The sequence below is a fragment of the Lithobates pipiens genome, unplaced genomic scaffold (assembly GCF_037356315.1).
Source record: "Lithobates pipiens isolate NorthernLeopardFrog02 unplaced genomic scaffold, aLitPip1_a1.2 Scaffold_18, whole genome shotgun sequence".
NCBI classification, from domain to species: Eukaryota; Metazoa; Chordata; class Amphibia; order Anura; family Ranidae; genus Lithobates; species Lithobates pipiens.
In genome coordinates, this window is record NW_027507758.1 from 617,857,600 (window position 1) to 618,434,315 (window position 576,716).

Below are 576,716 nucleotides of genomic sequence, written 5' to 3' on the forward strand. Positions count from 1 at the left end.
AAAGGAAATACGTGTTGTCCCCAGGCCCTATATACTCAGAACAGCAGTATACAGGCGGTGCAAACAAGACAGGGACTGTGTAGGTTTGTTGTTTTAAGTAGAATCTGTTTGTAATTTTCAACTGGTACATTTTTAAAGTGTAGCTCCAGTCAAAAAATCTATTTTTAAGCTTTTTGGAAAACATAGGGAAGGGTTATCACCCCTGTATAATTTGTTTTGCCGTGCGTCATTTTTCATCTCACTTCCTGTTGTCTCCTTCCGTTTGCAAGTAAGAGACGTTTGTAAGTTGGATGTTTGAAAGTAGGGGCCTGCCATATATGCTCTGCAGAAATGGCGGAACAAGGTGTTGGTGTTGCCACAACATTGTAAGCCCTCAAAGTGACTCTTGGTGGGCGCTGGTGCGCCCTGCTGTGAACGATTATATCAAGAATTGTAATTACATGCCATTGTTGAACAGTGGTAGAAAAATTGACCTTTGGTGGTTGTGGTGCTGGTACCACAACACTATAAGTCCTCACAGTTACTCTGGGTGGGCACAGGAACGGGCCCTCCTGTGAACTATTATATCAAGAATTGTAATTACATGTCCCTGTTAAAAAGGGGATGAAGAATTGGGCCTTAGGCACTGTTGCTTTTGCCACAACACTGCAACCTCTCCCATATACTCTAGTTTTATTGCAGGAATTAGCCCTGCTGCAAAGCATTGCATCAAAAATTGTAATTAAACGCCCCTGTTAAACAGGGGCAGAAAAATTGGGCCTTAGGCACTGGTGCTGGTGCCACGACACTGCAACCTCTCCCATATACTCTAGTTGTGGTGCAGGAATGAGCCCTGCTGCAAAGCATTGCATCAAAAATTGTAATTAAACGCCCCTGTTAAACAGGGGCAGAATAATTGGGCCTTAGGCACTGGTGCTGGTGCCACGACACTGCAACCTCTCCCATATACTCTAGTTGTGGTGCAGGAATGAGCCCTGCTGCAAAGCATTGCATCAAAAATTGTAATTAAACGCCCCTGTTAAACAGGGGCTAAAAAATTGGGCTGGTGGCATCACCCAGAACCAAAAATATTCTTCCAACATATCAGCGGAAGAGGAAGAGGATAGACAATCAACATAACAGGACAGTCACTCAGCATCAGCATAGGCAGTCTTGAAGGAATGTGATATTTTAAAAAAAATTATTCGGTTACATCAGCTTCAGGTGCTTGGTAGCTGTGTGTGATCCAAGACTGATTCATCTTGATGAAGGTCAGACAATCAACTGAGTCGGTGGACAGGCGCACCCAGTGATCGGTAACAAAGCCACCAGCAGCACTGAAGGTGCGTTCCGAAAGAACGCTGGATGCAGGACAGGCCAGTAGCTCAATTACATACTGTGCAAGCTCTGGCCAGTGATCCATCCTCAAGACCCAGTAAGCCAGAGGATTTTCGGTGGGAAAGGTGTCCAAGTCTGATCTTGCCCCTAGGTATTCCTGCACCATGTAAATTAGACGCTGGCGATGGTTGCTGGCGGTGTGGGTCTTTGAGGTACGCTTGCCAACGAGCTGCATGGCAGGTCAACATATGTCTGGTCAAGCATGTGGTGCCCAAGCGGCTGATGTTTTGGCCATGCGAGACACGCTTGAGACATATGTTGCAAATAGCAGCGGTGCGATCTGATGCACTCGTCTCAAAAAAGGCCCACACCAAAGAACTTTTAGAATAACGCGCAGAGGCAGTGCCCTGCATAGGCGGATCTCTACGGTGTGATTCAGTCGGTGTGCTGCCCCTAAGCTGGCCCCCGGAGGGCATCCTGCCTCATTGGACATGTGCCTCCTCCTCCTCCTCCTCTCTCCTACCAGGCACCCACGTGGAGTCGGTGCCCTCATCATCCCCTCCCTCTTCGTCGCTGGAGAAAACCTGGCAGTATGCTGCAGCTTGTGGAACATGACTGCCAGATTGCTGTCCTTCTTGAGCATCCCCTCTCTCTGCGCTCACTCTACTGCCTTCCTCTAGCTGAGTATCATCATCAGAGCCTACAAAACACTGGGCATCCTCCTGGAGCATGTACCCAACACTGTGCTCAAAGAGTTCAGGAGACTCCTCAGGAGGACGTGGTGGGTCTAGGGAAGGAGTCACTGATGATGACATTGAGAGGAGGGAAGACGATGCGTTGGCAGCTGCTTTGCTAGTACCCTGAGCCTGGGTGAGAGAGGATGAGGAGGATGAAGAGGGCTTGGTCATCCACTCTACCAAGTCTTCAGCATGTTGTGGCTCAAGATGTCCAGCTGCTGAAAAGGACAAGCGTGTCCCATGGCCACGAGCTGATGATGACGATGCATCGTGTCCATGACCAGCACTGTTGTTTCTAGACACAGAGCCTGCTTGCCCTCTTTTATCGGCTCGCACCTGTCTGCCTCTCCTTGTTGGCCTTCCAGACATGGTAATGGTCTGAAGGGAGATGGGAAAACCAGCAATTGGATAGTGTATATTTTGCTGGAGGCACACACAACACCCACTAACTCCTGCAGATGGCAGATGGCTCAATTAGAGAAGAGCTATGTAGGTGGATATAACGGTGTATACTGCGGTCAGGGCAGGCAGACAGCATGCACAATCTCCTACAACTGACTGCAAGCTCTATTTAAAAAGAGCAAGATAGCTAGCTATGTAGGTGGATATAACGGTGTATACTGTGGTAAGGGCACGCAGACAGCACGCACAATCTCCTACATCTGACTGCAAGCTCTTTTTAAAAAGAGCAAGATAGCTAGCTATATAGGTGGATATAGCGGTGTATACTGCGGTCAGGGCACGCAGAAAGCACGCACAATCTCCTACAACTGACTGCAAGCTCTATTAAAAAAGAGCAATATAGCTAGCTATATAGGTGGATATAACGGTGTATACTGCGGTCAGGGCACACAGACAGCACGCACAATCTCCTACAACTGACTGCAAGCTCTTTTTAAAAAGAGCAAGATAGCTAGCTATATAGGTGGATATAGCGGTGTATACTGCGGTCAGGGCACGCTGACAGCACGCATAATCTCTTACAACTGACTGCAAGCTCTATTAAAAAAAGAGAAATATAGCTAGCTATATAGGTGGATATAATGGTGTATACTGCGGTCAGGGCACGCAGACAACAACCACTACAGAAGAGCAAGAACGCAAAATCAGCCGATAACGAATGGTATATACTGTGTTGAAGGTACACAGAACACCCACTAACTCCTACAGATGCCAACACACTACACAAGGCCGCCGAGCTGGCGGCCTTATATAGTGTGGGGCATGTACTACACAGCCTGAGCTATGATTGATCACAGGCATCCTGCCTGTGGCCAATCATGGCTCTCCTCGCTGCCGGGGCTGTGATTGGCCAAGCATGCGGGGTCACAGTGCATGCTTGGCCAATCATGAGCCAGCAATGCACTGCGATTCGGTATTCACCGAACGGACGAACATCCGATGTTCAAGTCGAACGTATGTTCGACTCGAGCACGAAGCTCATCCCTAGTTCTGACTAAGAGGCCAGTCACTTCCACCTGGTGGTTTTTATAACCTTTCCTCTAAGCATGGCTCCACCCCAGGCCCTATCAGGGAACCCTATATCAACCTGTGCACTGCAAGCCAACAGTGCTGATCAACCATTGTGTATTCATTGTGTGTTTGGCTTCCTGGTTCCTGCTTGCCGTGTGCTCTATGTTTGACTCTGTTACCGACCTTGGCGTGTTCTCAACGATTCCTGTCTGCTTGTGACCTTGACCTTTTGCATGTCCCTTACCATCCCTGTCTGCCTGTGACCCTGAACCTTTGGCGTGTACTCTGTTGTTCCTGTCTGCTAGTTGCCCTGACCTCTGCTGTATCCCCTTACCATCCTTGTCGTTCCAGCCTGCTGCTTCCTTCTCCTGTAGTCTACTGTGAGCGTGAGCTGTGAGACCCTAGGGGCCGCGACCTGGAGCCAGACTGCAGCGAAGTCCATCCTCACCACTGGAGGCTCTGGTGAACACCCACTGGCTCTTAGACTCTACGCCCTGGGGAATCTATGCTCCAGCTCCCATTGGGATCTGTGTTAGTGATCCTGTAGACCTGTGTCCTGAATCTCCCTGGGTACAATCCGCAGCAGTCAGTCCTAAGGTCCACTACCTAGCGGTGCACTTCCAACTCCTACGGAGTGCATCTGTCACCTGGTCTCAAGTGACCTGACAGTTTGATCAGCCATGGAACCAGCTGATGTGCCACTACCCGCAGATGATCCATTGCAGGGCTTAGTTCGCAAACTTGAGACCCAAGAATCGCATCAGACCCATGTGATGCGATTCCTTCAGGATTTGGCATCCCGTGTTGAACAGGTTCAGGCCTCATTAGGACCCTTGGTTCAACAACCTCAACCGCTATCTGCCGCTGCACCTGTCGCATCAGTCGCAGCCACACATTCATTACAACTACCAGCTCCGGCCCGTTTCTCTGGGGACTCCAAGGCTTGCAGGGGGTTCCTTAGCCAGTGCACAATTCATTTTGAACTTCAGCCCCAAAACTTCCTGTCCGATCGGGCGAAAGTAGCATATATTATATCAATCCTGTCCGGCGAGGCGCTAGCTTGGGCTGCCCCTCTGTGGGAACTGAATGACTGAATGAAACTGAATGACCAGTGGTTTCTAGCCTGTCTGATTTCTTGAAACTTTTTTGGAATATCTTCGAGGAACCGAAGTCGTGTCTCCTCAGCGGCTAGCGCTCTTTTACATCTCCGTCAAGAGTCCGCTTCTGTGGGACAGTATGCTCTTCAGTTCCGTATCCTCACAGCTGAATTGAGCTTGAATAATGAGGCCCTAGTTGCAACCTTTTTACATGGCCTCTCTGATAGAGTGAAGGATGAATTAGCAGGAAGATCCCTTCCTGCTGATCTGGACAGTGTCATCACCTTGTGTAACCAGATTGATATTCGCTTTCAGGAGAGGGCCCTGGAAAAAAGACGCCAGCACTCCCCGTTCTTTAGGCAGCCTGAGCCCCCAGTCCCTTCTCTTCGATCCGAGGAACACCCCCTGCCTACTGAGGAACCTATGCAGTTGGGCTGGACTAAATTATCTCCCGAAGAACGTGCTAGGCGCAGAACTCTGGGCCTATGCCTCTATTGTGGGGCCAAAGGTCATTTCTGGAAAAATGCTCAGGGCTAATACATCTGGAAGGTGGAGTATTAGACCCTGAAATATCACCTTCACCTTCTCGTCTTCTCCTTTCCGTGTTGCTTCATGTCGGTGCTTCCTCTCGTTTGATCTCAGCACATTTGGATTCCGGAGCCGCTGCCAATTTCATGGATTGGAAAACTGCATCCTCCCATGAGACTTACCCTTTTGCCCCTTACAACGCCATTGGTGGTCTTGGCGATTGATGGCACTGTTCTCCCAGGGGGCCCTATCCGCTTCCAGACTCTTCCTGTTAAGATGTCAGTAGGGAAACTCCACCAGGAGTGGATATCCTTCCTTGTCTTACCTAAGGCTTCATCTCCTATCATATTAGGTCTTCCTTGGTTACGGCTCCATTCTCCACACGCTGACTGGTCTGCTGGACAGATCCTGGCTTGGGGTTCCTCCTGTTCCTCTTCCTGCCTACTCATGGGTACCCCAAAGGAGAGACTTCCTGTTACCACCATCCCAGTATCTTCTGCTCTTCCCGCTGTATATAGCGATCTCTGGGATGCGTCCTGCAATAGTCGGACTGATGCACTCTCTAGGTCATGTGGTACTCTGGATGAGGGGCCCACCTATGAACCTGAGTCGATCATTCACTCCAGTTCGCATAACCATTTACCTTTGTCTGTCCCTAATCTCCCTTGGACGCACAGCCAGGCTAACTTGTCTGCAAGTTCCACAGTTGCTATGCCCTGTGATGCGATTGAGATGGTCGCTACACCTGACAATACTATTCAGTCGACCTCTGCACCAATTATGCCAGTCCAGCCCATGCCCAATGAGCTTCCAGCTTCTTGTTCAGCACCTTCGGTGACCTGGCCTCACCCTACTGCTACTATGTCCGTTCAAACCCGTTTAAGAGGCTCAATCCATCCTTTGGATAGAATACCTAATTCGGCCAGGAGGGGTTTTCAATCTTTTTCTCAGGGTTCTCTGCATTCTGTTTGTGTTGCAGCTATCCAGCTTGACTCTTGTGACATGTCACCTTCTAACCAACCTGACCTCAGGGATCCACTGACCTCTGCCCAGTCTGGTGGTCCTGTTATGGATGCCCAGCTCATTTTTAAGGGTGTGGGGGACCCTGCTCAGACTCCTGATCTTCTCATGCCCTTACCCACTCCTAAAAAGCCTTTAGTCCTTAAGTCCTCTTGTCCTCTCCCTACCTCTGTTTCGGTCTCTGAGGATAATCTAAAATACGAGGTTAGTCAAGTTTTGGATTCCCGGCTCCGTAAAGGCATTCTTCAGTACCTCATACTTTGGAAAGGGTTGGGTCCTGAGGAGAGGTCTTGGATCACTGCATCTGAGGTCTTTGCTCCCTGTCTGTTAAGGAGGTTCCATCTGGAGTTTCCCTTTAAGCCTGGACCCAGGCGGGGGAGGGGGAGGCCTCGTAAGAGGGAGGGTACTGTCATGGTTAGGCAGTGATCTTCCTGTGTTTGCTTACCTCCCCTCATGTCTTCAGACTAAGGCCAGCCACTTCCACCTGGTGGTTTTTATAACCTCTCCTCTAAGCATGGCTCCACCCCAGGCCCTATCAGGGAGCCCTATATTAACCTGTGCACTGCAGGCCATCAGTGCTGATCAACCATTGTGTATTCCTTTGTGTATTAGCTTCCTGTTACCTGCCGTGTGCTCTTCTACTGTTTTCCATTACCGACTTTGGCGTGCCTTTGACTATCCTTGTTTGCCTGTGATCCTGACCTTTTGGCGTGTCCCCGACTATTCTTGTCTGCTTGTGGCCCCGACCTTGGTTTGTCCCTCACCATCCCTATCCTCCTGTTGCCTACTGTGGGTGTGAGCTGGGGGACCCTGGGGGTCGCGACCTGGAGCCAGCTGCAGCCAAGTCCAAAGTCCATCCTCACCACTCGAGGCTCTGGTGAACACCTGCTGGCTCTTAGACTCCGTGCCCCAGGGAATCTTACGCTCTAACCCCGGTGGGACCTGTCTCCTGTCCGCAGCAGTCAGCCGTAGGGTCCACAACCTTGCGGTGCACTCCTGATCCCTACGGTGTGCATCTGTCACCTCGCCTCTAGGTGACCTGACAAAAGGGTAGATACAGGTGTATACTGTGCTGTACTGGAGGCACACAATACCCACTAACTCCTGCAGATGCCTGTATTAGAGAACACCAGCAATAAAGGGTAGATACAGGTGTATACTTTACTGGAGGCACACAATACCCACTAACTCCTGCAGAGGCCTGTATTAGAGAACACCAGCCAAAAAGGGTAGCTACAGGTGTATACTGTACTGGAGGCACACAACACCCACTAACTCCTGCAGGTGCCTGTATTAGAGAACACCAGCATAAAAGGGTAGCTACAGGTGTATACTGTGCTGGAGGCACACAACACCCACTAACTTCTGCAGATGCCTGAGAAAAGAACACACTGTCCCTGCCTATCTTGCTCTTTCCCTGCATGCCAGAACACACTACACAAGGCCGCCACGCTGGTGGCCTTATATAGTGTGGGGTGTGTACTAAACCCCCTGCCAGACATCCTGCCTGTGGCCAATTATGGCTCTCCTAGTTGCCGGCGCTGTGATTGGCCAAGCATGGGGGGTCACAGTGCATGCTTGGCCAATCATGAGCCAGCAATGCACTGCGATAGTGCATTGTGGGCCGTTCGTGCCACACGAATTTGGTGCGAACGGTCCATAAAGTTCTGAATTCACCGAACGGACGAATGGCCGATGTTGGAGTCGAACACCGAGCTCATCCCTAATGGAGATCATATCACCCCTTATGTATTTTTTACATTGTGATCATATCCCCCCTTACGTATTTATACATGGAGATCATATCCCCCCTTATGTATTTATACATGGTGATCATATCCCCCCTTACGTATTTATACATGGTGATCATATCCCCCCTTATGTATTTATACATGGTGATCATATCCTCCCTTTCGTATTTATACATGGTGATCATATCCTCCTCCACTGAGACAGTTTTCAGTTGTTTTAGCGCTAGAACTAGCGCCTGAAAACTGCCTCCCATTCATCACAATCAATGAGATGGGCACGGTGAGACTGCAATGAAGGGATGGTGAGGCTGCAATGAAGGCACAGTAAGGAGGCAATTAATAGCACAGTAAGGCGGCAATGATGGGCATGGTGATGCTGCAATGATGGGCATGTGAAACTGCAATGATGGGCACAGTAAGGCTGCAACAATGGTGAGGATGCAATGAGGGCACGGTAAGGCGGCAATGATGTGCACAGTAAGGCTGCAACGAGGGCACGGTGAGGCTGCAATGAGGGCACAGTAAGGCGGCAATGATGGGCACGGTAAGGCTGCAATGATGGGCACGGTGAGGCAGCAATGATGGGCATGGTGAGGCTGCAATGATGGGCACAGTAAGGTAGCAATGAGATGGGCATGGTGAGGCTGCAATGAGGGCACAGTAAGGCGGAAATGATGGGCACAGTAAGTGAGGCTGCAATGCTTTGTCCGTGCTGCAGCCCCTCCCTCTTCCCCTCCCACCCACCACATTTTGACTACAGTTCCTGGGAGAAGAAGCCAGAATCCATCCTCAGATTGCCAGCACCAATGTGAGTTTTTTTTTTCTTTATGTTTACTTCAGGGAGGGGGAGAAGGAGGCTCTGCAGCAGCAGGGACAGTCATAGATTCATGCTTTTAGTGCAGGTGATGGGGGAGAGGGGAACAGGACTCTTATGTATTCATGTTGTCATGTATTTACTCTGGCACTACTGCCCTAACCTGCCACTATTACCCTAACCTTGCACTATTACCTAACCTGGCACTACCACCCTAACCTGGCACTATCACCCTAACCTGGCACTACCACCAAACCTGGCACTATCACCCTAACCTGGCACTACCACCCTAACCTGGCACTATTACCTAACCTGGCACTACCACCCTAACCTGGCACTATTACCTAACCTGGCACTACCACCCTAACCTGCCACTACCACCCTAACCTGACACTACCACGCTAACCTGGCACAAATCCCAATAAAATACATTTTACATTTTAGGTTGTAACATGAAAATGTGGAAAATTTCAAGGGGTGTGAATACTTTTTCAAGGCACTGTGTGTGTATGTGTATATATATATATATATATATATATATATATATATATATATATATACATATATATATATATATATATATACATATATACAGTATACACATATATATATATATATATATATACACAGTGCCTTGCGAAAGTATTCGGCCCCCTTGAACTTTTCAACCTTTTGCCACATTTCAGGCTTCAAACATAAAGATATAACATTTTTATTTTTTGTGAAGAATCACCAACAAGTGGGACACAATTGTGAAGTGGAACGAAATCTATTGGATTTTTGAAACTTTTTTAGCAAATAAAAAACTGAAAAGTGGTGCGTGCAAAATTATTCGGCCCCTTTACTTTCAGTGCAGCAAACTCACTCCAGAAGTTCAGCGAGGATCTCTGAATGATCCAATGTTGTCCTAAATGACTGATGGTGATAAATAGAATCCACCTGTGTGTAATCAAGTCTCTATAAATGCACCTGCTCTGTGATAGTCTCAGGGTTCTGTTGAAAGCGCAGAGAGCATCATGAAGACCAAGGAACACACCAGGCAGGTCCGTAATACTGTTGTGGAGAAGTTTAAAGCCGGATTTGGATACAAAAAGATTTCCCAAGCTTTAAACATCCCAAGGAGCACTGTGCAAGCGATCATTTTGAAATGGAAGGAGTATCAGACCACTGCAAATCTACCAAGACCTGGCCGTCCCTCTAAACTTTCAGCTCAGACAAGGAGAAGACTGATCAGAGATGCAGCCAAGAGGCCCATGATCACTCTGGATGAACTGCAGAGAACTACAGCTGAGGTGGGAGAGTCTGTCCATAGGACAACAATCAGTTGTACACTGCACAAATCTGGCCTTTATGGAAGAGTGGCAAGAAGAAAGCCATTTCTCAAAGATATCCATAAAAAGTCTTGTCTAAAGTTTGCCACAAGCCACCTGGGAGACACACCAAACATGTGGAAGAAGGTGCTCTGGTCAGATGAAACCAAAATCTAACTTTTTGCCCACAATGCAAAACGATATGTTTGGCGTAAAAGCAACACAGCTCATCACCCTCAACACACCATCCCCACTGTCACACATGGTGGTGGCAGCATCATGGTTTGGGCCTGCTTTTCTTCAGCAGGGACAGGGAAGATGGTTAAAATTGAGGGGAAGATGGATGCAGCCAAATACAGGACCATTTTGGTTGAAAACCTGTTGGAGTCTGCAAAAGACCTGAAACTGGGACGGAGATTTATCTTCCAACAAGACAATGATCCCAAACATACAGCAAAATCTACAAAGGAATGGTTCACAAATAAACGTATCCAGGTGTTAGAATGGCCAAGTCAAAGTCCAGACCTGAATCCAATCGAGAATCTGTGGAAAGAGCTGAAAACTGCTGTTCACAAACGCTCTCCATCCAACCTCACTGAGCTCGAGCTGTTTTGCAAGGAAGAATGGGCAAGAATTTCAGTCTCTCGATGTGCAAAACCGATAGAGACATACCCCAAGCGACTTGCAGCTGTAATCGCAGCAAAAGGTGGCTCTACAAAGTATTAACGCAAGGGGGCCGGATAATTTTGCACGCCCCACTTTTCATTTTTTTATTAGTTAAAAAAAGTTTCAAAAATCCAATAGATTTCGTTCCACTTCACAATTGTGTCCCACTTGTTGGTGATTCTTCACAAAAAATAAAAATTTTATATCTTTATGTTTGAAGCCGGAAATGTGGCAAAAGGTTGAAAAGTTCAAGGGGGCCGAATACTTTCGCAAGGCACTATGTATATATATATATATATATATATATATATATATGGCACTAGCCCCCAAGGAGCTGCTGGTTTGATTTGAGCTTACCGTTACCTCGCCTGCTTGATTCTCAGTCTTGGGGATCCCGTGGTAAATGGCCAGAAGAAAGTTGAAACTGACACTGAATCCTCTTTTGGGTTATTTATTTAGAAAAACAAAGTCTCTTAACCACTTGACAACTGGGCACTTAAACCCCCCTCCTGCCCAGACCCATTTTCAGCTTTCGGTGCTCTCACACTTTGAATGACAACTACTCAGTCATGCAACACTGTACCCAAATTAATTTTTTGTCCTTTTTTTCCCACAAATAGAGCTTTCTTTTGGTGGTGTTTGATCACCTCTGGTTTTTTTTTTTTGCGCTATAAATGAAAAAAGACCAAAAATTTAAAAAAAACAACGCATTTTTCATCATTGCTGTGATAACATTTTGCATATTATTAATTTTTCTTCATACATTTTGGCCACAATTTATACTGCTACATATCTTTGGTAAAAATAACCCAAATGAGTGAATATTATTTGGTCTTTGTGAAAGTTAGAGAGTCCACAAGCTGTGGTGCGAATCGCACAAAATTGATCACATCTGATGTACTGGTGGGCGATCTCCTTTCTTGCAATCCGAACAGTAGACATTCCAAGGTATTTAGTAAGAGGCATGGTGAGCTTTTTGATGTTGTCATTTTTTCCCACAATTCTTTGCAAAATTAAGATTTTTTATTTTATTTTTTTCCACAAAAATTGTCATTGTAATAGGTTATTTCTCTCACGTGGCATGTGTATACCACAAATAATGCCCCAAAATGAATTCTGCTACTCGTCCTGAGTATTACGATACCACATGTTTGGGACTTTTCCACAGCCTGGCCACTTAGAGAGTCCCAACATGCAGGGAGCACCATCACGTGTTCTAGGAGCATAAATTACACATCTAACTTGTTGACTACCTATTACACTTTTGAAGACGCTGGAGCACCAGGACAATGACGCGTGACACCAACGTGGCACTGATGACAGATGCACTGATACGTGGCACTGATGACAGATGGCACTAATACGTGGCACTGATGACATGTGACACTGATGACAGATGGCACTAATATGTGGCGCTGATGACATGTGACAATGATGACAGATGGCACTAATATGTGGCACTGATGACAGATGGCACTTATACGTGGCACTGATGACACATGGCTCTAATACGTGGCACTGATGACACATGGCACTAATACATGGCACTGATGACAGATGGCACTAATACGTGGCACTGATGACAGATGGCACTGATACCTGCCATTGATGACACGTGACACTGATAACAGATGGCATGTGACACTGACAGGTGGCACTGATGACAAATGGCACTAATATGTGGCACTTATGACATGTGACACTGATGATAGATGGCACTATGTGGCACTGATGACACGTGGCACTGATGACAGGTAGCACTGATGACAGATGGCACTTATACGTGGCACTGGGGACAGATGGCACTGATGACAAGTGGCACAGGGGACAGATGGCACTGATGAGTGGGGGCAGATGGCACTTACAGGTGGCAGTGGGGGCCGATGGCACTGACAGGTGGTAGTGGGGGCAGATGGCACTGACAGGTGGCAGTGGGGGCAGATGGCAGTGGGGACAGGTGGGCACTTTTTCTTTTTTTTAATTCTTTTTTTTTTTTTCACTAACCGCTGCATCTCTGCAGCGGTTCATCTCTCCCTCCTCACACGCTGTCTGTGTGAGGAGGGAGAGCCGGCGATGAGAGATGATCTCATATGTTTACATATGAGATCATCTCTCATTGCACACGCCGATCGCGCTGTAAACGGCCGCTGTGATTGGCCGTTTACAGTGATCTGTGACTGGCTGTGTCCAAGGGACACGGCCAGCACAGAACTTCCCCGATGCATGCCTGCGGCGGCATGCAGAGGGGAAGTAAATAGGAGGATGTCTAGGGACGCCCTCCCAGCAGATAGCGTTCGAGCTGTAGCCGTCTTTTGGCTATAGTGCGGGAGCGAAGTGGTTAATGGAGGGTAGAGGGTTAGGGGTGAGTTTAGGCACTTAAATTGCAGGGTGAAGATATTGAGAGAATCCAGAGAATAAGACGTTTCCACACTGGATTCAATAACCCCCGGATAGACCTCTCTCACTAGGCCTAGCAACCGGTGGGATGCTCGGTAAAGTCTCTGCCACAGACTTGTTAGATACACTTGAGCGTTACTGAGGGATGTGGATAAATTTAACCACTTTAGCCCCAGGCCAATTTTCAGCCTAAGGACCAGAGGTCTTTTTACAATTTCGCACTGCACTGCTTTAATTGGTAATTGCGCAGTCATGCAATATTGTACACAAACAAAATTTGCATCCTTTTCTTCCCACAAATAGAGCTTTCTTTTGATGGTATTTGATTGCCTCTGCGATTTTTATTTTTTGCGATATAAATGGAAAAAGACCGAAAATTTTGAGAAACAAATATATTTTCTACTTTTTGTTATAAGAAAAATCGAATAAACTCAATTTTAGTCATACATTTAGGGCAAAATTTATTCAGCCACATGTCTTTAGTAAAAAAAATGTCAATAAGCGTATATTTATTGGTTTGCGCAAAAGTTATAGCGTCTACAAACTAGAGTACATTTTCTGGAATTTACACAGCTTTTAATTTATGACTGCCTATCTCATTTCTTGAGGTGCTAAAATGGCAGGGCAGTACAACCCCCCCCCAAATGACCCCATTTTGGAAAGTAGACACCCCAAGGAAATTGCTGAGGGGCATGTTGAGCCCATTGAATATTTTTTTTTTGTCCCAAGTGATTGAATAATGACACAAAACAAAAAAAAAAAAAAGTTTACAAAGTTGTCACTAAATGATATATTGCTCACACATGCCATAGTTATATGTGGAATTGCACCCCAAAATATATTCTGCTGCTTCTCCTGAGTACGGGGATACCACATATGTGGGACTTTTTGGGAGTCTAGCCACGTACGGCACCCCGAAAACCAATCACTGCCTTCAGGATTTCTAATGCCGCATACACACGATCAAACAAGCGGGTGGAAAAGTCCGGCAAACTGAAGTCCGCCAGACAATCCCCCCATGTGTGGCCTCCAGCATACTTTTTTGACCCGAAAGTACGGCGGACTTAGAAAGTAGTTTTGCACTCCAATCTTCCCGCCGGACTCGCATTTCGGCGGACAATCCGGCCGTGTGTGTGCCAGTCCGCCGTACTTTTGAAATGAACAGACTTTTCCCGCTCGGAGAAAAGTCCGCTCATTTCGAGCGGGTCTCCAGGAAGGCAGGGCCCGTGATGGAGATGTCGCTGGCCCCGCCACCTGGTATGGACTTAAAGGAGAACCCCCAACGTCGAAAAAAATCGGCGTGGGGTCCCCCCCAAGTCCACAACAGACCCTTGTCCGAGCACGCTACCCGGCCGGCCAGGAAAGGAGGGGCCAGCGAGCGCCCCCCCCCTCCTGAGCCGTACCAGGCCGCATGCCCTCAACATGGGGGGTGCCTTGGGGAAGGGGGGCCGCGCGGCCCCCCCACCCCAAAGCACCTTGTCCCCATGTCGATGAGGACAAGGGCCTCTTCCCGACAACCCTGGCCGTTGGTTGTCGGGGTCTGCGGGCAAGGGGCTTATCGGAATCCGGGAGCCCCCTTTAATAAGGGGGCCCCCGGATACCGGGCCCCCACCCTATGTGAATGAGTATGGGGTACAATGTACCCCTACCCATTCACCTGTAAAATAAAGTACAAAAAAAAAACACGTCACACAATATAAAATAGTTTATTGCACAGCCCCGGTGTCTTCCGTCTTCGGGGGGTCTTCTCGCCGGACTCCTCCGCTATCTTCTTCTAGCTCTTTTGCTAGCGGAGGAGCCCGGCTTTCTTCCTCGCCGCCGGCCTCTTCTTCTGACTTCGGGGGTCTTGTCCCCCTCTTCGGTTCTTCTGCCCGGCCACCGCGCCTTCTTCTAGCTCTTTTACAGGCGGTGGCCCGGTCTTCTGTCGTCGTCGCCGCCGCCGCCGCCGCCTTCCGTTCTTGTTCTTCTTCTTGTTGTTGTTCTTCTTCTCCGGGAGATGTTGACTCAACGTTCTCTTTGGCGCAATGCCAGGGACGCGCTGCACGGCGACTTATATAGGGACAGGGGGCGGGGTCATCGGTTGATGTCACATGGGTTGATGTCACATTGCAACAGTCCCAGCATCCTCCGGGACTGTGACATTGTAAGGGGCGGGGTCACCATGTGACATCAACCCATGTGACATCAACCGATGACCCCGCCCCTTGTCCCTATATAAGTCGCCGTGCAGCGCGTCCCTGGCATTGCGCCAAAGAGAACGTTGAGTCAACATCTCCCGGAGAAGAAGAAGAACAACAAGAAGAAGAACAACCTTGTCCTTATATAAGTCACCGCGCAGCACGTCCCTGGCATTGCGGCCGGAGAGAGCTTCGAGTCAACATCTCCAGGAGAAGAAGAAGCACGGAAGGCGGCGGCGGCGACAAAAGACCGGGCTACCGCCTGTAAAAGAGCTATAAGAAGGCGCGATAGCCCAGCAGAAGAACCGAAGAGGGGACAAGACCCCCGAAGTCGGAAGAAGAGGCCGCGGCGACGAAGAAGAATGCCGGGCTCCTCCGCTAGCAAAAGAGCTACAAGAAGATAGCGGAGGAGTCCGGCGAGAAGACCCCCGAAGACGGAAGACCCCTGGAGCTGTGCAATAAATTATTTTATCTTGTGTGTTGTGTTTTTTTTTGTACTTTATTTTACAGGTGAATGGGTAGGGGTACATTGTACCCCATACTCATTCACATAGGGTGGGGGGGCCAGTATCCGGGGGCCCCCTTATTAAAGGGGGCTCCCGGATTCCGATAAGCCCCTTGCCCGCAGACCCCCACAACCAACGGCCAGGGTTGTCGGGAAGAGGCCCTTGTCCTCATCAACATGGAGACAAGGTGCTTTGGGGTGGGGGGGCGCGCGGCCCCCCTTCCCCAAGGCACCCCCCCATGTTGAGGGCACGCGGCCTGGTACGGCTCAGGAGGGGGGGGCGCTCGCTCGCCCCTCCTTTCCTGGCTGGCCGGGTAGCGTGCTCGGACAAGGGTCTGTTGTGGACTTGGGGGGGACCCCCACGCCGATTTTTTCGGCGTTGGGGTTCCCCTTTAAGTCCATACCAGGTGGCGGGGCCAGCGGCGTCTCCTTCACGGGCCCCGCCTACCTGGAGACGCGCTCAAAATGAGCGGACTTTCCTCCGCGTGTGTGGGCGAGTCCGTCATTTCAAAAGTAGGGCGGATAGTACGCCGTATTAGTCCGCTGAAAAAGTGGCGTGTGTGGGCAAGTAGCCCGTTCGGAAAGTCCGACGCACAGTCTGGCGGGAAGTCCGCCAGTCTAAGTCCGTTGGATAGTCGGCTACGTGTGTACGCGGCATAAGGGTGCAAATTTTTGATTTCACTCCTCACTACCTATCACAGTTTCGAAGGCCATAAAATGCCAAAATAACACAAAACCCCCCAAATGACCCAATTTTGGAAAGTAGACACCCCAAAGAAAATTGCTGAGGGGCATGTTGAGCCCATTGAATATTTTTTTTTTTTGTCCCAAGTTATTGAATAAGGACACAAAAGAAAAAAGTTTACAAAAAGTTGTTACTAAATGATATATTGCTCACACATGCCATAGTTATATGTGGAATTGCACCACAAAATATATTCTGCTGCTTCTCCTGAGTATGGGGATACCACATATGTGGGACTTTTTGGGAGTCTAGCTGCGTACGGCACCCCGAAAACCAATCACTGCCTTCAGGGTTTCTAAGGGTGCAAATTTTTGATTTCACTCCTCACTACCTATCACAGTTTCGAAGGCCAAAAAATGCCAAAATAGCACAAACCCCCCCCCCCCCAAATTACCCCATTTTGGAAAGTAGACACCCCAAGCTATTTACTGAGAGGCATGTTGAGTCCATGAAATATTTTAAATTTTGCCACAAGTTGCTGGAATATTAAAAATTTTTTATTTTTTGCACAAAGTTGTCACTAAATGATATATTGCTCACACTTGCTATGGGCATAAGTCAAATTACACCCCAAAATAAATTCTGCTGCTTCTCCTGAGTACGGGGATACCACATGTGGGGGACTTTTTGGGAGCCTAGCCACCTACGGGACCCCGAAAACCAAGCACTGCCTTCCGGATTTAAATATAAACTGCTACCAAAAAAAACTGTTAGCGATCGCAGGGATCAGGCCTGACTCTGCGAGGTACCTAGCGCTATAAAAACCTGGCGGTGAACCTAAAAAAATAACTAGCTACTTAGCGGCACCAGTGACACTAATGCAACGATCAGAAAAATGATCGCTTAGTGACACTGGCAAAAGGGGGTGAAAGAGTTAACTAGGGGCAATCAGGGGGTTAAAACCATTATTGGGTAGTATATTGGGGTAACCTAGCGCTATAAAAACCTGGCGGTGAACCTTAAAAAATAACTAGCTACCTAGCGACACTAATGCAGCGATCAGAAAAATGATCGCTTAGTGACACTGGCAAAAGGGGGTGAAAGGGTTAATTAGGGGCAATCAGGGGGATAAAACCATTATTGGGTAGTATATCGGGGTACCTAGCGCTATAAAAACCTGGCGGTGAACCTAAAAAAATAACTAGCTACTTAGCGACACCAGTGACACTAATGCAGCGATCAAAAAAAAGATCACTTAGTGACACGGCCAAAAGGGGGTGAAAGGGTTAACTCTAAGGGCAATCAGGGGGTTAAACCTTTATTGGGGGGTGGTAGGGGGCTACCCTGGACCTAACACTAACTGCCCTGACACTTTTTACTTTTACAACTGACACTAAATGCAGTGATCAGTAAATAAATGATCACTGCAATCAGTGACACTGTGACTGGGAGGGGGGGGGGGGGTTTGTGTGCCTACATGTCAGTGTAGTGTTGGTGCACTTACTTTCACTCTTCTCCTCGTAGTCCGGTCAAAAAGACCGCCCCGAGGAGAATGATATCACTTCCTCCCTGCCTGTGTTTACTATACACAGTGGGAGGAAGCTTCTCATTCGCCAGGAGCGATCGAGAGGGGATGGCCAGAAACCAACGGCCATCCCCTCATCCCGGATCGCTCCTGAAGCGAACCGGACCGCCGCATCCAGCGGGAGGGGGTCCGATCGGACCCCGCACCCGCTGGAAGACAAGCACGTACATGTACGTGCTTGTGCCTGTACATGCCATTGTGATGACGTACATTGGCATGCGGCGGTCCTTAAGTGGTTAAAGAACTGACATACGGTACCAGTTTCTCTCAGCTGATCCGGCGATACCATATGAATGTTGATCCTGGTTGCATCCTTCAACTAAGCCTCCAGGCTCCTTCAGAGAAACCAGCCTTGCACGTGGCCTTCTCCGGAGGGGGTGATCCTTTTTCCAACTTGGTGATTCTGTTTTATCTTTTTCTGACATGTTTGGTGATATATTGTTCACTTGGATGTTATAAGTTGCACTGAGTAAATACAGCTGGATAAAACAAAACCGGAAAGGAACTGCTCATGATCCAAAGCAAAACGTTGTGGCGTGGGCATGTATGGCTGCCAATGGAACTGGTTCTCTTGTATTTATTGATAATGTGGCTGCTGATAAAAGCAGCAGGATGAATTCTGAAGTGTTTCCGGCAATATTATCTGCTCATATTCAGGAAAATGCTTCACAACTCATTGGATGGCGCTTCACAGTGCAGATGGACAATGACCCGAAGCATACTGTCAAAGCGACCAAAGAGTTTTTTAAGGGAAAGAAGTGAAATGTTATACAATGGCCAAGTCAATCACCTGACCTAAATCTGATTGAGCATGCATTTCACTTGCTGAAGACAAAACTGAAGGGAAAATGCCCCAAGAACAAACAGGAACTGAAGACAGTTGCAGTAGAGGCCTGGCAGAGCACCACCAGGGATGAAACCCAGCGTCTGGTGATGTCTATGAGTTCCAGACTTCAGGCTGTAATTGACTGCAAAGGATTTGCAACTAAGTATTAAAAAGTGAAAATTTGATGGATGATTGATAATCTGTCCCATTACTTTTGGTCCCTTAAAAAGTGGGAGGCACATATACAAACTGGTGTAATTCCTACACCGTTCACCTGATTTGGACGTAAATACCCTCAAATTAAAGCTGAAAGTCTGCAGTTAAAGAACGTCTTGTTTGTTTCATTTCAAATCCATTGTGGTGGTGTATAGAGCCAAAAAGATTAGAATTGTGTTGATGTCCCAATATTGATGGACCTGACTGTATATAGGAATGTGTTAGGTACTAGCTGCTGCAATACACACACACACATTATTTATTTATTTATTTTACAACCCTATAGTGTATACTACTGCAAAAAAATGCAGTGCACCGCTAAAGTGTTCAGGATTGGCTTGAAGAAAAGGTGGCAACCTTAAGGGGAACACAGATCGTTGTACCAAAGCGCTGTGCGCGGGTCCAGTACCATGTGAATACTGTGACCAATCATAGTGATCAAATGTCATTTGTAAACAATGGCTTTCATTCATAGTCATTGCGTACTATTGCAATGATTTCTGTGACTGTTCACAGTGATACATGGTACAGGGCCAATCACAGGGGACCTGTACCATGTGAGCGCGGTGGCCATTCCCAGCTATTATAATTGTACACAATGCAGCATGAATGAATACCATTCACAGTTTTGCAGTGTAAAAATTATTGTTTATACAGTGCTCATTACTGTACTAAGCAAGCAAAGTGTAAAAAGAAAAATCCTGATCCCCTCCCCAGAAGCAAGTGTCATTATGGTGACATTGTACCATACTTCCCAATGGTCCTTGATTTAGCGAGACTTGCCCGAGATTTCGATTAAGTCCTGGGGTCCCGCCAATCTGGGCTGGAGTCCCGGAGCCCAAGGCTAGAACAAGTTCCGGGGAGTTTTCCCAATTGATACAATACATACTCTCACATACTGCACCCAGTGAGCATTCCTGCTCTTCAACCCCCCTCCCCCACTTCAATTCTTTCAGTCATTGGTTGCTAGGACCACTGGCATCCTAGCAACCATTGACACACTTTGCAGGCACACACACTAGGAAGAACCTACCTCCCAGCTCTGCCCTCAACTTCAGCTCCTGCTTCCTACTTTCCAGAGTTTCTTGCCCGGTAAGGGGACTCTGAAATGTATGCCCACAGCAGCAGGGGGGATATTTGTGTCGGGAGGAAGAATTTAGATGGGGGGATAGATTTGTGCTGGGTTTGGGGGAGTATTTGTGCTGTGATTTATGAGAGAAGAGGATTTGTACTAAAAGGGGTTAATTTGGGGGAGGGGTATTTGTACTGGAAGGGGGAAAGGATTTGTGCTGGCAAGGAGAATTTGGAGGGGAGAGGATTTGCGCTGGGGGGGGGGGATCTGGAGAGGGGGGTGGGCTTGTTATTAGCTTATTTAATTTTCTTTCGCGTTTATTCTTGTTAGTTGATATCTACATATATTATATTTCAATAACACGGGGATCTATCTTTTATCTGCATACCTTACAGACTGTATCTAAAAAATAAAATAAAATAAAAAGCCTAACAGGCAACTGAAGGGGCAGATACAGAAAGTGAACAATGCTGCTGTTAATTGTGGGGCAAATAAATATAAAATTCATGCCTTTTCTGGCCTATAATTATAGGTATAATAACATTGGAGCCTCGAAAACATGAAAAGTATCTGCAGATTGTATTTGAAGGTACATAGAGCGCCGCCATTAGAGACAGTGTTGTTTTCAGCCCAGAAATTTTTATATCTACGGGGTGTGTGTGTGTATATATTTATATTACAATTTCTCAGGGCTGCTAAAGAAACATGGAGCTCTGCTGCCATCTTGTGTCCATTTATCAACAGTGCAATGTGCAGCAAAGACATTTATTAACCACCTCAGTACAGTGCAGTTACACCCCCTTCCTGACCAGACCAATTTTCAGCTTTCAGCGCTCTCACACTTTGAATGACAATTACTCAGTCATCCAACACAGTATCCATATGAAACTTGCGTCCTTTTTTCCACACAAATAGAGCTTTCTTTTAGTGGTATTTAATCACTAGTGGGTTTTTTATTTTTTGTGCTATAAATAAAATAAAACGTAAATTTTGTGAAAAAAATGCCTTTTTCTTCGTTTCTGTCATAAATTTTTGCTAATTAGTAATTTTTCTTCATAAATTTTGGCCAAAATTTATACTGCTACATATCTTTGGTAAAAATAACCCACATTAGTATATATTATTTGGTCTTTGTGAAAGTTATAGAGTCTACAATCTATGGTGCCAATCACTAAAAATTCATCACTTCTGATCAGGCCTTCAGTACATCAGGTGTATCTAATTTCTTGAGACTCTAACTAGTCAGGAAAGTACAAATACCCCCAAATGACCCCATTTTACAAAGTAGACATCCCAAGGTATTAAGTAAGTAGCATGGTGAGTTTTTTTAAGTTGTCATTTTTTCCCACAATTCTTTGCAAAATGAAGATTTTTTATTTTTTTTTATTTTTTTTTACTAAATTGTCATATTATCAGGTTATTTCTCACACACAGCATATGTATACAACAAATTACACCCCAAAATACATTCTGCTACTCTTCCCGAGTACGGCGATACCACGTGTGTGAGACTTTTACACAGCCTGGCCACATACAGAGCACTAACATTGATGTAGTACCTTCAGACGTTCTATGAGCAAAAATTACGCATCTCATTTCTCAACCACCTATTACACTTTTGAAGGCCCTGGAGTACCAGCACAATGGAATTTCCCATAAAATTACCCCATTTTGGAAAGCAAACACCCCAACGTATAATCTGTGAGGCATAATGAGTCTTTTGAACGGTTCATTTTTTTCCAGAAGTTTTTGGAATATGTGGAAAAAAATTAAAACGCATTTTTTTTTTTACACAAAATTGCCAATTTATAAGATATTTCTAACACATAACATGTATATAGCAAAAATTACACCCCAAAATACATTCTGCTACTCCTCCCGAGTATGGCGATACCACATGTGTAGGACTTTTACACAGCCTGGTCACATAGAGAGGCCGAACATTGAAGTAGTACGTTCAGGGGTTCTAGGAGCATAAATGACACATCTTATTTCATTCCTACCCATCACACTTTTGAAGGTCCTGGACCACCAGGACAGTGAAATTACCCACAAAATGACCCCATTTTGGAAAGTAAACACCCCAACGTATATTCTATGAGACATGGGCTGCAAATAGGTACTCGGGTACTCTGATGGGCTGGAGATAGGTACTCGGGTACTCAGATGGACTGTGACAGGTACTCGGGTACTCAGATGGACTGGAACAGGTACTCGGGTACTCTGATTGCCTGGTGACAGGTACTCGGGTACTCTGATGGCCTGGTGACAGGTACTCGAGTACTCTTATGGCCTGGTGACAGGTACTCGAGTACTCTTATGGCCTGGTGACAGGTACTCGGGTACTCTGATGGCCTGGTGACAGGTACTCAGGTACTCTGATGGCCTGGTGACAGGTACTCGGGTACTCTGATGGCCTGGTGACAGGTACTCGGGTACTCTGATGGCCTGGTGACAGGTACTCGGGTACTCTGATGGCCTGGTGACAGGTACTCGGGTACTCTGATGGCGTGGTGACAAGTACTCAGGTACTCTGATGGCCTGGTGACAGGTACTCTGATGGTTTGGTGACTGGTATTTGGGTACTCTGAAGGGCAGTGACAGGTACTCAGATGAACTGTGACAGGTACTCGGGTACTCAGATGGGCTGTGACAGGTACTCGGTACTCTAATGGACTGTGACAGGTACTCGGTACTCTAATGGACTGTGACAGGTACTCGGTACTCTAATGGACTGTGACAGGTACTCGGTACTCTAATGGACTGTGACAGGTACTCGGTACTCTAATGGACTGTGACAGGTACTCGGGTACCCTGATGGGCCGTGACAGGTACTCTGGTACCCTGATGGGCCGTGACAGGTACTCGGGTACCCTGATGGGCCGTGACAGGTACTCGGGTACCCTGATGGGCCGTGACAGGTACTCGGGTACCCTGATGGGCCGTGACAGGTACTCGGGTACCCTGATGGGCCGTGACAGGTACTCGGGTACCCTGATGTGCCGTGACAGGTACTCGGGTACTCTGATGTGCCGTGACAGGTACTCGGGTACTCTGATGGGCCGGGACAGGTACTCGGGTACTCTGATGGGCCGGGACAGGTACTCGGGTACTCTGATGGGCCGGGACAGGTACTCGGGTACTCAGATGAACTGTGACAGGTACTCGGGTACTCAGATGGGCTGGGACAGGTACTCGGGTACTCTGATGGGCTGGGACAGGTACTCGGGTACTCTGATGGGCTGGGACAGGTACTCAGGTACTCTGATGGGCTGGGACAGGTACTCGGGTACTCTGATGGGCTGGGACAGGTACTCTGATGGGCTGGGACAGGTACTCGGGTACTCTGATGGGCTGAGACAGGTACTCGGGTACTCTGATGGGCTGAGACAGGTACTCGGGTACTCTGATGGGCTGGGACAGGTACTCTGATGGGCTGGGACAGGTACTCGGGTACTCTGATGGGCTGAGACAGGTACTCGGGTACTCTGATGGGCTGAGACAGGTACTCGGGTACTCTGATGGGCTGGGACAGGTACTCAAATACTCTGATGGACTGTGACAGGTACTCTGATGGACTGTGATTGACAGGTACTATGAGGGGTGGTGACAGGTCCTCTTTATTGGGGGGGGGGGGGCAATCAGTATGTTTGGTGTATACTGTATGCGGTAACGAGATGTTACCGCAATCTCCTCCTCACACACGATCGGTGTGTGAGGAGGAGAACCCGGTAACATCCCGTTACCGCGGTTTGTTTACATTTTAGTGATCGGCTGTGAAAGGATCACAGCCGATCACGTGGGTAAACAGCCAGCCAATGGCTGTTTACCAGTGTCGGTGACGAGCAGTGTTCCCGGGGAACACGCCGCCACCGACGTGCACGCGCAGCGCGATCGCGCGCATGCGCCGTGCACGTAGGGGGTGTAACCATCTGTGATCGGCCGTGACTTCATCACGGCCGATCACGTGGTAAACAGCCATAACGAATGGCTGTTCACCCCCTTCGGTGGCGAGCGGTGTCTCCGTGACACGCCGCCACCGAAGAAACAGGGATGCGCGCGCACGATCGCGCGCATCCCTGTTTAAACGGGAGGCCGTCATATGACGGCCTCCCGCCACAATAGCTGCGCCGCCTGGCCGTCATTTGACGGCCGGCGGTCAGCAACTAGTTAAAGCAGCATTTAATATATATTATATCACATCCTACCAAATCTTAGATGTGATGGCTGCAATTGTTTTCCTTCCACCTAGTGATCTGGCCAGCAAGTAGTTTTTCAATAGAACAAGCGTTCCTGCAATTTTATCAGTTTACAGGGATGAGACAAACCATTTACCACTGACAATAATCAGCTTTTATTTATACATGTTAACCCCTTATCCCAAAAGGAAAAACTGTGCCCTTTCACACAGCGCAGGGGCGTTGGCGGTAAAGCGCTGCTAATTTTAGCGGCGCTTTACAATTGTTTTAGAGGTGATTAGTGGGTTAAAACGACCTGCAAAGCACTGTTGCAGCGGCACTTTGCCAGTGGATTGGCAGCGGCACCCATTCATTTAAATGGGCAGGAGCAGTTTAGGAGTGGTGTATACACCGCTCCTTCACCGCTCCAAAGATGCTGCTTGCAGGAGTTTTTTTTTTTAACGTCCTGCCAGCGCATCCCCTCAGTGTGAAAGCACTCGGGCTTTCACACAGACTGCAGGGGAGCTGTTTTTCAGGCGCTTTACTGGAGCTATTTTTAGCCCAAAAGCTCCTGAAAAAAATTCCTCAGTGTGAAAGGGGTCTTCCTGTAATTTTCTTATAAAGAATTAGCTGGAGTAAAAGACAACCTCTGGATATGACGCTGAGCATGTGCACTCAACTTCTTTGGTGGACCATGGCGAGGCCTGTTTTGAGTGGAACATAGTTACATAGTTAGTCGGGTTGAAAAAAAAAAAAAGACAAAAAGTCCATCCAGCTCAACCACAAAAAATAATAATATATAGAATATCATACAATCCCATATACCAGGGATATGCAATTAGCGGACCTCCAGCTGTTGCAGAACTACAAATCAAGGCATAGCAAGATTGACAGCCACAAGCATGACACCCAGAGGCATGATGGGACTTGTAGTTTTGCAACAGCTGGAGGTCCGCTTATTGCAAATCCCTGCCATATACCCAATTCTATACCCACAGTTGATCCAGTTTTCCCGTTAAACCACTGTATGGTCTTGGCCACCGTGCTGCAGCTCAGTTTCAGGGTCTTGGCAATCTTCGTATAGCCTAGGTTAGTGATGGCAAACTTTGGCACTCCAGATGTTTTGGAACTATATTTCTCATGATGGTCTGGCACTCTGCAGTGTAGTGCATCATAGGAAATGTAGTTCCAAAACATCTGGAGTGCCAAGGTTCGCCATCACTGGCCTAGGTCCCCTTTATGTGGAATAACAATTCTTTTTCAGATCCTCAGAGAGTTATTTGCCATGAGATGCCATGTTGAACTTCCAGTGACCAGTATGAGAGAGAGAGAGAGAGCGCGATAACACCAAATTTAACACACCTGCTCCCCATTCACACCTGAGACCTTGTAACACTAACGAGTCACATGACACCAGGGAGGGAAAATGGCTAATTGGGTCCAATTTGGACATTTTCACTTAGGGGTGTACTCACTTTTGTTGTCAGCGGTTTAGACATTAATGGCTGTGTGTTGAGTTATTTTGAGGGGACAGCAAATTTACACTGTTATAAAAGCTGTACACTCATACTAATTTGTATTTTTTTATTTTATGAAATTAGTATCTAGGCAATATCATCTTTAGCACCCACTATTTTTATGATGTTCAATTTTGGATAAAATACAAAAACGAAGTATGCCATCGTGGGTCACTTCTTATATGCCTCGTTTTTCATATGTTCCACTGCCGGGTTTTTCTGTTTACATTTTTCATTCACCTGTGTTTGTTAATCATGTTGTGACCTTTGTATATACTATTTAAGTATATACACGATATACTATTTAAGTGTTACTTCTTTTGTTTTTTTATCAGCCATGACTAATGTCCAAAAGCGTAGGTTGTTTTACAGCTTTGTACATGTATTTAATAAAGAAATACCTTTTTGGATGCCATCCCGAGTGACGATCATCCCTTTCCTTATTTCACAGGCAGCCTAGAAGTCTTGCAAAGATTCCACATCACAAAAACACTTAATCAGAGACAATCTGCATCAGGGGCTTCATAGTTGCTGGTAATCCAGGACTGATTCATTTTAATAAACGTTAGACGGTCCACGGAGTTTGTGGACAGACAAGCTCTATTTGGTAGTTCAGGGACCATCCCTTTCCTTTACGCAAGGTAAGTAATACACCTCTATCCCTGCACCCCTAAACAAGCATTTAACCTTTGCAGGGGTGGGTGCTACTGCAAGGGTAGATTTTTGTAATACCCATAATGTACTGCAACCGGGTAGCCTGTGCAGGCAAATTAACGTACCCATATTTCCCTGCCTACTACTGGGTCTAGGATGTGCGCGCCCCCCCCCCCCCCCCCCGGCCACCTGCTATGATTGTACACAGCGGGAATCTGTCAGCAGATCCCAATGATTCATTAATGGAACCTACTGATCGGCTATCACAGCCGGAGTCATGTGTTTGTCAACACAGGGCTCTGTACAGAGAGAATGATCTTTCTATTTCTTATCCCTGCAAAACAGGGATAAGAAACAAGAGATCTTTAGTAAAAAGCAGAGCATTGCTAGGCATAAATTTAACCCTTTGATTGCCCTAGATGTTAATACTTTCCCAGCCAGTGTCATTCGTACAGTGTATATTATTGGCACTGATCATTGTATTAGTGTCATTGGTGATGTCCGTGGCAGTTAGTCACTTCCCCCCCAGTGTCAGTTAGTGTCAGATTTTCTGCCGCACTATCAAAGTCCCATTATATGTTGCTGCTCACATTACTAGTATAAAATAAAAATAAAAATAATTCCAGTATACATATCATAGCTTGTGGACACTATAACTTTCACCCAAACCAAGCAATATACACTTATTGGAATTTTTTTTTTTTTTTTAACCAGACACGTAGCAGACTACATTTTGGTCAAAATTTATGAAAAAATTAGATTTTCTCAATTTTATTTATTGGATATGATTTATAACAAAGTAAAAAATATTGATTTTTTTTTTTCAAAATTTTCCTTTTTTCCTTCGTAATGAAAAATATTATATAATAAGAAATAAAAAAAAAAAACCCCAGTGGTGATCAAATACCATCAAAGGAAAACTCTATTTGTGGGAGAAAAAAAAAACATAATATAAAATTTCACGTCGGCACAGTGTTGCATGACCGAGCAAATATCAATTAAAATAACGCCGCACTAAATAGCAAAAAACGTGTCATGGAGGGGGTAAAACCTCCCAGAGCTGAAATGGTTAAAGGCAACGTGCACCTTTCCAAAAAACATAATAAATGCACATAATTTTCCAGAAGAAAAAAAGCGCATTCATTGGTTTTAAATTTTTTTTAATATAGGAGCCTGCAGAGCATTGCACCCGTGATCAGCGGATTGCGGGTGCAATGTCAGGCCCCTGCACATATTGCCTAGAGCACTCCATACGGGCAGACAGTTCCTGAGCTGTAGGCAGTGTGAATGAACTACAACTGAGCCAATTAGCTCGCTGGCAGTTCATTGATACTACAAGTCCGTCTGCCACGGTGGTGGATGCGATTGGTAGTTTATTCATGCCTAGACTCCTATGAAAGAACGATGCGGCATCCGTGCAATTTTCTAAAAGTAACTGCAGATTTGGGGAGAAGAACCCCTGCTCGCTGTCACGGTGGCGGATGGGTGGACTAGTAACTTGTTACACAATACTAAAGGTAAATGTCACTAAAGGTGATCCTATCCTTTAACTCCTTCAGATCCGCACTATAGCCGAATGTCGGCTACAGTGCGGATCTGCTTTGCCGTGAGTACGTCTACTGATGTCCTCCCGTTTGCAGGCTCACAACACCCCCCCCCCCCCCCGAAGGGGGCGTGCGCTGATCACCGAGTCACAGGCCCCTTACCACGGAATCAGCTTCAGCCAATGACAGCTGATCACGTGATGTAAACAGAGGATCAGTAGTCGTTCTCACGCTGACAGTGAGGAGAAAAAAAGCCGATCACCGGCTTCTGTTTGCAGGGCCATCGGTCCCGAAGAGGAACAACATGTTATGTGCCCAACCGTACAAAATCAGTGCCCATGTTATTTAAGTGCCAGCAATCAGTGCCACCTATCAATGGCCCCCAGTGGTGCCAATTAGTGCCTCATCAGTGCCACCTAGTAGTGCTGCCTATCACTGCCACCTATCAGTGCCCACCAATGCCACCTATCAGTGCCCACCAATGCCACCTATCAGTGCCCACCAATGCAGCATCATCAGCGTTCATCAATGAAGGAAAAAAAATACCCGTTAGCAAAATTTATTAACAAAATTTAAAAATGGTTTTGTATTTTTTATTTTTATTCTGTCATTTTAAATTTTTTATTTTTTTTAAATAAAAAATCCAGAGGTGATCAAATACCACCAAAAGAAAGCTCGATTTGTGGGGGAAAAAATTGATAAAATGTCATTTGGGTACAGTGTGGTATGACCGCGCAATTGTCGTTCAAAGAGTGACAGCGTTAAAACCTGAAAATTGCTCTGGGCAGGAGGGGGGTTTAGGTGCCCAGTAAGCAAGTGGTTAACAATGGAGATATAATAAAAAACAAAACAAACAAACACACAAACAGGTGACACAGAGATAAAAATACATGTAATTACATAAATCTGTACAAGTGTGCACATTTACATTGGTTTAAGATCCTCTTAAAGGACAATTTACTATGAACATCATTGTTCTGTCCATCAAATGACCAGCAGCTGGGAATTCTATCCGGGAGATGTGTGGATAGAGCTCCCCCTGGATGCCAACTTTGAGAATGCAGTTACAATGTTCAAACAATTCTCCCTTCTTGGAAGATCCGGAAAGGGCAAGTCAGTCTAAAAATTCTGAAAGAATTTCAGCACCATGTCCCAGAGCCGAACCCAGAGTCGCTCGTCGTGCTCACAGATGATGTGGGTGGAGTCCTCCTCGAACTGGATGAGTGTATCGGCCTCTTACAAGTGGACGATGCGACCCTTGGCGGTGTCCTCTATCGACACATCGCTGAATCCGTGCTGCAATTGGAGGAGGGTACAGTCAGTACATCAGACAGTGACAAGACTATTGGAGGAAGGAATTTACCAGCAACCAATAGCGTTATTCTCCGCTACAGACCAAAGATAGAACATTCCCAAAGATTAACCTCCTAGAACTTTTGTATGTTTAGGTCTATTTTTTTCTTTTATATTTTTTTTTCACTGTGATGTCATTTGTTTTATACATTCTTTTCCCCCTTCCTGCTTTTGTCCTCGTGGCTCTTTAACCGCTTGTAGACTGTACACTGTAGCCATATGGTGGCTAGGCGGCTATCCTAGGCAGGATCCCATACATACCCTGTTTCCCCTAAAATAAGACCTAGCGTGATTGTCAGTGATTATTGCAATATAAGCCCTACCCCCCAAATAAGCTCTAGTTAAAGTCCTTGTAGGACTGGCCAATCCCTACGCGTTACGTCATGTGACTTCTTCATGGGGAAGAAGTTCCCCATTCGTTCCCCATGAAGAAGTCACATGACGTAACGCGTAGGGATTGGCCATAGGACGAACCGGAAGTAGAGTAAGGCGGGAGGAAGTTGTCATTATACCCTCTTCCTGATTGTGCTTGTTTTTGCAATTAAAATGTGAGAGTCTTTACTGCTTTTTAATAAATCTACCTGCCGTTTTTTAAACTACTACACTATGGAAGTCTCCTGTTTCTCTCTCTCCCCCTCCTCTCTCTTATTTTGAGCCATACACTGTGAAATAGAAGTGAAGATCCATTTCACCTATTCTGGAAGCTGGGACTGGCCCTCTAGTGGCGGAATTGTATCATTGCATCCCTCCTTTGGATTTCCTGATGGCTATTATTTATTATTTATGAATGAAATAAGAGAATCCTGGAGTTTGTTTGATTTGCTTATTCACTTCGTTTAAAGGTGAGAGTTCTGGGAGCCTTGAGTAGCGGACATTTTATTATTGTTCTATCATTAAACCTTTTTTCCATTTTTTTATATATTTTTTATATATTTTTATGCGTGCTGTTTTTTGGACTATATTTTTTTTCACGGCATTGTATGTATGCACATATTTATATTAATTTGAATTTGTGTATTTTATTTGAGTGGCACCATTTGCGCAGGACCCACCCCTTTATATCCACAGATATATCGCTCCACCTTCAGTGCTAAAAAAGTGCACCCCCCGTTTCCCCCAGCCTCTCACCTTAATTCAAGACCCCTCAGGGTCAAAAACACTTGTAAGGGGAAATTGCTGTTTTTTCTTCTTCAGATGACTCGTTTAGCCACACTCTCAGACCATAGTAAAACCGATCATGGGGGAAAGAAAGGGGGCTCTCATGTGTAGTATTTCCAAACTTTAATAAAAATATGTAAAATCCACACTTACATTTAAAAAGCTGTATCGCGCTTGTAAACAAAGGAACTTCCGGTCTCGGCCGCAAGTGACGAACATGACACCTGGCTGCTCCCTGGCGCGTTGCGTCACAGACACGTGACGTTTTCAAAGTAACTCGTCCTTATGTGAGCTTATGTGCTGGCGATCCGAAGTATATGAATTGGAGGAGGTGTGAGACTGCAGCCCATTTCTTATAGAGCGTGATTTGGTCCCTTGGGACCTTGTATAGAGGTGAGAGAGGCTGGGGGGAAACAATGGGTGCACTCTGAGCACTGAAGTGTGGATCATCGGTGGATTTTCACTTGATACGATTGTTGTTCACACTGCATGGCTACTATTTGAACTTTGGGACCTATTTGCACTTTATGAAGATTATATATTGGATTTATTCATCTATTTCTTGCACTTTGCACTTGATTGGAGCAACACACTACAAGTTATTTTAAGGTCTTTATATGTTTATGGAATTTATCTGACCTTTGTGCATGTTTGTTATTTGCACCATTGCACATTCTTTGGGAACGCTATTGCACTTTATATATTTTTATACATGAAATTGTTTATTTAATAGGTATATCTATTATATATTTATTTTTTCCTTATACACATTTTTGAATATTTAACATTTTTCTGAGATTCATAATGATTATGGAATCCACTTATACTTAAGTAGCGCCACATTACCCCCCCCCCCCTTTTTCTTAAAAAAATAAATACTTCTCCAGAGAACAGGTAACACACCTTACGAAACTAGCAAAAAACTGGAGTCTCACAGAGTGGCTGGGAGGTTATACGAATATACTTTAAAAGGTAGTGGTCTCCAAACCGTGGCCCTTTGATCAACTTTATCCGCCCCCCCCCCCCCCTCCACTGACACCAACAATGGAGCACTATTTCTACCACTGATACCAACGATAAGGCACTATTCCTCCCACCGACACCAATGATGGGGCACTATTTCTCTCACCAACACCAATAATGGGGCACTATTCCTCCTGATGACACCATCCATGGGGCACTATTCCACCCACTAATACCAGTGATGGAGTACTATTCCTCTCCCTGACACCAATGATGGGGCATTATTCTTCCCGCTGGCACCAATGATAGGGCACTATTACTCCCACTGACACCAATGGTGGGGCATTCTTCCTGCTAACACCATCAATGGGGCACCCTTCCACTAATACCAATGATGGGGCTCTATTCCTCCCACTAACACCATTAATGGGGCACTGTTCCTCCCATTGATGGAGCACTATTCCTTCCCCTGACATCAATAAAGAGGCATTATTCTTCCCACTGACACCATTGATGGAGCACTATTCTTTCCACAGATATCATTTTATACTCCCACTGTCCACAGCCTGGCCCCCCTAAAGTACAAAGGGCTGTAAATCAGTCCTTTGTTTAGAATGGTTTGGAGACCCCTGCTTTATAGCAACCCTAACAAGTTTTTTTCTGTGTCCATGTACCTGAAGGTATTATTATTATTATTCAGGATTTATATAGCGCCAGCAATTTACGCAGCGCTTTACAATATAAAAGGGAGACAATACAGTTACAATACAATTAAATACAAGAGGATTAAGAGGGCTCTGCTCAGAAGAGCTTACAATCTAAAAGGGTGGGGCAGGTGGTACAGAAGGTTATAACTGTTGGGAATGAGTTTATGGAAGTGGTAGGAGATTAGTTTGAGACGTGATAGGCTTCCCTGAATAGATGAGTTTTCAGGGATCGTCTGAAGGTAGCAAGAGTAGGGGATAGCCGGACCGGTGGAGGTAGCGAGTTCCAGAGGATTGGAGAGGCTCTGGAGAAATCCTGGAGACGAGTGTGGGAGGAGGAGACGAGAGAGCTTGAGAGTAGGAGGTCTTGAGAAGAACGGAGGGGACGGTTTGGGTGATATTTGGAGACAAGATTGGTGATGTAGCTCGGGGCGGAGTTGTGAATGGCTTTGTATGTGGTGGTTAGTATTTTGAATTTAATTCGCTGGGTGATTGGAAGCCAGTGAAGGGATTGGAGGAGAGGGTTGGCAGACACTGAGCGGTTGGTAAGGCGAATAAGTCTGGCAGCAGCATTCATGATAGACTGAAGAGGAGATAGCCTATGGAGAGGCAGGCCAATGAGAAGGGAGTTGCAATAGTCAAGGCGAGAGATAACAAGGGAATGAATGAGGAGCTTGGTGGTTTCATTTGTTAAAAAGGGGCGTATTTTAGAGATGTTACGGAGGTGAAGTCTACAAACTTTTGACAACGATTGGACTTGGGGCTGAAATGACAAGTCAGAGTCTAGGGTTACACCGAGTGCCCTGGCGTGAGGGGAGGGCCTGATGGTTGCATTGTTGATTTTGATGGAAAAGTCATGGAGGGGGGCATGTGCAGGGGGGAAGATTAATAGCTCAGTTTTAGAGAGGTTTAGTTTAAGGAAATGGTGTGACATCCATGCTGATATGTCAGTTAGCAGGTTAGTAATGCGAGAGGAGACTGAAGGAGTGAGGTGAGGAGTAGACAGAAAGAGGCAATGGAGAGGAGGATACAGAGTTGTAGGTGACACTGAAGGAGCGCTGTGATAGATAGGCAGAGAACCAGGAAAGCGCAGAATCTAGGAGGCCAAGGGAATGTAGTTTATTGAGGAGGAGCGGGTGGTCAACAGTATCAAAGGCAGCAGAGAGGTCAAGTAGTAGGAGTATGGAGTACTGGCTGTTGGTTTTAGCAGTTAGTAGATCGTTAGTGAGTTTTAGTAAGGCAGTTTCCGTGGAGTGCTGACAGCGAAAGCCAGACTGTAAGGGGTCTAGAAGGTTATTTTCACTGAGGTAGGAGCTAAGGCGGTTGTAGACTAAGCGTTCTAGAAGTTTAGAGGTGAATGGGAGCAATGAGATAGGTCTTAAGTTGTTCAGGTTGGTGGGGTCCAGAGAGGGTTTTTTAAGTATGGGGGTGATCTGCGCATGTTTTAGAGGGGAGGGGAAGGTGCCACTTGAGAGGGAGAGATTGAAGATGTGAGTGAGGGAGCATAGGATAGAATTAGAGGGTGACCTTAATAGTTGTGAGGGAACAGGGTCCAAGGGACAATTGGTTAGGTGAGCATCTGAGAAAAGTTTTGCAACCTCTTCAGTAGTAGCCAATTCAAAAGAGGAGAGTGTTGAATGTGCTATTAGGCCAGGTAGGTTGGGTGGGGAAGATGTACGCACAGCGGAGGTGTCCTCGCAAATTGCATCAATCTTGTCTTTGAAGTGATTGGCAATCTCTTGGGCAGTGAGTGAGTTGGTGGGTAGAGGGGGTGGGGGACGAAGCAGAGAGTTAAAAGTTGAGAAGAGCCGACGGGGACTGGATGACAAAGTATTAATAAGAGATACAAAGTAGGCTTGTTTGGCAGCATGGAGGCAGGAATTGTATTTTAGAAGGGCAGATTTATATATGGCGAAGTCTTGGAGGCATTTGGTTTTACGCCACAGCCGTTCAAGAGCACGGCAACGTCTCTTGAGATTTCTAGTGTTGTCAGTTTGCCAGGGTTGTAATGGTCGGGGCCTGATTCTGCGTGTGGTTAGAGGAGCAAGTGCATCTAGTGATGAAGAGAGTGAACTGTTGTAGACAGAGATGGCAAGGTCAGGACAGGACAGGGGAGAGATTATATCATATAGGTGGTCAGTAGCAGAATAGATAAGAGAAGGCTTAAGGTGGCGAAGGTTTCTACAAGTGATAGTTTGCTGCTTGGAAGGATGGGTGGTTGGAGACAAAGATAAAGTGAAAATAATGAGGTTGTGATCAGAGAGAGGAAAGGGGGTGTTTGTGAGATTGCTAGGGTTGCAGAGATGGGAGAATACAAGGTCAAGGGTATTACCATTGGAGTGAGTGGAAGTGTGTGTCCATTGGGTTAGGTCAAAAGATGAGGTTAAGTCAAGAAGTTTAGCTGTAGTTGGGTTGTTAACGTTGACAGGAATGTTGAAGTCACCAAGAATGATGGTGGGTATTTCAGAGGAGAGAAAGTAGGGTAGCCAGACAGCAAAGTCATCAAGAAAGCGTGACACCGGTCCAGGAGGCCGATAAATTGCTGCAAGCCTCAGAGGAATAGGAGAAAACAGGCGAATACAGTGCATCTCGAAAGAAGAGAGAGAAAGAGAGGGAGGGATGGGAAGGACTTGGAAGGTGTATTGTGGGGATAGAAGGAATCCAACTCCACCTCCTTTCTGTCCATTGGGTCTGGGGGAGTGAGTCCAATGGAGACCACCATGGGAGAGGGCAGCAGGAGAAGCTGAGTCCAAATTTTGAAGCCAGGTTTCAGTTATGGCGAGTATGTTAAAGCCACGAGAGACGAAGAGGTCATGTACAGATGTTAGTTTGTTACAGATGGGAGCGGGCATTCCAAAGGGCGCATGAGATAGGGGGGCTGCTTTGAGGAAGCAGGGGGATAGAAACTAAATTAAGTGGATTGCGGTGGTTGCCAGAGGGAGAGGGGTATTGAAGATGTGGCTTGCAGTTTGAGAGTGGCGGCCCAGGATTAGGATAAATGTCACCTGAGACTAGGAGAAGGAGGAGGGTGAGGAACGCAAGATGGGAGTAAGATGAGCATGAGCGCATGTGTCTAGTGGCCTTGGAGTTTATGCCAGCATGTGGATGCAGCAAATGCAGGAGATGATGGGTGCAGTAGCAGGGAGAGGGTAGGAGTGAGGGTGATATGGTAGCTTGCATATAACCCATGGTCTATGAATACAAGTGCTATGTCCTGTGCTGTATGATGAGGCACTATTCCTCTCACTATTTCGTCTATTTCCAATACAAACATACTTAAAAAAATGTCATTTCTGATATCTAAAGCAATCATGTACAGATGGGTAACGTGGAACAGAACTAGGGAAAAGGCTGAATAGCTTTTACTATAGATATAAAAAGAAGAAGCAGAATGACAAGAAGTCTCATTCGGAAAGTTACAGTGGATGTGGTTTGTGAAATTCTGCAAAAGGCTTTTCGCTGTGAACCATAAAAGAGATGGATAAAGGAAACAGGAACAGAGAGGTGTGACTGGCAATACATTCTCCAGGTGACCAACTGTTTGTTTGCCTGTAGAAACATCACACTTCAATGCAAACATTACTTTATACTTAAAGAAAACACAATGGATAAGATGACAAAGCAGATACTGTAGTCTTTTTTTTTTTTTTTTTTTTTTTTTTTAAACCAATGTCTTTCTTAACAATGAACGAACTGATTGCTTCTCTTGCTCACCTTTAGTATGTCCCCTCGTTTGAAGCTTAGCTCATCATCAGCTGTGGCTTTAAAGTCATATTTAGCTATGGCTTCCATGATTATCGCAGCGTCGCTGACCTGTGGGGGAGGGGCCTTGGAAACAGAAAGGTGGGACCCCTCCGCTGCCCAACCTCCTCAATGCCACGTAGCGCACTTAACTAATGTCTTGATTGCCGCACCACACACGGCTGGTTGATGCGCCGAAGGTAAGACGACGGCGGAATCGCTTGCGGCCTTTATAAAAGAAGGAAAGAAAGAAAAGCTTTAATTACAATATGCCACAAATGTTATATGTATTTAGTCAGTAATATATAATATGGAGTCAGCTTAGCAAAGACATTTTTCATTTTTAGCCCAGCCAAAGGGTTTCACAACAGGCAACGGCACCAAACCAATAGTTACTGCAGTTGTGAAAAGAAGCGCACCGTGCATTAACCGAAATCCCCTCCATGAGCCGGCTTTGCTTTAACCACTTCAGCCCCGGACCAATTGTCAGCCTAAGGACCAGAGGTCTTTTTACAATTTGGCACTGCGCTGCTTTAACTGGTAATTGCGCGGTCATGCAATGTTGTACCCAAACAAAATTTGTGTCCTTTTCTTCCCACAAATAGAGCTTTCTTTTGATGGTATTTGATTGCCTCTGCGATTTTTATTTTTTGCGGTATATAAAAATGGAAAAAGACCGAAAATTTCGAGAAAAAAAAAGATATTTTTTATTTTTTGTTATAAGAAAAATCGAATAAACTCAATTTTAGTCATATATTTTGGCCAAAATGTATTCAGCCACATGTCTTTAGTAAAAAAAAAAATGTCAATAAGCGTATATTTATTGGTTTGCGCAAAAGTTATAGCGTCTACAAACTAGAGTACATTTTCTGGAATTTACACAGCTTTTAATTTACGACTGCCTATCTCATTTCTTGAGGTGCTAAAATGGCAGGGCAGTACCAACCCCCCCCCCCCCCCCAAATGACCCCATTTTGGAAAGTAGACACCCCAAGGAAATTGCTGAGGGGCATGTTGAGCCCATTGAATATTTTTTTTCGTCCCAAGTGATTGAATAATGACACAAAAAAAAAAAGTTTACAAAAAGTTGTCACTAAATGATATATTGCTCACACATGCCATAGTTATATGTGGAATTGCACCCCAAAATATATTGTGCTGCTTCTCCTGAGTACGGGGATACCACATGTGGGGGACTTTTTGGGAGTCTAGCCGCGTACGGTACCCCGAAAACCAATCACTGCCTTCAGGATTTCTAAGGGTGCAAATTTTTGATTTCACTCCTCACTACCTATCACAGTTATGAAGGCCATAAAATGCCAAAATAGCACAAAACCCCCCAAATGACCCCATTTTGGAAAGTAGACACCCCAAGCTATTTACTGAGAGGCATGTTGAGTCCATGGAATATTTTATATTTTGCCACAAGTTGCAGGAATATTACAATTTTTTTATTTTTTTTGCACAAAGTTGTCACTAAATGATATATTGCTCACACATGCTATGGGCATAAGTCAAGTTACACCCCAAAATAAATTCTGCTGCTTCTCCCGAGTACGGGGATAGCACATGTGGGGGACTTTTTGGGAGCCTAGCCACGTACGGGACCCTGAAAACCAAGCACTGCCTTCAGGATTTAAATATAAAACGCTACCAAAAAAACTGTTAGCAATCGCAGGGATCAGGCCTGACTCTGCGAACGCGGCAGTTATGTGTTTAGTATTTTGTAAGTGACAGTGATCGATCGATACTGCACTTGGGTGGGCTGGGCAGAGGGGCAAAACGCAGGTGCTAGCAGGTATCTGGGCTGATCCCGCTAACAATGTATTTTTTTGGAACCCTAAACTGCAGGGGACACTAGTATAGATCTGATCAGATCAGATATTGATCTGTTCAGATTCTATACCACTACGGGGAGGTTTATGCTGGTTTCAGAAACCAATGTGATTGTTAGCTCTTTGGGCAATCTTCACTTTTTTTTGTGCGTTTTCTAATTATTGGCCTTTTTTTTTTTTTTTATGTAGGCAGGTAGAAGGATAAATCGAATATTAAGCTAGTAAAAGTGGCTTCAACCTGGCTCTGTCCAACGCATTTCACCCTGGCAATGGGGCTTTTTATATGAGAACTTGGAGCAGTGTCCTACATTTTTTGGTTTATGACCTGGGTGCTTGCAGGTTTGATACGCATCCGGGTTGGATTGTGGTCAAACAAGGAGGGAGTCATAGGGATCCCAGAAGCTGTTGCTCCCTTAATTTTGTGATACCTTCATGGTCCTGGACACATAGGAAAAAAGCCCCTTTTACAACTGTATAACCAAAGCTTTTGTACACAGAAGGCGCATTCCCTGGCCAGTCAGCTAGTGGACTCATTCCTCACCTGTGCACAAAACAATGTTCAGGGTCCAAAACACGGTCTTTTCAGGGCTGGCTTAGCCCTTCCTCCTCTGGGCTGGCGGCTCAGCTGTCGGCTAATTGCCAGCTCTCTTCTCTGTCCACAGTTACCAGCTGTTCCCGATGATCCTCGTCTGACCTGCCTATTTGAAGCCTTCCTGCTCACTTTTTCATTTGCCTTCGCATTGGTCACATCACAGGGAACCATCTCCTGCGGTTTGTTTCAAGGCTGGCTTGCTGACATCCCATCTGGCTTCTTATCCTGCTTGCGGTTGCTCTCCTTGGATCCCTGACTTCCGGCCTGGCTATTACCCAATCTGGTTTATGAACTTTGGACTGGCTGACTACCTGATCTGGCTACAGGACTCTGGCTAAGCTTGACTCCGCTTTTTTCTATTTACCTTTTTATTAATAAACAAGTGTGATTTGATTGTACTTCTGTCTCAGTCTGTTTCATGGTTTCTGACAGGTCTACATGGTCATCTCCCACCCCCCTTAGGTCCCTTGCAGGATATACAGATAGATTTCACACATATGCCAGAACAAAAGGGAAAACATCAAATATCTTTGCATGATGGTGGACAAATTTTTTTCCTGGCCGGAAGTCATTCCGGTTACAGGAGAGACCGCAGGGATAGCCACTAGATGTATAATCAATCATTGGATTAGTAGGTTCGGTTTAGCTGCTAACATATACTCTGACCAGGGGCCCGCTTTCATAGCAAAACTTACCCGAGAATTAGTGAAAGTTCTGGGGATACAATGGAAACTCCACATTCCTTACCATCCCCAGAGTGCAGGAATAGTGGAAAGAATGAACAGGAACATTAACTTCTTGTGATCCGCGCTATAGCCAAATGACGGCTACAGCGCGGACCTGCTTTACCGGGACATCGTCTATTGACGTCGTCCCGTGCACGAGCGGCCTGCGCGCCCCCAGAGGGGCGTGCGTGGCACGCTCTGATCAGCGAGTCTATGAGACTCGCCTGATCACAGATCGAAGCAAGGGGTCGATCCCGACCCTTTACCACGTTATCAGCTGTCAGCCAATGACAGCTGATCATGTGATCACAACAGAGCCGGTAAACGGCTATTTTTCCTCCTCAAAATGACAGCGCGAGGAGAAAAAAAAAAAAAAAAAAAAAAAAAAAAAAAAAGATGCTGATCACCGACGGCCGTGATCGGGACATCAGTCCCGATCAAGGCGAGCTGGGGACAGCTCATCAGTGCCCACCTGCCCCCTGCCAGTGCCACCTAAAATATGGCAAAAAGTGACACCCATCAGTGCCCACAGTGCCACCCATCAGTGCCCACAATATGCTTCACACACAGTGCTGCACCTCAGTGCCACATATCCGTGCCCATCAGTGTCATGTACCAGTGCCCATCAGTGACGCCCATCAGTGCGACCTATCAGAGCCACCCATCAGTGCCCATCAGTCCCATCTATCAGTGGTACCTATCAGTGCCCATCCATGCCACCCATCAGTGCCATCTTATCTGTGCCCATCTTTTCCCATCAGTGCCGCTTTATCTGTGCCCATCAGTACTGCCTTATTTGTGCATATCGGTGCCACCTTATCTGTGCCTATTAGTGCCGCCTTAACTGTGCCTATTAGTGCCACCTTAACTGTGCCTATTAGTGCCGCCTTAACTGTGCCTATTAGTGCCGCCTTAACTGTGCCTATTAGTGCCGCCTTAACTGTGCCTATTAGTGCCACCTTAACTGTGCCTATTAGTGCCGCCTTAACTGTGCCTATTAGTGCCGCCTTAACTGTGCCTATTAGTGCCGCCTTAACTGTGCCTATTAGTGCCGCCTTAACTGTGCCTATTAGTGCCGCCTTAACTGTGCCTATTAGTGCCGCCTTAACTGAATGAAGGAGAAAAATGACCCGTTTGCAAAATTTTATAACAAACTATTAAACATGATTTTTTGTTTTTTTTTTGGCACCTTTTTTTGTTTGTTTAGCAAAAAATAAAACTCCCAGCTGTGATTAAATACCACCAAAAGAAAGCTCTATTTGTGGGAAAAAAATGATAAAAATGTTATTTGGGTACAGTGTTGTATGCCCGCGTAATTGTCATTCAAAGTGCATCAGCGCTGAAAACTGAAAATTGGTCTGGGCAGGAGGGGGGTTTAAGTGCCCAGTAAGCAAGTGGTTTAAGTGCCCAGTAAGCAAGTGGTTAAGAAGCCTAACCTATATTCCTTACAGGAAGAGCACGTGAAACATTTGGTAAGTAGCCTTAATGAAACCTACGACAAGGTTGCTGTCACCTTTCCTCCTCTCTCCACAGAACCAACACATCCCTTCATACCAGGAGACAAAGTGTTGATCAAGCAACTTGCAGTCCGCAAGCAACCAGGTCCCGTCTTTCAAGATCCATTTGAAGTCCCCAAGGTCTCCAGGACAGCAATTTTGACCAACCAAAGCCCGCAATAGATCCACGCATCAACGATAAAGAAAGTGCGAAAGCAGCAAGAACCGGAGATGGACCCAAAACCAGAACCAAACGGATCCAAAGAGACTCTGATCCCATCATTCCCTGCCCCCCTCCCCCTCGGATCCGAAGAGACTCTGACCCCATCGTCCCCTGCCCCCTCCCCCTCTGCCCCACAGACCCCCTTTGTCCCACAGCCAGGTTGCTTTTCTTCTAGGTCTCCCCAATCCACGAAGCCCAGAAGGTGCAATGTTAAAGCTATTTTCATTCTGTCAATTGTACGAACCATCAAGGTATTCTTATTACCTGTTTTTGGGTGTTGGCTTACATCATTATGTGGAATGAGTGGGAAGGACAGTATAGGGGTCAAGGGCAGAGCAGCATTTATGGGGATGAATTCTATTTACCCAGCTGTACACAGACAGGAGATGAGATGTCTAAAGCCCAGGCTGCAGCAGTAACTGGGTATCACATCCAGAGGAGGGATGGGACATGTAATATAGCAGCAATCATATTGTTAGCAACATACAAAGGGGAGAACAAAACGTGGTGCATGTATCCCAATCACCTACCAACACAAAAACTTGTGAGTACATTTAAAAAACAGATGATAGAAGCCAAGGGTATCAATAGTGTGATGCAGCATAGGGGATCCCACAGACAACCTGAATACCCCCCCCCCCCCCCCCCGTCACAACCACAACTAAAACTATTGTCTCTCAAAGACAAGAAAAGAAATCCTAAAACCAAATTTGGAGAGCGATAATAATGGAGCTCAATTAGACCCAGAGACCTATTCATCTCCCAGCAGGTCCCTTTGGCAAACATTACTACAATTAACAAGCCCTTGTTATTTACGGGGTACACCAGGAGACCCCAATTCTGTTTCTTAAATGGCGCAGGCAAAGATCTCTAGAATTCCCAGTTTTGTAGAGATACTTTGGTAAATGTCACCGTGTTAGACTTACCCTCTGAATGGTACATTACAAGTAGGATTACTTACACATAATATCCCTAACCTTGATGATCGAATATCCAATATGTCCCGTTATAATATATCCAAATGTGCCAGAGGATAGATGTGTCTTGTAACCACTTGAATGGTTACAAGACACATATGAACAGCCCTTGGATGGGGCAAGGGGAAGAGGATACCCCCTCTTTGGGAGATTGGTTGTGCCTTGTAGGACTCCGATCTAAACTAAGTTCCCCCAAGATAGTACCAGCACCCCGCACACCAGCAGGGAGAGAGCGCAGAGGGGGAGAGAGCGCAGAGGGGGAGAGAGCGCAGAGGGGGAGAAGAGAGAGCTATATAGAGCGCAGAGGGGGAGAGAGAGCGCAGAGGGAGAGAGAGAGAGCGCAGAGGGAGAGAGAGAGAGCGCAGAGGGAGAGAGAGAGAGCGCAGAGGGAGAGAGAGAGAGCGCAGAGGGAGAGAGAGAGAGCGCAGAGGGAGAGAGAGAGAGCGCAGAGGGAGAGAGAGAGAGCGCAGAGGGAGAGAGAGAGAGCGCAGAGAGGGAGAAGAGCGCAGAGAGGGAGAAGAGAGAGCTATATAGAGCGCAGAGGGAGAGAGAGAGCGCAGAGGGAGAGAGAGAGCGCAGAGGGAGAGAGAGAGCGCAGAGGGAGAGAGAGAGCGCAGAGGGAGAGAAGAGAGAGCTATATAGATAGAGCGCAGAGAGGGAGAAGAGCGCAGAGAGGGAGAAGAGCGCAGAGAGGGAGAAGAGCGCAGAGAGGGAGAAGAGCGCAGAGAGGGAGAAGAGCGCAGAGAGGGAGAAGAGCGCAGAGAGGGGGAAGAGCGCAGAGAGGGGGAAGAGCGCAGAGAGGGGGAAGAGCGCAGAGAGGGGGAAGAGCGCAGAGAGGGGGAAGAGCGCAGAGAGGGGGAAGAGCGCAGAGAGGGGGAAGAGCGCAGAGAGGGGGAAGAGCGCAGAGAGGGGGAAGAGCGCAGAGAGGGGGAAGAGCGCAGAGAGGGGGAAGAGCGCAGAGAGGGGGAAGAGCGCAGAGAGGGGGAAGAGCGCAGAGAGGGGGAAGAGCGCAGAGAGGGAGAAGAGCGCAGAGAGGGAGAAGAGCGCAGAGAGGGAGAAGAGCGCAGAGAGGGAGAAGAGAAAGCGATGTAGATGGAGAGAGAGGGGGAGAAGAGAGAGCTGTATAGATAGAGACAGAGAGAGGGGGAGAAAAGGGAGAGAGAGCTGTATAGATAGAGACAGAGAGAGGGGGAGAAAAGAGAGAGAGAGAGCTGTATAGATAGAGACAGAGAGAGGGGGAGAAAAGAGAGAGCTGTATAGAGACAGAGAGAGGGGGAGAAAAGAGAGAGCTGTATAGATAGAGACAGAGAGAGGGGGAGAAAAGAGAGAGAGAGCTGTATAGATAGAGACAGAGAGAGGGGGAAAAAGAGAGAGAGAGAGCTGTATAGATAGAGACAGAGAGAGGGGGAGAAAAGAGAGAGAGAGCTGTATAGATAGAGACAGAGAGAGGGGGAGAAGAGAGAGCGAGAGCGCGAAGAGAGCGAGAGAGAGCGAGAGAGAGCGAGAGAGAGCGAGAGAGCGAAGAGAGCGAGAGAGCGAAGAGAGCGAGAGCGAGAGAGCGAGAGAGAAGAGAGCGAGAGAGCGAGAGAGAAGAGAGCGAGAGAGCGAGAGAGAAGAGAGCGAGAGAGCGAGAGAGAAGAGAGCGAGAGAGCGAAGAGAGCGAGAGCGAAGAGAGCGAGAGCGAAGAGAGCGAGAGCGAAGAGAGCGAGAGCGAAGAGAGCGAGAGAGAAGAGAGCGAGAGAGAAGAGAGCGAGAGAGAAGAGAGCGAGAGAGAAGAGAGCGAGAGAGCGAGAGAGAAGAGAGCGAGAGAGAAGAGAGCGAGAGAGAAGAGAGCGAGAGAGAAGAGAGCGAGAGAGAAGAGAGCGAGAGAGAAGAGAGCGAGAGAGAAGAGAGCGAGAGAGCGAGAGAGCGAGAGCGAGAGAGCGAGAGAGAAGAGAGCGAGAGAGCGAGAGAGCGAGAGAGCGAGAGAGAAGAGAGCGAGAGAGAAGAGAGCGAGAGAGAAGAGAGCGAGAGAGAAGAGAGCGAGAGAGAAGAGAGCGAGAGAGCGAGAGAGAAGAGAGCGAGAGAGCGAGAGCGAGAGAGAAGAGAGCGAGAGAGAAGAGAGCGAGAGAGAAGAGAGCGAGAGAGCGAGAGAGCGAGAGAGAAGAGAGCGAGAGAGCGAGAGAGAAGAGAGCGAGAGAGCGAGAGAGAAGAGAGCGAGAGAGCGAGAGAGAAGAGAGCGAGAGAGCGAGAGAGAAGAGAGCGAGAGAGAAGAGAGCGAGAGAGAAGAGAGCGAGAGAGAAAAGAGCGAGAGAGCGAGAGAGCGAGAGAGCGAGAGAGGGAGAGGGAGAGGGAGAGAGAGAGGGAGAGAGAGAGGGAGAGAGAGAGAGAGAGAGAGAGCAGGTGAACACCTCATAATGGGCACAGCAGATGTACATACCTGGGAACTCAGTACAGGGATGGTGGAAACCTCTCATAATGGACATAGCAGGTCTACAGACCTGGGAAATCAGTACTGGAATGCGAGAACCCCTCATAATGGGCACAGCAGGTGTACAGACCTGGGAAGTCAGCAAAGGGATGGTGGAAACCCCTCATAATGGGCACAACAGATGGACAGACCTGGGAACTCAGCCCAGGGATGGTGACAACCCCTCATAATGGGCATAGAAGGTGTGAAGACCTGGTAACTAGGTACAGGGATGGTGAAAACCCCTCATAATGGGCACAGCAGGTGTACAGACCCAGGAACTCAGCACAGGACTGGTGGGAACCCCTTATAATGGGCACAGCAGGTGTACAGACACAGGAACTCAGCACAGGAATGGTGGGAACCCCTTATAATGGGCACAGCAGGTGTACAGACCCAGGAACTCAGCACAGGAATGGTGGGAACTTCTCATAATGGGCACAACAGATGGACAGACCTGGGCAGTTAAGTGGTTTACCTCTCTAGCTTCTACCAACATGGAATTTTTAATATACAATATATACGACAGCCCCGTCACCTTATCGCTCATGAGCAGATTGTTGAGCGGCGGCCATGTGCTGATTTTTGTTTGGAGTTTCGCTCCTTCTGCGTTCTTGGGTGGAGCGAACGCCATTCTCCCGAATTCTGAAAAAAAAAAAAAAAACCCGCGTCATTGGTCCACCTGTAAAACATTCGATACATATTTGCCGAGTGTACTCGCGCGTGCAAACTCTGCAGTTTACACAGTTTACTTCACACAAAAATTGAGTTTTTGTTTTCTTTCCGGTCACTCCTCACTGCGTTTCAGGCTCGTACGCGTTGTGATCCGGCCGCGGTCATTTGTCACCGCTGACATGTTTGGACAAATTATGACACGGGGCTTATCGATTTAATCAGCTTCTGTTTGGGAAAAATAATAATTTGTAAATGTCTTTTGGAGAGGAGCCCCGAGGGGGGAAAGAGGAGCTGAGCGAGGCAAATAGCATGAAATCCTCACTGACGGAACGCAATGATTGAAAAACACGCCGTGCGCACCCGAGTGTCTCTATTCCTATGGCGGGAGGGGCGCATTATCCAAAAATGGAGGAAGCATTGAAGCTGAACTCCGTCCTTCTCCCTTCTCTTTATTGTCCTCTCCTGGACTGAAACGGCTTACTCCGATTTCACTGCACGCTGTGAGCTTTTCACAGTGTGCATCAGAAGCTGCAGCAAGTCAGATAGAGCCCACCTCATTTCCTGGCTGGTGGACGCCCAGCATTACTAGCTCTTTCCTTGCCCCCTTGACTGTCCCTGGCCCGCCCCTTTCATTCGTTGGACTTCAGTTCTTTCAATCATGGAGGGCAGGCAAAATATAAGCAGCGTAAAATTCAGCTTTAAGCAGGGAGGCTGAAAGACTGAAGTGGCTAATCTACAATCCATTACATTTAATCAGTAGCTGACCAGCTCACGCAGATATAGTGGGGAGAATACCGTGTTTCCCCCGAAAATAAGACCGGGTCTTATATTTATTTTGTCAACAAAAAACACATTAGGGCTTATTTTCAGGGGAGGTCTTATTTATCCCTTTCATTATTATGCATATTTCTGACATTCGGTGTTTACAAGTTAAAATCCCTATTTTTTGCTAGAAAATTACTTAGAATCTCCATATACATATATCATTTTTTTTTTTAAGCAGAGAATCTAGAGAATAAAATGGCGACTGTTGCAATATTTTATGTCATGCGGTATTTGTTGCAGTGGTGTATTAAACGCAATTTTTTGGGAAAAGGGACACTTTCATGAATTAAAAAAAACAAAAACAGTAAAAGTGATCCCAATATTTTTGTATAATGTGAAAGATGATGTTACGCTGAGTAAATAGATAACAAACATGTCACACTTTATAATTGCACGCATTCATGGAATGGCGACAAACTTTGGTACTTAAAAGTCTCCATAGGCGGCGTTTAAATTTTTTTTTTTTTTACGGTTACCAGGTTCGAGTTACAGAGGAGATCTAGTGCTAAAATTATTGCTCTCGCTCTGACCATCACGGCGACACCTCACAAGTGTGATTTGAAAACCGTTTACATATGCGGGCGCGACTTCCGTATGCGTTTTCTTTGCTTCGCGAGCTCGCGGGGACAGCGGGCTCTTTAAACATATTTTTTTTTTTTTTTTTTTTATTTTAAAATGACTAAATTAGTTAAAAAATAAATAATAAATTTGATCACTTATTGCTGTCACAAGAAACGTAAACATCCCTTGTGACAGTAATAGGTGGTGACAGGTACTCTTTATGGAGGGATGGGGGGTCTAAAAGACCTCCCATCCCTCCTTTACACTTCAATGTATTCAGCTCGCCGAAAACGGCGATTCTGAATACCGTATATATATATTTTTTTTAAACCGGCGCCATTGGCAGCCGAGTAAACGGGAAGTGACGTCGTGGCGTCGCTTCCGTGTTTACTATTAGGAGACTGGAATGAACGTCTGTGCAAGTGGAGAAATCCTCCAACCACATATCCCAGATTTTGTTATATTTGGCTGGACATTCTCTGTGTGAATACAGTACCCTTTTATAGGGAAGTGTAGTGTTCACTGTCCTGATCCATTGCTGAATGGTAGGAGGAGACGCTTTGATCCAAGATTAGGTTATTTGCATTCTAGCCATAAACAGAGACTCTTGCAAAAATATATTTAGGTACTTCTCCTCTTCAGAGGTGGAAAGGAGACCTAATAATCACTGATGGGGGCACGGTGTTAGGGGAGAGCCCATGAGGTCATGGAGGGACTTTACCTGCGACCAGTATTCCTAAAGACGAGGGCAAGTCCATAGTAGATGGTAAAATGTACCCCTGGGGTCCCCACACTTGGGGCATGATGGGCTGCAGTCAGGTTTATATTTAGAGAGGCGAATCGGGGTAAGGTAAGACCTATGAAGGATATAGAGGTGTGCGAGTCGGTCTGACAGCTTGGGGGACACCATCCTACAGGGAGCTGGCGCATCCTCCCAGTCCTCGTCTTCCACAGCCCCCAGGTCCGTCTCCCATTTGGATATCAATTGGTAAGCTTGTGAAGTGGCCGTAGGTAGCATGAGGTGATTATAGAAAGAGGAAATCAGCTTCTGGGGGTCCTGACCAAGAACCAGATCCACCAGGAATATTGACTCCAGTCTGGGACCCAAATTGGGAGTTAAGGGCATGACGGAGTTGGAGGTAACGGAAAAACATGCGATTAGGTAGATCAAAATCATCCTTAATGGCTTGGAACGACCTAACCGTACCATTGTCCAGGACCTGTGAGAGAAACAAGACCCCCTTGGCAATCCACAGATTATGGTCAGGGACAGTAAGCAGTTTGGGCAGTTGTGAATTGTGAATTGTTCCACAATGGTGTATGGGTGTGAAGTGCAGGGGCCTTGGTGATATCCATGGCAAGCTGCCATAACTTGCAACGATGGAACGCCATAGTGCTTCTAGTGCCCACATGGGGGGACCTATTGGTGCCATTCAGTAGAACCTGAAAAGGATGGGTAACCAAGCTAGTAACAGAGGAGCATACCAGATTACCGATCTCCATCTACTTGGTTAAAGTAGTAAAAGTGGGACAGTTGCGAGGCAATATAATAAAAGGCAAGGTTGGGAAGGGCAGTACCGCCCAGATGGACAGGCCATTTCAGAGATCGCCATGAGAGTTTATGATGGCAGGAGTCCCATACAGATGTATTAGGGCTCTTTCACACAGGACGGATCCGTGATGATCCATCCCATGGACAACCGCTTGCTCAGCCGGGATCGCTCCGTCGATCCCCACTGAGCAGGAAGATGACAGGTCCGTCTCTGCACACTGTGCAGGGATGGACCTGTCAGAGCACCGCTCTCCCCTATGGGAGATCAGATGACCGCAGAGGGCTCGGGACCAGACCTGGGTCTAGGTTTTAAGAAGGTCGAAGAGGGGCTCTAAGTTTAGGCCTATGTAGTCCATGGAGGTTCTCGAGCAATGCACACCCAGATATTTGATCCGGCTTGCTCTGACCAGAAGTGTCACTTGATCTGCCGTAGGGACATTTATATCCAGTGGAAGGATTTTGGATTTAGACCAGTTAATCTGCAGTCCAGAGTATTCGCCAAACTGCTTTATCAACGAAAGAGCCGCCGCAAGGGAAGAGCCGGCATCCTCTAGGTAGAGGAGCATATCGTCTGCATAGAGACTAAGGACCTCAGTCACCCTTCCCACTTTTAATGTGGGGGTGTGCCCTGATGGCAATGGCGAGGGGTTCCATGGCTGGGGCATACAACAAGGGGGATATAGGGCAACCCTGGCAAGTACCTCTAGATACCGCAAATGAGTCAGATATCCTACCACTGACTTGGATCTGGGCAGTGGGGGCCTGGTAAATAAGTTGGAGCCACTTGACAAATTTTGGGCCGAAGCCAAACCTGCAGAGGCATTCCCACAGGTAGTTTCACTCCACAGAGTCAAATGCCTTGGCGGTGTCCAGGCTTACCACTTACCCTGGATCCAATGGTGTCGTGTGAGGCCTCTAAATTCTTAAAGAGTCTCCGGAGATTGAATGCCGTGTTCTTATTGAATGAACCCGGTTTGGTCAGGGTGAATTAAACTAAGTATCACTTTATTAAGCCGCAGGGCAAGGATTTTAACGTCTAATTGTAGGAGAGCTAGGCCTCTTTCACACGGACGGACCGTTCAAGTCCACCTGTCAGATTTTTAGGCGGACCTGAACGGACGCTCCATAGACCTCTGTGACACATCCGCTGACATCCGACCCCCTCCGATCCGAAAAAGCGTGACGGAGGAAAATCCTATTTTTGCATCTGTCTGCGGATCGGATGAAAACTGACTCTACAGTCCGTCTACATCCAATCCCCCATAGCGGAGAGCGGCACTCTGACAGGTCCGTCCCTGCACAGTGTGCAGGGACCGACCTGTCATCTGCCTGCTCAGCAGGGATTGACGGAGCGATCCCCTGCTGAGCAAAGCAGAGCCCGTACACGGACATGTCTGTGTGAAAGGGCTCATAGGGCAGTACGATTCTGGGAAGATGGGAGCTTTAACAGGTTTGAGTATTAGGACAAGAGCTTCATCCACGGATGACGGTTGTGTAGCAGAGTCGAAGATATGGTTGTACAGAGCTTGTAGTTTGGGGATAAGGACTTCCTGGAATTGGTTATAAAACTCTAGGGGGAGACCGTCGGAATCGGGCATCTTTGAGGGTGCTATGCAGTCTGTGGTAATATGCGCTTCTATTTGGGCAATTTGGGAAAGGGTGAGAGTAGTGAAGTCAATGTCCTGGAGGAACAGGGTCAGTTCTTCTTGTGTGTGACTAGTAGTGGAAGTGTATAGGTCAGTGTAGAACCGCCTGAACTCGTCCGCCACCTGGACTACCACTACCACTCCCCCCTCCCCTATTGTGATTGGTAAAGCTGAACCAAATATAAGCTGAGTACATGCCCAATAAAGTAGGCATTTTCTTTGAACTCACTTTTTGTACCTTGTGTTCATTTGAAGTGCCTCACAGAACCGGGGGAGTGGGGTCTGGGTCTTTCGGTAGTCTGCAGTATTAACCCTTGGCTGGTTTGTCATGTACCTGGAGTACCTTTATAACCCCTTCACATACATTAACCCCTTACTGCACCCACACCATCTCCAACCAGTATCCCCTTACTGCCCAACACTAAGGATGAGCTCCGGCATGTTTTCACAGCCCACGTGCAGCGCAGGAAGTCGGCACAGCTCTGCGCTAATCACAGGCAGGGAGACATTTCCCGATCTCTGCAGCTGCGCATTGAGAAAATGTCTCACTGACTGATTAGCGCAGCGCTGTGCCAACTTCCTGGTGAGCTCTGCACGTGGGGTGCGTGAATACGTCGGAGCTCATCCTTACCCAACACCCCATTTGTATACATTAACACTTTACTGGATGGAGATGGGGAGGGTGCAGTAAGGGGTTAATGTATGCAGATGGGTATTTGGCAGTAAGGGGTTACTGGATGGTGTGGGTGCAGTAAGGCATTAATATTGATGTAGAGAGGTTGGGCTAGGCTCCACCTGAGAGGGAAGGAAGCCTTGTTCCATTTTAAGTGCCAGGAGTCAGCAGGGACATATGGAGATGGAAGAGCCGGTGCCAAGATTGTGCATGCAGGTGACCCGCCGGGTGCAATAGTCAGTCCGCCTCTCTCTTCCCTGACATGCATGTTCTAAGTACGTCATTTACCAGCCTGAGGACTCCCACACACGATCCATGGCACCCAGCTCAAACCCCCACCGGGACCTCTCCAGGCAATATGGGTTTGGGTTCCGGAGTTCAAAGAGTTTTGGGTTAGAATAACTCTCCAAGCCAGTGTCCAGGTCTTGCAGGAGACCAGCAGGCTGTGGGTGCAGGTGTGCACAGCCCTTATAATGAAGGACTTGGACATAGTTCAGGGTCCCCGTTAGGAGACAGGTGTACATGTTGGAGGAGAAATTCCTTGTCCATAAGACTGAAGAGGTGGAGATGGCTAAGCGAGTCTGGAGGACTGGGAGAGTTGAGATCACTAGGTGGATCCAGGAGACAATGGGAATCTGGAGTACTCAGAGCAGAGCGAGCCCAGGGTGTCATGAGAACCCCTACCAAAGCAGCAGGGTTGTGCAAATGAAATGGCTGGGAGGACCAGGAGTGCCAAGAGAGCCAGGAGAGCTGAAAGAGGAACACAGAAACACACAGGTACTCTGTGGCCCGTTCGTTGGGACCTGCCAAAAGAGAAGATTGAAGACCTAAGCAGTGACACTGCTGAAGAGTGAGCCAGGTGGCTTGGCATCATTTTTTCGTTTGGTGTTTTGAAGGTGGAGCCCCCTGTGTGGGCAAATATTCTCCTAATGACTGTTGAGTATGTTTAATAAAAGAGGGCCAATAGCCCTAAACCACAGTATGTACTGGCATGGACTCAAAATTGCTTCTACCACTGAGCTAAAATACCCCCCCCCCCCCCCAATATCACTAAACCCACCCCCATAGGTTTAAAGCTTGTTGCAGGCTTTACATACAATGCAGTCCTGTCCTGCAAGGGACAATGCCAAGGATCCGCCCACATCATAGGAGCACGGGAAAAAAGAGCCACATGGAAAAACATTGGGAGGAGGAACTGTGAGGTTAGTGTGGTGTCATAGGAATCTCTGGATGGATGGACATTGGGAGGAGGAGCTGTGAGGTCAGTGTGATGTCATAGTATTCCCTAACTCTGGTTGAAGGGAAAATTGGAAGAGGAGCTGGGAGGTCAGTGTGATGTCATAGGATTCCCTGACTCTGGTTGGAGGGAAAATGGGAGGAGGAGCTGGGAGGTCAGTGTGATGTCATAGGGTTTTCTGACTCTGATTGGATGGACATTGGGAGGAGGAGCTCTCTGTGAGGTTTCTGCACACACAGAATCATTTCTCCCGGGTGCGTCGCACCTCTCCTAAACAGAAAGGTGAACTTTGTCTTTGGGCTTTGCCAGGACACATCATATTCCTGTGATCTCCGTGTACTCCGGAGATTTTACTGATCACATTTTTAGGATGAATATCTGAGACTGGGATGTGGAAAAAAAAATTTCAGGACATTTACTACAAATGAAAGGTTTCCCTCTTTCTTCCTATTTGAATCTTGTAAAATAAAGACATACATATTCCAATCCTGCCTTAATAATAAGCCCCCCCCCCATCCCCCGCCACTAAATTGTATAATCTCTTAGTAGTGATGGTGAACCTTGGCATCCCAGATGTTTTGGAACTACATCCATCCATTACATTCCCCATGATGCTCCTGCACTCTGCAGTGTAGTGGAGCATCATGGGAAATGTAGTTCCAAAACATCTAGGGTGCCAAGGTTCACCACCACTGGTATAGACTGATGAGGTGGGAAAGGTGACACATCTCCATAATGAAGAGAAAGTTCCAGCCCCATAAGCAGGGAAAGGGACATACTAAAAGGAATGACAGAATGGAATGCCCATAGACTTTAACAGGGAGATGGAATGCCCATAGAGAATAATGGAAAAAAAAAAAAGACTTTTTTTTAAAAAGACCTACTTTTAAATATCAGTGGCCATGTTTAATATTGAGATTAGGTGGGATTAATGTTGTTTTTTATGGCATAACAAAGGTGAATGACAGAATGGAATGCCCATAGAGTATAATGGGAAGTAAAATATAAACGCATTCGCAGGCAAATCTGAGAGACGTATCAATTTATCCTTTTCCCACAGCTGTTCCTCATGTAGAGTAGCAGATTGTAAAATTGAGATTATTTGGGATTACAGCTGTTTCCTATGGAATGACAAATAAATGATAGAAAAGAATGCCCATGGAGCAGGGATATGCAATTAGCGGACCGCCAGCTGTTGCAGAACTACAAGTCCCATGAGGCACTGCAAGACTGACAGCCACAGACACAACACCCAGAGGCAGAAGCATGATGGGACTTGTAATTTTGCAACAGCTGAAGGTCCACCAATTACATATCCCTGCTATAGAGTATAATGGGAAGCAAGACGTCTCCTGGAATCAAATCCATTCAATATATCAGATTAATCTTTAGCATAAATACTCTGCCCATGTTCAGTGACCATGTTTAATATTGAGATGAAGTGGGATTTAGGGGTGCACCAAATGGGTTTTTTGGTGCCGAAACCGATACTGAAAATGAAAAATACACTAGGCCGAAAACCGAAACAGATACCGAAAATGACTGTTTTTAAAAAATATTTTCATACACCAGATGGTCAGAGACTGCGGGACATGGTACAGGAGATGGTCAGAGACTGCGGGACATGGTACAGGAGATGGTCAGAGACTGCGGGACATGGTACAGGAGATGGTCAGAGACTGCGGGACATGGTACAGGAGATGGTCAGAGACTGCGGGACATGGTACAGGAGATGGTCAGAGACTGCGGGACATGGTACAGGAGATGGTCAGAGACTGCGGGACATGGTACAGGAGATCAAAGCAGCCTCACCAGTTCCCCTCAGATGCAGCCTGCCTGATAAAAATACATGCACAGTGTTTTCCATGTATTCCAATGGCTTTAGTTCACACCATGCAGTCAGTTTCCGGTGCGGAAACTGACTGCATGGTGTGAACTAGAGCCATTGGAATACATGGAAAACACTGTGCATGTATTTTGTGAAAAAAAAAAAAAAAAAAAAAAGCACACGGAACTGCATCTGGTGTGAACTGGCCCCAAGCAAGCTACCTGGTTCCGTTCCAACAGACTTCTATTGGGAATGCTCATATCGTTACCTCTACTAGCAATAACTTAACCCTTCCCCATTCTATCACATGGCGATAAAAACCTAGCTGGGTCAAAATCAAGATTATTATTTTTTTTTTATATGGCCAATAAAGGGAGTACAGCCTTTGTCTTGTGACCTGGTTTATATAGCATGGCTACATTCACACAAGTGGCCAGAGGTAGATAGTCTCAGACTTGTACTTTATTTTTTTGGGCCAGTTTGATATATGCAGTAAGCAGCATGTTGCATCAAGTACCAATGTGGTCTCTGTAATCAATTTGATTAGTTCTATTACTTTGTCCTAAAAAGGGATGATTAAGGCACACTGCCACCAAATATGTATTAAGGATCCAATGTAACACATGCATCTCCACTTACCCATGCCTGGATCAGCGCGGTGATCTCCATGTGTCACGGAGCTGTGCATTGAATTTCCCGGGCGGCTGCAGTAACAATGTCCCGCCTCCTGTAATCACCTCACGCTGATTCAATATCCCGCCATTGGATCAGTGTACCATCTGTCACAGGAGGCGGGACATTGTTACCGCAGCCACCCAGGCAATTCAATGCACAGCTCCGTGACACACGGAGATCACCGCTCTGTCGGGAGGGAGGAAAGGAGGAGGGAGGACGGAGGACTGGGGACGAGCCAGGAAAACACCCGTGCAATGGGCGGCACCAGGGGGGCGGATCCCTGCACAGGCCCCGCCCCCATTTTAGGCCCCATTATCGGCAAGATTTTCCTTTCGGCAATTTGCCGAAAACACTATTTTCGGCCGATATGTTTCGGCGGCCGAAATTTCGGTGCATCCCTAGTGGGATTATTATTGTTTTCTATGAATGACAGAAAGGAATGCCCATAGAGCATAATGGGAAGCAAAATATAAACTTTTTTGAAGGCAGATCTGAGAGACATATTGATGTATCCTTTCCCACAGGTGTTTCTCAAGTTTTAGTTTTATGGCATTTTTATTAATATTCTTTTTTTTTTTTTACTAGTAATGGCAGCGATCAGCGATTTTTATTGTGACTGCGACATTATGGCGGACACATTGGACATTTTTGGGAACATTGTCATTTATACAGCAATCAGTGCTATACAAATGCACTGATTCCTGTGTAAATGACACTGGCAGTGAAGGGGTTAACCAGGGGTGGCAGTGTAGGGGTTAAGTGTGTCCAAGGGGCGTGTTACTGTTGGGGGCGTGGCTGTGTGTTAGTGAACACTGATCTCTGCTCCAATCACAGGGAGCAGAGATCAGTGTCACTTGTTGGTAGGCAGAATGGGGAGATGCTGTTTGCTCACGCATCTCCCCGTTCAGTATCCCCATGAGACGATTGCGGGTGTCCCCACGGCAATTGAGTCCACGGGACCCGCGACCGGACTTACGGGGTTCCAGATCGGCGGGCGTGCGCAGCCTGCAGTGCGCGCGTAATGGCACGGTGGCATTTTTAAAGAGACATACCTGTACGCCCATATGCCTGTTCGTGACATTCTGCCAACGTACATCGTCATGCACCGGTTGGGAAGTGGTTAAATGAGGCTGTTGTCTCAGAAGGAATACATGTGCCTTTTAACTAGCTGTATCTTTCAGGTTTCCTGCAAAAAGAGTTGCTATGCATTCTACTCTTTGGCAGGTCTCAAAATTTCAAGTCCTGAGATACTAGCCAGGCCTCAAGGGTTACTCGCCACCAGTTGCCCCACCCAACCCCTACCATGCCGCACCCCTAATTTGAACTTCATAAATGATCTCATGAAATGACACTTAAATGTTTTATGCAGAATTAAGTTATAAAAATTAATATTAACAAAACTATATCCATGCCCACCAATGCAGCCTGCCTGTGTCCACCAATGCAGCCCGTGTCCCCAGCCTACCTGTGCAGGGGAAGAGAGAGGAGAGCCGTCCCCCGCATGATCAAAGCGCCGGTAACATAACAGCTTTCATTTCATTAGCTGTGTGTTCCCCGCCATGCCCCGTCACATACAACCCTTCCCTTGTCCAGGGAACTTTGGAAGACAGATCACTCGTCCCAGGATTGGAAGGGTGATCTGTCTATCAAAGTGCCTGGACAAAGAGGAGGGGCTGTAGGTGACGGCACGCAGCGGGGAACACGCAGCTATTAAAATGAAAGTGGTTAAGTCACCGGCGCTCTGACCATATAGTAGGCGGCTCCAATCTCTCTTCTCCTCTGATCTCTGGGAGAACGGCTCCCATACAACCCGCCTGCAGGTCGTGCTGCCCCCCCCCCCCCCCCCCACATCTGCCAGCCCTCAAAATCCACTCGCAAAATGTGAGCAGGCAAGTGTCATTTTTGAGGGCTGCTCTATGGGCATTTTCTTCTTTAATTCCTTAGAAAACAATTATAATCCAATTACACTCGATTTAAAATCTTGCCACTGAACTTGGATACTATATCTGCTAAGGATTTATTTGGTATGTTGAAAGATTTCGACTCCAGGTCACATCTTGGTTCCCATTCTACTCTATGGGCATTCCTTTCTATCATTTATCTGTCACTCCATAGAAAACAGATGTAATCCCAAATAATCTCAATCTTACAATCTGATACTCTACTTGAGGAACAGCTGTGGGAAAAGGATAAATTCATATGTCTCTCAGATGTGCCTGCAAATGAGTTTATATTTTACTTCCCATTATACTCTATGGGCATTCCACTCTGTCATATGTTTGTCATTCCATAGAAAACAATAATAATCCCGTTTAACGTTAAATTTGGACGTCACTGCTGGAGATAGAGAGAATGTCTGCTAAAGATTGATCTGATATGACCAATGGTTCTGACTCCGGGTCACATCTTGCTCCCCATTATACTCTATGGGCATTCCCCTCTGTCAAATGTATGTCATTCCATAGAAAACAATAATAATCCCACCTAATCTCAATATTAAACATGGCCACTGATATTTAAAAGTAGGTTAGCAAAAAATACCTTTGATATGTCTAAAGACTCTCTCACTAATTGATATATTTTTTTCGATTATTCTCTATGGGCATTCCACTTTGTTCCATTATTCTCTGTGGGAATTCCATCTCCCTGTTAAAGTTTATGGGCATTCCATTCTGTCATTCCTTTTAGTATGTCCCCAGGGAAATGCTCTGGCCCTGAAGGTGTTAATCCAGGTTTCCAAACTATATATGTGTGTATTATCATCTGCTGGAGATAAATGACATCACAGTGACTATGGAGGAAGAGGACGGACATGACGGGGGGGGGGGGTTACTGGGTGTAAATAGAAAATAAGATCTCATTACCTCCTCTACTGCCACTTCCAGCAACGTCTTCTCTCTACTTCCTCCCGACTCGCCTCTCACCCGAAAATTTGTCTGTACCTGACATCACTTCCTGTCTGTATTCCACAGAGACTTCCTGTCCCAGTATAGGTGAGCTCATCACCTTGTGGAGCTCAGAGGAACTGCAGCACTGAGAAACATCTCATAGTGTGAACATGGCCTTGTGCTGTGTGTGTATGTACTGTATATCCTTATAGATGGGTCATCTCCACTCCCACCAAGGGGGATAGAAATAGATTACTGCCTAGTCCAGTCTTTCTCAGCCAGGGATCCTCCAAAAGGTGTCTAGGGGTTCCCACCCATTGCCAACATACACGGACAGCACACAGGGGTGACTAGGTCTTAATGTAATACTTGACTGCACAGAGCACCAAGTTGCCATTATCATTGGGTTAGGAGTGTGCCTTTGGAAACATCCCATACCAGGCTGCAAGGCTGCAGGACCCAGCCCCTCATCTCACACGCCCCAAACACAGCCAGGATGGGCGTTCCATTTGGATTTCCAGATACAGCACTAGGGGAATTGGGTCTCAGGGCCCTCTGCTTAATCAACAGCTACCCCTGAATATCCAGGCTTTTCCCTTGCACAGGATGTTCACACAGGACTGCACAAACTTTTTGAAATTATTCATATCTGCAGTTACATACAGTATTTTCATCTAGCATGGACCAGGGGCTTTCTCCCTAGAGCAGTGGTCATCAACTCCTGTCCTCGGGGCCCACTAACAGGCCAGGTTTGCAAGAGAACTGAAATACATGACAGGTGATATCATTTGCTGCTCAGTGATTGCAGTATTCTAGTCTGCATCTCCCCAAGGTAATACATAAAACCTGGCCTGTTAGTGGGCCCTGTCCTTGATGACCACTGCCCTAGAGGACACACACCCCATGTAGCTAGTGACCCCATTCTTCCCTCCAGCTCAAGCTCCCAAGTTGTTCACACACAGGAGCACGGCCTTACCAGCCTACTTTGTTATATTCAATATGGCGGTTAGCCGTGGCAGTGCCCTGTCTGTTTAAACATGTTGGCATCCAGACGTTTGTGTTATTTTGTTTTATGTTGTCCTTCTTTTGTTATATGTAAGCATGTGATGCATGCATCCTAAAGTGGTTTAGTGTACCGTATTTATCGGCGTATAACACGCACCCCAAGTTTAGGAGGGAATTTAAAAGAAAAAACGTTTAGGAGGGAAGTTTAAGGAAAAAAACAAAACAAAAAACTTACATTTAAATGCCCATCAATGCAGCCTCATCAGTGTCATTTGCAGCCTTCCATTGCAGCCTTGTCAGTTATTTGCAGGCTTGTCAGTTATTTGCAGGCTTGTCAGGTGTCTTTGCTGTTTAAAAATGGCACCGCTGAGATACAGAGCGAATGTCCTGTGTATCTCGGTGCTTTCGGGCATTTGGCGAAAATAGCCAAGAACAGCTGAAAATAGCCGAAAGCGACAGAGAAGGTTAGAAATGGCGGGAGAACGGCGTATAATGCACCCACGATTTCAAGGGGAAAAATGTGTGTTATATTCCAATAAATATGGTATTTACCAATCGGGGAGAGCCAACCCTCAATATACACTGTTTTCATTGAAAACTTTTCCTTTGTAAAAAAAAAAGCGAGGAGAAGAATGCATTTGTTTGATAAGATTCTGATGATTCAACTATATACGACTTGACCTGACCAATGCACTCTGGACAAAGATATAGCTCTGACCACTGCACTATGTAAATAAGGACGTGGCCCCTTTAAGAAAAATCGTCAGTTAAGTGGTCACATGACTGCACTGCGATTTCATTGGCTGAAAAAACAGGTCACATGACTCTGACTATGATGTCATCAGCTGAGTCTGTTAGAGTGAGACGCAGGCAAGGAAGACATCAGAAGCTGTCAGCTAACTGAGCAGTGAGGACGTGCTACTTTAGCGCTCCTGAGATTTAGCGTGCGGTTTTATTGGATTTGATTTTATTCGATTCAATTTCATTGCGATTTCTATTGACACACATTTAAAGCGCGTTTCTTTATTCTTAATAATGAACCGATTTAAATGTAATCAGATTCTTTCTCTGAAAAACACCAAAGAGAAACCCAGCAAAGGAACGGCAATGGTAGGAGGTATTAGTGAGCAGCCTGCAGATACCCCAACCAAAAAGCCCTCCAAGATGAAGACGATGAAGAGGACCCGAGCGTTTGTGCGCGGCTGTTTCATAGCCGTCTTTGGATGTTTCGGTTATTGCTGTAAAGCAAATGGACATCACCGAAATACAGACACCGAGATTGGTTAGTGTTAGGGATAGTGACAGATACAAGATAAAGGAAACCCTCTCATTGGATGCTTTTCTCCCATTAATCACGGGTCACATTCCCATAGCTACACTTTTTTTTTTTTTTTAATCAAGTCCTTTTTTATTACATTTTTTTAGTTACAAATCAACACAAGACATACACACAACCCATACAATCCTAATAAACACACATTTATAAGCAATATTTTTTTAAACAATTTTATTTTCGAAATGTTTTTTTCAAAAAAAAAAATTTTCATACTTTTTTTCCCAAAATTATTTTTTTTTTTTCAAAGATTTTATTTTTCCCAAAATTAGTTTTTTTAATTTTTTTGTATTTTTTCAAAAAAAAAAAAAAATTCCCATTTTTTTTTTTTAAATGTTTTTTTTTCAATTTTTTTTTCATACTTTTTCCCCAAAATTATTTTTTTTTCCCCCAAAAATTTTTTTTTCACATTTCTTTTTTCATAGACTTTTTTTTCCCCCCAAAATTAGAATTTTTTTTCACATTTTTTTTTTCACCGCACATCCCAGCGTCAGGGTCCACGGGCTCGGCGCTCATCCTTCTCCTCCGCTGAACCCTCTCGGCTAGCTGCAGGCATGCTAGCGGCGTAATGTCCGGCCGCCTGCCGGGGTGTAATAGGATACAGACGTACAGGCTGACATTTAGCTACACAGCGCACCGGAACAGCCGCATATTGCTGAGGAGGGAAGAGGAGGGAGAGCGCGGGGTCAGCGGGAAGTTAGGGCTTCCGAGGTATCTCAAGGGCACCTACGTCATGGTGCTCCACCCTCCTCCTCTCTGTCCTCACAGCCGGTGTTCTGCCTAATAGAGTCCGGCCATCGATATGTGTCCGTTCCGTACTGCGCATGCGCAGTACGGAGCAGACGAAGCTTCGGAAAATCTCCGAAGCTGAACGGCGCCTGCGCCGTGAGTGGAGGAGGTAGCCCCACTATCCAAGCGGACATAGGGTTTAGAATTTTAGAGGGCCCCTCGCGGGCGAGCTTCGCTCGCCACGCTTCGGGCTCGGCCTCGCTGCGCTCGGCTCTTTTTTATTCTAACTCTATGTCCACTTGGATAGTGGGGATAGAACCTGGACTCACGGCGCAGGCGCCGTTCGTCCTCGGCAATTTTCGGAATCTGTGCTCCTGTGTACTGCGCATGCGCAGTACGCAGAGGACAGCATCTGATGGAGGACCCTAATTGACAAGACACCGGTCCCAGAGCTGAAGCCGTTACGGTGAACCTGTCAGCAGCATTAACAGTGACTGCCGTCCTCCTCCACACTCGGCGGTGCCGCGCTAAGTGTGTGACACTGACCAGCAACGGACAGAGGAGAACCTGTCAGATTTCAGCTTGATTTTCGGGGTGGGCGGACCCGGCTGGGATGGGCGGGACCCAGCAGCTATCAAACACCAGCTAATGGGATCTGGGCGGGCCGTTACGTGCATGTGGCCCCGCCCCTTTTCTTAAGCAGCCCAACCGTTGGCTGGAGTTTGATAGCTGCTGAGTCCCGCCCACCCGGCCGGGTCCCGCCCACCCCGACCGGGTCCCGCCCATCCCCGAAAATCAAGCTGAAATCTGACAAATCCACCTCTCTTACTTGTCAGTTTCACACCCCAGCCGGTCCCGCCCATTCCGACATTAAAGAGGGATTCCACCTACAAAAAAAAAATATTAAAAGCCAGCAGCTATAAATACTACAGCTGCTGACTTTTAATAAATGGACACTCACCTGTCCCGGGTTCCAGCGATGCCGGCAGCCGATCGATCGCTCGGCTCTCGGCTGCTGCCACCACCATTCTAGGTGAGGGAATCAGGAAGTGAAGCGAATCGGCTTCACTTCCTGGTTCCTTACTGCTCATGCGCGAGTCGCGCAGCGCAATAGGAATTGTCCGCGCTGACAGCGCGGCAGGACAGGAAATGGCGTAGACTCCCACGGGAGTCTATGCCCGGAAGTGGGTGTAAATACCTGTCTTTGACAGGTATCTCCACTCCCCTCCCCCCTGAAAGGTGCCAATTGTTACACCGGACGGGGGGGGGAGGGATCCGATCAGCGGAGGTTCCACTTTAGGGTGGAAGCCCACTTTAAGCTAAATTCTGACAGCTCCTCTGTTACATTTCAGTAACAGAGTACTCCGTGTGAAACCTGCCAGTGCCGAGTGTCACCGCCCATCAGTGCCACCTGCCAGTGCCAACCAGTGTCACCACCAATCATTGCAACCTGCCACCTACCAGTGCCGCCTGCCACCGCCAACCAGTGCCACCTGCCACCGCCAACCAGTGCCACCTGCCACCGCCAACCAGTGCCAGCTAGTGCCACCGCCAACCAGTGCCAGCTAGTGCCACCGCCAACCAGTGCCAGCTAGTGCCACCGCCAACCAGTGCCAGCTAGTGCCACCGCCAACCAGTGCCAGCTAGTGCCACCGCCAACCAGTGCCAGCTAGTGCCACCGCCAACCAGTGCCACATTCCAACACCAACCAGTGCCACATGCCAACACCAACCAGTGCCACATGCCAACACCAACCAGTGCCACATGCCAACACCAACCAGTGCCACATGCCAACACCAACCAGTGCCACCGCCAATCAGTGTCATCTGCCAGTGACTAGTGTCACCGCTAACCAGGGCCACCTGCCACTTCCAAACCAGGGCCACCTGCTAGTGCCAATAGTGCCACCTGCCAGTTCCAAACCAGTGTCACCTGCCAATGCCAACCAGTGTCACCTGCCAATGCCATCTGGCAGTTCCACGTACCTGCCAGTGGCAACCAGTGCTGCCTGCCAGTGCCACTGCCACCACCAATCAGTGCCACCGCCGATCAGTGCCACCTGCCAGTGCCACCGCTTATCAGTGCCAACTAGTGACACCACCAACCAGTGCCACCTGCCAACACCAACCAGTGCCACCGCCAATCAGTGCCATCTGCCAGTGACTAGTGCCACCGCCAACCAGGGCCACCTGCCACTTCCAAACCAGTGCCACCTGCCAACACCAACCAGTGCCACCGCCAATCAGTGCCATCTGCCAGTGACTAGTGCCACCGCCAACCAGGGCCACCTGCCACTTCCAAACCAGTGCCACCTGCCAACACCAACCAGTGCCACCGCCAATCAGTGCCATCTGCCAGTGACTAGTGCCACCGCCAACCAGGGCCACCTGCCACTTCCAAACCAGTGCCAACTGCCAATCATGGCCACCTGCCATCAACAACCAGGGCCACCTGCCAATCAGAGCCACCTGCCACAGCCAGTGCCAATAGTGCCACCTGCCAGTTCCAAACCAGTGTCAGCTGCCAATGCCATCTGGCAGCTCCACGTGCCTGCCAGTGGCAACCAGTTCCATCTGTTGCCAGCCTTACTCTTTCTGATCAGCCCATAACCCTGATGTAACAGCGTTTCAATGGAGTTATTGACTGGGTGCTCCATTGCGAGTTAGGGATAGGGGGTGAAAATGAGTGGCCTTACCCCGGGAGCTGACAATCCTTACCACTGTTAAAAAAAAAAACCAAAAAAAAAAAAAAAACGGCTCCTAACTTTTTTTAACTGGCTCCTAAATTCAAAGCAAATTTGTCAACCCCTGTCTTATTGTACAATCATAATAAACACACATTTATAAGCAATATTGAAAGTGGTTGTAAACCCACAAAAAACAAAGGTGGCAATTGGTTCAGTGCCCATGTGTGGGTGAGGGGTGACATGCCAATAAACGAAGGTGCCAATTGATTCAGTGCCCCCCAATGCCACCCCATGGGCAGTGCAGACAATGCCGCCCCCCCCCCACGGGCAGTGCGGACAATGCCGCCCCCCCATGACCATCCCACATGGGACCTAGATCCCTCCCCCGCTGTCTCTTTGATGGTCTCATTGTGATTGCACCTCTGTAGTCATGTATATCAATCTTTTGTTTTCACCCCAAAAATCCACACCTGCACACTACTGGGAGGTCCATACACACGCAGATGGAAGGTTATAGATCTCTTATTGGGACCGTCTCCCCGGGATTTTGTACTTGATGAAAACCAGAAGATTACTTAGCAGTGCCCCAAAACATGAAATAGTCCCTCCTGTTACCTACTGAATAGACAAAAAATAACAGATTGTCTGAACTGCCTTAGGGCTCATTTAAACATGTGCCCTCTGAACATCAATCCATATTCAGGTCGCTCTTCAGAGGGCATTTCACAGGTGGTAAGAAGGTGTTATATTGCCTCCTCACCACCTGTTTAACCCCCTGACATCCGCGCTATGGGCGAATGACGGGCACAGCGCGGATGTGAATTCCTGGGAGGCCGCCATACGACGTCCCCCTGTGGACGCTCCTTGTGGAAGGCGTCGTGATCACCGAGTCACTGAGACTCAGGTGACCACCGATCCGAGTACGGGGCCAATCCTGACCCCTTATCATGTGATCAGTTATCAGCCAATGACAGCTCATCACATGATGTAAACAAAAGCTCAGTGATCGTTTTTTTTCTCCTCACGCTGACAGGAGAAGAACAAAGCCGATCACTGGCTCATCTTAAAGGGACATCGACCCCGAAAAGGAAGAGGCAATTATGCCTCATTTATAGAGTAACAGTGCCCACCAGTGCCACCTTTCAATGCCCACCAGTGCCACCTATCAATGCCCACCAGTGGTGCTAATCATTGCCACCTAGAAGTGCTGCCTATCAGTGTAACTGATCAGTGCCCATCACTGCCACCTATCGGTGCCCATCACTGCCACCTCATCAGCGTACATCAATGATAGACAAAAATTACCCCTTATAACATTTTTAAAAAATGTTAAAAAATATTTTTAATTCGGTCCTTTAATATTTTTGCAGGTGAGCTGCATTGGTGCAAAAGCAGAATGGTTTTCAAGGCATTTTAAAAATGCTGCATGCACCTTTGTGGCACTGTTGTGAAGGGGGTCTTTTACAAATTTTTTTTTTTTTTTTGTATAGTTTTTTTTTGCATACATCTTGCAGTGTTGAAGAGCAATAATTACATTGTGAGGCCTAAAAAAAAGGTTTGTCCAGGGCCCAAACCATATTAAAGACAGGCCTGGGCTGATGGAGGCTCTGACTGAGAGCCGGTTCACACAGGGGCGACTCAGATCCCACTTCAGGTCGCCCCTAGTCGCCTTAAGTCGCGCTACATGTAAAAATCAATGTACCCGTATATACTCGAGTATAGGCCGACCCGAATATAAGCCGAGGCCCCCAATTTACCCCCAAAAAAACTGGCAAACTTATTGACTCGTGTATAAGCCGAGGGTAAGACATGCCTGTCCATCCCTGTGTGTGTGTCCGTCCATCCCTGTGTGTCCGTCCATCCCTGTGTGTCCGTCCATCCATCCCTGTGTGTGTGTCCATCCATCCATCCATCCCTGTGTGTGTGTGTCTCCATCCATCCATCCATCCCTGTGTGTGTGTGTCTCCATCCATCCATCCCTGTGTGTGTGTGTATCCATCCGTGTGTGTGTGTGTGTGTGTGTGTGTGTGTGTGTGTGTGTGTCCAGCCTACCTGTGTCCCGAGCCTTTGTCCCGAGCCTCCGTCCCGTGCCGAGCCTCCTTGCCTCCGTGCCTCGCCGCCGTGCCTTGCCTCCGTCCCGTCCCGTGCCGTGCCTTGCCTCCGTCCCGTGCCCTCTTCGTTCGTCGGCGCCTCGGCGGCCATTGTAAAATTCAAAAGCTGCGCCGCCGCCTTCGCCTGTGATAGGCGGAACACTGAATTTCCCAGCAGCCTGTGTTCCGCCTATCACGTACATCGTATCATCCTCGTCCGTAGTACGAGGATGATACGATGTCCGTGATAGGCGGAACACAGGCTGCTGGGAAATTCAGTGTTCCGCCTATCACAGGCGAAGGCGGAGCCGGAGGCGCGGCTTTTGAACTATAGAATGGCCGCTGTCTGTCTGCTCGACACGCTGATCGAGCGGGCAGACAGCGATGACTCGAGTATAAGCCGAGGGGGGCACTTTCAGCCTCAAAAAAGAGGCTGAAAATCTCGGCTTATACTCGAGTATATACGGTAAGTGAATGGCGCCGTCTTAATGCACACTACTGAAGTCGCTCCGACTTCAGAAAAGGTTCCTGTACTACTTCAATCCGACTTGTAAGCGACTTGTACCCATTGATTTTAATGGAGGTCGCCTCCAAGTCGGATCTCCGTCTATATGGAGGTGACTCTCACAGAATTATCAGCTCTAAAGAGGGAACTCCACGCCAAATTTATAAAAAAAAATTGGTGTTGGTTCCCCCTCTGAGAGCATATGGATTTTAAGGGGAACATCCTACGCCGAAAAAATGGTGTGAGGGTCCCCCCAAATACATACCAGACCCTTATCCGAGCACGCTACCCGTCCGGCCAGGAAAGGGGGGTGGGGACGAGCGAGCGCCCCCCCCCCCCTCCTGAGCCATACCAGGCCGCGTGCCCTCAACATGGGGGGGTGCCTTGGGGAGAGCATTGGCAGGGTATTGCAGAGTATTGCTAGAGTATTGGGGTATTGCTAGAGTATTAGGGTATTGCATGACATGACGCCAGTTTGTTTACAAGTGATCGCTCCGTCGGAGCGATCAGTGTAAACAGCCTGGGTGTAGAAAGATGGGCGCCGCTTCGGAGCTAGGCCAAAGCCGCGGCCTTTCCTAAGGCCGAGACCGCGGAGCGCTCGGCGGATCGCGGCATGTGCCGATCCGAGCGGGTTGACCCGTTCAGATCACGGATTGGTGACGATTCGTTGCACTCCTACTGGGAACCTTGCTATATACACACATATTGGAATCACTGCTATATATACACACACACACACATATACATATATATATATATATATATTTATTGTTTGGGGGTATTAAGCGATTTTCTAACAAAAAATACTGATTTAAACCTGTAAACAAAAAGTACCAGAAAAAGCCTGGTCAGCAAGTGGTTAATGATTGACCGGGCAGTGATCCCTGTATGAGTATTGATCTAGTCCTCCTCGTCCAATCACCATTATAATTACTATTTAAAATATCATGAGTGCAAAAAAAATCTCTTTATATCAATTGCACATCATTTCACCAATATGAACTACTTTAACCACTTCACCCCCGGACCATTTTGCTGGCCAAAGACCAGACCACTTTTTGCGATTCGGCACTTCGTCGCTTTAACTGACAATTGCGCGGTTGTGCGACGTGGCTCCCAAACAAAATTGATGTCCTTTTGTTCCCACAAATAGAGCTTTCTTTTGGTGGTATTTCATCACCCCTGTGGTTTTTATTTTTTGCGCTATAAACAAAAATAGAGCCACAATTTTGAAAAAAAAAAAAAAACGCATTATTTTTACTTTTTGTTATAATAAATATCCCCCAAAAGTATATAAAAAAAACATTTTTTTCCCTCAGTTTAGGCCGATACGTATTCTTCTACATATTTTTGGTAAAAATAATCGCAATAAGCGATTATTGATTGGTTTGCGCAAAAGTTATAGCGTTTACAAAATAGGGGATAGTTTTATGGCATTTTTATTTTATAGCCCCTGACCCCCTGCACCATGTCCATACAGCCCCTGACTCCATGCACCATGTCCATACAGCCCCTGGCCCCCTGCACCATGCCCATACAGCCCCTGGCCCCCTGCACCATGTCCATACAGCCCCTGACCCCCTGCACCATGCCCATACAGCCCCTGACCCCCTGCACCATGTCCATACAGCCCCTGACCCCCTGCACCATGTCCATACAGCCCCTGACCCCCCTGCAACATGTCCATACAGCCCCTGACCCCCCTGCAACATGTCCATACAGCCCCTGACCCCCTGCACCATGTCCATACAGCCCCTGACCCCCTGTACCATGTCCATACAGCCCCTGACCCCCCTATACCATGCCCACACACAACCTCTGACCCCCCTGCACCATGTCCACACAACCCCTGACTAAAGGTCAGGTTCACCGTTAGGACTAGTGTGAGGGTTTAGCATTTGGGTCCTGTATTTGATTGGCTTATGGGTCAAATCGAATGTTAGAATACTTTAACCGTAACTTAAAATCCAAAACCTGAGAACTGGTTCCAAAGTCCAAAAGCCACCATGTTACCCATGTATCTGAAGAATTTCTAACCAGAAGCATGTTTTATATAGTAACACAAATTAGGTAGACAATTTACATTACACAGATCTAATTCTCTAACAGAAGTCTAAAATGTGAATTTTCTGTCTCTTTCTAGGAGAAAATGATGAAGTCAAGAAGCCACTGGATCCACCTATCAGTGGCAACAAGCCATCTTCATTGGCCGAAGAGACCAGCTGCAAGAAGCCACTGGATCCACCCATCAGTGGCAATGAGCCATCTTCGTTGGCCGAAGAGACCAGCTGCAAGAAGCCACTGGATCCACCCATCAGTGGCAAGAAGTTATCTTTGCAGGCCGAAGGCACCAGATGCAGTAGTTCATTGGCTCTCCCCCTACCAGCCCCATCCACCAGCCCAGGGTCAGACCCTTTATCCTTGGCCAGCTTTACATTTCATTGTAAGCTGGGACAGGGAGGTTTTGGAATGGTAAGTTATTAGGCTGATTTTCCTATAGTTTGACCATGCAGTAGTCTACCATGTGGATTTTCTTGCAAAATGTAGCCATTCCTGTATGTACCTTGTTATGTACAGTATATGTCTATTAGCTGATCAAGACCAATCCCCAACCTGCACCATTATTGTACCGTATTAACCATGTATCTTTTTTTTCTTCAGGTTCTATTAGCGTCTCATGCAGCCTATGACCATCCGCTCGCTGTCAAGTTGGTGAGAAAGAGCCGTGTGCTTGTAGAGGAAGGATTTGAGGTCCTGGTAGAGCGCGAGGTACTAGAGCAGACCAGGCACAATGTCTTTTGCACCCACATGTTTGGTGCCTTTCAGACAAATGTAAGTAATCTTCCCCATTCTCACCAAATGCAAAGAATGTTATATGGGGCTTGACCACACTGCACTGTCTGCCTCTACAAGTTACCCCACCAAACCCTTGATGACTATTGTTTAACCCTTGTCTTTATCCCTTATTTTCACACAGAAATACCTGGTCTTTGTGATGGAGTACCTGAGCGGAGGAGACCTAGAACAACTCATACTAAAATCAGCCCCAATTTCTACAACTGCCATCCGGATCCTTGCTGCAGAGATGATCTGTGGACTGCGATACCTGCACAGCAAGGGCATCATACACAGGTAAGTATTGTAATAATAGGATTAACCATGGAGTAAAGTGAAGGGTGACATCACCGAAATTGCTACTTTTAATTATGGATAAAATGGTAAAATCAACCCCTGGCTTCTGATTCATAGGTGACATAATGACAGCATTTTCTATACCTGTCTCTTATAAAATCTACAGAAGTCTTAGTTCTCTTGTCCTATTTTTAATGAAAGATCCATGAGAATCCAGCTGGGCAAGTCAGACTTCCCCATAAACATTGTGGGATAGAAGAATCTGTGATCCACCCATTACTAAAATTATGTGTGTGCTTTTTTTGAATCTTGTACCCTCAGGCAGTGGTCTTCAAACTGTGGCCCACTGGGCCAAATGCTTACCTTGCTGGCCTTTGGGGCACTGTTTCTTCCACTGATATGAAACCCTATTCTTCCCAATAACACTATATTCAATTTCTGTAAGGAAGGCGCCAACCCATAAATGCTTTACATACAACTTCTGCCCCTTTAAGTGTGAATCACACAACATACGTTTATCGATGTAAAAGTCTGGTGCTGCTATATTTATATTACACAAACCTGAATATTTCCCAATATTCCAAAAAATAAATATTCGACACTTAATCCCACAATTGATTATGGAAAACAAATACCAATATGAATTATGTGAATATCAATAGTACATTCATACTTTTCTATTTAAAATAAAATGTGCACAAAAAATCTTGCAAAATATTGTGCGTGAAATTTTCAAATCACATAATTATTATTATTATATAGTGCCAACAGTTTATGCAGTGCTTTACAATGTAGAGGGGGGGACAGCACAATTACAGTACAATACAGAAGGGACAGGAGGTCCCTGCTCGTAGAGCTTACATTCTAAAGGGAGGGGCTGGTGGTACAAAGGTAATAATGGACGATGGACAAATAAACTCAAAGGGCCCCTAAAATGTATGGATTTTTGCGAATTTATAAGGCGTCTTAGTTATCCACCAATGAAATAGGGGCAGCGGGTACTTAAGTCTCCCGGGAAAATTGTGGCAACCAGAATTCCTGATGATGCATCTAAAGGCGAAATGCATAGAGATCAGGTTGCTGTCCAATACTGTGGATAACCACTGACGTCATATCCAGGTACTGGTGAAACGCACACTCACCGGTACCATTGGCAAAGAAGACGAGCATGTTAAACTTTCTTTCAAGCACAGTGGATGGACACATGTACTGTAGCGTTGAAACTTCACTGCAAAGTGGATTTAAATAAAACATTTTAGATTTTTTGATGTTGATCACAGCACTATTTTTTTCCCCCTTTTTTTTGTTTTTCATGGATTTCTGTGGCATTAATACAAATTATGTGATTTGAAAATTTCACGCACAATATTTTGCGAGATTTTTTTCTGCACATTTTCTTTTAAATAACAAAGTATAAATGCACTATTGATATTCACAGCATTCATATTGGTATTTGTTTGTATAATCAATTGTGGGATTAAGTGTACAATGATTTTATTTTTTTTGGAATATTGGATAGTAGTCACATTTGTGTACTGTATTTATCAGCGTATAACACTCGCCAACGTATAACACGCACCCCAAGTTTAGGAGGGAATTTTAAGAAAAAAAAAACTTTTAGGAGGGAAGTTTAAGGAAAAATAAATACATTTAAATGCCCATCAATGCAGCCTTATCAGTGACCATCTGCAGCCTTGTCCATCATTGCAGCCTTGCCCAGTGTCCATCTGCAGCCTTGCCCAGTCTTTTGCAGGATTGCCCCGATTTAAATTTGGCACCGATCTCCTCTGACTGAGCGGAGAGGAGTGAGTGGAGCCGAGATACACAAAGCCGAGTGTACTTCGGCTAGACTGGGCTCTGCTCACAGTCCCACCCATCTCCACTGATTGCGAGAGGAGAGGAGCGAGCGCCGCTGACATACAGAAAGCCGAGTGCACTTTGGTTAGACTTGGCTCTGCTCACAGTCAGGGGCAGGACTGCAAGAGGAGCCGAGTCTAGCCAAAGTACACTCCCCGGCTTTCTGTATGTCAGCGGCGTTCACTCCTCTTGCAATCAGTGGAGGTGGGCCGGACTGTAAGAAGAGCCGAGTAAAGCTGAGTGTACTTCGGCTTTGTGGATCTTGGATCCGCTCGCTCCTTTCCTCACACTCAGCGGGTGATCAGCGTATAGCACTCACCCACAATATTCCCATGATTTTAAGGGGAAAAAAGTGCGTGTTATACGCCGAAAAATATAGGTAATATAAATATAATAGCGCCAGATTTTACCATCTATAAACTATTCTTCCCAATGACACCAACAATGAGGCACCATTCCTCACTGACCCATGGGCACTATGTCATTTTTTTACTCCCACCGACCAACAAGTCTAAGTCATTGTCTATTCCCACCTGGCCCCCCTAAAGTCTGAAGGACAGTAAGCTGGCCCTTTTTTTAGAAAGTTTGTAGACCCCTGCCCTAGGATCAAAGTCTTCCAATACTTGTGTTATTGTGTGATATATACTAACTCTTTCTTCGCCTTACAGGGACATTAAGCCAGCAAATGTACTACTCAGCAGCACAGGCCATGCGAAGATTTGTGATTTCGGAATGTCAGTCCGGGATATCTTCCAACCAACGAAGTATGCAGGACAGGGTGCAGGCACCAACATCTATTGTGCCCCTGAGGTAAGAAACAGTCTACTGAAGTACTTTTAGGGTTTATCTAGATACTCAGCTCTTCGTTATTGGGTATAGTAGAGTTAAATGGGCATTTCACTTTCACTTAGTGAAAATTGCCTCCTCTCATGTCCTGGGTGTCCCATGTCATTGGGTTTCCAGGCTGGGACTAAATAACTAACAAAAAGTGGGCAGGGTTGAATCCTAAAGAAATTTTCCGAGTTCCTCTGAGGCTGATAGATAAAAAAAAAAAAAAAAAAACGCGGTATCAGGCCCTTTCCTAGTTTAGGATTTACATACACTTTAAAGCGGAGGTTCACAGAAGAATGGAACCTCCGCTTTTTGGAACCCTCCGGTGTCACATTTGGCACCTTTCAGGGGGGAGGGGGATGTAGATACCTGTATAATACAGGTATCTGAACCCACTTCCGACAGACTCCCATGGGAGTCACGTCCCCCCTGCTGTGTTCTGGGAAACACACAGGTCCCACAACACAGCAGGGACCAGTTAGGACATGCAGCGCGACTCGTGCATGCGCAGTAGCGAACCGGGAAGTGAAGCCGCAACTATTCAAAACCATAATGAAAAAACAAAAATAACCCGGAGAGATCAGGACACTTGGGAGGATTAATAGATCACTTATGCTGACATAGATCTATCTCTGTACCATGCCTGGCATGACAATGTTCTCATTATTCTCTTTTCTTTCTACAGGTCCATAACCGTCAACCGTATGATGCCATGGTTGACTATTTCTCCCTGGGGATCCTACTATACGAAATGGCCACTGGTGAGCACCCATTCTGTGACTGTTACATGGGTGACTCAGAGGTGGCCGAAGCAATTACTCAGGAAGATCCCACGTTTCCTCCAGGGGTGATTTCTGACCTCAAGGACCTCATTCGAAGGGTAAGTAGAAAAAGATCTTTATACTGGGAATATAGCACATAGAAGGAAAAAGAAATGGCAACTTTTTGCAGGGCTGGCTAACTTAAGCATATATGACACCCCATTCCTGATGGAAGAACTATTCTGCCTGCCGAGTGCCACAGTGGGGATACATTTAACATAAGGGGCAGTGGTTGGGGTATGGTAAAAACGTGGCTAAACAAGGCTTAATAGAACGCTTTTTACATACTGTACAATATTATTATAACATAACAGTAGTCTGATGGGGGGGGGTCAATAGATTACTATTAGAGACACATTTTAAAAAGGGATTATATTGTCTTCTTATTGCTTGTTCATATTTAACATTCTGTTTCTCCCTTTATAGCTTCTTCGGAAACACCAAGGGCGCAGGCGAAAAGATCTGCAAGACTTCAAAGCGCATCCATTTTTTGAGGGGATAAATTGGACTGAGGTGGAGTTGGGACAGTCACCCCCAATAAGTCACTTGCTATCTCTACCTGTAAGTATATTATTAAGAAAGAAGTTTGGGCAAATGGGGGGGGGGGGGTAGAGGTTTTAGGGCTCGTTCACACCAGAAAACGTTTCACGCACCGTGTTCTATAAACGCTTTGGACTTCAGAACTGCGGAGGTGTCAATACAATGCTAATGACGCCCCCAAACGTAGGTCACAAACACAGTGCATGCACGGGATTTCATGGTACAGAGGGTATTGCGACTGCATTGCTTTTTTTTAAAATAGAGTATGTACTACTTTTGTTGCAATCCAGTGTGATTTCAGCCCATTCAAGTGAATGGGATAAAAATGCACTGGCACAGGAATCGCACAAGAACGTGAGCGAGAAAAATGATGTGCGCTTAACTTTTATGATCAATTTCTGTCTAAACTAGTGAGATTAATGTTTCCTATTTTTTTCTTTGCAGAGCCCAAAGGACACACAACAGAAATTTAACATGGCCTATATTATGGCCTCGGAAGAGCGAAGAACTTCCATAACGCCGGAGGACCAGCAGCTCTTCATAAATTTTAAATTTCTGAGTGAAGGATTTGGAAAGAACACATCCCCTCAGCCATCCGAGTCACCACCACCAGATAAAAGCAGCACCGTGGATGGAGGAATCACGCTGGCATAAGATTTTTTGGGTATTTTATTGCCAGTGTGTGTGACAGCAGGTTGCCTATGCTCTGAGGGACAGAGGGGACGCCGTGGGAAGAGGGACAGAGGGGACGCCGTGGGAAGAGGGACAGAAGGGACGCCGTGGGAAGAGGGACAGAAGGGACGCCGTGGGAAGAGGGACAGAAGGGACGCCGTGGGAAGAGGGACAGAAGGACGCCGTGGGAAGAGGGACAGAAGGACGCCGTGGGAAGAGGGACAGAAGGACGCCGTGGGAAGAGGGACAGAAGGACGCCGTGGGAAGAGGGACAGAAGGACGCCGTGGGAAGAGGCAGAGGGGATGCCATAGGAGGCAGGACAAATGGACGCCATGGGAAGAGGGACAGCAGGACACCATGGGAGGAGGGACGCCATGGGAAGAGGGACAGCAGGACACCATGGGAGGAGGGACGCCATGGGAGGAGGGGCGCAGGGATGGCGTGGGAGGAGGGACAGAGGGGCACCATGGGAAGAGGGGCACCATGGGAAAAAGGGACAAAGGGACGTCATGGGAAAAAGGGACAAAGGAACGCCATGGGAAAAGGGACACCATTGGAAGAGGGACGCCATGGGAAGAGGGACAGTGGGACACCATGAGAAGAGGGACGCTGTGGGAAGAGGGACGATCTGGGAAGAGGGACAAAGGGACAATGTGGGAAGAGGGACAGAGGGATTATTACACACTTTTTAGTCACCTTTTTGATTATGTAATTGGCTTCCCCCAACGGCTTGTAGAATCCCTACTTAGACGGGGGAGAGAGCCTGCTTGAATTGTAATAATTTGTTAGCAGTGAAGTGGAGGAATTCACAGAATGTTTTCGTTCTGTCCTCCCTTCACGCAGATACGACAGTCAAAACTTCTATGGTGACTGGTGTTGTGGAGAAACCCCTCTGTGTCCATGAATACAACCTTAATATGGGAGGGGTGGACCTCAACAACCAATTGTTGGCACTGTACCTAATTGCCCATAAGGCCAGACGCTGGTACAAAAAAAGTGTCTGTATACTTATTTCAATTGGCTCTGCTGAACGCTTTTTGCTATACAAAGCTTTAGTACGGACTGGATCCTTCCTCAAATTCCAAGAAGAGATCTTTACAGCCCTTTTGTTTCCAGACGGTGCTGTGGCCCACCTTCCAACACAAATTAAGTGAGCCGGCTGCACAAGAGGCATTTTCCGTATGTCCTCACTGGTACCCCTACCCAAAGAACACCCCAAAGATGATGTCGTGTCTGCAGAAAACTCGGATTTAGGCGTGACACCCACTTTTATTGTCCCTCCTATCCTGACCAACCTGGTCTCTGCATTGGTGACTGTTTCAAACGCTACCACACACTAATGGGAGTATTAGTGTAGGGTACAGCACTACACAGTCCTTTCACAACCACAGTTAACAAAAAGAGCATACATGCCTAAGCATGGGGGCAGGGGTGGAGGAGCGACTTGCTCCTAACATTAGGGGTGGATTGCCCCCATGCTTAGGGGGCAGGGGTGGAGAAGCGATTTGCTCCTAACGTTAGGGGTGGATTGCCCCCATGCTTCGGCATATATTTTTTAGGCACAGATACTGTAATTTTACTTTGTTTTATTGTTAACCATTATTTGCTTAGCAGGTACGACATTCAGCTGCAGCACTGATTTATTTATCTTGACAGCAACAGCGTTTGCTCCCACGATACGTAAAGCCATGACTCCAGCACTTTCGGAGGTGATTTCACCACCACAGTAAAAACAAAAAAAAGAGCATATATGCCAAAGCATGGGGCAGGGGTGGAGGAGCGATTTGCTTCTAAAATTAGGGGTGGATTGCCCCCATGCTTCGGCATATATGCTCTTTTTGTTAACTGTGATGGTGAAATCACCTCCAACAGCGCTGGAATCATGGCTTTATGCTCCAATCATCTCTATGGCCTAAGCATGGGGGCAGGGGTGGAGGAGTGATTTGCTCCTAACATTAGGGGTGGATTGCCCCCATGCATAGGGGGCAGGGGTGGAGGAGCGATTTGCTCCTAACATTAGAGGTGGATTGCCCCCATGCTTCGCATATATATTTTTTAGGCACAGATTGTGTTAAAAATGTTTTCTTTTTACTATGTTTTACGCCATTCAGCTGCAGCACTGATTTATTTATCTTGACAGCAACAGCGTTTGTTCCCACGATACGTAAAGCCATGACTCCAGCACTGTCCGAGGTGATTTCACCACCACAGTAAAAAAATAAAATAAAAAAAGAGCATATATGCCGAAGCATGGGGGCAGGGGCGGAGGAGCGATTTGCTCCTAACATTAGGGGTGGATTGCCCCCATGCTTCGGCATATGCGCTCTTTTTGTTAAATGTAATGGTGAAATCACCTCCGACAGCGCTGGAGTCACGGCTTTATGCTCCAATCATCTCTATGGCCTGAGCATGGGGGCAGGGGTGGAGGAGCAATTTGCTCCTAACATTAGGGGTGGATTGCCCCCATGCTTAGGTGGCAGGGGCTTCGGCATATATTTTTTAGGCACAGATTGTGTTAATGTTTTCTTTTTACTATGATTTATTGTATTTGCTTTGCAGGTATGGTAAGTCTAACTGTTATACTTTACCCAGTTCCCGGCCGCCACGTGCCGATGTACGTCGGCAGAATGGCATGGGGAGGCATATTGGCGTACAGGTACGTCCATTTTTTTATGCCGCCCTGCCATCGCGTGCTCGCCTCCGGCCGGGACTCCCGCGAGTCCAGACGCGGGTCCCGCGGACTCGATCGCCGCAATCGTCTCACGGGGAGGCTGAACGGAGAGATGCCGTTGTAAACAGCATCTCCCCGTTCTGCCTAGCAAGAAGTGACGCTGATCTCTGCTACATGTGATTGGAGCAGAGATCAGTGTTCACTAACACAAAGCCCAGCCCCCCACAGTTAGTAACACGCCCCTAGGAACACTTAACCCCTACTCTGCTACCCCTTGGTTAACCCCTTCACTGACAGTGTCATTTACACAGGAATCACTGCATTTGTATAGCACTGATTGCTGCATAAATGACAATGGTCCCAAAAATGTCCGATGCGTCTGCCATAATGTCACAGTCACAATAAAAATCGCTGATTGCTGCCATTACTAGTAAAAAAAAAAATTATTAATAAAAATGGCATAAAACTATCCCCTATTTTGTAAACACTAACTTTTGCACAAACCAATCAATAATCGCTTATTGTGATTCTTTTTATCAAAAATATGTAGAAGAATACGTATCGGCCTAAACAGAGGGAAAAACATTTTTTTATATATTTTTGGGGGATATTTATTAGAACAAAGAGTAAAAAGAAAAGAAAAAAAAAAAAAAAAAAAAGTTTTTTTTCAAAATTGTTGCTCTATTTTTGTTTATAGCGCAAAAAATGAAAACCGCAGGGGTGATCAAATACCACCAAAAGAAAGCTCTATTTGTGGGGAAAAAAAAGGATGTCAATTTTGTTTGGGAGCCATAATGCACGACCACACAATTGTCAGTTAAAGCGACGCAGTGCAGAATCGCAAAAAGTGGTCTGGTCTTAAGCCAGCAAAATGGTCCGGTCTGAGAGTGGTTAATGTTACTTTGTTTTATTGTTAACCATCCTTTGCTTAGCAGGTACGCCATTCAGTTGCAGCACTGATTTATTTATCTTGACAGCAACAGCATTTGTTCCCACGATACCTAAAGCAGTGACTCCAGCGCTGACGGAGGTGATTTCACCATCACAGTTAACAAAAAGAGCATATATGCCTAAGTATGGGGGCAGGGGTGGAGGAGCAATTTGCTCCTAACATTAGGGGTGGATTGCCCTCATACTTTGGCATATATGCTCTTTTTGTTAACTGATGGTGAAATCACCTCCGACAGCGCTGGAGTCACTGCTTTACGCGCCAATCATCTCTATGGCCTAAGCATGGGGGCAGGGGTGGAGGAGCGATTTGCTCCTAACATTAGGGGTGGATTGCCCCCATGCTTAGGGGGCAGGGGTGGAGGAGCGATTTGCTCCTAACATTAGGGGTGGATTGCCCCCATGCTTAGGGGGCAGGGGTGGAGGAGCGATTTGCTCCTAACATTAGGGGTGGATTGCCCCCATGCTTCGGCATATATTTTTTAGACACAGATTGCGTTAAAAATGTTTTCTTTTTACTATGTTTTATTGTATTTGCTTTGCAGGTATGGCAAGTCTAATTGTTATACTGTAATATTACTTTGTTTTATTGTTAACCATCATTTGCTTAGCAGGTACACCATTCAGTTGCAGCACTGATTTATTTATCTTGACAGCAACAGCGTTTGCTCCCACGATACATAAAGCTGTGACTCCAGCACTGTCGGAGGTGATTTCACCACCACAGTAAAAAAAAAAACATATATGCCGAAGCATGGGGGCAGGGGTGAAGGAGCTATTTGCTCCTAACATAAGGAGCCGCTTACCCCCATGCTTCGCAATATATTTTTTAGGCACAGATCGCGTTAAAAAAATATATTTTTACTAATGGTGCATGTATGCCCATCATTAGAAGCGGGTGGATGAAGGGCGGTATTCTAATGGTGGGCATACCCACTGATTAGTCTCTTTTTTCCATTCAGCCCACAGGCTGCATGAAAAAAAGAACACTACAATGTATGCCCAACAAGGACCAGCAGGGTACTGGTATGTTGCTGGACTTTGAGTGGTTATACCAGAATGATGCCTGCCGGTTTAGGTATCATCTTGGCATCATTCTTTTCAGCGAGCGGTCGGCTTTCATGTAAAAGCAATCCTAGCAGCTAATTAGCCTCTAAACTGCTTTTACAAGCAGTGGGAGGGAATGTCCCCCCCTCCCACTGTCTTCCATGGATTTCTCGGGCTCTCCTATCCCAACAGCAATGCCAAGCTGCGGTTTCCAAAGCGAGCAAAGTCCTTTCCTGTATTAAGAGAGGTATGGACTCCAGAGAGAGATATAATTTTGCCCCTGTTCAAATCATTAGTAAGACCTCATCTGGAATATGTAGTTCAGTTTTGGGCACCAGTTCTCAAAAAGGATAAATTGGGGAATTGGAGAAAGTGCAGAGAAGGGCAACCAAACTGATAAGAGGCATGGAGGAGCTCAGCTATGAGGAAAGATTAGAGGAACTGAATTTATTCACTCTTGATAAGAGGAGATTAAGGGGGATATGATCAACATGTACAAATATATAAGGGGTCCATATAGTGAACTTGGTGTCGAGTTATTCACTTTACAGTCAACAAAGAGGACAAGGGGGCACTCTTTACATCTAGAGGAAAAGAGATGTCATCTCCAAATATGGAAAGGTTTCTTCACAGTAAGAGAGGTGAAAATGTGGAATAGACTCCCTGCAGAGGTGGTTATGGCCAGCTCAGTGGATTGCTTTAAGAAAGGCCTGGATTATTTCCTAAGTGTACATATAACATAACTGGGTACTAACATTTATAGGTAAAGTTGATCCGGGGAAAATCCGATTGCCTCTCGGGGGATCAGGAAGGAATTTTTTCCCCTGCTTTAGCAAACTGGATCATGCTCTGCTGGGGTTTTTTGCCTTCCTCTGGATCAACTGTGGGTATAGAATTGGGTACCGTATATACTCGAGTATAAGCCGAGATTTTCAGCCTCTTTTTTGAGGCTGAAAGTGCCCCCCTCGGCTTATACTCGAGTCATCGCTGTCTGCCCGCTCGATCAGCGTGTCGAGCAGACAGACAGCGGCCATTCTGATTCAAAAGCCGCGCCTCCGGCTCCGCCTTCGCCTGTGATAGGCGGAACACTGAATTTCCCAGCAGCCTGTGTTCCGCCTATCACGGGCATCCGCTCATCCTCGTACTACGGACGAGGATGATACGACGTCCGTGATAGGCGGAACACAGGCTGCTGGGAAATTCAGTGTTCCGCCTATCACAGGCGAAGGAGGAGGCGCGGCTTTTGAATTTTACAATGGCCGCCGACGAAGAGGGCACGGGACGGAGGCAAGGCACGGGACGGGACGGGACGGGACGAGACGAAGGCAAGGCACGACACGGGACGGAGGCTCGGGACAAAGGCTCGGGACACAGGTAGGCTGGACACACACACACACACACACACACACACACGGATGGAGACACACACACACGGATGGATGGATGGATGGAGACACACACACACACACAGGGATGGATGGATGGATGGATGGAGACACACACACACACAGGGATGGATGGAGACACACACACACAGGGATGGATGGATGGATGGATGGAGACACACACACACACAGGGATGGATGGATGGATGGATGGAGACACACACACACAGGGATGGATGGATGGATGGACACACACACACACAGGGATGGATGGACGGACACACAGGGATGGACGGACACACAGGGATGGACGGACACACACACAGGGATGGACAGGCATGTCTCACCCTCGGCTTATACACGAGTCAATAAGTTTGCCAGTTTTTTTGGGGGTAAATTGGGGGCCTCGGCTTATATTCGGGTCGGCCTATACTCGAGTATATACGGTATATGGGATTGTATGATATTTTTTTTTTTTTTTTTTTTTTTTTGTGGTTGAACTGGATGGACTTGTGCCTTTTTTCAACCTGACTATGTAACTATGTAACAGGGAACCCAAGAATGCAGCCGGTGGTTCCGCCAGCTGACTATAGAGCTGATGAGAGACCAGCATGGCTCCGATCATCTCTGTGGCCTAAGAAACCGGAAGCTACGAGCATTTCATGACAGGTTTCGCCGGATATAAACAACGCCATTGGGGAAATTGGCAAAGCATTTTATCACACCAATCTCGGTGTAATCAGATGCTTTGAGGGCAGAGGAGAGATCTAGGGTCTAATAGACCCCAATTTTTCAAAAAAAGGAGTACCTGTCACTAAAATATTGCTATCATAGGGGATATTTACATTCCCTGAGATAACAATAAAAAATGAAATGAACAGTTTAAAAATAAAATAAAAAAGCAAAATAATTAATACCTGTACCCCGAGCTTACGCGCAAAGGTGAATGCAAGCGTTGGTTTGCTGTCAGATGTAAACAGAATTTGAGCATGCATGTGAGGTATCACGCAAAGGTCAGATCGAGGGCAATCATTTTAGCAGTAGACCTCCTCTGTAAATCTAAATTGGTAACATGTAAAGGCTTTTAAAAATGTATGTAGTTTGTGCACAATTTTAAATCATGACGTGTTTGGTATCCATGTACTCAGCATAAGATCCTTTTTTTATTCCATCAAACATTTGGGCAATATAGTGTGCTTTAGTGCATTAAAATGAAAAAAAGAGTGTGTTTTTTCCAAAAAATTGCATTTGAAAAATCGCTGCACAAATACTGCGTGAAAAAAAAAATGCAACACCCAATATTTTAATCTGTAGGGCCTTTGCTTTAAAAAATATATACTGTTTGGGGGTTTAAAGTAATTTTCTTGCAAAAAAAAAAAATATTTTCTCATGTAAACAAAAAGTGCCAAAAAGGGCTTTGTCTTCAAGTGGTTAGAAGAGTGGGTGACATGTGACATCAGCTTCTAAACGTTGTGCATTAAATGCAAGGACAGTTCAAAACCCCCCAAATTATCCCTTTTTGGAAAGTAGACACCCCAAGCTATATGCTGATAGGTATGTTGAGCCCATGGAATATTTTATATTTTGCCACAAGTTGCGGGAAAATACATTTTTTTTTTTTGCACAAAGTTGTCACTAAATTATATATTGCTCAAACATGCCATGGACATTGGGAGCCTAACCTGCCCAGATAGCACAACACCCCCCCCCCCCCCCCCCAAATTACCAAATTTTGGAAAGTAGACACCCCAAGCCATTGCTGAGAGGCATGTTGAGTATTTTGCAGATCTCGCTTTTTGTCACAAAGATTTTAAAATTGAAAAAAGAAAAAAAAAAAAAAACTGTTTTTCTTTTCTTTCTTCATTTTCAAAAACAAATGAGAGCTGCAAAATACTCACCATGCCTCTTAGCAAATACCTTGGGGTGTCTACTTTCCAAAATGGGGTCATTTGCAGGGGGGGGGTGCTATCTGGACATTTCAGGACCTCCGTGACCGATAGGTAGTAAGGAGTAAAATCACCATTTTACACCCTTAGAAAGCCTGAAGGCAGCAATTGGTTTTCAGGGTCCTGTACGCAGCTAGGCTCCCAAGTCTCACACATGTGATATCCCTATACTCAGGAGAAGCAGCAGAATGTATTTTGTATTTTGGAGTGCAATTCCACATATGCCCATGGCATGTTTGAGCAATATATCAAATAATTATATATATATATATATATATATATATATATATATATATATATATATATATCTCTATCTATCTATCTATCTATCTATCTATCTATCTATCTATCTATCTATCTATCTATCTATCTATCTATCTATCTATCTATCTATCTATCTATATCTATATCTATATCTATATCTATATCTATATATAGTGACAACTTGTGTAATTTTGTTTTTGTCATTTTTCAATCAATTGTGACAAAAAAAATTATTCAATGGGCTCAACATGCCTCTCAGCAATTCCCTTGGGCTGTCTACTTTCCAAAATGGGGTCATTAGGGGGGGGGGGGGGGGTTGTACTGCCCTACCATTTTAGCAATTTTACCTACTAGCATTTTAGTAGGTACGATGCCCGGCAGGTGTGTAAATGCGACTCGGTGTACATCTTGCGGCATGTATGTGTTCCGGGTCCCCACTTTTTATGGCAATGACTTGCATATAAGCCTTTAAAATTAGCACTTTTGATTTTTCACGTTCATGTCCCATAGACTTTAACAGTGTTCACGTGTTCGAACACATTTTTTGCCTGTTCGCATGTTCTGAGCTCCCTCTCCTAGGGCCACAACCCTGGGAGGCAGCCTGTGTTACAGAAGAGCTGTTGCTGTTAGAACTGCCTGGCTGAGGGCCTTGAGGGAATCTGGATCTAACTACTTGCAACCCAAGCAAATTCTGGCACATCTCTCCTACGTGTAAAAATCATCATTTTCTTGCTAGAAAATTACTCAGAACCCCCAAACATTATATATGTTTTTTTTAGCAGAGACCATAGGGAATAAATGGCAACTTTTTATGTCACACGATATTTGCGCAGCAATTTTTCAAACGCGCTTTTTTTCATGAATTTAAAAAAAGAACAAAACACTAAAGTTGTCAAAATACAGTGAAACCCCAGGCCTTCTTCCACTATATCAGTGCTATGGAGCTAATAAATCTTAAGATTCCGACGGAATGTTTCCTAGCGGACCGTCTTGTCGGATATTCCGACTGTGTGTGGTCTGCATCGGACCGTTTCCGTCAGAATATCCGACGGACCAATTTTTCCAACTTGACGGTAAAATTTTCCGACAAAATGCTCCGATCGGACATACTCCGATCATGTGTAGCCTACTCCGACGGACAAAGTGCCACGCATGCTCAGATCAAATTCCTAGACCAAAGCTATTGGCTTCTAGCCTGAACGTAGTCCCGTCGTAACAAAATAACGTCATCACATTATGTACAATCGGATTTTCCGACAAATTGGTCCGACCGTGTGTATGCAACATCACTTCCGGAATTAATCCGTCGGAATAACTCCGACGGATTTGGTTGTCGGAATCTCCGACCGTGTGTACAAGGGCTTAGAGGCTCCCACTCACCGGAAAGCAGAACACATCAAGCCTTGATCTGTTACCAATGGATGTCATTCACGTCATGGAGGGGGTCAGAGCTGTACTGGATCTCCCATGGGTACTGTATGAAGATACCATAGAAGTCACCGCTGATCTCGTATTTCAAAAGACAGAGATTCAATCAGATTGGTGAATTGAATTCCCATCTTTCCACCATGTTATTTGTTCCCCACTGTACATATTTGGAACAACAATGGTGCAATTAATCTTGACATCTTTGTGTTCTGAGAAAACAATATTGGGAACTATGGGGTTAAATCTAATCCTTGGCGCTGGACTTTTTTTGGAACTCTGGTAATAAAGAGCTTGGTGTTTACAGGCCCGGACCTTCACCCAGAATTTGATTATCAACTGTATTCAACAGGTGGTCTGGAGATGACCAAAAAAAAAGAACAATTCTTCTGTTTTTGGTCAGCGCCAGGCCACCTGTTGATTGCAGTTGATACTCAAATAACGTCATGCCCATCATAACATCGCGCCCTGCCTCTACAGATCTTAGAGATGACCGGGGACCATCTGGTCCTCGGCTAGCTCTATGGTAAACGGCCACCAGCAGCCGATTTATTCTCTGGCGAGCTGGCAGAAGCAATGGAGGGTGGTGGGAGGGGACGCCCTCAAGCCACTATGATTGCTCTTGACATGACAGGGTATCGCGGGCAGAAAAAGATATCTGAATGCCTGCAGCTGCACTCATCATTCTGATATTCCCAGTCAAAGTCCATGATGTCATATGACGTCCTTGGGCAGGAAGTGGTTAAAGAGACTTCCTAGGGAACCTGGGCCGGAGAGGGAACCCTTTCACTGGGGAGCTGACTGGGAAACTGTCTCTGGACATTGTGAGTAGAACCTTTCACCTAGCGCTCCAGGTGTGCAAATACCTTCAGGGTTATTTTCACTGGATAACGTGAGATGCTGGATTTTATTACATGCTTGTTTTTCACCAAATAAATGTGAGAGCAATTTATGAAGTGTGTTCTGTGCGGTTTGTTGTGCATATTAACCCGGATACTGCACTATAGGAAGCCGTCTTTTCTATTTATTGTCTATGATCTACTTGTGAGGTGTGTGGAGCCATTTTGGAGAAGGAATCCCATGGATCTTAAGAAAACCCGGACCATCGGAGTTTGGTCCAACAGATTGATCTGCTCTAATGGTTTATTGACCTCTTTGGGGTCTATAATGAAAGTGAGCTTGTGCTGCACCTGGTGAAAGGAGCACAAGTTGGAAATTGTTGAAACACCATGGTGTCATCTCAATAAAGCATTTTATTAAATAGAGCCTTTCTGTAGTGCACAATTTATAAGAAGTTTTACTATTCGTATTCTATTTTATTGGACTTTTTTGCATTATTCATTTATATTTTCGTTCAAGGATTTATTTTTCAATGGTTCTTTGACTTTGTGACATGTTTACATGTATAGTCATTTATTGTCAATTTTTAATTATCACCCTTCCATAGTATTGAGGCAGCGCGATCACACATTTTTAATATTGATGTACCTTCAGGGTTAAACACAGTGACTTCTCACAGGCCCACACAGGCCCCCAAGGACACTGTCACACTCCAGATTCCAATTTTACTGCACATTTATGGGTCCCAAGTGGCGGCTTTGGGACCCTTTTTTTTTTCCAGACACTAGCAGCAGCGCCCACCAAATTTGCTGATGCTTAGTCTATAGATCCGGTCGCCGCTGCCCACAGCCACTGTAACTAGCCTGGCGGAGTGATCTGGTTACTATGCTGTGCCGGCATTCCATCAATACAGGGGACAGGGCTGCCCAGAGCTGGAGAGAGGCACTACACTCATGAGGACTGGAGATTGTGGAGGAGGCTGCTACTGCATCTGGAGAGGTTCCGGGAAGGAACCACGAGACACGGGAGAGCAGAGCTGCCGAGTCACTGTGAGCGGCTCACACAGACACAAGAGACAGGCCAAAACACCTTTCTATTTTCAGCAAAGTACACGGCCAATATTGCCTTGTTTTATCATGTGACTACATTACAGAGCAGACCCATTTGTTTTTTTAAATTTACCATTAACCACTTCCTGCAAAATCACATACCCGTACGTCATTTTGTGGAAGTAGTTGTACCGGAGTGATGCCTGCAGCTACAGGCATGACCCTGGTACCGGTTTTTAGAGTTGACGGTCGGCTTTATAGTAACAACAACCATTGCGGCTAAGGGAGGGTGCCCCCCTCCTATCACCTTCCGCCGATCTCCCATCCCACCAGCCATCACGTCCACTGGAATACTTATTTCATTAATTAAAATGCAAATAAATTTATAACTTTATTTGAAATGTGTTTTTCTGGATATTTTTGTTATTCTGTCTCTCACTGTGAAAATACACCTACCGTTAAAATTATAAGCTGATAATTTCTTCGTCAAAAATATTTTTCCCCTCACTGTAAGACCCAATAACCCTCCTTTGCACTCACAACACCAAGATTGGCGTTTCTGAATGCTTTCGATTTTCAAAAACATGGTGCCAATGGTTTCTGAGTAAACCGGAATTGATATCAAGTCATCAGTTACTGTTATGACCAGCCGATCAAAGCAGCTTCCAGCTTTGTTTGGCTGTCTGACCAGCCAGCAGACACGCTGGCTGGTCGCTCAGGTCTCCCAGATGGAACGAGAGAGCCGCGGAAGACAAACGCTGCAAAATGCACAGTAAAAAATAAAATAAAAAGTAAAAAAAAAAGATATAAAAAAAAAATGAAGTCCAGTCTTTGTAGTTAAAATAACAAAATACCAAGTGACTTGTGGTGGTATCCAAAGTGACTCGTGCATATATTAAGCCACAAATCTTGTGCAAATAGTGAAATGACTTCCGTGCTCTCCTTCAGTTCTCCACTCACCAGATCATAGCACCCTTGCAGGGGTAAAGCGCATGGAGTGAGTGTATGGCGGTATCCAGAGCGATCACCTCCTCTTTGAAACATCCAACCTGAAGGATGTTCATCCGACTCAGTGCTTTGCAGTTGTCCTTGTTGAGGTTCAGACAGCAGTATTAAATCCTCCTCATGAGGGGGATTTACTAGTAAGGAAAAATGATACTGCTGTCTGAACCTTAACAAGGACAACTGCAAAGCACCGAGTCGGATGAACCTCCTTCAGGTTGGATGTTTAGGACAACTGCAAAGCACCGATTCCGATGAACCTCCTTCAGGTTGGATGTTTCAAACAGGAGGTATATAAATAAAAAATTGTTGCTCTACATAAAGATGGCCTAGGCTATAAGAAGATTGCCAAGACCCTGAAACTGAGCTGCAGCACGGTGACCAAGACCATAAGGTAGTTTAACAGGACAGGTTCCACTCAGAACAGGACTCGCCATGGTCCACCAAAGAAGTTGAGTGCACGTGCTCAGCGTCATATCCAGAGGTTGTCTTTGGGAAATAGACGTATGAGTGCTGCAGAGGTTGAAGGGGTGGGGGTCAGCCTGTCAGTGCTCAGACCAGGGCTTGACAAATTTGCTTGGAATCTAGGAGCCAGCTAAAAAGTTAGGAGCCAGGTCGGTAACGGAGATCCGGACCTGTCCCTGGCCTGGCATGGAGACGAGTGAGGGGAAGATGGCGCCCCCCGCCCCCAAGTCATTGCCCATACCTCTTAGAGGGACATTTTCTTTTTCTTTTTTTCAAATGACAACTTTTTTTAAATTGCATTTTAGTGTAAATACAAGATCTGACGTCTTTCTGACCCCCCAGATCTCATATTTAAGAAGCCCTGTCATGCTTTTTTCTATGACAAGGGATTTTTACATTCCTTGTAATAGGAATAAAAGTAACATTTTTTTTTTAAAGCACAGAGAAAAAATTAAAAATAAAAGTTAAAATAAATAAGAAAAAAAAAAATTTCAAATGCGCCCCGTCACGCCAAGCTCACGTGCAGAGCCGAACGCATACGTGAGTAGCGCCCGCATATGAAAGCGGTGTTCAAACCACACGTGAGGTATCGCCGTGATCTGTAGAGTGAGAGCAATAATTCTAGCCCTAGACCTCCTCTGTAACTCAAAACGTGCAACCTGTAGAATTTTTTTAAAAGTCGCCTATGGAGATTTTAAAGGGTGAATGTTTTTCGCCATTCCACGAGCGGGACGCAATTTTGAAGTGTGACATGTTGGGTATCAATTTACTCGGCGTAAAATTATCTTTGACAATATAAATAAAAAAAAATTGGACTAACTTTCCTGTTGTCTAATTTTTTAATTAAATTATTTTTCCCCAAAAAATTGCGCTTGTAAGACCGCTGCGCAAATACAATGTGGCAGACAGTATTGCAACGCCCACCATTTTATTCTCTAGGGTGTTAGAATAAAAAAATATATATATAATGTTTAGGGGTTCTAAGTAAAGGGATGGAGATAGGTGGGCAGTCAAAACAGGCAGGGGAAGCTTCATTAGCATTGCTGGTTGTCATACCAATGGCCAACACAAGAGGGCGCCAGATTCCAGAAGGAAGCATAGGACCACAGAAGGCCTCAAAGCCGGGGCCTCAATTACCGGGGCGGCATGGCCCAACACGATCACGCTGGGGGGAGGGAGTGTGCACGGAGACAGGATACCCCCCAGCTGTGCTGCCCCAGGTCGCTAATTCTAGTCGCAAATGCGACCTGGCACCCGGGCTCTGGCCATATGTCGCACACTGCATCAAATTGGTCTGCATGGCTGTCATCCCAGAAGGAAGGCTCTTCCAATGATGATGCACATGAAAGCCGGCAAACAGTTTGCTGAAGACAAGCAGACTAAGGACATGGATTACTGGAACCATGTCCTGTGGTCTGATGAGACCAAGATAAACTTATTTGGTTCAGACGGTGTCAAGCGTGTGTGGTGGCAACCAGGTTAGGAGTACAAAGACAAGTGTGTCTTGCCTACAGTCAAGCATGATGGTGGGAGTGTCATGGTCTGGGGCTGCATGAGTGCTGCCGGCACTGGGGAGCTACAGATCATTGAGGGAACCAACATGTACTGAGCATGATCCCCTCCCTTCAAGGACTGGGCCACAGGGCAGTATTCCAACATAACGACCACAAACACACCTCCACGATGACCACTGCATTACTAAAGAAGCTGAGGGTAAAGGTGATGGACTGGCCAAGCATGTCTCCAGACCTAAACCCTATTGAGCATCTGTGGGACATCCTCAAATGAAAAGTGGAGGAGCGCAAGGTCTCTAACATCCACCAGCTCTGTGATGTCGTCATGGAGGAGTGGAAGAGGACTCCAGTGGCAACCTGTGAAGCTCTGGTGACCTCCATGCCCAAGAGGGTTAAGGCAGTGCTGGTAAATAATGGTGGCCACACAAAATACTGACACTTTGGGCCCCATTTGGACATTTTCACTTAGGGGTGTACTCACTTTTGATGCCAGCAGTTTAATGGCTGTGTGTTGAGGAGACAGCAAATTTATACTGTTATATAAGATGCACACTCACTACTTTACATTGTAGCAAAGTGTCATTTCTTCAGTGTTGTCACATGAAAAGATATAATAAAATATTTGCAATAATGTGAGGGGTGTACTAACTTTTGTGAGATACTGTGTATATATTTATTATTAAAGAGGAAGTGAACCCTGATGAGTTTACTTCCTCTTTGATTCCCTGCAAAGGTAAAGCATAATGGACTACAATGCATCGCATAGTAGTCCATTATGTGTCACTTACCTGACACAGGAGCCAGCGAAGTCACCGCTGTCCCCTGTAGTCCGGAGCATCCATCTTCTCGGTGGGTCTCGGTGCTCCGCCGCTGTCATTTGGCGAAGCCGCGATGACGTCACTCCCGCGCATGGGAGCCGCCACTCGCGGCATATCGCCGTTGACAGCGGTGCGCCGTAGACAGCGGTGCCTGTCTTTCAGCAAATATCTCCTAAACCGTGTAGGTTTAGGAGATATTTCTTGGACCTACAGATAAGCCTTAATCTAGGCTTACCTGTAGGTCAAAGTTGGTTGTAAGGGTTTACAAGCACTTTAATGTCTAAACCGCTGGCAACAAAAGTGAGTACACCCCTAAATGAAAATGTCCAAATTGGGCCCAAAGTGTCAATATTTTGTGTGGCTACCATTATTCTCCATCACTGCCCTAACCCTCTTGGGCATGGAGTTCACCAGAGCTTCACAGGTTGGCACGGCAGTCCTCTTCCACTCCTCCATGACAACATCACGGAACTGGTGGATGTTAGAGACCTTGCGCTCCTCCACCTTCCATTTGAGGATGTCCCACAGATGCTCAATAGGGTTTAGGTCTGGAGACATGCTTGGCCAGTCCATCCCCTTTACCCTCAGCTTCTTTAGCAAGGCAGTGGTCATCTTGGAGGTGTGTTTGGAGTCATTCGGTTGAAATACTGCCCTGTGGCCCAGTCTCCGAAGGGAGGGGATCATGCTCAGGTTCAGTATGTCACAGTACATGTTGGCATTCATGGTTCCCCCAATGAACTGTAGCTCCCCAGTTCCGGCAGCACTCATGCAGCCCCAGAAAATGACACTCCCACCACCATCCTTGACTGTAAGACAAACTTGTCTTTGTACGCCTCACATGGTTGCCGCCACACACGTTTGACACCATCTGAACCAAATAAGTTCATATTGGTCTCATCGGACCACAGGACATGGTTCCAGTAATCCATGCCCTTAGTCTGCTTGTCTTCAGAAAACTGTTGGTGGGCTCTCTCGTGCATCATCTTTAGAAGAGGCTTCCTTGTGGGACGACAACCATGCAGACCAATTTGATGCAGTGTGTGGCATATGGTCTGAGCACTGACAGGGTGACCCCCCACCCCTTCAACCTCTGCAGCAATGCTGGCAGCACTCGTAGCAACCTCTGGATATGATGTCGAGCAAGTGCACTCAACTTGTTTGGTCGACCATGGCTAGGCCTGTTCCGAGTGGAACATTTGGACATTTTCACTTAGGGGTGTACTCACTTTTGTTGCCAGCGGTTTAGACATTAACTACTTCAATATAGGGCACTTATACACCTTCCTGCCCAGACCAATTTTCAGCTTTCAGCGCTGTCGCACTTTGAATGACAATTGTACGTGTCGTGCTACACTGTACCCAAACTACATTTTTATCATTTTGTTCCCACAAATAGAGCTTTCTTTTGGTGCCATTTGATCACCTCTGGAGTTTTTATTTTCTGCTAAACCAAAAAAAAAAAGAAGAAAAAAAAGACAGAAAATTTTGAAAAAAAAAAATTACATTGTTTTTTGGTTTCAGTTACAAAACGTTGTAAATAAGTATGTTTACTCCTTCACTGATAAGGCGGCACCGATGAGGTGGCACTAATATACGGCATGGATAGGCAGCACTAATGTACTGTAACATATGGTACTGATGGATGCCAGTGCCAAACAATGCCTGCCAATCAGTGATGCCCATTGTGGGCACTGATTGGCATCCCTGGTGGTCTAGGGTGGCCTATCTGGTGGTGGGTTTTCCTGGTGGTCTAGCGTGGCATACCTGGTGGGCATCCTCGAGGGGGGCTGCAATGATAATCGATCAGCAAAGACCTCCCCCCATCAGAGGAGCAACCGATCGGCTCTCCTCTATTCGTGTCTACTTGCATCTGACAGATGCGAGTGAGGAAAAGCTGATCACCGGCTCTTCCCGTTTACATCGTGATTGGACACGGCTGATCACGTGGTAAAGAGTCTCCGCCAGAGACTCTTTACCTAGATCGGAGTTACAGTGTGTCAGACTGACACACCGCAACAACGATCGCTGCGATGCGCGTCCCCGGCTTAATATCCTGAAGACGTCATAGGATGTCTGGTCAGGTTATTTAAACCCCTTTGCCACCGTCATTTTGCTATATGGCAGGGGGCAAGTGGTTAATTGCTGTGTGTTGCGTTATTTTGAGGGGACAGCAAATTTACACTGTTATACAAGCTGTACACTCACTACTTAATATTATAGCAAAGTGTCATTTCTTCAGTGTCATCCCATGAAAAGATTAAATATTTACAAAAAAAAAAAAAAGTGTGAGGGGTGTACTCACTTTTGTGAGATACCGTATATTTTGCAGCTTGTAAGTGGTTTATAAACACAAGCAATTTCTTTATCTATAACTTGAGAGGAATATTTCAGTAACAGAAGAATAGGATTGTGTTTTAGTGTGGTGGTGAATGTGTCAGGACAAGTCGGTGTACACAGCAGCCGGAAACTATTCAATAGCCGAGTATACCAGGCGACAGAAGAATACCCGACACCGTCCTCCCCGACACCCCCCACCACCACATTCCAGGTTGTAAAAACTACGACATACCAGGATACCATCACCAAGCCTGTTATGTCCGATTATCTGATGCACAAAACAATATACAACTTTTACAACACATTTTTAAATGAAAATATAAACAATTTCACACATTTATCACACTAGTCTAAGCAATCTGTACACTGGTTATCTTATGACAAAAGGGACAGCTCCCTACAAATCCAAATCCTTCTGCCCTTAAAAAGCGATCCTTGTATGGAGGGCACTGATAATCGGTACCTGTAGAGAGCACCATTCTGGAATGTTCAGTAATGGAGGGAAAGGGCATAGAGACCAGACTGAAGATCCCTTGAAAAAGGTAAGTACTGTACATTTTCTGAAATTTACATTTTTTTTTTTATTTATTTTGCAACTCTCAAAACCAACAGATCAGTTACAGGCTTCCCTGCCCCCTGCAGGACTCTACTGGATTTGCAATTTAAAAACTATCTCTGGGCAGCAATAAAACCTCCTGGTCCCACCTACACGCAATTTTACTTATCCGTAATCACCATCATGTGACCCTCCGCGACACCCCTTCTGGTAGCGGAGACAAGTGTTCCAGGCCTACCAACTAGTCTTGTTGTCAATTCTCGCAACCCGACATCATGACGTCGTCGTTTGAAATGGAGGGCCCCCTCTAACCTTCAGGACCCTGTGTGAACCCAGCCAATAGGAAGTGCTTGCGTCATCAGAAGACAACATACACAAGTGCAGAAGGCCCCTTCCGCATTGCATTCAGGAAGAAAGAAGACCCTGGACCCAGCCTGTCACATGACTGCATTTTTGAGGGAAAATGTAAGGCTTTTTTTAACCAGTTGTTGACCGTGCTATAGCCGATGACCGCTACAGATCGGCCAACCAGTTCGCGGAGGGTAGTCATAGGACACAGTTGATCGTAGATCAGGTTAAGGGGCCAATCACGGCGGCCCTTTACCATGTGATCAGCTTTGTCCAATCACAGTTGATCACATTGTAAACATAAGTCTGTTATCAGCACTCCTTTCCTCATGCTGACAGCAGGAGAGGAGAGCCAATAATTGGCCTGTGTGAAAGGGACATCTAAACTGATCAGAAGGTCACTGATTATCAGTGTCCTGATTATCAGTGCAGTCCCTACACGCATGAGGTGTTGGGCCTCTAACATAGGAAAATGCTGATTTTCCTACACCAGGGATATGCAATTAGGGGATCTCCAGCTGTTGCAAAACTACAAGTCCCATCATGCCTCTGCCTCTGGGTGTCATGCTTGTGGCTGTTAGAGTCTTGCTATGCCTCATGGGAGTTGTAGTTCTGCAACAGCTGGAGGTCCGCTAATTGCCTATCCCTGTCCTACACGTTATAGATCACTGCTCACGCCGGTGTGAGAGCAATAACTTTTACACCAGAGCTCCTTCGTAATTCTAAACTGAAGACCTGCGGGGGTTTTGAAGTGTTGCCTATGAAAAAAAATATAGGGTACTGAAGCTTTTCACCGTTTCGCGGCCACGTGCAATTTTAAAGTGGAGCTCTACCCAAAAGGGGAAGCTCCGCTAGCTTGCCTTCCCGTTGACACATTTGGCACCTTTGGGGGGGGGGGGGGGGAGGGGGGGGGGGTACCTGCTTTTGACAGGTGCCGCTCTCACTTCCGGCTGACTTTGCTGTAGAGAACTCAGCCGGAAGTTCAGCCCCCCTCCTCCTTCCCCTGCCATTCGCATGCGTAGTAGGGAACCAGCTGTGAAGGCGCAAGGCTTCACTCCTGGATGTCCTTTAGCTGAGATGGCGACGGCAGCACCCGAAATCCAATTGAAAAATTGGCTTGGGTGAAGACACCGCTGAATTCATGGACAGGTTAAAGAGGAAGTAAACCCTGATGGGTTTACTTCCTCTTTTTTTCCCTGCAAAGGTAAAGCATAATGGACTACTATGCATCGCATAGTAGCTCATTATGTGTCACTTACCTGACACAGGAGCCAGCGAAGTCGCCGCTGATCCCTGTAGTCCGCCGCGTCCATCTTGCTGGTGGCGTCTCGCAGCTCCGACCAATGACAGCGGCGAAGCCGCGATGACGTCACTCCCGCGCATGCGCACGGGAGTCACGCCTCGCAGCTCCGCCGCTGTCATACGGCGAGGCCGCGATGACGTCACTCCCGCGCATGCGCACGGGAGTCGACAAATTTGGCAACTCCATTCTTGGACTTGCCGCATTTAGTGCGCATGCGCGCCGCTGTCTACGGCGCATGCGCCGTAGACAGCGGTGCCCATTTTCGGGCAAATATCTCCTAAACCATATAGGTTTAGGAGATATTACTTGGACCTACAGGTAAGCCTTAATCTAGGCTTACCTGTAGGTCAAAGTTGTTTGGAAGGGTTTACTTCCATTTTAAGTGTCTATATATTAAAAAAGTCAGATACAGAAATTGTAGCTGCTGACTTTTAATTACTTCTGAAGGAGCCTAGAGCAGCGCCTTAAAGGTTTGACATGTTGGATATCTATTTACTCACCACAATGTCGTCTTTTATACATTCTACCTAAAAATTGGGTAATAAATTACATTTAGGTATCAAAATATTTACTTTAGTGTATTTTTTTTTTTTTTACCAGGAAACGTTTAGAAAAGAGCCAAGAGCTCCCCCTACTGACTGCTTCCAAAATACAACGTAGTCACACTCTACTTACTCTTATAAACCCTAAGTGGGTGACAATGAGTTTGCTAAAACACTGTGCATCAAACTGTCAGACATTTTTCATAAAAAAATATATTTTACTTTCATTTTTTTTTTTTATGGATCTCACAGCATGTTTTATATATATATATATATATATTTATTATAAAAGGTCAATTTAATCCTCATTTTTTTTCCTCTGTAATTATATATATATATATATATATATATACACACACACACATGGGAATTAAGAAAAAAAAAAGGGGGGGGGGGGGGTTAAATTGACATTTTAGAGACAATACATTGATGGGGGTTCAGAGTCTCACCCCTGTTCCTACCTTGCCTACTTCGGCATTGCCCATACCGATGACTTTAATCCGCAGCGCCTTGCGGCTCTCCTTCCTCTTCTGCAGGTTGGCCTCCATGTCGTGTTCAGGATCGCAGCGACGGCAGTGTGACGGCGACGGGAGACACACATGGCATAGGGACTCCACACACCTGCATAAAGCACATACATGAGAAGGAGGAAGATATAAAGAAGATGTATTGGGGGGGGGGGGGGCAGAAAATGTAGAGGGAGAACCAATAGGTGTATAGGGAAATCAATAGATACAGTGGGGGTCAGTAGACATAGAGGGGAACCACTAAGTGTATAAGGAGGTCAAGAAGTGTATAGGAAGGTAAGTAGGTGTAAAGGGGGTTGGGAGAGGTACAGGAGGAGTCACATTGATGTACAGGGGGTCAGCGGGTATATAGGGAGGTCAGTAGATTTAATGGGGTTCTGGAGATGTATAGGGAGGTAAGCCGATTTAATGGGGTACCGGAGATGTATAGGGAGGTCCGTAGATTTAAAACGGGGTTCAGGAGATGCCAAGCTGGATGGAAAAGGACCAGTAGATGATAGGCTCAGCAACGGCATGCAATGCCAAGCTGCTGCAAAGAAAACAGAATATTGGCATTAAAAAGGGCATCAACTCCAGAGATAAAACGATAATTCTCCCGCTCTACAAGACTCTGGTCCGGCTGCACCTGGACTATGCTGGCCGGTTCTGGGCACCAGTCCTCAGGAAGGATGTACTGGAAATGGAGCGAGTACAAAGAAGGGCAACAAAGCTAATAAAGGGTCTGGAGGATATTAGTTATGAGGAAAGGTTGAGAGCACTGAACTTATTCTCTCTGGAGAAGAGACGCTTGAGAGGGGATATGATTTCAATATACAAATACCGTACTGGTGACCCCACAATAGGGAAAAAAAACTTTTTCGCAGGAGGGAGTTTAACAAGACTTGTGGCCACTCAAAATTAGAAGAAAAGAGGTTTAACCTTAAACTACGTAGAGGGTTCTTTACTGTAAGAGCTGCAAGGATGTGGAATTCCCTTCCACATGCGGTGGTCTCAGCAGGGGGCATTGATAATTTCAAGAAACTATTAGATAAGCACGCGAACGACCGCAACATACAGGGATATACAATGTAATACTGACATATAATCACACACGTAGGTTGGACTTGTGTCTTTTTTCAACGTCACCTACTATGTAACTATAACTGTGGGTATAGGATTGTATGATTTATTTTAGTTATTTTTTTAAGGTTGAACTGGATGGACGTGTGTCTTTTTTCAACCTGACTATGTATGAGATGTATAGGGGAGGTCAATAGATATATTGGGGTCAAGTAAATGTAGAGGGGAGATCGGGAGATGAATGGGGAGGTCAGGAGGTGTTCAGAGATATTCAATAGCTATATTGGAGATCAGTAGGTGAATGTGGTGGGAGACTGGGAAGGGTATAGAAGAGGTAAGATGTACTGGGGGTCAGTGAGTGCATAGGGAGGTCAAAATATAGATTGGGGGTCAGTAATTGCAGAGGGAAACCAGTAGGTGTATTTGGGAGGTCAATACGTGTAGTGTGGTGTGGTGTGGTGATCAGGAGATGTATAAGAAGGTAGGTAGGTGTATAGGGGGTTGGGAGAGGAAGGCGTCAGAAGATGTACACCAGGTCAGCGAGCATACAGGGAGGTCAATAAATGTAGAGGGGAACCACTGGGGGGGGGGGGGGAGGTATAGAAGGGATTAGAAGATGTACTGGGGTTCAGGAGATGTATAGGGAGGTCAATAGAGATATTGGGGGTCAGTAAATGTAGAGGGGAACCAGTAGATGTATAGGGAGATGAACAGATATATTGGGGGTCAGTAGGTGCATAGGGAGGTCAGGAGATGTATAGGAAAATTAGGAGTATAGGGGGTTGAAAGAGGTACGAGGGGCGATCAGAAGATGTATGAAGAAGAGGTCAGTAGGTGTATAGGGATAGGGTGATCAATCGTTATTGTGCAGATCAGTAAGTGAATGGGGGGGGGGATAGAAGGGGTCAGAAGATGTACTAGGAGTTAATAAATGTAGAGGGGAATCAGTAGATGTATAGGGAGATTAATTGATATGTTGGGGGTCAGTAGGGGCATGGGGAGGTCAGGAGATGTATAGGAAAAAATAAGGAGGAGTATAGGGGGTTGGGAGAGGTACAGGTGACCAGGAGATGTATGAAGGAGAGGTCAGTAGGTGTATAGGGAGATCAATAGATAAGTTGGGGGTCAGTAGGGGTATGGGGAGGTCAGGCGATGTATAGGAAGGGAAGTAGGTGTATAGGGGGCTGGGAGAGGTACAGGAGGAGTCAGACGATGTGCAGGGTGTCAGGAGATGTAAAGGGAGGTCAGGAGATTTCATGGGGTTCAGAAGATGTATAGGAAGGTCAATAGATATATTGGGGGTCAAGTAAATGTAGAAGGGAACCAGTAGGTATACAGGGAGGTCAGGAGATGTATAGGGGGTTGGAAGATGTACAGGAGGTCCAGCAGGTTGGAGGGGGGGGGGTGATCAGGAGATGTATGGAGAGGTCAGTAGCCGCTATATTGGGGGGAGTGAAGAGAGGTATAAAAAGGGGCAAGATGATGTACTGCGGGTCAGCGAGTGTCTAGAGGTCAGTAGATATAAAGGAGTTCGGGAGATTTGATTTACAGGGAGGCCAACAAATATATTGGGTGTCAGTAAATGTAGAGGGGAACCAGTAGGTGCATAGGGAGATCAATTGATATGCTGGGGGTCAGTAGGGGCATGGGGAGGTCAGGAGATGTATAGGGGGTTGGGAGTGGTACATGAGGATTCAAAAAAATGCACAGGGGGGTCAGTAGGTGTATAGGGAAGTCAATAGATATGTTGGAGGTCGGTAAATGTAGAGGGTTACCAGTAGGTACATAGGGAGGTCAGGAGAGGTATAAGGGGTTGGGAGATATACAGCAGGCATATTGGGGGGGGGGGGGTCAGGAAATGTATGGAGAGGTCAGGTGGTGTATAGGGAGATCAATAAGAGGTATAGAAGGGGTCGGAAGATGTACTGGAAGGTCAGTGAGTGTATGGAAAGGTATAAGGTGGGGATAGAGATAAATATATATATAGGTTGGGGGATATATGGGGGGAGGGGTCAGGGGGTAAATAGGAGGTCAAATGACTTATGAAGGGTCAGGAGATGTGGGGGGATCAGTAAGGTGTATATAAGAGTTAGGGGATGTACAGGGGGAGTTCACGAGATATAATTGGGGGTCAGTAGGACTATAGGGGTAGGTTTATATGGGGGTAGGTAGGAAGGTCTATATGGGGGTCAGTAGGAGTATGGGGGGTAGGTGTATATAGGAGTCATTAGGAGTATAGGTGAGTCGGTAGGTGTATATAGGGGTCATTAGGAGTATAGGGGGGTCAGGAGTATAGGTGGGCCGGTAGGTGTATATAGGGGGTCATTCGGAGTATAGGGGGGGTCAGTAGGCGTATAGGTGGGTTGGTGGGTGTATATAGGGGTCATTAGCAGTATAGGGGGTCAGTAGGAGTATAGGTGGGCCGGTAGGTGTATATAGGGGTCATTCGGATTATAGGGGGGTCAGTAGGAGTATAGGTGGGTTGGTAGGTGTATATAGGGGTCATTAGCAGTATAGGGGGTCAGTAGTATAGGGGGTAGGTATATAGGTAGGAGTAGGGGGGTGGTAGGAGTAGATGGGGGGGTACGTAGGAGTATAGGGGGTTTGGTAGGTGTATAAGGGGGTAGGTAGGAGGGTTTATAGGTGGCAGTAGGAGTATAGGGGGGTAGGTAGGTGTATTGGGGGGGTGGGTAGAAGTATTAGGTAGGAGTATAGGGGGGTGGGTAGGTGTATTAGGTAGGAGTATGGGGGGTTAGGTAGTTGTATTGGGAGTAGGTAGGTGTATATGGTGGGGTCGGTAGGTGTATTAGGAATGAGTAGATGAGGGGTGTACAGTGCGGGGATATAACGATCGGTTTTGTAACACTCCGCTCGGTATCGGTGGGGTACTCACCGCTCTCACGGTTCCCCTCGGCCGGTCCGCTCTTCCCCTCCGCTCTCCTCCATGTCAAAACAACCGGAGCTCCCCGGACAGGGGGGGCGTGGACACATGACATCATACCTAGCGGCAAACAAGCAGCTGTAGTGTCTGCGCAGTGCTAAATTTCTGGCGGCAACGTCACTTCCGTAGCTTTCTGTGATAGGCAGCAAAATATGACACTACAGCGGCTTGTTTGCCGCTAGGTATGATGTCATGTGTCCCCGCCCCCCTGTCCGGGGAGCTCCGGTTGTTTTGACATGGAGGAGAGCGGAGGGGGAGAGTGGTGAGTACCCCACCGATACCGAGCGGAGTGTTACAATACCGATCGTTATATCACCGCACTGTACATCCCTCATCTACTCATTCCTAATACACCTACCTACCGACCCCACCATATACACCTACCTACTCCCAATACACCTACCGACCTACCCCCCCCCTATACTCCTACTGCCACCTATAAACCCATCTACCTACCCCCTTATACACCTACCAAACCCCCTATACTCCTACGTACCCCCCCATCTACTCCTACCTAATACACCTACCGACCCCCCCATATACTCCTACCGACCCCCCCCTACTCCTACCTATATACCTACCCCCTATACTACTGACCCCCCTATACTGCTAATGACCCCTATATACACCTACCTATACTACTGATCCCCCTATATACACCTACCGACCCACCTATACTCCGAGTGACCCCTATATAACCTACCGGCCCCCCTATACTCCTGACCCCCTATACTCCTAATGACCCCTATATACACCTACCGACCCACCTATACTCCTACTGACCCCCCTATACTCCTAATGACTCCTATATACACCTACCCCCCTATACTCCTACTAACCCCCATATAGACCTTCCTACCTACCCCCTATACTCCTACTGACCCCCAAATATATCTCTTGAACTCCCCCTGTACATCCCCTAACCCTTATATACACCTTACTGATCCCCCCACATCTCCTGACCCTTCATAAGTCATTTGACCTCCTATTTACCTCCTGACCCCTCCCCCCATATATCCCCCAACCTATATATATATATATATATATATATATATATATATATATATATATATATCCCCACCTTATACCTTTCCATACACTCACTGACCTTCCAGTACATCTTCTGACCCCCTCTATACCTCTTACTGATCTCCCTATACACCACCTGACCTCTCCATACATTTCCTGACACCCCCCCCCCCCCCAATATGCCTGCTGACCCCTGCTGTACATCCCCCAACCCCTTATACCTCTCCTGACCTCCCTATGTACCTACTGGTAACCCTCTACATTTACCGACCTCCAACATATCTATTGACTTCCCTATACACCTACTGACCCCCCCTGTGCATTTTTTGAATCCTCATGTACCGCTCCCAACCCCCTATACATCTCCTGACTTCCCCATGCCCCTACTGACCCCCAACATATCAATTGATCTCCCTATGCACCTACTGCTTCCCCTCTACATTTACTGACCCCCCCCCCCCAATATATTGTCCTCCCTGTAAATATCCTGAACTCCTTTATCTCTACTGACCTCCAGTACGTCTTCTGACCCCTTTTGTACCTCCCCCTCCCCCCACAATATAACTAATGATCTCCCTATACACCACCTGACCTCTCCATACAGCTCCTATATTTTGTACTTTTTGCTATAATAAATATCCCCATTTTTTGTAAAGCACATTTTTCCTCAGTTTAGGCCGATATGTATTCTACATATTTTTGGTAAAAAAAAAAACGCAATAAGCGTATATTGATTGGTTTGCACAAAAAATGTACAAAATACAAAATAGGGGATAGATTTATGGCATTTTTAATATATTTTTTTTTTTTTTACTAATAATAGCAGCAATCTGCGATTTTTATCGGGACTGCAACATTATGGCGGACAAATCAGACACTTTTGACACATTTTTGGGAGCGTTGGCATTAATACAACGATCGGTGCTATAAAAATGCACTGATTACTGTATAAATGTCACTGGCAGGGAAGGTGTTCCCTAGGTGTGTTTCTAACTGTGGGGGGGGGGGGAGGGGACTGACCTAGAGGAAATGACAGATCGTGGTTCCTAGCCATTAGGAACTCACAATCTGTCTCTCCTCACAGAACAGAACAGGGATTTGTGTGTTTACACACACACACACACGTCCCTGTTCTGCCTCTCCTGCCTGCGATCGCTCGTGGCGGGCGGTCATCGCGACCGTTGGCACGAGCATAGGCACCCCTGCAGTGCAGCGGGCGCTTTTCTGCTATCCCGATCCCACGAGCCGACGTATAGCTACAACGGGGCTCGCGGGATCGTACCGACCTGCCGCAGTATAATGACGGCGGCTGGTCGGCAAGCAGTTAATTAAATACAGACCTGACCAAAGAGGTGAGGAGGATTCATTTGCTTTTTCTATTCATGTTCAAATCTAGAGTTTTCCTTCTGTGAAGTCTGGTGATCATGTGACCGTCACATCGCCTTCACCTCCCTTCCTGATGGAATAGAGAAATAAAAAGAGGATTCCAGAAGTCACCACCAAGATCACTGAGCTGCTGACAGGAGAGGTGAGCGGTGCTGGGAATTCTGGGACATTATCCAGTAACAGACAAGGGATGTGTCTGGATGGTGACTGTATCATTGTGTGTGTCAGGTTCCTATAAGGTGTCAGGATGTCACTGTCTATTTCTCCATGGAGGAGTGGGAGTATTTAGAAGGACACAAGGATCTCTACAAGGACGTCATGATGGACAATCAGCCGCCCCTCACATCACCGGGTAAGAGGAGACTTTATTGTAAAGGAGAGAGCAGTACGGAGGCTCCACCTAGATCCCCCATCATCTGATAAACACATAGAAACAATGTATTCAGTCAGTGTGTGTGTTTCCTACAGATGGATCCAGTAATGGGAACCCACCAGAGAGATGTCCCCGTCCTCTGTATTCCCGGGATTCCACACAGGAAGATCACACCATCCCCCACCATCATCAGGTAGATGAGGAACAATCACTGATAGTATCATTAGGATCTGTACATCATCTGCATTGTTACAATTGATGTTATTTTATTATTTATTCAGACTGGAAACTTGAGTTATTTTAAAGCTGATATTAAAGAAGAGATAAAAGATGAGGATGGGGTAAAGGAGAAGTCAGAGTCATTAAAAGGACAAAAAGATCTGTACCAGGACACCATGGTGGAGTCATCCAGCTACAGAAACCCACCAGAGAGATGTCCCCGTCCTCTGTATTCCCGGGATTCCACACAGGAAGGTCACACCATCCCTCACCATCATCAGGTAGGTGAGGAACAATCACTGATAGTAATGAGTTGTACACAGCATGTTTGCTACAATAAATGTTTTAGTATATATTCAGAGTGGAAATCTCATGGATGATAATGCTTTTGTTAACCCCTTCCCGCCGAGCGTACGCAGATGTGCGTACTCGGCTTCCGGGGGGTATACCGGGATGATGCCCGCACCTGCAGGCATCATCCCGGTACCGTTTTTTACAGCGGAGGCGATTGGCTATCCAGCCATAACAACCGAAGCGGCTAACAGCCGCTCGGCTGTTATGCCGGAGGAGCGGGAGGGGACGTCCCCCTCCTGCCTCTGTTACCGATGCTCCCGCTCAATCGGGATCACCGATTCAACATCCGATGCCTCCGGCTGCCGGGGAGGAACTGGAAGGAAGCCGTAATCGGCTTCATCCCAGTCTCCTAATAGTAAACACGGAAGCGACGTGATGACGTCACTTCCCGTTTACTCGGCTGCCAATGGCGCCGGTTTTAAAAAAAAAAATACACGGTATTCAGAATTGCCGTTTTCGGCGATCTGAATACATTGAAGTGTAAAGGAGGGATCGGGGGTCTTTTAGACCCCCGATCCCTCCATAAAGAGTACCTGTCACCACCTATTACTGTCACAAGGGATGTTTACATGTGACAGCAAAAGTGATCAAATTTTTTATTTTATTTTTTAAAAACAAATTTTTAGTCATTTTAAATTTTTAAAAAAAATGTTTAAAGCGCCCGCCGTCCCCGCGAGCTCACGAAGCAAAGAAAACACATACGGAAGTCGCGCCCGCATATGTAAACGGTTTTCAAATCACACATGTGAGGTATCGCCGCGATCGTCGGAGCAAGAGCAATAATTCTAGCACTAGACCTCCTCTGTAACTCTAACCTGGTAACCGTAAAAAAAAAAAAAAAAAATGAAAGTGTCGCCTATTGAGATTTTTAGGTACCGTACTTTGTCGTCAATCCACTAGTGTGTGCAATTCTAAAGTGTGACATGTTTGGTATCTATTTACTCGGCGTAACATTATCTTTCACATTATGCAAAAAAATTGGGCTAATTTTACTGTTTAGTTTTTTTTTTAATTCATGAAAGTGTCCCTTTTCCCAAAAAGTTGCGTTTAAAACACCACTGCGCAAATACCGTGTGACATAAAATATTGCAACAATCGCCGTTTTATTCTCTAGAGTCTCTGCTAAATATATATATATATATATATATATATATATATATATATATATATATATATATGTTTGGGGGTTCCAAGTAATTTTCTAGCAAAAAATATGGATTTTAACTTGTAAACACCAAATGCCAAAAATAGGCTTAGTCATGAAAGGGTTAAAGAAGTGTTTAAAAAGGAGAATGAAGTGTATGGAATGACGGAAATATTTTTATAAGGATATGATGGAGCCACCTCACTGTTACAAAGTTGTTAGAAGCATCTACCATTGTGAAGACAATGTGTGGATTTAGTTTGTGTGATGTCACAATATTAAGGCTTATATTTTACAGATGTTATTTTCTATACCTTTTTTGGTTTAGGGTGAAGATCTGATAGATATAAAAGTTCATGTTAAATCAGAAGAAGAAGAAGAGAGGTATGTGAGGGATGATCCGCAGTCTATGGAGGAGGATGGAATAAGGGGGACATTTATAGAGGAGGACACTTCTACAGAGATCAGCACAGGTGGGTCATTAACACTAAATACATTCCTCCACCCATACTGCTCACTGATTGGTCCAGAGTAGGGCAAGGACTGGGTGATATCAGCCTGTAATCCCCTGGTCACTTTCCTGAGCTGTGTTCCCAATCCTGTATTTCTGTATTTCTCTGAGATAGTGTTCATTCTATATGCTGCAGACACAATTATGTATGTAGACTGGATTTATGTAGATTCTGGGGATCAGCTGGCAGCAAAATGTTAATTTTCACAATAGGCGTTGCTCGACCTAGTCTATTGCCTCATGCCCCAACCTAATAAGATCTCTGACAGAGTAATTCTCCCAGGGTTACTTGCTCTGTTGTCTGCTGGCTGGGTCGGGTGGAGGGATATGTCTGTATAGTCTCAGACCCAAGTCACTGAGTGTAGTCTCAGGAGATGGGAGGCATCTTTGTGCAGGGCCGGATCTAGCCTGTTTGATGTTGGGGTGCAGTAAAAAATGTCAGGGGGCAGAGGACAGGAGGTCAGCAGTTTGTAGGGCAGTGTACAGAGGCTATTGGTTTTTAGGTCAATGTACAGGGGTCAGAAGGGCAGAGGACAGGAAGACAACAGGGCAAAGGATGGGAGGTCAGCAGATGAGGAGCTGAATAAAGGGGTAAGCAGGGCAGGGGACAGGGGTCAGTGTTGGCAGGAAAGAGGGCGGGGACCGCCTCCGGAGAGGCAGAGGTCGGGGGGGCCGCCTTCCGGAGAGGCAGAGGTCGGGGGGGCCGCCTTCCGGAGAGGCAGAGGTCGGGGGGGCCGCCTTCCGGAGAGGCAGAGGTCGGGGGGGCCGCCTTCCGGAGAGGCAGAGGTCGGGGGGGCCGCCTTCCGGAGAGGCAGAGGTCGGGGGGGCCGCCTTCCGGAGAGGCAGAGGTCGGGGGGGCCGCCTTCCGGAGAGGCAGAGGTCGGGGGGGCCGCCTTCCGGAGAGGCAGAGGTCGGGGGGCCGCCTTCCGGAGAGGCAGAGGTCGGGGGGCCGCCGCAGAGGTCGGGGGGCCGCCGCAGAGGTCGGGAGGCCGCCGCAGAGGTCGGGGGGCCGCCTCCGGAGAGGCAGAGGTCAGGGGGCCGCCTCCGGAGAGGAAGAGGTCGGGGACCGCCTCCGGAGAGCTCGGCGGCCGGGCAGAGCATTCAGGATGGTGGGGGTTTTCAGGAGGCTTTGGAGGGGGTGGCACAACTGAGACCTGGGGGCTGTTGCCCACCCCAGCAACCCCCTAGATCCGACCATGGCATTGTGGGACCTCTGAAACTTGTTCCAGTTAAGTAAAAATGTAAGCTAACACTGATTACTGAAAAAATTATACTATTTTATATACTGTAGCATATTATGTAGTCCTGACTCCTACACTATACACTCTATGTTGTACATTACATAATTCTGACTTTTGCCCTCTACTTACTATTATATATAAACATAATATGTATTCTCCTTTGTTACACCCATTTCCTACCAGCTGGATATTTTATATCTGATGATTTCATTGGAGCACAGGCTTTTACATGTTGATAAAAACGTGATAACATCCTCAGACTTTAACCACTTAAGCCCCAGACCAATTTGCAGCCAAAGGACCAGGCCCCTTTCTGCGATTCGGCACTGAGTCGCTTTAACTGACAATTGCGCGGTCGTGCGACGTGGCTCCCAAACAAAATTGGCGTCCTTTTTTTTCCCCCCACAAATAGAGCTTTCTTTTGGTGGTATTTGATCATCTCTGCGGTTTTTATTTTTTGCGCTATAAACAAAAATAGAGTGACAATTTTGAAATAAATGCAATCTTTTTTACTTTTTGCTATAATAAATATCCCCTAAAATATATAAAAAAAAACTTTTTTTTTCCTCAGTTTAGGCCGATACGTATTCTTCTACATATTTTTGGTAAAAAAAAAATCGCAATTAACGATTATTAATTGGTTTGCGCAAAAGTTATAGCGTTTACAAAATAGGGGATAGTTTTATAGCATTTTTATTAATATTTTTTTTTTTTTTTACTAGTAATGGCGGCGATCATCGATTTTTTTATTGTGATTGTGACATTATGGTGGACACGTCGGACTTTTTTGACACGTTTTTGGGACCATTGTCATTTATACAGCAATCAGTGCTATTTAAATGCAGTGATTCCTGTGTAAATGACACTGGCAGTGAAGGAGTTAACCACTAGGGGGCAGTGTAGGTGTTATGTATGACGTTATGTGTTTTTTTTAATTGTAGGTGGGCGTGGCCTGGCATGTGATGTCACTGATTGTCCTTTCCTATAAAAGGGAAGAGACGATCGGTGACAGCCACACAGGGAAGCACGGGGAGAGGTTTGTTTACACAGACCTCTCCTCGTTCTGCAGCTCTGTTACCCGATTGCGGGACACCAGCGGCGATCGGTCCCATGGCCGCGGTCACAGAGCTCAGGACCGGGTTGGGAGTGTGGCGCCGGCGGCGTGCTCCCGACCCACGGCTGGGCACTTAAAGAGTCACGTACAGGTACGTGCTTGTGCCCAGCCGTGCCATTCTGCCGACGTACTTCGGTGTGAGGCGGTCCTTTAGTGGTTAAACAGAAAGTGACAATGGGGGAGGAGTCAATTACCTTGCTCTCGGCTCCATTCCCCCAACCCCCCCAGATGGGCTCAGACTGTGGACTCCGAGTCAGGTCTGGCAGCTGGTGTGGCCACTCACCAGTGCCCATCAATGCTGTCTTATCAGTGCAGTCTCATCAGTGCACCATTAATGCCTATCAGTGCAGCCTCATCAGTGCCCCAACAGTGCAGCCTCACCCATATCTTGTCAGTGCAGCTTCATCAGTGCTCCATCTGTGCAGCCTCATCAGTGCCACAACAGTGCAGCCTCACCAGTGCACCATTAGTGCTTATCAGTGGAGCCTCACCCATGTCCTGTCAGTGGAGCCTCACCCATGTCCTGTCAGTGGAGCCTCACCCTTGTCCCATCAGTGTCCCATCAATGCAGCCTCATCAGTGCCCCAACAGTGCAGCCTCACCAATGCAAAATTAGTGCCTATCAGTGCAGCCTTGCCCATGTCCTGTCAGTGCAGCTTCATCAGTGCCCCTTCTGTGCAGCCTCATCAGTGTCCCATCAGTGCAGCCTCATCAGTTCCACAACAGTGCAGCCTCACCAGTGCACCATTAGTGCCTATCAGTGCAGCCTCACCCGTGTCCTGTCAGTGCAGCCTTATTAGTGCAGCCTCATCAGTGCCCCATCAATGCAACATCATAATTGCCCTGTCAGTGCAGCCTCATCAGTGCCCACCATGCTACCTTATCAGTGCAGCTTCATCAGTGCCTCTCAATGCTGCCTTATCAGTACAGCCTCATCACTGCACCTACATTTTTTTTTTAGCTGGCTCCTGGATTTCAATAGCAAATTTGTCAAGCCCTGATATAAAATAATGTGGTTTATTAAAGGATAATGCTAGTAAATCAACAATATAACAAACATACACCAAGATTACCAAAACCCCAAGAACCTAAACTAGTAAAGATTAATGGGTGAGAGCGATCACAATAATTAAAATAAACCAGATAACCAAACTAATGATATTCAGGTGTCAAGGTAAGACTAAAGGAGTGGTCAGTATCAGAGCCAAGGTCATGCACGGAAGATCAGGCAGAAGATGCAGGGAACAAGCCAGGACAGGGAAAGGGTACACGAGAGCTGGAACAAGCTGGTGGGTTAAGGATCAGGAACAGGGTAGCAGGTCATGGGGCACACAGATCAGGGACACAGGAAAAAACACCAAGGCAAGATGAAATGGCAGAGGAGGGACTAAATATGCTCCCAGCAGTCAGCATCAGGTGATGGCTAATTGCTAGGAACTGCTGGCTGCTGAGGGACACCCACTGTTGGTCGCTGGATTTGCAACCTATAGGTCTGGGAGACACAGTTTCATCAGCAGGCGAACCCAATCCTGACACTCTCTGACCTCTGGGTGGACTCTGCACCGCTGTTATTCATGATTAATTCTTGGACTAAAACTGGAAGTGCATGACTTCTTGTGTTGGCAATGAGTGATAGAGGGGGAGAGGACACTCTTCCCCAAATCCCCTCATTACTGTAACTCTTATAGAAGACACTTCTCATTCATTCCTCACTCTGACTAAGGTCCATGAATAAAGAAATGATCTGGTAGGAGATCAGAGGACCCATTTACTAGTTACCTTGAGGGGGGAATTGTAAGATCCTCAGAGACAAAGCTGCCTGATGTGGGCGGAGTCCTGGTTTAGGGGAACCAATCAGCTCATGTCTAGTAATAATCTTTGTATTTCTATTTTAGTAGATGGACGGGAGATGAGGAAAACCTCAGAGGATTGTCTCACTTTGTCTCCAGACTGTAAAGTAGAAGATGAGGACATCACACAGTATAGTCCAGGAGAAAACCCGACTACCTCAAATGTCCATCCGGCACCACACAGTGTAGATGGACCATCGTATTCCTCTTATCCTGAGGAACCTCAGACTGTGAGGGACGGTGCCGTCCTTCCAACCGATAAGAGGTTTCCCTGTACTGAGTGCGGGAAGCAATTCAAATTTAAATCCGCTCTTAACGAGCATGAAAGATCTCACACAGGGGAGAAACCACATAAATGTCCTGAGTGCGGGAAATGTTTTTCAAAGAAGTGCAATCTTCTCATACATCAGAGATCTCACACGGGAGAAAAGCCATATTCCTGTCCTGAGTGCGAGAAATGTTTTTCAGATAAGTCCCATCTTTACAGACATCAGAGATCTCACACAGGGGAGAAGCCGCATTCCTGTCCTGAGTGCGGGAAATGTTTCATGCAAAAAACAGAACTTGCCACACATCAGAGATCCCACACGGGTGAGAAGCCGTATTCCTGTCCCGAGTGTGGGAAATGTTTTCTAAAGAAATTTCAACTTTCACTACATCAGAGATGTCACACGGGAGAGAAGCCTTATTCCTGTACTGAGTGCGGGAAACGTTTTGTACAGAAATCAAACCTTGTCACACATCTGAGATCTCACACGGGGGAGAAGCCATTTTCTTGTCCCGAGTGCGGGAAATGTTTTTCAGAGAAGTCCTCTCTTTACACACATCAGAGATTGCACACAGGGGAGAAGCCATATCCCTGTCTTAAGTGTGGGAAATGCTTTGTAAAAAAATCAAAACTTGTCCGACATCAAAAATCTCACACAAGGGAAAAAACATATGTATGTTCTGAGTGTGGGAATGTTTTTTCACAGAAATCCAATCTTATCATACATGAAAGGTCTCACACGGGCGAGAAGCCTTGTTCCTGTACTGAGTGCGGGAAATGCTTTGTAAACAAATCAGAACTTGTTGCACATCAAAGGTCTCACACAGGGGAGAAGCCATATTCTTGTATTAAGTGCGGAAAATGTTTTTCTCAGAAGTCCAATCTTCACAGACATCGGAAATTGCACACAGATGAGAAACCAGTTTCGTGTTCTGAGTGAGGGAATTGTTATTTACTGAAGACATTCATGAAGATTCGTTCATTGTTGGCCATTTAAAGCAGTATAAAAATACCTTTTCCTCCAATTTCCCTCCAATTTCCCTTCTAAATGTTTTTTTTCTTTGTCTGAATATCTCACTTCCTGTTTCTCCTCAGTAAACTTCACACCATCATCCGAGCGGTGTTTAGTCTGCCAGAACAGCTTACTAAGGAGGAACAGAAAACAAAGAAAAAAAACATTTAGAAGGGAAATAGAAGGAAAAGGTAAGTGAACCAACAATGCACTAGCTTAAAGGAACCTATTTAGAAAATAAAAAACAAACCTTTACAACCCCTTTAAGGAACAAGCCTCTTTCAGAGATTTTTTGTTAAAAAATAAGTTAAAAACATATTTTTTTTGCTAGAAAATTACTTAGAATTCCCAAACATTACACATTTTTTTTTTCCCCTAACACCCTAGAGAATAAAATGGCGGTCGTTGCAATACTTTCTGTCCCACACTTTTTTTTAATTAAAAAATAAGACCACAGTAAAGTTAGCCCGATTTGTTTTAACATTGTGAAAGGTAATGTTACGCCGAGTACATTGATACCCAACATGTCAAACTTACCCTTAAAAATCTCCATAGGCAAAGATTTAAAAATTCTGTAGGTTGCATGTTTTGGGTTACAGAGGAGGTCTAGGGCTACAATTATTGCTCTCGCTCTACCGATCGCAGCGATGCCTCACATGTGTGGTTTGGACACCGTTTTCATATGCGGGTGCTACTCACATACGCTTTTTTTTTTTTTATTGCGAAAAATACATCCGGCTTGGGTTACAGCCATAAAAATGGAGAGAAAAACAAACAACCAAGATGCATTAAGAATAGTAACATAGTACATATCAACCAGGGCGGCACAGTGGTTAGCACTCTCACCTAGCAGTAAAAAGGGTTGCTGGTTCAAATCCCAACCACGACACTACCTGCCTGGAATTGGCATGTTCTCCCTGTGCCTGCGTGGGTTTCCTCCGGGTACTCCAGTTTCCTCCCACACTCCAAAGACATGCAGGTAGGTTAATTGGCTTCTGTCCAAAATTGGCCCTAGTATATGAATGGGGACCTTGGATTGTGGGCTCCTTGAGGGTAGGGACCAATGAGAGTGTGCAATGTACAGGGATAGGGACAATTGTAGACACTCACTCCGGTTGAACTGGATGGACTGGTGTCTTTATTCAACCTTACTTTGTAACCATGGCATATCTAAACCAAATCTGTTTCCAACCCAGCCATTTTCCCAGGTATGCGCTTTCCTTTTTTCTTTTTTTTTTTAAACCTAAGCCCTTGTACACACGGTCGGAAACTCCGACGGAAAATGTCCGATCAGACCGTGTTGTCGGATAATCCGACTGTGTGTGGGCTCCATCGGACTTTTTCCGTCGGAATGTCCGACCAACAAAGTTTGAGAGCTGGATATAAAATTTTCCGACAACATGATCTGATCGGACTTTGTCCGATCGCTTGTAGAGAATTCCGAACGGACACGCATGCTCAGATCAAATTCCTAGACCAAAGCTATTGACTACTAGCCTGAACGTAGTCCCGTCGTAACGAACGAACGTCATCACGTTCCGAATGATTGGATTTTCCGACAACTTTGTCAGACCGTGTGTATGCAACACAAGTTTCGGACAAAATCCGTCGGGGAAAAAAATCTGATGGATTTTGTTGTCGGAATGTCCGACCGTGTGTACAGGGGCTAAAACTAATTGAGATGGGATGTCCACCTTCACTGCCATTTTAGGTAGAATGAAAATAGCCCACCTCTGCTCCTACTGGAAAGAGACCTTCTTCCCTCTGTCTAAGTTCAAGAAGGATTAAATCTACTCAAACGCCCTATTCTCTCTCTCTCTTCCTCCAATGTATCGCTGGAGTCAACCCATCGAAACCATACTTTCTTAAACTTTTTGGGGGCACCCCTAGCCTCATAAGTCATTCTATACATCAACACATCTGCATTTATTCTTTTTATCCACAGCCCCGATGTCAACTGCTCATCGTGTATCCCATCTCCTGGCAATGAGTTTCCTTACCCCAAAAAATAGTAGCGTGAGAAATAGCTTTGTGTGAGCCTTCATCTCTTCTTCCTCGAAGATTCCCAGGAGACATCTCAGAGGAGGACAGATGTTGGGGAGATCAAAATGATCCGAAATAAACTCAGTCACCTGGGACCATAATGGCCGCACTTTTTCACATTCCCATACCATATGTAGGAAAGTAACCTGCGCCCCCTTGCATTTATGGCAGTTAGCCGAGTCTCTCCTCTGCATTCGATAAAGTCTAGCCGGTGTATACTATTGCTGATGCAAGTAGCGGAACTGGATAATTTTGTCATTGGAAGAAACAACAGATCCCAAATACGTGTCAAGTTCCTCCTGCCACTCTTATTTTACTTTTTTATTATTATTTTTTAAATGGTGTCACTTTTATTCCTATTACAAGGAATGTAAACATCCCTTGTAATAGAAAAAAAGCATGACAGGACTTAAAGAGGTAGTAAAGGCAAAAAAAAAAAAAAAAACACCCTGTAAGGCAAAGGCATAATGAGCTAGTATGCATAGCATACTAGTTCATTATGAATAACTTACCTGAGAACGAAGCCCTCGAAGCAGTCCTCCGTCTTCCTCCTCGCCGCTGCCATGTATCCCCGGAGCGACTTCCAGGTCTCGCTGCTCCGGTGCTGTGATTCGCCGGAGCCGCGATGACGTCCCTCCCGCGCATGCTCACGGGAGCCGACACTCGTGGCATATCGCCGCAATCTGCGGCCTGCCCAGTGCGCCTGCGCGCCGATGACAGCGGTGCCTGTCTTCGGGTAAATATCTCCTAAACCATATAGGTTTAGGAGATATTTCTTGGACCTACAGGTAAGCCTTAATCTAGGCTTACCTGTAGGCCAAAGTTGGTTGTAAGGGTTTACAACCACTTTAAATATGAGATCTGGGGTCAAAAAGACCTCACATCTTATATTTACACTAAAATCCAATAAATAAATAAAAATAATTAAAAAAATGCCCCTTTAAGAGCTATGAGCGGGGGGTGACTTTTTGACGTCACTTCCGCCCTGCAATGTCATGGAGACGGGTGGGGGCCATCTCCCCCCTCACTCATCTTCATGCCAAGCCAGCAGAAGGCCCGGATTGTCTCCGCCGCTGTTGACTTTCCCGGTAAGCGGCAGAGGGCACCGGAGCAAGGCGGGAGGGGGGTGGCCCACTCCCGCCGCCGATAAAAGTGATCTTGCGGCGAATCCGCCACAGAGACCACTTTTATCTTGAAGCGGACTGCCGGCCGAACAAGAGGATACCAGGGTTATGGCAACTGGCTGCTGCCATAACAACGATATCCCCCTTCAAAGTAAGGACGTATATCGGTCTGCGGTGGTCTGGAAGTGGTTAAACAAATGGGACCAGTATTTGTCCAGCTGTGACAAAGGTTAGCCCCATATTTTATTTCATATAATGTTTTCCCTTGATCATTGGTTCCATCTAGTGGCCATAATTTGAAATTGCAATATTTTGCCTTTGAAGGTATTTCAGGAAAAATACTACATTATAACCACTAGATGGAGCTGATGATCATAGGAAATGACTGTGTTAATTGGAATACAGACAGAATTTGTCATAGGTATCCCTGGATGACAGCTGAGTTAGATGGTTAGACATATGTAACTAGATGCCAGGACGACTGTGGCCGTTGGCTCACTACAAGCGACGAGCCAAACTGGCCAAGAGTGTGCTATGTATTTTGAGGGACATTTGGAGGGCTCTGTGTGCTGGCAATGAATGTCATTTGCTGGCATTTTAAGCTGCATCGTTTTTATTCTTTGTAAATATCACTGAAAATTACAATGAAGATTTTGAAATAAAACACTTTTTTTTTTATTTGTTTCCAATATAATATTTTGCAAATAATAATTTTTGCTCATAAATTTGGGCCAAAATTTATACTGCTACATAACTTTGGTAAAAATAACCCAAATTAGTGGACATTAACCCCCTCAGATCTGCCTTTGCCTGGGGCCATCAATAGACGTCCTCCCCTTTGCGCACTTGCCCGGAAGGGTGTGCGTGTGATCACCTGAGTCAATGAGACTCGGGTGATCACAGATCAGAGTAAGGGGCTGATCCCAACCCCTTACCACATGATCAGCTGTCAGCCAATGACAGCTGATCACGTGATATAAACTGAAGATCGATAATCTTTTTTTTTTTTTTTTCACGCGGACAGTGTGAGGAGAAAAAAAAAAGCCAATCACTGCCACCTATCAATGCCTACCAGTGGTGCCAATCAGTGCCACCTAGCAGTGCTGCCTATCAGTGAGACCTATTAGTGCCCTTCAGTGCCACCAATCAATGCCCCCTCTCTGTGCCCACCAATGCCACCTATCAGTGCCCATCAGTGTCGCCTTATAAGTGCCCATCAATGCAGCCTATCAGTGCCCATCAGTGTAACCTCATCAGCGAAGGAGAAAAATGACCTGTTTGCAAAATTTATTAACAAAATATAAAACGGTTTTGTATTTTTTTTTTTTTTCAATTCCTCTTTTTTAATTTGTTTAATAAAAAACACAGGGGTGATCAAAAACCACCAAAAGAAAGTTCTGTGTTGTGGGAAAAAAAATTATAAAAATGTAATTTGGGTACAGTGTTATATGACCGCGCAAATGTCATTCAAAAAAATGGCAGCGCTGAAAATTGGTCTGGGCAGGGAGGGGGTTTAGGTGCCCAGTAAGCAAGTGGTTATTTAGGCCCCCTTCGCACTAGTGCGATGCCAGACATCACATGTGATTCGCACTGCTGTGCAGAGCACATGCGATGTCTGTGCGGTGCGAATTCAGCCGTACAAACTGGGTGAATTTGAATCGCATTTGGACCAAACTCATGCAGGACCTTTTTTTTTTTTCCCTTCGCACCAGAATGGGATTACCCATGCAATCCCATTCTGCAAATCGCGCTGCGTTTGGCAAACTGATTGCGGGGTGTCGTTAAATTAACATGCACTCTGCAATTAGTTTGCATGAACAGGTTTGCGATTTAGATGCTGTGCGGATTTGCAACAAATTTGAACCACATCTAGTATGAGCCGGGCCTTAGTCTGTGTGAAAGTTAGAGAGTCTACAACAAGGGGTCTCAAACTGGCGGCCCTCCATCTGTTGCAAAGCCTCTGCCTGTGGGAGTTATGCTTGTAACTATCAGCCTTGCAATACCTCATGGGACTTCTAATTTTGCAACAGCTGGAGGGCCACCAGTTTGAGCCCTCTGGTCTACAGGCTATGGTGCTATTTCAGTTCTGGAGGCCCTGAAATGTCAGGACAGTACAAATATCCCCCAAATGAGCCCTTTTTGGAAAGTAGACAGTCCAAAGTATTTAGTAAGAGGCATGGCGAGATTTTTGAAGTTCTACGTTTTTTTTCCACAATTCTTGGGAAAATTAAGAAACAAACTTTGTTTTTGTACACAAAATTATCATAACGAGTTATTTCTCACACACGGCATATGCATACTTGCAATTACACCACAAAATACATTCTGCTAGTCCTCCTGAGTACGGTAAGGCCACATGTGTGAGACTTTTACACAGCCTGGCCACATACAGAGGCCCAATATGCAGGGAGCCTTTAGGAGGATAAATTACACATCAAATTTTCTGGCCACCTATCACTTTTGAAGGTCCTGGAGCACCAGGACAGTGTAATGCCCCACATAAGGACCCAATTTTGGAAAGCAAACACCCCAACATAAACAGGCTTTTGAACATGTCGTTTTTTTCCACAAGTTTTTTAGAAAATGTGGAAAGAAAATGAAAACTTTTTTTATTTTTTACACAAAGTTTTCAATTTATACTATTTTTCTAACGCGCAGCATGTACATAAGAAAAATTGCACCTCAAAATACATTTTTCTAACGCACAGCATGTACATAAGAAAAATTGCACCCCAAAATACATTCTAATACCACATGTGTGAGACTTTTACACAGCCTGGCCACATACACAGGCCCAATAGTCAGGGAGCACTGTTAGGCATTCTAGGAGCATAAATTACACATCTAATTTCCTGACCACCTATCACTTTTGAAGGTCCTGGAGCACCAGGATAGTGGAATTCCTCGCATAACAACCTAATTCTGGAAAGCAAACACCCCAACATATATTGTACGAGGCATAATGAGTCTTTTGAACATGTCATTTTATTTCCACAAGTTTTTGGAAAAAGTGGAAAGAAAATTAAAACTTTTTTTTTTTTTTTTTACACAAATTTGTAAATTTATACTATTTTTCTAACACACAGCATGTACATAGCAAAAATTACACCCCAAAATACATTCTGCTACTCCTGAGTATGACAATACCACATGTGTGAGACTTTTACACAGCCTGGCCACATACAGAGGCCCAACATGAGGGGAGCACCGTCATGTGTTCTAGGAGAATAAATTACATATCTAATTTCCAGGCAACCTATCACACTTTTGAAGGCCCTGGAGCACCAGGACAATGGAAATGCCCACAAAATTACCCCATTTTGGAAAGCAAACAGCCCAGCCTATATATTCTACTAAGCATGGGCTGCAGATAGATACTCAGGTACGCTGATGGGCTGCAGATAGGTACTTGGGTACTCTGGGCTGGAGACGAGTACTCTGATGGTCTGCAGATAGGTACTTGGTTACTCTGATGGGCTGGAGACATCTACTCTGGGCTGGAGACAGGTACACCGATGAGCTGTAGATAGGTGCTTGGATACTCTGATAGGCTGCAGATAGGTACTTGGGTACTCTGGACTGAAGACAGGTACTCGGGTACTTTGGGCTGGAAACGGTTACTCGGGTACTCCGATGGGTTGGAGACAGGTATTTTGGGCTGGAGACAGGTGCTCTGATGGGCTACCCCTCCCAGTCCCTAGGATTAGTAATGCATAATGGCCAACAGGCCCTCTTACCAGACCCAGTGAAACAGCAGCAATGATCCCTCTGGCTGTGTTGTGTAGTGCTCTCTCTGGTGGCGCTCTTTCTGGTGGCGCTGGGCAGTGTGGCGCTCTTTCTGGTGGCGCTGGGCAGTGTGGCGCTCTCTCTGGTGGCGCTGGGCAGTGTGGCGCTCTCTCTGGTGGCTCTGGGCAGAGTGGCGCTCTCTCTGGTGGCCCTGGGCTATGTGGCGCTCTCTCTGGCTTCCCCCAGCACAGTCCTCTCTTTTCCCTGTCTCCTGTAATTGGCTGCTACAGTGTGGCACTCACTCCCTCAATTTGTTCTCTCTCTTTTCCCCCAGCAGAGTGCATGCTGTGGGGTGTAGCTGGCTCCCTCTGGAGAACAGTGGAGAAGACAACCTTCTGGGACTGCATTTCCCATGATGCTCCTGTCTCCTAGTCTCTTGATTGGCCTCCACTGTGGCCAATGCGGAGGGTGAAAAAAGCTGGGTGATGAAACTAAAAACAGCCCTCTCTCTTATCCTGCAGACAGGAAAGGGGGGGGGGGTGGGGGGAAACCGCAGCTTGTCTACACCCTATCACAGTGCTGCTGCTGAGTTCTCCTGAGAAGCAGTGCACTGTCACCCCTTCCTGGATGGTGTCACCCGAGTGCGTTCCGTTCCACGCCCCCCCCCCCCCGCAGAGTCGCCACTGCTTGGGGGTTCCCTACCTCCTCCTCTTGACACAGGCAGACCCGCTCAGGGGAGGAGTTACAATGTGTAAGGATGCGAGTGGAGGAGGGTAGACGGAGCATCAGGCTCCACCTCCACCAGTTGAATCGCCATTCATTGCCCGCTCAATGGGGGTGCCAGTCTCTCCTCCTCACCGTGCCACATATGCTCCATACTGCCCAGCAAGCTGCTGGGGACTGTATATGTGTGTGAGGCAGGACTCGAGAGGACAGGCCAGGGGTTTTTTTCATGCAGGGCGGCTTTTTTGGCACCCCCCTGCAAAGTGCTGCCCTAGGCCTGGGCCTTGTCGGCCTAGGCCAAGAGCCAACACTGACTCAGGTACTCTGAGCTGGAGACAGGTACTCGGGTACTCCGATAGGCTGGTGACAGGTACGCTTTATTACTGGGGCAATCTGTGTGTTTTACGTTACACTGTAAGTGGTAACTAGCTATTACTGCAATCGCCCAGTGCTGTCTTTATGGCAGGGCAAAAGGGGCAGCTGCCCTGGGCCCTGTCATTGTTGTGGGGCCCAAAACAGCTGCCTCATACTTGCCAGCTATCCGGATTTAAATTCCCTTGTCCCTTGAAGTTTTATTCCTGTGCTGTGTCCTAATATCTGTGTGAAGTGCTAGTACTAATGCTGCCCAGCTCTGCCCTATTGTCATGTGTAAGTGACTCACCTGCAGACCCTGTGTTTACATATAATTAACCAGCATTCATATGTAAATAGCGGTGACAATACTAAGTAAATAGCTGCGGCTGGCGGCATTGATATGTAAATAAAGGTGGCATTCCTATGTATATCATGCTCCCCTGCTGTGAGGAGGTGATGTGCTGTAACCTCTAGCAACTAATCAGTGAGCCATAACATGTGCTGTAACCTCTAGCAACTAGTCAGTAAGCAGTAATGATATGCTGTAACTGCTGGCAACCAATCGCAATTGCTGCCTGATCTGATACAGAAAAATGATTTTAGGTCTAGCTGCTATTTATTTTATGTCTCAGAGTAGGTGGAGAGGGAAATTGCATGTAGGGGGGGGGTCGGGGGGCCCAAGAAATTTTTTGCCCAGGGCCCAATCTATATTAAAGACGGCCGTGCAATAGCCAGTAGCCAATAGCTGCCCTTGTGTCGTATTTGGTCCGTCGGACCAGCATACAGACGAATGGTTTCCCCAATAGAACTTGATTCCGTCGGAGAGATTTGAAACATGTTCTATTTCTAGGTCCGTCTGAATTTTTGAAGAAAAAAGTCAGATGAAGCCCCACACACGATCGTAATATCCGACGGAATGATTCCGTCTGACCTTTTCTGCCGGAAACTCCACTCGTGTGTACATGGCATTAGTGGTCAGTGTAGTGGTCCCTCACAATGGTGACCAATTGGAGAAGGATCTCTTTATAGCAGTGTGTAGGCAGGTAGATGTTACCTATGCCTATTTACACTGCCCCAGCCGGGAAGCTAAGAGTTAATTGTGTTCTTGAGTTTTCTGCTTGGCGAGCTTTGCTGGGTCCGGCCCACTGGTTCCGTGTATTATAAAAGGAATGGGGGTCTGTGCCCAGGGGGAAAAATAAAAGAAAAGAGAACATGGAACAGATGGAGTCCAGGAATGCAGGGTTGGAACGCTGATATGCTATTATTGGAGCCTGGAGGACCAGAAAATTGCTGAAATTGGAAATAAACCCACTATGGATTCATCCAATTATGGACTTTACCTGAGCAGATATGTTGGGGCAATATCAAGCCTTACGGAATAAGGATATGAGAAACATGTTTACACTCATTTTTGGACCGTTTTTTATATCATGTTAATTTATTCAGTAAAGCTTTGAAACTTTGCCTGGTTTGAAGTTACTCAAGGGGTGCAATGTAAGTAACCGGCACACACATAGGTGGGTCCGATAATGCACATTGGGGTATGAAGACATTTTCGAAAGAGTTAAACACAGAGGAAATCCAAGCAAGTGGTTACCAGGAATAACATAACTTTCACAAGCAGCCTGTCGTTAAGCATGTACATAGGGCAAGTGAGATAGCCTCTTGTAGTGAGGGAGATGTTATCGGGACTCCTTCAGTAGCGATCCGTCTCTCATAGCAACGGAAGCAGATCTGCACCGCCGAGGCCCTCAAGTTGTAAACAGGTACAGAAGAGAAAGCATACCTCCCAACATTTTGAGATGGGAATGAGGGACACCTACTAACAAATGTATGTAGGGATAGGACATGCCCCCTGCCACACCCCCTTAACCTCTAGAGATCCGCGCTATAGCCGAATGACGGCTACAGCGTGGACCTGCTTTGCCGGGACTACGTCTATTGAGCCTGTGCGTCTATGAGACTCGCCTGATCACGGATCCGAGCAAGGGGTCGATCCCGACCCCTTACCACGTGATCAGCTGTCAGCCAATGACAGCTGATCTTGTGACAAAACAGAGCCGTTAACCGGCTATTTTTCCTCCTCGCGCTGACAGCGCGAGGAGAAAAAAAAGCTGATCACCGGCGGCCGTGATCGGGACATCAGTCTCGATCACGGCCAGATCATCAGTGCCCACCTGCCCCCTGCCAGTGCCACCTAAGTAGGGGACAAAGTGAAACATTAGTGCCCACAGTGCCACCCATTAGTGCCCACAGTGCTACCTATCAGTGTCCACAGTGCCACCTATCAGTGCCCACAATTTGCTGCAAAAACAGTGCTGCACCTCAGTGCCACATATCCATGCCCATCAGTGTCATCTACCAGTGCCACCTATCAGTGCCCATCCGTGCCACTCATCCGTGCCACCCATCTGTGCCATCTTATCTGTGCCCATCTTTGTCCATCAGTGCCCCCTTATCTGTGCCCATCAGTACTGCCTTATCTGTGCCCATCGGTGCCACCTTATCTGTGCCTATTAGTGCCACCTTAACTGTGCCTATCAGTGCCCACCAATGCAGCCTATCAGTGCCGCCTCATCAGCGCATTTCAATGAAGGAGAAAAATGACCTGTTTGCAAAATTTTATAACAGACTATTAAACATGATTTTATTTTATTTTTTGCATCTTATTTTGTTTGTTTAGCAAAAAATAAAACTCCCAGCTGGAATTAAATACCACCAAAAGAAAGCTCTATTTGTGGGAAAAAAATGATAAAAATTTAATTTGGGTACGGTGTTGTATGACCGCGCAATTGTCATTCAAAATGCATCAGCGCTGAAAGCTGAAAATTGGTCTGGGCAGGAGGGGGGTTTAAGTGCCCAGTAAGCAAGTGGTTAAAGGAGAATTAACCCCAAAAAAAGGTTAATTAAATCCACAAGGACTTTTTTTTTACCACTACTTTTCCTTTATATTGGCTTTTAAAATGTACAAATGCAGCCATTTAGAAATTGGATGAAAGGTTTAGCACTGGGAAACACTTTTTGAAAGATAAAAAGTGCATTTTATATACAACTATATAGATCAGACCAAAATGAGGTGGAATGAGGGACAGAGGGACATGGCTCCAAATCAGGGACAGTCTCTCCAAATCAGGGACAGTTGGGAGCTATGAGAAAGAGTTAAGTGAAGTGCATGCATGGAGTCTGTGATAGGTGCACTGTGGGACCACATACCATTACTGGGAGCGAGGAAGGGGTGATACATTGGACAGGTGGAGAGGGCATTGGCTCTGCGTGTTCTTCTAAAATGCAGCTGTGACAGTGCCCAGTCATATACTCAAATGTACACAGTGCTCAGCACAAAAGGTATCCCACACACAAGGCAAGTAAACGTAGCGGTCTCCTCAGTGACGATGCCCGTGGCCCAGTCCATCCTATAAGCACGGGGTGGCAAGATGGGTTGCTCTACTGTGAACAGATACTCCCCACAATGCAAATATCGGAAAAAAAGGGACGGGGGGTTGCGACCAGTCCCTAGCACCTGTTGCACAGCATTCCCAATGCATCGACATCTCCTGTTGTATACAGTACGAAACGCCCCTGCAGTCTCAGGCGAATCCCTGTATCCGTCAACAAAGTTCCAGGCAGTCTGATACTTGTAGTGGTACCCCCAGAGAACATCCTGGGTCCCATAGCAGACGGCACTCCTGGCATTCGGAATTTTTTTTTAGTGACAGACCAAGTCTTCCTTTGTAAATTTCAAAAGGCAATATAAAGAAATAGTAGTGGTAAAAAATCACTTGTGGTTTTATCCAATCTTTTTTGGTATAATTCTCTTTTAAGGGGGGGGGGGGGGTGTCCTATGTCAACATACTTCTGCTAATAGGTGTCCCTCCTTCCCATCTTGAAAAGTTGGGAGGCATGTAGTGGTCCCTTACATTGGCGACTGATAGGAGGAGGTCCCCATTATATCAGTAGTCAGTGGGAGAAGGACATTCTTACATCGTCATTAGTGGGAAGACTGCCCCCCCTTTACTGATGCCAGTTGTTACCGAGAGACAGAAATTGTTAATTTCTCAAGTAACCCCTAGAAACCTTTGGAGGAACTCTGAATGAGAAAGGCTGGGCTAGGCAGTAATAGATTTCTATCCCCCTTGGTGGTAGTGGCTGACGACCCATCTATAAGGATATACAGCACAAGGCCATGTTTATGGTTAACCCCCCTTTTTTTATGTGTATGGCCACCCCCTTCAAATCATTCTCTGCAGCTATTACCTTTTGTACCACCACCCCCTCCCTTTAGAATGTAAGCTCTACGAGCAGGGTCCTCCTGTACCTTTTGTATTGAACTGTACTGTAATTGTGTTGTCACCCCTATAGATTGTAAAGAGCTGCGTAAACTGTTGGCTCAATATAAATCGTGTATAATAGTAATAATGTAGCACTGACCCCCGAAGGAGCTGCTGGTTCTTATTGGGCTTACCGTTACCTCGCTTGCCTCTCTGTCTTAGGGGGACCCTTTGGAAAGTAGCCCAAAGAATGTTATTCCGACATTTAGTCCTTTTTCAATATTTATGTGGGATAAACACAAAGTCTTTCAATGGAAGGGTAGAGGGTTAAGGGGATTTCAGGTACCTGGTAAATGTGGGGTTAGAGGTATTTTCCCGATCCAGAGGATAACAGCTTCCACAGACTGGATCCAGCAATCACCGGATAGGCTTCTCTCACCAACCTAGCAGCCGGTGAGATGCTTCACAAAAGTCTCTGCCACAGACTTATAAATTCAGATGGAACTTTTTGCAATATTAGAGAAATGTCACACAGTATCCTTTCCTTTCATTGACCAGGCTATACTGTATGGTTGATGACCCGGGTTACCTCCTCCGACTAAGTTTCCAGGCCCCTCCAGAGATACTAGCCTTGATGCTCGGTCCTCTCCTCGAAAAGTCCTCCCCTGTATCCTTCAGTTGCTTGGCTTCTCCCCGCAGGCAAGACAGCACAGGACCACCCCTGGATCGATAGGTCGCAAACTTCTGGGCCTACCATTTTAGTTGTGAAGCCTCAGACCAGCCGGTCCCGAGGCACAGGAACATGCGGCACACACCCCAGGCCAGGAGGGCCATGAGGTCGGGATAGTGGACCCCGGAAAACGAACCACCCAAAATGGCGTCAGTACCTTAAATACCCCCACCCAGAATGCACAGCGGGCGAACCACTCCCACCGAGCCATTTCCGAGAAAAGATGGTATCCAATGCATCCAGCCTTTTGCGCTTCTACACCTACCGGTGGTGACAGTGACACCTGCGGTCAAGTGGAAACCAGCACAACCCAGCTGAACTGGTACCTGAAACCAGAACTTTTAAATAATTAGCCTGAGCCAAACTACAGCTTCAGACAACTTAAATTTAGAAAAATACACTAGCATTGGTATTAAAAATACCAGCGCTACAATAATAATAATAATAATAATAATAAACTAGATAGACTTGTGTCTTTTTTTCCACAGAGACTAACTATGTAACTATGGTCACACTATGAGATGTTTCTCAGGGCTGCAATTCCTCTGAACTCCACAAGGTGGTGATCTCACGTCTCCTCAGACAGGAAGTCTCTATGAAAGACAGGAAGTGATGTCAGGTATAAATAGGAAGTTGAGCGTTGCGTCAGGAGGAAGTAGAGAGGAGACATTGCAGGAAGTGGCAGTAGAGGAGGTAATAAGATCTTATTTTTTTATTTACACCCAGTAATCCCCCGTCATGTTCGTCCTCTTCCTCCATAGTCACTGTGATGTCATTTATCTCCAACAGATGATGATACACACATATATATTGTGGGAACCTACATTAACCCCTACAGGGTCAGAACATTTCCCCCACTTACAGGGCCAGAAAACATTCTCTTCATTCTGGAGACGTGTCACCATTTCCACCAATCACCTTCTCACCTCATCAGGCTATAAAAACAGATTGCATTACTTTTATTAGTGACGGGGGATGGGGGGTTTATTTAGGGGGATTGGAATATGTATGTCTTTATTTTTTAAGATTCAAAAGGGAAAAATTTAATTTGTAGTAAATGTTTTGAAAACTTATTTCTCCATAATGATCCCAGTCTCAAATATTCTTTTTTTTATAATTCTTTATTTCTTTGCAAGAATACAAAACAACATCATTAATCAATGAAGTACAACATAATGCATTCCTGCCCTTTTTATGAACAAAACAAAAACAAGACAGTATCAGTACAATATCCAATACAGTATATAGTATCTATTCCTCATAGTGGTCCAACAAAACAAACAAACAAAAAAAAAAAAGAAGGGGGGGGGAGGGGGGGAGAGGATCAATCCCACCCACCGGCGGGTTTAGTTTACATTACTCAACCAGCTCACCTAATCTTCAATTTCTTCTCCAATCAGCCTCTTCCCCTCCTCTGACTGTAAAAAAATGTCCCATGGAGCCCAGGTTTGCGCTATGGCTTCCCTTTCCTCAGAGGGCATAGGGATCAAGTTCTCCATGATCCCAATTTTCCTTACTTTGTTTAACCATTGTGAGATTCGCGGTGCTCCCTTTTCTTTCCAACAAATGGTTATGCAGTCTCAAATATTCATCCTAAAATGTGATCAGTAAAGACTTCGGAGTACACAGAGATCATAGGAATATGATGTGTCCTGATAAAGTTCGTCTTTCAGTTTAGGAGAAATGATTCTGTGTGTACAGAAACCTCACAGAGCGCCCCTCACAGCTCCTCCTCCCAATGTCTCTCCAATCACAGTCAGTGAATCCTATGAAATCACACTGACCTCACAGCTCCTCCTCCCAATGTCTCTCCAATAACAGTCAGTGAATCCTATGAAATCACACTGACTTCACAGCTCCTCCTCCCAATGTCTCTCCAATCACAGTCAGTGAATCCTATGAAATCACACTGACCTCACAGCTCCTCCTCCCAATGTCCCTCCAATCACAGTCAGTGAATCCTATGAAATCACACTGACTTCACAGCTCCTCCTCCCAATGTCTCTCCAATCACAGTCAGTGAATCCTATGAAATCACACTGACCTCACAGCTCCTCCTCCCAATGTCTCTCCAATAACAGTCAGTGAATCCTATGAAATCACACTGACTTCACAGCTCCTCCTCCCAATGTCTCTCCAATCACAGTCAGTGAATCCTATGAAATCACACTGACCTCACAGCTCCTCCTCCCAATGTCCCTCCAATCACAGTCAGTGAATCCCATGACCTCACAGCTCCTCCTCCCTATGTCCCTCCAATCACAGTCAGTGAATCCCATGACCTCACAGCTCCTCCTCCCTATGTCCCTCCAATCACAGTCAGTGAATCCTATGACCTCACAGCTCCTCCTCCCTATGTCCCTCCAATCACAGTCAGTGAATCCTATGACCTCACAACTCCTCCTCCCAATGTCCCTCCAATCACAGTCAGTGAATCCTACGACATCACACTGACCTCACAGCTCCTTCTCCCTATGTCCCTCCAATCACAGTCAGATAATTTTATGACATCACAGTTGTTATCAATCTCTTTGCATTTTGTGTAATGATGTTAGAATGCCTTTTAACATACGCAGTAAGGGGCCCTATGTGTGTAAATTATAACTCAGCCTGAAGTTGGGCTTTAATAAAATGAAGACCTGAACAGGGAGGTGAGGAGGATTCTGGGAATGTCATATGATTTTACTATTTCTGTTAAAATCTAGAGTTTTCCTCATGTGAAATCTGGTGATCATATGGCCATCACATCATCAAAGGAAATAAAAAATGAAATAAAAAAGGAATAAAGGGAAGATTCTAGAAGTCACCAGAGAGATGATGGAGGAGAGGTGAGGAGGATTCTGGGACATTATCCAGTAACAGACAAGGGATGTGTCTGGATGGTGACTGTATCATTGTGTGTGTCGGGTTCCTATAAGGTGTCAGGATGTCACTGTCTATTTCTCCATGGAGGAGTGGGAGTATTTAGAAGGACACAAGGATCTCTACAAGGACGTCATGATGGACAATCAGCCGCCCCTCACATCACCGGGTAAGAGGAGACTTTATTGTAAAGGAGAGAGCAGTACGGAGGCTCCACCTAGATCCCCCATCATCTGATAAACACATAGAAACAATGTATTCAGTCAGTGTGTGTGTTTCCTACAGATGGATCCAGTAATGGGAACCCACCAGAGAGATGTCCCCATCCTCTGTATTCCCGGGATTCCACACAGGAAGGTCACACCATCCCCCACCATCATCAGGTAGATGAGGAACAATCACTGATATTATCATTAGGATCTGTACATTATCTGTATTGTTACCATTGATGTCATTTTTATTATATATTCAGTATGGAAACCTGAGAGATTCTCAAGCTGAGATTAAAGAAGTCATAAAAGAGGAGAATGAGGATGGGGTGATGGAGAAGTTTCTAAAAGAACACAAAGATCTGTACCAGGACACCATGGTGGAGTCATCCAGCAACAGGAACCCACCAGAGAGATGTCCCCGTCCTCTGTATTCCTGGGATTCCACACAGGAAGATCACACCATCCCTCACCATCATCAGGTAGATGAGGAACAATCACTGATATTATCATTAGGATCTGTACATTATCTGTATTGTTACCATTGATGTCATTTTTATTATATATTCAGTATGGAAACCTGAGAGATTCTCAAGCTGAGATTAAAGAAGTCATAAAAGAGGAGAATGAGGATGGGGTGATGGAGAAGTTTCTAAAAGAACACAAAGATCTGTACCAGGACACCATGGTGGAGTCATCCAGCAACAGGAACCCACCAGAGAGATGTCCCCGTCCTCTGTATTCCTGGGATTCCACACAGGAAGATCACACCATCCCCCACCATCATCAGGTAGATGATTGACGCTTACTGGGAGTTATTTATACACAAGCATGTTTGTTACAATGAATGCTTTATTATATCTTTCAGAGTGTAAATCTCAGGGACGATAATATTGATGTTAAAGAAGAGTATAAAGAGGAGGATGAGGAGTATGGAGTAATGGAGGAGTTTTCAGAAGGACCCAAGGATATAATGGATCCACCTAATACCAGGAACCCACCAGAGAGATGTCCCCGTCCTCTGTATTCCCGGGATTCCACACAGGAAGATCACATCATCCCCCACCATCATCAGGTTGGTGAGATGGAACATCTGGAACATGGACTTTTGGAGACTATGTGTGGATTTTTTTTATGTGATGTCACAATGTTAACGCTTTTTTATATATTATATTTTCTGTAATTTTCTTTGTCTAGTGGGAAGATCCAATAGATATAAAAGTTGTGGTTAAAGCAGAAGAAGAAGAGAGGGATGATCGGCAGTCTATGGAGGAGGATGGAATAACGGGGACATTTATAGAGGAGGACACTCCTACAGAGATCAGCACAGGTGGGTCATTAACACTAAATACATTCCTCCACCCATACTGCTCACTGATTGGTCCAGATTAGGACAAGGATATTGGCCTGTAATCCCCTGGTCACTTTCCTGAGCTGTGTTCCCCGTCCTGTATTCCTGTATTTCTCTCAGATAATCTTCCTTCTCTGTGCTGCAGACACAATTCATGTATGTAGACTGGATTTATGGAGATTCTGGGGTTCAGCTGGCAGCAATATGTTGATTTTCATCATAGGCGTGTGCTCTACTTAGGCACCTGGTGCATGTGCCTTGGGTGTTCTGCCCCATGCCTGGGTCTAGAAAGATCTCCAACAGAGGAAATGTCCCCTGATTACTTGCTCTGTTGTTTGCTGGCAGTACCGGGTGGAGGGATACACTATATTACCAAAAGTATTGGGACACCTGCCTTTACACGTTCATGAACTTTAATGTCATTCCAGTCTTAGTCCATAGGGTTCAATATTGAGTTTGCCCACCTTTTGCAGCTATAACAGCTTCAACTCTTCTGGGAAGGCCGTCCACAAGGTTTAGGAGTGTGTCTTTTGGAGATTAAGATGAGGAGATTTCTAAGCCCCGGTCCAGTGAGGCGGCGATAGCAGGGCTCAGAACGGGAGAACGCCGTGCTGCAGGTCAGCGGGATGGGAGGGGGGTCCTGTGTAAGTTCACCTTACAGATTTTTCTGTAAAGGTGAGCTTACCCTTTAAGTTGCCAACAAATACTGAACATACATATTGTAAGCTTGACTATTACACTATATGATTATTATTGTATATAATCTAGTCCTGACCCCTGCACTATATACTCTATGTTGTACATTACATCATTCTGATATTATATAGTACCTACTGTTGTATCTTATATAATGCGTTGTACATTACGTAGTCCTGACTTCCACTCTCTACCCACTACCTACAGCTATATAAAAACATAATGGGGGAATTTACTAAGACTTGATCAGCCAGGACCTGGAGCGCATGTGTATGGTAACCAATCAGCTGCTGTCTTCAGCTTGTTCAGTTAAACCAGGGGTGCCCAACCAGTGGCCCGGGGCCACATGTGGCCCGTGGAGCCCTCTGATGTGGCCCTCGACCTCCTGCTTTAAGATGGCAGGTTGGCAAGCCCAGATCACAGGTTGGCGACCAGCCATCCCAGAGCAGCAGTTTTGTGAATGAAGCCACTGGTAGTGGAAGCAAGTGGCTGCAGAGCAAAGCCACATAAGCCAATGCTTCCTGTATGGTGCCCGCTCCTGTCACAGGCGGAGTGATACCAAATGCACTCCGCCAGGGACAGCCAGCGATACAAGAATGGAAGATGGTTATTAAAGGTAAATTTACTACTAAATTCACAGTATATATGGATATATTTGTTTTGCTGGGCTGCTTTCAAACTGATCCGCAGGTGCATTGCAGCTGCGGGTTACCTGCATTGAGCACCTGCATTGAGCCATAGACTTCTGTTATTACCACACCTGCAGAATATAATATAAATTTATGGCAAAGTGCAGCTAACCCACAGAAAATCCACAGGTTCACTGTGCTGCACCCGCGCTTTGGGCAAATCGCAGACCATCAGTGTGAAAGCAGCCTTAGGCCCCTTTCACGTGATTGGCCTGACCCAATCGGACTTACTATTCACCTCCGACTTGTGTCTGTTTACACCCGCCTACCTAAAAAAAACAGAACGGGATCTGCCCCTTCCGTCTGGGCGAATTGGATTGGATCAGAGGGCCCATAGAGTAGAGTGGTCTGTGTCTGGACAAGGACCTGTCATCCTCCCGCTCCACTCATTGTGGCCCACAACCAGTTACCAATTCACTTAAGTGGCCCTCGCTCTTCAAAAGGTTGGGCACCCCTGAGTTAAACTATATCTAAAGGTTTGTTTAAAAAAAGAAAAATAAATAACAAACATGTTATACTTACCTCCTGTGTGCAGTTGGGTTTGCACAGATTGACCCCGATCCTCCTCTTCTGGGGTCCCTCAGCAGCGCTCCTTACTCCTCCTCTTCTGGAGTGCCCCATTAGCGAGCCACTCTCCTTCGGGGGTCTCGTGTGGGTGCGCTCCCAACTCCTGCTGCTGAATCCATGACGTGGACAGCAGGACTCAGCCCCGCCCCCTGGCTCCCACGTCATTGGATTTGATTGACAGCACCGGGAGCCAATGGCTGCGCTGCTATCAATCGATCCAATCAGGGCCTGAGACACCAGCTGGAGTTGGTGTTCTCGTCCCCATCGCAGGAAAGACCGGGTTCAGGTAATTAAAAGGGGGGGGGGGGCTCTGGGGAGCAGCTGCATCACAGAAGGTTTTTCACCTTAACCACTTGCCGACCAACCACCGACGTTATACGGCAACAGGTCGGCTCTCCTGCGCAAATCGCCGTAGCTGTACTGCGGCTCACACAGTTGCGGGCTTTCGCCCACTGCATTCTGTAGGAACGTGTATGTGGGTCAGGTGGACTCAATGTCGGCCGGCGACCCACGATTGCCTAGAACAGAGGCAGAACAGGGAACTGCCTATGTAAACAAGCAGATCCCCATTCTGACAGGGGGCATGACAGAGATCTACTGTTCCCAGTGATCTGGAACAGGTATCTCTGTCATGTCCCTGGCAGCCCATCCCCCCCTACAGTTAGAACACACCTATGGAACACAGTTAACCCCTTGATCGCCCCCTAGTGTTAACCCCAGTGTAATTCTTACATTGATCAGTGCATTTTTATAGCACTGGTCAATGTAATAATGTCACTGGTCCCCAAAAAGTGTCATTTGGGGTCAGATTTGTCCGCTGCAATGTAGCAGTCCTGCTAAAAATCGCAGATCGCCACCATTACTAATAAAAAACAATAAAAAATAAATAAAAGTCTCTAAATCTATCTCATAGTTTGTAGACGTGAGAAATTTTGTGCAAACGAATCAATATACGGGACGTGGCCTGTAGAGCGATGGAGCAGGACGGTTGCAGAGAGAGCTCCGATTGCCGATACTCCTGTAATTCACATTTTGGCAATATCCTAGTGGATTCTACACGCGTACTTGTCCCCAGTGGATATCTGAATATCTCAGGAGTATGTCTCCGCCAAAAAAAAGCCACTGAGGCCAGCAACCAGCTTGCGAAATACCGACAATTAGAGAAGGCCGAAGATGGTGCCAGCGCCTCGTCGGACACAGAACAATCTGCAGCAGCTACCAATAAGGTACTAAAAGCCACAGCCCTGCGCCAAAGTACACTCACTGCAAAAATAAAGGAACTAAAGATAGGTCTTGTTCGAATAAGAGATATAGCTATCTAAACTTTGTGACCGAGACTGAGACCCGTATCAGCAGGACGGAAGATATTCTACATCCCCTCCAGCACACTACAGAAAAATTTACAGGGCCAACTGCAGCACCTCAGTGTGAAGCAGGGTGACATGGAAAACCATCTCCGCAGATGTAATCTCAGATTTATCGGCCTCCCAGAATCAGCGAAGGGTACTGACTCAGCGGGCTTTCTTGAGAATCTACTGACTTCCACCTATGGCAGAGAGGCTTTCTCAATGATGTTTGCTGTGGAGCGTCCTCCACCCTAAGGGGCCCCCACCACGTACTTTTTATTGCGAAGTTCTTGAACTTCAAAGACCGTGACAAGATACTCCACCTGACCAGAGAAAAAGGTAACATTTCCTGTACCAACATACATGTGGCTGTCTTTCCGGACTTCTCAAATGAAGTACAACGTCAGAGATCACGCTTCGAGGATGTTTAAAGGTGCCTGCAAGTTCTCCACCTCAAGTACGCCATGCTGTACCCTGCACGACTGAGAGTAGAATGTGACGGCCGAGTCCACTTCTTCGAGGATCCCGATCTGGCCTCCACTTGGTTGGATCAACGTGACTGCCCTGGCTGATCAACTCTATTTTGCTACATGCTGTAAGTACTGCCGTATTTATGTCTAAGGGAGTACCGAATGATTTCCCCTCCTCCTGTTGGATGCCTTCCACCCTTGGCCTTGACCACTCTGGGTTATTCGTCACTGTTACCCTACACCTAGGGGGGAACGATTTTGCTGGTGTTCATTCTTTCTCTGGTCGATACTCCTGGAGACATCCCTGGACCAATATGACATTTAAAATTCTCTGCCCTTCAGGCTCTCCTGATCTCGCTTCACTGTGAAGCTCCTGTATGATTCCAAGCTGGACGTTATTATTTCAAACTATCCAAGAGATCACATCCATAAACGTTAAGCCTTCTCCCCCCCCCCCCCCCCCCTGTTCTATTTTTGTTTACTCCCTCTTATAAATCAAGACACCTACCTCTGATGGGTTTTATTCATCGGATGCTTTCTGTTTTTATATGGTTAAGGCTTTGCATGTCCATGCCGAGTTGGGGTGGTATTGGACTGGGTGGGACGGGGAACGGGTTTGAATATATAAAAATAAAATTATATGGTATAAATGTGGTCATACAATAGTAAACTGTACGTACAATGTCTTTCAAATTCGGTATTTACTCATGTTATTTGACATACTTGGATGTACTTTGCAGATCCAAATCCTTCCATATCCTATTGCACAAAACCCCCATTGGCCATGACTCTCCTAAAGCTCCTTACGAGGAATGTTAGAGGGCTGCGTAAAAAAATTAAACATACTGCCCTTTTACCATTCCTTAAATCTCAGCGTGCTGATGTCATCACATTGGTTGAAGCGTATGGCATCGGTTACCTACAAACAGCCCTAAAACACCCCTGGATTGGCTGGGCATTATGATGCAACTCACACTTCTCTTTCCAGGCACGTGTCCATCCTTATCGGTCAAAAAAAGTCCCTTTTGACCGATATCGCTACAGACGGACCAGCAGGGCAGATGTATATTTATCCATGCTGCCATTAGTGGCTCTCCTATTTTTACGTTTGGCCTGTTACATTCCCCCTCCCGTATAACTCGACTGTAGTCAATGAAGAAAAGAAGGGGCGGGGTTAGTGGGACTTTATATAATTTAACAAATGGGTAAATTCATCTACCTCCATCCCTGTTATTTGCAAAGAATTTGCAACATTGGCAAAAAGAATGTTGGGACTTTATATGAAGCGCAGCTAAGAAAATAAAAATTAAAATCACGTGATCATGGGCTCCAAAAATATAAACATTACGTCAAGAAAGTAACATAATAGTATGGTTCAATAGAATCTGAGTAATTTAATTATACATGATAATGACATATTTCATAGCAAAAAATATAAAATAATAATACAGAATGGTAGTTATCTTAATATAAAATAATAATGTAGTAATCATTCATGAACAACATGATTAAGTTGATAATGGTAAAATATAAAACCAATCTATGGGTAATAGAAACATTGGTACACGGTAATGTAATTATATTAATTCATAAACAACGATCATGTCATCAGTAAAAAAGGTAGATAAATAAAGTAAATAAAAAAATAAAAAGTGATAATAAAATTAATATGACTAATTGCAGAGTCTCAAGATCACATGATGTTGAAGATGTAGCATAAGGCTAAGGCTCTACGCGTTTCGTGGGGACTCCCACTCCTCAGGAGCAGTAAACAAGTGCAACGATCTATGATAAAAGGTAGAAAATTACAAGGTGAACATTTGCTGGACAAAAAGGAAAGAAAGGCAAGAGTATACTAAACGTTCTTACCTATAGTTACATAAAAGTAAAAGGATAATATAATTCAAAGTGGAGGACGCCATGAGGGAAACAGAGCTACATAGATGGGACCACATCGAGGCACAGGGCAGCAGCAGGAGGAACACCAATAGTGAATGTTTGATGATGGCGTGTGTGGATACCAATAACTGTGAAAATTCTGTGGAGAGAGTGATTATGGTAAGTGTATACAACCTATCCATGTGCCCAGATTCACAAAAAAAAAAAAGTCAAAACATAGCCAGAGTACAGGAACTGGAACGGATAGTCAGACAAGCCAAACGTCAGGGAGCCGGAAATGAGTGTAGTAAAGCAAAGTAAAGCAGCAAGCAGGATCTGGAACCAGTAGGGATGTCAGCCAAGCAAGTCTTTTAACAGGAATGCAGGAGAGCATCTCTAGAGATGTTGACTAAGGCGAAGGCAGAGATCTTAAGTAGCAGGACTGACGAGCAGGATCATCAACAGCTGAGTAACTGTGGAGAGATATGAGCTGGCAATTAACCGGCAGCTGAGTGGCCAGCTCAGAGATGGAAGGGCTGAGCCCAGCCCTGACAGGCCCCAAATTTATCAGATGGGTCCAACTCCTCTATCAATCACCAAAAGCTCGGGTCTTTGTGAATGGATGGTTATCAGAACAGTTCCCTTTTGGAGAGAGGCACTCGGCAGGGTTGCCCCCTCTCCCCCTTACTTTATGCTTTGGTGGCCGAACCACTAGCCATTTCTATTTGCTTGGATGATAATATACGGGGTTTAAGGATAGGAAATATAGTAGAAAAGATTGGCATGTACGCCGATGATAAGATTCTCTATTTAGCAGCCTTACACTCTCTAGAGAATGCATAGGAAGCCACTCTGGACTAGGAATTAATTGGTCTAAATCCCAAATCTTAACCATTGACCTTCCCCCCCCCCCTCCCCTTACCTATCCCCACTTCCAAGAGCATCCCTTAATAAAATATTTCGGAGTGATGGTCACTAGATCACTTAAGGATTATATACCTCTGAATATTGAACCTCTATACAGCCTAATTAAAGCTAAAACGCAGGTGTGGGCTAGACTACCTCTGGGTGTCGCGGGTCATATCGGCTTCCTTAAAATTATACTTCTTCCCAAGATACTGTATCTAATGTGGCATGCTCCCATATATATATATATATATATATATATATATCTATCTATCCCCTGGTGTCTTCTTGTCTTAAACATACCTGTTGTTATATGACAATCTGTGAATGCCAAACAACTACGAACGTTGTGCTTTTTGTATGTACTTTATTTTGTATCCGTTTACTTATGCCGCGTACACACGACCGGATTTTCTGGCAGACTAAGTCCGACCGGCTTTCGGCAGAGTTCCGACGGACTTTCCGAACGAACGGCCTTGGCTACACACGAACGGACTAAGTCCGTTTTTGTGAGTCCGTTCGTTTTGAACGCGATGACGTAAACGGGACTAAATAAGGAAGTTCAATAACCAGTAGCCAATAGCTTCCCTTTGCGTCGTATTTGGTCCGTCGGACCAGCACACAGACGAACGGTTTTCCAGATTTTAGTCCTTCAGAATTGAGTCAGTCAGATAGATTTGAAACATGTTCTATTTCTAGGTCCGTCTGATTTTTTTTTTTTTTATTTTTATTTTTTTTTGTTTTTTCTTTTTTTTTTTTTGGTTTTTAACTATTGGACTAGCCCACACACGATCGGATTGTCCGGACTAATCCCTTTGGACCTAGTCTGCCTGAAAGTCCAGTCGTGTGTACACAGCATAATAGTTCTGGTATGTACCGTACACTTTTTTTATTTATTTATTTATTTTTTCAATAAAGTTTTTTTTTTTTTTTTTCCAATTAAAAAAAAAAACAGCTTTACTGCAATTATTATTTTTTATTTTTTTTTACCAATAATATGTAGAAGAATACATATTGGCCTAAACTGATGAATAATTGTGTATCTTTTTTATTTTATTTTTTGGGGATATGTATTATAGCAAAAAATAATTTTAATTTTTTTTTCAAAATTGTCGCTCTTTATTTATAGTGCAAAAAATAAAAACCGCAGAGGTGATCAAATACCACCAAAAGAAAGCTCTATTTGTGGGAAGAAAAGGACGTCACTTTTGTTTGGGTACAAGGTCGCACAACCGTGCAATTGTCAGTTAAAGCGACGCAGTGCCGTATCTCAAAAAAAATGGCCTGGGTCAGGAAGGGGGCAAATCCCTTCCGGGGCTGAAATTGTTAATGCATTAAGTTGAAGAACCTGGAGGGGTTTACAACCCCTTTTTGCGCTTTGAACATAAAGGATAGATGCTGATTGGTTTGCAATGCACAGTGGCTCCAGTCTTAGAAAATTCTCTTCAATATGTATTCTCTTTTATTACGCCCGTCGTCTACCAGCTGGAATTTTATATCTGATGATTTGATTGGAGCTCAGACTTTTTTACATGGTGATAATAATGTGATAACATCCACAAGCTCTGCAACCTTAACCACACTTCAGCCCCCGGAAGGTTTCATGACCAGGCCATTTTTTTGCGACATGGGACTGCGTTGCTTTACTTGACACGTTGTACCCAAACAAAATTGATGTCCTAATTTTTCCTACAAATAGAGCTTTCTTTTGGTGGTATTTGATCACCTCTGCGGTTTTTATTTTTTGCGCTAGAAACAAAAAAAGAGCGACAATTAAAAAAAATAAAATAAATAACAATATTTTTTACTTTCTGCTATAAAACACATCCAATAAAAAAAAGTAACAAAATCGAATTTCTTCATCAATTTTAGGCCATATGTATTCTGCTACATATTTTTGGTAATATTATATTATTATATTATAATAATAATATAATTATTAATAGTAATATTATATTATGAGTGTTGTGTGCAAAAGTTATTGCGTTTACAAACTGTGGGATATTTTTACTAGTAATGGCAGTGATCAGCGTTTTATTTTTATTTTTTTTTTATTTTTATTTTTTTGTGGGACTGCGACATTACGGCGGACAAATTGGACACTAAGGGGCACTTTTTGGGAACCAGTGACACTAATACAGGAATCGGTGCTAAAAATATGCACTGTCACTGTATAAATGACACTGGTAGGGGAGGGGTTAACATCGGGGAAATAAAAGGGATAAGTGTGCTCTTAGGGAGTGATTTGTAACGGTGTGGGGGATGGTTTAACTGGAGAAAGAGAGAGAGAGAGAGATCTGTGTTCCTGATTAGTAGGAACACAAGATCTCTCTCTTCCTCTCTGACAGAACAGCGGTCTGTCTCTCCAGCGAATGATCAGCAGGTCCCGGCATCTATCGTGGGCCGCTGATTGGCTCCCGCTGTGTCCAATGACAGAGTTAGCGGGTCGCCATCGGTGCATGAATAAAGAAATGATCTGGTAGGAGATCAGAGGACCCATTTACTAGTTACCTTGAGGGGGGAATTGTAAGATCCTCAGAGACAACGCTGCCTGATGTGGGCGGAGTCCTGGTTTAGGGGAACCAATCAGCTCATGTCTAGTAATAATCTTTGTATTTCTATTTTAGTAGATGGACGGGAGATGAGGAAAACCTCAGAGGATTGTCTCACTTTGTCTCCAGACTGTAAAGTAGAAGATGAGGACATCACACAGTATAGTCCAGGAGAAAACCCGACTACCTCAAATCTCCATCCGGCACCACACAGTGTAGATGGACCATCGTATTCCTCTTATCCTGAGGAACCTCAGACTGTGAGGGACGGTGCCGTCCTTCCAACAGAGAAGAAGTTTTCCTGTACTGAGTGCGGGAAATGTTTTTCACAGAAGTCCAGTCTAATCATACATCAGAGATTGCACACAGAGGAGAAAGCATATTCTTGTGCTGAGTGTGGGAAATGCTTTTTATCTAAGACACATCTTTACACACATCGGAGATCTCACAGGAGGGAGAAGCCACATTCCTGCCCCGAGTGCGGGAAATGTTTTTCAAAGAAGTCCCATCTTTCCATACATCGTAGAACTCACACGGGGGAAAAGCCATTTTTCTGTCCAGAGTGCGGGAAATGTTTTTCATTGAAGTCCTCTCTTCTTAATCATCAGAGATTGCACACAGGTGAGAAGCTGTATTCCTGTCCTGAGTGCGGAAAATGTTTTGTAAAAAAATCACAACTTGTCATACATCAGAGATCTCACACAGGGGAAAAACCATATCTCTGCTCTGAGTGCGGGAAATCTTTTATTAAAAAATCAGAACTTGTCATACATCAGAGATCTCACACTGGGGAAAAACCATATCTCTGCTCTGAGTGCGGGAAATGTTTTTCAAGAAAGTTTAATCTTTACGGACATCAAAGATCTCATACAGGTGAGAAGCCATATTCCTGTTCTTATTGTGAGAAACGTTTTGTACAAAAATCAGAACTTGTCAAACACCAGAGATCTCACACAGGGGAGAAGCCATTTTCCTGTCTTGAGTGCGGTAAATGTTTTTCACAGAAGTCCCATCTTTACACACATCAAAGATTGCACACTGATGAGAAGCCTTATTCCTGTTCTGAGTGCGAGAAATGTTTTTCACGGAAATGCAATCTTGATAGACATCAGAGACTGCACACAGGTGAGAAGCCGTACTCCTGTCCTGAATGTGGGAAATGTTTTGTACAGAAATCAAAACTTGTCAGACATCAGAGGTCTCACCTAGAGGCAAAAGCTTATTCCTGTCCTGAGTGTGGGAAATGTTTTTCAGATAAGTCCAATCTTAATCATCATCAGAGATTGCACACAGGTGAGAATGTGTATTCCTGTTCTGAGTGCGGGAAATGTTTTACACACAAATCAGTTCTTGTTACACATCAGAGGTCTCACACAGGTGAGAAGCCGTATTCCTGTCCCGAATGTGGGAAATTTTTTCCACATAATTCCAATCTTAAGAAACATCAGAAATTGCACACAGGGGAGAGGGTTGAGCCCTGTTCTGAGTGTGGGAAATGTTTTGTACGGAGATCAGAGCTTATTACACATCAAAGATTGCACACTGGGAAAAAGCTGTATTCCTGTCCTGAGTGCGGGAAATGTTTTTCACGGAAGTCCAATCTTTGCAGACATCAGAGATTGCACACAGGGGGAAATGTTCCTGTTCTGAGTGAGGGAAATGTTCCTCACTGAAGTCCTGTCTTTCTGTATATCAGGTATCCCACACAACCCTCCAGGTGTATTAGTGCCTTGAGTGCGGAAAATGCCTTCTATATGAATGTTGCTGGACATCACAGCTCTCATGTGGGGAAGAAGCACACCCTGATATACACCTCAGATATACTCCATGGCTGATCTTCATCATGGGAGAAACAATTCATAAGGTGATCAGAGATCACCAAAGACGTGGATGAAGTGTTGTACCGTGTTGGCCATTGATGGCAGTAGAAAAATAAAAATTGAGTCATTACCTCTCATTGGCTGAGTAAACTTCGCAAACACTTATAGGTCTAATTTTGGAAAAAAAAAATTGTTAAACAAATGTGACCAGCCATGATTAATGTTGGCCATATTTTATTTCATTTTGATGCCCCTGATGACGTCTGATACGACGAAACTCATTGGGTGGAGCCTGGACAAATGACGTCGCTGCACACATGGACCGCGCCCATTTTGTTGGTTAGAAACTATCAGTTAATTGTGATGACATGCTCGATTTTTTTTTTTACTTCTAATGTATGGGTATTCTGGATTCGTTTTATTAACTACGTAAGTGCTTTTACATACTACACTATGAAGTGGTCTTTGTTCTCATTTTACCACAGCTATATGGTAATCTAACCTGTGGAGAGAGACGCTTTCAGAGGGGACAACAGGATTTGAGGCTTAATCCTTGTGCAGTCCATGGTGAACAGCAGCAAGCCTGGTGGGTTTTTGAGTGCTGTCAGACCATCTATGCTCTAATGGTCCACTTCTGAGGGTAAGAGGCCCAGTTTGCTGTGGTGTTGGTGGAGGATCGTCATTTCACCTGCAGATTTGTTTCTGTTATACACTCTGGGTGCACCATTGGATTTATGGATTTTCTCTGGATGGACTGTTTTAATAAGTGCTGCATCTTTTATTAATATTTTATTTCATACAATGATTTTCTATGATCTTTGGCTCAATTTAATAGGCATATATGGAATCTTCTACTTCCTGTAGAAGAAGTAATCCAACAGTCTTAGCTGTGTACATATCTATTGAGTGGTGTTACACCTCCTCTTGAGTCTCTGGCTAAACCCTGCCAATTTAGTCACTTCTGTGTGGGGTGTTCCTGCACTTGCCCCCCCCCCCCCCCAACCACCTCCCCGGGGGTCCCAGTGATGGAAGCTTCCCCCTGGATGGGGTTTTTCCTGCAAAGGAGGGTCTGACTCCAAGTATATTGTCCCTGGAGTCCACCTTAACCACTTCAATACAGGGCACTTATACATACACCTTCCTGCCCAGACCAATTTTGAGCTTTCAGCGCTGTCGCAATTTGAATAACAATTGCGCGATCGTGCTACACTGTCCCCAAACTAAATTGTTATTTTGTTCCCACAAATAGAGCTTTCTTTTGGTGGTATTTGATCGCCTCTGTGATTTTTATTTTCTGCTAAACAAATAAAAAAAAGACCGAAAATCTTGAAAAAAAAACCATGTTTTTTTTGTTTCAGTTACAAAACTTTGTAAATAAGTACGTTTTCTCCTTCACTGATGGGCACTGACGGGGCTGCAGTGACGGGCACCGATAAGGCGGCACTGATGGGCACCGATGAGGTGGCACCAATGAAGTGCCACTGATAGGCGGCACTGATATGCGACACAGACACTGATAGGTGGCACAAATAGGCACTGATAGGTGGCACGTATTGTCATGGATAGTTGGCACGGATTGGCATGGATGAGCGGCATGGATAGGTGGCACAAATGGGCATGGATAGGCGGCATGGATGGGCATGGATAGGCGGCACTGATAGGCGGCTAGGATGGGCACTAATAGGCGGCATGGATGGGCACTGATAGGCAGCATTGTAATTTAAAGTATTGTAGGGATGGATGCCAATCAGTGCCAAACAATAATGCATGCCAATCAGTGATGCCCATTGTGGGCACTGATTGGCATCCATTATGGGCACTGATTGGCATTCATTATGGGCACTGGCTGGCATCCCTGGTGGTCTAGGGGGGCATACCTGATGCTGAGCATCCCCTGGTGGTCTGGTGGCATCCCTGGTGGTCCAGTGTGGGCATCCTCGGGGGGGCTGATAATCGATCAGCTCAGACCCCCCCTGTCAGAGGAGCAGCCGATCGGCTCTTCCTGTTTACACTGTGATCAGCCATGATTGGACACGTGGTAAAGAGTCTCCGTCGGTGTCCGGGGTGTCAGACCGACACCCCGCAACAACGATCGCCGCGATGCGTGCCCCCGGGGGCGTGCAGCGGCTTAATATCCTGATCACGTCATATGACGTCCGGTCAGGATATTAAAACCACTTTGCCACCGTCATTTTGCTATAGGGCGGGCGGCAAGTGGTTAAGAAGCAGGTATATCCCGTGAAACATGTAGAGACATAGAGGGATGCATACAAGGACCCCATATATACATTGTAACAATCATATCAAGTGTAACATCAGTAACTTGAAGGGGATCTTTTGCAGAAATCAGGGATCTATATTTGTTGTTAACATTGTCTTAATATGCTTTTAATGTACAAATGTATATGTGAATATACCTTGCAAAATTACATTTTGGTCTGTTCATCCTTCAGCACCTTAAAAATCCACAGTGCCCATTGATTACTATTGTGTACCTGCTGCATCCTTATCAACCACTGATGTTGTCTGTACCCATCAAATGCAGCCACTGTGCCGTATCAAATGCTCCTACTGTGCAATCAAATGCTGTCACTGTGCCATATCAAATGCAGCCACTGTGCCATATCAAATGCTCCTACTGTGCTAATCAAATGCAGACACACTGCCATATCCAATGCTCCCACTGTGCCATCAAATGCTGCCATTGTGCCCCATCAAATGTTCCCACTGTGCCCCATCAAATGCTGCCAGTGTGCCGCCCGCCTGCCGTCTGCACTTACCCTGTCTCGGTGGGACAGCTCCTCATTGTCTTTTCCCATTCTCTCTTCCCATCCTCTGCTATGATTGAACGACTGGCATCCAATCACAGCGCCTGTCATTTCAGCCAATCAGGTGACGGGTAACAGATCCGAGCACCTGATTGACGGAGAGGCAGTTTAGTGTTAGGAAAGCGAATATTCATTTGCTTTTCTAACACAGCTGAGTGACCTGTGAGTGGACAGTGTCCGGGGGAGAGACGTCAGTAATTTTTTATTTTATATCATTTTTTTTACAATTTAATTTTGTAATATTGCAATTTGGGTGAGATATAAGGGGTCTAAACAAACCCCTGACATCTCCCCTTGGAGGACAGAAAATCCCCAGTCCCTTTCTCGGGAGCCTCAGCATTGAAAATAAATGAACAGGAGACACAGCGGCTCCCGGGCATTCATAAACTGAAGCAGAGTAAACACAGGTTATACTCAGTTATCAAAGGACACAGGAGTGATCGGTAGAGATCGCTCTCTATGTCCAATTCAGAAAAGGAAGGGGCCGGTAAATTACATTTTTACCAGCCCCTTCCTCTGCTCTCCATCCTCACAGCCGGTGGGAGAGGAGGGAAGCCAGCTGGGGGGCTGAGGGGGGCGGAGGAGGAGGACGCGGCTTGCCAGAAGAGGACACGGGGAACAGTGGGTGATGTTCGGCGCAGTGGAGGGACAGTTGCAAGCACTGATCGCCCTGTATAGCTTTTTAGCTGACAGCTGCGAGAGAGGGAGAGGAGGAGAAGAGGCTGTCAGTTGAAAAGCTATACAGGGAGCTCGGTGCTTACAACTGTCCCTCCACCACACCGATCATCCCTGACTTTCAAGGGATGGGAAGGGGATCACCGCTCCAGATGGAAATGTGGGTCTGGAACACCAGGTGCTGGCTAAGCATATAGCAACATGAGGCAACAAGGAAGTTCTGGACAGCTGCACTCCAAAATATAGCCTTTATTTGTAAAAAGTCCAACAGATACAAGCCACAGCAAAACAATGGGACAAACAAGAGGATGCGTTTCACACTTAATAGTGCTTAGTCATGACTAAGCACTGTTAAGTGTGAAACGTATCAGCTCGTTTGTCCCTTTTTTCCCCAATCGTCTTTCAGGACAGCCACCTTAGAGAGACACCGGCTCCTCCCCTCTGAGGAAACACCGCCTTCAATTTCATAATTTAAGCCTCCTCCTCCCTTCGTTCCTCAGTTATGGTGTTTCCTCCGGCGGGGAGACACCGCCAAGGAACCTTAAGGCTAAATTCGGTTGGTGAAACTGAAGCCATCCGAGCGGAGCCCTGGCCCCGTTCGGCTATCCGACCGTTCATCGGTCGGTCCAGGACAGTCCTATCAGCGGGGAGCTGAAGTGTTCGTACTGTCCATATACCCTAAACTCCGCTTGGGGAAAGCAGGAAGTTTATGGGGTCGTCCGTTCGTTCACCCGCGGGGGTTTCAACGGAACAAACAGTCCAGTCGGCTGGGGAAGCTGAATACTCGACTGACCTTTACACGCACTCCAATCTTCGCTTGGGGAAAGCAGGAAGTCTTTGGAGAGGTTCATCCCTGCGTTTCGCCCAGTGGGGTGCTGAACGAAGGCGTCCAGGGCCCCCCTGTGTACGCAGCCGGCTGGGAGCTGGAAGCCGGACCGGTAGGCGGGCGACGTCAGTTCCGGTGGGGGCGGACCCCTTCGTTCGATCCGCGTCTTCCGGTTCCGGACGCGGCACGTGAAGGGGAACCTAGCGTTCGGCTGGTGCAGCCTCTCTTTTCACAGTTGCACAGGTAGCTGTTAGAGGCGCGTTCGTACCACGCTTCCTCAACGGGAGAATGTCCGAGGCAGAGGCTTCAAAAACTCCTGGAGATAACAGCACCAGCCACTCGAAGGTAAGAGGAAACCTGGGGAGGTGTTCCCTTACTTGTATCCAGTAGCTCCACTGGTGTTCCTCCTTGGTGGTCGGGGGGAAGGGTAGTGTGTCTGGGATCCTGGTGATGGTTGATCCTAGGGGGGGCACTCCCGGTGGTCCTCTATGTAGCGCTGGTGTTGCTGTTTTTTAGGCTCATGCTGCCCCTTCCTGTGTTTTGTGTCTTTCAGAAAGCCACGAGCAAGTCCCCCCATGGTTCTAAGAAGAAGTGCCCTTCATGTAGAACGTCTATGGGAGACTCTTGGTCTAAAGCTATTTGCAAACAATGTATTGAGGATTTACTTAAGGAACAGGCAGTAGAGCAGGGTGCAGATCTGGTAGCTTCTATGAAGGAACTCTCTGGTACCTTTCAGTCCTTCCAAAACTTTTTTTCCAGTTTTCAGTGGCCCCAGCCTCCGAGCACTCCTACACCAGCGCAGCAGAGTGTACCATCCAGCCCTGTGGATGTTCCTCCTGCAAGGGGAGAGAATTCAGAGGGTCCCAGGGAGGAAGCTGAAGAGGAAATTGACAGTGTCGTTTCAGACTCCCAGGGGGAGTCTGACGCCGAGGTGTTGGATGGGGAATCCAGCAGAATCTCGCGGTATAAGCTTTCCCTGGAGGATGTGGATGAGCTCTTGGGAGCGATTCATACCACTTTAGGCATTCAAGAAGAAACTAAGACATTGTCACTCCATGATCGGATGTACAAGGGCATGGGGGAACAAAAGAAGCGGGTGTTCCCAGTGCATAACGTCTTGATCGATACCATCAAGAAGGAATGGCGGGATCCCGAAAGGAAACCTTTCTTTTCTGGGGCATTAAGACGTAGGTTTCCTTTTTCGGAGGAAGAGACTCTCGTCTGGAATAAATCTCCCAGACTAGACGCTGCTTTTTCCCAGGTGTCCAGACTCACTGATCTATCCTTTGAGGATATGGGGGTACTTTCTAACCCTATGGATCGAAGGATGGATTACCTTCTTAAGAAGGCCTGGGATTCATCACAGGGAAATCTTAAGCCAGCCATGGCAACCACGGTGGTGGCCCGCAACATGGAGTATTGGCTCACCCAGATTAGCGCACACATTGAAGCAGGGACAGCAAAGGAGACTATTCTATCCTCCTTTCCCATGCTTCTTAAAGGGATAGCCTACATAGCGGACGCTTCGGCGGAATCCGTGAGAATGTCGGCAAGGTCCTTGGCCCTGACCAACTCTGCCAGGAGAGCCTTATGGCTGAAGACCTGGCCTGGAGACAATGCATCCAAACTTAAACTTTGTGGAATCCCCTTTACAGGAGATCTACTGTTTGGACCAGGTCTTGAAACAGTGCTAGATCGCACAGCAGACAAAAGAAAGGCCTTTCCTGTTAAAAGGAAATTTGGGGAACAAGCCAAAAGAAAGACTCGTCCCCAGAAAAGGGTTGTACCACCCCGTACGGTTCAGCAGAAGAAAAGTTGGGGACTCAAAAGCAAGGGCCCCGGGGGAGCAATTTTTCGCCCTCCTGAACAGCCCAAAAAATCTCAGTGACAGGGTCACGGTGGGAGGAAGATTGGGGGCCTTCCTCCCACAGTGGGAAATGATTTCCTCCAATCAGTTTGTCTTGGGGATCGTCAGAGGAGGTTACCATTTGGAGTTTTCGGAACTCCCTCCTCTGAGGTTCCTTGTCACCGAGCTGCCAAAATGCGCAGAAAAATCATCTGCCCTTCTTTCCTCTCTTCAGGAGTTGGAAGAACAGGAGGTGGTAGTACGGGTTCCAGTAGGAGAGACAAGCAGAGGCTTCTACTCTCACGTCTTCGTGATTCGCAAGCCTTCGGGAAAGTTCAGGCTCATCCTGAACCTGAAGCCCCTGAATGTCTCAGTTACCTACAGAAGGTTTCGGATGGATTCGGTTTACTCAGTAAAAGCACTCCTACCTCCGAACTGCTTCATGGCATCAATAGATCTGAAAGATGCATACCTGCATATTCCAATCGCAGAGTCCCACCAGCGTTTTCTCAGACTGGCAGTGAGAACTCCAATGGAGGTACTACACCTTCAGTTCAGAGCGCTTCCTTTCGGACTATCCTCTTCCCCCCCGAATCTTCACCAAAGTGATGGCAGAAGTTCTGGCATTTCTGCGTCTCAGGGGAATCTCGGTGATCGCATATCTCGACGATCTCCTTCTGTTTGCCCCTTCCCCAGCACAGTTAATTCAGGATTTACAGGTCACAAGAAACCTGTTAGTAAGCCTGGGTTGGCTCCTGAACCTGGAGAAATCCAACTTAATCCCTTCCCAGAGGGTCACTTTCCTAGGGTACGAGTTGGACTCAACAGTACAAAGGGTCTTTCTTCCTTTGGAAAAAATTCAAAAGATAGACAGGGCTCTGTTGTTTCTTCAGGGCAACCACCAGATCTCCATAAGGAAGATCATGTCAGCGCTAGGGTTGCTGACATCCGCTCTTCCAGCGGTTCAGTGGGCAGGGTTACATTACCGCCCTCTACAATTATTTGTGCTGAAGGTTTGGGATCACAGCCAGGAATCTTTGGATTCTCTGGTTTCGATTCCAGATCAGGTAAAGAGGTCCCTCTGGTGGTGGAGGAAGGGAGCAAATTTGTCCCAAGGTCTAGAGTGGGTCATGCCAACCTCCAGGGTGGTCACGACCGATGCAAGCAGCTCAGGTTGGGGGGCACACCTAGACTCCCGATTAATACAGGGTATTTGGGAAAAGAGGGACTCGAGGAGATCCTCGAATTGGAGGGAGCTGAGGGCAGTAGATCTAGCTCTCAGAACCTTTCAGAAGGAGCTCCGGGGGAATCACGTAAGGGTAAGGTCGGACAACTCCTCGGTGGTAGCCTACATCAACAGACAGGGGGGCACCAGGAGCAAGTCCTTATGGGCCCTAGCGGAAGCCATCCTCAGATGGGCCGAAGCAAATATCCTGTCCCTTTCAGCAATCCACTTGAAGGGAGAACAAAATCAGGTGGCAGATTTTCTCAGCAGGAGAACTCTGAGAGAAGGCAATTGGGTTCTCAAGCAGGAAATATTCGAAATGATCACCCGGAGATGGGGGATTCCTGCAATAGATCTCTTTGCCGCAAGGGAAAACGCGAAGGTAGCAACGTTCTTCTCCATAAACAGGGGGGACGGGGCATTGGCGGTGGACGCACTAGCACAGAGTTGGGGTTTCTCCAAGTGCTATGCTTTCCCCCCTCCAGTGCTCATTCCAGCAGTATTAAGGAAATTTCAAGTGGAGAACACTACCCTCATTCTAATTGCACCTCACTGGCCCAGGAGGCCGTGGTTCTCGATCCTGAAGGGCCTGTCTGTAGAACCCCCCTGGATTCTCCCAGTGCAGGAGGATCTCCTGTCTCAAGGTCCGGTGTTCTGCCCTCAGGTAGGATGATGGAACCTGGCAGCGTGGCTTCTGAGGAAGAATTGCTGAAAGCCAAGGGCTTCTCAGACCGGTTGGTAGCCACTCTTCTAAACTGTAGGAAAAAGGAAACCCAGTCCATTTACTTAAAGGTATGGAAACGGTTTAACAGCTGGTGTTCAGAGGGTTCCTTCAACGTGCATAGCCCTGTAGCCGTTCTAGAGTTCCTACAGGCAGGGGCGGATAAGGGGTTAGCGCTTGGAACACTAAAAGCTCAGGTTTCCGCTTTGAGCGTGTTTTTAGAGAAACATCTAGCGTCAGATCCTTGGGTCGTAAGGTTCTTCAGGGCCCTAGGTAGGCAAAGACCGGCTTCAAGCTCCCCCTTCCCAGTTTGGGATCTTTCTTTAGTTTTACAGGTTCTCACAGGGGAACCTTTTGAGCCGTTAGAATCTTGCTCATTAAAGCTGATCACTCTCAAAACGGTGTTTTTGGTGGCGATCACTACAGCAAGAAGAGTAAGTGAACTCGAAGCCCTTTCTGTCAGGGCTCCCTTTTTTCAGGTTTTTCCGGATCGTCTGGTTTTGAAGATAGATCCGGCCTTTTTGCCTAAGGTAGCCTCTAGTTTCCACAGGATGCAGGAGATTGTGCTACCTACATTTTGTTCAAATCCAGTTAGAGAACAGGAACACATGTTTCACAGACTAGATGTTAGAAGATGTGTTCTTTATTATTTAGACTGCACAAGTCAGTTCAGAAAGACAGATTCACTTTTTGTTTTATTTTCAGGGGCCAGGAAGGGTTCCAAAGCCTCTAGACGTACCATAGCTAGATGGTTAAGGTTAGCCATTGGGCAGGCATACGTGGCAGGGGGATTAGATCCTCCAGCTGGCATTAGAGCACACTCAACCAGGGCCGTGGCAACTTCTCAGGCAGAGTGGGCTGGTGCATCTCCGGAACAGATCTGTAGAGCTGCAACGTGGTCCAGTTTTTCTACGTTTGTGAGACACTATAGACTGGATCTTCTGTCAGCCAAAGACCAAGCCTTTGGTCGTAAGGTGCTACAGGCAGTAGTCCCACCCTAAGGTAATATACTCGCTTATCCTCTCTAAGGTGGCTGTCCTGAAAGACGATTGGGGAAAAATGGAATTACGTACCGGTAATGTCCCTTTCCAGGAGTCTTTCAGGACAGCACCGGTTCCCACCCAAATTGTTGCAGATCATCGGGAACTCATTACATGAGATCGTCAGGTAAGACTTAAAAAGTTTATTTGTTTGACGTGTTCTTGTGTCTCCCCAGTTTGGCCGGAGGTACTCTGGAAGAACTGAGGACCGAAGGGAGGAGGAGGCTTAAATTATGAAATTGAAGGCGGTGTTTCCTCAGAGGGGAGGAGCCGGTGTCTCTCTAAGGTGGCTGTCCTGAAAGACTCCTGGAAAAGGACATTACCGGTACGTAATTCCATTTTTTTTGCTGTGGCTTGCATCTGTTTGAATTTTTACAAATAAAGGCTATGTTTTGGAGTGCGGCTGTCCAGAACTTCCCTTTTGCCTTGTGACTTTCAAGGGACAATCATTCATGGGTGCAGGGTAGGGTCAGTGACCAGTTGAGTCCAATGATTTGGGGCTAAGGGCTTTCTGTACACAATCAACCTCTATATCTTCAGGGGAAACATCCCTCAGATTTTGACTGAGGATCCTCGGTACTATGGTATGCAAGTCCGTGGTGGCTGTTGCCTCCGGGAGCCCACAAATGCGAACGTTGTTCCTTCAGGTATGATCTTCTAAATCTTCCACATCTAATTATAATCTGTGAAGCTGTGAGAAGGCAGAGGAGAGGTGGACTGTGGAAGTAGTTTCTAGGGACTCCACTCTTCTAGATAGATGTGCTGTTGTCTGTTGCAGGGAAACTATATCTCATGCAACAATTTCTCAGCTAGTGCTGCCAGAACATCAATGTTCTCTTAGTATATAGCAGGGATCTGCAATTAGCGGACCTCCAGCTGTTGCAAAACTACAAGTCCCATCATGCCTCTGCCTCTGGGTGTCATGCTTGTGGCTGTCAGAGTCTTGCAATGCCTCATGGGAGTTGTAGTTCTGCAACAGCTGGAGGTCCGCTAATTGCATATCCCTGGTATATAGTATATAGTTTACAGTTCTTGAAGGTCCACAGTGAGGGCATTAGGCAAATCCATTAAAGTTGCAGGCCAGATCAAGGACGGTTTTGGTCAAAGTCCCATCCTCTGCTGGGAGTCCTTAACGCTGCAGAAAAGTTGAGGGGAGGGAGTACCCACTGACCTGTCAGAATGACAACTCGGCACCATATTGGATACTGTGGATCATGTCTCTCCTCTCCTGCTGTGTCTTTTGCCTTGATATGGTTAAATGTGAGTGTCTACCTGCAGATACCAGCTTTTAAAATAGTCCAGTGGAAATGTCAACCCAGTAGTATGGATCAGCAAATTGTACCTTTATTTATGATGTGCAGGGAGTAGAGATGTGTTGTTGGTGCTGCCACAACACTGTAAAGCACTCAAAGTGACTCTTGGTGGGCGCTGGAGCGCCCTGCTTTGAACGATTATATCAAGAATTGTAATTGCATGCCATTGTTGAACAGTGGTAGAAAAATTGGGCCTTTGGTGGTTGTGGTGCTAGTGCCACAACACTGTAAGTCCTCACAGTTACTCTCGGTGGGCGCAGGAATGTGCCCTGCTGTGAAATATTATATCAAGAATTGTAATTACATGCCCCTGTTAAACAGGGGCTGAAAAATTGGGCCTTAGGCACTGCTTGCTGGTGCCATGACACTGCATCCTCTCCCATATACTCTAGTTGTAGTGCAGGAATGAGCCCTGCTGCAAAGCATTGCTCCACCTCCATGCTGACACAATCATCCTCCTCCTCCTCCTCGTCCTCTTCCTGTGTGATGGATGGGACAGCAGGAACACTGTCTGGATAAAGGGGGCCTTGAGAGTCAAGGAAGTCCTCCTCTTCCTGCCTCAAGTGCCCTGTCCATTATTCCACGCAGCGTATGCTCCAACAGGTGGACAAGAGGTACAGTGTCAGTGATGCATGCACTGTCACTGCTCACCATCCTTGTGGCCTCCTCAAATGGTGACAGGACAGTGCATGCATCCCTGATCATGCCCCACTGGCGTGGTGAGAAAAAAAGGAGCTCCGGTGACCCTGTCCTGGTGCCGTACTCGCACAGGTACTCATTGATGGCCTTCTGCTGCATGTGCAGCCTCCGCAGCATGGCCAATGTTGAGTTCCACCTGGTGGGTATGTCACATATAAGGCAGTTCTTGGGCAGGTTCAACTCCTTTTGGAGCTCAGCCAGCCAAGCACAGGCATTAAATGATTGGCGGAAATGCACACAGACTTTCCTGGCCTGCTTCAGGACATCCTGTAAGCCCGGATACCTGCCCAAGAACCGCTGCACCACCAGGTTAAGGACGTGAGCCACACAGGGCACATGGGTCAGTTGTCCCTGTCGGAGGGTGGAGAGGAGGTTGGTGCCATTGTCGCAAACCACCAATCCTGGCTTAAGCTGGCGTGGTGTCAATCACCTCTCGACCTGCCCCTGCAGAGCTGACAAAATATATGCCCCAGTGTGGCTACTGTCCCCCAAATAAACCAGCGCAAGCACGGCATGGAATCGTTTTGCCTTAGTACTTGCGTAGCCCCTTGTACGCCTACGGAGCACCTCTGGTTCCAAGGATAGAGCACTGGAATAGGCCATGGAAGAAGAAGAGGAGGGGGTGGAGGAGAGAGGTGTGTCACAACCAGTAGTAGCATTTTAGAGGCATGGTGGCGGAACAACCTCCAAAACTACTGCACCTTGTCCTGCATCCTTCCCAGCTGCCAGAAGAGTGGCCCAATGGGCCGGGAAAGACAGGTAACGTCCCTGTCCATGCCTGCTGGATCATGAGTCAGCGGTAATATGCACCTTACCGCTGACCGCCCTGTTCAGCGAGGCAAGGACTTTGCCTTCCACATGCCGGTAGAGAACCGGAATCGCTTCCGTGAGAAAAAGTGGCATTTGGGAACCTGCCACTGAGGAACCGCACATTGCACAAACTCACGGAAGGGGGCCGAGTCTACCAGCTGAAAAGGTAACAGTTGAAGTGCCAGCAATTTCGCCAAGCTAGCATTTAACCGCTGGGCATGTGGATGGCTGGGAGTGAACTTCTTTCTACAGTCCAACAGCTGGGGCAGGGAAATTTGCCTGCTACAATTGGACGTGGGTGTACTGCTAGCAGAGAGCCCGCAAGCACTTGGCTGTGACACACCTAATTCTACACCTTCATTCCTCTCAGCACAGGTTTCAGAGAGGACTGAAGGTCTAGTGGGGTTGGAGATACCAGCTGATGAGGAGCAAGGAGCGGTCCGCTTTGTTCTTTGGTGTGGGTCTTTGAGGTAAGCTTGCCAACGAGCTGCATGGCAGGTCAACATATGTCTGGTTAAGCATGTGGTGCCCAAGTGGCTGATGTTTTGGCCACGCGAGATACGCTTGAGACATATGTTGCAAATAGCAGCAGTGCGATCTGATGCACTCGTCTCAAAGACCCACACCAAAGAACTTTTAGAATAACGCGCAGAGGCAGCGCCCTGCACAGGTGGAGCTCTGCGTTGTGATTCAGTCAGTGTGCTGCCCCTAAGCTGGCCCCCAGAGGGCATCCTGCCTCGTTGGAGATGTGCCTCCTCCTCTCTCCTACCAGGCACCCACGTGGAGTTAGTGCCCTCATCATCCCCTACCTCTTCATCACTGGAGCAATCTTGGCAGTATGCTGCAGCTTGTGGAACATGACTGCTAGATTGCTGTCCTTCTTGAGCATCCCCTCTCTCTGCGCTCATGCTACTGCCTTCCTCTAGCTGAGTATCATCATCAGAGCGTACAAAACACTGGGCATCCTCCTGGAGCATGTACCCAACATTGTGCTCAAACAGTTCGGGGGACTCCTCAGGAGGACGTGGTGGGTCTAGGGAAGGAGTCACTGATGATGACATTGAGACGAGGGAAGAGGATGCGTTGGCAGCTGCTTTGCTAGTACCCTGAGCCTGGGTGAGAGAGGATGAGGAGGATGAAGAGGGCTTGGTCATCCACTCTACCAAGTCTTCGGCATGATGCGGCTCAACATGTCCAGCTACCGAAAATAATGACAAGCGTGTCCCATGGCCACGTGCTGATGGCGATGCACCTCGTCCACGACCAGCACTGTTGTCTCTAGACACAGAGCCTGCTTGCCCTCTTTTATTGGCTCATGCCTGGCTGCCTCTCCTTGTTGGCCTTCCAGACATGGTAATGGCCTGCAGGGAGATGGGAAAACCAGCAATTGGGTAGTGTATATTGTGCTGGAGGCACATAACACCCACTAACTCCTGCAGATGCCTTTATTATATAACACCAGTAATAAAGGGTAGATGTAGGTGTATACTGTGCTGTTCTGGAGGCACACAACACCCACTAACTCCTGCAGATGCCTTTATTATAGAACACCAGTAATAAAGGGTAGATATAGGTGTATACTGTGCTGTGCTGGAGGCACACAACACCAATTAACTCCTGCAGATGGCTCAATTAGAGAAGAGCAATATAGGTAGCTACAGGTGTATACTGCGCTGGAGGCACACAACACCCACTAACTCCTGCAGATAGCTCAATTAGAGAACAGCAATGAAGGGTAGATACAGGTGTCTTCTGCGGTGCAGGCACACAGACAACACCCAGTCGCCCACTAACTCCTGCAGATGGCTCAATTAGAGAACAGCAGCAATGGGTAGATACAGGTGTATTCTGCGGTGCAGGCACACAGACAACACCCAGTCGCCCTCTAACTCCTGCAGATGGCTCCATTAGAGAACTGCAACAAAGGGTAGATACAGGTGTATTCTGCGGTGCAGGCACACGGACAACACCCAGTTGCCCACTAACTCCTGCAGATGGCTCAATAAGAGAACAGCAACAATGGGTAGATACAGGTGTATTCTGCGGTGCAGGCACACAGACAACACCCAGTCACCCACTAACTCCTGCAGATGGCTCAATTAGAGAACAGCAACAATGGGTAGATACAGGTGTATTCTGCGGTGCTGGCACACAGACAACACCTAGTCGCCCACTAACTCCTGCAGATGGCTCAATTAGAGAACACTCAGAACAACAATGAAGGGTAGATATAGATGTATTGTGCAGTGAAGGCACACACACAACATCCACGGCTGGCGGCCTTATATTGTGTGGGGCGTGTACTACACAGTCTGAGCTATAATTGGCCACAGGCTCTCCTCCCTGTCGGCGCTGTGATTGGCCAAGCATGCGGGGTCACAGTGCATGCTTGGCCAATCATGAGCCAGCAATGCACTACGATGGCGCAGTGCATTGTGGGCCGTGAGCGCCACGCGAGTTCTGGCTTCGCTGAACGGGCGAACAGCCGGTGTTCGAGTCAAACATGTGCTCGACTCGAACACCAAGCTCATCCCTAGCAGGGAGATATAAGCAGTGAAAGTCAATGTGGTTCAGCCATTACAGCCTAAAGCCTCATACACACGACAGGATTTTCCGACGGGAATTGTGTGATGACAGACTGTTGGTCTAAAATCCGACCGTTTGTACACTCCATTGGACAATTGTTGTCGGATTTTCCGCAGACAAATGTTGGATGGCAGGGTTATAAATTATCCGCGGATAACGGTCTGTTGTCAGATTTTCCGATCGTGTGTACACAAGCCCGTCAGACAAAAGCCCACAGTACAAACATGAATGCTCGGAATCAATGCTCACCAAACACAACATTAGCAGAAGGTGCCCAAAGGGTGGTGCTAAAGAGCTGAAAAACCACGTAGTGCTTTACTACATTCGTGTTTGTTGGCCAACCATTGTGTACTGTTTGTATGCAAGTCATGGCCAACGCCCTGCGGACAAAAGTCTGATGTTTTGTCTGCGGAAAATCCAATGGTGTGTACGAGGCTTAAGACTACATATTACTGGGAGAGGAGGAGGTGCTATTGGGGAACAGCACACCAGAATGTCAGGGCTGGGCTCAGCCCTTCCTTCTATGAGCTGGCCGCTCAGCTGTCAGCTAATTGCCAGCTCCTATCTCTCCACAGTTACTCAGCTGCTGATGATATCCTGCTCATCAGTCCTTCCTACTTAAGCCATCCAGTCCAGAGGAGCTCTGCCTTCACCTTAGTCAACATCACAGAAGTCGTGTCTGTATACAGTGTCTCTGTATCTAAATGACCTTAGGTCCTGTAGCACTACAGGTCTCAGCAAGGTGACTAAAGCCTCGTACAGACGATTGGGTTTTCCGCAGACAAAGCGTCAGATTTGTGTCGGAAGGGCGTTGGCCATGAACTTGTCTTGCATGCAAACGGTGTACAATTGTCAGCCAACAAGCACGAATGTAGTGACATACTATGTGGCTTTTCAGCTCTTTAGCGCCACCATTGGGGCACCTTCTGCTAATGTTTTGTTTGGTGAGCATTGATTCCGAGCAATGCGTGTTTGTACTTTAGACTTTTGATCGGAAAATCTGACAACAAACCCTTGTCCACGGAAAATTTAGAAGCCTGCCATTCAACATTTGTCTGTGGAAAATCCGACAATTGTCTGATGGAGCGTACAAATAGTCGTATTTTAGGCCAACAGTCTGTCATCACACAATTCCTGTCGGAAAATCGGATCGTGTGTACTAGGCTTATGAGCAATGATGTCTGTATACAGTGTTCATACAACATACAAATCTGTGTGCAGTGTACTTGTTTCCTGCAAACGGTCAAATGCCCCCTCAGCAAATCCTGCAATCAAGATACAAATGAACGTCCTGGAACAGGCAGACTCTTCTAGTGACCCAGCTGGTCACCTCACATTGGAATGCTTCACACTGTCTGTTCAGGTTCATCTGGATATGCACCTGGGATCCTGTTCTCTCAGGCTGGATGTCCCGACTGACTGTGGATGCCTGAAATCACGTGGTGGACTGACCTAGGAGGCAGCCCCTCTCCCCTATGTCTAATCTCTTTCTCTGCCTCGTGTAGCCTGAATTCTTCTCAGAAAATCAAAATGAAGTGTCTCCTTTCTTGCCCTCAGAGCATGCTGGTCTTTTGTAGCACCCCAACAGTTCAATAGTGTAAGAAACCATGAAATAAGGCAGAGATAGAAGTACAGTTAAATCACACTTGTTTAATAATAAAAGTAAAAAGAACAAACGTAGTAAAAACATAGCCAAAGTTCAGTAACCGGAATGGATAGTCGGCCAAGCCAGAAGTCAGGGATCAATGTAGTGGAACAGCAAGCAGGATCTGGAGCCAGAAGGAATGTCAGCAAAGCAAGTCTTGAACAGGATCGCAGGAGTTTCTGTGATGTTGACCAAGGCGAAGGCAGAGCTCCTCTGGACTGGATGGTTTAAGTAGGCAGGACCGAGGAGCAGGATATCATCAACAGATGAGTAACTGTGGAGAGATAGGACCTGGCAATTAGCTGACAGCTGAGAGGCCAGCTCAGAGAAGGAAGGGCTGAGCCCAGCCCTGAAAAATCGAATGTGTCACTTGAGCCGTGGGACTAAATTTCCCTGTAAGCTTTGCTTCCTAGTGTTAATCACTCTGCTGACAGGATGTGATGACACAGAGTCGTAGCTGGCACTAGAGAGAAGCAGTCTCATTGCAACAATGTTGAATAGAGTGTCCTTTTTATACGGCAGGTAAGATAGCCAGCTCCCTGCTACATCATTTGGAATCAAGATCCCTATTTCAGTGTTTGCTGATGATACCAAAATATGCCAAGAAATAAGTCATCAACCCATGGTACTGGTGAACCCTGAAGCTCAACTCTAGTATGCATTTTTAGGATATACAGTATATTCACAGCGCAAGGCTGTGTTCCCAGTATAAAATGTTTCTTAGAGCTGCAGGTCCTGTGAGCTCCACAAGTTGGTGATTTCGCATATGTTGAGGGGATGCGCACACACAGGAAGCCTCTATGGTATTTAGAGACAGGAAGTTCTAATGCATGAAAATAAGCCCCATTGGCAATATCAGTGAAATGTAAAATAAGACTCATCATTGAAGTCAGTGGGATAAAATACTGTAAGGCCCATTGTTGGTGTCAGTGGGATAAAATAAGTCCCATTGTTGGTGTCAGTGGGATAAAATAAGTCCCATTGTTGATGTCCATGAGATAAAATTAGTCTCATCATTGATGTTAGTGAGATTAAATAAGTTCCATTGTTGGTGTCAGTGAAATAAAATAAGTCCCATCGTTGGTATCAGTGGGATAAAATAAGTCCCATCACTGGTGTCCGTGAGATAAAATAAGTATTGTTGGTGTCAGTGAGATAAAATAATTCCCATCGTTAGTATCAGTGAGATAAAATAAGTCCCATCATTGATGTCCGTGAGATAAAATAAGTCCCATTGTTGATGTCAGTGGGATAAAATAAGTCCCATCATTGATGTTCCTGAGTAGGGATGAGCCGAACGCCCCCCACACTTCTAACGCAGGTTTCCGTTACATCAGAGGGGACGGGGTCACCCACACGTCACTGGGGAAGCCCGGGTTTCCCCTTGCGTCAGAGGGGGCGGGGTCACATGACGGGTGACGCCGTCCTCCTCAGCTAAGAGACCTGTCAGGCTGCCGGATTCCCGCGGTGTCTCCGGTGGAGACAGGATGCGCTGCGGTGGACATCATTGGGAGAGATCATCCATCGCTGGACCCCGGAGAAGAGATCAGCCATCGCAGGATACCAAGAGTGGATTACCACCACTGGAATGATTTGGAACAATGTCCCTCTGTCCTTCATTCCTCCTCATTTTGGTCTGATCTATATAGATGTAGATAAAATGCACTTTTTATCTATCAAAAAGTGTTTTCCAGTGCTAAATCTTTCATCAGATCTCTAAATTGCTGCATTTGTAAATTCCAAAAGCCAATATAAAGGAATAGTAGTGGTAAAAAAAAAGCACTTGTGGGTTTAACCAATCTTGTTTTTTTTTTTTGTACAATTTACCTTTGAAGGGCGTGGCAAGGGGTGTGTCCTATGCCTGCATACTTTTGCTGATAGGTGCTGATAGGTGTCCCTTATTACCATCTCAAAAAGTTGGGAGGTATGCAGAGAGCTCTCCAGCAGTCATCACCTCATTGCCACTCTGTACAGAGTCCTAAAAACTGCAGGATGAGGACATTATCGAACAGTAGCCAAAATCCAGCAGCATCTAAGACCCTTAAAAGACTGACAGGACCATGTTCACACGATGAGGCTTTTCATGGGGCTGCAATTCCTCTGAACTCCAGAAGGTGGTGATCTCACTTATAAAAAGACTGGAAGTCTCTGTGGTACACAGACAGGAAGTGATGTCAGGTATAAATAGGAAGTTCTGAGTGAGAGGTGAGTCGGGAGGAAGTAGAGAGGAGACATTGCTGGAAGTGGCAGTAGAGGAGGTAATAAGATCTTATATTCTATTTACACCCAGTAACCTCCCCGTCATGTCCGTCCTCTTCCTCCATAGTCACTGTGATGTCAATTATCTCCAGCAAATGATGATACACACATATATAGTGTGGAAACCTAGATTAACCCCTTCAGGGGCAGAACATTTCCCCTACTTACAGGACCGGAACATTCTCCTCATGCTAGTAGAGTTGGCACCTCATCCCTTTAAACCCGAACCCATACGAATTACACAGGTTCTGAGGCAAATTTCATGCAGATGTAGCGGCCATAACCCTTGGCAGGGCGGCCTTAACTTTTGGGCTTACCGGTTACCTCCACTTGGCTTGTTCTTCCACCTCTAGGGTTTCACAGGGTTGATACCCAACAACTTTGGATGCTGACACCAATAAAGTCCTTTTGAAAGGTTTTTATTTGCAGGAGTAACATCCAACAAACACAGTCTTGTATGGGAACAGAGGGCAAGGGTGAAGAACTCAGGCACCTTGAACTGCAAATATAACAAAGTCTCTAATACCACCCAGCGAGTAGCCACTCGCAGCTGGGCACTTCAAAGCTGGACAAATCTCTAGCCAGAGATTATGGCAATCAGCACTTTGATCCGGAACTTGAGAACCTCTGACTTTGAACAAGTTGTAACTGGAAGTGAACAGGAACCTTTTTCCTCAGTACCTGGAACGTTCTCTGTCTCCTTGTCAGTACTGGAAAAAGTGTGGATTTGTCAATGTCCTTCACAACTCAGTAACCAGGCACTTCTCAGGATGCCGGCTTGTCGGCCCTCCTCCGAAGAGTCCTCCCCCAATCGCTTACACGAGCTGCGGTGCCCCTCCAAGCCGAGAGCACACCCGGACACCTTGAATCCTCCCTCAGTTACTGCGCCTCGGACCAGCCGGTTCCGAGACTCGAAAACGAAAAAAGAACAAACGTTTTGAAAAAATAAAACAGTTTTTTTTTTACTTTCTGCTATAAAACATATAAAGAAAATATAATAAATTTAGGCCAAATTGTATTCTGCTACATGTCTTTGGTAAAAAAAAAAAATCTCAATATGTGAACGTATATTGATTAGTTTGTATGAAAGTTATAGTGTCTACAAACTATGAGATATATACTTTAATTTTTTAATTTTTTTTATACTAGTAATAGTGGTGATCAGTGATTTATAGCGGGAAAGTGGGCAATCAGAAACGAACTGACACCTTGTGGGAACTAACTGACATCACCAGTGACACTAAAGCAGTGAAAATACAGATACTCCTCGTTTAACGACTTACCTGTTTAACGACCGCTCGGACTTATGACCAGCTCTCCCGACCTGCTCGGACTTATGACCAGCTCTCCCGACCCGCTCGGACTTATGACCAGCTCTCCCGACCCGCTCGAACTTGCAACCAGCTCTCCCGACCCGCTGGGACTTGCAACCAGCTCTCCCGACCCGCTGGGAATTGCAACCAGCTCTCCCGACCCACTGGGACTTGCAACCAGCTCTACCGACCCGCTCGGACTTGCAACCAGCTCTACCGACCCGCTCGGACTTTCAACCAGCTCTACCGACCCGCTCGGACTTTCAACCAGCTCTACCGACCCGCTCGGACTTTCAACCAGCTCTACCGACCCGCTCGGACTTGCAACCAGCTCTCCCGACCCGCTGGGAATTGCAACCAGCTCTACCGACCCGCTCAGACTTGCAACCAGCTCTACCGACCCGCTCGGACTTGCAACCAGCTCTATCGACGTGCTCGGACTTGCAACCAGCTCTACCGACCCGCTCGGATGTGCAACCAGCTCTCCCGACCCGCTCGGACATATGACCAGCTCTCCTGACCCGCTCGGACTTACGACCAGCTCTCCTGACCCACGCAGGACGACCGATCGAACTTACGACCAGCTCTCCCGTCCCACGCAGTACAACCGCTCGGACTTACGACCAGCTCTCCCAACCCACGCAGGATGTCATGTCATCACTCTGCATCAGCCTAGTTCTTACTCCTGGCCTGCTGTTTTTACAGGTATGTACTGTACTGTACTCTGTTCTCCTAAATGCCCCTTCTATGTTCTTTATTCTGTACTGTTTTATGTCTTTATACTGTACTATTTTATGTCTTTATGTACAGTGCTGTAATGTAATGTGTGCTTGTACTGTACAGGTATTGCCCACACCATGTCCGCAAAAAGAAAAAGCATGCTTGCACCTGCAGAATGTGCTCAGAAAAAAAGAAAAGCTATCGATCTTGATATGAAAATTAAGATCATTAAGGACTATGAGGCTGGCAAGAAAGTTAAAGAAATAGCAAGTGAATTGGAACTTGCACATTCTACCATTTCAACAATCCTAAAGGATAAGGATAGAGTGAAAGAGGCAGTAAAAGCATCAACAGGATATCAAGCCATAATAACTAGGCAGCGGAAAGGCCTCATTCATGAAATGGAGAAATTGCTGGTGCTATGGATTGACGACCAAATAGAAAAAAGAATGCCAATGAGTCTTTTATTGATTCAAACCAAAGCACGCTATATTTTTGAGAATTTGAAAGTGCACAAAGGAGAAGAATCGACTGAAACATTTACAGCAAGCCATGGATGGTTTCAAAGGTTTCGCGGGAGATTCAACCTCGATAATCGGAGTATCAGTGGGGAGGCTGCAAGTGCAGATGTGGAAGCAGCTAAAAAATTTGTGGTTGAATTTGATAAAATCATAGAAAAAGGTCGCTACTGTCCAGAGCAGATATTTAACGTGGAAGAAACTGGACTTTTTTGGAAAAAAATGCCCGAAAGGTCCTACATACACAAAGAAGATAAAACAATGCCCGGTTTTAAGGCTTTTAATGACAGGGTCACATTGTTGTTGGGAGGAAATGTTGCTGGTTTCAAGTTAAAGCCTCTCCTCATCTATCGTTCACAGAACCCACCTGCATTGAAGCGGGTTAGTAAGCACACACTGCCTGTTTATTATCGTGCAAATAACAAAGCATGGATGACACAAGCTTTATTTGATGACTGGTTCATCAACTGTTTCATACCCTCAGTCAAGCGTTACTGTCAGCAAAAGGGTGTTCCCTTTAAAATTATCCTCCTGCTTCAAAATGCCCCAGGCCACCCCCAGCATCTTGATGACCTACATCCAGACGTAAAGGTAGTGTATCTGCCTAAAAACACAACTTCTATCCTACAACCAATGGATCAGGGATCAATAGCAACATTCAAGGCCTACTACTTGCACGCCACCTTTTCCAAAGCTGTAGCAGCAACTCAAAATGATGAAGTTACCCTTCATGATTTTTGGAAAGCTTACAACATTTTACACTGCATAAAAAACATTGCATCAGCTTGGGAGGGAGTAACAGAAAAGTGTATGCAGGGCATATGGAAAAAATGCTTAAAGCGTTTTGTGAACAACATCGAAGGGTTTGATGAAAGAGATGTTGAAGTTATAAATCAAAGAAGTGTACAACTTGCTAAAATGCTTGACTTAGATGTTGAAGTGACAGATATTAAAGAGTTTGTGGAATTTGTTGAGGGAGAGCGAAGTAATGAAGATTTAATAGAGTTGGAAGCACAGCAGCACTTAAAACAGGAAGAGGAAGAAAAGGAGGAAACGAGTGCGGAAGAAGTAGAAAAGAAGTTCACAGTCAGGGGGTTAGCTGGCGTGTTCTCAAAAGTGAATGCGGCTTTATCACAATTAGAGAGTATGGACCCAAATGTTGAAAGGTTCTCTAAAGTGGAACTGCAAATCAAGGAACTTATGCGATGTTATCGTGAAATTTATGACGAAAAAAAGAAAATGACAAAGCAAAGCAACTTAACAGAATTCTTGCAAGCTACCCCTACCAGTTCTATAATTTCCTTGTCATCTTCTCCCTCAACCACAACTTCAGATGACCCTGCTGTAAACTCCAATGATGACACTGATGACTCTGCTTGGTAATTTCAATGATGACCCTGAAGCACTATCACCCTTTTGAAGGATTTGATGACTAAAATGTTACTCTAAATGTATACTGTATATGTTTACTTTTTGGGCAGTGTACATCATTGTATCCTGTACTTATGTTTATTATTATGTGTTCTGTACTTTTGCAAATTAAAGCAACGTTACTGAGTTGGAGTTTGGTGTTTAGACCTTTTTTTCAGAATACAGTACAGTAGTTTAAGAATGCTTAATATATTGATTTACTTTTGACTCCTCATTTAATGACCTGGTCTCTGGAACGGAACCTGGTCGTTAAAGGAGGAGTACCTGTACTGTACACTGTCACTGTACTAATGACACTGGGCGGGAAGGGGTTAACATCTAGAGAATGGAAGAATTTCCCCAGGGTTTTTTTTAGCAGCAAAATCTTTATGGAAAAAGTAATTAGTTAAAAATCTTTTATTCAGGCAAAGAATACATTCTATTATACAATATATTTAACCACTTGACCACTGGGCACTTAAACCCTCTTAATAACCAGACCAATTTTCAGCTTTTGGGGCTCTCACATTTTGAATGACAATTACTCAGTCATACAACACTGTACCTATTTGAATTTTTTGTCCTTTTTTTTTCACACAAATAGAGCTTTCTTTTGGTGGTATTTAATCACCGCTGGGTTTTTTTATTTTTTGAGCTATAAAAGAAAAAAGACTGAAAAATTCTGTAAAAAAATAGATTTTTCTTTGTTTCTGTTATAAAATTTAGCAAATTAGTAATTTTTCTTCATATATTTTGGCCAAAATTTATACCACTACATATTTTTGGTAAAGATAACCCAATTTGGTGTATATTATTTGGTTTTTGTGAAAGTTATAGAGTCCACAAGCTATGGTGCCAATCTCTGAAAAATTATCACACCTGAAGTACTGGCGGCCTATCTCATTTCTTGAGACCCTAACAAGCCAAGAAAGTACAAATACCCCCCAAATGACCCTTTTTGGAAAGAAGACATTCCAAGGTATTAAGAGGCATGGTGAGTTTTTTGAAGTTGTAATTTTTTCCCCACAATTCTTTGCAAAATCAAGATTTTCTTTTCTTTTTTTCCACAAAATTGTTATATTAGCAATTTATTTATCACACACAGCATGTGCATACCACAAATTACACCCCAAAACACATTCTACTACTGCTCCTGAGTATGGCGATACCACATGTGTGAGACTTTTACATAGCGTGGCCACATACAGAGGCCCAACATGCAGGGAGCGCCATCAGGCGTTCTTGGAGCATAAATTACACACATAATTTCTTGACTACCTCTTACATTTTTGAAGGCCCTGGAGAACCAGAACAATGGAAACGCGCCAAAAATTACCCCAGTTTGGAAAGAAAACAACCCAATGTATAATCTAGGAGGCATATTGAGTCTTTTAAACATGTCATTTTTTTGGAAAATGTGTAAAGAAAATGAAAACGATTTTTTTTATACAATGTCCATTTACACAATATTTCTAACACATAGCATGTGCATACCAAAAATTACACCCCAAAATATATTCTCCTACTCCTCCTGAGTATGGCGATACCACATGTGTGAGACTTTTCCACAGTGTGGCCACATGCAGGGATCACCATAAGGTGTTCTAGGGACATAAGTTTCAAATCTAATTTGACGACCTATTACAATTTTGTGAGGCACTGTAGTGGCATGGATGAGCATGAATGGGGATGGCTGAGCATGAATGAGTATGGCTAGGTACGGCTGAGTATGGCTGAGTATAGATGGGATGGCTGGGTATGACTGCGCACGATTGAGTATGGCTGGGTATGACTGACCACGATTGAGTATGTCTGGGTATGGCTGAGGAAGGCTGGGTACGGTTGGGTATGGCTGAGTATGGATGGGTATGGCTGGGTATGACTGAGTACAATTGAGTATGGCTGAGTACGGCTGGGTATGCAGAGCATGGCTGGGTATGCAGAGTATGAATGGGTATGCAGAGTATGGCTGGGTATGCAGATCATCCAGAGTATGGCTGGGTATGCATGGATCGATGGATCTGTCACTGAGCGGCGCTGTGGGCACTACACATGCAGCCCACAGCGCTACTGCCACTGATCTCTCCCCTCTCCGCTCACACTGGATGGAGAGGGGAGGGAGGAACCGGAAATCACGCCAGTTTGTTTACATGTGATTGCTCCATCATTTGACGGAACGTTCACGTGGTAAACGGCCGCGACCAGCAGCTGTGATCCGTGATGCGTCGGGTCCAGAGTCACGGAAGTTCTCGGGTGCGCGCCCCAAGGGGCGTGCGAGAGCGGAATCCTGGGAGGACATCATAGTAGGGTTAAGCAACCGCCCTGTAGCCGTCATTCAGCTATGGGCCAGTTGCTTAGTGGTTAAGATATAAATTATGGTTAGCTACACAAACAACAACATAAGTCATAACTAATGGCAAACAAGGAGACCATGGTTTATCAAATACATTGTGACATTACTATCCACATGAATTTCCCAATGCATTTCGACGCTTTCATTTCTGGTCTTCTTCAGGGGAATTTTTAATTATAGGAAATACATCAGAAAATTCCAATTTTAGATAACATTGTTAACATTTTGCAGTATACAAAACATTGTTGGACATTTCATAGTATTCAAAAATACATCTCCAAATGTACAGTGATATATTTACCATTACGGAGATGAAAAGGTGAGAATGTATCGCACAACCAGGATTGCTAAAAACAGCTGAATTCAATGGTTCCAAAATGTCCGCATGTCCCCTCCGCATCCTCCAGGTGAGTCCACAGGGCTTGCAAAGAGCCACGCTTTTGGACCTTGAGAGGAAGGTATATGGCGAGGAACCTGCAGTTAGGTATTGAGGAATCTCAATAAGTAATCAACAAGTATTGATACTCAATTGAGTGTCGGAATTATATGGACTGATATTACTAATTTATTTTATTTTATAGTATGTTTGTCTATTTGGTTTGTGTTTTAAATTTGTTTGTATTACCATTCATATGATGAAATAAGAAGTGATGATGTTAACCGATTAATATAAAAGTGACTGTGTAATGTAGTGAGGTGGTATATGTAAGGATAAATGGGTAATAAGCTCTAATGTGGTAAGTGGCATTAAAATGATATGTGAAAAACCAAGAATACTTGTAAAAAACACATATTGGTGAACGTTTATTACTGTTGCTAATAAGGGAAATTCCATATTAGGTGAACAGAAATTAAATATAAAGTGCAAGACAGAAGGATGTATGGCACTGATAACAAATGTTGAAAGTGTTAAGGATGAGAACATGTCTATGTTAAGTTGAAATATCAATATGTTGGTTGATTTGTAAAGAGCCTGAATAGTGAGGAATATAAACAAATGAGTTGGTCAATGTGATACAAATATCAGCCAGTCTGATGAATCTAAAAGTTGCACTTACTAAATGCTACGATCCTTCCCATATATGTTGACGGCATTCCAGAGGTCACCTCAGGATCCTTTGGAAACTGTAGGTTTAAATAGTCTTTAAATTATGTATCCATTAATGGCAGGTGGTTTATCTCCTCCCCAAACCCCCCCCCCCCCCATTTTAGCAGTCCCTGCCATTATGATTGTGGCATCCGCGTGGCCCCCTTGGCGTTCCGGAAGGCATTTGCCCCGGAATCCACCGTCACCTCTGAAGTAATTGCATGACATCATGACGTATGCGCGACCAGGCCTCCGCGCGATGCCTCTGATCATCCGGTGGTGATCAAGGGATGCCGCCTGCACGAAGGATGCTCCCTCCGGTGGCCAAAGGTCCAACTGTGGGAACATGGAGTGGGGAGAACTGCAAGGAGTTTCCGTCTCCCCACCGTGCCGGGAAGCCATGATGGAAAAGGGGGAGACTCACACAGGGCTGCAGAGAGAGACATAGCGGTATGTTCACCATGAAGCAAACATATTCTAACATCCTAAGACAATCAAGGTGTTAAATGTGTGCCTAACAAGTGTTTGTGCTTACTGTGTGCTACTTTTACTGGGGGTCTAGTTGTTTTCATTCCCTGCTTCCCTGTCCATTCACTATCACAAGCTCCAACACACTGACGCTATGGCTGTTTATTACCCAAGTTCTCCTCAATGCTATACCGAAATGGGACAACATAGCGTGGAGTGTGCTTTTTGGTAGGCTAAATCTACATTTTAAAGGATTTGTATATTCCCCATGTTGTCCTCAAAGCTGTGTGAAATGAACCCTCCTAAAACTGAGCAAATATAGTTCAGAGACCAAACAGACGTTGAAAATGTCATTTCTGATCAGGCACGTAGGACAGGATATAACAGGTGTGCAGGGTGCAAGAAACCCAACAAACATAAAGTTACCCAACCAACAACTGCCACTGGGGGTAGCCCACCTATTAATCGCATACATCCCCATCCTAATATTGTACAACCAATACCATCCAGATAAATCTCCGCTATCCATCTATAGAGAAACCCGCCTAGATCAGATGACCACATCAATGAGGATGGAGAAGTATCAGAGTCGCATGACTGAGAAGATACTAAACCTCACCCTGGAGATCATCTACCTGCTGACCGGAGAGGTGAGGAGGATTCTGGGAGGTCACATGACATCACTCTTATCTCTATTAATAAAACACAGACTTGACCGGAGAGGTGAGGAGGATTCTGGGAATCTAACATGATATTCCTATTGGTTCTTCAATACAGAGATTTCCTCTTCTGAAGTCAGGTGATCATATAACCATCACAGTGCCTCCATGTGACTCCCTACAACCCGAGAGGTACAACATGCAGAAGATTCTAGAAGTCACCAAGAAGATGATGGAGCTGCTGACAGGAGAGGTGAGCGGTGCTGGGAATTCTGGGACATTATCCAGTAACAGACAAGGGATGTGTCTGGATGGTGACTGTATCATTGTGTGTGTCAGGTTCCTATAAGGTGTCAGGATGTCACTGTCTATTTCTCCATGGAGGAGTGGGAGTATTTAGAAGGACACAAGGATCTCTACAAGGACGTCATGATGGACAATCAGCCGCCCCTCACATCACCGGGTAAGAGGAGACTTTATTGTAAAGGAGAGAGCAGTACGGAGGCTCCACCTAGATCCCCCATCATCTGATAAACACATAGAAACAATGTATTCAGTCAGTGTGTGTGTTTCCTACAGATGGATCCAGTAATGGGAACCCACCAGAGAGATGTCTTCATCCTCTGTATTCCCGGGATTCCACACAGGAAGGTCACACCATCCCTCACCATCATCAGGTAGGTGGAGTTGAGGGTCTGGAACATAAAGTGATTGAACACTGACATGTGGAGACGATGTGTGGACTCTGCAAGATGATATTTTCTATCTGACCTCACATCATAAATACTTCTATTTTACAGATGTTATTTTCTGCCATTCTGTTGGTTTAGGGTGAAGATCTGATGAGCATGAAAGTTGAGGGTGAAGTAGAAGAGACGTATGTGAGGGATGATCAGCAATATACGGAGGAGGCTGGCATGATGAGGACATTCAAAGAGGAGGACACTCCTACAGATATCAGCACAGGTGGGCCAGAATAGATTCTTCTGTTATCTCTTCTCTGTTACTGCACACTGATTGGTCCAGAGTAGGGTGGGAGATGACCAAGATCAGCCAATCATAGATTGATAATAATCACAAATGCCCGTACTACTGATTATTTTTTCTCTTCTCTCAAACCCCATTTTCTGTGATATAAACACCATTTGTGTACTCGGACGTGATTTATGTAGGTTCTGGGGTTCATCTGGCAGTATCAAGTTGTGTTTCACTCCTAGTTACAGTAGCACAGATATAAGAACACAGATTGCACATTTTGTAGGTTGGTCCCTCTTCTTCGAAGCAGACTTATAGTTGAATGTTAACATAAAATTCTATTGATAGTCTTGCCGGGGTGAAACATAAATAGTAACTTGAAAACTGAAATGACCAGTCTGTCCGGGCAGTATGATCACCTGCTGACTTTGCACCATCCACAGGCAGCTTTAAGCAGAACAAAACCCACCAATTTAACTGCTTCCAAAAACCTTTAAATGCACGGCCTGCTGTGAATAATAACTGGCAGAGTTTCCGGTGTGCTCATTTTAGCTCTCAACTGAACTGTCAAGCCATCAAATGGCTGGTGCCAAAGCTGATCACACGTGTAGCACCATGGCAACTGCAGATCAAACAGTGGCTAAGATGGCAGCTTCATTGGCTGTAAAGGATAAGATGGTTCAAGACACAGAACTTGAATCCAATACAATTTTACTTTAGCTATTTTTATATAGTCTTTTGAATTGTAGGAGGACAATGACTTTATTAAACCCTGTCTCTGCAAAGTACTAACACTGATCAAGGAAACATGAATGAAATGGAAAGGATCTAGCTAGGACTAAACTAGCTATCATCATAAAGGAAGGGAGGACAAAGGAAGAAACCAAAATCATATAGTAAACAAGTGGCAATTTAGGAAACAGCTTCAATTAGTTTCAGTATAACTCACACAAATAGGAAACATAAGGGGAACGCAGACACTGGATTTAAAAAAAGCCAACTTCCCTAAACTGCGTTCTCTGCTAGAAGATATTAAATGGGATAAAATCTTAGGAACAAAGAACACAGAGGAAAAATGGGGGTGCTTTAAGAGCATATTAAATAAGGGTATTAGCCAGTGCATCTCAATGGGAAATACATTTTAAAAGAGCTAATAAAAGTCCTGGGTGGCTTAAATTCAAAGTAAAAATATATATAAAAGCAAAGGAGAAGGCCTTCAAAAAATACAAGGCTGAGGGGTCATCATCAGCATTCCAACTTTACAAAGAATGCAATAAGAAATGTAAGCGTGCAATCAGGGTGGCTAAGATAGACCACGAAAGGCACATAGAGATGAGATGATGAGAGTAAAAAAAAAATCCCAAGAAATTTTTTAAGTATATAAATAGTAAGAGAGGGAGGTCAGAATATATTGGCCCCATAACGAATGGGGAAGGGAATCTGGTTACAAAAGATGGAGAGATGGGAAAGATTTTGAATTTCTTCTTCTCCTCAGTCTTCAAAAGGGGGGGTTTCAGTAACCAAGGTAGAAATGTTTATCCTCTTGTCACATCATAGGAAGCACCCTCATGGCTAACAGAGGATAGAATTAGGAATAGACTTGAAAAACATAACATTAATAAGTCACCGGAACCAGATGGCTTGCACCCAAGGGTCCTTAAGCAACTCGGTCAAGTAATTTCCAGACCATTGTTCCTAATTTTTACGAACAGTCTACTGAATGGTATGGTACCAGCTGATTGGAGAAAAGCCAATGTAGCACCAATATTTAAAAAAGGGCCAAGTTACATACCTGGGAACTACAGACCAGTTAGCCTAACATCAATAGTATGCAAGCTCTTGGAGAGGATGATAAGGGACTATATACAAGATTTTAGTAATGAAAACGGTATCATTAGCAGTAATCAGCATGGATTCATGAAGAATTGTTCTTGCTAAACCAATCTATTAACCATCTATGAGGAGGTGAGCTGCCATCTAGATAAAGGAAGGCCCGTAGACGTGGTGTATCTGGATTTTGCTAAAGCATTTTGATACAGTTCGCCATAAATGTTTACTGTACAAACTAAGGTCTGTCAGCATGGACCATAGGGTGAGTACATGGGTAGAAAACTGGCTACAAGGGCGAGTCCAGAGGGTGGTGATAAATGAAGAGTACTCGGAATGGTCTGGTGTGGAAAGCGGGGTCCCCCAGTGTTCTGTCCTGGGACCAATCCTATTTAATTTATAAACAATCTGGAGGATGGGATAAACAACTCAATCTCTGTATTTGCGGACAATACTAAGCTAAGCAGAGCAAAAACTTCTCCGCAGGATGTGCAAACCTTGCAAGAAGATCTGAACAAATTAATGGGGTAGGCAACTACATGGCAAATGAAGTTTAATGTAGAAAAATATAAAATATGAATCCAATCTACTCTCTGGGGGATGGAAAAGGACCTGGGGGTCCTAGTAGATGATAGGCTCAGCAATGGCATGCAATGCCAGCCTGCTGTAAGCAAAGCCAACAGAATACTGGCATGCATTAAAAAGGGGATCAACTCCAGAGATAAAATTATAATTCTCCTGCTCTACAAGACTCTGGTCCGACCGCACCTGGACTATGCTGGCCAGTTCTGGGCTCCAGTCTTTAGGAAGGATGTGTGTTGGAACTGAAGAGGTTCCAGAGAAGGACAACAAAGTTAATTAAGGGTCTGGAGGATGTTAGTTATGAGGAAAGGTTGTGAGCACTGAACTTATTCTCTCTGGAGAAGAGACGCTTGAGAGGGGATATGATTTCAATGTACAAATACCGTACTGGTGCCTCGGCAATAGGGATTAAACTTTTCCACGCAAGGGAACATAAAAAGACATGTGGCCATTCACTAAAATGAAAAGAAAAGCGGTTTAACCTTAAACTGCGTAGAGGGTTCTTTACAGTAAGAGAGGTAAAGATGTGGAATTCTCTTCCACATGAAGTGGTTTCAGCAGGGAGCATAGATCGTTTTTTAAGTTATTAGATAAGCACCTAAACAACCACAACATACAGGGGTATACAATGTAATATTGTGCTAAAAGTGCCCACATACAGGTTGGACTTGTCTTTTTTCAACCTCACCAACTATGTAACTATGCATACTACACAACAATGTATATGTAATAAGTGCAGCGCTAATCAAAGTGGAGTTCCCCCCATTTCTTCATGTTCCTCAATGCCCACCTGCAGCACAGTCTGACATGACAATTATTTATTTATCTCCAAAACCTTATTTTTCTATATGTAGTCTGCATTCCCTGTCCCATTAGGCGATTTGCTAGGATACCGAGGATATCTGCATCATCTATCCCAGGAGTCTACAGACCGCACTTGGCTTCCTTCCAGGTTCTGTGTTGATTGACAGGTTGCCATAACAATGGGGTGGGTAATTCCACTGCTGCATCATTATTCTGGCAACCTGTACGCAACACAGTGTGCCAAGCTGTGCCCCTACTGCACAGGCATGAGATCGGGAGATGCATGCTGGGTAGCCAGTTGCATGGAATCCCGGAAGCAAGTAGGAGCAGGCTTCAGTCACCTACACTAGTAATGGCTGCCACCTGTCTGCCAGGAACACCAGCATACTGTGCACTTGTTCTATGCTATAGGCTCTTTAAGGCTGAACTTTTAACCTCTTCATTATCAGAGATCACATGACCCAGCGCCTAGGCTTGTGGTTGTGTGAAGAGAATGCACCTCCCAGTCCCCATTGGTTCCTGCTCTTCTGACAAGGCTGTGTAAATGTAGAGGGAATCTGGGGGAGGGACAAAGGCCCTTTCACTGAAGAGGGAAAGTCACAGCTTCTGCTCACAAAAATCTACCTAATCCAGATGGATGATTTAAGTGAACTAACCCTCTTGTATCTATTGATCATGTTTTTATCTTTTTTTTCAGGACACGTCATCGAGAAACCCTCAAAGGATCATCTCACTTTATCTCCAGGATGGAAGATGGAAGATGAGGACATCACAAGAGATTGTGAAAGTGAAAAGACAATGAGCTCAGCTATGGATGGTGGACACAGTGTGGATAGACCATCAAATCCCCCTGACTCTGAGCAACCTCATACTGTGGGGAATGGTGCCGGAATTCAGGGGGGAGAAGAAATTTTCCTGTCCTGAATGTGGGAAAAGTTTCCCTTTTAAATCAGAATGCATAATACATTGTGGAGCTCACACAGGCAACAGGCCAGATTCCTGCCCTGAGTGTGGGAAATGTTTCACATGGAAATCAAACCTTGCTAGACATCTGAGAACTCACACAGGGGAGAAGACGTATTCCTGCCCCAAATGTGGAGTATGTTTTTCAGATGGATCAGCCCTTGTTAAACATCGGAGATCTCACACTGGGGAGAAGCCGTATTGCTGCCCTGAGTGTGGAAAATGTTTTACATGGAAATCAGACCTTGTTAGACATCAAAGATCTCACACAGGGGAGAAGACGTATTCCTGCCCTGAATGTGGAGTATGTTTTTCAGATAGATCAGCCCTTGTTAGACATCTAAGATCTCACACTGGGGAAAAGCCGTATTCGTGCCCTGAGTGTGGGAAATGTTTTTCACGGTTTTCCTCACTTTACTATCATCAGAAGATTCATAAAGGGGAGAAGCTGTATTCCTGTCCTGAGTGTGGGAAATGTTTTACATGGAAATCAAAACTTATTAGATATCAAAGATCTCACATAGGGTGTATGAATGAGTCGAACATTTCTAGGTTCAGTTCACAGGAGGTTTGCTGAACTGCTCCTAAATTCTGGATTTTAATCCATACCCCATTGAAGTCAAGAATGGGAGCAGAATCTTTAAAATAAATTCATTCCATTTTTAAGGCTAATAGGCAAGAGATTGCCAAAGGGCATGGGGAGTTGGGCACTGCTCTGGGGGATATTGAGATGTATACCAGGAAACTACACATCAGCCTAACATCAATAGTATGTAAGGTATAGTATTTTAGGGAAATAGTAGAGAACGCTATACAGAAATGTGTCTGTAATAAGTGACATGCAGCATGGATTTATGAAAGACCATTCTTGTCAGACCAACCTGTTGTTATTCTATGAGGAAGAAAGTGAGAAACTGCATGGTGGAAGTCCAGTGGACAGAGTTTATCTAGTTTTCGTACCTCATAAATATATCATTTATAAAATAAGGTCTGTTGGACTTGATGAAATTGTATGTACATGGATAGGAAACTGGTTACATGAAAGGGTCCAGAGAGTAGTGATAAATGACTCATTCTCTGAATGGTAGGCCCCAGGGTTCTATCTTGAGGCCAATGCTGTTCAATTTGTTTTTTTTGCAATCTTTATTTCAATAATTTTCCCATTTTCCTGTAAGAGGCATCGACTGGGAACGGAGGCTCGTGAGTCTCATTTCAGAGCCGCTGTTCCCAGTCGATGTCTCTTACGGGGAAACGTGTCAGTTGGAGCAGTTTTGTGTGATGTCACTAAGTACCAGCCTGCAGGCTAAGCCACGGCTGTGTGGATTACACTTATTGCTGTTACTTGATGTACTAAGCATATTTGATCTCTATAACCTGAGATCCAACCTTTCTGGTAAGCAGGGTGTATTTTATTTGGGGAGAGCACCTACTGAAGCAATTTTCCTTGATTTCGCTTATCACCTGTCACAGATTCAACACAGTTATTTTACTTTTTTGTGGACTGGAATATTATATATATACATATACTTTTCATCTTTACTATTATGAATGATATGACGGTTGCGCTCTTATACTTTTATGTTTATCCACTTTCAGACCGTTGCACGCCGATATACGTTGGCACAATGGCAGTGGTGGGAAAATGGTCCCAAAATAGCGTCAAAAGTGTCTGATGTGTCAAATGTGAACATTTGATTTTTTTTTTATATATATTTTTTTGGGGGATATTTATTATAGCAAAAAGTTAAAAAAAAAATATTTTTTTTTCAAAATTGTCACTTTTTTTTGTTTATAGCACAAAAAATAAAAGAGGTGATCAAATACCACCAAAAAAAGCTCTATTTGTGGGGAAAAAAAATGACGTCAATTTTGTTTGGGTGCAATGTCGCATGTCTGCGCAATTGTCAGTTAAAGCGACACAGTGCCGAATTGCAAAAAGTGCTCTAGTCAGGAAGGCGGTAAAATCTTCCGGGGCTGAAGCGGTTAATCAATATTTAAAGCAAGGTTTCTCAACCAGGGTTCCTCCAGAGGTTGCTAGGGGGTTCCTTGAGCAATGAGCAATTGCTGCCTCTTATGCCGCGTACACACGGCTGTTTTTTTCTGTCAGAATAAACTCTGACGGTCTTTCCGACGGAGTTCCGCTGAAACGGACTTGCCTACACACGATCACACCAAAGTCCGTTCGTTTAGAACGCGGTGCCGTACAACACGTACGACGGGACTAGAAAAAGGAAGTTCAATAGCCAGTAGCCAATAGCTGCCCTTGCGTCGGAATAGCATACAGACGACCGGTTTTCCCGATAGGAATTGATTCCGTCGGAAAGATTTAAAACATGTTTTATTTCTAGGTCTGTCAGAATTTTTTATTTTTTTAAAAGTCAGATGAAGCCCACACACGATCGGAATATCCGATGAAATGATTCCGTCAGACCTTTTCTGCCCGAAAGTCCGGTCCTGTGTACGCGGCATTAGATAAGTTCTCACTGACACCATTGATCTTTTTTAGCTTTCTGTAATGGTTTAATTCTCCCCAATGACCACAAGTGTAAGGAGCATTCTTCCCACTGACCATCACACTAATGTATCATGTTTTGTAGATATAGTCATTATTAGCAGGGGTTCCCTGAGACCACAAAACGGAAAATTTATATCAATACTTACCCTCATTTTTCTTTCCTTTCTTTCTTTCCTACGTATGGGTTAATCCCACCTCTCATACCTCATAGCACCCCACTCCCATAAATATTTGCTCCTAATCAGAGACCGTGTTCCGTAACTTAGCCTACTCCAGCAAATGGGAGGGAACTCCTGCTGCCATGGAGTCCATCAGGAAAGGAAAATTACGGTAAGTATTGATATAAATTTTCAGTTTTCCTGACAGACTCCATGGCAGCCTACGTATGGGAAATAACTAGCCATACACACCCGGGTGGGCACAAATTGCTGGTTCAACAAAAAGGAAGGTTTAATTAGCACCGTTCAAACAGATAGAACATTTAAACCAAAATTAACAGAAGAAATGGCTCAATACAATAGTGCTTCATGAAAGTATTTATCGATGACCATGAGGCGGCCTTGCAGATTACTTCTGCTGACACGTGTGGGGAAGCTGCCCACAACGTCCGATACACCTCTGGTGGAATGAGCCGTTACGGCCTCCGGAGGAGCCAGCCCCTTAGCCTTATATGCCCTTTGGATAGTCTGTACGATCCAGCCCGCAATGGTTCTAGAGGAAGCACGCAATCCTCTGTTTTTCCCGTAAAAATACACAAACAAATGATCTGACTTCCTAAAAGATGCTGTAGCTTCCAGATAGAACTTCATAACTTCCCCAACATCCAGAGGATGGGTAATTGAAGATTCAACTGACTGAAAGGTTGGAAGAACAATCTCTTGATTCTTGCGGAAAACCAATGTCGCTTTAGGATTTGATCCTAACATTGGGATCAGAACCACTCGGTCCGGGAAGAAGGTAAGGAAGGGCTCCTTAGAACCCAAGGCACTGATCTCCGATACTCTCATAGCTGATGTTATAGCCACTAAAAACGCTGTTTTAAGAGAAATGTCCTTCATAGACAGCTGATCCAATTGTTGAAATTATTCTTCTGAGAGGAAATCCAGAACAAGGGGAAGATCCCATTTGGAGAACCTTGGCTTTCTCTGAGGCCTAAGTCTTGATGCTCCTCTAAAGAATTGCCTGGTAAGAGGATGTCTTGCCCAAGAGATACCAGTAAAAGCAGAAATAGCAGACACTTGGACCCGTAGAGAACTTAGACAATGGCAGATCCAAACCCGATTGGAGAAAACCTAAGACATCCTTAATTTATGGGTTGTTACAAGAACCACCAGAAGATGAGACAAAGTCCATGAATTTAGACCAGATTCTTTGGTAAACCTTATTCGTACCCTGTCTCCTGGCATTTAACAAGGTAGTCAATGCTGAACTTGGGCATCTTAATGCCTCCAGCCTCTTCCTTTCAACCACCAGACCATCAGATGGAGATGAGATGGGCATGGATGAAGGGATGTTCCCTGTAGAAGAAGATCTGGCCTGGGAGGGAGCGGAACTGGGTCCCGGTAACTCAGTTGTAACAGGAGAGGAAACCATGGCCTGTTGGGCCAATATGGGATGATTGCCACTATGATGGCTACTTCCTGTCTGAGCCTTGAAAGAAACCGAAGAATGACCGGGACTGGAGGAAAGGCATACGCCTTGTGGAATCTCCACTGATCCGTGAGAGCGTCTACTTTGGTCGCTTGGGGACAACGACCCCTCGTATAATACCTCTTCATTTTGGCATTGCGGGGGGATGCAAACAAATACACCTCCGGAATCATTCCTAGCGACAGGATCCAGTCAAATACTTCTGTGTGGAGACCACTCGTTGTTTTCTAAGGCAGTTCTTGAAAGGAAATCCACCAGAACATTTTGAACTCCAGGAAGATACACCGCCGTCAGATCCGTCAAGTTCTCCTGGGCCCAGGACATGATTGGACTCACCTCCTTCAGAAGTGAGAGACTGTGAGTGCACCCTGTCTTTTGATATACGATACCGCTTTCGTATTGTCCAATCTCATGAGGACTGAGGCCCCTGATGTCAGATGGAGGAAAGTCCGGAGAGCCTGGAAGGGAGCTCGAAGCTCCAATACATTCGAAACCACCCCCTGAGGTGGAAAATCCCACCTGCCCTGGGCTACCTCCGACCGACAGAGAGCGCCCCAGCCCCTGTTGCTGGCATCTGTCGTTACCGTTATCCAGGACACTGGAGCTATCGAATGGCAGTTAAGAAGATTCTTCCGCTGCGGCCACCAGGGGAGACTTTCCCGCATAGAAGGTGTTATTTGAATCAGGTGATCTTGCAACTCCGGATTCCACTGTTGCAGGAAACCCTTCTGAAAAGGTTGCATCCTCCATTGCGCACATTTCACCATAGGGGCTGTGGCCACCATGGTGCCTATTATCCTGAGGCACTGAGAAGCCCTGAGAATGGGAGCTGAAATTGCCAGATGAATTCTGTCCCAAACTACTGAGATCTTTTCCAGAGGGAGAGAGATCGTGCTCTTCGCTGTGCCGAACTGTGCTCCGAGAAACACTAGAGACTGTGTTGGCTCCAGGTGACTTTTTTCCTTGCTTAATAGCCAACCGAACCCTATCAGAATAGAGATCACTTGATCTCGGCGTGACAGCAACTGCTCCCTGTCCTGTGACAGCAGAAGTAGGTCGTCCAGATAATGATGTAACCTGATACCTTTGACTCTGATCAAGGCGACCACCGCCAGTAAGAGCTTTGAAAACACACGCGGTGATATTGAAAGCCCGAACGGGAGACAAATAAACTGGAGATGTCCTTGGTTCACTGAGAATCTGAGATATAAAAGTCCTTTGCGATTGGGACGTGAAAGTATGCGTCTTTCAGATCTATCGAGACTAACCAATCGCCTGGTTGTATTGTCTGTCGTATAGTCAGTAAAGTTTCCATCTTGAATTTTTCCTTTTTTATAAAGGAATTTAGGTAAGTCAAGTCGATGACTGGTCTCCAAGATCCGCTCTTTTTGAGGACCATAAAAAGAGGGGAATAGATCCCTTGAAATTTTTCCCCTGTTGGGACCAAAATGGCCGCGCCTTGAGCAATAAGGGAATCCGTGTAAGCCAGAAGAACTTCTCTCTTCTCTTCTCTTCTGATTGAGGAAGACTCGTGGGAACGAAGCGGTGTATGGATGGACTGCTGAACACCCAAGCATGCCCTTGGGAAACTGTTTTGATGACCTAAAAGTCCTGTATCGAGGCTGCCCAGACATGGCAGAAATGGAGTAGACGGGCCCCTACCAGCTCCGCCTGGACAGGCTCTATATCAAAAAGACTTGACACCTTCTCGATTCCCGGAGGAAGTTGTTTTCGAAGACTTCTGACCAGAAGGCTGGTTTCTCCTCCAGTTCTTTCTAAACTCACGACCCGGTCTGTAACGACATGCATCCCTAGAACGTTCCAGATTTTGTCTTGCTTGGGCCCTCTTTTGACCTAAAAGCCGGCGATCCTGGGGTAAGAATCCAGACTTCCCCCCAGTAGCACGTGTGATAGCTGAATCCAGCTTATTCCCAAAGAGGGAGGGAATTTTGCACCAGGCCTGTTTAGAGGCCGGATCCGCCACCCAAGGGCGTAACCATAAGGCCCGTTTAGCTGTAAAAGAAGACAGCATGACACGTGCTACTAGGCGAATAATGTCCAGGGATGCCTCACCCAGAAACGCTGATGACATCTTCATCTCGTGTAGTGGAGAGTTCTTAAATGCATCCTCGGAAATGCTCATCAAAATCGCACCCATATCATCAGTCCAGCACTCCATAGCTTTAGATAAAGCTGCCAATGCCAATGCTGGCTTACAAGCCATCCCAGCCGTAATATAGATACACTTCAAATCTATATCGATTTTCCTCTCAAGACCATACTTAAAAGAGACGGTGTCTTCCAGAGGGAGCGTGACATGTCTTACCAGTCTCATCAAAGCTGCATCAATAAGAGGAGCAGACTCTAAGTACTTCATCTCCTCACTCTTAAATGGATACATTCTCGCCACTTTGGAGATCAAAGAATTCTTCCTTTCGACTTTGCTCCATTCATCCGAGAAGATTTCACCTAGTTCCCCCAAAAAGGGAAAATTTGAGCGTTCTTTTTTAAGATGCTTAAAGTATTTCCTCTGTTTAGCGGGTGCTTCCACCGGCTCTTCCCATCTTAGTGCGTCTTTGACTGCCCTGACCAGATGAGGAACCAGGGAGAAATCAAACCCTGCATTAGCATCATCCACTTCAGCCTCACCGTCAGAGGAACCACTGAAGGAACAACTGTCACCTCAAGGTCTTCCATCTCAACGACTGAAGTTGGCACAGAGGGAGGAACGGCCGCATGTGTGGAATCTGATCTACTTAGAGATTCTTGAACCACCTTTCTGACCAAAGCCTCTATATGCTGGTCTTTAGTATCTTTCTTTTGCGACTTGAGAAAAACATAAATCGCATAGTGATTTGTCTTCAGGAATTTTAGCTCTGCAACCCCAACATCCCAGAATGGTGGTGGGAATAGTGCCGAGACCCGGACCTTGATTTGTCAGAGCGGTGTCTGGAAGAGGACTTATGACGTCCCGAATTTGATCTTGAATGGCCACGACATGACCCAGACAGAGTATTATCTTCACGTGATGATGAACGAAGATCCGGTACAGAAGGGCTAAAAATAGATACAGGGAAAAAACAAAGGAAAAAAAATAAAAATAAATATATATATATATATATATTTTTTTTTTTTTTACTACCCCCAAATCAACCCAACAAACAGGCAGAAAGGAACAATAAAATTCCATCCTACCTGCGGCGCAAGGGCTGGCCACCAGGGGGCGAAGAGACATCCATAGGAATAGATTACTAAGTCAATAGCAAAATATAAATCAATGTATGATACACTACCAGATAGTGCTCAAAAATCAGTTAGCCAATAAAGAGTTAAATCAGCCAGGATTAAGTATAAAACTCTTACCTCAATTCCACAGAGCAAGCAGTGAAATCTTTCTCTCTCCTTTTTCTTTTGAAACTGACAGGTTTTTAAAACTGCCGCCGTATGACGTCATGATGCCGACGGCGTCTTCTCCGCGGCGCTCGTGTGCAGTCGCCGCCATATTGACTGTACTGTGCAAGGGAAAACCAAGCCTCAATTTCAACCGAAACTTGCAGTTGCGCAATACAGGAAACAGAGCGGCGAACTGGAGCGCATATGCGTTCCAGCCGCCATCCCCCACCAAAACAATTGGCACAGGACAAACATACATATACACAGGCTGCCATACGATACCATTCCAGCGCAGCGACCACCCGACCTGGCTCCCATCCATAGGCACGATCTTGGGGATCAATTAAAGGGAAAGGCCTCCCGCTAGTAGCTAGGACGAATGGCGATACTGCCGCTTGCCAGCCAGTGGCTGGATAGTAAACTCTTCATGGCATACATCCCCATGACCTCCTTGCTAGTAGCTGGGATACTGGACACCAGACACCAGAAAATTCCATCATGCGTGCGAACTGCGAACAGGAACCAGAACCGGATTCATGACTCCTTCAGGTAAGTACTACCCCTTTGGTCCTTAACCACTTGCTTACTGGGCACTTAAACACCTTCCTGCCCAGACCAATTTTCAGCTTTCGGTGCTCTCACACTTTGAATGACAATTACTCAGTCATGCAACACTGTACCCAAATGAATTTTGTGTCCTTTTTTTCCCACAAATAGAGCTTTCTTTTGGTGGTATTTGATCACCTCTGGGGTTTTTATTTTTTGCGCTATAAATGAAAAAAGACCGAAAATTTTGAAAAAAAACGCATATTTCTTTGTTTCTGTGACAGAATTATGCAAATTATTAATTTTTCTTCATAAATTTTGGCCACAATTTATACTGCTACATATCTTTGGTAAAAATAACCCAAATTAGTGGATATTATTTGGTCTTTGTGAAAGTTATAGAGTCTACAAGCTGTGGTGCGAATCGTAAAAAATTGATCACATCTGATGTACTGGTGGCCTATCTCGCTTCTTGTGACCCGAACAAGTCAGGAAAGTACAAATACCCCCCAAATGACCCCTTTTTGGAAAGTAGACATTCCAAGGTATTTAGTAAGAGGCATGGTGAGCTTTTTGATGTTGTCATTTTTTTCCCACAATTCTTTGCAAAATGAAGATTTTTCATTTTTTTTTTTTTCTCCACAAAATTGTCATTGTAATAGGTTATTTCTCTCACGTGGCATGTGTATACCACAAATGACACCCCCCAAAAAATTCTGCTACTCCTCCTGAGTATTACAATACCACATGTGTGGGACTTTTTCACAGCCTGGCCACATAGAGAGGCCCAACATGCAGGGAGCGCAATCACGTGTTCTAGAAGCATAAATTACACATCTAACTTGTTGACTACTTATTACACTTTTGAAATACCAGGACAATGACACGTGACACTGATGACAGATGGCACTGATACGTGGCAATGATGACACTTATACGTGGCACTGATGACACGTGGCACTGATGACAGGTGGCACTAATATGTGGCACTGATGACAGATGGCACTAATATGTGGCACTGATGACACGTGGCACTAATACGTGGCACTGATGACACGTGGCACTGATGACACGTGGCACTAATACGTGGCACTGATGACACGTGGCACTAATACGTGGCACTAATACGTGCCACCGGTGACAGATGGCACTAATACGTGGCACCAATGACGCGTGACACTGATGACAGATGGCACTGATAAGTGGCATTGATGACACGTGACACTGACAACAGATGGCACGTGACACTGACAGGTGGCACTGATGACAAATGGCACTGATACGTGGCACTGATGACAGATGGCACTAATACGTGGCACTGATGACAGATGGCACTATGTGGAACTAATAACACGTGGCACTGATGACAGATGCCACTTATACGTGGCACTGATGACAGATGGCACTGGGGACAAATGGCACTGACAACAGGTGGCACTGGGGACAGATAGCACTGCGGGCAGGTGGCACTGGGGTGGGGTGGATTGCACTGGGGTGGATGGCACTGGGGCGGATGGCACTGGGGCAGGATGGCACTGGGGCAGGATGGCACTGGGGAGGATGGCATTGGGGCGGATGGCACTGGGGCAGGATGGCACTGGGGCAGGATGGCACTGGGGGGGGGCATGGCACTGGGGGGGGATGGCACTGGGGGAGGATGGCTCTGGGGGAGGATGGCTCTGGGGGAGGATGGCACTTTTTTTTTAACTTTTTTTTTTTACACTTTTTTTTTTTTTTTTTGCTTCTGTACACTGACGGCTGCTGCAGCCGTTCTTCTCTCCCCTCTCACACGCTGTCTGTGTGAGGAGGGAGAGCGGCGCTGAGAGATGATCTCATATGTTTACATATGAGATCATCTCCCATTGGACACGCCGATCACGCTGTAAACGGCCGCTGTGATTGGCCGTTTACAGCGATCTGTGTTTGCCTGTCCCCGGGGGACACGGCAAACACAGAACTTCCGCGATGCGCGCCCGCGGCGGCGCGCATTGCGGAAGTAAACACCAGGCCGTCCAGGGACGGCCAGGCGAAGGAAGCCGTCCGCTCTAAGGCCGTCATTCGGCTATAGGGCGGGTGGGAAGCGGTTAAGGAGGACAAAAAAGGAACACAGTCTCTGATTAGGAGCAAAGATTTATGGGAGTGGGGTCCTATGAGGTATGAGAGCGGGATTAACCCATACGTAGGCTGCCACAGAATCTGTCAGGAAAGTTATTTCAAGGCTTCCTCTGTGCTGAAAAGGTTGAGAAAGGCTGAATTTATCTTTAAGATAAAAATAATAAATGTACATATATTTGCAGGAAATAAAAAATGTACTTATTATTGTTACCCACCAGAAACTGCGAAGCGTTGCACCTGTGCTCAGTGGATCATGTTCCTTTAAAGGGGTTGTAAAGCTCTGGAAAGTTTTACCCCCTTCATAACCAAGCCAGTTTCTAATATTCAGCACTGCACTATTTTAACTAGCAATTGCGCGGCCATGCAACTCTGTATTTGATCACCACAGGTGTTTTTATTTTTTTATTTTTTGCGATATAAATGACAAAAGACCAAAAATTTGGAAAAAAAAAAATTTTTTTTTACTTTCTGTTATAAAACATATCCAATAAAAAAAACAAAAAAAAATATTTTTTCATAAATTTAAGCCAAAGTGTATCCTGTTACATGTCTTCGGTAAAAAAAAAAAAGAAAAATTAAAAAAATTAAAAAAAATCGAGCAATTGATTTGTTTGTGTGAAAGTTATAGCATCTACTAACTATGGTATATATACTGGATTTTTTTTTTTTTATACTAGTACTGTAATGGTTTGGTCAGCGACATATAGTGGGGCTGCGATTGTGCGGTGGGCAATCTGACACCGGGGGGGGGGGGGGAGGGACTGACTAACTGCCACTGACATCACCAGTGACACTAATACAGTGATCAGCAATCATACTGTACACTGTCACTGTACTAATGACACCGGCTGGTTAGGGGTTAACATCTATGGCAATCAAGGGATTAAATATGTGCCTGCTTTTTTTTTTTATTGTGTGCTGCTTTTAACTGAATGTCTCTTTGTTTTTTATCCCTGCTGTGCAGACAGATGGAAGGGAGGGATTGGGGGGAGAGCTCAGTCACACTAATCATGTACAGGAAGTAGCTACCAACTGCTCTGGTTCAAATTCTCTGCCTTCCCCACACATCCCCTTCACAGGCACATCGCTGGGGATTGGAGTGTGGGTGGGCACAAGGGGGAAGTGTCTCCACCCCCCCCCACCCTGAGTAGTAATAGAAAAAAGGGAATTGTCCCCTAAAGTGGGGTTTCCTAGGCAGCAACAAATTAGGAAAAAATATATCAATATTTAAAAATAGAAAAAGCTTTAATAGGACATATAAGTATCAGTAGTGACAATAACAGTACATTATGAGCTATGATCCAGGAGGTAACAGCAAAACAGCATATATAAAACTAAACACAGTGTTAGAGATATCAAAGCGCTAGGATGACGTAGTTTGAACGAATACTGGCGCGTTTCGACCCCAACGGGTCATCTTCAGTGGATTAAGCGCTGTAAAGAAGTTTACAATTATTAAAATATATCATTATCATCACTTAGAAAGTAGTGATGCAACATCTTACTGTTCTTCATATAGTTACCAATCACATATGTTTAGCAATTTCTCCTGAATTTAAAATCCTCTCACATTTTTCCACCACAGCGGTCCCAGCGCGGGTCCCCGGTCGGCCGGCGCACCACGGATATGGACAGAGGCGCCACTGCGAAACTTGCGAGGAGTTACATGTATGGAATATCCCCCAAAGCCAAAATGTGGGGCATGAGAGCAAGCAGGCCGCACCTGCGATTTGGGCATCAAATGGTAGCATCATCAGTGCATTCCATAAGCACAGATTAAATTATATCCGTTTGTATTATATTAGTATCATTTAAAAAAAAAAAAGTGTATATTTTTCATAAGGCCAGTGGTCTATACTTTTTCGCTAAATGGAATAATAGTGATGATAAATGAATTACTGACTCAAATGATTTAAGGGATTGGTGGGATAAAATTAAAATCTACAAAAATGCGGACCAATTTCAAAATAAATTAGCAGACTAGAAGGAGAAATATAAATAAATAAAATAAAATAAATAAATATTTTTTTTATTTATTTATATAAAAAACCCTGGGGAAATTAAGAAAGGAAAAAGGGAAGAGGAAGAAGAGAAATAAAAAAATAAAAAAAAAAATAAAAAAAAATAAATAAATAAATAAAAAGGTGATGGTGAAAAAGAAATAGGATAAAATATAATGAATAAATTGAAATGGAATAAAAATAAAAAAAACAAAATCGAATATAAAAGTAGTGAGGGGTAGGAAAAAATAAGAGAGGAGAAAAAAAGCATGTTACAGTGTTCAGGGAGAATGGTGCAAATTATTACAATTGGTGAGTGAGAAAGAATTGTGTTGTGTGAAGTAAAGGGAATATATGGACTAAAATAAGGCCGATTAAAAAACAAAAAAACAAAAATTCAGGCTAATAACAAAAATTATTTAAAAATTCACAAAACAATCATATCATAATAGGAGGTGAGGTGGTGCAGTGATGAGAGGGAAGGGTGCAGTGAAAAAGTAGAATGTGAAGCATAAAAAAAAAGGGGGGGAAAGGACCATACCCATAGTGGAGTCCACCTTGGGCTGCGCTGCTCCTGGCCTCTCTCCATGTTGGGAGCTGCGACGCGCCCTCCGGGCACCCTCCCCCCCCCATGTCTTTCAGACTACTGGGGAGGATGGATGCATTGTTACTGTGCGTCGATGTCATGCATATCACGTCATGCGCACGGTGTCTCGTTTACACCGTCGCACACAGGCTGTGTAATCCACCTGCGTGCACTATGGGGGAATTATCTCCTTGCCGCTGCAGAAGTTTCGGCCTATCAGCGTGGGTGCTTCTCCCCCTGGTGCAAGGCGTGCCATTGGTGGCTTAGCCCACGGCTGGTATATTTAGAGGGGCGGTCCACGGGTGATCCCGACATCAGAGGCTTTCTCACACTTAGATCTCCACACGATTTGGCGTCCCGCGATTCTCTTGGTTCCCCTTTTTTTAGGGTTCCTCATCTTCACCAGGTATATTGTTTCACTCATTACCACTCCCATGCTCTTTCACTTTCATCTTTCTTTGGCGTTTTTCTCATTTTTTTCCTCACTATCACGTACCTCTTTTAAATTTTAACTACTTTTTGTCACCCCCTCTGTTTCACTCACCTTCCTCATCTTTCCATCTCTCATTATCCCAAAAACATCCCCCCACCCACCACACCACGCACCACCCCCCACCCTCAACCCCCCCCCCTGTTTCCCTGTTTCCTCCCCTCCCGTTCCCCCACCCATCGATCCCCATCTTTTCCCTTTTTTCCCATGTTTTCTTTTTCTCCCCTTTCCCATCTTTTTTTTCTTCCCATCCCTCTTTTTCCTTCCTTTCCCCTCCCTTCCCCCTCCCCCCCCCCATGTTCCTTCCTTCCCTGATTTTTCCTTTCCCTTCCCCCTCTTTTCTCCCCCCCCCCTTATCCCATTTCCCCATCTCCCTTTTCTTTTCCCTTGCTCACTCCTTACATACCTCTCTTGTTTCTCCTAGTTTGTCCTTGATTGCTGTGGCCACCTGTGCAATTGCCCCTTCCCAGTTTGCGGGACTCTCCACCTCAGCTCCCATTTGAAGTTGGATCCGGTTTGCTTGTGTGGCCCCACCACTATTTGGGCATTATATCAAACCTCAGTAAGTAAGCCTAGGTTGTGGGGGTTGATCCCCCACCCCTAATCTTGCCTCCCCCTAGTTGTTATATATTTTTTCTTACACTTATATACATTTTTTCAGATTATTACACGCGCTTGCTCCTGATGAGTGGCACCTAAGCCACGAAACACGTCGAGCTACAGACTGCCGTGTTTTTACTAATCCTACCAAGACCTTTCAAGTTGTTATGTATTTATCCCTTCAGGTTTATTGAGACCATGAGTCCCGCAAGCAATATTATTTGAATTACTGTATATATCCCTTGTTTTGTGATGAATTAAGGAATTTAATGTTTCATAATATGTGAGATTATCACCATTTTTAACATATTGTTTAGAGTATATCATTGTGACCATAATATATGTTTATCTGGACTGTATTAAATGGCTTTTAAATGTATTAAATTATATAATTGTGTACCATTGTTACCAGCACTATTTATATATTTTTTATCTAATCTTCTAATAAAATTCCTTTTTATTCATCTAAGTATCTTTTGCTGCCCGGTGCTTCACTTAAAGTCCCACCTTCCTTGGGTTTATAACCCTCTCCTCAAACGCATATGGGATGGATATGCATGACCTTACCAGATCATGATATCAATTAAAGTCCCTAGGGATGGAAATGCATGACCTTCCCTTGTCGTGCATTCCTGAAAGTCCCTATCTCCCCTTATTTTTTTCCCCATTTTATTGAACCAATTCTGACAGGTCGCCTAATATGATGGAACAGGGGCACCGGAGCTGATGTTCTGTTTTTTTATTCACACAAGGCGCTTGGTTCTGCCCCACCCCCAGTATCTGCTCATTAGCTCACTGGCTTTGGTTGACAGTAGCAGGAGGCAATGGCTACTGCCAATGTCTCTGTCAATGAGGAGGGAGAGACCCAGGAGAGCCAAGGCTGGAACTCCCCTTTAACAGCCACCTGCTGATAGCAGGGCCCCCGGCCAATGCAACCGCCCACCGGTGACAGGACCCACTCTCCAGGCATTCCTTTTGCATATGTGTGCCATAACACTGCCCGCTGATAGCTGGGGACTCGGTGACCACTCAAGCCATCCTGGAAGACTTCCTAATGCCACAGGACTCTCCTTACATCTGCACAACTGCTCCCGCACAAGACCTGGGTGCCGACACTTCTAAAAGGTAGGAAAACTTAAAACAAAATTGGTCCTATGAGTGAGGTGGAGAAAGCCTCTCAAAATTTATGGGAGTTGAGTCCTATGGGGTAGAAGCGGGGGCGGTGCTACCCAAATGTATGCTGCCATGCAGTCTGTCAGGAGAGGAAACTTTATCTCCCAGTTTTAGGACTCTTTCACACAGGTTTTCCGCCCGTTGGATTTCGCCATTGCGCCACTGATCCCAGCTGGACAGGCAGATTCCAGGTCTGTGCACAGACGGACCTGTCAGAGCAGGGGTGGATCCAGGGGGGCAGCGGGACAATTGCCCCACCCCCCCCAGGGGAAATAGTGAGCAGGCTGTCGGGTGACTTAGCGGGCCGGGGGTGATTCGGCAGGCAGGCTGCTGAGTGGGCCGGCACCACGGGTGAGTGAGCAGGCTGGTGGGCAGGCAGGCTGCTGAGTGGGCTGGCGGGTGAGTGGGCAGGTGCCGCGGGTGGCGGGTGGGTGAGCAGGCTGGCGGGTGACTCGGCAGGCCGGCAGGTGAGTGAGCAGGCCTGCTGGCTGCTGAGCGGGTGAGCAGAGAGATGACATCCTCTCTCACCCCCCCCCCCAGATCACCTTAGTCTTGGCCGTGCTCTGGATCCGCCCCCGTGACAGAGTCCTACTCTCCTTTATGGAAAGATCGGATGAAAACGGACCGCCTGTCCGTCTTCATCCGATCTGATTCTGCAGACAGATGAGTAGTAGTAGTATATAAAAACACCATCAAAATTTCTTTAGAAATGTACTGGCAGGATGTCTTTTCTTTCATTCCCATTTATCCTCAGTGCAGGTATATCCACCCTTTCCTCGCCAAATCATTTTTACTGTCTGTTTCTGTACAGTATATCCAACAAAGTGTAACCCCCAGCCCAGCATTGGTGGTCAGTGAGGATACTTACCTGATCACTCACTCCCGCTGCCTCTCTGCTGATGTCAGAGTTGGGGTTTGCCACCTCATCTCTTTAAATCTGAACACATATGAATTACACAGGTTCTAAGGCTGACTTAACCACGTCAGCCCCGGAAAGTATTTGCCCCCTTAATGACCAGGCCATTTTTTGCAATACGGCGCTGTGCCGCTTTAACTGGCAATTGCGCGTTCGTGTGACACTGTACCCAAACAAAATTGAGGTCCCTTTTCCCACAAATAGGGCTTTTCTTTTGGTGGTATTTGATCACCTCTGCGGTTTTTATTTCTTTGCGCTATAAACAAAATAAAGAGTGACAATTTTTTAAAAAAACACAATATTTTGTACTTTTTGCTATAATAAATATCCCACAAAAAAAAAAAAATCTTCATCAGTTTAGGCTGATATGTATTCTTCTACATATTTTTGGTAAAAAAAAAAATCGCAATAAGCGTATATTGATTGGTTTGCGTAAAAGTTATAGCGTCTACAAAATAGGGGATAGATTTTTGGCATTTTTAAAATTTTTACTTTTTTTACTAGTAATGGTGGTGATCTGCGATTTTTATTGTGACTGCGACATTGGGGCAGACAGATCGGACACTTTTGACACTTTTTTGGGACCAGTTACATTTATACAACGATCACAGCGAAAAATAGCCACTGATTACTGTATAAATGTCATTGGCAGGGAATGGGGTTAACACTATGAGTGCGATCAAGGGGTTAACCGTATTCCCTAGGTGTGTTTTAACTGTGGGGTGGGGGTGTGGGATTGACTAGGGAAGGAGACTGAATGGTGTTCCTACTTAGTAGGAGCACATGATCTGTCTCCTCTCCCCTAAGAGAACTGGGATTTGTGTGTTTACACACACAGATCCCAGTTCTCGCTCTGTCACGAGCGATCGCGGGAGCCCGGCGGCCATTGCCTGCGCATCGGCTCCGGGGACACGCTGCGGGTGCGCGCCTGCAAAAGCATTTTAATGAGCCAATGTACAGCTACAACAGCTCGTGCAGGGGAGTCAACCTGCCGTAGTGTAACTGCGGCCGCTGCTTGGGAAGCAGTTAATGCAGATAAGGCAGTGAGTGAGTTTAATTACCACCCTAATCAGCCGCAGAAACTGTATAAATAAAATGTGTTTGGTTTTAAAGGGATGAGGTGGTAACCCTAGAGTTATACCTTCACTGTCAGAAAGGAGATCACTGCATTTCTCACGGTATCGCCGGACTGGCTGCAAGATACTGGTACGAGTGCAGTGCCTGGAGAGTGTTCCAGCAGTCATCACCTCACCGCCACTATGTACAGAATCCTGGAACCTGTGGGATATGGACACAATGAAAGAGTAACTGAGGACTGGGACTGTCCTGCAGAATCTAAGGCAGTGTTTCTCAACCCCAGTCCTCAAGGCGCCCCGACAGGTCATGTTTTCAGGTTTTCCCTTATTTTGCACAGGTGATTGGATCAGTTTCGCTGCCTTAGTAATTACCACAGCCGTTTCATCTGAGGGAAATCCTGAAAATGTAACCTGTTGTGGCGCCTTGAGGGCTGAAGTTGAGAAACACTGATCTAAGGCACCGGGCAACAACAACAAGACCGTGGTCACGCTATGAGGCATTTCTTGGGTCTGCAGTTCCTTTGAGCTCCACAAGGTGGTGATCTCACTTATATTGAGATAGGAAGTCTATACACAACATACAGGAAGTGATGTCAAGTACAGAGAGGAAGTGATGTCAGGTATAAATATGAAGTTCCGGGTGAGAAGTGAGTCGGGAGGAAGTAGAGAGAAGACATTGGTAGAAGTGGCAGTAGAGGAGGTAATAAGATCTTATTTTCTATTTACACCCAGTAACCCTCCCCCCCCCTCATGTCCGTCCTCTTCCTCCATAGTCACTGTGATGTCTTTTATCTCCATCAGATGATGATACACACATATATAGTGTGGAAACCTAGATTAACCCATTCAGGGGCAGAATATTTCCCCGCTTGCGGGGGCCGAAACATTCTCTTCATTTTAGAGACGTTTCACCTTCTCACTGGAGATGAGATGAACATTCCTGGGTTCCCGTGTGAGACGGCTCCACAGAAGAGAACTAAAGTTCAGCTGCCGAATCTTAACCCCATTGAAGACAATGGTAGCCGAATGTTAAAGGCCAGTAATGGCCGTTTTCTAGGCTAATAGGCAAAGGATTGTCAGACAAATGTATGGAGGGGAAGGGAGCATATGAGCTTCTTTACTGCGTATGTCATGGTGTAGAGACCACTCAAATTAGGGGTCAAGTCCTGGGAAAAAAAGTGTGGGAACTCACCCAAGATCCCCCCCCCCCTGCAAAATAGTACCTAAAATGTCCGTATTCTGTACTAAACAGTGCAAATATCTAAACTATAAACATATAGCTAGTGCTAGTAGATATGTGTTTTAAGTTTTAAGAACAAAAGTCAAAAACCCATATTTACACAAAGGTCAAGTTAATATAACCCAGCCAGCACAGAGTTCCTCCTTACATCAGAGTCTGCAGAATGCCCCTGTAGCACTGACCCCCGAAGAAGCGGCTGGTTTTTCTGGGCTTACCGTTTACCTTCTCCACCTCGTAGCTCGTCGTTCTCGTCTAGGGGTTCCCGAGGTTGATGGCCCAATAACTGCAGAGACCGACACTTGAATTCCTTTAGGAATTTTTATTTGCATAAAACGTTGAACAGAAACTCAGTCCCTCAGTTGGGAATAGAGGGTATGGGTATAGAAGCTCAGGTACTTTGGAAAACTGCTGACACTAGAAAATGTCTCTCTCTAGATGATCCAGGGAATAGCCGTTCGAAACTGGATACTTTAGTTGTTGAATAAATCCTTGTGGTTTGGATTTAGCAGCCAACAAGTGATTCAAACTTAGCAAAGTCTCTGCCACAGACTTGGTTGTAAAACTTTAGATGAACACAAAAAGTCTCTCTCTCACAGGAACTTAGTTGTAACCGAAGGAGGAAATTAGGAACTTTCTTACAGTACCAGTATCTTGCAGCCGGTCCGGCGATACCGTGAGAAATGCGGATTCAATTAGTGTCCTTACAGCTCAGCTTCCAGGCTCTTACCGAGCAGCCATCCTCGTGCGTGGCCCTCTTCTGAAAAGTCCTGCATTGGTTGTGTTTTTAGTTGCTGGGCCTCTCCAAACCCGAGACGGCACCGGAACACTTTAGAATCCTCCTTCCAGTTACTGCGCCTCTAACTAGCCAGTCCCAAGAATCGGAAACGGATGGATCCGCAACCCAGGCCATGAGGGCCTCTGGGGGCTGGTCAGGAGGACCAGGACCATGGAGTCAGAACGAACTTCTGGACCAGAAACCCAGAACCACCTGACTTCAGCACCTTAAGTACCCTCTCCCAGAATACACAGCGAGACAACGCACCCACTGATTGGCTCAGAGAGAGAGATTGGTACCCAATGCGTCCAACCAGACTACGTTCCAATGCCTGTCAGAGGTGATACCTACACCTATGACTAGACAGAACATATTACAGTCCAGCCAAACTGATGCCAAAACCACAATTTAGTGAAATTAACCCCGCTAAATTTACAAACATAGCGCATACTCTTCAGGAGTAGCGGCGCTACACCCCCTTACAGTGAAAGGAAACTCTGACATAAAGGGAATGCAGCAGATCATGATCTAAAGGGGAACTCTGATATAAGGGGGGCTCTGGTGACCAGAGATCATCGGGATCCCCTTTACATCATAGTTCCCACTTACATCAGGGTTTGCAGCATGGCCCTTTACATCAGAGTTCCCCTTCACATCAGCATCCACAGAGTTCCCCCCTGCACTGCAAGGGGGAATACTGCAGACTGATGTAAAGGGCATTGCCAGGAACTCTGATGTGAGGGGGGGACTCTGGTGACCAGAGACCACCTTCCGCAGAGGGAATGCACTAAGGTAGAGGGGGTTCTGATATAAGGGGGAACCTTTATATCAGTGCCTCCTTACATCAGTGACCCCCCTCAGACTGGCCTGGCGGCACTGTCACTGACCTACTCTCAGGTGCACCATGCAGGGCTCAGTCCGTTGGCTCCAGCTCGGTGGCTCTGGTTTTATCTTATAGTCTCCTCTCCACAGTCCACACATGTCTGACTTCTCCCATGACCCCCATCCTGACGGTGCTCCCACTCTTGACTTATCTCCAGACTCCCCCTCAGACTGCAGACGTGAAAAAAAACAAGAGATGGTCAGAGATTGCAGACATGATACAAGAGATAGTTAAAGGCTGCGGACATGATACAGGTGGTGGTTAGAGGCTGCAGACATGATACAAAAGATGGTTAGAGGCTGCAGACATGGTACAGGAAATGATTAGAGGGTGTGGACAGCCATATTTTTTACTGGCGCTCATGCCGGTAATAGACATTCATGGATAGCCCATAAATTAACGGGCAGTTGGCAACACTGCCCCACACAATAGTGTGCTCCTCTGCCTCCTTCTTTCACCCTCTCCCACAGTAGTGTCCTCCTCTGCCCCTTCACACCCCCCCTATAGTAATGTCCTCCTCTGCCCCCTTCACCCCCCCCAATCAGTAGTCCTCCTCTGTCCCCACGTTCACCCCCCTCCACAGTAGTGTCCTCCTCTGCACCATCACCCCCCCCCCCCCCAGTAGTGTTTTCCTCTGTAGCTGCCCCCTTTTATATTACCCCCTCACAGTGTCCTTCTCTCTGCTGTGGCGAGACGCCACCACCACTAAGACCCTCACATCAGTGTCCTCCTCTCTGCTATGGCAAGGCACCACCACTGAGGCCGAGTTCCACTGCCTTCCATTTAAAAATGGCACCAGACAACGCCATTGCATCACTGCACATGCTCCTACCTGGCCTGAAAATGGGTGAGGGTGTATGAGCTTTACCAAGCCCGGCAGGATTCGGAACGGTGCAGGCGCAGTTAGCGCCTGCCACAGCTCGCATACTTCAAAGGCCAGTCCTGCAGGATGTGGCTGCTAACTGGAACGATCTTCCTGCTGTGGAAAAAGTACAGGAACATCGTTCCCATGCGCTCCTGCAGGACTGAAGTCCTGATTGAAATAAATGTTTTGTTCAATGTGTTTAGTGTTGTGATGAGCAAAAAAAGTGCATATGCACCACACATGATAAATGGGGTCTTTTTAGTTTTCTTTTTAAAGCAACTGCTAAAGAAGAATGTAGATCCCAAACCCTGAAAGTAGCAATATATAAAACTGGCATCTTTAACCACTTCAGCCCCGGACCAATAAACACCTTAAGGACCAGAGGTCTTTTTCCAATTTCGCACTGCGCTGCTTTAACTGGTAATTGCGCGGTCATGCAATATTGCACCCAAACGAAATTTGCGTCCTTTTCTTCCCACAAATAGAGCTTTCTTTTGATGGTATTTGATTGCCTCTGCGTTTTTTTTTTTTTTGTGATATAAATGGAAAAAGAGCGAAAATTTTGAAAAAAAAAGATATTTTCTTTTTTTGTTATAAGAAAAATCGAATAAACTAAATTTTAGTCATACATTGAGGGCAAAATTTATTCAGCCACATGTCTTTAGTAAAAAAAATGTCAATAAGCGTATATTTTTTGGTTTGCGCAAAAGTTATAGCGTCTACAAACTAGAGTACATTTTCTGGAATTTACACAACTTTTAATTTATGACTGCCGATCTCATTTCTTGAGGTGCTAAAATGGCAGGGCAGTACAAATCCCCCCCAAATGACCCCATTTTGGAAAGTAGACACCCCAAGGAAACTGCTGATGGGTATGTTGAGCCCATTGAATATTTATTTTTTTTGTCCTAAGGGATTGAATAATGACAAAAAAAAAAAAAAAAAATTTTTTTTACAAAAAGTTGTCACTAAATGATATATTGCTCACACATGCCATGGTTATATGTGGAATTGCACCCCAAAATATATTCCGCTACTTCTCCCGAGTATGGGGATACCACATGTGTGGGACTTTTTGGGAGTCTAGTCGCGCACGGCACCCCGAAAACCAATCACCACCTTCAGGATTTCTAAGGGTGCAAATTTTTGATTTAACTCCTCACTACCTATCACAGTTTCGAAGGCCATAAAATGCCAAAATAGCACAAAACCCCCCAAAATGACCCCATTTTGGAAAGTAGACACCCCAAGCTATTTACTGAGAGGCATGTGGAGTCCATGGAATATTTTATATTTTGCCACAAGTTGCGGGAATATTACAAACTTTTTTTTTTTTGCACAAAGTTGTCACTAAATGATATATTGCTCACACATGCTATGGGCATATGTGAAATGACACCCCAAAATACATTCTGCTGCTTCTCCTGAGTACGGGGATACCACATGTGTGGGACTTTTTGGGAGTCTAGTCACGCACGGCACCCCGAAAACCAATCACCACCTTCAGGATTTCTAAGGGTGCAAATTTTTGATTTAACTCCTCACTACCTATCACAGTTTCGAAGGCCATAAAATGCCAAAATAGCACAAAACCCCCCCCCAAATGACCCCATTTTGGAAAGTAGACACCCCAAGCTATTTACTGAGAGGCATGTTGAGTCCATGGAATATTTTATATTTTGCCAAAAGTTGCGGGAAGATTACAAACTTTTTTTTTTTTTGCACAAAGTTGTCACTAAATGATATATTGCTCACACATGCTATGGGCAGAAGTCAAATTACACCCCAAAATAAATTCTGCTGCTTCTCCCGAGTACGGGGATACCACATGTGGGGGACTTTTTGGGAGCCTAGCCACGTACGGGACCCCGAAAACCAAGCACTGCCTTCCGGATTTAAATATAAAATGCTACCAAAAAACCTGTTAGCGATGGCAGGGATCAGGCCTGACTCTGCGATCGCTGCAGTTATGTGTTTAGTGTTTTGTAAGTGACAGTGATCGATCGATACTGCACTTGGGTGGGCTGGGCAGAGGGGCAAAACGCAGGTGCTAGCAGGTATCTGGGCTGATCCCGCTAACAATGCGTTTTTTTGGAACCCTAAACTGCTGGGGACGCTAGTATAGATCTGATCAGATCAGATATTGATCTGTTCAGATTCTATAGCACTACGGGAGGTGTATGCTTTGCGTGTGGGTGTTAGCGGTACTGGCACTAACCTAGCGCTGCCTGGGGCGACGCAGACCCTGACCCTAAAACCTAATTGATATCACCCGCCGGGTGATCAGGGGGTTAAACCTTTATTGGGTAATAAATGGTGGGTGCCCTGATGCTATAAAAAACAAACTAACCAGAGTCACCCGTAACACTTATACGGTGATCAGTGGTGAAAGGGTTAACTAGGGGCAATCAGGGGGTTCACATTTTTATTAGGTAGTATATGGGGGTCCCTGGCGCTATATAAAAACCTGACGGGGAACCTAAATAACTAACTGGCTAACCAGCGTCACCAGTGACACTTATACTGTGATCGCTGGTGAAAGGGGGTGAAAGGGTTAACTAGCAGCAATCAGGGGGTTAAAACCATTATTGGGTAGTATATCGGGGTACCTAGCGCTATAAAAACCTGGCGGTGAACCTAAAAAAATAACTAGCTACCTAGCGACACTAGCGACACTGATGCAGCGATCAGAAAAATGATCGCTTAGTGACACTGGCAAAAGGGGGTGAAAGGGTTAACTAGCGGCAATCAGGGGGTTAAAACCATTATTGGGTAGTATATCGGGGTACCTAGCGCTATAAAAACCTGGCGGTGAACCTAAAAAAATAACTAGCTACCTAGCGACACATGCAGCGATCAGAAAAATGATCGCTTAGTGACACTGGCAAAAGGGGGTGAAAGGGTTAACTAGCGGCAATCAGGGGGTTAAAACCATTATTGGGTAGTATATCGGGGTACCTAGCGCTATAAAAACCTGGCGGTGAACCTAAAAAAATAACTAGCTACCTAGCGACACTGATGCAGCGATCAGAAAAATGATCGTTTAGTGACACTGGCAAAAGGGGGTGAAAGGGTTAACTAGCGGCAATCAGGGGGTTAAAACCATTATTGGGTAGTATATCGGGGTACCTAGCGCTATAAAAACCTGGCGGTGAACATAAAAAAATAACTAGCTACCTAGCGACACATGCAGCGATCAGAAAAATGATCGCTTAGTGACACTGGCAAAAGGGGGTGAAAGGGTTAACTCTAGGGGCAATCAGGGGGTTAAATCTTTATTGGGGGGTGATAGGGGGCTACCCTGGACCTAACACTAACTGTCCTGACAGTTTTTACTGTCACAACTGACACTGAATGCATTGATCAGTAAAGAAATGATCAATGCAATCAGTGACACTGTGACTGGGGGGGGGGGAGGGGGGGGCGGGGGGCGATCGGGGGGGGGGGGGGGTTTGTGTGCCTGTGTGTACCTACATGTCAGTGTAGTGTTGGTGCACACTTACTATTAGTCTTCTCCTCGTAGTCCGGTCAAAAAGACCGCCCCGAGGAGAATGACATCACTTCCTCCCCACTGTGTATTGTTTACACAGGAAGAGGAAGCTTCTCATTGGCCAGGAGCGATCCAGAGGGGGTGGCCGAAAACCAACGGCCATCCCCTCATCACGGAGCGCTCCCGGAGGGAAACGGACCGTCGTATCCAGCGGGAGGGGGTCCGATCGGACCCCCCACCCGCTGGAAGGCAATCACGTACATCTACGTGATTGTGCCTGCCTGTGCCATTGTGCTGACGTACATTGGCAATACGGCGGTCCTGAAGTGGTTAAGAGACCTTTCTGATCAATCAGATAGGACAGGAGATAACAGAATATATGTGCTGCGCAAATGATTGGCCCTATATAAATCCTGTATTATAATAATAACAATAACTGCCGTGCAGGGTGCGATAAATCCAATAAACACAAAGTAACATAACCTACCAGTGCAACTATTAATCCCTTATATCCCCATCCTAATATTGTACAAACCAATAATTCATTCCAGATAATTCTCTATTCATCCACAGAGAAAACCTGTATAGATCACATGACTGCATCAACCAGGATGGAGGAGGACCGGAGTCACATGACCGAGAGGATATTAAACCTCACCCTGGAGATCATCTACTTGCTGACTGGAGAGGTGAGGAGGATTCTGGGAGGTCACATGATGTCACTCTTATCTCTAGTAATAAAACACAGACCTGACCAGAGAGATGAGGATTCTGGGAGGTCACATAACATTACTGTTATCTCCTATTAATAAATCACTGACCTTACCAGAGAGGTGAGGAGGATTCTGGGATTCTAACATGATATTCCTATTAAATGTATAAGGAAAAAATGAAACAATGGGGATTTTTCAGCGGTGCGAAATATAACAATACTATACACGAAATATGCTAAAAATTCATGTTGATTTATTAATATACATTAAAAAGACATTGGAATATCATACAAAAAATATACAAACAATTGCATGCGCATAGTTAATGAACTAGAGGGATCCCGGCAGTGAATGTTGGCAGATTAATAACACTTGTTCCCGACATGTTTCGCAATGAGCTTCTTCAAGGGAAATGTGCAACTGACAACAACTTTAATAATAAAAGAAAATGAAAAATAAGTTTAAACTATACAAGGAACAAGATTACTATTGAAAAGCATATTTTGATACCAATAATTAGAAAACTATGTAGATATCAATCAACCAAATATGTGTGATCTAATACGGCGGCGCTTACCCACAGCTTCCTAAAATACCGCGAACTCGGGATCAACACAAAAAGTTGGAATAGTCTGCACCCTGCAAGCCAAACACAAGGCCCCCAAGGCCTATCAGAGGACACAGAAGGGGGTAAGTCAGCGCTAAAAAATAAATAGACAAAACAGAAAATAAGTAATGAGTTATTAAAAGAAAATGTATCTAATGACCTAAAAGATAATCTATATTGATTATGACAATAACCTCATTATTATGAGGAAAGGGGGCTAACGCCTCAATGAAATCAAAATATATAGTGTCAACAGGCACTCCTTATTAATAAACTATATATGCAGACTATGGGAGATTGTTAACTGTGAATGAGAATTAAGCAATCCCAGAAGCATGTAACAAGTAATGATTTTTAGAGCAGACAATGTATGAAATAATTAACTTATACCTTTAGTAATGGATTGCAGATGAGACGTAGTATAAAGTCTCCCTATGAGGCCAACTGTGCATATTATAAAAGCAAATTTTAGCCAGAAGAGTGTGCAGCCTAACAAGCTAGGAAATGCTTGGCTGCGCTGCCCCAGAATGATTTATTTTCCTAGGGACAGACAAAATATTAAGGCTAGGTCAGAAAGGTTTAAGAAGTAAACAAAATATATGTATCAGACGTAAGATTGTTTTTTTTTTATTTATTTTTTTTTTTTTCGGTGGGGCGCCACCATATGAGCCCAAATCATGGAAAGCAACAGAGATCCCAATGTATGAAACCCATGAATTGCGAACGCAGATCACACATACTGGGACCGAAATAGCCATGGAAAATTAATTTGATATGAACACATAATCAAAATAAATATACAGTCAAGTATTTGGACTAAACAAAAATAAACATTTATTATATTGAAAATAACCAAAGAATAACCATCGATAAAGAAAAAAAAAAAAAAAACAATCTTACGTCTGATACATATATTTTGTTTACTTCTTAAACCTTTCTGACCTAGCCTTAATATTTTGTCTGTCCCTAGGAAAAGAAATCATTCTGGGGCAGCGCAGCCAAGCATTTCCTAGCTTGTTAGGCTGCACACTCTTCTGGCTAAAATTTGCTTTTATAATATGCACAGTTGGCCTCATAGGGAGACTTTATACTACGTCTCATCTGCAATCCATTACTAAAGGTATAAGTTAATTATTTCATACATTGCTCTAAAAATCATTACTTGTTACATGCTTCTGGGATTGCTTAATTCTCATTCACAGTTAACAATCTCCCATAGTCTGCATATATAGTTTATTAATAAGGAGTGCCTGTTGACACTATATATTTTGATTTCATTGAGGCGTTAGCCCCCTTTCCTCATAATAATGAGGTTATTGTCATAATCAATATAGATTATCTTTTAGGTCATTAGATACATTTTCTTTTAATAACTCATTACTTATTTTCTGTTTTGTCTATTTATTTTTTAGCGCTGACTTACCCCCTTCTGTGTCCTCTGATAGGCCTTGGGGGCCTTGTGTTTGGCTTGCAGGGTGCAGACTATTCCAACTTTTTGTGTTGATCCCGAGTTCGCGGTATTTTAGGCAGCTGTGGGTAAGCGCCGCCGTATTAGATCACACATATTTGGTTGATTGATATCTACATAGTTTTCTAATTATTGGTATCAAAATATGCTTTTCAATAGTAATCTTGTTCCTTGTATAGTTTAAACTTATTTTTCATTTTCTTTTATTATTAAAGTTGTTGTCAGTTGCACATTTCCCTTGAAGAAGCTCATTGCGAAACATGTCGGGAACAAGTGTGATTAATCTGCCAACATTCACTGCCGGGATCCCTCTAGTTCATTAACTATGCACATGCAATTGCTTGTATATTTTTTGTATGATATTCCAATGTCTTTTTAATGTATATTAATCAACATGAATTTTTAGCATATTTCGTGTATAGTATTGTTATATTTCGCACCGCTGAAAAATCCCCATTGTTTCATTTTTTCCTTATACATTTCATATTTACTAGGGGATGAGGTGCCTATCTTGCTAAGGTGTCACTGGGGTTGTTGGACTAAATTGTTTCTATGATATTCCTATTGGTTTTCCAATACAGAGATTTCCTCTTCTGAAGTCAGGAGATCATATGACCATCACAGTGCCTCCATGTGACTCCTTAAAGCCTGGGAGACAGGACACGGAGAAAATTCTAGAAGTCATCAAGAAGATGACTGAGCTGCTGACAGGAGAGGTGAGCGGTGCTGGGAATTCTGGGACATTATCCAGTAACAGACAAGGGATGTGTCTGGATGGTGACTGTATCATTGTGTGTGTCAGGTTCCTATAAGGTGTCAGGATGTCACTGTCTATTTCTCCATGGAGGAGTGGGAGTATTTAGAAGGACACAAGGATCTCTACAAGGACGTCATGATGGACAATCAGCCGCCCCTCACATCACCGGGTAAGAGGAGACTTTATTGTAAAGGAGAGAGCAGTACGGAGGCTCCACCTAGATCCCCCATCATCTGATAAACACATAGAAACAATGTATTCAGTCAGTGTGTGTGTTTCCTACAGATGGATCCAGTAATGGGAACCCACCAGAGAGATGTCCCCGTCCTCTGTATTCCCGGGATTCCACACAGGAAGGTCACACCATCCCTCACCATCATCAGGTAGATGAGGAACAATCACTGATAGTATCATTAGGATCTGTACATTATCTGCATTGTTACAATTGATGTCATTTTTATTACATATTCAGAGTGGAAACCTGAGAGATTCTAAAGTTGATGTTAAAGAAGATATAAAAAAGGATGAGGATGGGGTGATGGAGGAGTTGGAGTCTCTAAAATTATACAAAGATCTGTACCAGGACACCATTGTGGCATTATCCGGTTACAGAAACCCACCAGAGAGATGTCCCCGTCCTCTGTATTCCCGGTATTCCATTCAGGAAGATCACACCACCCCCCACCATCATCAGGTAGATGATCAACAATTATTGGTAGTTATGATTTATACACAGCATGCTTGTTACATGGAACGTTTTCTTATATATTCAGAGTGGAAACCTCGGGGATTATAATATTATTGTTAAAGAAGAGTATAAAGAGGAGGATGAGGCATATGGTGTGATGGAGGAACTTTTAGAAGGACACAAGGATCTCTACAAGGACGTCATGATGGAGAATCGGCTGCCCCTCATATCACTGGGTAAGAGGAGACTTTATTTAGAGCAGTATGGAGGCTCCACCTAGATCCCCCCCATCATCTGATAAACACATAGAAACAATGTATTCAGTCAGTGTGTGTGTTTCCTACAGATGGATCCAGTAATGGGAACCCACCAGAGAGATGTCCCCGTCCTCTGTATTCCCGGGATTCCACACAGGAAGGTCACACCATCCCTCACCATCATCGGGTAGGTGGACTTGAGGATCTGAAACATAAAATGATCTGACATGTGGAGATAATGTGTGGACTCAGGGGATGATATTTCTCTTTGCCTAGCGCTTAGGACGTAGGACCTAGATTTTCTTTCTTTTTTGGATGTTTGCCTTTTAGAGTATGCAGTTGCCTGCCCAGGTGGGTGGAAGAATTTGTAAAATTGAGGAATTGCCTTCAATGTCAGAGGACGCCACAGTCCCTTTGAAAACTCAAAAGCATAAAACAACCTCCAAAAGGATTTCTTTATGGTTCCTTCTTTAATGATTTAATTTACAAGGATTGGGCACATCCAGCTAACATCATGACGGACGCCAGCCTATTCAATTGGGGAGGAGTGCTGGGTTAATAGTCGGTTCAAGTTCAATGGGCCCAGGAGGAAACCAGGCTTTCCATTAACATCTTGGAACTCCGAATGATCCATCTCTTCCTCTCCCATAGGATGGCTCTTTTCAAGGATTATTCAACCAGGGTTCTAGTTAGACAACACCAGTCCGGGGGCCAGTCCAAAAAGCTTGGCATCTGCACTGGAGATGGCTCAGATCCTTGATTGGGTGAACTTCACTTTTCAGCCTTGTCAGCCGTTCACATTTTGGTAGCGGACAATTGGCAGGTGGACTTATCTCACTTGTCAATGTCTGGATCAAGTGAAGTGGTCTCTCCATCTGGATGTTTTTCGCCAGATTTGTCAACTCTGGGGAACAACAGTCCTAGATCTCCTCGCATTTAGACTCAATCAGAAAGTTACCAGGTTTGTGGCCTGGGCAAATGGTCCCTGGGCCAATGTGTCAGATGGGCTGCTGGCTTCCTGAGACATGTACCTATGCCTTTCTTCCTCTGATGCGCCAACCCAAGTTGTTGCGGAGAATAGAGCGAGAGGGTCGTTTTGCTAGTCTGAAGGCAGGAGTGCAGATGCGTCCATTTTGCTTTGCATTGGACAGTGTTAGAATCTGTTAGAATATATTAACGCATGCGTAATAAAATTTCAAAATTGTAAGTTTAATTATATATATATATAATGGGATTTTTATATACAGCTTACCTGTAAAATCCTTTTCTTGAGTACATCACGGGACACAGGAGCTTCATTACATAGTGGGTTATATAGGCACCCCTGGTGATTGGACACTGGTTGACCCTAATTAAAGAGAATTCCTCCCCTATATAACCCCTCCCATTTGGGAGGCACCTCAGTTTTGTAGCAAAGCAATAAGAAACCACGTAAAACCCAAGAGAAGCGGGAGCCCTGTGTCCCGTGATGTACTTTCAAGAAAAGGATTTTACAGGTAAGCTGTATATAAAAATCCCATTTTCTTGATCATACATCACGGGACACAGGAGCTTCATTACATAGTGGGATGTCCCATAGCAATGCTCAGGTTGAGGGGAGGGAGACACAGATCATAAATATAGACCGCCAGGGACCTGAGGACCCAAACTGCAGCCTGCAGTACACTGCGCCCAAAGGCGATATCCTCTTGCCCTCTGACATCCACCTGATAGAATCTGGTGAATGTGTGGACTGATGACCAAGTCGCAGCCTTACAGATCTGAGCCAGGGAGGCCTGGTTATGCACTGCCCAAGAAGCACTGACAGCCCTAGTAGAGTGCGCTTTCACCTGAAAAGGAGGAATCTTCCCCTTTAAGTTATAGGCCTGAGAAATAACCTGTCTGATCCACCTTGAGAGAGTGGACTTTGACGCTGCCTGACCCCTTCTAGGGCCTTCTGGCAGAATAAATAAACAGTCAGTTTTTCTTATCTGAGCAGTTGCTTGAAGATAAAGACTGATTGCTCTAACCACATCTAAAGTGTGTAAGGACTCTTCCTCTATGGACTGAGGATTTGGAAAAAAGGATGGTAGGATTATATCCTGATTCAGATGGAAACCTGAAACCACCTTAGGTAGAAAGGACCCGTTGGGACGCATAACCACCCGGTCCTTATGGATAATTAAATAGGGCTCTTTACAGGAAAGAGCTGCCAATTCTGATACCCTTCTAGCCGTGGATATGGCTACTAGGAAGACCAGCTTCTTTGTCAAGAGAGCTAAAGAAGCCAGATGCAGAGGTTCAAATGGTTGGGCCTCTAAGGCCAAGAGAACCAAATTCAGATCCCATTGGCATACCGGAGGTTTGACTGGCGGTTTTATCCGCATAGCCCCCTGGATAAAAGCCCGTACTAGGGAGTGTGATGCAAGAGGTCTTTGAAAAAAAGACCGATAGGGCCGAAATCTGCACCTTGATGGTGCTTATGGCCAAATTCATTTCTAGGCCTGATTGGAGAAAGGCCAAGTTTCTGCTAATGACATACCTTCTAGGATGCCATCTCCTGGGTTCACACCAGGAAACATATGTCCTCCAGATCTTGTAATAGATACGCCTGGAGGCCGGCTTTCTGGCATTGACCAGAGTGGAAAGGACTGGCCCCGAAAGACCACGGTCTCTCAAAATGTGGGTCTCAGCAGCCAGACCGTCAAATTCAGACTGCGTAAAGCAGGATGGTAAATTGGACCCTGTGAGAGCAGATCTGGCCGGAGAGGGAGGGTCCATGGCCTGCCCACTGCCAACTTCATGATTTCTGCAAACCATGGTCGCCTGGGCCAAGCCGAGGCCACTAAAAGGACCGACTTCGACTCCCTCTTGACCCTTCCCAGGAACCGCGATAGCAGCGGGCTCGGGGGGAAGGCATAGATCAGATTGTACTGATCCCAGGGAACCGTCAGAGCATCTGACCCCTGAGCAAGTTCATCTCTTGTCCTTGACACAAAGTTGTCCAGTTTCCTGTTGAATCTGGACGCAAACAGATCCACGTCTGGAGTGCCCCACTTGTAACATATGTTTCGAAACACATCGGGGTGCAGAGCCCATTCTCCTGGGCACAACTGCTGGCGGCTGAGAAATCCGCCTGCCAATTCTCCACTCCTGGGATGAAGACTGCAGAGAGGCACGGAACATGCTCCTCTGCCCAGACAAGTATGCGATTCACCTCCTTTTGGGCCACCAGACTTCTGGTACCGCCCTGGTGATTGATATAAGCCACTGCGGTGGCATTGTCGGACTGAATCCGAACTGGGAAACCTCGCAGTCTGTGAGACCACTCTATGAGTGCCATGTAAACTGCCCGAATCTCCAAGATATTTATGGGCAGCAGACTTTCGGTCGCAGACCATTTTCCCTGCGAGCATGTTCCCTCCAATACGGCTCCCCAGCCTGTCAGGCTGGCATCCGTTGTGACAATCTTCCATGAGAGGGGAAGAAAAGTTTTGCCTTTCAGCAAATTCCTGGTTTGTAACCACCAGACAAGACTTTTGCGTGCCCGGGGGGATAAACGCATAGGAAGATCCAGGGATTGGGGCTTCCTGTTCCAAATCGCAAGGATGCATCCTTGCAGAGGCCTTGAGTGGAACTGGGCGAATGGGATGACCTCGAATGAGGCGACCATTTTTCGCAATAGTCTCATACATAAGCGAATGGAGGAAGATCTTCTGCCCAGAATCAGGCGCACCAGATCTCCAATGGCCAAGGCCTTTGGCCCTGGAAGGAACACCCTGCCCTGAGCGGTGTCGATAATCAGACCCAGGTAATCCAACCTGGTGGTCGGTTGCAAGGACGACCTTTCTAGGTTTATAATCCAACCTAGGCGCTCTAGATGTTCTAGCGTTCTGGTGACGCTGCGACTTAGGCACGCTGCAGTTCTCTCTACGAGAAGCAAGTCGTCTAGGTAAGCCATGACGGCTATGCCCTGAACTCTTAAGATTGCTAAGAGAGGGTCTAGAATCTTCGTGAAGACTCGGGGGGCCGTAGCTAGGCCGAACGGCAGGGCCACAAATTGAAAATGGCGCTGCTCTACCGCGAACCTTAGAAACTTCTGGTGTGCGGGAAATATTGGCACATGGAGATATGCATCCTTGATATCTATTGATGCCTTGAATTCTCCTCCTTGCAGGGAGGAGACCACAGTGCGTATTGACTGCATCCGGAAGGTCTGGATGTGTAAAAACCGGTTTAAGTCTCTCAGATCCAAGATAGGTCTGACACTTCCGTTTGGTTTCGGAACGGTGAAGAGATTTGAATAAAAACCTGAACCCTGATCTTTCGGGCTCACTTCTACTATCACACCCTGGGATAGTAACTGATCTAAGGCCAGGAATAGCGGTTTCTGCTTTATCGGATCCTTGGGGATCCTCGACCTTAGAAAACGAGAAGGTGGAATCTTCTGAAACTCTAGCCTGTAGCCCAGAGATACTGAAGAGATCACCCATTTGTCCTGAATCTCCTCCCGCCAGGCGCCTGCAAACTGCAGGAGCCTTCCCCCCACTCGGCCGAGCGGGGGCGCCCCTTCACAAGGAGGTCTTGGGGGTCTGCTTGGCAGGCTTTCGCCCCCAAGTCTTTTTCTGTCCCTGGGCTCGGCCCTGAGGCTTTCTAGCAGCGGAGGGCTGGGAAGGCCGTCGCCACTGTTTAGAGCTTGATGCTTCGGGAGAAAGAGTACGCCTGAATGAAGGACGTTTACTCTTTTTGACTGGAAGGAGTGTAGACTTACCTTCCGAAATATTTTGGACGAATTTATCTAATTCTTCCCCAAACAAACGCTCCCCTTTAAACGGGAACCCAGCCAAATGCTTCTTGCATGACATCTCAGCAGCCCAATTTTTTAGCCATAGAGCCCTACGCATGTGTACCAACATGAGGGATAAACGTGATGCTTGTTGGACAGAATCCAAAATCGCATCAATTATGAAACACAAGATGTGAGGCATCTCTGCATATTTCTCTACTTCCTCACTGGGGAGGAGTCCAAACATTTGTTTAACCTGTTCCTTAAGGAACTGACACAACCCCACGGCTGCGACTGTAGGTTGCACCACAGCGCCAGCCATGGAAAAGGAGGCTTTTAACAAGGTTTCCAGCCTCTTGTCAGCTGGATCCTTAAATACCTGCGCATTATCCAAAGGACAAGTTAGGTTTTTATTCACACAAGAGACAGCCGCATCGACAGATGGGGCCCCCCATTTCTTGGTGAAACTTTCCTCCATAGGATAATGCATAGAAAACCTCTTGGGAGGAGTAAACAGTTTATCGGGATGTCCCCAGTCCTCATACATCAAGTCACCCATTAAAGGATGAATTGGGAAGGAACAAGCAGTCTGTGGGGCTTTCCTGACTCCCAGGGAAGAGACAGAGGATGTAGCGACTTCAGCAGCCGGCATTCTGAACGTGGTACGCACCAATTCAGTATAATACTGCACCTGCTTTCTGAGTGCCTGGGAGGAGGGGACTAACTCCTCTTGCTCTGACTCATCCGACTGCTCATGATCCCTATCCAAAGATAGGGATCCCTCCTCATTTTCAGAACAACTGTCTGAGAGAGGGATTTCAGCAGAGGGAGGGGATCTACCCCCTTTTCCTGCTATCTTTTAGGGAAGCAGAAATAAAATTCATGATCCTCCCTTCAAAACCCTCCAATGTAGCCCTAAGGGAGTCCTCAGTGACATAGACCGGGGCTGCGACATTAGGATAGGCTGCAAAGCCTGAAAGGGGCACTGACTCGTCTTGAGAGGCAGGCTCCAGTCTTGCAGAGGGGGATGGTAATTTGCATGCACTTTTGGAACCCCTGGACCTAGGCGGTGACTTGCCAGTGCTTTTATTACCTGCCCCTGAAACCCTCTTACAAGGAGACATAGTACTGAGCTACAAAGCAGAGGTACTAGTACAAATGCAATCACTGTTGCGCTTAAAGTCTCACAATAAATCAATATATGCTTAAACTGCACAACCTGATGCTGAGTAGGTGTCTTTAAGGTTTGCCTGGATCCAATCCCCATGGATGCTTACAGCCCACAGCTCCTGTGTCTCCAGTTACAGTCCCCTGACGCTCTGGGCTTTTAAAACTGCCGCTTGGCGCCTGCACTATAGCGCTGTGCACACTAACGTGCATGGCTCGCAACCACCCCCCCCCCTCCTCCATTAGGCCGGGAGCGCGCCCGGCGCGCGTGCACGAGGACCGCGGAATCCGGGGGGGGGGGAGGAGAACCCAAAGGGAGCAACGTGGGACCCCTGGACCTGCATGGGACCCCTTTTTACCTTAACTGTGGCAGGAACTGTAAGGGAGACGTGAGTAGCTGGAGAACCAGGCTTTCACTGAGCGTGTTTGTATTGAAAGGCATGTAAGTATGCATCAGGCTGCTCTTACTCCCTCTAGTGGTGGAAACCAGGTAAGACATACAACTACTCACAATGAAGAAATCCATTCATATATTTAAAATATATAGGATGACTTCCCTTACCTGTTCCCCGCCGCAGGAATTGCTGATCTCAGACCAATTCCAGCCTTCACCCATCACGGCGGGTAATGTTAGCCAACCTTCAGGCGTATCTGGGGTTCTTACAAAAAGATCCTCCTACCTGGGCCATGTAAAAAGCTCTGCCAGAAACTTACGGGCGCCCTGAGTCAACAGTACCCCAAGTCTGGTTGTCCCAGAGTCCAGTCTTCCAATGGAGAGGACTTACAGGCAAAACCTCGTTTCTTCGGCAGACGAGGCCCGGGTACCATACCATCTTGGGAGTCAAATATCGGCCCGAGGTATGGATCCGGTTTGTTGTAGCCCTTCGGCCCTCGCCGGGACCCGCATAGAGCTAAGTTTTACGTGACCATCGACCAGACACTGGCGAAAAAACTGAGGTGCCTCCCAAATGGGAGGGGTTATATAGGGGAGGAATTCTCTTTAATTAGGGTCAACCAGTGTCCAATCACCAGGGGTGCCTATATAACCCACTATGTAATGAAGCTCCTGTGTCCCGTGATGTATGATCAAGAAATATATATATATATATATATATATATATATATATATATATATAATATTATTTTTATTTATTTTTTATTTTATTTTCTTTCTACATTTCTTCTGTTTTGTGAATTTTTTTTCTTGAGTTAAAAGCTAAAATGTATGCATTGCACTTTAGTGGACATGTCCAAAATCTCCTATATAAAATAAAGTAAGTTACATTTTTTCTTTTAATGCCCAAAGATCAATAAAAACTGGTGTCTAGTGTGTGTGTGGGCAGTGAGAAAAATGATCATGCTAAAATTCTTCATTGGTTTAGGGTGAAGATCTGATAAACATGAAAGTTGAAGTAGAAGAGACGTACGTGAGGGATGATCAGCAATATACGGAGGAGGCTGGAATGATGAGGACATTCAAAGAGGAGGACACTCCTACAGAGATCAGCACAGGTGAGCCATAATATATTCTTCTGTTATCTCTGCTTTCACACTGCACACTGATTGGCCCAGAGTAGGGCAGGGGATGAGTGATGTCATAGGGCGATAGCAGTCACCTCCTTGTACTGATTCCCATCCTGCACATTAGATCTTCTTTTCTCTCAGATAAAACCCACTTCTCTGTGCTGCAGACATAATTTACTTATTCAGACTTGATTTGCAGTGCCTTAAAAAAAGTATTCATACCCCTTGAAATTTTCCACATTTTGTTATGTTACAACCAAAAACGTAAATGTAATTTATGTGATAGACCAACACAAAGTGGCACATAATTGTGAAGTGGAAGGAAAATGTATAAATGTTTTTTCCCCTTTTTTTACAAATAAATATGTGAAAAATGTGGCGTGTATTTGTATTCACTTTGATACCCCTAACTAAAATCTAGTGGAACCAAAAGTCCAGATCTAAATCCAATTAAGAATCTGTGTCAAGACTTTGCTGTTCACAGACGCTCTCCATCCAATCTGACATAACTTGAGCTATTTTGCAAAGAAGAATGGGAAGAAAATGTCCCTCTCTAGATGTACAAAGCTGGTAGAGACATCCTCCAAAAAGACTTGCAGCTGTAATTGCAGTGAAAGGGGGTTCTACAAAGTATTGACTCCGGGGGGCACCATACAAATGCACACCACACTTTTCACATATTAATTTGTAAACAATTTGGAAAAACATTTATCATTTTCCTTCCACTTCACAATTATGTGCCACTTTGTGTTGGTCTATCACATAAAATCCCAATAAAATACATTTATGTTTTTGGTTGTAAGCTGACAAAATGTGGACAATTTAAAGGGGTATGAATACTTTTTCAAGGCACTGTATATACAGCGATTAGCTGAATGAACCTGGGTCTGGTTCAGGGTGGGTTGGTTGAACTTCGAATGACAGACTAAGAGGATCATAGCACCCCTAATGTTACTGTTCCAAATGATGCCTAATGCATTGACATACTTCTTTAAGTCAAGTGTGTCCAGAAAGTATGGTCATCTGCTGACCTGGCATCATCCATAGGCAGCTTAACTCTTCAGAAAGGCTCAGAAGTTAACTCCAACTCTAATTGCAGTACAGAAGATGTGGTAGCTATCTTGAACCAGGTTCTTGGCAAGCCCCCCCCCCCCCCCTACCTTTTGAGCTAGAGCTGGACAGGGTTCACCATGTACTGGGCCTCAGGGCACCTTCCTCATCTCCGTATGGCCCTGCCACCTCGAATCTCGAAGATGTTCTCTGCAGGGTGCACTTCTTCAACATTAAGGAGGAGATCTTACGCCTGGCATGGGCAGAAGGCCCGACTGACTTTGGAGCCCTCATACGGATCTACCCTGATATCTCCAGGCAAACACGGGCCATGCGAGGGCTTATGCGACCTCTCCTCGAGGTGATGTGGGAAGCAGAAGCTACCTACTGCTGGGACCCTCCTTTCCACCTAATTGTGAGGAAGCAGGGATCTTAGTTCCATCTCCGCTTACCAGACCAACTCTCAGACCTGTTCAGCTTTATAGCCAAGCCTGCTATAAGTGTTCCCAACTGGTCTGATTACCTACTTTCCCAGTAGGCGCTCGGCCCACCTCTGCCAAGACCGCAATGCGTCAGATGACCCCACCTCTGATCGCGAGGCCTCTAGATCCCACCCGACGTCCTCCGAGGCCTGACTCGTTCCTCTATTTCAGTAACTGGTAAGACATTACAACAGCTGTTCCTATGGACCTTCTCTGAGAAGACCCAGCTGTTCCCTGGGTTCCTGTTGCCCCTAGTTTGCATTGACTCTCTGGGCCACTCTGGTTTGGTATTTTAGTCTGCCTCCAATGGTCCCCTTACACAATATCTCCTGAGGACCTTTGATCGTGGGGGGGGGGGGGGGGGTTTCCTTTGATATACCGATACATTTTCTCCACTGCTTTATGGCCTTCAGACACAGCTGTTCTGTACTGATATATATGCCGCTCTCCCCTGTTCGCTTTCCTCATGGTTTGCAGACGGGGAGATGGGTGCAAGTGACAGGGGTATTGGGGCCTGTCCAGCAGATTTGTTTCTCTAGTCAATGTGGTAATATTAAAAGTTGCTAGGCCTGCCTTTTGTATCTTTATCTCTTAATGCGATTTATATACATGTATGCATATTGATCCTCCATCCTGGTGCTCTGGGGCATAGTGAAGAGGCCCTACATATGTTCCACCCTTTCCTACCTGTTGCCCGTTTGGAGTTCTATCAATCTGTAGGCCTTCCCCTGTGCACCATCACTGTACGGTCCCAGATGTCGGTCCTCTGTTTTTTGGCTCATGTCTTTGCTGTTTTTATTTATTTTTTTATTTGGTTGGCTCTTATAATATGTTTCCCGTTGCTCTCGCTCCTCAAAATATATTCTTTTCTTTATTGACCTATGACTTTTTTTGCTTTTGAGCAGCCCCTAACGCGTCGATCACCCCCAATTAGGGCAGACCCCTGTGAGGGCACTACTGGTGCTTAACGAGGCTCCTCGTTATAATCACATTTGAAGACCGATTATCCCCCTTCCCCCCCCCTCTTTTTCTTCCTCGCCCCCTCGCCCTTCCTTTCTGGGTCTTTCTCTGTCACCTCGCTCTCTGCCTCTCGACTAGCCCTGGGTTGGGGACTTTCCTCACACCCTATTGTAACCACCTACACACCAGATGGCACTATGGGTCTCCTTAAGATCACGTCCCTTAACGTGCACAGCCTTAACATCCCAGAAAAGTGCTCTCAGCTCTTGGCTGACTTGCGCAAATGTAAAACTCAAGTTGCTTTTTTAAAGGGAAAGCACTTTTGCGGTGATCGTATTCCTAAACTGACTAATGGGGCTTTCCCGACAGTATTCCAGCCCTTCTCCAAATCTGAGGGGGTCAGTATCCTGCTGGCTAAATTGGTCCCTTGGACATTTGAGGCGCAGCGAGCAGACGCACAGGGTCGTTTTCTTCTCCTGAAGGGGAAGGTATTTGACATGCGGGTCAGCTTTGCCAACATATATTTCCCTAACGTGGACCAATTTTTGCGGAAGCTCCTTTCTGAGTTACTGGAGTTCTTGGAGGGGCTGCTAGTCTTTGGGGGAGACCTCAAATTCGCTATGGATCCATCCCTAGACGTCTCATGCGGTGCCTCCCATCTCTCCTATTCACTCCTTAAACGCATGAAGGTGGATCTGCATACTTTAAATCTGGTAGACCCCTGGTGGTTGCTACATCCTCAAGACCGAGACTACTCCTTTTTCTCCCAGGTCCATCATACCTACTTGCGACTAGACTATCTTTTGGATTCTATTCCTCTACTCCCATCCCACTGCCGCAGTCGGTCAATGAGATGAGGTCTAGCTTCTTCAACATTCGTAACAGCACACGGCAGGACTGCCCCTTGTCTCCTCTGATATTCATACTCTTGTTGGAGCCCTTTCTATGCAGAATATGGGCAGACTCGGGCATCACTGTCTATGAAAAATCTTCAGAGTCCCACAAGGTGGCTGCATTTGCGGATGACCTAATCTTTTTCCTATCAGAACCGCTTACCTCTCTCCCGAACTTGCTCCAATCACTACAGGAATATGGGACTCTCTCTCTATTTCAAATCGACCTATCCGAAAACTTCCATCCTTAACATTACAGTGGGTAAGGATACTGTTGAACGCCTGTGTTTGGCATTCCTTCTTCGCTGGGAGACCAACTCTATTCATTACTTGGGAATCGACATTAATTCTGACCCTTCTGACCTATGTTTGCCAAATTTCATCCCACTACTGCTCCGTCTCACAGCGGACCTCTCCCATTGGCATTCCCTTACGTTAACATGGTTTTGCCGTTGCAATGCCCTCAAGATGACCATGTTGCCTAGGGTATTGTACTTGCTGCAGGCATTTCCTATCTGCCTCCCCCTAGCATTTTTCAAGCGTGTCGACTCTATATTCTGTGATTTTGTCTGGTCCCATCGCAAGCCGCGCATTAGACTTCAACTTCTCCATTTGGCAAAACATAGGGGAGGGGGTGGGTCTCCCAGACATGACAGCCTATTACAGGGTGGCTCATCTCACCAGGTTGGTGGACTGGCATTGCCATGCAGAGGCAAAACATTGGGTTGTGTACACTACCCTCCCCTATTGTGCCTGTTCTGGGTAATCTGGAATTTGCACCCGGCCTTCAGAATCCCCACTTCAAGAGATTGGCTGTGGGCGGCTGGCTCCACTTGGTGTGACTTTGTGGGATCTGACGGCCAATTCTCCTCAGAAGCCAGGGTGTCTGCTACAGAAGCCCCTTTGGACTTCTGGAGTGGCCTTCAGCTGCGTAAGTTCCTTCGCAGGTGTTCTCGGATCTCGGCATCTCCCGTCAGCTTACGGAACTGGAACACATCTGTCATTGGGGGAGCAGGTCCGTCATAGTCTCTCGCTAATCTACGCCTCTCTGACTCGAACGGCGGAAGGGTTGTGTTCCCCCGTTCCTTTCTAAGTGGGAAGCAGATCTTGGCGTCCAATTCACAGACTCACAGAAGGAGAAGATTCTTCATTTTGCTCAGAAGTCCTCCATGGCTACCAGAGTCCAAGAGACCTGTTACAAGATCTTGACCCGATGGTATAGTGTACCCACTACTCTGCACCGTTTTTTTTCTGCAAGTCCCTAGTCTGTGTTGCGATGTGGCACTGTAGAAGGAACACATCTTTTGGGACTGTCCCAAACTCTGACCCTTTTGGCGCGAGGTGACCCGCACGATCAAACACTTGACCAACGTTACTCTGGAGGGGAACCCTGCGGCTTGCTTGCTTCACCTTTCGGAGCGGCCAATCAAGGAATACAAAGCCTTCCTCACCATCCAGTTATTGAATGCTGCCATAGCATGCATCCCCCTCTGCTGGAGATCGGAGAACCCGCCGGCGAAATCCCTGTGGTTTTCTAAAGTGAACAAACTGAGAGATATGGTGGATTTCACTGCCACCTTGCACAACAGGGAGGAGACCTGGAGACTTTGTGTATACGGACGCATGCCCCGGAGAGGTTGCGCAGCCTGGCTGACCCTCTGGACTCGCTTTGCTCTCTAGTCGGAGGGGGGGGGGGGCACTACCTTTCTTCTCCCTTTCTCTCCTTCCTTGATTTCACTCTTATCTCGCACTAAGAGATACCTGACCCCCTCTCCATATCCTTTACTCCAGTTGTGGGCTGTTTTGTTCAGATACTGTCTATCCTAGTTTGCATTATCCCTATCATAGTGTCCCATCTCTGGGCTCAGCTGGCCAGATGCTTTGCCACCCAAGAAATTGTAAGAGTTTATTTTATTGCATAGTTTCGCATATATGATTATACGTTCTGGGTCTCTAAGGCAGTTGTTTAGATGCCTCCCCATCTCAGCGCTCTGACAATATTTCTACATCGCGCTATTCCCTCGTGCCATCCATACTGTGTATTACCAGGGTAGTAGATCTGTTACTCACATCATGTGACCCTTTCTGTTTCTGTTATTTGAATTTTATTATATATCTCAACTGTCTATTTTGAAATTTAAAAAAAAAAGTGAGGAGGAACACAGAAAACCGAAACACTTATATTTGCAACAGAAAACACTCCTCCAAACTTCGTCCAGTGCTTCTTGTCACCAGAAGCCTAGGATTATGAGCACTTGTTCTATGCTAAAGAGTCTGCAAGTCTGAATTTTGAACCTCTTCATTATCAGAGATCACGTGACCCAGTGCCTAGGCTTGTAGTTGTGTGAAGAGCATGCATCTCCCAGTCCCCGTTCCCGCTCTTCTGACAAGGCTGTGTAAATGTATTACTGATCTGGGAGGAGGACCGAAGGCCTATTAAGTCACAGCTGGTTGGGACATCCACAGAGAACATCTGCTCACTAAAATCCACCTGATCCAGATGGAATCTTGAATTAAGTGAACTAACCATTATGTATTTAATCATGTTTTTATATTTTTTCAGAACACGTCATCAAGAAAGCCTCAACGGATCGTCTCACTTTATCTCTATGTTGGAAAATGGAAGATGAGGACATCACAAGAGATTGTGCAGGAGAAAAGACAATGAGCTCAGCTATGGATGATGGACTTCACAGTGTGGATAGACCATCAAGTCCCTCTAATGCTGAGCAACCTCGTACTGTGATAGATGGTTCCGGAATTCAGGGGCGGGAGACATTTTCCGGTCCTGAACGTGGGGAGAGTTTTAGCTCTTTGTCTCATCTTTTCTTACATCAGAGCAACAATCTAAATTCCTGTCCTGAGTTTGGGAAATGTTTTACACGAAAATTAGGACTTGTTCTACATCAAAGTTCTCACACGGGGGAGAAGCCGTATTCCTGCCCTGGGTGCGAGAAATGTTTTTCAAAGAAATCAGACCTTGTTAGACATCAAAGATCTCACACCGGAGAGAAGCAGTTTTCCTGCTCTGAGTGTGGGAAATATTTTTTATATAAATCAGAACTTGTTAGACATCAAAAGTCTCACACGGGGGAGAAACCGTATTCCTGCCCTGAATGCGAGAAAAGTTTTTCACAGAAATCTGACCTTGTTAGACATGTGAAATCTCACACAGGGGAGAAGCCGTATTCCTGCCCCATGTGTGGCAAATGTTATATACGGAAATCAGACTTTGTTATACATCAGAGATCTCACACTGGGGAGAAGCCGTATTCCTGCCCTGAGTGCGGGAAATGTTTTTCAGAGACGTCCAATCTTTATGCACATCAAAGGACTCACAAAGGAGAGAAGCCGCATTCCTGTTCTGAGTGTGGGAAATGTTTTTCTCAGAAATCAAAACTTGTCACACACCAGAGATCTCACACAGGGGAGAAGCTTTACTCCTGTCTTGAGTGCGGAAAATGTTTTCCGGAGAAGTCTAGACTTTACAGACATCAGAGGATTCACACAGGGGAGAAGCCGTATTCCTGTTCTGAGTGCGGGAAATGTTTTTCACAGAAATCGGACCTTGTTAAACATCAAAGGTCTCACACAGGGGAGAGGCCGTTTTCTTGCCCAAGCTGCAGGAAATGTTATCGACATAAATCAGACTTTGTTAGACATCAAAGATCTCACACGGGGGAGAAGCCGTATTCCTGCACTGAGTGCGGAAAAAGATTTCCGGAGAAGTCCAGCCTTTACAAACATCAGAGGATTCACACGGGGGAGAGGCCGTATTCCTGTGCTGCGTGTGGGAAAACTTTTTCACAGTCATCCCATCTTTACGTACACCAGCGGTCTCACACAGAGGAGAAGCTGTGTTCCTGTCCGGAGTGTGGGAAATGTTTTGCACAGAAATCAGACCTTGTTAGACATCAAAGAACTCATACATGCGAGAAGCCACATTCCTTCCATGAGTAAGGAAAATATTTTTTTTTCACAGATGTCCCATCTTCACTGACATCAGAGAATTCACACGGGAAAAGCCGTATTCCTGTCCTGAGTGCAGACATTTTTTTCCCACAGATATCAGACCTTGAAAGACATCAAAGATTTTAAAGAGGGTAGAAGCCGTATCCCTGTCCTAAGTGCAGTCAATGTTTATCAGACTTCACAGACATCAGAGGAGAAGCCGTATTCCTGTCCTGAGTGTGAAAATGTTCTACATTGACATCAGACTTTGTTATACATCATAGATTGTATCCACTTTAATAACAGGCCTTCTGGAACTTTTTGTTTCAAAGTTTAAATCAGTATTTTTTGCTAGAATTTTACTTAGAACCCCCCAAACATTTTTTTTTAGCAGAGATCCTAGAGAATAAAATGGTGATCATTTTAATATGTTATTTCACACAGTATTTACGCAGCGGTCTTTTCAAAAACAATTTTTATGGGAAAAAAACAAAACGCTTTTTTTTTCTTTTTTTTTTTTATTCTACTCAGTAAGATTCTTGTTATTAATAGATTCTAATCAGTTTAACTCTCAGAAACTTTTTCTTCATTCTTAACATCATTGTGGCAAAGTCTCTTTTTCATTTCCCAATCTCTCTTTTTTTTTTTTTACCTTCTTACCCTTTTTCTTTTTTCCTTTTTAAACTTCTCATTATAACTTATTTCAATTTAATATTTTTCCATTAAAAAGAGAAGACCATACAGATTCAGAGAAAAAAAAGAAAAAACAAAAAACAAACAATAAAACTAACATCTACTTGGTTATCTTTGCCAAAAACAAAACGCTTTAATGAATTAAAAAAAAAAAAAAAACACACAATATTTGCCCCAATTTTTTTGTATAATGTGAAAGATGATGTTAAGTCAAGTAAATGGATACCTAACATGTCATACTTTAAAATTTTGCATGCTCGTGGAATGGCGACAAACTACGGTACTTAAAAATCTCCATAGGGGACACTTTACATTTTTTTTAGGTTACTTGATTAGAGCAGGGGTCTCAAACAGGCGGCCCTCCAGCTGTTGCAAAACTACAAGTCCCATGAGACATTGCAAGGTTGACAGTTACAAGCATGACTCCCAGAGGCATGATGGGACTTGTAGTTTTGCAACATCTGGAGGGCTGCCAGTTTGAGACCTCTGGATTAGAGTAACAAAGGAGGTCTAGTGCTAAAATTATTGTTCTTGTTCCAACGTTCATGATGATCCCTCACCTGTGTGGTTTGAACACCATTTACATATGCGGGCATGACTTGCGTATATGTGTTCGCTTTTGCGCGCAAGGATGAGGCACTTTAAAAATTAAATAATCTTATTTATTACATTTTCTTACTTTTTTTTTACTTTTGCTTAAAAAAAAAATATTTTAATTATTTACTATGGCCCGGGAACAGGAAGTGGCGGCAGACGTCGTTCCAGTCCTCCAAGGGCATAGAGACGAGTGGCGTCTCCATACCCAGCTACCAATCGCATTGAATCGTTCACGTGTTTCACTGATGGGTCAGGTAAGCCCAGGCCCACCCCCCCTTCCGCCGCTTGATCCTGCGGCGAATCTGCCAACTGGTTCACTTTTATCAAAAAGAAAACCAGCCAAAAAAAAAAAAATACCAGGGTTATGGCAAAAGTAGTAAAAATACATCAATAAAAAAAGTAGCAAAAATATGTCAAAGTAATGACGTATTTTTATTATGGGCCAGTCGGCAAGTGATCTTTCTAGAGTGGGGGGGGTCAGCAACGAGTAGATTGTGATCTACCAGTATATCGCGGACAGGTGATTGATGGATCATGGTCTGGACTTGCTCACCCCCCATCCCAGAGCATCAAACAGAGTGCAATGCAGAGGGACTACTTGTAAAGTTGGAGCTTGTAGTAGGGAGCAAGAGCTACAAAATCCGATGCCTCCTCTGTAGTGCCAGCTCCTGTCCCATGCGGAGTGATACCAACTGCACTCCACCTTTTATCCCGGGTAGTGGTCTCCAGGGTGGTGCCAGTAGCAGGAGAGAAGAGGAGATCTTCAGGTCAGTGTGAAGCAATACACTGGGCATAATAATATAAGGCTGCATTCACACTGATGCACTGCGGTTTACCCACACCGCGGGTCCAGTGCAATGTACCTGCAGCTTTTCTGCGGGTTAGGTGAACTTAGCCATAGACTTCCTGTGGGTTTGGTGCACTTTCTGAAGGCAGGAGTTTTGGTGCACTTTCAGAAAGTTCACCAAACCAACAGGATATCATAGAAGTCTATGGCAAAGCACTACTAACCCAGACGCGCTGTGCTGCACCCGAGATGCAGGTAAACCGCAGCACATCAGTGTGAAAGCAGCTTTATAGAGGACTCAGAACAGCAAGGGTTAATTTATATTTGTCGTTTAGGGGGGGTTGTAAAACCCCATAATTAAGATGTGCTTTTACCACCCCTGCCCCAACTGAAGCCCCTTTAGCTGCAGTAGCCAGGGGTGTACATGTCACAGTCGCAACAGGAGTTATACACCCTGTCATGGTTGGTGGATGTAGAACCTGCCAAGCATGACCCATTCAAGTGAATGAGGCCACTCTGCAAATGCCCTGCAACCTTGTATAGTGTAGCAAACAAGGGGTTAAAGCAGGTAGCGTTGTGTTGCTTTCTCGCCACCTGCTTTAACCCCATTGGACTCCGCAGAAGCATTCGCAGTTGCGGGACGCTTGCAGAGTGGGCTCCTAAGGGTGCCGCTGCCGAAGACAACTATGGGCTCATTCACAAGTGCAGCAGGCACTGCTGCTGTTCTGAAAAGCAATCCGAGTGACCTGATTTAAACCCATGATTTTCACGCAATGCACGCGATTGTGACACGGTAGCATGCCTCCCAAATTTTTGAGATGCGAATGAGGGACACCTATCAGCAAACGTATGCAGGCATAGGACACACCCCTTTGCCACTCCCCCTTTAAAGGAGAATTGTACAAAAAAAAACGAGATTGGTTAAACCCACAAGTGCTTCTTTTACCACTACTATTCCTTTATATTGGCTTTTGGAATTTACAAATGCAGCAATTTAGAATTGGATGAAGGGTTTAGCGCTGGGAAACACTTTTTGATAGATAAAAAGTGCGTTTTATATACATCTATATAGATCAGACCAAAAGGAGGGACAAATGAGGAGGAAAGAGGGACATTGCTCCAAATCAGGGGCAGTCCCTCGAAATCAGGGACAGTTGGGAGCTATACGGTAGTACCACAATTAGAGGTTTAAATCAGTTGTAAGGAGGCGACACTGAGCCTGGCGATCTTTGACTTTTACCATGTTGTTCAGGTAGATCTCCACCTCTTTAAGGTTGCTTTTGAGTGTAGAAAATGTTTTTCCTTATAACTCCGTGGCATCATACATCATGACTACTGTTCAGCTTCCTCAAGACAGTATAAATAAAGAAAAATTTGAGTACCATCCTATCAGAGATGTTTCTTTTTTTTAGTCTTCCTTTCTCCAGGATGAAGACTTACCTAGCTCAATAAATCTGAGGTGCGAAGATTTAGTGATGGGCCTCTAACAGTGTCTCCTCGAATATAGCTGATAGAGAGATTTTAACCAGCTAAGTGCCAATTTTTACTACCAGGTGGTCTTTCTTTGACGTATGTGTCTTACATGAAGTATGATCCTGCTTGCTTCTCTATATGGCAGTGATGGCGAACCTTGGCACCCCAGATGTTTTGGAACTACATTTCCCATGATGCTTATCCACTCTACAGTGTAGGAGAGCATCATGGGAAATGTAGTTCCAAAACATCTGGGGTGCCAAGGTTCGCCATCACTGCTATATGGTATCTGAGTCTTGTTTGCCATTCAGCTGTCTCCCTCCCTGTGAAGTGCCTGTATTGCTATGCTTCTTTGGTGTAGCGTCCGCCTTAAAAAGTCCTTTCTGCCCTTTGTGTTCCTACTTGGTCTCTTTACCTACAGCCATTGTGCATCCACTGCTCCCCCATGGTCAGATCTCAGCCAATCGCCATTTCTGAGTAATCAGCTGAAGTGCAGTATGCTCGAGTAGGGCTGCGCGATGCATCATATTGTACATTCCAGCCACAGGGGTATGGCCCATGATCAGTAAAGCCTACTACACACTATGAGAAAATCGGAAGAACACGTGTCCGATTTTTCACAAACATGCGTATCATGATGTAATCAACAATGGTATTAAAGCGGGAGTCCGCCATTTTTTTTTTTTTTTAAAAAGCCAGCAGCTACAAATACTGCAGCTGCTGACTTTTAAAATAATGACACTTACCCGCCCAGCGTGCCCGTGATGTCGGCACCCGAAGCCGATCTCTCGATCGTCTCTCGGGTGCTGCCGCCGCCATCTTGGGTATGGGAATCAGGAAGTGGAGCCTTTCGAGTCGCGCTGCGCAATAAGGATGGTCCCCGCTGTCTCTGGGATCCGTGTGTTTCCCAGCAGGCAGCGGGGGACCTTCGGAAAGGGGCGTAGATTCTGCGGAAAGGGAGCGTACCTTCTGCAGAATCTACGCCGGAAACGGGTGCAGTTACCTGTACTGTACAGGTACCTGCACCCCCCTCCCCCCTGAAAGGTGCCAATTGTGGCGCCGGAGGGGGGGAGGGTTCCAATGAGCGGAAGGTCCACTTTAGGGTGGACCTCCGCTTTAACTTGTATGAAAATTCTTGCTCAACAAAGGCAAATGGAGCTACAGTGCTGTGAAAAAGTTTTTACCCCTTCCGTATTTTTTTTTTTCCCCGCATATTTGCCACACAAATTTAGATCATCAAACACATTTTAATAAGAAAACCAGAGTGAATACAAAATGCAGTTTTTAAATGATCATTTCATGTATTAAGGGAAAAAAAAAAACTGTCCACACCTGCCTGGCCCTATGTGAAAAAGTAATTTCCCCCTAAACCTAATGTCTGGTTGTGCCACCCTTGCAACCTGCAATAAAGCATTTGCAATAACTGAAAATTGGTGTTTTACATCACTGTGGGTGAATTTTGGCCCACTCTTCTTTGCAAAATTGTTTTAATTCAACCACATTGGAGGGTTTTACAACATGAACGGCCTGTTTAAGGTCATGCCACAGCATCTCAATTGGATTTAAATCCAGACTTTGACTAGGCTACTCCCAAAACCTTCATTTTTGTTTTTTTTTGCCATTCAAAGGTGGACTTGCTGGTGTGTTTCAAATAATTTTCCTACTGCATAACCAAATTCCGCTTCAGCTTGAGGTCAGGAACTGATGGCTGTATATTCTCCTTCGGGATTTTCTGATAGAACTCAGAATTCATGGTTCCATCAATTATGGCAAGTCATCCAGGTCCTGAAGATTCAAAGCAGCCCTAGACCATCATGCTACCACCACCATGTGTGACTGTTGGTATGATGTTCTCTTTATGAAATGCTGTGTTAGTTTTAGCCCAGATGTAACGGGACGCACACCTTCTTCCAAAAGGTTCAACTTTTGTTTCATCTGCCCAACAGTATTGGGGATAAGTGGAATATATCCTTGACAATTGTGAGACGGGTGTTCTTTTTGGTCAGTAGTGTCTTTGGCAGTCTCCCATGGATGACATTTTAGCCCAGTCTCTTTCTTATTGTTGAATCAAGAACACTGACCTTAACTGAAGCAAGTGAGGCCTACAGTTCTTTAGATGTTCTGGGGTTTTTTTTTTTTTGCCTCCTGCATGAGTTGTCGTGGTGCTCTTGGAGTAATTTTGGTAGGCCAGCGACTCCGGGGAAAGTTCACCACTGTTGCAAGTTTTCTCCATTTGTGGATAATGGTACTCACCGTGATTCACTGGAGTCCCAAAGCCTTATGCCCTGTTCACACAGTCGGAAAAGGTCTGATCGGATTATATTGTCGAAAAAACGGTCGTGTGTGGGCTTTATCGGACTTTTTCAGTTGTAAATTCCAACGAAAAAAATTTGAGAGCAGGACAAAAAAAAATCAGATCAGACTTTTTCTGATCGTTTGTAGAGAATTCCGACGGACAAAGTGCCACGCATGCTCAGATCAAAGTACGAGACTAAAGCTATTGGCTACTAGCCTCTACGTAGTCCCATCGTATGAAACGAAAGTCGCCACGTTCCGAACGAGAGGATTTTCTGACAACTTTGTCCGATCGTGTGTATGCAACACCAGTTTCGGACAAAATCCGTCAGAAAAAATAAGACGGATTTTGTGGTGGGAATGTCCGACCTTGTGTACAAGGCATTAGAAGTGGCTTTGTACCCCTTTCCAGACTGATATGCGTCAATTCGTTTCTCATCTGTTCTTGAATTTCTTTAGATCGTGGCATGATGTGTTGCTTTTTGAGATCTTTTAGCATGCTTCACTTTGTCGGACAGCTTCTATTTAAAGGAGAAATACAGCCAAAGCTCATTTGACTGTACTTCTCCTATTTATCACAGGAGTGCAATTCGTTCTGCAATCCTGTGACCCGTTTGCAGCAGAGAGTGGGCTGGAGTCTGTTCTCTGCTGACGTCAGAGAGTCTGCCAAGGCTCAGCATCATCACGACCATGGAGTCGGGATCCACCAGATTACTGGACCGACACCCAGCACAGCCTCTCAGCGAGCCGCTGAGAGCCTGAGCCGGCAGCTCCCACCCCATCCACAGCACATCGCTGCAGTAAACGCATAGAGGGGAGACTGTCAGTCAGCAGCTCTCTGCTCACGGAGCTGTGAGAACTGAGAGATCGGCGGTGTGTAATCGCTCGTTTCCCAGTGTAGAGGCGCTGGGGGACCGATGCAGCATCCACCTAGGTAAGAAAAAAAACATACTTCCCTTTTAAGTGATTTCTTGATTCTAAAGGTCTGGCAGTCATCAGTGTGGCAAGTGAAAATTAACTCCGCTTTCCAAAAAATGTGGCTAATCAGTCATTCATGATTTAGCAAAGGGGGAGCAAATACTTTTTCACAAGGTATGCAGGAGCTTCCGAGTGCGTGCGCCAATGACATACAGTACCTTGCAAAAGTATTCACCCCCTTGGCTTTTTACCTCTTTTGTTACATTACAGCCTTTAGTTCAGTGTTTTTTTTAATCTGACTTGTATGTGATGGATCAGAACAACATAGTCTAAGTTGGTGAAATAAAATGATATACATAAAATTATTTTTCAGAAATAAATAAACTGATAATTGGCATGTGCGTATGTATTCACCCCCTTTGTTATGAAACCCATAAAAAGTTCTGGTGCAACCAATTACCTTCAGAGGTCACATAATTAGTGAAATGATGTCCACCTGTGTGCAATCTAAGTGTCACATGACCCATCATTACATATACACACCTTTATGAAAGGCCCCAGAGGCTGCAACACCTAAGCAAGAGGCACCACTAACCAAACACTGCCATGAAGACCAATGAACTCTCCAAACAAGTAAGGGACAATGTTGTTGAGAAGTACAAGTCAGGGTTAGGTTGTAAAAAAAAATATCCAAATCTGTGATTATCCCTAGGAGCACCATCAATTCTATCATAACCAAATGGAAAGAACATTCCACAACAGCAAACCTGCCAAGAGACGGCCACACACCAAAACTCACGGAGCAGGCAAGGAGGGCATTAATCAGAGAGGCAGCACAGAGACCTAAGATAACCCTGGAGGAGCTGCAGAGTTCCACAGCAGAGACTGGAGTATCTGTACATAGGAAGACAATAAGCCGTACGCTCCATAGAGTTGGGCTTTATGTCAGAGTTGCCAGAAGAAAGCCATTACTTTTAGCAAAAAACAAAATGGCAGGTTTTGAGTTTGCGAAAAGGCATGTGGGAGACTCCCAAAATGTATGTAGGAAGGTGCTCTGGTCTGATGTATGGAGGAAGGTGATCTGGTCTGATGTATGGAGGAAGGAGCTCTGGTCTGATGTATGGAGGAAGGCGCTCTGGTCTGATGTATGGAGGAAGGTGATCTGGTCTGATGTATGGAGGAAGGTGATCTGGTCTGATGTATGGAGTAAGGCGCTCTGGTCTGATGTATGGAGGAAGGAGCTCTGGTCTCATGTATGGAGGAAGGCGCTCTGGTCTGATGTATGGAGAAAGGCGCACTGGTCTGATGTATGGAGGAAGGCGATCTGGTCTGATGTATGGAGGAAGGCGCTCTGGTCTGATGTATGGAGGAAGGCGCTCTGGTCTGATGTATGGAGGAAGGCGCTCTGGTCTGATGTATGGAGGAAGGAGCTCTGGTCTGATGTATGGAGGAAGGCGATCTGGTCTGATGTATGGAGGAAGGCGCTCTGGTCTGATGTATGGAGGAAGGGGCTCTGGTCTGATGTATGGAGGAAGGCGCTCTGGTCTGATGTATGGAGGAAGGCGATCTGGTCTGATGTATGGAGGAAGGCGCTCTGGTCTGATGTATGGAGGAAGGGGCTCTGGTCTGATGTATGGAGGAAGGCGCTCTGGTCTGATGTATGGAGGAAGGAGCTCTGGTCTGATGTATGGAGGAAGGCGCTCTGGTCTGATGTATGGAGGAAGGCGCTCTGGTCTGATGTATGGAGGAAGGCGCTCTGGTCTGATGTATGGAGGAAGGCGCTCTGGTCTGATGTATGGAGGAAGGCGTTCTGGTCTGATGTATGGAGAAAGGCGCTCTGGTCTGATGTATGGAGGAAGGCGCTCTGGTCTGATGTATGGAGGAAGGCGTTCTGGTCTGATGTATGGAGGAAGGCGCTCTGGTCTGATGTATGGAGGAAGGCGCTCTGGTCTGATGTATGGAGGAAGGCGCTCTGGTCTGATGTATGAAGAAACGCGCTCTGATGTATGGAGGAAGGTGCTCTGGTCTGATATATGGAGGAAGGTGCTCTGGTCTGATGTATGGAAGAAGGCGCTCTGGTCTGATGTATGGAGGAAGGTGCTCTGGTCTGATGTATGGAGGAAGGTGCTCTGATGTATGGAGGAAGGTGCTCTGGTCTGAAGTATGAAGGAAGGCGCACTGGTCTGATGTATGGAGGAAGGTACACTGGTCAAATGAGACTAAAATTTAACTTTTTGGCCATCAAAGAAAACGCTATGTCTGGCGCAAACCCAACACATCACATCACCCAAAGAACACCAGTCGGGACTGGGAAACTGGTCAGAGTTGAGGGAAAGATGGATGGTGCTAAATACAAGGATATTCTTGAGCAAAACCTGCACCACTCTGTGTGTAATTTGAGGCTAGGTCGGAGGTTCACCTTCCAGCAGGACACACTGCTAAAGCAACATTTGAGTGATTTAAAGTGGAAACATGTAAATGTGTTGGAATGGCTTAATCAAAGCCCAGACCTCAATCCAATAGAAAATCTGTGGTCAGACTTAAAGAGGAAGTAAACCCTGATGAGTTTACTTCCTCTTTCATTCCCTGCAAAGGCAAAGCATAATGGACTACTATGCATCGCCTAGTAGCCCATTATGTGTCACTTACCTGACACCGGAGCCAGCGAAGTCGCCGCTGTCCCCTGTAGTCCGCCGCATCCATCTTGCTGGTGGCGTCTCGCAGCTCCGCCGCTGTCATTCAGCGGAGCCGCGATGACGTCACTCCCGCGCATGCACATGGGAGCCGACACGCGCGGCAGATCCATTGTTGGAAATGCCGCGCTCAGTGCGCCTGTGCGTCGCTGTCTACAGCGCATGCGCCGTAGACAGCGGTGCCTGTTTTCAGGCAAATATCTCCTAAACCGTATAGGTTTAGGAGATATTTCTTGGACCTACAGGTAAGCCTCAATCTAGGCTTACCTGTAGGTCAAAGTGGTTTGTAAGGGTTTACAACCACTTTAAAGATTGCTGGTCATAAGCGCAAACCATCCAACTTGAAGGAGTTGGAGCAGGTTTGCAAGGAGGAATGGGGCAAAAATCCCAGTGGTAAGATGTGGCAAGATCATAGAGACTTATCCAAAGTGACTTGGAGCTGTGATAGCCGCAAAAGGCGGCTCTACAAAGTATTGACTTAAAGGGGGGGGGTGAATAGTTATGCACATTTACTTTTCTGTTCCTTTGGCCTATTTGTTGTTTGCTTCCCAATAAAATAATAATAATAAAAAAAACATCTTCAACATTATGGGCACGTTCTGTAAATTAAATGATGCAAATCCTCAAACAATCCATGTTAATTCCAGGTTGTGAGGCAACAAAACACGAAAAATGCCAAGGGGGGTGAATACTTTTGCAAGGAATTGTAACTGGCTGCACGCAGGGTGAATATCTCTTAAACAGTGCAGGTTTAGGAGATATTCATTTTACCTACAGGTAAGCCTTATTATAGGCTTACCTGTAGATAAAAATCACCAAGTGGGGTTTACTACCCTTTAAGAGTAACAAATATGCAAAAAAACTAAAATAAATAAATCAGGAAGGGGGCAAATACTTTTTCACTGCACTGTAGTAGAGTAGTGTTGTGTCGTTTTTTTTTAACTTTCAATCATTCAATTATTTTCATAGGCTTACTGTACACATATGTGTGTTTCTGTCTTTGTGCTGGGAGCATGAGCGATCAGTCACTGTGAAGCCCATCCCTGCGTTTCTCTCTCTCTGTGAATTTATAGGAAAGATACATTGTATCTCTCTCTTTTCAGAGAGCGATAAATAAACTGTGTGTAAAAAAAATAAAAAAAAATAATAATAATAATAAAAAATACCCAGACCAAGGCTTGATACAGGTCAGTGCCAGGGTTTGTGTTTGGGTCAATTAAGCATTTTTTAAATTAGTATCAGTGTCATTATGTGTTTTCGATAAGATAAAAAAGCAAAATGCTCACTATTGTTTCTGGACCCTACAACAGGTATAAACAACAAATAACATACACACGCTTTATTACCAAAAGTATTGGGACACCTGCCTTTACACGCACATGAACTTTAAAGTGGTTGTAAACCCTTACAAACCACTTTGACCTACAGGTAAGCCTAGATTAAGGCTTACCTGTAGGTCCAAGAAATATCTCCTAAACCTATACGGTTTAGGAGATATTTGCCTGTAGACAGCGACGCGCAGCCGCACTGAGCGCGGCATTTCCAACAATGGATCTGCCGTGCGTCGGCTCCCGTGCGCATGCGCGGGAGTGACGTCATCGCGGCTCCGCCGAATGACAGCGGCGGAGCTGCGAGACGCCACCAGCAAGATGGATGCGGCGGACTACAGGGGACAGCGGCGACTTCGCTGGCTCCTGTGTCAGGTAAGTGACACATAATGGGCTACTATGCGATGCATAGTAGTCCATTATGCTTTGCCTTTGCAGGGAATGAAAGAGGAAGTAAACTCATCAGGGTTTACTTCCTCTTTAATGGCATCCCAGTCTTAGTCTATAGGGTTCAATATTGAGTTGGCCCACCCTTTGCAGCAATAACAGCTTCAACTCTTCTGGGAAGGCTGTCCGCAAGGTTTAGGAGTGTTTCCATGGGAATGTTTGGCCATTCTTCCAGAAGCGCATTTGTGAGGTCAGGCACTGATGTTGGAAGAGAAGGCCTGGCTCGCAGTCTCCGCTCTAATTCATTCCAAAGGTGCTCTATCGGGTTGAGCTCAGGACGCTGTGCAGGCCAGTCAAGTTCCTCCACCCAAAACTTTTACTTTTTGCTGTAATAAATATTCCTCAAAAATATATATAAAAAACACATTTTTTACTCAGTTTAGGCCGATATGTATTCTTCTACTTATTTTTTGGTAAAAAGAAATCGCAATAAGCATATATTGATTGGTTTGCGTAAAAGTTATAGCATCTACAAAATAGGAGATAGTTTTATGGCATTTTTATTATTATTATTTTTTTTTTTAATTAGTAATGTCGGTGATCTGCAAATTTTATTGTGACTGCGACATTAGGGCAGACACATCGGACACTTTTGACACTATTTTGAGACCATTGTCATTTATGCAGAGATCAGTGCTATAAAAATGCACTGATTACTGTGTAAATGACACTGGCAGGGAAGGGGTCAAACACCAGGGGGCGATCAAGGGCTTAAGTGTGTCCTAGGGAGTGATTTTAACTGTGGGGGGATGGGCTACCACTGACATGACAGTGATCCCTGCTCCCACTGACAGGGAGCAGTGATCACTGTCGTGTCACAAGGCAGAATTGGGAAATGCCTTGTTTACATAGGCACTTCCCCGTTCTGCAGCTCCGTGACACGATTGCCGGGAGACCGGTGGACATCGAGCCCACGGGCACAGTCACCACTGTATGCGGCGGGTGCGCGCCCGCTAGCCCCGCCAATTAAAGGGGACGTACAAGTACGCTCATTTACCCACCTGCTGCCATTGTGCCGACGTATATCGGCGTGCAGCAGTCGGCAAGTGGTTAAGTCAAAAACATGTAGCGGAATACATTTTGGCCAAAAATGATAAAGAAATTTGTTTGTTTGTTTTTTATTGGATATGTTTTATAGCAGAAAGTATAAAATATAGTTTTATTTTTTCTTTCAACATTTTCTTTTTTCGTTTGTATCACAAAAACATAAAAAAAACAGTAGTGATCAAATATCACCAAAAGAAATCTCTATTTGTGTTATAGACATTTTGTTTGGGTACAGTGTTGCATGACCACGCAATTACCAATTAAAGTAGCGCAGTGCTGAATAATCAAAAAATGGCCTGGTCGTGAAGGGGGTAAAATCTTCTGGAGATGAAGTAATTAAAAGCCATAATTGTTATTATAGATATTGTAAATGGGTCGTGTTTCTGTCTAGCACCAAGATTGTGGTTTTGCACGCTGAAAAAAAAAATCTCTATGCCGGGTGAGGCGAAGAACACCATCATCATGTATTAGTGGCAGCGCGGTGAGAGCTGATCAGCCATTTGTCACATAGTGGTGGCAGTGGTCGGGATCTAACACCTCTGTTGTTAATTGGCGTACATTTTATCACACTCGCCACAATTGATTATCAAAAAAACATTCTCTGCTGCTCCTAAGAAAGATTTGTTGGGTGTCTCCCATCCAGTTCCTGGTAGCTACTTCCCATGTGTGATGCCATGGAGCTGAAAGGAAAACAGAAAATTGATTGCCCATAACTTACAATAGTTTTTCTTTCCTGACTGTATCCAAGAGAGTACAAAGAGAGCCACCAGTTCCAAGCATGAACGTGCCGGTGAGATGTGAGCATGTAGCTCCCGCCACAACGCGTTTCATGCGAATGCACGTCTTCAGGGGATTATTTTTTTATATTTAGAGGATTTGCAGCAGTTGACCAAAAAAAATAAAAAAATGCATGACTATATATGTATCTGACAATTGTTCCAAAAACTCTTGCAAGTTACATTTTCAAAAAATCCACAGAGGGGTACAGCATTAATTATAGCAAAACATGGTGAAAGGATTTGGTTGAAAGTGAACAGTAAGGCCTCCGGAAATTTGAGATAGGCTGCATGCCTAGAAAACCTCAAACCTCAGAGCACAGTATATACTGTATAAATGATGTAATAAAATGCAGCGCTTATTTATATATATATATATATTTATTATCAATATATAATAATAACAGTATATATTGTGATCAGTTACACACACAATGAATATAAAAATAGTCCACCAAGTGACAAAATTGTGTAAGTATCGATATAAAATATCCACCAAGTGAAAAAATGATGAAGAGTACAATTCAAAAAGTCCTGGTATCAATGAGTATCAGAGAAATGGACATCTCAAAAACATCAATAAGGTAAGTGACATCAAATGCGAAGAAAATTGCATGAAGGCTTAACGGAAGTAATGGGGCTTATACCTCTTAAGTCAAACAGGCTTATCGCGATAAAACAACGTATATGGAAAACCATCAGAAATCCTGGGCAGATCTTTGAATCGTGTTGGTTAACATCGAATCCACAGCGTACAGGCACATGAGGCTCAAAATGGAAGAAGGGAAAGCCAGAAGATATTCTTTGCTCACACGTTGAAACCAAAAATCAAAGAAAGGTTCTACATAGTGTGATATTGTTTAAAAATTGCATTTATTTAGAAAAAGGAACAATGGAACACTCATATAAAGTGCATATAAAGCTCATAGAAGGACATGAAGAGGCGCAGTAATGTTGGAAGAGGTCGACCCGATGCGTTTCGTCTGCTTAGACGTCATCTATACTGTATAAATGTATAGAAGTCAGATACGACTGTGTGTGCCCGAATATGCGCATAGCCAAAATTGTTTTAATATAAGACAGAGGGAACATAGAAAGAAGAGAGAGAAAGGGAGGAGAGGGGGGAAAAAAGGGGGAAAGAAGGTCGCTGCTGGGAGAGCCCGAGAAAAAGTAGGTCAAGACCATGACTCAAAGAGCAGGAACCAAGACACTGCGTTGATCAAATGTATTGCAGGTATTCATCAGAGAAGCGGAAGAGATTCCAATAGAACCACCTGGTCTTATGTTCCTCGGTTTTGTCTCGGAGGGCCGTGGTAAGGTTCCTTTAGTTGCTCAATATCATTCACCCTTGCGAGACATTGTGCGACTCTTGGGGCAGATCGTTGTTTCCACATGCCAGTGATGCAAGCTCGTGCTGTATTTAACAGGTGCTTAAGTAAAGATTTGTGGTACCGCTTCTTTGACAGTGGCGTGAGATTAAGCAATATCGCAGCTTGGTCATCCTGTAAGGAAATGTAAGTAAATTGGTGAAAAAGTTGCTGCCGCGGATGTTTACAGGCTCATATGCGTAGCCTGACAGCGAGCCCTCTCTTTCACTCTTATCCATTGTGCTCAGAATCCTGTACACCTCACTAGTGTACCTTTTTCAGGACATATTAGGCAAAAAATGTACAGGTACAAACAAATGTCCCCTTTCCCCCCACCTATAACTGGCCTTCACAGCAAGGAGCACACACGGCAGGGCAACTCATGAAAGAAAAACCCCCAACAATTCCCAGCTCAACTCACCAACCAGTCTGCTTACCAACCAAATTCTACTGTCCAACAGTCTACATTGCAAACACATGCATAAGCTACAGAGCCCCTTCACGGCACCCTGTTTTACTTGCAGTCCTAATCCTTGTAAATTTATGAGAGTCTCCACAGTGGGAGCACATGTATTCTAATGGATAAAAACAACTGAGAAATTTGAGGCAACCTTGGACTTTCATGGTACGGTATAGACATAAAATGATCAAACATTTTGTTAAAAATATACAAATTTATTGAAAAGAATTCAATTAAAAACCCCCCAGAAGGGGGGACATATAACATACATAGGGTAACCCATAAAAGGAGACCGCCCTAGACAAATAAATTCCTTGGAGGTAAACTGGAGAGAAATAGATATATCAGCACCCCATAAGGGATTTGATAATAGTCTCTTCTTCTCAGTAAAGAACTCTACATGTTTCGCAGGGGACCGCTTCTTCAGGAGTACGATTCAGAGGAAGGTTTATTCTAAAAGAGAAACATATACATAAGGAATCTTCTTATACCAAAACATAATGATCTAATATAGTGTAATGAAGTTGCAGAGTATTGAGCAACCCACCCAATCACTGATGGTGAGAAGTCCCATAGCTACAATCAACCCAATACATTTAGTAAATACAGTACATTCATTAGTCCCCATCTGCCAGAACCACCAGAATTAAAAAAACCTAAGGGCAAAAGGTACTCACCAGCAGAAACGTGACCGACAACCAAGTGCAACAAGGCCAAGGTGGCAGTCTCCCCGGAGCGAAAACAAATAGAAAGGGTATATAAAGCCAAAAACATCCACAAGGGTATTACCAATAGCATATACCAGGGACTGGAAAATCCTCACAATCTCCCTGAGCCCTGTATACATATTAAAGCTCATAAATATATGAAATATACACATCGGCCGAAATTCTTCATAAGGTTACACGGATATATAGCAGGGCTGGAGAGGGGATATCATCCTCGGATGGAAAACTCCGGGTAGGATAGTCAACTGTATTGAGGTAGTGATTATTATACTGTATAAGATATACAAAAAGAACATCCCATCAGTAGGGTGCCCACCTGTCCCGGATTGCCCGGGAGGGTCCCGCAATTCGCATTTGTGTCCTGGGCACCTTCATTCCGGGACAATACCGTATCCTGGAATAAAAGGAGGACACATAGCCACCCTAATAGAAGATTGCCAAACTAGTTGCTAGGGCCGCCCTGCCTGGCATCTAGCAACCAGTGACATCACAATCGCAGAGTCTCAGAGTGAGGCAGAGAGGAGCAAGGCCTTTAGCTAGCCTCCTTCTCTGGCTGCGGCAGCAGCACCCAGAGAGAGCAGCCAGAGCTTCTTCACTGCATCTCCTCCTGACTCCTCTAGTCTTCATTGACCTCCCAGGGGGTGGTGGCACTCTGCAGTGCTGGCTGGCTAAGATCCATGGCTTGGCTGCTCATTCCGGCTCTTGCAGCGCATTGGCCGACTTCTCCTATTCCCGCCCCCAGCCTGAGCTGCCCAACTGCCTGAGCCTGGACCAGAGAACAAAGACAGCTGATCAACCGATCACCACACCAGTCCAGTACAGATTAAAAGGTGAGTAAATGGAACCTGATTGGAGCAGGTCAGGTGACAAGTCGGGGGACTGGGGCTGGGGACAGTAATAAATGAGTCTGACAAAGTGGAGCCCTGCCCTGGAGGGGGCAATAAAAAATGAGGCTGACAAGTGGGGGCAATAAAAAAAATGAGGCTGACAAGTGGGGGCAATAAAAAAAAATGAGGCTGACAAGTGGGGGCAATAAAAAAAAAAAAGAGGCTGACAAGTGGGGGCGGTAAAAGGAGGCTGACAAGTGGGGGCAATAAAAAAATTATATGTAGAGAATGTATACCACCTGTCTAAACTGGTGACCACTGTTTGCTTTTCCAAAAATTGGCAAAAAAAAATATCAAAATTCATCTTTTTTTGAGCTGTGGTCACCCTACCCATCAGTCATCGTTAATATACGAAGGAATAACTGCTATAACAACAACCTGCCATGGATACACTTACATGACCTGCAAAGTCAGTCTACAAGATCTATCCTTCGACTTTAACATCAGATCTTACGAGCATGGGTTAAACCACAGGTCAAACGATTGAATAGTGAAATTTTGAAGGGAACAATACTAAAGCGGCAGATAAGGTTTAGCCAGGCAAAGAACCAGCCATATATCCCTAGAAGAAGCATAGTATAGTCCATAGTAAGCAAGGGGCCTAACCACTAGACATGTGCATTCGTTTTCGTCCAAATGCATTTTTGTCCGAATTTCAGGTATTTTCGTTATTGTTTTAACAAACGATAACGAAAGTGCAGAATCCGAAAAAACGAAAGATCCGACATAAACAAATGCTTTATTTTCGTTTTCGTTGTGACAACAGTTCGATATAGATAGGAGATTCGACACGACGCTGACAATAACAATCTGTGTCTATCGAACCTGTTGTCGAATGTGCCTAACCTTAACTCTATCAGTCCAAGATTATTCTACATAGAGAGAAAAGATTCGACATAGAGAGGAAAGATTTGACATAGAGAGGAAAGATCGCTGCTGGAATTGGGTGGGGAAGTAAAATAAAAATAATGATGATGATGAATGTTATTGGCTGATTGTAACCATAGAGGCGGAGCAGTAAAATAGCTAGTTGTGATAGCCTCAGAGGCTGCCCGTGTTGTGGGGGGGATTATTATAGATTCTATATTATAGATTGAGATTCTATATACCCTTCTTGTTACCTGTGTGATCAGTGACCACTATCACCAGTCCATTTTCTGTTTGAACTATATACATTCAACATGAACGACAAAGATTCGACAAAGCAGCGAAAAACATACAAACTTCAAATCTTTGGCTTATGGTGTGTGTCAAAAGCTCTAAGGAGATTTGACGGAGCAGCTAAACTATACGGAGTCATACAGTTCAGCTGCTCCGTCGAATCTTCTTTGAACATTCGACAGACACCATCAGCCTTCAATGACAGATTCAACCTTCATTAACCCTCCCTGGCGGTGTTCCAGAGTCATCCACCACCGCTCACAAACAATGGTAGACATGCTCCCATTATATACACACCTGGCTCCTGTCCAGCAATTCGCCTCAACTTCATGCTGTGACATCACCAGACAAGATCTCAGACCGCACATGCGCCGGAAACGGAGCATGCTAAGTACCACAGAGAGACACGGCATCTAAGAGAACGTCGTCCGCCCATCCCAACCTAGAATGGCATGTACCGGCCCCATCAAGTTGGATGGACTGGAAACAGCCATCGGGACGGGAGATCACAAACTTGTCCAGAAAAACCAAACACCCGGAAGCCAGCCAATCCAAAGGGAAAACACCATGCCCAATCCTGGTGAACCAAGACACAGAGGGATAATAATCACAAAACATGCAATACCAAATACCAACAACAACAAAAAATATTCGATTTGAAGCTTATATAAATACAATACAAATTGAAGACTGAATATGGAAAATTAAAAAATGGTTGTTCAGACTTGAAAAACATTGCGAGCAAAGAAACAAAAAGGCCACTCAACACCTAAATGGTTAGGATTCTAAAAAGGAAAAAGGGAAGGGAGAAAAAAAAGAGGAACCACATACATAGAGAAACTATTCAGTAAGAATCATTGGGATAATAATCAATACAGAACCAACTATAAAAATAGCTTGTAGAAATTGATTTTATTAATCCCAGGGGAACTGGTGGCTGACAATCTTTCGATCCAAAGAGCTTTGGATTTCAGGATTAAATTGTCCCAGTCACCTCCTCTGAGATATGGAGGAATTACCTCCAAAACAAAGGAGACTGAGGTTTCATCAATTTTGTGATGAAGACCTATATGCCTGTTAAACAGGTGTAATTATTTTGCCATTCAAGTAGAACAAATCAAAATAGCTGCAAAGGGTGGGCCAACTCAATATTTAACCCTACGGACTAAGACTGGGATGCCATTAAAGTTCATGTCCCAATACTTTTGACAATATAGTATACATTGTTATTGTTTGGGTATATACGTATCTCTATATACTGTATAGTGCTGTGAAAAAGTATTTGCCCCCTTCCTGATTTTTTTTTTCTTTTGTTGTTGTTGCATATTTGTAACACTTAAATGGTTCAGATTGTCAAATACATTTTAATATTACATAAAGATAACCTGTTTAAATACAAAATGCAGTTTTTAAATGATGATTTTATTTATTAAGGGGAAAAAAAGCTGTCCAAGAGGGGCAAATACTTTTTCAAAGCAGTGTGTGTGTGTGTGTGTGTGTGTATGTATATATGTATATATATATATATATATTGTGGCAACACGCAGGTAAAATCACCTGGTTGTATCCAGGATGGGAAATATGTGTGCCCTAGATTCAGGCTTTATACAGACTTGTACAATTAGAGGGGAAGAGTTAATGAGCCCAGCTGAAGTAAGTGGGCTCATTAAGACCTCTACAAAAAACCCCAGCATGCTTAGGGTGATGCTCCATCCTGGAACCAGTTTTGTGTTGTATAGACTGGGGAGTGTGATCTCTGTTCTGTGCGGTGAGTTAACGCCTGTGTGGCAAACCTCTACAACAGAGACAGGGACTGGTGCAGCACAAGGCTGCACTCAGTTGTTAGACAGGGAATCTAAGTGTGTAGTTAGAGGTCAAGCTGACCAGGATTTATTTTCATGTTTTATTTTTGTTTGGCTGTTATATGTTTTACTGCATGTAGCATAAATAAACCGCATCTTTTGTTTTTTGCACCTACAACGCTGTCTGCTGTGCCTGATTTTGTGTTGTGAACCCATCTAGGGGGTCACACACACCCGCTGCCGAGCTAACCCCTCACAATATATATATATATACACACACATATATACACATATATATACACACACACACACACACACACATTATAATATATATATATATATATATCTATATATATACACATACATATACATACATATATATACGCACATACATACATATACATACACACACACATACATACATACTACACACACACACACACACATACACATGCACACATCAATAAATTAACATTCTTCACAATTTTTTTTTATATTAAAATAGAATATATTTATTTGTAAACAAAAAAAAAAATCTTTGCTTTAGTCATTTTAAACAATTAGTAAAGATTTTGATAAAATATAACTGAACAACAATAAATTACAAAAGTAATAAACAAATGCAAAATACAGAATATTGTAAATAAGGTATACAGACTAGAAAAAAAAAAAAACCCTCAAAAGATAGCTTAACCACTTCCGGACCGCCACATGCCAATATACGTCCCGTGTTTGAAGAGGAATATTGTTGTTATGGCAGCAGCTAGCTGCCATAACACCGGTATCCTCTTCTTCAGCGGGCAGTCCGGTTTCTGATAATAGTGGCCTCCGAGGCTGATTCACTGCGAGATCACTTTTATCAGCGATGGGAGAGGCTCCCCCTTGCCGCCGCTCTCTGGTGCCCTCCTTTGGGAGGCGATCGGATGCTTGTCCTTCCTGGGTATGGAGACAAGGGAGGGGAAGATGACCCCCCCCACCGTCTCCATACCATTGCAGGGCAGAAGCGACATCAAAACCTCACTTCCACCCATAGCTCCTTTTTTTTTTCTTTTATTGCATTTTAGTGTAAATATGAGATGTGAGGACTTTTTGATGCCAAATCTTATATTTAAGAGGTCCTGTCATGCTTTTTTTCTTTTACAAGGGATGTTTACATTCCTTGTAATAGGAATAAAAGTGACACATTTAAAAAAAAAAAGAAGAACAGCGTAAAAATAAAATGTAAAATAAAGAACAAAATTTTTTTTTCAAATGTGCCCTGTCCCGCTGAGCTCACGTGCAGAAGCGAACGCATACGTGAGTAGCGCCCGCATATGAAAACGGTGTTCAAACCACACATGTGAGGTATCGGTAGAGTGAGAGCAATAATTCTAGCTCTAGACCCCCTCTGTAACTCAAAACATGCAACCTGTAGAATTTTTGAAACGTCACCTATGGAGATTAAGGGTAAAAGTTTGTCGCCATTCCACGAGTGGGCGCAATTTTCAAGCGTGACATGTTGGGTATCAATTTACTTGGCGTAACATTATCTTTCACATTATAAAAAAATTGGGCTAACTTTACTGGTGTCTTATTTTTTAATTCAAAAAAGTGCATTTTTTTCAGAAAAAGTGCGCTTGTAAGACCGCTGCGCAAATACAGTGTGACAGAATGTATTGCAACGACCGCCATTTTATTCTCTAGGGTGTTAGAAAAAAAAATGTTTGGGGGTTCTAAGTAATTTTCTAGCAAACAAAAATGTTTTTAACTTGTAAACAACAAATCTCAGAGGCTCGGTCCTTGAAGCGGAGTTCCGACGTTTTTTTTTTTTTAAGTCAGCAGCTACAAATACTGCAGCTGCTGACTTTTAAAATAAGGACACTTACCTGTCCAGGTCACCTGCAATGTCGGCACCCGTATCCCACGGCTGTCGGGTGCTGCCGCTGCCATCCTTGGTAAGGGAATCAGGAAGTGAAGCCTTACGGGAAGTGGTGTAGATACCCGCGGGTGGCTCGGGTATCTATGCCCAGAAGTGGGAGCAAAATACCGGTATTAGACAGGTATCTACTCCCCCCTCCCCCCTGAAAGGTGCCAAATGTGACACCGGAGGTGGGGAGGAACAGGAAAAGCGGAAGTTCCATTTTTGGGTGGAACTCCGCTTTAAGTGGTTAGGCACTTCCGGACCGTCCACCACACTGCGGCGCGGCTGCCCAGCCCAGGATGTACCTGTATGTAATTTCATGCATGATATACTGTGGAGGCGCACACTGCATGCCAGGGGAGCGCGCGCGCGGGTCCGGTGGACTAGATGTCTGCCGGTCACCCGCGATCGCTTCACAGAGAGGCAGAACGGGGATGTAAACAAGGTGTCCATTCTGACAGGGAACAACACTGAGATTGGCTGTTCCCAGTAATCAGGAACAGCAATCTCTGTTGTCCCAGTGAGCCCATCCCCCACACACACTGAGGGAACACAGTTTACCCTTTGACCGCCCCCTAGTGTTAACCCCCTTGCCTGCCAATGTCATTTATACATTCATCTGTGCATTTTTTTTTTTAGCACTGATCACTGTATTGGTGTCACTGGTCCCCAAAAAGTGTCTCTTAGGGTCAGATTTGTGCGCTGCAATCCCGCTAAAAATCTCAGATTGCCGCCATTACAAGTAAAAACAATAAAAAAAATAAAAATAAAAGGCCATAAATCTATCCCCTATTTTGTAGACACTATAACTTTTGCGCACACCAATCAATATACGCTTTTAGGGATTCTTTTTTTACCAAAAAGATGTAGCAGAATACATATTGGCTTACATTTATGAAGAAATGTGTTTTTCATTTTATTTTTCTGGACATGTATTATAGCAGAAAGTAAAAAATATTTTTTTTCTTCAAAATGGTCGGTCTTTTATTTTTTTGTTTATAGAGCAAAAAATAAAAACGGCAGAGGTGATCAAATACCACCAAAAAAAAGCTCTATTTGTGGGGAAAAAGGGGATCAATTCGCAACGACCACGCAATTGTCAGTTAGCACAGCACAGTGCCGTATTGCAAAAAATGGCCTGGTCATTAAGGGGGTAAATCCTTCCGGGGCTGAAGTAGTTAAAAAAGTTCTCTATTGTCAAAGGACAATAGCTAAATGCTAAGTTGGTTGCTTATGGAAGCAGGAAAGATATTTCTGTAGCATATCTGATTTTTCTGGACATGGTAAAGGTGTGATATTCTTAAGCTCTCCTGTGTGTCTCGGTGTCCACCTAAGTTCTATTTCACCTGAGACAAAAGATATGACATCTGACAAAATCTCAATCATTAATTCCTGCGTTGTTTCTTCATATACTTTAGAGTCTATCCAGTCCTTTTTGGCCTTGCTGTATGAATAAGGAAATCTTTTGTTTCCCAACTGGCCATTGGTCAATCTTAGTTGTTGAACAGTAGCTTGCTTGCGACCTACAATTCTGTTATAATTCAAGGCCGCTAGCTCTGTTCGGGCAATCATGCCATCTATTTCAAAGTAGTGCCTTTTGGATCTGTACTTGAGGGCTATACTGTGATAGACGTCAAGGTTTTCTGTATGGCAGACGTTTGACAAATGATTCAAGTCCTTCAATAACTTTACGTCCATAACAATTTTTTTAAGTTGCTGGTGCGCTGCAGATCCACCATTGAGCCAGGCATGTTCCTCATCGTCTTGGCCTAACATGGGTGGATGACTGCAGGCTTTGTAAAGTTTTCCCTCTGACCATTCGTGGATGTTCGCTGCATGGTATATTATGGACATCCATTTCTCCTTCAAAAGAACCACATTTCGATGACACGTGCTGGCGCTCCACCACAGGTGGTTTTTGGTTGGGGCAACCCAAGATGCTAATTCCTTAGCATTGCTGTGTAAACTTGACTGGTGTATTTTGTGGCCTATGGATTTGGCCAAGTGCCAGATGTCGAATTCATGGTGTATGTTTTTGTATCGTTCCTTCATAATTTTACATATTTCAACGTGGCGATCGGTAGAGATCATTTTTATTTTTACATGTTCACGAATTAGACGGTCCACAGCTACCTGAAAAGCTTTTTTTTCAAGTGAGACCGACGGGATACCAGCTGTGATTTGTTCTACTTGAAAATCTAATATTTTTTCGGTCTCCGCATCCAGGAATGTGTACGTGCAATACTTGGCAGAATAACCAGGTGAGTCACACTGACCATCTCCAGCCAAAGCAACACCTTCCCCCCTAATCTCTGCCAAGACATTGGATCTTTCCTTGAGCCAGTGGTGATGTATAGTCGGGTAAATAATTTTTTTTTTATTATTGCAATGAGTTTGATGGGATATTCCCGCCAAGGACAGCACATTAAAAAAATTTGTCATTTTATGGAAGTTGCAGCCACTACATAGCAGGGCGGAGGATATAAGTAAATTCCCAGCTGGCATTTTTCCAATAAAAGGTTGACTGGACCACAGATGAAATTTGTGGTTCTCCGAACAGAATCCAGTCACAACAAGAGCGGACCCAACACAATATTTTTTGAGATGGGCAATATATCCAGGACAATCGCTTTTTCCTTGGCATCGACAATTTAATAATAACTTATTCAAACAGGACTCGAAAACAATAAACTTGCGCTCCGTCGCCATTTGCTTTGATCCCAGCTCGAATGGCATGCGAATAAATGAGGAATCTGGATCAGATGGATCTATTAAATCTTCTTCCTCCGTTTCTCTTGGATACTCTTCTTCCTCCTTTACTGTTGGACAGTGACCCTTATCCAAAAGGGTTTGTTGCGGCGTTTCAGGTTGTTGTGGCGTTGCGGGTTGTTGCGGCGTTGCGGGTCGTTGCGGCGTTACGGGTCGTTGTGGCTTTGCAGGTTGTTGTGGCGTTGCGGTTTGTTCGGTAGCCGAGGAAGGAGCCTCAGGACCAGCGGGCAATAGAAGCAAGTATCCCCCAAAACATGAGTTTAAAGGTTTCAGTGAACTCGGGTCAGTGGAAATTTGTGAGTTTTCCTTACTGAATCCCTCACAAAAAGAAGGCTGTAGCAAAGATTCTTCAAGTCTGAGAGGTCGATGTTGCCCATCTTCTGTATTTTCAGAAGCTGAGCATAATGAAAGAGGAGGCAGGATTACCATTTCGCATTGTATGGCAATTGAACATTGAGGATTCCGGAATGAGACTTGTATACATTTTTGTTTCACGCCAATGTTTTTTTGTGTTTGTGTACTTTTGTGTTTTTGTCCAGGAAAGTACTCCGTGTTTGTTCCTTTGGTAGACATTTCTTGGGCCGGCCTTTTTTTTTTTCTTTTTAAACTTTTTTTATTAGAGGACTCGATGTTTACTTCTTCTTCTTCTTTTTCTGTCGTTTGTAAAATAGACTCTTGTGAAACATTTTCAAATTCCATGTCTTCCAGAATAATATTTTCAGAAGGAGGTGATTCAGAAGTCGGGGTGGTGGGTTCCACTAATTCTTCTAATTGATTGACATCTCTGCTTGGGGAACTAGAAGCTCCTTCAGGTTCATCAGTGGATTCTGTACCGTGTTCCTCATAGGTGTCCAGCTTTGGTCTTTTTGAATATGAATGTTCTGACAATTCATCAATTATAAGTTCCCTTGACGGGGGCAGACGCTGATTTGGAACTGCATTACTCTTCAGACCACGTAGAGTACCTCTGGTTAAAAAGTCTTGATCATCAAAATGCAAGGAGCAAACGCGATATTTGCCTTTTTTGCAAGACAAGATTTCTGGGACAAGGAAGTTTTTTTCTTTTTCTTTGAAGCCAAGCTGATCGAGCCATGATTTTATCCGGGTTTCCTTCTTTGGGAAGACGTGTAATGTTGTGTCTGGATGGTGTGTTCGCCATGAAAAACTGCAACCTGGCACGAAACAGTTTGGCATCCTAAAAATAAAAAATAAATATATATAATTTTGTTATAAATTTAAAAATATATATTATTAATTTATTAATCTCAGTTGTAGGATATTTATCTTCATATAGACAATCCAAATAATAAAAATGTGTATTTCCTGAGGCAGGGGTCCCCAAACCCTGGGCTGCAGACCGATGCCAGTCCGTGGCCTGATAGAGGCCAGACAGTGTCAGAGTCAGCAAGAAAAACATGCACCTCCATCCTCCCGCCACCAGAGGGCGTCTGCTCCCCTTCTCGGAGCACCAATACTCCCTTCTCTCTCTGCGGTTACCTTACCTACAATGAGGAAGGGGGATATGAAGGAGAAGGGGAGGGAAGAAAGCAAGGCTAGGATCATAGAACACTGACTGACAGGCGATGCATATTCCCATGGTGATTGCTAGCAGATGTAACAATGATCTGGACCATTAACCCTTTCATGTGCATCTAACCATTTATAATCTGATGGTAACATCACTTTGGTAAGAGCCTTGTCATAGTTATGCAGTAACCTTCCTCTGTGTGCTTATCTCTCCTCGTGTGTTCAGACTAAGAGGCCAGCCACTTCCACCTGGTGGTTTTTATAACCTCTCCTCTAAGCATGGCTCCACCCCAGGCCCTATCAGGGAACCCTATATTAACTTGTGCACTGCAAGCCAGCGGTGCTGATCAACCATTCTGTATCCATTGTGTGTTTGGCTTCCCGTTTCCTGCTTGCCGTGTGCTCTACGTTTGTCTCTGTTACCGACCTTGGCGTGTTCTCAGCGATTCCTGTCTGCTTGTGACCTTGACCTTTTGACATGTCCCTGACCAGCCCTGTCTGCCTGTGACCCTGAACCTTGGGTGGGTACTCTGTTGTTCCAGTCTGCTAGTTTCCCTGACCTCTGCCTTATCCCCTTACTATCCTTGTTGTTCCAGACTGCTGCTTCCTTCTCCTGTAGTCTGCTATGAGTGTGAGCTGTGAGACCCTATGGGCCGTGACCTGGAGCCAGACTGCAGCGAAGTCCATCCTCACCACTGCAGGCTCTGGTGAACACCTGCTGGCTCTTAGACTCCGTGCCCTGGGGAATCTATGCTCTAGCTCCTACTGGGATCTGTGTTCGTGATCCTGTAGACCTGTGTCCTGAATCTCCCTGGGTACAATCCGCAGCAGTCAGTCCTAAGGTCCACTACCTAGCGGTGCACTTCCGACTCCTACGAAGTGCATCTGTCACCTGGTCTTAGGTGACCTGACAAGCCTCTTGTGCACAGAGTTGACGTTGGACATTTACTTGGACATTCCTTTCACTAGGGGCAAAAGATTTTTTTTGTTCTTGCTGCATATGGACACTTTAATGGACATTTTCTATTTTTATATATTCCTTTTAATTTTTATTAACCACCAGGTCTTTTCTGGTACTTTTGGTTTACAAGGTTAAATCTGTATTTTTTGCTAGAAAATTACTTATAACCCCCAAACATTATATATTTTATTTAGCAAACAGAGAACAAAATGGTGATCGTTGCAATTTTTTTATGTCCCACGGTATTTGCGCAACAGTTTTCCAAACGCAGTTTTAAAAAAAATAAATACAATTTTATTGAATAAAAAAATAAATAAAAAAAAAAAACAGAAAACAAAAAAACAATATACAGGTATACCCAAATTTTTGTGTAGAATATGAAAGATGTTGTTACACCAAGTAAAAAAAATACCTAACATATTACACTTTAAAACTGCACGCGCTCGTGAGGTGGCGACAAACGAAACTACGGTACGTAAAAATCTCAAAAGGCGACATTTTAAATGTCTTTACAAGTTACCAGCTTAGAGTTACAGAGAAGGTAAGGTCTAGCAGTAGAATTATTGCTGACATCATCAGGAGTACTGCCTCTTGTGAAGTCACTGCCCATCATGCCCCGGGCGATGACATCACAAGGGGCGTGGCCTCCGGATGACATCCCCGGGTGGCCCTACCACATGGCTATTTAAGTAATGGTACACTGCGGACCCAGCATTACAGCGGGAGAGAGTGTCGGGAGAACATCGGAGGAAGAACAGAGGGAGAAGACAGTGGAGAGAGGAGAAATGGCAGAGGGAGAAGACAGCGGAGAGAGGAGAAATGGCAGAGGGAGAAGACAGCGGAATGAGGAGAACCGGCAGAGGAAGAAGACAGCGGAGAGAGAGCCCGAAGAATCTGGTATGCTCTTGGGGGGAACCCCATGCCATTTTTTTTTTCATTCCCCTTCAAGATCCTCAGTGCACAAGCCGCACCACAAGTCACCATCATGATCCGACTTATGGTGTGACTTCAATTTAAATCAGTGGGCTCTCATAGGGAACTGATTGATGAATAGAGGGTGAGAAACGCTACTAAAAGCTAGCACGGCTAAACATGCATTAACCCCAATGCAAAAAGCTACTTTTTACATCAGCTTTTTCCTGGTAGTGGCTTTGCAGCTCGTTTTATCTAACGCCCTGTGTGCATGGGGCCTAACAGTGATTTAAAAAAATTAAATAAAAAAGAGTGGGGGCGGGGGCACACGCAGGGTGATGGCAGCATTCGGGTGGCAGCCCAGGCACCAGGTCAAAACGTCTGGTCGCAACGGAGACCTGGCACTTGGAGTTTGTGGAACCCTGCCCCTGCTATAGAGGCTGCCTGTCTGCCTTTATGGAATCGCTCAGTCCCTAGCTGAGGCAGAAAGATGGTTCCGTGTGGCAGGGGCAAGTGATGCTGAATTACTATCACTGGTGATGGGAAAAACATCTTGCTGCCTTACCTAGCGAGGTTACAAGTAAATTGGGATGAGCACTAAACATGGTTAGCAGACATGCATTTTGGTAAATCAGGAAAAACCCAAAAACACGCATAATGTGCGGTAAAAAAAAAAAAAAAAAAAAGACGCTGTCAGAAAAAGTTCAGGAGCTTATGTGGCACATTCATCATGTGTGGGGTAACCCATTATAATGAATAAGCTGCCTAGGTGCAGGGTAGCCATTAGAAATTGTGGGCCCCCCAAAAGACAGCTTGAAGCCTGGGCCCCCCCCTGGCCTAACCACCAAGATTTACCAGGGCCCACCCACTGGCCATTTCACCAAATCTGCTCACTGGCCATCCCACTGTGTCATTCGGTGCAGCCCAAGAGACAGCCCAATCCAGCAAAGAGACATCCCCACATATTGAGCAAAGAGATATCTCAATCCAGCAAATGGACATGTCAATCCAGCAAACGGACATCTCAATCCAGCAAAGAGAGAGACCCATATATTCAGCAAAGAGACATCCCAATCTAAGAAAGAATCATTCCAATTTAGGAAAGAGTCATCCCTTTCAGTGCATCGTCTCACTCTGCGGCCACCTTGCTTTAGCAATTGCTAGTTACTACAGCAGCAACAACTCAGTCTTTTTGGTTGGGGCCCCTCTGGACCCCAGGGCCCCCTACATGTGTATGGGCTGTCCCCCCTGATGGCAGCCCTGTCTAAATGCGATAAGTGCTACAAAAAGGGGTGGGGGAACCGGTAATGCAAGTTCATACTATGCGCAGGTATGAATGCGATCTTAAAGCGGAGTTCCATCCATTTAAAATTCAGCAGCTACAAAAAGTGTAGCTGCTGACTTTTAATAATCAGACACTCACCTGTCCCACAGTCCAGTGATGCGGGCGCACAAAGCTCCACTCCTCTCCCTCTCCACCGGCATTCTAACTGTGGGCGCCCGGCCGTGGCTTTACAGCCGGGCATGCGATGTGCATGCGGAAGCCATGCTGCGCACTGTGAATGGCCAGGCAATCTTCTGAGACCTGTGACGTGTCCCAGCAGATTGCAAGGAGGGAGGGGCGAACTTCCTTCCAGTGCCACGCAGCCAGAGGAGAAAGTGGGAGCTGGGTGCCCGTAAAAACTCCTCCCCCCCCCCCCAAAAATCACTTAACTCATTTTTGGCTTTAAGAAATATTGCTGCTGGCAATTCTTTAAAAAATGCAAGTGTAAAAATTGATCAGGTACAATTAATGCATATAATTATGAGAGAAACATGATGAATATTATTAGCACCAAAAAACTATTAGCACAAAAAGAATCAATTTCTATGAAAAAAAAAAGGATTTCTTGCAATTAAAATGTGCTTCTATATCAGAGCCCTGATGGGTCATGTTACGGGGACCCAGATGTTGCGGAGGGCCTAGAGGCCATGGCCTACGTAAAGTCCAATAAGAGATTCCCCACATATGCCCTAGCCCATAAAGTATGGAACAAGGCCAGACAGTTAGAGGCAGTAGAATGCTTCACCAAACACAGCCCAATATGGAAAAACTGGTATTACCCAGAACTACAGATACTGATGTGTGGGGCTCGGTGGAGAAAGTACGGAGGCACACACTTATGCCACATTTTTACGCCAGGTAAACTGAGCATCTTTTCCGGTCTGAGAGAGCGATTATGGCTACCACAGACGATGCACTTCTATCACCTTCAACTACAACACGGCGGCACAGTGGTGTAGTGGTTAGCACTCTCGCCTAGCAGTAAAAAGGGTCGCTGGTTCAAATCCCAACCACGACACTACCTGTCTGGAGTTTGCATGTTCTCCCTGTGCCTGCATGGGTTTCCTCCGGGTACTCTGGTTTCCTCCCACACTCCAAAGACATGCAGGTAGGTTAATTGGCTTCTGTCCAAAATTGACTCTAGTATATGAATGGGGACCTTAGATTGTGGGCTTCTTGAGGGTAGGGACCAATGTGAGTGTGTGATGTACAATGTACAGGGATAGGGACAATTGTAGGCACTCACTCAGGTTGAACTGGATGGACTGGTGTCTTTATTCAACCTAACTAACTATGTAACACGCGATAAGGGCTCAAACCAGTGGGACTCCGTGGACTATCTCCATCCCTGATATTTCACTATATGGAGGAGGTGACCAGCCTTAAAGGCTTTATTTCTAACTGCTACTCAATGCTACTCTGGGTATTCCTGACAGGGTTCCCCCTAAAGACGATGACTAAGTGGGAGAAAGACATGGGTGCCCTCGAGTGGGAAGAGGTGCTTCAGGCGGTACAAATTTCATCCCTAAAAATGTAGCACAGTGTACATTATATTAAGGGTGCATTATACGCCAGCCAGGCTGGCCAGAATGGGGGTGAGACCAGACTCGGAGTGTGCGAGGGACCACGGGGACTTGATCCACATGTTGTGGCGCTGCCCCAAGCTACACCTATATTGGACAGGGGTCCTAAATACCATCAAAGCCTTTTCAGTTTCTATCCCGACTGATCCCAAACCGTGCCTACTGGGCATCCTAGATGACCTCACCCTGGAGGACAACGTCCATTGCAAGGGCTCTGTTTTAGGCACGCCTGCTCATCCTTCGGAGATGGAAGGCGACCGAGCCTCCCCTTGCTTAGGGAATGGATCGGCCAGGTGGGAGACACATTACGGTTGGAAAAGTTTATATTCCAACACAGGGGACGCCCTGGCAAATTCGAAGAACAGTGAGGTATGAGGTCCACCGGGGATAGACCCTGGCTGAGCTCACCGGGCCTATCCCTGGTGGACCTCATACTTGATAGGTTACTGGGATGTTAAATTGCAAAAGGTAATACACCAGGTCACGTAGCCGGAACATGGCTAGAGCAGCAGGTCTTGAGGAATGTAGGCTACGTAAATAACAAAATGCATGCTTAAAATTACCATGCCCTGGGTAGAGGAGTAGAGATGATAAAAATTGTTGTATGTACACTGTGATTTGATGGAACTGGAATTTTATGACATGTTTGTAAACTGAGTTCTCAGTCAATGGAGATAGGAGAGACTACGGAACTTGCGAGAGGGAAAACAGACACATGCTCTGCTCTATGACATACACACAGCAGTATGGCGAAAGACGTAAATTATGTATAACATTAACTCCGCACTCACCTACTCGCTGTGCAAAACAGAGCTGCTATACTCATAAAAAGCAAATCCGGCAAAAATAATAACAATGTCAAAATATAAAATATTTCCTTTGCATAACAGTACTCAATATACTCAATATATACCTGCAAAATTATATAAATGGTGACCTAAAGTCCAAATAAGTCCATGTTGTGGAACAGCGAACGTTCTCACCTGAATGAAAACAAATCCAAATGTGTTTCGGAAAAATCTCCACCATCAATAGAAGCTTCTCTCCTTCACAAGGTGCTGATCTCACGTCTACCCAGACAGGAAGTGATGTCAGGTAAAGACAGGAAGTGATGTCAGGTACTAATAAGAAGTTCCACGCGAGAGGCGAGTCGAGAGGAAGTAGAGAGGAGACATTGCTGAAAGTGGCAGCAGAGGAGATAATAAGATCTTATTTTCTATTTACACCCAGTAACCCCCCATCATGTCCGTCCTCTTCCTCCGTAGTCACTGTCACGTCTTTTATCTCCAGCAGACGATGATAAACACACACACACACACACACACACACACACACTATATGCCAAAAGTATTGGGGACCCTGCCTTTACATGCACATGAACTTTAATGGCATCCCAGTTTTAGTCCGTGGGGTTCAAAATTGGGTTGGCCCGCCCTTTGCAGCTATAACAGCTTCAATCCTTCTGGGACGGCTGTCCACAAGAGTTAGGAATTTTTGAATATTCTTCCTGAAGCGCATTTGTGAGGTCAGGCACGATAAGGCCTGGCTCGCAGTCTCCACTCTTAATTCATCCCAAGGTGTTCTATCAGGTTGAGGTCAGGATTCTGTGCAGGCCAGTCAAGTTCCTCCACCCCAAACACGCTCATCCATGTCTTTATGGACCTTACTTTGTGCACTGGTCCAAATCATTTGGTGAAGGGGGGGGGGGGGGGATTATGGTGTGGGGTTGTTTTCAGGGGTTGGTCTTAAGGCAGGGGTTGACAAATTTGCTTGGAATCTAGGAGCCAGCTAAAAAAGTTAGGAGCCAAGTCCGTGACGGCGATCCGGACCTGTCCCTGGCCTGACATGGAGACGAGTGAGGGGAAGATAGCGCCCCCAGCCCCTCACCTGTCTCCAAGTCATTGTCCATAGCTATTAGAGGGACATTTTATTTGTTTTATTTTTTTCAAATGACGATTTTTTTTTAATTGCATTTTAGTGTAAATATGAGATGTGAGGTCTCTCTGACCCCAGATCTCATATATAAGAGGACCTGTCATGCTTTTTTCTATTACAAAGGATTTTTACATTCCTTGTAATAGGAATAAAAGTGACACACATTTTTTTTTAAAAGAACAGTGAAAAAAAATAAAAATAAAAGTTAAAAATAAGAAAAAATTTTTTTTTTTAAATGCGCCCTGTCCCGCCAAGCTTGCGTGCAGAAGCGAACGCATATATGAAAGCAATGTTCAAACCACACATGTAAGGTATCGCTGCGATCGGTAGAGTAAGAGCAATAATTCTAGCCCTAGACCTTCTCTGTAACTCAAAACGTGCAACCTGTAGAATTTTTTAAACGTCGCCTATGGAGATTTTAAAGGGTAAAAGTTTGTCGCCATTCCATGAGCGGGCACAATTTTGAAGCATGACATGTTGGGTATCAATTTACTCGGCGTAACATTATCTTTCACAATATAAAAAAAATTGGGCTAACTTTACTGTTGTCTTATTTTTTTTTATTAAATAAATTATTTTTTCCCCAAAAAAAGTGCGCTTGTAAGTACGCTGTGCAAATATGGTGTGACAGACATTATTGCAACGACCACCATTTTACTCTCTAGTTTGTTAGAATAAAAAGAAAAAAAAGTGTGTGTGTGTGTGTGTGTGTGTGTGTGTGTGTGTGTGTGTGTGTGTGTGTGTGTGTGTGTGTGTGTGTGTATATATATATATATATATATATATATACACATATATATATATATATATATATATATATATATATATACACACATACACACATACATATATATGTATGTATATATGTATGTAATGTTTAGGTTTTCTAAGTAAATGGAAGGAGATCTATTAGCATTAATGGTTGTAATTCCAACGGCCACCACAAGATGGCGCCAGATTCCAGAAGGAATAGGATCACAGAAGGGAATAGCTAGCATCACAGAAGGCCTCAAAGCTGGGGGCTCAATTACCGGCCGCCGGCGGCGCGGCCCGACGCAATCACGCTGGGGGGGTCCACGGAGACAGGATACCCCCAGCTGTGCTGCCCCAGGCGCCAGTCGCTAATTCTAGTCGCCAATGCGACCTGGCGCCCGGGTTTTGTCGAGCCCTGTCTTAAGGCATCAGCATATCAAGACATTTTGTACAATTTCATGCTCCCAACTTTGTGGGAACAGTTTGGGGATGGCCCCTGTTCCAACATGACTGTACACCAGTGTACAAACAAGGTCCATAAAGATGTGGATGAGCGGTTTTGGGGTGGAGGAACCTGACTGGTCTGCACGGAGTCTGGACCTCAACCCAAACACCTTTGGGATGAATTCAAGCGAGGCCTTCTTGTCCAATCAGTGTCTGGCCTCACAAATGCACTTCTGTAATAATGGTCAAACAGTCCCATGTCAAGTGTCCCATGACAAGTCTTTAATTAAAATGAAAACAAAAAATAAATGACCCTGAAGTAGATCTAACATCAATCACGATGAACGCTGACCCGGACAAAAGTACCCCCCCCCCCGAAAAAGCCCTTTGGAGAGACACTGGCTGAATGACAGGTAAACATGGGGACAAGGTCTTTCGGTGGGGTCACCGCCCCCATGTGTATAGGGAGGTTTTAGTCACCTAGCTGTCCACCATTTTGTACAAGTTGCCATTTTAACAGCTTCCCACCCAGCCAATGCACATAAAAGGACAGGTAGGACAAGCGCCGTTCTGGGAGGATGTGCCTATACTTTCTCCCACTCAGTGGCCGCACAGAGCATCACCAATCAACATATGGGCTCTCTGATTGGCTCTTCCGATCACATGATGGCTGTGCCCGATTCCATGATGGCTGCGTCAAATCACAACCATCATGTAATGTAAATAAACCAGCATGTCAGTTGATCAGATTGGCTGCTCCTCACAGAGACCACAAGTAAGCATGAGAGCTGATCTGTGCCTGCCAGCCAGGATCAGTGAGTTTAAGTGCTACTAAGTGTACTAGTGTCCCTTCAACATCTGTCACAAAGCACCAGTGCACCATCAACATCTGTCACAGTGTCCCAAGCAACATCAATATCTGTTGGTGTCCCAGTGGACTGTCAACATCTGCCGGTGACCTAGTACACCAGCAACATCTGCCTTGGTGTCCCAGTGGACCATCAACATCTGCCGCAGTGTCCAAAAGTGCATCAACATCTGTCATAGTGTACCAGTGCACAACATCCTCTGCAATAGTGTCCCATTGCAACATCATCTGCTGGTGTCCCAGTGGACTATCAACATCTGTCTGTGTCCTAGTGCACCAACATCTGCCATAGTGTCCCAGTGGATCAACATCTGCCATAATATACCAGTGGACCATCAACATTGTCAGTGTCCCAGTGCAACAACATCTCTCATAGTGTCACCAGGGCACCATGAACATCCATCATGGTGTCAGAAGTGCAGCATCAACATCTTAAATGGCATGTCTACAAAATACGCCAGCGAGGAGACATTCCAGATACTGGCTATAACGAATGAGAGCAGCGGGAAACTCTCAGATTTGGAATATGACCCAGCTGAAAGCAATGGGATAGTAAAGGATTCTGAGGAGAGGGTCCCAACAAAAAGATTTAGGCAATATAAGGAGGAGCAGGCAACCACAAGAAGCTGTAAATTCCTGGTGATTGGTGAAGTGGAAAGGCCAAGCAGTGCAGCACTCCCAGATGTTTGGCCAGGTACTTGTAGCGGTGCCTCATGTATACCACGAATAAGTAGGGCTCAAACTAGCCTCCCAGACTTACTTTTAAAAAGGGGTTGTAAAGGCAGACTTAAACAACAATCAATACACTTGACCAAAAAAACTGATTGCCTGGAGTTCATAACTCCATCTTTGGTCAAGAAATATTGTGTGGCCTACCTTGTGGGGTATTGACGTAAACAAAGAGGTAACGTCAAAAGACACACCCACATATAGTTCTCTTCCCAGGAATAGTGCCAAAGGGCATCGATGACAGAGCTCAAATCCCTAATGTAGGAGGGAAGTTGGCATATTAATGGCTGCAGAAAAAAAATCTATTGGTGCTTGCTACTATTGGTCTTCCTGGGGGGATCCACCAAAGAATTGTGAACTTTGTGAAAATGATAAAAATATGATGTTCTACATTCAGGGCCGAACAAAAATTATCTTTCCTTTTTGTCGAGTACCCCATCTCTCCAAGCATCATACACCAACGTTTTGAACTCTTCCTGGTACCCAGGGAGAGGGTCGGCAGAGAGTTTAAGACAAGTGTTGTTATCTGATAACAGACAATGTGCCTCTTTAAAGTAATGCTCTCTATTTTGCATGACTAAACTACCCCCATTGTCAGCCTGTTTAATGATAACCTCCTTATTGGCGGCTAGAGCCTTAAGAGCCTGGCGTTCCACCTTCAATAACTTGTAATGGTTCTGTGTAGTGGGGGTGTCACAGAGGGATAGAAAATCTTTATACGTGGCCTGGTAGTAGGTTTCAATATATGGGCCCTTAGGCCGTGTGGGGAAAAATGTAAAAGTAGGTTTAAATTTTGTATATATGACTTCTGGATCCAATCCTTGAAGTTTTACAATCCCCTAATTATTTTTCCATTTATTTTATTTATTATTTTTCATGTAGTTGCATTTTGTCTATTCATGTCTTTTTTTTATCTCAATGGCATCTCTCTCTTTTTAATTATTATTATTGTTAATCCCTGAAACCAAAATTTAATATAGCAATGAATAACACCATTTACTATACATTACAGGGTGATAATACACCGGGGAGTGAGGAGTTAACGATTTAATTCAAATTGTCCCGTAGTCCTGCCCACTCCCTGTCCTCATATGGGGTATTTAAAGTGGAAGTAAACTCCCCTATCGTTTTCAGCCAAGGAAGCTGCCATCTTTGCCTCTGTTTAATCTTCAACTGCTATGGTGCTGCACATGTGATTTGTTATGACACCAGCCATTAGATGGTTTGATAGTTTGGCTGAGAGCACAGCCAATGTGCACTTAGCATTCCTGGCATGCCTTTTTTTTTTAACTGTTTAAATCGATGGGTTTACTTCCACTTTAAGGCTTTTACTTTTTATCATTTGTGACTTTGAAAAAGCGCAGGAGCGCGAAACATGTCAGTCACAGCCACATTGACCCTACTCTCCACGTTGACCCCCCGGGTCTCTCTGCTCTTGCTTCTTGGCAAGCTGCATCTGTCACCGAACGAGCACGCTCCATCCAGGCTTGACTTCTAGGTTCTGGCTCCATGCCTCATCAGCTGGTCTACTACTCGCATGATCACCAGAAGTGATGCAGGACTCACAGGCTCCCCTGAGCTGACGGCAGCTTTCAACCAACCCGCATTCTAGTGCGGCTCCCGGCTCGGCGTTGAGCAAGTGGAGACGGCTGGTCCGACCTCCTCACGTCCAGTGTTAGTGATGCCAAGTCACAGATCATTCCCGGTCACCAGCCACCAAGCACCATCCCAGTGTCTGCGGCCACCCCGAACCCTGCCCAAATCCACCACTCTATCCCCGGCCAGTGGTCCGCATACACCTTTAGATCCATCTTGCACAGCACGGCCATTGGCGACTCCGCGCTCCACGGCCGGCAATCTTGGAGGTCGGCAGCTCCTTGCATCCCCGTTGGTCTTCAGTGGTACTGTAAGTTTTTTCAATAATATTTTCATTGGAACTTCCTCATCCCTATTATTGCATTACTAATAAATGTCGCTTTTTTTACTTTGTGATCCCGTTGACTTGGCATTTTCTTTTTGCATTTAACCCATTGAGCGCTGACTTTTCTCGATTCCTCTGCAAGTTACATTTCCAAGATGTGTTTTGGTTAGCTGCACTGGGCTCAGTCACTCTCCCATTAATTAATTCAAGTCATCTGTCATGTTCCATGGTTTAGTGCTTGAGAAACTTTTTTGTGTTTTTTGTTACAATAAAATAAACTATGTCACTCTAGAACAGTGGTCTCCAAACTGCAGCCCAGGGATCAAATACGGCCCTTTACTTGTCTTTATCTGGCCCTTGAGGCACTATTATCCCCACTGACACCAACAATGGGGCATAATTCCGGCTACTGAGACCAATGATACCAAGAGGTCCATATACCTCTTATGGACTCCAATGACGGGCCACTATTCCTTCCACTGACACCAATGATGGGGCACTATTGCTTCCACTGACATCAATGATGGGGCACTATACCTCCTACTGACACCAATGATGGGGCACTATTCCTCCCACTGATACCAATGATGGGGCATTATTCCTCCCACTGACACCAATGATGGGGCACTATTCCTCCCACTGACACCAATGATGGGGCACTATCCCAACCACTGATACTAAAGATGGGGCAATATTCCTCCCACTGATACCAATGATGGGATACTATTCCTCCCACTGATACAAACGATGGGGTGATATTCCTTCCCACTGATACCAATAATGGGGCAATATTCCTCCCATCGACTCCAATGATGGGGCACTGGGTACAGTGTCGCACGACCACGCAATTGTCAGTTAAAGTAACGCAGTGCCGTATCACAAAAAATAGCCTGGTCATGAAGGTGAGTAAATCTTCCAGAGGTCAAGTAGTTAATTTACGGTTGGTAAATGTTATTTAAATTTAATTAAATATAACTTTTACATTTTTTTTAAACATTGCTAATTGAAAGCATGCATAACTGATGTGTACGCTGCGGACTCCAAAGACCATAAAATCTCAGAGACACAACATCTTTCACAACTTCCCTCCGGCCTTAAATCACCCATTTTTTTAAATGTGGAAACATGAAATTACATTTTTTTATTGCTTTTAAGTGTAAATGTGAGATCTGAGGTCTTTTTGACCCCAGATCTCACTAGGGACAGGCCCGATGTTCAAGTTGAATGCAAGTTCGACTCGAACATCTGGTGTATGTGTGTTTGTAGAACAAACTAATGGGGCTCTCGCGGGATGTTTGCCTGCAGTGGAGCGCCCCATAATGCACTGTCCTGGCATTTGAGGGCCTCAAGAAATGAGATAGGCCCTTTGGGTCTGGTATAGATTTTAAGGGGAACTCCAAGCCAAAAATGTTTAAAAAAATGGTGTGGCGTGGGGTCCACCCCAAATCCCATGCCAAACCCTTATCCGAGCATGCAGCTTGGCAGGCTAGAAAGGGGGAGGAACAAGCAAGCACCCCCCCACTGAACCATACCAGGCTGCTTGCCCTCAACATGGGGAGGGTGCTTTGGGGTGGTGATGGGGAAAAGGGCCTCTTTCCAACAACCCTGGGCTGTGGTTGTTAGGATCTGTGGGCAGGGGGCTTATCAGAAACTGAAAGCCCCCTTTAACAAGGGGGCCCCCAGATCCCTGCCTCCGCCCCCCCCCCCCATGTGAATGGGTATCAGGTACATTGTAACCCTACCTATTCACTAAAAATGTTTTCAAAAAGTAAGAAACACAGTAAACCGTTTTTGACAAGTCCTTTATTAAAAAAGAAAAAAAAATGCCCCTCGATGTAATCCACTATCAATCACGTCACCCTCCAGCCCCCCCCCCCCCAAAAAAAAGAGATAAAAAAAGGGGCGAGGCCACCCAGCTACGTCACCTGGTGGCACCACCCCCTTCTGATGACACGTGATGTCAGAAGGGGGCGGCGCTACCCGATGACTTAACCGGGTGGCCCCGCCCTTGCATATAAAAGAGATGTCAAAGCAGAAAGGGAGTAGATGGGCGGGAGGCCTCCCAGAGGGTGGAGTGATTTTTTTTCTCTCTCTATTTTTCGGGTACGACGGGCAACGTAATTGATGGTGGATTACATCGAGGGGCATTATTTTTATTTTTTAATAAAGGACTTGTCAAAGACTGTTTACTGTGTTTCTTAATTTTGTACACTTTTTTGGTGAATGGGTAAGAGTACAATATACCCATCCCCCCTTTTCCTAACGCGCCAGGTGCATGTTCAGGTAAGGGTCTGGTATGGATTTTGGGGGGGGGGGACACCAAGCCATTTTAAGAAAAACATTTTTGGCATGGGGTTCCCCTTAAAATCCACGCCAGACCCGAAGGGCCATTAAAAAAAAAATTGTAATCTCTATTGCCGGCAATACATTACAGCTGCGAGCCAGTTTAAATTACATTTTTTCCTTTAGAAATGTAATTTTGCTGCGGCATGTTCTATACATTGTACAGATGCGCCACCTTACAGGCAGACTAATGCCCGACAGAACGATTCCGGCAGACCATTCGATCGTGTGTGGGCTGCAGCGGACTTTTGATTTGAAAAAATACGTCAGACTTTAGAAATGGAACTCCGCTGGACCCAGTTCCTACCGAGAAATCCGCTCGTGTGTATGCTAGTCTGACGGACAAAAACCGACGCGAGGGCAGCTATTGGCTACTGGCTATGAACTTCCTTGTTCTAGTCCGGTCGTACGTCATCACGTTCAAATCTGTCGGTCTTTGGTGTGATTGTGTGTGGCCAAGTCCATTCATTCGGAAAGTCCGTCAGAACTCTGTCAGAACTCCGCCGAAAGTCCGTTGGACCTAGTCCCTCGAAAAGTCCGGTCGTGTGTACGCGGCATTAGGGGACCCCCAGGCAGATATTTAAAGAAATATTTTATTTTTATGGTTTCACTTTAAGCATCATTAAAATCACTGCTCCTTTAAAAACGATCATTTTAAAAATTTGTTTTTGCATTGAAAAATGTCCCCCAGGGCAGTACCCAGGTCCCCACACACTTTTTATGACAATAACTTGCATATAATCCTTTAAAATTAGGACTTTTGATTTTTCATGTTCGTGTCCCATAGACTTTAATAGGGTTTGCATGTTTGCTAGAACTTTTTACATGGTCGAGATGTTCTGGTGTGAACCGAACCGGGGATGTTCGGCCCATCTCTAGATCTCACATGAAAGAGGCCCTGTCCTGCCTATTTCTATTACAAGGGATATTAACATTCCTTGTAATAGGAATAAAAGTGATTAAAAAAAAAAAAAACATTTTTAAAAGGGACAGTGTAAAAATAAAAAGTAAAAAATTAAAAATTTTAACTCCCCAGCCCTTCAGGGCTTGCGCGCAGAAGCAAATGCATACGCAAGTTGCGACCAACATATCTAAACGGTATTCAAGCCACACATGTGAGGTATCGCCGCAAATCTTAGAGCGAGAGCAATAATTCTAGCACTAGACCTCCAGTATAACTCTAAACATTTAACCTGTAAAATAACTTTAAAACGCCGCCTATGGAGATTCTAACTACCGTAGGTTGTCACCATTCCACGAGCGTGCGCAATTTGGACAGCTATTTTATCCAAGAGAAATTGCCAAAATATGGCCTGTTGGGGGTACTTGAGGACAGGGTTGAGAACCACTGACGTAAACTATGTATAAAGTAATACACAAGTAAATGTGCAAAAACAGGGTCAAAGATTTTTCCCAATGTCGACCAGTCTCTCACCAATTGAAACCAAGAATATGAATGAGAGTCCATATTATGTTAAGATCCGTAGGATTATAAATATAAAAGCTGCCTTCCAGTAGAACAAAAGAAAGCATTTAAAACCAGGAGCTCCGCATCCGGGGCTGCCATCAGTGAAGGACAGAAACCATGTTCCAAAGTCTGTGAAAAAAAGCAAAGGAAGAGGCGCCTCTGGGTGTAGAGATAACATACACTTTAATTATAAAAATGTATTTAAATACAGGCAACTCACATTTTGGATGTGATGTATGAGCATTCAGTCACTTTAAAAGATGAGCATGGATGTGGTCATCTGATAGTCCGTCAAGCTAAGGCGCTGTAGCCGCTAAGGGCCAGGAAGTGGCACAGACGCCGGCCGTGGTGCGCAGTTCAAAGCAGAACGAAGTCTGGAGCGCAGGCGGAGAGAGATGATGTCATGAGGTGGGCGTGACCCGTTTCGTGAGCGTACAGGCTGAGATCGTTTGACAGCGACCGTGGGTGCGACCGGTTTCGTGAGCGTACAGGTTGAGATCGTTTGCACCGAGATTATATATATATTATATAAATATATGCACAGAGCTTTAGATGCATCCATCTCTGTGTAGCCATGCGCCTCGTACATACTTTATAGTTTCCATATGTTCATGTGCATATGTACATATGTTTATATGTGTACATTTTTTAACTTATATACATATTTATGTGTACATTTTTTTAAATTTTGCATCAGTAGTAACTTCTTAATATATCACGATTTTTATACAACTAGTTCTTATTCCTCGTGCCAGTTATATTTATATTGTGCCTTTTTTCTCCCTCCCTTTTCTCCATATCATGTCAGTTTATCTTTAATTTATTTATTTATGATATAGTGTGCATATCATTTATCTATTGCTGTCTCTGTATTTACCCTTGAGTCTTGAAGGTTTGCGTTATCATTGTTATATCTATTTGATTTTCAATGTTATTTTTATATTCATCATCTTTATTATTTTATTTTTATTTTATTATTTTTCTGATCTTTATTTTTTATCTTCCATTTCCAATTAATTTATATCTTATTTCCCTTTTTCGCTCATACCCCCTTTTTTTTTTTTAATTAAGATTTGTAATCCTCTGCACCTGCCTTTTAAGTGCCTCGTCCCCCTCCTCCTGTGCATGGACCATATATATATATCTCGATATATATATATATATATATATATATATATATATAATGTCTTTGTAGTTGTCCCACTTGCTTGATGAAGGAGCGTGGCTGTCAAACGATCTCAGCCTGTACGCTCACAAAACCGGTCGTGCCCACCTCATGACGTCATCTCTCTCTGCCTGCGCTCCAGACTTCATTCTGCTTTGAACTGCGCTCCATGGCTAGCGTCTGTGCCACTTCCTGGCCGTTAACGGCTACAGCACCCCAGCTTGACGGCTATCAGATGACCACATCCATGCTCAGCTTTTAAAGTGACTGACTGCTCATATATCACATTCAATATGTGAGTTGCCTGTATTAAATAAGGTTTTATAATTAAAGTGTACTGTATGTTATCTCTACACCCAGAGGCGCCTCTTCCTTTGCTTTTTTTTAATGTATAGATTAAAGGGGTTGTAAAGGTTCGTTTTTTATTTTCTAAATAGGTTCCTTTAAGCTAGTGCATTGTTTGCTCACTTACCTTTTCCTTTGATTTCCCTTCTAAATGTTTTTTTTCTTTATTTTCTTTGTCTGAATTTCTCACTTCCTGTTCCTCCTCAGTAAGCTGTTCAGTAAGCTGTTCTGGCTGACTAAACACCGCTCCGATGATGGTGAGAAGTTTACTGAGGAGAAACAGGAAGTGAGAAATTCAGACAAAGAAAAAAAACATTTAGAAGGGAAATCGAAGGAAAAGGAACCTATTTAGAAAATAAAAAATTAACCTTTACAACCCCTTTAACTCTGCTCTCGCCCACTCACTGTGCAAAACAAAGCTGCTACACTCAAAGTTAACACAAACTTTCAAAAAGGATAGCCGCACTCCAAATATTCATCTTTATTGAAAAGTAAAGCTATGACTAAAGCACCATGCCTGGTGTAAAACATGTCAACGGCAGTGCAGTTAGTCTGTACTTACCTTTGATGCCTTGATTTTACTTTTCAATAAAAGGTGAATATTTGGAGCGCGGCTATCCAGCAATTAATTTTTTTCTATTATCTCTGTTGCAAACAAAGCCAGCACCCTGTTTGAATGTGGAGACAGCTGACCTTAGGAGAGACAATTATTCTGGAGCGGTGAACTCCCAAACTTTCAACAAATCGATTGATGTGCCACGCAGAGTTATGCCCGTACACACGATCTGAAAATCAGATGACAGATCGTCTGTTTTTTTTTTTGCATGCTAGTCGTATATCGAATCTGCAGAGTTTACTAAAGTTAAGAAAATTCTCCTATAACAGAATAAAAAAAATAAAATAAAAAAATCGGAAGTGATGTCATGTGTTGTAGTGTATGTGTATTGTATTTTCGGACGACAACTGTACTGATTAAACACAAATCGTACTATCTGGTATTGTACCAGAATCATTTTCATGCTTGTCCGATCGGATAATATAGGATGTACTGTCGTGATCGGCTAGCGTAAGCTCTGTACTAACGATCCGATTATCGCGCGGTACGGTATTTTTCATACAATTTTCGGATCATATGTAAGGGCCATTAATCTCCAAATCTGTGTCCACTTACAAAAAAACAAATCCGAGTAAAAATAATAATGTGAAAACATACAATATTTACCTTTGCATAACAGTAGTCAAATTATATATAATATTATATTATACACACACACACACACACACACACACACACACACACACACACACACACACACACAAGAGGGACGTTCAAGTCAAACCAGGCCTTTTGAATTTCTATATAACGAAAGAACAAACTGAAAGAAATAAACTGCATTTATTTTTCAACATACTCCTCTGCTACATGACCTGCGTAGCCCAATGTCCCCTTTCCTGTTGTTAAACCCCATAACACCTCTGCCCCTTATCAACCTTTTAATAATAATGAGACCACACCTTTTCTTTGGAGTAAACTGGCCACAACAGCCTTTTATTAACACACCGAAATTTTAACTCACTCCAAAGATCTGTATATAAATATATAAATATATAAATATATATATAAACCATAAACAACATTTAAACCAAAGTCCAGTCTGGTGATCTCTGACGGTGACCCACTTTTATAACCAAAAACCAACCTCACTGCGGTACCATTAACATAACCAGGCCTCCAGCTGTGACCGCCCGGAGACAACCAATTCCTGCAGTGCAAAACACCCAGTATTCCGTCCAACGTTCGGGAATACCCCGGAGGGGCCCCCTATTACTGATGAGCCCCCCACCCCTTTTAGATCACCTCCATTTTACCGCCACCGTCAAAGACCACCAGAAAGATAACGCTGCAGCCCCCAATAGGGCCGTTTTCACTGCTGTGACGACCAATCCTCTGTTCCTGAAAGAAAGAAAGAAAAACAACGACCAGCCAGCTACCAATAACCTGAATGCTCAAATAACCCCACATTAGGGAGGGAGGGTGGGAAAGCTGCCTCCTCCTGTGATCTCTCCTCGTGTACTGGCCCAGTCTAAGCTCCGCCCCCTTTTTATATGGCTCCGCCCCCCTCGCTTCTCTCAGTTCATTCAGACTCCTTTTCTTCCATTGGCTCCTGGGCACCAGGTCATGCCCGCCCCTCATTACCCCTCCCCTTGGGGGTCGGATCATTCCGTGGCTCCCTTTTCTACACTTACCCCAATGTTTAATGCCTGGAAAGCTTCAGCATAGAATTTGCCAGTATGCCTGAACCATACTAGTACAGCTTGCTTCACTTCATCATCGGTGCTGAAATGCTGGCCACTGGGGAACTCTTTTAGGGGTCCAAACAGGTAGAACTCTCGGAGCAAGGTCTGGGCTGGAGGGGGAGGTGGCAATACCCCCCAGCTGAGTTGCTGTAATATGCATGTAGTTACATAGTTACATATAGTTACATAGTAGGTGAGGTCGAAAAAAGACACAAGTCCAATCTTTGTGTGTGATTATATGTCAGTATTACATTGTATATCTCTGTATGTTGCGATCGTTCAGGTGCGTATCTAATAGTTTCTTGAAACTATCGATGCTCCCCGCTGAGACCACCGCCTGTGGAAGGGAATTCCACATTCTTGCCGCTCTTACAGTAAAGAACCCTCTACGTAGTTTAAGGTTAAACCTCTTTTCTTCTTATTTTAATGAGTGGCCACATGTCTTGTTAACCACTTAAGCCCCGGACCAATTTGCAGCCAAAGGACCAGGCCCCTTTTTGCGATTCGGCACTGCGTCGCTTTAACTGACAATTGCACGGTCGTGCCTCCCAAACAAAATTGGTGTCCTTTTTTTCCCACAAATAGAGCTTTCTTTTGGTGGTATTTGATCACCTCTGCGGTTTTTATTTTTTGCGCTATAAACAAAAATAGAGCGACAATTTTGAAAAAAAACATGTAATATTTTTTACTTTTTGCTATAATAAATATCCCCAAAAAATATATAAAACAACATTTTTTTCCCCTCAGTCTAGGCTGATACGTATTTTTCTACATATTTTTGGTAAAAAACAATTGCAATTAGCGATTGATTGGTTTGCGCAAAAGTTATAGCGTTTACAAAATAGGGGATAGTTTTATAGCATTTTTATAAAAAATTTTTTTTTTTACTACCGTAGTAATGGTGGCGATCAGCGATTTTTATTGTGACTGCGACATTATGGCGGACACATCGGACATTTTTGGGACCATTGTCATTTATACAGCAATCAGTGCTATTTAAATGCACTGATTATTGTGTAAATGACACTGGCAATGAAGGAGTTAACCACTAGGGGGCAGTGTAGGGGTTATGTGTGACGTTATGTGTTTTTTTTTATTGTAGGGGGGCGTGGCCTGGCATGTGACGTCACTGATCATCTTTCCCTATAAAAGGGAACAGACGATCATTGACAGGCTCAGTAGGAAGCACAGGGAGAGGTTTGTTTACACTGACCTCTCCTCGTTCTTCAGCTCTGTGACCCAATCACGGGACACCAGCGGTGATTGGGTCCGTGGGTCCTGTGGCCACGGAGCTCAGGACCAGGTCGGGAGCGCTCCGCCGTCCAGCCGTGCCATTCTGCCGTCATATATGTGCAGAAGGCAGTCCTTAAGCAGTTAAACTCCCTTCTGCAAAAAAGTTTTATCCCTATTATGGGGTCACCAGTACGGTATTTGTAAAATGAAATCATATCCCCTCTCAAGCGTCTCTTCTCCAGAGAGAATAAGTTCAGTGCTCGCAACCTTTCTTCATAACTAATATCCTCCAGACCCTTTATCAGCTTTGTTGCCCTTCTTTGTATTCGCTCCATTTTCAGTACATCCTTCCTGAGGACTGGTGCCCAGAACTGGACAGCATACTCCAGGTGCGGCAAGACCAGAGTCTTCTAGACCGGGAGAATTATTGTTTTATCTCTGGAATTAATCCCCTTTTTAATGCCAATATTCTGTTTGCTTTGTTAGTGCAGCTTGGCAGTGCAGTGAGCACAAGGAGCTTGTGCATAGTTCTGGAGAAACAGGACACCCTTAGTGATCAAATCAGACCATTTTTTTCTGCAGACACGTATGCACATCACTCAGAAGCGGAAAGCTGTCTTGGTAGCATGCAGCGCTAACTTTCCAAAAATGCTAATTTTCGTGAATGATTGTGTTTAAAGTGGGGTGCCCCTAAAAAAAAAAAAAAAAAAAATTTAAGTCAGCAGCTACAAATACTGCAGCTGCTGACTTTCAATATTTGGACACTTACCTGTCCCAGGGTCCAGCGATGCGGGGGAACGAAGCCCCCCCTAGTTCCCCGCTCCGCTCGCGGCGCCGTCATTCATACTGTGGGCATGCGTGAGCGGCGTAGGGCATCGTGATACGCCGCACAGACACCTGGGACACACGACAGGTCCCAGATGACTGTGCGGCGCGAGGGGAAGTGATGTCACCAGCCCGGGCAAGGAAGAAGGCAGACTATGAGGGACTTCCTAGCAACAGGTATTTAGAGGTGAGTAAATTTTTTTTATTTTTTTTCAATTATTTCTTTATTTTATTTTTTTTAAGAATTTTAAACATTTTTTTAATTTTTTGGTGGCAACACCACTTTAAGTTTCCCACAGAAAGATTTGTTTCTTGTGCAATTTCACAACAGGTTATGTTTTGATTATCCAGGATCAGGCGTTCCCTGTGCTGAATGTTCGCAGAAATGACTACTGTGGATCGTCACTGATGGGCATACAGCCACCTTTCAAACATTTACACCATTCAAATGTCTTACTGCGGCTGAGCGTCTCATCACTATACTGAGTTTGAAGTCTTCTGTAGGTATCGGTGGGCTTTACGCCTTCGTTCACAAGAAACTTCATCACCACACGCTGTTCAATGCATGCACTAACATTGTTGTCTGCCATCTTGATCTCTGGACTGGCCCACGACATGTGCGCCACCTATCAGTAATAGGACACACTTGCCACTTACTACTGCGTGTAGTACCACCATGCTGGTATCGTTTTTTTATACCTGTAAAATTAAAAGTCCCGGTTTGACTTGAAAGCCCCTTGTATATATGTTCAAAATGACATAAACTGTAAACTAATGTCCAAATAAGTGCATGCATTTCATTATCCACGTTGTGGGACAGTGAACGTTCTCACCTGAATAAAAAGAAATCCAAATGTGCTGGGGAAAATCTCCACCACAACAGAAGTTATAGATGGGTTCTCTCCTTCACAAGGTGCGGATCTCATCCCAGGCAGGGTATTTCTATGAAGGACAGGAAGTGATGCCAGGTTAGAGAAAGGAAGTGATGTCAGACAGGAAGTGAAATCAGGTATAAATAGGAAGTTCAGGTGAAGCTTAACCACCTCAATACAGTGCACTTACACCCCCTTCCTGCCCAGACCAATTTTCAGTGCTCTTACAGTTTGAATGACAATTACTCAGTCATACAACACTGTACCCATATGAAACTTGTGTCCTTTTTTTCACACAACTAGAGCTTTCTTTTGGTGATATTTACTCACTAGTGGATTTCTTATATTTTGTGCTATAAATAAAAAAAGACCTTTAAATTTTGTGAAAAAAAATGTTTTTTTTTCTTTGTTTCTGTCATAAAATTTGTCTAATTAGTAATTTTGCTTCATAAATTTTGGCCAAACTTTATACTGCTACATATCTTTGGTAAAGATAACCCAGATTAGTGTATATTATTTGGTCTTTGTGAAAGTTATAGAGTCTACAAACTATGGTGCCAATCATTGAAAATTGATCACATCTGATCAGGCCTTCAGTGCATCTCATTTCTTGAGACACTTAGGCCCCTTTCACACATGCGGACATTATGTCCGTATTTCATCCATCCGTTTGCGGATGAAATACGGACATACATGCATTCCTATGGGATAGCGGGTGTCTGCGGATAAACATCCGCAGACACCCGCTATTATCCTCCTCCGCTATTGTCCGATTCTGCAGACGGAGGAAAATCCTATTTTTCTCTCCATCTGCAGAGCGGATCGGATGAACACGGACAGACGGTCCGTGTTCATCCGATCCCCCATAGAGGAGAGCGGAGAGCTGACAGGGCGGTCCCTGCACAGTGTGCAGTGACCACCATGTCCGCCGCCGGCTCAGCGGAGACAACGGAGCGATCCCCGCTGAGCAAGCGGATCATCACGGGGCGGATCATTACTGATCCGTCCCGTGTGAAAGGGGCCTAACAGGTCAGGGAAGTACAAATACCCCCCAAATGACCCATTTTTAGAAAGTAGACATTCCAAGGTATTAAGTAAGTAGCATTGCGAGTTTTTTTAAAGTTGTAATTTTTTCCCACAATCCTTTGCAAAATTAAGATTTTTTTATTTTTACAAAATTATCATATTATCAGGTCATTTCTCACACACAGCATATGTATACAATAAATGACACCCCAAAATACATTCTGCTACTCTTCCCGAGTATGGCGATACCACATGTGTGAGACTTTCACACAGCCCGGCCACATACAAAGGCCCAACATTGACGTGGCACTTTCAGGCCTTCTAGGAGCATAAATGACAGATATCATTTCTCAACCACCTATTACACTTTTGAAAGCCCTGGAGCACCAGGACAATGGAATTACTCACACAATTACCCCATTTTTTGGGCAAAATAGGCTCGGTCTTCAAGTGGTTAAACATTGCCTGGTGAATGCATGCATAACAGACCTGTAAGCTGCTGTCTCCAAAGTCCATGGGAATGAATGAATGAAATACTTGTATAGCGCACAATGCGAACTGAATCGCCTCTAGACACGGCAGCTTTAATAACGATGAGAGGGAGGAGCGGCTACAGGGAAATTTTCGGTCAATGCAGGCAGGAGGGCGGAGGGGTGCGGCACATAGACTACGAAACTTGCAAGAGGAATACATAGACACCCCCTGCTCTTGCACTACTTGCCTGTCTACACAGCAGTGTATGACAAAAGACATAAACTATGCATCATTTAACTCCGTGCTCACCCACTCGCTGTGCGAAACAAGGCTGCAGCGACCAAAGTTAACACATTACCCCATGCTGAATTCATCTTCAATTCCGTCTCCGCTTTTATGTGAAAACATACAATATTTCCTTTGCAAAACTTTACACTATATATATATATATATATATATATATATATAAAACAAAACACCAGGTATATTTCAAAGACGGCCTATAATATACCACTCAGCGCCAAACAGGGACCAAAACACAGATTCCAAAATTATATATATATAATACATATACATATACATATATATAAATCTATATATATGCCTGCATACGTGATACCAATAGAACCAAAAACAAACTAGATAACAACTGCCAGGTATATTGGGACCTAGCAGCGCGGACGATAATAGCAGCCGTTTAAAAAATATAGTAATTATATAAACAAGTAATACAAGCAATTCGTCAATATATGTCTGAGAATATCCGTATTAAAACAGCGCTTTATATAAAGTCCATGCTCATTGCACGAATAATAATGTATGAGATATAAAAAGAAAGTTCTTCGTGTGCAGATAGGGTGATTGTAGTGCTCTAATCAACGTTGCAAGGTGATCAAAGTGCTGTCAACATTTCTTCCACCATACACTGGGAGTGCTTCACCGCATGTGATGCATACCCCATAGGGGGTTAAAGCGGTTCTTCACCCTAAAGGGGAAGTTCCGCTAGTATTATCCCTCCCCCCTCCGGTGCCACAATCGGCACCTTTCGGGGGGGAGGGGGGTGCAGTTACCTGGATAATCCAGGTAACTGCACCCACTTCCTGCCAGACCGCCGCATGGCTCCGCCCACCCCCGCATGGCTCCACCCCCCCGCTGTGTTCTGGGAAACACACAGTTCCCAGAGACACAGCGGGGAACCAGCGCAGCGTGACTCGCGCATGCGCAGTAGGGAACCGGGCAGTGAAGCCCTCATGCTTCACTTCCCGATTCCCTGACAGAGGATGGCGGCGGTGGCTGCAGCGAGACGAGCGATCGCTCGTCATCTGCCGCCGACATCGCTGGAACCTGGGACAGGTAAGTGTGATATTATTAAAAGTCAGCAGCTGCAATATTAGTAGCTGCTGGCTTTTAATATTTTTTTTTTTAGGTGTAGCTCCTCTTTAAACTCACCAGACGCCGCTGATAAAACCAGCCTTAGGGAGTAGTCACTTTCTTAGGTATACCAAAATTCCTACGTGTCCCCTTAGGGGTCCTGTTTCCAGCAATCCTCCAAGTTTGTCATAAAAATAAAACAAAGTGTGCACATAGCATAATACTGTTTTATTTTAAAAAAAAAGGTTTTGCACAAATCACATACATTATTTAAAAAATCACCAGCATTTAAAATATGTGTACTTCACCGGATTTTCAGACTTCAGAGCCATCCACCTGTGTTCTGCTGTATACACTGTGCATAACTTCCTTGTCTGTGGTCAGCGGTGGAGCGCACACCTCACTTCCGGGAGCGTCGTGTAGGCCATGCACTGACGCGTTTCGTCACTTCCGACTTCAACAGAGGGCGTGGCTACACGACGCCAGCGGCCAACTTATATTCCCCAGTTTGATCACCTTGCAACGTTGATTAGAGCACTACAATCACCCTATCTGCACACTAAGAACTTTCTTTTTATATCTCATACATTATTATTCGTGCAATGAGCATGGACTTTATATAAAGCGCTGTTTTAATACGGATATTCTCAGACATATAGTGACGAATTGCTTGTATTACTTGTTTATATATATATATATATATATATATACACACAAAACGGTATAAACCGTGATCTAATGTCCAAATAAGTCCATGTATTCATTTATCTGTGTTGTAGAACAGTGAAAAAATTCTCACCTAAATGAAAACAAATCCAAATGTGTTTATGAAAACCTCCACCACCAGCAGAAGCTATAGATCGGTTCTCATGTTCACAAGGTGCCGATCTTACTTATACCCAGGTAGGAAGTTTCAATGAAAGACAGGAAGTGATGTAACATATAGGCAGGAAGTGGTGGCAGGTCTAAATAGGAAGTTCCGGGTGAGAGGTGACTCGCAAGGAAGTAGAGAGGAGACATTGCTGGAAGTGGCAGCAGAGGAGGTAATGAGATCTTATTTTCTATTTACACCCAGTAACCCCCCCCCGTCATGTCCGTCCTCTTCCTCCATAGTCACTGTGACGTCTTTTATCTCCAGCAGATGATGACACACATATATAGTGTGGAAACCGCAGGGCCCCCCCTTCCCCAAAGCACCCCCCATGTTGAGGGCATGCAGCCTGGTACGGCTCAGGAGGTGAGGGGGCGCTCGCTCGTCCCCACCCCCTTTCCTGACTGGCCGGTCTGCGTGCTCAGATAAGGGTCTGATATGGACCTTGGGGGGCTTGGGGGGTTCCCCCTTTAAATCCATACCAGGTGACGGGGCCAGCGAGGTGTCAATCTCACTGATGGAGGTGGCAACATTGACTTTCTTCGCTAGTCCCGTCTACCTGGAGCCACGTTCAAAATAAACAGACTTTTCTCCGTGTGTGGGCAAGTCCGTTCATTTCAAAAGTCTGGCAGACCGCCGCCATAGTCTGGCTGTTTGTCCGTTGGACCTATTCTGCCGGCAAAGTCCAGTCATGTGTGGGCAGGTCCGCTAGTTCGAAAAGTCCGGCGGACCTCCGCTGCAAAGTCCGGCGGTTTGTCCGCCAGGCTAAGTCCGCCGGATAATCTCATTGTGTGTACGCGGCATTAGTGTCAAAGTCAATAATAAAGAACTTGCTTACTTCGACTAAATCCAGAGAATAGCCATTCACAGCTGGATGTTCACTCAAGTTGGATAGTCCCTCTCTCACAAGGCCTAGCAGCCAACAAGGTGCTTAAATCAGGAATAAGACTCTGCCACAGACGTTATTGTAGAACATGTAGGAAACTAGGACTTGTAGAAATCGTGTGATACCTGAATCTTTCAGCCAGTTTGGCATTACCCACGAAACTGGATTCACTTAGGTACTTCAGCCCTACCAGGCTCTTGCTAAAAAGTCAACCCGTGTGTGGCCTTCTTCTGAAGAGTCCTCCCCTGGATAGCTACAAAATCGCTGGGCCTCTCCACGACCGGAGACTGCACTGGACCACCTCCGAATCCTTTCCTTAGTTTCCCTGCCTCGGGCTAGCCAGCCCCGAGATATAAAGTCAGGTGGCTCCGCACCCCAGGCCATAGCCTTCCTGGGGGCTGGTCAGGAGGACCAGGACCATGGAGTCAGAACATACTTCTGGACTGGAACCCCCGAACCACATGAGGAGCAAGACGGCACTGTGTATGGAGTAAATGGACTGCCGTTTAGCTGAGGGAGGGAGGGAACGGGAAGGAGGAAATATAACAAGCTCAGTTTTAGAAAGATTGAGTTTGAGAAAGTGGTGTGAGATCCACCCCGATATGTCATTCAGTAAGTTTGTGATCCATGAGGAGTTCGAGGGGGTGAGTTGAGGAGTGGAGAGCTAGATCTGGGTGTCATCGGCATAAAGGTGGTATTGGAAGCCATGGGAAGAGGTACAGAGCGAGAATAGGAGGGGTCCAAGGACAGAGCCGTGGGGTACCCCAACAGAAAGAGGAAGAGGAGTGCAGGAGATGGAGTTGTAAGTGACACTGAAAGTGCGCTGAGTGTGTACTTTTCAGCAGTTTAGAGGAAATATCCAAAAGTTGAAGCCACAATGAGTAAAGCGGCGAATCACCTTAGGGAGTTTGCAAGGGTGGAAAAGCAAGATGGCGGGTGTAGTCCTCCACAGACACAAAGTGGTGGCCTGCCAAGCAGGAAAACTCACAAAGGCAACCAACCTAAGTACTCCACAGTCGGACGACAAAACAGAGAAACCGTCTAAAATAACTTTGGAACAACTCAGATCACAGATAATGGATGTAATTCACTCAAGTAATTTTCAGATTACCTTTCCGAGGCCGAGATGCTGAGAGTGGCTCCCCTTGCGGCTGAGCGCAGTATACCTCTGAAGTTGGCACAGAGGGTATAATGCTCAAAGAAGCATGGGTTTCCAGCAGGATGTGCAGATGACCACTTGCAGGCAACTTGAAGAGGTGCTGGAAGAAATCCTTAAGGAGTGTGGACAGGATACAGGGCGTAGGGTATCCAGGGACATCAGCAAAGGCCTGGCCAAACATCCAACACCGGTGATCATACAAGGGTAGGTAGACTGGTGTAGGAAATAACAAAGTTTCTAAAGCTGGTCTGGGTCACACACAAGTAGCAGAGGTATTCAGATAGAAACAAGTCCTTTAAACAGGCCAAGGTCATAAACAGGCAAGCAGATAGGTTAGGCAGAAGAGTAGTCCTTAGGATAAGCTGGGGTCATACACAGACAAGCAGGCTAATTAGGCAGACGAGTAGTCCTTATGGTAAGCTGGGTCAGAGCCAGGAGAAGATCAGAGTAAGCCAAGGAACAATCCGGGTCGCAGTGAGACAACAAGAAACAGGTGCAGGTTCAGGAACTCAGGGAGAGCTGAAGACAATCCAGCAACTTCAGTCAGACAGAGGCAGCCTTATATAAGCCAGCAGGGGGAACTATCTGTCACTTGATGCGCCTATGGCGCCCATTTCTTCTACTGCCAAGATTGCCAGTACTTCCACGGCCTATTCCCTGACAGTAAGATTATGTTGTCTGGCAAAATGTAAGATTGCTTATGCAAATAATCCGGAAGAGAGTGGCTGAAGTGAAAAATAGGATATCATCCTTAGAAGATATTGTGAGTTTTATAGACAAAAAAAAAAATCACAAATGTGGACAAGCAGGTAGTAATGTGGCAGCAAAAAGCAGACGATATGGAAAATCAAATGTGGCAAAATAATACTTTATCACTGGTTAGTAGGAGGTTTTTGAGTACAAATACTATTTATTTTTGACACTATTATGAATATTAATAATATGAAGAGTATAAGAAACACAGACATTAAGGGTTGTAGCACAATGGAAAAGAGTTGGAGCATGTATATTACTTTGAACCCACAAACGTTATATATAATATGTGTGTGTGCATGTGTGTGTGTATACAGTGGGTAAAAAGTATTTAGTCAGCCACCAATTGTGCAAGTTCTCCCAATTAAAAAGATGAGAGAGGCCTGTAATTGTCATCATAGGTATACCTCAACTGAGAGACAAAATGTGGAAACAAATCCAGACAATCACATTGTCTGATTTTTTTTAAAGAATTTATTTTTCAAATTATGGTGGAAAATAAGTATTTGGTCATCTACAAACAAGCAAGATTTCTGGCTCTCACAGACCTGTATCTTCTTATTTAAGAGGCTCCTCTGTCCTCCACTCATTACCTGTATTAATGGCACCTGTTTGAACTTGTTATCAGTATAAAAGACACATGTCCACAACCTCAAAAAGTCACACTCCAAACTCCACTATGGTGAAGACCAAAGAGCTGTCGAAGGACACCAGAAACAAAATTGTAGACCTGCACCAGGCTGGGAAGACTGAATCTGCAATAGTCAAGCAACTTGGTGTGAAGAAATCGATTGTGGGAGCAATAATTAGAAAATGGAAGACATACAAGACCACTGATAATCTCCCTCTATCTGGGGCAACACGCAAGATCTAACCCCGTGGGGTCAAAATGATCACAAGAACGGTGAGCAAAAATCCCAGAACCACACGGGGGGACCTAGTGAATGATCTGCAGAGAGCTGGGACCAATGTAACAAAGTCTACCATCAGTAACACACTACGCCGCCAGGTACTCAGATCCGGCAGTGACAGATGTGCCCCCCTGCTTAAGCCAGTACATGTCTGGGCCCATCTGAGGTTTGCTAGAGAGCATTTGGATGATCCAAAAGAGGATTGGGAGAATGTCATATGGTCAGATGAAACCAAAGTAGAACTGTTTGTTAGAAACACAACTTGTCGTGTTTGGAGGAGAGAGAATGCTGAGTTGCAAACAAAAAACAACATACTCACTGTGAAGCATGGGGTGGCAACATCATGCTTTGGGGCTGTTTCTCTGCAAAGGGAACAGAACGACTGATCCGTGTACATGAAAGAATGAATGGGGCCATGTATCCTGAGATTGAGTGCAAACCTCCTCCCATCAGCAAGGGCAGTGAAGATGAAACGTGGCTGGGTCTTTCAGCAAGACAATGATCCCAAACACACCGCCCAGGCAACGAAGGAGTGGTTTCGTAAGAAGCATTTCAAGGTCCTGGAGTGGCCTAGCCAGTCTCCAGATCTCAACCCCAGAGAAAACCTTTGGAAGGAGTTGGAAGTCCGTGTTGCCCAACGATAGCCCCAAAACATCACTGCTCTAGAGGAGATCTGCATGGAGGAATGGGCCAACATACCAGCAACAGTGTGTGACAACCCTGTGAAGACTTACAGAAAGCATTTGACCTCTGTCATTGCCAACAAAGGATATAGAACAAATTATTGAGATGAACTTTTGATATTGACCAAATGCTTATTTTCCACCATAATTTGCAAATAAATTCCTTCAAAAATCAGACAATGTGATTGTCTAGATTTGTTTCCACATTTTGTCTCTCATAGTTGAGATATACCTATGGGAGAACTTGCACAACTGGTGGCTGACTAAATACTTTTTTGCCTCACTGTATTTATGGGAGATTTTAATATGTGGTTAGACCCGGTAATAGATAAACACTGAATAATTGAGCAGAAGGTTAAGATAGGAGTAAGCAGATTTGGGAAATTAGTAGAGGAGGTGTGGTGAATAGATCTATGTGCGTCTATGGGGAAAGGGTTACTGTCCCGAATAGATCTGGCACTGGGTAATAAGACACTACCATTGGTGCAGTCCATTACATACCTTACCAGAGGAGTGTCAGATCATTCCCCACTGCAATTTGGATCTGGCTTTAGGCTTAGGAGGAAGGCGACCAGGATGGAGGATACACCCTTATTGGTTATTGCAAATAGGGATTAATGATCGAATACTGGACCGGCTGAGAATGTTCCTGGAAGCCCATGGAGATCTACCAAGTGATGGTAACTTTTGGGATGCACTCGAAGCATACCTAAAGGGGAGCTTTGAGATCTACAATAGCATATATTAAGAAAACTAATAGGCAAGAAGAGGAAGAACTAGCTGAACATGTGTTCAAGCAGATACAGAATATATAGAGGATCCTTCAAAGAGTAATATAGACAGGTGAAAGAATTGTATACAGCTGCATAAGATGCAAGCTTAAGTTAATGCTAAAAGAAGATTTTTTTTTTTCAGAAATCAGCAGAATTATGAAAAGGGAATTAAGCGATTAAATATGGTTAAACAACAATCAACAACATTGGCAGTATCTAAAGTTAGAAATAGAGCGGTGGAGTTGGTGTATGCGATGGATGAGATAATTAAATGCTTCCATGAATATTATGCTTTAATGTATAGGACAAGGTTAACTTGCAAAGATAGGTAAATGGAGCAATATATGAATGAAATAGAATATCCTAAGTTGACGGAAGAACAAGTTAGTATGATGGATAAGGAGATTAAAGAAGAGGAAGTGCAGCATGCTGTGAGATTATTAACATCAGGGAAATCAGCTAGCCCCGACGGGATTCCATTGGATATATATATATATATATATATATATATATATATATATATATATATATATATATATATATATATATATATATATATATATATATATATATATATATATATATATATATATATATATAATATAATCGATACATAGACATTCTGGTGCCAGTTCTAACTGCAATGTATACAGAAGCCTTCAAGCGGGAATCTCTGTCAGAATCTATGTATGAGGCTAAGGTGGCGCTCATTCCAAAACCAGATAAAGATATAAGTGAATGTTCCTCGTACTGGCCAATCTCATTACTTAGCAGTGATTATAAAATACTGGCAAAGATCTTAGAGGGAAGGCTTAATAACGTAATTTTATCAATTATTCATAGCGATCAAACTGGCTTTATGCCAGGAAAGTCTACGTCAAATAGCATAAGAAGAACACTACTGATGGCACATCAGAGTCAAGTGCCCTGGCATCTTTAGATAAAGCCAGGCCATACAACCATTGAATTTACAGAAATCATTGGTACAGTTTGGTTTTGGAGAAAGATTTTGAAAATGGATAAACATTATCTATAGTTAACCACGTTCAACTCTCCTTATGAATGGATTAAAGGGGTTGTAAAGGTAAATGTTTTTTCACCTTAATGCATTCTATGCATTAAGGTGAAAAAACATCTGACAGTGCCTGCGCCCCCAGCCCCCCCGTTTTACTTACCTCACCCCTCTAAAGTCCCGCGCTTGTCCCCGACGTCCTTTCCACCGTTCAGCCTGGCCGCTGATTGGCTGGAGTGGATGGATGGAAAGCAGCGCAGCCATTGGCTCGCGCTGCTGTCAATCACATCCACTGATGCGGAGTGCCGGGGGGCGGGGCCGTGTGATACAGTGAGTGGCTATAGCCACCGGCTGTATTACGGGAGCGCGCCCGCAGATGCTTCTCACCATGCGAGGGAGCTCGCATAAACGTGAGAAGCACCTGCGGGAGGAAGCCGAGACAGCCGCCGAGGGACCCCAGAAGAGCAGGTTCGGGGCCACTCTGTGCAAAATGAGCTGCACAGTGGAGGTAAGTATAACATGTTTGTTATTTAAAAAAAATAAAAAAAAAAATTCACTTTACAATCCCTTTTAATGTTACCTATGATAAGTCTAGAAAGAGGGACAAGACAGGGATGTCCACTATCTCCCCACCTTTTTTTCTAAAGCAATATAGATGCTTGCCTTGAGGTTTAGGAAATAAGAGGAATATAAAGGAATAGTAATGGAAAATAGGAAGGAGGTCATTGGTCTTTATGCGGATGATATAATACTGTATATGGGAGACACACAAAACTCCTTGAGCGAGGCAATGAAATTAATATATAAGATGGTAAAAGAAAATAAACTAATAAATACGGTTGGGAAATATTCAGGATTAAAAATCATTTGGCAGAAATCTGTTTTAATGCCGTTTTAGACATGATATACAGAGGAATGTGGAGCAATTTCCTTAAAAAAAAAAATAGTGAATTCAAATTAAATATTTGGGTATTCAAATTACGTTGGATCTAGAGGAATCGCTGGCAATGAATGTAAATCCTCTTTGGGAACAAATTAAATGTAAGTTGAGAATATGGTCAAAGCTACCACCTTTGGTGGCAGGAAGAATAAATTAAAGACAGTAGTGTTACCCAAATGTTTATATGTATTTTCACATTCCTCATTAGTCATACCAAAATCTATAAATAAAAGCAAAGCGTCTGCCTATTAACCCCTTACATCCCCATCCTAATATTGAACAACCAATACCGTCCAGATAATTCTCCGCTATCTCTCTACAGAGAAACCCGCTTAGATCACATGACCAGATCAATGAGGATGGAGGACAGTCACATGACTGAGAGGATACTAAACCTCACCCTGGAGATCATCTACCTGCTGACTGGACAGGTGAGGAGGATTCTGGGAGGTCACATGACATCACTCTTATCTCTAGTAATAAAATACAGACCTGGCCGGAGAGGTGAGGAGGATTCTGGGGGTTCACATGACATCACTCTTATCTCTATTAGTATAACACAGACCTGACCGGAGAGGTGAGGAGGATTCTGGGAGGTCACATGACATCACTCATATCTCTATTAATAAAACACAGACCTGACTGGAGAGGTGAGGAGGATTCTGGGATTCTAACATGATACTCCTATTGGTTTTCCAATACAGAGATTTCCCTTTGTGAAGTCAGGTGATCATATGACCATCACAGTGCCTCCATGTGACTCCATAAAACCTGAGAGACCCAACATGCAGAAGATTCTAGAAGTCACCAAGAAGATGATGGAGCTGCTGACAGGAGAGGTGAGCGGTGCTGGGAATTCTGGGACATTATCCAGTAACAGACAAGGGATGTGTCTGGATGGTGACTGTATCATTGTGTGTGTCAGGTTCCTATAAGGTGTCAGGATGTCACTGTCTATTTCTCCATGGAGGAGTGGGAGTATTTAGAAGGACACAAGGATCTCTACAAGGACCTCATGATGGACAATCAGCCGCCCCTCACATCACCGGGTAAGAGGAGACTTTATTGTAAAGGAGAGAGCAGTACGGAGGCTTCACCTAGATCCCCCATCATCTGATAAACACATAGAAACAATGTATTCAGTCAGTGTGTGTGTTTCCTACAGATGGATCCAGTAATGGCAACCCACCAGAGAGATGTCCCCGTCCTCTGTATTCCCGGGATTCCACACAGGAAGGTCACACCATCCCTCACCATCATCAGGTAGATGAGGAACAATCACTGATAGTATCATTAGGATCTGTACATTATCTGCATTGTTACAATTGATGTCATTTTTATTATATATTCAGAGTGGAAACCTGAGAGATTCTAAAGTTCATATTAAAGTTGAGATACAGGAGGAGGATGATAAGATTTGGGTGATGGAGGAATCAGAGTTTCTAGAAGTACAAAAAGATCTGTGCCAGGACAACTTAGTGAAGTCATCCAGATACAAAAATCCACCAGAGAGATGTCCCTGTCCTCTGTATTCCCGGGATTCCACACAGGAGGATCACACCGTCCCTCATCATCATCAGGTGAGTGGAGTAGAGGTGAAAAAAGTCTCAAGTCTCGCAATATTAGAATGATTATAGTACACACAAAGGGAGCCAAGAGCATGTATATTCAAAAAGAGTTAAAGTATCCACTAGCTAAATGGCTGCAGCTCTTCTTAACCAGGTAATGGATGTCTTGGTACACTAGAGAAAAAAAAAACAGACAGAAGGTGTTGCCATCTACTGTAAATGTAACCATTTATTAAAAGCAATTGTAAGCAAAGAGTTAAAATACACTCACAGAAATTTGGTTGACACATCTCGAGTCCTTATGCGCTGACAAGCATCAGAAGTGCAGAGGGATAACAGACATCTGAGTCTGGCAGATGTCATGCTGGAAAGCTGGAGAGCTCCGCTGGGCGAGTGGTAGGGAGCGATTGCTGCATTGTGTTACCAGTGTCTGTATGCTTGGTGTACGATATTCTTATTATGTATGAAACTGCACACAGATGTATAATTTACCATATTTAGCAGATAGGAGTGTGTGTGTGTGTGTATGGGTACCAAGCAAACCAGAAGGTGATATCTGTACCCTAAAGTCATGCGTCTGATATGTGTGGGCAGTGGGAAAAGTGCCTACATCAGAATTCTAGCTTACAGCATACTTTGCGGAATATCGGGAAATGTCCAGAAATGACTAGGTGGCTCCAAAACCCTTGGAGTGCACCAGATTGTATGTAAGACTTGCATCTGCCTGTGTGTGGCCAGCCAGCTAGATTTGGTTAAAGTCTCCTTCCAGTGGCAGCCAGTGGTATTGCAGGCTGTGGTAATGGTTTCATTGTACTTTTTTTAAGTAAGATCTCTCCTAGTTCCTCCCTCACCAAACAAGGTACTCACCTCAGTTAGTAAGTCTCCATGGGCGTGCGTCCTTTACAGTAATATTTTCTGCCATTCTGTTGGTTTAGGGTGAAGATCTGATAAACATGAAAGTTGAGGGTGAAGTAGAAGATACGTATGTGAGGAATGATCAGCAATATACGGAGGAGGCTGGAATGACGAGGACATTCAAAGAGGAGGACACTCCTACAGAGATCAGCACAGGTGAGACATAATATATTCTTCTGTTATCTCTTCTCTGTTACTGTACACTGGTTCCAAAGTAGGGCGGGAGGTTAGTGATGTCATAGGTTGATAATAGTCACCTCACCTCCTTGTACCGATCCCCGCCCTGCACATTAGATCTTCTTTGCTCTCAGATAAATCCCCTTCTCTGTTTTGCAGACACAATGTATTTACTTAGACATAAATTATGTACCAAGATTCGGTTCGGGATGGGTTGGGCTAACTTTCTGAATCGGAATGGGGGGCTGGGCACTGCAGTGGGGGATATATATCAAAGTAAATACATTTTCTAGTGTTAATGGGTACTCCATGCAAGAAAGGGTCCTTCCGAAACATATTTACCAGAGCCTCATTTAAGCATGCAGCCTGGCTGGAGAAGAAAGAGGGGGGCGAGCATGCACCTCTTTCCTCCTAAACGATATCAGGCTACATGCCCTCAACATGTGGGGGTGCCTTACCTGCGGCGATCACCCTGGCAAAGAACCTTGCCCCCCATCTTGACGAGTACAACGTCTTGGTGATGGACCACCTGGGTGTTTCCGCCAAGATACAGCTTCCTCTGATCTGGAACCAAGTACCAGATATTATAGCTGAATATTGCACTCAAGAACTAGATTACACTAGCTTAGGTGAAAACTGGAACTAACTTTATTATAAATTCACACAGATTATATATCACACAAAATCAGGTAAGAGCTTGATCACATTATCCTAAACCATGCAAACTGTAAACCGTAATCTCATCAGCACATCTGGAACAGCCAACAGCTATCAGTGATCTAATTAGCAGTAAGCTTATTAACACCTAGTGACTTAGGCCGCGTACACACGGGCGGACTGTCTGCCCAACTTAGTCCACCGAAACACATTTCAGCGGACAGTCCGCTCGTGTGTGGGCTTCAGCGGACTTTTTCAGCGGACAGTCTGGCGGACTAAGTCTTTCGGAATGTTGGAAAGACTGTCCGTCGGACTCGCATTTCAGCGGACAGTCCGCCCGTGTGTGTGCCAGTCCGCCCTACTTTTGAAATGAGCGGACTTTTCCCGCCCGGAGAAAAGTCCGCTCATTTCGAGAGGGTATGCAGGTAGGCGGGGCCCGCGACGGAGACGTTGCTGGCCCTGCCGCCTGGTATGGACTTAAAGGGGAACCCCAATGCCGGAAAAAATCGGCGTGGGGTCCCCCCAAGTCCACAACAGACCCTTGTCCGAGCACGCTACCCGGCCAGCCAGGAAAGGGGGGCGAGCGAGCGCCCCCCCTCCTGAGCCGTACCAGGCCGCGTGCCCTCAACATGGGGGGTGCCTTGGGGAAGGGGGGGCCGCGCGGCCCCCCCACCCCAAAGCACCTTGTCCCCATGTTGATGAGGACAAGGGCCTCTTCCACCAACGGCCAGGGTTGTCGGGGTCTGCGGGCGGGGGGCTTATCGGAATCCGGGAGCCCCCTTTAATAAGGGGGCCCCTGGATACCGGCCCCCCACCCTATGTGAATGAGTATGGGGTACAATGTACCCCTACCCATTCACCTGTAAAATAAAAGTACCAAAAAAAAACACAACACACGAGATAAAATATTTTATTGCACAGCTCCGGGGGTCTTCCGTCTTCGGGGGTCTTCTCGCCGGACTCCTCCGCTATCTTCTTGTAGCTCTTTTGCTAGCGGAGGAGTCCGGCTTTCTTCCCCGCCGCCGGCCTCTTCTCCCGACTTCGGGGGTCTTGTCCCCCTCTCCGGTTCTTCTGCCGGGCCACCGCGCCTTCTTATAGCTCTTTTACAGGCGGTGGCCCGGTCTTCTGTCGCCGCCGTCGCCTTCCGTTCTTCTTCTTCTTCTTCTTCTTCTTCTTCTTCTTCTTCTTCTTCTTCTTCTTCTTCTTTCATTTCATTTCATTCACATAGGGTGGGGGGCCGGTATCCGGGGGCCCCCTTATTAAAGGGGGCTCCCGGATTCCGATAAGCCCCCCGCCCGCAGACCCCGACAACCAACGGCCAGGGTTGTCGGGAAGAGGCCCTTGTCCTCATCAACATGAGGACAAGGTTCTTTGGGGTGGGGGGGCCGCGCGGCTCCCCCTTCCCCAAGGCACCCCCCATGTTGAGGGCACGCGGCCTGGTACGGCTCAGGAGGGGGGCGCTCGCTCGCCCCCCCTTTCCTGGCCGGCCGGGTAGCGTGCTCGGACAAGGGTCGGTTGTGGACTTGGGGGGGCCCCCACGCTGATTTTTTTTGGCGTTGGGTTCCCCTTTAAGTCCCTTCCAGGCGGCGGGGTCAGCGACGTCTGCTTCGCGGGCCCCGCCTACCTGGAGACGTGCTCAAAATGAGCGGACTTTCCTCCGCGTGTGTGGGCGAGTCCGTTCATTTCAAAAGTAGGGCGGATTGTATGGCGGACTTAGTCTGCCGTATTAGTCCGCTCAAAAAGTGCCGTGTGTGGGCAAGTCCGTTCATTCGAAAGTAGGACGGACTGTCTGTCGGATTGTCTGACGGACTTAGTTGGCCAGACAGTCCGCCACGTGTGTACGCGGCCTAGGTGACTCAGGCAAATGCCCACCCAGACAATGCTTTGATTAATTAGGGATCTCAGACTATCTGGCACCAGTCTACCACAGTCTATGGAGACAAAACTCATATATGTTCCAGCAGTCTCAAAAAGTGGAATTTGTTTATCTTCATAGATTTCTTGAGGGAGATTGTTGATAAATATTTCTGTCCCGAATGGAGAAGCTTCTCCAACCCAGTCTGCAGGATGGCCACCATATTCCCTCGTACAAGATTAATATTACACCCTTCCATTCACTCCAAAAGGGAAGCTTTATTGTCTTTATTCAGTGAATTAATCCAAGCCTCGCTCTCAGCGTCCGTCATATTGTTGTCCATCATTAGAGAATGATCTGCTCTCCCCATGGGATCAGAGGCTGAACTGAGCTCTTTGCCATGCCCTAACCTGGAGAAGCAGACAGGATCCCCAGTCCTCTCCATGGGTCCTAATCAGTGGGTAGAACACTAGCTCCTAGTCCTCTCCTAAAAGCCCCTGTCACAGTGGTCTTCTCCACAAACCAACTCACATTCATATACTAGGGCCAATTTTTTCTATTTATTTTTTGGACAGAAGCCAATTAACCTACCAGCATATCTTTGGAGTGTGGGAGGAAACCGGAGTACCCGGAGGAAACCCACGCAGGCACAGAACATGCAAACTCCAGACAGGTAGTGTCGTGGTTGGGATTCGAACCAGTGACCCTTTTTACTGCTAGGCAAGAGTGCTAACCAATACACCACTGTGCCAACCATATTGGAATTTTATGTGATAGACCAACACGAATGGCACATAATTGTGAAGTAGTGGAAGGAAAATCATAAATGGTTTTCAAAATGCTTTAAAAATAAATATCTGAAAAGTGTGGCGTGCATTTGTATTCAGCCTCCCTGAGTCAATACTTTGCAGAACCACCTTTTGCTGCAATTACAGCTGCAAGTCTTTTTGGGGATATCTCTATCAGCTTTGCACATCTACAAAGTGATATTTTTGCCCATTCTTCTTTGCAAAATATCTCAAGCTCTGTCAGATTGGATAGGGAGCGTCTGAACAGCAATTTTCAAGTCTTGCCACCGACTATCAAATGGATTTAGGTCTGGACTTTGACTGGGCCATTCTAACACATGAATATGCTTTGATCTAAACCATTCTATTGTAGCTCTGGCTGTATGTTTGGGGTCGTTGTCCTCCTGGAAGGTGAACCTCCACCCCAGTCTCAAGTCGTTTGCAGACTCTAACAGGTTTTCTTCTAAGATTGCCCTGTATTTGGCTCCATCCATCATCCCACCAACTCTGACCAGCTTCCCTGTCCCTGCTGAAGAAAAGCATCCCCACAACATGATGCTGCCACCACCATGTTTCACGGTGGGGATGGTGTGTTCAATGTGATGTTAATTTTTTGTCACACATAATGTTTTGCTTTTGGGCCAAAAAGTTCAATCTTGGTCTCATCTGGCCAGAGAACCTTCTTCCGCATGTTTGCTATGTCCCCCAAATGGCTTCTCACAAACTGCAAACAGGACTTCTTATGTCTTTCTTTCAACAATGACTTTCTTCTTGTCACTCCTCCATAAAGTCCAGATTTGTGGAGAGTACGACTAATAGTTGTCCTGTGGACAGGTTCTCCCACCTGAGCTGTGGATCTCTGCAGCTCCTCCGGAGTTACCATGGGCCTCTTGGCTGCTTCTCTGATTAATGCCCTCCTTGCCCTGCCTGTCAGTTTAGGTGGACGGCCATGTCTTGGTAGGTTTGCAGTTGTGCCATACTCTTTCCATTTTGATGGATTATGATGGATTGAAAATTGCTCCGTGAGATGTTCAAAGCTTTGGATATTATTTTATAACCTAACCCTGCTTTAAACTTCTCCACAACTTTATCCCTGACCTGTCTGGTGTTTTCCTTGGCCTTCATAATGCTATTTGTTCACTAAGGTTCTCTAACATATGAGGGATTCACAGAACAGCTGTATTTTTACTGAGATTAAATTACGCACAGGTGGACTCTATTTACTAATTAGGTGACTTCTGAAGGCAATTGGTTCCACTAGATTTTAGTTGGGGGTATCAGAGTAAAGGGGGCTGAATACAAATGCACGCCACACTTTTCACATATTTATTTGTAAAAAAAATATTTAAAATCATTTTCCTTCCACTTCACAATTATGTGCCACTTTGTGCTGGTCTATCACATAAAATCCCAATAAAATACATTTACATTTTTGGTTGTAACCTGACAAAATGTGAAAAATGTCAAGGGGTATGAATACTTTTTCAAGGCACTGTAACTGAGGGAACATGGAAGGAACTGGGAAGGTTTAACTAGGACTGAACTAACTAGCACTAAACAGGAGGGGAGGATAGTGCGAGAAACCAGATCACTTCTGTAAACTAGTTGTAGTAACCCTAAACCAACCGCTAGATATCAGTATACTTCAAACAATAGTAACCTGATGCTTTTCAATACAACATGGAAAAATATACAAACAGGTGGGACAGAACACCCACTTATTCACATTCTCGTCCTTATTTATGCACATTTTGGGGTTCACCTAGCAGTATGAGGTTGTTCCAATCCTAGTTACAGTAGCAGTTTCATAGGTTGGTTGGCCCCTCTTCTTTGAGCTGACTTATAGCTAAAGGTTAACATGATCTTTTAACAGTGTTGTTGAGATGAAAAGTAAGGAGGAACGTAGATAATGGAAACGCGTATATTTGCAAAAGAAAATACCTCTTAAAAAGCCCTCCAGTGCTGCTTGTCACCAGAAGCCTAGGCCTATGGCCACTTGTTCTATGCTAAAGGGTCTGCAAATCTGAACTTTGAACCTCTTTATTATCAGAGATCACATGACCCAGTGCCTGGGCTTGTGGTTGTGTGGTAGGCTGCGTAGGCTTGTGGTTGTGTGGTAGGCTGCGTAGGCTTGTGCTTGTGTGGTAGGCTGTGTAGGCTTGTGGTTGTGTGGAAAGCTGCGTAGGCTTGTGGTCGTGTGGTAGGCTGCGTAGGCTTGTGGTTGTGTGGAAAGCTGCGTAGGCTTGTGGTCGTGTGGTAGGCTGCGTAGGCTTGTGGTCGTGTGGTAGGCTGCGTAGGCTTGTGGTCGTGTGGTAGGCTGCGTAGGCTTGTGGTCGTGTGGTAGGCTGCGTAGGCTTGTGGTCGTGTGGTAGGCTGCGTAGGCTTGTGGTCGTGTGGTAGGCTGCGTAGGCTTGTGGTCGTGTGGTAGGCTGCGTAGGCTTGTGGTCGTGTGGTAGGCTGCGTAGGCTTGTGGTTGTGTGGTAGGCTGTGTAGGCTTGTGGTTGTGTGGTAGGCTGCGTAGGCTTGTGGTCGTGTTGGTAGGCTGCGTAGGCTTGTGCTTGTGTGGTAGGCTGCGTAGGCTTGTGCTTGTGTGGTAGGCTGTGTAGGCTTGTGGTTGTGTGGAAAGCTGCGTAGGCTTGTGGTCGTGTGGTAGGCTGCGTAGGCTTGTGGTCGTGTGGTAGGCTGCGTAGGCTTGTGGTCGTGTGGTAGGCTGCGTAGGCTTGTGGTTGTGTGGTAGGCTGTGTAGGCTTGTGGTTGATGCACCTCCCAGTCCTCATTGGTTCCTGCTCTCCTGACAAGGCCGTGTAAATGTAGAAGTGATCTGGGAGGAGGACTAAAGGTCCTTTTACTGAAGAGGGAAAGTCACATCTGGTTGGGACATTCTGAGAGAACATCTGCCCACTAAGATCTACCTGATCCAGATGGAATATTGATTTAGGTGAACTAACCCTCTCATATCTATTGATCATGTTTTTATATTTTTCCAGAACACGCTATTGAGGAACCCTCACAGGATCGTCTCACTTTATCTCCAGGTTGGAAGATGGAAGATGAGGACATCACAATAGATCATGCAGGAGAAAAGACAATGAGCTCAGCTATGGATGGAGGACTTCACAGTGTGGATAGACCATCAAATCCCTCTGACTCTGAGCAACCTCGTACTGTGAGGGATGATGCCAGAATTAAGGGAGAGGAGACATGTTCCTGTCCTGAATGTGGGGAAAGTTTCAGCTCTTTGTCGCATCTTTACATGCACCAGAGTTCTCACAAGAGACAAAATCTCTATTCCTGTCCTGAGTGCGGGAAATGTTTTACACAGAAATCAGACCTTGTTCGACATGAAGGATCTCACACAGAGAAAAAGCCGTTTTCCTGCTCTGAGTGTGGAAGACGTTTTTTACTGAAATCAAGCCTTGTTAGACATCAAAGATCTCACACGGGGGAGAAACCGTATTTCTGCGCCGAGTGTGGGAAATTCTTTTCGCAGAAATCCATCCTTGTTAGACATCAAATGTCTCACACGGGCGAGAAGCCATTTTCCTGCCCCAGGTGTGGAAAATGTTATATACAGAAATCAGACTGTATTATGCATCAGAGATCTCACACAGGGGAGAAGCCGTATTCCTGCCCTCAGTGCGGTAAAAGTTTTTTTAAGAGGTCCAATCTTTGCAGACATCAGAGGATTCACACGGGTGAGAAGCCATATTCCTGTCCCGACTGTGGGAAATCTTATCCGCAGAAAGCAAGACTTGTCACGCATCAAAGATCTCACACGGGGGAGAAGCCGTATTCCTGCACTGAGTGCGGTAGAAGATTTTCAGAGAAGCCCACTCTTTACAGACATCTGAGGACTCACACAGGGGAGAAGCCCTATTCTTGTCCTTAAATATATACCTGTCCTTACTGTGGGAAATCTTATTCACAGAAATCAGACCTTGTTATACATCAAAGATCCCACACAGGCGATGAGCCATATTCATGCCCTGAGTGCGGGAAATGTTTTCCAAGGAGATCAAGACTTGTTATGTATCAAAGATCTCATACGGGGGAAAAGCCGTATTCCTGCCTTGAGTGCGGGAAATGTTTTCCAAGGAAATCAGACCTTGTTATACATCAAAGATCCCACACAGGCTATAAGCAGTATTCCTGCCTTGAGTGCGGGAAATGTTTTCCAAGGAAATCAGACCTTGTTATACATCAAAGATCCCACACAGGCCATAAGCCGTATTCCTGCCCTGAGTGTGAGAAAAGTTTTTTTACAGAAATCAGATCTTGATAGACATCAAAGATCTCACAGAAGCGAGAACCCGTATGACTACCCTGAGTGAAGGAACATTTTTTCAGAGAAGCGCAGTCTTTACAAGCAACAGAAAATTCAAAGAGATACAGCACAAAGGCTTATACTTTAGTATGTTTAAACAGTTTCATTTATTAACCACTTCAGCCCTGGAAAGGTTTACCCCCCTTCATGACCAGGCCATTTTATGCGATACGGCACTGCGTTATTTTAACTGGCAATTGCGCGGTTGTGCGACGCTGCACCAAAATAAAATGTATCTTTTTTTCACACAAATAGAGCTTTCTTTTGGTGGTATGTGATCACCTCTGCAGTTTTTATTTTTTGAGCTATAAACAAAAAAAGACTTAAACAATATTTCTTACTTTCTGCTATAAAACATATCCAGTAAACAAAATTTAAAAATCAAATTTCTTCATAAATTTAGGCCAATATGTATTCTGCTACATGTTTTTGGTAAAAAACAAAACAAAAATAATTAATTATTTTACTAGTAATGGCAGCGATCAGCGACTTCTAGCAGGGCTGTGACATTGCGGCGGACAAAATCGGACACTAATGCCGCGTACACACGAGCGGATTGTATGGCGTACTTAGTCCGTCATACAATCCGACGGACAGTCCGTCCTACTTTCCACTGAACGGACTTGACCACACACGGATACACAAACAGTCCGTCGAAAGCTTGCGCGATGACGTGTACAGCACGTACGACGGGACTAGAAATAGGAAGTCCAATACACAGCAAAGCACCCTTCCGCCATGTAAATCCTTTCTGAGCATCCGCCATTCTTAGTCCGTCGAACTAGCATACTGACGAGCGGATTGTCCGCTGAAACCAAAGTATGACGGACAGAATTTCGAAAAAACCGAAATACTTAGTACTCCGGACTGCACGCTGAAAAAGTCCGCTGAAGCCCACACACGAGCGGATTGTCCGCTGAAATGTGTTTCGACGGACTAAGTACGCCATACAATCCGCCCGTGTGTACGCGGCATAAGTGATACTTTTATGGGGACCAGTGACACTAATACAGTGATCAGTAGACATGTGAAGTTCGTTTCGTTCTGAATATGTTTATTAACGAATTTTGACAAATTAGTTAATTGATAAATATCAAAACTAACGAAAACCCTGTTAGCAAATTTTTCTAAATATTCGTAAATTCTAATATTTGAAAATTCGTAAATTCAAAAATTCAGAAATTACATTTTTTTTAAAAATTCGGAAATTCTAAAACCCAAAAATTCCAAAATCTGAACTAATAACTATCTAATAGCATAACTATTACTAAATATTAAATTATAGGTATTGGAATTTCCTTTCAAATTTGTCTGTTAGTGAACGTAACAAATACGAATGTATCCGTAGTTACGAATGATCCAAAATAACGAATGCTGTATCTAAACGAATGGAATGTAACAAATTAATAATAATAATAATAATAATAATAATAATAATAAATAATAATAATAAAAACGTTTTATTATTATGTATTATTAATTAGTTCCGTTCCATTTGTTTAGATGCGGCATTCATTATTTCGGATAATTCATATTAAATTTGTATTCGTTATGTTCACTAACAGCCAAATTTGAAAGGAGATTCCAAAACCTATAATTTACTAGTTAGTTAATATTAGTTCGTTATTTCGAATTTTCGGATTTTCTTTCTTATTTTCGGATTTTCAAAATTTACAAATTTACGAATTGCGAGCATAATGAATGACCCGAAAAAAAAAAAAAAGAAGAAACGAAAACAAACAAATTTTTCGGCAGTGCACACGTCTAGGGATCATTGCTAAAAAATATGCACTGTCACTGTACTAATGACACTGGCAGGGAAGAGGTTAACATCAGGGCCGATCAAAGGGTTAAGTGTGTCCCTAGGGGGTGCTTTCTAACAGTGGGGGGAGGTGCTTTAACTGTGGGAAGGCAGAGATCTGTGTTCCTGCTTAACAGGAACATAAGCTCACGATCTTCCCTACTGGTAGACCGCCGTTCTGCCTCTGTCGAGAATGATTGGCTGGTCCTAGGGGAACACGGAAGTACCTGGACGTGATTCTGCGCACAGCAGCCAACGCCCTGCAGTATGTGTACGTGGGGCAGTCAGGAAGGGGTCAAAAAAGCTTAAATAAGGTAAAAAGATACACTCACAAAACTAGTAGGAAAGGACGGTATGCTATCCATAAGTCCAGGAGCCACTAGACCGTACATGCACCGACAATCCAAGAGGCCAGGCTATTATGAGGACCACGCTGTAGCTTACTGGATGGATGCTGGCTCGTGCAGTGGAGGACGATACCGGATTATGTTAGATACAGACCTGCCCACCTGAATGATCCTCCTCTTCTTGGTCCCCCAGCCAGTGCTCCTGGCACCTCCCCCCTGCCAAGTGACCCAAGCGCAAAGAACTTGCTGTGGGTGAACCCAAGCAGGCTCGCTCCCAAGCCACTGCTCTGTGTGTCCATTCAGACACAGAGTATGGGCCCACCCCCTCCCTCTTCTCATTGGATCACTGGCTGTGAATGACAGCAGCGGGAGCCAATGCCTCCCGCTGCTGTCTCTGCCAATGAGGGCGAGTCCCTGAGGGCTGAGGCTCTCGTGCACATCGCTGGTTTGCGATGGGGCTCAGGTAAGTATTGGGGGGGCTTCTGAGTAGAATGCAGGAAGGCAAAAAAGCTTGAGCGTTTAGAACCACTTTAAGATTAAGAGTGCTTAAGACTTAAGACATGTAAACCAGTATAAACACCTTTTATGAGCTACTGGGAGGAGCGGTATATTTGGACCAACAATCCCTTAGCATGCAACATTTAAAAAAAAAAAAAAAATGATAGAGAGCGCACCGGCCTAGCGCAAACCCTTCATACACACTGATAAATAAAAGCAAATTATATACTCAGAAACGCATAGGGGTTGATTTACTAAAGGCAAATAGAATGTGCGCTTTGCAAAGTGCAATTGCACTCTGCAAGTGCAGTTGCTCCAGAGCTTAGTACATGAGGTAAAGCTTCCCTTTGTAAAGAATACCCTATCACATGCTAGAAAAATGTAAAAAACAGCATTTTTGCTTGCACGTGATTGGGTGATGGAAGTCAGCAGAGCTTCTGCTCATTTACTAAACTCTGGAGCAACAGCTCCTGCAGAGTGCAACTGCACTTTGCAAAGTGCACAGTGTATATGTTTTTAGTAAATCAACCCCATAGTGTACATAGGCATATCACATAATCAAGATGTGACTATTCTCAGTTTTCCAACGCTTGACTTGCAGCTGGGAAGATCCTTCAGCGTCCAGTATGGCTTAAGCGTTTCAAAGGGTAGCCCTTTTTCTTCATAGCCTATTTATCAATAAAGTGTGTATGAAGGTAATGTGCTAGGCCCGGTGTGCCCTCTGTTTGTCATTTTTTAGTGCTGAATGCGAAGGGACACCTACAAGCCTAGGAGGGCGCCAAAGGCCCTACAGCACCAGGCCTTAGTAGGGTTGCCACCTGTCCAGGATTCACCCGGACAGTTCGGGTTTTGAATCATGTGTCCGGGTTTCAGTCCACTTGAAACCTGGACACAATATTAAGGCAGTAATGCAGCGCAGAACAGTGAGGGTGAGGGGGCACTATGCAAGCCACATTACTATTCTCCTTGGAGCGCCCAAAGGTGTCCTAGGTCTTTTGCAATCCTTTACAGAATCCCCCCAAATTTTTTTTTGCTCTGTGCCACTAAAGTGTTCGGGTTTGGCTTGAAGAAAAAGTGGCAACCCTAGGCCTTAGGTTGGAACAATGGATAACCTACCAAGCTCCAAGCACCAAATTTGAGCGCAGCAAGGGTCTCCCAGGAGCCAGCAGATCCCAGTAATCCGTTTCTACCTGATGATGGCTGCTGGGAGGGTATTCAGTTCCTCCTCTACATTTACACCTTGCTCCAGTGTTTTGCTTTGCTGCCAGATACTGCTAGCTGTTTATCCTGTTCCTGCTCTTGATCAAGCTCTTTGCCCTACAGTATACCCTGAACCCTGCTGCCTTGTTCCTACCCCCCTTGTTCCTGATCCCAGTTTTGGTTCCTATGTGTTCCCCACACCTCCCAGTTTTACCCAGACTTTCTGTGTTCCCCATTTGTATATACTGTATATATAGTTGTTGTTCGCTAGTTAGGATTTATGTTACTCTGTTAGGATGTTTAGTTAGGTATTTTGTCATTGGGTTTTTGGTTCACATATATCTTTGTGTTTTCTGTTTACTGGTGTTTGAATGGATTTAGGCTTCACTGTAAATAAATTTTACTTTACATATACTTTTACTGCTTTTATATGTTTTAAGCACTCTTGATTCTAATTGTTTGTAAAGACATCCAGGCCAATGCGCAGCTGTTTACCATTAAGTCGCTTTTCCTAATGGCCGTACACACGATCCGAAAATTGTACGAAAAATACCGCTCTTGACACGATCATACGATAATTGGATCGTTAAGTACAGAGCTTTTCGAGAGCCGATCACGACAGTTCCTCAGATATTATTCGATCGGACATGCACGAAAATGTTCCTCATACGATACCAGATCATACGATTTTCGTTTAGGCAGTACGGTTGTCGTCCAAAAATACAATACAAATACACAACAACACATGACATCACTTCCGATTTATTTATTTTTTTCTGTCGTACGAGAATTTTCGTGACCTATTCAATTTCTACTTGCAACTAGTAAGCGAAAAAAGTTGGACGATCTGTCGTCCGATTTTTGGATCGTGTGTACGGGGCAGAAGGCTCGGTTCACATTGCCACAACTTGTAATCTGACTTGCGAGGCCCCAAGTTGCTTGACATGTGAAATCTCATGTTAGTCAATGAGGGCTGTCTTAAAGCGCTTGTTACCCTAACATTTCATATTCCTGATATGTGCCTGCTGTACCTTGTACTTGTATGACAAAGTCTTGTTTTCTCTTTTATCGCTTCCTTTGTGTGAAATCCCTGGTGTTCCTCCCAGTCCTTCTGCTTTCCTAAGAAATAAAGGGATCGGGAGCTTGGTCCCCAATCAAGCTCCCCAAAGAAATGGGGCAATTGGACTATCTCGGTACGGTGAAGCAAAAGATTCCCTCTACTTATTGCACCAATGTCTATTCCCCTAGTTAGCTAGTCTATTAAAACTCTGATCACATCTTACTGTTGATATCACTATAATACAAGGTTAGCTATGAAACCAAGCACACTGCTTAATAAAACAAAGTCTTATTTATTTCCCAAGAAAATAGGAAAATGCTAACATGAAAATACTAAAGAAAGATACTACATATAACACCAGAACATATAATACAAGAATATCAAAGATACTGCACAAAAGGGATGAATTCACTCCTGTGTTCCCTTCTTACACATTCATTCAGACCCATTCGTTACCACCCCACTAGCCTCCTGTCCAATGAGATATTGCCAAGAGGTGGTCTTTTTTAATATATTATATTACTGTCCGTCCTGCTATATTGGCCTCTAGGGGCAGCATTGTCCATGTATCATCTCTAGGTGCCTGTTGATCCTTTCATCTTTGTCACCCACTGTCATCAACCATCATGGCAGCCATGGTACTATTTGAAGATTGCTTTCAGGGTATTATCATACCAGTCGGCTCGGAGCCAAGCCAAGTTGACCAGCCTTGATGAAGGCCAGATCTCTTCTTTCAGATATGCTCCAAAGACATTCCAGACCGCCCCCATAAAAGCAAAGGCTTGGTTGTATCAACCAGAAGGAAACTCCAGAAATATGATATTTAGTGGGACTGCTTCAGCAGTCCCACTATTGTTATTCGTTTTTATTTATTAATCATCTTTTTATTATTATTCTGTACTTTTTTTGGCTCTGCATAACTTCTGAATACTTTCAGCTATTAAAGCCATTCAACTTTTAAAATGTTCAGCTCTTTCAGCTGATGATGGGACTTTTTCAACTTTTTTCTACTATTTATACTTTTTAAAACATTAAGCTTTTTTAAAAAAATGTATAATTGAAGTCAATGAGAGCATGCTTCAAATCCTTAAAATCTTCTTCCGCTCCCAAAAGTTTCAGCTCCTTCATACTTTCACCTACAGACGCCAAACAAACTTTAAAATGTTCACAAAGTATTCCGCTATCTGGCTATAACTTTTCAGTTTGATATCTTTTACAGTTTTTGTGAAAAAAGTAAAGTTTAGTGATCATTTCATTAAATTTAGGGCATCCAGGCTTTTGTTGTCTGTTTTGTTTCCATGTTTACCAAAGCTTCTTATACACAGTGATGGGCAGTGGGGGGAGGCGGCTAGAGCATCTCAGATTACAGAGCCCGGAGGAGAGCACAGACACACCATGTACTGATTTATAATAGAGGAATATGATGGGGCAGTTTTGATGGGGCAGTTTTCATGGGGGCAAGGTTTGATGGGGCAAGGTTTGATGGGGCAGTTTTTATGGTGGCAATATGATGGGGCAGTTTTGATGCTATTCAGCATTCCCACCCATTTTCTCCAGAAAATTTATTTTCTAGTAAATCATGTTGCCTTCCAACAATAATACAAAGATTTATTAATACAAAAATGAATAACACATAAATAATCAGTTACAGGATAAAAGCATGGTAACAATCCATGTGTATCACCAAGGTAATGATCCCAGAACGAGGAAGATCACAGTGGGATAGTTGATGACGGATAACATCTGAACTAGTTTCGTGGGCTACTGCCACTTCATCAAGAGAATATCTGTAATTTGATTGACAAATGATCTATGACAATGTAATTAACCAAAGAAATATATGGTAACAGCATTTAATACAAAAGTATCAAAAAGACAATGTATATACATAAGGGGAAAGAGTGAAGCTGCTTACCCACACGTCCTGGCAGGCACAGGGTACAAGGCGTCACCATAAAGGAGGTCCCCCTGTGGAGACAAGACAGTGGACTGGAATCGAAACAAGTGCAATAAGACAGGTGATGTAGGTAAACTAAATATTTACTTTTGAAGAAGCTAGGAGTGGAAAGGTGTGACTGATTAATTACATTGTCATTGATCATTTGTCAATCAACTTACAGATATCCTCCTGATGATGCGGTATTAGCCAGCAAAACTAGTTGAGATCTTATCCGTGATCAACTATCCCACTGTGATTTTCCCAGTTCAGGGATCATTATCTTGGTGATACACATGGATTGTTACCATGCTTTTATCCTGTAACTGTTTATTTGTTATGTGTTATTAATTTTTGTATTAATAAATATTTGTATTATCTTTTACATATTTGAATTGAGTTTTTCTTCACCGTACCGAGATAGTCCAATTGCCCCATTTCTTTGGGGAGCTTGGTTGGGGACCAAGCTCCAGATCCCCTTATTTCTAAGTTTCTGGATAATGGTACAATTATCAATATATCTTTATCATTACTATTGTTATAGAGGCTATACCTATTATTCCCTCTGCTTTCCTATTATAAACTGACCACACTTGGCGGGAGAGCACAGCATGGTCAGTTCTCTAGCTATGCTGGGGACTCAAAGAGGGGAGGGGAAAAAAGGCAAAGAGGGGAGGGAAAAAAACAGTGTAAACTACAGTAGCACACACAAGCGAGTGGGATAAGGATGACAGTTAGCGATGGTCCCTCTGCTTTCCTATTATAAACTGACCACAATTGGCAGGAGAGCACAGCGTAATCAGTTCTCTTCTCTAGCTAGGCTGTGAATTCAAAGAGGGCAGGGTAAAAAAGGCACCAGGCAGGCATAGTGAAGCACAATTTAAAAAAGAATAAAAATCAATGTAAACTACAGTGGCACTCACAAGTGGGTGGGATAAGGATGACAGTTCACGAAGGAAAGTCCAAGTATGAACCAAAAGCGGGGGTATTTGTCTGTGCTCGGAAGAATGCAGGCCATGTGGAGGGAGTGAGATTAGCCTGGGATCCGTACAGGGGGAACCCCCGCATCAAGCTGCCCTATGTGGCCGTGATGGTGTGTCTGGTGTTCAGATGTCTGTCCAGAGAATGTGTGTCCAGCTGGAGTGAAGATAGGAGCTGTCAGCCCATCCATTGTGACAGCCAATGAGAACGCGTTTCAGATGCAAGCCATGCCTCCTTCGTCAGCCTGACAGATGGACATCTGATCACCGCATGCACCATCACAGCCAAATAGGGCAGCTTGGCGCTGGTTGCCCCTGTACGGATCCCAGGCTCATCTCGCTCCCTCCACATGGCCTGCATTCTTCCGAGCACAGACAAATACCCCCGCTTTTGGATCATACTTGGTCTTTCCATCACGAACTGTCATCCTTATCTCTACCACTTGTGAGTGCCACTGTAGTTTACATTGATTTTTATTCTTTTTTAAATTGTGCTACACTATGCCTGCCTGGCGCATTTTTTCCCCCTTCCCTCTTTGAATTCCCAGCATAGCTAGAGAACCGACCACGCTGTGCTCTCCTGCCAAGTGTGGTCGGTTTATAATAGGAAAGCAGAGGGACCATCACAAACTGTCATCCTTATTCCACCCGCTTGTGAGTGCCACTATAGTTTACATTGATTTTTTATTCTTTATTAAATTGTGCTACACTATGCCTGCCTGGTGCCTTTTTCCCCCTCCCTTCTTTTATTTCAGACAGTGGATTCCCAGCCCACCCGTAAAGGCAGGCTTCCTAGTGTTTGCCATTCTCTATATTACTGACATTTATTCCCACACCTCCAGGAATAAGATTTTTCTTTTGGTTTTATTAATTTAACATTTGCTTAATTACGTTTTAATACTACGGGCTTGGCACAGCATAGTGCTGTAGTGCATTTTGTTTTATGCTGGCAACTCGGGCTGCCCTCCTCCAATGATCAGACTTGTCCTGACACAGCCATTCACTGGGAAGCTCAGTGTACTGCTGCTCTCCCCCCGCCCCCCCAGATCCCAGATCTAATGTAACTGAGAACAGAGGGAATGGGATCACTTATTTAAAGAATTGAAAAAAGAGATTTGTAATATTTGATATATCTATACAAAAATGTTTTGCCTTTCATTTCTAATTTAAACAGAATGGTTTGTTTTACAATCACTTTAACTGCTTGCCGACCAGCCACCGTTGTTATAAGTATACACACATGGAGACATGATGGGACAGTAGCCAAAATTCCGTGACTGTCCTGCTGCATCTTGGCAACAATGACAGGGCTGTTCTCATACTAGTATAAAAACTTTCTAGGGGCTGCAGTTCCTCTGAGCTCCACAAGATGGTGATCTCACTTCTACCCAGATGAATAATCTCTATGGAAGACAGACAGGAAGTGATGTCAAGTGCAGACAGGAAGTGATGTCAGATATAAATAGATAGTTCCAGGTGAAAAGTGAGTCGGGAGGAAGTAGAGAGGAGACATTGCTGGAAGTGGCAGCAGAGGAGGTAATAAGATCGTATTTTCTCTTTACACCCAGTAACCCCCCGTCATGTCCGTCCTCTTTACACGCACATGAACTTTAGTGGCATCCCACTCTTAGTCCGTAGGGTTCCCTATTGAGTTGGCCCACCCTTTGCAGCTATAACAGCTTCAACTCTTCTGGGAAGGCTGTCCACAAGGTTTAGGAGTGTGTCTATGGGAATGTTTGACCATTCTTCCAGAAGCGCATTTGTGAGGTCAGGCACTGATGTTGGAATGATAAGGCCTAGCTCACAGTCTCCGCTCTAAAGCTTAATGTACACGGGACGTTTTTACAATCTCTCCTGAATGATTTAGCTTCACAGATAAAAACTCATGTTTAAAACATCAATTTTGCCACGTTTACATGCTGTGTTTAGCCAAAAATGAAAAACTGCTGTAAACGAAACGCGGCTAAACGCCAGTACCGCGTTTAGTGGCGTTTAGTGGCGTTTGGCGTCTGAACTCATTTTTTTGCCTTAAAAAAAAAAAAAGCCTCTAAATGCAACAGCCTAAAAATGACATTACATGAACCTGTGTACATGCACACATACAGTGGGGATCAAAAGTTTGGGTACCCCAGATAAAAATGTGTATTAATGTGCATAACGAAGCCAAGGAAAGATGGAAAAAATCTCCAAATGGCATCAAATTACAGATTAGACATTCTTATAATATGTCAAAAAAAGTTAGATTTTATTTCCATCATTTACACTTTCAAAATTACAGAAAACAAAAAAATGCCTTCTGCAAAAGTTTGGGCAGAGTTAATATCTTGTACTGCCCCTTTTGGCAAGTATCACAGCTTGTAAACGCTTTTTGTAGCCAGCCAAGAGTCTTTCAATTCTTGTTTGAGATATCTTTGCCCATTCTGCCTTACAAAAGTGTTCCAGTTCTTTGAGATTTCTGGGCTGTCTGTCACGCACTGCTCTTTTAAGGTCTATCCATAGATTTTCAATAATGTTGAGGTCAGGAGATTGTGAAGGCCATGGCAAAACCTTCAGTTTATGCCTCTTGATGTAATCCCCCGTGGATTTAGAGGTGTGTTTAGGATCATTATCCATTTGTAGAAGCCATCCTCTCTTTAACTTCAGCTTTTTCACAGATGGCATCAAGTTACCATCCAAAATTTGCTGAAATTTTATTGAATCCATTTTTCCTTCTACTCGTGAAATGTTCCATGTGCCACTGGCTGCAATACAACCCCAAAGCATGATTGATCCACCCCATGCTTAACAGTTGGACAGAGGTGCTTTACATTAAATTCTGTGCCCTTTATTCTCCAAACGTACCTTTGCTCATTCCGGCCAAAAAGTTTTGTGGTGAGGACGTAGAAGAGGTTTTCTTCTGATGACTGTTCCATGAAGACCATGTGTAGCACTTACCCCCGAAGAAGCGGCTGAATTTTTCTGGGCTTACCGATTACCTCCACCAGCTCGTACTCGTTTTCCTTGTCTAGGGGTTCCCAGGGTTGATAACCCAGTAACTGTAGAGACTGACACTTGAATTCCTTGTTAGGATTTTTATTTTGCATAAAACAGATGAACAAACTCAGTCTCTAAGTTGGGAATAGAGGGTATCAGGATAAAGTTTAGCTCAGGGGCTCGGAACTGCTGACTTCAATAAAAGTCTCTCTCTCTCTCTGTACATAATTCAGGGAATAGCCACTCGCAACTGGACTCTTTAACTGTTGGATAAATCCTTGAGCTTGGACTTAGCAGCCAACAGGTAATTCTAGCTTTGCAAAGTCTCTCACTAAGACTTGGTAGAAAAACTTAGTTGTAACCGGAAAGGATAGAAGTAGGAACTTTTTTTACTGTACCAGAATCTTTCAGCCTGTCCGGCGATACCATAAGAAATTTGGATTCAATCAATGTCCATGGCAGCTCAGCTTCCAGGCTCTTACTGAGCAGCCAACCTTGTGCGTTGCTCTCCTACTGAAGAGTCCTTCCCTGGTTACATGTAGAGTTGCCGGGCCTCTCCAAACCTGAGATGGCCCCGGAACACCTTAGAATCCTCCCTCCAGTTACTGCACCTCGGACTAGCCAGTTCCAAGGCTCAGAAACGGATGGATCTGCACCACAGGCCATGAGGGACCATGGGGGCTGGTCAGGAGGACCAGGACCACGGAGTCAGCAACAACTTCTGGACCGGAACCCAGAACCACGTGACTTCAGAACCTTAAGTACCCCCTCCCGGAATACACAGCGAGGCAAACTCCCACTGACTGGCTCAGAGAGAGAGATTGGTACCTAATGCGTCCCATCAGACTGCGTTCTAAGGCCTCTCACAGGTGCGAATCCCACCTATGATCAGGCAGAACCTTAATACAGCCCAGCCAAACTGATGCCAAAACACAATTTAGCACAATTAACCCCAAAACTCACTACAGTTTTGGGCAAAAACTAAATTTACGAACATAGCGCATACTCATTAGGAGTACCGGCGCTACACATGTCTTTATGGACCTTGCTTTGTGCACTGGTCCAAATCATTTGGTGGAGGGGGATTTTGATGTGGGGTTGCTTTTCAGGTGTTGGTCCTGGCCCCTTAGTTCCAGTGATTTTTTTTTTTCATTTTGGATAGAGTGAGGGTTATAACCCCTGTAAGGTTTATTTTTGCCATCTGTGTACCATTGTGGAAATTTAACTTCACTTCCTGTCACATGGCCAAACAGGAAGTGAGAGGAAATCCCTGCAAATTAAAGTGGAGTTCCACCCAAAAATTGAACTTCCGCTTTAAGTGCAGGTGACGCTCTGTCATGCCACATTTGGCATGTCATTTCTTTTGGGGGGGGCGCATACTCTCTTTTTAGAGGCATCCAGCTGCCACTTCTACCGGGGCTCCGTGGCACTGGAAAGGAAGTATTGCCCCACCCAGTAGTACATTCCCTATGCCCCCCCTTTACCCCCATGCTCAGTAGTACATTCCCCCCACACTCAATAGTACATTACCACCCTCCAGCTCCCCGCTCTGTAGTACATTACCACCCCTTCTCCCTGCTCAGTAATACTCTTCCCATAACCTCCCATCCCCCCCTTTACTCACTAGAACCCCACCTGCTCAGTAGTAACCCCCCTCCCCCACTCTGTAGTACATTCCCAAATACCTAACACCCTACCAGTAGTACATTCCCGTTACCCCCATGCTCAGTAGTACATTCCATCACCAACCACTGCTCAATAGTACCCCCCCCTTTACTCACTAGAACCCCCCTTACCCCCATGCTCAGTAGTACATTCCATCACCAACCTCTGCACAGTAGTACCTCCCCCTTTACTCACTAGAACCCTACTAATACTATCACCCCACCCAGTAGTACATTCCCTATGCCCCCCCCTTATCTTCATGCTCAGTAGTACATTCCCCTCAACCCACCACACTACAGTACATTACTACCCTCCAGCACCCCGCTCTGTAGTATGTTATCACCCATTTTCTCTTTCCCTATCCTAATATTGTTCAACCAATACTGTCCAGAAAATTCTACACTATCCGTCTACAGAAAAACCTGTGTAGATCACATGACCACAACAATGAGGATGGAGGTGGACCAGAGTCACATGACTGAGAGGATACTAAACCTCACTCTGGAGATCATCTACCTGCTGATTGGAGAGGTGAGGAGGATTCTGGGAGGTCACATGACATCACTCAGGTGAGGAGGATTCTGGGATTCTAACATGATATTTCTATTGGTTTTCCAATACAGAGTTTTCCTCTTGTGAAGTCTGGAGATCCTATGACCATCACAGTGCCTCCATGTGAATGCCTAAAACCCGATAGACACAACATGGAGAAGATTCTAGAAGTCACCAAGAAGATGATGGAGCTGCTGACAGGAGAGGTGAGCGGTGCCGGGAATTCTGGGACATTATCCAGTAACAGACAAGGGATGTGTCTGGATGGTGACTGTATCATTGTGTGTGTCAGGTTCCTATAAGGTGTCAGGATGTCACTGTCTATTTCTCCATGGAGGAGTGGGAGTATTTAGAAGGACACAAGGATCTCTACAAGGACGTCATGATGGACAATCAGCCGCCCCTCACATCACCGGGTAAGAGGAGACTTTATTGTAAAGGAGAGAGCAGTACGGAGGCTCCACCTAGATCCCCCATCATCTGATAAACACATAGAAACAATGTATTCAGTCAGTGTGTGTGTTTCCTACAGATGGATCCAGTAATGGGAACCCACCAGAGAGATGTCCCCGTCCTCTGTATTCCCGGGATTCCACACAGGAAGATCACACCATCCCTCACCATCATCAGGTAGCTGAGGAACATCCACTGATGGTATCATTAGAATCTGTACATTATCTGCTTTGTTTTGTAAGGCTCAAAGGCCTCCTGTTCCCATTGCCCATGGCTCCGAAAGATGTACCACACTTACTGAGACCCTTGTTGCGTTAAAATGTCCGATCGGACCGTGTTGTCGGATAATCTGACTGTGTGTGGGCTCCATCGGACTGTTTCTGTCGGAATATCCGACCGACAAAGTTTTAGAGCTGGGCTATAAAATTTTCCGACAACATGATCCGATCTGACTTTGTCCGATCGTTTGTAGAGAATTTCCGATCGGACAAAGTGCCACGCATGCTCAGATCAAATTCCTAGACCAAAGCTATTGGCTACTAGCCTGAACGTAGTCCCGTCGTAACGAAATAACGCCCTTCACGTTACGAACGATCGGATTTTCCGATAACTTTGTCCGACCGTGTGTATGCAACACCAGTTTCGGACAAAATCCAATGGATTTTGTTGTCGGAATGTCCGACCGTGTGTACAAGGGCTTAGAAAGAACAGCACATTTTTTAAGTGACCTGATTTGAGGGTTGAAGAAAACACTACCTAAACCACTGGCTAGTGGGTCTAAGTATAGTTAGCTAGCACAACAACCCCCTCTTTAAAAATAAATAAATCCCCTCCCCTTCTACCATATTACCTTTTCTAGCACAAAAAATACCCTCTTTCTAGCACAAATCCTCTTCCTCCCATCCCCACTCCCAACACTAGGGATGGTCCCGTGGTATGGTATAGATTTTAAGGGGATCTCCACGCCAAAATGAAAAAAAAAAATTGGCATGGGGTCCCATCTAAAATCCATACCAGATCCTTATCCGAGCAAGCAGGAAAAGGGGGGAACGAGCGAGCACCCCCCCTTCCTGAACTATACCAGACCCCTTGCCCTCAACACGGGTAGGGTGCTTTGGGGTCCCCATGTTGATGGGGACAAGGGCCTCATCCCCACAATCCTGGCCATTGGTTGTGGATGTCTGTAGGTGGGGGGCTTATCGGAATCTGGAAGCCCCCTTTTACAAGGGGGGGCCCCCAGATCCTGCCCCCTCCCCTATGTGAATGGGTATTGTACCCCTACCCATTCACCCAAAAAAGTGTCAATAAATAAGAAGCACAATATACAGTTTTTGACAAGTCCTTTATTAAAAAAAGAAAAAAAAATGTCCTGTGATGTCCATCCATCTTCAATCACGCAGCCCGATGGACCTGAAAAATAGAAAACAAAACAAAAAAACTCTGCCTTGATCAAAGGTTCCCGCCGACTGCTGTCTCTTGGTTGTGACAGTTGTTATATAGGCAAGAGCGGGGCCACCCCGTGACCGAATTACCCCACCCCTTCTGACATCATATGCCGTCAGAGAGGGGCAGGGTCACCCAGTTACGAACAGCGGGTGGCCCTGCTCTTGCCTATATAAGAGCTGTCACAGAGAAAAGACAGTAGTCGGATGGACGCCTCACATGGAGTATTTTTTTTGTCGTAACTAGATGATCCCACCCCTATTTGATGGCACATCAGGTCCGTCTGGGGGGGGGGGGGGCGGGATCTGGGGGCTTCCAGATTCCGATAAGCCACCCACCGGCAGACCCCCACAACCAATGGCCAGGATTGTGGGGACGAGGCCCTTGTCCCCATAAACATGGGGACAAGGTGCTTTGGGGGGGACCCAAAGGGCAGGGTATCGCCCCCCCCCCTCCACAATTTCCTAGCCTGCCAGCCTTCTTGCTCAATAAGGGTCTGGCATGGATTTTGGGGGGGACCCCACGCCATCTATATAGCGAGCAATTTTAAATGAAATTTTTTCCTTTAGAAATGTAATTTTGCTGCAGCACTGTAAAACACATCAGACCGATGCGCCACTTTGCAGGCAGACCAAGGGGACCCCCCAGGCACAATATTTAAAGTAATATTTCATTTTTATTGTTTTACTTACTGCTCCTGAAAAAACGGCCTTTTTAAAAACTTTTTTTTTTTTTTTGCATTGATACATGTCCCCTAGGGCAGTACCCGGGTCCCATAGATATGAAGGTAAAAAACCTTCTGTGTGCAGCAGCCCCCTAATACTTACCCGAGCCCCCTTGCTATCCAGCAATGTCCAGGAGAGCCTTGCTTCTCCGGGGACTCGCACTCCTGATTGGCTTTTGGAAGCAGCAGGAGCTATTGACAGCAGACTGTCATTCCCAGAAGGCTCAGCGGTACATATCCTTTCTCGCTCTGAAACTGGTTGGTGAACAGGTCTTACTTGGACAACACACAGCAGAGATAATATCCCAGCTACAGTTACAATTCATGTGATTTTTATTATTTTCAGAGTGGAAACCTGAAAGATTTTAAAGTAGAGGTTAAAGCAGAAGAAGAAGAGAGGTATATGAGGAATGATCAGCAGTCTATGGAGGAGGATGGAATAACAGGGACATTTATAGAGGAGGACACTCCTACAGAGATCAGCACAGGTGGGTCATTAACACTAAATACATTCCTCCACCCATACTGCTCACTGATTGGTCCAGAGTAGGGCAAGGACTGGGTGATATCAGCCTGCAATACCCTGGTCACTTTCCTGAGCTGTGTTCCCCGTCCTGTATTTCTCTTGGACAATCTAACTTCTCTGTGCTCTGTATCTAGTCTGGATTTATGTACATTCTGGGGTTCAGCTGGCAGAAAAATTTTGGTTTTCACCAAAACTCGACCTATGAAGCTAGAACATGTACCTTGGGTCTTCTGCCCCATATCCTGGGCCTAGTAAGATCTCTGACAGAGAAATTCTCCCAGGGTTACTTGCTCTGTTTGCTGGCTGTGCCGGGTGGAGGGATATGTCTGTATAGTCTCAGACCCAAGTCACTGAGTGCAGTCTCAGGAGATGGGAGGCAGCAATGTGGGACCTCTGCAACTTGTCTCAGGTAAACATTTAAAGTAGAACTATGGGCAAAACTTTTTTTCCCAGAAGATTTTTTTTTTTGCCATCCGTGTCCCATTGCAGAGATTCCCCTTCACTTCCTGTCCCATAGCCAAACAGGAAGTGAGAGGAAATCTCTGCAAATTAAGGGGGAATTTTTTGGGGACCCTTAGGTCACCAGAACTGGTGTCCCCATTGAAAGATTTCCCCTCTTTCTTTTCTGGAGATAACTTTTACTTTCACTTCCAATGATCATGGTAAACAAGGAGATTTTCCCTCTCTATTTATCTTAACAGGGACACAGGTAAATATTTAAAAAACCCGACAGGTGTTCTAATATATCCTCCTTCTATCCAAAACTAAAAGTTTTGCCTTTAGTTATAATTTAAGCTTCCGCTGATTACTGAATGCCAATATTATGAGTCCTAACCCTTACACTATATAATTTATATTGTACATTACATACACTTGCACTATATACCCTATGTCAGTGATGGCGAACCTCGGCACCCCAGATGTTTTGGAACTACATTTCCCAGGTTGCTCATGCACTCTGCAATGTAGTTGAGCACCATGGGAAATCTTGGTTTAGGGCAAAAATCTGAGAGATATGAAAGTTGAGGGTAAAGCAGAAGAACAAGAGGAGAGGTATGTGAGGGATTATCAGCAGTCTATGGAGGAGGATGGAATAACGGGGACATTTATAGAGGAGGACACTCCTACAGAGATCAGCACAGGTGGGTCATTAACACTAAATACATTCCTCCACCCATACTGCTCACTGATTGGTCCAGAGTAGGGCGGGGACTGGGAGGAGTCAATAACCCAGTGATGATGGTCTTCAGGATCAGTCCAGTCTTCATCTTGGTTGTTCTCCCCCCATCCTCACTCTCTGACCTCTGGTGGGGCTCAGCCCCGCTGTTATTCATGACTAAATCATGGACTAAATAAGGAAGTGCAGGACTTCTTGTGTTGGGAAGATGGCAATGAGTGATAGAGGGGGAGGGGACACTCGTCCTATAATCCCCTCATCAGTGTCACTCCTATAAAAGACGGTTCTCGTTGTTTTCTTACTCTCTGACTGATGGGTAAACTTTATATTTTATATTTCCTTATTAATAATGTGGCTCACTAATGAATTCTAATGCCCCGTACACACGAGCGGATTTTCCGTCGGAAAAACCATCCAAGATTTTTCCGAAGGATATCCGCTCAAGTTTGGCTTGCATACACACGGGTCACACAAAAGTTCTCGGAACTTTTGACCGCCAAGAACATGGTGACGTACAACACTGATGGAGCATACACACTGTCGCATTTTCCGACCCAAAAGCTCTCATTGGACTTTTGCTGGCCAAATTTCCGATCGTTTGTACGCGTCATTAGCCTCCAAATCTTGGTTAAGGAGCCCATATAAGGACATAAGCATGGCTTTACCTTACACCAAAGGAATATGTGATTGTAAGCAAAATGTGGCCGACCCCACTTTTTTCTCTACGATTGGCACATCACATTCAAATTCTATATTACCAAGGCCAAAACTGGTAAGATTTTAGTCCCGTATCCAGAGCAGCATCATGCATTACGCAAGCATCTGCTCTGATCATCTGGCCATGATGTATGAAAAGCAGGGGGACTCCATGGCAAAACAGCATCTTTAGTTAAAGCGGGAGTCCACCGGGACTCCGCGTTTTTTTTTTTTTTTTTTTTTTTTTTAAAGCCAGCAGCTACAAATACTGCAGCTGCTGACTTTTAAAATAGTGACACTTACCTGTCCAGCGCACCCGCGATGTCGGCACCCGAAGCCGATCGCTAGGTCGTCTGTCGGGTCCTGCCGCCGCCATCTTGGGAATGGGAATCAGGAAATGGAGCCTTTCGGCTTCATTTCCCGGTTCCCTACTGCGCGAGCCGCGCGGCGCAATCCGGATGGTCCCCGCTGCCTCTGGGAACTGTGTGTTTCCCAGCAGGCAGCGGGGCACTTGCGCAAAGGCGCGGGCAGTTGCGGAAAGGGGCGTAATCTACGCCCCTTTCCGCAGACAGCTATCCCGGAAGTGGGTGCAGTTACCTGGATTATCCAGGTAACTGCACCCCCCTCTCCCCTGAAAGGTGCCAATTGTGGCGCCGGAGGGGGGGGGGGATTCCGATGAGCGGAGGTCCATTTTAGGGTGGACCTCCGCTTTAAGTATTCTTGTTCTATTTCCTTTATCTTTACCGGCCGTTACTTTTAGTAAAGGTTATATGTATAATTATTTGTGTGATCTCTCTTTGCACGCATTGAATAAAAACCCTAAAAGAACTTAAGCGATCACGTGACTGCGATACAAAGGTCCATGAATAAAGAAATGACCTGGTAGGAGATCAGAGGACCCATTTACTAGTTACCTTGAGGGTGGGATTGTAAGATGTGGGCGGAGTCCTGGTTTAAGGGAACCAATCAGCTCATGTCTAGTAATAATCTTTGTATTTCTATTTTAGTAGATGGACGGGAGATGAGGAAAACCTCAGAGGATTGTCTCACTTTGTCTCCAGACTGTAAAGTAGAAGATGAGGACATCACACAGTATAGTCCAGGAGAAAACCCGACTACCTCAAATGTCCATCCGGCACCACACAGTGTAGATGGACCATCGTATTCCTCTTATCCTGAGGAACCTCAGACTGTGAGGGACGGCGCCGTCCTTCCAACAGATGAGAGGTTTTCCTGTACCGAGTGCGGGAAGGGATTCCATTTTAAATCCAAACTTAATAGGCATGAAAAATCTCACACAGTGGAAAAACAGCATTGTTCTGAGTGTGGCAAATGTTTTTTAAAGAAGTCCAGCCTTGTCATACATCAAAGGTCTCACATGCGTCAAAAGTCTCATTCTTGTTCTGAGTGCGGAAAATGTTTTGTACAAAAATCAGATCTTGTCACACATCAGAGATCTCACACAGGGGAAAAGCCGTTTTCCTGTCCTGAGTGCGGGAAATGTTTTTCAGATAAATCCAATCTTCATACTCATCAGAGATTGCACACGGGAGACAAATGGTATTCCTGCCCAGAGTGCGGAAAATGTTTTGTACAAAAATCACAACTTTTCACACATCAGAGATCTCACATGAGGGAACAGTTGTATTCCTGTCCTGAGTGCGGGAAATGTTTTTCAGATAAATCCAATCTTCATACTCATCAGAGATTGCACAGGGGAGGGAATCTGAATTTATGTTCTGAGTGCGGGAAATGTTTTATAAAAATGTCACAACTTGTCAGACATCAGAGGTCGCACACGGGGGAAAAGCCGTTTTCCTGTCCTGAGTGCGGGAAATGTTTTTCACAGAAGGCCAATCTTTACACACATCAGAAATTGCACACGGGGGAGAAGCCTTATTCCTGTCCTATGTGCGGGAAATGTTTTTCACAGAAGTTTAGTCTTTATAGACATGAAAGCTTGCACACAGGGGAAGAAGCCATTTTTCTGTCCTGAGTAAGAGAATTGTCCCTCACTGAAGTCCCGTCTTCCTGTACATCAGAGATCTCACACGGGGGAGAAGCCACCTTCCTGTGCTGAGTGAGGGAATTGCTCCTCACTGAAGTCCTGTCTTCCTGTACATCAGGGATCCCACACAACCCTTAAGGTGTATTAGTGGCTTGAGTGTGGGAAATGTCTTCTATATGAATGTTGCTGGACATCACAGCTCTCATGTGGGGAAGAAGCACACCCTGATATACACCTCAGATATACTCCATGGCTGATCTTTATCATGTAAGGAACAGTTCATAAGGAGATCAGAGATCACCAAAGACATGGAGGAAGTGTTGTACCGTGTTGGCCATTGATGACAGTAGAAAAATAAAAATGGAGTCATTACCTTTCATTGGCTGAATAAATTTTGTTGTGTAAGCTTCACAAACAGTGGTCTATTTATTTAAAAAAATAGATGAACACGTGTGACAAGCATTCTCCCAGTTGTTACGAATGTTAACACTGTTTTATTTCATACAGTGATTTCCTATGATCATCGGCTCCATCTAGTGGCCATAATGCTGTATTGCGCTGTTTTTTACTGATTTAGGTATTTCAAGAAAAATACTACATTATGGCCACTAGAGGGAGCTGATGATCATAGGAAATCACTGTATTAAAGCGGTAGTAAAGCCACTGAGTTTTTTTTTTTCATACCTGCAAGGGAAAAGGCATAATGAGCTAGTATGCACCGCATACTAGCTCATTATGAAATACTTACCTTATAACGAGGCCCCAACATCTGGCCCGATGCACGCCAAGGGAGCTGACATGTTCCCTCGGCGTGTCTTCCGGGTATCGCGACTCCGGCGATGTGAGTGGCAGGAGCCGCCATATCGTCACTTCCGCGCATGCACACGGGAGATGTCTTCCCGGCAGGGTCCGGCGTCTGCCGGACTTTCAGCCGAGAATTCCCTGTGCGCATGCGCTAATGCAGTCAGCGGCGCATTGCGAGGGGAATATCTCCTAAACCGTACAGGTTTTTTTTACCTACAGGTAAGCCTTATTATAGGCTTTCCTGTAGGCAAAAGTTGTAAAAAGGACTATACAACCGCTTTAATTAAAATGGCCAGAATTTGTGTGCTTGTCACACTCCTCCAACAAATTTTCTATTTAGAGATCTCATAGTTTCCTTTGTCAGAGATGGTTTCACTAATCACTGAGATCATACTCATGGACTAAGGAGTAAAGTAGACATTGAAGGATATACAATTACCAGCCACTTTTATTAGGTACACCTGTTCAATTGCATAGTAACACAAATTGCTAAATCAGCCAATCACATGGCAGCAACTCAATGCATTTAGGCATCTAGACGGGGTGAATAGGCCTTGCTGAAATTCAAACCGAGCATCATAATGGGGAAGAAATAGGATTTAAGTGACTTTGAATGTGGCATGGTTGTTGGTGACAGACGGGCTGGTCTGAGAATTTCAAAAATGGCTGATCTGCGAGGGAAAAGAGAAAATATCCAGTGACCGGCAGTCGTGTGGGGGAAAATGCCTTGTTGAGGTCAGAAGAGAATGGGAAGACTGGTTCCAGAAAGGCAACAGTAACTCAGATAAGCACTCCTTACAACCAAGGTATGCAGAATACCATCTCTGAATGCACAACACATCAAACCTTGAAGCAGATGGGCTGCAGCAGCTGCAGACCACATTGGGTGCCACTCCTGTCAGATAAGAACAAGAAACTGAGGCTACAATTCGCACAGGCTCACCAAAACTGAAGGATAGAAGATTGGAAAAACGTTGTCTGGTCTGACGAGTGTCAACTTCCACTGCGACATTCAGATGGTGGGGTCAGAATTTGGCATGAACATGAAAGCATTGATCAATCCTGCCTTGTATCAATGGTTCAGGCTGGTGGTGTAATGGTGTGGGGGATATATTATTGGCACACTTTGGGCCCCTTTTGTACCAATTGAGCATCGTTTAACCTCCCTGGCGGTATTCCCGGGTGTGGCTCGGGGTTCATTTTCAGTACCAATAGCGGTAACCCAGAGCCACACTCGGGATTGCATCGCAGTATTCACGTACAGGTACTTGCCTTGTCCCTAGGATCCTGCAATGTACTCCCACTGTGTCGCCAGGCCGGATCCTCCCACCGATGCCTCTGTGTTCTGTTCCCTGCGAGCTTCGTGGCGCATGGTGGGGGGGGGGGGGGGCAGAACTGGTGGCAAATTCAAAAAGTACAAAACATAACACACAATACATTATAATCTGTTAGGATTACATTACTGTATTAAATCATTTGATATCCGTTTTGTCCCTCTTCCTAGTCCAGTGCCCTGCCTGCAGTTTTACTATTCTTTCTGCTTGGTGACATGGAGATTTTGCTTTACGATATGCGCAAACCATGTCTCCTGCACTACTAAATGCTCTTTCAGCCTTTTGGTATAATGCATCTCAATAAACCCGTGTCTCCCGCATTTCCCTAAGTAAACAGACATGGGAGGTTATTTATTAAAGGCAAATCCACTTTGCACTACAAGTGCACTTGGAAGTAAAGTCGCTGTAGATCCGAGGGGGACATGCAAGGAAAATAAAAAACAGCATTTTAGCTTGCACATGATTGGATGATAAAACGGCAGAGCTTCCCCTCATTTCAGATCTACCCCTTAGATTAAGAGCAACTGCACTTACAAGTGCACTTGTAGAGCAAAGTGGATTTGTTGTTGATGATGTTCTTAGCTCCATCGCTCTACTGCCTCTCCTGAGCACAGCCACTCGGCTTTTATTCATGGACAACAAAAGGAAAAGGCAAACAGGAAGTCATTGCCCCAACAGCCAATCGCTTCCTCCATGCAAAATGACATCACAGGAAATTACTACACAGGAAATGACCACACTAAACGGGAAGGCATCCACCATCTTGGTCAGCATGGAGCTCACTCAATACTGCTCAGAGTAACCTGTATCTAGTAAGATCATTCTGCTTGTTCTTAGCCCTTGTACACACGGTCGGACATTCTGACAACCAAATCCGTTGAATTTTGTCCGAAACTGTTGCATACACGCGGTCGGACAAAGCTGTCGGAAAATCCGATCGCTCAGAACGTGGTGACGTTATTTTGTTACGATGGGACTACGTTCACGCTAGTAGCCAATAGCTTTGGTCTAGGAATTTGATCTGAGCATGCGTGGCACTGTGTCTGATCGGAATTCTCTACACATGATCGGACAAAGTCCAATTGGATCATGTTGTCGGAAAGGTTTATAGCCCAGCTCTAAAACTTTGTTGGTCGGATATTCCGACGGAAACAGTCCGATGGAGCCCACACACGGTCGGATTATCCGACAACACGGTCCGATCGGACATTTTCCATCGTGTACAAGGGCTAACAGGCTTGAGAAGATCTGCGGGGACATTGCTATTGCTGTTGTCAATATACAGTACAAGTATATTAACAAGGCAGATATTGATGTCCTCTTATTAAAGCAGATATGTATCCAAAAGGGATAGCGTAGCCACAACAGAGATATAATAAATTTCTCTTGTTATGCGGACTTCGCTTCTCTAATGTGCATAGACATTTTGAAGGCAAGAAGCCCAGCGCATTGCGCTTGATACTTACAAACCGGAAAATGCCTACACACACACACACAGAGGACACGTTTCCAAGCCCATGAGAAGGTTTTCATACTGACGGTTTTACCGCTGGTCCCGATTTAACCCAAGAGCAATCCTTGGTTAAATCGGAGAAATATGACAATCTATAAAACACACATAATAAAATGTCCACAACACTGGAAACTTGAGAATGTCCATGGCATCCATAAAGTATCCCTCTACATCAAAAGCGGTTTTAGACCAACTAAAAAACAGCGATAGTGAATGAGAATCATTTGCAGAATTGAGCGATCGTGATTGGTGGGGAAATTCATGATCAGACACTGAAAATTACGACAGCAATGATTCTGCGACCGAGCTTAGTGATGTGCGAACTTGGTGCTCTATTGACTATGGTATGGATCAAGCAGTGCCCCCCCAAGATTGCCATTTACTGGAGCATCTGGTATGAAAGTAGACATTTGAAGACAACAACCTCTTGGCAAACTTACAACTATTTTACGACTGATGAGGTTATTGAAAAAATAGTTACTGAGACAAACCGGTGCCAAGAGCAACAATTAGCTACTACGCATCGGAAGTTTCCAAGAAGCAGAAAGTGGGAACCAGTGACCAAAGATGGCATTTGGAAATTTCTGGGCCTAATAATACTTCAGGGAGTGGTGGGGAAACCCCTGCAGAAGTGGTATTGGACAACAAACAAATTCCACTCCATTCTTTGGCATGGTCATGTCAGAGTACAGCTTTTCCTTGATGATAGTTACATAGCAGGTGAGGTTGAAAAAAAACCACACGTCCATCAAGTCCAAACTATGTGTTTGTAGCGGCCATAACCCGTTGCAGGGCGGCCTTGACTTAATGGGCTTACCTTCTCCTGGCCTGCTCCTCGGCGTCTAGGGGTTCCCAGGGTTGATACCCAACGACTTGTACACTGACACAAGTCCTTTCAAAAAGGTTTATTTTGCAGTAGAACTTTCACAAACACAGTCTCTTAGGGAACAGAGGGCACGGGTGAAGAACTCAGGCACCTTGAACTGCAGGTTTAGCAAAGTCTCTATTTCCACCCAGAGAGTCGCCACTCGCAGCTGGGTACTTCAAGGCTGAACAGACCTCTAGCCAGAGATCATGGCAGTCAGCACTAGTGATGGACGAACTTCCGACGGGACGTTTCGCGAACGCGAAATGCGAACGGACCCAAACGTTCGCGAAACCGAACGTTCGCCGCGGGCCCCATTGACTTCAATGGGAGGCGAACTTTGCAAACCTTCATGTCGAATTTGCGGCCACGTGGTAATTATTAGGGGGTAAAACGTAGTCCCACCATCTGGACAATGACATAATACATGTATGAGGTGAATTTGGGATCGATAACTACAAGCATTTTTATTTTATTTGGGAAATTGTTCTAACAATTCAGGACTATGGAGCTAATGAAGGCAATGGAGGAGAGGGAAGGTCAGGGACCAGGGTAGGCAAAGAAGAGGGTGCAGGAGATGATCACCAGCAGCGTGACATACCGGAATGACACATGCACCGTGATAGAGGCATCTGACAGCAGCACCGTAATACAGAGCACTGACAGCAGCACCGTGACATACAGCGCTGACAGCAGCACCGTGACATACAGCGCTGACAGCAGCACCGTGACATACAGCGCTGACAGCAGCACCGTGACATACAGCGCTGACAGCAGCACCGTGACATACAGCGCTGACAGCAGCACCGTGACATACAGCGCTGACAGCAGCACCGTGACATACAGCGCTGACAGCAGCACCGTGACATACAGCGCTGACAGCAGCACCGTGACATACAGCGCTGACAGCAGCACCGTGACATACAGCACTGACAGCAGCACCGTAAGCAGCCCCAGGAGGAAGTCAGCACAGCACAGGGATGGTGTGATCCCCTCATAATAAGAACCCCCAGGAGGAAGTCAGCACAGCACAGGGATAGTGTGATCCCTTCATAATAAGAACCCCCAGGAGGAAGTCAGCACAGCACAGGGATATCATAAGCAGCCCCAGTAGAAATATGACACCGCTCAACCTCTTCAAAGAGGAGGGTAGGGGCATATAGTACGGTGTGCTTTTTTGGGTCAAGGAAGTGAGCCAAATGAATTAAGAAGGTCTGTGTGCTTGATTAAAAAAATAGTTTATAGACATATACATGGTCTACTGGTCACATGTGTTGAATTCCTCCGAGATCCATGCCTCATTCATTTTTAGAAATGTGAGGTAGTTAACACTGTGGTGAGCTAGGCGAGTACGCTTATCGGTCACAATCCCCCCTGCTGCGCTGAACGTCCTTTCGGACAGGACACTGGATGAGGGGCAAGCCAACAGTTCGATTGCAAATTGGGCAAGCTCTGGCCAGAGGTCAAGCCTGCCCACCCAGTAGTCTAGGGGTTCATCACTCCTCAGAGCGTCCACATCGGCCGTTAACCCAATGTAGTCGGACACCTGACGGTCTAGGCGTTCCCTGATGCTGGATCCGGATGACACCTGTCGATGGGTCGGCTGAAAGAATGACCTCATATCCGAAGTCACCAACACATCTTCAAACCGGCCTCTTCTTGCAGGCGCTGTTGGATTGGTACCCGCAAATCCTTCTCTGGGAGTGGGAATTGCTCCTCTGCCAGCGCACGCAAAAGCAGAATGCAGCATTTCTCGAAGCAAGGCCTGGAAGTGCTGCATTCTGACAGCCCTCTGCGACGGCGGTAACATTTCCGCCATTTTGTGTTTGTACCGGGGGTCTAAGTACGTTGCCACCCAGTACTGGTCCTTGACCCTCATGCTTTTTATACGGGGGTCCCTATTAAAACACTGGAGCATGAAGGCCCCCATTTGCACTAAAGTGGAAGCGGTGTGGTGGCCTGGCTCCTGCTCATCATCCAGGATAATGTCGTCCTCTTCATTCTCCTCTCCCCATCCTCGCACAACAGGGATCCCAGAAAGGTTTAAAGCATGCTCTTCTTGCTCCTGCTCATCCGCCCCGGCACCATCCTCCTCTGACTCCTCATCAGACTCCTGTTGTTGACTTGTCTCAGATAGAGTAGCCCCCCCTGGGAATTCATCCAGCATTGCGACTTCCTCATCTTCCCGCTCCTGCTCCTCCACAGCCTGATCAATGACACGACGCAATGCACGCTCCAGAAAGAAGGCATAAGGTACCATGTCACTGATGGCGCCATGGCTGCGACTGACCAGTTTGGTGATCTCCTCAAATGGCCGCAGAAGTCTGCATGTGTCGCGCATGAGCAGCCACTGGCGCGGTGAAAAAAAACCCAGCTCCCCAGAACCGTTTCTTTCGCAGAGTTCATACAGGTAGACGTTAACTGCACGTTTCTGCTGGAGCAGCCTATCAAGCATATAGAAGGTTGAGTTCCATCGCGTCGGGCAATCGCAAATAAGACGTCTGACCGGCAGATGGTGTCGCCGCTGAATGTCAGCAAGGCGAGCCATGGCCGTGTAAGATCTTCTGAAATGGGCCGAGATTTTCCTTGCCTGCCGCAAGATGTCCTGGACCCCAGGGTATTTGACAAGGAATCGCTGCACGACCAAGTTTAAGACGTGTGCCATGCACGGCACGTGCGTGATTTTGCCCTGTTTCAATGCGCTAAGCAGATTGGCACCGTTGTCACACACCACTTTACCAACTGTCAAATTGAGCGGTGTTAGCCACTCATCTGCCTGTGAACGCAAAGCTGAAAGGAGTGCCGGGCCAGTGTGGCTCTTTGCTTCCAGGCACAACAGACGCAGCACGGCATGGCAACGTCTCACCTGGCATGTGGAATAGGTTCTGGGGAGCTTGGGCGGTGCAGTGGAAGAGACGCTAGCAGCGGAAAAGGAGGAGGCAGCTGAGGAGGAGAGGGAGGAGGATGGAGTAGGAGGAGGAGAAGAAGAGTCAGGCCTGCATGCAATCCGTGGCGGTAAAACCAAATCTACACGGGTGCCACGGGTTACATGCTTGACGGCCGTCAGAAGGTTCACCCAGTGGGCAGTAAAACTGATATACCTTCCCTGCCCGTGTTTGCTAGACCACGTGTCTGTGGTCAGATGTATCTTGGCACCGACACTGTGTGCCAGAGATACATTCACTTGCCGCTGAACATGGCCATATAGCTCTGGGATGCCCTTCTCTGAGAAATACTTCCTTCCTGGGACCTTCCATTGTGGTGTTCCAATGGCCACAAATTTGCGAAAGGCCTCCGAGTCCACCAGTTTATATGGCAGTAGTTGGCGGGCTATGAGTTCTGACAAGCCAGCCGCCAACCGTTGGGCAAGAGGGTTATCCGGCATCATCATTTTTTTACGCTCAAACATTAGGCCCACGGAAGCCTGCCTTTTTGCAGAAAAATGTGAGCTTGGCGTGATGGAAGGTGGAGTGGAGGACAATTGTGAGGAGAGAGGAGAAGGAGAAGTAGAAGACGAGGCTGGACGGTGAGAGCCTGCAGTGTGGCTTTGTGTGTTCCGTTGCTCCCACTGGGCTCGGTGATGGCTGCTCATGTGCCTTCTTAAGGCGGTCGTCCCTAGGTGAGTATTGGGCTTACCGCGACTAACGCGTTGACTGCAAAGATTGCAGATGGCAACGCTATTGTCAGCAGCGGACACGTTAAAAAAAGCCCACACTGCGGAGCCATGTGCCGGTGTCCTGGGAGCGCCAGATGTGACCGTACATGGTCGATGACTCGCTCCTGATACATTTGCAGTCTGCTTTGTCCCTGCTGTGCAATGTAAGTCATTGCTGCTTCTCCTCCCTATCTGCTGGTCCATATCTCCCTCTGAACTCCCCTCCTCTTCCTCTCTTGTGGGCACCCACGTGACATCACTAGACACGTCATCATCAACGTCACCTTCCCCACCGCTATAAGTAGAGATCTCGGAGTAGGCAGCAACACCGGGGACCAACCTCCTCCTTGGGCTGATCTGGGTACTGGCGTCAGACTGCTGAGTAGCGCTTGTTGCTACCTCCTCTTCCTGATCCAATACCAAGAGTGGCTGCGCATCAGAAATGTCCTCTTGATATGGATCGGAAAATAATTCCAGTGACTCAAGCGGAAGGTATGTGGTGGTGGTGGTGGTGGTCGTGTTGTTGGTGGTAGTGTCTTTGGGGGTGCACATAGCAGAGAGTGAAGAAGAGGGTGCAGATCGAGAGGATGAGGAGGGTGCAGAAGAGTAAGGCTGAGCGAGCCACTCAACCAAGTCTGGTGCATCCTTTAAAGTAATTGAACGCACCTTCTGCAACTTCCCACTTTGGCTCAAGCCTGTTGCTCCTGCCCTACCCCTACCACCCCTGCGGAAGGGCCTGCCTCTTCCTCTGCCTGTCATTTTTTAAATGACCCTGTGACAAAACTCTTAGTCCCTATACCGCTGAAGGACTGCTGCAGTATAGGTGAGCGGTCAGCAGTGGTGCACGTCAACCCTATCTATTGTGGACCTATAGCGGTCCTTACAGAACAGCAGACTGTACCGCACTCAAGCCTATGTACCGTAGCACCCTATACCAAGTTACCAGTCCTTATAAGAACTTTTGTGGACCAAGCAGGTTGTGTATTAGTGTTTAGCAGACTGTACGTCAGTCCCTATACCGCTGAAGGACTGCTGCAGTATAGGGCAGCGGTCAGCAGTGGTGCACGTCAACCCTATCTATTGTGGACCGATAGCGGTCCTTACAGAACAGCAGACTGTACCGCACTCAAGCCTATGTACCGTAGCACCCTATACCAAGTTACCAGTCCTTATAAGAACTTTTGTGGACCAAGCAGGTTGTGTATTAGTGTTTAGCAGACTGTACGTCAGTCCCTATACCGCTGAAGGACTGCTGCAGTATAGGGCAGCGGTCAGCAGTGGTGCACGTCAACCCTATCTATTGTGGACCGATAGCGGTCCTTACAGAACAGCAGACTGTACCGCACTCAAGCCTATGTACCGTAGCACCCTATACCAAGTTACCAGTCCTTATAAGAACTTTTGTGGAACAAGCAGGTTGTGTGTTAGTGATTAGCAGACTGTACGTCAGTCCCTATACCGCTGAAGGACTGCTGCAGTATAGGGCAGCGGTCAGCAGTGGTGCACGTCAACCCTATCTATTGTGGACCGATAGCGGTCCTTACAGAACAGCAGACTGTACCGCACTCAAGCCTATGTACCGTAGCACCCTATACCAAGTTACCAGTCCTTATAAGAACTTTTGTGGACCAAGCAGGTTGTGTATTAGTGTTTAGCAGACTGTACGTCAGTCCCTATACCGCTGAAGGACTGCTGCAGTATAGGGCAGCGGTCAGCAGTGGTGCACGTCAACCCTATCTATTGTGGACCGATAGCGGTCCTTACAGAACAGCAGACTGTACCGCACTCAAGCCTATGTACCGTAGCACCCTATACCAAGTTACCAGTCCTTATAAGAACTTTTGTGGACCAAGCAGGTTGTGTATTAGTGTTTAGCAGACTGTACGTCAGTCCCTATACCGCTGAAGGACTGCTGCAGTATAGGGCAGCGGTCAGCAGTGGTGCACGTCAACCCTATCTATTGTGGACCGATAGCGGTCCTTACAGAACAGCAGACTGTACCGCACTCAAGCCTATGTACCGTAGCACCCTATACCAAGTTACCAGTCCTTATAAGAACTTTTGTGGACCAAGCAGGTTGTGTATTAGTGTTTAGCAGACTGTACGTCAGTCCCTATACCGCTGAAGGACTGCTGCAGTATAGGGCAGCGGTCAGCAGTGGTGCACGTCAACCCTATCTATTGTGGACCGATAGCGGTCCTTACAGAACAGCAGACTGTACCGCACTCAAGCCTATGTACCGTAGCACCCTATACCAAGTTACCAGTCCTTATAAGAACTTTTGTGGAACAAGCAGGTTGTGTGTTAGTGATTAGCAGACTGTACGTCAGTCCCTATACCGCTGAAGGACTGCTGCAGTATAGGTGAGCGGTCAGCAGTGGTGCACGTCAACCCTATCTATTGTGGACCGATAGCGGTCCTTACAGAACAGCAGACTGTACCGCACTCAAGCCTATGTACCGTAGCACCCTATACCAAGTTACCAGTCCTTATAAGAACTTTTGTGGACCAAGCAGGTTGTGTATTAGTGTTTAGCAGACTGTACGTCAGTCCCTATACCGCTGAAGGACTGCTGCAGTATAGGGCAGCGGTCAGCAGTGGTGCACGTCAACCCTATCTATTGTGGACCGATAGCGGTCCTTACAGAACAGCAGACTGTACCGCACTCAAGCCTATGTACCGTAGCACCCTATACCAAGTTACCAGTCCTTATAAGAACTTTTGTGGAACAAGTGAGTTGTGAATGTTTAGCAGACTGCAGCAGAAGGGCAGCAGTCAAGTATAATATCCTTTCTATATTTGGAAGAAAGAATATTATACATGTACAAGCCTATTACTGTACCACTGATACCAGTCCTGAAAAGAACCTTTGTGGAACTAATAATAACAGCAAGTCTTTAAAATTACCCTCACTGCCTGACAACACTGCTTCCTTCCTGTCCCTATACAAATTGGCAAAAAAAGAGAACGATTAGTGGTTACTGGAACAGCTCTTTTGTGGACCTTGATAGTAACAGCTAATGATGATGATGATGATGATGATGATGAAAGACTAATCTGGCTGTCCCTGTAGCATACACCGTCCTTTCCCTTTCTCTAAACTAACAAAAGACACTCAGGCTGCTGCAAGAATCAGCAGCACAGCAAACCTATCAACACCTAACACCTATACCAGTCCTGAAAAGAACTTTTGTGTACCAAATAGCTAGTGGTTTATCTCTCCCTACTCCACACAGGAACCTGTCCCTATCGTAACAGAAGAAAGAATGTAAAATGGCCACCGGATCGGGTGTATTTATAGGTTAGGGGGAATGTACAAGTGTCCATGTGCTGTCATGTCTCAATTGGCTGTCCTGTATCACATGATAAACGTGTCACCAAAGGTTAAAGTTCTTGTATACATTAAACACGTAAGTCCGCCGCGGCGAACGACGGAAAAAGGCGTTCGAACGTGCGGACCGCGAATGTCGGAAATTCGCCGCGAAACGACCGCCGGGCGAAACGTTCGTCCATCACTAGTCAGCACATTGACTCAAACCTTGAACAATCAACTGAGGGTATATAGGAACCTTTTTCCAACTGTACCTGGAATGTTTCCCACTTCCTTTATGGTACTGGAAAATTGTGAATTTGTCAATGTCCTTCCCAACTCAGTAACCAGGCACTTCTCAGGATGCCACTTGCCGGCCCTCCTCCGAAGAGTCCTCCCCCGGTCACTTATACGAGCTGTGGTGTCCCTCCAAGCCGAGAGCACACCCGGACACTTTGAATCCTCCCTCAGTTACTGCGCCTCGGACCAGCAGGCTCCGAGACTCGGGAACAGACGGATCCCTACCCCAGACCAAACAGGTCTATCAGGGGCCACTGACAGGAACATGTTGCGGGATGTCGAACACCCTGTGAACGGGACCCCTCACGGGGCTACCCCGGTCCTGTAACCAGCCCACACGGGTCTCACGAACAACTCCGGAACACTGAACACATGACCCACACCTGTTTAAGTACCCCCTCCCAGACTCCTCAGCGGGCCCTGGCACTCCCGCTGATTGGCTCCGAGAGGGCCGATACCCAAACATCCAACCAGACTTGGTTCTGGCCTGTCATGTGCACCTCACCGTTCACATGACCAGGCAGAACTTTCAAACATAGCCTGGCCAGACTGGTGCTAGGCCTACCTACAATAATTAACCCTCAGAACCTTTATTGTCCTGAGGCCAAAAACTAAATTAACAATGCGTGTGACATTTGATCCCAAATGTCATCCGCTACATGTGTGATTATATGTCAATATTACATTGTATATCCCTGTATGTTGCTGTCGTTCAGGTGCTTATCGAATAGTTTCTTGAATCTATTGACGCTCCCCACTGAGACCACCACCTGTGGAAGGGAATTCCACATCCTTGCCGCTCTTACAGAAAAGAACCCTCTACGTAAAATCATGAAATATTTACACTTTGAAAGCAATAAAGAATTTGATGAAACTACTCATCCTGCACCAAAGCTCAAGAAAATTTGGGAAGTATCAAATGTTTCTAAAGAATTTCCAATGGGGCTATGTACCAGAAAGAGGTATTAGCATAAATGAAAGTCTAATGGCCTAAAAGGGAAGACTTGGCTGGGTATAATACATAATGCATCAAAGAGAGCACGATTTGGCATAAAATCCTTCATGCTATGCGAATCCTCAACTGGCTACATTTGGGATTCAGTCCAATACACTGGGAAAGGAACAAAATTCAATCCAAAATACAGCAACTATGGATTGGCAACATCTTTCATTGTTTCACTCATTCAGCCATTGCTAAATCAGGGCTATTGCGTAACAATCGACAACTTTTATACGTCTCCTGAACTTTATGAGTTTCTTCTGCAAAACACAACAGATGCCTATGGAACCGTTAGGGCTAACCGGCGCGACATAGCACCAATGTTTGGCAATAAGAAGCTGAAGACTGGAGAAATGGTTGTCTGGCAGAAAGGCAAAATGAGGGCGCTGCGATGGCGTGACAAGAAAGATGTGTGCCTAATGAGTGCATTTCATAATACCTCTACTGTTATGTTACACACAAAAGGTAGGAAAGAAATCATGAAGCCACAAGTAGTGATAGACTACAATAACACCATGGGAGGCGTTGACAGAGCCGACCAAGAAATGACATTATGCCCAGCAATGAAGAAACTGCAAAAGAATTACTATAAGAAGATCTTCAGGCATCTTCTTGAGCAATGCTTGTGGAATGCCAACATGCTGCTAAAAAAAAAAAGCGTGACAAGCCTGTGATTCATTCTGACTTCATTTGGAAAGTTGCCGAACGGATCTTTGTGACCCACCAAACACCATCAATGGCTGTGAATAGAGGTTTGACTTAGTGCTGTTGGCGTTGTCAACCCAGAACACTGGACTGGTCCTCACTTCATGGACTACATCCCACCAACCGAGAAAAGGTCAGCACCTACAAGGATGTGTGTGGTTTGTTGCTTGAAGTGAGATGACAGCGGAAAGAAAATCATAAAGGCAACCAGGTGTCCTGATTGTGACGTCGGACTGGTGCAGTGCCATATTTCAAAATTTATAATACCCGGGATGTTTACTAAACCAATATGTAGTCTCTAGTATTACAGTGACTAGTAATATTGCACCCTTGTTTGGAATGTTTTTGATTTGATTATAACAAATAATACATTTTATTCAATACTGTAATTAATTATTATATTATAACTTATGATTTTGTGTTTCAAACTTCATCCCGACCCCTTACCACGTGATCAGCTGTCAGCCAATGACAGCTGATCATGTGACACAACAGAGCCGGTAATCGGCTATTTTTCCTCCTCGCGCTGACAGCGCGAGGAGAAAAGAAAAGAGCCGATCACCGGTGGCCGTGAGAGGGACTTCAGTCCCGATCACGGCCAGCTTATCAGTGCCCACCTGTCCCCTGCCAGTGCCACCTAAATATTAAAAAAGTGCCCCCCATCAGTGCTCACAGTACCACCCATCAGTGCCCACAGTGCCACCCATCAGTACCCACAGTGCCACCTATCAGTGCCCACAATCTGCCTCAACAACAGTGCTGCACCCCAGTGCCACATATCCATGCCCATCAGTGTCATCTACCAGTGCCCATCAGTGCCGCCCATCAGTGCCCAGCAGTGCCACCTATCAGTGCCCATCAGTCCCATCTATCAGTGGTACCTATCAGTGCCCCTTAGTGCCACCCATCCGTGCCATCTTATTTGTGCCCATCTTTGCCCATCAGTGCCACCTTATCTGTGCCTATCGGTGCCACCTTATCTGTGCCTATTAGTGCCGCCTTAACTGTGCCTATCAGTGCCCACCAGTGCCGCCTCATCAGCGCATTTCAATGAAGGAGAAAAATGACCTGTTTGCAAAATTTTATAACAAACTATTAAACATAATTTATTTTATTTTTTTGCATCTTTTTTTGTTTGTTTAGCAAAAAATAAAACTCCCAGCAGTAATTAAATACCACCAAAAGTAAGGTCTATTTGTGGGAAAAAAAATGATAAAAATTTCATTTGGGTACAGTGTTATATGGCCGCGCAATTGTCATTCAAAGTGCATCAGCGCTGAAAGCTGAAAATTGGTCTGGGCAGGAGGAGGGTTTAAGTGCCCAGTAAGCCAGTGGTTAAACACCACGGCCTACCCGAGTATTGTTGCTGACAAAGTTCATCCCTTTATGACTACAGTGTACTCATTTTGTGATGGCTCCTTCCAGCAGGATAATGCACCATATCACGAAGCTCCAACCATCTAACCACTGGTTTCTTGAACATGACATTGAGGTCGCTGTACTCCAATGGCCTCCACAGTCACCAGATCTCAATCCAATAAAGCACCTTTGGGATTTGGTGGAAAAGGAAATTCGCATCATGGATGTGCAGCCAACAAATCTGCAGCAACTGGGAAATATTATCATTTCACTATGGACCAAAATCTCTGAGAAATACTTCCAACACCTTGTTGCATCTATGCCACGAAGAATGAAGGCAAAAGGGGTCCATCCCGGGACTAGCAAGGTGTACCTAATAAACTGGTCGGTGAGTGTATGATAACCAACAACGTTAAACCCACCATTGATTTAAAACTGAAAATACAACATTTAGCCATTAGATGGCACACAAGGGGAGATTTGCTAAATCTGGGGCAGCTGTGCATGGTAGCCAACCAGGTTCTAACTTCAGCGTGTTCAATTAAGCTTTGACAGAAAGGCTACTTTCACACTGGGGCAGGCGGTCACTGGCGGTAAAGTGGCACTATTTTTAGCACCATTTTAGCGGCGTGGTTTTTATCCCCCCCCCCCCCCGCTAGCGTCCGAAAAAGGGTTAAAACTGCAGCAGCGCTGCCCCATTGTTTTCAATGGAAAGGGGCGCTTTAGGATCGGTGAACACACCGCTCCTACAGCGCTGCAAAGATGCGGCTTGCAGGACTTTTTTGACCGTCCTGCAAGCGCACCGCTACACAGGCGCTATTTTTATCGCTGTAGCGCCTGTAAAGCTCCTCAGTGTGAAAGTAGCCTTAAACCTGGAAGCTGATTGGTTTCTATGTAGGGCTGCACCAGATTTTGCACCATGCCATTTAAGTAGTCAAGTCTGTGTTTGTTTATCTTTATTATGTATTATTCCCAATCACAAGCTTTTTTCTGTTTATATACCTTCCAGCACGTTTTCTATTGTTTGTTTCCCCCCCCGATCATGTGGCCGCTAGTGTTTTGGGCGATGGTTTGAGCCAAGCAAAACTTCAGCGAACACCCAAATTGGCAGGGTGTTCAAAAGTTTGTTTGGCCTGCAGAACGTCCCAAAATGCACCGCACGCCACACAGTGCATTCTAAGCCCTGATTGGCTGAAGAAATTAATGCTTTTCCCAATCAGGGCAGAGAGCACTGTGAGAGTCATCATTGGAAAAAGTAATGATGACTGTGCCCAATCATGGCTCATTGCTCATAGACCCGCCCCACACTATACAGAAGAGCCATTTGCAGTATGATATTGGAATGGACAGAGATAGAACTGAGCTCTGTTCATTGCTGCTAGTGAGTTCTTGTGCTATAGTGTGCTATTCTGATTCTATTTTAAGTGTAAAGTATCAGTGTAGTGTGAATATAGTGATAGTGCAGCGTCCGTGCAGTTTTATTGTAGTGTCGGTTTTGTGCATCCATGAAATATATATGTGTGTGTGTGTCAGGTCAATTTTACTGCAGTATATTATAGTGCATCAGTGCACTTTTACTGCAGTATATTCTAGCATATCAGTGCACTTTTACTGCAGTACTGTATATTGTGGTGTGTCAGTGTAGTTTTACTGCAGTATATTGTAGTACGTCGGTGCACTTTTACTCCAGTATATTGTAGTGCGTCAGTGTAGTTTTACTACAGTATATTGTAGTGTGTCAGTGTAGTTTTACTGCAGTATATTGTGGTCCATCAGTGCACTTTTACTGCAGTATATTGTGGTGCGTCATTCAAAAACTGGACTGTCTGGAAGAAACCCGTCCAGGTGGCAACCCTAAACATAATCCTGACTACTGCAGGGATATAGCAAATATTAATTTCCATGCAGTAGTTGCTTGTTCATATGCACATGTGCAGGATCATGAGCACAGAAGAACCAGATGGGAAAGGACATTAGTATGCAAACATGAGTGATGGGCAGGCACATGCACGCACACATCCACAGATCATGGCACCCAGCAGCCTTTTTAAACTGAGAGTATGCCTGGCCTCAGTGCTGAGTGTCAGTTCTGGTTCCTGACTGTGTTCCTAGTTCTTGAAAGTCTGCTAAACTTGTTCATGAACTACTACATTTGACACCTTTTTTGGATCACACCTGCCTGTTATGTCTGCTGCTCGGTTGTGGTACCAACCTTGGCTTGGATTTCGCAGTCTGTCTCAGTTTCCCGACTTGGTGCCTCGCTGCTACTGAACAAGGCCTGTGACCGAAATCCATATTACCACTGGAAAGACTCTTGTGTTTCCAAGCTTCAGCTCACTACCACAGCTTCCTGGCACCTGCGTCCTTCCACTGACCTAGCAGTCCCTGTCTCCACTACCAGGGATGCTTGGACAGGAATTGCGCAAGAGGCCCCCCTCATCATCTTGGGCTCCACAATTAGGTACGTGACAGTTGTATATGATATTGTCATGGAAGGTATGCCCATAGTGCAGATGACGTATCCCTGTGGATACATATGTGCATGAGCACTTACGCATCCAGGCACATGCCTGTCACCAATGCTGGTGCCAAAACTGGCTACAGTATGGGCTCATTGCTGTATGGTCTGCAGATTCCCTGCGTTTTAACCTCTGATCCTGACCCACCTTGGTTCTGAGCTACGATTGTCTGCTACCTTCCCAGACCTCAGCTTGTCTCTGGATTCAGCCTCCTGTATTTTTCTGAGCTACCCCCCATGACTGACTTGGGTTGTGACCTGACTATTCTGCTATCTGCCATCTATGTCTGATCTGTCCAACTGTTACGACCCGGCTCCTCTGACCCTGCATCCTGCTCATCCAGCCTGCTACAGCTCTTCAGTCCAGCAAGCTCCCATTTGTTTCCTGCTTATCCACAGTCTACCACCAGCAAAGCTCCGTGCCAGCTCATCTGCCACCAGCCTGTTCTGCTGCCACATCCACCTGGTGACTGCTGCCACCACACAGACTACTGGACTCATCACAGGCACTCATACCTCCTGTGGCCACTGTCTCACTACCAGTAGCCCCAAGTTGGAGCTGTATGAGAGGCCTTCCTCTTCACGTCAGGCTCACTGACCAGGTATGTGACAGATATCCTCCTGGCCACTACTCTCTGTATGGTGGGTTGTATACAATATACCCCTGACCACTTGACTCTGGCTGCTGGGATGTATTTGATATACTCCTGACCACTACACTCTGTATCCTGGGCTGTATATGACATGCTCTTGACCACTGTGCATTGTATGATTGGCTGTATCTGACATGTTTCTGACCACTGCACTCTGTACACTGGGCTGTATTTGACATATTGTCATGGTCTGGAATCCAGCTCAGGTGCCAGTTGCTGTAGCAGTAGAAAGACTCACGCAGTAGTCAGCTGGAGGAATACAGAAGAAGATCTTCAGATCCCCCTAGCGGATGACATGGGCTCATCTGAGGCACAAGCCAGGCTCCACCAGAGCACCTGATGGTGGAGATAGGTTTCACTGTGTACTAATGGCAGGTAATGGCCAACCGGGTTGCTCCAGCAGGAAAAGAGCAAGCAGGGGGTCAGGTAGCAGATGAAGCAGATAGGAAACAAGATGTGTAGTGGATGAACAAGCAAAAAGGTCTGTAATGATTAGTAGCTGGATGGGATCAGGCAGAAGCGTTGTAGATGAACAAGCCAAAAGGTCAAAAAGGAAAGGTAGCTGGATGGGAACAGGTGGAAGCATTGTGTCAAGGGTTGATTGTATGGTAGCAAAGATGAGGATAGCAGCAGGTATGCAAAGGAGCAAGATATTGGCTGGAGAGAGCACAATAATCTGGCAAACAGGAAGTGCAGGGACATGGCTTAAATTAGAAGTTCTTGGGAGGAGGAAAGAGTTCAAGGTTCACCAGAAACAAGATACAATGTAAGGTGGTCACCAGAAACAAGATACAAAGTAAGGTGGTTGTTGTAGATGAACAAGGCAAGGGTTGATAGTATTGTAGCAAAGATAAGGACAGCAACAGGTATGCAATTGAGCAAGATATCAGCTGGAGAGAGCATGATAATCTGGCAAACAGGAAGTGCAGAGATATGGCTTAAGTTCATGGGATGAGCAAACAGTTCAAGGTTCACCAGAAACAAGATACAAAGTAAAGTGGTCAAAGGAATCAGATGAGAAGAGCCACACCCAGACAACGCAGAGGTCCCAGGTTCAGATTGAAAACCTGACATATACTCCTGACCTCTGCATTCTGGACCATCATTCTTGGTTAATTCTAAACCGAAACCTGTAAAGGCTTTTAAAGCATCACCTATGAGCAATTTTTGGATACCAAACTTTCTCATCATTGTATCGGCACACATAATTTTTATTTTTTCATTCAATACATTTTTTATTTTAATTATTCTTTGAAAACAGGTTTGCAGTCAAAAAAAAAAATTATAATCAGGAAATAGTAAATGTAGGAATCCAATTGGTCAGGAAAATGACTTGTCTGGAATGTGGAGGCTGAGTAGTTACTAATTTGTGTACAATACACAGCGTGTTATATTATTATAACAAAGTATTGTAGAAAAGATCACAACTAGAAAATAAAGTAGAAAATAAACCCGGATATTAAGGTGAGATTTGTGTAGGAAAGAAATGTAGGATAAAATGATAAAAAAGACTCTTTCGCCGAAATGCGTCGGGCCACCCCACATTGCTTTTTATAGATTTGTGAGCACTTTTTTTTATCATTTTATCCTACATTTCTTTCCTACACAAATCTCACAATATCTTATTTTATCCTACATTTCTTTCCTACACAAATCTCACAATATCTTACACAATATCTTACAAAGAAATGTAGGATAAAATGATAAAAAAGACTCTTTTGCCGAAATGCGTCGGGCCAGCAGTTCCTTGCACCCCACATTGCTTTTTATAGATTTGTGAGCACTTTTTTTATCATTTTATCCTACATTTCTTTGTAAGATACTTTTTATTTTAATAAACCATTTTTTGGTTGTCCTGCCCCATATGGAGCTCCATTTTTCGCCTTGTTTTATATCTGGGCACTGTTGAGTATCTGTCCACCAACATTACTTCTGGGATTGGTCTGGTTGTCGAGTGTTCTGGAGCCGCAAACCAGCTAGCGAGTGGTCTGGAGTCGTAGATCCACGAATACAACTCAGCACGGCATCCTCACACCACCAGGAACCCAGCATTATGAGCCTGTTTGACGCACTGCCGTATGGTAGGCGTGTCCATCACATCTGGTAAGAGCACCCAACTGTACCCTTGTGAATTTCCCTGATATGTCCACAAGTGTATTGTACCTTTCAAGTAACTACACGTTTTAACTCCAGGTGGAGATTGAGGAGAAATAACTTTTCCACTCTCATACATCTGTGTGGACTTTAAGACTTTTGCGTTCATCATCATATGATCTATTCACTTGTGTATGATTTCTGCACTTAACATTTCAGTTCACAGGTTGTTTTGACATTTCACGTTTCTCTCAGTTTACTGAGACAGACTTTTTTTAGCGCTACACTATTTTGTACAATGTGAAGGATGTGCCTGCTTTTGAGAGCAAATAAGATTGAGGCTCGATTACTCAATGTAATCTTCTTTGTACTTTCCCACAGTTGACCCGTGATTGCACTGCCCGAGGGCCTCGGGCCACTAGGGGGCCCCATCAGGGTTGCTAGCCTCAGTAAAACCAGGGACAGTATGTAAAAATCTGTGTTTTTTTTTTTTTTACTTCTGCCTCTGAAATGTCCCTTACCGATGTCCATTTGGTCTATCTGTGTATACATGTATGTGTAACCTGTGTGATCCCATAATCTCTGATTGCCTGGGGGCTGCATGAGTTGTCAGTCCACCCCTGAAACAGCCGAGAGAGAGAGAGAGATCTGCTGTTCTTAGTGATCAGGAACAGCGATCTCTCTCCTCCTCCAGTCAGTCCCCTCCCCCCACAGTTGGAAACACCTCCCTAGGGAAAACTTAACCCCTTGATCGCCCCCCTAGTGTTAACCCCTTCCCTTTCGGTGACATTTATACAGTGGCTATTTTTAGCTCTGATCACTGTATAAATGTCACTGGCCCCAAAAAAGTGTCCGATCTGTCCGCCGCAATGTCACAGTCCCGATAAAAATCGCTGATCACCGCCATTACTAGTAAAAAAATAAATGATAAAAATGCCATGAATCTATCCCCTATTTTGTAGACGCTATAACTTTTGCACAAACCAATCAATATATGCTTATTGCGATTTTATTTACTAAACATATGTAGAAGAACACATATTGGCTTAAACTGATGAAGAGGATTTTTATTATGGATATTTACTATAGCAAAAAGGATTTTTTTTTTTTAATTGTCGCTTTTTTTTTGTTTGCGAAAAATATAAAAACTGCAGAGGTGATCAAATACCACCAAAAGAAAGCTCTATTTGTGAGAAAAAAAGGAAATCAATTTTGTTTAGGTACGTCGTCGCATGACTGTGCAATTGTCAGTTAAAGCGACGCAGTGCCGTATCGCGAAAAATGGCCTGGTCATTAAGAGGGCAAATCCTTCCGGTCCTTAAAGTGGGAGCAAACCCACCTGTCGTTTTCAGCCAAGGAAGCTGCCATCTTGGCCTCTCTTTAATCTACAACTGCCATGATGCAGCACATGTGATCAGTTTAGACACCAGCCATTGGATGGTTTGACAGTTTGGTTGAAAGCGCAACCAATGGGAGCGTCACATTTTCTGGCATGTGCCGGAAATGTAATTGTTGTGTGGATGGGTTTACTTACGCTTTAACCACTTCCTGACCGCTCACCACTGTTATACGTCAGTACTTTGAATAGAAATAGCTTTGTTATGGCAGCAGCTAGCTGCCACAACCCAGGTATCCTCCTCTTCAGAGGGCAGTCCGCTTCAAGATAAGAGTGGTCTCTGCAGCAGATTCGCTGCAAGATCACTTTTACCAGCCCCGTTCCGGTACCCTCCACCGCTTAACGGACCCGTCGGCAGCAGCGGAGGTGATTGGATGTTGCTCCTTGTGTGACATGGAGACGAGTGAAGGGAAGATGGTCCCCACCTGTCTCCATATCATTGCAAGGCGCAAGCGACGTCAAAGCGTCACTTCCGCCCATAGCTCCTAAAAGGGACATTTTTATTTTCATATTTTTTAAAATTTCAACATTTTTCTTTATTATTATTACATTTTAGTGTAAATATGAGATGTGAGGTCTAGGGTCACTAGATCTCATATTTAAGAGGTCCTATCATGCTTTGATTTCTATTACAAGGGATGTGACACAATTTTTTTTTTAAAGAACAGTGTAAAAATAAGAAATAAAAAGGTGAAATAAATAAGAAAAAAAATAATTTTTAAATGCACCCCGCCCCGGTGAGCTCGCGTGGTGGGTAGCGAACACATACGCGAGTAGCGGCCGCATATGAAATTGGTGTTCAAACCACACATGTGAGGTATCGCCGCGAACGGTAGAGCGAGAGCAATAATTCTCGCCCTAGACCTCCTCTGTAACTCAAAACATGCAACCTGTAGAATTTTTTAAACGTGGCCGATGGAGATTTTTAAGGGTAAATGTTTGTCGCCATTCCACGAGCGGGCACAATTTTGAAGCCTGACATGTTGGGTATCAATTTACTCGGCGTAACATCATCTTTTCACAATATATATAAAAAAAAAATTGGGCTAACTTTACTGTTGTCTTATTTTTTCATTCAAAAAGTGTGTATTTTTTTCCAAAAATATTGCGCTTGTAAGACAGCTGCACAAATACGGTGTGACAAAGTATTGCAACGACCGCCGTTTTATTCTCTAGGGTGTTAGAAAATAAAAAATGGATAATGTTTGAGGGTTCTAAGAAATTTTCTAGCATAAAAAAAAAAAACTGTTTATAACTTGTAAACAACAAATCTCAGAAAGAGGCTCGGTCCTTAGGTGGTTAATACTGTTGGTTTATGTCCTTCAATGTCTACTGTACTCATAACTGTATGAGGGCTTAGTTATTTCTATGAAACCATGTCTGACGGAAAAATAAAAAAAAAATAAGCGGTCTGTGTATAAAAAATTTTTTTTTTTTTTAAAAGAATGGGACAAGCATTTGTCCAGCTGTTACAGATTTAATTAAAGTGATGTTCCACCCAAAAAAAAATAAAAAATCATGAATGTGCCTAGAAAAAAATTAATAAAATTTGGATTTTTTTTATCACCTCTAAATGGCTGTTGCTAGGGGGTCCCTCGTAGTCTGCCTCCTTTAGTGCCCTGGCTCTTGTCATCACTTCCCCTTGGCGCAGGAAATGCTCAGCTCTGCCACCTCCCTCTTGTCAATCATCTAGGACACGCGACAGGTCCCAGATGATTGTGTGGCCAATCACGGCGCGCAGTGCCGCTCGCGCATACGCAGTGGGTGCCCGGCTGTGAAGCCATAGCCGGGCGCCCACAGTTACAATGCCGGTCCAACCGAATGGAGGGGGAGACGAGCGGGGCTTCGATCCCCCGCATCGCTGGACCCTGAGACAGGTAAGTGTCCGATTATTAAAAGTCAGCAGCTGCAGTATTTGTAGCTGCTGACTTTTAATTTTTATTTTTTATGCTAAAATGCATTATTTCTTATAGCTCCATAAGGAAAAATAGCAATACCACATTATAGCCATTACAGGAAGCCTATAATCATAGGAAATCACGGTATGAAATAAAATATGACCAACATTCGTCATGGCTTGGCAAATGCTTGACACATTTGTTCAACTAATTGTTTTAAAAGATACACCTCTAAGTGTATGTGGAAGCTTACACCACAAAATGTACTCAGCCAATGAAAGGTAATGACTGCATTTTTATTTTTCTACTACTATCAATGGTCAACACGGTACAACACTTCATCCATGTCTTTGGTGATCTCTGATCTCCTTATGTGTGCAGCAACGTCATGTGTCCAGGCTCCACCCAACAAGTTTGGTCGTATCAGACGTCATCAGGGGCATCAAAACGAAATAAAATATGGTCAACATTCATCATGGCTGGTCACATTTGTTTAACAATTTTTTGTAAAATTTAGACATATAAGTGTTTGCAAAGTTTACTCAGCCAATGAAAGGTAATGAATCCATTTTTATTTTTCTACTGCCATCAATGGCCAACACGGTACAACACGTCATCCAATGTCTTTGGTGATCTCTGATCTCCTTATGAACTGTTTCTTACATGAAGAAGATCAGCCATGGAGTATATCTGAGGTGTATATCAGGGTGTGCTTCTTCCCCACATGAGAGCTGTGATGTCCAGCAACATTCATATAGAGGACATTTCCCACACTCAAGTCACTAATACACCTCGAGGGTTGTGTGGGATCCCCAATGTACAGGAAGACAGGACTTCAGTGAGGAACAATTCCCTCACTCAGGACAGGAAAGTGGCTTCTTCTGCGTGTGAGATCTCTGATGTTTGTAAAGAGAGGACGTCACTGAAAAACATTTCCCACACTCAGGACAGGAATACGGCTTCTCCCCTGTGTGAGACCTCTGATGTCTGATGAGATCTGATGTTTGTACAAAACATTTCCCGCACTCAACACAGCAATATGATTTATCCCCCGTGTGAGACTTCTGATGTCTGACAAGTTTTGATTTTTTTTACAAAGCATTTCCCACACTCAGAACAGGAATACAGATTCTCCCCATGTGCAATTTCTGATGTTTGTAAAGGTTGGACTTCACTGAAAAATATTTTCCACACTCAGGACAGGAATACGGCTTCTCACCTGTGTGGAATCTCTGATGAGTGGAAAGAGTGGGCTTGTCTGAAAAACATTTCCCGCACTCGGGACAGGAATACGGCTTCTCACCCGTGTGCGATCTCTGATGTCTGTATAGATCAAACTTCCTTGTAAAACATTTCCCACACTCAGCACAGGAAAAAGGCTTCTCACCCTTGTGAGACCTCTGATGTCTGTTAAGATGGGTCTTCTGTGAAAAATATTTCCCACACTCGGAACAGAAATACGGTTTTTCCCCAGTATGAGACCTCTGATGTGTGACAAGTTCTGACTTGTTTAGAAAACACTTTCCACACTCAGAACAGGAATGCGGCTTCTCGCCTGTATGAACTCTCTGATGCTTATAAAGAGAGGACTTCTCTGGAAAACATTTTTCGCACTCAGGACAGGAATATGGCTTCTCACCCGTATGAGATCTCTCGTGTATGAAAAGATGGGATTTCTCTATAAAACATTTCCCACACTGGGGACAGGAATATGGCTTCTCACCTGTGTGCAATCTCTTATGTTTGTTAACAGCAGACTTAGATGAAAAACATTTCCCGCATTCAGGGCAGGAATGCGGCTTCTCACCTGTGTGGGATCTTTTATGTACATTAAGGCTGGATATAAAACGGAAACACTTCCCGCACTCGGTACAGGGAAACCTGTTATCTGTTGGAAGGACGGCCCCGTCCCTCACAGTCTGAGGTTCCTCAGGATAAGAGGAATACGATGGTCCATCTACACTGTGTGGTGCCGGATGGACATTTGAGGTAGTCGGGTTTTCTCCTGGACTATACTGTGTGATGGCCTCATCTTCTACTTTACAGTCTGGAGACAAAGTGAGACAATCCTCTGAGGTTTTCCTCATCTCCCGTCCATCTACTAAAATAGAAATACAAAGATTATTACTAGACACAAGCTGATTGGTTCACTTAAACCAGGATCCCCTACCAGTTAATTTCTAAGTCAGAGAGTGAGAAAACAACGAGAACTGTCTTTTATAGGAGTGACAGTGATGAGGGGATTATAGGACGAGTGTCCCCTCCCCCTCTATCACTCATTGCCATCTTCCCAACACAAGAAGTCCTGCACTTCTTTATTTAGTCCATGATTTAGTCATGAATAACAGCGGGGCTGAGCCCCACCAGAGGTCAGAGAGTGAGGATGGGGGGAGAACAACCAAGATGAAGACTGGACTGATCCTGAAGACCATCATCACTGGGTTATTGACTCCTCCCAGCCCTTGCCCTATTCTGGGCCAATCAGTGAGCAGTATGGGTGGAGGAATTAATTTAGAGTTAATGACCCACCTGTGCTGATCTCTGTAGAAGTGTCCTCCTCTATAAATGTCCCCGTTATTCCATCCTCCTCCATAGACTGCTGATCATCCCTCACATACCTCTCTTCTTCTTCTTCTGCTTTACCCTCAACTTTCATATCTCTCAGATTTTTGCCCTAAACCAAGAGAAGGATGGACAATAATATCTGTACACATAACCTCGTAAGAAAAATCTACACATTATCTCCACATGTCTATGTTCCATATTTCATTCCACCCACCTGATGATGGTGGGGGATAGTGCGATCTTCCTGTGTGGAATCCCGGGAATACAGAGGGCGGGGACATCTCTCTGGTGGGTTCCTGGTATTAGATGGCTCCATCATATCCTTGTGTCCTTCTGAAAACTCCTCCATCACTCCATACTCCTCATCCTCCTCTGTATACTCTTCTTTAACAACAATATTATAATCCCAGACGCTTCCACTCTGAAAGATATAAAACATTCATTGTAACCAGAGCTGCTGTTAGAAATCACAGGGCCCTGTACAGCCAACCTGACAGGGCCTCTCGCCCTACCGATCATAAGTGGGCGAGGCGTTCTCTGCATGTATGCATGTGGCTGTGGGGCAGATAATGCCTCAGTGACTTACGATTGTCAGCATGCAGTGACGGCTTTCTGGCAGGATAGCTCAGGTGGGTTCAGACTAGGATCCAAACACACCTGAGCTCATCCCACCTAGAGAGAATGCTGCAGCTGACTTTAAGGCCTAATATATTGTAAGCCTTTCAGTACATCTATCAAGCCCATTCATTGGCCAGGGTGATTTTCTCTCTTTTTTTTTTTACATTTGAGAAAATTATTTTAGGTCTGGAGATTATGTAAAAATTCCAAAATATGATATATTTTATGAAAGCAGACGCCCAAGATAATAAAATGGTGGTAGTTATGATTTGTTTTTATGTGAAATTATTATTTTTTTTTGATTGAACTGCATGTCTTTTTTTCAACCAGATTAACCATGTAACTATCTAACTATATTAGCGCAACATTTATGAAAACACAAAAAAAAATCTATTAAAAAAAATACATTAACCACTTCAATACAAGGCACTTTCACCCCCTTCCTGTCCAGGCCAATTTTCAGCTTTCAGCGCTGTCGCACTTTGAATGACAATTGCACGGTCATGCAATGCTGTACCCATATGACATTTTTATCATTTTTTTCATATAAATAGAGCTTTCTTTTAGTGGTATTTAATAACCACTGAGTTTTTTTTTGTTTTTTTGCTAAAAGAAAAGAAAAAAAAAGGCAGAAAATGTTGAAAAAATAAAGTTTTTCTTAGTTTTTGTCATAAAATGTAGTAAATAAGTATTTTTTCTCCTTCACTGATGTGCACCGATGGGGCGGTACTGATGGGCATGGATGAGACAGCACTGAAGGGGTGGCACTAATGAGGAGGCAGTGATGGCCACTGATGAGATGGCACTGATGAGGAGGCAGCAATATGCAGCACTGACACTTATGGGCAATGGTGGGCAGCATGGATGTGTGGCACTGATAAGCAGCACTTATGGGCAATCATAGGCAGCACTGATAGGCAGCCTGGATATGCTGCACTGATAGGCAGCACTTATGAGCAATGATGGGTGGCCTGGATAGGCGGCACTGATAGGCAGCACTTATGAGCAATGATGGGTGGCCTGGATAGGCGGCACTGATAGGCAGCACTTATGAGCAATGATGGGTGGCCTGGATAGGTGGGACTGATAGGCAGCACTTATGAGCAATGATGGGTGGCCTGGATAGGCGGCACTGATAGGCAGCACTTATGAGCAATAATGGGTGGCATGGATAGGTGGAACTGATAGGTGGCACTGATGGGCACTGAAAGGGAGCACTGACTTGCATTACTGATGGGCACAGATTGATTTAACTGATGGGCACAGATTGACATCCTGGCTGGGCAAAGATTGACATCACTGATGGACACAGACTGGCATCACTGCTGGGCACTGTTGGGGCTGCACTGATTACCTATACAGGTCTCCCCTGTGAGGAAATGCCACTGATCATCTCTCTTCTCCTCCCTCTGTCACTGAGAGGTGAGGAGAGCCGATAAACGGCGTTTCCTTCTTTATATGTGATGAGCTGTGATTGGACACAGCTGATCACATGGGAAGAGAGCCATGTCATCGGCTCTTTACCAAGAACGGGTTCACGACGTGTACCAGTGACACAGTGCGCCCGTGATCGTTGCACTGCTTGCCCCCAGAACAGCAGAGTATCCCGCCTGCTGTCATTTGTCCATACAGTGGGTGGGGGCTGGTTAAAGCGGTTGTAAACCGCTTGATGTTTTTTTTTCTTACATGCAAGGCAATGGCATATGTGTGCTCATGCTAGTAAAAGAAAAACAAAACTGCTGCCGCCATCCTTGAAGGCTGGCCGCCTACTGCAGGCACCACCATTTGAAAGTTTTTATATAGGTAAGGGGTGGGGCCACATGGCTATGTCACCTGGTGGCACCGCCCCCTTCTGACATGGTGCATGCTGCCGCCCCTTACCTATATAAGAACTGTCAAAACGGAGGAGCCTGCAGTAGGCGGCCAGCCTTCAAGGATGGCGGCAGCTTTTTTTGTTAGATTTTTTTCGGTACAGCGGGCAGGTGTGACTGCATCAGGGCTTTTTTTTTTTTCAATAGCCGGGGGCCGGCAAACGCAAGTCATTTTTTAATGTTATTTGACTTGTTTTTTTTTTCTTTAGTGATGTCAATTTTACATTTTTTTTTTAACCACTTCAAAACCGGGCACTTTCACCCCCTTCCTACCCAGGCCAATTTTTAGGTTTTGAATGACAATTGCTCGGTCATGCTACACTGTACCCAAATAAAAAATTTATAATTTTTTCCTACAAATAGAGCTTTCTTTTGGAGATATTTAGTCTCCACTGGGTTTCTCTTTTTTTTGCTTAAAAAAAAAAGACTGAAAATGTAAAAAAAAACTTTTTTTTCGTAGATTCTGTCAGTAAATTTTGTAAATGAGTAATTTTTCTCCTTCACTGAAGAGTACTGATGAGGAAGCACTAATGACTGGTACTGATGGCCACTGATATGCGGCACTAATGGGCAATTGTAGGCAGCACTGACTGGTGTCACTGATGGGGCTGCACTGATAATCAGGGCACTGATTTATAGGTCTCCCCTGTGAGGAGATGCCACTAATTGTCTCTCCTCGTCTCACACTCTGCCAGTGTGAGGCGAGGAGAGCCGATAAAACGGCACTTCCGTATTTCCATGTGATCCACTATGACTGGACACAGCTGATCACATGGGTAAATAGCCGCGTCATCAGCTCTTTACTGAGAGCAGGGTCGCCCTGTGTCCTAGGGACGACGTCATGACGGCACCCCAGAACAAGAGGGGATCCCGCCCGCCGTCATTTTACTATACGGCGGGTGGAAGGTAGTTAATAAAGGAATTGTCAAAAACGGTCTGTGTTTTTATTACTTTTTTACACTTTTTTGGTGAATGGGCAGGAGTGCAATGCATACTCATTCACATGGGGAGGGCATGCTCTGGGGGCTCCCTCGTTAAACAAAGCTTCAAAATTACGATAAGTCCCCCACCTGCAGACCCCGACAACCAACCGGCCACTGCTCATCAACATGGGGAAAAAGGACTTTGGGGTGGTGGGACAGAGCCTCCCTGCCCCAAAGCAACCACACCTTCAAGTTGAGGGCATGTGACCTGTTCAGTAAAGGGGGGGGTGCTCTCTCATCCCCCCTCTTTCCTGACCAGCCAGGCTGCATGCCCGGATAAGAGTCTAGTGTGGATTTGGGGGGGGGGGGGGGCCCACGCAGGGTTTTTTTTTTTACTTTTTTTTTTACCAGCTTTTATTTTTTTACTCAGCTGTCAGCGGGCAAGCCCATTGACAGCTGATGACTCATCAGTTGTTAAGGACAATGGCTGCTGGCTTCCCAGTCTCGCTCCTTAACAACTAGCTTTTACTGCGCTAAGCTTTGCCCAATCAAGGAGGAAGGGATGATTGCTCCGCCTGTGAAAGAATCATCGGCCAGCGAAAGGCTGCGATCAGCCATGGCTGGCCTGCACTGATCAGCATCGCAAAACACAGTGTGACTTAAGCTGCCTGCACCCGAAATTAAGAAAAGAGTCCCTTTCTGCTCCTTGCCACCTGGACCCCTCTGCTGAAGTGATGGGGCCCAGGAAAATATACTTCATGTTACAGCAAGCCTAGGAGCTTGGGCAAAAGCTTAAAAATGCTTTCAATATATTTAAACGGTAAAGCTGCCCTCCTTTTGAGTTGATAGGGCCCAGGCCCGTGACAGCAGCCCAGGTTTACTGCCCTGTTGGTGGCCCCCAATTGTAACAAACATACATCTCTTCTGTTTAAACCTAAACTTTGGAATCACTCAGGTTTTCACTCTGAATATATAATAAAAATGGCATCAATTGTAATAGTACAGATCTTAATGATACTATCAGAGATTGTCCATCATGACGTCCTTGTAGAGATCCTTGTGTCCTTCTAAATACTCCCACTCCTCCATGGAGAAATAGACAGTGACATCCTGACACCTTATAGGAACCTGACACACACAATGATACAGTCACCATCCAGACACATCCCTTGTCTGTTACTGGATAATGTCCCAGAATTCCCAGCACCGCTCACCTCTCCTGTCAGCAGCTCCATCATCCTCTTGGTGACTTCTAGAATCTTCTCCATGTTGTGTCTCTCTGGTTTTAGGGAGTCACATGGAGGCACTGTGATGGTCATATGATCACCTGACTTCACAGGAGGAAATCTCTGTATTGGAAAACCAATAGGAATGTCATGCCAGGACAGTACAAATACACCCCCCCCCCCATGACCCCTTCTTGGAAAGTAGACAGTCCAAGGTATTTAGTAAGAGGCATGGTGAGTTTTTTGAAGTTGTATTTTTTTCCCCACAATTCTTTGCAAAATAAAGATATATTTTTTTCCACAAAACTGTCAAATTAGCAGGTTATTCCTCACACAAAGCATATGCATACTTGCAATTACACCCCAAAATACATTTTGCTACTCCTCCTGAGAAAGGATGAGCCGAACACCCCCACCCCCCCGGTTTGGTTCGCACCAGAACATGCGAACAGGCAAAAAAATGTGGGCGAACACACGAACATCATTAACGTGTATGGGACATGAACATGAAAAATCAAAAAAGTGCTCATTTTAAAGACTTATATGCATGGTATTGTCATAAAAAGTGTTTGGGGACCTGGGTTCTGCCCCAGGAGGCATGTATCAATGCAAAAAAAAAAAAAAAAAAGTTTTAAAAATGGCCTGTTTTTTCGGGAGCAGTGATTTTAATAATGTTTAAAGTGAAACAATAATAATGAAATATTCTTTTAAATATCGTGCCTGGGGGGTGTCTATAGTATGACGCAGTTTTCCCGCGTTTGGAACAATACCACAGCAAAATTACATTTCTAAAGGAAAAAAAGTCATTTAAAACTGATCGCGGCTGTAATGAATTGTCAGGTCTCAGCAATATAGATAAAACTCATTGAAAAAAAAAAAAACGGCATGGGTTCCCCCCAGTCCATTACCAAGTCCTTTGGGTCTGGTATAAATATAAAGGAGAACCCCAAACCAAAAATGTAAAATATAAAATTGCGTGGGGCTCCCCCCAAAATCCATACCAGGCCCTTCAGGTGTGGTATGGATTTTAAGGGGAAACCTGCGCCAATTAAAAAAAAAAAAAAAACGGTGTAGAGGCCCCCCCCAAAATCCATTCCAGACCCTTATCAGAGCAGGCAACCTGGCAGGCCACATGAAAACGAGGGGGGGCAAGAGAGTGCCCCCTCCTCCTGAACCATACCAGGCCACATACCCTTAACATGGGGAGGGTGCTTTGGAGTAGCCCCCCAAAGCCCCTTGTCCCCATGTTAATGGGGACAAGTGTCTCATTCCCACAACCCTTGCCCGGTGGTTGTGGGGGTCTGCAGCTTATTGGAATCTGGAAGCCACCTTTAACAAGGGGATCCTGGCCTCCCCCCTATGTGAATTGGTAACGGGTAAATTATACCCCTACCATTTCACAGAAAAAAAGTGTAAAAAATAGTTAAAAAAAAGGCAGGAGACATTTTTGGACAAGTCCTTTATTAAAAAATAAAAATATAAAAATGTCTTGTGATGTAGATCCATCTCACGCCGCCCGACAGACTGAAAAAAGAAAAAAAAAAGCCACAACAGCTCCGCCTCCATGGGGGGCTCCTGCCGAGTGACGCTTCTTCTCGGTGACAGCTGTTATATAGCTGAGGGCGGGGCCACTCGGTGACTGTTCCAGGAAAGCACGTGGAACCAAGAATCTCTGGGAAAGGTTGGGAAACCCATGTTTCAGCTCCCCATGCACCTCTTATGTCTAAGTCAACCTGTGCCACTAAGAAAATATATCTTTGATTACTTAAAATGGGACAGTAATATTTATCCACAATATCTCCCAGGATATATGTAAAGACTATTCTTGGTTGATTCTGAACTCAACAGGTTAGTTGAGAGAGCCGATCACATTGGCCTCTGTACACTGTAGGAGACAGGCCTACTCCTGCTGGAGCTCCTGCTATTGTAAGAAGGTGTCCTGTGTTTATACTTATGAGAATGTATCATCTACTGTGTGAAGCTTGGTGACAACAAGTCTGACCTGTAGTGAAATCCTGATTAATCATAACAATGCTCAGGAGGGCACTGAGTCACATCAGCTGCTTTAAGGGATTAGTTAATTAGCTCATGTTAATTCTGTTTCTGGTTACAGGTGTATTGTTAGAGTAATATGAGCAGGAGGGGGGACCTCCTCTTCTACTGTATATAAGACTTGTATTTTGGTTCTAATAAACAGTCCATGTTCAGCAACTAAACAAGTATTGTCTTGTTTTGTGCTTGTGAACGGTTGGAATATCTGATATCTATATTCAGACTGGGAGGAAGTGGTAAATGACGAAAGCACTCAAGTGGAGTGTGGGACGTTTCGTTACAGTGACATAAACAGGCGACCCCACCTTTCGAATTTGCCACGAACACCGCATAATGTTCGCTGCTCTGCAAACACCCGATGTTCGAGTCGAACTTGGGTTTGACTCGAACATCGGGCTCATCCCTACTCCCGAGTATGGCGATGGCACATATGCCAGACTTTTTCACAGCCTGGCCACATACTGAGGCCCAACATGCAGGGAGCACCTGCAGGTGTTCCAAGGGCATCAATTACACATATAATTTCTAGACTTACATGGCATGGATGAGCACCGATGTGGCACAGATGAGCACTGATGTGGCATGGATGTGGCACGGATGATCACTTATGTGGCATGGCTTCGGGATGATCACCGATGTGGCACTGATGAGCTAGGGATGGAGCATGGATGAGCATGAACAAGCTAGGGATAGAGAATGAATGTAGATGGATGAGCCAGGGATGGAGCATGGGTGTGAATGGATGAGCCAGGGATGGAGCATGAATGGGGATGGATGAGCCAGGGATGGAGCATGAATGGGGATGGATGAGCCAGGGATGGAGCATGAATGGGGATGGATGAGCCAGGGATGGAGCATGAATGGGGATGGATGAGCCAGGGATGGAGCATGAACGGGGATGGAGCATGAACGGGGATGGATGAGCCAGGGATGGAGCATGAATGGGGATGGATCAGCCAGGGATGGAGCATGAATGGGGATGGATCAGCCAGGGATGGAGCATGAATGGGGATGGATCAGCCAGGGATGGAGCATGGCAGTGGATGGATGAGCCTGGGATGGAGCATGGATGAGCATGAATGTGAATGGAGGAGCCAGGGATAGAAAATGGCTGTGGATGGATGAGGAAGGGATGGAGCATGGATGAGCATGAATGTAAATGGATGAGCCAGGGATGGAGAATGGCTGTGGATGGATTAGCCAGGGATGGAACATGAATGTGGATAGATGAGCCAGGGATGGGCACATATCAGTGCTGTGGGCACTTCAGATCCAGCCCGCAGTGCTGCTGCACCTCCTCTCCTTACACGCTGTACTGATCGGCATGAGGAGAGGGAAGGAGCCGAACCGGACATGCTCCGGTTTGTTTACAAGTGATCACCCCATCATTGGATAGAGTGATCACGTGGTAAAGGGTCAGTGCCATGCCGTAAAGGGTCAGTGTCATGCCGATCCGTGACACACCAGGTCTGGGAGACGGTCACAGTGCGATTCTGGGAGGACGTTATAGTACACCCTCCCAGAGTTATCCGACCACGCTGTAGCCGTTTTTCGGCTATGGCCCGGTCAGCAAGTGGTTAATAGAGATAAGAGAGATGTCATGTGACCTCCCAAAATCCTCCTCACCTCTCTGGTCAGCAGGTAGATGATCTCCAGGGTGAAGTTTAGTATCTTCTCAGTCATGTGACTCCAGTCCTCCTCCATCCTCATTGGTGCCATAATTTCATCTATACAGGTCTCCTTGTAGACAGATAACTTTGGTAAATCAGAGTAAGAATTATTTGGATGGTGTTGGTCACACAATAATAGGATGTGGATGTGAGGGAGGGTAATAGGAGGGTTTCTGTACATTTAAGAACTACTACCCCCATGGGAACACATGGACTGTTTAGTGTTTGTACATATTCAAGGTCCCAGAACCATCTTGGTCTATCATTTCAGAAACTCCTTTTTTTTCTTTGGGTTTCTTTTGTTTCGGAACTGGTTTTGATTAGTTTTTGATCTGCAGACAAGGAATGCAAGACTCCAATCTCTGGGAGCCTGCTGACTGACGGGAGTGACGTCACTGTCATACTGTGCACTCCATCATTGTGTTGGGTGCATATTGTAATAATTGCTCATTTGCTACCTGTGAAGTTTAATAATTGCCCTATATAGGCCATGTATGGTCAGGATGGCCATTGTCTTGTCTATCCACTTCAGCTCCAGACCTTTTTTCTGACACTTTCGTTTACATGCAACAATCAGTACTTTTGCTTGAAAATTTGTGAGAACCCTCAATATTATAGATATTTTTTAAAAGTAGAGACCCCAGAGAATAAATTGGTGGGTATTGCAATTTTTAATGTCACACAGTATTTGCGTAGCAGTTTTCCAAACGCTGTTTTTTAAAAAAAAAAAATCATTTTATTGAATTGTAATGCAACAAACACAATAGATAACCCATCTCCTTTTGTAAAATATAAATGATAATGTTACGCCGAGTAAATAGATACCAAACGTGTCATGCTTTAAAATTGTGCATGCCCGTGTAACGGCGACTAACGGCGCTTTAAACGATTTTACAGGTTACCACTTTAGATTTATGCCGTGTACACACGACTGGACTTTTAAGGACATGGTCCGGCGGACAATCCGACTGACTTTGCAGCTGAGGTCCGCCGGACTTTCAAACGAATGGACTTGGCCACGCACGATCACTCCAAAAGTCAGACGGATTTGAACGTGATGACGTAGAATAAGGAAGTTCATAGCCAGTAGCTGCCCTAGCGTCGGTTTTAGTCCGTCGGACTAGCACACAGATGAACGGATTGTCCGCTAAAAGCTTTTGGGAAGAAAAAGTCCACTGGAGCCCACACACGATCCAATTGTCCGACGGACTCTGGTTCCGCCGCAAAGTCCGATCGTGTGTACGCGGCATTAGGCTTCACGTACATGGAACGTTTAAAAACCTCTTCTGAATGCTGGAACTTGACAGCTAGCAACCGACGGTCAGAAACGTCCGTTTTGCCACTTTTTTTTTTTTTTTTTCGTTTTGCCACTTTTACATGCCGCGTGTATTGCAGCGTTCATGAGCGTTTGCGCTTAGAAGCGCTCTCTCTCTCTAGTGTGGGATGATCACTGCGTGCGTTCGCCTTTGAGCACTAGCACGGGGCATATTCATTTATTTATTTTAATTATTCATTTATTTTATTTTTCTTATTTTTACACTGTTGCTTTAAATAGTTTTATCATTTTTAATGTAAAAATCCTTTGTGACAGCAAAAGGCATGTGACAGGTAATCTTTATGGAGGGATCTGAGGTCTACGAACCCCCAAATCCCTCCTCTGCCCTTAAAAGCATTCAAAACACCAAGATCTGTGTTTTTGAATACTTTTTATTTTTAAATGGCGCTGTTGACAACCAGAAGTGATAACATGTCCTTGCTGCCGGTGTTCTATTGATTTGTGTCCTCCGTCTAAATGTACCCGCGCATGCGCAGAACGGAAAGGGCACGCCAGCTGATTTGCCGACCAGCTGGAGTGACGTCACCATAGCGCGTGCGCAGATCGTAGGAGGTTTTTTTTTCGACGGGAGATACCATTTCATGGGCACAATTCAAAGCTATGCAAAGAGCGGAGGGACGCCGTAGATGTCAGATTGTGCCTCGCTGTAAACCCACGGCGCATCAGCGAGGCACAATATGACAAATACTGTTTGAATAGCATTAAACTGTGCCTGAGAAATTGTATCTTCCGTCGAAAAAAAAGGCCCCATGCGCTATGGTGACGTCACTCCAGCTGATCGGGGGAAATCAGATGGAGTGCTGTTCCGTTCTGCTCATGCGCGGGGCACTTTTCAACGGCGGGCACATATCGACGGAACACCAGGTTACTACTCTGAACAGCTGAATCCGGCCTTACTTGGCTGTCGGGACAGCCAGCGGATGTGCTGACTGGTCGCCCGGTTCTCCCGGTGGGATGGGAGATCCCGAGCAAGCTGCAGAAGACAGCAGGAAGGGGGGTGGACATCACCTCCTGCTGCTTGTAATAGCAATCGGTCGGTTAGTTAGCTGCTCTGATTGCTATTACTAGATAGCCGATCGCCGGTTTCCACACTATATATGTGTGTATCATCATCTGCTGGAGACAAAAGACATCACAGTGACTATGGAGGAAGAGGACGGACATGACGGGGGGTTACTGGGTGTAAATAGAAAATAAGATCTTATTACCTCCTCTGCTGCCACTTCCAGCAATATCTCCTCTCTCATTCCTCCCGACTCATGTCTCACCCGGAAGTTCCTGTCCATACCTGACATCACTTCCTGTTTTCCATAGAGACTTCCCATCTGGGTAGAAGTAAGATCCCCACCTTGTGGAGCTCAGAGGAACTGCAGCCCCAAGAAACGTCTCTTAGTGTGAACATGGTACTTCATCAGATTTGGCGACCCGTCAGAGAATGTGTAACGAAAGTGATGTTACGTCGCCGCCATCTTGCTACACCCCGCACTCGCCCACAGTAAGGATAGAGTGGGAAGGGGGCAAGCGGACATCTTGTTACACCCACCATAGTTTTGCATTTCACACTTATTTTTTTTATTTATTTATTAACAGTTTTATCAACACATACAGTACAACACACATGTACCAACCCACCCCCCCCCTTAATCCCCTGTGCAGCCTTCCAACCAATACGAAATCTCATTCCGTATTCCCAACTATAACAAATATTACATGTCCAAAACATCCATGACAGTACCGTCCAACCCGCATACAGAAAAATACCATACTCATATCACTCCCCCGCCCAGTATAGCAAGCTTGAAATCAAAACCCAGCCCCATCACAATGGATTAATTCACAGTATCTTTAGCATCTAGCCAACATTGCCACACTTTCTCCAATTTTTTGGGACATCCCCTACTCAAGTAGGTAGCTTTATACATTGGTAGTGATTTGTTAATTATACTTTTCCAGAATGACACTGTGGGCGGCTCTGGTCTCTTCCAACACAACAGAATAGCCTTACGGGCATAGAACAAGGAAAGTGAAATCCTAATTCTTTGTGCCCTTCTGGGTGCCAACTCCTCCACCAGCCCGAGTAAACATGTCGCGACCGTAACAGGAATCGGCACCGAAAGCACCGTCTGTATAGTGTGTGTCACCCCTTTCCAGAATACTTGTATCTGCCGGCACTGCCAGAACACATGGTCAAAGTCAGCATGATTGTCCGGGCAGCGCCAGCATACTGCCGCATCTGTGCCATATATCCCATCTATCCTTGCCGGGGTATAGTACACCCTGTGTAAAAGTTTAAATTGAATTAGCCTATCCCTGGCTGACAGCAGCGTCTTAAATGGGTAATCCCACATATCATCACACTTATTTTTAACTGTAAACTGAGGTTATATTGTGAAATGCAATACTTAGAACTCCGTTTGAGTGTTCAGATGTTGAATTTTAAAAGCAGCGGCAAGCCTGCTGATCTCACAGGTTTGCTAAGCTGACAGAAGTTCGCTGCTTTTAAAATTCAACATCGAAACATTGATATGGAGTTCTAAGTACTGTTTTTCACAATATAATCTGTTTACTGCTAAAAAATAAGTGTAAAATGCAAAACTCCAGTGGGTGTAACAAGATGTCCGCTTTCCCCCTTCTCAGTCTATCCTTACTATGGAGGATTGCAGGGTGTAGCAAGATGGCGGCGACGAAACGTCGCTTCCGTTACACAATCTGACAGGTCACCAAATCTGATGAAACAACTGCCTTGTGCTGTGTGTGTATATACTGTATTATATCCTTATAGATGGGGTCATCGCCACTCCTACTAAGGGGGATAGAAATATATTACTGCCTAGTCCAGCCTTTCTCAGCCAGGGTTTCTCCAAAGGTTTCTAGGGGTTCCTTGTCTAATGAACAATTTCTGCCTCTCAGTAACAATGATTTCATGACAATCCTCTAACTGACTACTGATATAAGGGGATCCTTCTCACATTGGTCACCAGGGACCAATAAACAGACTATGAGGAATGAGCTCCAGGTTTGGACTGAACCCATGTTTGGGCAGAATTTGGTTTGTTTGGGGGAGGTGGTTAGTCAACAGCTTAACTAAATTGGTATTCAAGCAAGTTGTACCTCCAGCTGCAGTTATACTACCACTTCTAAATGTGGCAGGTTAATAGGGAGTGAACAACAGGAAAAGCCGCCGTTCCAGGTGAGACAATTCAGGTAAGGTTAGGTGGTTGGGACTCCACATGCAGGTGCAAGCATTCGTTTGCTCAATGAGTAAGCACAAGGTCATTGTGTGAAACGCTTCAACCTCTTCCCCGGCTGCTTCAACATATCGAAAAATTTGCTACATCGGTGTGCTGCCAATTTCCTTCTATCCAGGTTAATAGGGAGCCATCAGCCGCAGGCACCCTTACAACTGGGCACATATCCCCCCCACCAGCCCAGTGTTTCTTAAACTTTTTTTGTCTTGCAGTGCACCAAAAAGATCTAACAATTTTCACACCACACCTGAAAAGATTTAACAATTTCCGTGGTGAAGAACTTATTTATTTTTACATATATATTTCATTTTCAATTTAATGTGAAGGATGTGCCTGCTTTCGAGAGCAAATCAGATTGAAGTGAGCCTCCAAAATCGACAAATGGAGCGGTCTCTATATTATTATAATATAATTAGATCAATCGCGTTCTCCCGAGATCTCTCACAAGTCTAGCATTACGAAAGGAACCAATGAATGACGGACTGACGGAGATTGGGTTTTTATGTATGTTACTTTTTTAACTTTTGTGACATTGATTTACCATTTAATTTTTTTTCGATATGTTCAAGGTTTCAAAACGCTAGCATCTTTAACCACTTGCCGTCCGCGCTATAGCTGAAAGACGGCTACAGCGCAGACTTAATTTGCCGGGAGGGCGTCCCTGGACGTCCTCCCGTGCTTGAGCGGCCTGCGCACCCCCTGCAGGGTGCGCATGGTGCGCTCTATGATCAGTGAGTCTATGAGACTCGCCTGATCACAGATTGGAGTAAGGGGTCGATCCCGACCCCTTACCACATGATCAGCTGTCAGCCAGTGATAGCTGATCATGTGATGTAAACAGAGCCGGTAATCGGCTATTTTTCCTATTTTTCCTCCTTATGCTGATAGCGCGAGGAGGGAAAAAAAGCCGGTCACCGCCGGCTCACGATTGTAGAGGTGTCACCAGCGTCACCTACCAGTGCCCACCAGTGCCCACAGTACCACCCATCAGTGCCCTCAGTGTCAGCTATCAGTGCCCTCAGTGCTGCCTATCAGTGCCCACAGTACTGCCTATAAATCACCAATCAGTGTGTCATTACCAGTGCTGCCTATCAATACCACCTATCGGTGCCACTTATCAGTGCCATCTTATCAGTGCACATTGTTGTGATATGGCTGAACTGGAGTGACTCCATCTTTATAAGTTTATATAAGATTAACTTGGGTTAACCTGTTAGCTAGTTTAAACTCTGTATTTACAGACTGTAGCAGTTTTTCTATAAAGTATACATATAAGAAAATATAGCTTGCATAAGCAGTTTTATTCTGTATTGTCTAAATAAAGTGCCATCTTATCTGTGCCCATCAGTGCAGCCTCATCAGCGAATATCAATGAAGGAGAAAAATGATCTGTTTTCAAAATTTTATAACAAACTATGAAACATGTTTTTTTTGTTTTTTGTTTTTTAATTTCTCTCTTTTTTTGTTTGTTTAGTAAAAAATAAAAACCCAAATGGTGATTAAATACCACGAAGAGAAAGCTCAATTTGTGTGAAAAAAATGATAAAAATGTCATTTGAGTACAGTGTAGCATGACCGCGCAATTGTCATTCAAAGTGTGAAAGCTGAAAATTGGTCTGGGCAGGAGGGGGCTTTAAGTGCCCAATAAGCAAGTGGTTAAATATTTTTCAAAACTCCCACTCCACACCTGCAAATCTAACACGGCACACAGTTTGAGAATCACTGCCCCAGCCTATTCAGTTGTCAACTCTGAATTCTCACCTGACAGGTGAATGTAAACAAAGTGTAAAAGAAAAACTGAATTGGGCCCCTCAAAATTCATATTAGGTCCTTCAGGTCTGGTATGGACAGTAAAAGGAAACTCTATGCAAAAAAAAAAAGAAAAAATGTGTGAGGTCTCCAGGAAATCCATATCAGACCCTTATCTGATTATGCAACCTGGCTGACCAGTAAAGGGGAGCTAGTGTGCTCCCCCCCCTGAACCATACCAGTCCACATACCTTCAATCCTTTCCTGGTGGTTGTGGGGAAACTACTTGCTTATTAAAATCTAGAAGCCCCCTTTAAAAATTAGAGAGCCTCCAGATGCCGCCACCCTATGTGAATGAGTAGAGGTACATATTACCCCTGCTCATTCACAAAAAATAAAATAAAAGATATTATCCAGAAACAAAGAAACCCAAGTGTTTGACAAGTCCTTTGTAAGAAGAACTAAAATACCCAAACAATGACCCTTCTTGTAAATCCATTGTCAACTCGCTGAAAAAAATACCAGACGACCCGATGCCCATTACCAATCCTGATTCTGCACAAAGCTGAATTACAGCTTCCAGAGTTGCCATCAGCTATATGGAAGGAAGGGGCAGGGACAGTGGTGATATTATTTAAAAAAATATCATAGCTCCCAACCAGGGCTGGGACAAGGGGTAGGGGGCACCCTGACCCTAACCCTAAGGGAAAGGGGGGCACAGTTTGGCATCTTTGCCCTGGGTGCTAGATGACCTTGTCCCGGCATTGCTCCCAACTGTCCCTGATATCGAGGGACTGTCCCTGATTTGGAACAAAGTTCCTCTGTCCCTCTTTCCTCCATATAGTTGTATATTAAAAATTCACTTTTCTGTCTTTCAAAAAGTGTTTCCCAGTGCTAAACCTTTCCTTCAATTTATAAATCGTTGCATTTGTATAGTTTAAAAGCCAATATAAAGCAATAGTAGTGGTAAAAAAAAGCCACTTGTGGGTTTAACCTATAACTTTTTTTTTGTATAATTCTCCTTTAAGTGGACATGTCAGGGGGTGTGTCCTATGCCTACATAACTTTTCAAAGAGGTTTCCCTCATTCCCATCTCAAAAAGTTGGGAGGTATGAAATATGCCCATGTGGTCATATTTAGGCAGTGATGTAATGCTTCACTCCCCACCAATTTACTTACATGGCCAAACGGGTACATGAATGGATCTGGTGGCATTGGTGGTTTTTAATCGTTTGACCTCTGGAATGTTTTACCCCCTTCACGAACAGGCCATTTTTTGCTATTCAGCACTTTTCTATTTTAACCACTTGAAGCCGGTGCTTTCGCCAAAAGATGTCTACAACAAGGGCGTGTCCTCAGGACGCGGCTGATCACAGATGGGAGTAAAGGGCCAGTCTTGGCCCTTTACCATGTGATCAGCTGTCATTCAATGGCAGCTGATCATGTGATGTAAACAGAAGTCGGTAATGCGATTTTTTTTCCCCTCACGCTAATAACGCAAGGAGAAAAAAACAGCCAATTACCGGCTTCTGCAAAAGGGACAATGGTCCCACACAGTGCAAACCAGTGCTACTAAGCAGTGCCCACCAATGCCACCTACCAGTGCCCATAAGTACTGCTAAACAGTGCCCACCAGTGCTACCTACCTGTGCCCATCAGATTAGTGTAGGAATCTCATAATCATGAGATATCTGGTACTGGGCATTATTGGGGAAAAGATGGGCATGTGGTAGATGGGGCGGGATGACCAATATGCACCTAAATCATTTTTTCTGTTTAGTCCCATACAGAATGTGAGGCCCAAAAATTTTTTAAGCTCCTCCACTGTTAGGGCTCTCCACTCGTAGGGACGGGCATAAGAGGACGTTAGATTACTTGCTATGAATTGTTGTGCATATAGGTTGCACTGGGCCACAATCGATGCAAGAATGTCCTCAGTAAAAATGAAATGGAAAAAGTCTATCGGGGAAAAATTTTCTGTGTCCACCTGGACTCCTGGGTGGGCAGTGAAAGGGGGAACGTTAGCTTCTCCTGAGTTAGGAGGAAGCCACAAGGGGTTCTGAAGGGAATAGGGAAGGCTGGCATGGGAACTAACCCTTTGGGGCTGAATTGACACCCCACTGGTACTTGGCCTTTGCCGAGGTACTGCGGTGCTGGTGGATGTCACTGCCTTGCTGGTGGTTGGCTCTGCGGTGCTGGTGGATGGTACTGCCTCCTCACCAATATGCCTTCGTCTGATGGGCAGACTCTCATCTTCCTCCTATGAGGCTGTCATTGTACCACTGCTTAGGACAGGCTTGTAGTCCACGTCAGACGTAGAATCTGAATATGAGGAGGAATCCGAAGCGGAGAGCTCCCCATTGCTCTCGTCAGCCGCAAGAATATCGTATGCCTCCTCGGCTGCATATAACCTTTGTGACATTCTTAGTGATCACAAATGGCACTGATATGTGACACTGATGTGGCAGATGACACTGACAGGTGACACTGATGTGGCAGATGACACTGAGAGGTGAAGCTGATGTGGCAAGTGACACTAGCAGGTGACACTGACAGGTGGCACTGATCACAGGTGACACTGATGTGGCAGTTGACACTGATGACAGGTGGCACTGATACGTGGCACTGACAGGTGGCACTGATATGTGGCACTGACATGTGGCACTGACACTGGCAGATGGCTCTGGCAGATGGGGCTGGCACTGGCAGATGGCACTGGCAGATGGCAGATTGCACTGGCAGATGGCTCTGGCAGATGGGGCTGGCTCTGGCAAATGACACTGGCAGATGGCACTGGCAGATGGCACTGAAATATGGCACTGGCAGATTGCTCTGGCAGATGGGGCTGGCAGATTGCTCTGGCAGATCGGCCTGGCAACTGTAACACTGTGTAAACACTGTAATACATTGTAGCACTCACTGCCAAATATCACAGATCACTCTCCCTCCTCACATGCTGTCTCTGTGTGAGGAGGGAGAGACAGGACACCGGCAATGAGAGACGATCTCATATGTTTACATTTGAGATCGTCTCTGATTGGCAGCTATGATCGCGCTGTAAACGGCCGCTGTGATTGGCCGTTTACAGCGATCTGTGATTGGCTGTGTCCAAGGGACACGGCCAACACAGATTTTCCCCGATGCGTGCCCTCGAGGGTGCGCGGGGAGAGAGAACACAGGAGGTCATCCAGGGACGCCCTCCCGGCAGTTAGCATCTGCACTGTAGCCGTCTTTCGGCTATAGCGTGGGCGCGAAGTGGTTAATAAAGGACTTGTCAAAAATGTTTTTTGTGTTTTTATTTACTTTTGACATTTTTTTTGTTGAATGAGTAGGGCTACTATGTAACCCATACTCATTTACATTAGAGGTAGGATCTGAGGGCCCCCTTTTATAAAGGGCTTCTAGATTCCAATAAATCACCCCCTGTAATGCACAACAACCGAGTCAGGGGTGTAAGGAAGAAGCCCTTGTCCTTATCAACATGGGCACAACGTGTTTTGGGGGGGGGGAATCTCTCCTCCAAAGCACCCCGCCATATTGGTCATGTGGCCTGGTATGGTTCAGGAGGGAGGCGACTCGCTTGCCCCCCCCCCCCCCTTTCCTGGCTTGCTGGGCTGCATGCTTGGATAAGAATATAGTATGGATTTTGGGGATGACCCCACGCCATTAAAAAAAACAAAACTTGGCTTGGGGTTCTCTTTAAAATACTACCAGATCTAAGGGTCTGGTATGAATTTTGAGCCCCCCCCCCCACACACACACACACACACACTTTTTCTTATGCCAGCACTTGTTTTGTTTATATTCTAATGTCAGCGGTCGCCTGCTGCTTAACACCAGAAATCTGTCATTGCTCGAGGAATTCCTAGAAAGCTTTGGAGGAACCCTGTATAAGAAACACTGGACTAGGCAGTAATATATTGCTCTCCCCCTTGGCGGGAGTGGAGATGACCCATCTATAAGGATATACAGTACATACACACACAGCACAAGGCTGTGTTAACACTATGAGATGTTTCATGGAGCTGCAGTTCCTTTGCGATCCACAAGGTGGTGTTCTCACTTCTACCAAGTCAGGAAGTCTCAATGGAATACAGACAGGAAGTGATGTCAAGTATAAATAGGAAGTTCCGGGTGAGAAGCGAGTTGGGAAGAAGTAGAGACGAGACATCGCTGGACGTGGCAGCAGAGGAGGTAATAAGTTCTTATTTTCTATTTACACCCAGTAACCCCCCGTCATGTCCGTCCTCTTCCTCCATAGTCACTGTGATGTCTTTTATCTCCAGCAGATGATGATACACACATATATAGTTTGGAAACCTAGATTAACCCCTTAAGGCCCAGAACATTCTCCCACTTACGAAGCCAGAACATTTTCTTCATTTTGGAGACACATTTTAGTAATATGTTCCTCTAGACAAACAGCACTGACAATAGATAGACAAGGGTTCTAACTAATTTTATAGCAAAAAATACTGATTGTTGCACGTAAACAAGAATGTCAGAAAAAAGACCTGGAGCTGTGAGTGAATAGACAAGACCATGACCATCCTGACCATACATGGCCTACAAAGGGTAATTATTACTCTACACGGGCAGCCAATGGACAGTCATTACAATATGCAGCCAACACAATGATGGAGTGCAGGGGTCAGGAGTATGTTCCATCATTGGTGTCAGAGGGAGGAAAATATTAAGGGTTCTGAGCAGTGCCGGGACAAGGTCATACGGTGCCCTGGGCGAAGACTAGGCAAACTGCTAGGTGTAAAGAAAGAGTCAACGTCATTTCATAACAAGAAAATACTTAAAACAATACACACATTTGAATTATATGTATTTTTATTAGAGGCACTTAAAGTGCTTTGAAATAATAATGCAGCAAAAGTAGAAAGGCCTGTCAACTGTTTTTTCTGTCAGGGCCCATGTGAACATACTAAGACCCCTTTTACACTGGGGCCCCCATACCGCCCCAAAGATGCTGCTTGCAGGACTTTTCCTAATGTCTCGCAAGCGCACCGCCCCAGTGGGAGAGCACTCGGGTGGCATGGAAGGCAGTTTTCATGCGCTTTACAGTCGCAATTTCTAGCGCTAAAACTCCTGAAAAATGCCTCAGTTTGAAAGGGGTTTAAAGTTTTCAATTTTGCATTATTTTTGCGTAAGGTAGTGCCCAAATATTCACAAAAAAGGGAAAAATTCTATATATTTTTTTTTTATACTAGTATAGCGATACCCTCACTTAAGAGGGCCGCAAGTTTGGTTTGGGTCCTGAGCACAGCTCCGCCAACCCCCCGGCAATCTGCACTACCCACTTTGGCACAGTTAGTATCTAGCAATACACATTAAATCGCTTATACTCTAAATATGTGTGTGTGCGTGCGTGGGTAACTCAAGCTCATAGACAATCCTTGAAAGTATATAACTGACTTTACTTATTGTTTTTATAAAAGGAATAACATGAATCAAACATTTGGATTGCAACACATAATCAGGTCCCTGCAGTAACCAGTAATAAAGATAAACAGAGTAATCAGCATAATAAAGTATTGCTATGCAACTCTAGCGCTGCCCTTTTTCAGCTACTTCCCCACATGGGTAAACTAACACCCAGCACTGTCTACCTATGCAGTCAGGCCTGACTGATCTAAATGGAAGTCCAGTAAAACAATATTCGCTAGCAATCTTTCGGTGGTGCACTTGAAGAACAACTTTGTAATCCAAACGTATAATAAAGATAAAGCATCTGTCTTTAAACAGCTCTCACCACTCGGACAAGTCCAAGTCCGGTTTCTCTGCCTTTTCGTCTAGGAACAGGAATCCACCGACCTCCAAGTCTTCAATCCTTCTGGTGTACTGCAGCAAAGATGAGAAAATGTCTCTCAGGTGCAACTAAGCTGGCAGAGAGCTCTTTGGAAAAGAGCACAAGGCCCAGGCTTCAGGCCTTGTGCTTTCAGCAGTTCAGCACAGACCTCCTCTTGCTAGGAGAGAGGGGGGTGTCCAAAGAGAGCGAACTAGGCCTCTCCCCCTCCTTACATTTCCTCCCCCATAAGTCTCTGGGGCATAACTCAAAGCATCCTGGGAACCAGCGGGGTTCTGGGAACAGTAGTTTTATAGTTCTTAAAGAGACCCCGCTACACTAGTAATAGCGGCGATCAGCAACTTATAGTGGGAATCAACTATGTTTCCTGTGTATGTGCTGCTTTTTACTACAGATTGATTTGTTAAAAAAAAAAAAAAGGGTAAGAACAATATATAGTGGCAGCCGCTTGATCTTTCTTACAGGCAGTGGGACGTTTCCCCTCCCGCCACCGCCCTCCAGTGCTTCTCCCGGCTTGCCCGTACGATCAGTGAGAGGGAGAAAGAATCGGTCCATGCATCCAGCGGTTTCTACGGGTTGTTGGCTATCCTAGCTGATGTTACCATTGCTTTGAAGCTACTTCCATCAGACCTGCCAGCTGGGATGGCATGATTATTGATGAAAATATATAAATAGAATACACTGCGCTGGAAGAAATCTATCAAATTAAATGTGATGCACGCTCTATAGGTGCTAAAGTGCATACGTTAATACATAAATATGAAGTATATCTGGTGTGAGCAATAAAATAGTAAGTTAATAGGCAGATATAAACGTAAAATATAGTAGACTACACAACTCACTTCAAAGTGCTCATGTGCATAAATGTGTGTATAAATAAATAAAAAATTTAAAAACATGAACAAAAGTGCACTTGTGCATAAGTGTGATTTCCAATTGTGCTACGGATGACCGTGCCAAACCAGTCCATACAAAATAAATTGTAAATCAAGGTGCTCCTATGCATATATTTGACTTTCAGCAGCGTCACTGGTAATTGTGGTGGTAAATTCCATAAATTCAAATGGCCCAGTAGGTGATCCAAAACATGTCAAGGTGTTATCACTCAGGTGCTCCCCTTAAGTAATGAATGCTCACCTTAAAGCGTGCGACTTTGCAACTAAGCTTAGACAAAGCACGAGTTAGAACCACTTTTGGGCTCATTTAATGGTACCAGGATCCTGGACTCCTCAGTGTGTCTGTCAGAAACCATGAATCAGACCGAGACAGAAGTACAATTAAATCACACTTATTTATTAATAAAAATAAAAAGGTAAATCGAGTAAACGTAGTCAAAGCATAGCCAGAGTCCAGTAACCGGATCGAGTAGTCAGCCAGTCCAGAGTTCAATAACAAGATTGGGTAATCAGCCAGGCCAGAAGTCAGGGATCCAAGTGGAGCAACAGCAAGCAGGATAAGGAGCCAGAAGGGATGTCAGCAATCCAGTCTTTAAACAGAACCACAGGAGATGGTTTCTTGTGATGTGACCAAGGCGAAAGCAGATATGAAGTGAGCTGGACAGCTTTAAGTAGGCAGATCAGGCGAGCTGGATAAGGAACAGCTGGTAACTGTGGAGAGAGATGAGAGCTGGCAATTAGCCGACAGCTGAGCAGCCAGCCCAGAGAAGGAAGGGCTAAGCCGGCCCTGACAGTACCCCCTCCTCAATGACCCCTCTACCTCGGAGGACCACCGGGCTTGAGCGGAAAATGTCTATGGAACTCGCGGAGGAGGACAGGGGCATGTACGACTGAGGATGAAACCCAGGAGCGTTCCTCCAGACCGTACCCCTTCCGATGCACCAGGTACTGTATGCGCCCACGGAACCTATGGGAGTCAAAAATGGATTGTACCTCATGCTCCCCATTGTTCTCAACCTGAATAAGGTGAGGACATGGCACAGAGGTGGTAAATCGGTTACAGACCAACGGTTTCAATAAGGAGACATGAAACACATTTGAGATGCGCATACTAGGAGGAAGGTCCAACGCGTAAGCCACTGGGTTAATCCTGTGAAGGTTACGGAAAGGCCCAATAAACCGAGGTACAAACTTCAGTGAGGGAACACGAAGCCGGAGGTTGCGAGATGACAGCCAGACCCTGTCCCCAACCTGGTAGGGAGGCACAGGCAGGCGTCTGGGGTCAGCATGGAGTCTGTACCTATCATTAGCATGACGCAAAGCCTCCTGGACTTGTACCCAAGTGGAACGAAGACCACGGAGATGCTCCTCTAACGCAGGAATACTCTGCGGAACAAACAAGTCAGGCAACATGGAAGGTTGGAACCCATAATTTGCCATAAATGGAGACAATCGGGAGGCAGAATTCAAGGCATTGTTAATAGGTCTGACCAGTTGTTATGGTGGTCATAAATATAGCAACGTAGGAATTGCTCCAAGGACTGATTGGCTCGCTCTGCGGCCCCATTGGACTGCGGGTGATACGCAGAAGAGAACGCAAGCTGGATTCCCAACTGTGCCCAAAGGCTCGCCAAAACCGGGAGACAAACTGACTGCCCCTGTCCGAGACAATCACCTTGGGTAGCCCATGTAAGCAAAAGATCTCCCGAGCAAAAATGGAAGCCAGTTCCTTAGAGGTAGGCAACTTTTTAAGTGGAATACAATTACACTTTTTTTGAGAACCAGTCAACCACCATAAGGATAACAGTGTTGCCTTGGGAGTTGGGCAACTCCACAATGAAATCCATTGACAGGGGAGTCCAGGGACTCTCTCCATTGGGTATGGGTTGTAGGAGGCCCACTGGAAGGTGTCGTGGAGTCTTACTCTGAGCACACACGGGACAGGCAGCTATAAAGGCAGTAACATCAGCCCGTAGACTAGGCCACCAGAAATGTTGAAAATGGCCCAAATGAGTTGATTCTTCCCAGGATGGCCAGCTGCCTTGGGAGAACGGTAAGTCTGGAGCACAGCAGTACGGAGACTCTCTGGGACAAAGCAGCGGTCACAAGGTTTCTCAGGAGGAGCATGGACCTGAGCAGCAAGAATTTTGTCACCCAAAAGGAGAAGTAAGACTGGTGCGAACCGTAGCCAAGATACGATCAGGAGGAATCATAGGAACCGGAACCGACTCCAACTTGGAAGTGGAAGAAAATTGTTGTGACAAGGCATCAGCCCTTACATTCTTAGTACCGGGTAAGAATGACACAATGTAATTAAAAGAGCCCATCGCACCCTTCTGGGAGAGAGTCCCTTAGCCTCAGACAAGAATGTAAGATTCTTATGGTCAGTAAGAATAAGAACAGGCACAGTGGTACCTTCAAGGAGATGTCTCCATTCTTTCAGGGCTAAAATGATCGCCAACAGCTCTCTGTCACCAGTCTCATAATTGCACTCAGCAGGTGACAATTTCTTGTAAAAGTAGCCACACGGATGCATAGCACCCTCAGAGTTAGGACGTTGAGACAGAAGGGCGCCAACTCCAGTCTCAGAAGCATCAACTTCTAGGATAAAAGGCAACGTAGGATCAGGATGTGCCAACACAGGAGCAGAAACAAAGGCAGCCTTGAGAGGCCTTAATGGACTCCGGAGACCAACTCTGTGGGTTACCGTCCTTTCTGGTCATATCAGTCAGGAGCTTGACCAGAGACGAGAAGTTACGAATAAACTTCCGATAGTAGTTGGTGAAACCCAGGAAACGCTGCAGAGGACGTAAAACCCACGGGTCGAGGCCACTGTAGGACTGCCAAAAGTTTCTCTGGGTCCATCGAAAAACCAGCAGTGGAAATGACATAGCCCAGGAATGTAACCTGTTCACGATGGAACGCGCACTTCTCCAGTTTACAATAGAGATTTTTCTCTCTTAGTTTCTGAAGCACACGACGGACATCTGTGTGGTGGCTCTCCAGGGACTTGGAAAATAACACACATAACTGCAACAAATCTCGGAGGACATCGTTAATAAAGTCCTGGAAAACTGCCTGGGCGTTACAAGACCAAAAAAGGCATTACCAGGTATTCATAACGGCCTGTTCTGGTATTAAACGCAGTTTTCCACTCGTCGCCCTCATTAAAGGGGTTGTAAACCCTTACAAACCACTTTGACCTACAGGTAAGCCTAAATTAAGGCTTACCTGTAGGTCCAAGAAATATATCTCCTAAACCTATACGGTTTAGGAGATATTTACCTGAAGACAGCCACCGCTGTCTACAGCGCATGTGCCGTAGACAGTGGTGCGCAGGCGCACTGGGCAAGCCGCAAAACGCGGCGATATGCTGCGAGTGTCGGCTCCCGTGCGCATGCGCGGGAGTGACGTTATCGCTGCTCTGGTGAATCACAGCGCCGGAGCAGCGAGACCCACCAAGAAGATGGACGCTCGGAACTACAGGGGACAGCGGTGACTTCGCTGGCTCCTTTGTCAGGTAAGTGACACATAATGGACTACTATGCAATGCATAGTAGTCCATTATGCTTTACCTTTGTAGGGAATCAAAGAGGAAGTAAACCAATCAGGGTTTACTTCCTCTTTAATGCGCATGAGATTGTATGCCCCTCTCAAGTCAAGCTTCATGAAAACCGTTGCTCTGTAATCAATGGAATTGGGTAGGCATTCTTGATCGTGACACAATTGATACAAGGTCTCAGTTCACCGCTCTTCTTCTTCACAAAGAAGAAACCAGCACCAGCAGGTGATGAGGATTTGCGGATGAAATCTCGACAAAGTGCGTCAGCAACATACTCCTCCATGGCCTTATCCTCCAAGACCGACAAAGGGTAAACCCGGCCACAAGGAGGTATGGCACCAGGTTGAAGGTCAATTGCGCAATCATAAGACCGGTGTGGAGGCAAACTACCGCCTTGACCTTTATCAAAGACATCGCTAAAACCGCGGTACTCCTCCGGCAGGGGGGGGAGTGAAGAGGTGCACAGGACCTTGGATACCTTCAGGAAGCATGTCTCACTGCATTGTGGTGACCAGGAGAGAACCTCAGCAAGGAGCCAATCAAAAGAGGGGTTGTGCCTCTGTAACCAAGGATAACCAATAACCAGTGGAAACCTGGGTGAGGAAATAACTTGGAATTGGATTATCTCATGGTGAAGAGTCCCTATGGCCATGGACAACGGAACCGTCTCATGAGTCACATGGACAGGCTGTAAAGGTCCCCCATCAAGAGCCTCAATGGCAAGTGGAATGTCACGCAGCTGCAGCGGAATCGAGTGCTGCAAAACAAATGCAGCATCAATGAACAGGCCTGCAGCCCCAGAGTCGATTAGAGCCTGTATCTCGATGGACGACTCAGCCCAAGAAAGGGTGACCAAAACCAGGGGCTTATCCTTCTGGATAACTGGGGACGACCCCTGAAAACTCCTGACAGTTCATCTACTTTTGCGGCTCCCCCTCTCAAACTTAGACAGACAGGCCAGGGGTTCATGGGAATTTTACAGAACTACTTAACCACTTCAGCCCCGGACCAATTAACAGCCTAAGGACCAGAGGTCTTTTTACAATTTCGCACTGCACTGCTTTAACTGGTAATTGCGCGGTCATGCAATGTTGTACCCAAACGAAATTTGCGTCCTTTTCTTCCCACAAATAGAGCTTTCTTTTGGTGGTATTTTATTGCCTCTGCGATTTTTATTTTTTGCGATATAAATGGAAAAAGACCAAAAATTTTGAGAAAAAAATATATTTTCTACTTTTTGTTATAAGAAAAATCGAATAAACTCAATTTTAGTCATACATTTAGGGCAAAATGTATTCAGCCATATGTCTTTAGTAAAAAAAATGTCAATAAGCGTATATTTTTTGGTTTGCGCAAAAGTTATAGCGTCTACAAACTAGAGTACATTTTCTGGAATTTAGGCCGCGTACACACGCGGGGACTGTTCGCCCAACTTTGTCCGTCAAACAGTTTCGGCAAACAGTCCGCTCAAAATTAGCATGGACGGACATGGCCACACACGACGAACGAACAGTTTGCTGAAACCGTGCGCGATGACGTGAACGGCACGTACGACGGGACGAAAAATACGACGTCCTATACACTGCATTATAACTTTCGGCGTGTAAATCCTTTCTGAGCATGCGCGGAACTTAGTTTGACGAACAAGCCTACACACGGGCGGACTGTTCGCTCAAACAAGGTTTCAGCGGACAGTTTTACGGAATTTCCGAAAAACCTTGTTCGTCAAACTGTCCGCTGAAACTGTCCGCTGAAAGCCCACACACGAGTGGACTGTCCGCCCAAACACTGTTCAGCGGACAAAGTTGGGCGAACAGTCCGCCCGTGTGTACGCGGCCTTACACAGCTTTTAATTTACGACTGCCTATCTCATTTCTTGAGGTGCTAAAATGGCAGAGCAGTAGACACCCCAAGGAAATTTCTGAGAGGCATGTTGAGCCCAAGTGATTGAATAATGACACAAAAAAAAAAAAAAGTTTACAATGATATATTGCTCACACATGCCATAGTTATATGTGGAATTGCACCCCAAAATATATTCTGCTGCTTCTCCTGAGTACGGGGATACCACATATGTGGGACTTTTTGGGAGTCTAGCCGCGTACGGCACCCCGAAAACCAATCACTGCCTTCAGGGTTTCTAAGGGTGCAAATATTTGATTTCACTCCTCACTACCTATCAGTTTCGAAGGCCATAAAATGCCAAAATAACACAAAACCCCCCCAAATGACCCCATTTTGGAAAGTAGACACCCCAAGCTATTTACTGAGAGCCATGTTGAGTCCATGAAATATTTTATATTTTGCCACAAGTTGCAGGAATATTACAATTTTTTTTTTTGCACAAAGTTGTCACTAAATGATATATTGCTCACACATGCTATGGGCATAAGTCAAATTACACCCCAAAATAAATTCTGCTGCTTCTCCCGAGTACGGGGATACCACATGTGGGGGACTTTTTGGGAGCCTAGCCACGTACTGGACCCCGAAAACCAAGCACTGCCTTCCGGATTTAAATATAAAACGCTACCAAAAAAACCTGTTAGCGATCGCAGGGATCAGGCCTGACTCTGCCATCGCTGTAGTTATGTGCTTAGTGTTTTGTAAGTGACAGCGATCGATCGATACTGCACTTGGGTGGGCTGGGCGGAGGGGCAAAATGCAGGTGCTAGCAGGTATCTGGGCTGATCCCGCTAACAATGCGTTTTTTTGGAACCCTAAACTGCTGGGGACGCTAGTATAGATCTGATCAGATCAGATATTGATCTGTTCAGATTCTATACCACTACGGGAGGTTTATGCTTTGCGTGTGGGTGTTAGCGGTACTGGCACTAACCTAGCGCTGCCTGGGGCGACGCAGACCCTGACCCTAAAACCTAATTGATATCACCCGCCGGGTGATCAGGGGGTTAAACCTTTATTGGGTAATAAATGGTGGGTGCCCTGATGCTATAAAAAGCAAACTAACTAACCAGAGTCACCCGTAACACTTATACGGTGATCACTGGTGAAAGGGTTAACTAGGGGCAATCAGGGGGTTCAATTTTTTATTTGGTAGTATATGGGGGTCCCTGGCGCTATATAAAAACCTGACGGGGGAACCTAAATAACTAACTGGCTAACCAGCGTCACCAGTGACACTTATACGGTGATCGCTGGTGAAAGGGTTAACTAGGGGCAATCAGGGGGTTAAAACCATTATTGGGTAGTATATGGGGGTACCTAACACTATAAAAACCTGGCGGTGAACCTAAAAAAATAACTAGCTACCTAGCGACACTAGTGACACTAATGCAGCGATCAGAAAAATTATCGCTTAGTGACACTGGCAAAAGGGGGTGAAAGGGTTAACTAGGGGCAATCAGGGGGTTAAAACCATTATTGGGTTGTATATCGGGATACCTAGCGCTATAAAAACCTGGCGGTGAACCTAAAAAAATAACTAGCTACCTAGCGACACTAATGCAGCGATCAGAAAAATGATCGCTTAGTGACACTGGCAAAAGGGGGTGAAAGGGTTAACTAGGGGCAATCAGGGGGTTAAAACCATTATTGGGTAGTATATCGGGATACCTAGCGCTATAAAAACCTGACGGTGAACCTAAAAAAATAACTAGCTACCTAGCGACACTAATGCAGCGATCAGAAAAATTATTGCTTAGTGACACTGGCAAAAGGGGGTGAAAGGGTTAACTCTAAGGGCAATCAGGGGGTTAAATCTTTATTGGGGGGTGGTAGGGGGCTACCCTGAACCTAACACTAACTGCCCTGACACTTTTTACTTTTACAACTGACACTGAATGCAGTGATCAGCAAATAAATGATCACTGCAATCAGTGACACTGTGACTGGGGGGGGGGACATCGGGGGGGGGGGGTTTGTGTGCCTGTGTGTTAGTTAGTGTCAGTGTAGTGTTTGGTGCAGACTTACACTGTGTCCTCTCCTCGCAGTCTGGTCAATAAGACCGCCCGAGGAGAATGACATCACTTCCTCCCTGCCTGTGTATACAATACACAGTGAGAGGAAGCTTCTCATTCGCCAGGAGCGATCGAGAGGGGATGGCCAGAAACCAATGGCCATCCCCTCATCCCGGATCGCTCCTGAAGCGAACCGGACCGCCGCATCCAGCGGGAGGGGGTCCGATCGGACCCCCCACCCGCTGGAAGGCAAGCACGTACATGTACGTGCTTGTGCCTGTACATGCCATTGTGATGACGTACAATGGCATGCGGCGGTCGTTAAGTGGTTAACTGGTGTCCTTTTGAAGATTTCAATATTCTCTGTAATTATTTCGCAGGGGCTCCTCAGGTCAGCCCTTGCTCCCTCCCCCCAAGTATCCTCTCACTACAAGCAATTCATTCTCATGTCTGAGTTTTCTCGGAAATTAGGCTTTAATCCAAATCATTTACGGGAGGGATGTTTGTTTGGGATCTGGGCAGTTTCATGGGTTCCAAACAGGGGGTCCCTTCTTATCATCAATTCATGGGATGCTGGAATTCCTCCTGTTATAGCTGATACATACTGAATCCGTATACTGAAGCTATCCGTGCGTTCACTACTTTACTAGACAGATTGTTACCTACCCTTAATCAAGCTTTCTTATCACACCTACTTTTTTGTCCTTCTTTTTTTTCCCCTGTTTTAGGCGTACTGACCAGCTAGGCCATGGCACACCTCCGGTCTTGATAGTTAGTGTATCGCATTTCTGACTACAAACACACTTTGGTTCCTCCTTGGTGGCTCCTGTAGGTTGCAGGAGCAGCTCTCTACGCTCCTCCTATCCCACCTCTGACAGTGAGTGACGCCACACACACCGGGACATGACTACGAAGCAGCGCCATCATAGGGGGAGTGAAGCACTGACAGGGAAGGGCTGCTTCAGTGACGATCTGTCTAGGTTTGTGCCAGGTGCAGGAGTGCACTCAGCACAGTAAAAGGTACAGACGCGATTATACACATTAAAAAAGGGAGGACAGACCAAATTGGCACCATAAAGAATGGGGAAAAAAATCTGTTTACAATGGATAGGGAGATGGCAAAGGTATTGAATTCTTCTCCTCAGTTTTCACAAGGGAATCGGGGGGGCTTCAATAACCAAGACTGCAAAGTTTGTCCTCATGACACATCACAGGAAGCACCTCCATAGTTAACAGAGGACAGAATTCAAATTCAACTTGGGAAACTTAACATTAATAAATCACCGGGATCAGATGGCTTGCACCCGAGGGTACTTAGGGAACTCAGTCAAGTAATTGCCAGACCATTGTTCCATTGTCCTCTTTTACTGACAGTTAGGGATGAGCTTGGTGTTCGAGTCGAACGCATGTCGAATACCGAACGTTATGGGCTGTTCGCACCAAATTCTCATGGCCCACAATGCACTGCGCCATCGCAGTACATTGCTGGCTCATGATTGGCCAAGCATGCACTGTGACCCCGCATGCTTGGTCAATCACAGCGCCGGCAGCGAGGAGAGCCATAAGTGACCACAGGCAGGATGCCTATGGCCAATTATAGCTCAGGGGGTTTATTACACGCCCCACACTATATAAGGCCGCCAGCGCGGCGGTCTTGCGTAGTGTGTTCCGGCATGCAGGGAAAGAGCAAGATAGGCAGGGACAGTGTGTTCTTTTCTCAGGCATCTGCAGGAGTTAAAGTGGGTGTTGTGTGCCTCCAGCACAGTATAAACCTGTAGCTACCCTTTTTTTCTGGTGTTCTCTAATACAGGCATATGCAGGAGTTAAAGTGCTACCCAATTGCTGGTTTTCCCATCTCTCAGCAGGCCATTACTATGCCTGGAAGGCCAACAAGGAGAGGGAGACAGTCACGAGCCAATAAAAGAGGGCAAGCAGGCTCTATGTCTAGAGACAATAGTGCTGGTCGTGGACGCGGTGCATCGTCATCAGCACATGGCCATGGGACACGCTTGTCCTTATTTTCGGCAGCTGGACGTGTTGAGCCGCATCATGCTGGAGATTTGGTAGAGTGGATGACCAAGCCCTCCTCATCCTCTCTCACCCAGGCTAAGGGTACTAGCAAAGCAGCTGCCAATGCTTACTCTTCCCTCATCTCAATGTCATCAGTCACTCCTTCCCTAGACCCAACATGTCCTCCTGAGGAGGCACCCGAACTGTTTGAGCACAGTGTTGGGTACATGCTCCAGGAGGATGCCCAGCGTTTTTAAGGCTCTGATGATGATACCCAGCTAGAGGAAGGCAGTAGCATGAGCGCAAAGAGGGGATGCTCAAGAAGGACAGCAATCTGGCAGTCATGTTCCACCAGCTGCAGCATACTGCCAGGTTTGCTCCAGTGATGAAGAGGGAGGGGATGATGAGGTCACTGACTCTACGTGGGTGCCTGATAGGAGAGAGGAGGAAGAGGCACATCTCCAACGAGGCAGGATGCCCTCCGGGGGCCAGCTTAGGGGCAGCACACCGACTGAATCGCAGAGCTCCGCCTGTTCAGGGCGCTGCCTCTGCGCGTTATTCCAAAAATTATTTGGTGTGGGCCTTTTTTGAGACGAGTGCATCAAATCGCACCGCTGCTATTTGCAACATATGTCTCAAGCGTATCTTGCGTGGTTCACTCCCAGCCATCCACATGCCCAGCGATTGAATGCTAGCTTGGCTAAATTGCTAGCACTTCAACTGCTGCCTTTTCAGTTGGTAGACTCGGCCCCAAAACGCCACTTTTTCTCACGGAAGGCGATTCCGGCTCTTTACCGGCATGTGGAAGGCAATGTCCATGCCTCGCTGGACAGGGCGGTCAGCGGTAAGGTGCATATTACCATTGACTCATGGTCCAGCAGGCATGGACAGGGACGTTACCTATCTTTCACGGCCCATTGGGTCACTCTTCTGGCAGCTGGGAAGGATGCAGGACAAGGTGCAGTAGTGTTGGAGGTTGTTCTGCCACCACGCCTCCAAAATGCTACTACTGGTTGTGACACACCTATCTCCTCCACCCCCTCCTCTTCTTCTTCCTCCATGGCCTCTTCCAGTGCTCTGTCCTCGGAACCAGCGGTGCTCTGTAGGCGTTCAAGGGGCTATGCAAGTACGCAGGCAAAAATATGCCATGCCGTGCTTGTGCTGGTTTGTTTGGGGGACAGGAACCAAACTGGGGCAGATATTTTGTCAGCTCTGCAGGGGCAGGCCGAGAGGTGGTTAACGCCACGCCAGCTTAAGCCAGGAATGGTGGTTTGCGACAATGGCACCAACCTCCTCTCCGCCCTCTGACAGAGACAACTGACCCATGTGCCCTGTGTGACTCGCGTCCTTAACCTGGTGGTGCAGCAGTTCTTGGGCAGGTACCCGGGCTTACAGGATGTCCTGAAGCAGGCCAGGAAAGTCTGTGTGCGTTTCCGCTGATCATTTAATGCCTGTGATCGGCTGGCTGAGCTCCGAAAGGAGTTGAACCTGCCCAAGAACCGCCTTATATGTGACATGCCCACCAGGTGGAACTCAACGTTGGCCATGCTGCAGCGGCTGCACACGCAGCAGAGGGCCATCAATGAGTACCTGTGCGACTACGGCACCAGGACAGGGTCACAGAAGGAGTGGTGGAGAAGGTGGCCGCCTGACCGATGCGTTCAGACAAAACTCGGAATGGTCAGGAAAGTCTGTGTGCATTTCCGCCGATCATTTAATGCCAGTGCTCGGCTGGCTGAGCTCCAAAAGGGATTGAACCTACCCAAGAACCGCCTTATATGTGACATGCCCACCAGGTGGAACTCAACGTTGGCCATGCGTTGAGATTAATTCCAGAGATAAAACAATAATTCTCCCGCTCTACAAGACTCTACAAGACTCTGGTCCGGCCGCACCTGGAGTATGCTGTCCAGGAAATGGAACGAATACAAAAGGGGCAACAAAGCTAATAAAGGGTCTGGAGAATATTAGTTATGAGGAAAGGTTGCAAGCACTGACCTTATTCTCTCTGGAGAAGATACGCTTGAGAGGGTATATGATTTCAATTTATAAATACCGTACTGGTGACTAAGGATTAGCCGAACACCCCCCGGTTTGGTTCGCTTCACACCAGAACCTGCGAACAGATCTAAACTTCGTGTGAACTTTAGAACCCTATTAAAGTCTACGGGACTCGAACGTTCAAAATCTAAAGTGCTAATTTTTAAAGGCTAATATGCAAGTTATTGTACTAATGTAGTGTTTGGGAACCTGGGTCCTGCCCCAAGGGACATTTATTGTCGGCTCCCCGTAATACAGAGAACAGTCATTGAAAGTCATTGATAAAAAAAAAAGAAAAAGCGTGGGGGTTCCCCCAAATTCAATTACCAGGCCCTTCATATCTGGTATGGATTTTAAGGGGAACATCACGCCAAATGTAAAAAAAAATGGCGTGGAGTTCCCCCTACAAATCCATACCAGACCCTTTATCCGAACACACAACCTGGCAGGCCGCAGGAAAAGAGGGGGGGGCAAGAGAACCCCCCCCCTCCTGAACCGTACCAGGCCACATGCCCTCAACATTGGGAGGATGCTTTGGGGGTCTGTGACCCCCTCAAAGCACCTTGTCCCCATGTTGATGAGGACAAGGGCCTCAACCTCACAACCCTGGCCGGTGGTTGTGGGGGTCTACGGGCGGGGGGCTTATCAGAATCTGGAAGCCCCTTTAACAAGGGGACCCACAGATCCCGGCCTCCCCCTGTTTGAAATGGTAACGGGGTACAAAAGTACCCCTACCATTTCACAAAGAAACACACACAGTTGAAAAAGTCCTTTATTAAAAATAAAATTTTTTAAAAAAAGATTCCAGTGGTGGTAATCCACTCTTGCTATCCAGTGACGGATGATCATCTCTCCGGGGTCCAGCAATGGCTTATCTGATCCAGCGACGGGTGATCTCTCCTTCCAGCGCAGCGGATCCATCCATCCTCTGTCTCCACCGGAGGAGACACTGCGGGGATCCCGGCAGCCTGACATTTCTTATATGAGGAGGGCGGGGACACCCGTCACCTGACCCTGCCCCCCTCTGATGCAAGTGGGGAAGCCCGGCTTCCCCAATGACGTGTAGGTGACCCCGCCCCCCCTCTGATGTAATGGAAACTTTCGTTACATCAGAGGGGGTGGGGTCACCCACACGTCATTGGGGAAGGGGGCGGGAAGGGGGCGGGAACTGGGGGTCCCCTTGTTAAAGGGGACTTCCAGAGTCTGATAAGCCCCCCGCCCGCAGACCCCCACTACCACCGGCCAGGGTTGTGGGGATGAGGCCCTTGTCCTCATCAACATGGGGACAAGGTGCTTTGAGGGGTCACAGCATCCTCCCAATGTTGAGGGTATGTGGCCTGGTACGGTTCAGGAGGGGGGCGCTCTCTCGTCCCCCCCCCCCTTTTTTTTTACTGCGGCCTGCCAGGTTGCGTGCTCGGATAAAGGGTCTGGTATGGATTTTTAGGGGGAACTCTGCCATTTTTTTTTTTAATTTGGCGCGGAGTTCCCCTTAAAATCCATACCAGACCTGAAGGGTCTAGTATTGATATTTAGGGGGAACTCCATGTATTTAATTTTTTTTTTTTATATTTGATGCGGGTTCCCCTTAATATCCATACCAGACCTGAAGGGCCTGGTAATTGAATTTGGGGGAACCCCACGCTTTTTTTTTTTTTTATCAATGACTGTATTACGGGGAGCCGACCATTCATTATAGCCGCGAGCGATTTTAAATGACTTTTTTTCCTGCAGAAATGACACTTTGTGCAGGGACAGTTCTAAGCATGGGACACATGTGCCCTTTCACAGGCATACTATAGACACCCCCCAGGTACGAAATTTAAAGGAATATTACACTTTTATTTTTTTTGCATTGATACATGTCCCCTGGGGCAGGACCCGGGTCCCCAAACACTTTTTAGGACAATAACTTGCATAATAGCCTTTAAAATTAGCACTTTAGATTTCTCCCATAGACTTGTACAGGGTGTTCCGCAGCTTTTCGAATTTGCTGCGAATACCCCAAATTGTTCACTGTTTGCCGAAAAGGCAAACAGGCAGTGTTTGAGTCGAACATGAGCTTGACTCGAACTCGAAGCTCTTCCCTACTGGTGACCCCACAATAGAGATAAAATGTTTCCGCGGAAGGGAGTTTAATAAGACTCGTGGCCACTCATTAAAATTAGAAGAAAAGAGGTTTAACCTTAAACTACGTAGAGGGTTCTTTATTGTAAGAGCAAGGATGCTTTCAAGAAACTATTAAATAAGCACCTGAATGACCGCAACATTCAGGGATATACAATGTAATACTGACATATAATCACACACATAGGTTGGACTTGTATCTTTTTTTTTTTTTTTTTCTCCCTCAGCTACTATGTAACTATGATTAGCGGCACCGGCTAGTGTGTACTGTGAAGCACACTGCCAGCATTTCACCTGTGCCCCCCTCGAGCAAATTGTACTGCCCAGGGCATCCACCCCTTCCGCCACTGCCTTGTACGGGCCCTGGTTCTGAGGGAAGTAGAAGAGTTGAGGGAGTATTGAGTTTAAAGGACTTTGGGGCCCTTGGCGAGGTAATGTAGCTGAAGGACTCTGGGCCCTTAATAGGATTGGTGGGCAGCAGGGCTCTGAGGGAAGAGGAGATTGTAGGGCTCAGGGGGACTCTAAGGTAGGGAGGGGGATCTTGGTCTATGATGATTCTCCCACCTGAACTTACTTTTAGACCTCCTTACAGAACTCCTGTCAGGAAAGGAAGGCAACCTTCACCTTCTTACCATCTCACTGGTCTAATTTATTTTCCAAGATGCCATGAGGAATAAAGCAAGGCAGTCCTTGACCCCTTGGCGGGCCATGAAGAGTATGTCCCATCATTGGTGTCAGAGGGAGGAAAATACTGAAGGTTCTGAGGGAAGTAGAGGAGCTGAGGGACCTCTGAGGGGGTATTGAAGCTGAAGGATTTTGAGGCCCCTGAGAAGGTTGTGTATCTGACGGACTCTGGACCCTTGATAGGGTTGGTGGGCAGAAGGGCTCTGTGGGAAGAGGAGGTTGTAGGGTTCAGGGGGACTCCAAGGTAGGGAGGGGGATCTTGGTCTATGATAATTCTCCCACTTGAACTTACTTTCAGACCTCCTTACAGAACTCCTGCCAGGAAAAGAAGGCAACCTTCACCCTTCTCTCTGGTCAAATATTTATTTCCAAGATAACAAGTGGAGTGAAGGACAGTCCTCCACCCCTTGGTGGGCACTCATTCTTAGAGATCTGTTTGCAGAGCATCATGGAATGGGTGGCCAGGGATCAGTGCTGTGCATCTGGGGGAGGCAGTCCAATATTTTCCGAAGACACAGGTTCTGTAAAATGTCCTGTATACTTTGGCAACCAAACCCTCCTACCCACACTGGGCTGCCATTAGAGGGAAGAGGACACATTTCTCCCCCCAGTGGCGTAGCTAACACATCTTGCACCCGGGGCTGCTAATTTTTTTAGCACCCCCAAGAAAAATTGTATGTGCCAATATAGCGGTGCCACGCCAAAAACTGTGGGTGTGGTCAGATTACATCAACAGTGGCAGGGGCCTGAAGGGCCATATGCTTTAATGACTGTGCCACAAGTGAGTATGTAGCAGACAGTACAAACCTCAGTACACTCATTTTAATAAAATAAAACTGTTCTATTGCATATCCTTTACTACACACATCTAACCAATAAACAATAAACGACAAACAATAAATCTGTTAAACTTACCTGCTCTGTATAATGGTTTAGCAAAGAGCAGCCCCGATCCTCCTCTTCTCAAGTCCCTCGCCAGCACCCCTGGCCCCTCCCTCTTTCTGGATGCCCCCACAGCAAGCAGCTTGCTACGGGGGCACCCAAGCAGGCGTGCTCCCGAGCCATGGCTCTGTGTGTCCATTCACACCCGGAGCCATGGTTTGACTCCATTCACTCTGCCAAAAGCCAATCAGGAGTGAGAGTCCCCAGACAGCCAAGGCTCTCGTAGACATCGCTGGATCGAGAGGGGGCTCAGGTAAGAATTAGGTGGGGGGGGGGGCTGCTGCAAACAGAATGGCTTTTTACTTTCATGCATAGAATGTTGTGCCTTTACAACCACTTTAACAAAGAATGTGCAATACTTATGTAGCGGCGGCTCATGTGGGCCAAATAGCAGGAAAGAGTGCTCATTGAAACACCGGGCTGTGGAGGGGGCGGGAGTGGCCGGCTCAGCCTCCCAGCGGCTCGCTGAGCTGGGTTCCAGTCCAGGCGTGTGAGTAGATCCCAACCATATGGTTGCGTCTTTCCCCAGCCTAGACCGACTCTGTGACATCAGCCGAGAACAGGCTTAAGCCCTCTGTCAGCTGAAAATGGGTCACAGGAGTGCAAAACAATCTGCACTGATGTGATCAACAGGAGAAGTACATCCAAACAGGCTTTGGCTGGACTTCTCCTTCTGCTCCTATTTGGCATACAATTGCGACAATTGATAAATGTCCCCATTTATATTGTGAACTCACCTTTTAGGGCCCAGGCAGGCTCTGCCTCAGCCCAGGCTCTTTCTCCCGGAAGCTGGAAGGTCCTTTAGGCACCCTCTTTCCTAGTCCATAGGGCCTCCACGATCCTCCTCTCATAGTCCAGGGCCTCCAGATCAAGTTCTGCCAATTTATTCTTATTGGCTGCCAACTCTGGCCAGATTTCAAACCCAACAGAAAAAAATTGTATTTATGATTCAGCAGACCACGATAGTCCCAGGTTCTCGAAATGCAGCAGATACTAAACGGTTCTAATGAGGACAGAACTTGACCAATACCATCCAAATCATTTTTACTTTAATTTCCCAAATTTTGTCTGTCTACAGGGAAGCCTGTATAGATCAAATGTCGGCACCAATGAGGATGGACAATCAGCCGCCCCTCACATCACCGGGTAAGAGGAGACTTTATTGTAAAGGAGAGAGCAGTACGGAGGCTCCACCTAGATCCCCCATCATCTGATAATCACATAGAAACAATGTATTCAGTCAGTGTGTGTGTTTCCTACAGATGGATCCAGTAATGGGAACCCACCAGAGAGATGTCCCCGTCCTCTGTATTCCCGGGATTCCACACAGGAAGATCACACCATCCCTCACCATCATCAGGTAGGTGCAGGGCCATCTTTAATATTGATTGGACCCTGGGCAAACATTTTCTTGGGCCCCCCCTCCCATGCAGTTTCGCTCTCCACATGCACTGAGACATACACTAAATAGCAGCTAGACTTAAAGTCAGTTTACTGTATCAGATCAGGCAGCAATTGGTTGCCATCGGTTATAGCATATCGTTACTGCTTACTGACTGGTTGCTAGAGGTTACAGCACATATTACACATTACGGTTCACTGATTAGTTGCTAGAGGTTACAGCAAATGATTTCTGCTTGTTAATTGGTTGCTAGAGATTACTGTACAGTATTACTGCTCACTGATTGGTTGCTAGAGGTTACAGCACACCATCTCCTCAGTGCAGGGGGGCATGATCTACATATGAATGCCACCTTTATTTACATATTAATACTGCCGGCCGCAGCTATTTATTTATGAATGCCGTTGCCCTGTACACAACAATAAGGCAATAAGGACACAGCACATGACTAAAACTTCAGAGGACAAGGGAATTTAAACTGGGATAGTTGGTAAGTATGAGGCAGCTGCTTTGGGCCCCACAACAATGACAGGGCCCAGGGCAGATGCCCCTTTTGTCCTGCCTTAAAGACGGCCCTGGGTAGGTGAGGAACAATCACTGATAGTATCATTAGGATCTGTACATTATCTGCATTGTTACCATTGATGTCATTTTTATTATATATTCAGAGTGGAAACCTGAGTGACTCCAAAGCAGAAGTTAAAGAAGAGATGAAAGAGGAGGATGATGAGGATGGGGTGATGGAGGACTCTCTAAAAGAACACAAAGATCTGTACAAGGACACCATGGTGGAGTCATCCAGCTACAGAAACCCACCAGAGAGATGTCCCCGTCCTCTGTATTCCCGGGATTCCTCACCAGAAGATCACATCATCCCTCACCTTCATCAGGTAGATGATTGACAATTATTGGTCATTATGATTTATACACAGCATGTTTGCTACGTTGAACGTTTTGTTTTTTTCTTTCAGAGTGGAAACCTCGGGAACGGTAGTATTGTTGTCAAAGAAGAGTATAAAGAGGAAGATGAGGAGTATGGAGTGATGGAGGAGTTTTCAGAAGGACACAAGGATATGATGGAGCCACCTAATACCAGGAGCCCACCAGAGAGATGTCCCCATCCTCTGTATTCCCGGGATTCCACACAGGAAGATCACACCATCCCTTATCATGATGAGGTAGATGATTAACAATTACTGGTAGTTCTGATCTATACACAAGATGTTTGTCACAGTGAATGTTTTATTATATCTCTCAGAGTGGAAACCTCGGGGATTATAATATTATTGTTAAAGAAGAGTATAAAGAGGAGGATGAGGAGTATGGAGTGATGGAGGAGTTTTTAGAAGGACGCAAGGATATGATGGAGCCAACTAATACCAGGAGCCCACCAGAGAGATGTCCCCGGACATTTAAAAAGGAGGACACTCCTACAGAGATCAGCTCAGGTTCGTCATTAACACTAAATACATTCCTCTGTCTGTACCTGTAACATAAATGTGAACGTAATATAAATATAAGAGTAGGGCAGTTTTTCCATTAGCTGAGATGTGATTTGATCTGTAGAAGTAGTGTAATAGTAGTTATAATTTTAATACTGTTTTAGTAATCGGTCATACACTATGTTGTCAAAAGTATTGGGATGTCTGCCTTTACACACACATGAATTTAAATGGCATCCCAGTCTTAGTCCGTAGGGTTCAATATTGCGTTGGCCCACCCTTTGCAGCTATAACAGCTTCAACTCTTCTGGGAAGGCTGTCCAGAAGGTTTAGGAGTGTGTCTATGGGAATGTTTGACCATTCTTCCAGAAGCGCATTTGTGAGGTCAGGCACTGATTTTGGATGAGAAGGCCTGGCTCGCAGTCTCCGCTCAAATTTATCCCAATGGTGTTCTGTCGGGTTGAGGTGCAGGACAGTCAAGTTCCTCCACCCCAAACTCGCTCATCCATGTCCTTATGGACCTTGCTTTGTGCACTGGTGCCCAGTCATGTTGGAACAGGAAGGGGAATCCCCAAACTGTTCCCACAAAGTTGGGAGCATGAAATCATCCAAAATGCCTTGGTATGCTGACGCCTTACGATTTCCCTTCACTGGAACTAAGGGGCCAAGCCCAACCCCTGAAAACAACCCCACACCATAATCCCCCCTCCACCAAATGATTTGGACCAGTGCACAAAGCACTCCTGCACAATTTGCCATAGGGCAGGCGCTTTAAGGAGTATAGGGGGCGCGCGTCCCTAAGGAGCCGATGTGCGTGCTCGTCGGCCATGATGTCCACCAGGCACCCGCGATTGCTCCTGACAGAGTGAGAATGGGGATTTGAGTGTGTAAACACACAAATCCATGTCCTGTCAGGGGAGAGGAGACAGATCCTGTGTTCCTAGTATATAGGAACAACGATCGGTCTCCTCCCCAAGTCAGTACCATCCCCCCACAGTTAGAACACAGTCAGGGAACACATTTAACCCCTTGATCGCCCCCTAGTGTTAACCTCTTCCCTGACAGTGACATTTACACAGTAATCGGTGCATTTTTATAGCACTGATCACTGTATAAATGTTTATGGTCCCAAAAATGTCTGATTTGTCCTCCAATCTCATTGTGTGGCCCCGTGTCCCTTTAACACCAGTGGGTTATTGGCTTTCTTCTCCCCTCCTCATGATGTCAATGTGAGGAAAGGAATGCTGATAACCGGCTTGTGTTTACTTTGCGATCAGCTGTCATTGGATGCAGCTGATCATGTTGTAAATGGGCGCTGTGATTGGCCCTTTACCCTGATCGTACTCATCAATTGCAGAGCACGCCACACAAATAAGGGAGGAGGCCAGGTACACCCTCCTGGCAAAGTAAGCCCACGCTGTAGCCGTCTTCGCACTATATACTCAATGTTGTACATTAAATACTCCTGACCCCTGCATTGTATACTCTGTTGTACATTACATACTCCTGACCCCTGAACTATATCCTCTGTCAGGGCTCAAAAGTTCAAGTCCTGAGCTGCTAGCCAGGCCTTAACAATTGTGCGCCATCAGTTACCCCACCCAACCCCCGCCCCACCCCTAAACACTGCCTCCATGGCCATCAGTGCACATCAGAGCAGCATATCAGTGCCCATATACAGATCCTGCAGTATTTTGTAGCAAAGGACCATCACAGGCCAGGACTCACAGCCCCTATACTTGTAGAACAGTGGAGTGACACAGCTTACACCTTTTTCCAGCACTTCCTCCCTGTGGTCACTGATCCCAGCACTGCCTCTTCATGTCCTGCCAGCCCTCCTGGCTGCAGTTGCCCCATTCACTAGCCCTCCTGGCTAACTTCTCCACACAGTCCTCCAGACTGACACTCGCCAGCACACCTGGCTGACTCTCAGGAGGTCTCCTGGATGTGCTGACCTGCTTCAACTGTCCTCACTCTCTGCTCCTGTGCCTCCACGAAAGTATTCCTCCATGTGTTTTGGTACGGTCCCTTTAGCACCTGAGCCCCAGGCCTGAGGTCACCCCCCAGACTAGGGGGCACACTCAAGGGCCACCGACAGCCTCCTCAGCATTCCATCTTCCACCCAACCCCCCCTGCTGGCATTGCTCATGGCTATTTAAGGTAAACTCGCCCTCTGCTGGCCCCTTTCCACTGGGCATTGGCTGAGACCCTCATAAATATCCAAGGCAGCCCCTCCTTGCTCCCAGCTCTAGAAGTTTCTACCAGCTTCCAGACCAGGAGGAAGTGCCATAGAGACTGCCTGATAAGTCATCCAGCCCTGAGTCACTGAACCCCGACCCAGATTCCCAGGCCTGGCCCTGAGCCAAAAATACATTTCCTACACTAATAGCGAAACCTATTTACATCTAGTACACTAGAGGGGGCTACACAGACTTTTACATGTTGATAATAATGTGATAACATCCTCAGACTTTGGAACCTTAAACAGAAAGTGATAATGAGGGAGGAGTCAATAACCTAATGATGGGGGTCTTCAGGATCAGTCCAGTCTTCATCTTAGTTGCTCTCCCCCCATCCTCACTCTCTGACCTCTGGTGGGGCTCAGCCCAGCTGTTATTCATGACTAAATCATGGACTAAATAAGGAAGTGCAGGACTTCTTGTGTTGGGAAGATGGCAATGAGTGATAGAGGGGGAGGGGACACTCGTCCTATAATCCCCTCATCAGTGTCACTCCTATAAAAGACAGTTCTCGTTGTTTCCTCACTCTCTGACTAAGGTCCATGAATAAAGAAATGATCTGGTAGGGGATCAGAGGACCCATTTACTAGTTACCTTGAGGGGGGAATTGTAAGATCCTCAGAGACAAAGCTGCCTGATGTGGGCGGAGTCCTGGTTTAGGGGAACCAATCAGCTCATGTCTAGTAATAATCTTTGTATTTCTATTTTAGTAGATGGACGGGAGATGAGGAAACCCTCAGAGGATTGTCTCACTTTGTCTCCAGACTGTAAAGTAGAAGATGAGGACATCACACAGTATAGTCCAGGAGAAAACCCGACTACCTCAAATGTCCATCCGGCACCACACAGTGTAGATGGACCATCGTATTCCTCTTATCCTGAGGAACCTCAGACTGTGAGGGACGGGGCCGTCCTTCCAACAGAGAAGAGGTTTCCCTGTACTGAGTGCGGGGAGTGCTTCCAGTCCAAATTCAATCTCGATGAGCATAAAAGATCTCACACAGGAGAGAAGCCACACACATGTCCTGAGTGCGGGAAATGTTTTTCAAAGAAGTCCAACCTTTACAGACATCAGAAATTGCACACGGGGGAGAAGCCTTATTCCTGTCCTGAGTGTGGAAAGTGTTTTTTAGAAAAATCAGAACTTGTCACACATCAGAGGTCGCACACGGACGAAAAACCATATTCCTGTTCCGAGTGCGGGAAATCTTATGTAAAAAAATCAGTGCTTGTCCAGCATCAAAGGTCTCACACAGGAGAAAAGCCATATTCCTGTCCTGAATGCGGGAAATGTTTTTTACTGAAGTCCCGCCTCTACAAACATCAGAGATCTCACACAGATGAGAAGCCGTATTCCTGTTCAGAGTGTGGGAAATGTTTTTCACAGAAGGCCCATCTTTACAAACATCAGAGCTTGCACACGGGGGAGAAGCCTTATTCCTGTCCTGAGTGCGGGAAGTGTTTTTTACAAAACTCAGAACTTGTCGCACATCAGAGATTGCACACGGGGGAAAATCTGTATTCCTGTTCCGTGTGCGGGAAATGTTTCGTACAAAAATCATGGCTTGTCCAACATCAAAGTTCTCACACAGGAGAAAAGCCATATTCCTGTCCTGAGTGCGGGAAATGTTTTTCACTGAAGTCCCGGCTTAACAGACATCAGAGATCTCACACGGATGAGAAGCCGTTTTCCTGTTCAGAGTGCGGGAAATGTTTTTCACAGAAGTCCCATCTTTACACACATCAGAGATCTCACACAGGGGAGAAGCCTTATTCCTGTCCTGATTGTGACAAATGTTTTTTACAAAAATCAGAACTTGTCACACATCAGATGTATCACACGGGGGAAAAGCCGTATTCCTGTTCTGATTGCGGGAAATGTTTTGTACAGAAATCCGTGCTTGTCCAACATCAAAGGTCTCACACGGGGGAAAAACCGTATTCTTGTCCTGAGTGCGGGAAATGTTTTTCAAAGACGTCCAATCTTTACAGACATCAGAGATCTCACACGGGGAAGAAGCCACTTTCCTGTCCTGAGTGAGGGAATTGTTCCTCACTGAAGTCCTGTCTTCCTGTACATCAGGGATCCCACACAACCCTCGAGGTGTATTAGTGCCTTGAGTGCAGGAAATGTCTTCTGTTGCTGGACATCACAGCTCTCATGTGGGGAAGAAGCACACCCTGATATACACCTCAGATATACTCCATGGCTGATCTTCATCATGTAAGAAACAGTTCATAAGGAAATCAGAGATTACCAAAGACATGGATGAAGTGTTGTAACGTGTTGGCCATTGATAGCAGTAGAAAAATAAAAATGGAGTCATTACCTTTCATTGGCTGAGTTATTGTTGTGGTGTAAGCTTTCACAAATGCTGAAAAGTCTATTTAAAAAAACAAAAACATTTGTTGGATAAAAGTGGCACATATTTTCCAAGTCTTAAGAAATGTTGGCCCGCGTTTTCTGGCAGACTCCATGCATATGTTCTCCTACACCAGTGATATGCAATTAGCGGACCTCCAGCTATTGCAGAACAAGTCCCATGATGCATAGCAAGACCCTTGACAGCCGCAAGCATGACACCCAGAGGCATGATGGGACTTGTAGTTTTGAAACAGCTGGAGGTCCGCTGATTGCATAGCCTTGTCCTACACCATAGGACCCCTTTCCCATAAATTCCGAGTCTGAGCAAGAGGCTGTGTTCCTCCTTTTTTTTTTTGTCCTCCTCATAGGACCCTTGATGTTTGGCGTTTTCCCTACCTATTAGACCTGGGCGCCGTCAATAAATTTGTTTCGTTCTGTTCCGTTACGGTTCGTATTAAAATTAATTCGTATTTCGTGTCCGAAATTCAATTTCAATTCGTACGAAATACGAATTGCCGTTAGGTTCGTTAACTTGTACGAACGTTCTTTTTACGATGAATTTAAAGGCAAAAATATACCTCAATATGACAGTCGATGATGATGGAAGTTTTTTTTTTTTTTCCGAAATACGAAATTCCGTTGAAGAATTTCCTTTCCGAAATACGAATTTTCGTTAGATGAGGGGCTCCCACCATCCCTGTGCTGTTCCCCTGAAGAAGTCACGTGATTGACGCAACGCGTAGGGAGTGGCCGTACGTCGTACCGGAAGTGAAGTAGGACTGGTGGAAAACGCCATAACATCATTTTGCTTTATGTGCTGTTCTTTTGTTTAAATGTAAGAGTCCGATTTTTATACTTTTTTTAATTAAACTTCACCATTTTGAGGATTACTACACTATCAGTGCCTTCCCTCTCTCTCCATGTTAAATTTTTTTTTGAGCTGCACACCCCTGTGGAAACCTTCCTCGTAACAACAGTACAGTCTACAGTGCATTATATGGGCCCCCTTGTGGCCCAATGCGGAGATCATTGTTTCCTAGTCGGCTGTAGCTGAGGACCCCCTGGTGGCTGGGAACGAGAATGGAGTTGGTCTGCTTTGTTTGATGTGCCTATCTTTCTACACTTGGAGGTGAGAGTTCTGGGAGCCTTCAGCCCCCCGATTTTTTTAAGTACCGTTTTTATCTGCATTTCCCCAATTGGTGCCAGTAAATTAGACGTTGATATCCACCATATGGACTTTTGTATTTTGCCTGCTTTCTATATATTTTATTAATATATATATTTTTTATTCATTAGCACGTAGCACTTTATATAGGATTTCTGGTAGATTTGCGCAGGACCAACTGTTCACTTTTATCCCTGTGCTGTGCTGACTTCCTCCTGGGGATTCGTAAACAAAAGTTTGTATTTCATGCAGAATTCGAACGCATGGCAATTCGTATTTCGGATCCTCCTGAATGTACGAATTTCTGGAAATTCGTACGAATTTGAGATTCGTACGAAACGAATCGCACACGTCTACTACCTATTTGGAAGCATCAGAGTCCCGGGCCTCTTGCGGCGGCAGCGGATACAAGGAGCGTCCTGCGGCATCCAGGAGACTTCCAGCTTCAACAGGAGTTCTCACCGTGTCGCCAGCTATCAGTGGGGTGGTGATATGGCACACACTTGGGTTTGATGCCTGGTGTATGCCCTGCCATGTGTTTTACATTTGCCAGGAGCCTTGCTATCAATGGGTGGCCTTCAAGTATTCCCAGCATGGATGCAGCAGTTGTGTTCCTGCCTCTGGGTTCTGGCTCGCCCAGCAGGTGCATCGATTGGAAGAGGTCAAGGATACATGAGTAAGGCCTCTTTCACAAGACCGATCTGTACAGGTCGGCCTGTCAGTTCTTTAGGCGGACCTGAACGGATGCTCCATAGACCTCCATGGAGTGTCTGATGTCAGCGCTGACATCCGACCCGATCTGAAAAAGTGTGACGGAGGAAAAAACCTACTTTTCCATCCGTCATCGGCTCAGGTGACGACAGACTCTGAGGTCCGTCATCATCCGATCTCCCATAGGGGAGGGCGGCGCTCTGAAAGGTCCGACCCTGCACAGTGTGCAGAGACGGACCTTTCATCTTCCTGCTCAGCGGGGATCGAAGGGAACGATCCCCGCTGAGCAAGTGGATGTCCACGGGGGTGGATCAGCATGGATCCGTCCCATGTGAAAGAGCCCTTAGGGGATAGAACAAGGGTGCACACACCGCTCCAGGCAAAAAATGGACACACCCGGTCCAAGGTGCTAATCCCGGCTCATCACCATGGGCAATATCAAGAAGAAAAGAAAAGATTGATCGCACACTTGGAGCCTAAAGATGCTGTAGAAATTTCTTTATTGTCATGAGCCAGACAAAATTGCACTGATGATCAGTTGATGTGTTTCACGCGAAAAGAACCGCGCTTGAACAAGCATGGTTCTTTTCGCGTGAAACGCGTCAACTGATCATCAGTGCAATTTTTCTGGCTCATGGCACAGACATTTTTACAGCATCTTTTGGATCCAAGTGTACGATCAATCTTTTCTTCTCTTCTTGAGTTGGTGGGTAACTCCACTTGTGCTAAAAAAAAAAAAATCCATATGGAGATGACTATGCTCTGGGTGATCAATGTTTAAGGCGGTTTCTTAAAAACAAATTCTGTCCTGAGCAAATAAGGGCTCCTGCACATAGACATGTCCATGTGCGGAGCCCGCTCTGCTCAGCAGGGGATCGCTCCGTCGATCCCCGCTGAGCAGGAAGGTGACAGGTCCATCTCTGCACACTGTGCAGGGATGGACCTGTCAGAGCACCCCTCTACCCTATGGGAGATCGGATGAGGACGGACCACAGAGTCCTCTGTCGCCAAATCTGATCCTCGGCCAGACGGGAAAAGTAGGTTTTTCCTCCGTCACACTTTTTCGGATCGGATGTCTGCAGACATGTCCCCGCTGACATCTGACGCTCCATAAAGGTCTATAGAGCGTCCGTTCAGGTCCGCCTAAAAAGCTGACAGGTGGACCTGAACGGACAGTCCGTGTGAAAGAGGCCTAACTGTTTACTACTCGTATCCTGCTTCTCTGTATGGCAGGGTCAGGTTCATTAGTCACCTGGTGGAATCTCAATGCTTTAATGTGAGAAGTCTGCAGTGTCTGTATTCCTTCCGGTTAACCCTTCAGGGTGTTTTCTCACCTAGCAAGCAGAAACAACGATCCCATGTGTCTTTTTTGACAGCTTGGGAAACTTCAGCAGCTGCAATTTGAATTGGGAAAGTTATCTTTAACTAGTTTGCCGCCTGCCTACCAACGGCGGGGCGGTGTGGCTCTCGTTCTGGGACTCCGTCATATGACAGTGTCCAAGAACGGAAGCTCTCGTGCGTCCACAGGGGCCGCGCAGCGCGGCGACTGTGGCTGTGCCATGTCGCTAGGACACGGCGCGTCCCTGATCCCTGTAAAAAGCTGTGTCCAATCGCAGCCGGTCACATGTAAGCACGGAGATGCCGGTAATCGGTGCTCCTCGCCACACATTGACAGAGTGTGTGGCGAGGAGAGCTGATCAGCGGCATCTCCACATAGGGGGACATCTACACATGTAATCAGGGCACTGGTCATCAGTGCCCTGATTACAATATAGCGCTGTGTCACCAATCAGTGCCCACCAGTGGCAGCAATCAGTGCCCACCACTGCCCACAAGTGTTACCAATCAGTGCCCATTACAGATGCCAGGCAGCGCTGGTTATCAGTGCCGCCTATTAGTGCCCATCAGTGCGGCATATTAGCAGGGCCATACTTGGAATAAAAACCAGCCCTGGAAAAAAATTCATACCAGCCCCATAGCATTTTTATACCAGCCCCAACAGCACAGCATCATTATTTCCTTGTTCATGAAAGGGAAAACCAAACATTTTAAAGCACATTTGAAGCGTGTATTATATATAGAGAAGACAGATATGAAAGCACATAGGGAGATATATATATATATATATATATAAGCAAATTCCAGTTAATATTGCTAACAGTGGTCAATCATCAGGGGCGTCCCCATGAACTCTGGGAATGTGGAGGGGGGGGGGGCGACTCTGTTGACCAGAGACCACCTTCCACAGAAAGAATACACTACTAAGGCATACCTTCCAACATTGAGATGGGAATGAGGGACACCTACTAACAAACATATGTAGGCATAGGACACGCCCCCTTGCCACACCCCCTTAAACGAGAATTAACCAAAAAAAAGGTTAATTAAATCCACAGGGTTTTTTTTTTGTTTTTTGTTTTTTGTTTTACCACTACTTTTCCTTTATATTGGCTTTTAAAATGTACAAATGCAGCAATTTAAAAATTGGAGGAAAGGTTTAGCACTGGGAAACACTTTTTTAAAGATAAAAATTGCATTTTATATACCATATAGATGAGACCAAAATGAGGGACAAATGAGGAGGAATGAGGGACAGAGGGACATTGCTCCATATCAGGGACAGTCCTTCGTAATCAGGGACAGTTGAGAGCTATGCACTAAGGTAAAGGGGGGTTACTAATATAGGGGGGAAACCTTTATATCAGTACCCCCTTACATTGTTGTATTCACTTCCCCCTTACATCAGTGGCCGCCCTCAGACTGGCCTGGCGGCGCTGTCACTGACCTCAGGTGCACCTTGCAGGGCTCAGTCAGTTGGCTCCAGCTTGGTGGCTCTGGTTTTATCCTATAGTCTCCTCTCCACAGTCCACACACGTCTGACTTCTCCCATGACCCCTATCCTGGCAGCTCTCCCTCTCTTGACTCCTCTCCAGACTCCCTCAGAGACTGCAGACATGATATAAGAGATGGTTAGAAGTTACGGACATGATACAAAAGATGGCCAGAGACTGCAGACATGGTACAAGAGAATGTTTAGCGACAGCAGACATGGTACAAGAGATGGTCAGAGACTGCAGACATGATATAAGAGATGGTCAGAGACTGCAGACATGGTACAAGAGATGGTCAGAGACTGCAGACATGGTACAAGAGATGGTAAGAGCAGGGCCGCTGTTAGAAATCATGGGGCCCCATAGAGCATACCTGACAGGGCCCCTTGGTCCTGCCCACAACCCCACCCCTGGCTCCGCCCTTGACCCCATGCTGTCACAAAATCTGGGGGAAAGGTGGCAGGAGCTGAAACATGTAAGATGTTCCAAAAGGTGAACCTTTAAAGTGGTGTTACACCCCCAAAAAAATAAACATTAAAAGCCAGAAGCTACACATACTGCAGCTGCTGGCTTTTAATAAATGGACACTTACCTGTCCTGGAGTCCAACGATCTCGACACCCGCAGCGGATGTTTCCATCAGCTGTTGGGTGCTCCACCACCATTATGGGTAAGGGAACCCGGCAGTGTAGCCTTTCAGCTTCACGCTGGAAACCCTACTGCACATGCACGAGGCCCCGCTTCTCTCCCCGTTTGGCCCAGGGGCCAGAGGAGGAGGAGGGAGCCCCGCGGTGACATCACAGCTCTGTGGCAGGGAATCCTGAAAGTGGAAAAGGATAGCTGATACCCTATACCCCCCCCCCATTTCCCCCTCAAAAGGTGCCAATTGTGGCACCGGAGGGGGGGAGGAAGAAGATGAGCAGAAGTTCCACTTGTGGGTGGAACTCCGCTTTAATAACCATTATTATTCTATTATTTTATTTTTTTACCTGAATGGACACAAGTCAATTCATATCTGGACTCCTGTAGACCTACATGGGGCTTTCAATCGGTCCACATCAGTGGCAGGCGATGCTCAAAATTTATGAGGGGGACGCAAACAAACTGAAAATCATATGAACATCATATGCAGCTACTGTACCCATCAATTGCCGCCACTGTGCCATCAATTTCCGCTACTGTGCCATCATACGCAGCTACTGTACCCATCAATTGCTGCCACTGTGCCATCAATTGCCGCCACTGTGCCATCAATTTCCGCTACTGTGCCATCATACGCAGCTACTGTACCCATCAATTGCTGCCACTGTGCCATCAATTGCCGCCACTGTGCCATCATAGGTAGCTACTGTACCCATCAATTGCCGCCACTGTGCCCATCAAACTTAGCTACTGTGCCATCAAACGCAGCCACTGTGCCCATCATACACAGCTACTGCACCCACTGGTCCACAGGAAAAACTGACAGGCGGACCTGATTGCAAGGCTTGGGTGAAAAATTCTTAAAGGGGAGTGATTTGGGGGTGGTACAAATGCATCTTGGCTGTGTGTTTTTACTGTCCCTTCCCCCATCACATGTGTAAAGTAGCATCTCACTATGTGCTCATGGTCACTATGATGATCAGGGCACAGCAGGTTCTCTATGGCTCTGTCAGTGTAACATGCTGTGTGGTGCTGACTTTCTTATGGCTGTGCTGAGTTATAGTCTGTAACACACAGCACAGCCATATATTAAGAAAATCACAACCACACAGCATGTTACACTGACAGAGCCATAGAGAACCTGCTGTGCTTTGATCATCATAATGACCATGAGCACACAATGGGGAGTCAGGGGACTAAGCCTCAGCCTGTGTGATGTGTGTCAGTGTGTGTGATGTGTGTAAGGGAATTGCTTGCCTGTGGGACCAGCATATGGATTACTCTCTCGTTCAGTCTCTCCATCAGGCTGCAGCAGCACGGCACTTATTGAGGGAAGGGAGCCGCATTACAATTGAATCCATCCGCCCAGGAAAGCATACAGTGAGCACAAGGTACACAGATGCAGAGCAGGGATTGTATGCCTCCACCCGAAAATGGAGAAAAAGTCCCTCTTCTTCTCTCACCTCCTGGGCCCCTCTATTAACCTGATGGGGCCCAGGAAGGTACAATATACCTTGCCAATCAAGTGGGAGCAGGTTAATAAAGTTATTTAGCAAATTCGTTTTTTTAGCTAGAAATCTGCTCGGGGCCCCCCCTGCTGGCTGGGCCCGGTACAACAGGGCTGCTTGTACTGCCCTATCAGCGGCCCTGGGTAAGAGACTGCAGACATGGTACAAGAGATGGTCAGAAACAGCAGACATGGTACAAGAGATGGTCAGAGACTGCAGACATGTACAAGAGATGGTCAGAGACTGCAGACATGGTACAAGAGATGGTCAGAAACAGCAGACATGATACAAGAGATGGTCAGAGACTGCAGACATGTACAAGAGATGGTCAGAGACTGCAGACATGGTACAAGAGATGGTAAGAGACTGCAGACATGGTACAAGAGATGGTCAGAAACAGCAGACATGGTACAAGAGATGGTCAGAGACTGCAGACATGATACAAGAGATGGTCAGAGACTGCAGAGATGATACAAGAGATGCTCAGAGACTGCAGACATGATACAAGAGATGGTCAGAGAATGCATACATGATACAGGAGATGGTTAGAGACTGCAGACATGGTACAAGAGATGGTCAGAGACTGCAGTGCCCATGAATGTAGCCTCACTGCCCATCAATGCAGCCTCCCTGTGCCCATCAATGCAGCTTCCCTGTGCCCATCAATGCAGCCTCACTGCGCCCATCAGTGCAACCTCACTGTGCCCATGAATGCAACATCACTGTGCCCGTGAATGCAGCTTCATTGTGCCCATCAATGCAGCCTCCCTGTGCCCATGAATGCAACATCACTGTACCTGTGAGAGCAGCCTCATTGTGCCCATGAATGTAACCTCATTGTGCCCATCAATGCAGCCTCCCTGTGCCCATGACTGCAGCTTTACTGTGCCCATCAATGCAGCCTCACTATCCATCAAATGCAGCTTTACTGTGCCCGTGACACACTGTGGATATGTGGATATGAATGCAGGCCCACTGTGGATATGAATGCAGTCCCACTGTGGATATGAATGCAGCCCCACTGTGGATATGAATGCAGCCTCACTGTGGATATGAATGCAGCACCACTGTGTATATGAATGCAGACTCACTGTGGATATGAATGCAGCCTCACTGTGGATATCAATGCAGCCTCACTGTGGATATCAATACAGCCCCACTGTGGATATAAATGCAGCCCCACTGTGGATATAAATGCAGCCCCACTGTGGATATGAATGTAGCCTCACTGTGGATATGAATGCCGCCTCACTGTGCCCATGAATGTAGCCTCATTGTGCCCATCATGCAGCCTCACTGTCCATCAAATGCAGCTTTACTGTGCCCGTGACACACTGTGGATATGAATACAGCCCCACTGTGGATATGAATGCAGCCCCACTGTGGATATGAATGCAGCCCCACTGTGGATATGAATGCAGCCTCATTGTGCCCATCAATGCAGCCTCACTGTCCATCAAATGCAGCTTTACTGTGCCCATGACACACTGTGGATATGAATGCAGCCTCACTGTGTATATGAATACAGCCTCACTGTGAATATGAATGCAGCCCCACTGTACATGACACTCACCATGGCATTGTCTTGATCACACAAAGTGGGTATCTCCCAAGTTGTGTGACACGGAACAAACAGGAGCTGGCTGGGTCTGTGTTCAACTGTGCTATAGCAAGGTCTCGCCCTCCTAGACTGGCTCGTGTGATAGGCGAAACACTGATTCAATCAGTGTTCTATCTACTATCACACGAGCTGGTCTAGGGGGTGGGACCTTGCTACAGCACAGCCGAACACAGACCCAGCCAGCTCAGTGACACACACCCAGATGCCCGCTGTCTGTGTGACACATATGAGAAAGAGAGCGAGGGAGGGGAGCGCTGCAGTCAGCTACAGCTTAAAGCGGCCCCAGGGCAGGCGGCCTACTGGGAAATGTCCCGGTATCACAGTAGGCCAGTCCGGTCCTGCATATTAGTGCCTCCTCAGTTTTTGGACATATTCTTCTCTAATTTGATCAAGATCTCCTGTCTCTATAACCAAAGGTGTTCTAGCCCATGGTGTAGGGAATGGTCTTCCCATAAGGACCTCAAACGGGGATATCCTGAAGTTTTGTTAGGGGTCATCCTGATTTCTGCTAGCACTATGGGCAGCATTTTATCCCATTTGTGGAACGTACCTCCTGTGGCTTTCCTAAGCTTGTCCTTAATGGTCCTATTCATCTTCTCTACTATTCCTGAGCTTTGTGGGTGATAAGGGATGTGAAACTTCCATTGTATTTTCAATGCTTTAACTAATTCTTGGCAACGTTTTGATGTGAAAGCTGGGCCATTGTCTGAGTATATCTGTAGTGGGCATCCCCATCTAGGAATCACTTCCTCTGTGAGTATACGGACCACTGTTTGTGTGTCTTCTCTTGTGGTTCTGAAGGCTTCTAAACCAAACAGGAAACAGATATTCCTGTTTGGTTCCTTTCTTGGGCATGTGGGTAAAATCAATCTGCAAATGTGTAAACAGAGTTGTTGGATATATCAAGTGTTCATGTTTGGCCTTGTGTGGGTTGTTTGGGTTGTTCCTGATACATATGATGCATCTTGATACATAATCTTTAACCACTTGCCGCCCGCCCTATAGCAGAATGACGGTGGCAAAGTGGTTTCAAAATCCTGACTGGGCGTCATATGACATCCTCAGGATTTTGAGCCGCTGCGCGCCCCCGGGGGCGCGCATCGCGGCGATCGTTGTTGTGGGGTGTCAGTCTGACACCCCGCAACTATGATCTCGGTAAAGAGTCTCCGTCGGAGACTCATTACCACGTGATCAGCCGAGTCCAATCACGGCTGATCACAGTGTAAATAGGAAGAGCCGTTGATCGGCCTTTCCTCACTCGCGTCTGTCAGAGGAGTAGGGGAGAGCCGATCGGCTGCTCCTCTGACAGGGGGGGTCTGTGCTGATCGATTATCAGCACAGTCCCCCCAAGGATGCCCACACTGGACCACCAGGGACGCCACCAGACCACCAGGGATGCCCAGCACCAGGTATGCCACCCTAGACCACCAGGGATGCCAGTCAGTGCCCACAATGGATGCCAATCAGTGCCCACAATGGATGCCAATTAGTGCCCACAATGGGCATCACTGATTGGCATGCATTATTGTTTGGCACTGATTGGCATCCATCAGTACAATATAATACAATACAATGCCGCCTATCAGTGCCCATCCGTGCCTCCTATCAGTGCCCATCCATGCTCATCCATGCCGCCTATCCATTCCCATCTGTGCCGCCTATCCATGCCAATCCGTGCCACCTATCAGTACCCATCTGTGTTGCCCATCAGTGCCGCCAATTGGTGCCATATATCAGAACCCATCAATGCCACCTCATCAGTGCCACTTAATTGGTGCCACCCCATCGATGCCCATTAGTGCCGACCTTAAAGTTTTGAAACAAACAAAAAAAAAAATTTTTTTTTCAACATTTTCGGTCTTTTTTTATTGGTTTAGCAAAAAATAAAAACCGCAGAGGTGATCAAATACCAGCAAAAGAAAGCTCTATTTGTGGGAAAAAAATGATAAAAATTTAATTTGGGTACAGTGTAGCATGACCACGCAATTGTCATTCTAAGTGCGACAGCGCTGAAAGCTCAAAATTGGTCTGGGCAGGAAGGTGTTTAAGTGCCTGGTATTGAAGTGGTTAAGCCTCCAGGAAAGTTATTTAAAATAAAAATCTTTCTCCAGTAGTTCACAAGTGGCCTTCCAGCTTTTGTGACCTATTCCATGATACTGAGCAATAAAAAGTGATGCACTAGCTACTGGTATACATGGCTTCCCCTCTTCGCAGGGAAGTCCAGTTTTTGGATCTTTCTGCACACATATTTTGTGCCAATCTCTGAGATCAGCTTCTTCTGCACATCCCTGCAAATCTGAAAGAACCTGATCAAAAAAGGGCAATTCTGGTGCTAGCATGGGCATTTGGATCTGGGCATTTTGTGAAATAGCTGCTTGTTTAGCAGCTAAATCAGCCAGAGCATTTCTCCTGGCTATCTGTTTGTTGGCCTGTGTGTGCTCTGCAGTGTTGTGGAAGATAAATCAGATCTGGGTGGTGTGTCTTGGTGAATGAGGTTTATGCAATCATGTTGTGGCACAACCTCACCCTGTTCTCCTTTTAATCCTAAAAGGGCATTTAAGATCGGTGCTGGTCCTGCAGTGGGAGAAGCATATTTGATGTGCAATTTTGGATTAGACAGCAAGATCATGTCATAGCCGCTCAACCTTTGAGCAGACATGTGCAGTGTATGTACATTTTTCACCAGGATTGATACATTGTGGGTGGTGTGAAGTGTGGTGCCGTGTCCCAGAGTGAAAGAAGTGCCAGAGTGCCACCATCGTACAGGATGCTAATGCTCTGAGACACGCAGGCATGCCTTGAACCTGTACCGGAACCACCTTTAAAAAAAAAAAACAATAGGGCGGAGCTTGCCACCATGTTCCTGGGCGAGGACACCTGCCATGGTCTTTCAATTTTCCATTGCATATAAATGAAACATCTTTCCATAATCTGGGAGGCCAAGTGCTGGAGCTACAACCATAGCATTTTTGAAATACAAGAATGCATTCAACATATCTGGTGACCATGATACAGTATCTGACATTTCAGAACCTGTGGCTTGTCTCAGAATGTTGTCATAGTAGCAACAATCAGGGATCCATTGGTGGCAGTAACCAATGACCCCCAAGAAGGTTAGCGTGTCCTTGGTCTGTGTGCGGGCTAGACCCACGAGCCCTTCGGCTCTTTTGTGACTGATTTTCCTTTCCCCCTTTGATCAACACTTTCCTGACACCATTGTAAAATTCCTTGACACCTTCATAGAGATATTGCAGAATAGTGATGGACGAACGTTTCGCCCGGCGGTCGTTTCGCGGCGAATTTCCGACATTCGCGGTCCGCACGTTCGAACGCCTTTTTCCGTCGTTCGCCGCGGCGGACTTACGTGTTTAATGTATACAAGAACTTTAACCTTTGGTGACACGTTTATCATGTGATACAGGACAGCCAATTGAGACATGACAGCACATGGACACTTGGACATTCCCCCTAACCTATAAATACACCCGATCCGGTGGCCATTTTACATTCTTTCTTCTGTTACGATAGGGACAGGTTCCTGTGTGGAGTAGGGAGAGATAAACCACTAGCTATTTGGTACACAAAAGTTCTTTTCAGGACTGGTATAGGTGTTAGGTGTTGATAGGTTTGCTGTGCTGCTGATTCTTGCAGCAGCCTGAGTGTCTTTTGTTAGTTTAGAGAAAGGGAAAGGACGGTGTATGCTACAGGGACAGCCAGATTAGTCTTTCATCATCATCATCATCATCATCATCATTAGCTGTTACTATCAAGGTCCACAAAAGAGCTGTTCCAGTAACCACTAATCGTTCTCTTTTTTTGCCAATTTGTATAGGGACAGGAAGGAAGCAGTGTTGTCAGGCAGTGAGGGTAATTTTAAAGACTTGCTGTTATTATTAGTTCCACAAAGGTTCTTTTCAGGACTGGTATCAGTGGTACAGTAATAGGCTTGTACATGTATAATATTCTTTCTTCCAAATATAGAAAGGATATTATACTTGACTGCTGCCCTTCTGCTGCAGTCTGCTAAACATTCACAACTCACTTGTTCCACAAAAGTTCTTATAAGGACTGGTAACTTGGTATAGGGTGCTACGGTACATAGGCTTGAGTGCGGTACAGTCTGCTGTTCTGTAAGGACCGCTATCGGTCCACAATAGATAGGGTTGACGTGCACCACTGCTGACCGCTGCCCTATACTGCAGCAGTCCTTCAGCGGTATAGGGACTGACGTACAGTCTGCTAATCACTAACACACAACCTGCTTGTTCCACAAAAGTTCTTATAAGGACTGGTAACTTGGTATAGGGTGCTACGGTACATAGGCTTGAGTGCGGTACAGTCTGCTGTTCTGTAAGGACCGCTATCGGTCCACAATAGATAGGGTTGACGTGCACCACTGCTGACCGCTGCCCTATACTGCAGCAGTCCTTCAGCGGTATAGGGACTGACGTACAGTCTGCTAAACACTAATACACAACCTGCTTGGTCCACAAAAGTTCTTATAAGGACTGGTAACTTGGTATAGGGTGCTACGGTACATAGGCTTGAGTGCGGTACAGTCTGCTGTTCTGTAAGGACCGCTATAGGTCCACAATAGATAGGGTTGACGTGCACCACTGCTGACCGCTCACCTATACTGCAGCAGTCCTTCAGCGGTATAGGGACTGACGTACAGTCTGCTAATCACTAACACACAACCTGCTTGTTCCACAAAAGTTCTTATAAGGACTGGTAACTTGGTATAGGGTGCTACGGTACATAGGCTTGAGTGCGGTACAGTCTGCTGTTCTGTAAGGACCGCTATCGGTCCACAATAGATAGGGTTGACGTGCACCACTGCTGACCGCTGCCCTATACTGCAGCAGTCCTTCAGCGGTATAGGGACTGACATACAGTCTGCTAAACACTAATACACAACCTGCTTGGTCCACAAAAGTTCTTATAAGGACTGGTAACTTGGTATAGGGTGCTACGGTACATAGGCTTGAGTGCGGTACAGTCTGCTGTTCTGTAAGGACCGCTATCGGTCCACAATAGATAGGGTTGACGTGCACCACTGCTGACCGCTCACCTATACTGCAGCAGTCCTTCAGCGGTATAGGGACTGACGTACAGTCTGCTAATCACTAACACACAACCTGCTTGTTCCACAAAAGTTCTTATAAGGACTGGTAACTTGGTATAGGGTGCTACGGTACATAGGCTTGAGTGCGGTACAGTCTGCTGTTCTGTAAGGACCGCTATCGGTCCACAATAGATAGGGTTGACGTGCACCACTGCTGACCGCTGCCCTATACTGCAGCAGTCCTTCAGCGGTATAGGGACTGACGTACAGTCTGCTAAACACTAATACACAACCTGCTTGGTCCACAAAAGTTCTTATAAGGACTGGTAACTTGGTATAGGGTGCTACGGTACATAGGCTTGAGTGCGGTACAGTCTGCTGTTCTGTAAGGACCGCTATCGGTCCACAATAGATAGGGTTGACGTGCACCACTGCTGACCGCTGCCCTATACTGCAGCAGTCCTTCAGCGGTATAGGGACTGACGTACAGTCTGCTAAACACTAATACACAACCTGCTTGGTCCACAAAAGTTCTTATAAGGACTGGTAACTTGGTATAGGGTGCTACGGTACATAGGCTTGAGTGCGGTACAGTCTGCTGTTCTGTAAGGACCGCTATAGGTCCACAATAGATAGGGTTGACGTGCACCACTGCTGACCGCTCACCTATACTGCAGCAGTCCTTCAGCGGTATAGGGACTGACGTACAGTCTGCTAATCACTAACACACAACCTGCTTGTTCCACAAAAGTTCTTATAAGGACTGGTAACTTGGTATAGGGTGCTACGGTACATAGGCTTGAGTGCGGTACAGTCTGCTGTTCTGTAAGGACCGCTATCGGTCCACAATAGATAGGGTTGACGTGCACCACTGCTGACCGCTCACCTATACTGCAGCAGTCCTTCAGCGGTATAGGGACTGACGTACAGTCTGCTAATCACTAACACACAACCTGCTTGTTCCACAAAAGTTCTTATAAGGACTGGTAACTTGGTATAGGGTGCTACGGTACATAGGCTTGAGTGCGGTACAGTCTGCTGTTCTGTAAGGACCGCTATCGGTCCACAATAGATAGGGTTGACGTGCACCACTGCTGACCGCTGCCCTATACTGCAGCAGTCCTTCAGCGGTATAGGGACTGACGTACAGTCTGCTAAACACTAATACACAACCTGCTTGGTCCACAAAAGTTCTTATAAGGACTGGTAACTTGGTATAGGGTGCTACGGTACATAGGCTTGAGTGCGGTACAGTCTGCTGTTCTGTAAGGACCGCTATCGGTCCACAATAGATAGGGTTGACGTGCACCACTGCTGACCGCTGCCCTATACTGCAGCAGTCCTTCAGCGGTATAGGGACTGACGTACAGTCTGCTAAACACTAATACACAACCTGCTTGGTCCACAAAAGTTCTTATAAGGACTGGTAACTTGGTATAGGGTGCTACGGTACATAGGCTTGAGTGCGGTACAGTCTGCTGTTCTGTAAGGACCGCTATAGGTCCACAATAGATAGGGTTGACGTGCACCACTGCTGACCGCTCACCTATACTGCAGCAGTCCTTCAGCGGTATAGGGACTGACGTACAGTCTGCTAATCACTAACACACAACCTGCTTGTTCCACAAAAGTTCTTATAAGGACTGGTAACTTGGTATAGGGTGCTACGGTACATAGGCTTGAGTGCGGTACAGTCTGCTGTTCTGTAAGGACCGCTATCGGTCCACAATAGATAGGGTTGACGTGCACCACTGCTGACCGCTGCCCTATACTGCAGCAGTCCTTCAGCGGTATAGGGACTGACGTACAGTCTGCTAAACACTAATACACAACCTGCTTGGTCCACAAAAGTTCTTATAAGGACTGGTAACTTGGTATAGGGTGCTACGGTACATAGGCTTGAGTGCGGTACAGTCTGCTGTTCTGTAAGGACCGCTATCGGTCCACAATAGATAGGGTTGACGTGCACCACTGCTGACCGCTGCCCTATACTGCAGCAGTCCTTCAGCGGTATAGGGACTGACGTACAGTCTGCTAAACACTAATACACAACCTGCTTGGTCCACAAAAGTTCTTATAAGGACTGGTAACTTGGTATAGGGTGCTACGGTACATAGGCTTGAGTGCGGTACAGTCTGCTGTTCTGTAAGGACCGCTATCGGTCCACAATAGATAGGGTTGACGTGCACCACTGCTGACCGCTGCCCTATACTGCAGCAGTCCTTCAGCGGTATAGGGACTGACGTACAGTCTGCTAAACACTAATACACAACCTGCTTGGTCCACAAAAGTTCTTATAAGGACTGGTAACTTGGTATAGGGTGCTACGGTACATAGGCTTGAGTGCGGTACAGTCTGCTGTTCTGTAAGGACCGCTATAGGTCCACAATAGATAGGGTTGACGTGCACCACTGCTGACCGCTCACCTATACTGCAGCAGTCCTTCAGCGGTATAGGGACTGACGTACAGTCTGCTAATCACTAACACACAACCTGCTTGTTCCACAAAAGTTCTTATAAGGACTGGTAACTTGGTATAGGGTGCTACGGTACATAGGCTTGAGTGCGGTACAGTCTGCTGTTCTGTAAGGACCGCTATCGGTCCACAATAGATAGGGTTGACGTGCACCACTGCTGACCGCTGCCCTATACTGCAGCAGTCCTTCAGCGGTATAGGGACTGACGTACAGTCTGCTAAACACTAATACACAACCTGCTTGGTCCACAAAAGTTCTTATAAGGACTGGTAACTTGGTATAGGGTGCTACGGTACATAGGCTTGAGTGCGGTACAGTCTGCTGTTCTGTAAGGACCGCTATCGGTCCACAATAGATAGGGTTGACGTGCACCACTGCTGACCGCTGCCCTATACTGCAGCAGTCCTTCATCGGTATAGGGACTAAGAGTTTTGTCACAGGGTCATTTAAAAAATGACAGGCAGAGGAAGAGGCAGGCCCTTCCGCAGGGGTGGTAGGGGTAGGGCAGGAGCAACAGGCTTGAGCCAAAGTGGGAAGTTGCAGAAGGTGCGTTCAATTACTTTAAAGGATGCACCAGACTTGGTTGAGTGGCTCGCTCAGCCTTACTCTTCTGCACCCTCCTCATCCTCTCGATCTGCACCCTCTTCTTCACTCTCTGCTATGTGCACCCCCAAAGACACTACCACCAACAACACGACCACCACCACCACCACCACATACCTTCCGCTTGAGTCACTGGAATTATTTTCCGATCCATATCAAGAGGACATTTCTGATGCGCAGCCACTCTTGGTATTGGATCAGGAAGAGGAGGTAGCAACAAGCGCTACTCAGCAGTCTGACGCCAGTACCCAGATCAGCCCAAGGAGGAGGTTGGTCCCCGGTGTTGCTGCCTACTCCGAGATCTCTACTTATAGCGGTGGGGAAGGTGACGTTGATGATGACGTGTCTAGTGATGTCACGTGGGTGCCCACAAGAGAGGAAGAGGAGGGGAGTTCAGAGGGAGATATGGACCAGCAGATAGGGAGGAGAAGCAGCAATGACTTACATTGCACAGCAGGGACAAAGCAGACTGCAAATGTATCAGGAGCGAGTCATCGACCATGTACGGTCACATCTGGCGCTCCCAGGACACCGGCACATGGCTCCGCAGTGTGGGCTTTTTTTAACGTGTCCGCTGCTGACAATAGCGTTGCCATCTGCAATCTTTGCAGTCAACGCGTTAGTCGCGGTAAGCCCAATACTCACCTAGGGACGACCGCCTTAAGAAGGCACATGAGCAGCCATCACCGAGCCCAGTGGGAGCAACGGAACACACAAAGCCACACTGCAGGCTCTCACCGTCCAGCCTCGTCTTCTACTTCTCCTTCTCCTCTCTCCTCACAATTGTCCTCCACTCCACCTTCCATCACGCCAAGCTCACATTTTTCTGCAAAAAGGCAGGCTTCCGTGGGCCTAATGTTTGAGCGTAAAAAAATGATGACGCCGGATAACCCTCTTGCCCAACGGTTGGCGGCTGGCTTGTCAGAACTCATAGCCCGCCAACTACTGCCATATAAACTGGTGGACTCGGAGGCCTTTCGCAAATTTGTGGCCATTGGAACACCACAATGGAAGGTCCCAGGAAGGAAGTATTTCTCAGAGAAGGGCATCCCAGAGCTATATGGCCATGTTCAGCGGCAAGTGAATGTATCTCTGGCACACAGTGTCGGTGCCAAGATACATCTGACCACAGACACGTGGTCTAGCAAACACGGGCAGGGAAGGTATATCAGTTTTACTGCCCACTGGGTGAACCTTCTGACGGCCGTCAAGCATGTAACCCGTGGCACCCGTGTAGATTTGGTTTTACCGCCACGGATTGCATGCAGGCCTGACTCTTCTTCTCCTCCTCCTACTCCATCCTCCTCCCTCTCCTCCTCAGCTGCCTCCTCCTTTTCCGCTGCTAGCGTCTCTTCCACTGCACCGCCCAAGCTCCCCAGAACCTATTCCACATGCCAGGTGAGACGTTGCCATGCCGTGCTGCGTCTGTTGTGCCTGGAAGCAAAGAGCCACACTGGCCCGGCACTCCTTTCAGCTTTGCGTTCACAGGCAGATGAGTGGCTAACACCGCTCAATTTGACAGTTGGTAAAGTGGTGTGTGACAACGGTGCCAATCTGCTTAGCGCATTGAAACAGGGCAAAATCACGCACGTGCCGTGCATGGCACACGTCTTAAACTTGGTCGTGCAGCGATTCCTTGTCAAATACCCTGGGGTCCAGGACATCTTGCGGCAGGCAAGGAAAATCTCGGCCCATTTCAGAAGATCTTACACGGCCATGGCTCGCCTTGCTGACATTCAGCGGCGACACCATCTGCCGGTCAGACGTCTTATTTGCGATTGCCCGACGCGATGGAACTCAACCTTCTATATGCTTGATAGGCTGCTCCAGCAGAAACGTGCAGTTAACGTCTACCTGTATGAACTCTGCGAAAGAAACGGTTCTGGGGAGCTGGGTTTTTTTTCACCGCGCCAGTGGCTGCTCATGCGCGACACATGCAGACTTCTGCGGCCATTTGAGGAGATCACCAAACTGGTCAGTCGCAGCCATGGCGCCATCAGTGACATGGTACCTTATGCCTTCTTTCTGGAGCGTGCATTGCGTCGTGTCATTGATCAGGCTGTGGAGGAGCAGGAGCGGGAAGATGAGGAAGTCGCAATGCTGGATGAATTCCCAGGGGGGGCTACTCTATCTGAGACAAGTCAACAACAGGAGTCTGATGAGGAGTCAGAGGAGGATGGTGCCGGGGCGGATGAGCAGGAGCAAGAAGAGCATGCTTTAAACCTTTCTGGGATCCCTGTTGTGCGAGGATGGGGAGAGGAGAATGAAGAGGACGACATTATCCTGGATGATGAGCAGGAGCCAGGCCACCACACCGCTTCCACTTTAGTGCAAATGGGGGCCTTCATGCTCCAGTGTTTTAATAGGGACCCCCGTATAAAAAGCATGAGGGTCAAGGACCAGTACTGGGTGGCAACGTACTTAGACCCCCGGTACAAACACAAAATGGCGGAAATGTTACCGCCGTCGCAGAGGGCTGTCAGAATGCAGCACTTCCAGGCCTTGCTTCGAGAAATGCTGCATTCTGCTTTTGCGTGCGCTGGCAGAGGAGCAATTCCCACTCCCAGAGAAGGATTTGCGGGTACCAATCCAACAGCGCCTGCAAGAAGAGGCCGGTTTGAAGATGTGTTGGTGACTTCGGATATGAGGTCATTCTTTCAGCCGACCCATCGACAGGTGTCATCCGGATCCAGCATCAGGGAACGCCTAGACCGTCAGGTGTCCGACTACATTGGGTTAACGGCCGATGTGGACGCTCTGAGGAGTGATGAACCCCTAGACTACTGGGTGGGCAGGCTTGACCTCTGGCCAGAGCTTGCCCAATTTGCAATCGAACTGTTGGCTTGCCCCTCATCCAGTGTCCTGTCCGAAAGGACGTTCAGCGCAGCAGGGGGGATTGTGACCGATAAGCGTACTCGCCTAGCTCACCACAGTGTTAACTACCTCACATTTCTAAAAATGAATGAGGCATGGATCTCGGAGGAATTCAACACATGTGACCAGTAGACCATGTATATGTCTATAAACTATTTTTTTAATCAAGCACACAGACCTTCTTAATTCATTTGGCTCACTTCCTTGACCCAAAAAAGCACACCGTACTATATGCCCCTACCCTCCTCTTTGAAGAGGTTGAGCGGTGTCATATTTCTACTGGGGCTGCTTATGATATCCCTGTGCTGTGCTGACTTCCTCCTGGGGGTTCTTATTATGAAGGGATCACACTATCCCTGTGCTGTGCTGACTTCCTCCTGGGGGTTCTTATTATGAGGGGATCACACCATCCCTGTGCTGTGCTGACTTCCTCCTGGGGCTGCTTACGGTGCTGCTGTCAGTGCTGTATGTCACGGTGCTGCTGTCAGCGCTGTATGTCACGGTGCTGCTGTCAGCGCTGTATGTCACGGTGCTGCTGTCAGCGCTGTATGTCACGGTGCTGCTGTCAGCGCTGTATGTCACGGTGCTGCTGTCAGCGCTGTATGTCACGGTGCTGCTGTCAGCGCTGTATGTCACGGTGCTGCTGTCAGCGCTGTATGTCACGGTGCTGCTGTCAGCGCTGTATGTCACGGTGCTGCTGTCAGCGCTGTATGTCACGGTGCTGCTGTCAGTGCTCTGTATTACGGTGCTGCTGTCAGATGCCTCTATCACGGTGCATGTGTCATTCCGGTATGTCACGCTGCTGGTGATCATCTCCTGCACCCTCTTCTTTGCCTACCCTGGTCCCTGACCTTCCCTCTCCTCCATTGCCTTCATTAGCTCCATAGTCCTGAATTGTTAGAACAATTTCCCAAATAAAATAAAAATGCTTGTAGTTATCGATCCCAAATTCACCTCATACATGTATTATGTCATTGTCCAGATGGTGGGACTACGTTTTACCCCCTAATAATTACCACGTGGCCGCAAATTCGACATGAAGGTTTGCAAAGTTCGCCTCCCATTGAAGTCAATGGGGCCCGCGGCGAACGTTCGGTTTCGCGAACGTTTGGGTCCGTTCGCATTTCGCTTTCGCGAAACGTCCCGTCGGAAGTTCGTCCATCACTATTGCAGAAGACTTACTGAGTCACAGACACTGGCCTCCTTTGAAGGACTGCATATGAGGATGTAATCCACATATTGCAGCAGGGATGAACCAAATTCAGGTGTGGTTCAAATTCAAATGGTATTTGAAGAGTGGTTTTCAAAATGATGGAAAACACTACTGGTGAATCCACAAAGCCCTGACGCATTCTACACCAGGTTAAGGTCTGGTTTAAAAATTGAAATGCAAAGATGGGTTGTGTCTCCTCATCCACAGGGACGGAAATATAAAATGCATTCAATAAATCAATCACAGTAAAATACTCCGCATCGGGTGGTACGGCGGTAAATATTGATGACACGTCAGGCACTATTGGGGCAATCGGTACCACTAGGCTATTGATGGACCTTAGGTCTTGTACAAACCTATAGTACCTGACCATTTGCCTTCTTTACTGGGTTAACGGGAGTACTGTAGGGCGAGACAATTTCCCTTTAAGATTCCCTTTCTTTAAGAAATCCTCAACTATTGGCTGTAAGCCATCCTCTTGGTTGTCTCTGTGTGTAACCCCCTATTTGATCTTGCCCCCTCCCTCTGTATCCCCCTCCTCTCTTTTTATAAAAGTTTCCCCTTTGATTACCTGAGATCATTTCGATAACGTGTCTGCACTGGTGTTTGTTTAGGAATCTCAAAACTAGACATGTGCAAAAGGAAAAAAATTTGTTTAGTTTCGTTTCCTTTTAATTTGTTAATTAATTTCGTTTAGTTATATTCGTTAAATTAGTTTTCGGATTTAGTTTCATTTTCTACCGAATTCGAAAAAATCAGTCACATTCTAAAATATTTCAACCAAATTCGAAAATATTTCTACCGGATTCGAAATGATTTCAACCGCATTCTAAACTATTTCAACTGTATTCGAAAATATTTTTGCGACCCAACTTTAGGGCCATGTATCTCAGGGTCACTTGGTGCTAGAAAACCCCAAATTTGGAGATGTTGTAACGCTAGTGCTACTGTGTTTGCATACCAAATTTGGGGTTTCTAGCTACAAGTGGCCCCAAATTCGGGTCGCAAAATGTCATTTTTCGAATTTGATTCGAATTTTGTCCGAATATGGTTGAATTCGTTAGCATGGTAATTCGGATGCATCCGAATGTCCGAATAATGAAAATTTGTCCAAATTTCAATTCGGAACTAAACGAAATGCACATGTCTTACCAAAACATCCTGCAGCATTCACCTTCGCTGTCAGTGTCTTGCAGAAATCAGTTATTTGCTGTGATATTTGCTGTGTGTCCTCATGTGATGAGGTCTTTCATTCTTTCGTGCAGCTCTTGATCTGGTTGTGGAATGTAAGGGGGGGGGGGCGGGGCGCATGGTACAGGCATAGAGAAGGTTGATTTAACCCTTAAATCCACCATCCCATGACTCTGTTAAACCCATCGTGGACAATGGTTGGGCTAGGATGCTATAGGGTATAAGAAAAAGGGTACTAATGTTTTGTGGACTTTAAGAGGCACATAGGTACTATATCTAAAAAGTAATAAAGATTTTTTATTTGATATTCACAAATTAGCAAAAATTCAACAATTGCATGTACAAAACCCCAAAAAATAATTATTTAAAAAATTTGTACTAATTGGGCCCACACTGCCTTACCACTAACATTCTCCAATAAAGCTCATAATTGAATATAAAATACACAAATACAATACAAAGCCATTAATTCCAGCAATGAATATAGGAGGTAGATTCAAAGTATGTTGGGTCTTGTCCCAGGAGTAATGTCAGGTGTGTGGTTCCGGGTTTTAGTTGTCCCAATAGCTCAAAATTAGTACTAATTTTATATATATATATATATATTTGGTTTTGTACATGCAATTGTTGAATTTTTGCTAATTTGTGAATATCAAATAAAAAATCTTTATAACCTTTTAGATATAGTACCTATGTGCCTCTTAAAGTCCACAAAACATTAGTACCCTTTTTCTCGTAATCAATATCGGGACATTGGCACATTACTGCTGGTTTGTTCATTGTATCACCTTGCGATACACACCTTTTAAATTGCACACTCTCTAATTTCCATAGGATGCTATTGGGAGCCTCTGTTTCTGGGATTGGGGTGGTTCCTTCTCGCCTTTTTATCTGACCTATCATACCAATAGGGCGCATAAGTCAACCAATTCTCCCCCCCTTTTTGCATATAATCCATGTCCCAGGTGGGATCACCTGAGAAGTATGGAAAGGCTTTCTTGTCTCCCAGACATAAGCCCTTTACCATGTCCATATGGAAGGTATCGTTCTGTCCTTCCCTGGAGAAGGGGTCACAGCTACCCATGGCTCCGGTCCAACCAGCCAAATTATCTACCCATGGATTAATGTACACATAATCTGTCCCACAGACTCAGGCTACATAACACTTGTATGTCTCTCGGGGTTCTGGAGGGAGGAATTGGTTTAGTTATCCTAGAACCCATTTTTTTATTTTCTTCTCTCTTGGCAAAATGCCAATAAGCACTCCATATGGCCAGAGGTTCCCTTTATCATAAGCAAGCTTTGTACGTTATTACTTTTCTTATTTTTATTACCAAACTATTTTTATTTATATTTCAAATGTTTTGGTAGAGTGCCAACAGGTTCAAACAGTACTTTCAATTGCTGTAGTACTAATGCTGCAAACAATTCCCCACTATCTATTACAGTTAGTGAGTTATTAGCACTTGAACCCTGTTGGCAAAAAGCAAAATGTCCACATTTTTCACATGGCTTCCCCATTTGCACGAGATGTCAATAGCAAAAAGGATTATTCAAATAGCATGTTTTGATCAAAAGTTAGCCTCACCATTTTGTGTATTACCTTAACAAAGTGTTATTAAAGAGGAAGTAAACCCTGATGAGTTTACTTCCTCTTTCATTCCCTGCAAAGGTAAAGCATAATGGACTACTATGCATCGCATAGTAGTCCATTATGTGTCACTTACCTGACACAGGAGCCAGCGAAGTCACCGCTGTCCCCTGTAGTCCGGCGCATCCATCTTCTCGGTGGATCTCGCTGCTCCCCTGCTGTCATTCGGCAAAGCCGCGATGACGTCACTCCCGCGCATGCGCATGGGAGCCGCCACTCGCGGCATAGCGGCATTGACCGCCGCGCGCTGAGTGCGCCTGCGCGCCGTAGACAGCGGTGCCTGTCTTTCGGCAAATATCTTCTAAACTGTGTAGGTTTAAGAGATATTTCTTGGACCTACAGGTAAGCCTTAATCTAGGCTTACCTGTAGGTCAAAGTGTGTTGTAAGGGTTTACAACCACTTTAATGCTCTACCCATATTTTAATTATTTTAAAACGTCCCTGATGTCACAATGTATCAAAGACCTGGGACAGACCTGATAAGATTCCCCCCTTCTGTGAATAATACTTATTCCTTATATTACTCCCCTCACTGTCAGACCTTCTTGGAACACAAAACTATTATGTATATTATATCTTAAAACTTAAAATCTTGTGCCTTCTCTAAATAAGGGTCCCTTTCCTAGTTTAAGATGATAACCTCCCAGCACACTGGCTACAAGACATGTCCGAGAACCAATATAACAGAATAACAAACCAATAATACAATTGAGACACTTCTGAGACATTTGTTAGTACATAAAAAAAATTAACCTGGATACTCACCAACCCAGGGTTCCTTATAAACTCTAAAAATTCTTATTCAACTCTATACAGATAAATAAGTCAGCAGAAGCTAATCACTAATAAGCCCTAAAGCAATAATTCCGATATAAGACTTAGTTCTGTCAGACCACCCAATATTTTATTTCTCTTTTTATATATAGGTATACCTTTTAATTATAGTGATCTTCCCAAGATCTCTTTTTCCTGAGTCCTTCCCAAGGATTCTCTTTATAAGTTCTCTAAGAACTTTTCTTTATAAGTCTGTACTTATAATTTCCCCTTTGTGTTCTTTCCTTAAGATGACACTGAACGTCTGATTACGGCAAGGAAAAGAAAATATTTCTAGTCACCGAATCAACGCCAGGGTCATCCTGCCGACTACGCCAGTTATAAGGGTTAAATGATGATAGACCGGGGTCTGACTTCCCTTCATCCTATTCCAACAGGCCTGGAGAGTACTCTAAAGCCCCATACACACTATCAGATGTTCTGCTGATTTTTTCCTTCAGATTTACCAAAAGCATATAATACAAGGTCAAACCTTTAGGAGTTTCAATGTGTATGCAATCAGGCAGGCCCTTCCACTACATGGTTTTGGTAAATCTGAAGAAAAAAATCAGCAGAAAATCTGATAGTGTGTATGGGGCTTTAAGAAACGTGACACGTGACACAGTGCCTAGACAGTGCTGTGGTTGCTCACAGTAATCTGATAAGCTTTAATTTGTCTCTTGCTTATATTGAGGAAAATGGTCATACCACTACGTCCCATGCTGGGCCGTTTTTAAGGCAGGGCAAAAGGGGCAGCTGCCCTGGGCCCTGTCATTGTTGTGGGGCCCAAAGCAGCTGCCTCATACTTGCCAACTATCCTGGTTTAAATTCCCTCGTCCCTTGAGGTTTTAGTCTTGTGCGGTGTCCCAATATCTCAGTGTGAAATGCTGCTACTAATGCTGCCCAGCTCTGCCCTATTGTTGTGTAAAGATGACTCATCAGCAGACCCTGTGTTTACATGTACATTACCGGCATTTATATGTAAATAGAGGCGGCATTGATATGTAAATAGGGGCGGCCGGCAGCATTGATATGTATATCATGTCCCCCTGAGGTCATATCCAAAGTAATCTCTAGCAAGCAATCAACAAGCAGAAATCATGTGCCCAAAGTAACCTCTAGCAAATAATCAGTGAGCGGTAATGTGTGCTGTAACCTCTAGCAACCAGTCATTGAGTGGTTACGATACACTGTAACCTCTGGCAACCAATCAGAATAGCTGCCTGATCTGATTCAGTAAACTGATCTTGAGTCTAGCTACTATTTATTGTATGTCTCAGAGCAGGTGGAGAGAAAAACTGCATGGGGATGGGGTGGGGGCAAGAAAAGTTTTGCCAAGGGTCCAATCAATATTAAAGACGGCCCTGGTCCCATGTGCATCATAGGACCTTCCACAGTGATGCAAACAATTCTGATTCAGACGTACAGGTCATATCAACCTTGCCTATTTACAGCACAACGGTATCTATTTCTCAGAAGTCACATAACAAAAGGGAACAAGCTAGCCTCTGAGAAATAGCTTCAAGGGAGCCTGCGTAGGTGAATTGCTAAGATTAAACAAGTTATGTTGACTATATGCATACTGACAAAATGGATACTGGTCCTAAAATAGTCATAGTGGCTCTAGGATAATATACATATTCCTTCACAACCCCTTTAAGGAACCCCTAGAAACCTGGATGAACCCTGGCTGAGAAAGGCTGTACTAGTCAGTAATATATTTCTATCCCCTTGGTGGGAGTGGAGATGACCCCATTTATAAGGATATACAGTACATACACATTCCTCCCAACTTTTTGAGATGGGAATGAGGGATACCTACTAGTAAAAGCCTGTAGGACACGCCCCCCCCCCAAGAACCCCTTAAAGGAGAATTAACCCCCCAAAAAAGATTAGTTAAACCCACAAATGTTTTTTTTTTTACCACTATTATTCCTTTATATTGGCTTTTCAAATTTACAAATGCAGCAATTTAGGATTTGGATCAAAGATTTAGCTCTGGAAAACACTTTTTGAAAGGAAAATAGTGCATTTTATATACAACTACATAGGTCAGACCAAAATGAGGGACAAATGAGGAGGAAAGAGGGACATAGGGACATTGCTCCAAATCAGGGACAGTTGGAAGCTATGCATACACACACACAGCACAAGACCGTGTTCATACTATGACAGGGGTGCCCAAACTTTTCAAGAGCGAGGGCCACTTAAGCAACTTGGTAACCAGTCACGGGCTACAATGAGAGGAGTGGGCGGATGACAGGTCACGGCTACTCTATAGGCCCTCTGATCCGATCCACCCAGATGGAAGGGGGCGAACTCCCTTCTATTTTTTTTTTATCAGATTTTTAGGACCGGATTGGAGGCAGGCGGGAGTAAACGGACAAAATTCTGTTTACATCTGCTGCTCTGTAGAGGTGAATTAAGGGTCCGATTGGGTAGGGCCGATCGTGTGAAAAGGGCCTAAACTGCTTTCACACTGATGATTACCCTCACCGCGGGTGCAGGGTAGTGCTGTGGGTTAACTGAACTTTGCCATAGACTCTGCCTGTGGCAAAAGCTGGCGCTGTATAGGAAGCATCGGCTTATGGGCTCTGCTCTGCAGCTGTTTTCTTCCTCTATCACCAGCTTCATTCACAACACCGATGCTGTGGTATGATGGGTTGGCAACCTGCGATCTGGGCTTGCTAACCTGCCATTCCAGAGCAGGAGGTAACGGGCCACATCAAAGGGCTCCGCGGGCCACATGTGGCCCTTGTGCCACTGGTTGGCCACCCCTGCACTATGAGATGTTTCCTGAGGCTGCAGTTCCTTTGAGCACCACATGGTGTTGATCTCACTTCTGCTAACGTCAGGACAGCTCTATGGAAGACAACAGGAAGTGATGTCAGGTACAGACAGGAAGTTGCGGGTGAGAGGCGAGTCGGGAGGCAGTAGAGAGGAGACATTGCTGGAAGTGGCTGCAGAGGAGGTAATAAGATCTTATTTTTTATTTACACCCAGTAACCCCCCCGTCATGTCCGTCCTCTTCATCCATAGTCACTGTGATGTCATTTATCTCCAGCAGATGATGATACACACATATATAGTGTCGAAACCTAGGTTAATCCCTTCAGGGGCAGAACATTTCCCCACTTACGGGGCCGGAACATTCTCTTAATTTGGGACTTAAATTCTAGTAAAATGTTCCTCTAATAGAACAGCACGGATAATTAATAGACAAGACAGTGACCATACATGGCCTACAAAGGGCAATTATTACACTACACAGGCAGCAAATGGGTAATCAGCCAACACAATGATGGAGTGCAGGGGTCAGGAGTAGAGGTGCGCGATTGATAGCGAAACGATCGCAATCTCGATTCACCCCCCCCACGCGATCTAAGTTCTGGGTGACCCGCGATTTTCTTTTAGCCCCGCCGGTTCCACGTAACTGACGTCAGCCACCGGAACTGACGTCAGTCATTGGAGCTGGAGATGTGGCGTGCCGCTGCCTGGTTGTGGGCGGGTACAGTGGCCGAGAAACAGCAGTGTGAGTACGCACTGCTATACACAGTAGCAGTAATAAAAGACAGGCAAGATCACAGATTAAGTATTCCCGTGAAGGTAACCTAGATAGGACAAGCCTCCAGAGGGATTGCAACGCCATTATTGAGTCATCAGGACATCTTTACACACACGGATTAAATAAAAACACATTTAGGAAAGTGGAAGTGTTTTTCAAAAACAGATTGACATCTGGTCCTGCATAAATCAGCAGCCAGTGTAACCATGCCACGGCGCTGCCAAATAAATAAGTGTTTGGATAAAATGTGCAGATCTATTCTGTACCGAGGCAAATTCATTACTATATCTGCAAACATCAATGGACAACATTAAACTAACAAAGCTCTGATAACCTAATGTCCTCAGAGATTGTACATTTTTCAAATAAAACAGTTTTTTGAGAATCGTGATCTTCATTCTAAGCAAAAGAATCGTGATTCTCATTTTTCCCAGAATCATGCAGCTCTAGTCAGGAGTATGGAGCATAGACAAGACCATGACCATACATGGCCTAGAGAGGGTAATTATTACACTACACAGGCAGCCAACACAATGATGGAGTGCAGGGGTCAGGAGTATGGACCTTAGACAAGACCAATACTTTCCAATGACACAGGCTTTGGCAGTGCCCAGTGCTGGAATTCAGAACACCATAAACCATTGTCACTCTGTAGAATATTGCAGTATACTTGATAACCACACCCCTCCCCCTCCCCCTCCCCGCTGTCCTTCTCCTACCCACACTGAGCCGCCATTGGAGGGAAGAGAAGAGATTTCTCCCCCACAGCTCTCTACTCTACTAGCCCCCCACAAGCCCCATCCTCCTGCTATCCAATCCCATCTCTTACTGCAGAGAGTGATAGTGACATCAAGCCTGTCAGGCAGCAGGCTGCTGGGGATTGGAGCCCCGCAGACAAAGTTCTGGCAATTATCCTGATTAGCCGCCAACTCTGGCCAAAATTCAAAGGCAACAGAAAAAAAGAGAATTTCTGATCTAGCAGTCCATGAGAGTCCCGGGTTCTCGAAAATGTAGCAAATACCAAACAGTTCCAATGAGGACAGAAGTTCTTAAATGTACAGCAACCTTCCTGTTACCCCCCCTCACATCCACATCCTATTATTTTGTGACCAACACCATCCAAATGATTCTTACTTTCATTTCCCAGAGTTTTGCGTCTACAAGAAGACCTGTATAGATCAAATGACGGCACCAATGAGGATGGAGAATCAGCCGCCCCTCACATCACCGGGTAAGAGGAGACTTTATTGTAAAAGGAGAGAGCAGTACGGAGGCTCCACCTAGATCCCCCATCATCTGATAAACACATAGAAACAATGGGGGTGATTTACCAAGAGCAAATATAGTGAGCACTGCAAGTGCATTTTCTCCAGAGCTTAGTAAATGAGGTAAAGCTTCACTTTGCAAAGAATACTCGGTCACATGCAAATAAAATAAAAAAACTGCATATTTGCTTGTGCTTGATTGGATGATAGAAATCAGCAGAGCTTCCCCTCATTTCAAAACTTCCCCTCAGATCTATAGCAAATGCACATGAAGTGCACTTGCAGTCCACAGTTTATTTGCCTTTAGTAAATCAACCTACCTGTAATCAGTCAAGGAGAGAGCATTACGGAGGGTTCATCTAGATCCCCCATCATCTGATAAACACATAGAAACAATGTATTCAGTCAGTGTGTGTGTTTCCTACAGATGGATCTAGTAATGGGAACTCACCAGAGAGATGTCCCCGTCCTCTGTATTCCCGGGATTCCACACAGGAAGATCACACCATCCCTCACCATCATCAGGTAGATGAGGAACAATCTCTGATAGTATCATTAGGATCTGTACATTATCTGCATTGTTTCCATTGATGTCATTTTTGTTATATATATTCAGAGTGGAAACCTGAGAGATTCTAATGTTGAGGTTAAAGAAGAGATAAAAGAGGAGGATGATGAGGATGGGGTGATGAAGGAGTCTCTAAAAGGACGCAAAGATCTGTACCAGGACACCATGGTGGAGTCATCCAGTTACAGAAACCCACCAGAGAGATGTCCCCGTCCTCTGTATTCCCGGGACTCCACACAGGAAGATCACACCATCCCCCACCATCATCAGGTAAATGAGGAACAAATACAGGTAGTTATGATCTATACACAATATGTTTGTCACAATCAATGTTTTATTATATATTTCAGAGTGGAAACCTCGGGAATGATAATATTGTAGTTAAAGAAGAGTATAAGGAGGAGGATGAGGAGTATGGAGTGATGGAGGAGTTTTCAGAAGGACACAAGGATATGATGGAGCCACCTAATACCAGGAACCCACCAGAGAGATGTCCCCGTCCTCTGTATTCCCGGGATTCCACACAAGTCAATATTAAAGAAGAGATAAAAGAGGAGGACGATGAGGCTGGGGTAAAAGAGGAGTCAGAGTTTCCAAAAGGGCACAATGATCTATACCAGGACACCATGGTGGAGTCATCCAGCTACAGAAACCCACCAGAGAGATGTCCCCGTCCTCTGTATTCCCGGGATTCCACACAGGAAGGTCACACCATCCCTCACCATCATCAGGTAGATGAGGAACAATCACTGATAGTATCATTAGGATCTGTACATTATCTGCATTGTTACCATTGGTGTCATTTTTATTATATATTCAGAGTGGAGAACTGAAAGGTTCTAAAGTTGAGGTTAAAACAGAAGAAGAAGAGAGGTATGTGAGGGATGATCAGCAGTCTATGGAGGAGGATGGAATAACGGGGACATTTATAGAGGAGGACACTCCTACAGAGATCAGCACAGGTGGGTCATTAACACTAAATACATTCCTCTGTCTGTACCTGTAACATAAATGTGAATGTAGATGTAACAGTAGGGCAGTTTTTCCAGTAGCTGCGATGTGATATGTAGAAGTGTAGTGTAATTGGAGATATAGTTTAATTCTATGGTATTAATTGGTAAACAATCATAGACATACACTATATTGTCAAAAATATTGGGACACCTGCCTTTACATGCACATGAACTTTGATGGCATCCCAGGTTTTGTCTGTAGGGTTCAATATTGGGTTGGCCCACCCTTTGCAGCTATAACAGCTTTAACTCTTCTGGGAAGTCTGTCCACAAGGTTTAGGAGTGTGTCTATGGGAATGTTTGACCATTCTTCCAGAAGATGTTGGTCGAGAAAGCCTGGCTTGCAGTCTCCTTTATAATTCTTCCCAAAGGTGTTCTGTCAGGTTGAAGTCAGGACTTTATGCAGGCCAGTCAAGTTCCGTTCCTCCACCCCAAACTCGATAATTCGCACTATATTGTCAAACGTATTGGGCAACCCCTCTAAATCATTTGGTGGAGGGGGGATTATGGTGTGGGGTTGTTTTTCAGGGGTTGGGCTTGGTCCCTTAGTTCCAGTGAAGGGAACTCTTAAGGCTTCATCATACCAAGACATTTTGGACAATTTTATGCTCCCAACTTTGTGGGAACAGTTTGGGGATGACCCCTTCTTGTTCCAACATGACTGCACACCAGTGCACAAAGTAAGGTCCATATCGATATGGATGAGCAAGTTTGGGGTGGAGAAACTTGCCTGGCCTGCACAGAGTCCCGACCTCAACCTGATAGAACACCTTTGGGATACATTAGAGCGGAGACTGCGAGCCAGGCCTTCTCATACAACATCAGTGCCTGACCTCACAAATGTGCTTCTGGAAGATCGGTGAAACATTCCCATAGACACACTCCTAAACCGTGTGGACAGCCTTCCCAGAAGAGTTGAAGCTGTTATAGCTCCAATGGGTGGGCCAACTCAATTTTGAACTCTGCGGCCTACGACTGGTTCATGTGATGTGAAGGCAATGTAGTGTGTGTTCACCAATTAGCATTTAAAAGGACAGAGCCAGTTTCTAGGATAGAGTTGATGCCTAGATGCCAATAAAATTATCCCTTCCATGTAGACATATAAAGCCTCAAAGTACGTCCTTGTCATTTTGGCTACAAGAACCAGCAGGGGACAGTCAGGAGGCCCCAAACTGTTGGATTTGGTTTATATCCACAGATCTAAGGAATCAAAAGCTAAAACATTAGAGAGATGAAAATAATTCCTTCTGAAGGTACACATGTTGGGCAACGTGTACATGTAAATCTGTATTTGTAGGGCATTTAGAATCCCAGAGAAACACACAAAACTGTTATATGGTACCTGATTGTGACAGCTGAAGAAGGTGTTGCAAATCGGAGCCATACGGGGTCCATTCAAATCTGGTGACTTCAGAACCGAGAACCGTCCAGTGGGCTGGGACAGAAACCCCCCCCCCCCCCCCGGGTTGTTTGGTCAAAGAGCTAAAGTCCAGCCCATATCCGTATTCCAATAAATTGAGGAGCATGGGATATGGATGGGATGTGGACAGGATATGGACGGGGTGATTCATACACAGCCGGTCCCTCAGACTGATGAACTACGGACGCTTCCGACTTGCTCCAGTCACAGGATAAATCTCTGTAAAGTTTATTTCTGTTTGTATTCCCTTTTATTTTTCATAGTTAAAGCGGAGGTCCGCCCGCCCCCTTTTTAAAAATTAAAAGTCAGCAGCTACACATACTGTAACTGACTAACATAGGACACTTACCTGTCCTGGAGTCCAGCGATGTCAGCACCGCAGCTGATATTTCCTTCAGCTGTCTTGTGCTGCCACCACTATTGCCAGAAAGGGAACCCCGGCAGTGTAGCCTTTTGGCTTCATGACCGGGTCCCTACTGTGCATGCGCGATGCGCCCTGCGCTCTCTGATGTCCTCTCTGATGTTGCTCTCTGATGTCCTTTGCTGCGGCCCATCCTCCCGGGAAATATATATATATATATATATAATATATATATTATACAGGGGTTGACAAATTTGCTTGGAATCTAGGAGCCAGCTAAAAAAGTTAGGAGCCAGGTCGGTAACGGCCATCCGGACCTGTCCCTGGCCTGACATGGAGACGAGTGAGGGGAAGATAGTGCAGCCCCCCCACCTGTCTCCAAGTCATTGCCCATAGCTCTTAGAGGGACATTTTATTTATTTATTTTTTTCAAATGACAATTTTTTTTTTAAATTGCATTTTAGTGTAAATATGAGATCTGAGGTCTCTCTTTTAAGAGGACCTGCCATGCTTTTTTCTATTACAAGGGATTTTTACATTCCTTGTAATAAGAATAAAAGTGACACAAATTATTATTATTATTTTTTAAAGAACAGTGAAAAAAATAAAAATAAAAGTTAAAGTAAGAAAATAAAAATAATTTTAAACGCACACCCTGTCCCGCCCGCATATGAAAGCGGTGTTCAAACCACATATGTGAGGTATTGCCGTGATCGGTAGAGCGAGAGCAACAATTCTAGCCCTAGACCTCTTCTGTAACTCAAAACGTGCAACCTGTAGAATTTTTTAAACGTTGCCTATGGAGATTTTAAAGGGTAAAAGTTTGTCGCCATTCCACGAGCGGGCGCAATTTTGAAGCGTGACATGTTGGTTATCAATTTACTCGGCGTAACATTATCTTTCACAATATAGAAAAGAAATTGGGCTAACTTTACTGTTGTCTTATTTTTTTATTAAATAAATTCTTTTTCCCCAAAAAAGTGCGCTTGTAAGTCCGCTGCGCAAATACAGTGTGACAGACAGTATTGTAACGACCACCATGTTATTCTCTAGGGCAGTGATGGCGAACCTTGGCACCCCAGATGTTTTGGAACTACATTTCCCATGATGCTCATGCACTCTGCAGTGTAGTGGAACATCATGGGAAATGTAGTTCCAAAACACCTGGAGTGCCAAGGTTCGCCATCACTGCTCTAGGGTGTTAGAATAAAAAATATATATAATGTTCTAAATAAAGGGAAGGAGATAAGCAGGCAGGGGAAGCTCCATTAGCATTGCTGGTTGTCATACCAAAACCATACCAGAAGGAATCATAGGACCGCAGAAGATCTCAAAGCCGCGGCCTCAATTACCGGTCGCCGGCGGAACGGCCCAGCGCGATCACGCCGGGGGGGTCCACGGAGACAGGATACCCCCAGCTGTGCTGCCCCAGGCGCCAGGTCGCTAATTCTAGTCGCAAATGCGACCTGGCGTCCGGGTTTTGTCGAGCCCTGTATGTGTATATATATATATATATATATATATATATATTAGACTGTGTGTGTGTGTGTGTGTATATATATATATATATATATATATATATATGTATGTGTGTGTGTATATATATATATATGTGTATATATATATATATATATATATATATATATATATATATATATATATATATATATACACAGTCTAGTAAGTGTTTATATATATATATATATATATATATATATATGTGTGTGTGTGTGTATACAGTGCATTCAGTGGTGTATAGTTTCTAATACACTTCGGGCGGTGTACACAGTATATAATACAGTGTGTACTGTTTCTAATACACTTCTGGTGGTGTACACAGTATACAATACAGTGCAGCCGTTTTACAGTTTCTAATACAGTGCAGGCGGTGTACATAGTATCTAATACAGTGTGTACAGTTTCTAATACACTTCAGGCGGTGTGTATAATATATATATATATATATATATATATATATACTGTATATTAGGCAGGCCATATAGTATATCTACTGCTGTTCAGAGTATATAGGGCCTGGGGGACCCCCACGCCATTTAAAAAAAAAAGAATATCGGTGCGGGGTTCCCCTTAATATTCACACCAGACCTGAAGGGCCTGGTATGGATTTTTTGGGGGGGGGGGGGCATCCAAGCCATTTACTTTTTATTTTTGGCACAGGGTTCACCTTAATATTTATACCAGACCCAAAGGGCCTGGTAATGGACTGGGGGAACCCATGCCTGTTTTTTTCAATAATTTTTTTATCTATATTGCCGGGATCTGACAATACATTACAGCCGCGAGCAGTTTTAAATGACATTTTTTCCTTTAGAAATGTAATTTTTCTGTGGCACTGTTATAAACATGAGAAAGATGAGCTAGTTTACAGGCATACTAAAGGCATGATATTTAAAGGAATATTTCATTTTTATTGTTTCAATAATTATAATAATAATAATTGTTTTCAATAATGTGTTCGGCTCATCCCTAATAATGAGGGAGGCGTCAATAACCCAATGATGGTGGTCTTCAGGATCAGTCCAGTCTTCATCTTGGTTGTTCTCCCCCCATCCTCACTCTCTGACCTCTGGTGGGGCTCAGCCCCGCTGTTATTCATGACTAAATCATGGACTAAATAAGGAAGTGCAGGACTTCTTGTGTTGGGAAGATGGCAATGAGTGATAGAGGGGGAGGGGACACTCGTCCTATAATCCCCTCATCACTGTCACTCCTATAAAAGACAGTTCTCGTTGTTTCTTCACTCTCTGACTAAGGTCCATGAATAAAGAAATGAACTGGCAGGAGAGTCATAAGATCCATTTATGAGTTACCTTTCAGGTGGAATATTAAAGTATACGTTTACCTTTGCAGGGAAAAAAAATTGCATTTATTATTGCAGGAGCCTGATGCCATGCAGGTCTCCTGCAGATCTGTCAGTGTATGGGCTTGGTCATACCTCATACAAGCAAGCTGATAAAATCTGAAAGGATGAACTACCATGCTGCTGCTGCTCACAGTAGCGTGGTAGTTCATTGAAAACTGCAAGCTGACAGCCACCAAGACTGCTGGACCTTGTAGTTTTCCATTCACAGAGCGCTGTGAATGAGTGACATTGGCGTTATTTTATTTTATTTTGAAAGCTGGGGGGGGGGGGGGGTGAAGGGAGCTGTCACAGTGGGGAATGGGGGCCGGTGCATTCATAACATGTTACACCCCAAATATGGGTGAACTTATCCCTTCAAGATCCTCAGAGACAAAGCTGCCTGATGTGGGCGGAGTCCTGGTTTAGGGGAACCAATCAGCTCATATCTAGTAATAATCTTTTTATTTCTATTTTAGTAGATGGACGGGAGATGAGGAAAACCTCAGAGGATTGTCTCACTTTGTCTCCAGACTGTAAAGTAGAAGATGAGGACATCACACAGTATAGTCCAGGAGAAAACCCGACTACCTCAAATGTCCATCTGGCACCACACAGTGTAGATGGACCATCGTATTCCTCTTATCCTGAGGAACCTCAGACTGTGAGGGACGGTGCCATCCTTCCAACAGAGAAGAGGTTTCCCTGTACTGAGTGCGGGAATGAATTCAAATTTAGATGCACTCTTAATGAGCATAAAAGATCTCACAGAGAGGAGAAGCCACATACATGTCCAGAGTGTGGGAAATGTTTTTCAAAGAAGTCCAGTCTTTTCACACATCAGCGATCTCACACGGGAGAGAAACCATATTCCTGCCCTGAGTGCGGGAAATATTTTCATTCTAAATACAGTCTTAATGTGCATAAAAGAACTCATACAGGTGAGAAGCCGTATTCCTGTTCTGAGTGTGGGAAATGTTTTGTACACAAGTCACAACTTGTCGTACATCAGAGATCTCACACGGGTGAAAAGCCATATTTCTGTCCTGAGTGTGGGAAATGTTTTTCAGACGAGTCCTCCCTTTACATGCATCAAAAATGTCACACAGGAGAGAAGCCATTTTCCTGTCCTGAGTGTGAAAAATGTTTTGTACAAAAATCAGAACTTGTCACACATCAGAGGTCTCATACAGATGAGAAGCCATATTCCTGTCTTGAGTGTGGAAAATGTTTTTCACAGAAGGGCCATCTTTACACACATCAGAGATTTCACACAGGAGAAAAACCATATTCCTGTCCTGAGTGCGGTAAATGTTTTTCACTGAAGTCCCGTCTCTACAAACATGAGAGATCTCACACAGATGCAAAGCTGTATTCCTGTTCTGAGTGCAGGAAATGTTTTTCACAGAAGTACAATCTTTACAGACATCAGAGATTGCACACAGGGGAGAAGCCTTATTTCTGTCGTGAGTGTGGGAAGTGTTTTGTACAAAAATCAGAACTTGTCACACATCAGATGTATCACACGGGGGAAAAGCCATATTCCTGTTCCGAGTGCGGGAAACGTTTTGTAAAAAAATCTGTGCTTGTCCAACATCAAAAGTCTCACACAGGAGAAAAGCCATATTCCTGCCCTGAGTGCGGGAAATGTTTTTTACTGAAGTCCCGTCTCTGCAAACATCAGAGATCTCACACGGATGAGAAGCCTTATTCCTGTTCAGAGTGTGGAAAATGTTTTTCACAGAAGTCCCATCTTTCCAGACATCAGAGATTGCACACGGGGGAGAAGCCTTATTCCTGTCCTGAGTGTGGAAAATGTTTTGTACAAAAATCAGAACTTGTCACACATCAGAGATCTCACACAGGGGAGAGGCCGTATTCCTGTCCTGAGTGTGGAAAATGTTTTGTACAAAAATCAGAACTTGTCACACATCAGAGATCTCACACAGGAGAAAAGCCATATTCCTGTGCTGACTGTGGGAAATGTTTTGCACTGAAGTCCCGTCTTTGCAAACATCAGAGATCTCACACAGATGAGAAGCTGTATTCCTGTTCTGAGTGCGGGAAATGTTTTTCACAGAAGTACAATCTTTGCAGACATCAGAGCTTGCACACAGGGGATAAGCCGTATTCCTGTCCTGAGTGTGGGAAATGTTTTGTACAAAAAGCAGACCTTGTCACACATCAGATGTTTCACACGGGGGAAAAGCCTTATTCCTGTTCCGAGTGCATAAAATGTTTTTCACAGAAGTCCCATCTTTACAGACATCAGAGATCTCACACGGGGGAGAAGCCGTATTCCTGTCCTGAATGCTGGAAATGTTTTGTACAAAAATCACAGCTTGTCCACCATCTAAGGTCTCACACGGATGAGAAGCCATATTCCTGTTCTGAGTGTGGGAAATGTTTTTCCCAGAATTCCCATCTTTACAGACATCAGAGATCGCACACAGGGGAGAAGCCTCATTCCTGTCCTGAGTGCGGGAAATGTTTTGTACAAAAATCACGGCTTGTCCAACATCAAAGGTCTCACACCGGCGAAAAACCATATTCATGTCTTGAGTGCGGGAAATGCTTTTCAAAGACATTCAATCTTTATAGACACCAGAAATTGCACACAGGGGGAGAAGCCACTTTCCTGTCCTGAGAAAGGGAATTGTTCCTCACTGAAGTCCTGTCTTGTACATCAGGGATCCCACACAACCCTCGAGGTGTATTAGTGTCTTATGTGCCGGAAATTTCTTCTATATGAATGTTGCTGGACATCACAGCTCTCATGTGGGGAAGAAGCACACCCTGATATACACCTCAGATATACTCCATGGCTGATCTTCATCATGGAAGAAACAGTTCATAAGGAGATCAGAGATCACCAAATAGAGCGTAAAGAGAACTCCTGATCGATGTTTACATGGAGGAGTATGAAGGCACTATGTATATTCAGATGGACTTGTGGACACAAATGATGAGTAAGGGTGGTTATACCCCGATCTGCTATAACATTGTGATCATTGACAGGTAAAGGGAATATCTTGTTGCAATGGCATCTGAAAACTGGTGGGATATATTAGGCAGTAAGCACGGGCGGACTGACCATTGGGCCACTCGGGCCCCAGGGCAATAGGAGATTATGGGGCCCCCAGGCAATCCGAGTTTATGGGGCCACACAGTATACACACACACAGTATACAATCACACAGTATACACATACATGTACACACAGTATACACAGACATGTTTCTATTGGCTGAGAAGGTACTGGAGAGGTGGGGCAGCTATAATCTTGGGATTTTTAGACCAAAAGGATGTCGGTAAGGGACATTTCAGAGACAGATGTAAAAAAAAAACCACAGATTTTTACATACTGTCTCTGGTCACCTAATATTGAGTATGCAAATTGTGTTCTTATATAAATCAAACAATATGATAAATGTTAAAGTGTAATGTCCAAAAGAAAATGTAATTCAACAATTTATTTCCATATATATCGATTTGTGTTCTTCAAGATTTCTGCTTTGGTCTAAAAACTTCTCAACACAATTAATCGTTCAGGCAAATCCTGACGCAAACGCATGGATGAAGTGTTGTACCGTGTTGGCCATTGATGGCAGTAGAAAAATAATAATGGAGTCATTCCCTTTTGTTGAGTCATATTTTTGGTGTAATCTTTTACAAATGCTTAAAGGTCTATTTTTTTTTTAATTGTTGGATAAAAGTGACAGATCTTTGCCCAGCTGTAAGAAATGATGGCCATATTTTCTGACAGACTTCAAGGCAGCATACGTTTTGGTAGCTCTGCTCTTTCGCCTACCCTATAGGACCTCACTCCCATGAATTTTGAGAAATTTCAAGAAAGAAACTGTTTCATTTTTTGTCCTCCTCATCAGTCCCTTGATAAATTGGCGTTTTCCCTATCTTTTTGGAAGCATCAGCAGATACAAGTGGCATCCTGTGCCATCCAGGAGCCTTCCAGCTTCAACAGGAGTTATCTCCTCCTCCATGCTCCTCCAGTACCCCTGTGTGCTCCTCTTCCCCGTCCCCCTGTGCTCCCCCTCCATTTCCCCCTCTTTCAGGAAGGAGTCGGTAAATATGTAATTTACCAGCTTCTTCCTTTTCTTTTATCTTTTTTCATTATTTTTATTGTATTTAGAACAAACAAAAAACACAGACATCGAACAGTTCAGTGCACAGCAGTACATTTGTGGACCGCTGTGCGGTCTTGTGTAACATTGTTACAGGTGTGACTTGAATGAGATATCAGAGTCTGGAATATGGAGTTTTCCCTTTAGCTAGGAATCACTCTTTGCAGTCTGTCTCAGTGTCCACAACTAGTGATGGACGAACTTCCGACGGGACGTTTCGCGAACGCGGACCGCGAACGTGGCCGATAGTTCGCGAACCGTAACGTTCGCGGCGGGCCCCATTGACTTCAATGGGAGGCGAACTTTGCAAACCTACAGGTCAAATTTGCAGCCACAAAATAATTAATAGATGTGCAAACATAGTCCCACCACATGGACAATGACATAACACATGTATGAGGTGAATCTGGGATCGACAACTACAAGCATTCTTTTTTTATATGGGAAATTGTTGTGACAATTCAGGACTGTGGAGCGCATGAAGGCAATGGAGGAGAGGGAAGGTCAGGGACCAGGGTAGGCAAAAAAGAGGGTGCAGGAGATGATCACTAGCAACGTGACATACAGCAATGACATCTGCACCGTGATAGAGTCATCTGACAACAGCACAGTGATAGAGAGCACTGACATCAGCAGCGTGACATAAAGCACTCACACCAGCACCGTGATATACAGCACTGACAGCAGCACCGTGATAGAGCACTGACATCAGCAGCGTGACATAAAGCACTAACACCAGCACCGTGATATACAGCACTGACAGCTGCACCGTGATAGAGCACTGACATCAGCAGCGTGACATAAAGCACTCACACCAGCACCGTGATATACAGCACTGACAGCTGCACCGTGACAGAGAGCACTGACATCAGCACCGTGATAGAGCACTGACATCAGCAGCGTGACATAAAGCACTCACACCAGCACCGTGATATACAGCACTGACAGCTGCACCGTGACAGAGAGCACTGACATCAGCACCGTGATATACAGCACTGACAGCTGCACCGTGACAGAGAGCACTGACATCAGCACCGTGATATACAGCACTGACACCTGCACCGTAAGCAGCCCCAGGAGGAAGTCAGCATAGCACAGGGATGGTGGGAGCCCCTCATAATAAGCAGCCCCAGGAGTAAGTCAGCACAGCACAGGGATGGTGGGAGCCCCTCATAATGAGCATAGCACAGGGATGGTGGGAGCACCTCAAAATATGCACAGCAGAGGTACAGCCCCAGGAGGCAGTCAGCACAGGGATGGTGGGAGCCCCTCATAATATGCACAGCAGAGGTACAGCCCCAGGAGGATGTCAGCACAGCACAGGGATGGTGGGAGCCCCTCATAATAAGCAGCCCCAGTAGAAATATGACACTGCTCAACCTCTTCAAAGAGGAGGGTACGGGCATTTAGTACGGTGTGCTTTTTTTGGACAAGGAAGTGAGCCAAATGAAGAAAGAAGGTCTCTGTGCTCGATTAAAAAAATTGTTTATAGACATATACATGGTCTTCTGGTCACATCTGTTGAATTCCTCCGAGATCCATGCCTCATTCATTTTTAGAAATGTGAGGTAGTTAACACTGTCGTGAGCTAGGCGAGTACGCTTATCGGTCACGATCCCCCCTGCTGCGCTGAATGTCCTTTCGGACAGGACACTGGATGAGGGGCAAGCCAACAGTTCGATTGCAAATTGGGCAAGCTCTGGCCAGAGGTCAAGCCTGCCCACCCAGTAGTCCAGGGGTTCATCACTCCTCAGAGCGTCCACATCGGCCGTTAACCCGATGTAGTCGGACACCTGATGGTCAAGGCGTTCCCTGATGCTGGATCCGGATGACACCTGTCGATGGGTCGGCTGAAAGAATGACCTCATATCCGAAGTTACCAACACATCTTCAAACCGGCCTCTTCTTGCAGGCGCTGTTGGATTGGTACCCGCAACTCCTTCTCTGGGAGTGGGAATTGCTCCTCTGCCAGCGCACGCAAAAGCAGAATGTAGCATTTCTCGAAGCAAGGCCTGGAAGTGCTGCATTCTGACAGCCCTCATTTCCGCCATTTTGTGTTTGTACCGGGGGTCTAAGTACTTTGCCACCCAGTACTGGTCCTTGACACTTATGCTTTTTATACGGGGGTCCCTATTAAAACACTGGAGCAGGAAGGCCCCCATTTGCACTAAAGTGGAAGCGGTGTGGTGGCCTGGCTCCTGCTCATCATCCAGGATAATGTCGTCCTCTTCATTCTCCTCTCCCCATCCATGCACAACAGGGATCCCAGAAAGGTTTAAAGCATGCTCTTCTTGCTCCTCCTCATCCGCCCTGGCACCATCCTCCTCTGACTCCTCTTCAGACTCCTGTTGTTCACTTGTCTCAGATAGAGTAGCCCCCCCTGGGAATTCATCCAGCATTGCGACTTCCTCATCTTCCCGCTCCTGCTCCTCCACAGCTTGATCAATGACACGACGCAATGCACGCTCCATAAAGAAGGCATAAGGTACCATGTCACTGATGGCGCCATGGCTGCGACTGACCAGTTTGGTGATCTCCTCAAATGGGCGCAGAAGTCTGCATGCGTCGCGCATGAGCAGCCACTGGCGCGGTGAAAAAAAAAACCAGCTCCCCAGAACCGGTTCTGCCGCAGAGTTCATACAGGTAGACGTTAACTGCACGTTTCTGCTGGAGCAGCCTATCAAGCATATAGAAGGTTGAGTTCCATCGCGTCGGGCAATCGCAAATAAGACGTCTGACCGGCAGATTGTGTCGCCGCTGAATGTCAGCAAGGCGAGCCATGGGCGTGTAAGATCTTCTGAAATGGGCCGAGATTTTCCTTGCCTGCCGCAAGATGTCCTGGACCCCAGGGTATTTGACAAGGAATCGCTGCACGACCAAGTTTAAGACGTGTGCCATGCATGGCACGTGCGTGATTTTGCCCTGTTTCAATGCGCTAAGCAGATTGGCACCGTTGTCACAAACCACTTTACCAACTGTCAAATTGAGCGGTGTTAGCCATTGATCTGCCTGTGAACGCAAAGCTGAAAGGAGTGCCGGGCCAGTGTGGCTCTTGGCTTCCAGGCACAACAGACGATGGCAACGTCTCACCTGGCATGTCGAATAGGTTCTGGGGAGCTTGGGCGGCGCAGCGGAAGAGACGCTAGCAGCGGAAAAGGAGGAGTCAGCTGAGGAGGAGAGGGAGGAGGATGGAGTAGGAGGAGGAGGAGAAGAAGAGTCAGCCCTGCATGCAATCTGTGGCGGTAAAACCAAATCTACACGGGTGCCACGGGATACATGCTTGACGGCTGTCAGAAGGTTCACCCAGTGGGCAGTAAAAGTGATATACCTTCCCTGGACGTGTTTGCTAGACCACGTGTCTGTGGTCAGATGTATCTTGGCACCGACACTGTGTGCCAGAGATACATTCACTTGCTGCTGAACATGGCCATATAGCTCTGGGATGCCCTTCTCTGAGAAATACTTCCTTCCTGGGACCTTCCATTGTGGTGTTCCAATGGCCACAAATTTGCGAAAGGCCTCGGAGTCCACCAGTTTATATGGCAGTAGTTGGCGGGCTATGAGTTCTGACAAGCCAGCCGTCAACCGTTGGGCAAGAGGGTTATCCGGCGTCATCATTTTTTTATGCTCAAACATTAGGCCCACGGAAGCCTGCCTTTTTGCAGAAAAACGTGAGCTTGGCGTGATGGAAGGTGGAGTGGAGGACAATTGTGAGGAGAGAGGAGAAGGAGAAGTAGAAGACGAGGCTGGACGGTGAGAGCCTGGAGTGTGGCTTTGTGTGTTCCGTTGCTCCCACTGGGCTCGGTGATGGCTGCTCATGTGCCTTCTTAAGGCGGTCGTCCCTAGGTGAGTGTTGGGCTTACCGCGACTAATGCGTTGACTGCAAAGATTGCAGATGGCAACGCTATTGTCAGCAGCGGACACGTTAAAAAAAGCCCACACTGCAGAGCCATGTGCCGGTGTCCTGGGAGCGCCAGATGTGACCGTACATGGTCAATGACTCGCTCCTGATACATTTGCAGTCTGCTTTGTCCCTCCTGTGCAATGTAAGTTATTCCTGCTTCTCCTCCCTATCTGCTGGTCCATATCTCCCTCTGAACTCCCCTCCTCTTCCTCTCTTGTGGGCACCCACGTGACATCACTAGACACGTCATCATCAATGTCACTTTCCCCACCGCTATAAGTAGAGATCTCGGAGTAAGCAGCAACACCGGGGACCAACCTCCTCTATGGGCTGATCTGGGTACTGTCGTCAGACTGCTGAGTAGCGGTTTTTGCTACCTCCTCTTCCTGATCCAATACCAAGAGTGGCTGCACATCAGAAATGTCCTCTTGATATGGATCGGAAAATAATTCCTGTGACTCAAGCGGAAGGTATGTGGTGGTGTTGTTGGTGGTAGTGTCTTTGGGGGTGCACATAGCAGAGAGTGAAGAAGAGGATGCAGATCGAGAGGATGAGGAGGGTGCAGAAGAGTAAGGCTGAGCGAGCCACTCAACCAAGTCTGGTGCGTCCTTTAAAGTAATTGAACGCACCTTCTGCAACTTCCCACTTTGGCTCAAGCCTGTTTCGCCTGCCTTACCCCTACCACCCCTGCGGAAGGGCCTGCCTCTTCCTCTGCCTGTAATTTTTTAAATGACCCTGAAGGACTGCTGCAGTATAGGGCAGCGGTCAGCAGTAGTGCACCTCAACCCTATGTATTGTGGACCGATACCAGTCCTTATAGAATGGCAGACTGTATCTCACTCAACCCTATGTACTGTAGTACCCTATACCTTACCAGTCCTTATAAGGACTTTTGTGGACCAAGTAGGTTGTGTGTGAGTGATTAGCAGACTGTACGTCAGTCCCTATACCAATGAAGGACTGCTGCAGTATAGGGCAGCGGTCAGCAGTAGTGCACCTCAACCCTATGTATTGTGTACCTATTTCAGTCCTTATAGAGTAGCAGACTGTACCTCACTCAACCCTATGTACTGTAGCACCCTAGACAGACCAAGTTACCAGTCCTTATAAGGACTTTTGTGGACCAAGTAGGTTGTGTGTGAGTGATTAGCAGACTGTACGTCAGTCCCTATACCGATGAAGGACTGCTGCAGTATAGGGCAGCGGTCAGCAGTAGTGCACCTCAACCCTATGTATTGTGGACCGATACCAGTCCTTATAGAATGGCAGACTGTATCTCACTCAACCCTATGTACTGTAGTACCCTATACCTTACCAGTCCTTATAAGGACTTTTGTGGACCAAGTAGGTTGTGTGTGAGTGACTGGCAGACTGTACGTCACTCCCTATACTGATGAAGGACTGCTGCAGTATAGGGCAGCGGTCAGCAGTAGTGCACCTCAACCCTATGTATTGTGGACCGATACCAGTCCTTATAGAATGGCAGACTGTACCTCACTCAACCCTATGTACTGTAGCTCCCTAGACAGACCAAGTTAACAGTCCTTATAAGGAGGTTTGTGGAACAAGTGGGTTGTGAATGATTAGCAGACTGCAGCAGAAGGGCAGCAGTCAAGTATAATATTCTTTCTATATTTGGAAGAAAGAATATTATACGTGTACAAGCCTATTACCATACCAGTCCTGAAAAGAACCTTTGTGGAACTAATAGTAACAGCTACTGATTAAACTGACCCTCACTGCCTGACACACTGCTTCCTGCCTGTCCCTATATAAACTGACAAAACAGAGGCTGCTGGAACAATAACTGGAATAGCACTTTTGTGGACCTGATAGTAACAGCTAATGATGATGACTAAACTGACTCTCCCTGCAGCACACACCGTCTTGTCCCTTTCTCTAAACTGACAAAAGACACTCAGGCTGCTGCAACAATCAGTAGCACAGCAAACCTATATACACCTAACACCTATACCAGTCCTGAAAAGAACTTTTGTGTACCAAATAGCTAGCGATTTGGGTCACTAGAATCTCTCCCTGCTCCACACAGCAACCTCTCCCTATAGTGACAGAAGAAAGAATGTAAAATGGCCGCCGGATCGGGTGTATTTATAAGTTAAGCCGCGTACACACGGGCGGACTGTCTGTCCAACTTAGTCCGCTCGTGTGTGGGCTTCAGCGGACTTTTTCAGCGGACAGTCTGGCGGACTAAGTCTTTCGGAATTTCCGTAATATTGTCCGTCCAACTTTGGTTTCAGCGGACAGTCCGCTCGTGAGTAGGCAAGTTGGACGGACTAAGTATGGCGCATGCTCAGAAAGGATTTACACGGCCGAAGGTTGCATTGCAGTGTATTGGACGTCGTATTTCTAGTCCCGTCGTACGTGCTGTACACGTCATCGCGCAAGCTTTCAACGGACTGTCTGTTCATCGTGTGTGGTCAAGTCCGTTCATTCAAAAGTAGGACGGACTGTCCGTCGGATTGGCTGACGGACTTAGTTGGCCAGACAGTCCGCCCGTGTGTACGCGGCTGTAGGGGGAATGTCCAAGTGTACATGTGCTGTAATGTCTCAATTGGCTGTCCTGTACCCCATGATGGATGTGTCATCATAGGTCAAAGTTCTTTTACACAGAAAACACGTAAGTCCGCTGGGCGAACGGCGGCAATAGTCCGCCGATCGGGCGAATCGTGAACAGCCGAAATTCGCCGCGAAACGACCGCCGGGCGAACTGTTCGGCCATCACTATCCACAACATCATATAAATAGGGCCAGTCATGTATCAGCAAATGTAAAGATATATTATACCTTTATTCCCCCTTAACCATAAGCCCTTGTACACACGGTCGGACATTCTGACAACAAAATCCATCGGATTTTGTCCGAAAATTGTGTTGCATACACACGGTTGGACAAAGTTGTCGGAAAATCCGATCGTTCGTAACGTGATGACGTTATTTCGTTACGACGGGACTATGTTCAGGCTAGTAGCCAATAGCTTTGGTCTAGGAATTTGATCTGAGCATGCGTGGCACTTTGTCCGATCGGAATTCTCTACAAACGATCAGACTTTGTCCGATCGGATCATGTTGTCGGGAAAATTTTATAGCCCAGCTCTAAAACTTTGTCGGTCGGATATTCCGACGGAAACAGTCCCATGAAGCCCACACACGGTCGGATTATCCGACAACACGGTCTGATCGGACATTTTCCGTCATAATATCCGACCATGTGTACAAGGGCTTAGGCTGTTGGTTCAGCTAATCATTTATGCCATATTTTGTCATATTTCATGGGGCACCCTCTGTTAGTATAGGTATCCTTGTATAATGGAAGGCTTTCATTAACCAGGCGCTTCCATTGAGTCAAGGATGGCGCAAAGGGTTTTTTATTATGCATAGCAATATTTTTCCAGGCATAGAAAAGCAACAACCCAAACAGAGTCCTTTTTGCAACAGTCTTTATGATTGTTTCTATGAGCCCTAGTAGGCATATATCCATTCTTATCGGCAGTGTGACTGAGGCGACCAGATTGATTAGCTCTATAACCTCTGTCCAGTATTTCCAAATCTTGGGGCAGTGCCAAAAGATATGTGAGAAGTCACCTGGTGAGGTGTTGCATCTCCAGCATTCTGTGGAATGCTCGGGTTTCATCTTGTGGAGTCTATATGGCATGTAGTATGCTCTATGTACTATTTTAAACTGCACAAGCCTGTCTCATAAGGAAACTAGGGAGCTAAATTGAAAGTCCCAAATATCGTCCCAATCATCATTGTCCAGTGTAGGGATGTCTCGTAACCAGCAGGATCAGAGCTTTTCCAAGGGCGGGAGAGACATATAGCAGGTGTTCATATAAGCGTGAGGTAGGCTTTTCGGCACATCTAGATCTGAGTGTCTTCTCCAACCTCGACTGGACCAAGATGCAGGAGGAAAGCGGGAATTTAGCTGCAAAAGCATGAGAAAGTTGTAGATAGCGAAATATATAGTGTTGTGGAATTTTGTTCTTTGAGTTGCGATAGGGGGACAAAGGCATTTTGTGACACTATCTGTGATATGACTTTAACGCCATATTTGGTCCAAGCATATGAATCGGGCAGTTTGCGCAGATGGGGAGGTTAGGGTTGAGCCAAATAGAGGCATTCGGTGAAACTTCATTGTTTCTGTATTTCTCTACTATCGGGCCCGCTTGCCAAGCCTGCAGGGTGGTGTGCATGGATGGAGTTCGAGTAGGGTTGCTACCTTTTCGTCAAGCCAAACCCGAACACTTTAGCAACGCACGGAAATATTTTTTTGTAGTACACGCTATAGACACTCTATATGATTGTAGGAAACTTGGGACACCTTTGAGTTACCCTAGGAGAGTAGTAAGGAGGCGCGGATAGCGCGCTGCTGTGGCCAAATTGTGTTAACAGTGGAGGGGGGGGGGGGGGTAGACTTAAAGGGACATGGTTAAATAAAACAAAAGCATTTGAGTGACCATAAAATATGATTAGATTATTAAAAGAAATGTCACAGTTAAAATATACCTTAAAAGTGGACACTATCAGTAGGGCAGTAGATGGTGTCAGTGGGCAGAGTGCATTATCAGTGGGCAGAGTGCGGTGTCAGTGGGGCAGAGTGCGGTGCCAGTGGGCAGAGTGCGGTGTCAGTGGGCAGAGTGCGGTGTCAGTGGGCAGTAGATGGTGTCAGTGGGCAGAGTGCATTGTCAGTAGGCAGAGTGCCGTGTCAGTGGGCAGAGTGCATTGTCAGTGGGGCAGAGTGTGTTGTCAGTGGGGCAGAGTGTGTTGTCAGTGGGGCAGAATGTGTTGTCAGTGGGGCAGTAGATGGTGTCAGTGGGCAGAGTGAGGTGTCAGTGGGCAGAGTGAGGTGTCAGTGGGCAGAATGCGGTGTCAGTGGGCAGAGTGCGGTGTCAGTGGGCAGAGTGCGGTGTCAGTGGGCAGTAGATGGTGTCAGTGGGCAAAGTGCGGTGTCAGTGGGTAGTAGATGGTGTCAGTGGGCAGAGTGAGGAGTCAGTGGGGCAGAGTGAGGTGTCAGTGGGGCAGAGTTAGGTGTCAGTGAGGCAGAGTGAGGTGTCAGTGGGCAGTGTGAGGTGTCAGTGGGCAGAGTGAGGTGTCAGTGGGGCAGAGAGTGTCAGTGGGCAGTAGATGGTGTCAGTGGGCAGTAGATGGTGTCAGTGGGCAGAGTGCGGTGTCAGTGGGCAGTAGATGGTGTCAGTGGGCAGTAGATGGTGTCAATGGGCAGAGTGCGGTGTCAATGGGCAGTAGATGGTGTCAGTGGGCAGTAGATGGTGTCAGTGGGCAGTAGATGGTGTCAGTGGGCAAAGTGCAGTGTCAGTGGGTAGAGTGCGGTGTCAGTGGGCAGTAGATGGTGTCAGTGGGCAGAGTGCGGTGTCAGTGGGCAGTAGATGGTGTCAGTGGGCAGAGTGCATTGTCAGTGGGCAGTGGACTTTTAATTACTAAAAAATCAACAAAAAAATCAAAGCAATCCACAGGCACCCCATAACTAGAGAAGAAAAGATATTAAAGGCTACTGAGTAAGCACTGCACAATGAAGTAATGATGCCAGGATGGTACTGCAGGGAGCAGGGCCGCTGATAGGGCAGTACAACCAGCCCCATTGTACGGGGCCCGCCCCCATCAGCTACACAGTGGGGCCCGGGCATCTTACAGTTTGTTACTGCATTTAAAAAAAAAAAAAAAAGTTTCCTAAAGTCCCCTCCCGCTCCTACTTGCTTTCATAGGGGGGGTTAAATAATTTTCCAGGAGGGGAGTGCAGGCGCAGCAGAGGGACTATTTCTTTATTTTCGGGCACATGTACATCATGCCGCCCCACTATTTTATTAGTCCCGGCTGGCGGAGTGATACAGTGATTCTCCGTTCGTCTCCCGGCTGCATTCCTCATGAGTTATATAGAAGTTGATCGGCTGACAGGGGAGAGGAGGAGGACAGCGTTGGCTGCACTGGACACAGTGAGTGGGGAATAGAGGTTAGAATACTCACTGTGTCCTATCATGTATCTCACAGCTCAGTAGGTTATCAGCATTACAATTACAACAGGTAGCACAATAAGCAGGTGCTCTGTCATGGCTCTGTCATGGCTCTAGGTCACATTGCTTTTGGGTGCTCACTGTATTATGGCTGTGCTTTGTTACAGTCTGTTACATACAGTACAGCCATAAGTTAACTCAGTGAGCACCCAAAAGCAATGTGACCTAGAGCAATGATAGAGCCATGACAGAGCACCTGCTTATTGTGTTACCTGTGATAATTGTAATGCTGATGATCATAAGAAACAACGAGATGCTACTTGAGGGTCGTTTCACACTGAGGCAGTGCAACTTACAGCGCTACTGCCTCAGGCGACCCAGACGCGACCGCTGCAGCGACTTGCAAAATGACTTCTGTATAGAAGTCAATGCAAGTCGCCCCCAAAGTCGTTCAGGAACCTTTTTCTAAGTCGGAGCGACTTGTGTCACTCCAAATAGAACGGTTCCATTGTACAGAACGGGACGCTAAAAGTTGTCCTAGTGTGAACCGACCCTTACACTTCATTTGGGGGAGCAGTAAACATGCAGCAGAGCTACATTTTTACGGCTCCCCAAACCAATCCCCTTTAACTGCTTCCCATCCAGCAAGGTACCAGTAAATCGCTGGGATAGACGGATGATATCTTGATCATCACTACAGCAATGATCAAGATATCATTTTTTTAGTCCCAGCAATTCTGCACAAAGTAAAGTAATCCTAATGGCTAAGAAGACACTGGATTACTTTTACAGGCAGTGGAAGGGGGTCCCATCACCACCTTTACTGCTTTTAACCACTTGCTTACTGGGCACTTAAACACCCTTCCTGCCCAGACCAATTTTCAGCTTTTGGTGCTCTCACACTTTGAATGACAATTACTCAGTCATGCAACACTGTACCCAAATGAATTTTGTGTCCTTTTTTTCCCACAAATAGAGCTTTCTTTTGGTGGTATTTGATCACCTCTGGAGTTTTTATTTTTTGCGCTATAAATGAAAAAAGACCGAAAATTTGGAAAAAAAACGCATATTTCTTTGTTTCTGTGATAAAATTTTGCAAATTATAATTTTTTTTTCATAAATTTTGGCCACAATTTATACTGCTACATATCTTTGGTAAAAATAACCCAAATTAGTGGATATTATTTGGTCTTTGTGAAAGTTAGCGAGTCTACAAGCTGTGGTGCGAATCGCACAAAATTGATCACATCTGATGTACTGGTGACCTATCTCACTTCTTGTGACCCGAACAAGTCAGGAAAGTACAAATACCCCCCAAATGACCCCTTTTTGGAAAATAGACATTCCAAGGTATTTACTAAGATGCATGGTGAGGTTTTTGATGTTGTCATCTTTTTCCCACAATTCACTGTTTACATATGAGATCATCTCCCATTGGCAGGTGCGATCGCGCTGTGAACGGCCGCTTTGATTGGCCGTTCACGGCGATCTGTATTCGCCTGTCTCCGGGAGACACGGCAAATACAATACTTCCGCGATGCGCGCCCCCGGCGGCGCGCATTGCGGAAGTAAACACCAGGCCGTCCAGGGACGGCCAGGCGAAGGAAACCGCCCGCTCTAAGGCCGTCATTCGGCCATAGGGCGGGTGGGAAGCGGTTAAGATGTGACCAGTAGCATCCGGTTCCAGGGACACAGTGAGAGGGATGGATATTGTTCTTCCCACTGTGTGATGTCAGAAACCGGAAGTGACAAGGATGTTGTCACTGCCGGTTATGTAAAGAAGCCATCACTGGCTTGAACAAGCATCTAATCAAACTGATCTTAGTTTGATCAGATGCTTTGGAGGCCAGAGGACAGATATGGGGTCTAAAAGACCTCATATCTCTCCATAAAGAGGACCTGTCATGGCCCATGCTATCACAAGTAATGTAAAGATGCAGTGTAAGATTTTTTTTTTTTTATTTGTACTAAAATACAATTTTAAATAATTTTAAACTGCCCCCCCCTTCGTGCTTATTAATTGCAAAAGTATGCATTGGCTCCACACGCATATGTAAATGGCAACAAACCTGCATTTTGTTTCAAGCCGGGATCAGGGATGGGGTCGAGGGTGGTTGAAGGGGGCCCCGTCAGGTAGGCTGTACAGGGCCCCATGATTTCTAACAGCTGCCCTGGCAGGGAGAACTAGACTGCAATCTTTAATCAGCAGCCATGTCCCTGGAAAGACAAGCATGACAGTCCCACACTGGAGAGCTTGTGGACTGAACTGCAGGGAAGTAAAGACCCTCAGCTCTGCACTTACCCAGCAGTCTGTTTGTGTCCCCTTAGCTCGCTCAGCAGGCTCTGTGTCTGTTCCTCTTGCTTTTTGGAAAGGTCACATGATCGGCTTGCAGAGGGGAAGAGCCGAGGCTGTGTATCTGCATGCAGTAGGCACTGGCTACTGGCGAGTCTCTCTCCCCTCACAGCCGCCCTGCAATGTGTCACAACTTAAGGCTCCATGCACACTGAAGCTGATAAACTGCAGTTTATTGGCGTTTGGGCGTTTTTTGTAAAAGCCCATAAACTCCACTCTATGTTAGCCTATGTGTCCATGCACACATGGACGTTTTTCAGCTTTAATGAGCAGTGGAGTTTATGGGCTTTTTTCTGAACGCCAGAAATTCGCGTTCAAAGTGCAGTTTTTCAGCGGCAAAAAACGACAAACGCTCATTAACGCTCATTAACGCTCGTTCATTAGTTTTCGGCATTCTATTTTTCAATGCATTGTGGGATTTTTGGAGTGTCCTCTGTGTATTTTTATAAAAAACGCCCATTAACGCTAACGCTGTAAAACGCTCATAAACGCTCATTAACGCTAGTATAAAACGCTGTTAAAAGCAGGTTTTTCAACCAGCGTTTTCTGCCAGCAATCTGGCGTCCAGAAATAGCTTTTTTGAGCTTCAGTGTGCATGGAGCCTTAGTGACACAGTGCAGGAGACTCGACCAGAACACCGGGCAGTGAAGGCAGGGAGGGAGACACCTGCACGGGAAACCCCAATACACAGTAATAATAGGAGACTCCTCAGCACTGTGTCCGGGGCTAAGATGGACTGATCCCCGGACACAGGATTCAAAACCTGTACTGTCCGGGTGAATCCCGGGCGGGTGGCAACCCTAAGTTCGAGGATATGGGGCACGAGGTCCCCTGTAGTGCAGGAATTGAAGCGCCTCCAATGATCCCACCACTGCTGCCTCCAGTGCCGTAGAGGAGTTTGTTTCATCTGGGTCAAGCCACCAGGCACCAGTTACCAATTGCGTGGCTAGAAAATATTTGTAGCAGTCAGGGAATGCCATACCGCCCTGCGTTCTTGGCCTCATAAAAGTGTATATGGGTGGTGAGGGGCACCACAGGAATGAGGAAAATAATTGATTACGTTTCTTAAAAAAGGATTTAGGTATTCATTGCGGAGAATGTTGAAAAAGGTAAGTGAGTTTAGGGATGATTTTCATTTTTAAAAGGTTGACTCTGCCCCACAGGGACAATGGCAGATTACCCCATGACTTGAGTTTGGACTTCTAGGATAACTGGGTCTAAATTGTGGGGGGTGTAATCTGTAGCTATTTACGAATGCATCCAAAATGAAACAAATATTTGAAGCGTGCACATGTCTGGGGAGAAGAACCCCCATATAGCAGTAGTTATTGGAAGAAGGACATTCATAAATTGCCATCAGGGGGAAGATTCCCCCCTTACAGATCACTGATACCAGCCTTTACTGAGAGACAAAAACTGTTCATTACCCAAGGAACCTCTAGAAACCTTTGTAGGAACACTGTCAGAGAAAGGCTGGACTAGGCAGTCATATAATTCTATCCCTCTTGGTGGGAGTGGAGATGACCCCATCTGTAAGGATATACAGTACATACACACACAGCACAAGGCCTTGTTTACACTATGAGATGTTTCTCGTGGCTGCAGTTCCTCTGAGCTCCACAAGGTAGTGATCTCACTTCTACCAAATCAGAACATCTCTATGGAAAACAGTCAGGAAGTGATGTCAGGAATAAATAGGAGGTTCCAGGTGAGAGGTGAGTCGGGGGGAAGTAGAGAGGGACATTGCTGGGACTGGCAGCAGAGGAGGTAATAAGATCTTGTTTTCTATTTACACCCAGTTACCTCCCCGTCATGTCCGTCCTCTTCCTCCATAGTCAATGTGATGTCTTTTATCTCCAGCAGATGATGATACACACATATATAGTGTGGAAACCTAGATTAACCCCTTCAGGGGCAGAACATTTCCGCACCTACGGGCCAGAACATTCTCTTTGTTTGGAACTTAAATTCTAGTAATATGGTCCTCTAAACAAACAGCACCGACAATAAATAGACAAGACAATGACCATCCTGACCATACATGGTCTACAAAGGGCAATTATTACACTACATAGGCATCAAATGGGCAATCATTACAATATGCAGCCAACACAATGATGGAGTGCAGGGGTCAGAAGTATGGAGCATAGAGCCCTTTACATTGCTGGTTAGTAAGAAGAAAACATTCCACAGCTTACCATAAAGAATATGTTCCATTATTGGTGTCAGAGGGAGGAAAATACTGAGGGTTCTGAGGAAAGAAGAGGAGCTGAGTGGACTCTGAAGGGGTATTGAGGTTAAAGGTTTTTGGGGCCCCTATGATGGTAGTGTAGCTGAAGCACTCTGTGCCCTTGACAGGGGTGGTGGGCAGTAGGGCGATGAGGGAAGAGGAAGCTGTAGGGCTAAGGGAGGGAGGGGGCTCTTAGTCTATGGTGATTTTCCCACCTGAACTTGCTTTTAGACCTCCTTACAGAACTGTCAGGAATGGAAGGCAACCTTCACCATCTCACTGGTCAAATATTTTTTTCCAAGATACCAAGTGGAATGAATAAGGATAGTTCTTCACCCCTTGGTGGGCACTCATTCCTAGAGAAGGTCTGTTTGCAGAGCATCATGTAACGGGTGGCCAGGGATCAATGCTGTGCATCTGGGGGAGGCAGTCCAATACTTTAATATGACAGAGGCTTTGGCAGTGCCCAGTGCTGGAATTCAGAACACCATAAACCATTGTCACTCTGTACAACATCCTGGATATTGCATCATACTTGGTAACCATACCCCTCCCCGCTGTCCACCTCCTACCCACACTGGGCTGCTATTAGAGGGAAGAGAACAGATTCCACCCCCACAGCTCTCTACTTCACCAGCCCCATCCTTACCTCAACCAATCCAATTCCTTCTCATACTGCAGAGACTGACAGTGACATCACTCCTGTCAGTCAGCAGGCTCCCGAAGATTGGAGCCTCACAGACCAAGTCCTGGCAATTATCCTGATTAGCCACCGACTCTAGCCAAAATTTAAACCCAACAGAGAAAAGAGAATTTCTGATCCAGTAGGCCAAGAGAGTCCCAGGTTCTCAAAAACGTAGCAAATACTAAACAGTTCAGATGAAATGTGTTCCAATGAGGACAGAAGTTCTTAAAGCGGGAGTTCCGCCATTTTTTTTTTAAAAGCCAGCAGCTACAAATACTGCAGCTGCTGACTTTTAAAATAAGGACACTTACCAGCCCAGCGCGCCCGCGATGTCGGCACCCGAAGCCGATCTCTCGATCGTCTCTCGGGTGCTGCCTCCGCCATCTTGGGTATGGGAATCAGGAAGTGGAGCCTTTCGGCTTAAATTCCCGGTTCCCTACTGCGCATGCGCGAGTCGCGCTGCGCAATAAGGATGGTCCCGCTGCCTCTGGGATCCGTGTGTTTCCCAGCAGGCAGCGGGGGACTTTCGGAAAGGGGCGTAATCTATGCCCTTTCCGCAGATAGCTATGCCGGAAGTGGGTGCAGATACCTGTACTGTACAGGTACCTGCACCCCCCTCCCCCCTGAAAGGTACCAATTGTGGCGCCGGAGGGGGGGAGGATTCCAATGAGCGGAAGGTCCACTTTAGGGTGGACCTCCGCTTTAAATGTACAGCAACCCTCCTATCACCCCCCTCATATCCACATTCTATTATTGTGTGGCCAATACCATCCAAATAATTCTTACTTTTATCTACCAAAGTTATCCGTCTGCAAGGAGACCTGTATAGATCAAATGACGCTACGAATGAGGATGAAGGAGGACCGGAGTCAAATGACTGAGAAGATACTAAACCTCACCCTGGAGATCATCTACCTGCTGGCCGGAGAGGTGAGGAGGATTCTGGGAGGTCACATGACATCACTCTTATCCTATTAATAAAACACAGACCTGACCAGAGAGGTGAGGAGGATTCTGGGAGGTCACATGACATCACTCTTATTCTATTAATAAAACACAGACCTGACCGGAGAGGTGAGGAGGATTATGGGATCCTAAAATGATATTCCTATTGGTGGTTTTCCAATACAGAGATTTCCTCTTCTGAAGTCAGGTGATCATATGACCATCACAGTGCCTCCATGTGACTCCCTAAAACCTGAGAGACACAACATGAAGAAGATTCTAGAAGTCACCAAGAAGATGATGGAGCTGCTGACAGGAGAGGTGAGGAGGATTCTGGGAATTCTGGGACATTATCCAGTAACAGACAAGGGATGTGTCTGGATGGTGACTGTATCATTGTGTGTGTCAGGTTCCTATAAGGTGTCAGGATGTCACTGTCTATTTCTCCATGGAGGAGTGGGAGTATTTAGAAGGACACAAGGATCTCTACAAGGACGTCATGATGGACAATCAGCCGCCCCTCACATCACCGGGTAAGAGGAGACTTTATTATAAAGGAGAGAGCAGTACGGAGGCTCCACCTAGATCCCCCATCATCTGATAAACACATAGAAACAATGTATTCAGTCAGTGTGTATGTTTCCTACAGATGGATCCAGTAATGGGAACCCACCAGAGAGATGTCCCCGTCCTCTGTATTCCCGGGATTCCACACAGGAAGATCACACCATCCCCCACCATCATCAGGTAGATGGGGAACAATCACTGATAGTGTCATTAGGATCTGTACATTGTCTGCATTGTTATTATTGATATCATTTTTATTCTATATTCAGAGTGGAAACCTGAGAGATTCTAAAGTTGAGGGTAAAGCAGAAGAAGAGGAGAGGTATGTGAGGGATGATGAGCAGTCTATGGAGGAGGATGGAATAACGGGGACATTGATAGAGGAGGACACTCCTACAGAGATCAGCACAGGTGGGTCATTAACACTAAATACATTCCTCTGTCTGTACCTGTAACATAAATGTGGATGTAACATAAATGTAACAGTCGGGCAATTTTGCTAGTAGCTGAGATGTGATCTGTAAAAGAATGTAATTGTAGATATTGTTTAATTCTGTAGTATTAATCAGTAATGCCACATACACACGATCGGAATTCTTGTCGGAAAAGCCTTGGATGGTTTTTCCGACGGAATTCCGCTCAAGCTTCTGTTGCCTACACATGGTCACACCAAATTCTGACCGTCAAGAACGCGGTGACGTACAACACTACGACGAGCCGCGAAAATTAAGTTCAACGCTTCCGAGTATGCGTTGAATTTTTTCCGAGCATGCGCTGCGAAATTGCCACAGACGATCGGAATTTCCGTTAGAAACTTTTTAAGTCGGAAAAATCATTTGCTGGCCGAAATTCCGCCAGCAAAAGTCCGATGGAGCATACACACGGTCGCATTTTCAGATGAAAAGCTCTCATCGTTCTTTTGCTGGCCGAATTTCCAATCGTGCGTACGCGGCATTATAGACATATATTTTTATTAAGCATCACTTTCAGACCGGACCATTTTGCTGGCTTAAGAACAGAGCACTTTTTGCGATTCGGCACTGCGTGGCTTTAACTGACAATTGTGCGGTCGTGCGAAATGGCTCCCAAACAAAATTTACATACTTTCTTTCCCCACAAATAGAGCTTTCTTTTGGTGGTATTTGATCACCTCTGCGTTTTTTATTTTTTGCGCTATAAACAAAAATAGAGCGACAATTTTGAACAAAACGCATTATTTTTTTACTTTTTGTTATAATAAATATCCCCCAAAAATATATAAAAAAAACATTTTTTTCCCTCAGTTTAGGCCGATACGTATTCTTCTACATATTTTTGGTAAAAAAAATCTCAATAAGCGATTATTGATTGGTTTTGCGCAAAAGTTATAGCGTTTACAAAATAGGGGATAGTTTTATTGCATTTTTATAAATTTTTTTTTTTTTCTACTAGTAATGGCGGCGATCAGCGATTTTTATTGTGACTGTGACATTATGGCGGACACATCGGACATTTTTGAGACATTTTTGGGACCATTGTCATTTATACAGCAATCAGTGCTATATAAATGCAGTGATTCCTGTGTAAATGACACTGGCAGTGAAGGGGTTAACCAGTGGGTGGCAGTGGAGGGGTTAAGTGTTCCTAGGGGCGTGTTACTAACTGTGGGGGGCTGGGCTTTGTTTTAGTGAACGCTGATCTCTGCTCCAATCACAGGGAGCAGAGATCAGTGTCACTTGTTGCTAGGCAGACCGGGGAGATTCTGTTTACATCGGCATCTCCCCGTTCAGCCTCCCCGTGAGACGATCGCGGGTATCCCCACGGCGATCGAGTCTGCGAGACCCGCGACCGGACTTACTGGGGTCCCGACCGGCATGGCAGGGCGGCATTTAAAACTGGACGTACCTGTATGCCAATATGCCTGCCCGTGCCATTCTGTCGACGTACATCGGCGTGCGCCGGTCGGGAACTGGTTAAAAGGACAGAGTCAGTTTCTAGGATAGAGCTGACACCTGGATGCCAATGATCCCTTCCATGTAGACATGCTTTTCTCGCCTCCTTGAAGCCTAAAATCCAGCCCACATCCATATTCAAATAAATTGAGGAGCATGGGATATGAATGATTGGGGAGATTCATAGAAAGCCGGTCCCTCGGACTTGCATGTCCTTGTACTCCCCGAGGCAAAGTAAGTCCGCGATGTAGCCGGCTTTTATCTATAGCCCGGACAGACAGTGGTTAAACCAAGAATAAAAATCCAGTGTATTCAATCCTAAGAAACGCTGAAGTTATTTTATAAACACAAAGTTTGCTCCTTTGTCTTTCCACTTTAAACATATATCACCAATGGTGCCTCCAGTGACTACCACCAATCACCCCAAATCAGTGTAACTCACCAGATCTTATTGCCTCTCATATTTCAGATAGGTTAAAGAGGAACCCCAACAAGGATTCACGCTGCGCTAAGTATAATTAATCATAAACTGTGTTGAGAAAAAGCGGCTGGCACTAGAGTCCCGATACAACAACTCAAAATACTAAAGTGCAAAGAGAGTGCAGCACTAATAAGTATTAAACCAAATAAATAACCATTAGATTATTTAAATTAATTAATTAAATTACCAATATAAATACCTGTAAAGTGACAAGAATGAATCATATAATGTGATGAAAAATTCATGAATAAATAAATAAATATATACAATATCTCAGTAGTGGTGAAAAGAACCTTATTAGGTAAAACTAAAGCAGGCAACCACCGAAAATGAATTAAGTGAAAAAATGACTTGCTCTAATAGAATTAATAAGCAAATAATAGATTAAATAGTCATTATATAGAACAATGTTCAGCAATAGTGCTAAAAAAAATTACCGTCCATGCAAAAGGTGTTTGAAAACAATCCAGTCTCAGATAGATGTGAAACAAACTCCTTAATCCCAGCCGGTGACTCAATCCAGAAAAGATGTGATACACCAAAGGTGAGTAAAGGTAACCCTTACCGACTCCACATGACCATAATAAAATGGTCTCTTTAAGCGAAGGGAAACTTTGCAGGTGTCCCCAAAACCTTAGGCTCCTCAAAGCTGCTCACAAGCTCAGTATGGATATAGTAACTATGCCGCTCATAAGGTGAAGAACAGAGAGTGCCTCCATAGTGTAATCGTTCCAAATGATTTTAATAAAAAATAAATTGGCCAATCCCCAGACGATGTCCCTTCATGACGAAACGCGTAGGGTGGGGCCAGTGACGCTGACGTCATCACGCTGCACTCAAGATTGTTGGGCTACAGGACTACAGCTGGAAATTAGTGGATTTTTACCCTTGATACTACATGCTAATTTGAAGTTTGTGTCTGTAAGTGCAATTTTATTTATTTTTATTAAAATCATTTGGAACGATTACACTATGGAGGCACTCTCTGTTCTTCTCTTATGAGCGGCATAGTTACTCTATCCATACTGAGCTTGTGAGCAGCTTTGAGGAGCCTAAGGTTTTGGGGACAGCTGCAAAGTTTCCCTACGCTTAAAGAGACCATTTTATTATGGTGATGTGGAGTCTGTAAGGGTTACCTTTACCCATATTTCGGATAGGCCAAAGCCCTTTAGAACAGCATCCAGATCAATGTTGCTTCTCCTCAATAAACCCCTGTCCTTCTGAACTCCGCTTTTAGTGTGATAATAGGCTCATGACATGTAAGGGAAAGAACACTTCCAATAGTGTAATAAAATCCAAAAGCCTGTATTTTACTCCATATAAAATGAGGGTCACCAGACACATTCTTGAAACTCAGCATATCACATATGACATAATTCACATGACCGCTGTATGTACAGAGAATATGTAAACTCTCTCCCTGTTTACGCCCATGCACACCCCAACATGTTTCGTCTTTACCAATATGTCAGGATGTGGATGGGCGTAAACATATTCCTGTCCTGAGTGCGGGAAATGTTTTTTGCAAAAATCACAACTTAGATGTTAGTAGATGCACAAACTATGCAGTCAGACCTCCTTGAAGAACGAGTTCCTACCAAGGGGTGAAGGACTGCTCTTCTTCATTCCACTTGGTATCAGGCAAATATGTATTTAACCAGTGAGATGATAAGATGGTAAAGGTTGACTTCCTTTCCTGGCAGGAGTTCTGTAAGGAGGTGTAAAAGGATATACAGTATGTATATATATATATATATATATATATATATATATATATTGTCATTACACTATATCATTTATATTGCTCATTACATTGTCAAGACCAATCCACAATGTATTATTTTATATTGTTGTACAGTACCTGTACACTCCTGACCCTGCACTATATACTCTTTGTTGTACATCATTACATACTCCAGACCCTGGCACTATATACTCTGTGCTATACATTACATACTCCTGACATACTCCCTACCCCTTCACTATATACTCTGTGCTATACATTACATACTCCTGACATACTCCCTACCCCTTCACTATATACTCTGTGCTATACATTACATACTCCTGACATACTCCCTACCCCTTCACTATATACTCTGTGCTATACATTATGTACTCCTGACATACTCCCGACCCCTGAACTATATACTCTATATTGTACATTACATAATCCTGACCCCTGCACTATATACTCTATGTTGTACAGTATACATTTACGACCCCTGCACTATATACTCCTGAAATACTCCCTACCCTTTCGCTATATACTCTGTGTTATACACTACGTACTCCTGACATACTCCCAACCCCCTGCACTATATACTCTGCTGTACATTGCCTACTCCTGACCCCCTGCACTATATACTCTGCTGTACATTACATACTCCTGACCCCTAAACTATATACTCTATCCTGTACTTTACATAGTCCTGATACTATATAGTCCTATCTTGTTTATCTTCTACAATAAGTTGTACATTACATAGTCCTGACTTCTGCTCTCTACCCGCTGCTATATATATATATATATATATATATATATATATTGTATACAGTGCCTTGCGAAAGTATTCGGCCCCCTTGAACTTTTCAACCTTTTTTGTGAAGTGGAACGAAATCTATTGGATTTTTGAAACTTTTTTAACTAATAAAAAAATTAAAAGTGGGGCGTGCAAAATTATTCGGCCTCCTTGCGTTAATACTTTGTAGAACCACATTTTGCTGCGATTACAGCTGCAAGTCGCTTGGGGTATGTCTCTTATCAGTTTTGCACATCAAGAGACTGAAATTCTTGCCCATTCTTCCTTGCAAAACAGCTCGAGCTCAGTGAGGTTGGATGGAGAGCGTTTGTGAACAGCAGTTTTCAGCTCTTTCCACAGATTCTCGATTGGATTCAGCTCTGGACTTTGACTTGGCCATTCTAACACCTGGATACGTTTTATTTGTGAACCATTCCTTTGTAGATTTTGCTGTATGTTTGGGATCATTGTCTTGTTGGAAGATAAATCTCCGTCCCAGTTTCAGGTCTTTTGCAGACTCCAACAGGTTTTCATCCAGAATGGTCCTGTATTTGGCTGCATCCATCTTCCCATCAATTGTAACCATCTTTCCTGTCCCTGCTGAAGAAAAGCAGGCCCAAACCATGATGCTGCCACCACCATGTTTGACAGTGGGGATGGTGTGTTGAGGGTGATGAGCTGTGTTGCTTTTACGCCAAACATATCGTTTTGCATTGTGGGCAAAAAGTTTGATTTTGGTTTCATCTGACCAGAGCACCTTCTTCCACATGTTTGGTGTGTCTCCCAGGTGGCTTGTGACAAACTTTAGACAAGACTTTTTATGGATATCTGTGAGAAATGGCTTTCTTCTTGCCACTCTTCCATAAAGGCCAGATTTGTGCAGTGTACGACTGATTGTTGTCCTATGGACAGACTCTTCCACCTCAGCTGTAGTTCTCTGCAGTTCATCCAGAGTGATCATGGGCCTCTTGGCTGCATCTCTGATCAGTCTTCTCCTTGTCTGAGCTGAAAGTTTAGAGGGACGGCCAGGTCTTGATAGATTTGCAGTGGTCTGATACTCCTTCCATTTCAAAATGATCGCTTGCACAGTGCTCCTTGGGATGTTTAAAGCTTGGGAAATATTTTTGTATCCAAATCCGGCTTTAAACTTCTCCACAACAGTATTGCGGACCTGCCTGGTGTGTTCCTTGGTCTTCATGATGCTCTCTGCGCTTTCAACAGAACCCTGAGACTATCACAGAGCAGGTGCATTTATACAGAGACTTGATTACACACAGGTGGATTCTATTTATCACCATCAGTCATTTAGGACAACATTGGATCATTCAGAGATCCTCGCTGAACTTCTGGAGTGAGTTTGCTGCACTGAAAGTAAAGGGGCCGAATAATTTTGCACGCACCACTTTTCAGTTTTTTTATTTGCTAAAAAAGTTTAAATTATCCAATAGATTTCATTCCACTTCAAAATTGTGTCCCACTTGTTGGTGATTCTTCACAACAACTGGGATCCCCCACCCTGCACAACCAGGCACACCCAATTGTCACAGCTCTCCAGAGACAGAACAGTCCACAGCTTTGTTTTTGTGGTTTATTGAGGGTTAATAACTTGGATGGGGATGGGAAATTATGGGATACCCACTTGACTTCTTCAGGGACATTTCTCCTATATACAGTCTATATACAGCTCCAACTTCTTCCTCCAGCACACACTTGCTGAGTTCCCAGCTGTGTCACTCTAATATTTTGTAGCAAAGGCCCATCACAGGCAGAGACTCGCAGCCCCTATACTTGTAGAACTGTGGAGTGACACAGCTTACACTTTTCCAGAACTTCCTCCCTGTGGTCACTGATCCCAGTACCGCCTCTTTATGTCCTGCCAGCCCTCCTGGCTGCAGCTGCCCTTTTCCCTTTCACTATCCCTCCAGGCTAACTTCTCCACACTTTCCCCCAGACTGATCACTCACCAATCCTCCAGACTGATCACTTGCAGTCCCCCAGACTGATCACTCACCAGTCCTCCAGACTGATCACTCACCAGTCCTCCAGACTGATCACTCCCCAGTCCCCCAGACTGATCACTCCCCAGTCCCCCAGACTGATCACTCCCCAGTCCCCCAGACTGATCACTCCCCAGTCCTCCAGACTAATCACTCCCCAGTCCCCCAGACTGATCACTTACCACTCAGTCCCCCAGACTGATCACTCACCACTCAGTCCCCCAGACTGGTCACTTGCAGTCCCCCAGACTGGTCACTTGCAGTCCCCCAGACTGGTCACTCACCAGTCCTCCAGACTGATCAGTCCCCAGTCCTCCAGACTGATCAGTCCCCAGTCCTCCAGACTGATCAGTCCCCAGTCCTCCAGACTGATCAGTCCCCAGTCCTCTAGACTGATCACTCACCAGTCCTCCATACTGACACTCCCAGTCCTCCAGAGTAATCACTCACTTGTCCTCCATACTGGCTCTCAAGAGATCTCCCAGTGCTGTCCTGCCCCGCTGTCCTCACTCTCTGCTCCTTTGCCTCCAAGCAAGGATTCCTCCATGTGTTTTGGTATGGTCCCTTTATCACCTGAGCCCCACACCTGAGATCACCACCCAGACTAGGGGGCACCCTCAAGAGCCACCAACAACTTCCTCAGCATTCCATCTTCCACCCAACCAGCCCTGCTGGCATGGCTCATGGCTATTTATGAGGTAAACCCGCCCCCTGTTGGCCCCTTTCCACTGAGGATTGGCTGAGGCCCTCATAAATATTCAAGGCAGCCCCTTCTTATTCCCACTCTTCAGCTCTGGAAGTTTCTACCAGCTTCCAGACCAGAAGGAAGTGCCAGAGAGACTGCCCGGCCCGACTGAACCCCGACCCAGATTCCCAGGCTTGGCCCTGAGCCAAAAATAATTTTTCCTACACTAACAACGAAAGCTATTTACATCTAGCACACTAGAGGGGGCTACACAGACTTTTACATGTTGATAATAATGTGATAACATCCTCAAACTTTGGAACCTTAAACAGAAGGTGATAATGAGGGAGGAGTCAATTACCCAATGATGGGGGTCTTCAGGATCAGTCCAGTCTTCATCTTGGTTGTTCTCCCCCCATCCTCACTCTCTGACCTCTGGTGGGGCTCAGCCCCGCTGTTATTCATGACTAAATCATGGACTAAATAAGGAAGTGCAGGACTTCTTGTGTTGGGAAGATGGCAATGAGTGATAGAGGGGGAGGGGACACTCGTCCTATAATCCCCTCATCACTGTCACTCCTATAAAAGACAGTTCTCGTTGTTTCCTCACTCTCTGACTAAGGTCCATGAATAAAGAAATGATCTGGTAGGAGATCAGAGGACCCATTTACTAGTTACCTTGAGGGGGGAATTGTAAGATCCTCAGAGACAAAGCTGCCTGATCTGGGCGGAGTCCTGGTTTAGGGGAACCAATCAGCTCATGTCTAGTAATAATCTTTTTATTTCTATTTTAGTAGATGGACGGGAGATGAGGAAAACCTCAGAGGATTGTCTCACTTTGTCTCCAGACTGTAAAGTAGAAGATGAGGACATCACACAGTATAGTCCAGGAGAAAACCCGACTACCTCAAATGTCCATCCGGCACCACACAGTGTAGATGGACCATCGTATTCCTCTTATCCTGAGGAACCTCAGACTGTGAGGGACGGGGCCGTCCTTCCAACAGAGAAGAGGTTTTCCTGTACTGAGTGCGGGAAGTGTTTCCGTTTTATATCCAAACTTAATGTGCATAAAAGATCTCACACGGGGGAAAAACCGTATTCCTGTCCTGAGTGCGGAAAGAATTTCACTTTTAAATCCGGTCTTAATGTGCATAAAAGAATTCACACGGGTGAGAAGCCGTATTCCTGTCCTGAGTGTGAGAAATGTTTTTCAGATATGTCCAGTCTTTACAGACATCAGAGAACTCACACGGGGGAGAAGCCGTATTCCTGTTCGGAGTGCGGAAAATCCTTTTTAGAAAAATCCAGTCTTTACACACATCAGAGGTTGCATACGGGAGAAAAGCCATTTTCCTGTCCTGAGTGTGGGAAATGTTTTGTACAAAAATCAAAACTTGTCACACATAAGAGATTGCACACAGGGGAAAAGTTATACTCCTGTTCTGAGTGCGGGAAATGTTTTGTACAAAAATCATGGCTTGTCCGACATCAAATGTCTCACACGGGGGAAAAACCATATTCCTGTCCTGAGTGCAGGAAATGTTTTTCAAAACTGGCCAATCTTTACAGACATCAGAGAGCTCACACAGGGGAAAAGCCATATTTCTGTCCTGAGTGCGGGAAATGTTTTTCAGATAAGTCCACTCTTAATCATCATCAGAGATTGCACACAGCTGAGAAACTTTTTTCCTGTAATGAATGTGGGAAATGTTTTTTAAAGAAGTCCTCTCTTTCCAAACATCAGAGATCTCACATGGGGGAGAAGCCACTTTCCTGTCCTGAGTGAGGGAATTGTTCCTCACTGAAGTCCTGTCTTCCTGTACATCGGGGATCCCACACAACCCTCGAGGTGTATTAGTGCCTTGAGTGCGGGAAATGTCTTCTATATGAATGTTGCTGGACATCACAGCTCTCATGTGGGGAAGAAGCACACCCTGATATACACCTCAGATATACTCCATGGCTGATCTTCATCATGTAAGAAACAGTTGATAAGGAGATCAGAGATCACCAAAGACATGGATGAAGTGTTGTACCGTGTTGGACCATTGAAGGAGAAGGGATCTCACCGCTCCAGGAGCACACATGCAGGCTGTAAACTGTCTCTTCAGCTGGGAAGCCACAGGTGCTGGCTATTACCACTAGCAACAGGCGAAAAACAAGCTCTGGACTGCCGTACTCTTCAGACCACTGAAGCTCAAAAAACACAGCGAACAAGGAAAAATTGCTGACGTTTCGCACTAGCTGTAGTGCTTATTCATATGAATAAGCACTACAGCTAGTGCGAAACGTCAGCAATTTTTCTTTGTTCGCTGTGTTTTTTGAGCTGTGATGTGATTTTCCAATAAAAGAAAGTGGTCTTCTGAAGAGTGCGGCAGTCCAGAGCTTGTTTTTCGTCTGTGACTGTGTTGGCCATTGATGGCAGTAGAAAAGAAAAAATGAATTCATTACTTTTTGTTGGCTGAGTCATTGTTGTGGTGTAATTTTTCACAAATGCTTAAAGGTCTATCCCCCCCCCCCCCCAGCGTCTTTCAGGACTTTCAGGGCTCCTCCCTTCCATAGGAAATACTGCGACAGCCATCTTTAAAATTTTAGCTTCCCCTGCAGGAGACACTTCCGGCAGGAGACACTGCAAGGGACCGTGGCCGGATATCTGGGGAGGCTGAGGCAGTCAGTGGTCCTGTAAGGGAGACAGGGGTCTCCTGGACCAGCGGCGGGGTGGCCTTACCTGACCACAGAACGTAAATGCCACCACATCTTCTCCTTGGCTCAGGCGGAGGGCCTGTGGGCCCATTGGGAGGTCCACAGTGGTGGAGTAAGGGGATGGAGCTGGAGGGGGCCGAGCGGTGGGTGACACATCAGTTCCGGTGGGGCGGGGCACTTCCCCTCGATCCATGGCTTCTGGTCCAAGGCTGCAGCCGCTGAAAGAAAGCCAGGCAAAGGCTGGAGCGAGCGAGGACGCTGTACTGACAGCAACAAGCTCATAGGCACGAAAAGGGATTACCGCTCCAGCCTCTCAGACACACCGCCAACGTATGACCCTAATGAGACACTCAGGTGCTGGCTCTGCGCAGAGTAGAAAATTAAAAGACGTTCCTGGATGTCCACACGTCAGAGAAGTGGCATCTTTATTAGTCAATAAAATCCAAATGCAGTCACATATCAAATATGGAAAAACAGGATAAAAAAAGCTAACGCGTTTCACGCCTTGTTCTGGCGCTTGTTCATAGCTATAGATAAGCTCATAGGCACCACATTGCGGGCATGTCGGAGGCGGAACCGGCCAAGACTGGCCACAGCAACACCAGCTCCAGCCATCAGAAGGTAAGGGAAACTTGGGGAGGAAATCCCCCTTACCTTTTCCCCACTGTATATCTCCTAACATGTGGGGGGATTCCCTCTGGAAGGTCAGAGGGGGGGAGGCTCAAGACCCTGGGAGGGGGGCCCTGGGGAGTCCCTAGGTGTGTTCCCTGCTGATGTTTCTTGGGTTGCTGTCAGAAGGGGTCAGGTTCCCAGTGGTTGTTAATGGTACCCCCTATGTGATTGTGTCTTTCAGGGTAAAGCCACTGAGAAATCAGGGTCCTACCATAGCTCTAAGCAGAAATGTCCCTCCTGCAGGACTACTTTAGGGGACAGTTGGTCTAAAGTATTACGTGCAACCAATGTATAGATGCTTTAGTTAGTGAATGGGCTTCATAGCAGGAGAGCAACTTAGTAGCCTCATGAAGGAACTTTCCTCTACTATTCAATCCTTTAAAACAATTTTTGATGGGCTGCAGGTACCGCATTCCTCATCCGGCCCCTTGTCGGTTGTAGCTCCTCCACTAGTGCAGCAGGATGCAACACCAGCACTACCGGTCATCCCTGCCAGAGAGGAAGAGACTCCTGGAGACTCCAGGGAAGAGATGGGGGAACAACCGGGCAATGCAGCCTCAGACTCCCAAGCAGAATCAGAGGAGGAGGGGCTGGATGGGGAGCCCAGCAGGACCTTGAGGTACAAACTCTCCCTAGAGGAGGTAGAAGACCTCCTAGGGGGGATGCACACCACTCTGGGAATTCAGGTAGATAAAAAAACCTTTGACGCTCCATGATCAGATGTAGGGCATGGGCGAATAGAACAGGAAAGTTTTCCCTGTCCATGACGTCTTGGTAGAGGCAGTCAAAAAAGAGTGGCTTGATCAAGAAAATAAACTTTTCTTCTCCAGGGCGCTGAAGAAGAGGTTTCATTTTTCGGAAGATGCTGTGCCTGTGTGGAATAAGAATCCAAATGTGGACGCAGCTTTTTCCGAAGTGTCCCGCCACACCGACTTGGCCTTTGAGGACATGGGGGCCCTGTCAGACAATGGACTCCCTGCTGAAAAAATCTTGGGAATCATCCGTGGGCAATCAGAAGCCAGCAATGGCAGTGACGGTAGTGGTCCATAACCTGGAATACTGGCTTTACCAGATACAGGCACACGTGGAGGCTGGAACCTCAAAGAGACTATATTAATCACCTTCCCCACGCTTCTGGAAGGGGTGGCCTATTTAGCGGACGCTTCAGCAGAGTCCGTCTGTATGTCCGCCAGATCCTCGGCCCTGGCCAATTTAGCCAGAACTGCCTTATGGCCTAAAATGGGGCAGGGGGACAATGCCGTCAAATTATGTGGCATCCCGCTGACAGGGGACTTACTCTTCGGTCTTGGTCTAGAAGCTGTATTAGACCGCATTGCGGATAAAAAGAAGGCATTTCCAGTAAAACGCAAACCCCCAGCCCAGGCAAAAAAGGGGTTTCATACTCAAAAGCACCCGGGGACTCCCAAGCCTGAGGTTTAGCAGAAACCCTGGGGGTAAATGGGTAGGGGCAGCGATATTTTGCGCTCCTGAACACGCCCGTAAAACCCAATGACAGTCCGGCCAAGGTGGGGGGAAGATTGGGGTCCTTCCTCCCACAATGGGAAGCGCTCTCCTCCAGCCAATTTATTCTGGGGATTGTAAGGAGAGGATACCACCTAAAGTTCTTAAAATCTCCACCACGCAGACTCCTGGTCACAGAACTCCCGAAGTGTGGAGAGAAGTCCGGGGCTCTTTTGGAAACATTGGAAAGCCAAAAGGTAGTGTGCTGGGTCCCAGCGGACAGAATAGGATAAGGGTTTTACCCCCACGTTTTTGTAGTGCGGAAGCCCTCAGGGAAATACAGGCTTATTCTAAACCTAAAACCCCTGAACCAGTCGGTGGTCTACCGAAGGTTCCGTATGGACTCGATTTTCTCGGTCAGAGCACTACTGCCCCCAAACTGTTACATAGCATCTATAGACCTCAGCGATGCCTATCTGCATATCCGATCACAGAAAGGTTTAAGAAGTTCCTGCATCTGGCAGGAAGGGTTGGGGAATAAGCAATCCGCTTACAGTTTCAGGCTCTTCCATTCGGCCTATCCTCCTCGCCCCGCATTTTCAAGAAGGTCATGGCAGAGGCCTTTCTAAGTTTTAGAGGCATCTCAATAATTGCCTACCTGAACGATTTACTCCTCTTTGTGCCTTCCGCAGGAACAGCTAACACACGATCTGGAATTCACAAAAGACTTCCTGAGGGGCCTGGGGTGGCTGTTAACCACTTCAGCCCCAGAAAAATTTACCCCCTTCCTGACCAGAGCACTTTATGCGTTTCGGCACTGCGTCGTTTAACTGACAATTTTCTCGGTCGTGAAACAAAATTGACGTCCTTTTTTTTCCCACAAATAGAGCTTTCTTTTGGTGGTATTTGATCACCCCTGTGGTTTTTATTTTTTGCGCTATAAACAAAAAAAAGCGACAATTTTGAAAAAAACACATTATTTTTTACTTTTTGCTATAATAAATATCCCCCAAAAATAAATAAATAAAACATTTTTTTCCTCAGTTTAGGCCGATATGTATTCTTCTACATATTATTGCGACATTATTGCGGACACATCGGATATTTTTGACAGATTTGTGGGACCATTGTCATTTATACAGCAATCAGTGCTATACAAATGCACTGATACCTGTGTAAATGACACTGGCAGTGAAGGAGTTAACCACTAGGTGGCAGTGTAGGGGTTAAGTGTGTCCTAGGGGCGTGGCTGTGTTTTACACATCACTGATCTCTGCTCCAATCGCAGGGAACAGAGATCAGTGTTTCTGTTGCTAGGCAGAACAGGGAGGTGCTTGTTTACTTTAGCATCTCCCCGTTCTTACTCTCCGTGAGGCGATCGTGGGTATCCCCGTGGCGATCGAGTCCGCGGGACCCGCGACCGGACTCACGGAGCTTCCCTCCCGCCGCCTCTTAAAGGGCAAGGCACAGGTACATGATTCTGCCTGTACCTGCCCTTCTGCCAACGTATACCGGGGTGAGGCGGTCGGGAAGCGGTTAAATCTTGAAAAGTCCCAGCTAGTGCCCTCTCAGTGCATTACGTACCCGGGGTATCTGTTGGACTCCAGACAACAGAGAATATTTCTGCCACAGGAAAAGGTGCAGAAAATAGACAAAGCAATGAGATTGCTGCAGGACAAGCAGCCGGTCTTAATAAGGAGGGTGATGTCATTGCTGGGGCTGTTAACATCAGCTATCCCAGCAGTGCAGTGGGCAGGGCTGCATTTTTGTCCCCTACGGACCTTCATTTTAAAGGTGTGGAACCACATTCAGTCATCATTGGACGCTCTAGTAAGCGTACAACTGCAGATAGAAAAGTTGATCTGGTGGTGGAGAGCGATGGGAAACCTGTCACAGGGCCGGCCGTGGGTCGTTCCGGTTACCAAAGTGGTGACCACTGACGCAAGTGGCAGAGAATGGTAGGGGCACACTTAGGACCCCTGATAACTCAAGGCGCCTGGAAGAAAGAGGAACTCCAAAGGTCATCGAACTGGAAGGAGTTGAGGGTGGTATCCTTAGCACTCAAGGCCTTCCAGAGCAAACTACAGGGCCACCACATTCAACTAAGGTTGGACAACTCCTTGGTAGTGGCATACATAAACAAGCAGGGGGCGGAACGAGGAGTGGAACCCTGTTATCCCTGGCATCAGAAGTTCTGGGCTGGGCAAACGTAACGCTCTGTCCCTCTCGGAGGTAGATCTAAAAGGGGAGAAACATAGTTGCAGACTTTCTCAGCAGTGGTGGGACCTTGACACAGGTACTACAGAACTATGGTTATGATATGTTATTGATGTGTTCTTGTGTCTCAAATGCCGCGTACACACGATCGGAATTCTCGTCGGAAAAAGCTCTGATGGTTTTTCCGACGGAATTCGGCTCAAGCTGTCTTGCCTACACACGGTCACACCAAATTCCGATCGTTTATAATGCGGTGACGTACAACACGTACGACGAGACTAGAAAAAGGAAGTTCAGTAGCTTCTGTTCTCGTAGTTGAATCTGAGCATGCATGATTTTTGGCGTGTCGGAATTGCATACACACGATCGGAATTACCGATAGAAAGTTTTTCCGTCGGGAAAATTGAGAACATGCTATCAATTTTTGGCTGGCGGAAATTCGGACAGCTAAATTCCGATGGAGCATACACACGGTCACGTTTTCCGATGAAAAGCTCTCATCGGTCTTTTTCTGGCCGGAATTCCGATCGTGTGTACGCGCCAATAGTTACATAGTTAGTAGGGTTGACTAAAGACATCAGTCCATCCTGAGTGAGTGTCTACAGATTCTCCCTATCCTTGTACATTGTCTCATTAAGATGCGCATCTATTATATTATTTAAGGTACCCATATAGCGCCAACAATTTACACATGCTCACTTTGGTCCCTACCCTCAAGGAGCCCACAATCCAAGGTCCCCAACTCACATTCATATACTAGGGCCAATTTTGGACAGAAGCCAATTAACCTACCAGCATGTCTTTGGAGCGTGGGAGGAAACTGCAGTACCTGGAGGAAACCCACACCACATGCAAACTCCAGGTAGGTGGTGTTGTGGTTGGGATTTGAAATAGTGACCCTTTTTACTGCTACCCACTACACCACTGTGCCACCCAACTCCTACCTAGCTGGCCGGAGTTGCTTTGGAAAAACTGAAGGACCGGTAGGTGAAGCTGGAATTTTAAAGATGGCTGTTGCAGTGTTTCCTGTGAAAGGGAGGAGCCGGGGTCTTTCATGGTGGCATTAAAATTCATTAAAGTGTAATTTTTCCCAAAACACTTGCCTTTGAAATATTACAACAATCACCATTTTATTCTCTAGGGTCTCTGCTATAAGTATTAGTGGGAAGAATATTGCCCCATCATTGGTATCAGTGGGAGGAATAGTGTCGCATTGTTGGTGTCAGAGGGAAGACTAGTGCCCCATTGTTGGTGTCTGTGGGAGGAATAGTGCCCCATCATTGGTATCAGTGGGAGGAATAGTGTCACATCATTGGTGTCAGAGGGAAGACTAGTGCCCCATGGTTGGTGTCTGTGGGAGGAATAGTGCCCCATCATTGGTATCAGTGGGAGGAATAGTGTCGCATTGTTGGTGTCAGTGGGACCACTAGTGCCCCATCATTAGTGTCCGTCGGGAGAATGGTGCCCCATCATTAGTATTAATGGGAGGAATAGTGCCCCATCATTAGTGTCTGAAGGAGGAATAGTGTCACATCATTGGTGTCAGTGGGAGGAATAGTGCCCCATGGTTGGTGTCTGTGGGAGGAATAGTGCCCTATCATTGGTGTCAGTGGGAGGAATAGTGCCCCACCATGGATGTCAGTAGGAAGAATAATGCTCTTTTGTTAGAGTCTGTGGGTGGAATGGTGCCAAGGGCTGAATAAAGGCAAGTAAAGAGCCACATCTGGCCCCCCACCCACAGTTTGGAGGTCACTGGTGTAGAGCAATAGACACTTTCTTATGTAGGCGACTGATATACAGTGCCTTGAAAAAGTATTCATACCCCTTGAAACTGTCCACATTTTGTCATGTTACAACCAAAAACATAAATGTATTTTATTGGGATTTTATGTGATGGACCAACACAAAGTGGCACATAATTGTGAAGTGGAAGGAAAATGATAAATGGCTTTCAATTGTTTTTTTACAAATAAATATGTGAAAAGCGCGGCACGTATTTTTATTTAGCCCCTTTACTCTGATACCCCTAACTAAAATCTAGTGGAACCAACTGCCCTCAGAAGTCACCTACTTAGTAAATAGAATCTATCTGTGTGTAATTTAATCTTAGTTTAATTACAGCTGTTCTGTGAAGCCCTCATAGGTTTGTTAGAGAACCTTAGTGAACTTAAAGCGGAGGTCCACCCTAAAATAAAAAATTACATTGATATTCTCAAAATTTTTTATTTAAAAAATAAAAATATTTTTTTTTTTACTTACCAGAAACCCCAGTTGCTAGGCAGTCTTCCTAATCTGCCTCTTCCTATTCCGTGGCACTGTTCCTTCACTTCCTCCTCTTCGGCGAGCTGCCCCGTTGTCTTCTGGGACACGTGTGTCTCCCAGAAATCAACAGGGCCATTCACAAAGCGCCACGTGACTCGTGCATGCGCAGTAGGGAACGGGCAAGGCTCCACTGCCTGTTTACCTTCGTTAAGAAGGCGGCACCGTCTCCCAATCCGATGGATCGGCCTCAGGGGGGCGACATTGTAGGCTCCCTGGACAGGTAAGTGTCGTTATTAAAAGTCAGCAGCTACAGTGTTTGTAGCTGCTGACTTTTTTTTAAAAAAAATTGCGGCTGGAACACTGCTTTAATGAATGCCAAGAACACACCAGACATGTCAGAGTTAAAGTCATGGACAAGTTAGTTGTGGAGGGTTAGGTTATAAAAAAATATCCCAAGCTTTGAACATCTCACGGAGCACTGTTCAATCCATCATTGGATAATGGAAAGAATATGGCACAACTGCAAACTTACCAAGACATGGCTGTTCACCTAACCTGACAGGCCGGGCAAGGAGAGCATTCATCAGAGAAGCAGCCAAGAGGCCCATGGTAACTCTGGAGGAGCTGCAGAGATCTACAGCTCAGGGGGGAGAATCTGTCCACAGGACAACTATTAGTCGTGCTCTCCACAAATCTGACCTTTATGGAAGAGTGGCAAGAAGAAAGACATTGTTGAAAGAAAGCCATAAGAAGTCCCATTTGCAGTTTGTGAGAAGTCATGTCGGGAGACACAGCAAACATGTGGAAGAAGGTTCTCTGGTCAGATGAGACCAAAATTGAACTTTTTGGCCTAAAAGCAAAATGCTATGTGTGGTGGAAAACTAACACTGCACATCCCCCTGAACACACCATCCCCACTGTGAAACATGGTGGTGGCAGCATCTTGTTGTGGGGATGCTTTTCTTTAGCAGGGACAGGGAAGCTGGTCAGAATTGATGGGAAGATGAATGAAGCCAAATACAGGGCAATCTTATAAGAAAACCTGTTATGCCGCGTACACACGATTGGAATTCTCGTCGGAAAAAGCTCTGATGGTTTTCCCGACGGAATTTCCGCTCCAGCTGTCTTGCCTACACATGGTCACACCAAATTCCGATAGTTTAGAATGCGGTGACGTACAACACGTACAACGGAACTAGAAAAAGGAAGTTCAATAGCCAGTAGCCAATAGCTTCCGTCTCGTAGTTGAATCTGAGCATGCGTGATTTTTGGCGTGTCGGAATTGCATACACACGATCGGAATTTCCGATAGAAAGTTTTTCCGTTGGGAAAATTGAGAACATGCTGTCAATTTTTGGCTGGTGGAAATTCGGACAGCTAAATTCGGATGGAGCATACACACGGTCGCATTTTCTGATGAAAAGCTCTCATTGGTCTTTTTCTGGCCGGAATTCAGATCGTGTGTACGCAGCATGAGAGTCTGCAAAAGACTTGAGATTGGGGCGGGGGTTCACCTTCCAGCAGGACAACGACCCAAAACATACAGCCAGAGCTACAATGGAATGGTTTAGATCAAAGCATATTCATGTGTTAGAATGTCCCAGTCAAAGTCCAAACCTAAATCCAATTGAGAATCTGTGGCAAGACTTGAAAATCGCTGTTCACAGACGCTCTCCATCCAATCTGACAGAGCTTGAGCAATTTTGCAAAGAAGAATGGGAAGAAAATGTCACTCTAGATGTTCAAAGCTGGTAGAGACATCCCCAAAAAAGACTTGCAGCTGTAATTTCAGTGAAAGGAGGTTCTACAAAGTATTGACTCGGGGGCGCCATACAAATGCCCCCCACACTTTTCATATTTTTTTGAAAAAAACTTTTGAAAACTATTTATCATTTTCCTTCCACTTCTCAATTATGTGCCACTTTGTGTTGGTCTATTACACAAAATCCCAATAAAATACATTTACGTTTTTTGGTTATAACATGACAGAATGTGGAAAATTTCAAGGGGTATGAATACTTTTTCAAGGCACTATATGTTCTCAGTTTTACGCTAGTGTCTGATGGCGATGGACCTTTTCTCCTTCGTGGAGAAATCAGCTTCAGTAGTTAATTTTTAATTCTATTTAAATTCTTCAAATCAACAACCTCCCTGTCTTCTAACACCTTTTACAGAAGCAGTGTTTCCGGATTGGTGCAACCTCAGCAGAGGCGGCTCTAGGCTTTGTGAGGCCTTAGGCAAAACTTCCACATGAGGGCCCACTCATGCCCATAATGGGGAAAAAAATTAAAGGAATAAAAATGGCTACAGAAAGATGCACAGATCTAACACACTGACACCTCTCCCTCTAAACCCATCAGACATATGCAGCCAATAAAACATCTGGGGCCCAGTAAGGTGGCAACCCAACCCTCTAAGAATTTCCCATGCCTTGGGAGGTAGGAGAGTGGGGGGATCAAAGCACAGCACAGAGAGAGGGAGTGAATGGAGGGGGAGAGAGAGAGGGGAGAGAGAGGGGGAGAGAGATAGGGGAGAGAGGGAGAAGAGAGGAGATAAAGAGGGGGGAGAGAGAGAGGGGGAGAGAGAGTGGGAAGAGAAAGAGAGAGGAAGAGAGAGAGGAGGAGAGCAAGGGAAAGAAAGAGAGAGGGAGAGAGGGGAGAAAGAGAGGCAGATGGAAGAGAGGGAGTAGAGGAAAGGGAGGGAGCAGTGGGAAGGGGTGAGTGGGGGTGAGAGAGAGGAGTGTGGTGAGAGAGAGAGAGAGAGAGAGGGAGGGAACTGGGGGTGACACAGAGGAGGGAGGTGAGAAAGAGAGGGGGTGAGGGAGAGAGAGAAGGGTTGTGGGAGAGAGGAGTGGTGAGAGAGAGAGAGAGACAAGAGGTGAGAGAAAGGAGGGTGACATAAAGAGGGAATGTGGAGAGAGAGAGAAAGAGAGGGGGAAGGAGAGAGAGGGGAGGTGGAGAGAGGAAGCGAGGGGGGAGAGAAAAATAGGAGAAGGTGAGAAAGAGGGGGTGAGGGAAAGGGGGATGAGAGAGATCCCTAGCCCTGTCTGCAGCCCCTCCAGTGCCCCATATCCCAGTCTGTGAGAGGACGGGGGCAAAGAGCAGGGAGGCGATGGAGAGCATTGGGGGGTCAGGCAGAGAGCCCTGGGAAGGGCAAAGAGCAGGGAGGAGCTGGAGAGCACGGGGGGGGGGTGGGGGCAGAGAGCACTGGAGGTGGGGGCAGAGAGCACTGGGGAGGCAAAGAGCAGGGAGGAGCTGGAGAGCACTGGGGGTGGGGACAGAGAGCACTGGGGGGCAAAAAAAAGCAGGGAGGAGCTGGGAGAGCACTAGGGGGGTGGGGGCAGAGAGCACTAGGGAAGGTGAAGTGCACAAGAGGGGTGGGGGCTGGAGAGCACTGAGCTTGAGAGGAGGAGGGGAGTCAGAATGAATGGGAGTTGGGAGCAGGGAGTGCTGAGGAGCAGGGGGTGGAGAACTCAAGGAGGGGCCAGAGAGCAGGGGGAAGAGCCAGGGAGCACAATGAGGGGCCGAAGAGCAGGGGGGCAGAGCCAGGGAGCACACTGAGGGGGAAGAGCCAGTGAGCACAAGGAGGGGTCAGAGAGCAGGGGGGCAGAAGAAGTTAGTTAGAAGGAGCGGTGGGCAGCTGCAAATAGAGGAATTGATTTTTCCATATTCCTCCTGCAGCTGCTAAATGCTCACTTCTCCTCTCCCTCCTGCAGACATTCAGCGGCTGCAGGAGGAATATGGAAAGATCAATTTGTCTATATGCAGCTGCCCACCGCTCCTCTTATCCAGGCACACAGGGAGGCTGCACGGGCACTCACGTTCTCTCTGGTTGGCCAGGCAGCATGCAGAGATTGGAGGCGGAGCTCTTTCATCTTCAGTCACGGGGCAGCTCAGCTGGAGGCAGGTGCGGAGAGGTCGGATGAGCTGCGGGTCCCATAAGGACATGCATCACGCACACCTTGTAGAGATGGCACATGGAGTCGGGTGCTGTCATCTGCTGCTGCTGCCACCTAGAGGCCTCTATAGTCCTGCTCCCTGCACCTGCTGCCACCACACCAGGACGCTCCATGATGAGGCCGCTATTTCTTGGGCAGTACCCAATTTATCAGTCAGCTCCTGGGCCACAGAGTCCCAGCAAGGGTAGGCAGAGCCACCAGCGTCCACATCAGTGATTGAGCATAGGCAAATTAGGCGGCCGCGAGGCCCCTGTGAGTGCGAGGCCTTAGGCGACCGCCTAATTTGCCTAATTAGAGAGCCGCCTCTGAACCTCAGTAAAACCTTGGCAGCCGTACCAGGATCCAATGCTGTAAAGACAGCCTGTATTGTTGTTTCGGGCACTGGATCCTTTGGGGGGGGGGGCTCACATTGGCACTTGGTGCCACTTGTGCCAATGTAGGGTGCTGTATAGGTCCAGGGCTGTGTTTTAACATTATGGGACCCAGTCCCTGAAGACCCCTTAAGGCCCACCATAACGGATGAAGCTTGGATGTTATATACAGTACTGAGATGTGCACAGTAAAAAAAAGGTGTTTTATATCATTTTGGATTCATTCGTTAAGTCAATCATTTTATTTCGTCATATTTGTTATGTTCAAAAGGTTTGTTATCGGAATTTGTTTCATAGGTTTGGATTAGTTTCATATATTCGTTGTTGTTCTGAATCGATTTGCATTTTATGCAGTTATTTCAGAAGACTAGCTATATTCGTTTTACGTGTTAATTCAATATTTCAGGAGATTACCTATGCACTCTAATCCTGTACACACGATCACACATTCTGAAAACAAAATCCAGTTTTTTTTTCCAACGAATGTTGGCTCAAACTTGTCTTGCATACACCACAGTCACACAAATCTTGTCGGAAATTCCGAACGTCAAGAACGCGGTGACGTACAACGAGCCGAGAAAATTGAAGTTCAATAGCCAGGGCGGCTCGTCTGCTTGATTCCGAGCATGCGTGTAATTTTTGGGTGTCGGAATTGTGTACACACGATCGGAATTTCCGACAAAGGATTTTGTTGTCGGAAAATTTGAGATCCAGATCTCAAATTTTGTTTGTCGAAAATTCTGACGGAAAATGTCCAATGGAGCATACAAACGGTGGGAATTTCCGACAACAGGCTCCCATCGAACAATTGTTGTTGGAAAATCCGATTGTGTGTACATGGCATAAGTCATCCCTCCATCCTGACTGGCATAGGGAATGGAATGAAATACATTTCGGATTCATTCATTATGTTATGGTTCAGAGATACTGATGGATCCACCTTCCCCCAACCCAATAAGTAGGAATTATCTTTCACTTTTATACTTTACTGTATTTATTGCAATATGTTTCCATTTCATAGGTAGCACATTTTTTATAATGAGAAAAAACGTGAATGCAGAAAGAATCGTCTGATTATCCAAGAGACAAAGACTACCATGCCGCTCTCATCCAAATAAAACAAAAGCATCCATTATTTTGGATGCTTCAGACATTTAAAGAGAAGCATGGGGTTAAAGGGGTTGTAAACCCTCATTTTTATTTATTTTTTAAATTTAACCACTTTCAGACCGGACCATTTTGCTGGTCAAAGACCAGACCACTTTTTGCGATTCGGCACTGCGTCGCTTTAACTGACAATTGCGCGGGCGTGCGACGTGGCTCCCAAACAAAATTGACGTCCTTTTTTTCCCACAAATAGAGCTTTCTTTTGGTGGTATTTGATCACCCCTGCGGTTTTTATTTTTTGCGCTATAAACAAAAATAGAGCGACAATTTAGAAAAAAACGCATTATTTTTTACTTTTTGTTATAATAAATATCCCCCAAAAATATATAAAAAAACATTTTTTTCCCTCAGTTTAGGCCGATACATATTCTTCTACATATTTTTGGTAAAAAAATCGCAATAGGCGATTATTGATTGGTTTGCGCAAAAGTTATAGCGTTTACAAAATAGGGATAGTTTTATAGCATTTTTATTAGTAATTTTTTTTTTTTTTTTTACTAGTAATGGCGGCGATCAGTGATTTTTATTGTGACTGCGACATTGTGGGGGACCCATCGGACATTTTTGACACATTTTTGGGACCATTGTCATTTATACAGTAATCACTGCTATATAAATGCAGTGATTCCTGTGTAAATGACACTGGCAGTGAAGGGGTTAACCAGTGGGTGGCAGTGTAGGGGTTAAGTGTTCCTAGGGGTGTGTTACTAACTGTGGGGGGGTTGGGCTTTCATTTAGTGAACACTGATCTCTGCTCCAATCACATGGAGCAGAGATCAGCGTCACTAGTTGCTAGGCAGAATGGAGAAATGCTGTTTACAACGGCATTTCTTCATTCGGCCGCTCCGTGAGACGATCGCGGGTATGCCCGCGGCGATCGAGTCCGCGGGTCCCGCGACCGGACTCACGGGGGTCCCGACCAGCGCGGGAGCGTGCCGCCGGCGGCGCGCTCCCGATGGCAGGGCAGCAAATTTAAAGGGACGTATATGTACGCCCATTTGCCTGCCCGTGCCATTCTGTCGACGTACATCGGCGTGCACTGGTCGGCAAGTGGTTAAATAACAAACATATTATACTTACCTCCACTGTGCAGTTTGTTTTGCACAGAGTGGCCCTGGTCCTCTTCTTCTGGGGTCCCCCAGCAGCGCTGGTAGCTCCTCCCCGCATCAAAAGCCCACATTGGAAAAGGCTCTCCTAAAGTTGACCAGAGTCACACAGAATGTAGGACTCAGCCCCACCCCTCCGGCACCTGCGTCATTGGATTTGATTGACAGCAGCGGGAGCCAATGGCTGTGCTGCTATCAATCTATCCAATCAAGAGTCGAGACAACGGGTAGAGAGGTAGATCGCGTCTCCGCCATGTGAGTAAAACGGAGGGGCTGGGGGGCTGGTTAGTGTATTGCCGCGTACACACAATCGGAATTCCGTCCAGAAAAAGTCAGATGAGAGCTTTTCATCGGAAAATGCGACCGTGTGTATGCTCCATCGGAATTTAGCTGTCCGAATTTCCGCCAGCCAAAAATTGATAGCATGTTCTTAATTTTCCCGACGGACAAAACTTTCTATCGTAAATTCCGATCGTGTGTATGCAATTCTGACACGCCAAAACTCACGCATGCTCAGATTCAACTACAAGACGGAAGCTATTGGCTCCTGGCTATTGAACTTCCTTTTTCTAGTCCCATCGTACGTGTTGTACGTCACCGCGTTCTAAACGATCGGAATTTGGTGTGTAGGCAAGACAGCTTCCGTCGGGAAAACCATCAGAGCTTTTTCCGACAAGAATTCCGATCGTGTGTACACGGCATCAGAAGTTTTTTCATCTTAATGCATTAAGGTAAAAAAAACTAGGGTTTACAACCCCTTTAAGGCTTTTTACAGAATCATACTTACCTAGCTGGATGCAGCATCAGTCTGTTCCCCCGTCAGCTCTAAGACGGAAAACCGAGTGATCTAACACCGCCAATCAATCGGTTCTCAGAGCTCTGTGAGCAGAGAGCTGCTGACTGTCAGTCTCCAGCTCTCTGGAACGCTGGGCTGTGGAGGTGTGGGAGCAGCTGGCTCAGGCTCTCAGCGGTTCACTGGGAAGCTGAGCCGGACCAGGCATGTGGGCGGATCCGAACCATATGGTCAGGATCTTTACGAGCCTAGACTGGCTCTGTGACATCAGCCAACAAGCTTTGGCTGCACTTCTCCTTTAACAAAGGGTCCAAACTATCGCATCTTGTCACCTGAAAGTAACAAATAAATACAAATGAATTTGTTATTTTTGTTATAATTTTTGGAGGATTCGTTATTGTAATTCAGAGATTCGAGTACATCTGAATCTCCGAATAATGAAAATTACCCCCTGAATTTGGATTTGTAATGAAAGGAATTGCACATGTACACAGTCCTGTGTAATGGACAGGAAAGAGAGAGTCACCCTGTACCTCTGACCGTTACTGTATAAACTGGAATTTGTTTGGAATGTATTCACTTACGGTGTAAACTTTTCAAATTTGGTGCTAAAATTCAATCACTTAGGTGGATGACCAGGTGTTAGATCACAGCACTGGGCGCACATTACAACAGCACTTCTGCCCAGAGTCCTTATAAGGTAATCAGGTGCTTCCTCCCTCCCTTTCGCCACTAGGATTCATTTTAGAACTGTCTACACCCTACTTCTTTCAGACCTACTTACCCTATCTCCAGCAGCTTACTCCATGAGTACCCCACAGGGGAGTACCCTCACATGTAGCTAAGGTGGAGACTAGGTGAAAGGGAGCCAATTCTAAGTAGACTAGACAAATTACATTTTGTTTTATTTTTACAGTACAGGAGTACAGACCCCTATAATTGTCCGCTATGTATTTTGGGGGACCTTTGGAGGGGTTTGTGTGTTGTCCTTTTTTTTTTTAAAGAAGCTGGCAAGGAAATGTAATTTTCCGGCAATTTAACCACTTGCTTACTGGGCACCTAAACTCCCCCCTGCCTAGACCAATTTTCAGATTTCAGCGCAGTCACTCTTTGAATGACAACTGCGCGGTCATACAACACTGTACCCAAATTACATTTTTATCATTTATTTCTCACAAGTAGAGCTTTCTTTTGGTCGTATTTGATCACCTCTGGGTTTTTTATTTTTTGTTAAAAACAATTAAAAATGACCAAATCTTTTTAAAAAAAATACAAAACCGTTTTATATTTTGTTAATAAATTTTTCAAACAGCTAATTTTTCCCCTTCATTGATGTACGCTGATGAGGCTACACTGATGGGCACTTATAGGCTGCACTGATGGGCAATGATAGGCTGTATTGATTGGCACTGATAAGGCGGCACTGATGGACACTAATAGGCAGCACTGGTGGGCACTGATGAGGTGGCACTGGTGGGCACTGATAGGTGGTATTGGTGGGCACTGAGAGGGGGCACCGATGGGCGGCATTGAAGAGCACTGATAGGTGGCACTGAAGGGCACTAATAGATGGCACTGATAAGTTGCAGTGATGGGCACTGATTGGCACTGGTAGGTGACACTGATAGGCAGCACTGCTAGGTGGCACTGATTGGCACCACTGGTGGGCATTGATAGGTGGCACTCATGGGCATTGATAGGTGGCACTGATTGCTGGCACTTATGTACTGGTGGGCACTTGTTCGTGGCACTGGCAGGTGGCACTGGCAGGTGGGCACATATAAGGCAGCTTCGCCTTTTCCTCTTCGGGACCAATGTCCCTTGCACAGAAGCAGGTGATCGGCTTTTTATTCTTCTCACGCTGTTAGTGTGAGAAGACAATAAAAAAAACAATTACCGATCTTCTGTTTACATCATGTGATCAGCTGTCATTGGCTAACAGCTGATCACGTTGTAAGAGGCCGGGATCGAACCCTTAAGCCCCGTACACACGAGAGGACTTATGTCCGACAGACTTCCGAAGGAGTTCTGCCGGAGTTCTGCCGGAGTTCTGACAGAGTTTCATAGTTTCATAGTTAGTTAGGTTGAATAAAGACACCAGTCCATCAAGTTCAACCTGAGTGTCTACAATTGTCCCTATCCCTGTACATTGCACACTCACATAGGTCCCTACCCTTAAGGAGCCAACAATCCAAGGTCCCCATTCATATACTATGGCCAATTTTTTATTTATTTATTTTTTTGACTGAAGCCAATTAACCTACCTGCATGTCTTTGGATTGTGGGAGGAAACCGGAGTACCCGGAGGAAACCCACGCAGGCACAGGGAGAACATGCAAACTCCAGGCAGGTAGTGTCATGGTTGGGACGGACTTTTCGGCTGAGCGGACTTGGCCACACACAATCACACTAAACTTCGACGGATTCGAACGTGATGACGTACGACTGGATTCGAATAAGGAAGTTCATAGCCAGTAGCCAATAGCTGCCCTAGCGTCGGTTTTAGTCCGTCGGAATAGCATATACATGAGCGAATTTTTCGAAGGGACCGGGTCCGGCGGAGTTCCGTTGGGAAAAATTTGAAGCATGTTCCATATTCTAAAGTTCTTCAGACTTTGGTGAATCAAAAGTCCGTTGCAGCCCACACACGATCGAATAGTCTGACGGAATCAGTCCGTCGGACTTTGGATGTTGAAAAGTCCGCTCGTGTGTACGGGGCATTACTCCGATCTGTGATTATCCAAGTCTCATTGAGTCGGGTGATCACAGCGTGCACCCTTCTTCGGGGGGGGGGGGGCGTGGCGAGCGTGCAAAGGGGAGACCGTCTATTGATGGCCTCCTGGCAAAGTAGATCCCTTGGTAAATGTCACTGTTGCCGTAGCACCATTTACAGCAAAAATAAGTAACAAACTTTTGTGTAGAATCCCCCCCAGTATTACATACCAGACCCTTTGGAATTGATTTACTAAAATTGGTGAATGCAAAATCTGAGGCAGCTGTGCATAGAAATCAATCAGCTTTCATTTTGTTTTGTTGTCATAGTTTAATTCAAGGGTAGGCAACGTCTGCACTTTGGTGATATTAGAAATCCCATCATGCCTCTGCCTCTAGGAGTCATGCCTGTGATTGTCAGGGTCTTGCAATGTCTCATGGGAATTGTAGTTTCACCACAGCTGGAGGGCTGAGGTTGCCTACCCAATATTTATTTGAAAAAGTTGAGGTTACAAGCTGATTGGTTACTATGCACAGCTGCACCAGATTTTGCACTTGAGTCTAGTATGGATTTTAAAGGGGTTCCTCACACATAAATGCATGGGATCCCCACAGGAAATCCCTACCAGACCCTCAATCTGTGCATGTAGCCTAGTTGGCCAGGAAAGAGAGAATGAGTGAGCTTTTTTTTTTTTTTTTTTTAATCGGTACTAGTTATAGATTCAACTCGGCTGAACACCCATTTAGTTCGGCCATTCTCCAAGTCCTCAAACAATCAAAACTCAATCTGAACGTCGACTGAGATGAAACCTGGAGCCAATTCCTAGTGGCCAGTGTAGTGGTCCCTTAAATTGGTGATCGATAGGAAAAAGACCCCCTTCTATCAGTGGTCAGTGTAGTGGTCCCTTACGTTAGTGATCAATAGGAGAAGAACCCCCTTATATCAATGGTCAGTGTAGTGATCGTTTACATTGGTCACCAATGGGGGAAGGACCCCTTATATCAGTGGTCAGTGTAGTGATCCCTTACATTGGTGACCATTGGGAAGGGACCCCTTATATCAGTGGTCAATGTAGTGGTCCCTTACATTCGTGCTCAATAGGAGATGGGCCCCCTTATATCAGTAGTCAGTGTAGTGATCCCTTACATTGGTGCCCAATAGGAGATGGACCCCCTTATATCAGTAGTCAGTGTAGTGGTCCCTTACATTGGTGACTAATAGGAGAAGGACCCCCTTATATCAGTGGTCAGTGTAGTGGTCCCTTACATTGGTGCTTAATAGGAGAAGAACCCCCTTATATCAGTGGTCAGTGTAGTGGTCCCTTACATTAGTGACCAATGGGAGAAGGACCCCTTATATCAGTGGTCAGTGTAGTGGTCCCTTACATTGGTGTTCAATAGGAGATAGACCCCCTTATATCAGTAGTCAGTGTAGTGATCCCTTACATTGGTGCTTAATAGGAGAAGGACCCCCTTATATCAGTGGTCAGTGTAGTGGTCCCTTACATTAGTGACCAATGGGAGAAGGACCCCTTATATCAATGGTCAGTGTAGTGGTCCCTTACATTGGTGACTAATGGGAGAAAGACCCTCATATCAATGGTCAGTGTAGTGGTCCCTTACATTAGTGACCAATGGGAGAAGGACCCCCTTATATCACTGGTCAGTGTAGTGATCCCTTACATTGGTCATCAATAGGAGAAGGACCCCCTTATATCAGTAGTCAGTGTAGTGATCCCTTACATTGGTGACCAATGGGAGAAGGACCACCTTACAGATCATTAATGCCAGTTGTTACAGTTACAAAAATTGTTCATTGCTCCAGGAACCCATAGAAACATTTGGAGGGACCCTGGCTGAGAAAGGCAGAAATGGAAGTGGAGCTGACCCCATCTATAAGGATATACAGTACATATACACAGCACAAGGCCGTGTTCACGATATGAGACGTTTCTCAGGGCTGCAGTTCCTCTGATTTCCACAAGATGGCGATCTCACATCTACTCAGACAGGAAGTCTCTATGGAAGACAGGAAGTGATGTCAGGTACATACAGGAAGTAAGTTCAATCCTGGCAGGAAGTTCCATGTGATACAAAGTGGAGAGGAGACATTGATGGAACTGGAAGGAGGTAATAAGATATTATTTCTCTTCTGTTTATTGAAAGACACAACCAGATCTTCATGATGGATGGGTTTGTTGCCACCGTCTGCAGGAGCAGGACACTAGGTGCAACCAGAACCACTGCTGGCGGGCAGCCCCCATCTGCAACACGACCCTTCGTTTTGTTTGCCTAGCACTCAGGAATGAGGGCCTGGGAGTTTTTTTTTTGCTATTTTTGTTGTTCTGTTCGATTGATTTCTTTGTCTTCTTTCAACTGAAGTGCTGGGTGACCGATCACATACATATAGATTTGGGCCCCCCCCCCCAGCAGGGAGCGTATGCAGTTCCCTGCTAGGGGGGGATTAAAGGGGAAGTAAACCCTGATGGCTTTTACTTACTCTTTTTTTTCCCCCTACAAAGTAAAAGCATAATGGGCTAGTATGCATCGCATATATATATATATAAGAAGGAGGGGGAGGGAAATGGGACTTTAGATGAAGCGCACAGCAAGTAAAAAAATTGGTCAAGCGACTGGAAAGTTATATTTATTCGTATTTTTATAATCCATAGTCCGCTATAAAACATTTTGGGCATCAAGCCTCTGCATAATAAATCTTGGATCAGTATACAGTGCATATAAAATACAGTCCAATAGACCTTTACATTTGAAAGAAACAGCAATGACAATTAATACATATAATACATGGGTCATAATAAATCATGTTAAATATAGATAAAATCAAATAATATCTTATTGTTCCATGATTGAAGTGAAGATAAAAAATTATCCTGAACATATCCTGAACCCAATGTTCCTCCATCCAGAGTCAGCCCCTCCTATGACATCACACTGTCCTCACATATCCTGAACCCAATGTTCCTCCATCCAGAGTCCTCCTATGACATCACACTGACCTCGCATATCCTGAACCCAATGTTCCTCCATCCAGAGTCAGCCCCTCCTATGACATCACACTGACCTCGCATATCCTGAACCCAATGTTCCTCCATCCAGAGTCCTCCTATGACATCACACTGACCTCGCATATCCTGAACCCAATGTTCCTCCATCCAGAGTCAGCCCCTCCTATGACATCACACTGACCTCACATATCCTGAACCCACTGTTCCTCCATCCAGAGTCAGCCCCTCCTATGACATCACACTGACCTCACATATCCTGAACCCACTGTTCCTCCATCCAGAGTCAGCCCCTCCTATGACATCACACTGACCTCACATATCCTGAACCCACTGTTCCTCCATCCAGAGTCAGCCCCTCCTATGACATCACACTGACCTCACATATCCTGAACCCACTGTTCCTCCATCCAGAGTCAGCCCCTCCTATGACATCGCACTGACCTCACATATCCTGAACCCAGTGTTCCTCCATCCAGAGTCAGCCCCTCCTATGACATCGCACTGACCTCACATATCCTGAACCCACTGTTCCTCCATCCAGAGTCAGCCCCTCCTATGACATCACAATGACTTCACAGCTCCTCCTCCCAATGTCCAACAATCTGGCTTCTATGTCTTTTTTTTTTTTTTTTTTTTTTTTTCTGATGCTCTTCGAATGTGGGCTCACCCTTGGCATCATCACCTGCACAACAGGTACTGTTGGACCTGCATTGTATGTAATGATGTCAGGATGCCTGCGACAAGCTTTTAAGCTATGTAGTGTGTGATTTAATTATGCCTCATTCCTCTAGTGGTGCTTTAACAAAATGGAGACCTAACTGGTGAGGTGAGGATTGTGGGAATTTAATTTGATTCTGCTTTTCGTGTTCAAATACAGAGGTTTAACTCCTGTGAGGTCAGGAGAACATATCACCATCACGCCACCTCACTCCCTGATAGAATAGAGAAATAAAGAGAAGATTCCAGAAGTCACCAGCAAGATCACAGAGCTGCTGACAGGAGAGGTGAGCGGTGCTGGGAATTCTGGGACATTATCCAGTAACAGACAAGGGATGTGTCTGGATGGTGACTGTATCATTGTGTGTGTCAGGTTCCTATAAGGTGTCAGGATGTCACTGTCTATTTCTCCATGGAGGAGTGGGAGTATTTAGAAGGACACAAGGATCTCTACAAGGACGTCATGATGGACAATCAGCCTCCCCTCACATCACCGGGTAAGAGGAGACTTTATTGTAAAGGAGAGAGCAGTACGGAGGCTCCACCTAGACCCCCCATCATCTGATAAACACATAGAAACAATGTATTCAGTCAGTGTGTGTGTTTCCTACAGATGGATCCAGTAATGGGAACCCACCAGAGAGATGTCCCCGTCCTCTGTATTCCCGGAATTCCACACAGGAAGATCACACCGTCCCCCACCATGATCAGGTAGATGAGGAACAATCACTGATAGTTATGATTTATTCACAGCATGTTTGGTACAATGAATTCTTAATTATATATTCAGAGTGGAAGCCTTGGGAGTGTTGTTAAAGAAGAGTTTAAAGAGGAGGATGAGGAGTATGGTGTGATGAAGGAGCTTTTTGAAGGACACAGGGTTATGATGGAGCCTCCTAATACCAGGAAAACACCGGAGAGATGCCCTCATTCTCTGAATTCCACACAGGAAGATCACACCTTCCCGCACCATCATCAGGTAGATGATTGACAATTATTGATAGTTGTAATCTATACACAGCCTGTTTGTTACAGTGAATGTTTTATTATATATTCAGAGTGGAAACCTCGGGGATTATAATATTGTTGTTAAAGAAGAGTATAAAGAGGAAGATGAGGAGTATGGAGTGATGGAGGAGTTTTCAGAAGGACACAAGGATATGATTGAGTCGCCTAATACCAGGAACCCACCAGAGAGATGTCCTCTGTATTCCCGGGATTCCACACTGGAAGGTCACACCATCCCTCACTATGACAAGGTTGGTGGGATGGAGCAATTAGAACATGGACTTGTGGAGATGATGTGTGGATTTTTTTTATGTGATGTCACAATATTGAAGCTTATAGTTTAGAGATGATATTTTCTCTCATCCTCTTAATTTAGGGTGAAGATATAAAAGTTGAGGTTAAAATAGAAGAAGAAGAGAGGTATGTGAGGGATGATCGGCAGTCTATGGAGGAGGATGGAATAACAATTACATTTATAGAGGAGGACACCCCTACAGAGATCAGCACAGGTGGGTCATTAACCCTCAATACATTGCTCCACCCATACTGCACACTGATTGGTTTAGAGTAGGGCAAGGACTGGGTGATAGCCTGTAATCCCCTGGTCACTTTTCTGAGCTGTGTTCCCCGTCCTGTATTCCTGTATTTCTCTCGGATAATCTTCCTTCTCTTTGCTGCAGACACAATTTATGTATATAGACTGTATTTATGGTTAAGCTGGCAACAATATGTTGACTTTCACCATATGCATTGCTCGACCAAAGCACCTGGGGAATGTGCCTCATGCCCGGGTCTCGAAAGATCTTTGACAGAGTAATTCTCCCAGGGTTAGTTGCTCTGTTATTAGCTGGCTGTGCCGGGTGGAGGGATATGTCTGTATAGTCTCAGACCCAAGTCACTGAGTGCAGTCTCAGGAGATGGGAGGCAGCGGTGTGGGACTTCTACAGCTTGTCTCAATTAAGTAAACATTTAAGCTATTACCAGTTACTTAATACCAATATTGTGAGGCTGGACTATTACACTATATCGTTTATATTGCATATAATGTAGTCCTGACCCCTGACATATTAACTCTATGTTGTACTTTGCATACTCTTGAACCCTGCACTATATTGCATAATCTATGTTGGCATTATGTAGTCCTGACCCCTGCACTATATAGTCCATCTTGTGTATTACATAGTCCTGGTATCATATAGTCCTGACTTCTACTCTCTGCCCTTTACCAACTGCTATATATAAACATAATATGTATTCTCTTTTCTTACACCCATTGTCTACCAGCTGGACATTTTATATCTGATGATTTGATTGGAGCACAGACTTTTACCTGTTGATAATAATGTGATAACATCCTCAGACTTTAGAACCTTAAACAGAAAGTGATAACAAGGGAGGAGTCAATAACCCAATGATGGGGGTCTTCAGGATCAGTCCAGTCTTCATCTTGGTTGTTCTCCCCCCATCCTCACTCTCTGACCTCTGGTGGGGCTCAGCCCCGCTGTTATTCATGACTAAATCATGGACTAAATAAGGAAGTGCAGGACTTCTTGTGTTGGGAAGATGGCAATGAGTGATAGAGGGGGAGGGGACACTCGTCCTATAATCCCCTCATCACTGTCACTCCTATAAAAGACAGTTCTCGTTGTTTCCTCACTCTCTGACTAAGGTCCATGAATAAAGAAATGATCTGGTAGGAGATCAGAGGACCCATTTACTAGTTACCTTGAGGGGGGAATTGTAAGATCCTCAGAGACAAAGCTGCCTGATGTGGGCGGAGTCCTGGTTTAGGGGAACCAATCAGCTCATGTCTAGTAATAATCTTTGTATTTCTATTTTAGTAGATGGACGGGAGATGAGGAAACCCTCAGAGGATTGTCTCACTTTGTCTCCAGACTGTAAAGTAGAAGATGAGGACATCACACAGTATAGTCCAGGAGAAAACCCGACTACCTCAAATGTCCATCCGGCACCACACAGTGTAGATGGACCATCGTATTCCTCTTATCCTGAGGAACCTCAGACTGTGAGGGACGGTGCCGTCCTTCCAACAGATAAGAAGTTTTCCTGTACTGAGTGCGGGAAGAGATTCCGTTATAAATCCAGTCTTAATGTTCATAAAAGATCCCACACAGGCGATAAACCACATTCCTGCCCTGAGTGCGGGAAATGTTTTTCAAAGAAGTCCCGTCTTTCCAGACATCAGAGATCGCACACGGGGGAGAAACCATTTTCCTGTCCTGAGTGCGGGAAATGTTTTTCAGCGAAGTCATATCTTAATGATCATCAGAGATTACACACGGGTGAGAAGCCGTATTCCTGTCCTGAGTGCAGAAAATGTTTTATGAGAAAAGCAGAACTTGTCATACATCAGAGGACTCATACGGGAGAAACGCCATATTCCTGTTCTGAGTGCGGGAAATGTTTTTCAAGGAAATTCAATCTTTATGGACATCGGAGATTGCACACAGGTGTAAAGCCATATTCGTGTTCTGAGTGTGGGAAATGTTTTGTACAAAAATCAGAACTTGTCAGACATGAGAGATCCCACACAGGGGAGAAGCCGTTTTCCTGCTCTGAGTGCGGGAAATGTTTTTCGCAGAAGTCCCATCTTTACGCACATCAGAAATTGCACATGGATGAGAAGCCTTATGTCTGTTCTGACTGCGGGAAATGTTTTTCACAAAAAAGCAATCTTTACAGGCATCAGAGATTGCACACGGGTGAGAAACCGTATTCCTGTCTTGAGTGTGGGAAATGTTTTTTATCGAAGTCCAATCTTATTAATCATCAGAGATCGCACACAGGAGAGAATATGTATTCCTGTTCTGAGTGCGGAAAATGTTTTGTACACCAATCAGTACTTCTTACACATCAGGCTTCTCACACAGGTGAGAAGCCATATTCCTGTCCTGAGTGTGGCAAATTTTTTTCACATAAGTCCGACCTTAACAAACATCAGAAATTGCACACAGGGGAGAAGGTGGATTCCTGTTCTGAGTGCGGGAAATGTTTTATGCGAAAATCAGAGCTTATTACACATCAGAGATCTCACACGGGGGAAAAGCCGTATACCTGTCCTGAGTGCGGAAAATGTTTTTCACGGAAGTCCAATCTTTACAGACATCAGAGATCTCACACGGGGAAGAAGCCACTTTCCTGTCCTGAGTGAGGGAATTGTTCCTCACTGAAGTCCTGTCTTCCTGTACATCAGGGATCTCACACAACCCTTGAGATGTATTAGTGCCTTGAGTGCGGGAAATGTCTTCTATATGAATGTTGCTGGACATCACAGCTCTCATGTGGGGAAGAAGCACACCCTGATATACACCTCAGATATACTCCATGGCTGATCTTCATCATGTAAGAAACAGTTCATAAGGAGATCAGAGATCACCAAAGACATGGATGAAGTGTTGTACCGTGTTGACCATTGAGTCATTATCTTTTGTGGTGTAACCTTTCACTAACATTTAGAGGCATATTTAAAAAAAAAAGTGATCAGCATTCAGCCAGCCATCAGATATATATTTTTTGTTCCATAAAACTTTTATTGAAAAATAACCAGGAGAACCATACAAAAGCAAGAAAACCGTCCAGTGTGGTTAAGTATATATCGTACATAAACGCAACTGTTTCGTAAATGAGTAGAAGAGACCTCAATACAACGTAATTACGTGGTCTCGGTGATATAGTACAAAAGAGAAAAGAAGGAAAAAAAAAAAAAAAACAACCACCAACAAAGCCTCAACAGGAACTTTGAAAACTAGTCAACACCCAACTGTACGAACCTAAACATACATGGTATTGGTTAGGCGCATGCAGTTGGTATATCAAGTTTCAAAAGTGCAAGGATTGTGGGTAAGTAGTAGAGCTGCACAATTAATCGTTAAAAAAAATCGTGATCTCGATTCAACCCCTCTGACGATCCCTCCTGCAGTGGTTGCCGATCCTTTATATAAACAAGTGGAGAAACTATCTGCTCACTCAGCTGTCAAAAGAAAACATCCCGGCAGTCTGCCAAGTTTTTTTTAATTTGCAACATTGTAACTAAGCTTCCTTCTTAGATCAAAGGGATAGAACTTCTGTGTAAATAAATGGCCCCACAACGTGTAAATGCAGGAAGTTTAACCACTTAAAGTCTAAATCTTTTTCTGACACTTCTTTCTTAAAGTAGTGTTGCCACCAAAAAATAGTTAAAAATTCTTAAAAATAAAATAATTGGGGAAAAAAAAGGTCCCTCGTAGACTGCCTTCTTCATTGACTGGGCCGGTGACATCAATTCCCCTCGCGCCGCACAGTCATCCTGGGACCTGTCACGTGTCCCACATGACTGTGCGGCGTATCACAGCGCCCGCATGCACAGTGGGGGCCGTGCCCACAGTAAGAATGACGGCGGCGCAAGCGGAGCGGGGAACGAGGGGCCCTGGGACAGGTAAGTGTCCGTTTATTAAAAGTCAGCAGCTGCAGTATTTGTAGCTGCTGACTTTTTTTTTTTTTTTTTTTTTTTTTTTTTTAGGGGGCACCCCACTTTAAGTTAAAATCAATATTTTTTCCTAGAAAGTTACTTGGAACCCCCAAACATTATATATATATATATATATATATATATATATATATATATATATATATATATATATTATATTTTAGCAGGGACCCTAGGGAATAAAATGGCAATTGCTGCAATATTTTATGTCACACTGCATTTGCTCAGCGGTCTTTCAAATGCAATTTTGGGGGGAAAAATTCACTTCAACTAATAATAAAAAAAAACAACGAAACAGTAAAGAGAGCCCAATTTTATTTTTTTATTTTTTTTATGTGAAAGATGATGTTACGCCACGAGAATCATGATCTATCTTCTAAGCAAAAATAAATTGTGATTCTCATTTTAGCCAGAATCATGCAGCTCTAGTAAGTAGGTAGAGGGGTTGATGGTCACAAATGTGGCTTAAGTAGAGTGTCCGATTTGACGTCAGGTGTATAGGGTGGGAGAGAATGGGAGGGAAAAAAGGGGGGGGTGTAGATAGGATCAGGTGGACAGGGGGGAGACTTGGAGCACGGAAGCCCTCGGAGGGATATTGGCTGGCCTGCCATTTGGCTAGTGGGGCTAAACTGGAATTTTCCCGAGCGGGGGTGTAGCATAGGACCAAGAAAGATCCTTCACTGAGGGAGGTGCTGTTTATAAAGGCCCTTAAGAGTCCTTAAACAGGACCCAACATGTCTCTAGTGGAAAGGTACGAGGTCATAGTTTCTATGCTCGTGTGTACCAGTTCTTCCATCTCTTCCCACCTGGTCTACACGGTGGAACCATTCAGTGAGTCCCAGAGACTTGGTAGAACGCCAGTAGCTGGGAATAAGCGTTTTGGCTGCATTCAACAGGTGACGAGTAAGGGATCGTTTATCGTTGGAGGGTGGCATGTCCAAGTGGTGTAGCAGAAACGTGGCTGGTGCGAAAGGTAGGTCCTGGTCTGTCATCTGGGTGATCGCTTAGGGAATGGCCTCCCAGAAAGGGCTTTTTCCGAGGGCAGGACCGCCATAATGTGTAAGAGCGTCCCTTTGTCGGTTTGACAATGCCAACATATGTCCATGGTGGCAGGAAAGATGACACGGAGGTGTGTGAAGGTGCGGTACCAGCGACTACGTAGTTTATAGTTGGTTTCTTGGATATTAACATTAGGAGATCCTTTAGAGTTTGATATTCATGTGGGACCAGTCTTCGTCGGTGAGATCTAGCTTTAAGTCCCTAATCCATGCTGCTGTCGCAGTCTCTTCGTCTGGGGAAGAGGTAGGGAACAACATTGTGTAGATCTAGGAAACCAGTAGAAATTTTTGTTTGAAATATTATTGTAATATTGTTTGTATTTCATTTCATACAGTGATTTGATATGATCGTCATATTCATCTAGTGGCTGTTGCGTATCTGGTGGAGATCGAAATGCAAAGGGGGCTTTCATTGTCCAACACCCCTGGTAGTGGTAACAGGAGGTGTGAGGATACAGAGTGGCACAAGGGCAGTGCCAGCTATTGGTTGCAGGGTACAGATGGCCATGGATCTCCAGACGGAGGACCAGAGACCGGAACACTGTGACACTTGATCAGCAGACAGGAAATAAGCCAGAAAGGTCATCAACAGATGGGCAGCAAAGCAAAGGAACCTCAGGCAGAGTCAGTAGCAATATTGCCACTAGATGGCATTGACGATCATAGGAAATCACTGTTTTAATTAAAATACAGCCAGATTTGGTCACGACTGGGAGATATGGTTGTCTTATTTGTCCAACTATTTTTTATGAATAGACCTCTTAGTTTCCTTTGTCATGCATGCAACATTTTCCATTTATAAATCAATAAAAAACATTCAAACAGCACAGTTTTTTTATTTTTTATCCCAATTCACAGATGGAATGTACATGCACTTAACACAAATAGCGCTTTCTTTTGGTGGTATTTGATCACCTCCTGTGTCTTTTATTTTTTATATAAACGAAAGAAGAAAAAGTAATATTTTTTACTTTCTGCAATAAAACATGTCCTATTAAAAAAAAAAAAAAATTAAATCTCTTTAATAGATTGTAGGCACTAGAACTTTCACATAAACCAAACTATGAAATATATATACTGTAATAAATTTTTTTATTTTTAATACTAGTAATGGCAGCAATCAGCGGCTTATAATGGGACTGCTATAGTGCAGAGGGCATGCTTACACAAACTAATGCTGGGGGGGAGGGGGGAACTGACCAACTGCCAATGATATTAATACAGTGATCAGTGACGACAATATGCACTGTGACTGTACTAATGACACTGGGCTGGAAGGGGTTAACATCTAGGGTGATCAAGGGATTAAATGTGTACCTAATCATGTGTTTATGTGTGCTGCTTTTACTGGGAATATTTTAATTCCCTATTTAGCAGGGTATGAACAAACAACGAGATCCCCTATCACTGAACACAGCTCTGTGTTGTTAACATTCACAGAGCTGTGTTTGTTGAAGCCCAGAGCCGATCACTGGGTGCCGGCAGTCAATCATTGGCCGGCACCTGGAGCGGCATGTGCTGTCACGAATCATGGCACAGGCAGGTGCGCACACATGTCCCCACAAATGCAGAATCGTGTGTGTGTATATATGTGATTCTGCGCACACCCGCCATGTAGCAGTAAATCTACAGGAGGCAGTCGTTAAGTGGGAAGTATGTAGTAGCTCAATGAATAGATCTCCTAGCAATGTTATTACTTTTTTTTTTTTTTATTCAACAATGTCTCTAACATCAGCCATCAGAGTAAGCCTATGTTTCCACTTCAGCGACCTGAACGTCGCACGATTTTGCCATGATTTTGATGCGACTTGAAACAATGCCTGTGTATTCTTTGAACTCTATGGACCTCAAGTTGCATCAAAGTGGGACCAAAGTAGTGCAGGGACTACTTTGATGTTGCTGCGACTTGAAGTAGCACAGATATGAATGGTACTCATTGGAAATCATGGGGTACAAGCTGTCATGCGACTTTGCAGTCCCAAGTCGCACCAGTAGAAATCGAGCCGAAAGAAGGAAACCTGCTTCTTTAGAAATGGGAAGTACATCTTTGACGTCTCAGATGTAGGGTCGGCTTCCTTCTAGCCAATAGTTGGCTTTACAGCCTGGACATAGGGCTGAACTAGGAAAAGGTTGAAGTCCGAGGGCCAAGCTCTTCTGAGGTATCCTCAGATGGCCCACTATCATCTAGGAGGGATACTTGCGCGGTGAGAGGATTCTCTCGAGGATGGGCCAGGAAGAATTAACTTCTCTGTAGTAGATTGAGCTACTTGCTGCAATGGAACTGCTATTGCTCATTCTGCTATGTAACTCCTGCCCATCTTTTGAGTAGGACAGCTTACCCGACTCTCTGCCTGCTGCATAGACTATAAAACAGCTTTTTCAGACCAATTGGCTGGTAATGGGATGACCCCACATGCTCGGCATTTAGGGATTTGAGAGTTGGTGAATGTGAAGAACTGTCTTTTCACAGATGAACCCTCGCCACTTGCATGGTATCCTGAGTTGGATGGTGTGCCCTGGTTGAGGCCTTCATAGGTTTGTTTGTGTCGCCTTCATGTCCGCTAGGACTTCTGGCGTACAAGGCTGAAATACATAAATGTACCAGCATAAGTGCTCTCTTTTTTTTTTTTTTTTACTCACCTAGACAACGGTCCCTACCTTAAATGTTGGAGAGGGTCTTGTTCAGGTGGCGTACTGCTTATTTTAGGCAGAAAACAGAAAAAGCAGCTAGAGAAAGATAAATGAGTTAGCGACTGGTATTTCAGCTGGAGCAAGGAAACGGTATTCCTGAATAAAAAAAAAAGAAAGAAATTACATTTACCATTGGTAAAAAACAGGGTCCCCTCCAGGAGCTCCCCGCATAGGCAACCACCTCAGATGACAACAGGGTGCCATGCTGAAAGCTCCCAGTAATAAACAATGGAGAGGGGAGGGACATTTTGTGGAAGATACAACCCTCTAAAAAATTATATTGACAAACAAGGGCAAAAAAATAAAATTGTGCTCCTATTCAAGAGGGCCACCACAACCTTAGGCCAGGATGGCAGCACTAGGACCTATGTGGCCCACCTGACTCAGCCCCGGCCTACCAAGCCAGCTCCCTTATGTCCACACATGCGCAGACCACTGAGGGACTCAGAAAAGCCGGTGCGAGGTGCGCGCGCCACCCACTATAGCAACCAGGAATGAAGGTACAATATCACAAGGAGGAGAAGGTGGTGGGGGAGCAAGAAAGCAAAAAAGAGAGTGAGGAACGCAAGGAAAGGAAAGTTAGAGAGAATGGAAGACAGGAGAGAGAAATGGAAGAATAAGGCAAAGTGAAAATAGATATAGCTGATTTCTCTGCTGCAGGTTTGAGCAAATGCCAGTATATAAATACAGATAGGAGCTCTTAGTTAAGAGACAACTACTGTCCCAAAAGACCTACAGAAGGACTCCCTATCTTAGTGCATTTAGCTGCCCAAGAATAGGGACTGCACCTGGGAGAGGCTTGACCCCAGCTGGAAGCTGCCGACTGCAGGGCTAAGGGACTTTCCACCACCATTCACTAACCATGAGGTATGAGGAAAAAAAGGAGAATGCTGGGAGTGCATTAATCCTTTTCTTTTATAATAATCACTGGTCCTGAGGGAGGAGCCAAGGTGGAGCTTGTCACGGGTATGCTACCATGGAGGCACCAGGAAAATACATGTTCATTTTCTTTCATGCATTTTCCAAAACCTTGTGGCCAAAAAATTAAAATTTTCAAAAAACCTCACTATGCCTTTCAGAAAATATCTGGGGAATGTGTTAAGGGATGTTTGTTAAACAAGAAGTTCAAAGTATAGACTATAAAGCCTCGTACACACGATCGGATTCCGAAGGTGTGTGCCTGGATTTTGTCTTGCATACAAAATGGCAAGGAATTGTCGGCCAACAAACACAAACGTAGAATGTACTACACGGTTTTTCAGTTATTTAGCACCACCCTTTGGGCTCCTGCTAATAGAAGTTTAAGTGTTGATTCGCGCTTTTCAGTTTTGTTCTGAGCAGCCGTTCGCCAACCAGCCATGTTGCGTGATCAGAGGAGATAACATGTTATTTGTTATTGCTTTGACCCAAGTCCAGTCCAGGAACAGGAGGAGGTTCTTGGACCAAAAGTTGGTTGCTTTATTAATCGTGACCAATTATGTCACATGCCTTTGCTGCGGGAGCTCCAGGAGAATAATCCAGATGATTTTTGGAATTATCTCCAGACGACGGACACCTGCTTTCACCAACTCTTGACATTGTTGACCCCCTATATTAAGAAGCAGGACCCATACATGAGGCTTTTGTTTTATTTTTTGGTTGAATAATAATGGTTTAATTTGTTATATTTTCTATATTTTTGGATGCATAGAATGCACTTTCCTGTCGCATCCTGGCAGCATACACTCTGGGTAGTGACTCCGCCTCCACAACCTGATAGAACCACATAGCTATAAGATGACAAGACGGCCCCCGCCCCAGTATTCTCTTACTTTTCCTCACCTGTTGGGACCGCACGGATCATCACCCCCTTACCGCTTCGCCCCAGCCAGGTTCTAGCCTCTCCTGGATGGAAGTCCTTACCGGTACAGCCTCTAAACAAAGCCAAATGGAAGGAACCCCACTCTGGTGATCTCAGGGGTATTTTGCACTCGCTCTGTGACCTTGAATAAGCCTTAAACAGGCTCGCATTTTTATCTGCCTATAGTTGGAGCTTTAAACAGGCTCTAGTAGTATTATACGGCTTCTGTTATAAGCCTTAAACAGGCTTGGAAATGTCTTTGGCACTTAAGCCTTAAACAGGCTTAGCGATAAACTCTGCACATAAGCCTTAAACAGGCTTGGCTAAATTGCAGTGGTCTCCATCTCTGTCTTTTCCTGTTTACCTTTTGTGTATCCTTTGGCAGTCTTCCTGGGCATGGCTCCGGCTGCAGATTTAAAAAGGGATTTCATTGAATTTGTCTGTGTACTTGTACCTAGACTCTGGATTTCCAGTATTCTGACCTTCCTTACAAAACTTTCATCCATCCTGCTTAGGTGAGTGGATACCTTTTACTATACTAATGTTTACTGCCTATCTGCTGTGCTCTTTCCTCCCTGCATTCCCTATACACATTTTTGACACTATGTAACTCTTTGGGCTTGCCTTATTTCCTTTCCACGGAGATCACTGCCCTAGCAGATCACCGTCAGCCCATTAGGTAAGGGGGGAGGATTTACCTGGGTAAGTAGTAAAGATTAAAAAAAGAGAGCAATCCTAATGCTGCCTAAATGGTTAGCCCTACCAGGTCCTCAAAATCCTCTGAATCAAGGCACAGAGAGACCTCATGCAGGAGAAGCCATTCCAGCCACAGACGGAGCCGCTCAAGTCGCAGGAGAAGTCGCTCAGGCCATAGAGGGAGTCGCAGGAGAAGTCGCTCCAGATCATATTCTAGACACAGCCGCTCCTACCATAGAAGATCTCCTGTGCATAGACAGCGATCCCCAGTGCGACCCTCCTGAAACGCATGTTGGATATGCAGGGCCGCAGCTCTCCCCGACAAACTGGCCTGCTGTAGGTGCTTCAAGGAAGCTACTAAGGAAAGAGAACCTCAGTCTAAAGAGCCTGTAGCGCCACAGATTCTTACTCCGGAGTTGTCGACGCAAAGTGCCTCACCTGCTCCTCCCAGTACTTCAAGAGAGCAGGATCCCCCATCTGATAATGAGGGGTTGGAAGCATCTGCCGGTTTTGACTTTTCGCTAATAGAACCCTTTGTCAAATCGGTTAAAGAAGCGATCGGTTGGGAGGAACCCCAGGAGGCTCAACCGAAATGGAAGAAATACTTCCCGAACCTCAAAAGGGACGATTTAATCAAGGAAGAATGCCAGGGACCCGAGAAGAAATCGAGTCTGAATAACAGGCTTGCCAAATTGTATCCCCTCAAAGGGCCTAAAGTGAGTCCTCTGGTCTCTCCTTCTATTGTGGACACTTCTCTTATGTGGTTAGCCAGGCATGTGACACTGCTGATTGAGGATGCTGTGACATTCAGGGATGTTCTGGATAGGAGGATTGACACGGATATGAAAAGGGTCTACCTAGCGGCAGGAGGCGCTTGCAGACTGGCAGTGGCACTCGCAGCCGTAGGCAGGCCTATTAAATTCTGGAATTCCTGCAGTCAGGCCTAGAGAAAGGGCTTCATTCCAGTAGCCTGAAAGTCCAAGTATCAGCCTTATCCGCTCTGACCAGGGTCAAATGGGCACATGATCCTTTAGTCATCCAGTTTCAGAGGGCCTTCCTTAACTAAGGCCACCTAGGAAACCTTCATTCCCGGTCCGGGTATGGGACCTCTCAGTTGTCTTGGGAGTCTTGTCTAAGGAAACGTTCTCTCCGCTCGACAACATCTCCCTTTGGGATCTGACGCTCAAGGTTTCATTCCTTATTGCAATAACTTCAGCAAAGAGAGTCTCGGAGATGCAAGCCTTGATGGCCAAAAAACCATACCTGGTCGTCTATCCGGACAGAATAGTTCTAAGGCCTTCGGACCATTTTGTACCTAAGGTGTCCTCCTCCTTCCACTTTAATCAGGAGATCAACCTTCCAGCCTTTGTCACAGATCAAGGTGATCCTCATCCTCTGGATGTCAGGGGCAACATTCTAAAGTATCTTTCAGCAACCGAGTCGATCAGGAGATCGGAAAACCTCTCAATTGTTCCATATGGCTGTAGGAAAGGTCAGGCGCATCGGCTCACACCATCGCTTCATGGCTGGTAAATTCTATCAAAAAGGCCTACTCACTGAGTGAACTACAAATTCCTGAGTGCTTAAAGGCGCATTCCACCAGGGCAGTGGCAACTTTTTGAGCGGCCTATTGTAGGGTCTCAGCAGAGTCTATGTGTAAAGCGGCCACCTGGTCTTCCAGAAACACCTTTATATCGCATAAGGTGGATTCTGCACGACTTTCAACATTAGACTTTGGAAGGGCCGTCATCCAGGCCAACTCCTCTGTTTCTTGTTAATACATTTTTTTTTTTCGTGCATTCCCACCCAGTCTGCAAGTTACTCCCTAGAGTCTATGCTGCCATGATGCGACAGGAATCCGGAAAATTGTATACTTACCTTTCCGTAATTTTCCTTTCCTGTCGCATCTTCATGGCAGCATACAACGACCCACCCATTGAAGGTGATTCATATATACGGAGAATACTGGGGCGGGGGCCATCTTGTCATCTTATAGCTATGTGGTCCTATCAGGTTGTGTATGCTACCATGAAGATGCGACAGGAAAGGAAAATTACGGAAAGGTAAGTATACAATTTTCCAGTTTTTGGTTAAGTTCTATTGGCAGATAGCATGTCTAATTTTATTTGTTTTCTTTTTTTAATGCACAATAAAAAAAATTGTGGAGAATAATACTTGGCTATGTGTTGTACTTCAAATAACAGTTTGGGAGTAGGCAGTTACATTTAAAAAAATACAATGTAAAATGAACAAGGGACACCAACATAGTTGTATCTTTGATCTTATAAACTATGGGATAATGGTGTTGTGGTAACTTGCCCCTCCCCCCCAAAAAAGAGCATAAAAATATTCTTATTGATATCACTAGAAAAAAAAAGGCTTTGAAAAGCTGTTTCCCATAACTCCATCAGTATCACCAGCAAAGCTTCATTATTATCCCATTAAAGAAGAAGAGAATTGTGCGCTGCATTTTGAAATTTCATAATTTGCTACGTCACAAATGTTAATTCTCCATTACGAACACTGGTTTACAAGACCGACTGCTTCCAGCTCGTCCTTGCTTCCGGGCATGCGTGTTTGTACTTTGGACTTTTGTCCAACGCACTTGTGTACACACACTCAGAAAATCCAACAACAGAGATTTGTCTGCGGAAAATGTTAAAACCCGCTATCCAACATTTGTCCGCGGAAAATCCGACAACAACTGTCTGATGAAGTGTACAGACGGTCAGATTTTCCACCAACAGCCTGTCATCACACATTTCCCATCGAAAAATCCAATCGTATGTATGAGGCTTTAGAGTTCCCCTGCCAAATGCAACTAAGGGGTCATTTACAAGCGCAGCAAGCACTGCTGCTCCTCTAAAAAGCGATCTGAGTGTGTTTGACTGGCGGTGAGGAGGAGATATGTTGCCTTTTCATCACTTGATTTAAACCCATGATTCCCGTGCAATGCACACGATTTAGACACAATAGTACGGCAATTAGAGGTTTAAAACTGGTGTGAGGAGGTGACAGTGCCCTGTGTTCTTTGGCTTCTCTCATGTTGTTCAGGTAGATATCCACCTCTTTAAAGAGGGATTCCGCCCCAAAAAAATATATTAAAAGCCAGCAGCTATAAATACTACAGCTGCTGACTTTTAATAAATGGACACTCACCTGTCCCGGGTTCCAGCGATGCCGGCAGCCGAGGCCTATCGACCGCTCGGGCCTCGGCTGCTGCCACCGCCATTCGAGGTGAGGGGATCAGGAAGTAAAGCGAATCGGCTTCACTTCCCGGTTCCCTACTGCGCATGCGCGAGCCACGCCGCGCAATAGGAGATCTCCGCGCTGTCACTGGGACCCGTGTGTGTCCCAGCAGACAGCGCGGCAGGGCAGGAAATGGCGTAGACTCCCGTGGGAGTCTATGCCCGGAAGTTGGTGAAAATACCTGTCTTTGACAGGTATCTCCACCCCCCTCCCCCCTGAAAGGTGTCAATTGTGACACCGGAGGGGGGGGGGGGTTCCGATCAGCGGAGGTTCCACTTTAGGGTGGAATCCCGCTTTAAGGTTGCCTACCCCGTTCTAGATTTTGTTCCCACTCTTATTGCCTGGTGTCCACCTCTTATCCACTCATAGATCCCTACACATGTACACATGGCACAGGAGGCTTGTCTTATCCTGCCGACTATGCCAACATGTAACTACGACTGGGAAGGTGTTGATGCCAAACTGCAGAAGTCCCCACACTGCTTCTTCTTGGATAGGACAGTCACCTACCTATTGTTGATGGAGCTCTCCACCATATTGTGTTATACTCCTGGCTATAGGCCCGCTCCTGGCCTCCCCGCCTGTAGGCCTCAATATTTATGAATAAAGGAATGTCTACACATAAAATGCATTTTCCACTCTTTACTCTAACTTTATGACTCCATGAAGCTTTCTGTGAAATCTGACATCACATTTGACATACTATCAGAATTCTTTTGTGCAGAACGCCACATGCAAGAGTAGACATTTTGTAGTTGTTATTTCTGCGAGGAACACAAGCACATCTCTTTTAAGCCATCTTCCCCTCGCACCTTCATTCCTCTCCTAGAGAGCACCACAGAGTTGGGACCACTTTCTCGTGTATACTATGTCCACAGCATCTAGCTTCTACGACCCAGTCACAGGACCCTTAGCTCAGGGTCAGGGGAAAGGGAAATCAAGGTACTCTCATTGGTATACCAGTCACTTTCCAATGTCTCTTCTGTAGCTTTGCCCAGTTGAATACACTCCCAGATGGCACTTACTGTCCCAGGCTTCCGCCACTACTCACAAAACACTGTTCCACCTCACATGGGACCGTGCAAATAGCCCATTAGGTCACTACTGCAGGAGACTACATCTTGTCAGCTCTGGGCTGTTTGGATCCCATGCCCCATCTACCCAGGCCTCTCCCACACTGGCATTAATGTGGCCACTTATTACACCCATGACATCACTAAGGAGGGACTTTTCTAAAAGGGGAGCTTAGCTAACACCGAGGCTCGGTTCACACTGGTGCAATGCGGGATCCACCGCGATTCCGATGCATTGTCCCCACCTTGCATCTGACTCGCAGGTAGTTCACGCTGCTTTCTGCTGTGGGTATCAGTATAAATGTAATGACACCCCTAAATCGTTTCGCAGAACGCAGTGCGAACTGTAGAATCAGATCACATGGGTTGAAACACCCATGCAATTCGATTGCAGTGCGGACCAATATAAAGGGTCTTCAGGGGCGGACTGACCATTGGGCCACTCGGGGGCTGCCCAAGGGCCCCGTGCCACTAGGGGGCCCCATCAGGGTTGCCAGCCTCAGTAAAACCAGGGACAGTATGTCAAAATTTGTGTTTTTTTTTACATCGGTCACTGAAATGTCCCTTACCGACATCCTTTTGGTCTAAAAATCCTGAGATTATAGCTGCCCCACCTCTCCAGTACCTTCTCAGATAATAGAAACATGTCTGTGTATACTGTGTGATTGTATACTGTGCGTGTGTGTGTTTGTGTATACTGTGTGGCCCCATAATCACCCATTGACCGGGGTCCCTATAATCTCCCATTGCCCGTGGGCCCCATAATCTCCTATTTCCCGGGGGCCCCATGAGTTGTCAGTCCGCCCCTGAGGGTCTTGCACCATTTTGGTGTGGATGTGATGCGATTTCAGCCATACAAACTGTATGGCTGAATTCGCATCGCACAGACATCACATGTGATGTGATGTGATCCCAGCCTTAATTACTTTCCCCTTATCATACTTGAGGGTGCTCAGCCTGTGGTCCTCCAGCTGTTGCAGAACTACCCATCATGCCTCTGCCTTTGAAAGTCATGCTTTTTTAAACTATGTAAGGACTGCCAGCCGTCATTATACGTTGACTTAAGTGGAATACCGTTGTTATGGCAGCAGCTAGCTGCCATAACCCCCGGGATCCTCTTCAACAGCGGGCGGTCTGCTTTCAGATGAAAGTGGTCTCTGCGGTGGATTCGCCGCAAGATCACTTTTATTCAGGGGGCGAGACCCCCCGTCCCCCCCTCCCATTGCACTCCGATCGTATCCACCGCTTACCGTAGCCATCAGTCACGTCCTTCCCCCTGACAGGCCTGGAGCCGAGTGAGGGAATGATGGCCCACCACTCAGCACCATAACATTGGATTGTCCAAACATCACTTCCGCCCAATGGTCTTAAACGGGAACTTTTTTTTTTATTTGCATTTACGTGTAAATGTGAGATCTGAGGTCTTTTTGACCTCAGATCTTGTACTTAAGAGGACCTGTCATGCTTTTTTTCTATTACAAGGGATGTTTACATTCCTTGTAATAGGAATAAAAGTGACACATTTTTTTTTTTAAAAGGACAATCTAAAAAATAAAAAGTAAAATAAATAATAATAGAAAAAAATAAAATAATTTAGAGTGCCCCGCCCTGTCGAACTCGTGCGCGGAAGTCGGGCCCCCATATGAAAAAAATATGGTGCCCGGCACCCAACAGACAAAGTGCTGAATCGGCAAAACTTAAAGTGGTTGTATTGACCTCTTGGACATTTTTGCCTGCAGGTAAGCCTAGAATAAGGCCTATAATAAGGCTTACTTGTAGGTAAAAAGAATATCTCCTAAACCTGCACGGTTTAGGAGATATTCACCTTGCATGCAGCCGCTGATGTCATTGGCGCATGCGCTCTGCAGGTCCGTCGGCCCAGGCTGGAACTTGCCGGAATGGAGGGCTCCCGCACGGATGCACGGGAGTGACATCATTGCGGTTCTGGGCACTCACATCGCCGGAGCCAGCGATCCCGGAAGAAATGTCAGCTCCCTCGGTGGTGACTGGGCAAGCTGCAGGAGCTTCGTTCTAAGGTATTTCATAATGTGCTTGTATGTGAGGCATACCAGCACATTATGCTATTGTCTTGCAGGGGGTTTTTTTTCCCCACGGTTTACTACCGCTTTAAATCATTAGCTCATCCCTATTCACAGGTTAACATTAATTCCAATATCTCCCGTGTTCTGCAGACAGATATACTTTTCCTGATGCCTTATGTTGTACAGATTCCTCATGTTCTCCGATACGTGCTCATACATTGTAAGCTGTTCAACTTTCCAACCAGGAGCGAATACACTTAGTAAGGTACCCTCCCATGCTGAGGATATGGGGCCTGGTATGGTTTTGGAAGGGGAGGAATGCTCATCTTTCATTTTTCTTGCAAACCAGGCTGTATGCTCAGATGATGGTCTGGTATAAAATTGGGGGGGGGGGGGACACCATGACTTTTCTTTTGTAGTTTACACCATCCTTGCCCCTGTGAAAACATTTATGTGTCAGCCAAGAATCCCCAGTTGACAACTGAATAGGCCAGATAAGGATATGTCACTGGTTGTTAGGATGCTGGCAGCTACTGGCTCCCCCTAGCAACCAGCCTGACTCTCAGATCTGTGGTCAAACCACTGTTGAACCGCAAGTGGTCATCACTCCGTTTTTGCATGCGGGTGCTGGGGCTCATGGTAGCCTCCTTCGAGGCAGTACCTTATGCCCAGTTCCACACCAGAGTCCTGCAGAAGGAGATCTTGACAAAATGGGACAAATCTCCGTTGTCCCTGGATCGGCAGATCCAGGTGAGCCAGCCAGTCAGGGACTCCCTGATCTGGTGGTTGAGGTCCCCGGTGATTCAGGCCGGAAAATCGTTCCTTCCTCTGAAATGGATGGTGGTCACCACGAACGCCAGTCTGTCCGGCTGGGGTGGAGTGATGGGGATTCAGTCGGCTCAGGGTCTCTGGTCGATGGAGGAATCCAAGTTGCCGATCAATCTGCTCGAATTGAGAGCGATCAGGCTGTGCCTCCACACATGGTCGACGTGTCTTCGAGGGCGTCCGACCAGGATACAGTCAGACAACGGCACGGCTGTGGTGTACATAAATCACCAAGGGGGAACAAGAAGCTCAGCAGCTGCTCGGAAGGTCACTTGCATACTCGACAGATGCTGGACCCGGGAGAGTGGGCATTGCATCAGGAGGTTCAGGCTGCTGTGCCTGAGGTGGGGCACACCAGATGTGGATCTAGTGGTCTCCCATCTCAATTGGAAGGTACTGAGATTCGTGTCCAGGACAAGAGATCCGTGGCAGACACGTCAGATGCGCTGGTGGCTCCGTGGGATCAGTACCAACTGATCTACGCCTTTTCCTCCGCTAAAACTGTTGCCACGTCTGCTTCGCAGAGTGGAAGCTGAGGGGATTCCGGTAATTCTGATTGCCCCAGATTTGCCTCAGCGGGCCTGGTACGCAGACCTGGTGCGCCTGGTGGCAGACGCTCCCTGATGACTGCCTTTGCGAGAGGACCTCCTATCTCAAGGTCCAATCTTTCACCCTGCTTTACCATCGCTGGCTTTAACGGCCTGGCTGTGAAAGACAGGTATTGAGGAACCGGGGTCTGTCGGACTCGGTGATTCCAACTATGTTGAGAACGTGGAAATCTTCTTCCAGGAAGATATACCATCGTACTTGGAAGGCCTATATCTCCATGTGTGAGGAGAAAGGGTGGCATCCGCGCTCCTTCTTTATATCCAGGATCCTGCTGTTTCTCCAGCAAGGTGTAGACCAGAGGTTGGCGTTGAGCACCATCAAGGGGCAGATTTCAGCTCTGGCTGTCTTTTTTCAAAGACCCCTGGCGTCTCACTCATTAGATAGTACCTTTGTGCAGGGGGTGCAACATGTAGACCATCCGGTGCGTCCTCCGTTACCTCCATGGGATTTGAACCTGGTGTTGTCGGCGCTTCAGAAGCCGCCGTTTGAGAATATCAGGGAGATTCCTCTGCTGACCCTTTCACAGAAGGTGGTCTTTCTGGTGGCCATCACATCGACCAGGAGGGTTTCGGAACTGGCGGCCTTGTCCTGCAAGTCGCCTTATCTGGTCATCCACAAGGATAAGGTGGTTTTGCATCCGCAACTGTCCTTTCTACCTAAGGTGGTCTCGGCATTTCATATCAATGAGGACATTGTATTGCCATCATTGTGTCCTAAGCCGAAGCACTCCAAGGAGGTGGCCCTTCACGCTCTGGATGTGGTTAGGGCTCTGAAGGTGTACTTGTCTGCCACAGCTTCCTTTCGGAAGTCAGACTCACTGTTTGTTTCAGTGGCTGGTCCTAAGAAGGGCATGGAGGTCTTGTCGGCCACCATTTCCAGGTGGATCAGACAGATTGTAGACCAAGCCTACGCCTTGAAGGGGCAGGTGCCTCCCTTTCCAGTCACGGCTCACTCTATAAGAGCAATTGGAATGTCTTGGGCCTTCCGGCACCAAGCGTCTGTCGCTCAGGTGTGTAAGGCGGCGACCTGGTCGTCTGTCCATATGTTTACCAAGTTCTACAAGGTAGACGTCAGTGCATCGGCTGATGCCTGTTTTGGCCCCAAAGTTTTGCCGGCGGCCGTGTAGTTGCAATTGCATTTTTTCCAGATTTTTCGATAAAAACGCAGTACTGTTTTGGTTAATGCTCTGTTGCATTACTTCTGCAATGTTGCGGTCTTGGGGATCACTCCTGTTGAGGATACCCGGTTATGTAGTGGTGTTTTTTCCACACACTGCTGTTTTTTTGTGGGTTTAGTTTCACTAGTTCCCACTTGCCATGGTGGATAAAGTTTTAATGCTGTTTTTTTCCCACCCCTCGTTTGGCACTGCTTGGGGACGTCCCATTTAGTTACAGAGAGGAGCTGTGTCGGTCGGTGAATATAAGAGAAAATAGGATTTTTGTACTCCTTTTCTCTGTAATTCATCCGACCGACACAGCACCCACCCCTCCTTTTTTTTCTACGTTATACTGCTCGTTGACGTACTGAAGCTGCTAGCAGCAGGAGGGGGGTTGATAGCATGGGACCGCCCCCGGGGCGGGATTAAAGTTCTGTGTATTGTGTAACAATTTTGCCTAGTTTCTCCTAATGGCAGGCTATACAACCCATTTAGTTACAGAGAGGAGCTGTGTCGGTCGGTGAATTACAGAGAAAAGGATTTTACGGTGAGTACAAAAATCCTATTTTTTACACCCACCAAAATCTTGCCTTTCACAATTATTTTTACCACTAAACTGAGCTTAGATCCTGAAATACGGTATTTAGAAGTCCGTGACACTGTTTTAATGTTGAATTTAAAAATCAGCGGCAAGCCTGCTGATCTCACACATTTGATAATCTAAAAGAAGACCGCTGCTTTTAAGAAACACCAAAACAGTGTCACGGACTTCTAAATACTGTATTTCACGATATAAGCTCAGTTTAGTGGTAAAAATAAGTGTGAAACGCAAGACTTTGATGGGTGTAAAAAGATGTTCGCTTGGAAACTTCAGACTGCAGGCTTACTGTGGCCGAGCGTGGGGTGTACCAAGATGGCCGTGGCGGAACCTCACCTCCGCTCCGTTACACGATTTGACAGGTCGCCTTGTCTGACGGAACACCGTGTTCACGCGATCAGACGTTTCCCCAGCCTGCAGTTCCACTCAGCTCCACAAGGTCTTGATAGACAGCCATAGACAGACAGGAAGTCTCTATGAAAGGCAGGAAGTGATGTCGTATATATATAGACAGGAAGTTCCGGGTGAGAGGTTAGTCGGGAGGAAGTAGAGAGAAGACAATGCTGGAAGTGGCAGTAGAGGAGGTAATAATATTTTATATTTACACCCAGTAACCCCCCCCCGTCATGTTCCGTCCTCTTCCTCCATAGTCACTTGACGTCTTTTATGTCCAGAAGATGATGATACACACATATATAGTGTGGAAATGTAGATTAACCCCTCCATTGGCAAAACATTTCCCCACTTATGGGACTGGAACATTCCCATCGTTTTTTAGGGCTCAGAGGAGCTCTAAGATACAGAGGGGGGTCTCTTGGTCTATGATGTTCCTCCCACCTTCACTTACATTTCAGGCCTCCTTAGAAAACTCCGTCCAGGAAAGGAAGGCGACTTTCACCTTCTTACCAGCTGACTAGTCAAAAAAAATGTTCAACCCATTTGGGGTAGGCTGGATTGGGCCATCAAGATTTGAACAAAACCTTTTATATGCCTTTACAATGTTTTTTCATTACAATGATATGTACCATTTTCAACAATCTTAATTGTTATGTTCTCTTTTGATAAAATAAAAAATTTATGGATAAAAAAAAAAAAAAAATGTTCCAGTATACCAAGTGGAACGACTAAGGGCAGTCCTTTAACACTTGGTGGGCGCTCATTCTTAGATGAGGACTGTTTGTAGAGCATCATTTGATGGGTGACCAGGGGTCGGTGCTATGCGTCTGGGGAAGACAGTCCAATACCTTTCCATGAGACGGGTTCTGACAGTGCCCGCTTCTGGAATTCAGAGCCCCAGGAGCCCACTGCCACTCTGTACAATGTCCAGATACTCCAGCATACTTGGCACCAATGTGTAGCACCCTCCTAGTTAGGTTGCCAATAGGTTTAGGTACATTTTAGTTTTTGGCTCCTCTGTAGCCAGTGGAGCAGGATTTGATTGATCCCGGCTGTTCTAGGTTCTGCTGGCTACAGGTTCAACTACTTCCCCATGCATTACAGTAAGTTCCGGAATCTAGTGGGTTGGGCCAGGTGGACCCTGAGCTGAATATTAATGCAGCCTCAGCCAATCCCTGGTCAAGAAAGTGATCAGCAAGGGGCTGAGGTGTGCATGTATAGTCAGGAGCCTACAACAGCAGGGTCCTTTGCTGTGGTGGAGAGAGACTCAGCCTGAAGGGGCTGTGGGGCTGTCTACCCTCCTGTGCCATCTAGCTAGAGTTTACAGGAGGCTAATTGTGGTCACAGCTCAGGGAGGGTTGAGGCTGACTGCTGAAGCTGAGAGGAGTCTGGAGGAGAGTCTGCTAAGGGTCTGGTCTGGAGGCTCACAGTACAGGGTCTGTCTAGTACTGGAAGGAGGCATCCATGTATATGAGGACACTGTGGGGTTTATTTACTAAAGGCAAATCCTTGTTGCGCTGCAAGTGCACTAGGAAGTGCAGTCGCTGTAGATCTGAGGGGGGCATGCAAGAAAAATAAAAAATAGCATTTTTGCTTGCACACGATTGGATGATATAAATCAGCAGAGCTTCCCCTCATTTTGATCTTGCCCTCATTTTGATCTTGATCTTGCCCTCATTTTGATCTTGATCTTGCCCTCATTTCGATCTTGATCTTGCCCTCATTTCGATCTTGCCCTCATTTCGATTTTGATCTTGCCCCTCATTTTGATCTTGCCCCTCATTTTGATCATGTCCTCATTTTGATCATGCCCTCATTTTGATCATGCCCTCATTTTGATCATGCCCTCATTTTGATCTTGCCCTCATTTTGATCTTGCCCTCATTTTGATCTTGCCCTCATTTTGATTTTGATCTTGCCCTCATTTTGATCTTGCCCTCATTTTGATTTTGATCTTGCTCTCATTTTGATCTTGCCCCTCATTTTTATCTTGCCCTCATTTTGATTTTGATCTTGCCCTCATTTTGATCTTGCCCTCATTTTGATCTTGATCTTGCCCTCAATTCGATCTTGATCTTGCCCTCATTTTGATCTTGCCCTCATTTTTGATTTCGATCTTGCCCTCATTTTTGATTTTGATCTTGCCCTCATTTTGATCTTGATCTTGCCCTCATTCCGATCTTGATCTTGCCCTCATTTTGATTTTGATCTTTCCCTCATTTTGATCTTGCCCTCATTTTGATTTTGATCTTGCCCTCATTTTGATTTTGATCTTGCTCTCATTTTTAATTTTGATCTTGCCCTCATTTTTGATTTTAATCTTGCCCCTCATTTTGATCTTGCCCTTCATTTTGATCTTGCCCTTCATTTTGATCTTGCCCTCATTTTGATCATGCCCTGATTTTGACCTTGCCCTCATTTTGACCTTGCCCTCATTTTGATTTTGATCTTGCCCTGATTTTGATTTTGATCTTGCCCTGATTTTGATTTTGATCTTGCCCTCATTTTGATCTTGCCCCTCATTTTGATCTTGCCCCTCATTTTGATCTTGCCCTCATTTTAATAATGCCCTCATTTTGATCTTGCCCTCATTTTGATCTTGCCCTCAATTTGATCTTGCCCTCATTTTGATTTTGATCTTGCCCTCATTTCGATCTTGATCTTGCCCTCATTTTTATCTTGCCCTCATTTTGATTTTGATCTTGCCCTCATTTTGATCTTGCCCTCATTTTGATTTTGATCTTGCCCTCAATTCGATCTTGATCTTGCCCTCATTTTGATCTTGCCCTCATTTTTGATTTTGATCTTGCCCTCATTTTGATTTTGATCTTGCTCTCATTTTTGATTTTGATCTTGCCCTCATTTTTGATTTTAATCTTGCCCTTCATTTTGATCTTGCCCTTCATTTTGATCTTGCCCTTCATTTTGATCTTGCCCTCATTTTGATCTTGCCCTCATTTTGATCATGCCCTCATTTTAACCTTGCCCTCATTTTGATCTTGCCCTGATTTTGATCTTGCCCTGATTTTGATTTTGATCTTGCCCTGATTTTGATCTTGCAATCATTTTTGATTTTGATCTTGCCCTCATTTTGATCTTGCCCCTCATTTTGATCTTGCCCCTCATTTTGATCTTGCCCCTCATTTTGATCTTGCCCCTCATTTTGATCTTGCCCCTCATTTTGATAATGCCCTCATTTTGATCTTGCCCTCATTTTGATTTTGATCTTGCCCTCATTTTGATCTTGATCTTGCCCTCATTTTGATCTTGCCCTCATTTTGATTTTGATCTTGCTCTCATTTTGATCTTGCCCCTCATTTTGATCTTGCCCCTCATTTTTATCTTGCCCACATTTTCATTTTGATCTTGCCCTCATTTTGATCTTGCCCTCATTTTGATTTTGATCTTGCCCTCAATTCGATCTTGATCTTGCCCTCATTTTGATCTTGCCCTCATTTCGATCTTGATCTTGCCCTCATTTTGATCTTGCCCTCATTTTTGATTTTGATCTTGCCCTCATTTTTTATTTCGATCTTGCCCTCATTTTTGATCTTGATCTTGCCCTCATTTTTGATCTTGATCTTGCCCTCATTCCGATCTTGATCTTGCCCTCATTTTGATTTTGATCTTGCCCTCATTTTGATTTTGATCTTGCCCTCATTTTGATTTTGATCTTGCCCTCATTTTGATTTTGATCTTCCTCTCATTTTTCATTTTGATCTTGCCCTCATTTTTCATTTTAATCTTGCCCCTCATTTTGATCTTGCCCCTCATTTTGATCTTGCCCTTCATTTTGATCTTGCCCTCATTTTGACCTTGCCCTCATTTTGACCTTGCCCTCATTTTGATTTTGATCTTGCCCTCATTTTGATTTTGATCTTGCCCTCATTTTGATCTTGCCCTCATTTTGATCTTGCCCTCATTCCGATCTTGATCTTGCCCTCATTCCGATCTTGATCTTGCCCTCATTTTGATCTTGCCCTAATTTTGTTCTTGATCTTGCCCTCATTTTGATCTTGATCTTCCCCTCATTTTGATCTTCCTCTTCCCCTAATTTTGATCTTCCTCTTCCCCTCATTTTGATCTTGCCCTCAATTTGATTTTGATCTTGCCCTCAATTTGATTTTGATCTTGCCCTCATTTTGATTTTGATCTTGCCCTCACTTTGATCTTGCCCTCATTTTGATTTTGATCTTGCCCTCATTTTGATCTTGCCCTCATTTTGATTTTGATCTTGCCCTCATTTTGATTTTGATCTTGCCCTCATTTTTATCTTGCCCTCATTTTGATCTTGCCCTCATTTTGATTTTGATCTTGCCCTCATTTTGATTTTGATCTTGCCCTCATTTTGATCTCGCCCTCATTTCGATCTCGCCCTCATTTCGATCTCGCCCTCATTTCGATCTTGCCATCATTTCGATCTCGCCATCATTTCGATCTTGCCCTCGGATTTACAGCGACTGCACTTCCAAGTGCACTTGTAGTGCAAAGTGCATTTGCCTTTAGTAAATCAACCTCAATGAGTAGAGGACTGAAGGAATGAGATCCCGGGGAAACAGTTTCTGTTTTTGTTCCCTTTTTTTTTGTGAGAGACTGTTCCAGACTTGCTGGCTCAGAGCTATTTCAAGCGTGGGATCCCCCTGAAGCTGTATGTCCACAACCCTTTTCATTAAAGTCCTGCCTGTAAAAAACTATTTTCTACTAGAGAACATCCTCTGTTAGGTTGCAATAGTTCTGGAGTATCCCAAGGCTCACCCTATTCCCCATGAAAGTCCTTTAAACAATAAACCCAAAGAAGGAACATCTGCCTGGTTATTGTGCGGAGAGACTGATGCTGGGTGCTGTGCATCCAATAGAGAATAGAACCTGGGATAAACAGGGAAACCCTTTCGCCCTGCTGTTCTCCTATCCACACTGGGCTGCCATTGGAGGGAAGAGAACAGAATACCCCCCCCCCCCCACACACACACACACACACACACACAGTGCTATACTCCTCCATTAGCATCCTCCTGCCATCCAATCCCTTCTCTTACAGCAGAGAGTGACATCACTCCTGTCGGTCAACAAGCTGCCAGAGATTGGAACCAGAGTTACAGCCAGAGTTCTGGCAATTATCCAGATTAGCTGAAAGATTCAACAAAAATTAGCAGGTTCCCCTTCCTGGGCACCATCATCATGACCCAACATTGACCTCACAGTCCTGCCTCAGAGCAAATAAGTCAAAGGAAGGATCATTTCTATCGTTCCTTGTCTGCAGATCTTAAACTAATCAAAACCAGTTTAGAAACAAACCCAACAGAGAAAAGGGAATTTCTGATCCGGCAGGCCAAGAGGGTTCAGAGTTCTATAATAAACACTAAACAGCCCAGACTAAATGTGTTCCCATGGGGGCAGTAGTCCTTAAATGTACAGCAACCCTCCTATTACCCCCTCACTTCCACATCTAATTATTGTAAGACCAATACCATCCAAATAATTCTTACTTTCATTTCCCAAAGTTATCCGTCTACAAGGAGACCTGTATAGAGCAAATGACGGCACGAATGAGGATGGAGGAGGACCGGAGTCACCTGACTGAGAAGATACTAAACCTCACCTTGGAGATCATCTACCTGCTGACCGGAGAGGTGAGGAGGATTCTGGGAGGTCACATGACATCACTCTCATCTCTATTAATAAAACACAGACCTGACCGGAGAGGTGAGGAGGATTCTGGGAGGTCACATGACATCACTCTCATCTCTATTAATAAAACACAGACCTGACCGGAGAGGTGAGGAGGATTCTGGGAGGTCACATGACCTCGCTCTTACCTGTTAATAAAACACAGACCTGACCGGAGAGGTGAGGAGGATTCTGGGAGGTCACATGACAATCTCTTATCTCTGTTAATAAAACACAGACCTGACAGTAGAGGTGAGGAGGATTCTGGGAGGTCACATGACATCACTCATCCCAATAATAAAACAGAGACCTGATTGGAGAGGTTAGGAGGATTCTGGTAACATGATCTTTCTATTGGTTCCTTAATACAGAGTTTTCCTCCTCTGAAGTCTGGAGATCATATGACCATCACAGTGCCTCCATGTTCCTCCCTAAAACCCGAGAGACACAACAGGCAGAAGATTCTAGAAGTCACCAAGAAGATGATGGAGCTGCTGACAGGAGAGGTGAGCGGTGCTGGGAATTCTGGGACATTATCCAGTAACAGACAAGGGATGTGTCTGGATGGTGACTGTATCATTGTGTGTGTCAGGTTCCTATAAGGTGTTACAATTGATGTATACAATTCCTGTAAGGTGATGTGTATATGTGTGTTACACTTGGTGTGATTTTTATTATATATGTGAAAACCTGAGTGATTGCAAAGTTGAGGTTAAAAAAGAAGAAGGATAGATGTATGTTTGTCGCAATGAATGTGTTATATCTTTCAGAATGGAAACCTTGGAGATAATAATATTGATGTCAAAGAAGAATATACAGAGGAGGATGAGGCGTATGGAGTGATGGAGGAGTTTTCAGAAGGACACAAGGATATGATGGAGCCACCTAATACCAGGAACCCACCAGAGAGATGTCCCCGTCCTCTGTATTCCCGGGATTCCACACAGGAAGATCACACCATCCCTCACCATTACAAGGTTGGTGGGAAGGAACATTTGGAACACATGGAGACAATGTGTGGATTTCTTTTTTATGTGATTTCACAATATTTAAGCCTATATTTTACACATGTTATTGTCCATGATTCTCTTGGTTTAGGGTGAAGATCTGATAGATATAAAAGTTGAAGTTAAGGCAGAAGAAGAAGAAGAGACGTATGTGAGGGATGATCAGCAGTCTATGGAGGAGGATGGAATAATGATGACATTTGTAGAGGAGGACACTCCTACAGAGATCAGCACAGGTGGGTCATTAACACTAAATACATTCCTCCACCCATACTGCTCACTGATTGGTCCAGAGTAGGTCAAAGACTGGGTGATATCAGCCTGTAATTCTCTGGTCACTTTCCTGAGCTGTGTTCCCCATCTTGTATTACTGTACTTCTCTCATAATCTTTCCTCTCAGCATTGCAGACACAATTTATGTCTCTAGACTGGATTTACCTAGATTTTGAGGTTCATCTGGCATAAAATGTTTGTAAATAAGTAATTTTTTTTCTTCACTGATGTGCGCTGATGAGGCGGCACTGATAGGTGGAACTGATGATCAGGCAATGATAGCACTGACTGGCATCACTGATGGGCACTGATTGGCATCATTAGGGCTGCACTGACAATCGGGGCACTGATTATCTGTGCAGATCTCCCCTGTGAGGAAATACCGATGATCAAATCGGCTCTCCTCTTCTCACAAGCTGTCAGCGTGAGGAGAGGAATGCCAATAACCGGCATTTCCCTGTTTACATCTTCAGCTCTTAACTGGGATCGGTGGACAGAACGCTCCACTGATCACCGTGTGCCAAGAGTAAGAGGACATCATATGAATTCCTCACAGAACGAGAGTGCCGTCCGTCATTTGAAAATGTGTCAGGCAGTAAAGTAAACATTTAGGCTTCCATTATACTAATACTAATATTATGAGTCTTGATCTTTTACACTTTTTTTTTTTTCCAGAAATTTTTTATTGAATTTTATACAACAGTTATAATGAGGCACATAGGGTAAATTTCACAGCATTTGCATAGTACTAATATGGACGAAAGTCCTATAATTGCCATCAATTGATAAACAGTAGATAACACTGGTATATATCGACTATAAACAATAGATTACATACAATAATAGTAGAGAAATGATCACTAAATACAGCAGCAAAAATATGCAGTTAAATCAGGGGGAGGTTATATAAGTGGCTAAACAGGGCCAGGGTCCGAAAGCATGTCCCATCTCCTTAACATCCACCCCTACAGGGAACTTGCTGTGGACAGGAGGGAACCAAATTATTAAGCATGAGTGAAGACCTTAGTGTTCCGAGGCCCATAGCAAGCGAGGTTATTGATAGAAAAGAGAGGAGAAAAAAAAGGAAAAAAAAAAGGGTGGAAGGGGAAAGAAGGGAGGGGGGGGTGGTGGGGTGGGTGGACAAATACATCATTATTAGAATGATTCACAATTAGAGCTGTTGGAACGTTGAAGGGTTGCTATGTACTACTGGATTTCTAAAGTGGGACCAACATGACCAAGTGGTACTGAACTTGTCATGTCTGTCATGGGCCTGATGGATTAGCCTTTCCATTTCTTCAATGCGGTCTACTTGCTGAATCCATTCGTTGACAGTAGGTGGGTAAACAGTCCTCCAATGTCTGGGGAGGCATTGAGTGGCCGCATTTATTAGGTGGAGTACAAGAGATTTATTATATGCTCGTTTCGGAATAGATGTGTGATGCAACAAAAATTGCGCTGGGGAAAAATCTGGAGTATACGTGGTTATTTTGGCAATCAGAGCGTGTATTTCCCGCCAAAAAGGTGCAATTATGGGGCAGTCCCACCAAATATGTAGAAAAGTACCTTCTGCCGAGTTACATCGCCAGCATGTAGAGGGAACTTGTGAGAAGAGTTTGTGAATTTTATCGGGCGTGCGATACCATCTGGAGAATATTTTATATCTATTTTCTTGTGCGGAGACATTAATTGAACCCTTGTGCATAAATTCAGAGATACAGCCCCATTCATCTGCGCAAAAGGTACGAGAGAGATCTGTCTCCATATCCGATGTATATTATGCAAGGGAGATGCATCCATATAGAATAGTGCTGTCATTTTCGAGATCAGGTGTGGCTGTGGCTCAGAACTACCGCACAAGGACTCAAAGGGGGTAAAATCTCTATGCCAGCGCGTAATCGGTTTAGTGTGGGTCAGAAAGTGCCTTATTTGAAGAAATTTATAGAATGGTATGTGGAGTTCTGGGAATTTAGAGGACATTTGAGCAAATGAGAGGAGGTTGCCATTGGTGAAAAATTTGTGTGCTCTGTATGTGCAGGTAGGTATGGGACCACCCGAGTTGCGATCCCCCACGCCTACCAAAAAATCTGGGTTCCCGTTCAATGGCGTCATGGGACCGGGGACAGGATTTAAATTTAAAGCGCGGCAAGATGCCCGAAGTGCTAACAATGTAGGCCCTATCAACGGGTGCGTGGAGCAGATAGGGGGGGGGGGGGAGTGAGGATGCATTGATCCATGGGAGATTCGAGAGGGGAAGTTGAGTAAAAGCCTGTTCGATCCGAATCCAGTCTTTATTGGCGCAATGTACATGCCAATCCACTACTCTTGTGAGAAGAACGGCCCTATAATATGTCTGTATATCTGGTAAGCCCAATCCCCCTAGCCCTTTGGGGAGAACCAGTTTGTTCCAGCTCAATCTAGGGGGACGATAAGACCAAATGAATTTTCTGCACATGCGACTGTAGCAGGTAAAAAAGGAAGGGGGGAGCTTGATGGAGATAGTTTGCAATAGATACATCAATCTGGGGAGGACATTGAGCTTTAAAATGGCTATTTTACCAAACCAGGAAAATGAGCCTTTATGCCAATGCAAGAGATCATCTTGCAGTTTAATAAGTATGGGGCTAAAATTACATTCGTAGAGCCTGGTCAAATCAGTTGGAATGTGAATTCCCAGGTACGTTAACGCTGATGGCTCCCACCTAAAAGGGTAGTTATTTTGGCAGAGTGTAACCGCGGCCATTGGCACTGTGATGTTTAGGGCTCTGGATTTTCCAAAATTTACTTTCAAATTAGATAAGGTTTGGAAAGTGTTCAGGTCTTGAAGGAGATTAGGGATAGTAGTTATCGGGTCAGTCAAAAAAAGTAAAATATCATCCGCGTAGGCGGCTATTTTGCATAGTTGGGACCTAATGGTAATCCCTTTGATGTTGGGGTTATCCCTCATCCTTCGGAGAAGAGGCTCTATAGTGAGGATAAAGATAAGGGGGGAGAGGGGGCAACCCTGACGTGTGCCGTTGGCGATGGAGAAGGCATCCGACAGGCGTCCATTGACCCTTAATCTAGCCGTGGGGACCGAATATAGTGGCATAATCATTTGTATAAAATTGACGGGGAAACCAAGGGTCTGCAGCACCACCTTCATATAGTCCCAGGCTACCCTGTCGAATGCCTTCTCCGCGTCCAACGATAGAAAGAATCCTTTTGTGTTTGAGGTTGTTAGCCAATGATGTATGTTAAGGGCTTTAGTGGTGTTGTCCCTGGCCTCCCTACCAGGGACAAAGCCCACTTGATATGTGGAAATCAATTTCGGGAGAAGAGGGAGAATCCGATTCGCCAGGACCTTAGCGTAAAGTTTAACGTCAACATTCAATAAAGATATGGGACGATAATTGGGAACTAGTGTCGTATCTTTACCTGGTTTAGGGAGCAGCGTAATGTGCGCTTCAAGGATGTCTTTATGTCGTATATCGGAAGAAGAAAAAGTATTAAACGTTTTGACAAATACCGGGAGTAATTGATCTGAGAAGGCCTTATAGTAGCCTGCTGTTAGGCCATCCGGCCCCGGGCTTTTGCCCGCTTTTAGCTGCTTCAGGGCAGCGGTAGCTTCCTCTACCGATATAGGGGAATCAAGATCTGTCAAGTCATCTGGATTAGATAAGACGGGGCAATATTGAGATAAGTATTCCTTGATCATAATATGTCTATCTGAAGTGAAATCTTCTGAGGCCTGTTTTGGTAAGTTATACAGTTTATGAAAATATGCTACAAATTATCTCGTTATGTTGTCATCGTCCACGAACGTGTCTCCTGATGGGGTCTTTATCTCGTGTATGGTGTGAGACGCTTTCTTTTTTTGTAAGGCCCTTGCCAGCAGCTTACCTGCCTTATTACCAAACTCATAAAAAAGCTTGTGCGTTAAGGCAAACTTACGTTTCACCATTTTCTGCAATTCTTCCAAAAGGTTTTCCCTAGCTTCAGTGAGAGCCTCCAGACAACTGCTCGCCATGGAGTGTTTGTGAGCCTTTTCTAGGGTTTGAATATGGTCAGTGAGCTCTCTGATACGAGCCATTCTCAGTTTATGTCTCTTCCCGGCCAACGAGATAAGTACGCCTCTTATGACACATTTATGTGCTGCCCATGTTGTAATAGGATGCGTGTCCGCAGTCGTATTTTCCAGGAAGTATTGTTTCATGCTGTCAGAGATGGACTGTTTATTATCCACGTCCAACAGCAGAGACTCGTCCAAGCGCCAGATTGGAGATCTTGAGTGGGCCTGTCGAAAAGATATGGTTATAGAAATAGGGTTGTGATCTGACAAAACCATAGGATCAATAGAAGCTTTGTCTAAAGAGGGAAGGTCAGCCTGCGTAATAAAAAAGTAGTCCAGTCTGGAATATTTGGAGTTTCGGGGAGGAAAAGAAGGTATAATCTTTGGTGCGTGGATAAAGCGTTCTCCATGTATCATGTAAGGTTAACGTTTGCAATTGGGATTTGATTGTACGAAGGGCTTTGTACGGTAGATAGGACGAACCATTGGAGGTATCCAAAATATTTGACAAGGGGACATTGAAATCACCACACAAAACTACCATGCCAGATTGGAAGGCCGTCAGTTGGTGTAGGGTGTTGCGAAAGAATGTTACCTGCTGCCTATTAGGGGCATAGATATTCGCGATGGTGATGGGCTTGTTAAACAACTGTCCTTTGATGAAAATATATCTGCCATGAATGTCTCGCTGAATATCAGAAACCTGGAGGGGGCAGTGTTTGGATATTACGATTGTGACCCCTTTGGATTTTGCTGTATCATTCGATGCATGATATACCGTGGGGTAGTGGTGATTGTGTAGTTTAGGAATGGAGTCGGATCGGAAGTGGGTCTCTTGTATTAGAGCTATATGTGCCTTGGCTTTATGAAGAGAGAGCAACAGTTGCGATCTCTTTTCGGGCGTGTTAAGTCCCCTAATATTAATCGAATACAGTTTAAGTTGAGGATGACCGGGCAAATTTTGGGGCGCACGGCTATGCGTCATAACGGGTAGGGGATTGTGGAGAGGAGAAGAAAGAGAGGAAAAAAAAAGGGGGGGGGGGAGATTGAAACCCTAATGGAGGGGGGGCGGAGACGTATTAATGAACAATTTGTCAATAAAACCGATAGAGGGGTGGAAGTTGTCCACCACCACTAAGAAATGTGGAATCGGTTGGATACCAAAGAGCAAAAGGTGCCCACACCCCTATCAGGAACGTGTACACCAGTATACTCCCTAGTGTGGGGGTTGGCCAGGACAGAGCTGAGGTATTAAAATGTAAGAATGTACTTTCTATAGTGAGCGATGAAACGACACCCCGGGACATCTAAATTTAGATTTAATGAGTTGAAGTTATCAATTTTTAGGAGAAAACGTTAGGGCCGATATCTGGGGACAGGAATAGTATACATAGCTCTGTGGGGGAGGTGGTTAAAAATGGTATAGTAATGCACCTGCGTCTGAAATGCTATCAAGTACAGAGTGAGACCGTATGGTCCTAGAAACTTCCATCAGCTATGTTTAAGCCCTCTTTAAACTAAGGCAGTATTATAGAACAGATAAACTATAAATTAACTTGTGGTAACCGTATGGACATTGTAAAAATCCATAAAACATAACATAGAGATATCATATAACAATAGAACAATACCTGTAGGTCTATCAAAGTGCATGCAGCATGACCGCAGAGTGAGCCAACCATGGGCTGTGCTTAAGATGGCGTATGTTACTTCCCACACCTCCGTTCCCGGTCCACAGCACCATCCGCCAGGAGGGAGGTTCCCCTCACACGGATAGCACCAAGGCCCGTGAAGGAGAAGCGAGCCCACAACAAGCCCATGCAGGCAGGTCAACAAAATGGCATTTGTGGCCAACGCTGCGTATAAGAAGAAAAAATAAGTCAAAACCACATTTATCCCAGGCTTGGTCAAAAGAAAAACAAAAACTAGGTGGCCACCGGGACAAACAGCTGAAAGTGTAACCTGTCACCAAACCTTTTGTGGAAGAGTGCTTGAGTCCAGTCTGCAACCCAGTCTAGAAAAATGGCAATTTTCATAACCAGTTTCTTACTAACGATCACAAATCCGTTCTGTATCCCAGAATCGTTGCATGTGTAAGGCAAGGGACGCAGGTCAGAAGGCACATGCCGCTCACGATTGAGTCTTTGCAGAGTTTAGTGTCTGCTAGCAGAAGGGGGGGGGGGGGGGGGTTACGCCGCCCAATCTAGTCGTATTGGTTGTTGATTACTTGAGATGGCAAACCTGGACAATCTCACAATGTCTCACATCTTAGAACCGGAGGCCACGCTGTGAAGTGGGAGTTGAGCAGGCAGCGGAGCAAAACTACGGGGCGGATCTAAAAATTCTAAAATCTGACAGGACCCGTTAGTTGAAAGAGTGCAGTATGGGCAATGTAGTTTCTAACCCAGCAAACCAGTGGGTCTGGCATGTTATAGAACTAGAAGAATGTAGGGAAGTAGATATAGCATAGAACAAGAATCTGTTATCACACGGCAATGTTTGCACAAACGGAAGGTACTGCCACCTACAGTAGCAAAAAAAAAAAAAAAAAAGGGCACAGTCAGCTTAACAAGAGGCAAAAAAAGGTTAAAAACAAGTCCATTGAGGTTTGAAAAATAAATGTAAAAGGAAAATCATGTGAAAATCCGGACTAAGAGCAGCCTGTTCAGTGTGCATTCGTCACACTGTGCAGCTGTTATCACTCCATACGGTCAGCAGTTAGTGATCTGGACGGGCCCTCCTGGACCGTGGGGAGACGGAGGGGCTGCGATCCCTCTGCAGTGCGTCCACTATGTGATGGCTCCTTGTTCTGGAGGCAGAGCGTCTCCTACGATATCTGGACTCCTGGGTGTCCATCCTTTCTGCCGGAGGCTCCACAGGTTTATATAGCGGTTGACGGAAATTGGCATACCAGTTTGATACTTCAACCGAGGGGATCCTCAGGGTGGCGCAGAAATTAGGTAAGTCTTCTGGAACCTTCAGTTGTGCCGTGCGTCCCTGGTGAGAGGCCGATAAGCAAAAGGGAAACCTCCATTTGTATAAGATGCCCCGTGACCTCAGCAATTCTAAGAGAGGCCTCAAATCCCGGCGATGCTGCGAAGTGATGCCAGACAAATCTTGGAAGATCTGAATCGGGGCAGATTCATAGGACAGTGATCCGTGCACATTTTAGGATATCCTCCTTCAAGTGATAGTCCACCAAACAGCACACGATATCCCTCGGCGGGTCGGTATCCCTACCCCTAGGCCTGAGGGCCCGGTGAATCCTCTCCATATCTATGGGTGTATGGGCTGGTCTGTTCAGGATGTCATTGAAGAGGGTGGTAATCGCACGAGTAATGTTGTCCCCTTCAACCGATTCGGGAAGGCCTCTCACTCTCAAATGATGGCGCCGTCCTCTGTTGTCCAAGTCTTCTGTATGCCTCTGCAGATCTCTAAGTTTTAAGGTATGTAAGTCCACTTTCCTCGCCGTCTTGCGGATCTGCATCTCGTGGCGCTCAGTTGTTTTCTCCACCACCTGCACCCTATCCGTCAGTGCCCTGATGTCTAGGCGCAGCTCAGCAATGGCCGCTGACAGGGTGTCCTTGATATCTGTAGCGACATTCCTGAGGTCTTGCATACTGATTTGAGCCTGTATCGCGGGCATAGCAGACCCGGCAGACCCATTGCTGTGAGTGTTATGAGCCAGTCTTGAGTCAGATAGAATAAGTTCCATCGGCGGGAGGGAGAGCGTCTGTGAAGCTGGTGACTGGCCCTGGCGGGAAGACGCCATGTTCCCTCTTTGAGATCGAAACATCTCAGGGATGTTTTGGCTCATATTGCCGCTTTGTTCGCGAGGGGACCGGGACCTGGAAGCTGAAGATTGTCTAGAAGCTGTCCCCATTGTGTATTTCAAGTAAAGAGGGAAAATTCACCTCAGCTTTCGATGATAAAGTCCCGGGGTACCGAGAGCTCTCCGCTCAAGCGTCCGCCATCTCTCTCAGCCAGGCCACGCCCCAGACCTTTTACACTTTATCAATTATATTGCACATTACATGCTCCTGACCCCTGCACTATATACTCTACATTGTACATTACATACTTCTGACCCCTGCACATGTTGTACATTACATAATTCCGATTCTATATAGTCCTGTCTGTTGTATCTTATACAATATGTAATATACAATATGTTGTACATTACATAGTCCTGACTTCTGCTCCCTACCCTCTACCCACTGCTATATATAAACATAATAAGTATTCTCTTTTGTTACACCCATTTCCTACCAGCTGGACATTTTATATCTGATGATTTTATTGGAGCACAGACTTTTACATGGTGATAATAATGTGATAACATCCTCAAACTTTGAAACCTTAAACAGAAAGTGATAATGGGGGAGGAGTCAATAACCCAATGATGGGGGTCTTCAGGATCAGTCCAGTCTTCATCTTGGTGGTTCTCCCCCCATCCTCACTCTCTGACCTCTGGTGGGGCTCAGCCCCGCTGTTATTCATGACTAAATCATGGACTAAATAAGGAAGTGCAGGACTTCTTGTGTTGGGAAGATGGCAATGAGTGATAGAGGGGGAGGGGACACTCGTCCTATAATCCCCTCATCACTGTCACTCCTATAAAAGACAGTTCTCGTTGTTTCCTCACTCTCTGACTAAGGTCCATGAATAAAGAAATGATCTGGTAGGAGATCAGAGGACCCATTTACTAGTTACCTTGAGGGGGGAATTGTAAGATCCTCAGAGACAAAGCTGCCTGATGTGGGCGGAGTCCTGGTTTAGGGGAACCAATCAGCTCATGTCTAGTAATAATCTTTGTATTTCTATTTTAGTAGATGGACGGGAGATGAGGAAAACCTCAGAGGATTGTCTCACTTTGTCTCCAGACTGTAAAGTAGAAGATGAGGACATCACACAGTATAGTCCAGGAGAAAACCCGACTACCTCAAATGTCCATCCGGCACCACACAGTGTAGATGGACCATCGTATTCCTCTTATCCTGAGGAACCTCAGACTGTGAGGGACGGGGCCGTTCTTCCAACAGATAAGAAGTTTTCCTGTACTGAGTGCGGGCAGTGTTTCCATTTTAAATCCAATCTTAATGTGCATAAAAGAACTCACACAGGTGAGGAGGCGTATTCCTGTGCTGAATGCGGGAAATCTTTTTTAAAGACATCACTACTTATCTCACATCAGAGGTCTCACACAGGGGAGAAGCCATTTTCCTGTCCTGAGTGCGGGAAATGTTTTTCACGGAAGTCATATCTTTGCAGACATCAGAGATTGCACATGGGCTTGAAGCCGCATGCCTGTCCTGAGTGCGGGAGATGTTTTTCAAAAAAGGCAAATCTTTACACACATCAGAGATTGCACACGGGAGAGAAGCCGCATGCCTGTCCCGAGTGTGGGAAATGTTTTTCACAGATGTCCATTCTTTACAGACATCAGAGATTGCACACAGGGGAAAAGCCTTATTCCTGTGCTGAGTGTGGGAAAAGCTTTGTACAAAAATCACTTCTTGTTGCACATCAGAGATCTCACACTGGGGAAAAGCCGTATTCTTGTCCTGAGTGCGGGAAATCTTTTTCAAGGAAGTCCAGTCTTTACTTACATCAGATATCTCACATGAGGGAGAAGAATCTTTTATGAGTGAGGGAATCAATTGTTCCTGACTGAAGTCCTGTCTTCCTGTATATCAGGGATCCCACACAACCCTCGAGGTGTATTAGTGCCTTGAGTGTGGGAAATGTCTTTTATATGAATGTTGCTGGACATCACAGCTCTCATGTGGGGAAGAAGCACACCCTGATATACACCTCAGATATACTCCATGGCTGATCTTCATCATGTAAGAAACAGTTCATAAGGAGATCAGAGATCACCAAATACATGGATGAAGTGTTGTACCGTGTTGGCCATGGATAGCAGTAGAAAAATAAAAATGGAGTCATTACCTTTCATTGGCTGAGTACATTTTGTGGTGTAAGCTTTTACAAAGGAAATTTAAGCTGCTAAATGAATAGACCTCCTAGCAATGTTATTACCAGGCTGCAGCTAGGGAAAGCTCTAATATTAAAGGGATTGTAAAGTGAATTATTATTTTTTTTAAAATAACAAACATGTTAGAATTACCTCCACTGTGCAGCTTGTTTTGCACAGAGTGGCCCCGGAAAATGCTCTTCTGGGGTCACTCGGCGGCTGTCTCGGCTTCCACCCGCAGGTGCTTCTCACGTTCATGTGAGCTCCCTCACATGGTGAGAAGCACCTGCGGGCGCGCTCCCATGATACAGCCGGCGGCTATAGCCGCTCGCTGTATCACACGGCCCCGCCCCCCGGCGCTCCGCGTCAATGGATGTGATTGACAGCAGCTCGAGCCAATGGCTGCGCTGCTTTCCATCCATCCACTCAAGCCAATCAGCGGCCAGGCTGAACGGTGGAAAGGACGGCGTGGGCGAGCGCGGGATTTTCGAGGGGTGAGGTAAGTTAAACGGGGAGGCTGGGGGCGCAGGCACTTTTGGATGTTTTTTCACCTTAATGCATAGAATGCATTAAGGTGAAAAAAACATTTACCTTTACAACACCTTTAAGAGTGTGACCACAGCAGAGTGAGTCTATCTAGCTCACATTAACCTTTCTTTATTGTACATCACGGGACACAGAGCACCATAATAATGACTATCTGGGTTTTACGCTACCTTTAGGTGATTGGACACTGGCAACCAATAGAAAGTTTCCCCCCCATATAACCCCTCCCATACAGGAAGTACCTCAGTTTTTTTTCGGCAGTGTCTTGAAGGTGATGGTCATGGCTGTTTGAAGCTCTTCCAAACTTAATGATGTCCCAGTAAAGGGCGTTATGATCGGATCTATTCTGATGGCATGAAGGCTAAAATGGATGCTGCATCCTTGGAGGACTGTTTATTGGGATACCTGTTATACTAGTTAAATGGTTCCAAAAAAGAGAGGCAGCTTGGGGAAGCAGGAGCACCACTCTTGGGTTCAATGATCTGGCAGGTATCCGCATCCCCTGATGGACAGTGGTTTTGGGTCTATCTGAAACACCGTGGTGTTTGGCATTGCAGGGTGTCCTGGCGCATTCATTATTCGTCAGACTGAGGCCACATCACCTTGTTCATGCCTGATCTCAGTTGATTGAAGCCTAAACAGGATCAAGCCTGGTTAGTATACAGATGGGAGACTGCCCGGGGATACCAGCTGCTGTAAGCTATTCCCCACTGGGGTGAGGGGGGAAGTATCTGAGGCTGCTGAGTTTTTTGAGAGTATCTCAGGCCACTAAGACTTAGGGCAGTCTCTGAGGTGGTTTGTTCCATCTTTTTCTGGCAAAAACCTGGTAGGTTAAGGGCACCTCTTGGGTGGGGTCTGCCACAGAGTTGTCAGTCTTTGCCTTACATTTGCTCTTGGAGCAGAAGTTATGGGCTCATTATTGTGAGACAATTAAATGGCGGCAGTTCCAAAGTCAAGTAGGAACATGAGGTCTATCTTAAGATCTCAACTCACTGAACATCCTTCTGTTCTCAGATAGGTTAGACGGTTCAGTGATGACCTCTCTGCAAGAAGTAGGTTTCATGTGGCGGTTTGTTTCCAGGCTCATGAAAGATTTCTGTAATTGCAGTGGAAAGCTTCTAGCCCGAGTGCTGGGCTTGCTCAAGACACCTCAATACTCTTTACCTCAATCTTTTCTCAAGAAGCAATTAATTCTAGGAGTTCCTTCAATATATTTCTACAGAAGGAAGCTGTGTTTGGGTCAAAGCACGTTCTCTACATACAGCCCTACTCCAGGTCTTGGTAGAGGTCCATACCCTGTCAGGAGATTGAGGATCCAGGCATTGCTTTTCCAGAAGGCTCTGTTTCTGGGGTGTTGCAGAGCAAAGATCGGTACTTGAATTATCCCAGGGGGGCTTGCTACGCAGACATGGCAGGTCTTGCGGGGGTTACGCCTTTGGATACTCCCAGTCCAGCGGGACCTGAGGCCTTGAGTCCTGTATCTCAGCACTGTTGAGCCCCTGGAAGCCAGCTTCGGGGTACTTCAATTACGGGACTTGAAAATATTTTTGTTTTTGCCTGCCATGAGGCCAGGAAGTGGCACCCGCAGAAATATGTGGGTGGGAGGTTTTTCTCTTTCTTTCTCCAATCGGTAGAAGGAAGGAGTTTGGCCTTAAGTACCGTTAAAGATCAAGGTTTGTCCCTATCCATTTTTTTCCAGGGGTAGTTGTTTCTCACTCCTTTTTTTTGATACCTCATACAGTATGTAACTTGGACAGTCCCACCTGTCAGGCCATTCTTGTGTCCTTGGGACTTGAATTGGTCTTGACTGTCCTTGCAGAGGCCACTTTTTGAACCAATCAGGGGATTCTGTTGGTCCTTTTATCTCAGAAGGTGGCTTATTTGGTTTCTATCACTTCACAAAGTGATAGTGATAGATAGTGGTGGCTCTTTCCTGCAAGGAGCCATTCTTGGTCTTGCATCACAAGGTGAAGCTGCGTCCTCCTCCATTTTTCTTGCTTAAAGTGGTTTCTAGTTTTTCACTTGAATCAGGACAGTGTCTTGCCTTTTTATATTTCTCCTAAATCCGCAATCGGCAGGAGAAAGATCGCTACCTACTCTAGAGGTAGTTCAGACACTCGGGGTCTACTTGAGTTGTTGTCACAAGTCAGGAATCCTGCTTGGGCTGCCAGAAGAGCCCAGGAAGTGCAGGCGGCATCCAGGTTGAATATTTAGAAGTGGATCTGCCAGTTTATCAATGATGCCTGTGGTTTAAATAGCAGAAAACAATTTTTTTTCTGGGGAGAGATTCTCTACCAGGTGTAGGAGTATCTTGGGCCATCCATCATTGGATGTCGGTGGCCCAGTGGGTACAAGACCACTATTTGGTCTTTGGTTTATACATTTACAGGGTTTTTACCAGGCCAACGTCAATCACGTAGAAAATACTGCCTTTGGCCTCAGCATATTACAAATAATAGAGTAGGTCGTCCTTTTGGTAGCAGTTTCTATAATAGTGTCTCCCTCCACTCAGGGGCATTGCTTTAGAACATCCCAAACATCCCAAATAGGCATTATTATGGTGCTCTGTGTCCCATGATGTATGATAAAAAATAATGTATTTTTAATACAACTTACCTGTAAAATCCTTTTCTTGGAGTACATCACAGGACACAGAGGTCCCTCCCCTCTTTTCTGGGATCTTCATTGCTTGCTACCAAAACACAGGTACTTCCTGTATGGGAGGGGTTATATGGGGGGAATTTTAAATTTTCTTTCTATTGGTGTGTATAACCCAGATAGTCATTATTATGGTGCTCTGTGTCCTGTGATGTACTCCAAGAAAAGAATCTCACAGGTAAGCTGTATTAAAAATCTATTTTTTTTACTGCAAGAGCTGTTTCTGCATTATTTTTGTACACATGTTAAAAAGCACATTTTGGGCCTGAAGATTAGTTAAAATCCCCAAACATATATTTTCTAAAAACGGAGACCCTGGAGAATAAAAGGGTGGCAAAGCTTGTATTATTTCTATACTGGTGGGCATCTATTTGCTTACGGTTAATGTTCTACTGAAGTAGTTCTTCTGCTTCCGGTTACTTTGATTAGATTACTCGGGAAGGGAGGCCCTGTCCGGGGGGGGGGGGGGGGGGGCACTGGCAACTTTAGTATCAAACCCACTCTTCCACTTAGCAAATTTTTTTGGTTCTCTAACGTTTTGGGGAGGGTCATTACTCATAATGTCCCAAAAGGAGGGCTACACATATATAACCCAGCTTAAAGACTGAGTGTAGTGGTCAGAGGTATGTCATGTACAACTCAGAGGGCAGTGGTCAGAAGTATTCTATATTACCAAAAGTATTGGGACACCTGCCTTTACATGCAGATGAACTTTAATGGCATCCCAATCTTAGACGGTAGGGTTCAACATTGCATTGGCCCACCGTTTGCAGCTATAACAGCTTCAACTCTACTGGGAAGGCTGTCCACAAGGTTTAGTAATGTGTCTATGGGAATGTCTGACCATTCTTCCAGAAGTGCATTTGTGAAGTCTAATTCATCCCAAAGATGTTGTATCGGGTTGAGGTCAGGACTCTGCAGGACAGTGAATTTCCTTCACCCCAAACTCGCTCATCCATATCTTTAGAGCAGGTCAGCACGTCTGAGAGTCAGCTGAGTGTTCTGGTGAGTGTCAGTCTGGAGGACTGTGGGGAGAAGTTAGCCTGGAGGGCTAGTGAAAGGGGCAGCTGCAGCCAGGTAGGTTTTTAGTGCCTGAAGATGTGGTGCTGGGATCGGTAGCCACAGGAGTGATGCAAGCCAGACACTGAAATTCTTCTACACACCTAGGGGCCTCACGTTCCTGCCTGTAATGGGCCATTGCTTTAATCTGACTGAGTGACTGTGAGATATGCAATGTTCCTGCTGGGTTCTGCAAGCAAATGAGTGCAGGAGGAAGAAGTGGAGCTGTATATAGAGATTATATAAAGGAAGAATGTCTCTGAAGTTGTTGAAGTCAAGTGGGCATCCCATAACCTCCCATTCCTATCCAAGTTATTACCCTCAATACACCAAAAACAAAGTCACAGACTGTTCTCTGTCTCTGGAGTGCCTGTGAAAATTTGGCGTGCCTGGCTGTGCAGGGTGGGGGATCCCAGTCTACTTGTGGCTCCTTAGGGGGTGCGCTACATGTGCTAGGAAGGTTAGGTGGTGTGTGTGTGTGTGTGTGTGTGATATTGAGATATATATATATATATATATATAATATATATATCTGTAATACAAAAGTGTAACTAGAACCTTCAGTGCCCTGCCCCAAGAAATCACGAAGGGCACTCCTGACCTCATTTTGGGACCCTTTCCATCAACCCCAGGGCCCTTGCCACTGGTCCTGGGGCCCTTGCCACTGATACAGGAGCCTTTTATTCCCATCTCTGGGACTTTTATTATGGTCCCGCAATTGAACCAGTCCACATGTTCTGCAACTGGCCCCCTTCCTGCTTAGTTGCCAACCTTTCCAAAAAAATTTCAGGGACACTTTTTTTGCTGCGTTCAAACAAGCTGAACGGGGTCTGGAGAATAAGGATGAACGGGAGGCGCAGGCAGCCAGGGGCCACTCCACCTCACAGAGGAGATCTGCTGCAGAGCACCTCCGTGACCACGAAAATGGGTCCTGCCTGCTACTGCCATGGAAGGTACTGTACTGATCATCACACACACCTTCCGGCAGACAGGGACTGGGCACAAGAGGGGCTGCAGACAGGGTTTGGGGTCTCTCTGTTACCCCCTCTCTCACTGTCACCCCCTTTCTCTCACTGTCACCCCTCTCTATCTCACTGGCACCCTCTCTCTCTTCTTTCACCCCCATTCTCTCACTGTCACCCCTCTCTGTCACTCACTGTCACCCCCCCTCCCATTGTCATCCCCTCTCTCTCACTATCATCCCCTCTCTCTCACTATCATCCCCTCTCTCTCACTATCATCCCCTCTCTCTCACTATCATCCCCCCTCTCTTGCTCACTGTCAACCCCCTCTCTCGCTCACTGTCAACCCCCTCTCTCGCTCACTGTCAACCCCCTCTCTCGCTCACTGTCACCCCCCTCTCTCGCTCACTGTCACCCCCCTCTCTCGCTCACTGTCACCCCCCTCTCTCGCTCACTGTCACCCCCCTCTCTCGCTCACTGTCACCCCTCTCGCTCACTGTCAGCCCCCTCTGGCACTTCTCTCTCTGTCACCCCTCTCACTGTTAACCCCTTCTCTGTCCCCCCCCTCTCTCTCACTGTTAACCCCCTTCTCTGTCACCCCCTCTCTCTCACTGTCACCCCCGTTTCTTTCTCTGTCACCCTCTCTCACCCCCCTTTCTCTCTCTGTCTGTTACCCCCCTCCTCCCTCTCTCTCTCTCTCTCGCTGTCACCCCCCCCTCTCTCTGTCACACATCCCTCTCTCTGGCAGGGGGTGTATGAGGAATGCATGGAGTGTGCTGTGAGTATAGGGGGTGTATTGCCTAGCGTGCAGAATAGTCTAGCTTCGGCCCTGCACACACCCGTACACCTTCCAGCAGACCTTAATACCCCCCAACGTGTCTGCATAACCCCCAGCAAATTTAAACACCACCCAGCGCATCTATGCACCCCCACACACACCTTTGAATCTCCCAGTATCCTCTGTATCCCTCTAGCACACCTTTGTACTCCGCAGCAAGCCTTTGTAACCACCAGCACATCTATGTACTTAACCACACATCTTTGCAAACCCTAACAAACCGCTGTACCCACTTACACATCTCTGCACCTCTAACCCCCCCCCCCCCCCCCGGCCCAAGACACCTCCAGTGGTACACATAACAGTGTACTTTCAGTCCTTCTCCCCCAGCACATCTCTGTAACCTATTCAAAGGGGATCTTCAGTCACTACATGACCACTCATGTCTGCTGCCCATAATGATCAGCAGCTCTGTAGTGCCTGGCATCTCCCTTTTCCCCTCTGGCCAGCAGTTCATGCTATACAGTAATGCTGCATAAGCTGTGTAGGAAAAACAAGGCTGCAGATTTTATGGTGTCCAAGGAGAATACATTACCCATCTCATTTCCTGACTACCTATCATATTTCTTGAGTCCCTGAAGTACCAGGTCAGGAGAAACACCCACAAAATTACCACATTTTGGAAAGTTTGCCAGGAGTGTTTGGAATCTTCAGGAAAATTTATGTTTTTTTTTTTTTGCACAAAGTTGTCAATAAATAATATATTTCTAACACACATCAAAGGCATACTTAGAATTACACCCCAAAACACATTCTGCTACTCCTAAGTATGGCAATACCACATGCGTGAGGCTCCTTTTTTTTTTTTTACATAGAGTTGCCCAAAATCCAAGGGGCACCTTCAGGCATTCTAGGGAAATAAATTACACATCATTTCCTTACTACCTATTCAAATTTTTGGAGGCCCTGGAGCACGAGGACAGTAGAAATACCAATGAAATTACCACATTTTGGAGAGTAAGCATCCCAAGGTGTTTTTTTAACAGCCATGGTGAGTCTTTTTTCCACAAGATTTTGGAATAATGCGGAAAGAAAATAAAAATATTTTTTTAACATAAAGTTGTCAATTTAATAAGATATTTTTCACACACAGTATGAGCATACTTAGAATTACACCCCAAAACACACTCTATTACTCTTCCTGAGTACAGTACTTTTTCACTGTTTGGACTGATAGGTGTCCCTGGAGCCGCACACCAAGTCAAAGCCTGCTGTATAATAGCAAATGGCAGACTCAGCCTGGACCCCCACCAGCCCATGCACCCAGCACGTTTCACTCCGCCCACCGGCGATTACTCTTGGACTGATTATGGACTGAACATTATGTCATACAAATCAACCAGTTGTATCAAAATCAACATACTGTAATATACAAGTGATCAGGGAATATAGCTAAGTGTAGCGTCACCCACAATATAGCAGTCCCAGTTACTATAAGCCAAGCAAACCTAGCTTGCTATTACGTGGTTGCCCCATAAATGCCATATTCACTAGTTAGAAGGTACAGGGGGCTAAAGAAAGGAAGAACAAAGGAGTTCATGTACAGATTTCCACAAGGGATGGCTAGGACTGGGTTCTCGCTGGAACATAGTCAGACTTGCAGATGGGTCAGTTCAGGTGGCAGGTTGAGGCATGGTCAGCATAGAGGCAAAGGATTGGTCCAGGCAGCAGACAGAAACATGGTCAATAAGCAGGCCAGGGTCAGTACAGGTGGCAGGAAGAGGCAACACTACACTGATGTGGTGGTGATCAGGAACACTGTTGCTGGGTGCACTGGTCTGGTGACCCTGGGGCTTGTGTAGCAGTGATCAGGAACACTGTTGCTGGCTTATACTGGTCTGATAACACTGGGGAATAGTGTGGCAGCAATAATAAACACTGTTGCTGCCTTACACTGGTGTGGGATTGGTGTGGCAGCAATCAGGGACACCATTGCTGGTTTACACTAGTCTGGTTACCCTGCAACTGGTGTGGTGGTGATAAGGAACACTGTTGCTGGCATACACCGCTGCAATGGTTTGGTGTGGTGACAATTTGGGAACACGGATTCTAGCCACACTGGTCTGGTGACACTGTGACTGGTGTGGTTGTGATTGAAGACCTGGTTGCACTCAAAGATCCCTTTCACACTGAGGTGTTTTGCAGGCGCTATAGCGTTAAAAATAGCGCCTTCAAAACGCCCTAAAACAGCTGCTCCATTCACTCCAGTGATCAGTGTGCTGGCAGGGCATCAGAAAAGTCCTGCCAGCAGCTTCTAAGGAGTGGTGACCTCACCGCTGCTCCCCATTGACATCAATGGGGCAGCGCTGCGATACCAGCGGTGTTTTGCGGGGGCGGATTCAACCCCTTTTTTTGGCTGCTAGCAGGGGTTTTAACTGCAGTTAAAAACACTGCTAGCTGACAGGAAGGGAGAGGAGGATTGGTGCTGCGGGACTGCCACTGATGTGCCTGGGTGTAAGATGGACTGAAAGCCGGGCAGAGGATTCAGAACCCGTACTGCCCGAGTGAGTTCCGGCCAGGTGCCAACCCTAGAGTCTAAGGGAGATCCTCACAAATGCCTAAGGTCCCCCAGGAAATCCATACCTAGAGTTGCTACCTCATCCCTTTAAACCAAACACACAGGTTCTGAAGGCTAATTGAATGCAGATAAGGCAACAAGTGAGTTTAATTATCACCTTAATCAGCCTCAGAACCTGTGTAATTCATATGTGTTTGGGTTTAAAGGGATGAGGTGGCAACCCTATCCATACCAGACCCAGGGCCGTCTTTAATATTCATTGGACCCTGGGCAAAACTTTTCTTGGGCCCCCCTCCCCCCCATGCAATTTTGCTTTCCACCTGCTCTGAGACATACAATAAATAGCAGCTAGACTCAAAATCAGTTTACTGAATCAGATCAGGCAGCTATTGCGATTGGTTGCCAGAGGTTACAGTGTATCATTACTGCTCACTGACTGGTTGCTAGAGCTTACAGCACACATTATGGCTCACTGATTAGTTGCTAGAGGTTACAACACATGATTTCTTCTTGTTGATTGGTTGCTAGAGATCACTGTGTATATGACCTCAGGGGGGCATGATATCCCCTATTTACATATGAATGCCGGTAATTTACATGTAAACACAGGGTTTTCAGGTGAGTCATCCTTACACAACAATAGGGCAGAGCTGGGCAGCATTAGTTGCAGCACTTCACACTGAGATATTGGGACACAGAACAGGACTAAAACCTCAAGGGATGAGGGAATTTAAACCAGGATAGCTGGCAAGTATGAGGGCAGCTGCTTATGGGCCCCACAACAATGACAGGGCCCAGGGCAGCTGCACCTTTTGCCCTGCCTTAAAAACGGCCCTGACCAGACCCTTAAGTCGAGCATGCAGTCTGGTTGGCCAGGAAAAGAGGATAGAAAAATGAGCGTGCAATAGTATTTAGCAGTAATAGTTACAGGAAATGTGGTGCATGGAGACAACCCCGATATACAAAGCCGTGTTCACACTATGAGATGTATCTTGGGGCTTCAGTTCTTTTGAGCTCCACAAGGTGGTGTTCTTACTTATAGCCTCTATAATGAAGTCTCTATGGAATACAGGCAGGAAGTGATGTCAGGTATAAAGAGGAAGTTCCGGGTGAGAGGTGAGTCGGGAGGAAGTAGAGAGGAGACATTGCTGGAAGTGGCAGTAGAGGAGGTAATAAGATCTTATTTTCTATTTACACCCAGTTAGAGATGGGCTCGGGCGTGTTCGCACAGCCCACGTGCAGAGCCCGTCAGGAAGTCGGCACGGTGCTGCGCTAATCATAGGCAGTGAGATATTTCCCGATCTCTGCACCCACACATCGGGAAAATGTCTCACTGCCTGTAATTAGCGCAGCGCCGACTCCCTGGCGGGCTCTGCGAACGCGCCTGAGCTCATCCTTATACCCAGTAACCCCCCCGTCATGTCCGTCCTCTTCCTCCATAGTCACTGTGATGTCTTTTATCTCCAGCAGATGATGATACACACATATGTAGTGCGGAAACCTAGATTAACCCCTTCAGGGGCAGAACATTTCTCCTCTTCTGGGGCCGAAACATTCTCTTCATTTTGGAGATAAATTCTAGTAATATGGTCCTCTAAACAAACAGCACTGACAATAAATAGACAAGACAATGACCATCCTGACCATACATGGCCTACAAAGGGGAATTATTACTCTGTACAGTCTGGAGAAATGAAGGGAAAGGGGAGACATGATTGAAACCTTTAAAGTGGATGCAAAATCTAAAATCACTGAATCTATAGACACCATGGATCTAACACTAACCTCTCTATCCCTGTAGAGAAAAACGAATATACATATATTTTTGGAAGCCGATTCGACCTGATCTGCAGCGGCGGGAGCTCTGCAGAGGACAATGGCTGTGAAATGAACAGGAAGTGACGTCACCCATAGACTTACTACAGGGCTTCCAAGTAGACAGGTATGTATACTTGTTTATTCTGTACAGGAATAGAGAGGTTAGTGTTAGATCCGTGGTGTCCTATAGATGCAGGGATTTTATTTTTTGCGTGGACTTCCGCTTTGAAGTGGGTGAATAAGGTTCAGGAGGGCAGAATCTTCAATACGAAACGAAAATCGAGAACACGGGAGGAAAGTTCAGAACTAATCTTCGAAAGTTTTATTTTCCCTAAAGAGTAGTTGATGCTTGGAGTGGACTTCCAGCAGAGGTAGGGAGTCAGTCAACTGTAAGTGGATTCCACCATGCTTGGGACAAATATCCACTTGCCAACCACCTAACTGGGAAAATACATCAATACTAAGATGTTTAGCCACTTGCTTACTGGGCACTTAACCCCCCCTCCTGTCCAGACCAATTTTCAGCTTTCAGCACTGATGCACTTTGAATGACAATTTCTCGGTCATACAACATTGTACCCAAATAAAATTTTTATCATTTTTTTCCACACAAATAGAGCTTTCTTTTGGTGGTATTTGATCACCTTCTGCGGTTTTTATTTATTTAAAAAAAAAAAATTATATATTTTTTTTATTTTTTTTATTTTGTTATAAAATTTTGCAAACGGGTAATTTTTCTCCTTCATTGATGTATGCTGATGAGGCGGCAGTGATGGGCACTCATGGGTGGCAATAATGGGCACTGATCTGCACTGGTTGGTTAAACTGATTAGGCAAGCACTGCTATGTGGCAATAATTGGCACCACTGGTGGGCATTGATATGTGGCACTCATGGGCATTGATAGATGGGCACTGGCTGGTGACAATAGCAGGTGGCACTGGCAGGGGGTACTGATGGCACAGATGAGGCAGAATTGCCTCTTCTTCCTCTGAACCGATGTCCCTTGCAGATAATCCGGTGATCAGCTTTTTGTTTCTCCTTGCGTTGGCGTGAGGAGAAAAAAAAAAAAAACTATTGCCGAGCTTTTATTTAGATCATGTGATCAGCTGTCATTGGCTGAAAGCTGATCACGTGGTAAGGGGCCGGGACCGGCCCCTTACTCGGATCTGTGATCATCTGAGTCTCGTGACTCGGTGATCACAGCGTACGCTGCGTGCACCCTGCAGTGGGCGTGTGCAAAATGGAGGCCGTCCTATGACGGCCTCCCGTAAATTCAGGTCCACACTGTGTCCGTCATTCGGCTATAGCGCAGACGGCAAGAGGTTAATATCGGGGGTTATGGCTGCAGCTAGATAACCCCGGTGTTTTTTTTTTTTTTTGTTTCCTCAGGCACCGGTCTTTCTGATAAAAGTGGTCCCAGTGACGAATTCGCTGCTGGATCTTTTTTAGAAGCAACGGGCAGAGATGAGCAAAGGAAAGATGGCTTCCACTCATCTCTATGACCTAGGACAGTGATGGTGAACCTTGGCACCCCAGATGTTTTGGAACTACATTTACCATGCTGCTCTGGCACTCTGCAGTGTAGTAGAGCATCATGAGAAATGTAGTTCCAAAACATCCGGGGTGCCAAGGTTCGCCATCACTGGCCTAGGAGAACTTGAGCGACATCATGGCGACACTTCCAATTCTGGACCCATCAAAACAAGGCCTTTTATTTATTTTATTTTTATTTTTTTAAAGCCAAAGATCATTTATTTTTCCTATCTTTTGTTCTTAAAGGTAGCGGAGAGATGTGGGGTCTTATAGACCCCAGATCTCTCCATGCTGTAGCGTTATCGCAAGGGATGCTTACATTCCTTGCAATAGTAATAAAAGTGATCAAAATTATTATTATTTTTTTTTAAAGGGACACTGTAAATATTAGAAAAATGTAATAAAAACATTTTAAAGCACCCTGTACTCACACGCAGTGGTGAACACATACGTAGGTCATGCCCACATACGTGAACAGTGTTCGCACCAAGACCTGCAATTAAACTTTGCTGCAAAATTCTCTGGAGGTATCCTTATTAACAACTATATATACACCCATGCATAATTCCACTGGGACTGGATACTGAATAATTTCCCAGGAAGGGAATCTCCTCTGTTCACTGAGTCCCTGTCCTGGGTGGAGACACTGCCAACTTTATTATCAAACCCACTCCTCCACTCAGTGAAGGTTATGGTTCTTTTATTTACCTACAGGTCTAGCGCACCATCCTGTTTGGGGAGGGCCATTTCTCATAACACCCAAAAGAGGGCTACACCTGTAAAGATTAAATGACGGCACGAACAAAGATGAAGGAGGACCGGAGTCACATGACTGAGAAGATACTAAACCTCACCCTGGAGATCATCTACCTGCTGACCGGAGAGGTGAGGAGGATTCTGGGAGGTCACATGACATCATTCTTATCTTTAGTAATAAAATATAGACCTGACTGAAGAGGTGAGGGGGATTCTGGGATTCTAAGACGATATTCCTATTGGTTCCCCAATACAGAGATTTCCTCTTCTGAAGTCAGGAGATCATATGACCATCACAGTACCTTCATGCGACTCCCTAAAACCTGAGAGACACAGCATGGAGAAGATTCTAGAAGTCACCAAGAAGATGATGGAGCTGCTGACAGGAGAGGTGAGCGGTGCCGGGAATTCTGGGACATTATCCAGTAAAAGGACAAGGGATGTGTCTGGATGGTGACTGTATCATTGTGTGTGTCAGGTTCCTATAAGGCAGGGGTCTCAAACTCAATTTACCTGGGGGCCACTGGAGGTAGATTCTGGGTAAGGCTGGGCCGCATCAAGTTTTCCACAAAAAATGCGCTTACAAAATATCATTATTCAGATTCAAATGTCTTTATTAACAGTTCTTTAACATTTAACTTTTAGAACATGAATGGACATAAACTGTTTGAACATGGCTTTATCTGCCTACTTCTTGCTGCTAGAGATCTGACAGCGCTTACTCTTGCATAGCCGAGCCACATTTGGCGTAAGTGAGGAAGCAGTTGAGACCCTCAGCACAGCTTGAAGATGAGCATCAGTAATTCTAGACCTGTACTTTGACTTATTGAAGTTCAAGGTAGAGAAGAGCTTTTCGCACAAGTATGTGCTCCCAAAAAGACACATGGTCTGCTTGAACATTCGGGAAAGCTCAGGGAAGCTGGGGGGCAATTCTCTTAAAAATTGCCCAAGTTTGTCTGCTTTTCCACTCACATCCCTAAACTTGGCTTTGAGTTCAGAGTTACACTGCAGGTCAATGAGCTCTATTTGAAACACTGGAGGGGCATCTTGCACATCAAAGGAGAAGGGGTCTGCAAAAATTTGAAATGTGGCTCTGTGTCTCTTGAAGTCTGCAAATCTATGATCAAATTCCTTCTGTAGCCTCAAAATGACATCCACATACTCCTCATGACTGAATAGTGTGCCTGAATCAATGAGTGACTTGCATGCTGGGAAATGGCAAAGGTTTGTTTGAGAAAGCTGGTCTTTCCACAATATAAGTTTTGTAGAGAACGCTCTCACGCTGTCATAGGCAGCACTGACAAGTTGCCCCTGGCCTTGTAACCTCTTATTCAGTACATTAAGCTCATGTGTGATATCAGCCAAAAAAGCTAAGTCCATGAGCCATTTTGGATCACTTAGCAAAGGAACAGAAGCCCCATCTTTCTCCATAAAAGCTTTCACTTCCGCTCTCAACTCAAAAAATCTCTTCAATACGTTTCCCCTGCTGAGCCAACGCACCTCGGTAAAGTAGAGCACATCCCCATATTCTGACTCTATTTCCTCTAAAAAAGCACGAAACATTCTGTGTTTTAAGCCCCTGGATCTGATTTGATTGATGCATTTCACAACGAAAGACATCACGTTGTCAAACTTCAGGCATTTGCTGCAAAGGGCCTGCTGATGAATAATGCAGTGCAGAGCAATGACCTCCTCTAAACCTTCCTCTTTCTTTTTTTTATTAACAAGTGCCACCAGTCCTTTTTTCCTCCCCATCATTGATGGCGCTCCATCAGTTGTTATTCCGACAAACTTCCTCCAAGGCAAACCAGCATTCTGAAAAGCATCACACAGCTGGTGAAATATCTCTTGGGCGGTGGTCTGGCCATGCATTGGAACTAGTGAGAGCAACTCCTCTGTGACTTCAAAATTGTCATCAACACCCCGGACATAGATTGCAAGCTGGGCAGTGTCGGTGATGTCTGTGGTCTCATCAAGAGCGACTGAGTATACACTGAAACATTTTATTTTCTCACACAGTTGATCATAAATGTCACTTGAAAGGTCAGAAATGCGCTCTGCCACGGTGTTGGAAGAAAGGCTGATGTTGCTAAACTGACCTTTCTTTTCTGGAGAGATAATACTTGCAGCCTGTAACATGCACTTTTTTATAAATTCCCCTTCTTTAAATGACTTTCCTGCTTTAGCAATCATCATACTAACTACGTAGCTGGCTTCGACTGCTGCATCATTCTCTTTGGTTGCTTTCTTAAAGAAATCTTGTTGCCTCAGCAGACATGTCTTAAGTTTAGCAACCTGGTTGGCTCTCACATCTTCCTGGTACTTTGCATACTCCTCAGCATGTCTAGTTGTGTAATGACGCTTCAAATTGTATTCTTTGGGCACTGCAACTTTCTCTGTGCAAATAAGACAAGTTGGGATGCCCTTGTGCTCAATAAAGAAATATTGCTTTTCCCACTTTTCCTGAAATTGTCTGTGCTCATCATCAACCTTTCTCTTCACTGCAGGCTTTGAGCAAGACATATTTGGGGCTGCGTACCAAAAACTTAGGCCTATGGTGCCTTGAGATACCCACTTCAGCACAAGGTGCTCTGGATGAGCGGAAATAGAGTTTCCCAGTCCCCCTAGCTGCCTAGCATGACCTTCGGCAACATTAAAGAGGACTCACAGGAGTAGCCAAATACCTTTAGGGTGGGCACGCACCTGTCTGGTTCATAAAAATAGCACTCCTCCGCTCTGCTGTGCCCCCCTGTATATTTCTTGCCCTGTAGTGTATGCCAATACTGAGCATCAAGGAGGAAGAGACGCCGGGGTTTCTCAATGGGCGTCTCCTTCTCCATGTGCCTCAATCCAATCACAGTGAGAGTCACAGCCAGGAAGAAAAAAACTCCTTGTCTGTGACACTCTTTGATGTGATTGGATCACAACACAGCCAGGGAGAAGGAGACGCCCATTGAGAAACCCCTGCGTCTCCTCCTCCCATGCAGGGCCTCCAATGGCAGAACGTCCTGTCGCCTGAACGGGAAAGAGGCGTGGAGGAGAGCGTGACTGACAGGCTGGTACTTGCCTCTCCGTGTCCCTCCCATCGAAGAAGATGAAGTCGCCGCTCTGAACGCACTTGGTGCAGGTCAGCGTCCGGCGGTGTTACACAGCGGGCAGCACTCCACCGCCACTTACTCCCCCTGGTGAGACGCCGAGGTACTGTACTTGGCGGTGGAGCGCTGCCCGCTGTGTAACACCGCCGGAGGCTGACCTGCACCAAGTGCGTTCAGAGCGGCGACTTCATCTTCTTCAAGTACCAGAGGGAAGGTGGCAGGCGGGGGGCCGCAAAATATTGTCCAGCGGGCCGCAGTTGGCCCGCGGGCCGCGAGTTTGAGACCCCTGCTATAAGGTGTCAGGATGTCACTGTCTATTTCTCCATGGAGGAGTGGGAGTATTTAGAAGGACACAAGGATCTCTACAAGGACGTCATGATGGAGAATTTCTAACAGTATCATTAGGATCTGTACATTATCTCTATTAATACAATGGAGGTTATTTTTTTTAAAATATATATTCAGAGATGAAAACCTGAGAGATTCCAAAGTTGAGGTTAAAATAGAAGAAGAGATATATGTTTGTTACAATTAATGTTTTATTATATTTATCAGAGCGGAAGCCTCTGGGATGATGATATTGTTGTTAAAGAAGAGTATAAGGAGGAGGATGAGGAGTATGGAGTGATGGAGGAGTTTTCAGAAGGACACAAGGATATGATGAAGCCTCCTAATACCAGGAGCCCACCAGAGAGATGCCCCCGTCCTCTGTATTCCCGGGATTCCCCACAGGAAGATCACACCATCCGTCACCATCATCAGGTAGATGAGAAACAATCACTGATAGTATCATTAGGATCTGTACATTATCTGTATTGTTATAATTGATGTAATTTTATCCCTCACCATTACAAGGTTGGTGAGTATCTAGAACATGAACTAAAGGAAAGTATGTGTGGATTTTTTTATGTGATGTCACAGTACTAAAGTGTGTGTGTATGTGTGTGTGTATATATATATATATATATATATATATATATATATATATATATATATAATTTTTTTTTTTTTTTTTTACAAGTAACATGGTGTTTTATTGAAGATAATTCAAATGGTGTACAGAGTATACATTAATATGACATACAATATCGTGACATTGATACATCATACATATCTGGTAGAGCAGGTACATCCTGCTGGCGGTGCATTCACAAAATAAGAGGTTGAAAACAGAAAGACAGCCCTAGACATATAATATATGTTTTTACAGACATCTTTGCATTCCATAGCACAATATATCACGCAGTAGTTGGGCTCAGCGAAGAATCCTCTCCATTTCCTAGATCAGTCCACCAGCACCGCCCTCTCCTTCCTCTTGCCGGGGGGGGATGTGACCTCAGTCCAAGCCTCATTCAGGGAGCTCACTACATGTGGTAGCATTGCCCAGCCAGGTATCCCAAATGTTTTTTTTTTTTTTTCCATAAAGGATTTTATTGAAAGATTCAAAGCATACAAACGTGCAAGTCAGAGAATCATTATAAACAAAAAGTGCTGCCACGACCCTATCCACTCGCAGTACAGAAAGAACTATTACACTGCTGCAGTGGTCGTGACTAGTAGAACAGTGCTATACAGAGGTATAACTTGTCAACAAACGTATAACTCATAGGATCATATCTTTGAAGAGGCTTACTCAAGTCGTGCCAGGTAGTGCTGGGCCTGAGTGCCTAGCCTGCAGGACCTGAATCCTCCGGTCCAACTAGGGTGCTTAGGGTGATGTAGTTCCCGACACTCGTGACCGAGTCGGATAGCAAACGGCTGCCTTGTTGCAGCCCTACAGAATTAACGGTTGGGTAAATGTTCTATGGGAGGGGTCAACATTTGGTTGGGTAAATGTGAGGGGGTAAAAGATTGAGGGAAGGGGGGAAGAGGGAAATAGAAAGTAAGGGTATAAGGGAGAAAGAAGAGGGGGCGGGTGGGTGTCCCCGGCCCCCGCCGACCTTGCGCCTCTTTGTTTTATAAGTGTGGGGGAAAGAATGTCTTATATTTGTGTGTGGTATATATCAGCTCTTCCATCTCCTCTATCCTAGCGACCCTGGTCAGCCATTCCCAAATGGAGGGAATATCAGTAGATCACCAGTAGGTATTCCAAATTTTGCCGTACTTGGCCTGACATCCCCTATGGGCCTATATTTCTTTTTTTGTATGGGAGTACTTTAATTGCGGCTATCCATTCCTGAAGTGAAGGGGGTAGGGCTTGTAACCACTTCCTCGCTACGAGCAGTCTGGCCATATAAAGAGATTCTTGAAGAAATATCTTATGGAACTTGTCCGAGTCCTGATCTGGGAAAATTCCCAACAGATACTGTTTAGGGCACAGCGTCAAGGGCGATCCCATTTCATCGTGAATAAATTGCACGATATGGGTCCAGTAGTGTTGGATCTCTGGACATGACCACAAGATATGGAAGAAGGTGCTGTGTGGGTGGTTACATCTGGGACAGAGGGGGTTATAATTTGGTTTGTATTTAGCTATTCGCCCTGGTGTCAAGTATGTTCTGTGTAGGACGTATAATTGTGTCAGATGGTCAGAAAGCTTAGCTGAGACCTTCTTACTAGCTTCAAGTGCCTCCTCCCATTCATCATCTCCCAGCTCCCCCACATCCCCGGCCCACCGCTCCTTCAGCTTATATGCCTGTATGACTGCCGAGGGCCTAAGAAGAAGACTGTAGAAAATAGAAGTTAACTTACGTTGATCTTGTCCCACTATAATATCTACTATGTCTAATCTCTCCACGTTGGGTGGGGCCTCTGAAAATTGTGTCTGAAGGGCGTGGTGGAGCTGGAGGTAGCGAAAGTGCATATTATTCAGGAGAACAAACTCGTCTTTTAGTTGTTGAAACTATTTTAGTGTAGTTCCCTGATAAACATCGGATAGGTATCTTACCCCATGGTTGAGCCAGAGTACATGATCTGGTAGCATCTGTAATTCTCGCAGCCTGGGGTTGTCACATAGGGGTGTGTGTGAGTGCGTCAATGGACATTTCAATTTGTGCCTGACTACTTCCCAAACTCTGCAGTGGTGGTAGAGCAATCCCTTTCGATTCTCTAGAGGCCCTGCCGCAGCGCTGTCTCTGAATATAATCTGGAGTGGATGGGTAAGCGCGTGGCCATAGGGGGAACATATAAGCGCCAGGTAGCGACCCCTGTCCTGTTTGTCTAAGTCAGGGATTTCAATCTGATGGCCCTCCAGCTCTTACAAAACTACAAGTCCCATGAAGCATTGCAAGGCTGACATTTACAAGCATGACTCCCACAGGCAGAGGCATGATGGGAATTGTAGTTTTGCAACAGCTGGAGGGCCGCCAGTTTGAGACCCCTGTTCTAAGTGGTAGAGGTGGGAGATCTACGCCGCTAAGTAATACAGGTTGAAATTGGGTAGGACCGCTCCTCCCAGCTCCACTGGGTTTTTCAACGTGTGCCATGATAATTTGTGGCGACTGGTACCCCAAACGAAGGAGTTAAGTAGGTCTTCGATAGATTTGAACAATCTAAGGGGCAGATAAACGGGAGCATGCCAAAGGACATATAGGAACCCGAGGAGAAGAATCATTTTTATCAAGTTTATTCAGCCCATTACTCCCAGAGGGAGTTTGGCCCATGTCCGGATCTTGGCTTTCATATCCACTATTAGGGGTTCTATATTAAATTTGATATAATGATCTGGGGATCGAGTAATTGTGACACTTAGGTATTTCATAGAGCTGACCCTGAGGAGTGGGGTGGAGGCCCGATGGAGCACCCATGTCTATAGGGAGTATCTGGGATTTCTCCCAGTTAATTTTAAGCCCGGAATAATTCCCGAAGGTCTGAATTGTTTCAAGAGCTGTTTGTAGAGAGGGTTAAAGTTTATATTTTACAGAAGATATTTTTTCTCTCTCATTCTCACTTAGGGTGAAGATCTGATAGATATAAAAGTTGAAGTTAAAGCTGAAGAAGAAGAAGAAGAAATGTATGGGAGGGATGATCAGCAGTCTATGGAGGAGGATGTAATAATAAGGAGAATTATAGAAGAGGACTCTCCTACAGAGATCAGCACAGGTGGGTCATTAACACTAAATACATTCCTCCACCCATACTGCTCACTGATTGGTCCAGAGTAGGGCAAGGACTGGGTGATATCAGCCTGTAATCCCCTGGTCACTTTCCTGAGCTGTGTTCCCCGTCCTGTAATCCTCTCGGATAATCTTGCTTATCTGTCCTGCAGACACAATTTATGCATCTAGATTGGATTTATGGAGATTCTGGGGTTCAGCTGGCAGGAAAATTTTGATTTTCACCATCAGAGTTGCTCAACTTAGGCACCTGTGGCATGTGCCTTAGGCCCTCTGCCCCATTCCCAAGTCTAATAAGATCTCTGACAGAACAATTCTCCCAGGGTTACTTGCTCTGTTGTCTGTTGTCTGCTGGCTGTGCCAGGTGGAAGGATATGTCTGTATAGTCTCAGATCCGTGATTTACATTTGAGTTATAGAATCCTCACCCCCTTCACTATATACTCTGTTGTATATTACATAGTCCTGACCCCTGCATTATATACTCTGTGTTGTGCATTACATACTCCTAACCCCCATACTATACTGTATACTCTGCGTTGTACATTGCATAGCCCTTATCCCTGCACTCTATATTGGACATTATATACTCCTGACTTCTGCAGTATACTGTATGCTCTGTGTTATACATTTCATAGTCCTGACCCCAGCACTTTATACTTTGTATATTGCATAGTCCTTACCCCTGCACTATATACTCTGTTTTACATTAGATATGTCCTGACCCCTGCACTATATACTCTGTATTGTACATTACATACTTATGACCCTGCTGTATACTGGATTTTGTACATTTCATGGTCCTGATCCCTGCGTTTTTATGTGTTGTACACTGCATAGTCCTAACCTCTGCATTATATACCCTCTGTTGTACATTACTTAGTCCTGACCAGTGCAGTATATATTCTATATTTGTACAATACATACTCCTGATCTCTGTAGTATACTCTGTTTTGTACATTTAATAGTCCTGACCCCAGCACTTTCTACTTTTGTGTTGTATACTGCATAGTCCTTACTCCTGCACCATATACTCTGTTTTATATTAGATATGTCCCGACCCCTGGACTATATACTCTGTATTGTACATTACATACTTATGACCCTGCTGTATACTGGGTTTTGTACATTTCATAGTCCTGATCCCTGCGTTTTATGTGTTGTATACTGCATAGTCCTAACCTCTGCATTATATACTCTCTCTTGCACATTACCTAGTCCTGACCACTGCACTATATATTCTATATTGTACATTACATACTCCTGACATCTGCCGTATACTGTATACTCTGTGCTGTACATTTTAATAGTTCTGACCTCAGCACTTTATACTTTGTTGTATACTGCATAGTCCTTGCTCCTGCACCATATACTCTGTTTTATATTAGATATGTCCTGACCCCTGCACTATATACTCTGTATTGTACATTACATTCTTATGACCCTGCTGTATACTGGGTTTTGTACCTTACATACTCTTGGCCCCTGCAGTATACTGTATATACTCTGCGTTGTAATTTTCATGATCCTGACCCCTGCACTATTGTACTCTGTGTTGTGCATTATGTAATTATGACCCCTGCACTATAAAATATATATATATATATATATATATATATATATATATATATATATATATATATATATCTCAAATTCTGATACTATACTGTATATTCCTCACTCTCGTATCCTATACAATAAGCTGTACTTGAAATAGGCCTGACTTTTTTTGTTCTCTACCCACTACTATATATAATGTATTTTTCTTTTTTTAACCAATTTTCCACCTTCCTGCTGGACATTTTATATATAGGCTCCAAAATATGCAGCGCTACGCCTTTTTAAATCATACCAAAAATACACATTTACGTAATAAGTGTACAACATTCCAACCTTCCACAATGCATAACAATGATAGCATATAAGTCCAAACATCCCATCAGATGTGAAAGGGAATAAATAATCTTCCACAGTACTTTATTATTATTCCATCTCGTGTTGACAGTCCACCACCGTGACAAACTAAGCCCATTACCAGAAGTAGTAGACTCCAAAATGACTGAGGTCATCTGCGCTCTTAAATCACTTGGGCCATCTGGTAAATGGTAATGAATGGCATCATCTGGCAACATTCACTCACTGCAGACACTCGTAAGCCATGTGCTAACACAACATGTAGAGGAAGAAGAACACCAATGACAGTTCTCGTTGTTTCCTCACTCTCTAAGGTCCATGAATAAAGAAATGATCTGGTAGGAGATCAGAGGACCCATTTACTAGTTACCTTGAGGGGGGAATTGTAAGATCCTCAGAGACGAAGCTGCCTGATGTGGGCGGAGTCCTGGTTTAGGGGAACCAATCAGCTCATGTCTAGTAATAATCTTTTTATTTCTATTTTAGTAGATGGACGGGAGATGAGGAAAACCTCAGAGGATTGTCTCACTTTGTCTCCAGACTGTAAAGTAGAAGATGAGGACATCACACAGTATAGTCCAGGAGAAAACCCGACTACCTCAAATGTCCATCCGGCACCACACAGTGTAGATGGACCATCGTATTCCTCTTGTCCTCCTAATGAGCATATAAGATCTCACACAGGGGAGAAGTCACATTCCTGCCCTGAGTGCGGGAAATCTTCCGTACAAAATGTAGTAATTGTCACACCTCAGCGGTCTTATTCCTGTCCTGAGTGCGGGAAATGTTTTTCACAGAAGTCACGTCTTAATGATCATCAGAGATTGCACACGGGGGAGAAGCCGTATTCCTGTCCTGAGTGTGGCAGATGTTTTTCAGTTAAGTCCAATCTTTACAGACATCAGAGATCACATACCGGGGAAAAGCCACTCTCGTGTCCTGAGTGCGGAAAAAGCTTTTCAAATAAGTCCAGTCTTTATAATCATCTGAGATCGCACACAGGTGAAAAGCCATATTCCTGTAGTGAGTGCGGAAAAAGCTTTTCATGTAAGTCCATACTTTATAATCATCAGAGACGACACACAGGTGAGAAGCCGTATTCCTGTCCCGACTGTGGGAAGTGTTTTGCACAAAAAACAGACCTTGTCGCACATCAGAAGTCTCACGCAGGTGAGAAGCCGTATTCCTGTTCTGAGTGCGGGAAATGTTTTTCGTTTAAGTCACGTCTTTACAGACATCAGAGATTGCACACGGGTGAGAAGCCATATTCTTGTTCTGAGTGTGGAAAATGTTTTTTAATCAAGTCACATCTTGTCACACATCAGAGAATGCATACAGGTGAGAAGCCGTATTCTTGTGCTGAGTGTGGGAAATGTTTTTCACAGACGTCAAATCTTTACAGACATCAAAGATCACACACGGGGGAGAAGCCGCTTTTGCGTTCTTAGTGAGGGGATTGTTACTCTTTGAAGTCCTATCTTCCTGTACATCAGGTATCCCACACAACCCTCGACATGTAGTAGTTCTTTGAGAGTGGGAAATGTCTTCCATAAGCATTTTTCTGTATATCACAGCTTTCATGTGGGGAAGAAGCACACCCTGATATACACCTCACATATACTCCATGGCTGATCTTCATCATGTAAGAAACAGTTCATAGGGATGTAGCACCTTCCTAGTTGGACAGGTAAATGTAGGTTTTGGTTGCTCTGTAATCAGAGGAGCCTGTAAATGTTTGCTCTGATCTGATCTGTTTAGGATTTCATAGACTTGGGGTTTGATTCCCCTTTCATATAGAAGAATTTTCTAGAGCTTAGCGAGGGGCACCTCTGGACTAGATGCTGGACTAGTCTCCTCTGGATAGAGCCCATGGACTTGTTCTTCACCCCCAGGATCATGTTATATGTTCCTGCATAGTCTTCAGCTGTGCACCTACAGACTGTTCTAGTCTACAACTACTCATGCTATATGTTTCTGCATGGTCCTCAACTGTGCACCCATAGACTGTCCTAGTCTACAACTACTCATGCTATATGTTCCTACATGGTCTTCAGCTGTGCACCTACAGACTGTTCTAGTCTACAACTACTCATGCTATATGTTCCTGCATGGTCCTCAGATGTGCACCCATTGTGCACACAATTGTGTTTTGATTTTTGTAATTTTTCAATGCAGTTTTTTTCTTTAAGACCTATTGGACTTTGGGCTTGCAGAGCCAAGGGCCAGAGTGTGCTTATACATGTAAATGTGTGTATATAGTAGAAAACCAAAGGATATTCTAGCATGCTATTTATCCTCACTCAGAATTGAATGCTGATATGCAGGATAGGAACTCTTAGTTGTTATAGGTAAGATTTAGGATAGTCAGGATATAGCTTTCTGCTTTGTTCTATGGCTCTGGAAGAAAACAGCATGTCAAGATCACTACACCTGTTCTGATTATTTGAAAATAGATCCTGTGTCTCACACTTAGGTCCACTAATGGCACTGCAGAAAATTTGGCCACTGGATGGCCATGTATACAAAAAATATATAGATCATGGACTTTAAACATTAACATTTTTAGACTTATAGGTTGTCTTACACTATTGATTTTGCTGGAGGGTTATCTTTGAGTAGATGGTGCTTCAACTGTACTGTATTTTATTATTATTATTATTATTATTTTTTAATCAGATAATACAAAACACACATCCCAAGTACATATTATTAATCATAATTCAGACAAGAAATTAAATCATAATACACAAAAAAAAAACCCAAACCAAACCAAACCTCCCTATAATCTCTCACTAAGATTTGACCATCTCCTCAGAACTCAACGATCAGTCCAGACTATCCGACCATCTCTTCCGTATGTTATCAAATTTTCCTGGACAATCTCTATATAAGAAAATTTATTTTTCTTTATTCATAATTTCCTTTATTTGTGTTCTCCACTCCACTATTGTTGGGGGGGCACGGTGACATCCATTTTTTGTGTTATTAGCTTGCGAGCCTAAAAGAGACTCTTACTCTTGGTTTGAGGGTATAATTTGGGGTCTTGGATTCATCTATCATACTCAAAAGACTTATACCTGGCTCTATTGGCAGCTTCGTCACCCAAAAAGGCCGTTGATAGTAGAGAAGACCCCCTGTCGGTATCGATGGAGTTTGGTGCATCTCCATAACATGTATTAAATTGGCCGGGCCCCCTTTACATCATAGGGCATAAGGGAGTGTCTCTACGCTGCCATTTAAATAGCTTCTTCGGTGTATGATAAGTCCTATATAAAATAAACAATTGGGTTCGTTTTTGCATAGGAGATAGAGACCATGGGTACGGTTGACAATACCACTGCCCATTGGTCATCTGATATAGACCCGACATCTCGTGCCCATTGTGTCCTTGATGGTATATCCACTGATTCTTGGACCTTATTATAAACGTATACCGTATAATTGAGATATGATACTCTGCTTAGTGACCCTTTTAACCAGCAATGATTTTATTATAGATTTACTAAATTTTAGTTCATCCTGTCCCTGTATAGCATGCCTGAGCTGTAGGACTTGGAAAAATCTTTGATTTGGAATTCCATATTCATTGCTTAGTTGATTAAAGGTTTTTAACATCATTTTGAAATAGTTGTGCTATATACCTCAGCTCTTTAAACGTCCATAAATCAAACCCAGTTTCATCAATTCTCCATAACTAGAATTATTCCATAATGGAGTAAATAACATATATCCTGTAATGCTTGTAATATTTTTCATTTCCTGCCATGCTTTATCGAATAGTTTACCCATTAAAAAAAACTTTTATCATGTAACTGGTTTCTTGTCTCCAATAACGATATTAATGGATATTTATCATATACCAATAATAGCAGACCCTGTATAGGGTCAGAATCTGACTCTACCGTCCATCCAACAAAATGCTGTAACTGTAAGGCCAAGAAAATAACTTTCAACTGTGTGGGGATAGCAAGCCCCCCTGCATCTTTGGCTAACATTTAATGTGATTAATTTAATACGGGATTGTTTTTTTTTCTGCCAGATAAGTTCCCAGAAGAGAGATTCTATCTTCCTGAACCAAAATGATGTGACCCATATGGGAGAGTTATGGAGTATATAAATCAATGGGGGGGGTCCAAATAATTTTAAACAGATTTGGCTCTGCCAATCACTGCCAATGGAACTTTACACCAACTCCGACATTTATCCGTAAATGTAAGCAATAACGGTTTAAGATTCAGATTAATATAATCCTTTACATTTCGTGATATCTCTACCCCAAAATATTTCACTGTACTGTATTGTATAAACTGTTCTGCTTATATAGAAAAATGTGCAGCGCTGGATAAATCTACTGTGACCCTCTTAAAATAAATATATATATATATATATATATATATATATATATATACACAAACAGAAATTATATATAATCAATAATTAAAATGAATTGAAAATGTAATGAATTGTGCATGTGACCCTAATTATATCAAAAAATATTGTAAACAATAAAGTCCATAAATTACTATACAATGTGAAAAGGTAACTTCACTGCAGAGGTATATACGCGACTTCCACCGCAATATCTTGCCCGTCACCATGAAAAGATTGCCTTAGCTGATACACAGATCATGGTGACGGGCAAGATATTGCGGTGGAAGTCGCGTATATACCTCTGCAGTGAAGTTACCTTTTCACATTGTATAGTAATTTATGGACTTTATTGTTTACAATATTTTTTGATATAATTAGGGTCACATGCACAATTCATTACATTTTCAATTCATTTTAATTATTGATTATATATAATTTCTGTTTGTAATATTTTGTATATATATTAAGATTGTCACGGTACATTTATCCAGCACTGCACTTTTTTCTATATATGATTTTATCTGTGCCCCCTATCAGGGTTAGTGTTCAGCTGCAGGACATCTTTCAGAGTTTTTTTTTTTTTTCACTCAATATTTAGCTAAAATAGATTTGTTCACCTAGCGCAAATTTTTTCTTTTAGAATAAACTGTTCTGTTAACTTTGTTCTTTTACAGGTAAGCAACAACAAAGATCTGTGACTTTTTAATGCACTAACCATTTGTATTTAGTTAGTGGTAGGGCTTAACTCCAGCTAGGCAGTATATCTGTGTAAATATAGGCTGGTTCTGACACCTGATATGACCCGGTGCCAGTCCCCAGCCATGTTATAAAAAAATTTTGCACTTGTATTTTTTTTTCCGTATGTAGCCAATCCAACCAAAATGTCAGATCTTCTGGTCACGTAAAGCGCAAAATTTTCCGCATTATCTCAGACATTACAGGTGTTCTACTGCCCAATAATCCAGCCTTGGCACTTCTGAACTTGGGGATCGAAAGCAATTAACTATATCTCATAATATTATTACCCATATTCTACTGGCAGACAGAACCATCATAGTTACCACGGGAAAACTCAGATGGGGCCTAAAACATCAGAATCCATTTTTTCTAATGAGAACCAATTTTGCATACAAAAAAAGCTTTCTCCAAGAGTCTCTAACTCCCCTGTCACCTTTCTGAAATTATGGCAACCCTGGGTAGACTGGTGTATTAATGATAACACTTATTTAAGATGACTACTTTTTGTTGTTTAATTATACTATTGTATTACTACTAAAGTACTGTGACTTATTGGTGTTCTCCTTTCTCTGTATCTTTTGCAAACTGCCTTTGGCAATTGAACCCTTATATTTGTTGTACCTTTTTTGTATGGAAATAAAAACATTTAGAAACTCGAAACTTAAACTCTCTCCAGGTTCCAAAAATCACTTGGCTCCAAGACATGGGTCATCATGCAAGTCTAGTACAGCTTGGAGCCCCTAGTAAATAGTCAGGAAAAATCAAAAAATAAAGAAACTAGTTATGGCCTCAAGACCAAACTATCACCAAACTGGGTCCCTATAAAAACGTATCCCAAAAATCTAGACCAGTGTATCATAAAAAAAACAACTGTGATGGTTTGGTCTTGAGCCCATAACTAGTTTCTTTCTTTTTGATTTTTCACAAATAATATTTTTTTATACTTGTCTAAGGCTGGGTTCACACCTCCAACGGATGCGGCTTGCAGCAGGGGTCTGGTGCGTCCCTGTTCTCCATTTCAGGGATGAATCGGGGCCGAATTTTTGGCTGAATTCAGCCCTGGAATGGAGCCAAAGGCCGCTCCGCAGCCGCAACAGAGATATGTGAACCGGCTCCATAGAGAGCTGGTCAAAATCTGTCATGCGAATTGGAAACCCCCCGCCTCTAATTCGCATAGGAATGCCACATACACATTTCTGTTGCATTGGTGTTTCCCTTTCCCTATCCATTGTTATTGTGGCATACCTTGCTCTTTTTCATGAGAGGGATGGATGTAGCACCCTCCTAGATAGGCTGCTAGGTAAATAGTGTTTGGCTTGCTCTGTAATCAGAGGAACGGTGATTGTGTGCTCTGGTCTATTCAGGGTTTCATAGGCTGGGAGTTTGATTGCTTCCCCCTGCCTCTAGAACACATTTCCAGAGCTTAGGGAGGGATAATTCAAATGTCCAGGCTGAATATTCAACAGGGCCTTGCCAATCCCTGGGGGAGGTGTGTCCAAATGGAGCTAGGGTTGCTGTTAAGTAGCCTGGAGCCCATTGAGCAGAGAACTGTGAGGGAGCTGTCTACTCCTGGAGAACCTCTGGACTGGCTGCTGGACTACTCTTTTATGGACAGTGCCCATGAACTGGAACTGGATCTGTGAGCCTAATTCCTGTGCTGCAGTTTATCCATGGTCTTCAGCTGTGGATGCTTGAACTGTTCCAGTCTGCCTATTTATGCGGCAAATTGTCTTGTGGTCCCCATCTGCAAGAATTCCAACTGTCCTAGTCTACAGAATTGGGCATCGGCTGTCCTAGTCTTCAACTACTTAAAAAAAAAAACCTGACACAACGGCACTGTCGGAAGAGAGCTTTATGTTGTTTACATACACAAATCTCTCTCCTGTCACTTGCTCTGACGATCGGCGGGTTCCGATGATCGGCATGTGCTGGAGCCAGTGACAGCACAGGCGGACGGGTCTATGATATTCCACATAAAAATAGAGATATTAGGTGGCACATAAGGATGGGCTGGCCCCCCCACATGCAATTTTCTGGCCAAAAATCATTCAGGCCAATAGATATTCATTAGATCCAGTAAGATCAAGTGGTTTTAACATTAGATCTCACATCATTTCTGAGATATTCCACATAAAAATAGAGATATTAGGTGGTACATAAGGACGGGCTGGCCCCCCACATGCAATTTTCTGGCCAAAAATCATTCTGGCTTATGGATATTAGATCCAGTAAGGTCAAGTGGTTTTAACGTTTGATTATCCATAATATTAGGGCTATTTGGTAGGGATGCACGGATATCCATACAAGTATCTATATCGGAGCCAATACTGAGCATTTCCACCTGTGCCAGTGAGGAGTGCCATTGAGCATATTGAAGTATGCTGAAATTATGTGAGACATTATCAATGGTTCTTTCAAAGCCTAGTGAAGCCTGAAGCACAGCGTTAAAGGCCAGCGGGAAACTTCAGAGAAGGGCCCCAGTGAAGGAGACAACCGGGTGCCCATCTACAGTAGCTGACTTTAGAACCGACGATGTGAAGAGACAGCAGCGGAAGCCCAAACCCTTGCAGAGTGTCCCAGTTGTTTCCTCCAAGCAACCCAGTGTCCCGTTGCCTTTGACAAATGCTGCCCGACGTCAGAGAATCAATGCACACCAGACTTCCAGAACTCGGCTTAGACTTAAGCCACATCAGAATCTCCGCAAGAAAGGAGCGTGGATACAAGCCACCAAACAGGCCAAGTCCATCACTTCCTCCATGTTCCCTGACAAGCTGGGGGGACCTTATACTGTTCTTCCCATCCAAGTAGAGGTAATCTACACTAAGGCCCTTCTGGATACTGGATCTCAAGTGACCCTTCTCTACAGAGACTTCTATGACAAGCACCCTGTCATTGCAGACGTTGGAAGAGCAGGAGATATAGGACATTGGGACTCAGAACCTTCCCTATGATGGCTATCTACCGGTCAAACTGAACCTCAGTCCCTCCGTGGCTGGGAAAACCAAGACTTTTGACACTCTGGCAGTGGTCTGTCCTCGCTCACCAGGGGCCAGTAAGAGTTCTCTCATCATAGGGGCTAATACTGTTCTTGTCAGAAGGCTGTTGACACCTCTTGTTCTGGAGCCAGGCACTTCAACTACAAGTGTGCACCCCATGCTGGAACAAGCCTACCAGTGCCTGGTACAAGAACAGAAGGCCCCAACTGAAGGAGTGGGAAAGATCTGGCGCTTGGACCGGTGTGAGAAGGTGTTACAGCCTGGTGAGGTGGCCTGTTTATGAGCATCTTTTAAGCTAAATTGGAAGCAACTAGGCCCTTTCATTGTCCTTGAAGCGGACAGACAGACAGAAGACATGGGAGTGGAGATAATTCCTGAGGTGGTTTTAGCCAAAGTGAATATGCTGGCTCAGATGTTGCTGGGACAAGTGAATCTGGCCACCCCAGTCCCACCATCTGATTTGGTGGGGGGCGCAAAGGATGGGATCCCTGTTGAGGAATTCTTTGCAAAGAATACTCATTTTTGTGGTTGAACTAGATGGACTTGTGTCTTTTCAACCTGACTATGTAACTATGTAATACTCCTCTTTCACTGGAATGGAAAGAAAGAGCCAGGACTCAGCTCCTGAGATGGCAGGCTGCATTCTAAAAGAGTGAATTCCATGTGGGGTATGCAAAAAGTGCCCAACACCAGATCCATCTCTTTGAATGCATAAGCCATTCAGGGAAAGAGTTCAATGGTTTACTTGGAGGATCTGCGTGAACAACAGAGTTGAAGAGGGAAGGCATCACCAGAGAGTCCCAGAGTCCATACACTTCCCTGATAGTGGTGGTACAGAAGAAGAATGGGTCGATGAGGCTGTGTATTGACTACCGGACAATGAACTGAAGGACCATTCCATATACCACCCCAAGGATAGAAGATGCCTTGCAGAGCCTGTCAGGAGCGAAGTGGTTCAGCGTGCTGGATTTGAAGAGTGGGTATTACCAAATCCCTATGCACCATGAGAATCGGGAGAAGACCGCTTTCATTACCATATGTCTCAAGGCCTGTCTGGTGCCCCAGCCACCTTCCAAAGGCTAATGGAGAAGACCAAGGGTGACAGGAACCTGATTGAGGTGTTGGTGTACTTAGACGACATCATTGTTTTCGGAAAGACCCTGGAAGAGCACGAAAAGCATCTGGAGAAGGTCCTGAAGAGACTACATGACGAGGGGTTGAAACTGACTTGTAGACTTGGCCTTCGGCACATCCCTCAACCATACCTCAGCAACTTCCCACAGAGGGTATATGAATCGGCTGTGTAGAAGTCTGAAGGACCTACAGCTGGATGAGAAGGTACTGCTGAGAAACCTAGGTGTCCCTGGAAAGCACAAGTTGGCTAACCACTAGATTCACAGCCATATGTAATTTCCAAGCAGCTGCCAGGACTCCCAATATATCAAGTCTGGCCAGAGGGAAGCACATGCCCTCTGAAGACTTGGCATTGCAATAATCTGTTGCCTCTGGCAGAAGCAGTTTGTGTGCCACCACAGCCAGATTCACAGTCCACACACACACACACACACACACACACGGCTTCTCAGAGATCCCGGCCAGTGACTAGATCTCAGTCTGTACCCCTTGCTGAAGATGATGAAAACAGTGTGGATGAAGGCATGGGAATAGTTTCTGTGGCCATTTCAAATGCCAGGGCCTGCCACTCCCCCTCCTTCTCCCAAGGTGACTGACAACGGGATTTTCAGGCCAGAGGCTCCTGAGCTTTTACCTCAAAGTCCACTTTTTGAAGAGTTGGAAGACCCTCAATCTACCCTGCTGACAGCAGCCCCCAAAGACTTGAGGATCCTTCATTGAGGAGGAAACTGAAGCTGATATGCAGGAAGGAGAAGAAGAGGAGACCAGTGTGCCTGTAACCCCAGAGCCTAAAGAACAGAGAAAGATTAACATATGACACTTTGGGTGAAAGCTCTGAGGAGGTTGTTCTCACTTCAAAAAGGACTCTTGCAGCACCTGACCCTTCCACTGCAGATTTGGTGGTGGGGAATACCAACTCACCCCCTGGCACATCCAGCTGGGCCTTTCCCTCCCCTCCTATGCTAATTGATAGGAGGTTCCTCTGCCAGGGTTTTATGCAGATGTAAATTGTATGGTTTCCTGTGCACACTAACCTGTTTTTTTTTTTCTCTGCATATATATTAAAAGCATGTAACAGGTCATAGACTCTTTGGCGGACCACCTTGATAGGGGAGTGTGGAGCGGGGGGCTGCTCTGTGTCCGGCGCCTCCCGCCATCCCTGCTGGCGACCGCCAGAATGAATAGACACTGACAGAAGCGCTCATTGAGGGAGAGTGCGCCTGTTAGTCCCTGTGTTTCTTCTCCTCCCTCTCCTCTTCCTTCAGTGACGAGCGGTGCTCACTCACAGGCATCTGCCCACCCTGCTTTCTCTTCTGTGTCTCTATTGGCAGGGAGAGGGAGCCAGTCAACCAGCAGAGGACCATGGGGCTTGAAGTCCCATCACAAAACGGCCCCGTTGATTTCTACAGGGGGCAGAACTACCAAACCCAGCCTGCTTTGCAAGGACTGGCTAGCTAAAGACTCCAGCTTGTTGGTCTGAGGAGAGATCACTATGAGGCAGGGAGGTGAATGGATATGCAAGGAGAGACTACAGGCACCTGCTAAAGACTCATCCAAAGACGGTTCCAGAGACCATCCAGAGATGGTTAAAGACTGGTGTCCCACCAGAGAGATGCCTTCCGGTGAAGACTGCATGCCTCTTAGGGCAAGAGGCAATCGAGTCGCAAGGTGGCCAGGCGGGCCGATGAAGAACTATCTGCCAAGACATCCTTTTTCTGCCCTGGTGGCAGGACTGGTGAGAGGGCACTTGCCCACTTTACGGACGCACTACCCACTTTTGAACCCCGCAGGCAGACATTATAGTTTGGAAGTGCGAAGAGGACTTGTTACTGCCATATCAAATCCTCTATGCTGACTAATGACTCCCTTTTGTTAGACTGATGATTTATTGTCTTCTATGAGATCCAACTGCTGGTGAAGATATTTACAAGGCTTTTTACTCTGAACACTGTTATCGTATTGCTCTTAAAGGGGACATGTTACTGGTGTCTATATTACCTCATCTCTCATTAGGATTAAAGGTATTATAGGCTGGCCTGGGGTTCCCCTTTAGAAGTGGTAGTACTTACAGCAACCAATAGCCTTCTTGAGGAATCAATTTACTGACTGTCATTGTGTACATTGGTATCCTTTACTTGTTGGTGCTAGTTGTTATTTAACTGCTTTAAGAACTATTTCAACCAAGTCTTGGCTGTTTATCCAGGACTTGGCTGACTAAAGCCCCTTTAAGCGTTTTCTCTTGAGTAAAACAGTTTGAACTGTGTCTGTGTGTCGTTTATTGTGCTATTACACTAACCTTATTTCTAGGTTTGCCAGTAGGGGCTGGGACGATTCTTGGGGTAGAAGGGCAAAGTAACAGACTAAACAAACACAAAGCAGCTCCTACGGGGGGTAGTGCTACACGAATATCCATTAGCCTGAACGATGCTAATGTGAGGGGGCCAACTAGTCCTTATGTTCCACCTAATATCTCTATTTTTATGTGGAATATCTCTGAAATCACATGAGATCTAACGTTAAAACCACTCAATCTTACCAGATCTAACACATATCTATTAGCCTGAATGATTTTTTGGCCAGAAAATTGCATGTAGGAAGACCAACCTGTCCTTATGTACGACCTAATATCTCTGTTTTTATTTGGAACATCTCTGAAATTATATGAGAGCTAACGTGAAAGCCACTTGATCTTACCGGATCTAATGAATATCTATTAGCCTGAATGATTTTTGGCCAAAAAATTCCATGTGGGGGGCCATCCCGTCCTTATGTACCACCTAATATCTCTGTTTTTATGTGGAATATCTCTGAAATTATGTGAGACCTAACATGAAAACCACTCGATCTTACCGGATCTAACGAATATCTATTACCCTGAATGATTTTTGGCCAAAAAAATTCCATGTGGGGGGCCAGCCCGTCCTTATGTACCACCTAATATTTCTTATTTTTATGTGGAATATCTCTGAAATTATGTGAGACCTAACATGAAAACCACTCAATCTTACCGGATCTAACGAATATCTATTAGCCTGAATGATTTTGGGCTAGAAAATTTGATAAGGGGGGGTCAGCCCCCCCTTTATAATTTACTTAATAAGTCTCTAATTATGTGAGATCTAACATTAAAACCATTTGATCTTACCAGATCTAACAAATAGCTCCAAAATAGCTACCTGTTTGGTACATTTTTTGATAAGGGGTGCCAATGAAGGGTTAGTAAACCCCCCCCCCCCCCAGCAAATAACTGTTAATATTGCTTCTTCTGTGTGAGATCTAGCGCAAACAACAATTTATCTAACAAGATCTAACAAAATTAATACGATTTTTCTCAAAAATTTTGATTGGGGGGGCTAACCCGGCAGAGGTCACAAAGCCTTGTTTACACAATTTTTTCCTCTGAGCTCCACAAGGTGGTGATCTCACTTAGACTAAAAATAGTAGTCTCTATGGAATACAGACAGGAAGTGATGTCCGGTATAAATAGGAAGTTCTGGGTGAGAGGTGAGTCGGGAGGAAGTAGAGCGGAGACGTTGCTGGAAGTGGCAGCAGAGGAGGTAATAAGATCTTATTTTCTATTTACACCCACTAACCCCCCCCCCCCCGTCATGTCCGTCCTCTTCCTCCATAGTCACTGTGATGTCTTTTATCTCCAGCAGATGATGATACACACATATATAGTGTGGAAACCTAGATTAACCCCTTCAGGGGCAGAATATTTCCCCTACTTACGGGGTCGGAACATTCCCTTCATTTTGGAGATGTGTCACCTTCTCAATGGAGATGAGATGAACATTCCTGGTTTTCCTGTGCGATGGGAGCATAGAACATAAACAAAGTTCAGGTGCCGAATCTCATCCCCACTGAAGACAAAGGGAGACAAATGTTAAAAAACAGTAATGGACGTTTTCTAGCCTAATAGTCAAGGGATTGTCAGACAAATTAGGCACTAGGCCCTGGCCCTGGGGGACGTGATATCACTGATATTAATAATACTTAAAGGGAAATAATAAAAATGCTAAATTCCTTTAACCGCTTAAGGACCGCCTCACGCCAATGTACGTAGGCAGAATGGCACGGCTGGGCACAAGCACGTACAGGTACGTTGCCCTTTAAGTGCCCAGCCGTGGGTCGCAAGCGCGCCACCGGCGGGGCACTCGCGACCCGGTCCTGAGCTCCGTTGCCGCGGGACCCGCGGACCCGATCGCTGCCGGTGTCCCACAATCGGGTCACAGAGCTGAAGAACGAAGAGAGGTAAGTGTAAACAAACTTCTCCTTGTGCTTCCTACTGAGGCTGTCACTGATCATCTGTTCCCTGTTATAGGGAAAGACGATCAGTGACGTCAGACGCCAAGCCACGCCCCCCTACAGTTAAAAAATAATACACTTAACCCCTACACTGCACCCTAGTGGTTAACCCCTTCACTGCCAGTGACATTTTTACAGTAATCAATGCATTTTTAATTTCACTGATTGCTGTATTAATGCCAGTGGTCCCAAAAATGTGTCAAAATTGTCTGACGTGTCCGCCATAATGTCGCAGTCACAATAAAAATCGCTGAGCGTCGCCATTACTAGTAAAAAAAATTATTAATAAAAATGCCATAAAACTATCCCCTATTTTGTAGACGCTATAACTTTTGCGCAAACCAATCAATAAACGCTTATTGCAATTTTTTTTACCAAAAATATGTAGAAGAATACGTATCGGCCTAAACTGAGGGGAAAAAAAGTTTTTTTTATACATTTTTGGGGGATGTTTATTATAGCAAAATGTAAAAAAAAAAAAAAATAGTTTTTTTCAAAATTGTCGCTCTTTTCTTGTTTATAGCGCAAAAAATAAAAACCGCAGGGGTGATCAAATACCACCAAAAGAAAGCTCTATTTGTGGGAAAAAAAGTACGCCCATTTTGTTTCGGAGCCACGTCGCACGACCACGCAATTGTCAGTTAAATCGACGCAGTGCTGAATCGCAAAAAAGGGGCTTGGTCCTTTAGCTGGAAAATGGTCCGGGGCTTAAGTGGTTAAAAGAGAAGTGGGGGTTTCAAAAAAAAAATAAACATACATACTCACTTAGGTGGATTCAGCTTAAGTACTATATCCAATAATAATGTATTTTGGTTTGTAATGATGAAAAATGTATAATAAAGTAATGAGGAATAAAAAAAAATAAAAATAAAAGGCTATGATGGCATTGATAGTTTCTTTGAAAACTTTGTCTAATGTGCATAAGCGCAGTTGACGTGGTCAACTGACCGAAAGAGACAGAAGGACATTGCGCAGTATTATGACCTGGATTTTTACATGAAGAGTGGTATCAGATTCCACCATCCAAGACTTATATTTGTCAATTCCCAGGAGAATTCAGGTTGTCTTGGATGTCAAAGGCAGTCCAACAACATATTGGGTAACAATTTCATTCTTTTACCATACGTGTTTCCATAATTTTGTCCAACCCCTGTATGTCCAATTGTAGACATTTCTTAAGCGTTTGTTGTGACCCTGAGATTCCCTTACCTCGTTTGAGGCTATTTGTGTTGACAAAGAAAGCTCTACAGGACTGCATCTCTACACCCTACAAACTACTGTTGGATCTTTCTACTTGTACAGTTCCCTATTATATTAGAGAATAGGAGACTGAGTTAGGTTGAAGCCTTCCAGAAAGTAGAATGGATAAAACTACGAAGTTGACTCAAACCTCCAGTGTCAGCATTAGGACACAAGAGTCGTGCTACAAATTTTTATTGCAGTGGTACTGAGTCTTGGATAAACTCTCCCCGAATACGAGGTGGCATCAAAAAGTTTTGAGATTTTTTAACACACTAACAGATGGCAACACAAGGCTGCATGCACAGTCACAGGGAGGACCAACCTTCATAATTCAGTGTGCCAAAAGACATCATCTTATGTACATCGGGAGCTGTGGAACTGGTGCTATTCTGACCACGTGCGTTACCATGTCTGCTTTTTCTTTTACAAAGAATTTTATTAATAACCATAGTAATTTCACAGCTTAACGGCGTAGAGAATACATCATGAGTGAACATAACAGAAGGTTTAGCATCTTATGAATAAAATAAGAACAATAGTAAACCATAGAAAAACAAAACAATAAAAATAAAACAGAGGTTGAAAACAATTGTAAGTTGGAAACATGAAGGTGTTTACACACGCTAAGGTCCCAGGAATGTCTATAGAACCATGTCCGATATTTAACAAATACTTGAAGAGTCTATCTTAATGGGAGCCTAACTGTGAATAGTCCTGGGTATCTATCCATGTAACCAACTCATTCATGACTATGCCCGGTGGCCTGATGGATTCTTAGGTAAGACTGAGAAGTAAGAGGACTGAGAGGGGGGGTTAAAGAAGAAGCAGGGTCTGAGATTAGCAAAGAAGGGAGGGGTCAAAAGGAGGGGGAGAAGGGGGGGGTGGGTCCTCGCTGTGGGGAGTAAGAGCGCATTAGATCCGAAGAAGGGTGGTGTCAAATCTGTTGGGTTAGTATACTCAACCCAGGGCCGCTATACCCATAGGAACTTATCATGGGTGTCCGGAAGGACAGCAGTCAGCTTTTCGTTAACCATTATGTCATCCATTCGGTTTTTAACCGCCTCAAAGCTTAGTACTGGTGTTTTCTCATGCCCTTGCTATCATCAGTTTGGTTGCAGTAAAGAGATGCAGAGCCAGTAGGCGCTCCGGGCGAAGCAGTTCTGCGATCGGGATGCACAGAAGAGTTTCGTATGGGTCTTACCATGTCTGCTTTTTCATCATGGACAGCAAGTTAGAACAAACCTGAGTTTCTCACCAGAAGCAACATGATCATGCTTTTGCACTCACGCTACTCGCCAGACTTGGCTCCTGCGGGCTTTGTCCTTTTCCCGAAGATGAAGATCCAGCTCAAAGGACGATGATTTGACACCATTTCGGAGATCCAAGGCAAATCACAGAAGGTGCTTGACACGCGTCGAAAAGAAGACTTCCATAACACATTACAGAATTGGCAGGAATGCTGGGGAAGCTCTGTATTGCTGTGCAAGGGGACTAGATAAATAAAGTACTTTCTTGTAAATAGATAGAAAGGAACATTTTATACATTTTGGTGGGAATACCCCATTATTAAGCCATACTGGATGGATATTCAAAATACTTCAGACCACTCTGCATTCCCCCATACCCCTAATCTCTTCAACTCTTTCAAACAATCCAGCTTTAGCTCTCAGTAATGGTTGGAGGACAGCAAATAGAAGAGGCCCAAATTGGGAGAAACGAGGAAGGGTTTTCCAGCAATTAAAAACGAGAGTATAGCTGTCTGAAACAAAACTTACCAATGGTAGGACAGTATGTAGTCAACTTGATTAGGATTTAAATTTGGGGACACAAGGCAAGTGTTCTCCTGCACTAAAAATTACAGATTGGTGGCTGAGATGCACCTTCTTGGGAACTTTTGAAAGTTAGTAGCCTTCAGAATAAGGGTGGGTCAGGGAACAGAGCATAGTCTGAGGCATCTAGTGTTATGCTAAATGGTGGGTCTAGCAAGCAAAAATAAAAATGTAAATACCTCCCCGCTGACCTCACCACTGAACGCTGCTTAGAGACTACAAGAGAGGCCATAGTTGTAGAGATTAAGATTAGCTTGTTGTTTAGGTGAGACGATGAGACCCCTTTCACACTGGGACGCTTTTCGGGCGCTTTAGCGCTGGAAAGAGCCTCAGCTAGGCGCCTGAAAACCGCCTCCCATTCATTCTAGTGTGACTTTTCACACTCGGGCGCTGCGCCTGCGGGACATTATGAAAAGTCCTGCAAGCAGCATCTTTGGGGCGGGTTGGGAGCGCTGTATTTAGCGCTCTCAAAACACTCTGGCCAATGGAATGAATGTGCAGTGCTTTAAAGCACCGCAAAATGGGAGTTTTTAACCCTTTTTCTGGGGTTAAAAGCGCCCCGCTTGTGGCTGAAAAGTGGTGCAAAAGCTCTGCTAAATCGAGCGGAGCTTTTGCGCTAATGGCTGGAGCTTTGAGTGTGAAAGCACTCTAAGAGAGAGAACAAAAATAAACATCCCAATAATATGGACAGGGCTACAGATGTGTAAGAGCAGCAGTGATAATCATGCAGGAACAACTGTCAGCCTATTAAGCGCTTAGATCCCCATCCTAATATTGTACAAAAAATACCATCCAGATAATTCTCTGATATCTGTCTACAGAGAAACCCACATAGATCACATGACCAGATCAATGAGGATGGAGAAGGGCCAGAGTCACATGACTGAGAGGATACTAAACCTCACCCTGGAGATTATCTACTTGTTGATCGGAGAGGTGAGGAGGATTCTGGGAGATCACATGACATCATTCTTATCTCTAGAAATAAAACACAGACCTGACCAGAGAGGTGAGGAGCATTCTGGGAATGTGACATATTACTGTTTTTGTTGAATACAGAGTTTTCCTCCTGTGAAGTCTGGAGATCATTTCACTATCACAGTGCCTCCACCTCACTCCCTGACACCTGAAATAAACAGCAGTAAGAAGATTCTTGAAGTCGCCAAGAAGATGATGGAGCTGCTGACAGGAGAGGTGAGCGGTGCCGGGAATTCTGGGACATTATCCAGTAACAGACAAGGGATGTGTCTGGATGGTGACTGTATCATTGTGTGTGTCAGGTTCCTATAAGGTGTCAGGATGTCACTGTCTATTTCTCCATGGAGGAGTGGGAGTATTTAGAAGGACACAAGGATCTCTACAAGGACGTCATGATGGACAATCAGCCGCCCCTCACATCACCGGGTAAGAGGAGACTTTATTGTAAAGGAGAGAGCAGTACGGAGGGTCCACCTAGATCCCCCATCATCTGATAAACACATAGAAACAATGTATTCAGTCAGTGTGTGTGTTTCCTACAGATGGATCCAGTAATGGGAACCTACCAGAGAGATGTCCCCGTCCTCTGTATTCCCGGGATTCCACACAGGAAGGATATACCATCCCTCACCATCATCAGGTAGATGAGGAACAATCACTGATAGTATCATTAGGATCTGTACATTATCTGCATTGTTACAATTGATGTCATTTTTATTATATATTTTAGAGTGGACACCCGAGAGAGTCTAAAGTTGATATTAAAGAAGAGATAAAAGAGGAGGATGATGAGGATGGGGTGATGGAGGAATCAGAGTCTCTAAAAGGACACAAAGATCTGTACCAGGACACCATGGTGGAGTCATCCAGTTACAGAAACCCACCAGAGAGATGTCCCCGTCCTCTGTATTCCCGGGATTCCACACAGGAAGATCACACCACCCCCCACCATCATCAGGTAGGTGGAGTTGAGGGTCAGGAACATAAAGTGATTGAACACTGACATGTGGAGACGATGTGTGGACTCTACAAGATGATATTTTCTATGTGATCTCACATCATAAATACTTCTATGTTACGGATGTTATTTTCTGCCATTCTGTTGGTTTAGGGTGAAGATCTGATGAACATGAAAGTTGAGGGTGAAGTAGAAGAGACGTATGTGAGGGATGATCAGCAATATACGGAGGAGGCTGGAATGATGAGGAGATTCAAAGAAGAGGACACTCCTACAGAGATCAGCACAGGTGAGCCATAATATATTCTTCTCTTATTTCTACTCTGTTATTGCACACTGATTGGTCCAGAGTAGGACGGGAGATGAGTGACATCAGCCAATAATAGGTTGATAATATTCCCTGATACCCATCCTGCACATTATTTCTTCTCTTCTCTCAGGTAAATCCCCTTCTCTGTGCTGCAGACACAATTTATATACTCAAACATTATTTATGTAGATTCTGAGGTTTGTCTTTCTTCTTTGGGATGACTTTAGCTTAATGTTAACATAAAACTCGTCTTGTTGGGATAAAAAGTAAGAAGTAGAGATGGGCTTTAGGCTTGGTGCGAATCTTGCATATTTGATATTGTCAAAACAACCAGTAGGTCAATGCTGAGATAGTGGCTAACACGTAAAAAAGTGTGGGGTCCTCCCCAAATATCATGCAAGTCTTTTCAGGTCTGGTATGAATTTGAGGGGGGACCTCACGAAAATAAATTGGTGCCCCATCCAAATTCCTAACTCGACCATACAAAATTGTGAAGTCCCCCCCATAACCTATACCAGACTTATCAAAAAGGGGGGTGTCAATGGGCCCCTTATTTTATTTTTTATTTATTTATTTATTTATTTTTTTTTGCTACGTCAGCGAATTTATCTGCGAGGGCAAATCAACTTAACGTTCATTTTGTTATCCTCGTTTTCACATCATTGTAGCTCATCTTTTACATTAGTATTACAAACAACAATCTTTATTCATTTATATGTTTTTAAAAAAGAAGAAAGAAAATAGAGCCCAATTATCCTATACTCTCCCTAGTATTTAACCCAAACCCACCCTCGTCCTGCTTCTTCCCATTATTTACCCTCCCCCCCAATCCCCCCCCCACCCTCTTTTGTTACCTATGCGGTTGGAAGAAAGGAAAAGGAAGCCCGGAGCATGCAAAAAAAAAAAAAAAACGCTACACGTCAGGCCCCCATCAGGCATCACCCCTTTATCCCTTTATATTCTAACCTGCTCAACATAGCTCCAAGTTTTTTTAAACTTTTTCCATTTCTGCCAACAATCTATTGCCAGATCTTTATCCTCGTATCTATCCCTGCGTCTAACCATTTGGTATGTTTCTTCTACAGCGTCAATCCATTCCCAAATTGGAGGGCTTTCCTCTTTTTGCCAGTTCTTAGGGATCACTCTTTTGGCAGCATTCAAAAGATGCGGGACTAATGACTCTTGATATTTTTTTATTTCCCCTTTAGTGCCGTGGAATAAAACAGTCCATGGATCCTCCGGGACTGCAATATTCGTAATTTCTTTGACATAGTTTAATATCTTCTTCCAATATATGTTAATTTTTGGACAACTCCACCACAGGTGAGTCATCGTCCCTGCCACTTTACACCCTCGCCAACAGTCCCCTGACCTGCTCGGTTGAAATTTATGGATCTTATCTGGTGTTGCATACCATCTTGAAATGCATTTATAATTCATTTCTGCAGTATAGCTATCTGCTGCTGATCTATGTACCAATTTAAATTTTTTTCCCAATGTGCCTCTATCACATAGTGAACCTATTTCCCTTTCCCATTTTTGTATATACGGGGGGCTCTCCAGCCCCTCCCCCTCGGTCAGAAGCCCATACAGCCTAGAGACAATCCTCTTTGGGTTATCTGATAGACACAACTTCTCCAATGGAGAAAGCTCGTTTTCCTTTTTCAATGGCTGCGGTAGACTTCCCACAAAGTGAGCCAGCTGGAGATACCTCCACTCATCTACTTTCCCTATTTCCCCTTTATATTTTAACTCATAAAGTGACTTCATCCTCCCATTTTTTGTGATATCTTTTACACACACCTTCCCCTTATTTAACCAATTCCCACTATTAATTTTTAATCCAGGAGGGAAATATTCATTTTCATTTAGCTCAATAAGTGGTGAATTATACAGACCATTCAATTTCTTGTATGCCCCGTTCCAAACCTTCAGTGCATTTAGTGTCAAAACATTAATATTTACATCTAGTGTCCTATACTTTGGTGGGTTCCACACTATTTTATTTAACTGTACCTTACTAAAAGTGTTCTCTATATCTATCCATCTCTTCTCCTTATTGTTCCCCCTAACCCACTCCACCACTCTTGACAGCACAATAGCTTTATAGTATATCTGAATATCGGGGACCGCTAACCCCCCTTTTCCTTTACTTCGTTTTAATGTGGTAAAGGGTATTCTTGGTTTCTTATTATTCCAGATAAAATCCATTATCAAGGATTTCATCTTAGAGAAGTAATACTTTGGGATTGCTAAGGGGATCATCTGTAGTTTATATAATATTTTTGGCACAATATACATCTTCAATGCGCAGATACGTCCTAACCAGGACAATGATCTGTTAGCTAATCTTTTGCTTTCTTTCTTAATATCTTCTAATAGGGGCAGATAGTTTAGTTTATACATCTTCTCTATCGTGGCCGCTAATTTTATTCCAAGATAATTCAATTCTTTCCGCCAGGGGGACTCAAACTTTTTTTGAAGCTTCTCTTTAATCTCTAATTTACCCATGTTTAAATTAAGGATCTCTGATTTTGCCTGATTGATTTTAAAGTTCGAGAGTAGGCCATATTGTACTATTACTTCCATTAGTTTAGGCATAGAAACCCCGGGGTTATTGATGTAAAATAAAATATCATCTGCAAAAGCAGCTAATTTATGTTCTTCCTTCCCTATTTTAATTCCGCTAATCTGTGGGTCATTACGGATCGTGGCAAGCAGTGGTTCCAGGGATAAAACGAATAACATAGGTGACAGCGGGCATCCCTGCCTCGTTCCGTTTTTTAACTCGAAGGATGAGGACATCAAACCGTTAACCCTAACCTTTGCGGTAGGGTGACTATATAGTGTCCCTATTCTCTTGATCATTTTGGGGCCTACCCCCATCGTTTTCAACGTCTGAAGCATAAAGCCCCAGTTCACTCTGTCGAAAGCCTTCTGGGCGTCAATCGACCAGAGTAGACTGGGGCCCCCCACCCTAATTCTCTGGGTCAATAGGAGCACCGTTCGCACACCATTGTCCTTTCCTTCCCGCCCTGGTATAAAACCCACCTGGTCTGGGTGAATCAGTGTGCCCATCATGGCCTTCATTCTTCCCGCCAGCACTTTAGCAAAAAGCTTTACATCAGCATTAAGTAAAGAAATAGGCCTATAATTAGGGCACCTTGTCTCATCCTTCCCCTCCTTCCGAATTATAGTTATATTAGCAGACGCTGCCTCTTTACTCAACTCATAATCCACTCCCAGTCCATTCATATAGCTACATAAGTGTGGAATTAGTATTTCTTTATATTTTTTATAGTAGTATCCCGTAAACCCATCCGGGCCTGGGCTCTTCCCCAAGGCTGATTCCATAAGTGCCCTTTTTAATTCCTCCTCTGTTATGGGTTTGTCCAGATCTTCCTTATCTACTTCCGTGATTTTTGTTAACTGAGCCTTTCCTAGAAACTCTTCTCTTTGTGCCTCCTTATCCTCCCCCGCAAGTCCCTCTGGCTGCTCAACTGAGTATACTTTCTCATAATAATCTTTAAATGTTTCTGCTATCTCAGATGATCTAAAAACCACTTCACCCTTTCCTGAATGAATCTTTTCTATAAAGTTCCTAGATTTTTCCTTTTGTAACTTTCTTGCAAGGTATTTGGTGGGTTTATTCCCCCCATGATACCTGTCTCTGGTTCTCTGACTGAGGGTTTTTTGAGTTTCTTGTTCCAATAAAATTTTCAGTTCTTCCCTCTTGGCTATTAATTTTGGGAGGATCCTTTTATCTTGATTCCCACTTTGTTTATGTTGTTTTTCTATTATATGTAATTCCTCCCGTATGGTTCTTATTTTACTTAATCGTTCTTTTTTTTTTCTAGCTCCCTTGGATATCAGGATACCCCTGATATAAACTTTGTGGGCCTCCCATAAGCTTTGCCTTGATACCTCTTATCCATTATTATTTATAGCAAAATATTGTTTTATTTCTTTCTCGATCTCTTTTCCTACCTCATCATCTTGGAGTAAACCCTCATTCAGTCACCATGAGAAAGGTATCCTTTCCTCTCCTTTTGCTACCATCTTCATTACCACCGGGGAATGGTCTGAAATAGTGGTTGTCTCAATCCTAGTCTCTATAATTCTTTCCAAAATTCTATGTTCCACATATATATAATCGATCCGGGAATACGTCCCGTGCACAGGGGAATAAAACGTATAATCTTTTTCATTTTGGTGTTGTACCCGCCATGCATCCACTAATTGGGATGCATGTAGTTTTTGTTTAGTTCTTTTAAGTTGAATCCTACTAGTCCCCTGTGCACAGGACGTACTATCCAAACTTGGTTCTATACTAAAATTCATGTCTCCCATCAAAATTACCGGACCTTTCTTAAAGTCCATCAATTTAACCAGAAAGTTGACTAGGTATTTTGCGGAGTCACGATTAGGTGCATATAGATTAGCTAAGGTACACTCCATTTCTCCTAGTTTCCCTTTTAATACCAAGTACCTTCCCTCAGGGTCAACTAGTCTGTCCTCCAACTTGAACTGCACCTTCCTTGCAAATCCTATAGCCACTCCCCTACTTTTATTTGTTATGGCATCGCCGTAGTACCAAACTGGGAATTCTTTGGAATATAATTTAGTATTAGCTTCATGGGCAAAATGGGTTTCCTGTAGACTAATCACATCTACTTTATAGTAATGGAGCTCTTTTAAGATCTTATGCCTCTTGCTTGGGGTATTCAGCCCTTTGACGTTATACGTCATAAAATTTATGACCGACATCTAGTGACTCCCTTTTAATCCTGTCGCTTCTCCCTCCTCCCCTGAACCTCCGTCCCCCCCTTCCCCCGCATAGGTTTTTCCCCCCTCCCCCGGCCCAATGTTGGCCTTTAACTCGCCGATGGCTCTATAGTACTTAACCATCCTTGAGTCTCCTCTCCAGGGTACCCCCACATGCCTGCCCTGTCCTCCCTCCCGGCCCCCAACTTACAAAGGGGGGACCGGGAGGGAGGACCGTAGCTCCTTAGTTTTCCTATACTCCGCTCCACCCCCCTCCCTCACCCCCCCCCCCCCCCCACCCGGGTAGGTCCGGGATCCGCAGATCAAGTTTTTTACAGAAATTCTCTAATTCCTCCGGGAATCTCAGCCTAGCTGACACCCCGTCCCCCAGTCCAATTAAACATGAGGGGAATCCCCAGTTATATTTAATATTTTTTTTCTTCATTTCTTCCAGCAATGGTTTCAATAATCTTCTCCTGGTCAATGTCTCGGGGGCCAAATCCGTGAAAACCTGTAACTCTGTGTCCATATATAAAGGGCCCCCCCCTCTCCTCAGCTTCACCCTGATATCTTCTTTGTCCTTATAGAACCTGAATCTCACAATGATGTCCCTGGGTCTACTAGCCCGTTATTCCTCCATTGACCAATCCGGTGTATTCTCTCAATTGCTGGAAATTCCTCCTTCCCTTCTTCCAGGAATGGGTCGAATATTGTTTTGATAATTTTATTTAAATCTTCCCCTCTGGCTTCTGGCACTGATCGAATTCGCATATTTTTCCGCCTGTTGCGGTTTTCCTGGTCTTCTAATCTATATAGAAGATCCCTCTGATTTTGCTGGGAGAATTTAACCTTTTCCTTCAAATCTCTGACCTCCTGGGCCAGATTCTCTACCCTTTCCTCCGTCACCTCCACTCTTTTTAACAGATGTCCCAGGTCCACCCGCAGCAGGTTTATATCTGTCTTAATTGACTTTTCCATTCGTGCAAACATTTCTATCAGATCGCCTTTTGTTAGTGTTTGATCCTCCGTTCTTCCTTCCTCCAATTTACTTGTTTCTATATCACTCCCATTTCCTAATTCTTCTAAGGACTGATCTGGGGTTTCCCCAAGTTTATCTTCCCGCCCCTTTCTCCTCATAGTCTTAGGGTGTTGATGTCTGGTACTTTCCTGGTCTCTGGGGCTCAAGCCCTGTGTCATAAACTGTCTTATTGAACTCTCATTCCCTCTGTCTTTTGGAATTTTCAGGGGCCCTCCCTTTGTTTTGCTTGTTGGCTTACTCATTGTTGATTTCTTTCCTTTTCTTGTTCGCTTCCCCAGTTTCTTCTCAGGTGGGCTAATCTCCCCTTCTAGGACCAGTTTATTTGTGAAGATATTATCCCAGATTTTCCCGTTTCCCTTCTAATTACAGGTTCCTGAGCCTACGGGTTTGTTTGCTACAAGGTAATTTGCTTATTAATTCCCCTTCTGTGCTCCACAATCTTCTTAATGAGCAGGTGTTTAAGCTTTTATTACCTGGTTCTTTAATAATCAGTCCTTACGCAGTTATTTTTACATGTTTTGGCTCAATTAGAAATCTTGGAGGTTCTGTTCTTTACAGTTATTTATATTTATTTAGCCCCAACTTCCAATGAACCTCTCTATAGTTCGCTTGTTTTCACACACCGATTCGCCCCTATTTCCTTCTCCTCCTCAAATCACATTCGATGTGGAAGGGTTTTATATACCCCATATAAGCTCTCAATTCATCCAGTAGGAGGTAATATTCCCACTACACACCTCCTCCAGTTAGATTGGTGATTGTCACATTAATACTTCTCCAAGCTCATATTTCATTCATGCTTCCCTGCCTCAAAAAACATAGGGGAAAGCTCAGAGCCTAGATGGTGTAGGACAAAGTTTGTATACCTTTAACTTCTCCTTTAAGGAAGCTACTTCACCTTGCTCTCACAGACTGATTTGAAGATGTCCACAACAGGGAGAAAAAAAAAAGGAGCATTTGTTTGTTTTATATTGGAGGAGAGAAAGTAGGGTCTTACCAGTCTTTCCAGTTTTATCCAATAGCCAACGAGTCTCTCAGGTCCCCCTGACATTTGCTCATACCTTGCTATGCTGCATTTCATCCAGGGGAAAAAAAACTTTATCTTGACCTGGTCTTTTTCTCTCTCCAGTCGTCTGATCCCAGGCATGCATTTGTCCTCAGCCTCTGTAACATAGGTATGATAAACCCGCAGATGGAGGGGGGGAGGGAGAGAGGGAGGGGGGGGGCGGGAGGAAAGAAACACACGGACCCGAAGTCACCTCACCGCTCCGATGACAAGCCTCTCCACTTTCCTTCTCCGGAGCGCGGGGTCGAACCCCGCGTCTCTTCCGACGGTGCTGGCAAAATCGTCCGGTCCGCGTCCCGCTCGGAGCCTCTCACGCTCCGATGTTCACCGGCCTCCGTGCTCCTTCCCTCTCGGGCTTCCGCGCCTGCATGTCGGCTCCTCCCCCCTGGTCAGAGGTCGCGGCGTCAGCTCGTCATGACGCTCAGATGTCAATGGGCCCCTTATTTTAAAGGGGCTTTCGTGTTAAAAATAAGCTCCTTGCCCCCAGACCCCCGCAACCACTGGGCCAGGGTTGTGAGGAAGAGGCATTTGTCCTCATGAACAAGCAGACAAGGTTTTTTGCCAGTGGGGTGTTAAGGGCATGTGGCCTGATATGGGGGGGGGCATATGCTCGCTCCCCCCCATTCCTGACCGGCCAGACTACATGCTCAGATAAGGGTCTGCTATGGTATTTGGGGGAGACCCACACCATTTTTTACCTTTTTTTTGTGTGTGGGGCCACTCTTGACATCTATACCACTCCCTCATTAGGGTTAAAGGTCTGATATGTCTTTTTAGAGAAACCCTAAAGTTTTTTTTTTTTTACATGGGGTTACCCATTAATATCTATACAAGACCCTAATCCAGGATAAGGGTCTGGTATATCTGGGATTTCTTTTAATTTTCCACAAGTCAGTGCCCTATCTCCTTTCATTTTTTAATCTTTTGCCTATTAGTGTGGATAATACCAATTATTGATTTCTATGATTCTGAATCCCACTGAAATCAATGGGAGCTGATTTTGGCATCTGAACTTAGGTAAAGTTTTCCAAATGCACCACAAACCAAACCCAGGTGTTCTGCCCATCATAAGTAAGGAGTAACATCAAAAACATAAACAAGTATTTCTAGGAGAAAATACTGCTGCCAGCACCATCCAGTGCTGCTTATCACCAAAATCCCAGGCCTGTGGTCACTAGTTGTATGCTAAAGGGTCTGCAAAACCGAACCTCTACATTATCAGGGATCACATGACCCAGTGCCTAGGTTTGTGGTTGTGTGAAGAGCATGTACCTCCTAGTCCTCATTGGTTCCTGCTCTTCTGACAAGGTTGTGTAAATGTAGAAGTGATCTGGTAAGAGGAAGAAAGGTCCTTTTACGTAAGAGGGGAAGTCACAGCTGGTTGGTTGGGACATCCAGAGACGCTCACTAAAATTTACCTGATCCAGATGTAATCTTGATATAAATAATCTAATCCTCTTGTATTTATTATTCATGTTTTTATATTTTTCCAGGACACTCCATGGAGCAACCCTCAAAGGATCGTCTCACTTTATCTCTAAGTTTTAAAATGGAAGATGGGGACATCACAAGAGATTGTGCAGAAGAGATGATAACCTCGGCTTTCAATGGTGGACTTCACAGTGTGGATGAACTACTAAATCCCTCTGACTCTGAACAACCTTATACTGTGAGGGTTGGTGCCGGAATTCAGGGGGAGGAAATATATTCCATTACTGAATGTGGGGAAAGTTTTAGCTCTGAATCAAGTCTTCCTGTACATCAGAGATCGCACACGGGTGGAAAACTGCATTCTTGTTCTGAGTGCGGGAAATGTCTTCTCTATAGATCAGAACTTATGATACATTACAGATCTCACACAGGTGAGGAGCTGCATCCCTGTTCTGAGTGTGGAAAATGGTTTACACGGAATTCAGACCTTGTTAGACATCAGAGATCTCACACAGGGGAAAAGCCATACTCTTGCTCTGAGTGTGGAAACTGTTATACACGTAACTCGGACCTTCTTAGACATCAAAAATCTCACACAGGCGTGAAGCCTTTTTCCTGTTCTGAGTGTGGGAAATGTTTTTCAGAGAAGTCCAGTCTTTACAGACATCAGAGGATTCACACGGGGGAGAAGCCGTTTTCCTGCCTTGAGTGTGGGAAATGTTTTTCACAGAAATCAGACCTTGTTATACATCAGAGATTACACACAGGCGAAAAGCTTTATCCCTGCCCCGAGTGCGGAAAAAGTTTTCCATGGAAATCGCACCTTATTAATCATCAAAGATCTCACACAGGGGAGAAGCCGTATTTCTGTCCTGAGTGTGGAAAATCTTTTTCACAGAAGTGTAGGCTTACTGCACATCAGATATGCCACATGCAAGAAAAGGTGTTTTCCTGCCCTGAGTGTGGGAAATGTTATCCACGGAAAGCAGACCTTGTCAAACATCAAAAATCTCACACGGGGGAGAAGCCGTATTCATGCCCTGAATGCCGGAAATGTTTTACAGGGAAACCAGAACTTGTTAAACATCAGAGAATTCATACGGGGGAGAAGCCGTATTCCTGCCCGGATTGCGGAAAAAGTTATACACAGAAGTCAGACCTTGTTATACATCAGAGATCTCACACGGGGGAAAGGCCGTATTCCTGCTCTGAGTGTGAAAAATGTTATGCACGGAAATCAGAACTTGTTATACATCAGAGATCTCACACAGGGGAGAAGCCGTATTCATGCCCTGAGTGCAGGAAATGTTTTTCACGGAAGTTCTATCTTTCTGAACACCAAAAAAAACACAAAAAAAATTATATTTCTCATTATAGTGTAGAATCAGGTTTCAATTTCAGTACAGATTAATAATCCAGTATCTCTCATACGACAAGCCGACACCAGGTCCGCCTGCGGCACCAGACATAGAAAAATAATATTATCAAAGTTTTTGTGTTTATGTTATGCTTAACCGCTTGCCGACCAGCCGCCACCATTATACTGCGGCAGGTCGGCACAATCCCGTGAACTGTCGTAGCTATACGCCGGCTCGCGGGATCGGGGTAGCAGGCTCACACGTGCCCCCGGAGGTGCGCACACGCTGCACAGCAGGGGTGCCGATGCTCATGGCCGACGGTCGCAATGACTGCCTTCCATGAGCATTTGCGAGCAGGAGGGAAAGAACACAGAAGTGTGTGTGTAAACACAGAAATCCGTGTTCTGCTCTGTGAGGAATGACAGATCGTGTGTTCCTATTAGGTAGGAACGACGATGCGTCACTTCCTCTAGTCAGTCCACTCCCCCTTCAATTAGAAACACGTAGCAGGGAACACAGCTAACCCCTTGATTTTTACAGTAATCAATACATTTTAATAGCACTGATCGCTGTATAAATGCCAAAGGTCCCAAAAATTTGTCAAAATTGTCCGATGTGTCTGCCATAATGTCACAGTCACGATAAAAAACACTTTTTTTAAATAATAAAAATGCTATAAATCTATTCCCTATTTTGTTGACGCTTATAGCGTCTTGCGCAAACCAATCAATATACGATTATTGCGATTTTTTTTTTTTTACAAAAAATATGTAGAAGAGTATATATTGTCGCTCTTTTTTTGTTTATAGTGCAAAAAATAAAAACCGCAGAGGCGAATCAAATACCACCAAGAGAAAGCTCTATTTGTGGGGGGAAAAAAGTATGTCAATTTAGTTTGGGTGCAACGTTGCACGACCGTGCAATTGCCAGTTAAAGCGACGCAGTGCCGAATCGCAAAAAATGGCCTGGTCATTCAGCAGCCAAATCTTCCGGGGTTAAAGTGATTAAAAAAGATCTATGTAAGGCTTGAAATGATGCAGCTAGGGATGAGCTTGGTTCAGATCTAAAACCAGTTCCCCCCCCCCAACTCGTGGAAAGTTGCCACATCATCGATCGAAATCCTTACCTGCACAATGAGCTGTGGGTGGGGGGGGGGATTCCTTGGCCTGTAGCTGCACCTACCAAAGTGGGGGTGCTCATGACATCATTGACCTAATACTGTCACATGACCATATTAAGTCAATGTCAAACTCCTTGTATGGCTATGTGGCCGTATTAGGTCAATGATGTGCATCCCCACCAATTTGTATATGTGCAGCTGCATTGTGGGAAATCTTCGAGTCCACAGCTTTTTGGCCCAGCAATTCAGCTAACTTCCAAGTTCAGACTGTTACATACGTTCATCTCTAGTTGCTGATTGTTTAATGGATTTTATAAAGTATGCTGCATTGTCACCATATGAATAAGTTTGGATAAGCCTGCATTTATTTTCCTACAAAGAACACCATTCCTGAATGAAGGTATGGAAGGTATAGAGCCATACTAAACAGGACTTGTTGTTTATCCTCCTGTGAGTGCGATGGTGTGACTGTCTATTGGGTATAGTATGAAGACCAATCAAGCTCCAAGATGAGGGTAAATCAACTCCATGATGTACAATGAGGGTTCAAGTCAAACTAGGACTTTTAGTTTTAGCCCTTGTACACACGGTCGGACATTCCGACGGAAAATGTCTGATCGGACCGTGTTGACGGATAATCCGACTGTGTGTGGGCTCCATCAGACTGTTTCCGTCGGATATTCCGACGGACAAAGTTTTAGAGCTGGGCTATAAAACTTTCCGACAACATGATCCAATCGGACTTTGTCCGATTTTGTGTAGAGGAATCCGATCGGACAAAGTGCCACGCATGCTCAGATCAAATTCCTAGACCAAAGCTATTGGCTACTAGCCTGAACGTAGTCCCGTCGTAACGAAATAACATCATCGCATTCTGAATGATCGGATTTTTCGACAACTTTGTCCGACCGTGTGTATGCAACACAAGTTTCAGACAAAATCTGATGGATTTTGTTGTCGGAATGTCCGACCGTGTGTACACGGGCTTACAGGTATAGAAAGGGATGCTAGCGTGGCGGTACTACACGCAGTAATAAGTGACAAGTGTGTCTTATCACTGATAGGTGTCAGGAGTCTGCTTGTCAGTTTTGCACACAGAGGCTGACCAGCTAAAATCTTTTGAGGCACACCCACCCAGGCGGTGGTGGTAGGGGCCAGGCTCAGACACTACACACAGGTGTGGGATCTTTGGGTGGTATCCACTGTTTAATTTGGCCATCGGTGGCAGTTCAAGGGCAAACACCCAAGCGATCATTTCAGATCAACCAAGCTTCCCTCAGATCAGAGGAGATGAAAGATAATGGTCAAATGGAAGTGCCATTATCTCAGCAGGGCAGAGGATTCTACTCCAGTGTTTCTCAACTCCAGTCCTCAAGGCACCCCAACAGGTCATGTTTTCAGGCTTACCCTTATTTTGCACAGGTGATGTTATCAGTTTCACTGCCTCGGTAATTACCACAGCCATTTCATCTGAGGGAAATCCTGAAACCATGCCCATTGGGGCGCCTTGAGGACTGGAGTTGAGAAACACTGTTCTACTCCCCTTTGTTCCTAGTAAGGGAAAAAACGGGATCTTTGTCCGGTCCTAGACCTAAAAGGCTATATACTCTGCATCCAGTGTAGCCTATATCTACAGTGCATGCTGTGGTGTACTGTTTCTAATACATTTCAGGCGGTGTATATATATATATATATACTCTTCATTCAGTGTAGTCAATATCTACAGTGCATTCCGTGGTGTACAGTTGCTAATACTGTGCAGGAGGTGTACACAGTATCTAATACAGTGTGTACAGTTTTTACTACACTTCTGGTGGTGTACACAGTATACAATACAGTGCAGCCATTGTACAGTTACTAATACAGTGCAGGCAGTATACACAGTTTCTAATAGACGTCACGCAGTGTATTAATATATATATATAGATATATATATATAGATATATATATATATATATACACACACACACACACACACAATCTAGTATATATATATATATATATATATATATATATATATATATATATATATATATATATATATACATACACTCTGCATTCAGTGTAGCCTATATCTACAGTGCATTCTGTGGTGTATTGTTTCTAATAAACTTCAGGCAGTGTACACAGTATCTAATACAGTGTGTACAGTTTCTACTAAACTTCTGGTGGTGTACACAGTATACAATACAGTGCAGCCGATGTACACTTTCTAATACACTTCAGACGGTGTACACAGTATTTAATACAGTGTAGTGTGGTGTTCAAAACAAAAAATACATCCTGTCCAGAAGGCCACCAAGGAGAGGCAGACACTCACAGGCCACTAAAAGAGGGCAAGCAGCCTCTGTGTCTACAGTCAACAGTGGTGGTCTTGGACATGGTGCATCCTCTGCAGGTGGCCATGGGGCACGCTTGTCCTTTTTTGCTGCTGCTGGCTGTGTTATTGAGCCACAACATGCAGAAGAGTTGGTGGAATGTATAATGAAGCCGTCCTCATCCTTTGTCACCCAGGCTCAGAGTAGTTTGCCTTCCAACGCAGCTGCCAAAGCAGCCTATTCCACCGGCTCCTTGTCCACAGTCACTCATTCCATAGCCCCACCATCATGCACGGAGGAGTCCCCAGAATTATTCGACCACAGTGTCGGTTATATGCTGCTGGAGAATGCACAGCAATTTGAAGGCTCTGATGTTGGTTCCCAGGTTGAGGAAGGGCTTAACATGAGCCTAGAGAGAGGGGGTAGCACAAAAGTACAAGAAACTGGCAGTCATGTTTCACAGCAGGGTCCCCAAACACTTTTTAAGGCAATAACTTGCATATAAGCCTTTAAAATTAGCACTTTTGTTTTTTCACGTTCGTGTCCCATAGACTTTAACAGTGTTCGCGTGCTTGAACAATTTTTTTGCATGTTCTGCTGCCAACCGAACTGGGGGTGTTCGGCTCATCCCTAGATAGGTGTAATATGTACCAGACCTAGTCAGGATTCCGTCTGCAGAATTTTGTACATATTGTAGTCGATTAATGGCGGATTTAGGTACACCAGCGAGTAGAGCAATGCATTAGTCAAAGTCAGGAGAGCACAACTGTATGAATCAGCTTTTCAGCTACAATGTATGATAGCATAGGATGCAGCTGAGCAATGTTTTTCAAGTAGAAAAAAGACAACATTTGTACGTGTGGCTCAAAGGTTAAACTAGCATCAAATATCACCCCTAGATTTTTCAATTTAGACTTTAGATTAGCTGTAGTCACCCTGACTCCACCATGGGCATCCGCAGAACTTTTTTTTGGGGGGGGGAGGGGGGCATCATTTTAAGGTCACTCATGCTCCGCCCCTTTTTGACAATGTCTCGGTCTGAGACTGTGGACATAGTACAGATACACCCCCATACACACAGATACAATATACCCCCATACACCCAGATACATTAGACCCCCATACACACAGATACATTAGACCCCCATACACACAGGTTACACACAGATGCAATATACCCCCATACACCCAGATACATTAGAGCCCCATACACACCGATACATTAGACCCTATACACCCAGATACATTACACCCCCATACACACAGGTTACACACAGATACAATATACCCCCATACACCCAGATATATTAGACCCCCATACACACAGGTTACACACAGATACAATATACCCCCCATACACCCAGATACATTACACCCCCATACACACAGGCTACACACAGATGCAATATACACCCATACACCCAGATACATTAGACCCCCATACACACCGATACATTAGACCCTATACACCCAGATACATTACACCCCCATACACACAGGTTACACACAGATACAATATACCCCCATACACCCAGATACATTAGACCCCCATACACACAGATACATTAGGCCCCCATACACACAGATTATTCCCAGATACATTACACCCCCATACACCCAGATACTTTACACTCCATACACACAGATACATTAAACCCCCATACACACAGATTACACCCGGATACATTACTTTCCCTATACATTACACACACAATCATTAGTAAGGAGAACTCCCCTCCAATTAATCTCTATATTGCAAGCTTCAGAAGACATTAGAGAGATTTAAATGGAGTATTAACCCCAGAAAAAGCAGATGGAAAGCTCCAACAACAGCTGTACATGCCAAGCAGCTCAGATGAGGCTGGGCCCCCATGCGGTGGGTGTTCTTGGGGCACCATGCGGTGGGTGTTCTTGGGGCCCCTATCTAGAAGGGAGCGCTGGGCCTCTCACACATGTCCAGGCTGAGCACACACAACCAGCAGTGCAAGTCGAAGAGGAGGGGAGAGAAATCATCGGTGATCTAGTCGGGCTGAGCATTAGCAGACGCTGTCCAGGAAGCAGGTGAATGGTAACAGACAAGCTTTGGGAGAGCTTTGTATTCCCAGCCTCTGGTCGCACTGCCTCCCCTCAGCTCAGGGGCCACAAACATCATCACTCCCTGACATTCCATGTTGTGTATGTGACTCCCAGCCCTGGGTCATGCAGCGTGGCATCCCCGACTGATTGTTCGCAGTTGCCTATAGGCAGCTCTGCCAGGGGGGGGAGCACTTGACCCCCCCTTGCCCCCACCTGCTGACGCCCATGGACTCCACTGATATTCTTCAACGGGTCCTGTAGCTGGGAGAATAAAGTCTTGGAGGCCAGGCCAGAGCCCTCTGATGTGATTACTGGTGAAGTCTGAGAGTAAGTGGGCTATCTAGGAGCCTGGCTGGGCAGAGTTATGGAGGGGCATTGGAAAAGACTGTTATACTAATGAGGGCACCATGATTCTACAGGGGTTGGACAAAAATTTGGAAACACAAAATGATTTGCAGAGGTGAAAGTGACATGTTTCACTTTGAATGGGGAAGTGATGTAACTTTCTTTTGCTTTCGCTGTATGATGAGACATCGTTCTAACAGGTAGGAGGCCTGAGGTTCGTCATTCACGTTCGCTACTAGTAATACGGAGTCATGTCAGAGCTTTCTGAGCTTCAAGGAGAGCAAATTGTTGGTGTCCTCTTAGCTGATGTCTCTGTTGCCAATTTATTTGTGGTGCCATGAGCTACATTATCAAAGGTTATACAGTTTCCATGAAAATATCGTCTGATAAGCATAAGCGCAGTTGTCATGGTCAATTGACCGAAAGAGACAAAAAGACATTGCGCAGGACAGGCACCCCGAATAAGAAAGAAACTGCTGCAAAAGTGACCGCAGAGCTCAATCTCAGTCTTCCAAAGCCCCCATGTCCACAAAAATTGTTCAGAGGGAACTGCATAAGCAAAACATTAATGGGGCGAGATGAAAATGCCAAACCACTAAGAACTGATATTAAAGCAGAGTTCCACCCAAAAGTGGAATGTCCGCTTTAAGAACTCCTACCCCCTGACATGCCACAACGGGGGGCACAGACAGCAGTAAAAACTTGCGTTTAGTTATACTTTAATGCCCCCCGAAGAAGAGAGAGTGGTGAAACACTCATAAATGGTGGACTATTGATCAATGGAAGACTGTGGTCCGTTGAAATGAGCTTCACACTGTTCCCAACCACTGGACGTGTTCACATGTGGCGAACACTATCCCAAGCTTACCACCAGGACTGTCTTATGCCAATGATAAAGGATAGTGGCGGTGCAATCATGGTTTGGGCAGCCATAGCATCACCTTGAAAGGTAGAGTGACTGCCAGTGACTATGTACAAATTTTGGTGGACCATGTGCACTGCATGGTGCAGACATTGGTGGAGATTTACTAAAGCTGGTTCTCTCAGAATCTAGTGCAGCTGTGCATGGTAGCCAATCAGCTTCTAAACTCAGCTTGTTCAATTAAGCTTTGGCAATAAAACCTGGAAGCTGATTGGTTTCTATGCAGAGGCGCATCCGATTTTGCACTCTCCAGCTTTAGTAAATAACACTGACTGTTTCCCAAAGACACTGCGATTTACCAAGACCATAATGTTCTAAATCACACAGCTGGTGATGTCAAATTGTGGTTTGACGAGGATGCAGATGAAGTCTTGCACCTTCCCTGGGTGGCGCAGTTGGCGGACCTCAATATCATAGAGCAAATATGGTTAATTTTGGAGAACAAGGTTTGGACTAGTTTTCCACCTCCGTCATCTCTGTGAGAACTGGAACAATTTTTGCATGAAGAGTGGTATCAGATTCCATCATCCACAGTGTGTCCACTCTCCTCCCCTCTACCCTGCAGCACCCACTATGCTGGTCCTGGGTAAGCAGAGCCCAGGATACGTAATGGAGGGCACACACACAGGGGTGTGGGGAGTCACTTTACCCCTGTGTAAGGAAGCAATCGGGCGGCGGCGGAGCCACGACAAGTGAGGCAAGCAGCAGGACTAAATGAAGAAGAAAAACAAACTGCCTAGCGCCCAGAACTGCATGTCCTGGGCACTGGGCGATACAAATTGTGCATTCCTGCAACAGTGAATGGGCCGACAAAAGCCCAGGCGCCAGGATGCAATTTCTAGTCGCCATGGCACTTGGGATTTGTTGAGCCCTGCACTAATGTGAACCCACCTTCTGTGTGTTGCAGTGGTCACTCTTCTCAAAAGTTGAGCGGTGATCTTCCACTTCACTTACAATAGGATTTTCAAAGCTGCTCTCTCTTATCAAAGACAAAACCTGTTCTATTACCTAGAGTAGGAATGCCACACCTCAGCTTCTCCCGGAAGGTGCTCCATGATGTACCCACAGATCTCCATCTTACTTCAACCTGTAGTTTGAGGAACTTCTTTACTCTTTCCTATGATCATCAGCTTCATCTAGTGGCCACAATGTGGTAACTGCTCAATTGCCCTAATCAGGAAAATTACCACATAATGGCCACTAGGTAAAGCTGACGGCCCTAGGAAGTTTCTGTGATAAATAAAATATGTCCAGAATACTGCTGGTAAATGCTTGTCACATTCGTCCAACAAATGTTTTGTATATAGACCTCTAAATCCTCGTACACACGATCGGATTGTTGGCCAACAAAACCATGGAATTTTGTCCGAAGGGCGTTGGCCCAAACTTGTCTTGCATACACATGGCACACAATTGTTGGCCAACAATCACGAACGTAGTTATGTACTACGTGGTTTTTCAGCTCTTTAGGGCCACCCTTTGGGCTCCTTCTGCTAATTTCGTGTTAGTAGAAGTTTGGTGAGTGTTGATTTGCGCTTTTGATTTTGCACTTTTAATTTCGTGCTTTTCAGTTCGTTCCTGAACGGTCGTTGGTCAACCAGACATGTTGGATCGGAGGAGATAACATGTTATTTATTATTGGCCTTGGAGTTATTGCTTTGACCCAAGTCCAGTCCAGGAACAGGAGGAGGAGGATTTCTTGGACCAAAAATTGGTTGCTTTATTAATCGTGACCAATTATGTCATATTCCTTTGCTGCGGGAGCTCCAGGAGAATAATCCGGATGATTTTTGGAATAATCTCCAGATGACAGACCCCTGCTTTCACCAACTCTTGGCATTGGTGACCCCCTATATTAAGAAGCAGGACACATGCATGAGGCTTTTATTTTATTTTTTGGTTGAATAATGATTTGATTTGTTATATTTTCTATATTTTTGGATGCATACAATACACTTTTTGGTTAAGTTCTATTGGCAGATAGCACGTCTAATTTTTTTTTTTTTTTTAATGCACGTTAAAAAAATGTGTAGTATAATACTTGGTTATGTGTTTTACTTCAAATTAGAGTTTGGGAGTTACATTTAAAAAATACAATGTAAAATTGACAAGGGACACCAACATAGTTGTATCTTTGATATAAAAAAACGACGGGATAATGGTGTTGTGGTAACTTAACCAAAAAAATTTAAAAAATAATATTATTCTTGATTTCATTAGAAAAAAAGCCTTTTTAAATACGTTTGGTAGAACTCCATCAGTATCACCAGCAAAGCAGCTTCATTATTATCCCATTAACCACTTCAGCCCCGAAAGGATTTACCCCCTTCCTGACCAGAGCACTTTTTATGATTCGGCACTGCGTCGCTTTAACTGACAATTGTGTAGTTGTGTGACATGGCTCCCAAACAAAATTAACATACTTTTTTCCCCACAAATAGAGCTTTCTTTTGGTGGTATTTGATCACCCCTGCGGTTTTTATTTTTTGTGCTATAAACAAAAAAAAGCAAGAAATTAAAAAAAAAAACACATTATTTTTTACTTATTGCTATAATAAATATCCCCCAAAAATATATAAAAAAAATTTTTTTTTACCTCAGTTTAGGCCGATACGTATTCTTATACATATTTTTGGTAAAAAAAAAAAAAAAAAAAATCGCAATAAGCGTGTATGGATTGGTTTGCACAAAAGTTATAGCATATACAAATAAGGGGATAGTTTTATGGCATTTTTATTATTTTCTTACTAGTAATGGCGGCGATCAGCGATTTTTTTTGTAACTGCGACATTATAGCGGACACATCGGACAATTTTGACACATTTTTGGGACCATTGGCATTAATACAGCGGTCGATGCTTTAAAATTGCATTGATTACTGTAAAAATGTCACTGGTATTGAAGGGGTTAACCACTAGGGGGTGGGGAGGGGTTAAGTGTGTCCTAGGGGAGTGTTTCTAACTGACTGGGGGATGGGCTTGTGTGACGTGGACACTGATCGCTGCTCCCGATGACAGGAAGCAGAAGATCAGTATCCTGTCATTAGGCAGAACGTGGAGATGCTGTTTACATCGGTATCTCCCCGTTCTTGAGCTCCATGGTATTCCTGCGGCAATCGAGTCCACGGGTCCCGCGGGCATGGTCACGGAGCTCGCGGCAGGCGTGCGCGTGGGCACGGTGGGAATTTCAAAGTAACACATGGGTACATTACTTTGCCCAGCCGTGCCCTTCTGCCGATGTATATATGCCGACGGCGGTCGGCAAGTGGTTAAAGAAGAAGAGAATTGTGCCCTGCATTTCGACATTTCATAATTTGCCACACTATGAACGTTAATTCTCCATTACGAACGCTAGTTTACAAGACCGACTGCTTCCGGCTTCTGCTTGCTTCAGAGCATGCGTGTTTGTACACAAGTCCGTTGGACAAAAGTACACACGCTCAGAAAATGTCCGACTGGATTTTCTGCCAACAGCCTGCCATCACACATTTCCCGTCGGAAAATCCAATCGTGTGTACGAGGCTTTAGTGTTTGCAAAACTTTACACCACAAATATACTCAGCCAATAAAAGGTAATGACTCCATTTTTATTTTTCTACTGCTATCAATGGCCAGCATGGTAAAACACATTGTTGATATCTTTCGTGAACTCAGATCTCCTTAGGAAATGTTTCTTACATGATAAAAATAAGCTTCATGTTTTCTGAGGAGTTATATCCGGGTGTGCTTCTTCCCAATTTGAGATCTCTGATGTATGACAAAACATGATTCACATAGAAGACTTTTCCTGCACTGGGGACCCTAATGCACTTTGAGGGTTGCGTGTGAACTCTTTAATACAGAAAAATTAGACTTCGGTCAATACCAATTCCCTCACTCAGAAAAGGAATGTGGCTTCTCCCCCGTGTAAGATCTTTGATGTGAGCCTAGTGCCGATTTATCAACAAAAAAAATATGTCCCGCATTCAATACAAGAATGCGACTTCTCACCCGTGTGCAATCACTAATGACTGTAAAGAATGGACTTGTCTAAAAAAAAAATTCCCACACTTAGGACATGAATATGGCCTCTCCCTCTGTGTGAGATTTTAGATGTGTAAAAAGTTGTACTTTATGTACAAAACATTTCTCGCACTCAGAACATGAATACGGCTTCTCACCGGTATGCAATCTCTGATGATAGAAAAGACTGTACTTATCTGAAAAACATTTCTCACACTTCGGACAGGAATACGGCTTCTCCCCCGCGTGAGACCTCTGATGTCTGCCAAGAGTGGATTTTTCTGAAAAACATTTCCCGCACTCAGGACAGGAAAATGGCTTTTCCCCCGTGTGAGATCTCTGATGTTTGACAAGCTCTGATTTTTGTACAAAACATTTCCCGCACTCAGGACAGAAATATGGCTTCTCACCTGTATGTAATCTCTGATGATTGTAAAGACTGGACCTCTCTGAAAAACATTTCTGGCACTCAGGACAGGTATATGGTTTCTCACCCGTGTGAGATTTCTTATGTCTGGAAAGATGGGACTTCAATGAAAAACATTTCCCGCACTCAGGACAGGAAAACGGCTTCTCCCCTGTGTGAAACCTCTGATGCGTTACAAATTGTGATTTTTGTACAAAACATTTCCCGCACTCAGAACATGAGTACGGCTTCTCTCCTGTGTGCAATTTCTGATGATTGGAAAGACTAGACTTCTCTGAGAAACATTTCCTGCACTCGGGACAGGAATACGGCTTTTCGCCCGTGTGTGATTTCTGATGTCTGTAAAGATTGGATTTCTCTGAAAAACATTTTCTGCACTCAGGACAGGAATATGCTTTCTCCTTGTGTGATCTTTGATGTCTGACAAGTTCTGATTTACATACAAAATTTTTTTGGCACTCAGGACAAGAATACGGCTTCTCCACCACGTGACTTCTCTGGTGTCTGTAAAGACTGGACGTATGGTGAAAACATTTCCCGCATTCAGGACATGAATACGCTTTCTCCCCTGTGTGAGATCTTTTATGCACATTAAGACTGGATATAAAACAGAAACACTTCCCGCACTCAGTACAGGAAAACCTCTTCTCTGTTGGAAGGACGGCACCGTCCCTCACAGTCTGAGGTTCCTCAGGATAAGAGGAATACGATGGTCCATCTACACTGTGTGGTGCCGGATGGACATTTGAGGTAGTCGGGTTTTCTCCTGGACTATACTGTGTGATGTCCTCATCTTCTACTTTACAGTCTGGAGACAAAGTGAGACAATCCTCTGAGGTTTTCCTCATCTCCCGTCCATCTACTAAAATAGAAATACAAAGATTATTACTAGACATGAGCTGATTGGTTCCCCTAAACCAGGACTCCGCCCACATCAGGCAGCTTTGTCTCTGAGGATCTTACAATTCCCCCCTCAAGGTAACTAGTAATTGGGTCCTCTGATCTCCTACCAGATCATTTCTTTATTCATGGACCTTAGTCAGAGAGTGAGGAAACAACAAGAACTGTCTTTTATAAGAGTGACATCTCACTGTTTATTTCGACCATGATTATTATTTTTAATCAGCTTTTTGTTGCTTGTTTAACCAGTTCCCGACCAGCGCACGCCGATGTACAGAATGGCACGGGCAGGCAAATGGGGTTCCTGTACGTCCCTTTTAATTTGCCGCCCTGCCATCGGGAGCGCGCCGCCGGCTGCGCGCTCCCGTGCTGGTCGGGAGCCCAGTGAGTTCAGTCGTGGGACCCACGGACTCGATCGCCGCGGGCATACCCATGATCGTCTCACGGGGCGGCCGAATGAAGAAATGCCGTTGTAAACAGCCTTTCTCCATTCTGCCTAGCAACTAGTGACGCTGATCTCTGCTCCATGTGATTGGAGCAGAGATCAGTGTTCACTCATTGAAAGCCCAGCCCCCAACAGTTAGTAACACACCCCTAGGAACACTTAACCCCTACACTGCCACCCACTGGTTAACCCCTTCACTGCCAGTGTCATTTACACAGGAATTACTGCATTTATATAGCAGTGATTGCTGTATAATTGACAATGGTCCCAAAAATGTGTCAAAAATGTCCGATGTGTCTGCCATAATGTCGTAGTCACAATAAAAATCGCTGATCGCCGCCATTACTAGTAAAAAAAAAAAAATTATTAATAAAAATGCCATAAAACTATCCCCTATTTTGTAAATGCTATAACTGTTGCGCAAACCAATCAATAATCGCTTATTGTGATTTTTTTACCAAAAATATGTAGAAGAATACGTATCGGCCTAAACTGAGGGAAAAAATGTTTTTTTATATATTTTTGGGGGATATTTATTATAACAAAAAGTAAAAAATAATGCATTTTTTTCAAAATTGTCGCTCTATTTTTGTTTATAGTGCAAAAAATAAAAACCGCAGGAGGTGATCAAATACCACCAAAAGAAAGCTCTATTTGTGGGAAAAAAAGGACGTCAATTTTGTTTGGGAGCCACGTCGCACGACCGCGCAATTGTCAGTTAAAGCGATGCAGTGCCGAATCGCAAAAAGTGGTCTGGTCTTTGACCAGCAAAATGGTCCGGTCTGAAAGTGGTTAAGACACATTTAGTTTATGATTTAGTCATGAATAACAGCGGGGCTGAGCCCCACCAGAGGTCAGAGAGTGAGGATGGGGGGAGAACAACCAAGATGAAGCCCGGACTGATCCTGAAGACCACCATCATTGGGTTATTAAATCCTCCCTCATTATCATTTTCTATTTAAGGTTCCAAAATTTGAGGATATTATCACATTATTATCAACATGTAAAAGTCTGTGCTCCAATCAAATCATCAGATTTAAAATGTACAACTGGTAGCAATTGGGTGCAAAAAAAGACATTATATATAGCAGTGGGTAAAGTAGTAAACAGGAGTCAGGCCTATGTCATGTACAACTTATTGTATAGGGTAAAAAGTCAGGAATATCTAAAATTGTAGAGTGCAGCAGTCAGAACTATGTAATGTACAACAGTGTATAGTGCAGGGGTCAGGGCTATGTAATGTAAATGGTGTATATAAGTGAAATAGAATGTATCCCTGTTAGTTAAGGGCGTTCATATATATATATATATATATATATATATATATATATATATATATATATATATATATATATATATATATAGGAAGGCCAGTGTGGTGGCCTGAATTTATGGGAGGAGCCCGGAGGGTATTTAACCAGCCCGCTCGCCTGTGGTCTTTGTCGGTTTCCGGTGCGCGGCACTACGTCACTAGGCCGACTGCTCGTGTTTCGTTGCCATTCGGATAAACGTCTCTCTACTAGAAATCTCGTGGTTTTCGTTTCCCGTTCGTTTTTGTACAACGTCGCCGGCTCGACTGCCGCAGGTAAGGGTCTCAATTGACCTTCCTTTACTATTTTTGAGTGTCGTTAAAACCTGAAATATCGAATCGTTCGTTATGATACCGGGTTGTTATCACTCAAAACGCACTATTTTCGCAGCGCCCTTCATTTCACGGGCGTCATTTCGGTAGATATTGCTTGTAGGGAAAACTGCACTGTTTTAGTAACTTGTTATGTAGTCTCGTTACCGTGTTCCACAGTCAAAATCGTTGCCAGTCGTGTCTCACGGCACAACGACTCGTACCTCTGCCATAGCTGGCTCACGTAGGTCATTTCATAATTTCACTAATTTCTGTCACGCACTGCGCTCCGATTCGAATCCAGTCGCATCCGCTAAATGCGCCGATTCGTTCTGGTGTGCCCCTAGTTGCTCGGCCTCATTTCGGTACATGCTCCAGAGCCCGCTCGTTGCTAAATCGACCCGGGTCTCTGTCATGGGAGTCATTTCACCTCACCTATTACGTTCGAATCGAAACCAGTCGCTTTTCTCAAAACGCACAGGTTCGATCGACGTGTCCCAGTTGCGTTGGCCTCATTTCGGTACATGCTCTAGAGCCCGTTCGTTGACGGTCGCAGGTTGCGTCCTCTCCGATTCGTAGCGCTATCATGGGAAGCATTTCAATGTCACGTAGTAGGTTCAGTTCGAATCCGGTCGCATCCCCGTGCACCAATTCGTCCCGGCGTGCCCCAGGTATTTTTCGGCCTCATTTCAGTACATGCTCCAGAGTCCCGTTCGTTGTCAGTCGCAATCGCGGCACGACCGGTTCGGGCCTCTGTCATGGCAAACTTTTGTCACTCATTTCATTTGTCACTTACCACGCTCCGATTCGAATCTAGTCGCATTCGTGATGCACCGATTCGTTTCGATGTGCCCCAGTTGGTTACGGCCTCATTTCAGTACATGCTCCAGAGTCAGGATTCATTATTGGTTGCAGGTTTCGCTTCTCTGATCCATGACTCTGTCATGGGAAATCATTTTCACTGTCACGTATCACGCTCCGATACGAATCCAGTCGCATCGTGCACTAATTAGTCTCGGAGCGCCCCAGGTATTTCAGCCACATTTCAGTACATGCTTCAGAGCATGCACAATTAACGGATAGTCGCAACAGCGGCATGATCGATTCGTGCCTCTGTCATGGCAAAAAAAACAAACAAAAACATTATTTCACCGCCACGTACCGCGCTCCGTTTCGAATCCATTTGCATACATGCACCGATTCGTTACGGTGTGGCCCAGTGCTTTAGCCTCATTTCAGTGCATGCTCCAGAGTCCAGTTCATCATCAGTCACAGTCACGGCAGTCGTTACAAGTATGCACACAAGCGTAGACTTCTTGCAATCATTGCAAACACGCATCCAAGCGTAGACTTCTTGCAATCGTTGCAAGCACGCTTCCAAGCATAGACTTCTTGCAATCGTTGCAAGCACGCAGTCAAGCATGGACATCTTGCAGTTGGTACAAGTACGCATACAAGCGTACACTTCTTGCAATTGTTGCGAACACGCATCCAAGCGTAGACTTCTTGCAGTCATCGCAAGCACGCATCCAAGCGTAGACTTCTTGCAATCGTTGCAAGCACGCATTCAAGCAAGGACGTCTTACAGTCGTTGCAAGTACGCATACAAGCGTTGACTTCTTGCAATCGTTGCAAGCACGAATCCAAGCATAGACTTCTTGCAAATCGTTGCAAGCACGCATTAAGCATAAACGTCTTGCAATCGTTGCAAGTTCGCATACAATCATAGACTTCTTGCAATCATTGCAAACACGCATCCAAGTGTAGACTTCTTGCAGTCATTGCTAGCACGCATCCAAGCGTAGACGTCTTGCAATCGTTGCAGGCACGCATCCAAAACATAGACTTCTTGCAATCGTTGCAAGCACACATTCGGGCATAGACCTCTTGCAATCATTGTAAGCACACATTTGAGCATAAGACCTCTTGCAATCATTGCAAGCAGATGTCCAGGCACAAACTTATTGCAATCATTGCTAGCAGGCAGTTCTGGCTGGCTCAATAGATTGCTTTAGGAAAAGCCTGGATACTTTCCTAAATGTACGTTATAACGGGGTACTTATATTTATAGGTAAAGTTGATCGAGGGAAAATCCGATTGCCTCTCGAAGGATCAGGAAGGAATTTTTTCCCTGTTGTAGCAAATTGGGCTATGCTCTGCTGGGGTTTTTTGCCTTCCTCTGGATCAGCTGTGGGTGTAGAATTGGGTGTGTCGGGTTGTGTGGTATTTAATTTGTTTGATTTATGGTTAGGACTGGATGCACTTCTGTCTTTTCCGACCTGGCTACCCATGAATCCTACCATAACTCCTTGCAATCGTTGCAGGCACGCATCCTGGCATAACTCCTTGCAATCATTGCAGGCACGCATCCTGGCATAACTTCTTGCAATCGTTGCAGGCACGCATCCTAGCATAACATCTTGCAATCATGGCAAGCACGCATCCTGGTGACTCCTTGCAATCGTTGCTAGCACGCATCCTAGCATAACATCTTGCAATCGTTGCAAGCACGTATCTTGGCATAACATTTGCAATCGTTGCAAGCACGCATCCTAGCATAACATCTTGCAATCGTTGCAAGCACGCATCTTGGCATAACATCTGGCAATCGTTGCAAGCACGCATCTTGGCATAACATCTGGCAATCGTTGCAAGCACGCATCCAAACACATGTTCAAGCACAACTCCTGCAGTCTTCGCAAAGCACATGCGGTAACACGAATTGCTCACAGTCACTACCAACACATCTCCAGTGACAAACTCCCGCGCAATTGTCGCAAGTACACGTTTAAACACTACTTTGGCAATCATGCCAAGGCTTGCGACTTAGCATAACTTCTTGCAATCATTCTTTTGCAAGCACATTCTCAGTGGCACACAAACTGGCTACACGTCGTTTTCAGCAGCACTTAATTGACCACCTGTCTCCTGTGGCTTTTCTTACAAGCCACTCACCGTTTCCTGTCTGTCTGTCTCTCCCTTAGGACAGTTGAGTTCAACTTCCATCCTGCACCAGGATCGTGTCGACACACGCAACTGGCTTCTTCCAGTAACACGCTCAGGCTATACCTTGCCAGCGTTCAGCATTTCTTATCCTTACAGGGCCCGGAGAGCCATCTGTCTTTACGGCCCATACAGCAAGATCCCCACTACGAGGCATCCAGAGGCATCGCCCATGGCCAACGGCAAACGCTCGCCCATCACAACTGCCATCTTTAAGGACATATAAAATCCTCGCATATTCCCCAGTCTTGTCATCCAAGCGGCCATCTACCTGGCCCTTTGTGGTTTTCCATGGCCTAGCCAATTTATTGTTGGTAGCACTGGCAGCCAGGTTCTACACACACACTACCTGATGAACGTTCAAATCGGCAATACGGGCCATTCCCCAGGGTCGATCTTTATGTCACGCCTCCTGGTCCTCCTCTCACGGACACAGGACCCTTCTCAGATCCTTAATTTAGATGCCGTGGCAATAGCAGACCATCAATGTCGGAAGGTTCCTTACTGCATGGGTTGGTGTAGCGATGTTTAGACCATCTACGATGCCCCTGTCACCCCTGGTAGTGACAGATGCCACAGCCTCCACAGGCTTCGCTGCAATTTTTGGCCACCACTGGTTACAGAACCATGGCATCAGGGATACTCCTAAACCCCGGGTTTACCTGGACTTCCTCCCTCTTCAAGCTATACCCGGTCATGACAGCCTCTCGAATCTGGGGACAGGACAGGCTGTGGCTTTCACCACTGACAACTGGGCCAAGGCTCACCTTGTTGATGAAGCCAGGTCTGGCCGCTCTCGGTTGTGTCCTTCCTGCGCAGACTGCTGCAGTTATCTTGGTGGCACCAGTTAAAGTCCATTGTATGGGCATTCCAGGCCTTCAGCAACCCCACAGGCCAAGTCCTGCATAGTCGTCACTTGGCTCGCTACCAACACCTTTTCATCCTCCACCTTGCAGTGTCTAAAACCCAGCAATCTGGCTCCAGGATAGATGTCCATTTCTATAGAAAAGGCAGTGCTTGGTGTCGAGTAGCCATACTCGACTACCTACTGTCACTCCTACCGGAACGCGTAAACTCTAGTTCCCTATTGCCTTTTCGTGCTAACAGTTGTGTACCTGCCAGTTTCCCAAACACATGGGGTTCTTCTACGCAGCCTACACCTCGACCCCGGTCCATACCGTGGTCACTCTTTAGTATTTGAGCACCCTTGGCAGCATGTTGGCATGGGTCCCAAGTCACGTCATTGAGAGACTAAGCAGTTGGAACCCTGCCTACCTCGCCCGGTACATCCCCAATCCTCGGATGGAAATGGCACAAGCATTCACCAAACTTGCTCAACTAATTAAGCTAAAACTAATAAAACTGCACCCCTACCTGAATGTTTTTGCCCCCTTATTTGGTATACCGACCATCAGACCAGGGCACACTTCAGGTCCATTTCATGTTGTTAATCTTATGGTAAAGTCTATATGTTCATATCCGTATCGGCCATAGGGCTTTGACCATAAGTAGGAAGGCCAGTGTGGTGGCCTGAATTTATGGGAGGAGCCCGGAGGGTATTTAACCAGCCCGCTCGCCTGTGGTCTTTGTCGGTTTCCGGTGCGCGGCACCCACCGTCCCATCCCCTTTTCAGGGCATTTCTCAAATTCATTTCTCTTCACAAATATTAATTTCTAATCTAGGGTATGCCCCCTTATTTGGTATACCGACCATCAGACCAGGGCACACTTCAGGTCCATTTCATGTTGTTAATCTTATGGTAAAGTCTATATGTTCATATCCGTATCGGCCATAGGGCTTTGACCATAAATATATATATATGCAGATGATTTGCACTGCGATTTTAGAAAAAGGTCCTGTGTGAGTCACAGTGCAATCCGATTTACCACAGTTAAAGATAAGAGAGCTGTGAAACTCGCATGGAAACCGCATTGCTGAATCCCAGGTTAAATCTCACTGCTGAATAGCACTTCTTTCACGCCACTTATGTGTGAACCGGGACTAATTTTTACTTACCTGAGATGAGATATAGAGGTCCCAGAGTCTTCTCAGACTGCCCTGGGTCTCTAACAGTGCAGGCAGAGTCCTGAGGGATATCCCTCCACCCTACACTACTGGCAAACAACCCAGGGACACTTGAGCTGTTAGCTTGCTAAACCCAGAGCACCAGGCAGGAGACCCAAGACACATGCCCCAGGTGCCTAAGCCAAGTAATGTGTCTATGGTGAACATGAACATTTTTCTGCTAGCTGAACCCCGGAATCTACATAAATCCAGTCTAGGTACATAAATTGTGTCTGATAGACAGAGAGACGAAGATTATCTGAGAGAAAAAAAGATCTAATGTGCAGGGTGGGGAACACTATTTGGGTACAGTTACCTTTACGAGGATAGTACAGGCTGATACTGATCAATTTCCACCCTACTACAGACAATTAGAGAGTGAATGTATTTAGTGTTAATGACCCACTATAAGGATTAACAAGTCTCCATTTTGTTATACTGTCATCCATTTTAAAACTTTGTAAAACTAAGACATAGATGCTTGCTATTTGGAGAATATGCCGTTTTCTTAGAATGCCCTTGGCCGCGAGAGTTTGTACAGAGAAAGCCAAGATATGCAACTATCTTATTCTCTTAACTGCGTCTATGACCTAGAACGTCTGGACCACAGACTATTAGCACAATATTGTTGAATATTGTTGAATATCGTAGTCTTATTCTTATCTCGTGTGAAGGTTAATGACGTGCGTTGCCGTGAAGACAATTTCTGCTTATTTTGCTTGTTCTGTCAATAAACCTGTTACTAGGAAAAGCTTGGTGTATAGCATACATCTCGTGTATGAGTTTTGGTTATCTCACCGGTGAATGGGACTCCCAAGTACATCCAGACCACGGCCTAGGAAAGATAGGAAGAGGGAAATCGAGCACCTAACAGAGCAAGGACCTACCTTTACAGCTGGTACCAGGAAGTGGGGTCATCGATTCGGCAGGTGAGTGACTACTGATTTATTTACCTTATTGGCGAGGATCTTTTGGTGTCACTCATACTGCCGCGGTGACCGCCACGTGCATTGCTGCTGTGCCTCCGCGGTGGGCTAGGCTGGCCCATCGGGAGAAGTAGAGGGCTCGTACCTAAAAAAAAAGGAGAGTCCGGCTAGGTTGGCCTGACTTAAAACTATTAAGTAAAATAGATTAAAAGAGAGTCCGGCTAGGTTGGCCTGACTTAAAACTATTAAGTAAAATAGATTAAAGAGGAACATTACAGGGAAGGGAAGCAATAGATTGCGCCCTCCCCAAATAAGGTCGGATGTTCAAGGGACGCCCGAAGGGTAATTTGATCAAATCAAACACAGTGCACATTTTATCTAGTCATGTAAAACGATTGTATGTGATTTAGTTGTTCATATTTTTCATTTTATCTGGTCATGTAAAACGATTGTATGTGATTTAGTTGTTCATGTTTTTCTTTCCAGGTTACGTAAGTGTTTCAAACTTGCCTTTTCAATAGTTTTTTTGTATTTTGCTGTTCTTTCAATGTCGTTACCTTGTGATCCAGATTGCTGTGAAATTGTTAACCCTTGCCCTCACTGTACTGTTGGTTTATTGTTTCTTAAACAAATTGATATCCTGATATTGATAGCCACTCGCCCAGGGGGATATTCCACTAGACTAGGAGAACGCCCCGTGTACCCCCAGGACGAAACATCTCCCGTTGTCACGCTAGTCAGAATAAACCTGCATAGCCCAGTCAGTGAATCCCACCTCCTTGCTTTACATTCCCTGGAAGAAGTTCAACAACAGGTGATTCGTGCCACCGGCTGCTATCACCTCTGCCCCCTTACCAAGCATCTCATAACACAGAAATTCACCTGCCCCTAGGCACACTGACAAAACTCAAAGAACTCTGTCCATCCCCCAGAAAAAATCCTAGGGAAGCTGCCACTTTCCTGTTGCGCCAGTGCGCCGGGTCAAATCTGGACCCGATTGATCTTGAGAGTATAATACATATTCTAGACCCCGACCCCCCAAAGGTAAAAGACCTGTTTAATGCCCATGTCCAGGGAAAAGGGGGCTGGTCAGTTTTCTGGAAAACCCTAGGACAACATTGGAGCACCCTTTACAAAGGGATCACAGCACTGCAAGATCTGGTCCAAACAAAACAAGCCCCGAAGGAAAAATTCTATGATTTTTGCACCCGAGTATACAACCTCTGGAAAGCGGTAGATGGGGCGGATGGGTCCCTTTTTACCACTACTGTAATGGCCGGAGGGGAGCCAAAAGTAGTACAGCTGCTAAAATTAATTAACCCCAAATGGGCTACCCAACCCCCGGAGGATTTCATGTCAGACACCCGCTTCAGGGAAACTTCCGGGGTTTTTGAACAAAAAGGGGGGTTATTTTATAACACATTTGAACCCCCAACCCCTTTAATGGCACTCCAACCATATGCCCCCACTCGAAGACCAGAATATGCCCCCCAACCACCAGACCAGGGTTGTTTCAACTGTGGTCAAATGGGACATTGGAAGTCCAATTGTCCCTACCGTAGGGGCCAAACGGGACCTTGGGGGAAGGGAAATGGACGAAGGCGTTACCCTAATGCCTTTCCTTCAACTCCACAACATCAACGTCCCCCAACTTACCAAGGACCAGTGTCAGGCCCCAGATATCACCAGCCCTATCAAGGACCCCAAGGACCCCCTCCACCTAACATGCCGTGGATAAAGTGTTGATCAAGCAGCTTGCCCAACGGAAGCACGTGGGGCCCATCTACTCCGGTCCATGGAACGTGGAGAAGGTCTCCAGGACTGCTGTCCTCACAGACTACACCCCTCAGTGGATCCATGCCAGCAGACTAAAAAAAATGCCCCGAACCTCCACAGACTCCAGAACACCCCCAGAGGACACTTGCCCAAGACCAACAGGAGGACGCCACCACCAAAGGGACCCCAGAGACGAACCTACAGACCCTCCAGGAACAGTTCGGCAGAATCTCCCTGGACTTTCCTCCTCCTCCCACCAGCTCGGACTGAAGTCTTTGCAAAAAGAAAGAGACAGGGGCTTAGAAGATCAGTATGTACTACACACCATTTTGCTCTGGTCGATAGTATTGACTTTTGTGGTTTTTTCTATAGTCATGATGACATGTATCATGACAGGGTCGTGTGGGTTTACAAGAAGCTCAAAAGGTACTGAGAACCGATCATTAGACAGAAGAGCATTAGTTCCAAGGCCCAGTAATCATAATAATAATAACAACAAAGGTTTAGGAGTAATGGTAGCACGGAACGAACTACCCCCCCAGGACAATAAAACGTTTTCTTTAGCCCCAACAATACTGGGATTTTTTAAGAAAATATTTCTCGTATTAGTGATGATAGTGTTGTTGATAGTAATGTTCTATGTGATCGCCAAATGCTGCTGCATAGCAGCCTCCAAGGTTTCCCATCCAACAATAGCAACCAAGCCCAATGACGAAGAGAAAGCACTTATGGCTTTTTCCAAGAATGTCTGGTATAGAGGATGATCGATAACTTCGTGCCAAAGTTATGATCACAGGAGGGATTATAAGGATTAACAAGTCTCCATTTTGTTATACTGTCATCCATTTTAAAACTTTGTAAAACTAAGACATAGATGCTTGCTATTTGGAGAATATGCCGTTTTCTTAGAATGCCCTTGGCCGCGAGAGTTTGTACAGAGAAAGCCAAGATATGCAACTATCTTATTCTCTTAACTGCGTCTATGACCTAGAACGTCTGGACCACAGACTATTAGCACAATATTGTTGAATATTGTTGAATATCGTAGTCTTATTCTTATCTCGTGTGAAGGTTAATGACGTGCGTTGCCGTGAAGACAATTTCTGCTTATTTTGCTTGTTCTGTCAATAAACCTGTTACTAGGAAAAGCTTGGTGTATAGCTACGAGCGGATCCCTGATTGGCTACTCCACAGGGCGCCACCCCAACTGTTTCAGCATATAACCTGTTGTAATCAAAACATTAAATCGTAATCATTATTCGCATACATCTCGTGTATGAGTTTTGGTTATCTCACCGGTGAATGGGACTCCCAAGTACATCCAGACCACGGCCTAGGAAAGATAGGAAGAGGGAAATCAAGCACCTAACAGAGCAAGGACCTACCTTTACACCCACCTGTGCTGATCTCTGTAGGAGTGTCCTCATCTATAAATGTCCCCGTTATTCCATCCTCCTCCATAGACTGCTGATCATCCCTCACATACCTCTCTTCTTCTTCTGCTTTAACCTTAAGCTTGGAATCATTCAGGTTTCCACTCTGAATATATAATAAAAATGACAAAAATTGTAACAATGCAGATAATGTACAGATCCTAATGATACTATCAGTGATTGTTCCTCATCTACCTGATGATGGTGGGGGATGGTGTGACCTTCCTGTGTGGAATCCCAGGAATACAGAGGACGGGGACATCTCTCTGATGGGTTCCCATTACTAGATCCATCTGTAGAAAACACACACACTGACTGAATACATTGTTTCTATGTGTTTATCAGATGATGGGGGATCTAGGTGGAGCCTCCGTACTGCTCTCTCCTTTACAATGAAGTCTCCTCTTACCCGGTGATGTGAGGGGCGGCTGATTGTCCATCATGATGTCCTTGTAGAGATCCTTGTGTCCTTCTAAATACTCCCACTCCTCCATGGAGAAATAGACAGTGACATCCTGACACCTTATAGGAACCTGACACACACAATGATACAGTCACCATCCAGACACATCCCTTGTCTGTTACTGGATAATGTCCCAGAATTCCCGGCACCGCTCACCTCTCCTGTCAGCAGCTCCATCATCTTCTTGGTGACTTCTAGAATCTTCTCCATGTTGTGTCTCTCAGGTTCACATGGAGGTACTGTGATGGTCATATGATCTCCTGACTTCACAAGAGGAAATCTCTGTATTGAGGAACCAATAGGAATATCGCGTTAGAATCCCAGAATCCTCCTCACCTCTCCAGTCAGGTCTGTGTTTTATTAATAGAGATAAGAGTGATGTCATGTGACCTCCCAGAATCCTCCTCACCTCTCCGGTCAGCAGGTAGATGATCTCCAGGGTGAGATTTAGTATCTTCTCAGTCATGTGACTCCAGTCTTCCGCCATCCTCGTTGGTGTGGTCGTGTGATCACTGCAGGTTTCTCTGTAGATGGATAGCAGAGAAATATCTGGACAGTATTAGTTGTACAATATTAAGATGGGGATGTATGGGGTTAATAGGCTGACTCTTTGCTCTCAAGTTATGCTTACGATAATCACTCCTGACCCCTGGACTCTGTGTATTATGGACTGCTGACTTAGAGCAGAGTAGGCTCAGGTTCTATCTAACTATACTCCTTTAAACCCTCCCAATGTTAGGCACAATTCGGCCTCACCCACCATTTGACATGATACTACACACCCCACCCCATGCTCCACCCTATGGCTAACCCGTATTCTCAGGGCCACTCATTTTACAATGTTTCCAGGTATGTGTATCACAGCTGGCAATCTGTAATTTTAGTACTGGACATGTCCAGTTTTTATTTATCAAATGAATAATTGTGAATGTCCCACATTAAAAACGTCCAATAGTGCACCAATGAATCATTTGTTAGAACATCTTCCATTATCCAGTGATGTGCTCCACCCAGGACTGCAAACTTAATTGAAAACAAATAGACTTCACTGTGTTCTCCGGAGGTGCAAATGGAGCATCCTCAGCCTTATGACATCACTGCAAACACCACTATATGCATATGGTCATGTAACTTTGTCAGGGGCGAGAGATTGGGTGACAAGTCTTCCATTTTATCCCACCTCTCTATGGCAACCACTGTCAATAATACTTAAAAGAAACCTCTACCCCCTGAAGGCGCTATCAGTACTGACAGAACCTCCAAGTGATATAAATAGACTCTGGACTGTACAGGACACCAGAGATGAGTCCTGGATGGGAGATATATTTTCCCACTATTTGAGTTGTGGTCCCTGTAAGGCCGCGTACACACGGGCGGACTGTCTGACGGACTTGGTCCGCTGAAACGTGTTTCAGCGGACAATCCGCTCGTGTGTGGGCTTCAGCGGACTTTTTCAGCGGACAGTCTGGCGGACTAAGTCTTTCGGAATTTCCGTAATATTGTCCGTCCAAACTTGGTTTCAGCGGACAGTCCGCTCGTGAGTAGGCTAGTTCGACGGACTAAGTATGGCGCATGCTCAGAAAGGATTTACACGGCGAAAGGTTGCATTGCAGTGTATTGGACGTCGTATTTCTAGTCCCGTCGTACGTGCTGTACACGTCATCGCGCAAGCTTTCGGCGGACTGTCTGTTCATTCGAAAGTAGGACGGACTGTCTGTCGGATTGTCTGACGGACTTAGTTGGGCAGACAGTCCGCCCGTGTGTACGCGGCCTTAGGGACATTTCTAGCACTCAGGGGTTCTCACCCATGCAGGATAAGGGGTTCTGGGGTAGTTCGGTTTGAGAGGGCTAATTGTGGTACTTTCCAAAAAATGTTAACCCACCAGCAAGGGAGTCTTAAAAACTGGAAACAAGGAGTGATCTCCAGAAATTCTGAGGCTTATGCCGCGTACACACGACCGGACTTTTTGACAGCAAAGGTCGATCGTGTGGGCTCCATCTGACCTTTGCTTGTCAAAAATCTGGCGGACTTTAGAAATAGAACATGTTTTAAATTTTTCCACCGGAACTCCGCCGGACCGAGAAATCCATTTGTGTGTATGCTAGTCCGACGGACAAAAACCGACGCTAGGGCAGCTATTGGCTACTGGCTATGAACTTCCTTATTCAAGTCTGGTCGTACGTCATCACGTTCGAATCCGTCGGACTTTGGTGTGATTGTGTGTGGCCAAGTCTGTTCATTCGGAAAGTCCGTCAGAACGCTGCCGAAAGTCCGTCAGACCTAGTCCCTCAAAAAGTCCAGTCGTGCGTACGCGGCATTAGAGAGACTTTTGGTGGAAAAGAGGCGCCAAACCCCCATTACAGGGATTTTAGTCCCAAAAAAGCCACCAGCAAGTGAGGCTTGGAAAGCAACAAGAAGAAGTGATCTAGGGCTCTGCATATTACAGGACATACAATGGGTTGGCGTTGTATGTCCAGCGTTTATCACTCATCACATGCCTTACAAAGGGGTCCTGCATGGCCCCCGAAATATTGCCCTTTTCCGTCTTGATGTGAACTCTTTCAATAAATGTTTTTGGATGTTGCTTGAGGGTCCGTGGTCTGCTGGCAAATGATCTGAGATGTTACCAGTTCCCAGCTGGTTGTTGCTACAGCACGTTTAGTCACACCTCCAAACTTTTTGAGATGGGAATGAGGGACACCTATCAGCAAAAGTATACAGGCATAGGACACACCCCCTGCCACACCCCCTTAAGGAAGAATTGTACAAGAAAAAAAAACATGGTTTGTTGAACCCTCAAGGGATTTTTTTTTACCACTACTATTCCTTTATGTTGGCTTTTGAAATTTACAAATGCAGCAATTTATAAATCAGATGAAAGATTTAGGGCTGTAAATCACTTTTTGATAGATAAAAAGTGTGCATTTCATATTCATCTCTATAGATCAGACCAGAATGAGGGATCAATGAGGAGGAAAGAGGAACAGAGGGACATTGCTCTGAATCGGGGACAGTTGGGAGCTATGCGTTTAGTTCTTGGCCTATACCAGGAAAGTGTGCAATCTTAATATGGATAGACTATGTATCAATGGTTCCCATATCAGAAAGCGATGCTGCATGGGGGGGGAGAGAAAGGTGGAGTCTGTTTTTCAGCTGGATTTGCAGTTCTGGGGGGGGGGGGGGAGCCAATAACTGGATAATGAAAGATGTTCTAACCAATGATTGTTGCACCTTCGGACATTTTTTGAATACGAGACATTCAAAATTATTTATTTGCTATAAAATCTGGACACGTCTTTCATTTCTTGGATACAATGATGAAATATGTATCATTGCATATCGTCATTGTTGTAGCTACAGTGGTGGCAGAAGAAAAGGCCAAATGGTTTATGGATGGCGTATCATCATCTGCTGGAGATAAAAGACGTCACAGTGACTATGGAGGAAGAGGACGGAACATGACGGGGGGGGTTACTGGGTGTAAATAGAAAATAAGATCTTATTACCTCCTCTACTTCCACTTCCAACGTCTTCTCTCTACTTCCTCCCGTCTCACCTCTCACCCAGAACTTCCTATTTATACCTGACATCACTTCCTATCTGTACCTGACATCACTTCCTCTCTGTACATGACATCAGTTCCTGTCTTTTATGCATAGTGTACATTCTCTGTGTACTTGAGATCACCACCTTGTGGAGCTCAGAGAAACTGCAGCCTTGAGAAACGTCTCATAGTGTGAGCGCGGATATGTTACACTTTTAATCATTTTAATTACGAATTAGGCCGCCAGCGTTAATGTGAGTTGATTATGTCATAATGATTGCCATGTACTTACCGTGCATATATTTGTGAACATGATGATACTAGTTTTATACCTATGTACAAATATTATAATATTTATTTATGAATTTTTAACAGGAAATGTATTTATTACTGATAATACTATATAATGTATATGTACAGATATGATAACAGTTACTTATGAAATTTATTATCATTACGTAGTGATAAATTCTTATTCCTACAATAAAATTTCTCTGCATTGATCTACACGAGTCAACCACCTTATTTAAAGTCCCAATTTCCCTCTCTGTGTCATAGTGTGAACACAGACCTTGTGCTGTGTGTATATTATTATTATGCACAATTTATATAGCACCAACAGTTTACGCAGCGCTTTACAATATAAAAGGGAGACAATACAGTTATAATACAAGAGGATTAAGAGGGCCCTGCTCAGAAGAGCTTACAATCTAATAGGTTGTATGTACTGTCTATCCTTATAGATGGGGTCATCTCCACTCCCACCAAGGGGGATAGAAATATATTACTGCCTAGTCCAGCCTTTCTCAGTCAGGGTTCCTGCAAAGGTTTCTAGGGGTTCCTTGAGCAATGAACAAGTTCTGTCTCTCAGTAACGACTGACATCAATGATCTGTAAGGGGGGATGTCTTCCCACTGATGATGAAGACAGTGTAAGAATGTCCTTCTCCCACTGACCACTAATATAAGAGAGACCTTCTCCCATTGGTCACCAATTTAAGGGACCACTACACTGACCACTGATATATCACCTGAGAGTTTAAATCAAACTAGCTGCTTCAGCCTCCTGTTCGGCAGGAGATGACCATCTTGTATCGAAATTATATTTCTACCGCTGCCATAATGACAGCTTCCTGCTGTCACTGATTCCTGAGGAAGTTGAGGGTGCTTGCGCCTGTGACACGCCGAGGAACCACTGACATCATGGGGAATTAGGGTTGCCGCCTTTTCTTCACACTTAATTCGAACACTTTAACAGCAAATTTCCCCCTCTCCTTAGAGACCACCCATGAGAACAAAGTGCCCGTATATCAGCGCTTCTATTAGATTAAAGACCCCCATTAGATAAGAGTCCCTTTATATCAGTGTCCCCCCAAAGACCCCTCATTAGATCAGGAATCCCTCCTTTCACATCAAAGCCCCCTTTAGATTAGGAGTTGACTCATCACATCAGGAGTCCCCCTTCATCAGGTTTCCCCGTTTACATCAGGATCCACATTTACATCAGTATTCCCCTCTTACAACTGGAGTCCCCCTTCATATTAGGATTCCCCTATAAATCAGGAGTCACCATTTACATTAGGAGCTCTGTACTGAGCATCAATGGTCCCCTTATTAGATCAGAGTCCCCCTTTACATCGGGAGCCCCGCCCCTTCACATCAGAGTCCTCCCTCACATCAGCAGGGGCCCTTTATATCAGTAACTTCTCTTATATCAAGGGCCCCTTTACATCAAGAGCCCTCCTTAAATCAAGAGTCCCTCTTTCAAATTTCCCTTTAAATTAGTAGTCTTTTTTACATCAGTATCCCAGTGTGACAGTAGAGGGGCAG

General features: G+C 45.3%; 9 protein-coding genes, 1 long non-coding RNA gene and 2 pseudogenes across 18 annotated transcripts; 8 read left to right on the top strand and 4 right to left on the bottom strand.

The window, feature by feature from the left end:
- Positions 1 to 28,944: 28,944 nt before the first annotated feature.
- Positions 28,945 to 98,143, bottom strand: LOC143989311 (uncharacterized). The gene is made up of 5 exons (XR_013277012.1): positions 97,987 to 98,143; positions 93,969 to 94,128; positions 44,824 to 44,930; positions 35,962 to 36,216; positions 28,945 to 29,365 (listed from the first exon to the last, which is right to left on the bottom strand). It is a non-coding gene; the product is annotated as an uncharacterized LOC143989311 (long non-coding RNA).
- LOC143989973 (protein kinase C delta type-like) lies at positions 49,527 to 68,547 on the top strand. Its single transcript, XM_077490218.1, has 4 exons — positions 49,527 to 49,593; positions 67,337 to 67,665; positions 67,855 to 68,025; positions 68,171 to 68,547. Exons 1-4 carry the CDS (start codon positions 49,527 to 49,529, stop codon positions 68,327 to 68,329), a joined length of 726 nt encoding a protein of 241 aa, XP_077346344.1. The 3' UTR covers positions 68,330 to 68,547.
- A 2,299-nt stretch (positions 98,144 to 100,442) lies between the features above and the next one.
- LOC143989414 (uncharacterized) lies at positions 100,443 to 140,235 on the top strand. Of its 2 annotated transcripts, XM_077489531.1 has the most exons (8): positions 122,094 to 122,196; positions 124,209 to 124,534; positions 124,651 to 124,748; positions 124,838 to 125,056; positions 125,146 to 125,364; positions 125,443 to 125,649; positions 125,772 to 125,904; positions 135,105 to 140,235. In XM_077489531.1, exons 2-8 carry the CDS (start codon positions 124,450 to 124,452, stop codon positions 136,700 to 136,702), a joined length of 2,559 nt encoding a protein of 852 aa, XP_077345657.1. In that variant the 5' UTR covers positions 122,094 to 122,196; positions 124,209 to 124,449; the 3' UTR covers positions 136,703 to 140,235. The 2 variants fall into 2 exon arrangements, with proteins under 2 accessions (XP_077345658.1, XP_077345657.1); XM_077489532.1 differs by lacking the exons at positions 122,094 to 122,196; positions 124,209 to 124,534; positions 124,651 to 124,748; ... (2 more) ...; positions 125,443 to 125,649; positions 125,772 to 125,904 and adding exons at positions 100,443 to 100,591; positions 100,678 to 100,801; positions 100,918 to 101,015; ... (1 more) ...; positions 102,868 to 103,012; positions 107,301 to 108,445 and having other exon boundaries at positions 135,326 to 140,220.
- Positions 140,236 to 162,916: 22,681 nt separating this feature from the next.
- Positions 162,917 to 410,571, top strand: LOC143986844 (uncharacterized). The gene is given in 21 exon segments (XM_077485252.1): positions 162,917 to 163,841; positions 163,969 to 164,103; positions 164,190 to 164,313; positions 164,430 to 164,527; positions 164,681 to 164,816; positions 300,412 to 301,395; positions 346,217 to 346,268; positions 365,146 to 365,213; positions 365,330 to 365,427; positions 366,138 to 366,359; positions 366,441 to 366,647; positions 366,728 to 366,917; positions 369,862 to 371,237; positions 383,043 to 383,106; positions 400,593 to 400,676; positions 401,138 to 401,235; positions 401,327 to 401,548; positions 401,629 to 402,009; positions 402,099 to 402,240; positions 407,412 to 409,548; positions 409,550 to 410,571. Coding segments are annotated over 21 exon segments (7,224 nt in total). The 5' UTR covers positions 162,917 to 163,538; the 3' UTR covers positions 409,653 to 410,571.
- Positions 168,739 to 216,051, top strand: LOC143989417 (uncharacterized). 2 transcript variants are annotated; one of them, XM_077489534.1, is made up of 10 exons: positions 186,700 to 186,761; positions 193,888 to 194,003; positions 196,684 to 196,818; positions 196,905 to 197,028; positions 197,145 to 197,242; positions 197,332 to 197,553; positions 197,633 to 197,783; positions 197,894 to 197,991; positions 205,119 to 205,248; positions 211,209 to 216,051. In XM_077489534.1, the coding sequence occupies exons 2-10, from the start codon at positions 193,908 to 193,910 to the stop codon at positions 212,603 to 212,605; spliced, it is 2,451 nt and encodes an 816-aa protein (XP_077345660.1). In that variant the 5' UTR covers positions 186,700 to 186,761; positions 193,888 to 193,907; the 3' UTR covers positions 212,606 to 216,051. The 2 variants fall into 2 exon arrangements, with proteins under 2 accessions (XP_077345661.1, XP_077345660.1); XM_077489535.1 differs by lacking the exons at positions 186,700 to 186,761; positions 193,888 to 194,003; positions 196,684 to 196,818; ... (4 more) ...; positions 197,894 to 197,991; positions 205,119 to 205,248 and adding an exon at positions 168,739 to 169,521 and having other exon boundaries at positions 211,565 to 216,051.
- LOC143989410 (uncharacterized) lies at positions 227,713 to 264,013 on the bottom strand. Of its 4 annotated transcripts, none has more exons than XR_013277032.1 (3): positions 263,901 to 264,013; positions 260,192 to 260,300; positions 227,713 to 227,930 (listed from the first exon to the last, which is right to left on the bottom strand). XR_013277032.1 is itself a non-coding variant. In XM_077489526.1 (3 exons), the coding sequence occupies exon 3, from the start codon at positions 237,916 to 237,918 to the stop codon at positions 235,174 to 235,176; it is 2,745 nt and encodes a 914-aa protein (XP_077345652.1). In that variant the 5' UTR covers position 237,919; positions 260,192 to 260,300; positions 263,901 to 264,013; the 3' UTR covers positions 234,546 to 235,173. The 4 variants fall into 4 exon arrangements, 2 of the variants coding, with proteins under 2 accessions (XP_077345652.1, XP_077345653.1); XM_077489526.1 differs by lacking the exon at positions 227,713 to 227,930 and adding an exon at positions 234,546 to 237,919; XR_013277031.1 differs by lacking the exon at positions 227,713 to 227,930 and adding an exon at positions 256,436 to 260,057.
- Positions 272,403 to 282,623, top strand: LOC143989469 (uncharacterized; annotated as a pseudogene). The gene is made up of 3 exons (XR_013277036.1): positions 272,403 to 272,669; positions 273,593 to 273,728; positions 280,037 to 282,623. The product of XR_013277036.1 is annotated as an uncharacterized LOC143989469 (transcript).
- Positions 325,092 to 338,342, bottom strand: LOC143989447 (uncharacterized; annotated as a pseudogene). Its single transcript, XR_013277035.1, has 6 exons — positions 338,286 to 338,342; positions 335,698 to 335,811; positions 332,008 to 332,142; positions 327,596 to 327,802; positions 327,346 to 327,490; positions 325,092 to 326,917 (listed from the first exon to the last, which is right to left on the bottom strand). The product of XR_013277035.1 is annotated as an uncharacterized LOC143989447 (transcript).
- A 16,318-nt stretch (positions 410,572 to 426,889) lies between the features above and the next one.
- Positions 426,890 to 437,566, top strand: LOC143989460 (uncharacterized). Its single transcript, XM_077489592.1, has 6 exons — positions 426,890 to 427,159; positions 427,361 to 427,495; positions 427,584 to 427,707; positions 427,824 to 427,921; positions 428,011 to 428,152; positions 436,152 to 437,566. Exons 1-6 carry the CDS (start codon positions 426,896 to 426,898, stop codon positions 437,144 to 437,146), a joined length of 1,758 nt encoding a protein of 585 aa, XP_077345718.1. The 5' UTR covers positions 426,890 to 426,895; the 3' UTR covers positions 437,147 to 437,566.
- A 21,332-nt stretch (positions 437,567 to 458,898) lies between these two features.
- On the top strand, positions 458,899 to 523,375 carry LOC143989519 (uncharacterized). The gene is made up of 9 exons (XM_077489655.1): positions 458,899 to 459,022; positions 459,139 to 459,236; positions 459,316 to 459,504; positions 459,584 to 459,784; positions 459,910 to 460,042; positions 461,375 to 462,516; positions 496,466 to 496,811; positions 499,341 to 499,348; positions 519,757 to 523,375. Exons 1-9 carry the CDS (start codon positions 458,938 to 458,940, stop codon positions 520,426 to 520,428), a joined length of 2,874 nt encoding a protein of 957 aa, XP_077345781.1. The 5' UTR covers positions 458,899 to 458,937; the 3' UTR covers positions 520,429 to 523,375.
- Positions 523,376 to 531,722: 8,347 nt separating this feature from the next.
- Positions 531,723 to 548,959, top strand: LOC143989426 (uncharacterized). 2 transcript variants are annotated; one of them, XM_077489550.1, is made up of 8 exons: positions 531,723 to 531,776; positions 536,420 to 536,534; positions 536,658 to 536,792; positions 536,879 to 537,002; positions 537,119 to 537,216; positions 537,307 to 537,534; positions 537,688 to 537,823; positions 546,207 to 548,959. In XM_077489550.1, exons 2-8 carry the CDS (start codon positions 536,439 to 536,441, stop codon positions 547,553 to 547,555), a joined length of 2,166 nt encoding a protein of 721 aa, XP_077345676.1. In that variant the 5' UTR covers positions 531,723 to 531,776; positions 536,420 to 536,438; the 3' UTR covers positions 547,556 to 548,959. The 2 variants fall into 2 exon arrangements, with proteins under 2 accessions (XP_077345676.1, XP_077345677.1); XM_077489551.1 differs by lacking the exon at positions 537,307 to 537,534.
- Positions 548,960 to 557,850: 8,891 nt separating this feature from the next.
- On the bottom strand, positions 557,851 to 571,853 carry LOC143989474 (uncharacterized). The gene is made up of 4 exons (XM_077489613.1): positions 571,752 to 571,853; positions 571,499 to 571,624; positions 571,289 to 571,412; positions 557,851 to 559,573 (listed from the first exon to the last, which is right to left on the bottom strand). Exons 1-4 carry the CDS (start codon positions 571,827 to 571,829, stop codon positions 558,333 to 558,335), a joined length of 1,569 nt encoding a protein of 522 aa, XP_077345739.1. The 5' UTR covers positions 571,830 to 571,853; the 3' UTR covers positions 557,851 to 558,332.
- Between the last annotated feature and the right edge of the window lie 4,863 nt (positions 571,854 to 576,716).

Excerpts from the sequence above, each read along its gene's own strand:
- LOC143989973 (XM_077490218.1), top strand. The coding sequence starts at position 49,527 with ATGCGCTTCTATTTGGGCAATTTGGGAAAGGGTGAGAGTAGTGAAGTC. Across the intron at positions 49,594-67,336 it reads CAATGTCCTGGAGGAACAGG|GAGAAAATGATGAAGTCAAG; the intron begins GTCAGTTCTTCT and ends GTCTCTTTCTAG. Across the intron at positions 68,026-68,170 it reads TTGGTGCCTTTCAGACAAAT|AAATACCTGGTCTTTGTGAT; the intron begins GTAAGTAATCTT and ends ATTTTCACACAG.
- LOC143989414 (XM_077489532.1), top strand. The coding sequence starts at position 100,717 with ATGGAGGAGTGGGAGTATTTAGAAGGACACAAGGATCTCTACAAGGAC. Across the intron at positions 100,802-100,917 it reads GCCGCCCCTCACATCACCGG|ATGGATCCAGTAATGGGAAC; the intron begins GTAAGAGGAGAC and ends TGTTTCCTACAG. Across the intron at positions 108,446-135,325 it reads TGCACACAGATGAGAAACCA|TTTTCCTGTACTGAGTGCGG; the intron begins GTTTCGTGTTCT and ends ACAGAGAAGAAG.
- LOC143989417 (XM_077489534.1), top strand. The coding sequence starts at position 193,908 with ATGACTGCATCAACCAGGATGGAGGAGGACCGGAGTCACATGACCGAG. Across the intron at positions 197,992-205,118 it reads CCATCCCTCACCATCATCGG|GGTGAAGATCTGATAAACAT; the intron begins GTAGGTGGACTT and ends TCATTGGTTTAG. Across the intron at positions 205,249-211,208 it reads TCCTACAGAGATCAGCACAG|AACACGTCATCAAGAAAGCC; the intron begins GTGAGCCATAAT and ends ATATTTTTTCAG.
- LOC143989410 (XM_077489526.1), bottom strand. The coding sequence starts at position 237,918 with ATGCCAAACTGTTTCGTGCCAGGTTGCAGTTTTTCATGGCGAACACAC.
- LOC143989460 (XM_077489592.1), top strand. The coding sequence starts at position 426,896 with ATGAGCGGAAGGTCCACTTTAGGGTGGACCTCCGCTTTAAATGTACAG. Across the intron at positions 427,708-427,823 it reads GCCGCCCCTCACATCACCGG|ATGGATCCAGTAATGGGAAC; the intron begins GTAAGAGGAGAC and ends TGTTTCCTACAG. Across the intron at positions 427,922-428,010 it reads CCATCCCCCACCATCATCAG|AGTGGAAACCTGAGAGATTC; the intron begins GTAGATGGGGAA and ends TTCTATATTCAG.
- LOC143989519 (XM_077489655.1), top strand. The coding sequence starts at position 458,938 with ATGGAGGAGTGGGAGTATTTAGAAGGACACAAGGATCTCTACAAGGAC. Across the intron at positions 459,237-459,315 it reads CCGTCCCCCACCATGATCAG|AGTGGAAGCCTTGGGAGTGT; the intron begins GTAGATGAGGAA and ends TTATATATTCAG. Across the intron at positions 462,517-496,465 it reads AATTGCACACAGGGGAGAAG|CCATTTTCCTGTCCTGAGTG; the intron begins GTGGATTCCTGT and ends ACAGGGGAGAAG.
- LOC143989426 (XM_077489550.1), top strand. The coding sequence starts at position 536,439 with ATGACCAGATCAATGAGGATGGAGAAGGGCCAGAGTCACATGACTGAG. Across the intron at positions 536,535-536,657 it reads TCTACTTGTTGATCGGAGAG|AGTTTTCCTCCTGTGAAGTC; the intron begins GTGAGGAGGATT and ends TGTTGAATACAG. Across the intron at positions 537,535-537,687 it reads CCACCCCCCACCATCATCAG|GGTGAAGATCTGATGAACAT; the intron begins GTAGGTGGAGTT and ends CTGTTGGTTTAG.
- LOC143989474 (XM_077489613.1), bottom strand. The coding sequence starts at position 571,829 with ATGGCGGAAGACTGGAGTCACATGACTGAGAAGATACTAAATCTCACC. Across the intron at positions 571,413-571,498 it reads TGGAGCTGCTGACAGGAGAG|GTTCCTATAAGGTGTCAGGA; the intron begins GTGAGCGGTGCC and ends TGTGTGTGTCAG. Across the intron at positions 559,574-571,288 it reads GCCGCCCCTCACATCACCGG|TAGATGGACGGGAGATGAGG; the intron begins GTAAGAGGAGAC and ends TTTCTATTTTAG.